At 41.2% G+C, this 576,716-nt stretch overlaps 5 protein-coding genes across 7 annotated transcripts; 3 read left to right on the top strand and 2 right to left on the bottom strand.

Annotated features, from left to right (window-relative positions):
* Nucleotides 1-10,233: 10,233 nt before the first annotated feature.
* Nucleotides 10,234-49,896, bottom strand: HSPBAP1 (HSPB1 associated protein 1). Of its 2 annotated transcripts, none has more exons than XM_031053379.2 (8): nucleotides 48,938-49,896; nucleotides 35,627-35,812; nucleotides 29,220-29,404; nucleotides 24,932-25,068; nucleotides 21,635-21,752; nucleotides 14,031-14,114; nucleotides 11,037-11,147; nucleotides 10,234-10,827 (listed from the first exon to the last, which is right to left on the bottom strand). In XM_031053379.2, the coding sequence occupies exons 1-8, from the start codon at nucleotides 48,972-48,974 to the stop codon at nucleotides 10,270-10,272; spliced, it is 1,416 nt and encodes a 471-aa protein (XP_030909239.1). In that variant the 5' UTR covers nucleotides 48,975-49,896; the 3' UTR covers nucleotides 10,234-10,269. The 2 variants fall into 2 exon arrangements, with proteins under 2 accessions (XP_030909239.1, XP_030909240.1); XM_031053380.2 differs by having other exon boundaries at nucleotides 21,635-21,806; nucleotides 48,938-49,429.
* Nucleotides 49,349-124,733, top strand: SLC49A4 (solute carrier family 49 member 4). Its single transcript, XM_005154064.3, has 9 exons — nucleotides 49,349-49,839; nucleotides 73,156-73,249; nucleotides 86,672-86,940; nucleotides 92,512-92,641; nucleotides 98,281-98,389; nucleotides 99,009-99,076; nucleotides 103,905-104,032; nucleotides 113,696-113,878; nucleotides 117,194-124,733. Exons 1-9 carry the CDS (start codon nucleotides 49,482-49,484, stop codon nucleotides 117,307-117,309), a joined length of 1,455 nt encoding a protein of 484 aa, XP_005154121.2. The 5' UTR covers nucleotides 49,349-49,481; the 3' UTR covers nucleotides 117,310-124,733.
* Nucleotides 124,734-131,221: 6,488 nt separating this feature from the next.
* SEMA5B (semaphorin 5B) lies at nucleotides 131,222-406,635 on the bottom strand. The gene is made up of 23 exons (XM_005153798.3): nucleotides 406,383-406,635; nucleotides 320,579-320,639; nucleotides 269,460-269,665; nucleotides 253,335-253,434; nucleotides 238,707-238,752; nucleotides 215,690-215,752; nucleotides 206,332-206,430; nucleotides 205,308-205,521; nucleotides 202,438-202,723; nucleotides 198,038-198,173; nucleotides 194,223-194,430; nucleotides 191,846-192,053; nucleotides 177,355-177,472; nucleotides 171,244-171,425; nucleotides 167,831-167,974; nucleotides 166,195-166,342; nucleotides 164,468-164,693; nucleotides 163,630-163,848; nucleotides 161,630-161,800; nucleotides 160,575-160,724; nucleotides 159,640-159,684; nucleotides 156,257-156,462; nucleotides 131,222-137,538 (listed from the first exon to the last, which is right to left on the bottom strand). The coding sequence occupies exons 3-23, from the start codon at nucleotides 269,611-269,613 to the stop codon at nucleotides 137,383-137,385; spliced, it is 3,279 nt and encodes a 1,092-aa protein (XP_005153855.2). The 5' UTR covers nucleotides 269,614-269,665; nucleotides 320,579-320,639; nucleotides 406,383-406,635; the 3' UTR covers nucleotides 131,222-137,382.
* A 30,212-nt stretch (nucleotides 406,636-436,847) lies between these two features.
* On the top strand, nucleotides 436,848-539,392 carry PDIA5 (protein disulfide isomerase family A member 5). The gene is given in 18 exon segments (XM_034061332.1): nucleotides 436,848-436,964; nucleotides 436,966-437,148; nucleotides 448,716-448,842; nucleotides 451,887-451,974; nucleotides 465,712-465,795; nucleotides 466,546-466,591; nucleotides 472,283-472,375; nucleotides 473,872-473,932; nucleotides 478,555-478,622; nucleotides 483,641-483,732; nucleotides 483,837-483,908; nucleotides 488,339-488,475; nucleotides 506,348-506,418; nucleotides 507,409-507,572; nucleotides 510,065-510,195; nucleotides 525,673-525,743; nucleotides 534,813-534,947; nucleotides 537,958-539,392. Coding segments are annotated over 18 exon segments (1,821 nt in total). The 3' UTR covers nucleotides 538,039-539,392.
* A 12,955-nt stretch (nucleotides 539,393-552,347) lies between these two features.
* SEC22A (SEC22 homolog A, vesicle trafficking protein) lies at nucleotides 552,348-574,996 on the top strand. Of its 2 annotated transcripts, XM_005153797.2 has the most exons (8): nucleotides 553,306-553,470; nucleotides 555,876-556,107; nucleotides 558,320-558,523; nucleotides 560,362-560,525; nucleotides 561,790-561,984; nucleotides 566,208-566,326; nucleotides 569,038-569,103; nucleotides 573,600-574,996. In XM_005153797.2, the coding sequence occupies exons 3-8, from the start codon at nucleotides 558,342-558,344 to the stop codon at nucleotides 573,798-573,800; spliced, it is 927 nt and encodes a 308-aa protein (XP_005153854.1). In that variant the 5' UTR covers nucleotides 553,306-553,470; nucleotides 555,876-556,107; nucleotides 558,320-558,341; the 3' UTR covers nucleotides 573,801-574,996. The 2 variants fall into 2 exon arrangements, with proteins under 2 accessions (XP_030909214.1, XP_005153854.1); XM_031053354.1 differs by lacking the exons at nucleotides 553,306-553,470; nucleotides 555,876-556,107 and adding an exon at nucleotides 552,348-552,435.
* The last annotated feature ends 1,720 nt before the right edge of the window (nucleotides 574,997-576,716 follow it).

Genomic DNA, 576,716 nt, shown 5'->3' with positions numbered 1-576,716 from the left:
TATCTTGAAACCATTTGTGTTCATTTGTAGCAAATAATTACCTTTAAAAAGTTATCATTCCTTCGGGTTATTTGACTTCTCTATTAATTCAGAAAATAATTGTTTAACAGATTGTGCTGAGACCTGTGAAAAGCACCAATATAATTCTGTTATTGGTTTATAAAAGCAAGGGGGCATTTCCCCACAGTCAGGACAGCTGGTGCCTGACCTGTTGGCATCACCAGGACCCAGCCTGGACCCTACCTGGTTCCTACCACCCCTTGGTGACACGGGGTATGCAACACATCTTGCTGAAAACCGCTTTGTGCTGCAAAGTCTCTTAATGGTCAGGAAACACTCTGGTTTCACTGCAATGCTGCACCCATGTCCTATCTTGCCTTCCCCTGCTGTAAATTTTCTGTCACCTAAAAATGAAAGCAATTTTCTTAATCACACCACTTGAAAACACAAACAGGGGTACAAGGCAAAAGGTGGCAGGGCAATAAGCTCCTCTGTTGTGTGCCCTTCAGTGTGGCTTGATAAATGGAGATTTTACTGGGAGATTTTTATGCGTCAACATTAAAAGGGGAGCAAGGCTATTTTCTTTCCTTGCAAGGTGAGGCAGAAGAGCCGTGCGTCTGGATTCAGCAGCATTAGTCCTTATTGCAAGGGAGGAAATTAAATAAATGAATCTGAAAGTGGGAAGAAGGGAAAAGTCTCCAGTACAGGATTTTAAAGCATTATTCCTGGGGCTCTCCACATCCTCCTGATATTTCAGCCAAGTCCATAAAGCATTAGGGAAATGCGTGGACCCTGCAAGCATCCCATCAGCCATCCCTGGCCAGGCGCAGGGGTAGCACCTCCTTCACACTGATGCTCCAACCCAGCAAGCTGCCAAAATTCTTTAGAAGTAACCCATCAAGTAGCTGGCTTTCTCTGAAGAATTTATTCTGCATAAATCCAAAGGGAGAACTTAAAAGCTCTCTATGTGTAATTTGATCAATTTAATAACATCTGGCTGGATTAGTATGCTGGTGCCGCCATGCTCCCAGGAGCAGAGCTGGAAATGGCTTCCCTGAATACCAAGATTGCTGCACTCCAGTAATTTCCCCACCAAGTTTGCCCCGTTTGCAAGTCCAAAGGATGCTGCGGGGTTTCAGTGGTATGGGGCTGGCACAGGGCTGCTCCTGCAGACCCCTCTGGGAGCCGGGGGTCCTGACAGCACCAATACCCACCACTGGCCCAGGGTGCGAGGAAGGAGGAGGAGCTGACCCTGGCAGAGCCACCATCATGCACTGGGACAGAAGGTCCTCTGGGGGGTTACTGGGGGCCGGTAGGGTCAGGAGGGGGAAGGGGCAGGAGATGGGGGCTCATCCCTCTCTCACCCTGTGCCATCTCTGCCTCTGTTCTGCTGTGGGGCTTCTCCTGGGAAGGTGTCACAGCAGATGGCACCAGAGGAATTTCATCTCCCCTTAAATCATGGAAAGACAATGTAAGGGACCATGAGGTTCAAGCTAGGACTTGTAACCGAAAAGACACATTGATTTTCTGATGGCATAAAAGAATTACTATGGCGCAAAAGGGAAAAAGAAGAAAACGTTCAAGAAGCCACCTTGACACGTGCTGCATGCCAGTGGGGCTGGTGCTCTGTGATGCTGGAGACAATCCTCTTGCAGACCCAGGCAGTCCTCTTGCACTGCCGTGCAGGCATGTGTTTGAGTGGGAACAGGCAGAGCCCAACATCCAGGTAGGTGCAGGACAATGCGATGGGAGCAGCCATGCTCCCCTTGTGCCACTGCAGGACCCCTGCACAGGTGGGGGAAGTGTGGGCATTGCACCGGGCTGCAGCTGGAGGGAGGAGGGAGGCATTGACTTTGCTCACCCCAAGGGACCGGATTTCTGTGCTGGATTTTCTATGGTGCTCACAAATCCCTACACCCCCACCAGGGTGATTATCTCCATCTTGCAGGCGAGGGATGCAGGGACCATGTGGGACCAGCACCGGGGCTTTCTCCCTTCAGGTCCCTTCTTTTAGGGGTGCGGAGTCTTAGCCCCACTCTGGGGCCTGGGGACCAAATTGCATCCCTTACAAAAGGGGCAGGAAGACCAGCAGGATGAGACATGAGGATGCAGTGAGAGGGGTGCCTCTTGCACCCTGGGGGTTCCAACAACACCAGCAGGGTGCTGGGAGGATCTGCTCTCCCTGCTATCAAAACCGCTCTGCTGGGTATGAATAATCGAGCTCCCCTCCTCGCCCGTGCCCTAATGGCTCTGCCACGGAGTCAATCGCTCGCTTTCTTGCCTGCTTTTCCCGATGAATATTTCGTGTCTCCCCAGGGCAGGGATGCAGCCCGGGCAGCCCTTGGCGCTCAGGTTTGATGGGGATTTGGGCAGTGACCCCACCTGCCGGGGGGATCAACGGGATCACTGGGGGATCATTGACCTTCCTGGGTTCAGGTTACCCCCCCCGGGGGAGCAGCCACCACACTGGGGCAGCCTCACTCCAACCTCCTCTCCCTGGCACTTTGCTTTCCCATCAGTGGCCAGGAAACCCCCTTGAATACCACCCATTGGTGACCATGTGGAGCTGGCAGCGTCTCCCCAGCCCTCCACTTGTTAATTCTCCTTAATTACAGGAAAACCACTACTCCATTATTGCTATATAATGCCTCAGCTTAAATCCACTATTAAGGCAGGAGTGTTGCGGCTCAGACATTTTAATTAACATGAATGATCTCACCTTTGTCCATAGCATCTTTTTACGTGCTATTACATCAGGTGATTGTTAAACTACTCATTGGTTTAGAGAGGTCTGTACTTTCATTAAGATGCCCTGTATTTTCTGACCCAGCAGATTACCCGCGGTTGTAAGTCCTGTGTTTTCAGAGGATTTGAGTTAAATCAGTCTGCAAGAAACCAGATGAATCACTTAAAGCACTGGTGGTCTCAAGGTAAGGTTTGGTCAGTGTTTCTCCAGGTTTTAGGAGCTTCAAGGTACACCTGGAGCTGGCTGGAAACCACTTCCCTGTTGATCAAAGCTATTGAAGGAGAGAACTGAAGAGTTTAAATTCATTGGAAAACTTTCCAGACATGCGGAGAAAAAAAAAGTCATTAATCTTTAACATCCCCTTTCTTTTTTCCTCTCTCCCCAGAAAAAAGGCTGTGAGAAAATCAGGGGTTCCTTCCTCAGCAGGGAAAAGCTCTTCCAAATATTTCAAGCTTTTTAGCTATTCATGATTTTTTTGATGTGAAATTTGATTAAAAGTGGAGATGAATTAACTAAAACCCAGCCCAAAACCCAACCCAGAGGCGCTTTCAGGGCACATGGGTTAACCTGATGCTTCTGATCAGTTTTGACCATATGAAAATGTCAGGTCTCCTGTCAAACTGGGGGAAATTGAAATCACCTTGTACAGGGTGTTAGGACTGCATAAAGCATCTTGTCTGCACAAACCCTCAGCCCCGAAGGTTGGCAGTAATCCTGCTTCCCTGCTAAAACAAGCTGGGAGATGCTGCACCAATGGTGGCTCCAGCTCCTGCCTCCTGGGTTTGGGGAGGACCAGCTGAGAGCAAGACAAGACACAGGCATGGGATGAGACTCTTTCCTCAGTTCAGCCAGGACCAAAGCACTGGGAACCCCCTGAACTTTGGTCTGTACACCTGAACCTTCATCTCCTCCTCTTCCCCACCCCAGGTCCTGCCTGAAAAGCAGGAGGGGAGCTGAGTTAGCAGAGACTAGGGAGGAAATGCCATTGCTACTGCCCTTCCCCATCAGCACTGGGACTGTCACCTAATCCCAGCCCACAGCAAGCACCAACATGTAGAACAGTTGGTGATTGCTCACTGCTCTGTTATCACTGGAAGGAGAAGCACCTGAAGGCCCTAATGTCCTTGGCCAGGCTCACCTGGCACACACACAGCCATGGGTACTGCAGCCCCATGCAGATCAGTCCTGGGCCAACAGTTTTGTCTGGAGCCTTGTTTTCAGAAGGAACTTTTTGGAACATGTTGGTCTATTTCTCCAGCCCTGTCTCCTTTTTCTCCCTGCTGATGGGACCTTGGACCTCATTCATGGCTCACTGTATGTGGTGATGTCAATGGACTCAGGTACTTGCCCCTATAGGACTGCACCCCACTGGCGAGGATCACCCTTGGCTCCTAGCTTGTCCTGCTGCTCTAACAGTAAGATGTTGCTCTTTGGATGGTGGTGAAGGCAAAGTTCTGTGCTTACCATGTTGTTATGCATGGCATGAATCTGGGGAAATGAGAGCTAGAGGGCACCCTGGGGTAAGGGATTGTCTTAATTTTTGCTATGTGTTTGACTGACCTGAGTGTGTGCCTTTTTGAGGATGGGGGTGGGTCTGCTGAGGTGCTACCCATCCTCTTGAAGAGGTGCACTTGAGTCATATAAACCTCGTGGGTAAGGGCTGTTGTGCTGTCCTGCCTCTGGGAAGAGCCACTGCTGGGCTGTGTGTGGGCCAAGTCTGCAATTCCCAAACCTGCCCCTGGAAGATGGGGAACTGGGACCAGCCCTCCCCTGGGCACGGGGCTCAGCAAGGCTCCTCTGCCGGCAGAGGCAGCTCAGTGCCCAGGAGATGAGCTGTGGGTAACAGGGTTAGCTGTATTCATGTTGTTATGAACTCTGTGAATTATGTTAATAGCAGCATCTGGGGAAATTACATCTTCATTAATTGGTCCTGATTGCTTTTTGGCAGATGAGAGATGTTTTTGATTTTAACGTGCAGGACAAAATTTATTGTAATCAGTGCATGCAGTAAATGCACAAATACCATTACTATGCCTTGCTAATTAACTCTCCAAAGAGAAAGTGCTGGGAAAGACCTGCATGGCCACCTCTTCCCTTCCCTCCTGCTTGTTTTCTACAGTCCAAGCTTTACTGCTTCTTCCAATAGAGTTTTAAACATCATTTGAAGTTAGAAATGGTAATAACATGGCTGGGAGACACAGAAAAGCAGTCAAGGACTGAGGATATTTCTGATGGCATGTGCTGTACTCTGGAGTTGGCCTTGTTGCTCTGTGGCTTTGGTCTGCCCATAAGGCTCCTTCTCGTGGATGTAACTTGGTGGCAGTTGGGTCTATTCACATGCTTAGAGTCAAATAGGTTGGTGGTTCAGAGTTCTTTTATCCCAGCATGTTCCAGCTGGAGGAAGAGGAGGCTTCCCCAGGCTGGGTTGTCCCCAGGGGACCGCTGCTGGGTGGAAGATGGAGCTGTTGCGCTATCAGAAGACAACAGTTGTGGCTAAAGCAGCAATGATCTATGTGCAGTGTGCAGCATCAATCTTTGCAATTCTTTCGCTTTCAGTCACGGTAGCAGCAAACAAGGAATGTAACCACATTTCAATGAACTATCGCTGTGTAGCAGAAAGCTCCGTTTTTAACCACGGCACAGATCCTAATCTCTTCCCATAAAACCCCACAGCTCTGAGTGAATGCAGAGCACGGGAGGAGGTAATGCATTACCTCCCCGGGGGAAAACAGGCTCAGACTCAGGCGAGGCATCGAGCTCCTCGTAAGTTATGAGGCTGTTCGCCTGGCGACGGCAGTAAGTTGTATTATGGCCTCGCTTGCTCTGCCTTTTCTCACAGCACCATCTTTCATTTTAATGGAGGGTTTTCAGCCAGCTTTGTTAGGGCTGCTGCTAATTGTACTGGATTCATGTATTCTACCAGGGCACAGGAAAAAGCCGATGCTGGTTAAATGGGAAGGGTGAGTTTTACTGCCTGGTGCTTTGAACAGCATAGCTCTGGCTTCTGGGAGTGGGAGGAGAGGGCACGGCAGGGAGGAGAGAGGAATTTAACCCTCTGGCTGCCATGGAAGCTCAGGGATACACTCCCTGTGGCAGTGATGGGGCAGAACACATCTCCACACAAATCAGCCCCCAGGGAGATGAAACCCCTTTTGCCAGTGATCTGTCTGACCTTGAAAGAGGCAGGCCCACCTCTTTCCCTGGGAAATGCAGTTTAAAAGTTCTTTGGTGCTTGAAGTGTCAGCTTCAGACCTTCTTGAAGTGGTTTTCATGGGTCACCATAAGGAATTGGAACTTGTTCTGGGACAGTCTCGCCAGAGCTTTGTAAGCAACTAAGTTTGCACCCTCAAAACCTAGAGCTAGATTTTCCTGAGAAACCATAACCATACTGAGCAGGGAGCTAGCCACGTCTTTCCCATCACACTGCCCTTTAAATAGGTAAGCAATAATGCAAGGACCAGAACAGCTCTAATGCCCATGAGATCTGGCTGCGAAACCCGATTCTGGCTTGTGGGACAGAATTTACTGCTGCAGGGCTCCCCAGTCCCTCAGCACGGGGGCTCTGGGCGGTCAGGGAGCTCCTGGTTTTCTGATCCTATTCCCAGAGCCTCTGGGAGACATGCACAGAAATCCTCCCATCTCTGATGCACAGCACCTGCCACCTTGGTCCCTACGATCCTCCCCAGAGCTCTGAATGCTGCAGTCCCACCAAGCTTACCATCCTGACTGACCAGAACTTCCTCAGGCATCCCGTTCAGACAAATAAACCCCAATTAGGTGCAGAAATTAATGTCCAATGGAGAATCCGCCTGGAGTGTCTCCAAAAATGTGTGTCTCTTCAGGCAGCGGTGCCATCATCCCACTGCCCCTTCAGCTGATGTGATGATGTCTGTCCCCATCTTGCTGTGGGTTTGGACCTCTCCACCCAGAGGACAGAAAACCATGGTGCAGAAGATCTAGGCTTTTGCTTCTCACCCATTCAGATGAACCAGGAGGTAAAACCATGCCACCCGTTCACAGAGCTCTTTCCCCATCAGCCACTGTTGTAGTAACACCAGAAATGTCAGGAAACTCCCCCAGAGAGGAAGCCTGCCCACGCCATGCACCTAAGCAGTTCACATTTGTAGCCAAGAAACATGACAAGGAGTTTACTGCTAGCAAATGGACTGATTTGTTTCACTGCCTTTATTTTAAAGGGCAATTAACACTGTAGAAGGATTCTCTCTGCCTCTTCAATGTGCCACGTTTGTTAGTTAAAACTTCAGTTTATGGTTAACATTACAACATATGTCACAGCTCTGCATGTGAATTGCTCTGTGGCATCAAGCAAACAGTGCCAGAGCAGAAATCCCAAGAGATGTGAAACAGTGAAATAAAATGGTACCCACTGAAACGTACTAAGAAGGTTTTTGGTGAAAGGCTAAACCCCTGAAACTCTGGAAGTTGTAGCTGTTTGGGTTTTTCCCACATAACTGCTCTCTTGAAAGGTGGGACTTTTTGATTTGGGAATGTTTTTTTCTGTGCAGACAGCAAAGTGCAAATCCCTTTATGTGAGGGCTGTGCTCAGGGACAGAGAGTAGCAATGTTAGACAGCAGGGGAGGTGAACCAGGGTGGCCCGTGAGCCACACTATAAACCTGGGTTTGGGCCAGGGATGAGCCAGGTTTTCCATCAGGCAAGTGGAATGGCCTGGATGTGCAAATGGGAGGTGAATATGTTGGCCCATCCCACTGCTTGGACTGGGCCCTGAGCTGGAGCATGCCTTTAACTTCATCACTGAGCCATGCAATGGCAATCTCTTGCTGTCACTCAGCTAAAGCAGAGATGACAAGCACATCACTACTGTGACCACCCCGGTGACAGCTCCAGGCCATGACTTCAGCTGTCACCATGCCCACTACTGACAGGTTGTGGGGAATACTCTTTCTTGAGGGGGGGGAAGTTTTTTGCTGGTGGTTGCAGAAGGGCAGGCACTGGGTTCCTGGGCTTCATCAAGACAGGCTGTCACCAGAGAGATCAGAAATCATTTCTTTTTAGTGCTATGAATATGTAGAAACTTGTCTGAGCTTCTCCACACAGTGGCCATGAATTTAGAAACAGCGTCAGAAATCACAGCATTCACTACCCTGTGAATGGGGTCAGAGCTATAAATTTCTCTCACTGGCGTGTGAGCCATTTGCCATACGTGACTTTCTGAATTTGTGGTTGTTTCTCTCTGTACCCCTGTGTGCTGAGTGTATGACTGAGGTTTTATATTGTGCCTCTGAGACACGAAGTCCTTCTGGTGCTTTTGCCTAGCATCCTAAACAGGCTCGCTCGTTCTCTTCTCCATACTCTTTGCTAATGGCTTCTGGCCACAGCATGGCCCTTAAATCACGGGCTGCACCTGGACAGGCATAAACTGTGACTCTCCCCAGACAGAGGGTATTTGTTTAGAGTAGTGAGTGATGTGCCTCCAAACACACACAGTTCAGCCTTGTGAGAATGGCTGCTCCTATGCCAAGCCCAAGATGGGTCCTCTGACTGAGGCAGCAGAGCTTCTGCCCATGGTGGCAAGTCCTGCGAAGACCTCAGAAACACTGAGCAAGCCTTCTCAAGGACACTCATTCTAAATACAAAGGGAGGAAATGTTCAGCGTAGATATCACGGGGCATATGTTAATGTGATCTGTGCCTTGTGAGGAAAGTTTAAGCTAAGGAGGTGAGAAGACAGTGCTGCCATCCTCCTCCACTTCAATGCCTGTGCTTTTCCTCCCCCACCTATAGCTGTTCTAGTTATAAAAGCTTTTTTTATTGCAAGCCTATTTCTGCTCAGTGAATTAAAATGAAGCATTTGCAACCCCTCCTCCCCAGTGCAAGTGCTCCCAGCAACAGTGCTCTCTGCCTGGTCCCAGCTGCTCTGATTATCCTGAGGAAGAAGACAAGTGCAGCAGCAGGACACAAGCAGGTTGTTGCTAAAGCCCAGCTCTGCAGAGGTGCGCTCATTGAATGGGGCTGCCTTATTCCGCAGACCTGTTGCCTAGGAGCCTGGTGAACTGCTAAAGGCAACAGATGTGACTAAGATGTTCCCTAACAAATTTTTAATCCTTTTGGCACAGCAGAGCCAACACACAAACATAAATGGAATCAATGGGACCATATGTTAAATTTCTGACTTGTTGGTGCATATCTATAGCACTTGACCATTGTCCATCAGTGCCCTGCCAACACATCTCTGTATAAAAGCAGAGAGAAACATCTTTGCCATCGTGATTTTTCAACCATAAATTGCTGGAAGGTGATCTTTGTGAAAACAGCACTAGCTTCATGTATTTAGCAGGGAATAGGCACCAGGCAAAGGAAATGCCAGCTAGAGGGCTGGTGACACAGGGTTATGAATATGGAAACAGGCTAATGATAGAAACTGTTTTGTAGGTGCTAGCAGATGTGATAAGTTTTGAAAACAGAGGTTTCACAGGAGTTTTCCCAGAACAACCCCTCTGAAGATTGGACCAGGGCAGATGCCACTCTCTGTTGCCACCACAAGCAGAAAGCAGAGGAGGTGGCAGCATCCCAGATGTCAGCAGGTTGCTTTCCTCCACTTTTTGTTTTCTTAAGCCTTTGTAAGTAGCTTCAGGGTTAACCACTGCCCAGCCTGTGCTTCAAGTTCCATGGCCTTTTAATCAAAGGACCATCTAGCCTTCAAAAATAAATCCAATGACTACTACACTTTGAAGAAAGGATGGCCTTGTACAGCAACCACTTGTAACCAAAAGAATACAAATCATTAAATATTGATTGTTACGGTAAAGAGTAGCACATAGGGTAGAAAGTCATAACTGCTTTGTTTTGTTCCTTAGAGATAAGGAACTGCGCCCATCTGGCTTTAAATAAGCCAGAACAGTAACTTCCCAATGGCTTCCCAATCTCAGCTTCGAGTGTTTCTGAACACAGCTGAAGACCACTTTCTTGCTAAGACCTTTTGTCTCATTCCATCCTGAAGCTCTGTGACAAAGCTGAAGCTATTTTGCGGAAGGGGAGGAAGTAAACGCATCAGTGAATGCACTGTCTCTTGCCTGAGGTTGGGTTAATTTTTAATGTGATCAACCAATCACTTATTGACTGTTTTGCCTGAAATATGGTCAGGGGCTACAGTCTGCAGTAAGTCAGTCTGTCTTCTCCCCCTCTTTAGTCCCCCTCTGCTACGTAACCATGTTCCAGTACTCTCTTCTATTGTCAAGCCATAGTCAGAGCTGCAAAGCACCTTAAAGATCCTATCCACATAGTATGGTGGGGAGTACAACCGTGCATGTTCTGTTCTGTTCCTAACATTGAGGAGCTCTCTGACTAAACATATCTTTCTCTTCCCAGCTATCATTAACCAGTTACTCTTCTTTCAGCACAACTTCATCTGCCACTTAACCATTAATTGTATCTGTACCTAAAAAATATTTGAAATGAAACATTCAATTATTACAGAGCTTAAACACCCAGAATAAGGCTGCCATTTGATTTCTTTATTTCAGAAATGATAAGCACTTCAGCATTAAACTCTTGTTCTCTCCAACAGCAGCCGAGCCACTAAATTGATGACATGCGGATTAACTAAACAGTCTAGCAAATCATTGGTAGAAAGGGCTGTTTGTGAGGCATTTGGACTGCCGTCTGAACCCATTTGATGTGTAGGCATTTCACAGTCATTACTCATTACCAGTTGCTTCCTTGTGCAGTGTAATTTTCCAAAATGTCCTCCTTCATTTTCATGGAGAAGATCTCTACCGTCACTTTCAACTGCAACTGTACCTACAGAGCTTGTTTCTTGAGACTGTGGTAAAACTTGAATAAGATGAGGCCCAAAAGGTATTTTATGCAGATTTTCTGCTTTAAATGTTGAAAAGCCAAACTCATGGGTTAGTAATCTGCAGCCCTCTGGTTCACAGCCAACTTCCCTTTTCTTCCTCTTGCACGAGGCAGTTGTCCTTTGCTCTGCATCACTGCTGCTGGAACATGGCTGCTCTGATTCACTTGCCTTTTGACACTTGAAATATGCAGACACTGCTTTATTCAGGTACTGAAGATTGATTTCATGGGATGTTGCCTCAACCTAAAAAAACACCCAGGATACACTCAGTTAAAAGAAGGTGTGTTTCAATTCAGTGTTGCGTGATTATTGTCCATGAATTACTTTTGCTACATGAAGGGAAGGAATTTAAAATTCTTTTTCTGAGGCAGCAGAAAGACTCAGGGGAAGCTAAGCAAAATATCAGTAACTCTCTGTTATCACTGTTATAATGGGAGCAAGACAGGGCTTACCTCTGTGGGATTTAGCCAGGGATCTCCATCACTGGGATTTTCTGCTGATTTTAGGGCACACACCAGCATTCGAGTTATTGCTTCTTCTACACGGGCTTCATGATCTGCATCCTGCCTCAAGGGAAGAGAAAGTGTTTGGAGACAGGTTAGCACTTGAGTCTCTCCAGAAAGCTGGCTCTTGGGAAGATCTTGGGAAGAAGTAAATTATAGTCTTGGTTTGAAAGACCTACTCATGTATGCAAAGTCAGTGAAAAACTTCAGATTTGTGATGGTCCTACTTGTGTACTGCACCCACATGGGTAGCAGCACAGGCTTTGGTGTGACTACTCATCCGAATAAGGATTTGCAAAAAATAGATTCTAGTTGTATATATAATCTTTCCTTTTATTAGTGTTCTGTTAATTGAATCTGGTGCTTGAAATTACAGTGCAAAGTTAGCAATTAATGTATGCATTTATATAGCTGTTCAGGACTAGAAGAACCAGGGAAGCATACAGGAAATTTTATTTATCTACATATTATGTCTAATTTAAGTACTTAAAACACACAGGATAATACAGCAAGGCAGCAACTATCTAGGGGCTATAGAGGCACAAAAGTGCATCTTAAGGAAATTCAGGAAATATTTTATCATGTAACAGCAGCTGACATACTGCTGCAGTTCAGCAGAAGGAAAACATGTTTTCTCTGAAAGCTCTCCTGTAAAACTGAAGACGAAGTAACTGAGTCTTTGTTTCAGGCATTCACTTCCTGCATTATTCCCTCAGGCAGCTGGATACCAGCTAGTTTGGGACAGCAGGACAAAACTTTCTACGATCCTTTTTTTGCTTTCTTTCCCACTTAACTGAGGATTTTTTTTCGTATGTGGAAGGGAAGGGTATGTGGAAGAAGGTAATAAGACTTTCTAACTATTCGATGATTATACGGGTGGTTTAGCCATTTCAAATACAAGTGCCAAGGAGTGGAAACATAAATTCACTTGAAGATGCTAAGACGTATGAGTTTTGGAGGAAAGATGTGATCCTGTCAGCTCTGAACTGTGACTTTGGGGAACACCACAAGCACACCATACACATTGCTAGTACGAGTGCTGAGGGCAGGAATTCATCCTGGAATCCTGAGCAGAATTTGGGATAGAAGCAGGGGGACGTGCTCTTAGCATTCATTTAATCGCTTTGGATGCTTGGCTTGTTAAAGGCCTCATATAACAAATTCCCCAAATGGAGTTTGGTATCATGTGGAAATTACTTAAGGTGTTGCACTCTTGGTATTCATCCTGGTCTGCTGAATAACGGGGTTGTAATTGCATGAGAGTATGTTAGGAAGCAAGGAATACTTTGAGTAGCTCACATCCAGCTGAAAGCAAATTAAACTTCTAAAGTCTTGCCAATATAATTAATGGTTTCACTAGGACTATAAATGCTGGCATGATTCACATCTGTCAATGTGAAAGCAGCTGGTAACAGCCGCAAGCAAGAACTGCTTGATTTGGTAATGGAAATGTTCTCAGTATTGTCTTTTAGCATCCATGTCAGATTTTATTATTATAGATGGATTGCCTAACACCAGACAGTGCTGTTTGAACACCAAGAGCTATAGGGACAATTTCTATAAGGACCTTTCATCTGGGTTGCAAAAGCAACACTTGCTTATGGCAGCTTTTGATATCTGGGGAAGGCAAGCGTGCGTGTCACTCATTAGCAAGATCCAGCAAACACTCCTCTGTTTTTGGCACATCACTACGTGCTTTAGCTGTCATCAAACAGGGTCTTAGTGAATTCTCCAAGACCTTTATGACAAGAAAGGCCATGGAGTTTTAGCTCCACTATTTCATCCTTTTTTCCTGCAGCACATAAAAACATCTAAAAATGCTGTAGCTAAAGCACCACCCAGCCACCTGGGAGATACCAGCCTAGCACAACTGATCAAACCCTGATGTGCTCTTCCAGAGCGGGACAATTCATGAGGCACAGCTTAGGGTACAAGTGTGTGCGTTGACATCAAGGTCTTTCTCTGGCACTAGACACTGCCTGACTACAGTTAGGGCTGTGTGAGAGCTTGGTTTGGGCTGGGGCCTGCTGTTCTTTCTAAGTACATAGTCTCATCTGGAAAATTTCTTCATAAGGGAAACACCCAAGCAAGCTCCCCTGCTCTGCAACTGCTTGGTTTGATGCTGGTATGAGAAATGTGTTATGGGGTCTTCATCTCCATGCAGATTTCCAATCTAATAAAGGTTTTAAAAAGGAAAGGGGAGAGGGAGGAAGGGGAAGGGGGGAAACACTATGTATTTTAGTGAGGCAGCTTTCACAGTCTATTTGAAAGGGTCTTTAATTTTCATTTATATTAAGCTAGGATTCATGATAAAGCAATAGGAATCAGAACACTTTCTAGAGCATTGAGATGTCCCTGCAGGGAGCTTGGACTAGATGACCTTTAAAGGTACCATCCAACCCAAACTACTCTGGTATCCCTGGAACCATTCCATACATACTGGTTAACATGAGCAAGAAAAATCAAAGCCTGGAGAAAAGAAAATTAATGAAATACTTGAGAAAATACAACTCTAGGCAAATCAAAACTATTACAAAGAAATTAAAATTTAGGAGTCTTCTGCCACCCCCTTCCTATCACATTAATCCAATTTAAATTCTAATTTAGCTTTGCATGTAAGCATGTGCTTGAGGTGAAGTTGCTGTTTTGTTGTCCCCTATTCATCATGAAGCTAGGTAGCCTATAAGAAATTGGACATGAAAAGTTTAGCTTGTGTTTAACAGTTTGCCTGATGGAGGTAAACTTGCATGTGATTTCTGCTGAACTGGGGCTTCGGATTTGGAACCTTGGATAGTTCTTTAGGAAAAGCTGTATCCATAAGGGCACTTCTCTCCCCAGTTTCTGAATACAGAACACCCAATAGGGCTGAACCTGGCAGGCAAGGGACAAATGTCCATGCAGACATGAAAGTGCTACATCACCATGACATAAAAAGGAAAATACCAGTTCAATCCAAGAGTTTATGCTGATAGTGATGGGATCAATGGATTCCACATAGTGCCACCAGTGCCTTGGAACAAGCAGGACCTGAAATTAGAGATGTTGCATTAGATACTAGAAGAAGCTTGAAGAAATATAAGGTGGATTATTTAAGGTGATGTGGGATGCAGAGGCAGAATGAGGCAAGGAATAAGGGTGGGGTAGGAGCTGATCTTTATTTCTTTCCTCTAAAGAGCCTTTTCTCAACCCTCTCTCCCCTCCCATTGTATCAATACTATTATGTAAGAAGTGGACACGATCCAGAATTAGCTCTGATCTAAATTCCTTCTCATATGAAGCAGGACTGTAACCTTATAACTGCTCTAGGTAAGCAAGGTCTGGCTGTAAGAAGAGAGTGCAGCTGGTGTAGCAGTAGAGCAGGGCTTTAGAGGAAGTCTCAGCCAAGCAGTATTCTGTAGACTCTCCAATTGAGCAGACTTCACAGTTGTAGAAGGACTGCCAGCTGGCTTCCTCCAAAACTAGGTATCCTAATGCTCATCTACGTGACTCATGATATGGAGCTTTAATTCTGTAAATAATCACCAGTATTAAACATGCCACTTTTAGTAGACAGGCTTTCAAAAGAGGGTGTCCCAGGAACCATGACAATCTAGTTTAGAGGAAAGCTTTACAACTATATTGGGATGATAGCTGTGACATAAAATTGATTCCAACCCATGGCTTTTATGGTACAGAGACGTTAATGTTGTTTTGATGATATAGGACAAGCTTTACAGATTACTGAACATTAGATTAACACAGAGCTATCAAGTAAAGCATAAAAGATTGTTTTTGACAAGGAATATAAATGGTCAGACACAGATAAAAATATACACTTCAGAACGGGGAAAGTAAAGCAATGATCAGCATCTGAACTGCAGACAATTCTTTTTCTTGGTAGACACTAATTATTTAAAAGAATGTTCTGCTTCCTATGTAGCCCTGTGCTTCATTATATCAGAACACTAATGAAAATGTCTAAGTAGGGAACAATAACTGTGGCCTACTCCTATAAACAGTTACTTATAAAACAGTCAGAGCAGGGTCATTTTTGGGCCAGGGGACAAAATGTTCTCCACCTTTTGTTAAATTCCACATTGAAACTCCACAGGTTTCAATTTAAGTCAAACAAAACCCACATTAGCTCTCTAAAGGTCAAAAACATTTGGAAATCGTACTTTAATCCAGTACAGCATACAGAGCAGAGAAGGAAGTCAGTCTGTGGAGGGCCATTAGTTGAAAAATATCACGAGTTGGTTATTCCTGACATCTAAAAGAGTACAAAACCCTACACTCACTGAAGCCAAAACACATTTTCTACACTAAACAAGTTTGAGTGGTGCTTTTAGCACAGAAACCTACACTTTCAAGTGCAGCTGCATTAGCTGCATTAGGTTTATCTGTTAGGGTTAGGGTCTGCTCACATTTCATTGACTATCAAATCATACAAATCTTCCCCTTCCCCCCACTCCTTGGTTCTAAGGGGGATCTTACACTAGACTCCGTTAAAGAATCTGGGTGCCCTCCAAATGACAGGATGTAATGATGAAGCCTGGAAAACTTGGTTATACAGCAGAAGGTGTCTTGGCTTCTGGAGTAAGTAGCTGTTTACAACAACGAGGTCCTTCTTGTGAGACTTGTGTAGGAAGAGTGAGCTTGCAACATGTTGGGGAAATGGATGAAGGCACTAGGGAATTAGGGTATGGTGCAGAGCGACTATGTAGTAAGGGAACAAAACCAAGAAGCAAATTAAGGGAAGTGTATAAATGTTTCAGTAAGAGGGTCTGCCTGGAAAATCAAGATGGAAATTACGTATGGAATGTGCTGGCTCAACATGATTCAAATGCATAGCAGAGACAGGACTGATTTGGAAAGAGGAGGTGTAACTAGGAGGAAAATATGTGTGTGTCCCCCCCCAGCTAGTCCAGTCTTTTCAAACGAAAGTGAAGGAACTTGGTCTTTGGAGAGACTAATAAAGTTTTACTTGCCAGCAGGTTAAGGGTAATAACTGCAATGTTTTGCATTTCAGCAACTGGCACTGTTTGCTAATGCATTTTATAGGAGTGATACACAGCTGTGGCTTAAAGAGACAAAATGGGTACCATAAAGACCCTTGCTCTCCCTCTTTTATTTTTGGGCAAGCTCATGCTTGACAAAATAAAGATTCATAGCAGCAAAAGAACTCATATTGGAAAATGCTCAGGGCTGAAACTTTAAGGAAGATGAAGAAATGGAAAAAAAAGTAATTAAAAGCAAAAAATTCAGCTGGCAAGGGGAGCAGCAGAACTAACAAAAGACCAAAGAAAAAAAGCCAGCAAAGAGGGGAGTAGGATTATTCTACCTTTATGAACTAGTATTCTTCTAGGTTTGCAAACTAGAAGCAAAAAATCCCCAAACAACTATCAACTCCACATTAAAATAAAGCAGACTTCCATTTATTTATGAATATGGGACACAGATTTAGCTACGTTTGAAACTACATTCAATAGCAAATGTGAAATTAAACCACAGTGAAATAACACACGGGTACACAAAAACATAGCAAACGTTTTACAGGGAGAATGTGAAGTGCAAAATCAAGAAGTAGTCCAAGTCAAGAGATAATCTTGTGTTAGCCTGCTTTCTACAGAATATATCTGGCTTTGTGGGCTGGGAAGATACTGATCTAAACAGCAACCAACCAGATAATTTTAATATTTAGGCTAGTGATAGGCAAATATAGCAGATGAAGTCAAAGTAGGACAGAAACCCCAGAAAAGATAAAATGAAATTCTGGTCTGTAACGGGAGCAAAGAAGCCAAGAGAACAGTTGGGAGAGCAAGTGAAGCAACACTGAAGATTTGTACAGTGCAGAGAACAGAACACGTTTAAATTCTCAATGGGCATGATTAACTCGATACAGTGCAAAGGTAGAGCAAAGGTGGAATTGCTTCAAAAAGAGAGCATAACCTGGAGTGAAATACTATACCAAGAAATTTCTGCTCATTAGAAAAAGATATCTGGGTAAATCAGGAAGAAAAGGATGCCGGAATGCCAGCGTAATGGGAAGAAAAAGATGGGGGGTGTGGGGGGATGCAAGCAAGTCCCAGAGCTGTTTGCAACACTGGAAACTAATAAAATAAATAAATGTGTAGTCAACTGTGTGGGGAGCACATGAGGACTGTGAAGGCACTGCCACCCCAGCCTATGCCAGGTCCCAGCTGGTACCTGGCTGCCCTGGTGCTAGGAAGGTGCTGCTTACCCTACCTCTCTCCTCCCTCCTGAGCTGGTGTCTTCCCATGTGCTGAAACAGCGCACCAAGGGCTACTGACATCAGAAGCACAGGCACAGGCTGGGGAAAAGCATGGTGAGCAGGAAGGGAATGTGGCTGTTACCATGCTGTGTCCATAGGGACACAGGTGAAGGGCTTAAGGAAGCTTAGGGAAGAGATGGAAAAGTAGACTTAGGAACTGGCAGCTTTCACCTTTGGTTTGTTTGACCTTCTGGGCACTTGTGGGGTTCTCCATGTGTATTTCAGGCTGAGTGCTGTTTTCATCAGCAACTCTAGTGTAAATTCAGCTCCTGGACCTTTCTGCCTCTTCTGTGATGGAGACAATAGTTTTGGTGTCTAGAGCTTGAGCTGGGCTCTCTTCTTTCTCTATGGGGTGACTTGGGGCCAGCACTGTAGTGTCCCACACGAAAATTCATTGAAAATTCATTCCTTCATTGAAACAGAATTATCAAACATCTACTGTGCATGATGCTGCAAATCACTTAAACTCTTTTCCAACAAAAAGTAATTTTTCACTGAAAACCCTTTAAAAAAGCATTTTGTATACTTGTAGATGGAACATTTCATTGCCTTTTCAAAAGTTTGAATTATTACATTCCCTGACTTATATTTTTTGGTACCAGTTATATTTTTCTTGTTTTTTTCCACACTGTTCTGTACTTCAAGCCCCATCTGAAGTTCTCACCCATTTGCTTTAAAGGTGGTACATATGAAAACTCCTCCCTGACTTACAAAGATTTATTTCTGCCTGCTCAGGTTGGAAGTCAGAGCTCGTCCTGAGTTATTGAGAGCCCTGGCTGCTGAGCAGGATCCCATGGTGTGTTAGGTACCACAGCAGGAGCACAGAAAGAGGAAACCTAGTGATAACTGTAGTCATGGGCACAGACTGTTTGAGCAGTGGTTGTTTATAGACTTTCAGAAGCAAGCAAACTGCAATGTTGATCTTTTTTAAAAGTATTTTTTCCCTCATATGGTGACAATGTTTTCCAAGGCTGGAAAGGAGCATCCTTCTTGGACTCGGTATGTCTCAAAGACTAGTTCAGTTAGGACTTTCCTTGTACTTCTGCTGTATAGAGCTGTGCTGCAACTCCTCTGGCTCCAGGGTGCACCTGGGACACAAGGCCAGGAAGCAAGAGAGGAGGCAGCAGGGCAGCTGAGTGCTGCCTGTAACAGTATGGGTCCTGGTGTAAAATACCCTCCCTGCCTGGGGTGGCATGAGAGTGAATGGCATTGGTTGTGGAAGCACAGTATACAAGCTGGTTGCTCCCCACTAGGAGGGTAAATGTGTGGAGCCTTATTTGTCCATCTTCAGACAAGCTGGGATGTGCTTTCTAGTCTTTTTACCATTGTCCAGTTACATGGATTAAGAGGAAGATGGATTAAGAGCAATTACATTAACAAGCAGGAAGGAAGCAAGAAGCTGGTGAGGCATCAGGCAGAGGAAAGAATGATCAATCATTTTGCATTTGTATAGCATCTCAGATTTTTTTTTTGTAGCCTTTCCAGGTGATACCAATTTTTCCTATTTTTAATCATCAAAAAAGTTAACCATCTATGTGCTCCTTTTATAGCCTGTGCTAAAAATGAGATGGGATGAATGTTCCTGCAGGACTGTAAGTGTGCAAGACAGAGACAATGAATCGCCATGTAGAGGTGACAGGTTCCTCCCACTGATGGCAGACAGGACACCTGTCCTGGACAGGGTTTAAGTTGAAGGTGACAGATCCTTAACACTTGTCCCAGAGTGTGGGGTGGAAGATACTAGAATGGACAAGTTTTGCCCCATTTGCAGCATTTCAAGCAGTATTTGTCTATTTGTGAGAGCAATCAAGGTATGACTGAAAATAGACAGTGAGTGCAAATCCACATCCTGTTCCCTACTTACCACTCAGCCTTCTAATAACCACACAGGTAAGCAGGTGCAAGTTTTTATAAGGAGCCCCTACATTTGTGGGTTATACCTTCAGCTTGTAACTTTGCAGCTGAACAAGATTATATCCACAAACTCTTGAACTACTTGGCTAGCTATTTCAGTAAGTTAGATATCTAAATGTTATCATAATTTGTACTGAGATCAGGTCACTAATGTATAACCAGAAGTTACATTAAGGCTTCTGTGGAAACACGGCTAGCAGCCACTGGTTAAGTACAGGATGAAATCTTACAAAACCTAAAGTCTCAACCAACTACCAAAATTCATAGCAGAGATTCACCTCTGAACAATACAGTGAAGAGCACAAAAAATGCAACTGAAGTTCATGCTGTGCATTGGTACAACGTCATATGAAGAAATTGTGCTTTAAAGCCTTAAAAGTGTACAGAAATATGGCTTGTAGCAAACAGTGACCAGAAGGTGGCATTAGACACATTAAGTTTTTGATATTCAAAGCTTCACTCACCATAGACAGTTACTCTCCTGAATACCTAAGAAAACCTTTGTTTTCATTTTTCAACCCCTTATTGTTATAATATCTAATAAAAATATTTTGTATACCCTCTGGGAAGGAATGGAGATGCTATGTATTATCACAAAATAAGGCTGGCTTCATATTCTGTAGTGATTGTATTAATTCTACATGAAACCCACTGTTAAGCACATATCAAGATTGCTATTATTTAGGGATCCTTTTCCCTGTTAACAAAGCAGTTCTATGCCATTCGTTTCCTCTCCATCAAATGGAAGCAGCCCCCAGACACCTGCCCTGTAAGTTTCTGGATGAGATGGTAGAAAACCCAAAAGGAACTGATAAAATGGATGAAGGTAATACATCACTGCTACATCATTGCTTCTATATTACCTTTTCCTCAAATCCACACAGTAACTCCTTCATGGCAATGCAGGCAGCTTGCATTACTGAGCTGGCTCAAGATTTTTATTCCTAGCAAGATTAATTTGTAATTGTTTCAAGCCTAATTAAAATTAAGATAATATTAAAGGTTTGCTACTATACTTGATCATTCCAAATGAGATTATAAATTGAAATAGTGTGGGGGATCATGGATAATGCAGTGCTTAATGGATATGGCATTTTTATCAATTGTAAAAATTTGTTCTTTCTACTTTAAATTATTGAACACTGCAACTTTACAAAGTGTGGAATGTGAAACTAACCATCTCCTTCAGGAAGTATGACTAGGAGCTAATGTAGGGCAAACAATAAAAGTTGATCACAGATTTCCTATTTGCCACTGCAACAGCAGAAGGGCATACTCTTCCCAGTTGATAGGCATGATCCTCTTGTTCAAAACTACTATCCTGCTCCACTGTGCTATCTCAGCAGTTCACAGGAGTGCTCCTCACTCTGCCTCCTCAAAATTAACTGGATTAGTAAAATCCATTTTTTAAATTGTCAAAGGCAGCTGAGTTTGCCAGCTAGGGGCAAGGGAACACTCACACAAGTCTCTGAGCTGGCAGGTTAAAAAGGTGAAAACATCTAGTAACAGAATACCGAAAAGGCTTTAGAAGTGGCAACTCCACTGTCTTCAGCGATCAGAGCAATGAACACTGCAAAATTCTTTTGGAAAGGCCTGACAGTTTGAGATGTGCAGGAGTGTGTTGCAAGGACATGCACTGCTGAACAAATGAAAAAGGGTAATTCAGACTCCAAATACCAACCATGTTGATTAAATAAAGAACGACACTATTTACAGCTGGAGACTAGGAATTAAGAGTCCTGAGCCCTACTCTCATACTGCTGCTGACTTGCCTGTGTGGCTATAAGCCATACTTATGTGTACTTATAACTGCACTTTCTCGGTAAAACAGCATTAATAATATCTTTGCACCCACACACTGTGAAACCTTTGGATGGTGTGCACTGTAAATGCAAGTATCATCATTAAGCACTGTGTTATTATTAAAGCAACAAGTTGGGCCAATGTTCCCTGGTGAAGGTTATTCACTATAAAAACATGAGTTCCTCTGCTAGCTCTACACGCTTATTAATCAAACACATTTTATGGAGCATACTGGTTTCAGAGTAGACAGGTTGAGCACTGCTCAGGAAAGTTTTAAAGCAGACAAATTAGAGGTGACTGCAAGAAGTGTGATGGAATTGGGCAGCTGACTGAACTAACTCTCCAATGTTTGCAATTTTTGTACGAAAAGGTCTAGCAAAGTATCTGTGAGCAAAGAAAGTTCCCGTGCTGAGAGAAATCTATCAAGCCTAAGTGCAGACTGTAGGGATAGGGAAGTTCCACAGTCTATTCATTAAGATCCCCTAGCTCTTAACTTGCCAGTTAAATAATAATTGACTATAATCTTTAAAGTAATGTAAAGCTCATATGTGAACAGTACCTGTCCTGGACTCAGTGTAACAACATGGGCTGTTGTGTTCCTAAACTTGGGAAAGCGTTTCAGATCAGGATTGGCAACATTGACTTTGCTGAATATGCTGGATTCCTCATAAGGGATCCTGGTGGGATAAAGGAAACTGGTGTCACCAGGTGGGAAGAGGTGCCATCTCTTCCTGAAAATAGACAGAAGATAAAAATGTATTCAGTGTATGTCAGTTACAGCAAAGAACTAAAGGCAGTAGCAAGGCTTTCAATAAAACATAAATCTGCCTCACTGCGTGAATCTCCTACGCAGTGAGAACACAGGCAGTGCTTACAGGCTGTCTTCTAAAAGTGTTTTTAAAACATTCCACTTTTTAATTTTTTAACTGAAAAGATTTACAGCTTCTCACCAATTATTTTTAAAAGGCAGATAAAATAAAATGTAAAAAAAAAAAAAAGCTCTCCCATCTGGTTCTTCCTTTCTCCCTTCTACAGAGCCTCACACAGCATTTACAGATGCTCAGAGCATTAAAAATTGCTCTATAAACCAGAGGAAGTGGTTTTGTTAGAGACAATGTACTTTCACTCACTGAATTAATAGCTGCTGCACCCATGAGGGTGGCAACTGTAAAGGGGTATCAACATGATCTTCTGTCTCCTATTCATAACCTGCAGTGCTTACTTGACTGTCAGTCACAAAACCTTCATTCTTAGTAAAACTCACCCTGATGCCCCCATGCCAAAGATGGCATAAATAAAAAAGACATCCATACACATAAACATCCTGAAACACCTGTATTTTTTGTGTTATCAGTAACACAGGATGAAAATGTGGCTTGTGTGGGCCACTGGGTGTTAGAACTTACTAGCATGACCAAATGCTCAGATGGAGCAGGACACAGCCATTCTGCTCCTGAGGGCACTTGTGTTCCAGGTTGCTATCTGTATACCCAAATAAGTGGGTCAATGTGCTGCAGTGCAGGATCAAGCAGACTTGAGACATGGACCTTGTTATCAGAAGCTCATGTCTCTAATTCACTTACATGGACCAGATCAAAGACAGAAAAAAGAATATGCCAGAACTGGTGGTGCCAGCTTTATGGGTACTATAAATGAAATATCTCAGCAGGTACATATGTTATTTAGAAACAAAGTTTTATATGGCAGTACTTTAGGTGATAGAAATAACCAGAAAGGAATATACAGAGAGAATTTATTACATTTAAGCGGTGCCAGACAATCAGTACAACAACATTTGCTAAGCAATGGAAAAGTAAAGGCAGCACTTTACAGCACATTTGGACAATCTGTGCAGCATTTCTATTTGCTTTATACTTTAGCAATATAATTTCCTTTTGTCCCCTTCCTCGGTACTCACTTCATGCTTTTTGCCTACTGCTTCTGGCTATCAGTTCTAAGTCACAGATCTGAAAACGGGTGAAAAGCAACCAAATGGCACAAAACCACAAAAGATAAAGAAGAGCAGGAGAGGCAGAACTGCAGAGACTGCCAAAGACAGAAGTGCCACAGGACTCTGACATTTCTGTGTAATTACCAAAGCACCAAACAGTTCTCCTGAAACTCAAGCCCTACTGCAACTTTGTTTTTCCATCCAGGCTAGACCCTCTGAAATGGCAGAGAGTAACTAGGTTAGGAGGCTCATGGGTTAATCCTGCAAGCTCTTGACAAAGCAATATCACGAAGCAAAAAATTAAGAAGCCCGAGGGATGCAAGGAGGAAATTGAAGATAGGAACAAAGGGGTAAGGAGTTGTCCCTGGCTTTCCTGCAAAGTCAAATCTATTTAAGTTTAGCATAAGCTTATATTATGTTACAGAGCCTGTCTTGTCTGTGAGTCTCAAAAGGGAATCTTTCTGCTCTGAAGAAGTACAGGATTTGCAAGCCTGTGGAAGTTTGCAATCTATTTATAGGCTTTGCTGTGAAGAGGAAAACATCTTTGTCTTTTCAGGCCATGCAAAGGCTTTAGGCTTCTTCTTTTCCTGAGAGGAACAAGAATTTTGCTCTACCAGAGGGGGAGGAAATGTCTTGAAAAGGCAGGCAAAATTGCCATGTGATGCTGGAACTCTGGCTTGAGTTCAACACCTGAAGGTAGAGATCAAAGTGTCAGGGCAGGTATCAAGTCTGATACATTACTGTACTTAGTACACCCAGTATTTAGGTGGATCCTTAGATTATATTTAGCCATATAAGTCTCATGGTTTCCAATGAGATTTCTGGCTCATAAATACACTTAAGTGTCTGGACTTTAGTACATAATGCTTACTGATGTTATCTGAAGTCTATAGACTGGCTGCAGCAAAACACAGTGCTGAGTGTGGCATGCAGTGTCTCTGCTGCACATTTAGTCAAAGAATATCAAGGATGTTTATAAGCAAGAAAGAAAATCTGCCTAAAAGAGAGGAACTACAGAGTTTAGAGCTAAATGGAGTTACCCTTCTTACAGATAAGAATAAAATTTGCTTGCCTCAGGCCTTGAAGCCTGTCAACCAGCAGTGCTGCCCAGCATAGAACCCAACATCTGTGACTTCCAATCCTGCACTATAATCACAAGACCACCATGATTTTACTGTTCTATAAAATGTCGGAGTACCTAATTACATTAAAATCCCACTTGCTCCAGTCTATACTATCAAACCTAAAAAGTGCATGCAAATTGTTTTGTAACTCTAACAATAATAGATTAAAAAAAAAAAAAACAAAAACCAACCCTGAGGCAAATATACAGGAAAAGGAGAAAAAAAAATGGGAGAGGGGGGAAGTCAGAATGCAAACAGGCAGAAGATAACAGCAACAAAGCCACAAAGCTCCAAAACCAGTTTGGAGCCTCAAACGTCCCTTTTAACTTTACTCACAGCTGGCTGCTCCCATCCTGATGTTCCCCTTTTAAATTAATTCTAGCAGGCTATTAGAGGCTCTTACAGAGATAATATCGTAAAAGTCTCAAGCAGTTTATTTCCATGTTGCTTCTGGGCTTTTTATTTTTAACTCTTTATCTCCTAATTCCAAGTTCCCAAATTCATAACTAATAGGAAGATTAAAATGTTTATTATTGGACCACACAGCACACAGATCGGAAAAGATCTTCCTCAAACAAAAGAAAGTATGACCTCTGCAACCCAAACTCCAACCTCCTGAAGTTTGTCCATTTTCTATAAAAAGGTTCTGATGCTCTTCAATTATTGAGAGTTCAGAAAACTAAAATAATCAGGACCTAGAATTGATACTTGAGTCCAAAACTAACTTCAAGGAACAGTACAACTTTCTCCTGTATTTCTTGTAGGCATATGGACTTGTTACCTTCCTTGTACTTGCAACACTAAGTTGCAGCCGTAGGAGTCCAAATGGCAAGGGGTGTTTGCTCCTTCAGAACCAATCCACAGTGTGCTCTCTTCCCCACTTCTTCCAGGAAAACCAAAGTCAGACCACCTTATATCCTACAGCAATGAGAAGATTATTTATGTAAGCTGGTGAGCTGATTCACATCTTACCTTCAGTTCTCCAAGTCTGTTGTTTTCTCTCTCCACTGCTTGGCTGCTCTTTATTCACAGCAGTGTTTGCTCCTTGGTGGAGTTCCTGCATGTATGGCCTATACCCCTTCCTCCAAAATTCTCATCTCTAGTAGCATTTTTTCTGCAGACATCCTTCTTTTTCTATGTGACTACATAGCCTCCCAGATCTCTGTCTTCAGTTCTCATCCTAGTCTTTCATATCACTCAAGTTAACACATTTGTTCTGCAGAAGGACTGCCCAATTGCTTTTGGTACCTGTGGCTTCTTTTCAAACACTCTTTTATTTCCTTTTTCCATTCTTAACAATCCACCCAAGCTGAGGACTGCTTTCAGAAAAATTTCATATATGGCATTTAAAAAATGTATAAAAGGAAAGAAAGGAAGGAAAGAACCCCTATTCCCTTTTCAACTAATTTCATAACCCATATGGCATATTTGCTTTATCTTTCCACCTGTCTCAGCTTTCTTCATGTATTCTGGAAATGCAAGACTTTACCCCATCTCTGATAGTGATATGTTGCTTTTACAGTTTCTTACTATTTAATGAACAAATTCTCCTCCTGCCTCCGTAGTTGCAAAGGCAATGAACTTAACTTGATTACAGGGTAAGAAAGGGCAGAAGAGGTATGCATGTGTTATAAACATGATCCTGGAGCTTTCCAGTCCATTGATCCTCCCACAAGCAGTCCCTTGGGGTTGGTAGCTGGAACAATGCAGGGAGAGGTGTTTTTCAGTTAGTTCAAGGGGTTTGCAGCATGGCTTTATATAGCTTGGATAGAGCTTTCCCATGTTTCTATAGCTCACCCTGACACCTGCAGAGCCTGATCATTTGTTTATTGGAAAGCACTTGAAGTATAGTGGTGTCTTTTGGCTGGAGCTGCAGAATGAACCTTAGAAAACAGAGGTTCACTTCCTGGCTTCCTGATGGCCTCAGGCAAATCACTTTATCTATCAGGTTTATTTTTCCCATCTTGAAAAAGAAAGTAACAGTATTTGTTCCATTTCAATACAGCACATTGGGGTCATTCACATCACCTAACTTTAGGAACCTAATTTAAGCTTGGCTCTTGCTCTTGTCAAAGCAGTCTCATTCATGGCTTGGAAAAGCCTGCCTCTCTCTGCTATCTATAAAGAGAAAATAGGAGTCTAGCCTCCTAATTTAAGTATGTAAGCTAACTGCTTCCAGACAGATGTATGACTATCATTTGATAAGATTTATGGATGAGGAAAACTACAGCTAGACATTATTATAAGGATGACTTCACCATGCCTCTGCATCAGGAAGCCCTCAAAATGAGCAATAGCCTTCCCAAAAATGAGGTATTGTTAGAGATTTTGGATTTCAAAGTTATTGATTTTAAAGGCATAATTTGAAAAAAATGCAGAAGCATAATACAAACATTTGTCAAAGGCAGCAAAAAATCAAAAAGTTGCTCTTATAGATTTCAGCAGCCATAAAATTTAAAATCCAATAAAACTATTTCAATGATAAAGTTAAGCATAACACTGTCTCTGCCCTTGAAACTCACACCTAAATAGGTTTGTATTTTGTTACAATTTAAGTGGAAAGAAAGCACAAATAATCAATATTAGATTTAGAAGAACTTTTTGAAAATGCTGCAGCTGTAGTAAATAGTTGAAGTGATTATGGGTAAAATAGTTTTTAACCAATGAACTGAAAAGGAACTGGTAGGATTACTGAAATCTTGTCACAGTGCACTCCTTTCTTACAATAAAAAGCCACAGTAAGAAGAAATGCACAAAAAGGTGTTCCAACCATAACAGATGGCACATTACTTGTGAATTATATTTATTTCATTTGCTGCTTATAATGAAGTTAATCTGTACCCGTATGTCACTTTAAAAGGTCTCATTTCTATTTAAACTTCACACATGTATCTTGCTTCTGATTTATATCTCAAATTCTGTAATGAAATATCAACTGAACAAAAAATGTAAGATGCTAGATACTGCTCACAGATTAGAATAATGGAATCATTACCTTAGCCCACACAACTGTAAATGATAAACAGTGCAATCTAAATTTCAAACAACTTCTAAATGGCCCTATTAATCACTATAAATAACAGTGCAGTTGGCCTTCTTTTCCCCTTCAAATCACCTTACGTAAATCTAAATAAAATATAAAAAGAAAAAAGGGGTTATCATCAAAATCAAACAAGAATGGAAGAGAATTTCTACCAAGAATTCTTTTGGCTGATAGAAATTGTGTAGCAGTGTTTCAAAAGCCGTATCAGTCAGGAACTGATGGGTGCATTTCACTCCCATGCCTGTGAAACTGGCAGATGACATACACCATATTTGCTTGCATAACACCATTGATTTTTCCCTTCCCTGATTCTGCTTTAGAAAAAAAATCCATGGCATAACCATTACATGTGTCTATTCCAAAATTGGAATACAATCTGTTGCTTGTTATAGGTCAGGCGATGAGGTTGCGGTGTGACACCTGCATGGAAATGCAATTTCTTGAGACTTAATTTTGTTCTTGAATGGGGCAAAGGGAAGAAGGAGGTAAGAAAATGGTTGTTTCCTTCAAATGTGTTTTTATTGACCAAATGAAGCTATTCAGGTCTTCTGAGCTTGCTATTATCTCATTCCATAAAACACAGGAAAATGCTGTCTGCTGAGGCAGAAAGAGAGAAAACCATGGCAGGACCACAGCTAGAGGAAGTTACACAAATATCTGGGGAAGCCTGAAACATCCCTGAAGCTCCCAACTTGGTTCAAACAACACAACCCAGTATCAGTTGTGCAGCCCAAGTTTACTTGATCCTGGTTGTGTTTCAGTGTGCTTGGGAAGGCAGGGAAGAAAGAAAGGTAAGATGGTCTCTGTGCCCAAATCTTAACAGTCCAAGCTACAGAACAAGGGAAAAGGAGACAGTCTGAAAAAAGACTAAGCACTTAAAAATACTAATTTTCCTGGTATAATAGAATAAAATACATGTAAGGAGCAAGGGAAATGCTTTCTAAGGAAGTAATTAACTTGAGGGGGCTTATCAGTTCATATTGTCATCCCAGTGATAGTGTTTGCATGGAATTGCGATTTGGAAGTATAAAAATGAATAGTTGAAAGTATAGAAATGAATAGTAAGTATAGAAAAATTTGAAAGTATAGAAACGAATAAGGCTTCATTTACTAGTCTTTGTATCTTTAGAAAGACTACACCTTTTGTATTGCAGTCCTTAATTCTGTCATCTTATAATTTGCAAGAGAAGTAGCAGGAATGTAGAAGAATCAATACACTGAAATAGCAGATAGACATGGAGAAAGTAAAAGGGAATACCCTAGGTTCCCTGATTTCCTAATACTTACATTTGGAAATTACTATATATTATGTACTTCCATGGACAGGTTACTTCATGTATTTTACTGCCCCCACAGGCAATCAAGATATAGTAAACCCAGAGATGCAAAATCTCTCCTTGCAAACTGCTAACCTAACTATATTAAGGGAAGAAACTGAGCTACTTGAGAAAATGAGCCACAAGGCAAAACATGGAGCAAACTCATGTTATAGCCTTGCTTCTACAAGTGAATCCATGCCACCAAATCCCCTCTCCGGAGCAGAGCTGTTAATTCAGGTACCTTTCAGGTACAAGGTGGATGTGGGGCAGCTATCAGGGTGTCAAGTTTGCAACATGCCAGGCCTGTCGACTGCCAGTCATCTTCACACCCTACTCTCATCTCACTCCTGCCTTCAGCAGAGGTGAAGGTAAGGTGTTCAGCAGCAGAGGTCACATGCATGACTGTGCTTCCAATGTCTGCCCAGTGACAAAATGATGCTGAGCTAAATGGGAAGGCAATGCTGCCAATCCGGTGGCTGTTTTTGTCACTTGTGGTAGGTTTTTTAAGCATACAAGGGAGACCTAGAGTCTTAGATGGCTGCCACTTACTACTAGCTATTCATTAGCTTGAGAGCCAATAGTTTTTATTTCAGATTTTTAAAATAAATGGCCAAAGGAGCAGAGAGGGGATAGCAGCAGAGGTTTCAGAAACTACACTAGAGAACTTGCAATGAATAAATAAGGAAGAAATAATATTAAAGTTTTACCTGGAAAAATTCTGGCTTGTCTTCAAATATCCTGGCAATGTATTTGTAGTCAGCATAGGCCCAGTATTTAGAGAATTCGTAACAACTGAATGGTCCAGAGAGACAAGGAGGCTGCCCACAACTCCAAGCCAAAAACTCTTCAAGTGTAGCCTTCACATAACTACACCTGGTTTCAAACTGGGGAACTAGAGCAACAAATGAAAAGCCAAATATTACACAAGCATGCCCAGACTCACTAAAATAATATGTAGTTTCTCTCTCAGCAATGGATAATGCAACATGAGATACTGAGTGGGAGTAGGTGGCTTGACTCTGGTCAGTAACATGGTTCTCATCACCTAACTCATAATTAAGTCTGAGACTATTGTTCTTTTCATTAAGGTTTAAGTGAACAGCTGTTACCTTGAACTTGCTGTAAGGTAAAGGCACACCAATAGTTACTGTTGTTCACGTGCAAGGCACCCTTCAGCACATTTACTCAATAATATGCCCAAGTTCCCTAAACAACTGAGAACCTGTCCTTTGCTTCTTAAGTGTGAGCTGCAAATGTGCATGCAAGTATTTGTGTACCCTTTACTTTGTCTCCATGAATTTATGTAGATGGGCATGTTCATTTTTCCCTTTCCCTAAAGCAATAATGAAATCAGCACAGTAATGCAGAGGAAGCAAATTATGGAGCCACATGTGTGCCAATGATCTATCTAAAATGCTGTGAGTCCTTATATTTCATTTGACACTAACAAAAGCATATTGTGGTGTTCCTTGGCAGACATAAAAGTATCAACCAGCAGTGTTTTGTTCCCGTCATGCTTTCGTCAGGCTTACTGATAACAGCTTTCAGCTCATGGTCAGGTCACTTGGAAGGTCTGCAAGACAACCCATGTCACCCACATCACAGCATACTTTAATTGTGTATTACCAGAGATCTTAATTTCCCACATCTGCTAATTGTGTCAGCTTCAAAGAGACTTACCCAGTGTTAAAAAAATACTACTTTACTGTAGTACTGTAACCACTACTTGCGAAAAATTACTGCAGCCTGCATGAATTGTCAAGGAGTGCAATTTTACCTTGTGCACCTTGCACACAGCTGCTCAGAAATGGGATCCTTTCGCTGTTGTGCAGCAGCAGCTCTTCATTCTTCATTTCTCTCTTTTTGTTATTTCATCAGTTCCCACAGAGTCATGCATTTGCTCTTATTCCCTCTGGGTGGAAGAACAGCTTTTACAGACCTTTATCATTTTGCCCTTTTCCATAGTAGTAGCCTAGGTAGTAGGTTTCCTTCACCTCACTATCAAATTCATTAACTAAAAATGTAAGATAAATCTCACTATTCAGCAACCTGTATCCTGTGTCTGTGTGTGGAAAGAGCTCCCTAAGAACGGAATACAAGACACATAAATCACCTGCCATAACCAAAACCTCCTATATCTGGTTCCCTGTCTGTATTGCAGTTTAATGTCCTTTCCTGATAGCCAGTCATTAATGCAATGCACATAATTTTTCTAAAAGCTGGTCTGATGGAAAAATTAGATAGAAGATACAATCACTATCTGTATTATTTTGATGAGAACAAAGAGTGCTTAGAACACTGCCTTTTGTCCAAGATAACTCAGGAGCAAGTGTTTTAAAGGCAAGAAATATGCTCTTTCTACCTCACAGGGTATTTCACTCTGAGCTTAAAAAAATAATCCAACTAGGAAAAGCAAGAGTATCTTCTAGGATGCAATCTTCTCAGGACAGAATTCTTGGTTTAATTTATAACTTGTTCAGTTCCAAGGTGTGGGTGCTTATAGAAAAAGAAATAGTTATAAAAAACATATTTGGGCAATCTAGACATTGCTTAAATGGATTTGTAGACTGTAACTAGGGTGAAAATGTTAGCAATGGGCAGCTGAAAGCAAGATCATTATTAACCAGTTTGCTAATACTTAGTGACTGAAAGATGAAGGTGTTTCATAAATGATAAATTGTAGATTAATCTATGTATGTAAGTCTAAAGTTACCAGTGATGTCTGATGACATGGTATATGAAGACATGACAGTCCTTCTCTCTCCCACTTAATGCCACAGATTCAAGCCGAAGAGAGAAAGGGAGAGAGGGAAGAAGCGCTCTTTCGAGGAAGCAGCTCCCCTCCTTAGTTAAGGTCTGGTCCTGAGAGATGCCAAGTTCCGTTTTACTCAGAATGACATTGTTTGCAATGTACACATTGCAATACAATACACTGAAGAAAGGGTAACAGCCTTAGGAAATACTCTAAAGCTCCAGTAAGAATGCAAGTGAAATGTCTCCTCCTTTTCTTTAAGCTTGAAAGAAAACTAAATGTCTATTCACAGCTGCTGGAGAATTAAAAATATTTAAATGAATAATCCAAGAAAGGAATAGCCATTTAATACTATAACAAAGCACAGACACATTAACAAACCAGAAAACTGGCCATCCACATCCAAGTCCAATAAACACTTCAAATCTCAGCTTTATGCAACTGTCAGTGTATGATATTTGTACTGTATTTTCAGCCTCCTATTCAGCTACTGAGTCTACAGCCATTTTTTTTAGTTCTTCTCTACATCAGACCTCAAAGGCTTGAATTCTTTTGCCATCCCCAGCGGTAAAACCTCTTGGGCAAATGTCCAAGTTGCAGCTCTTTTCTATACAGCTGCATTTCTGACAGCATCAGCTCTATTTAGCATCTCTAAATTTCCTCCAGAGATCTTGTGACTTATAACTGATGAACATCACAACTTCTTGTTACCTCCGGCTTCCTCACAGTAAACTCATTGTTAATTTTACTACACAACCAGAAAACATGACCCAGGAGTGTGCGCTCACAGCCCAGAAAGCCAACTGTGTCCTGGGCTGCATCAAAAGAAGCGTAACCAGCAGGTCAAAGGAGGTGATCCTGCCCCTCTATTCTTCTCTCCTGAGACCCCACTTGCACCACTGTGCACAGTTCTGGTGTCCTCAACATAAGAACATGGAGCTCTTGGAGCAAGTCCAGAGGAGGGCCGCGAGGATGATAAGGGGACTGGAGCACCTCCCGTACGAAGACAGGCTAGAAAAGTTGGGGCTGTTCAGCCTGGAGAAGAGAAGGCTGCGTGGAGACCTCATAGCAGCCTTCCAGTATCTGAAGGGGGCCTACAGGGATGCTGGGGAGGGACTATTCATTAGGGACTGTAGTGACAGGACAAGGGGTAATGGGTTAAAACTTAAACAGCAGAGGTTTAGACTGGATATAAGGAAAAAAATCTTTACTGTGAGAGCGGTGAGACACTGGAATGGGTTGCCCAGGGAGGTAGTGAATGCTCCATCCCTGGCAATGTTCAAGACCAGGTGGGATGGGGCTTGGAGCAACCTGGTCTAGTGGAAGGTGTCCCTGCCCATGGCAGGGGGTTGGAACTAAATGATCTAAATTCTAAATCATTGTTTATAACAATTCATAAAGAATTGTTTAATCATTGTTTATAACAATTAATCATTGTTTATAACAATTCATTGTTTATAATAATGTTTAAAATCATTGTTCATAACAATTCATAAAGAATTGTTTAGGTTGGAAAAGAAATTTAAGATGGGCTAAAATGCCACCAGAAACTACTTCTGTAGCTTTATTTCTGTACCTTTATTTCTTCTGTACCTTTATTTCACTTCAGAAAAAGAAATATTTTAGTGTGGTTAGAACTAGATGGGTAGGGATTTCCTGATTAATAGCACCTTCACTGTTTGTGCAATGAACACTGGTACTCTCTCTGGAGGTATCTTACCTCTGTCAACACTTAATCCTCTGTATTTTTTCCCCTCTTATGAACACATGTTGCTTAACTTGTGTATCAGACAGAACACTACCAAACACACAAACTTAGGTAGGTACATATAATTCACACAGATAATAATCCTAGGTCCCACATTTTCCATGTTTCAAATGTGTCTTCCGTGTGCTTCTAAACTATCAAGAATAGTAAATATAAAATCCAAGCAACTCCAACCAAGTTGCCCCATTTGCAACTTTTTTTACGTTAAAGAATCTTTGGGAATCCCCACCCATGCTGCAGATATGGCACTAAAGAAAGATAAGAAGTTGTCATAGTAACAGGTCACGAGTAATTTTGGAGCTTCCATATGAACCTTGTGGCTTAAATAACCTCAGAAACTCTCAAGCCAAAACACACCTACAAGCAGAACAGTTTATTTCTTGTAGCTGTTTCCAACTCAGTGGCAGGACTGGTCCTGTCTAGTCTTAGGGCAATTAATCTACTGTAAACATGGGATAAATATTCCCATAAATAATAAAATACAATTTTAGTTGTATTCTCCTGTTGCTTTCTCTAACCACATCACTGCCTCTGTTTCATCTGGGAAAGTTAGCAACAACGATGTTAAGAAAGGGAGACCCTAGTTAAAAAGCAATGTTAAGCATGCAAGAGTGAGATCAACCATCTTCCAAATGACAGTGGCACATAAAATGTATTACATTATTTCATACTCTAAGATGGCTTGGCTAATGGCCTGACTAATATATCCTTACAATGCAAATTTTTTATAGCATCACTGGTCTCATTCAGTTACAAAATAAACCCTGAAGGCTTTACCCATCTTCTAGCTCACATTAGCATATAATGGAGGTTCCTGGAGAAAAACTGATTACTGCCTATGCATTGATGTCTTTAGAAAAAAAAGCAAAAATACAGATATATGCAACTTCCAGATACAAGTTCCAATTTAAATCCACTCTATATCCCTAGTGACTACAAGTTATTGTTATGTGATGACTCTTATCTACTTAGTTGGTAACATCAATCCATCACTTAGCTACGTAACACTCCATCAATCCCATCATAAGCTTTCCCAGTTGACATTAGCATTTGGCTCTCAAAAAGTGCCTACTAATGAATGGAGAGTAGGACCAAAACTATCCTTTTACCTGGTAAGCTCTGTGTATTACAACCGAGGTAACAGGTATCAAGGAAAATGTCACATATATGCAATGTCTTTCCTACTGGCAATGGGATGCCTTTTACATGTGGTACAAGAACTGGCTGATACCTTGTTAAACTATAGAGATGTTGGTGTTAAGATGTGTATCAACATTAATTCTACACCTCAGTTATCCCATCTGTAGAAAATGAATAAACAACATCTGTTTTCCCAGGAATGGCATAGGAGTCATTAAACCACAATGGTAAAATGCTTTGAAATCCTAACACCCACACATTTTCCCTCTAATACTTCTTTGTGTTTCATCACTTCTCTTGCAAAAATTGAACATGAAATAATATGGTCACGATGCTGTAAAGAAAGCAAATTTCACACAGTATTGTTAAGTAAGACAATGTGATGAAATTCTACCACTTCCATATGAACTTCCATATGAACGTCTTCTGCAGGCCCTACATTCCAAGTAAGAGGTAGTTCAACTAAATAAGATTAGAAGAGTAGAGAACAAATAGCTAGGTAGGGGTCTAAAAACATGACTTATATTGAACATTTCTGAAGACTAGAGAAAAAAAAAAGACTGAAGGGAGACAAGATACTTTAGGGACAAGGGAGAAAATGCACAGCAAAATGTATTTTGGTATGTGGTTGGGAGGGCAAAGGATGTACAGGGCACAAAAATTAAGCAATGCATAATGTCTAAAGTGGCTAGCAGATTGCAGCCTTGAAGAATGTTTCCTGTACCTCCCTTTGCTGTTATGAAACTCTGTCCATGGATAGACCATGACTAACATTGTGTGGCTGCAGGCAGGTTGCAGTATTTAAAATCAAGTGCAAAAAATGTTTTTCTCTCATGACATGTTCCTAGATACCTGAGTGAATCTGGAGGGTTAGAGGTGAAATTACTGAACTGGTGTCAAGTGATTTTCTTAATGCTTTATACTTCTATAGCATCTTTCATCACAGTACCTTAAAGTATTGAAAATCATCACAGCCTTACAAAATCTCCAGAGAAAGGTGAGAATTATCAGCATTTGACAGAAAAAAAAACCCAAGACAGACTGGTTAATTGGCTAATTCTTTAATGTACTCAGGATGTACTTTGAGGATATGGAAACTTAGGTCATGTGAGCAACTGAATCGTGTTTAAGACCAGAATCATGTTTAAGACCAGAACCAAATGCACACACTACAAAACAAGGAAAGAACACTGAGATCACAGAATCATAGAATGGCTAGGATTGGAAATGCTTGATTCTTGTGTGTTAGTGTTACCCACCACATATCTTACTAAAAATAAATACACAAGAAAGAGAAAATAATGTTCTACTGTTGGTCAAATCCCATGACCTAAATCAAAGCCTGCAGTTGAAAAGCAATACAAAAGAGAGTGAATAATGGTAACGGAGAGTTAGAGACTTGCAGAAAGTGAGAAAGAGTTGTGACACGTAGTGACTGTTCACTTCGGTCTCACCTAAACCGATGGTCTTCAGGCCTAGCCTAAACTGGATTGTCTTTCCAGCCAATGCAGCAGAAAGGTATTTTGCATTCCAGTGCAGGGCTGGCCAGTCACCAACCATGTTACAGAAGACTGCAGGTTGCTGCAGAGACATCACAATTTCCTTGGTTTTCTCAGGAGTAAATGGTTTGACATCTTCACCTATGTAAAGAAAAAAACAGGTTTAGAGTGATGATTTATGATACATGAAATGTTCCCTACCATCAGCCTACCACATCCTACCACCATCCTACCACGGCACATGAAACATTAAGAACATGTTCTTTATGTTAATTGTTTTCTTACACTTGTAGATATTTTTGAAGTTAAATTTCTACTGCAAACACTGAAAGAACATTCTTACACTAAATTAAAGCAGTGTATTAGCACATAAAATGTAATAAAAAAATAAAAATAGGCATGTGTTTAGAATTTTCACTTGTAGCTTAGGCAATAAAGCACTGCAGCCAAACTGCTTAGGATTAGGCTAGCAATAAAAAACCCTTACAAATAATGTCCAAGAGGTTAGAGAACATAAATTTTATGAGTAACAGTCTTCCTGCATGGGATTCTTTCCAAGAAGTGTAACTCAGTGTCAGAGATAGCAAACCAGGTTCCTATGCATTGGATTTAAACCAAGGAACAGCAGCATAACCTAGAGAGTGGGTATTTCAAAAGCATTTAAAAATTTCTTTTTGTCTACAGAATTTTAGAAAATGGCTATTGTGCCACTCCAAAACCTAAACTAACCCAAGATTTCCATTTACTTCTTTGCTGTTTACATGCCCCACTGAAACTGTCAAGCTGAAAAGGTGGCAACCTTGAATAAACTCAGCATTTTCAGGAAAACTTTTCTTTAGGGATATTTGGAGAAGGAAAACATTTTAAAAGAAAAAAAAAACAACAAAACAACTCAACACATAAGAGCTCCACAGAGCTGACGCAGTGCACTACAACTTTGGATCATAAAAATATCCACTCATTATTTTAAGCTCTACTGAAGTTAACTCATCTAGAAATTGTATCCCTGTAATACCTAAGACTTAACATACTGAACTGATACATCTGGTTTCCCATGACTCCTAGCAGCTCATTTACAATAGAAACCCCTAATTCAATCACTCTATTTAGGGGTCAAATCATGGTCTGGTATGCACAATGGGTTAAATCAGTACACATGAAAAAAATCCCATTTTATGCTGGGTGCTCTCCCTCTGTGTGAATGGTGGGACAGGTAATGGAGAACCAGCCAGTCCCACAGCGAGCAGCCCTGCAGTGCCACTTGAGGGAAACACAGAAGATGACTCATGGGAACAAAAGCACCAATGAGGGTTCTTCAGGATTGCTTCTAACATACAGTTCAAAATAAATACATGCATGTTGAAATGCAAATGGTAGGAATAAAAGGAGCCCTGTGCATGCTGTATGCCATATCTCTTTGGTGACTTTTGTGAGTCCCCCTTCTTTCAACAGGGTTTATACTCCATAAACTTATAAACTTTCAGTTTTCTAAATTAAGGTGCTATCTCAACATGAATTTAGTGGGAGGTATCAGGGCTGAGGTCCCTTTTCCCACGCACTTCCAGGGAAACTGAATCCCTCTCTCCTTTCACTCATGAAACTCCATCCTGAAGCTTTAACACTAAACACCTCTGCTACTTTAGATTCACAGAACATAACATTTTTAAGTGGCTTCCCTTTTTTAAGGCAGATGACAGGAGGGAGTTTGTTTTCCACATTTCCACGTTTCTTTTCATGTGCAGAGCAACACTTGACAGAATGGTGTTGCTGTGACACAGAGATGTCTACGACTCCTGGCCTTCAGTCTCACGCTCCAGCAACTTGCACAACCCGGACATAAGGAGGCCTCATGGGGACCGTATGTCTTACCATATGGTCCTCTCTATCCCCAGAAGGAGGCTCTAGGGGTTTCCAAGCAATAGGTCAGTATACCTAGAGGGAATAAGTCCAGGTAAGGCAGAAAGACCATGTGCAGACACAATGGCACGTGCTAGTGAAGATACGAGGAGCTGGCGGTAGGCATGGTAAGAGTTTAAAGCTCAGCATGTTTTTTCAGTGACACTGTTCAAAGACTAAGGCAGAACTCAGTCCAGATCTGAATACTCCTATGGGGTTTATAAAACTTCTGTGGTTAAGCAGTGCAATTATAGTATCATACAGAGGCAGCTTTCATGATGATGGAGCTGGCTGGCCTTAACATTCCTCTCAGATTTTTCAACTCATAGAAATGAAATTACTCCTGCTTAGGCCAAGTTTATCACCACATGGCTGTCTTTTTGACTACTCAATCATTTTTGTTTTAAGGTCAGTACATTTAATTAATTTAGAATATAAAAATCCAAAGAAATGCAAGAATTTGGTGCCTTTTTTTTTTAGGATTTTGTAAAGCTGAGTTTCATTGCAAAAGCTTCAGGTTTATCCTGTAACTTCAGTCAAAAGTTCAATCTGCTGAAAGCAGAACTTTTACTGGGAGAGACAAGACTCACTGAAACCAAGTGTAGATTCTGTGTGGCTTTCTAATGTGATTTCCACGTGCATATTGTGCTTCTAAAAGGTGTGGTTTCAACCACAGTGAATATACTGTAGGAAGCTCAGAGCTCAAGAGTTTGTATAAATTCATACAAGAGTTTGTTCAAATGCCAGACAAAAAACACAATTAGACAGAGTCACTGAAGGGCTGAGGCTGGAAGGGACCACTGGAGGTCATCTAGTCCAACCTCCCTGTTCAAGCAGGGTCACCTACAGCACATTACTCAGGATTGTGTCCAGATGGCTCCTGAATACCTCCACAGAAGGAGACTCCACAGACTCCCTGGGCAACCTATTCCAATGCTCAGTCACTCTCACAGTAAAGAAGTTCTTTCTCATAATCAGATGGAACTTCCTGTGCTTTAGTTTATGCCTGTTTCCTCTTGTCCTATCGCCTGGCCCCACCCTCTTGACACCTACCTTTCAGATACTTAAATACATTGATCAAATTTCCCCCAAGCCTTCTCTTCTCTAGGCCAAACAGGCCCAGCTCACTCAGCCTTTCCTTATAGGAGAGATGCTCCAGACCCTTAATCATTCTAGTAGCCCTTCCCTGGACCTGCTCCAGGAACATCATGTCTCTATTGTACTGGGGAGCCTGGAACTGGACACTTCCTAATGTTGCCCATTGGCCTTCTTGGTCACAGGGGCACACTGCTGGCTCACGGACAACTTGCTGTCCACCAGACACTCAGGATACCCAGGTCCCTCTCCACAGAGCTACCTTCCAGCAGATCAGCCCTCAGCCTGTACTGATGCAGGGGATGACTCCTCCACAGGTGCAGGACCCTACACTTGGCTGTTGAATTTCAACATGTTCCTTTCTGCCCATCTCTCCAGCCTGTCTAGATCCTTCTGAATGACAGTGCAGCACTCTGGGGTACCATCTGCTCCTCCCAGTTCTGTAGCATCAGCAGACTTGCTGAGGGTACATTCTATCTGAGTATATCTACTCTACTGAACATATGCTGGAGGTTTTTTGTCATGTCATCATGGTTTATTCAGTTGTAAACCTATTCCCCTGTAAAAACTAGAAACAATGAAAGAGAACAGCCTGTTTAAGTAAGATGCTAATCATTCCTATCTTCAAACAATATTAAAATCACTTTGAAATGAGTATATATATCACATGTTGAATGAGTATATATCTTTTCCTGACATATATATAATCACATCCAATGCATATGATATAACCAGCAGTGAAGTCTGAAATGTTTCAGAAAAAGTAAAGCATTAGATAAATGAACATTAGTGTTTTTTTCCAAAGACAAATGAGGATTCTTGCTGACTTTGTGTGAAGAATCTTTAAGTGTCTTGATTCAGCTTTATGTATACCTTGATGAGAACAGCAGTCAGCTAGACATAATTATTTTCCATATTTGTCATGCATATCTAAATGCCTGTTAAAGAAAAGGCACACAATGAAAGGTAAATACCATATTCTGTTATCAAATAGGTATTATGATAATTTGGAGAACTCTGCTTATGACCAACAGATTTCTGATGGAACTATATGCTGTAGGAGTGGTAAAAAGTAATTAAAAGAGGTATCTGAAGACATCTCTTGAAAGATAGATTAGCAGAAAAATGTGTAATGTAAAATCATAATAATCTTGTCCCTAGTTATTATCATAGCTTCACAGAGACTCCATAAGCTAGGCTCTTGCTTCTCAGTATTTCCTAACCTGAAACTGATATAATAGGCAAAACCTGAGGTTGTATAGCACGTATAAGGGCAAACAGTTTGGACACATATGTTTATCAGTAAAAGGTATTAAAAAAAAAAAAGTGTTGCAAAGAAACAAAACGTCCGTAGCACATCTTGGGCATTAGATATCAAATTCCTACATGAGATCAGGTAGCAGGAGAGAATAGAAATGTGTATTCCCTTTGAAAGAAAAGCTCTACAGGAGTCTTCATTTTCTCAGTTGTACTCTGACCCGAAAGAGAAAAGGAATACTTTAAATTAGTTCCTCTATCAGGCTCAACAAATGATGTGCCTTCACAGTACAAAAGGAAGCAGGAATAATGTGCCACATGTTTTGACTTTACACGAGGCATGTATAGAATCCAACCAGAAACTGAAACACCAAACCAAGTTTTAGCTTGAGTTTTGTAACCATGACAGCTTATATAATTGGCGGAATAGGTAGGTGTTCTGTAGAAAGGTAATGGATTGTGAAATGGAGATCTTCCAATTAAAAAAAACAAAGGTCCCCAGTTGTCTTTACACGTGTTGTCAAATACGAAGACACATCCAGACTCAGCACTGAGTGCAGGTAAAAGAAAAGCAATGAATTGGCTAAGTACTTTCCAGTAGACTTTGTGCTTGTAAGAGAGAAAATAATTTCATGTTTCTGATTAACAATTTTTCTGAATAACTGAGTGGGATTTGGGAATAAAGAATTTAGCACAGCAGGCAGTCTGACGAAAAGTGGACTCGATCAAAGGTGTTCAGAAGTTAAATGTACTGTCATTAAAAAAGTTAAGCGTACTGTCATTCATTTAAAATAATTTAGCACATTATAAGAGTTCATTATTGTGTGGTAGTTGGCTTCTGCCAAAACACCCTGCTGCTTAAATATGAGATTTAATTAAGAGGTATTAAAATTATTTTCTGAAAGAGGGAGTACAAGGAAATCCTGGCAATGTATTTGGTATAAGAATCATGAAATTGTTTTTCTTGGAAATCTGTAATGCTTTATTATCCTTATTTCTTTACAAAAAAATCGAAAAAGCTAAAAGCAAAATTTGGAATTTTGAATACATTAATACAGAGCAACCAGGTTACTAAATAAACCAACTAACCTCCATAATCTTAACTATCCAACAAACAGGAGTAGGTAAAAAGAAGATAGTGGAAAGGATGGGGAAACTCCCCAAACCAAAGACAAATGACTTGGTTTGGAGGTCATTCTTAATGATTTCACAGTACATTAACTCTCTATATTAAATAACAACTTTAAATAATCTGCATGTGATTACAACGTTATGCACTATAATCAGCCTACTTTGAGCAAACAGAATGCATCTGAAATATACAGGAGTAGTTTTCAGGATGTACCGCATGAACATCTAGGTATCACTTCCCGACCAGTTATTGCTGTTACTATTATTTTTCACTCCAGAAATCTCAATACTGCAGATGCAGCATAGCCGGGGGGCATCTAACCTAGATTTGCATAAATATTTCGGCTACCAACGGATAGTTAACAGTTGCACAGATCAGTCTGCACTGGTAAGACTGGCACCTGAAGCTTACTTTGGCAGCCTCAAGTTAACACACTCTTCCTTGCCCTCTGCATCTGCTGTTATGGAAGTGGAGTTTCAAAAGAGAAGAAACAGACCAAAGAACCTGTATTTATACTCATTTTCCTGTCCTCTTGTGGTAGGGCTGAAGCATCTCACAGTTTTTCTAGTAAGCCTTCAGTGACTCAAGACATGAAGCAAGATAAGAGTGTGGGCTATGCCCTCAAACCTCAAACTGTCCTTCTGATAAAGAAACAGAAACAGTTGTCAGACTTCTTAGGGGTGGAATAAGAAGCCGAACCCAGAATACAGCACTGGGAGGGACTTCCCACTGATGCTCTAAATGACAGTGTATTATCTCAAGCATACCTTTATGAAATACCTCCTGAAATCCCCTAGGGCTCTTCCTAGAAAGCTCTTCCTGAAACAGTGGCCAGCTTCTGCCTGTTGCCACTTCTCCTTCCGTCCCCTAGTGCACTTTTAGAAGACAGTCGTGTCCCTTTTCAGCTACTGAACAATAGAGAATGATCTGAGCTCCTCCAGTATCCACTAGTAGAAATGTTTTTCTTTCCCCCCTTGTCCTCAAAGCTCATGCCAACATCTTCTACCATTTGAAATAGCCCCTTCCCTCCCACTCCCCCAAATTCAGGAAAATTAGGATGTACAACCAACAGAAGTCATATTAAATGTATTTCCAGTGAACTTTGTATCTTCTTCTTGTCAAAATTGCTAAAAGCAAAGTGAAACACAACAAAACTGCAGATAAATGCATGTTGGATAAATGGCATTTAATTTTCTTTTGAAGGAAAACACTATGACTTTTGACCAAAAACCTTCCACCAGGATATAAGAGTTTCTCCAAAGGAGAGATTGTTCTTCCTTAAGCTAGGCTGCTACAATACCACCTTTCTGTCTGTTTGTGGTAAACCATACCAACCTGCTGCTGAGGAAATTCAGTAGCAAACACTTTTTTTCCCAATACCCCACTGGCATTGATACATATTTCCCACAACATTTCCTAATAGGTGGGAAATTTAATACAAGACTTAATACTCATGTATTAAGGGAATCAACAACTATATTTCTAAGAAAAAAAGAATCTGTTTAAGTTGTAAGTGGAGTTTATTTCTATTTCTTTTTCTATTCCTTGTTAGTAGTAAATATGAATGTACAACTCTTAAACTGATAAATGCACCATATAAAATTCTCTGTCAGAACCTGTAGCCATTTATGACTTTACTGTTGCACTATCCTGCAAACTTGACTGACAAGAACTTCAAAATGACAGCAACAAAAGAACAGAAATGTTCTAAAATACTCCCTTTTCCCATAAGCTATTGTAGTAAATACTCAACAGTATTCTAACTTTTTCCCATAAGCTGCTGTAACAAATAGTCATTAATACAACTGCCTTTTGAAATTGGTTGACAAAGGGGTTATGATGGAAGTATTCACCACTTTGTTCAGTATTATAATACACAAGATACAAATGATGATTAATGCTGAGTCAGAGGTATAATTGTCAAAATGAAATTATACATTAAAATAATAAAAGAAGTACTTTTGAATTAAACAAATTATTGCACTGAAAGAAAACAGAGAGACCCACCATATGAACCTCTAGAACAGTTTCTGAAGTGCACAAAAACCAATGTGCAGAATCAGGGTATTAGATTATGGGATTGGCATTACCATATGAATATTAAACAAAAAACCATGGCTAATATTCCAATTGTTTACATAATTTCATTTCTTTCAACATGGGTAAAACAAGTAGAAGTGAGTTTAACCTTTGTTTCAAGTTGCTGTTTATAAAGGTTCTCACGCAGCAACATGAAATCTGTCTGTGAAAAACTGTTAAGTGTATGTTTTGAATCTTGGGACTCAAATAAAGAGTGTAAAATCTTGCTTTGACATAATGTAGAGTTAAAGACACATTTGACTTAATACAGCTCACCAAAATGTGAGTTACCAAGCTCTTCAAATTTATTTTGCAACCTTAAAAATTCATAATGTTAGTTCTGATTTTTAATATAAATATAAAACATAAAAGAAACTAGTTTTTTACTGGAAAAGCACAACTTGTTACATAGAAGCTTATCTTTCACAGCTTTATGATACAACAATCTGCTGCTAGTGATGTCAACATATCGTTACCATCTATTCCAGAGATTTTGCTTTTCTTTCTGAATAACAACTGCCTGCAAAATTTCTTTATCTACAAGCACCAAGAGCTAAATATCAGAAAAGATCTAGGCCCAAGATGCAGGGCCAAGACTCCACTCAGATGTGCATGAACTCTTGCTCTAATCAGCTGCACCTGCTCTTTTGGAGACTGAAGGCGACTTTTAATTTTAGAAGAAACTATGGTAGGGATGCTGGTTTGAATTTTGGAAGCTTATTGCGATATGCAAGATATACTAAAACTCAGTACTTGTCAACCTATTAGCATACCCGGAAAAGTCCTCTCAGTAGATGAGTCTCAATATTTTCAGATTTCTTTTGAACATTAAAGTCACTCTGTCAACCATTTACTAATTCACTATTAGTATCAGAAGCAGTAATGTCTTCTATATACTGTCTTCAAAAACACCCCATAATTAGAAATTTAGAATGAGCTTCTGATTTTTTTTACTGCAAAACAGTAAAACTGCAAAGATTAAAGTTGCACTTTTATACCAAGACATCTGAACTGCCTTACCTTGTTGAAATACTCTAATGGAAATAAAAATCTTGTGCTACCGTATCTACCCCCGAGAATCTTGTCTTTGTGATCACAAAGCATAGACTAATTTAATCTTAAAATCATATATGCCTACATTCAGAAAAGCACAGACACAGAAATAATGAATTTAGCCTCTTCTTTCTGTACAGAATTACAGAGTAGAGAATCACAGACAAACAACATTTTGTGAGCACTACATCTTCAGTAGGGATCTGATCCCAAACATCTACTCAGACATTCAGGTCTACAGAAGACTCATTCGGAAAGCACACAGCATACCTGTAGTATGACAGCCAAGTGGGACTAGCCAGACCAACAGAAACAAACTTCTTAATGCCTATACCATTAATTGTATCAGAGCAATAATTAAGTTACTCCTTGCTGTTTTGACATAAGACAACAGAAGAACAATGACACAGTGTGATAAGAAATAAAAATCACATTCACCAGAGACTCGATGGACAGAGCATTACCAGAGCAATATGACCAGCTGTTCATGCTGGTATCTGAGAAAATGAGATCTACACTGAGGCAGTCCTCACCCTAGGAGACAGCTGGAGATTTTCACCCTATTTCCCAACTCAAGCCTAACATCCTCATGTGACTCAATTACTTTTCACCATCCTCAAGTTTTCAGGAATGCAGGGAAACCAATCTCTAGGATGCAAAATACTCCACTGATGTTGTTTGCAGTTACTTAAACATGTTGACTTTAAATAAAATGAAACAACATAGGGACTGTGGTCTGCTGAGCTTGGAGCTCCAACATAATATCCCTAAAATATCTAAGACAATGAGCCTGAAGGCTGTCCAAGTGAGGTAGGGAAGTAGCCATCAAAATGAGTTTGGATGAAAGATACCATGCAACTTCCACCTCCTACTCAAAATACAGTCTTAATCTGCTCATCATGAAGCAAGCGATGAATAGCAGAACAAGCAGAAATGGATTACAAAATGCTTTAAAGGTACTCAAAGCCCAAGACAGGTGTAACTTTTGCATATGCTTTTTGAGAGCTACAGTAAAGAACCTACAGCATAGTCTACAGGGAATATGTTGAGATGTCTTTCATTGGCCCACCACAAAGGTAAACTCCATAAGAAAAAGGAGCTACCCCAGATCTCCCTAAAGGACTTCACAACAGGCTCTGACTTACCACAAACTTTTAATCATCTCTGCTACAAGGATCACTTTGCAACATGACTATACGCAGCCTGCAATCAAAAGCTATAATGCATGCCCATTGGATAACATTGATACTTGAATTTAAGAATTAAATTGTTTAACTTTCATAAGCTGAAGATGTGTCTGTATTTTTGTTTCTTGTTGATACTAAAAAAAAGAAAGAAGCACTGTAAAACCATTATCCTGCTGAAGTTCAAGGAAACTGCTGTCTGATGTTAGAACTGGAAGTCTGCCTACTGCTCAGTAGAAAAAGGCAAGAAAAGATGCTGAAAGGTACTGAATGCACAGATTGGAAGGTGCCCACACAAAGCCCAAAACACAGCAGGTCATGAGCAACCTGTTCCTAAGTAGCTAAGAAGAAATGGATGTCAAAACTTGATGAGGGAAGAATGGGACTTGCTCACACCTCACAGGCTTACCTTCAAAGATGTTGTTTAAGACAGGGTGTAGAGAACCATTCCAGCTCCCTGCTACACTAGTGCTTTTTATGGCAGCTCTGAAACTACATTGTCACAACTCCAGCTGAAGTCTGGAGTTGAGGGAAATTCCTGGAAAACAGGCCACTCTTTGGTTGCTAGAAGGAATATTCAGAATTAGAGCTAAATGTCACTTTTGGATCTTTGAATGAATTTTGGGTCCTGCCCGTTTTGTGCCAAAATGCTTCTAGCCTTCATAGGGTATGCTATTGCTACTTGTCAGATTGTAAGATCTGAGTTGACACAAGAAAGTACAAGACTGTACATGTGATGTTAGGAGTTGCTGGAAGAGGTGTAAGAAACAAGGGGATGCTGAAAGTTCATTGAATCTCTCTGAAGAAAGTCACATGGAGAGCAAACTTGTTCTAAAACCTGATGACTGGAGAGCAAATGGCATTTCTTAATACACTAGGAACTGGGGGTTGCACCACGGGGGGGTACTCCCCTAAACTGCTCAGCTCCACCACCACATGATAGGTATGTTTAAGCTGCACTAGACTCTCCAGATGCCTCAAGGTTATAACAAACCTGTCAAAGCTGTTAGTTCATCTTAATAAGCCAGGCTTAAATCAGCACAGTCTAGGTGCCAACTCTTAAGTGGATCAGCCAGGGCTGCCTCAGGGATGGGATGAGCATTTGGCAGCAATAACAGCTTCAGTTGTGTAATATTTATCCATCCTCACTAGTCTGTCAGAGCTCCAGGCCACCAACTCCTCCTAAGCTGAATTCTAGAAAGTTTTAGGCCAGACACAGGCAGATAGGCACAAATACAGAGATGCAACCACCTTGAAAACTTTGAGGTTTGAAATGGAGGCACCTAACAGATATGCTACCATGGTTGGGCAATTAGTAACTGGATGGGCTTCTGTATCACCATTTAGGATCAGGTCCTGCTATATGCATGAAAGTTCTGGGCCAGGAGACAAAACAACCTTTCCACTTGCCTGAATATATATGCACTTTTTCTGAGAATATTAAAATACCTTTAGCTACATTATAATGAGGTTAAAGCAAAAAAAGATTTCCCCACCCCAAATATTACAAATGTCAGTAATGAGAACAGTAAAAATGTCACCACACAAAGAGAAATTAGCATATTTAGAGAAGTATTATACCCAGGAGTGAAATAATGCAATCAGCTAGCTGCAAGATACAGCTAATTTGGTTTCCAACAATTTATCAACAATGCACTGCTCCTTTACATCAACAAATTTAAATTGTACCATATCCTGCAAACAAGAATAATTCACACAGAATATTACACTGTGTTAATTAAATAGCTGGAATAGAAAAGGTCAGGCCATGACTGAAAGATACACATATGGGTTGTGAAGCTATGAAAAGATGGCGTCATTTCAAATCAAGCAATTAAAATAAGTTATTTAAATCATTATCAAGTCAACAATAAACACATCTAGTTTTTCTGAGCCCATTTTGACAGCTACTTTCTTTTGACACTGTTTCTCATAAATTTTTCTTGCTGACCCACGTTAAGAGCCAAAATGTCTTTAAACCCATCATAAGATGAGGTGCTTGAATAAGTTATCAAAGTGTTATCCTGTTTATACTCAAGTTTTCATTTTACTCTGAAGGCAAGAGGCAAGTTTTGCAGTTAAAAGGACACTGCAAAGCCCTACCTGACTTATTTCCTGCCCAAGAACAACCAAGAAACCCCTTCCTGTAGTGCCCCAACCCCCCAAATTACTACAGTTAATTGAAACTGTTCAAAGAGAAGTATTTTTTCACTTTGTTTACTTCTGCAAATGACAGCACTTTGTCTTTGGCACAATGCCACCAAATCACTTATGGTAGTAACATAGCCATTTTAAATTGAAAGAGCATTTTGGCATAGGCTAAACTGTGCTGAGATGGTAATGCATGAAAAAGATCTAGTAAACAGGGAATTAATTTTACTTGGAAGTCCAAAGTACTACTGAAATATGCCTTGGTCATGGCCAAATCCGAATCTTATCTTTTATTTTTACTGTACTTTTATCCCTACAGTTGTACACAGCAAGCTCGAATTTTAATTTGTAATTGTGTGTCCCCTGTTATTTAACTATGCATGAATTTTGTTTTTCCTGGGGAATTTCTGAACTTTCCTAGACAAAATCTCATTTCTTTTTGATTATAGTTCTGCTGATTTCAGTTCGTACAAACTTCCTTTTTTGCACCTCTAGTGCAACTTCCAATTTGAACCTCAGTCTAGCAAATAGAGCTGTGTGAGCTAAACAAAATACAATGTCCATATGTTTTGCGAAGAATTTTATGGGAGTGCATGGGTTTGGCTGCAAAACCGTGGGGTAGACACCACATGTGAAATTCAGTTGTTCGCTGCCCAGCACAGCAACATTTTCAACATTGCCACTGGACCTACCCAGCCTGTAGGGATCCTACTGTGCTGCTCTCTCCAGTTCGGCACAGAGGCATTTATCAAGCCGACTTCCAGACTCTGTGACAGAATGCCTAAGCCAGCCAAACTGAAACATCTATTATTCTCAGGGAAGATGAGCACTCTGCAGCAAACGAGCCATTAATTTTATGACAACTGCAGATGGTAGATATACAGATAAATACTTGCACAACCTCATGGAATGAATATATACTTCAATTTATTTAAATTATAATAGTTTTTAATGAGCTCAGTGTAACCCACATGATGGTATATTCATCCGAATTATTTTAAAATGGATTTCAATGCAGGCTATTAATAGCAGAATCCTCCTATTTTTTCCTTGTAGGAGTATGGCTGATTTGTATCCACCCAACACAAAACAATTTACTTCTCCCTTTAAAGGGACGGATACCCTCAGAAGCCTTCGGTGGTTCCCTTCAGGAAGGCACCCACGCTTCCTGAAGACCAGCCCAGCTCTGCCCTCTGCGACCGCCACGGTGACGGGCTCACGCCACAGAGGAACGCTTGGGAGGAGGAGCTGAGGGAGACGCAAGGAGGCCCCGCTCAGGCTCCTCCGTTGCTGCCCGCCGGCCCGCGGCCTGCAGACGCAGCGCACTGCCGAGCCCGGGCTGCGCTATGCCGCGCCCGGGACAGGGCGGAGCGGTGTCCTTCGCGGCTAGGTGTGTGCGAAGGGGCGCGGGGCACCTACCCGGCGCGGCAGGACGGTGGCTCTGTGCCTCCGCCATGCTCCTCCGGCTCTTCCTCCGGGGCGGCTCAAGAGGGCTCCCCTCGGCACCGCCCCCCCTTAACGCTCCCCGGCCCGGGAGCGGGCCCGGCCCGTTGCGCTCTGCCGCGCGGGGCGGGGCCGCCGTGGCAGCGTGACTGCCGGGGCTGACAGCGGCCCCAAGGCAAGGGTTCCCCCCGGTGACACAAGAGCGGCCCCTTGCCCCCAGCGGCGGTTCCCTCGCTCCTGTCCTGGTGCCCGGATTCCGTATCCCCCCGGGGTGACGGCCCGGCTGACTCCCCGAGGGGCTCCCCTCCCCGCACTCCCCACTGGTGCCGGGCCCGGCTCTCCTCCCTGGAGCCGCTTCCCTCCTCCCCTCGCCGACTGAGGAAGGAGGCGGCCGCCGGCCCTCCCCGACCGCGCATGCGGCTGTGCCGAGCCGGGGCAGCGCCGCCGCGCTTAGGGGCTGAAGTGTGGGTGTCCCTTTCCCGGCCCCGTCCCCGGCGGGCCTCCGTCAGCGCCCCCGCAGATGGGCTTAGGCTGGAGCAGCGCGGAGGAGCGGCAGCCCCTCCTGCCACCGCCGCCACAGCAGCAGCAGCCACGGCGGCGGCCGCAGCCGCGGGGTCCAGCGGGGGTACCGGCGGCAGTGCCGGTGCGGCGGCTGGCGCCGCTGGCAGGCCGCGTCTACGGGCGGCGGTGGCTGGTGCTGCTGCTGTTCTCGCTGCTGGGCTTCGCGCAGGGCCTGGTGTGGAACAGCTGGGGCCCTATCCAGAACTCTGCCCGCCTGGCCTTCGGCTTTAGCGGCTGGGACATCGCCTTGCTCGTCTTCTGGGGGCCCATCGGGTTCGCGCCCTGCTTCTTCTTCATGTGGCTCATGGACAAGAAGGGTGAGCGGGGCCGGGGGCTGCTGGGCCGGGGCACGGGACTCCCGCTCCCGCGGCTTTCCCCGGACCGGGTGGGACGCGGTGGCTGTGCTCGTGGTCGTGCCATGGCCGTGGTCCTGCCCTTGTCCTGGCGACGCCTCGGTGAGGGGCGTCGTCCAGGTCCTGGTGCCGAGGGAGAGGGTGCCGCCTGCCCGGGGGCACCAGTTGCGCTCGGGGCTATTGGCCTTGGTCTTAAAAGGCGATGACTAATACTTTAAAGGAATCTTGAGTACTATTTTCAGTACGCAGCTCAAAGGCACATCAAAGGCTTTTCACTCGAAGGTGCTTAAGCTGTTCCTAAAGTTAAGAGGAATGCTGGCATTTTACCTCGTGGCTGAGCTGTGGATCCGGAGATGTCCTCCAAGCAAATCATTGCTGTGCGGGTGCTTGACCTGGAGTTGGTCATGTTTTTCTGGTAATCAGCTGTAAAACACCTGTGTTTGGACCAAGAAAGGCCAGTGTTCGTGACAGCCATTGTGTCCTGAAAGACATACTTCATTTTTAAAAGCAGATTGCACGCAAAGTTAGTGGTTTGCTTTTAATTGCACTAGGAAGGTTCAAAAACAGAGAACGTAAAACAAAGAACATAAACCAGAAGTTGCGCTTCAGCATTTCAGAAGGTGATCACAAGAGTTGCCTAATTTGTGTTCAGGCTGTAGCAAACTTCTGAAAATGGTGATTGTCTCTAGAGAACTTGCCCATCGCCTGTGCAGTTCATCTATGGTCACCCCAGGGATCACTCTGATGAGGACAGATACTTGTATCCGCAGGTTTGAGCTTAAACCCCTAGAAGCATTTAGTCTTTTAATTCCTGTTTAAACAGGCCTCTAAACAGGAGATAGGAGTCTGTACACCCTTGTTCCTGATGTTAAATGCTGCTCATTCCATTTATTTAGGAATTAATAGCTTATTTACGTGGAGGGGAAAAGTGGAGACTTAAGGCAGGCAGGGAGAAAAGTTATAGCTGAGAAGGCTTATGTCTCAAAATTGGAATTGCTGTTCCTAAAGCTGAAGCGGTGTTGGAGGAATACAACCTGTTGGGCTGAAAATACATTCTCCAAATGAGGTCATAGTGGCTGTACAGCCTGCCTTCTCTCAAGCAATTAGACTTTAAGTCAACAATGCCAGTCTAGACTGCTGTGTAATAGTGTTGTTAGCTGTCTTAAAATTAAAGTAAGTTGTTTTGTTTTGCACATTGCAGAGAATTACTCTTTCCATGGTATGAAGGAAATAAAGCTAAACTTGAACCTGTGCTTGTAGAATTATGTCTGTATTTTTATTTCTTCATTTTCTATGAAGTTGATCCCAACCCATGCAAAAATATACTGGAAAAGTTTCAAAGTAACTCATGGGAGAAGAAACATAAGTGTTTTGTTGTTTCCTTAGTGTGGTTAGTAATGTGGTTGCTGGATTTTATGGTTTCCCATGTGGCTTGTATTAATGAGAATGTGTACAAGATTTTCCTCATTACTGCAACTGATTGCTTGGGTGTTTTTTTTGGGTTGTTTTATTTTGTTAAGTTCCATGTTCATTGAAGATATTGGTGTGAACTACCCCTTAGCTCTTGCTTTGTTGCTTTCCTTGTTGAGGAAGACTGGTTGTTAGCCTCAATAAAGCATCTAGCTCATTGGCTTTATGTGTAAGGAGTACCTAAGTGCTCTGGAGCATTTTCTTTGCACAGCAGCAGATTTTGTGGGGGCTCTGATGTGTTTCATGCTGTTTTCTGAGTCTGGATGATTCCACAATGAATGTGGTACTGTTCGCTTTGGAAGTGACAGTGGAATGCTGCCATTCAGTTCCTCATGGAACAAAGAGGAGAGCTATTGCTAACCAGCTCTACCCTGTGGCACATTTCCACTGGAGGCACATTGTGGGAAGGTATCTGCTCTTTGGAGTGTGCATGCTCCTGGAGGAGCCTAATGCTGCTGTTTTGAAGCTGTAAAGTTGTGTAGGTCTGATCTTGCAGGGACAGTGTTTGACTTGCTTGGAGTACAAATGCTTGTTGTTACACTGGATTTAGTTTCTGTACCAGAAAAATATAGAGAAATGACACAATTTACTCTCTGTCTTCAATCAGCTGTCATTGGAGTTGGCTAGTAAAGAAACTGTCAGGAAAAAAATGTGAAGTGTCAACATGTAGAACTTGGCATGTATCAGATGCATGATACTGTAGACGATGCATGTCAGAATTTGAGGGGAGATTACCTTATTAGATAGTCCTATACTTCAGTCAGAGGTATATCTAACTGATGAGTAGCTGCCTGATAGCAGCTAAGTTTGATTTTGTGTTACGATGCTTCAAATGAAGTCCAAAAGCATTTGTCTGTTTGTTTTGCAGATGATCATTGTAGCATATAGTATTTATATAGTTCGAAATATGAATCTGTTTCCATACCAAACTTCTTTTGTATTGTTTGTGCATTTGCTTCTTATTACAGTACTGCTTTATAAGGGTTTGGTCAGTGGTTTGGTTCTATTTATCTATTTATTTATTTACTTTTTAACTAATTAGAAGTTGAACGATTAAATATTCAACAATTTGCATGTTCATAATCCTACTTGGAAGAAGTGTTTCTTGGGCTCCATGATTCAATTTCATCACAGGTTCTCAGAGAAGCATGGGGTCTTCTGAGGGCAGCAGTGTTTATTATTAGTAACAGGATTGCTAAATAAGCTCTAAATGATCTGTTCTTCAGTTCTGTATAGAAGGCATCTAGGATGGAGAAATTGTTTGGGTTTTTTTGTTTTGTTTTTGTTTTCTAACCTTGAAGGGTTTCTTGGCCTTTGTGACCTTTTCCCTCCTGGCCTGCCAAGTGTGTCTCCTGAATTTTTCATGGAGGCCTGTTTGCAGTTGTCACAGGCAATGCAGTTGGAGAACGGGAGGAATTGATGGGTTCGGCAAGGTGTGTAGATGGTGTCACTTTTGGGTCCCTGGGGAATTTCTGCAGAAGATACGACAGGCAACTGTACACCTTCTCCAAGGACTCCGATAGGTGTTGGTGTCAGAAGCATCATGACAGTCTTGGTTGACTTAAGCCCATGTTCCTGTGGATCTGTAGGGTTTTCCTTCTTTTTGAGAAATTGAGGGTGAATTTTCATCAGGATGGTAGTGATAATCTTCACAAGGCTGTAAAATGCAAAAAAAATCTTGCTTGAATATCTGATCAGACTCACAAGGAGCAGACCTTTTTTGAAGGGTGTTAACACTGTATTTTAAAGGGTCTTTGAGACACTGGAGGAAGCCTGGATTTAGTTGGTGTTTCTCTAAGGTGTGTAAATTGAAAGATAGTTCTTACTTTTTCTGAGCTCTTGTCATTCTCAAAAATACATTTGTTCTCAGATACATAGCGAGGCTCACATATCACAGCTGGAAATTCCTCTTTGGGGAGTAAATCCTGTCCCTGTTTCTGCCTCCCAGCTTCCACTAGCTGAATGGATTCTTCCACTAGCATGCTTTTCTTTAGATGCCTGGGGAAACTTTCTGTGCTCCTTGGCTTGTTGCTGTAATAAGGACAGCAGTGGCATCTGTAACTTTTCCCATATGGGATGGGTGCATGTTGAAACTTGGGAATTATGTTCATGAGTTTCATTTTTGAGTATGTACCATTTTCAAGTAGGTTTGAAGACCCTTTTCCATAACTAGAATTACAGGTGTTGTCTTGTTTGATTGGTTTCTTAGTGAAGGAAGGTTAAAAAATGGAGTGTGCCATGCAGCCACATTTGTTTATCTGGTGTGTTTTCTTAAGCAATAGGATTAGAGAGTTCTTGTTTAAGTGATAATTACCTTTAGAGATTCAATGAGACTGAAATTAAATGGGAAATTACTTCATTGTGCTGTTTCACGGACCCTTGTTGTTTACACGATTAAAATTAGCTACAATTTGTCACATGATGCTTGAGTGTTTATGGATGTTTTGTGCCTTGAGTGTTTCATTTCCTGGGAACTGTAAATATAAGAGTACAGAACTGTTAGGATGTTTCTGTTTCTCACTGGAAATTGAAGGCTTACATACTTCTGTGGGTCTGGTTCGCTGGGGTTTTTTATTAGTTAAGTTCATAGTTACAAACTGAGACCTAGAAGCAGTATATAGTGCTGTCTTCACTGTGTTCCCATTTAAGCAAGAAGAGGCAACAAGGAATGTAAGACTTCATGATAATTTACATTAAACAAATTGAGTAGAATGGTGATATTTTTCATTAATTTTTGGAATACAGTGAGCACAGTTTTATATTGAGTTTGAAGAAGTGTGACATTACTTGTAAAAGAGAAATGCAATCTATTTTTTGGTCCTGTTTTATAAAATGATGTATGCTCACATGGGACACTCTTAGTAACTATTTTGCTGAAACTAAATTTACATACCATTGTTGCCCTAGTGATTAAATTACGAAGTAGAGAGGAAACTTCAATAATCACATTTTGATTTTTAATGGAGACTGGCTTGTCTATTGAAGCCATGATTATTTTTGTGTGACTAGTTATTCCTTTCCAGAATATCAAACTCTTGATTTCTTTGCTGTCTCTTAAGTCATGCTTCTTGGTTTCTTCTCCGAGACATTTGATAGGTCTTATCTCTTCCATCTGGGAATTTTGAGGTTAAATCCTTTGATACAGTCTGACAAAATAGTCATGAATATTGAGTATGGATACTAAATTGGGCTTTACTAATATAAAAATTATTTTAATAACAGTTCTCTGTATGAAATAATGTACACATGATGGATAAGGAGAATTCTGCATAGCAGCTTTAATATTTAAAGTTCCCAGATTTTAATTTTATTCTGCAAGCATAGAAACAGTGATTTTACTTTCAGGGGACCTTCAGACTCCTTTAACTTGCATCTGGAGTCACTGGGACAGAAGGGAAACTACTTCAAGCAAACTTGGTTCCCCTTGCGATGTTCAGCTATGGAGTGTTAGACTCTTTCTTTTAAGTGGTTCCATTGTGCTTGGCATGTCAGGGTCCTTGCCTGTCATTCAGGCTCTCAGACAACGTGATAAATATAAATTGAGGGCACTGACAAGAAGATGCATTTTTTAATGGAACTCTTCATAGCTCTGTTGTGTACCAGGTGATCATAAACACATGGAGGTTTGGTTAACAGAAGGACAAAAATAGGTGAATTGTGAATCTTTGAAATCTGAGTTTTCACCTTGTGGCGAAGAAACACATTTTAAGCTCCTTTTTGTCATGATCTCAGAAACAGGCTTTTCTTATCACAGATGCATGACTGCAAGATATGTGGCCAATATTTCAATATTACCAGTTTGATAAATCTGAGCCTCAGCTAAAGATGTCTTAGATAAGACTCAGTGTAAGGCTGTAAAACTAATATAATTTGGTGAGATCAAGCTAAGAGGATTTACAGACTTCAACAATAGAAAAGGTTTATACAGACATTATGGTTTTGGTAGGTTAGTACAACCTACAAGAAAACTTAGAGATGTAAGGTGTGGGCAGAATGCCAAGGAACCAGTGAGAAGGGAAAGTGTGATTTCTGGTGCTTGACTGAAATGTTGCTGGAATTGCAGAGTAGTCTCATCATAAGCAACTGATTCTCCTTAGCATTTATGTAAAGACAAAGGTCGTGTTAATTCCAGTGAGAGCAACAGAAGGCTCTGTTGAATTGAATGAAAGCTACAAGTGAACTTAGTGCTTCAGTTTAAAAAAAAAACAATGGGGTGGGCGTGGGGGGTAGAGAATGTCTCTACTCGTTTGAAGTGAAAGCTGTATATATTTGGTGAAAAACAAGCAATTGATGCACTTCAACCAAGCAGGAAAGAAATTTGAAGGGGGCTATCTGTTTACCCCAGACTGTTCTCTCATCCTGTGGACATCTGCATACTATGAACTATGCCTGTTTCATTCTCTCATAAGTGATACTGATTCACACGTATCAAGTTCCATGAAAGGGGTTAGTTTTCCTAAGCTAACAAATCTTGGAAGAAATGGGATGAAGTGTTGTTTTTCATGTGGAAAGATGAAAGAATCAATTAGAGAGCTGAATATAGGTAAATCCCACTGGAGCAGATATTTGATCAGCTTGATTTTACAGAACTAATTTTGATGAGTTGCTCGTGTATGTGTTTGATAGACATACTTTTCCTCTGTAACATGAGAGGAAAAGAAGAAGGAAGAGTGAACCAAACTTAGCTGTTGTTGCTTAATTTTATATACTGTGGCTACATGAAAGTCCACAGAGCATTTGTGCACATGCTTGCAGAAGTGAGGACTCATTAGAGAACTGATTGGCCCACTGTCCCCAAAGTCAGGCATGCTTCAAAAGACCACTTGAGATACACTGAGTGATTGTCAACATCGAGTGGCTTAATTAGGTTCTGATGAGTTGTATTACGGTGATGCAGCTATGATTTATCATAACATACTAGCTTGATTGTTAGCAGCACTTCCCATACCTCCTAATGGGCCAGGTTGAGTTTAAAACGCCAGTCATGGCTGTAGACAGATGTCTTCTTCTGGAGCTAGCTCTTCCTGTTAGATGGTAGCACCTTCTTTCCCTGCTTTGCACTTCGTTGCTAAAGACGTCTCGCTATATGCCTCTATGCTTTGTGCAACTGCTGTGCTCTTTACACCCTGCACACTTCTTTGCAGCTACAGCAATGGTGCTAGAACAGCTGTTTCAAACACCAGGTACTGAAGAAACTGCAGGAAACTGCATCAGGAAACTGCATGCTGGATTTAAAATAACCTTTTCATGGTGGAAAGTAAAATCCTAACATGTTTGTGTAGCTCATGTGAGAATAGTAATGGTGGCGTTATCCGAGGATAATGTTATCTTGGGGCTTTGGTACACTGAGCATACAGGCACAGTGAATGTGGGATATGTAACGTGCTATACCTTAATGTTGACAAAGTGATGAGTAGGGAATTATTTACCAGTATGAAGTATGATCCCTTATTTTTATTATGCAGCTGCTAACACAAGCAGAGGTAAAGCACTTAAACATTCTGGAACTGGGTCAGGACACAGCAACAGCTAGGAAGATATTTTGTCAACAGTAGCTTTTAGAAATTGGCTACAGAGAGTATAAATACTAGGGCAGCTGTGCACTGATACCTCCCCTGTTATATGCACAAGTATTTTTACTACCTCTTATAACCTTTTCTTGACCCAAATTCTTCCTACTCTGACTGCTTCCCCTTCTGTATAGCATGCTTCGTGTCGGTGTCTCCTTGCTGTTGTGCAATATACATCTTGTCCTACTCTAATTTCCCTCTGCCCTCCACAACTGCTTGTGGAGAGGAGTAGGAGAAGAGGTTGGGTGTGAGAAGCTCAGGACTCTAAGGAGTGAGAGCAAATGTGAGAAATGCTTTTGAATAGGTGGGAAGAGGAGAGAGAGAATGGGAGAGTATGGGACAAAGTAGTGTGTGAAACACAGGAGGCATGAATGTAGAAATGAGATCTGGAGCTGCAGGACAGGGTGTGGTAGGGATGGGAAAGCTGGAGGGAAAAGATGAGTAGGAGGCGAAGGGAAACGGGTGCTAAGGGATCAGGATGTTGTAGTAAATCTGACTTAGGTAGCCAGAAGCAAATGATGGGGGTGGTGGGTGCCTGCACCCCTCCAGGGCTGCCTGCACAGCACCCTAGCTATGGATCAATGAACACAGCTTTTGTGAACTGGCTTGAGAAGCACTTTTAAAACCAGGAGCTGGGAAGTCTCTTTGAATGCAGTTGACCTTTTTTATATTTGCTTACCTTCAACAAGATTCTGGTCTTATGCATCCGTACAGTGCAGCCTCTGAACTCCACCTGGCAGTGCCTCTTGCTGCCCAGAGGGGGTATTCCTTCCCCTTCCCCAGGGTGCCCTGGGCCGTGGCTACCTGCTCCCTGTGGGTTCCCCAGGCGCTGTTTATGCAGAGGAAGATGGCTGTTCCTTCTTTCATGGGTTTGATGGTGACCAGTGTCTGGCCTTGTGTTGGAGGTGTGAGCAGGATGCTGGGCTCAATGTGGCTCTCTGGTGTGTCTCCCCATCTGGAAAACCTTGTATAAGGGGACAGAAATACTGTTACACTGTCCACTGCCTTGCAGTTTTAAAAACATTCAGATGTTTCCAAGTTTCTTCCTTATATAAGTTTTTGACAGTGTGGCAGCTGTGGTACATAAAGGTAGCAGGTGCTGACTTCTGTAACGTAAATTACAACAATAATGCCCCTGTTATCCAAGTCCCCTGGTTTTTCTCATAGATTTTTATTATGGAAGTAGTAAAGTACTTAGGAAAGTTGTATTGAATTAATTTTGCTAGCTGTATGTTTATACTGTGTTTGTAATTCCTAGCTACTAGTTTATAACTACATTGAAGAGATAAAAAAAGAGTAGACCAGGTTTTGGCCTGCAAAAGCTGAATTTGATCTCTTTAAAGAATAATGAGTTTGTTTCCTTCAGGGAATTAATATGATATTTATTTATTTCCTATCAGAAGAAACTAAGTATGAACTAATAAAGACTATTTTAATTTGGTAAAGCTGAACTAACACAGCTTTATTGATTTCTAAATCCCAGCAACAGCATTATCATTGCCTAAACAAAACAAATTTTATGCATTATTTTAGGCTGGTATTTGTTTTAGGAGGTTTTTCAATGTGGCGTTTTAGGAGTGAAAAACAGCTCTGAAGTGAATGCAGGAATGAGGTTCATTACTTGTTACTAAACTCTGGATATTTTCTAGATTGCCACTTTCTGCCTTTTTTTTTCCTGGTACGAAATCCCCTGCTTGTGGAAAAGGAACCATGTAAAGCAGGGTTATTTTGTTGCCTTTTCAGAACTGAAGAAGTAGACAGGGCGTAGCGCAGGTCCTGAAATAATGTTCAGTGTTGTGAAAATCTATAGTCTGAATGGCCAAACAAAAATATTTGGTTAATATAAAATATTTGTTTAAAAACACTCCCCTTCCCCCCTAAACCCAAGGTCAGTACTGAGATGAGCAGGAGTAAATTTAAGGAACATGGTATTTTGGTGATTCTTCATTAGAATATTTTGAACATTTTCTTGGAGGATGTTGTTTGAATTTTCCCAGTGGCAACCTGGTGTAGCCTCACCTGAGCAGGCCAAACCCCTTGCTAGTACAAATTTCTTTAAGAATTTTTTTAGTTATGATCCTGGGGCAAGGGAAATCGTGGTCTTTCTCTCAGTGGTGACATTCAGAACTATTCCATCACTTCCTGCCATACTTTTGTTTTTTAGTAGTTCTCATGGGCTATTGTGGCTCCATAGCTGTGCTGTAACTATAATTGTGCTGCAGACGCTTGTGATCAGTGCCTCAACTTCCTCAAAAGCTACAAATTAAGCTTTCTCATGCAGATTTGTAGTAGAGAGAATTTTTAGATTTTTCCTCTTTTTAAAGCTGGAGATCTGTATGACTCAGCCGGAGGAAGCAACGTGTTTTGAAAGTGAGAGGTCTTCTGCTTTTTTCAAGTCTACTGATGTTTTTCTGGAATATAGGACCTACAACTGCATTTAGGAGCTCTTTGTTTAGTTATTTTTGTTGAGCACCATCCCTTTTGACTGTTTGTGAGAGGTGGAGTTGTTATATTTTTAATTAATCACATGAACCAAAAGAATTGATCAGAAGCCTTAAAAAATGTAATGGGTTTAGGAACCATTACAGTGCTGCAAAGGGTGTCTTTTAGGATGAACTATGTACCCTAAAGAGTGCCTGATGCACTTTAATGTTAACATAGCATTGAAACTGTTCACACATAGGAAAATTGAAAGCTCATGCCAGTGACCTTTCCTACAAGTCACAAGACCTGCATGGAAATTACGTCAGTGAGGCTCATGGGTCTTTTTCCCCCTGGCTCGCAGCAGGGATAGTAAGGAAAAGAAACTTTGCATTTAGTGTCCTGCTTAACAGATGCACTAAGCACTATAGCTGCCAATCCCTGCTGCATGGTTGCTTCTTGATACTCTGTTGTGGCAAAGCAAAATGCCTTTGTATTCCTTAAAATGAAGAATTTCATGCACCATTGGGTGGTGTGGGGAAGTACCACTAAGATAATGACAGAACATCTTCCTTGCTAGATGTGTACAAGACAGATTGTTTTTCCTCTCTGTTGCCACAGGTAAGGATCTGTAGTTAGCTGTGTGGTAATTAAGCCTGCTGTGCAATCAGGAGTCCTTGAAATGAGTGGGGAGAGAAAAGAAAAAGCATCCCTGTTGTGGGTCAAGCATGGGCGCTTTAACAGGCCTACAGCAAGCTGTGAGAAAGTGAACCTCTGACCCCAGGCTAAAAGAAGAAGCGTCAAGATCAGCAAAACAGGAACGCAATAACAAGATGCCAGAAGCATGATGTAACGCTAAGCTGAAGCGAAGGTGTGAAACCAATCAGGAGAGGCAAAGTGGAGCTTGTACCCCTCGTGGGCAAAGTGAAGCAGCCAATCAAGTAATGCGTGATCGCGTGTAAGACAGTATATTAAGAGCAGCCTTGTAATCAATAAACGGAGCATTTTGTGAACCTACATCGTATCGGTGTTTTCTCCCCTCCACCTGGCCGCGGCATTCTGGTGACCCCGACGTGATACCAGGAGAGAGAGAGACCGCGGACGAGAGAAGGTGGAGATCCCGGCTGCCCGAGAGAGGCAGGCTGTCCGAGAGAGGCAGGAAAAGAGCTCAAATTACGTGGCCACGGCTGACCGGTGAGTCAGGCAGACTGCGGTCTGGTTCGGGATGGGTTTCGCTGTATCAGCGATAGAAAAGGCTACGATAGAAGGAGTGCTATGCGTAGCGAAGAAAACAGGGTACTCGATACCTCGACAGGAACTTGTGGACTTTTTATTTTGGTGCCGACGAAGGGGGTTGTTAGAAAATACGGGACAGTTATTCTCCAAAGATCAATGGCGTAAGATAGGGGAAGAATTGTGGGAGTCGGTGAAGCTTTTAATCTCGAGACTTGGGAGAAAATTACTAAGGAAGAAGCCCCTGATTTATGGATGTTTTCAGTCCTTCCTAAGGTGAAGGGAGCAACCCTTAAAGAGACAGACCTAAAGTTAATGTTGAAATGGTCGAAGACACGTTACCCAGAGATTTATGAGTCTACTGGATTTGAGATATCCTTGTGGAATGGGGCAAGAGTTAAGCTGTGGAATGCAGCCACGAAAGGCAATGATGCTGTGAAAAGTTTGTCAGTCAATTGGAGAACTGTTTTAGAGACGTTAAAGTAAAAAAAAAAAAAAAAAAAAAAAAAAAAAATGAGATCATGGAGACCAGCGTGCCCCCCCTCCCACCCCCACCCTCCCCCCCAAACCTCCGCTGGTTGCTGCCATGGCTGTGAAGACTGAAGATGAGGATGAAGACGATCCTTTCGACCTGAGCCCTATTGACCCCGAGAAGGAGCCTGTGCATGTTCATCAGTTTGTTGTTGCTGATCCTGAGATTCTGACGCCTGATAATGCCGATGCTGACCTGGATGGTGCTTTTGACCTGGAGCCTATTCATCCGGAAAAGAAGCCTGATTTATATCCCCCATATCCTCATGATAAATGGGTAGCTGTAAAGGGAGAAGTGAGATGGGTGGGGGATGTGGATGTATTGCACGGTTTCCCGTGGTGTATGTGCTTCCCACCTGAGATGGGAAGGTCTCTTGTATGCTCTTATCAGGGGTATCGGGCAGCCTGTAGTAGACCGTGGAGTTGGGACCCCATATACAACTCCTTTGATACAGTCTCTCTGTGATACTCATGTACTAGAAGTTGGTAAATATAAGTATGTCCATGTTTCTATCGACCCTTGGAAACCTTTAGAGATATTGCTGGCAAGTTCTTCCGATATAGGCTGGCCACCTGTGTCGGAACGAGTGTGCATTTTGGTCAGTAAAAAAGCCCAGGCCTCAGGCGATGTGAGGGAGGCAGAGCCTCTGCGGGGACGCTCGCTAAGGTTGAGCCTGCCACCTCGCACAGCAATGATGCTTCTCGGAGCTGGTTTCCTGATAGTCTTTACAGGGTCCTTGTGCCACGTCCTGTATGTGGGACTGTGTAGTGGGAACAATGATCGTCTGGATTTTGTGTTTCAAACACTGTAGTTGTGTGCAGTGTGCTTGTGGGATCCCATATGTGTGTGTCTGTGTCTGTGTATGTTTGTAATGAGCGCAGACAGTGTTCTGTATATTTTTTGTTGTCAGGTTCATGTAAAAGTTTTAACAGGTAGCAGTTTAACCTTTCGGGCAAGAAAAGGTTAATGCAAAAGTGCAGTTGCCAATAGGCCGGTGGTTTTAGCTGTGCAAAGCAGGGTGAGTGACTTTAAAAAAAAAAAAAAAAAAAAAAAAAAAAAGGGTAATGATAACTCATTCTAGCTGTTATTAGTGATGGTAGTTTTGATGTATATTGCTGTATATTGCTTAAAGCTTGTTTTCCAGACAATATGTATGTGTAATCCAAAAAAAAAAAAAAAAAAAAAAAAAAAAAAAACCCATCACTTGAGGGCAACTGAAAATTAACAGCTTGAATATGCATGCTTGTAAAGTAGCTATTATTAGAGGTTGTGATTTTGTGTATAAAACCACCTGTATTTACTAGCCAGTTGCTAACAAGAAACTATACCTTGTATTGTATGGAGTTGTCACTTGTAAAAGAGATGTTAGAACATGCAAATTTGCAGCAGCTGCTAGAAAATGCTAAGGTAAAAGCTAGAAGGATTCTAAGATTATGATAGTGTTATAAAGCAAGTAATGGAACAAATTAAGAGGGTGGGAGAACTCCACTGGTAAGAAGTTTCTTTGGTTAGTCACTCGCTGTCATCAGCATCTTCAACATGCTGATGCACTCTGTAATAGTTACTCTGCTAATGTAAATCTGTGTGTGCTTTGCTGTAGTAGTGACTTGTTACTGGGTTAAGCAGGTGAAACTCTGCATTGACAACAAGGTGCAAGGACTGAGATTGAACACATGCCTGCTACCACAGTCAAGGGCAAGACTGGGTTGGCCTCTGTGTTTGCCACCAAGAAGAACCTTTAGCTCCGCTGCTGGCTGCAACCAGCAGGTGTAGAGTGGTGGGGACACATGCCATGCCAGACCTTGATGTGAGGGATGGCCTCCGCTGTTATCAGAGAGCCATACAGGAGAAAAAGGGTAGGCCCAGCTGTGTACAGCTATCAACAGGACCATACTGACTGCCAGCGAAAAGTATAAAGCCACAGAACAACATAAAGAAACAGCAATGATAGAAATCTGTGTAAAATCTTTGTAATATCTGTTCTATTATGTGTGACCATGGGTAGTGGACAAGTATACTGAGCACATCTGTTAAATCCCAATTATTCCATCCTGTTACATGGTGTGTAGGATTCACTGGTATGCCACATGTTATAAAGGATCAAGTGACTTCAAATCAGACTAATCTTACTGAAATAATGCTGCCTAGAGTAGTGGGTTGTTATGTTACACAAGTCCAGCAGTGATAGAGCAGACATACGAAATTGTAAAAAACTTTTAGTAAAACTAAAAAGGGGGAGATGCGGAGACAGTGTTTTCACAGGAAAATGAATATTTTGTACATGAGCTCTGAATAACTCTGAGGGATACAGCAAGGCCGTGAGAGGCCCGAGGAAGCCTAAGCAAGCAAGATAAGAAGAAGCTGGAATTCACTGAGTCCTGAGAGCTGTGGACTGTTGGCAAGCGTTCGAGGTCAAGTTCTCACACCTGTGCTTAATCAATTATATGTTAGTCACTAAGGGTCTTCAAGACAAGTATCCAACCATGATATGCCAAATTGCTGTAGGTGTGTGTAAGCAATAGTATATAAGGAGTTAATGCTTTGCAATAAATGGCTTTTTGTCTGATCAAAAAAAAAAAAAAAAAAAAAAGGGGGAGTGTAACTCCTTGACTGTTAACACTGTACAGTTTATTTCTGCAGCTGCTTCACATCCCCTTTGCATTAGAATGCTTCTGGGCATGTGTTGTATGAATCTTTCTGATCATTCTGAATCTATTCACAAGAAATTGTTTGAACTTAAAGAAAATATGAAAGAACATACTGTAGAAACAAATCCTATAGACTCTTGGTTAAAATCGTTAGGAATAAGTAGTTGGTTAAGGAGTTTAATCATGATGTTTAGCGGACCAATAATGATTATGTTGTTAATTTTGTTTTTTGGACCTTGTTTGTTACAATGTACTATGCAACGCATGCAGCAGATGACTAACGCTTTATTTGAAAAAAGAGGGGGAGATGTTGTGGGTCAAGCATGGGCGCTTTAACAGGCCTACAGCAAGCTGTGAGAAAGTGAACCTCTGACCCCAGGCTAAAAGAAGAAGCGTCAAGATCAGCAAAACAGGAACGCAATAACAAGATGCCAGAAGCATGATGTAACGCTAAGCTGAAGCGAAGGTGTGAAACCAATCAGGAGAGGCAAAGTGGAGCTTGTACCCCTCGTGGGCAAAGTGAAGCAGCCAATCAAGTAATGCGTGATCGCGTGTAAGACAGTATATTAAGAGCAGCCTTGTAATCAATAAACGGAGCATTTTGTGAACCTACATCGTATCGGTGTTTTCTCCCCTCCACCTGGCCGCGGCACATCCCTCCCCTTGTTCAGAGCTGAAAGAGCTTGGGTTGTCAGCGTTTGTCCACAAATGCAACAGTGAGAGCTAGAGCGAATGCTTGTTGTCTTGTGCTTTCTCTTGACTTGTTAATGAGCATCCATAATTTAGCTTTAAAATTAATGAAGTGGTTTATTCCACAGCTGCATTATTGGCTATTTTGTCAGTTGCTCTGCATCTCTGTATGTATTCACATAGTGGCACGGGCATGCGCACATGCATACTCCATTACATAGATTTTCAGTTTATCACGTGGCAAAGATGGATTAAGTGACTTACCTGAATGTTCAGTATTTCAGTAAATATTTCAGTTTTGGTAAATGTTGGAGCTGAGAGTAGGAAGAAAGAACAACTCATACAAGTGTATTTGTATATTAATTTCACAGTTTTAGTAAGCATGCAAATAGCTCTTTATTATCCCAGTACTTCACTGGCTCCAGGTGAAAAGAAGACCTGATTTACTAGCCTTTCATGGTGTGACTGGCTCCTGTTTCCATGTTTTTATAGCCTAAATGAATCAGGCAGAGATGGGGGAAAAAAAAGTGAAGCAGAAGGTAAGTGGCCTGCCCAACTTCATAAGGCATCTTGAGAGATGCAGGTCCTGCTGCCCCAGGCCAGTGCTGTTCTTTCTCAGAGGAGCTCTGCAAGCATCAAGAAAGGTTGATTGCACTTGGATTAGTTGTAGATAAAGTGGATGCTCTCTGCAGTAAAATGTATGCTATCAGTAAATAATTGGTCTTCTTTGAAGCCAAACCCCATGGTATTAAAGAATAGAAGATATTTTAGTAAAGTACGTAAAACTAATTCTAAAATCAGTGTTTTGATCTCCAGGTAAATACCGTTCAGCTAGGCACTTTATCTGTTCAGGCAAAATGTCAGTCTCTGGATTGATAAGTACAATTTACAATGCTTGTGGAAACTTGCAGTGCAGATTTTTAATCTGCATGTTTTGCCATTTGTTTTTCCATTGTTTATATTAAACTGATAGGGTGCTTCAAAATCCTTGCTGACATATGGAAGGTAACTTCAGTACTTGTGAACTACCTTTTCATATACTCAAAAGCTAACTGTAAGCCTGTTCAGTTCGTAAAGCCTGAGCTACTTTATATGCAGTTTCAAACTTCTAAATTGCTGCACAAACTCTGAAATACTTTACAGGTATAATCTGCTACTACGTCTGTTTAAATCTGTGGTAGTGGAGCTAACTCTATAAGACACCATAGAACAGCTTGGGTCATTAAGTTTGTAACAACTAAGTGTAGAGGAGTAGAGAGCTGCAGAATTAAGCTATATTTTCCTTGACACCTTTTTTTTAGAGATTGATTGTGTGCTTAATATGCTGGGATAATGTTAAAACAGGATGGATCTACTGCTCACATTGGCTTGACCTCATTGATGCAAATGAGACAAAAAGACCCTGCAGCCTTTTGACATGGTTGTAATAGCTTGTTATCCTTTCTAAGAAGTGCAGTCATATTCTTATATCTAAACAGAAAAGTATGGATTTTAATATGTTTTCATGACTGTTGGGAGAGGGATAGAGAGGAAGAAAAAAACTATAAACAGGAATAGTGTTTACAATACAAACCAGGAGTGAGTGATGTGGTTTAATAGTGTGAATATTTAAGTGTCTTGGTTTCCTTACAGTTAGGATGGACATAGAGAAAGGTGCAGAAACTCAGGAATTGCAGAATGGTTGTGTGATTGTCATAATTGTCAACTGTGTTATATTTAGCTTTGCTTCTCACAGTTATGTCCTGGCATCTTCTATATCTGTTTTAGTTGATACTCATGTTCAGTCATTTCCCTCAAAATGAGTGTCTCTCAAAATGAGTGTCTTCTCTCTGAAACACTTGGCTGGCTAAATTTGATGCAAGAATTTTACTGTGTGTTCCCCTACATTGCTGGTGATGACACGCCTGGGATATTGGTTCTTCTGAATTTCTGGTCCTGATAAAAAAGTCAGTGTCAAACCACAGGTACTATTTTGCTTGAAGTTGCTATATTCATGCATAAAAAGTTTGTTTTCTCAAATTTAGGATTTGCAAATAAATTAATATATAAGAAATTTCAAACTCCTCCTGATAGCCTGGGTGTTAATTGACAGCTATTGCTGACAGATTTAGTCACAACCACTGTAAGATATAAAGAGGAATTGCCCCTTTGAAGATCATTACCTGCTATATGTATGTTTCAAGAGGTTTCTAGTATATATTTTGTCTGGGGATCTCAGTCTGCCTACTATTTATGTCAGAAATTGGATCACAGTGTCTAGTGGAATCTGCCCTTGCTGTGCAGTCATCCACTGAAGTGTGAAACTGGGTTTCACTGTAGGATTTGTACAGGAAAAGATCTGATTTTTATATCCTAAACAAGACTGGGGATTGAAATGTGGCTTTGGGTCTGATAAATTTCAGATGGATTGTGTATGGTAGAGCTGGGTTCTTATTATTTGATACCAGAAGGATGCTGTCACTTGTCTAGCAGAGCATTCATTTTCAGTCAAAAAAAAAATGCAAATCAAACAAAAAAATGCCACAACAAACCAACTCAAGTCCTAAACCATTTCAGTTGAGATTTGGATGCTGTTTTGGCAGTGCTGCATAAAGCCAGGTGAATGGATGTAAACAATTGGCTTCAATTTGTTTTAAAAATACATCTTATGGAAGACAGGGTAATAACAGAAGCATCAGCCTCGTATAGTCAGAGAGAAAGGGTGATCCAGGTTATTCTTAATAGCACCACGTGATATCCTGGCCATCAAGCTAAGAGTAATTTTTGATTAGCTACATATGACCTGGTAGTTGTTCTTCTTGCATGCAGTCTTTTGCATTTGGTTCCTAATTTGCCTTGCTTCTGAGGGTAGCTGCTCCTATTTTTGAGAATGTATTTATTTTCTATTGAGTTTCCAAACACAATTTATGCTCCTGTGCAATCAAGTGCCTTTGTGGAATCCAAGGCAGACATGATGTACTCATTTTTCTGCTAACACACAGAACAAACTTGAAAGATTGGGATCACATTTCAGTTATGAAGTCTTTTCACATCAGTGAAAAGGAACTTTTCTTTTGAGAAATGTATTGCTTGATGCAAGGATGCGTCTTCTGAAACAGGGTTGCTGCTTATCCTCCATAATGACAGTAGTCAATTTGGCAAAGTATAGGCACAATGGAAGTTTTATTCAATGTGTTTAGTAGAAAGGTAGCAATTTCTTTTTGGTATTTTAATGGTGACAAAATCACTGATCTTATGAGGTTAAATGGTGCAGCTGTAAGTATAATTTTGCTAGAATTACATTTAAAATGCAAAGATTTCTGGAGCATTAGATAATGATGAAGGACAAAGTTTTGTCCAGAGCTTTCAGCATTCCCTGACAAAGTCAGCTGTTTAATCAAGCTTTTTTTTATTTTTACATATTTGTCATTTATATTTTAATATTATATATTTATTTTATTTTATTTATTGTTTAATCAAGCAATTTATTACATCTAAATGTAAAGGTACGCATTAAGGAGCAAGAGAAACAGACCTATGATATGGAGAATTGGCATCCCACCAGGAAATTCATATAAAAAAGGGTGCTTGAACAATAAGGAGGGTATTTAGCCAAGACACAAAACCACTTCCAGGACCAAAGAAAAATTGCAAAAGACTTGGAGCTTGGTCCTTTGCTTACTGAAACTGAAGGTAAAGGTTGTGTTTTGTAGAAGTATAAATACCTGTGCTTTGTTTTGTCAAGAAAGACAAAGTAAGAATTTGTTTGAAAACTGAACTTGCTTTAAATTGAAAGGGAAAGCACAATTTCACAGTGAATTATTGTAATGGCTGTTGAAATTTGAGGGGTTTATTTTCTGGTATGTGTGGGTTAAGAGGATTTTATAATCTTTTATATTTAGCTAGATATAGGTTAGTCAATATAATAGTAGAGTAGTTAAGGAAATGCTCTCAGTTCTGTGTCAGAAGAGACTGCTCTGGCTTCCAGCCTGGTCTTTAAAAACTGAAAATGCACAGCAGGCTGATGTCACTCGTTTCTAATCAGGGCCTTGTTGTAGGCCATATTTGCGAGAACTTATTTTGGTATCTGCAGCTGAAGGAAGGAAACCCCTCAAATGCTCCTGCATCTGAGAGTAGGGTTTCCTGCATCTGAGAGCCTTTCCTCCTCCATTAGTCTTAGCAAAAAGGTTCTGCACATCCAGCTGGACTTCTCCCTGTAAGATCATTGCAGAGATGTGGAAACCAAGCCCAAACAATACCTGCCATTTGTGATGCTCTGAACTAGAACTGTGTTGCTCTTCATGGGTCTGTAGAAGTATCTGGGCTGCTTCTGTATGCTGGCCTCAGCCAGGGGGGATGCACAGGGAGTTTGTTGCCACTAGACAGCAGAAATAGAAACTTCCCAGCAGAAATAGAAACTTGCAGTTCTCGATGGGAAAAAAACTTTGACTTGAATGTGTGTTTTGTGTAAGTTTTTGGGTTTTACAGGTTTTTACAGTCTGTGAGTCACGTGTTTTGTGGTAATGGCTGACAAGTGAGAGAAGGAATGGTCATACTTCACAAAAGCTCACAAAAGCATTAAGCATTTTAATCATGTTCTTTTTCTGAAAGACAGACTGATAAATAGTTGGAATGAGGAGTTGATTGTAGCTGTGCAACATCTTTTATTAAATTCCTTATTAAACTAGGCATAATAAATCACTTGCTGGTTTTTCCAAGTCAGTAACGCAGTGGGGGAGGAATGCATTTTCCTTTAATGTGCTTCGAGATGCATCTTGAAAGTAAGGTGTGCTGGAAGAATTTCGGGGAATGCAACACCCACATATGGGATGCTGTTGCTTGATGTTGCTGTGGGGGAGCTGATGAGGCGCTGGGTGCACTGGCAGCCACTGCCTTCTGCTGTTGCATGAGGCCGTGTAGCGTAGTTGGGTTTTGCTTGCTTTCTGCATTGGGCTGTGTGTGGTGGGAACCCTGGGTTCATCACATGGTGTGTGTGCAGCAGCTGCTTTCTGAGCAGCTGAGGGGAAAGGAAGTTAGTGGGCCAGCTATAAGTGTCCCTGAGGCCAGATCGGATCAGCATATCCTGCTGATACAGGTAATCATTAAAGCTTACTAATACAATATGGTGTTGTCAAGATTAAAATGGTGTGATTTTTTCAGGAGAGTTAAGAGGATTGTGGGTTGAGAGTTTGTGTTAAATCTCTAATAGTGGCAGGAGTTTGGGGGTAGTTGCTTTAAAAATAAATAAAACCTAGAAAATGCAGCATGGGCAGCTGAAGTTGTAAAGCAAACTGTATTATTAGCCACAGGAGGGTTAAGCAGTTGAACAATATTGGCTGTTTCACTCATAAATGGTAATTTATGTCTTCTTATTGCTGACTCAATTTCTGTGGCTTGCTCAGACTTTTCTGTTGCTGTCAAATGCTGTTTGGCCGTTCTGAAAGCCACATTTCGCTCAACAGTCAGTGCCACCTGGGGGACCCAGAGAACTCCTGCAAGAACAGGGTGGGAATGAGCAGCTGATGAGGAAGGCCCCAGAGAACAGACAACTTCCTCCATTGGCAGAAAATCCATTTAAAAGACTTTATTCCCTTTCCAGCCATGTGTCAGAAATCCTCTGATGGAAGGGGACTGGATTGTGGATTTTAGTAAACTGTAGTGCACATCACTCCCTGTCTCCTTATCTCTTGCATTTGCAGGGTGAAATTAATGAAGTTAACTACATCTACTCAGAATCTTGATTGTATAAATTGTTTGGATCTCTTAAAATAGAGAAATAATTTCTTGTGAGGTTCGTGGGCTTTTTTGTCGGGCTAGGTTGATTACTTAGACTTACTGTCCCCATGACGTATACTGATATCTGAAACACTCGTGTGCGCCTTGTAGAGTAATACAAGTTGTCCAATTCAGATTAAGGATCACTGCAATGCTCAAAGCAAAAATATTGGAATAGTTATAAAGTACTATTAAAGACCAATTTCTAACAAAGGTGGAAAGGAGGGGAGATTCAGAGAGTTACAATGTGAAGCAAAATGAAAGAGGAAGGTGCTTAGAGGGTAGAAATACATCATGTAATTAGCAAATAAAATGTCTAACGCTGCTTGTCTGACAGTCTTCCTTTTTCACTTTGGTGTCATCATTTTCAACATGGAGCTTTAACTGAAAGAATTTTTAGGGGTGTGTAAAAAAAAGGTAAAAGTATAACCTGTGCAATCAAAACATTTTAAAATGGTGCATTACAGTGTATAGTGTTCAAGACAAGGTCTTCAAAGAATGTTTGAAGAGATCAAATGATACATATGATTGTGAGGCTTCAACTGGTAATTATATTCTGAAATTGCCAGACATATAAGGTTGACATTAAAGATAAGCTTAAATTTAGGGCTGGGGTAAAGCTTCAGCATCCAATTTGGTTTTCACTGAATTGTGTGTTGTTTTTCTTAGGAAACTTTTCTGCAGATTTAAATGAAAACTTTTTTTTTTTTTCCTTTTTTTGTTTTGTCTTTTTTTTGTTTGGGGGATATTTTTAAAAATTAAAAATAAAATAGAAGTTTGGTTTTTTTTTTTATTTGGAAACATTCCATATATTTCCTGTGGTGATTAAATTTCTTTATAATACCTGCTTAGTGTTGTGCCCTGGACTTGCACCTGGCCTGGGCATCCTGTGGTACCCCATGAGCAGGACCTCTAGGCTGTCTCCGTCCTTGTGTCTCCTGAAAGGCAGGACATGCTGTGCTTTGTAATTAAAAAAGACTGTGGTTTATCTGGAAAATAAGGTGATATGTATGTTACTAGAGCTTTCCTGTAACATTATAGCAGCATTTCCAAATGGAAAACTTCACAGATTTTTCAGTTGAAAGACTTGTGTTTTGATTTTTTTTCCATCAATAAAATTCTATTTCTCATTTTGCACAAGTTCTCATTCTGCACAAAAGCAATGCTAACAGAGACTTATCTCCCAGGAGAAAAGGCAAGAACATCGCATACACGATCCTGATAGAAATAATTAGGCCCACAATATACACAGCATGGTAATATGAGGTTAAGCATGGCATGAAAGCTCATGTGGTGGCCAAGAAAACAAGGAGAACATGAAGATTTGAACAGCTGTGTTGCCCAGGCATTTAGTTAGGTCTCTTTGAACACACACACACACACACACACACACACACACTTGAAAAACCAGTTTAACAGCAACATGTGCTGGTGGAGCACAAAGACAAGCAAGTCTGGGTGGGTGTTGGGAATCCTTCAAGGAAACAAATCTTCTCATCTGATGATACTTCTCCAGGGCATCAGGGATGAGGTGTCCAGAGTTGCAGGACTGAAGGTAGCATTCCTTTTGTTAATGACTAATCCATACCAAAGGAAGTCATATTTGTATTTCAGGCAACCTGTATCCTTTTTATTTGGATTGTCTTGGGTTAGGTTGTTTGAGAGAAGCATTCTTCAGTTTGGTTTGTGCAGTGTCCAGCATGAGTGAAGTTCACTAAGAGCTGTTGCAATAAGAGCAAGAGGTGTCTTGTACTTTAAAATTTCACTTTAGAAAAATACATGCTCTAAAACTCGCATTAAATTCACATAGAGACAAAATATTTAATGTGACTACTGGTTGAATTGTACTGATTACTGGAGTCATTAACATAGAGGAAACACTTCTGAAAATTGGCAGGTTTAGAAAGAATAGAAATTGTTTCTTTGTTAAGTGCATTATTGTAGGAACTTGTTTATTTGTCTGTGTTTTGGGTAGTTACTAGTTTCATCTGAACCTTAGAGAAGCTGGGTGTTTGTTATCACTTAATTGTTTTTATTATGTTCCGCTAAGAACACAGAAGCCCTTTATTTTCTGTTTGTTGCTGTGAAATTGTTTCAGTTTTCCAACTTCACAGATATACGCTGTATCAGTGGTTTTTAATTGTGCATATTTATAGTTTTGGTGTTTTACAAGATTCTGGAGGTTAAGCCTCTCAGCTCTCACCTTTCTCTTTTTGTTTGCTGCTGATGGAAACACCTTAGCAGCAGCAAGTAAACTGCTGGCAAAGGAACTGCAGCACTAAGATAAAGCTGTTTCTAATCTAAATGCTTCTCAGTTGAGAATTGCAGTATGAGGAAAAAACATATCCAAGGCATCAGTCAATTGTAGCTTTTTCTGATGTACTTCATTTGCAACTATATTTGAGCTGAGCACAGCGAAAACCTGGCCTAATTGCAAGGACTGGAAAAAGAAAATAACTTGCACTTTCTTTTACCCTGAATAAATGGTTATTTCTTCAAGAAGAAATGGATACCGGCATTATGGAAGAAAATAATAACAGTGCTGTGTCTGTGTTAATTAAGTAGTTGGAAAAGAATGTACAGATTCGTCATTGGATCTTCCTAGATTTCAGATCACACACTGGAGCATATTCCTGACAGAATTACTGCTAAAGGGAATATTGTACGTTTTGATGATACTTTTATTCTTACCTTCCACTTCCAAGAATTTGTGTAAGATTTTCAGTACAGTCCTGTGCAATAGTATGCTACAAGTAAGCCTTTGTAATTCTGGAGTATTAAGTATAGGAAATAACACAGGGTTTCATAATTTATTTGTAATTAATATCAACACCAAAGTTGTGATATGAAAGAGATATGTATTACTTCTGTGAGACTGCATGTAAATATATATATTTAGGCAATATTGGTTTTGTAACATTGCAGACTTAACGTCTAACATACTGTTGTTTTTTCTTCCTAGGTCTGAGGGTAACTGTGTTACTAACATCATCCCTCATGGTATTGGGAGCTGGCCTGAGATGTGTTCCAGTTTCAGACCTAGAAATTAGGAAGAAGTAAGTGAATTAGTTATTTTTAATATACATATTTTTTGCTGTCTGCTAATGCAATTTTTGTTGCTTCTGCAGAGAAATGTTAGTACAATTTTTCTGCATCAGTTTGATACGCCAAATGTTTATTGTGTAGACGTGGGCTTACATGCTTCTTTGCTTCTTAAATGTATTTTTCTAGTTCTTCTACATAGAATGTGAAGATCAGAACGCTCTTTATAAACTTGAGTTAATTAAGTCTCACCCCATCCCGCATAACTAATCTTAATCTGTTTTGCAAACAATGAGCAGAGATTTGGAGAGGTTCAGAAACTGGCCTGAGATCACACAGGGAATCATGCTACAGAACCTCAAACTATGTAATTTCTATGCAAATGTTATATAATTAGTTCATGTTTCTCATATTGGTTGTATGGGAATGTGCAGTGAGACAGATGAATTTACATAAAATGGGCTTTTTCATGTAGTTTCTTCAGTCTGTATTCCAAAGCAGCCTTGTACTTCTCTGTGGTTGAAATGAATGACTTGTATACACATGCAATGTAAGAGTTTGTGATACAGATTCCTTCCTAAAAATCACACAATCCAAACAATTCAATTGTCCTGTCAACATATCCTGAACCTGGGAATCCTCAGTAAGTGCAGGTGTTGCACTCAGTTTATACAGCCAGAGGATATGGATCATTACTTGTTCTCTTAACTTTCTTTTTCCTCATGCTAAAGGAGGAAGTACAGGCATTGCTACATTTTTCTGCTTCTTTAAAGACAGTAGTAGTACTAGCTCTTCACTAGTTATTCTTGAATAACATGTAAGCAGTAAGAACTTACTTAGAAGAGGTTTCTGTGTTTAGTTCCTCTCCCTAAATTCTAATCAGCTTCTAGGCAGTCCTTGTATTATCTCAGAATGTTCCTCTTTTCCCCTTAGTATTGTCTACCCCTACCCTGAAAATCATTTTGGAAACCTTTAAGTTAAGAAAGAAAATGCTTGGTGTGAAGTAGAAGGCAGATGACTGGGTACCATGGATAAAGGGTTACCAAAGGAAATGGTTCACAGAGAAGAATAAGAGAATGTAATAAATGCATTGATTGTAAAGCTAGCCCTAGTCAGGAGTAAGTACCGAGTATGTTATGAATGACTTAATAAAACTAAATGCAGTTTGGCAAGTAGAGGGGATGCAGTTTTGTGTCTTAAGTATAAGAAAGTATAAGGATAAGGGAACACCCCAGGTGCTCCTGATGCCAGCTGCTGATTTCAATGTAATGTTCAAGGACTTCATGAGCGGGGAGGCTGAACTAACCATATTATGCTACCGTTCACAGTGACCCTTTAAAGGCAAAAATGTACTGTTAAGGTGGTCAGGAAGAGTTGTCCACATTGTGCCCTTACTTTACCTTTTCTGAAGATGCAAAGGGCTACTCAACATCCAGGTCATCTGTTCTGACCAATCTTGGATGAAATATATATTTTTATTTTTTTTAATGGGCCAGATGAGTTGAATGAAATTTGATGTCTTATGTGGCTTTTCACTTAAGATTTGTGCTGCCCTAGGCTTTACCAAAACAAAGATGGAGACAAGTAACAACCCAAGAAAAAATTCCCAAATGAGGCTCAAATGTGAGGTATCATCTGGGGAATGGGAAGGCGAATTTCCACATGTTCTGATCACCTTTAAGCAAGGTTTTCAGGTTTTCTGGTGTAACTGCAGTGAGGAGACCTAGGAGAACAATGAAATAAATGTGTAAGGAGAAACATTCAAAGAAAAGACAGGCTGTGGACTGTATAGAGTCTGATGAAATAAAATATGATGATACATTTTATTGAAAGCCATATAAGGAAAAGAAAAAAGAGCATGAGCAGAATCCTGCTGGAAAAGGTTGTTAATTTCATTTATTCATGATGTGAAAATATGCATCATCTTGAGAAATTTTCAAGAATTGCAGCTGTACCTGAGGAAAGTCGTTTGATCTTTTATAGTTTGGTTAAAAATCTACAGAGAATTAATTACAGCTAACTGCATGAAGCAAAAGGATGTTTTTCAGTGAATGATCTGTTCTATGAATGTTTCTTGAGACATTGTAAATAATTGTACAGACTGTGTGATATTATACCAGGTAACCTCCATTGTTTTGAGAGCTAAGGCTGAAGGCCATTTTTTATTAATTACATGAAGCATGGTACCAAATAAAATAATATTTTTCGAGATTAACGTTACTGCTTAATGCATTAGCAACAACTGTCTGTGCACTAAACTGTGCACTTACTCTGAATGTGTATAGGTGTTATTACAACAGTTTGAGCATTACAGAACCGGATGTACAAGATCATGCACAGGCTAATACTGGAGCATTTCAGAAGCCAGTGTAACTGGAATTTCTTTAAATGCTTTTGCATGCTTTGTAGTATGTTCCTTCAGTCCCTAGGTAATCTGCAGTAATATACCAAAGGATTTCAATGGGGCAATTATGTCAGTTAAGATACATAAAATTACAAGAATGTTCATGAGGTTTGTCAGGTTTAGGTTTGGTTGGGTTTTTTTTGCCTACTTTGTAGCTATCTCTGCTCCCTCAGCTCTTGTAATTTAACATTAAGGAAAGCTACTAAAGCCCATTGCCTATCAGAGCAATCACAGACATAAAGAAATCACCATTAAGACTGACATTTAATCCTGACTGCTTTATGCACCTTATCTCACGCAGACCTGTAATACTCAAGTGTGTTCTTCAGCTCCTTTCTAGTCTGTAATTATTCTTTTGGCTCTAGTGTGTAGCAGCAGACTTAAACTATCTCAAGTTCTCTGAGTCATGTTTTAAACACAAACCTTAACCTCTCGTTTCAGTTCACTTGATGCTTGTGTATATGCGTGACTTTCATGAGGGAAAATTGAGGCTGCGTATTTGTGTCTTTTGAAGCAGCTGTTCCTTATGGTGAATTTTTGTTCTCTGCCAGTGTGTGACCTAAAACTGTACTGGGAATCAATGCTAGAACTGCATAAATTCAGTGAAGGCTGAAGTGGGTGTGCATAGTGAAACTGTGGAAGTATGGACTAGCATGTGAGATTGAGGAACCATCCTATACATGGAGTAGTAATGTGCTTACCTACCTGCTTTCCTCTCTAGCCCACTAACCTGTGAGGTTACTGTGTATATCATACAGATGTTGAGGTTAAAAAGAGTTTTTCTTACGTACCATGTACTTCTGGGTTTGTCAGATGTGCCAGATATGAGGCAATGAATTGGACTTTTTAAAGTTAAGGCTCAAATTATGACTCCTTTCTAATTTTCTTTCATTCTAACTTTCATAGTTAATGTAACTTATATAGAACATTAAAAAACATGCTATCAACTTACCCATTCCTGAACTTGTACCTTCTTCCCTTCCCTGAAGATCACAAGAGCATCACTAATGCTTTTTGATGTGTTTTGTCCAGTTGTTTCCTTTTTGACTGTTGCTTGGTGCTAAGTGAATATTTTTGTTGGACTACTTTAGAATTTCTTTTTTTAATCCTCAACATTAACATTACTAGGAAGCCATTTTTTATAGGCAAAATCAGGATTGGTGCCCCCCATATAACACTTCATATTTATCTCATATTCTGTATTTACAGGTAGACACACAAACATCCTATGTCTTCCATATGACTGTAAAATAATAAATCTAGGCAAAAAGCTGTGTGAGCTGAAACTTACAAGAAAGAAGGAAATAAATGATGAAATCAGCACATAGCCATAAATTTGTGGCTTTCAAGACTGACTCTGTGATGTAAGACTTCTTAAAATGTTTTGAAAGACAGGATAATTAAAGACATGGAAGTAAAGAATGTCACGTAATTTGTCATTTGTATTGAATATATCAAGCAGTTTACTACAATGTGGTATGCAGTGAGCTGGTAGTGTTTGGCCTTCACGTTAGATTTCACAACAGTGAAGTAGTTACTGAGGACCTTGAGTCAGGCAGTGAGAGGGTGCTCCTTGGCAATAAATCCCATAAAAACATTTGCTGGGAAGCAAGCAAAACAATAACATGGCAAATGACAGTGGAAACAGGGCAGTTATTTATGGAATCATTTATGGGGTCACACCAGTAATTTAGATTCTGTAAACAACTTTTTGTGTTTAGTAATACTACTTCTTAGGATATTTTCCCATATATTGATGTTATATTTTCCATTTATTATATTTGAAAATTCACTCTTACCACATTTTTAGTACATTTTGTTTCTGTTAGGTAGTTACAACCTAGTTTGTTTTTTATTCTTGTTAGACTTATTCTTTAATAGTTCCATGTTTTGTCTTTTTCATCCCTGAAAACCTGGACAATGATAGGGGGTCATCTTATTATTTGTGTTTTCTAATCCTAAAGCAACCATGAGCCACCATTCCCTTGCACAAAAAATGGAAAGGGGCACCCCAGAAGAGGCAATTCCAGTAAAGACAAGACACACTAGGATTCTTAAATTCCCTGTCAATACTCAACACATTTACATGCTCAAAAATCATACCCCAGACTGGAGCAGCTGTGAAGAAGAGGGAACAAAGTGTTCCAGGGGATGAAAAAGCTCTTTTAGAAGAGGATGGTAGAAGGCTCTGCCTCTAAGGAATAAAGACAGAGTGTGATGCAACTTGGGAGCTCTCTAACCCACTGGGGAAGTGAATGAAAAAAGCATTTAATCTAAAGCGTGGTACTGGGGGTAAAGAGATGAATAAACATACCTATTTGTATGGTGTAGCCCAGTAAGTGTAGGAAGAAGAAGTTAACATGAATCACGTGACTGGTACTGATGGCAGTTGCTGATTTGTACTTTGACTGCAGTGCTGGGAGAAAGCCGAGCTGGGTTAATCCCTAGTATCTGAAAAAGAGGTAAATGAAGAAAAAAGGCAGCAGGTCATTCACAGATAGGTTCTCATGGGGAATATTTAATTTTCATACCCATGTAACTTAACAGTTTAGCTTGTTTTTATCATCTCCACCAGCTTTATCTTATACACAGGTTTTATTTTTTAAACTCTGCTCCAAAGCTGCTGTTTCAGATGAGAGGTCCTGTGGGTTGTTGCCCTAAGTGGCAACGATTTTTTCCTGCTTTGCTTATCTGTCAATGGTAGTAGTGGATTTGGGGGGTGCTTAAGTGTCCCCCTGGCTGCCCAGGGGTCTTGCCTGCTGCTGCCCAAGCTACACATCTTGTGATGGAAGGTGTTATACTCAGCTGTAGAAAGCTTTTAATTTTTTTAATCATGTTGAGCTCTTTGCCTTAGTCTTGTGATTCGTGTTCTGGTGGCTAACTTCTGTCCTTGAAGAAGAATTCATATTAATTGAATTCATATCAAAGTTGCAATCAAAACACCCTCTTTCACTGGCCAAAGAAAAATTGCTCAGGAATGTTTAAATAGGTCGTGTTTATCTCATTCCCTAATTTGCTGTACCTTCTGTACACTCCTACTCTTGTACTAAAAAAATCCTACTTAGAACCTGCCTTGTGCTAAGTAATTGCCATCAGCTTTCTCCAATGGCAGCTCTGATAGCAGGCAGTCATTGAACCTTTCCTTGATAACTTGTTTGAGTATGCTTTGCCTCATTAGCCCATAATGTAATTGCCTACTTTGTGTTTACAGCAATGCTGTTTATTTTGGGGCTGTTAATATTTGATGAGTGTGTCTCCATTAGTGTTGCTTTAAAGACGGTTTCTTTTAATAATGGGTTTGTGAAGTAAATTAGCTTTAAAAGAAAAAAAAACCAACAAATTTTAATTAAACAAATAAAAATCCAAAAAGCAGCTTTGAATTTATGTGCCTTCATCCTCAAAACTTGGATAAAGCTTTAAGGGAAGAAACTCTCTTTTCATCCATGTGACATTTGCGATGGTTGCACAATAACATGGTGTGGTGCTGTAAGGATGTGAGTGGATCTGTCACCATACTGCCAGGGGTCTTGCTGTACGCCCGCTGTGTCCCTTTCCTCTGTCAGGACATCTAACAGAGATATCAGGTCTTGACCTGAGGTAGCTGCTTTCTCTCAGTACAAGTCCTTGTCATGCTCTTCACTGGCTTTCAGTAATGACAGTTTTGGAGTAACTGGTTTTCCAATCCTTTTATATTTAAACCCAAAACTCACTGTTTTTCAGACCATTGTAAATGTGGGAAAAGACGGATGAGGCTGGGATGCCTGGGAGATGCTGTGGTCCTCTCCAAGTCCGCTCCCATAATAATGTGGCCAGCTGTGCTGAGGCCATGGTTTGTACAGATGGTGAAACAGGAGCCCAGTTCCTGATGAAAATGGTCAAAAGCACATTTTTAAGTTGTTTTTTTTTTCTTTCTTTTTAACTATATTGCTGGAGAAAATGTGCCACACAGTTACTCAGGCTTTCTGCTTGTAATAAATTTTGTTAGTGATGGGGAAAATCAGCTTGAAGTTACTCCGCGTATCAATGGTTGCATGCATCAAAAACAAGCTAAGAATTGCTAATGGCCTCAATCCATGAATATCCAGAAGGCATAAAGCTATTTTAGTATAAATATATAATTTAATGAAAATATTGAAAGGAAGTGCATTTCTGTGAAATTCATCTATCAGAATGTTATTTTTAATAGATTAATTAATTTCTTTACCCAGAGTTTTTTCACTTTCCAGTCTTTTTCCAGGTATAGAGCCTTACTGCACTCGCTTCAGGTTAGGAGCAGAACAGCATTTGCATCAGATTCTCCCCATACTCTGGAGCACTGAGTTGCTATAAAGCGTGATTTTGACTGCTTTAATTCTACCTTTGCCTTAAAAGGTACCTGAAAAGTTTCTATTTAATAGAAGGTTCTTTCGTTGGATTTGTTTTTGTGAGTCTAAAGGGAAAACTCTATCCTGTTGTAGTAACTTGATTGTGAAAAGTCAGGGGATGTTCTTTACAAAACTGGTATCAGTTCCCTCCAATGTATAATAAATCTGCTAATGTATAAAGTGGGTAAGTCCATGTCTTTTTGTGTTCAGTTTCCTGTGTGAGCAACTTGCATCATACAGCAGTAGCAGACACTCTAGAATAGGAGGTATTTACTTGCTTTGTTTTCATATAGTGAGGCTAAATTCAACAGCTCTTGAAAAGTGCTCTGAAGTCCTCCAGTGAAAGGGTCTTTTTTCATTTGCTTCCAGTAGCTCCCACAATGAGCTAATCGCTGTATAAACATATTTGTCTTCCAAATTAGCAGGAGTTGAACAATCTACTTCTTTCAATGAGTGAAATTGTCAGGCATGTGGAAGAAAAATTAGTCATCCATTTCTGTAAAATAGCAACTTCTTTATCCTCAGCTGCTTTTTGTGTTGTTAGGAACAGCAATTCATCTACTAAACTTTTCCAGACTAAGAAACATGCTACAGCGATGCCTTAGTGCAGCAGCAGGTTAGCACTCTGAGCGACTTCATTGGTCCTTGCACTTTGTTCAACAGCAGCAAAACAGAATTGCCAATTTTTTTTTCCCTGCTTGAGTATAGAAGTTTAAATAGTGACTAAATGGTCAATTCACATGGCAGCTAATAGGAACAGCATGGTAAATGTTTCAGTTTAAAAAAGGCATCAAAGTCTCATCTGCACGAGGACCTAGAGGAATCTAATTTCCCAGTTGACCAGGGGCTAGTCAGAAGCTGGTATCAAATATCTCTACTAAGAGAGTCAGAGCAATGCACTGGAGCTGATGGCCTTGCTCTTAGCAGTGTTGCCTGCCAAAGAAAAGGTGAAAAGGAGTTAAAATGCAGATACGACTTCTACAGTCCTAGCCTTCCCAACCAAGTTCAATTAACACATCTTAGAACTGAGCTTTGCAGGCCTATTTTAGTGTTTTGATTTAAATCTGTTGTATTAAAACTTACATTTTAGCTAAGTAATTTTCCTTATGCTGTTACCTTTGTTTCCCCATCTGAGTATGGAAACTAAATTTTCTTTCATTTAAGTCCAGGCCTAAGACATAGTGTTTATACCACAATAAGTGTCTGGGGTTCTTACGCAGAAAAAGCGCTTATACAACACATAGCTTTTAAATAGCTTAACAAATCTAATACCTGATGGGACTGTGATCATGCATGGGATTGTCAACCCATACAGGGAGCACAAGATATATGAAGCTGACTATAAATGGAAGCTCTTTCCTATCTTAACTGTGTGGTACTATCATCAATCACTAAAATCCTTTTATTTCTGTATAATCTCACTTTTCTTTCATACCCCATTTGCTCAGTGATACTGTAATTTCAGTATTTAGAGCTTTACAGTTGTGTTTTTTTTTATTGTTGTTGCCTGTTAGGGTGTTGTAATGGTGACACCAGAGATGAATAAAACAGGTATAACCAGGTTACTTCTCATATGAACTCTTCTCTCATATGAAGTCTTCTCTCAGGAAAGTTATGAAAATCATGTAATTTAATTTATTTGTAATGTGACTTGACAATAATTTGGAAAAGAGATGACAATACAGCACAATAAGAGTCTTCTCTAATTTTGTCTGCTGTATTTGAACTATCCTCTGCTCCAGCTTTTTGCTATTCAGAGACCAGTTTAGGAATGAATGTGATCTTTATTTTGTACAAAGAAGTGTGTGTATATAAATATATGTGTGTTTGTGTATTTATTTTCTATCATATATATATATTGCAAATATATATAAATATTATAATTCAAATATGTAAGTTATTCATTACTGTGATGCTGTGGCACAAGATACTTTGCACTAGCATTAACTACTAGTCCTCATATTTTAATATATATGTACATGTACATATATATATATATATAAAATTATCTTTTTTATAGAATCATAGAATAGTTAGGGTTGGAAAGGACCTTAAGATCATCTAGTTCCAACCCCCCTGCCATGGGCAGGGACACCTCACACTAAACCATGTCACCCAAGGCTCCATCCAACCCTGCCTTGAACACCACCAGGGATGGAGCATTCACTACCTCCCTGGGCAACCCACTCCAGTACCTCACCACCCTTACAGTAAAGAATTTCTTCCTTATATCCAATCTAAACTTCCCCTGTTTAAGTTTTAACCCGTTACCCCTTATCCTATCACTACAGTCCCTAGCGAAGAGTCCCTCCCCAGCATTCTTGTAGGACCCCTTCAGATACTGGAAGGCTGCTAGGAGGTCTCCACGCAGCCTTCTCTTCTCCAGGCTGAACAGCCCCAACTTTCTCAGCCTGTCTTTATATGGGAGGTGCTCCAGTCCCCTGATCATCCTCGTGGCCCTCCTCTGGACTTGTTCCAACAGTTCCATGTCCTTTTTATGTTGAGGACACCAGAACTGCACACAGTGCTCCAAGTGAGATGTCACAAGAGCAGAGTAGAGGGGCAGGATCACCTCCTTCAACCTGCTGGTCACGCTCCTTTTGATGCAGCCTAGGATATGGTTGGTTTTCTGGGCTGTTGAGCGCACACTGAAGCTGGCTCATGTTCATTTTCTCATCAACCAACACCCCCAAGTCCTTCTCTGCAGGGCTGCTCTGAATCTCTTCTTTGCCCAACGTGTAGCTGTGCCTGGGATTGCTCTGAGCCAGGTGTAGGACCTTGCACATGTAATGGTTAAACTTCATGAGGTTGGCATCAGCCCACCTCACAAGTGTGTCAAGGTCCCTCTGGGTGGCATTCCTTCCCTCCAGCGTATCAACAGAACCACACAGCTTGGTGTCATCAGCAAACTTGCTGAGGGTGCACTCAATCCCATTGTCCATGTCTCAACACCGATCCCTGGGGGACATCACTCGTTACTGGTCTCCAATTGGAGATTGAATCGTTGACCACAACTCTTTGTGTGCGGCCATCCATCCAGTTCTTTATCCACCGAGTGCTCCACCTGTCAAATTGATGTCTGTCCAATTTACAGACAAGGATGTTGTGTGGGACAGTGTCAAATGCTTTGCACAAGTCCAGGTAGATGACATCAGCTGCTCTACCCCTGTCCATCAGTTCTGTAGCCCCATCACAGAAGGCCACCAAATTGGTCAGGCAGGATTTCCCCTTAGTGAAGCCATGCTGGCTGTCACCAAGCACCTTGTTGTTTTTCATGTGCCTTAGCATGCCTTCCAGGAGAATCTGCTCCAACATTTTGCCAGGCACAGAGGTGAGACTGACTGGTCTGTAATTCCCTGGATCACCCATTTTCCCCTTCTTGAAAATGGGGGTTATATTTCCCTTTTTCCATTCATCAGGAACTTCACCTGTCTGCCATGATTTTTCAAATATGATGGACAGTGGCTTTAGCAACTTCATTTGCCAGCTCCTTCAGGACCCTCAGATGGATTTCGTCAGGTCCCATGGACTTGTGTACATTCAGGTTCTTAAGATGGTCTTGAACCAGATCCTCTCCTGCAGTGGGCTTAGGGCCTTCATTCTCACAGTCCCTGCATCTGCCTTCCAAACAATTTGTTTGCACACAACTTCGTTAGTGCAGAGGTCAGTTGTACAAGAATTTTGAATGTTTGAAATTAGACCCTAGCTGGGCTTCTGAAATGGTTAGAAAGAAGATAGTTGGGGTTGATACTTACTTCCCCACTTTTGCTTTAAGCTAGACAGTCTGTCAGTTATTTTTGTAAGTCAGGGATGAATTTCTGGTGTCATTTTTCCAATTTTCTCTTTCATGATTGGGATTAAAAAGCCTTCTACTCTTGTGTTGTTTTCTATTATTTGAACGCAATAACTTTCTACTTTTTGATACATGAAAATAATTGAATGATGATTGGATAAATAATGCATCTGAAAACAGAGCGGAGCTGAATGAATAACAGATGACGATTACCCTGTTAGTGTAATAAGACAAACACATTTTTTCATCTGGGTAGGGTTCTGAGCTAATGTAATCTTTTTAGCCCTTTTCTCAGGGAAAAGAGATCTTGATGTGCAGAATGAAACTGAAATAATGACATGGAAAAATGCAGTTGCTCTTTGCACCGTTTTGGTAGCAGAAGCAAAAAGAAAATTGGGGAATAACAGAAACTAACATCTTTTGGTGCTGAAGCAATTCTTAGCACTAATGATGTACAACAGGAGACTCCTGTATGCTGTGAGACCAAAATCTCAGTGATGATAAGACATTGTAAAAACAGCAAAAAGCCACCAGTAATGTTGGGTTCATATTTCACTGAGAGATGGAGTGGCTGCAACATTTGTCTCCCAGAGTAGAAGCTTAGTAAATGCAGTGAATTGTCTTGAATCTCTTGTCCCTGCTTCTCTTGGAAAATGAATTAAGAATCTGTAGAGGAGTAATGCAAATGATTTATTTATTTATTTTTGTATTTATTAAGTCTCTTATGTTGGTTTGTTGCTTTTCTTTATTGTAAAAAGACAAATAATATAGAATTAAAATTCTGGATTAAGAGACTACTTTCTTCCTTTGGATCTCCAGAGTAAAGTTAATATCTCTTTCTCCTTCAAATACAGAAGTCAGTTACAGAGCTTTATTCAGATGCTAGAGTTTGATACATTGGAAGTGTAAGTACATGAAAAGAGTATGTGTAATTCTCACAATATATAAATTGGGGGATTTTCTTTGGTGGTTTCTTTAGAATACCCATAGATGCTGCAGAATGGTTGTACTTTTTTCCGATTTTACTGAATTTTATTTGCAATTAGGATTGCTAAAGAGTAGGTATATCTCAGTGGTACATGTGAACTCACTTGCTACTGAAATGCAGCTCTTTCTGGGGATGTAGCATAGTTCTGCAAGTACCCTGGAATAGTTTAGGATGAGTTTGAGAATAACTTACTGTAGTGAGATATGTAGAATGAATATACCGAACTGCACAAAGATACCTTAGTTTGTCCAAAGTACACTGGGTTGGAGAGTAACCATAAGGGATTCAGGTACTGTGTTGTCCAGAAAACTATATCAGAGCATTATTTAGACAGTGCTTTTTATTTATGTAAAACTATTTCATTTTGTTTTATTGGGGCCCCCAATTTAACAAGCATGTAAAAGGTCTTTGTGATGCCCTCTGAAGTATATCATGAACAGATAGTAATGAAATCTATCCTTGCTATGTGAACTTTAAAAAAGAAAAAAAACGAAACCGGGTGCGTTTAAGAGTGTATGTTACTTCTGTCCCAGCTCAGAAATCGTTTCCTTCAGATGATATGTAATAGCTTTTTCTTTTCCTGTATATTTATATAAATCTCGTTTGAAAATGTAATTTCTAATCCACTGAGAATCAGTAGCATTTATTCCTTTTTATTGCAGTCTAGCTTGTTAATTTGATAAAGAGTCTGTCAGCATTTCTTTTGCATATTTTATTCCTTTGTGTGCTTTAAAAAACTCCTGTTACACTGTATATTATTCAGCCATTTGTGGCTTGAAACACTGCCTAAGTGCCAGCTTATGTTTCCCCATTTTCAGGCCGTAGCTTTTTATGTCTGACAACTCGGGACTTGCAGCAATAACATCAAGTTCCTGCTATGCTTAGAAAAACACCACCCATTTAAAACTATCATCTGCCACCATTTTATTGCACAATGGATAGATCTGCTTTGGGGGGGTTGCAGTATTTTGTTTGACTCGCTGGTTTTTATACATGAAATTTTTATACATGAAGTTTTTTTATACATGAAGTTTTTATATAAATTCTAAAATGCTTTTGCCTTTCATGGCTAATCACTTTTTGGAAAAGTCAAAGTCGAATGTTTCTGGCTGACTTTTGCGTGTAGGAAACCCTTCAGAAAGTCCTTTCTGTACGTGCTCATTGTACTAATATTTAGCCAAGGTTTGCAGAGACTTCACTGCTTGGAGGTACTGTCTCTTTTCTGCCACCAGTCTGATCTGTTAAATCCCAATGAGTGTGAAACATGAGAAGGATCTTGGTTCGCTTGGCTGTTTCAACAGCAGGTTGAGAATGACCAGATTGCTGGAGAAGACGATTCTCTTGGAAAGCTCAACAGCTCAGCCTTCTCATCTGTAGGCACATCGAGCTCATCTGAGTGTGTAAATAAAAATAAATAATGCAGTGAAAAAATATGCAGAGTATTTTGCCGAAGTGCTTCAATTTTGGATCTGCTATAACTAATTTAAATCTTCTGTAGAGATTTAGACAGGCAAGGGGTCAGGTTTATAACATTTGCAATTTAAAGCTTTCCTGCTACTACATATTTTATACTTCATATTCTGTCATGATACCTTTTTTAGTGCAGAGAAAGTCCCTTTTATTCTCCCTTCCGTTCCTCCTTTGAAGAGAATATTTGCTTCTCAGTTGATCCGAGGTAGTGAGACCAGAGTAGCTCTGGATTCTTTAAATGAGTCTAATTAGGCTTCTTTTAGTATATGGAGTATCCTTTTTTTTTGTTTTGCAGAGGACTTTCATTTCTTTGTGCAGTTGCTCTATCACCAGCAGTCCATATCTTACATTCTTTCTTAATTAAAAAACCAAAGGGGCAAGCAATTATCATCCAAATTGCTGTGGTCTCTGTTCCAGGCTGATTCACGGAGGGCAGCTGTTGAATGGCTTGGCGGGGCCAACTGTGATGAACGCAGCGCCGTTTCTTTCCACGACGTGGTTTTCTCCGGATGAACGTGCCACAGCAACCGCCATTGCATCACTGCTCAATTACCTGGGGGCCGCTGGGGCGTTTCTAGTGGGACCTCTTGTGGTGCCATCTCCTAATGGAACATCTCACCTTCCACTGGCATCGCAGAGCAACGCGGAGCACATCAAGGACCGCATTGAGGCTGTGCTGTATGCAGGTGTGGTTTAGAAATCAAAAATTAAACTATAAAAATGGTGTATGCCGTCGTATGTGTTTGGGACTTGTGAACCACTACCCTCTAGTGGTTGGTTTGCACAGAAAACCCTGGCTGACTGATTGATGGGAAGTAACAAAGTGGTAAAATGTTGTACCATCAGAAGTTTTAATTGTTTTTCCTTCTTGTGTGGGAAAGATGTTAAAATAGCTTTTTTATAGACTGATTCCAGAAGAAATATTTCAGTTGTCTGTATTGGCTGCTCTTAGGAGAAGTATCTTTTAGGAAATGTCTTCTTTCCCTGAGATTTCAAACAGGTTTTTGCTTCTTGAATTTTCATTTAAAATGTCTTCATTACAGGTTGGTTTTTTTTTTTCTTTTGTTGCTGTAAAGATGGAAATCCATAGTCTTTCAGCATTATATTCTTTCCTGCATTAAATCAGCCTTAATTTAAGGCTCGCATATGGCTTTCAAATGTGATTATATTGCAAGCATTTAAAAATCTAGCATTGCAATTAAAACTCAGTAGATTTTGGTTTTAACTGAAAACTCATAGTTCTTATGTGGTGAGCAACTGCAATGAAGTGGTAACAGTTTAGTGGAAAAAAACCACTGATATAAAATTCACCTGACGTAACTCAGATTACATACATCCTTGCTCTTTTTCATGCATTGGCTTCTGTGGTTCTTTGTATCACAAAAATTAGCAGCAAAGCTTTAAGGAAGCATTGTTGTTTAAGTGGCTTAAGTGTCTGTGATCTGATTCTTATTGGATATAAATTGGTATAGCATTAAGAGCAGCTGAACTTTACCATGTCATGGCAGTTGCATATTTCTTTGGGGGTTTCCCCCTTAGAATTGAAGCTTCTGAACTGCAACCAGGAGTTAGCCCAAAGTGTTCCAGAAGTCTTAAAGTGTCCATACTGTGTAGTTGATATGAAGGTTTATGGAATTGAGTTAGCTGTTTGTGATCATGGTTGTGATCCTGAACATTATTCTCATGGAAATTCCTGCTGGGTGTGAGCCACTTTAATACTCATTTTAAAGAATGTGTGCGAAGTTGGATCACTATTTTAGCAAATATTTTTGAGCAATCTACTTTTTACTGGACTCAGATGTCTTGGAACAACAAGGAAATTTGGGGTTGCTTAAGCCTTTTTCAGAGGTAAATATGTTAGACTACAAAAATCTCATGACAGATGAAAAGAGACAGTGTGAAAGAAGGAAAAATGAAGGCAAGTCGGCCTTTGTCCTGAGGACCTAAGGGGAGAAAAAATGCGGAGATTAGACACATGCATTAGCTCTCCCTCTCTAGATTTTCCACGGAGAGAGAATAATTCGTCTCCTTACAGGAAGTACAGTTTTGTGCCCCAAACCATGGTTTTGAGTCTGATAGCACTAGAAATGTTGCTTTCAGGAGCTCATTAGATTGTCTTTCTCTTCTCTTCTGGGAGGTTTTCTTAATCATTTTCTTCAGAAGCAGGGATACATCTTGCTTGCCACTAAGGTTCAGAGGTGTTTCTTACCTGTCCCATGTCTCAGCATGGCTCTTTCTGCGCAGTTAGGATTTGCGAACACCCTGTAGACATACTGGGATTGTTGGTCCCGACATAAGATGATCCTGCAGCAGCTCTTCAGCTTCCTAGGAATTGTGTTTTATGGGGCATCAGTAGTTCTTAGTATTTGAAAATGAACAGAGATAAATTCTTTATGCAGCTGCACTTGTGGTTGTGTCATATGGGGTATGTCTTTTCAGGAGCTACATCACCTTTCGCTGTTCAGGCAGTGAAAAAGAGCTGGGTCATGAATGTTACTACAGTGAGTTGTGGTGATGGTAGCAAAATATCCAGCTGATTTAAAGTTGATGGGAACTGACGAAGAGAAGGTTGCTTTGAATCTCTCGTGGGATTTTTTCTGTCTTCCCAGAGAGCTGAAGGAGCAAGGTCCCTGCTGTTTGCCTCTTCTAAGCTCTATGCCAGGTAGGCTCCAGAAGTGGGAAGAAGGCTGGCTTTTAATGGGTGACTGCCTCATGCCAGTTGTACAGCTCTGTTCACCTGTGTTGCAAAAAATACCTGGTAGGTGTGGTAAGGTACTGTTTGTCCCCTTAAAACAGCTGTGCAGAAAGCAAAGCACAAATTGACTTTGCAGATACTGGTAGATGTGTTACAGAATATAGTAGAACAGGGAACTGGACCCAAGTGTCCCTTTTCCCCATTTTTGTACTAAGTGTGGTCAGGCTTGGTATGGCTTCTCCTTTTAGATGCCATGGAAAAGCCAGTTTCACAGGATGAGCACTCTGCTTTCATAACGGAATAGTATTTGTGAAGGAGCCTGTTGCTTTTGTGTGAAGTAGTGTTAGATAAGCAGCCTCCAAAAGTTAGGTGATGACTTATAAAAGACAGTAATGATGTGAATTGTTAACTTGGGATCACTAGCATGCCAAGAGTGTGCAGATTTTCCAATGACTTAACCTCAAACTTGATTATGAAGCAGTTGCTTATAAACCCATTCTGAAATTGCTGTTAACTCCAATCTCTTCTGTGTTTTAATAAACTGCTCTTCCTGTATCTCAAATATGGACTAAATTCAGCTCAGCTGAATTGCCACATCCTCTTTCTGTGTTTTCTGTGTTGCTGCACATTCTGGTTCCCAGTTGAAATAGTACAGATGAAGAAGATCAGGATTGAATTCCTGGATCGCATAAGGAAGCTTGCATTATTCTCATCTGCAGCCAGAGCCTTCAGACGTGTGCTTCTGTAAATATCAGTGTAGAATATTATTTGTTTAAAAAAAATTCATGTGTGTGTTCTTGAGTGCCCTTGTTCCCTCTCTACATTGCAGGACAAGATGGGGAGGAGGGTTTCTTGGTTTGTGTAAGTTTTTGTGTTACAAGTAGCCGGTGTGAAGGAAAAAGACCTTGTATGAAGAAGGCTTGTGTCTCTGTAAAAGTGGTGTTCTCTTCTGTTTGTGGCTTCAAGGTGCCTACTTCCTAGGGTAAGATGCAGGTGTCTCTCCACTTTGACAGTCGTGGGTAACTGTAGTGCAGTACCTACCTTTTGTGAAGCATTTCAGGTTCACTCCATAACAAGAACTATACAGAGCTGTGTTTCTGCACATTAACTTATGCTGATTTGCCCAATTCTAAGTGCTTTGCTGCATCCATTTCACTGTTCAGAAGCCAATAGCTCCTGTCAAAGTGCTGTTTTTTTTGTGACTCCAGCTCCCTTGGACTCATTATTGACCTATCTCTTACCTTTTCTCTTTTGCTTATTTCTGCTCCCTACTTTCAGTTTAAAACTTGTCTTGGGACTGTATTTTTCTTTACCTAGTCTGGTAAATGATGATGGAGATAAAGGTTTGGGTTTCCTAATGAGGAAGGAATGCAACATGTAAGAAATTGTATGCATTTGGAAGTACCTGGGCTTTTGATAGGAATGCAAGTGTGATACACAAAGCTAACATGGCACTAGAGACTTCTGTTCTTCAATAGCGGGAGCTGCTTTAGTTTCCAGAGTGAATTCTGCACTTCTCTTTTGTGCATGAGGGCAGTGCTTGCGAGGCAAATTTGTTAGCCTGGAAAATACAACACTGGGAAACATTAAAAGAGTTGCAAGAAGGTACTACAAGGACTGCATGCTGAATTTAATAATAATAATAAAAAAAGAATTAAGTGTTACTATACTGCTCCTACTGCAGCAATTTGGCAGGAATCTTGAAGTAACGCATAGAATAGGCCCCAGATGGGCACCTGTTATGTAAAATATTGCTGTGATTTAAAAAAATTATCAATGTGGTTTGCATTCTTTAGAAAAAAAAAACTAGCCTTTCCCCTTATGGCATTGCAGTATAATCAAGTTAAATAATAAGCACATTGGGCAAAGTTTATGGGTTTGTGTGGTCACATCCTTGATGGCTATCAAGGTCTATCAGTTATAGACTGATGGTCTGCAGTCTATAATCTTCCTTTAGTAGTTTATTAAAGCGTATGTATGCATGTATACATATGTATAACTATGCGTAGACCTAGATGCAGGACAAGGAGATAAACAGCTTTTGGCAAGCCTTGCTTTCCTTTCTAATATCATCGTAGTGATAAAGCATCTCACTCCTTTCTTGTAAGTGGAATGATCACTTACGGACAGTTCTTTGTTCACTGCTCATGGTCTCAAAAACAATGTACACAAAGATAGAAATTAACCTGTTTTCTGGAGAAGATAGGACATTGTGAGAAGATCTAGGTAAAGATCTTAACCCTTAACCCTCAGAACACAGAATTAGAGCATAGCAGAAAAAGAGATGCTGCGTAATTCAAAATGAATCCTGTAGTATTTGATTGTGAAGGATGGTATTGTCACATTCTTTGTATGGCTTCAAAAGAAATTTAGTGTAGACTTTTTTCCACATACCAAATAGAAGCATTCATTTCCCTTCCCCATCTCCAGCTGATGCATTTATACTCCAACTGTTATTTACTTTTAAGTTTCCTGAATTTATTTTCTTCTGTGTTAGCAGAAGAGATGGCAAAATGTTATGTTCATATTGATTTATTAAAAAAGATAAGAAAAAAGAAAATTGCAATTGAGTATCCAGCTCTGATGGAATTTATTTGTGGTGTCAGTGAACACATCTTTGTTATAAGATCACAGGTTCTTTTAAGATAACATGCTTGAGCTATACATTTTTCTCTCCAGCAGCAAAGAATCTTATTTTCAAAGGGGATTGGAGAAATACTGAGAACGAGGACTGTGGAGAACATGATATACATTGTAGAAAGGCCTGTAAAACAAATTAATTAGACTGACTGTAGGTAGAGTTGTTTTTCCAAAAGATGACTGAAGACAGGGCTTGCTGTGTATTTTCTGTGAAGTGCTCAGCACTTTGCAAGTTCAGGTCCAAACTTCTGCTATGAAATTTTTCAGAGATCTAGAATACCTGCTGCTGAACAAGAGAATCATCTGCAAACAGCTGTATTCTTTCCTTTTACTCCCTGTTACCCATGCTCTATGTACTCTTGGGTCATGGCTGCGCCTACAATTTTCTCTTAATAAATCTTTTGCCATATAATACTGTTTGTGTCCGAGATGCTGCCTTGCTTGACCTTTCATTTGTCATCATCATCCTGTGCACAAAGTAATTATCATTCCATACCCTGGGGCTTCCCCATTCCCATCTGTTTAAAGTCTCTAGCACGCTGTTACCTGCACTGCATAACTTCCATTTTGTGGAAATGTGGCCAAATCTTCATAATTCAGTTCTCTCTAAAGAGAAAAAGCAAAAGCTTTCTTTTTGCTTCACTGAATTCCCCATGTGTGAGACTGGTTCTCTGCAGCTCCTGTCACTTGAATGGACTGCCAATTTTTCTCCATCTCATTGATTTCCCATCTCAATTTGAAATCTTGTTTGGGGAAGAAAAAAATTCTCCTTCAAGTTATGGAGTTCTGTTGTCAGGAGCAGTAAAGCACTTGTGGTGGGATTTATGTATCAGAGGCTGGCTGATAACAATGCTGTACCAAAACAGGCCTTTAGATGCTAACATCTGTTCTTGGTTTTGCTTCTCTTTGCCATCTTGTTTAGAATTTGGAATGGTTTCCCTGATATTTTCCGCCGCGTTGGCTTACTTCCCCTCGCGCCCTCCATTCCCTCCCAGTGTGGCTGCAGCAAGTCAGCGGCTCAGCTACAGGAGAAGTTTCTGCAGACTCTTAAGGTAGGTCCTCACTGGGTTTCCACTTCAAAGCAGATCAGCACCTAAATAAATAAAAACAAGTGTGTTTTAATCATTGAGAAAACAAGTTGGTTTGTAGTGCTTTTAAACAAAATAAAATTAAATATTAATGCTAAGACATAAAAGGATAACAACTGCTAAAAAGCAGACATTAAATTTTAAATCATTGGCTGTATCTCAAGCCTTCATGCCAGAGCTCTTCAGCACCAGCACTACTTTAGTCATCCTGTTAGCACAGCTTTTCTCATGCAATGCTTCTGTTGTATCTGGTTATACAAGATTAAGAGTGTACATACTGCTAGGGTGAGGTAACTATTAACAACACTGGGCATAACTATTTGATAAGCTACTTTCTTCTGTGCTTATTATATTGGAATGATTTTAGGGTTTGCTTGTCATTCAGAGGAGTATTCAGCTGCTGTCATTCAGCCGTGAGGGCAATAAATGAACTATCTGAAACCATTATATGATCTTTTAAATCTCATTACTATATGTTAAAATATGAAGTGGGAATAGGAGAAGTCTATCTAGATGTGTTTCTGAACAGGTTCCAAGGTGAGTTAGTTTCCTTGAAATTTTGTTTGTTTGTTTTTAAAAAAGGTTGTAAAGAAAGTTACATCTCCAGCTTTGCAACTTCTCCTAGTGGGGCTCTTGTTAAGACACAGTCCCACTCCACCCCAGTGTTTGTCTAATGTCTTGTGTAGTGGGAATCTGATCTCAGATGAACAAGTAAAGCAACTGTAATATTAATGCTGAATAATTGTGAAGGCCTGTGCCCTGTACATGATACTGCACAGACGAATTTCCTGGGGCAAAGAAGAACCACTTCCATGGTGCAGAATACAGCTGACTTCACTGGGGAGCTTCAAATTCTTGCTGTAATTGTTTCTTGGTTGATTTAATGCTAGGAGCTGAGTCTATGTACAAAGGACTTCTTGAAAATTAATAAATGTGGAGCTTTAGGCATTTAGCTATTATGGACCTTTTGTGGCTGTACTTGCTAAAACTGTATTTAGAGCTAGCAAAACCATCTAATACCTTCTTGTAATATTTTTTCTTTTTTTTTATTTTTGAGGTTTTTCTGTCAGTTTGGGGAAGTAAATAGTTGACAAGATGTTTAATCCTGTGTGTTCATCCTTGAACAGGCTGGCAGTTGGAAGGAGGTGTGAGTACAGCTGGCTGGTTATCAAAGTGACCTACTCAGGATATTAAGAAATTGCAGTTCCCGCAAGGACACTTAGCACACACAGTAATGCCGTTATGCACCCAAGCTGGTGTGTGGTGAGACCGTGCCTGAGGGTTGTGTTGTAAAAATGTTGCTGTTGAACAGAAATCCAAACAACTGACCCTGAAGTTGAAATAGAATTTTTTTGATGACAATACTCCATTTGGGAGCTTTATAACCATTAGATTCCGTGTTCAAAGTGTTGTAAACACTGGACCTGAGATACTGTTAAGGTCAGGAGGTAAACAGCAAGAAAACAAGCTAGATGCTTAAATAATGAGCATAGTTTATAGTGTCTCCAAGAACCAAGAGAGCTTTTAAAGTGTGGCCAGGTAGATCATTATATCTCCCTTCCTTCTGGGCTTTATTTAGTCTTCCATGCTACCTCTAATCAAAGGCACTTCTCCATTCCTCTGTACATGAAACAATCAACAGTTCATCATTAAACCCACATATCTTGGGGAGCCTTTCAGGAACAATTTGTCAAGCAAGGGGGGTTTTACAACAGAAAATGATATCTGCTGTCCTTCAAGAGAAATCCATCATCCAATTCATTAGGATTTTAAGCTCTGTTGCCTGCCTAATCTAGGCTTCACAGTTCTTGGCACAGAGAGCCTTTCTTTTGACTTAGTGGTGTAGACTGAAGCTAATCAGCTGATGAGTACCAGGAAATCATGTTTTCCCCTTATTGAAGTCTTACTTTCTGGTGTAAAACTGTGTAAGGCATTAAGAATGTGTGTGAGCTAGTGGGCTGACTCAGCTGTGCACCAAATACCACTCATGATTATTGAGATGTTCATAATTTTACTCTTCCCTTTCCCCCAAGCTGCAGTTTTATTACTTCAAAATAAAGCTGCATAGCATAACTTTACCGTTGAAGTCATTGACCGTTTTCTTTGAATGCTGAAGGGATCCATCACATCCTTGCAACTCCCGAACTCCTTCATGCCGTCAGGTTCTTGAGCAGTCATCTTCATGAGCTGCTTTTTGCTGAGTTGTATTTATACATATCTTCTTAGGGTCAACCATCCCCTATAGGCCATTTTTGGGGGACTTGCTTAGGAACTTGGTGGTTCTTCCTGATTTGGAGGATTTCTGCTTCTGACAGATTAGAATGATTAGCAAATCTCTGATTATCTCCTGATACCAACTCTCTCAGCCTACAGTGGGAGTTGACAAGTTAGTCATGGTTTGGGACCTAGATCTAACCCTTTTAACAGTCTGTCACACACTGTGACAAGCGTAGCTTGAATTTCTGTTACAAAAAGTAGAGTGCCCTTTCTGAGTTTCTTGGGTGAAGCAAATAAGACTTTTTCTTTTTTCCTCCTGTTTCAGAATATGCCACAAATTTTCATGGAAAAAATATAAGTAAAAAAAAGTTAACAAGTCTTAGTATCTGCATAAAGTAAACATGTAGTGATTTTTGCTTTGAAGTAATTAGATGTTTTTAGCCAGTTACGTGCATTTTGTATTTTAAAGGGACTGTGTAGGTAATTTTGAAATTTCATAACAGACTTCTTGTGCATCATTATTTCTTTAATGAAACTTTCATATGACCTCATCATACAGTGATGGAAGCTGTTCAGAATGTGCATGGTGTTAATAGGCACTGTCAAAGTTATTCTGAAAATGGTGACTGACTGTGATGGGGCTCCCTCCTGGACCAGCCTCTTGCACAGATTCTAGTGGCATTAAGTAGGTTTCTGAAAAATCACCAGAAGAAAAAGCCAATTCATATTTCCAGCAGACTGGTTTAACAGAGAGAGGCTAACGGTGATATCCTGTCATAAGGGCTGATATGATGGAAAACAGTGTGGTTTCACCAACTGATGGTGTGACAGACAGCATATTTTTCTGTTTTCGGTGGAGCAATTGCAAAATTGTAAACAAGTACAAGTGACTGGCACCATGAATAGCAGAACTGCTACTTAAGATGTATGTTTCTAATAGCTTAGCACTTACTGAAGCCAGCATTTAGCTATTGCTGGACAAGGGGACAGAATGACATCTAGTGATTGGTGCTGCTTTGTCACTGCCATGCAGCCTTTCTCCTGATCACCTTCTTTATTCTGGAAACAAGGCACCATGCAGCCTGTCACTGGAGGATGTCATTATGCAGAGCTGGTTTTTTTAGTATTGGTACTAGGGGTTGGACATGGCACAGAGCAGCTATCCCACATGCCAGTCTGTCTTGTTGCTAGAGTTACAAAAGACAGATACACCACTGGAGATCTCAGTCAAGTAACTTACAAAGCACTCAGCCCCTCAAAAGTAGCTGTTTAATGAAGATGAGGTTCAGGTAGCCAAAGATTTTGAATACTGAGCAAGTATGTTGGAAGAGTGAATTCAGACTTTTTACTTCTTTGCAATCTATGACATGGCTATATAATGTCCATGCTAAATGGGCACTTTTATTTTATTCTACAGTTGTTGAATTAGCTTTTACATGGGTAGTATTAAATAGCATCAGAAACCTGTTTTAAGAGATGACAGATGACACAACATAGACTAGGATAAGAGTATGGCATTCTTAAGAGAGAGAAAAAACATTGTCAGGAAGACAGCAAGCAATGTGTAGAAGAGCTGAAAGCTTGGGAGTTGCTTTTCTTTGCATTAAAATGTAAATCTGACACAAATTATATTGAAAGAGGAGGATATGTTCATGTGATAGAAATGTGTTATTCAGAAAGGATGTGTGAAAAAGAACAGTGAGAAAAAACGCTGGCTGGTGTGCTGCACATGCATCTTTTAGGAGAGTAAAACCATGTAAGCTGCAAGCCTCTGAATGTTTTGAAGAATCTTTAAAGCTCTTTCTCTCCCTCTTGGCTTTCATAACTATGTGCTATCAAATTGCTGATGCATGCCAAGAACCTGGTGCTGATCAAGATCAATTTTATGTAAATTGTTTATGAAGTGGGGGAAGCACATTTTATGGTTACACAGATACTCTATGGGATAACCTTGGAATCACCATAAAATCTCTTCACCTTGAAATATCACTGTTGCAGAGTTCAAAGTATATTTTCTGTTTTTATTCCCAAATCAAAAGATTTTTTGAGGAAAAGCTGGATGTCTCTTAGCAAAGATTTCACATTTGATTTTGGTTACGGTGGGTGGGAGAAATTGATGGTGGTATTTGTCTGCCAACTACAGTTTACGATGCGTACGATGAAGATGATCATAGAATCCACTAGGTTGGAAATTACCTTTAAGATCATCAAGTCCAACCATTACCCCAGGACTGCCAAGTCCACCACTGAAGCGTATCACTGAGGGCCTCATCTACACGGTTTTTGAACACTTCCAGGGATGGTGATTCCACCTCTTCCCTGAGCAGCTTGTTCCGATGCCTGATCACCCTCTCTGTGAAGAAATTTTTCCCAGTATCCGATCTAAACCTCCCCTGGCACAGCCTGGGGCCATTAACCTCTTGTCCTGTCACTTGTTACTTGGGAGAAGAGACTGACCCCCACCTCACTACAACCAACTTTCAGGTAGTTGTAGAGAGTGATAAGGTCATCGTGGTGTCGTCATCCCCGGCCATCCTCTCTGCCCTGCCTGAAGCCTTCTCCAGACTAAACAACCCAGTTTCCTCACCTGTTCCTCATAAGACTTACTCCCCAGACCCTTCAACAGCTTTGTTGCCCTTTTCTCTACCCACTCCATCACCTCAATGTCTCTCTTGTAGTGAAGGGCCCAGAACTGAATACAGTACTCAAGGTCTGGCCTCACCAGTGCCAAATAAATGATGACAGAGCTTTGACTGCTTCATCTTCCACTGAATACTAGAGGCTGAATAATTTTAATTGGGAGGAAAAAACAAACATGCTAACTATTTAGAGCAGAGTATTATACTTGTCTGTTTTTTGACAGTTCAAACTGTCAAATTTGTCCCCTCTTGCAACTGTACCTATCTTGATTTCCAGAGCTTTTCCTGCCTTTCACCAAAACAAAGAGAATTAAAACAGATTAAAAAGAAGAGAGCATGATTCTCTGATTTTATTCTTGAAGTATGTTTTTTGCCATTCAAATTAGTACTTACTATTCCTAACATACACTGAGGCTAAGTAGGGTGCCCATGCTGATGCTTGGAAGAATTGCATGTGGAAATGAGAAACACATGAGGCCAGCATGTTACAAAAGTCTTTGAACTATATGAAGAGACTGACTTTTTTTATTGTCACAGTGTTAAGGCAGTAACATCTCAGCCTCTCAGAATTTCTGTGACATGGCCAGATACTTTTCTTGATTTTCATGGCTCACTTCTCCTTCAGACCTCTGCTGTTTTTTGTGATTGGCAGAATATAGATTCTAAGGTGTCATTTACTCTAGTAGCTAATTGTTGTGAAATTTCTAATATAAGCTGCAACTAATTGCATATGTTTTGTCTTCACAGCAATTTCCGATTCTTGATGATTGCTTTAGCGTATGCTATACCTCTGGGTGTTTTCTCTGGCTGGTCTGGTGTTCTGGATTTGATATTAACGCCAGTTCACGTAAGCCAAGTGAGTATCTCCTAGCTCATATTCAGCACCTGTTTTGTAAGTGGCATGTTTTTGTTTTGCACTGGCATATAATTTTATCAGGTTCTTCTGTTTGGACCACTTTTCTCCTGAAATCTTAAAGAAAATAAACTATAGCTTTGGCATCCTGAAGTGTCACTATTCTCCCTGATGAGTCTCCACCAGCGGTGGGTATTTTCAGAATCGTACAAACCTTTGGACAGGAAGAGTCAGGTAAACAAACAGGAGGATTGTTGGCTGCTGCACCTTTAGTAAAAGAAAATAATGTTTACCAGGTAGAAAAGATGAAGTGGGGAGAAGAGGATTTCTAAGCTTTTGATGGAGTATTATAAAAATCCAGAAATAATTACTGAGATTCTGTGAAGAGAGGTCACATTTCAAGCAGAGGCTACTTAGTCATACTTTCTTTAAGTGAATTTGTTTTCTCCTGAATATGCTAGAAAAAGTATACTCAGATTGTGGTTGGGCAATGTTGTTAGCAGTTTGCAGCTCCTCACACCATTTGTTTTGAAAGTAACATTTTATCATCTTATTTTCTTAGCTTTAACACATTACTCTGTTTGTTTTGATTTGTTTGTGGTTGTTTTTTTTTTTCTGTCAGGTAGATGCAGGCTGGATTGGATTTTGGTCTATAGTTGGAGGCTGTGTTGTTGGCATAGCAATGGCAAGGTAGGAATAATTACAGGTCTTTTTCCATTTCTTCAATTGCAATTGTCATTTAGCTTATCCTCTTAATAACATAACTTGTTCTCTCTCTCGTCTTCTGGAGGCTTGAAATTCAAAATGCATTCTGGGGTTATGATGTGTTTCTTGTACAGCAATAATTTGTATGTTACATGTTAGTGGTTGCTAGGGGCTGAGAAGTCCACATGCATATACCTCAAAAAGTCATACTGTTACTCCTGATAAGTGCTTCCTCTGTGCTCCTTTTAAACACAGTTCTTGTGAATTCAGCTGCCTGGTATGAGGGAGAACCCATTGTAGTACATTTGGAAACCATTAGAGAAACAAGCATCAACATCCTTCCATCAACACTTTTGGGCATATTGATTTCTGAAGCGGTATTTGAAATGCAGCACAGATGACCTCTCCAAAATAACAGTACATTTCTCCACAAAGAAATTAGTCTGTGCCTGTTTAGGCCAGTTGCTGGATTCTTATATGGCCTAAAAATTCTTGCAGGAAGTACTTGTGCAGTGAGTTTATAAAGCTGATTAATACCAATTGCATGTTCCCCTTGCATCAGGATAGCTAAGCATTATTCTAGCCTCTCTCTTTCCACTCTTTAGACTCTGCAATGAGCTTAACACAAGTGCAGAGCTGGTCATCATTGCAGTCATTGTGAGTCTGTGGACACAGGGAGGCATCTTTTAGGACAGAAATTGAAGCACGCTCTTGTTTGTTTGGTTTTTTGTTGGTTTTTTTTTCCACACTTGCTGTTCATCCTGAGAGTACACAATACATAAAGAAATGTGAGGTTTATCATCCTGACATTTTGCAGGCTGCCTAGCAACTGTGATGGAGGGAGAGGAAAAAACTCCTGACGTACAGAAAAGAAACAAGCACTTCCCTCCCATCTGCTCCAGATGCAGGCCAAAGGACTTAAGCTGTTGAAACAAAGTTCAGACTGTGATTTCCTCTGTATGAGCTGCTTTTGAGTAGCTATGCTCAGATATGAGGTTTTCTGTCTAAAAGAAGTCGATATTTAAAACCAACTGCTGTAAATGGCACAGATGCTGTAGCAGGTTATATGCTGAAGCAAGTAGCTGGCCAGTTTAATCTCTTCCATCATGAGTTAGTCTCTGGTATATTTGCAGCGTTTCAATAGCAGAGGGGCACCCTTAGCAGCTCACTTAACTTTGTTAGGAGAGAATCTGCTGACTCAATGCCAACATGTGAATCTCAGTCTTCATGGTAGATTAATTTTTTTAATATATTGCCTGGGTTACGTTTCAGGAAATGCTGACAGCCTTTTTTAACTGCTCCAAAACCGACATCAAACCTTTGTGAATACCAGTATTTTGTAGCATTCAGAGCTTTACTTTTAAGTAAATTAAAAAAACACCAATAGGCTGTCTCCAAATACGTCTTTCTAACTTGGGTGATACACAGTTCAAACAGGAAGGTTTGCATACAGAAAGGGAGGGAGGAGGTGATTTGTCGTTTGTGATGGATGACTCTCCTTCCTAGGCTTATTCAGCATTTATCTGTGTAGGGTTGAATCAATGATGAGTCTGACTGTAATCTGCTGAAAGTTGTAATTAGGAAAATTAAGTAATGATTCTTGTCAAGGCTGACAAGTTGATGTATTTCATTGTCGGAACTATGATTTGCCAAGCAAGCGGCTCTCTCCCTTAACCACCTCTCAAGAAGCTGTTGCTTTTGGGTTGGGTTTTTTTTTCCCTTTTACTCATTTTCCTGCTAATTTATCAAAAGCAAAAATGGTATGGCTCGGGAATTTGCTCCTTCCATTTTTGTCAATGCAGATTCTACCATTTAGAGCTGTAACAACCTGAGCCTTGCCCAGGAGCACTGGCTCCTGGACATCACAGTGGGTGTTAAATCATCTATATTTGATGTAATGCCCAGTTTGAAATTTGTTTATCTCATTTTTGAAATGGTGCAAGTTTTCCTCAGCACAATACATAAATCCTCTTGCTCTCCACCCACTGCTGTCCCAGTTGCTGAGAACTTAGATATGTTTAGTTAATTTGTGTGATGCATTTTTATAATTGAAAAGCCTGGGTTATTTTCGGCAGCTTTCAAATGTACCCTTTGCTGGCAGCTTTCAAATGATACTGGTTTGAAGAAAAGCAGTGTCAAAGCGACATTCATGTCCTTGCATTGAAGCATAAATCTATTTCTTTTTCTCAGATTTTTTTTTTTTGCCACATTTTCTAATGTTCATAGGTATTTCTGAGCTTTTGTCCTCCATGGCTCAATTTTTTTTCCTGCTTTTAATTTGCAGTGTAGTCAAAATGCTGAAATGTGTTAATTCCCTTAGCAAGAGTGAGTGTTGTCAGCAACACAGGTTTGTGATTTTAACTCTACTATCCAGCCTAGGACTGGATTTGCTGGTTTGCAGGAGACTTTACCAGCAGGAGTTTCAGAGGTCTGTGTGGGGGTAAGTGTGCACCTTCTCTCCTGGTGTGCCTGCTTTTTTAGCAGCTGCAGATGTCCCCTTACATGGTAGATGATAAAGAAGCGTTTAAACAGAACAGAGGGGTTTAAAAGAAGATACGGGGAGAGAGGATAAAAATAATTTATCTAATTTTTGGATTGAAGAGTTACTAGATTTACAGTCATCTTTATGGTCCTGTAACCAGACAAGAAGTGGAAGTCCCTCAATTACCATGTTCAGGCTCGTTTGCTATGTCAGTTTTTTCCTATTATTCCAGTTACTGGCTAAATTCCGTAGCTGCATAAACCATTAAGTTTCTATTTGACCCTTCTGGAATCCTGTGATACCTGTGAGCTCCTTGGCACATACTGCTACCACTGATACCCAAAGCAGGATCTTTGTGTTGCAGCTACTCAGTAGAGTACTTGCTCTATAGTACTTGCTTCATTTAACTGTCTTGAATGATTTAGTTGCATATTGTCATCCCATCCACACATATCCCTGGTGGTAGGATGGAGATAGAGGACCCCCTAGAGATCCCTTTCAGACCTGTTGTATGTAAACATCCTTCCCTGGAGGCTGATATTTCTCACACGGTGTTTCATTAGGTAGAATCATAGAATCTTTAGGGTTGGAAAGGACCTTAAGATTGGCAAGTTCGAACCCCCCTGCCACGGACAGGGACACCTCACACTAAACCAGATGGGATATATGTAACGGCTTTTTGCTGTAAGGAGAGGGAATAGTGACATTGTCTGCAGGCAGGCAAAGTGGGGAGTCTCTATGGAGGAAGCCAAAAGTTTGCACTTTGAGATGCTTCTGAAATTCTTTAAAATAGCTGATTCTGACCCCAGTAATCCTAAGAATTATTAAAGAAATTGAAAAACCACTGAGAAGAGGTGATCCTGATTGCTGGATTTGGATTGTCAGAAAAAAACAACAGTAGCAGCTAACCTCTGACTATTAGAGATTAATGCATAAGCTACTTGAACGCTGCAGTCATAAACTTTTAAGATGATGTGCAGCATTGATCTTCTGTTACTGCTTATTGAATTACTCGATGCTAAATTCAGTGTGGAATTAAAGCACCAGGACAATCAAAATAAGAGGAAAGAAGTAGGTCTTTTAGATTTTATTTTTTGATTGCAGTACTTGTACATCTCTTATGGTACATCTCTAAAATTCCTAGTTCTCAAAATGTCAGTAACATTATCTCTTTTAACAAGTAAGCCATAAGGTATCTCCCTGTAAAGTAATCTTTGTCAGGGCAAAGAAGGTAGTTAGCTGACAGATGGACATAGTTCATCATGGACCAATCTAGATGGATTATGCTGCCATTAGCCTAATCAAGGTAGGAGGCTATGAGGGCAGAAGATACTCTTTAGACATGCATTCCTAATCTGTCCAGCCCAAAATCACATCTGAACAGGAGATTATAGAAAATTACTAGTGGATAAATGACATTGCCTTTTCTAAGAATACATCTTTTTTTTAGTAGCTATGTGGAAATTCCTTTTGAAAAGAGCAGTTGCACTGATAATTATGCTGTAGGAGAGCTGCTCAAATGCATTCTGTCTCCTTGAAAGAAAAAGGAAAAAAGATAAAAAAAAAACAATTGTCCCATCAGGTGGTACAAAGGTTGTATTTCCCTCTGTATAAAAGCCAGATTGCCCAAGGACTTGTGGGACTGTGCTCCCTCAGACTGTCAGTGGGGAATGTGTAGGAGTGGAGTGGCACCAAACTCTAGGTTTCTGGAACATTCCAACCCAAAACAGCCACTGGCAAAGTGACCACTGTATGGGGTTCCTGTTTTGGCTAAGCCACTGGGAGCTTCATTTCCAATGCATCCATGGATTCAGAAGCTGTTCCTTGTCACCTTCATTCTAGGAATTCTGGTATTTGGAGTTTTGTCATTTCCCACAGGAATGAATCTTGATACTTAACAATGTCTTGAATGAAATACAGCAGCCTCCTCATATGCTAATTGAGCAGTGTGTCTGCCAAGGGAGACTGGCAAACGCTGACAAAACAGCGATGTAAGTAGTGGTGTGATGTTGTGTCCAGCAAATGCAGAATTAAAAAAAATCCTTCCTATACACCAAGTGTTTTCAGTTGATGTCTTGAGAATTGTCCTGGTTTGGTTGTTATTTTGTGACAGCTAAAAAATCCAAGGCTCTTCAGCTTGACAGCTAGAAATACCAGTGTCCTATAAAAATGCCTTTTTTCTATTTCTGAAAATGAGAAATTATTCTTAATTTTTTTTTTTATAATCTCCAAAATTTTTAATGAGAATACAGTGGATTTGTTGTCAAGCATCACATTTAAATATTATGAAAATCAGCATTTGTCCTTGTCTGATTTGTGCTTTTATTTTAGATTTGCAGATTTTATCAGGGGGATGCTGAAGTTTATACTGCTGCTGCTTTTATCTGGAGCAACATTAGCATCAACCTGGTTCACTCTCACCTGTCTAACTAGTGTCACTCATCTGCCTCTAACCACAGGTATTGACAATTATTTTAATTCCTACTATTGATAATTAGTATTGATATTAATATCAGTATTGATAATCAGGCAAATATTTGCAGTCTTACATCAACTTTATTATAACTTCATTTGGCATCTTTAGTTATACGGTATTTTTACCAAGACTGTTGAAGCTGAAGGATCTTTACAGCTTTGAATAACTTTTTTAAAAAGAGATTAAAAAATAACAAAACCCAATAATAAAATCCCAGAATTTACATTTAAAATTGATTTTGGGACTGAGTGTTTTTCTGATTTGACTGGTTTGGAATAATAGAAGTGAGAAATCAACCAAAAAAAATCAGATAAATGTAAGTAGCGCTGTATGTAAGAAACAGTGACATGTATGGGAATTTAAGGTTTTGAAACTTACATTAATTATTGAAAACATGTGATGCAGTTCAAACCAAGGTGACCCATAGTATTTTCAGCCATCTAAATCTATCCCTGAGCTGTGCTGTCCTTTTTTGCACCCGCATGAAGGTTCAGGGAACTCTTCCAGCCCAAAATTAACTCAGCTCATGCCTCAAAAAGATGGGGAAAAAAGCTGTTGGCAGGAGTGGGGGAAAAGCTCAGAGGTCTACACAAGCTGCCAGTGAGCTCTACCCTTAGTTGAAAATTAACACTGCTCTGTTCTTAAAAATCTGTCCTTCACCTCACTATCTGCACCAAAGGACTCATCCCCTGTGATTCCAAGACCTTGAACAGAGCAATGCTTTACAGTAAAACTAAGCCATTGAGATTTTTAAAAATTATTTATTCAAGAATTCTGTATATCCATTTATAAGAAAGTGCCATCTTTGTTATAGCAAGTTTATGCATTAGGAGAAATTAATTTTTCCCCCCCATTTTAAATAGTTTGGTGTGGAGATAGTATACAAAATAATGGTTTTCTCAAATTAACTTTGTGTTTCAGTAAGGGTCCTTGGTGCATTGCATATGTCACAACTAAAAATCAAAGTGGGTACAGCAAACTGAAATACATTATCAAGTCAGGAGAAACACCATTTGGATGGATAGGTCAAATTTGTGATTTATCTTGAAATTTCAACTTAAAAAAAACAAACCAAACCACACAAAACCAAAAATTTATTAAATCGATAAACAAATCAAATTTCATGGTGGCTATTGTCATACCAAATGACTACACTTTTCCATCAAATCTAAAATAAATGCAATAAAAGCTTATTTCTTGTGCTTGCCTGCTTCATCGCTGCAAGCCTGCAGTAATGTGAATTTTTACAGTAACTCTATCCTCTGAATTGATGCGACAAACCAAACACATAAATGTCCCTTCAAGTCTATGCATAAGAATGAAGCAGAAAGGTTTCAAGAGGTGAAAGTCATTACGTGTGTACTTGCCAATGATCCAAAACAAAACTGATGGAGCTCTGCCTCTGATTTTATTTTTTTGTAAAGAACTTAGCAATGTGGGTTCTAGAAGACTTCCTATACGTTCATAGCATGTAGGTGCATTATAGTGGGGTTTTCAGAAAGGTCAGGACATGAGAGTATGTAAGGTATTTGGGTTTTGATGTAAAGTATCCTAAATTAGCATCCCTTGATAAAATTCCAGGGATTGGGTTTTTTTCATACAGTTATAATTTCTTTTAAAATGGATGGTTCCTTAGATTAAGTTGTAAACTATGTTTCATAGTTTTCTGTTTGTACTGTTCTTATATGGCATTGTAAATGGTGAACCTTTTTCTGTAAAACTCAAGCTTGTTTTGCATAGAAGTGCCAGCAATATGGTGCATTCCTCAAAAAAATGCAATCTAAAGCATCAGGGCCTGATGTGCAGCCACCAAATCAGATCTCTTTTTCTTTTGTGGCATAACATTTAAACTTCATAGAAACGTAGGCAGGGGTTCATATCAGCCTTTTCTCATTAAAGTTTGTATAAAATAGATGTAATGTGCCTAGTCAATTTATATCCTTGTGCACAGAAAAATAGTGGTGTATTTTTATGAAATACGCTGTTACGGATGAAAACACACAAGCTATTTAAGCTAATTTATAGGACTTCATGCTAGATTATTCCTCAATGTAATAATGCAATATGATGATGACCTCTGCATCTCACAGTAATTGGGAGAAATGGTACATTTGAATTGATTTGGATGAACTTCTTTTTTTCTTCTCCTTTTAATTAAAAGTTTGAGATGCAGTTTATATCAGAATATAAATATAGGAGGTCAAATGCAGGCCATTGACAGCTGCTTGATCCACCGTAGGCAGACCTTGCCAGTGGTTTCCCCAGGCCCAAAAAGAATGTTTTCCTTTAGTATGTGGATATTGTGTGGCATGCATGCTCATTCCCCTCTTCTGAAAACCCTCTGCCTGTCTCTCACCTGGTCTCCAGAGTTAGCACTCAGGTGGGTACATTTGCATAGAAGCAGGCTTTTGAAATGCTAAAAAGAGAAGGAGGTTTGGCCAATTATTTACTCTAAAGGGGAGGGAAGAAAATTTCTAAAGATTTGTTTTTAAAATACGAACCAACCAACTCCCATTTTTAATCAGTATTCATTGCAGTAGTTGTAGTAATGTCTGGTTTAAATATTGGTGGAAGAACTGTATTTGAAGAAATAGTCACAGCAAAATGGTTTTCCCTGCACTTGTTTGTATAATATTCACCTAATTCCTTGTAAGTAGGTATGACATCATTTTAAGATATTTCCTTCAAAATATAATTACTTAGAGTAGAGACCTTTAATGCAGATATTAAAAATCAATGACTGCTTTGTGTTTTCTTTCTGTGATAGTTCAGCACTGTTTGTATTGTGTAAGGTAATGCCTGCACTGCTCTACATTATCATAATATGCTCCATTTTTCTCCTGACACAGAGCAAGACAAGTTTTCTGTCATTTGCTGACTTCTTAATGTATCTCCAAAAGACTTTTTTAAAAAGTGTGTTTGGAATCAGGAGTATGAACTAGAACTGCCAGTGTGGGAGTAAAAAGGAAAGGCAATAATGATATAGTGCCATCATAGCTACCATATCAACTGTCTACCTCTCATCAGCTAATCACAGCTCTTAAAACCCCTTGATTCTGGAACTGGTTTATATTTTAAGCAAGCTTGAATTTTCTTTTAAGAAATCTCAATTTTAGTGTATATTATTTGCATTTTTCAGCAAGTTTCAAATACAATTTTGTGTACACTTTGAGCATTAAAATAGTTTTCTCCATTGAAATCCCAATGCAGCTGCTGATCTATTTCTCCTGTGCCAAGTTCTTTGTTAGCTTGCTTTGTACTGAACTTCATTATGTGAATTTATGTACAATGGGATACTTTGACCCAGCATAATTGTGTAAGGCATTGTAATGCCAGTTTCAGATTCTTGCCACTTTGTATTGCTGGTAATATCTCTGGATACAAACACTAGCATTTTCCAAAAATTGATATGCAACGCTTTCAGCTTGCAGCTCAAATTGAATGTTTTCAGCATAGCATATCACGAATATTCTAATATTTATGAGCACATTCAGCAGAATTTTGTTTTACAAAATCTTTCCTAGTGCTGCATGGCAGAAACTCTGAATACAGTGGCAGTGTCTTGAGTTGATGACTATATTCAGGTTAAGCAGCCTACCCTTTATTCTCAGGTTCAACATCTTGAACAGTATAAACATACCTGTCCTCATCTATAAAGTGCATTATTGAAAAAGAGAGATGTTAATTGTTTAATACTAGTTGGTTTATACTTTAAATTTTATTTCTGTACTATAAACAAGATGTGCTTGATAAGTATAAGGCAGGAGGATCCAGAGGATAAGGCAGTAGCCTGAAAACATTTCTTTTTCTAGCTTCAGCATTAACCAGCTTCTGGCTGTGGGCAAATCATTACCCCCACTCCTGTTGTGCTTTTCCCACTCATAAGATGGGAATAATGACCTTTGTCTTCCTGAAGGCTTCTGTAAATCCACAGATAGAACTTAAAGAAGAACTAATTTAAGAGGTTTGTTTAAAAACCCAGTGTTAAACAGTGTACAGTGCTCGAAATCTGGGAGGAGCATTTCAGGGATGAAAATAAATAAATCTGGCCACAAATCCATCAATAGCAAGCTTCAAATATTGTATGATTTCCAGCCCCACTCCTCCTACCTACTTTTTCTGGTTTGTTTTTGTTTTTTTTTTGTTCTTTTATATTTTGCTGCCCACTCAGTAATTTCTTCACATCTTAGTTCTCCGAAGTAAATGCTCCTTGCTTGGTTTCAGGTTTTTTTTCCTCTTTAAACAAGTTGCAGTAAAAATTACTGTCTTACCTTGAGGGGAGTCACATTTTTCATGGAGAAACAGGAGGACTTCTTCCATGCCTATTCTTATCATGGCATGTAGCAATAATTAAATTATAGGGAAGTTTAATTTCACTTTTAAGACATTACAGAGTTTGGTAGAAGCAGTCTTTGATTAGTTCAGATCATTTGGGGGCATACTTCTGTCAACGAAGCATGCATCCACATGAGGCATTATCCTTCATTTTGGCATTTGGGATACTGTTATAACAGTAATAAAGTGCCCTAGATCTTTGCAGGTTTTGCTTTAAATTGTATGCTGCACCCAAGGGAACATATTCAGTTTTATTTACTTTCCTGTTTGTCCATATGAAGTTTGTGTGAGTCTTGGCTCAGTCTGTGTGAGAACTGTTACAAAATGTACAGAGTTCAAGAGTTTCTGGCAGAGGACTTTGGAAGAAGATACTGTACCACCTGCTTGCAGTTGATACTGCTCTAGAGTATCTGCATTTCCTTTGTAAATTTACGTACAAAATACTTTTTTTTAAGAAGTTGTAATATTTCATATTATATATAAAAACAATCCAAGATGTGCGTGCCAGTGGGTGGATAACTGTTTACATCAGTGGAGGCCCCTCCATTAAATTTCATTTGGATTTGGATAGCACTCTGTAGTTATACATTTAGTGATGGCATAATTTAAGAGTAAATTGGTAAACATGTTGCAGAACATCCTGGGCAGTTCTGAGAACTTGTTTCGCTGTCATCAGAGATACTTGAGACTCCTTCTGCTGTGTTGCAAGCTCATCTGGGGACACCAAGTGCATGCTGTCATTTAAATCACATCCCTCTTTGAATTCCCAGGTTTTTACCTTCTTTTGTTTGTTTGTTTGTTTGTTTGGGGTTTTTTTGTTTGTTTTTTTTGGTATAAAGCTTTTGCCACAGCTTGTGGTTGGGAGAAAAGAAAGTAACTTTCTGGGATACAGGCATGTATTTACCAAGTGGTAGCTGAAGACCTGCAAAGTATAAGCCAGGAAGGAACCTTTCTTCCTACTGCTTTTTCTTCTTTTTGTACTAAGCCACTGGTATCACCAGTCCCCAGTTAGTATCTTGCTTCATCTAACTGGTAACATCTCTACTGTTACTATCAAGGTACATTTCAATCCTTGCTTCCATCCTCGTCAGGAGAATGAGCACTGAGGGAATAGCATGGGTTGCCTCACACCTCAAGCATGAACATGACATGACAAAGCCTAGCTTGAGCCTCCTGCTGAGGCAGATCCAAGCCAACTCTCTCAAGCAGCTGTGCTTTGGATGGGTGTTTTGCCTTCCCTGGTTTTTTTTGCAGTGGCCAAGCTGAGAAATGGTTGCTTAAGCCACACAAAAATCTTTAAAACATTAAATTAATCAAAATAGTTCAAAGAAACCTAGCCCAGTTCCATTATTTATTGATGTCCACAGCTGCCACTCAGGTACACAACTTTGTGCATAGCTTCATAGGGAGTTAATTCCTTTTCTTATGAAAAAGTGATCCTTTATACTAATAGCGTGACATGCTTCCCCAGTATATGCCTATCCAAGTTAGTTGTTTGTCCTTGTTAAGCTTTAGGACATAATGTTAGCTTCTCGGTAATTCATCTCCTTTTTTTTTAATTTTTTTTGTCAGTGGTTTCATATCCTTAGATTTATTTCCAATGACTGTCATCAAGATAGTCTTAATTGAAAAAACATTTGCTGTAACTTTAGCAGCTGTTCTTCTGCAATATAAAATCATAGTAATTGTTTGTGTTCATTCAATACAAGGTCGCTGTAATGAAAAGTAAATGGTCTCTGTTAATGGGTCATATTCTCCCTGCTATGGTATCTTGTTGCCCATGAGTTGAAATATGAGATGTGCTACTTAGTGGGTGAAATAAAAGGCAAAAGCTACTTTTGAACTCTTATTTTTTTTATTTGACTTTTTCCTGTAACGTATTTTTTCTGAAACTATCTTAGCTTTGATTTTCTAGCTAGTTGACCAATTAGATTTGTGACTTAATTGCTAAGTTTATGGTATAAGCTTATTTGTATAGCACTCAGGAGGACCCTGGACGATTTACAGAAACATGAAATCAAAACTATTTTTCCATCGCTACAATATGTCCTCATTAAGGGAGGCTTACAAATGTGCACCTCCCCTTCACTTCAGAACTCCTTTTTCTAGTTTACCGGTTAAAAGCCGTCATTTCCACTAGATCTTTGAACTACATTAGCATCTACTAGACCCTGTATTCTGCCTGTCCTTTTGCCTTGACATTTCTGCATTTTAATTCCAAACATGTGTGCATATATGTAGACTTTGTTTTATAAGTGTTGCCTGTAGTCTCAGTTTTGGCATGAGCATTTGATGCAGGTAATACTTCCGGGAGAACCAAAAGCCAATGCTAAAGCTGCTTTGCTCATGGTACTATGAAAATGCGAGGTGTGTGCCAGTGGATGTATTTGCATGACTGAAACAAGGTGTTGTGACAAGGAAATGTGAGGTTGCAGTTTCTAAAGTAGAGTTATTATGTCTTCTTAGTACAGTTTAGTAAGTGATGAGCAATGATGTGATTCAACTAGCATATTTTAAACTAACAAATTTATTTTAAGGTTTCTGTTTGTTTTATGAAAACTTTGGCACCCACTGAATTGACTAAAATTTGAAATCTTGATCTTTTAAATAGCTGCCGATTTTAGATGCACATTTTTGCCTTTATCAGATGTGAATCTTAAGTTTCCAGAAATTACACGTCTGGAGTTCCTCTCTGTTCAGAGGCATGTGATTCTTCTTTCACGGCTGTTCTTAACTGGAGGAGATTTCAGTCTTCCAGCAGAGGTATTGCCTCTGGCACTCTCTGTTTGCAGAATCGCTTCTGGTGGTGCTGTTGTGGCTTTCAGCAGCTTCACAGCTGAGTTTCTGATACAGAATTACAGCTGGCTACTACCTTCTTTTCTTTGGGGAAAGTTATGAAAACGTTCTTTAGAATTTACAAGTCATTACAGGTATAGATATATTCAGTTGAGTGTAGTGAGGGACAGATGCTCATTTGTCTTAAAAGATTGTTTCATTCACTTGTTGCTTTCTCAAGCCAACACAGAAATTTTGAATCTCTGAATATGTTCATATTTGCTGGCTACACCTGATAGCAGTTAGAGACAAACCGATATGCAATGATGTTGGAAGTAAGCAGGAGTTCGAGAGGATGTTCATGAAATTTTAAGTACTGGTGAGGGCTTGCAGCAAAAATCTCTGGGTCTTGTAACTAGGGAATGAATACTTCAGCATTAGCTAGAAGGGCCTATTAGGAAGAGCATTCTGTCCTTATCATAGAACAGTTTCGGAAGGGACTTTCAAATGTAACCTAGTCCAACCCCCCGCGATGAGCAGGGACAGGTTCAACTAGATCAGATTGCCCAGAACCACATCCAGCCTGGCCTTGAGTGTCTCCAGGGATGGTACATCTACCACCTCTCTGGGTAACCTGTTCCAATATTTTACCACTGTCACAGTAAAGGTTTTTTTCCTCACATCCAGCCTGAACCTCCCCTCTTTCAGTTTAAACCCGTCACCCCTTCCCATGTCACAACAGGCCCTGCTAAAAAGTCTCTTCCCATCTTTCTTATAGGCCCTTTATAAGAACTGGAAGGCCCCAATAAGGTCTTCCTGGAGTCTTCTCCAGGCTGAACAACCCCCAACTCTGTACTGGTTAGGACTTCTTTTCCTTCCTCTCTGACAACTCTTGAACATGCCTTGCATCACTTTCTTTGACTTTTGTTCTGCAGTTTATAATACGGGAATTTGAGAGTTGGAAAAGGGTTTTGGTTTTGGTTTTTTTTTGTTTGTTTTGTTTTGTTGTTTTTTGTTTTTTTGTTTTTTTTTTTTGTCTTAACAATTCAGAACATTCTGGTATATTACAAAAAAGCAGGGACCAGCTGTCCCTCCTGAAGTCATGCCATGTCTGTCATCTTTCTGCCTAGGACTGCTCTCCTCTTTTCTTCCTGCCCAGGCAAATCCTCTGTAGAGAAAGAAACATGTTTTTGTGCCTTGGAAGCAAACCACATCAGAGGATCTGATAGACAGTCCTTTTTGCTTCTTAATGCCTTTATCTCTTTTCCATGATTCTTCATAGTTTAAGAAACATGGATTTTTTTTTTAATACTTTTTTAAGCTGGACGTTTCCTGCTTCCTGGCGGTTTCTCAGTTGAAAGCTTGGGCAGTTCGTACCAGAAGATGAAGCAGAGCTGTTTCACTTCGCCCCTTCCCAGGAGAGAAGAACATAAATTAAGCTGAAAATGCAGTTTCTATTTTATGTAAATGTATATATGAAAACCCTGTCTAAGAATTTTGTACCATACTGCAGTGAAAAGATGCTATAAATAATTTCCCTATGACTTTGTAACACTTTATCTGATTTTTTTTTTTTTTACATTTCCTTGTCATTTTGGTGGTAACTTCAGAAATTATTCCAGACCTTTTTTTTTTCCTCAAGCCTTTGTATAGTTTCTTTATACTTTTTACTTGATCAGGAATCTCAGGTTGATGAAGTTGCAGGTCAGGAAATCTCTCCCTTCCCAAGATAGCACATTATTTACATTTCTAAATAGTACTACTATAGCATATAAAGCAGCTATATTAAGATACTAAGCTGTAAAGTATTTGGCAGTGGCAGAAATGATACAACAAAATACCTGAGACTGCTGAAGAAATATCTGTATTCTTCTGTTGATTTGTCCAAGAAAAACAATTTGTTGTACAGTGGTGAACAATCTGCATTATCAAATATGTCCTGTTCCTGCCAGGTACTCAGTGCCCTTCATTTCCTTTTGAAGCCAAAAGGGATTCAACATGTTGCAGCTCAGTCGGTGCTGAATACTAATGTCTTGTTATCTGGTAGATCATTAGTATTTATATGTAAAATGGAAGCAAAATTAGTTTTGACCTTTAGAGCTAAGTCAAAAGTTTAATCCATGTCCATTTCCAATTTGGTGCACTAATTGCTCCCTTTCCTAATTGTGTGTAGGACAATAGTTTGTGTTCATTTCAGAGGTAAATGAAAATGTAGGTGATGTTTTGCATTCATAATTTTGTTGTATTTTTACTTACAAGTGTATTTTAAATCAGTGTATGTATCTTTATGGGTTCTGTTTAAAAAAATAATAATAAAAGAAAAAATAAGAATTTCTGATACTACTTCCCCTCCCTCCCAAATCAATGCATGCATTCTGCCTAAAACTAAGTGGGATGTGATATGCTTTGTAATACAGACAGGATAAAAATCATTTTATGCATTTTTTGGTTATTCAAGTATTAGTATACTTGGCAGCTCTGAACAAGGGCAAAAAATGCCAGCATGAAATTAATAACTGTTTTGTTTCCATTACAGCTACACTGTACACGTCCTGCATTTTGTTGGGTATATTCCTCAACAGCAGTGTACCAATATTCTTTGAGCTCTTCGTGGAGACAGTCTACCCTGTTCCAGAAGGAATAACCTGTGGAGTTGTCACCTTTTTGAGTAATGTGTTTATGGGAGTGCTTTTGTTTTTCCTCACATTTTACCATACAGGTAAGAAATATAAACTTCTTTGAAAGTATAATTCTGCAAATATTAAGTCATAACCTTGTCACTAAAGGGAGGGTTTTCATGTACAATTTCTGATAATAATCAAATATTGGAATCCCTCTGTGTAACCGCTAGGGAGAAGAACTTTAATTGTGCTTTTCTATATGCATGCTAAAAAAGCCCCAGAAAACATGCTTTAGTGCATGTTACTCGTATTCTACTTAGAATTTACTGTAGCCAGAAATTATGAAGGTACTATCATCATGGTTTTTATAAAGGCCTAAGCAATGTGACCATTATATCTCTGCATCTGTGGGTGTTCAAAACCATAATAATGTGAATCTGATCTCATGCTTTGGGGTAAAACTCTACTGTCTAGGAGGGGCAGAGCAAAAATGCCCCATTTGTGGTCAGCTCCATTCAGTGGGTTAGTGGACTTGCCATTGCAGGGGAGAGAGCATCTCTCTACCACTACTCAAAGATGAAATATTAATTCCTTTAGGTAATCATAGAATGATTAGGTTTGGAAAGGACCTTAAGATCATATCGTTACAGTGTTCTAATTGGGCACAACAGTGTTGTGCTTGGTATTTTCATCAACTTCTTCAGACCTTCTCATCTCTCAAGTATTATTTGATTCCCGATGACTCATAACTTTGAACTTGCTGTTTAACAGACTACAATATATGTTATTACACTAAGCTGTAAAGTAAGAATCTATCTTGCATTCAACAAGTGATCTTTATTAATGGTTTTCAAAGGTGTAGGGTTTTAATTTGTATTCTGTTGTTGTGATAAATGTTTGCTTTATGATGCAAGATTTGTAAAGCAACACTTTATTCTTGCTTTGGAAGCATTAGAAATTGTGAGCTTTTATATATTATTGTGAGTGCGTGTCCTTCTTAAGATGATGTCTTTTATAATCAAGAGGAGACTGACAGATTTCACAGTGAAATATGCTTGCAGCATATGGGTTTAGGCGTAGTGGTGGTTTGTTTTTTTTGTTTGTTTGTTTTGTTTGGTTTTGGGTTTTTTTTTTTGATACTGACATTGAACTGCATTATTGTAAAACCTGAATTCCATCCCTGCTAGCTTTCGATGGTGTGATATTTGGTCTTCATATTTTAAAGAATGCTTTTATGATTAATATTAATTGGTGTGAACTCTGCTCACATGCACTGTTATTTCCAACCTTTACACCTGAGCAGAAAAGATGACACAGAACATTCTGAGAATTTTTTCAGCATTTTTCAGAGTAACAGTCCAGTGTTTGGAATTACTTGATAACTGAGGATGGGGGGGGTAGTGTGTCTCGCCTCTGACTGAAGAATTACGATAAAGTGAAATTGTTCCCTCATAAATAGGGTATTTGGGGCCATGTTTTGTCTCTAGTATTTCTTTCCCTAGCAGGTATCAGTACATGCAAGTAAGGATAAACTTGGAATTAGTGTATCCATATACTTGGATTATTTTCCCCATTTCTTCAAAGGAAAAAAGTGATCTGTGCTTAGTACAATCCATTTTCTGTGATGTGGTTAAATACAAGAGTGCATGTAGTCACTGGGGGCGATTGATGCCAGTGGGTGCTATTGGTTCATTTGAGAAGGAGGAAGACTCCGTTTTAAACACTGTCTTTCATTTGATTCAAGTGCATTCTCTGATGGCATTTAAGAAGTTTATAGATAAACCAGAACTCAGTCAAATTTATTGTGTTCCCTTGATCTTGCTTTTGAGACCAAATAATCTTTCTGTAGTTTGAATTCCAATTTCTCTTGTTTTCTCCTTGTACTCTCATACTGCAAAGGCTGTGAAAGAGCCAAGCCCTGGACACTTTCCAGGGCACTGAAGATTTTAGCACAACTAGCATTGGTAGAGATGTAAACCTTTCTTCAGCTCAACCTTTCTGCAAGTGCTGTGCCCTGAGACCCACAGCCTCAGCCTCTGGATGTGGTTTATTTCACCTTTTCTGCAGGGACTTCCAAGGGATTAAAAAAAAAAAGGCAAATCAGCCTTTAGCTTCACACAACCAATGTGTTAGCGTGCATCACCAGTGCTGTCACGGATTCTGTATTACAAAAGCTGTGAAGGATTCACAAGTTAAATTTGGTCTTTAGGATATTTGGGTTAAAGTCTGTTTAATTCAATTAAGCAAGAGTATCATAAGCAGAATAATAGCAAAGCATTTGCCTATTGACTTCTGGCATCACATAACACAATTTTCTCCAAGCCTTAGGATAATTTTCTTAAGGTTTTAATAAGATTACTGCCTAAACAATACTGTAAGGTGATTTAGTGGATGAGAGAGGATGTTATGGAAGGTTACAGGTTTTGGAAAGTTGAGGGTTTTTTAGGCTTCTGTCTTTTGCATTGTGTAATAGAAATTGCGCTTTTCTTTTAGCAATACAAATTACAGATTTAAGAAAGTAGCAGTGCAGAAGTCCTGATTTTGATTAACTCAGGCCTTGAGGGAGAGTTTAGATTCTGTAAAAATAAATAAATAATAGTACTAAAGGAAACAAACAAAAAGAAATGAAACATCATCTCCAGTAAAATTAATGTTTCTTCAGTAAATTGACAGATTAGAAAAAGGAAATTGTGCACTGGTTTGAAAAGAAAGAGCTGGAAAACTGAATAGAAGTGCTAATTAATAGTCAGATGTCAGATGACAGGATTTCTTGAATGTGGAACACAGGCTTTTAAGAGCATTAAATGTGTACATCTGAACATGATGTGTAACATCTGAGAAGAGGCTTCTGAGGAGCTGGTTTTGCAGCTAGTTTTAAATTGAATTGATCGTATGACTCTCAAGTTTCTTCTGAGGAATTGGTTTTCCCTCCTTACACAGTATAGTAGGTTTGAGTCAAAATCAAACCCTGCTCCTTCTTACACTTTTAATTTGTTCTAGTTTTCAATCCATGGAAATCAAAGAACTAATGAGTGGAGTCTTCAGAAGGGGTTTATTCTCCATTAGCGATGATAGATTTTTCTTTTTTCCCCATTCTTTCCATTGACAAGTTGAGTAAGTATCATTAACATGAGCTGGAGGCACTGTTTTGGTTTTTTATATGTATATATGTATGTACATATGTGTGTGTATATGTATGTATATATAGGTATATATGCACAACATATATGGATGGCTCTTTAAGGTTTATATGGAGAAGTTTTATAGACCATGTTAACCGTCTATCGATCTAAAGCTGTGAGGATTTTGTTCAGAACACAGCAATTCCCTTCAGACCCACCATCAATCAAATTTTTTGTTGCTTTAAACACAGAATATATTTGATAACTCTGAGTCTGTTTCCTGGTTTACAGAGTTTTCCTGGTTCAACTGGTGCCTGCCAGGATCATGTCTGCTCAGCCTGCTCCTCATCCTGTGCTTCCGTGAGTCCTACGACAGACTGTATCTTGATGTCGTCGTCTCTGTGTGATAACGCTGGACTGGTGAGGGGTTGGAAGAGACTGGAAGTTAACTTTGCAGTCTGCCCATCTGCCTGGATTTGCATGGTGGAACAGCAGAAAACCAGAGAAATTACAAGACTTAATCGTGACTTTATTACAGAGGGTGAGGGACAGGCTGTTCCTGCATTCAAGACCACCTTGATTTGTGATAAATGTGGAACTTGAGTGGTGATAATGATGCCAAAATGCACAAAAGAATATATCTAATGTGTAGGTCCTGGTGCCAGAGCTGGGGCTCTCTATTTAAAAGGCTGTTGATGTAGCAGTGAGGTGTACAGTTTGTGTGTGTGGGTGTGCGTGTGTGTGCACTGAGTCACAGTTACACACATCAGGGTACCAGTAATCTTTGGAGTCTTCTATCAGAACAGAAATAAAGAATAATCTTAACAAAAGGGAAAAGAAAAAGGATAAAAAGCAAAAAAAAAAAACACCCCAGTTTTCTTTTTAAGAGATCCCTTTTAAATCATTAGTCGTTTATATAACGAATGTTCATTAAATAGTTAAGCCAAAATGATTTGGTGCTTGTACACTACATTTACATTCTAATAAGGTGATCTCTGATATAAGACACTGGTACCAAGGGTTTTAGCCATACTAAATATCCTGAACAATCCTTGCAGTTGTTAGAAGTGTTTGTTATCACCCTTGAGCACATGTAAATGATAGCTTTAGCTGCCACTGAAACCCAGCTTTCACCCGCAGTTGCCTCTGGAATACCACTGTGGCTGTGTATCTCCTGAATATAAAGCATCCATGGTGTCTCAGAAGTTTGCTGGAGAGTCATTGTTGGTAAACGTTAAGGTTTTAAAGGCCACCACTGTCATCTTTTTATCCTGCATCTCCAGTACTGCCTTTTTTACTGTGAAGACCAGTCTGTGCCACTGAATACTGTGGAAGTGGATGTCCAAGACCCATTAGTTCTCTTCTGATACTCTTAAGGCATGTGTGGGTTTTTAGGATTAGTTTATGAATGAGGGTGCCTAAACAATATTGTTTGTTAACTCAAGTCTTTAAAATCACTCTTTGCTAAAAAAAGTCTTTCTAGTTGATGAGGTGCCCTGATGGCGGAATGACAATGAGAAATAGCTCATGAGTTTTGGCATAATATAGGAAATGTAATGCCAGCTCTTTTTATCAGTACTAATCTGTGGTCGTTCTGGCCCTTACTTGAACAAAAATATTAAAGACACTTTAAATAGTTTTTTAACTCAATTTTTAAACCTGCTAATAATTTCTTAAATATATTCTTAGATTTCAGTTCAGCATCATTTACAGTATTTCCATGTGTGTGTTCTGTGCTTTGTGTTAGGGGGTGTGTTTGTGTGTGTGTGTGCGCATGTGTATTTATATCTATGTATGCACAAATAAAACTTATATATATATTTTATATATAAGTTATATAAGGGTATGTGTTTACATAGGTTTATTTTAACTAATCATGTCTCTGGATGGTGGTATGCTGCTGTTTGTAACTAAACTAGTAACTGCCTTGACTGGAAATGCATATATACACTGTCTGTGACACAACTTTTTTTCAGGGGGTGAATGATTTCCTGTCATAGCCGTTTTATCACAGGGTGTGTGTGCACGTGTTGGAGGAGGCTGGTGTGCAGGGTTCTGCTTCTGTAGAAGTCTGAATCAAACACTCTTTGCTCCTGTGTGGGCTCTTCTCTGCCACCCTGGGGTGGCACCAACCCTGGAAGCTCACTCAAATAAACCCTGAACTGAGCGCTACCTTTCAGACACAGATCCATTCATTCTGTCTGCTCTCCTTTTGCAGGGAGAATGTGCTACTAATACCTTTAACTCAGGAGTGTATCTGTGCAGTACAATAAAATGAGCTGTTCCCTCTTTTATGTTTTCAGAGCAATGGATGTATTTACTGTAGTAACAGAAAATTGACTTAGCTCGTTGCCCATACCAGCTGCTAAATGATCTTTTCTTTCTTGAAGCAAGCTCTTCGTAGAAATGGATCTAAACTGCATTGGGATAAGTAAATCAATCTAAGCAGCATGTTCAGATCCACTGGCATCATCCTCTTACTGTTTTTCAGATGAATGGTATTAACAGTCCAGCTTCTTTTTTACTATGTTTTAGTGCCTGAAATAGTTTCAGTATCTATGCCAAGAGTCTGGAGTTGCATTGTCATGGCAGAGCTGGAAGCTTGGATGGCTCTTTAGAGCTCTGCTGCTGCAATTCACTGTGGCTATATTAAGATTAAAATTGCACAGCTCGGGCACTGTCCTGACTGACAGAGGTGTCTAAACCTTTCGCTGTCCTGACTATTTTAAGATGGAGGAGCACTTCAGGCAGTATTCAGACTATAACCTATTTTGCCTCTGTTCCAGAAAGCTTTGAACAATTCAAAATACTTGTCTGCTGCCAAATGCAGACTATATACAGCCACAGAAGAAGAGTGAACACCTTGTTTCAAACTGCTGACTCTTTCTCAGTGTGAATTGCTCAATGCTCTCCTGAATTTTGATGCTTTGGTGTAAGTTTCTGTGTGTGGTGGATTGACCTGGACTGGACACAGCGTGCCCACCAAAGCCACTCTATCACTCTCCTCCTCAACAGGACAGAGGAAAGAAATTTCAATGAAAGCCTCATGCATCGATATAGGGACAGGGAGAAATCACTCACCATTTACTGTCAAAGTAAAAGAGACTCAACTTGAGGAAATCAAATCAGAGTAGGATAATGAGAAATGAACCCAAATCTTAAAACACCTTCCCACTCCTTCCTTCTTCCTGAGCCTAACTTTACTCCCAGTTTTTCTACCTCCTCCCTGTCAGCAGTGCAGGGGCATGGGGAATGGGGGTTGTGATCAGTTCATCACATGTTGTTTCTGCTTCTCCTTCCTCCTAAGGGGATTATTACTCACACTCTTCTCCTGCTCCAGTGTGGAGTCTCTCCCACAGGAGACAGTCTTCCATGAACTTCTGCAATGTGAGTCCTTCCCCCAGGCTGCAGTTCTTCACGAACTGCTCCAGCATAGGTCATTTCCATGGGGTGCAGTCCTTCAAGGACAGACTGCTCCAGTGTGGGTCCCCTGCAAGTCACAAGTCCTGCAGCAAACCTGCCCCCGTGTGGACTCCTATCTCCATGGGGCCACAGGTCCTACCAGGAGCCTGCTCCAGCATTGGCTTCCCTTAGGGTCACAGCCTCCTTGATCACAGTGTGTCTTGGATCCATCTGGCATTGGCTCTGTTGGACAAGGGGGAAGCTCCTGGCAGCTGCTCACAGAAGCCACCCCTAAGCTCCCCCACTACCAGAACTTTGCCACACAAAACCAATATACTGTATTGGGCACTGTAGTGTGTGGTTCTAGTTACGCTCCTCCATGTGTCTGCACCAAAATGGAGATGTTACCCAGAACTGGGCAGTGCAGCAGGTCTCTGCTGGAGACCTGCTCTTAGTTTACAGTCAGGGCTCAACCAGAGTTTGCAATGAGTCGGAGGGAAACCCAAAGGATTGCTCCCAATTAGTTGAAGTTGTGAGGGCACTACTGCATTCCATACACAGTGCTCAGGCTTAAGGATTTTATTAGATTAACAAGTCTGGCTCAGGGCAGAGGTGAGGATTGCAAATGTGCTTATTGAGATCTCTGAAAAATACTTTATTCCCATCTGTGCCCAGCAGCAGCGTCCTTCTGTGAAGGAGCAGTCTATTCCATGTCACTAACTCAACCCATGGGAGTATTTTTTGGATAAGGGCTACCACTAGGTCTCCCCTTGTTTGGATTTACCAAGGGTCCAAGCTGTGAGGATAACTACACTTTACTGGAAGTCAGCTTGACACTGCATGGAGAGCACTAAGCAGTGCTGACACAATTGGCAGTAGTGCAGAATAGGTGCAGAACAGTATTTCTCATTAATTAGTGAAAGTTCTAAGTCTCTCTAACTTCTGAGTCAGTAACCACAGGGGGTTTTATCTAAATGAGGTATTACCTTGCAGTGCTGCAGAGTAGCTGACACTGGCTGCTGCTTGTGCTGTGACTGCCAGCAGAGCAAGGTGCCCTGGGCAGTCACAATATTTGTTTCTCTTCATGGCCTGTAAGTTCACAGCCCTGAAGAACACTTTTTTCCAGCACAGCAGAGCCCCCTAACATCTAAGGAGTTGTGCTATGCTTTATGTTGATAATGCTAGGAAGGATGCTCTGTAGTGACTGCTCTCTCTTAATGGTTCTTCATTTTCTGTATGGGCTGCTCTTCAGGTTTCTGCTTGTCTCGGTAACAACTCTTAGTTCAGCTTCCAATGCTGCTGGGTTTTCTTCTTGTGAGCTGTGGAGCTGTGCAAGCTTTCATGCTGCTAATGAGGAAGCTCAGGGTTAGTAGATGTAGGCTCCACTTAGAGCACTGTTTACTGTCTGGTCCCTGCTGTTACCCATTAATTTCCTTTTGATTCCTTCACCCTCCTGCAGGGCCACCTGCTCCCCTGAGCTGGAGGAATGGAGAAGAGCTGCTGCACTCCCAGTTCAGCTTTAGAGGATGGATTGGCCAATTGTGTACTTAATATACATAAAGACAGTGATTTTTAGAGAATCGTGCAAGCTGGAAAAAGTGCAGACCCAGAGGATTTTGCACGTATGTGAACAGATAGTCTGTTATGAGCAGACTATAGTTTTCCTGAAGCTTATAATTTTAGCTCCCACACCTAGAGAGACCAAGCTGACAGGCACCGTGCATGTTAGGTACTCAGGTTCACAGGATCATGGAGTTATTCCCAGCTATCTGACAAAGCTGAAGTGGGTGGGAATGGGACAACTTTAATTTTGGAGTAGGCTGGAAAACCCCAGGGTGTCCTTTGATGCTATGGCAGCAGGGTTCTAATTGTTCATCTTCATTTCTACCATTGGGTCACTTGCAAATATGAATGAGTATCCATGACAAAAGCACTTTTATATTTCGTTAGTTTGGGGGGTGTCTTTTAGATGAAGTATGTGTCATTGTCATAATTTAGCAAGACAACTGCTCCAGTGGTATGAAAGCATACATGAATATTGGGCGTTGATTTGGTATTTAATGTTGGCCTGTCCATTCTCAGTGCCGTTGAAGCACCAGGCTTGAGGAGCAGGGATGTGGTGAGTGTGAGGAGGCAGCAGTGCTTATGGATGCACAGTCGTGCAAGGTAGATGCTGACCCTCCCAAAACAAACAAGAACTTCATCATCTTCTGTGGGTCCCCTCAGTGGGTCTGGGAGGAGGAGAAGAGGAGCTTGTGTAGAGGAAAAGCTGCCTTGGGGCTGCTGCCTCCCTCCCAACAGAGGGAGAGCCTCCAGGCTTACATGTGAGAGATTATCACTGTCAACACAGGCTTCAGTCATTTCCCTGCAGCCATTCTGCTGCAAGGCAGGTTGTAGGTGGCAGAGGAAGCCTTGCTTCCTCCAGGAGTGCAATTTTAGGCAGCAGAGGAGCCTTGCCACAGAAAATGATATTAATCTGCTTATATTTTTTGCAGTTTGTGTTTCAAGACAGGTGAAACTAATAAATAGAGGAAGAAATGTAATTGTCCAAGGTTTTGACAAGCAAAAGCAAGTGTTTGTGCAATTGTGCTGGCTCATGCCTTTTACTTGGGATCACAGAGTGTTGGGAGCAATTCATGCCCTCATGGAGTGTGGGCCCACTCCTGCAGCCCTGTCATTCATCCTGCTGCTGCTCAGCTGCAGCAGTGCTGTGGGAAGCTTTGTGCCTGGACTGGGGTGGGCAGCTATTGGGGCAGAGGGGGAGAAGGTAAGCACTGCATCCAGGATGCCCAGCAGTGTGACACTGGTAGGTTACTTGTGCAGGAGGGATGTCTTCTGCAACCTCATTTTAGCAGAGTCTCATTTTCTAGCTCCTCAAGGATGAGGTTCTGACCTTCATTTTGTGTTTGTGACATGATTTGTGCTGCAGGAACAGCTGGGGCACATGGCTCAGAGGCACCAGTTTTCCAAGGTGTGGCAGAGAAGGCAGGTGGGACTTGCTGTCTGCAATAACAGCTTTTCCTTTTTCACGGTCTCTCTCCTCACTGGCTTCCCCCATGTGATTTCTCTGCTTTTATATCTTGTCAGACTCGTTGCACTCACTTTGTGTTATTACATGAGGAAAATACCATGAGCAAAACCTTTCTTTCTTTAGGGGGAGCTTGTCACTTTGGCTCAGGCCACTTCTCTGACCTTAGCCCATCGGTTTGTAGAAGCCAAAACTACCCCAACCCCATGTTTTCCTTTGCAGAGGGTATGTGCAGGTTTGTGTGGTGCTGGAATAGGTAGTGAGAGCCCAGGTGATGTGCTTGCTCAGTCGCAGAATGACTCAGAGGCTTGGAGAAGAGATGCTTGTGCGTAGGGTGCCTTGCTCTCCCCACCTGTAAAAGGGGAGAGGATGCCCCATGTGTCTCCTCAGGCAGGGGAGGTCAGGGCTGGGAAGTGCTGTGGGATGCTGTGAGGGATGGAAGCTGGAGCAGGGGGTGGGAAATGCCCTGTTTAATGGGCTGTGTGTCCTCACCCTTTGGGCCTTATGTGTGGAGTGCAGACCCTGGTTTTCTCTGCCTGGCCAGCATAATCTATAAGGCATAGACAGTATGTACTGTGAGGGTAAAAGCCTCCTCTGGCGGACAGGTTACATTAACAAACTAGTGGGAAATGGTAATGCTTAGGGAAGGGATGCTCAGAGAAACAGCCTGCCGGGGGCAGTCAGGGGGTAAGATGCCTTCAGGCTGGAAGCATCTCTGGATGTCCTGGATGTGCAAAGCCACAATGCAAAATCAGAGCTGGCTGCCTTGCTCCAGCGCCTGCCATGCCCCGACCTTTCTGCTGCCCCCCAGCACCTGGGCTGAGTGAGTACAAGGCATCCCCGTGGGCAGCTGGCCACTGGCTGCTGCTCCCCCCAGGCACAACAATGTGTTTGCCAGGTACATTTGTTTTCTCTGCCTGTGATATTTGCTAGATTAAAATCTATTTTTCCCCAACCAAGTTTAATGTTTTCTGCTGTGCATTTGAGAAAAAGTACTTGATAAGGTGGAAAAAACCCAACTTTTAATTAAGTGATGCTCCTAGCGGGGTTTTCTGAGCTCTGTGAACACGTGGAGAAGGAAGAGGGTTTTACATGGTGGAGAGCATCTTTGTAAACTATCCTCGACCTGTAAGACTGTTAAATTTTACTGGAGTTTGTATGCATTTTACTTTTGTAATTTTTTAAATGATTTGATAGAATTTTATTTTAGGGCAAATTCTACTTTTTGTATGCAATATTCTGATGTGATGTATTTTTATGTTTGAGGAAATGATGTTGAAACCACTATATACTTGTCATGTAACACATCCATTGTGTCATTTCTTTTTCGAACTGGAATCTGACCATGAAGTGCGTGTTACTTTACGTACTGGTTGTTGCACATTAAAGAGGTTACTCAGATGTGCTGCCATCACTGCTCATTAATTCCAAGAAAATACAGGGGAATGGTTTATTTCTGCTGTAATATTGCCAAAACCCACAGCAGATACTGCTACGAGATGGGGGCTTCTTAGCCAAAATGAATGTAACTTCATCCAACACCCAATCCATCCCAGAGGAAGATTTCCATTGCTTCTGGTGAGCCTTTTGGTGGAAGCCTGACCCTACTGTAGGACTGGGGGTCCCCACAGACTGAGGGACATGGGGTGGGCTGGGGCAGAGGGGTCCCCCAGCAAGCAGGAAAAGGCGCTGGTGGCAGTGGCAGCCCCCACTGCCCCACTGCATCATCCTGACTGATTGCACACACTGCCTCATCTGGGCTCACGGCTCAGGATGCTGTAAGCTGGTTGGTTTTGCTGGTTCCCACTGTTAACATCTCCATTTGGGCTTTTGGGAAGGAGACCCCTCACAGTAACACTCTGTGTGTTTATTCTGCGTCCAATGGAAACGGACCCAATCCAGGATCTCTTGATCTGTGTTTATTTTCTAGGACCAGCTCTTCAATAACACCCCGACTACTTACCAGGGCAAGTTTAAAATAACCTCATGTCCTATTAGTGCTGGGAAGAAATCTGTCAACTCTCATATCATGGAATAACTGGGCCCCACTATTCTTAGCAACAGTCTCTTTCCAGGCTATATATGGGAGCTTAAGGCTCCTCTAATGATACAGTCCCAGTTGTATTTATCTTTGCAGAGTTAACGGAAACCTCCGTCCTTGGGGGGGATGAGAGCCAAGGATCCATCTCAGATCCCTAGTGTAGTTCTGTGTGTTGGTGAACCCCCTATGCTCATTCCTTCTCAGAGTTGTTTTGGGGGTGTTTTATGCAGTTTCTACTTTGCTGTTGTCAAAGTCTGCTGTTTCCCTGGCACAGAAATGATTTATTCTGTCTCTCCCGATCAGCAAATCCTGGCTGGGTGCTTGCTGGTGGCTCCCTGTGTGACCACATTGGAGTTACGTGTGGGCAGATGGGCTCTGTGGGATTGCTGGGCTGGGGCCAGGCTGGGTGCAGCCACTCAATGTAGTGCCCAGATGTGGGGGAGCTGCTCAGATACCTTGTGTCTAATGGCCATGGGACCAGGGGGAAAAGTCAGGGCCACTTTAAATGCCAGGTGTGGGTGATTTGTCATCTGTGGGCTGCGGCCCAGTGCCAGGGGATGCTGATGTTGGAGAAGAGAAGCAGCAGTAGCACCCAATGCAGGTGGGCCTGCCTTTACTTCTTGCTGCAGGTCATGAGGGTGAAGCAGCGCAGTGCTTCACATGCTCCAGGAGCATGGTTTGGGCTGCAGCTGGGAGTTCTGTCAGGAATCAAGGCATTCTCCTGTACCTGACACCGCTGACGCTGCTCTGCACCCAGGGCTGCATGAACACAAACTTGAGCAGGGCATTTCTTTCCTATAGCTTGGGCTTGTGCAGGCAGAGGGAAAGCCCAGTGGGTGCATCGTGCCAGGACTCCTCATGCAAGCATGCCAGGACCAGCACGCTCTCCTCTCCCAGTGTGGGCCAGTCACCCAGTGAAGTCATCCTTGGCTAAGGGCTGCAAAATCCATCTTAACTCTTCAGGAGCCAAATGAGCATGGGTGCCTGGGAGCACAGCAGTGGGGCAGCCCCAGCTTGTCCCAGGCTGTCAGCAGGAGGCTTTGCAGCAGGTCCCATGGCTGCAGTGAGGTTTCTTTCTGGAAGCTTTCTGCTTTGCTCTTTATCTGCAGGCATGTCCCAGAGCTGGAGGTGTTCTGGAGGTGCACTCTTCCAATGCCACCAGGATGGGGCTGGACCCCAGCCCTTGGAGCTGCAAAGGCTGTGTTGTGCGTAAGCCTGTCCATCCATTTGTCCATCTCTCTGGCCACAGACCCACAGCTATGGTAAGTACCTGGTTTAGGTGCTAAAAGGCAGAGGACAGGGGATGCAAACCTCCTCACAGGCAGCATACAGGAAAATGCCGCCTTGGTTGGACCCCAATAATTGAAGCTCAGGCAAGCACAGGCAAAGGAAGCACGGGTAGCTGATGAAGTGACCCTGCTGTGTTCTGAACCTCAAACTCTGCCCAGGATTCTCCTAAACCTGTCTTTGGTGGCAGAGCTGAGGACTGGGATTGTGGGCATGGCTTTGCGGTTCAGTTTTGATGCTGGTGGGCAAAGGAAAGAGTGGCTCTGAGGTTTGTGGTGGGCAGGTGAGCAGCAGAAGTGTGAACTAGAACATCACAGCTCATACAGAAACAACCTCAGCTGCCACTGAAGTGCAGAGGAGACCTTTTTGAGAGAGATTTTCAGAGTAGGTCTCAGCCTAAAGCATCGCAGCCCTCCCTACACTCATGAGGCCCTCAGAGATGACTTCTGTTTGTTTGGCTGGGGCAGAGCTGTGTGTCTCCAGGCTGGTGCAGAAGTGATGGGAGCATGAGCCCGCACCTCTTAGCCCCAGACCCTCCTTGGCTGCTGCAGCACCAGCGTGGCGGGGACTGCCAGGGACCAGCTGCTCCCCAGGATGGGCGGCCTCTGCCAGGCAGACGGCTTTGTCTCTTCCAGCGCCAGAAGAGTGACGGATCGGCAGAAGACCGGAGTAATTGCCAGGAAGCTTTCAGGCAGAAAGCGAGGCTCCCGCCCCTGCACAGGCTGATGTAAGTCAGCATGTAAATCGGGTACAACACAAGAAACTCAGCCGAGCTCCTACAGAAACCTATGCACAAAAAAATGTTGTTGCTAAGAAATGTGGAAATAGAAAACAATAATGTGGCTCCTGCCAGGGTAATAAAAGTGTATCAGCGTTAAGTGTGCTCTCTCGTACAGATCGCTTGCTCGTGACAGTAAATTAAGTACTGCAAAAATGGGTACAGTTTTCTCTGTGGCCATTGATGCTTCACATCATGGAAATAGCAAATGTTTCTGCTGGCTGTTCATTACCCGCGCTTGAGAGGGGAGCAATCCATTGCTGGCTCCATTATTTCCATGACAGCAAGGAAATGACTATGGGAGGTTTAAAAATGAAAGAATACAGCAAGGTTAGATGGATCAAGCCTCAACAGTCTGTTGCCATTCACCATGGTTGATGCTAATGCTGGGTCTCTGAGGGACCATGCTGTCTCCAGAGTGATGGAAACCCAGGACTACCTTTTGGTTACAGCTAATTGCTGGTTCATAAACTGTAAAGTCTGACCTTCAAAGTCTCCAGAAAAGCTGCTTTGAAGCATGACAGTGTGGCAGCACAGCTCCTCAGCCAGGAGACACCTCTGCCCCACAGCCAGAGGACCTTTAAGAGTTTGCTGGGAACCAGATCTGCTTCAGTTTACGCAAGGGTGAGCTTCATCAGCCATGTTCGGCAGAATGCACACCATGGACCTGATAGGTGGATGTGGTTGATGTAACACCACCAATGTTTCCTTGTCATCTTTATAGTTTTCCAATGAAAGAAGCCAATCTTACATGCACTTGAGTCTCTGCCGTGGGATTGACAGCACAGAACCAGTCACAACAAAAAAACGGGTGATAAAACTGTGGTCACAAAATAAACCTGCTCTATGAGTGCGAAGCAGGACAAGGCAGAAGTCTACCCAGCTTCCAAGAGCTGTTTCTATCCCAACAAACAAAATTACCTTGGCCTGATTCAGTCCTTTCCCCATAGGAAAACGGTTTGGTTTGCAGATATCACAAGTAGATAGATTGAAATTTGACCAGAGATGGGCTGGGGAAAGGAAAGGGGGAAAGAGGGGAAAGGAGGGAAGGGGGGGGGGGTTTGACCTGGGAAACGGGCTGATGTTTTACCTTAATGGCCTGATCTCCATCTCTGACTATGTCAGGAGTTAATTGTCTGTCCTTACTTTACATGATGTGTGCGTGGTGGGGTTGTGTTGGGTTTATTCTTTTGAGAGCAGGCTTGGGCAGTGCTGAACTCTGGCACCTTCTTGGTTAATTCAATCCTCAGCTTTTTTAAGCAGAAAGTGCAGTGACAACTTCATGAGTGGCTTTTTATGAATGAACAGAATGAACCATGTCAAAATGCTTCTCAGCTGTTAGCAAAACAGCATTTTTAATGAATCTCCAAAGGTTTTGGTAATTGAGTTCTGTGTTGAAGAGTGTGTGGTCTCTTAGCTGTATGCTCCAGGGGAAAAAGCCCAGGAGAAGCCATAGGAAGCAATGCTTTTTCATAGGAATGTCAAGCACATTGAGGAGGTGCTTGCTCTGTGCTGATCTCTGCCCTGGGGTGGCTGTTCTGGATTTAAGCTGACTCAGAGGCTGTTGCTGAGCTTGGGGACTCTCCCCTGCCTGGTCACAGCAGCAGGGCCACGAGGGCTCTCGTACATCAGTGAAATGCCTGTGTGGGCAGAGGAGTCAGAGCCAGAGCTTCTGATCATGTCATGATGGTGGGACTGGGGGCACTGGTGGGGTGCTGGGCACTGGTGGGGGTGCTGGGTGCTATCAGGGGTGCTGGGCATAGCAGTAGGAGACCCACTTGGGGCTCTTCTTCATCGCCACAGCCTGAGTGCTTCCCGAGGAGGGTGCCTGTGTGGTGACCTGCCCAGCCATCGCTCCAGCAGCGTGTGAGGATCAGGTATGAGAGGGTCGAAGCCTTGTTAAAAATCAGGGTGTTGGTTATTTCTTATTTCTGCACTACCTGCAGGATGTGGTGCCTGTTCAGAGGAGGAAATTAACTTGGTCTGGCCTGATGTGCTCTTGATAATGCCCTGGTGCCAGCACGCAGCTGCTCAGGCACTCTGCAGCGATTACAGCTCGCTCATCCAAGTCCTTGCTCCAGTGTTTTCACTGACAGCATTAACTGGGCTAGGCTGCAATGCCCTGCCCATCCTTTCCTCCATAACACCATGCGTTGGCTGTGCCCTTGCCCAGGCAAGTGCCCCACCAGCCATGGTTGTTTCCAAGTCTTGATGGGAAAGAAAACACCAGCAGGAGGTCTTCATATGGAGGGCCAGGGCTAGGACAGGTTTGTCAGTGCCATATCTGGCTAAGGGCATCCCTAAAGCATTTATTGTAGAGTCCTGGAGGAAACATGCAGACATTAATCATGAGGAACCTTCTGCTTTTACCTGTTCCTCCATTTCTTATACTGACCCCTGAGTGGCACCAAAGGCAGGTTGGAGGGGGCTGTGCAGCCCTGGGGCTTTAGCTTAATAAAACCCTGCTGGGGAACCTGCAAGATAACAAAGCTTTCACTGTTTACCCCACAGTTAGGAGTTAAAGAAGGAAAAGCGTACAGGTGAGGTGTGAGACCAAAAGTGCAGGGAGGCTACAAGTGAAACTGTAATGTTAATGGGTCAAATTAGCAACTGGAAAAAACTGTTGTGGTAGACAGATTTTGAGGAAATTGGAGACAGGTTCCAATGTGATACTTTTGGTTCTAATTGAGCGCAGAAGTGGCTTGATACAAAACAAAACCTTTCAGAAACGACCTCCCTGTGTTATTGTGCAAGCTAACTGGGAAAAAAATCCATCTTACAGCAAGTTTGTTTTTACTGATCTTGTGCCTCTCAATTACTTTTTAATGGTCTGCATTGAAAAGAAATTCCTGTATGCACACTTGAGAATATGAAAACACCCAAATGATAGCTCATGATTTACTAGGATTAAAGTATTATGTATGCAGGTGTAGCACGTTTCAGGTTATTAGTAATCCAATCTATTTTTTATGACATTATGGTGTAATTTTCTGTATGAAACTTCAATATAAGTCTTGAGCTGTATCGGAACATAAACTAAAATGTTCCTGACTCTGTCACTTTTCATGGTCTTTACTTTGATTAATAAATGCAACAAGAGCTATAACGTTCTTCAATATGAGGCTACAATCACCCTTCAGTCAGAACGTGTCCCTCAGCTTTTTATAACTTCTCACGTCAATACATAGGCCTTACGAAGGAGCAGCAGTAAGATTTCATTGAAACGGAGCACATACGCCTGAAAGGACCTGTGGAAGCCGATCTCCATGCCAAGGAGCTTGGTGTCATGTGCGGAGAGCTGGGAGCAGAGGGGAGACACGTACAGCAGAACTGGATGTGGATTTGGGACCCCAAATTTCAGACAGATTTGATCTTACCTCACTGGGCACCTTACTCAGAAATAGTGTTTTTCAAAGGCACCCCAGGTTTGGGGAGGAGCTGTACTCTGACACGCAGGCTTCCATAGGAAGGGGGTTGAATTCCAGTAACAGACTTCAGCATTTCACTCAGTAACACAATTTTGTAACCACACAGTCTTCAACTCGTGACAGATATAATCCAAACTCGGGCCTCAGGATGCAGCTGGAGTGCAGGCAGGGAGGAAGGATGGATGCTGCAATTTCCCATCCCTGTGCAAGCAGCTGAGTGGATTTTGCATTGCCTTTGGCCACCAACATCAGGAGGAAGCTCCTCCACGTTCCCTCTGGCCTGTCCTGCCAGCACTGCTCAGGAGCCCCAGCACCACCGTGCAGCAGCCACAGAGGGAAATAACTCACAGGCTTCTCAGGTTGGTCTGTTTTATTTCTGAATTATTCTTTACATTGTACAATATATAAAAATACAGAGTACCCCAAAAAATTCACAGTGTCTAAAGGCAGTGATTACAGTCTAGGTCACCTTTACACTAAAGTACCATCAAGTTCAATTGCATAGGAAGGGTGATGTGCCTTCACAACAGAGTTCAATAATACTCTCCAGGTTTTGCTGTTTTAGGGCAAGCATTCCGTGTTTGCATCATAATTTCCCATGATCTAGTATTGCATCTGTCACTTTCCCACCTCAATTACAAGCTAAATCCTGTCATTTCCATCACACATACCATTCATCCTCCCTGAAGCGTTCTCTGTGGGAATGCTCCTAATTTAACTGCATCGCTTTTAGGTATGCACAGTTTTGGATGTCAGCTAGGGAGGGGTGTGTGGATGGAAACTGCACTGCCATGCAGCTGGCTGGCTTTTATGTTGGTTGACATTTTGTTACTAAAAAACATTTTTGCTTCAGTTATTAATGGCCCATCCATGCTGACCTCTGCTTGACTCCATGGCATGCGAATGAGCAGCATCCCACTGACTGAGGTTTCAGAACTAGAGTGCAGTGTTAACACCTTTCATGATCAGATTTGTTTAAAACCAAATGGGGGCTGGGAATTGCAGAAAGCCAAATGCTGCTCTTACAGCACTGAACCTTCTCATATAGAAATTTACAGCTGAGGCTGAAGGCAGAACAGGTTAAAAATCAAGTTTGAGACTCAAACTTGTGTCAAATGCTGTTGAGCACTTACTTAATTTTGTGGCTCTCTAAATAAAGGGTTGTTGGTTTTGCTCCTCCAGCCAAGCCTAATGCAAATGCTAACATTTCACACAGGGCCCAAAGGAGGTATTTCCAACAGAACAGCTGAGACAGGGTAAGTACCACAAGGACCCAGCTCCAGAGGGGCTTCTGTCCAGTTTTGAAGGTTCTGGCAATCTGAATTTGTGGATTTTCCCACCTACCCCGAATGTATTCTTGAAGCTGCTTGAAGTTTCCTCCTAGCAAGCTTAAGGGGAAGATTCACCTGTTTGAGTCTGGGCCCTGGTCATGAGGGTGTTAAAGTGATCTGTGGGAAAAAAAGAAATCCTTCAAACCCAATTTACTGGGTATTTCTCTGTTACTCCAGACAGCTCCAAGGGGTGCTGTGCCCCACCATGTGTGCAGGCTGGCTCATGGGAGGTGACTGGCGAGGAATAGATGCAGAGTCTTGGCCATGAATGCTGGAAGCTCCAGAGACATCCATGGCACCAGGCACCTGACTGCCATGGCCCAGTGGCTTCTCTGGGCCCCTGTGAAAACAAAAAGCCATGGGTTTGCAGGGTTCCTTTTCCCTAAATTTGGTACTAAAACCTCCTAGTGCGATTATAAAGTAAGGCTTACTATGCCGATCAATAACTCAGAAGGCAATTGCTATCTTCTTTAACATGGACGTTGACATTTTCTCTGTTCTAATAGATGATGTCTTTTGGCTAATGGTACAATATTCATTACCCCTACTTGCTATTTCAATTTTCTTTGCACAATTAGTCCCTACTTATAATTACAAAAACAATAGAGTGATGATACATGAGAGATATGGGAGGCTTTCAGAAAATATAAGCAGTAACAGGAATATTTTTCTTAATCATTCTTAGCCAGAATGATTTAGGGGAGAATCGGCATTTCTAACTAGAAAAATCAATTTTCTTTTCAATTAAAAGATTATATTTCATTTACCTCAAAAGTGTTAGGACTTTTTTTAAAAACTAATGGGAAGGATGCTATATTTTAGCAGGGTTTTTTCTTCATTTTGTCCCTGTGAATTTGAATACCAGCACTGCCTTTTTTATTCTAAGTTTCCTCTGCAGGCATTTTGTTATATATATATACTGTGTGTGTATATATTATAAATATATACCGTATCTATCCACTGATAGATGTATACACTATTACAAAAAAAAAGAGTAAGCTGTTACACAAACTTTACATTTACATTTTATATATATATATATTTTTATATATATATAACTTTCCCCCACTATATTTGGTACAAAGAATAAATCAATCTGAGTGGACAGCAATTTTCTCTCCAGGTGGGCTTAACACAGGATTAACACTGGAGGCGTCAGTTGTCTGCATCAGACATGAACTCCATTCCTACTCTGTTGATTTCAAACCAACCATCTCATTTTCTAAATGTAAGGCATTAGGAACAGTGGTGGTAGGACAATACAATTTCTTCTATACTATCTGTACAGTTCACATGTTTAAGAGCAGCCTGGCTCATATGCTGAACATTCAAGTGCACCTTTAGAGCAACAGCACCTCTTATACTGTGGTACCACCATCAAGAGGTTTGGCACAAGTTATTTCTGGTGGGTGACAGATGATGAAGCCCAACAGCAATGGCACAACACAGCCTGGATAAGGCCATAATGCACACCCTGTCTGGAGGGAGAAAGGCAGCCACTTCCATGGAAAAGGAAGAATGGCCTAATTAAAGATGTTTCTGCTACACACTTTGCTGTAAGATTTCGCTCATATTTTACATAATGTCTATCTGAATCCTATCCAAAGGTTTTGCAGAGAACCAGTGTCTCTAGACCAGCACAGGAACTGCCCAGGTTCCCCTTCTCTGTCTTAGAAGTGAAAGAAAAATAACAGAGAGAGCAAGATGAGTCTTTTGGAAGCAATGTTCCTGAACTAAACGCATTTCCAGTGCACTTTCAGATGGCCTTACAAATAGGAAATTTTAGCAACTTTAACATCCAGCTGCAGGAGCAATTCAAGCTGCTACAGACATTACAGACCTGACAATCAAGGTGCTGAATTACCTGGATGCAAGAATATCACTGTACCTGTGTGTGTCTAACCAGCCACGCACTAGACAGCTCATAAAAAATGCAGCCCTCACACCACATTGACATTGTCCTTAAAGAACTCACACTCATGCAAATAGTGAGTAATATGTGTTCTATTTTTTTTTTACTGTGCTCTCTCTCCTCTCTCCTGGATTCTACTTTCTGCTCAAATGGAGTCTACAGCCCCTTGCTGTGATTGCCAATTATATCAGAAAGGACTGAATCCATTTGGATGGCTGGTAAGAAGAAATGGCTTGATGAAACTATAACCACAGGCACCATGCTCAAAGCATCTGCCCTCCAATAGCCTACAAAATATGCCCCTCCTGAGCACAATGGAAGTAATAACCTATCTTGGTGAGATGAACATTTAAATACATTCAGCTGTTACGTGGCACATTGGGGAAAAAAATCAGTTGACATCATGTTATTCTGTGAAGCTGAAAATGGAAAAATGTTGAAGGAGGAGGGGGGAGAAAAAGAAAGGAAAACAGAAAATTATAATGATTGCAAAGTTTGACTTGCTCCCATCCCCCTAAACTGCTGCAGTTCTGCCATGTACACAGTAATTGCAGAATGTATCAATACAAGGAATCTTCTGAGGGGGAAGCTTGGAGATGGCTTTGATTTCACAATGGCTAGAGTAATCTTAGGAGCCAATGATTTTTTCTGAATCACATGAATTAAAGCTGGGAAAATCCCATCCTGATAGTCAAATGTAATAATTTTCAACCCCTGGGCTATATACGTGTTAGAACTACTTGAAGTCAGGATTTTCTGAGTTGCTGAGGGGCCACGGAAATCAGTGAGGCAGGTGATTACAGCATGAGGCACAAAGGCATCACTCCTCAAATGGGATTTATGAGCCTAGGAAGAGCCTCCCCCCAGGTGCTAGCACTTGCTACTAATGCTCTCCTTCTACCCTGGTGCTCCTGCTTCACTCCCAGAGCTCCCACCGCAGCCATGCCGGCAGGGGAGTTAGGGCCACTGTGCCTACTTGGAGGGTTGTGACAGGTTGCCTCAGGAACTTCAGGCTGCAGCAGGAGCTTCGAGGTCTGCACCAGCTCCTGACCCCACTGCTTCAAATGTGAGTGCATCTATTTAAGGGCACCTCTCTCTCTCGATTCCTCTGTTCTCCCTATTTCACCCAGTGAATAGAGCAGAAGCAGGATGAGCTGCTAAATTAGAAAAACAACTGCTGAAACCGACAGGCACCACTGAGCCTAAGGTGTCCCCCCGGCAGTGCTAATGACCTCACTTTACTACAAATATCCCTACAGCCTTCAATCACTGCAAACTGAAGTTGGACAAAGTAATTTAAAAATAGGAGGCCTCTTTATTCTTGCCTTCTGGTCAAACCACCATAACACAGGCTTACAGAACTGTGTTGGCTTTTCCTTGCAGAAAAAGCAATATACTTGTCACTAGAAACACAGTCTTTCTTCATTTCCTACTGGCTGCCTACATGAAAGAGCTGAATACACAGCCCAAGCTGGGCTCCCAAACAAGCAACTGCAAAGGAATAGCACTGAGAAACGATCGGTGCCAGCTTACAGCGAAATCTGAAATAAAGCGAAGCCAAACGGGACTGCTAGGAACACAGCCGAGCCAATGGCCACGTACGGGCATGGCAATTGCTCGAGTAAGGTGCACACAACAAAGCCAACCTCAGGACCACATGGAGCTCATGCGTGTTTCAGGGGTGTAACTTTTATCTCATGCTCAGTATTGCGACATTCTAAAATCCTTAGCATCAGGAGTTCATTATAAATATTTAGAAACACTGAATGATAACAGCGGTGAACTTGTCCACGTTGCTAACACATTGGATGTAACTGTACATTAAGCACCAGCAGTAAGTTTCCTTTTTGCCAAACAAACAATTATGTCAGACAAATATCTGGTTGTAGACAACATGGCTTCTGCATCAAACTAATACAGTTCTTGTAGACACAGTCACACACACACACAAAATTACATTTCAAGGCTGGATATACTGTTTAATAATGCTACTGCCCCAATTTACTTCAATATCTGCAGCAGCATTTGTTCATTGGGTTGTTTTTTGTTCAGAAAAATTAAAGAGATATTGGCAAACAACGCACAATACTCAGCTGTGTTACTATTTCATAGAGTACTGACTGGAAGACACTGTAAGAATGTGTAGCAGACTTTCTGGGTCATGTCAGACTATGGAAACATTCCGTACAAAAATACCCTCCCTCTGAAAAGTCAGAATTATTCTCTCTTTGAAAGTAAATGAACTAAAAACCAACAGCAAAACAAGAGGAAAAACACAGCCCAAAGCACAGTGATTTCCCACAAGAAGAGCATGGCCTCTAAAGTTGCCTTTCCTGGCAGACGCAATCGGGATCAAAGCTAGAACAAAAAGAGTTAACACTGTCTCAGGAAAAAAGAAAAAAGGAAGAAAGAAAAAAGTCCACGGCTCTTGCACGGCAATCATCACATCTTTTTCCAGTGATATAAACATCTTTGTTAGGCACTCCAACTTCACATCTCCAATGTTATTCCAACATTTACTTCTCTCAGTGTCTCACTGCCTGTATCATTTTCTTTCAATTAAGACTGGAAACATTCTGGAAAGCTTCTTTGGGTAATGCGCTTTGTTTGTGTGTTGTTTCTCATCAGCTGAACTGCATATTACCAAAGAAGGCTGTGGAAAGTATTTCCTGTAATATGAAAAGATTCTGTTGAAGATAGAGGGAACACTGCCCTAGAAAGTCACTTCTTTTTGTTTGTTTGTTTTTTCCAGAAACATAAAAAAAGGAAAAATTAAAAAAAGAAAAGAAAAAGAAAAAAAGGTGTTGGCATGATGGAGTCCCACTCAGTCTGTCTCATGAGCTGTGCGTCATCCAGTGCACCATTGCTACCCTGTCTCAGGAAGGATGCACCTCACCAGACACTCCTGCCTTGCTTAGAGTGCACCCACATATTGTTTGCTGCTGCATGGTGGCCACTGAGCCCACACACAGCCACATCCTTGTGACAATGTTGGCCTTGGACAACAACGCTGATGTTCCAGCCATAAACAGTTGCAGTAGTAAGAGCCATCTCCAACCAAACATCCACAAAAGCACTGCAGAATGGTCCGTATGTGTTTTGTCCTTGTAAGGAGATGTGCTGTTTACAAGAAATACAATTAACCAAAGGAAAAAAAAAGACCCTACTGTACAATATTTACATCTAGAGACTGAGCCAGTATTTGGTCCATAAAATCAATTTAAAAAAAAATTCATATAGGAAGTTATCCAGTCCTGTAGGATCTCTCCATCATCAGCTGTTGGTAAAGGTCCTTCCAGGGGAGGCCTCAGGCCTGTAGTCATATTTATTCAGTGTACTGGGGTAATAGGTTGTCGTGTACACATTGGTTTGCTGCAATGGGTAGAAGTTGGTCCTGTCATCTGGTATCAAATTGTTCTTGTTAAGTGTCTGTAAAAGAGAAGAGGACATGAAAGGGGTAGTAATGGTGTCACATAATCACTCTTTACTACCTGCAGAAACCTCCCTCTCACCTGCCTTCTCCATCAAGGTCTTGATTGCAGCCACCACTGCATCTTACTCTCCATCTGGGAGAGTAAGACAGTACATCATACTCAGTATGGGGCTAGTCTGGGGGGACCACAGCTCCTGACAGGTCTCCTTTGGTGGACCTGTGCTCAGCTACTGCTAGGGCCAGAACCCAAAGCCTTCTCCAGAGACCTGGAGTCTCCTGGTAGATGGCATGTTATTTGAACATCATTGTCACACAAAACCATGCTGGGCCTATACAAAAGTTGGTGACAAATGGCAGCGTTCAATCTAATCTCTTCCAAAATGCTTATGTTACAGACTGCAGCTCCCTCTCAAACCAGTTGCCAAATGGCAGCTTTTTTTCTTTGGAAGAGCAGGTGTGCATTTACCTGATCTCCATCTCCATTGGTAGATATCCAGGTTTGGACCCCCCGATATTAAGTGTGTCACTTCTGTAAGCTACAGTATAAGTAACAAATTATGGTCACTTTTGGAAAAACTAAAATGACTTTAAAAAATCAACAACCATGTAACAATTGTTGGCAATAATAACATAAAATTGAGAACCGCAAATGCCCCTTTTACCATAAAAATTTAGAAATAGTTTTTTTTTCTCCCTCCCCTTTTCCCCCCTCCTTCTTTGCATTTTGCAAGAATTAATATTACTCTTCCCACCAGCAAGCAGGTGTCCCCTTTCATCAGATTAAAGCCCGTTGCTATGCCAGCTGCTACCTATGTACAAGGATAAAATCCCATTTGGATGTGTATGCAATAATTGTATGGAACTTTCTCCTGCATCTTTACAGTCATTTGATTTCTGTGAATTTGGCTGAGGAACTTTTATGACAGTTTTTTCAATTAACCCCTAACTTATATTCCTTATACATATCTCTGGCCTATGTTGCTCCTACGTGACCTTTAATGGTTGTTATACAGGGAACTCACTCCTTTGATCTGGGAGTCAACACTACTGTGTTTGCTACAGCAGCCTCATGATCAGACCACAGCACATTTAAAGAGGGTATGAGCATCTCTCCTGTCTGGAGCACAGAGATGGAGAGGTCTAATGAGGTAACTAGCCCTGGGACCTAATGGTTGTTCTGCCACAACCCAATGCTGCTGGGGAAGCCACTTTAGCTTGGTTCCCCCTTGAGACAAACACCTCATACCTGACCCAGCTCAGGGCAAAATGAAAATTAATTAACTAATGCTTGTCCATGAAATAGCCACCTCCATTGGCTTTACTTGACCCATGCAACTTCAGCCCCCTACACTTTAGGCATTGTGTCTCCATCGATAAAAATTGCCTTCTGGCGAAGACCCTGTTTCCCCTGAGCTCTGGCAGCACTGGGGCAACGTGCCAGCAGTGGGTGCTTGACTGTTAGGAGACTACAGTTGGTGGGGTCTTATCCTGTGTACATCCCCATTGCACAGTCAGGGTGTAGCCACTGACTACTGACTACTGAAATGATGAGAGCTATCCCTAGGCTCAAAGAGAAGACCACAGCCAGTACATTTATCTCCCAAATTCTTTGCAATTGAACAATTTTACTGCATGGGGAAGGGAAGAGGAGGAGGAAAAAAGAAAATGCTTTCTTCAAATCCAATAGCAGACTGATAGCTACCGCTAACCTGGGAGATGCGACTCCCAGTTTCATACAAGATGTTAGGAGGAAAGGCTTTCCCGTGGCAAAAGGACCCTGGCAAAGAAATTTGCTAATTGCTGAACTACTGAATAACTTTTTTTGGAAATGGGTACTACCTGAAACATCTCAAACATAAAAACTGGAGGAGACCCAGCCTCCTCCTGGTCTCACTGCAATGTCTCTCAGCCTGTAGTCTCCAAAATAAGCTCACGGTGTATCACTTGTAGGAAGCAAGGAGGAAATTGTACAGGCATGCTCAGAGTGACAAATATTTCCAAGGAATGAGAATTTGCACCTTTCAATGTGAAGGGAAGCACAGAAGTGTCATGCTTTGCTCCCAGTCACCTAAAGAAATATTAAATTAGTGTGGGCAACAGTGCTGCTTTGTGCTGGTGGTTGGGAAGCAAGGAAGCCAGGCTCAGTCCTCAGCTGTTTGCTATGCTTCCTTGGGAAAGCCAATCAACTGCTCTGTGCCCCAGTGTCTTCTGATCCAGCTTGGTAAAAGCATTTGAGGTCCTCTGCAAAAACACACTTTGCTGTGTGCTGCCACTGAGTACCTGAGAAACTGTGGCAAACGTCACAGTGACTGCAGTTTCCTGTCAGTGTGTCTAGCCCAGGATACCCACTGCAGTCAATGTAACCTCATAGCAATGGTCCAGGACAGCAGGACAGAAAGGCTGATGCCCACTGCTGCAATACCTGGACTCTCTTGAAGGTGGCCCAGCATCCAGGCCTTATCTGAGTCTCTTCTGGGAATGGGTAAGATTCACAACATTCCAGGATTACCACCTCTGAAATTTGGTAACATCAAAATCCTGATATAGGATCGGGAACATCTTGATCTGAGGACAAAGACCTCAGGACTGTACATTTTTTTGTCTTTCAGTTGTAAAATTTGTATGTTTCAACATATCCCATGGTGTTTAAAACTAGCCCTTTACAGCAGGCTTAGCATTTAATTAAGACAATTTGCATTTTTTCCTTTCTCTCTTGTCTTACTTTCATATAACATTTAATTAAGAAAAAACCCACAACTGCTCCTTTGCTCTTTTTGGTATTATTTTTGATGGAGTGCTTATATCTTAGGGAAATACCTTATGAAAATGGTTTAGCAGAATTTATAATGCAATTAGCTGCACAGAATTTATCTCCAGAAATGCTGCCACGGCAGTACTGTTCTAAATCAGTATGATCAATGTGCACTGCCTTAACATTTCCCCACACAAACTTATTGCCTGTCTCATTTTAATAAATAGATTATTAGGTTCTTTGGCACTAGAAATTGGTTGATATTTTGAAGAAGGGAAATGAGGCAGCAGTGAATTTTAGAGATGTACACACATAGTCATGCATGCACTGCAGGAGAAGAGGTTAAATCTCTCTGGGTGGGCTGCTGTGCTCTTTTACTCATCTCTTTAATGCTTGCTCTTATCTGCAATTCTTTGCTGTGACAGAGATGGTCAATGACTTTCCCTTTGGAAGACACTCCTCAAGAGCTATATGGGTTATGCTGTCAGTGTCAGAGCCTCCTGACAACTTGAACTCACTGGAATTATTCTGGGGATGAAAACAGCGTGCTGTGCCCATAGGTATTCTCACCAATATTTATCACTCCCAATGGGAGAAACCAAGAGTCATCACTACCACACAAGTACAGTCGATCACAAAAACACAGCCCAGCTCCTATAGGTGCCTCTTCAGCTACTTCTGAGCCAAGTCCCCAACACAGTGGCCAAGAAATAGTTGCTGAAGACAATGCCCAGTTAGTCCTCTAAGAAGTAAGAATCTTTCTGTGCTTTTGCAGAGACTTACATATGGCTGCAGTAACTAAGCTGACTAAAGCAGTACAGTGAGCACTAGGGCTCATGCTGTCCTCACTAGAGGACTCAGAGAAGGAAGACTTGCTTCTGTTGCCTGAGCTCTTCTGCGCTACCATCTTGCACCCTGCAGGAAGACATGTCAGTCACCTCAGCATCCACCAGACCTTACTGATGACATTTCTCTTGACACTCAACCTGTGTTTTCCCCTTCTTGCTGTCTTCTCCCTTCCATATCAAACACTAACACCTCCCCTTGCCAGCAGATTAGATATGATTGCTCAGTAAGCCAAAAGCCTGACCAGCGTTTATTGCTGAAACATCACTTGGTGCATAATCTCTGTGCCATACCCATGATGTATTTTGAACACTGAGGGAAGTGTATTTCAGGCCCTCATTTTGGTCCTGTGCCTTGAGAAGAAAGAAACTTCTGGTAGTTGTGCAAGTATAATATTCCTCATAAAAAGTGAGGTCAGACCCTGAGCTAATAATGAAAACCTGTAAGACGTGCTGCTTTGGCATATGACTAATAAAAAATGGTCTGACCCAGAAACTCTGCTTTGCCAAGCAGGGGTGTTTTTAGATGGACTAAGATGAATATGGTTTTAAGAGAATGTAAAACAGGATCAGCTTTCTCCATTTTGTGTGATCTGTCAAATAGTTAAAAGGTCCAATATTGTTGCTGGTAAATGGCATGTCTATGCCAAACACAACAGGATCCTGAGTATCTAAATATTTACAGAAATAGGTAAACAATTTGTTAGTGCACTTACTATTGTATTAGCAATTAGTTAGAACTGGAAGAGTTTGAGGAAAAAGTGTATATATATTTCCCCTTGTGTGCTGCTCTGCCCCCTCACATTCATACTGGAGGCAAAATACGGACATGCACTCACAGGCTGTTTCTCCCAAGGTAGAGCCAAGTGTTGGATGTGATCTTAAGGTCCTTTCCAACCCTAACTGTTCTATGATTTTATGATTCTATGTGTTAAACATGACTGTATTGTGCCATGTTGCATACATTTACTTTTGCTCAGCCTTCTCCATTGATATTTTTAGCCTAAGTCATCATTCAGATTTTCCATTTGTTACTTTTTATCCAGCAATGCCTTGCCACTACTCCCCTAAATTCTGCCTCTGCTCCAAATCATTAAGTCATAATCCACTGACATACTTGCTTACATACTCCCAGATGAATCAAAACATCTTCATCCATAATAGTGTAGGACTTTCAGAACTAGTCGCATCCTACAGCTGCATGTATAAGCTGTATAAACATTTCTTACACACATAAACAGATCAAGTATTTCAGCTTTCAGTAAACAGCCACAAAAATTTCAACATCTATTTAGAAAGATGAGCATCTCACCACCCCTGATTAATAGGAATTCCATATAGTTTTTGAGAAGCTAAAGTGAAAAGGATGATTCTAAAAGCATCTGACACACATACAACTAATACCAAAAGATCATATTTGAAAAGTCATGGCAGTCAGGTGAAGTTCCTGACTAAAAAAAAAATGGAAATACAACTCTCATTCTCAAGAAGGAGAAAATGGAAGATCTGAGGAGCTACAGACCAGTCAGTCTCACCCCTATGCCTGTTAGGGTCACAGAGCAGGTTCTCCTGGAAGGCATGCTAAGGCACATGAAAAGCAACAAGGTGCTTGGTGACAGCCAGCATGGCTTCACTAAGGGTAAATCCTGCCTGACCAATTTGGTGGCCTTCTATGATGGGGCTATGGAACTGATGGGCAGAGGTTGAGCAGCTGACATCATCTACCTGGACTTGTGCAAAGCTTTCGAGACTGTCCCACACAACATCCTTGTCTCTAAATTGGACAGACATCAATTTGATACCAATATCAATTGGACCACTCGGTGGATAAAGAACTGGCTGGATGGCCACATGCAAAGAGTTGTGGTCAATGGTTCAGTGTCCAGCTGGAGTGGTGTCCCTCAGGCATTGGTGTTGGGACCGGTCTTGTTCAACATCTTTGTTAGTGACATGGACAGTGGAATTGAGTGTGCCCTCAGCAAGTTTGCCAATGACAACAAGCTGTGTGGTTTGGTTGACAGCTGGAAGTAAGAAATGCCATCCAGGGGGACCCTGACATGCTTTTGAGGTGGGCTGATGCCAACCTCATGAAGTTTAACCATGACAAGTGCAAGGTCCTGCAGCTGGCTCAGAGCAATCCCAGGCACAGCTACAGGTTGGGCAGAGAAGAGATTCAGAGCAGCTCTGCAGAGAAGGACTTGGGGGTGCTGGTCGATGAGAAAATGAACATGAGCCGGCTTCAGTGTGCGCTCGCAGTCCAGAAAGCCAACTGTATCCTGGGCTGCATCAAAAGGAGTGTGACCAGCAGGTCGAAGGAGGTGATCCTGCCCCTCTACTCTGCTCTTGTGAGACCTCACCTGGAGTATTGTGTGCAGTTCTGTTATCCTCAACATAAAAAAGGCATGAAACTTTTGGAATAAGTCCAGAGAAGGGTCACGAGGATGATCAGGGGACTGGAGCACCTCCCATATGAAGATAGGCTGAGAAAGTTGGGGCTGTTGAGCCTGGAGAAGAGAAGGCTGCATGGAGACCTCATAGGAGCCTTCCAGTATCTGAAGGGGTCCTACAAGGATGCTGGACTCTTCATTAGGGATGGCAGTGAGAAGACATGGGGTAATGGGCTCAAACTTAACTGGGGAAAGTTCAGGTTAGATATAAGGAAGAAATTCTTTACTGTAAGGGTGGTGAGGCACTGGAACAGGTTGCCCAAGGAAGTGGTAAATGCTCCATCCATGGCAGTGCTGAAGGCCAGGTTGGACAGAGCCTTTGGTGAAATGGTCTAGTGCGAGGCATCTCTGCCCATGGCAGGGGGATTGGAACTGGATGATCTTAAGGCTCTTTCCAACCCTAACCATTCTATGATTCTAAGAAGAGCCATAAAGTAATTTGCACTGGCTGACATGCAGTGGCAAGACTTTCTTAATCTTCTCACTCAACTTACTGGACTTCAGCATTCTCTTTCAGCTCCAGATCTTCTTTTCTGTTCTGGCACTGGCATGGGGAAAGAGTCAGCAAGTTTCCCAAGATTTTTGTAGGTTAATCTTTACCAGCTATGCAGTACCACAGTTGCTGTGAAGTCAGTGAGCAAGGACAATTTCCCCCAACCTCTTAGTTTCTCCAATGTTTCTCTGCCAACAGGTGTAATTTCAGTTCCACCACCTCTTACCATGACACTTGCCTCTTTGAAAAGGTAAAAGGAACAAAGGAAAAATTGGGTGACCTTCCTGGGCAACTTCAAACCACTCTGTCTAGCATTTGTTTAAGTTATCATCACATTAAAGTCGCAAGAGGCTGAACAATGCAGTGAGCACATTTCCAATGGACAGGACTCATCAGAGATGTGTTGTCTGTGCCAGAACTGCATAATAGCACTTTCCCATCTTGCAAAATTGTAATGTTGTAATGTCCCAGTGCACTACAAAGAAAAACTTGTCCTTTCCTTGATCACAAATTGAGCACAGGCACTATGGAACTGAGGGGAACAACTCCAACCCCTGCTAACCCTGGTCATCCACTGTTGACACAGGCAAAAGTCTAAAATCAGGGTCCAGGTAGCAGACAGTAACTCTGCTCATTCCTCCTAGCAATATCCAAATGAACCCCATGTGCATCCTACATTCCGCCTCTGCACAAATCAAGGCCAACATTCCCACTGAATTCAGTCTCACAATTAGCCCTAAAAGAATTGAGGTAGCCTTTCCAATTTTCCTTGGAACAGCATCTAACAGACTTCCTGTAGCCACAGTGGGATGGCCATTACTCCCCCTTATTCCCCAGGAAAATGGAGGGATAAGGGAACTGTGCAATGATGTAATGAAGCTCAGAGCCAACATTTAGGTTCTTTTGTGCTCCTTTTAAGTTGTTTGCTTCTGGCAGCAAAATCAGATGGAGCAAAATGCCTTTTCGATGCAGATCAGCTGTTTTATTTTGTTAGCCATGCCTTCTTGCTAAATGATGTTACTTTGTGTTCTAGGAACATTAGCCAAATGACTTGGGGTTGTGGAAATATGTTGACATTATGAAACTTTCCCCACAGCTTGTACATCTCTGGAAGAACCAAGGCAGAGATTTCAGAATTATACGAACCAATAAATTGGGAAATAATTTGCATAATAATTACATTTCAACAAAACAAACCATACAACTAAAATAACCTCTTTTGGCAATAATTAACACCAAGAAAGTAAGTGATGTCTGGCCCACCCACATGTTCCCTTTTTTCTGATCAGCTGGATGCCACGACACTGCTGTGCCTCTCGAGCTATGCATTTCAAATAATCCTGGAAAGACAGAAAGTTGCCAGAAAGACCTTAAAAGACCCATGTATTTACCACAAGCTAAGAGTGATTCTTAAGAATTTACTGATTATTCTTTCTGATCTTTCTTAAAGATTTGCTTAGCATCTTACACTAAACAAACTATCTCATCTGATGCTCATATAAAATCTCTTGAGTTCTGCATACGCTGAAGTCAAAGGTAGCAGTGGCCAGGGTTTAGGTATTGAGGGTTTTCTGAGTAATTCAATAAGGCTATTTGTTTGCAGGATTTACAGTGAAGTGTAGATGTACAGATGAGGAACCTGATTTCTATAGAAGGTTTTTCCTCTCAAAAAGAGATACAAAATATCCCGCTGGGACCCTAAAGTTATGATTGCATGTGATTTTTGGATGGAAGCTTACCATATTTTTAGACTCACTGCTATTGGTAAATAAATTAAACAACCCCCAAATGACGGCAGCATCTGTAGATGTGCTCAGGCTGACAATGGAACTAACATTCAATTATAAGAAAACGAATAGCTACAGTTTTCTATAGCTGTTTGAAAACAGCTATTTTATCCTTATACTTAGGAGGGAGTAAGGTTATATTACTGCCATTTTAAACTTATAAAAATCTTCAGAGCTGGCAACGTAAAAGACCATTGTCAAAAGATGCTTTCATACATCTCTGACTTTAAGCACATAAGTAAGATGACAAACTGTATGTAATAGTAAAGCAAACTGAAGTGAGTTCCTGCTTAGAGCTAAATCCAAGTTTAAGTATTTTTCTGAACTGTAAACTGAAGTCCAAGGAGTTGATGGAAATCTTCCCACTGGCAAGTGCAGGTGTCTAGCCTAAAGCTTACTATTTATCCCTGGCTTGCCAGTAATTTGATGGTGGCAACACCCATGACATGGCTCCAGACACAAAAGAGAAATTCAGGGCTGCTTCAATCTGCTTCCCAATATAGCTGGTGCACAGGATATAACAGACATGATCTCAGCTGCGTGGGAAGGTATAAACTGTCTCCTTGCTGCGTTGCTATGCCTTGGTGTATGCCCTTCCTGGGTGCTTCACACATACAATAGTGTTACTAGAGAGGTTCATCAGTTGAGCTACAGCACCCATCCTTGCACATAGTCTAGTACTCAGAGTAACTCACCAAAGGTATAACCACTACCTTCTAAAACTAAGTATAATAGAATCATAGGATCATATAATAGCAGGTTGGAAGGGACCTCAAAGACCATCTGCTCCAACCTTTCTAGGCAAAGCATGACCTGGACTAGATGTCCCAGCACCCTGCCCAGCCAAATCTTAAAAGCGTTCAGTGCTGGGGAATTTACCACTCTGCTGGGAAGATTATTGCAATGGCTCACTGTTCTCTTTGTGAAAAATTTTCCTTTTGTGTCCAGTCAGAATCTCCCCAGCAGTAACTTGTACCCATTACCCTTTGTCTTTTCCATGTGTCTCCTTAAAAAAAGGGATTCTCCACCTTCTTTGTAGCCACCCTTTAAATACAGGAATATGGTGATAAGGTCTCTCTTTAGCCTTCTTTTCTCAAGGCTGAACAAGCCCAGGTCTCTCAGCCTTTCCTCATTCAGCAGGCTTTCCAGTATTCTATGATTCTGTGATCATCTTTGTGGCCCTCCTCTGGACCCTCTTCAGCCACCTTTTTTGTATAGTGGGGACTAAAACTGCACGGTATTCCAGGTGTGGCCTGACAAGAACTGAGTAGAGTGGAATAAATAGTCCACATTGGGTGGAGATGATCATCTAGAGCAACTGGGCTATACTGGCCTTCAGCTGATGGCAGATAGTAAGGTCACAGTGACTGTCTAGGTCTGTTTGGGGAAGGTAGTGCTGACTGCCTCACTGCAGCTACATTGGAGTGAGCAGCCCTGAGTTTTCAGATGGTCTCAGAGCAGCTTATTCTGGTGAATTACTAACGCAAATCATGCAACCTTGTGCCAGCCCACAGAGCTACACCTAGACTGAGAATTGCGCAAAGGTGGAACTGCAGTGGTGAAAAAAAAAAAAACAACCAAAAGAGTAAAACTAGAAATAAAAGGAAAAACTGGGCCTAATTTGCCATCTGCTAATTCCATTCAGTCTCAGTCTTACTGCTTTCCAAATATCTTCCACCCTCTAAATAGATGCTTTTTGATTATTTTCCTCAAGATTGCTTTGTTTTCTCACCATGTTGCATCTCACCTTGTTATTTCCTCTCTACATATATAACCTCCTCAGGTCATTTTCCATTATTTCTATACCAGTGGCTGTTTTTTTGACACACCTCCCAGTTTAATATCTTCTGCTGGTTTAATTAACACACTGCCTGTACCCTCTCCACGGTCATTAATGAAGATATTAAATAAAGCCAAACCTTGCATTACTGCTTGCAGTGCCCCAAACAACTCCTCCCCATAGTTCCATATGTTCCCATTAATGATTGCCCGATGTTCACAGGCCATTAGCCAGATCTCAGTCTCTACCAAAGCATTCCAGTCCAAGCCAATTTCTATTTACACATCTCAGATTACTTAAGACACAAATACTATCCTTTTTTCTTTATGTGTATGTACCAGTAAAGCTGCATTTTTAACCATCTGAGAATCTGCCCTTATGCAGCTCAGCTTTCTGCTTTCTCTTAATTTTCTAATGCTGAAACTCTGTGTACTGGAATGAGTTGCCCAGGGAGGTAGTGAATGCTCCATCCCTGGCAGTGTTCAAGGCCAGGTTGGATGAAGCCTTGGGTGATATGGTTTAGTATGAGGTGTCCCTGCCCATGGCAGGGGTATTGGAATTGGATGATCTTAAGGTCCTTTCCAACCCTAACTATTCTATGATTCTATGATTCTATAACTATAGAAAGTGATTGTGCTTGATTTATTCCTGCTTAGCTTTAGGTCCTGGCTCAGCTGTCAGTTCAGCCCAACCACCTTTCATTTCATCACAATACATGACATGTTGCCACTCAAATATTAATTCTAACTTGTCTGCATATTAATACTGACACAGATTTGTTTCAATGAGTTTCCAGTGATGTAACTGAAAGTATAGTTGAGTCAATCCCATTTGTTTCTCTTGGTTTCACTCTTATATGGCCCTTACTCTGTCAAATTTTAAAGACCAAGCAGGATTCAATAGGCTTTGCTGAATAGGGAAGGTTGAGGCATACTCTATCAATTCTGGGCCTCTATGGCTACAGATATTTTGTCTTATCCCCATATCCAACTGGTGTTTCCCACACAGGCTTACTGGAGCTACTTGCATGACTTTTGTGCTTTGGACTTGAGCAGCTTAATAATGACTCAATTAGTTGGGAGGAAATTGTCCTGCTTCTTTACAAATGCTTTGGTATTACCTTTGCATTTCATGGCACTAGGGGTTTGTCCAAGATCCATGGTATTTATAAGGGTAATTGGAGTTGTTCATTAGCTAGTTCTCACAAACTCTGGGATATGGTCCATCTAGATTCCTTCTTCCACAGATTTTCAGTTCTTTCCTTTATTCACATGCTTTGTGCCAAACCTCAGGACGATAGTAGAGCTGACTTAATGACGATTCCCCCAGCTACAGGGGAATGCAGGGAGAGCTACTTCTGCTTACCCTACGCCAAACCTATTGTGAATATATAAATGATGCATCAGGCAATGGATGTAAGTGTTGCTGCAGCCAGTGCAGCTTGTGCTGTGGCAGCAGCCAGTACATCTTGAGCAGCCCTGAGCTCTCAACTGCTCTTTAGGACAGGGAAGTCATGGTTCAGGAAAAAAAACAGCTAAGGTATTTTGGCTCTTATCTCTCAGAGCTGTCAAACTCATTCTGGATATTGAGCTCTAGTTCTGCATACTGATACAGCTATCTTTATTTTGTCTGCACGCAGCTCAATTTCTTTATAATTCTACTTTAAAAATCCATTATTTGCTAGTGGAGCTATTCTAGGAGAATAGCGAGACAGCTCCCCTCCAAGCACACCACAAAGGTTACAAATTTTCTCGTATTTATTGTCTAATATTATCCTCTCCCTTTACTTTAGCTCCCTGGCTCTTTCATGGCTCCCTTTAAACTCTTCTGTAAACACATAATTAATTTTTCCTGCTCATCCTGGCAGTGCTGAGGATTTCCCAGCTCAGCTAACGCACATAACACTGCCAGCCACAGCTTCGAGGAGACTAGGAGAGAAGAACCATTTCAAGGACCTGGACCAAGGGAGAACCATTAAACTTTCAGCAAATAAGCCTAGGGTATATTTTGGAATATTCTTCTTCAGACCAGTAGAGGGAAGCCATGTAAATACACAGCAGTCAGTGCAGTGTGATTCTGTTATTCCCATTCCTGCAGTTGTTTTTCATTTAATTCTCTTCCTTCCAGTGCAGGTGGGTGGGGCAGATACACGTTAACCTCTGAGAAATTAGGAAAGGCAAAACTTGCAAGAAAAAGGTAATATCCATTATTAGATCAATTAGTGTAGCTGGAAAAATCAGATAAACTTTTGAACACATCTGTCTATCTTCAAGTCTGAAATAGCAGCTCACACATTCAAAAACCTGCCACATTTTTCCAGCTCTGTTCATTGTTCTAATTAAAAACAAAACAAAACTTGTCTGCCTATAAACCAGTCTTGCCTGTATCCACAAATTATCACAGCTGCAGTAATACAACCTCAAAGGAAGACTAGTTTGAGCATCCATAATGACTAGCTCAGCCTGTAAGAAGACAGAGCATGGAGGAGATACACCTGGTTGTACAAGTAGGAGAGAAGGCTGAGTCAACAGAGAAAAACATGACAGGATGAATATGAAGCATGTACTCCCAGTGTCACTTAAAGCTTCTCAATATGGCTTAAAGAGGAAAGCAAAGTCATCCCAAAAGCTGGACACTCTCAAAATGGTGGAGGAGGAGGATCAATGTGGATTCTTACTCCATGGTGAGCAGCAACAGCCCTGCAAATTAACAGAGGGTTTCTATGAAAAGTAGATGGAGCAGGAACTAGTTCCCATTGGGCGACCATTGTAAGCAGCTGCTTAGCATCCCAGAGGGAGCAGGAGCAAAGTGACATTCAGTTCTGAATTGGCAGCTTCTTCTACTCTCACATAATGCATTGATGAGAGGGAGGTATCTGTGACTTGCACACAGCAACCCACTGAGCCACTGCTGCCATGGGCTGAGGACACCTCCAAGAGAGGTGTCACACTATATGCACAATCATCCTAGGACAGCCACACCTCCAGGCATGCTTGACTTCTCAATTTGACTTGGCTCAATGATAAAGGGGAGAAAAGACACTAATATATTTTGACTGAGACGCACCACTTAATCCTTTTTCCCCCCATCAGTAAGCTCTCTTGCTTTAGCTTCCTAGCAGGCATTATGTAAATTGAGAGTTCCCTGAAGTGATATTTGCAACTGCAGGATCATAAAGAAAGGGCACAATGCTCCATTGCCAATACAACCCCCTACCCCTACTATTCTTGTTCAAATAATACTATACTCACAGTAAGTACTAAAAATATGTACTCTACAATTCAAGCACTTAATGCTCTTAAATGCCACTTTGTTCAAGGGAAATAGTCTTTGTTAAGCATGAAATCCACTAGGAACAAAATTTATGTTTCAATCTGATTTACCATATATTTTTATATATATATGTATTTATTTTTTCCAGCTGAACACATCAGCTAAATCTCTCTCTAAAATGCCATGCAGCTAAAGCAAATACTTAAGGGAGGCCGCTCATAACTTACTGATGATGTTGGGTATCATCAGCTGCTTGCTTATGTCTGAATTTTATAGCCACTTCCTGGGGCTTGGATGATGCACAGGAAAAGGGTCACCAGGAAAAGAAAAATGCGTATATCACAGGGATATCAGTATATGTGTTGTGATCACTACAAATAAATGGATTAGCCAATTTTACTTGAAGTAGCAACATATCAAATTAAGCGATAGGACACTGAAGCCCTAAGTTTTCCATAGCAGAGAGAAACAAACATCCTCAGAGACCAAGGCTGACTTAGACATTCCTCTAGGGCACTTGACAGTAGTTAAAATTCATTTAAACTTGAACCACTGTCTCTCTCCCTGCTATAAAAAGATAGTGTGATTTTTGCAGCAGCAATGACCATCAGCAGAGAGAGACATTTACAGTACACACAGGGATCCACTTTCCTATACCCTGAGTTTATTTCTTTTTGCAGTTGTTGAATGCCACTCCAATCACCCAGCCTCTTGCTTTATTCAGAAGGATTCTTCATCCAAAGACAGAATTGGTTTCTTTTCCATAACCCTCGGGGTTGCTATTTTATTATCATGAATTATTTGGGATTAGTAATGAAGTGCAGATCACAGTGTCTGGAGTCCCAATATTCCCCCCATATATGCAGCTGCATATATATTTGCTATATAACTTTTGGGAAGTGCAGGACTCACAGTCCTACTGAAATGAACGTGTGTTGTTCTAGTGTCCTCCTAGAAGCTCCAAGTATCAGGTGATACATCAGATATTTAGTTTCCCTCTTTCATTGCTATATCCTGCAATCTCACTTGGTTCTCACCTCCTCTTTCTCCCAACAATAAATTTGCTTATTGACATAAATTACTGTTTTGCTGAGCACAGCTTCAGTGTTTGGCCCTTAGCTTCTCTGAGAGCAAAGGTGACGTCCAGATCAGATTCAATGCTCAGGTGCTTCCGCAGCTTATTTGAGGCATCGGTACAGAAAGAATTTGGCTGTGACTCATGACTAAAGCTGTGTTTAAGGAAGGAAGGACAGAAGGAGGCTTGTTCAGCACAAGCAACAGGAAAATCTGCAGAATCATCATCATAACCATCCTGTAAACTTACATTCCTCACTAGTCCCATCTGGCCTCATCCAAAGGCCATCGGATTTTGGATTTGGACCAATGTGCAGATGCCTTTGCCTGTCCAAATCCTGTGCAGAATAAAATGTTGGCTTTCTTTATTGGCAGATTTAGCAATAGGAAGAAGTTCAGTCCAAACCCTTTCTCCATGTGTGGCTGCTCCAAGAGCTCCCAACTCACAAAGGTTCAGCCTTGATCCTACATCCTCCTGCTTCTACTCCATGATCATCTGGCTTGCCATCAGCATGACTAATAAGGAACTCATGTATGTCAGTCACTCAGCAGCTGAAGCAAGATGTTAAAAAAGAGGACCTCTTCTCTGCTTTGATGGCCAGTTATTAACTAATCGTCATAGCAGTGCTGGTAGGGTTGTAGTGGTTCTGTAACCCATAATGCCAAAATGTGAAGAGCAGATAATTTTTATTTCATTATACTCTTGTTCTGCACAGTCTTCAATATTGTCAGAGTGCTGTATGAACTCTAACCAATTAATGAAACATGAACTGCTTATTAGGTAACCCAAAAGGTCTCTCCCCTGCGATCTGTGAATAGCAAATCAAAATCAACATGCTGCTGGTAAACGCATATGCAGAAAATCTCTTAAGACATCATGGCTAAAATAGCTAATAATAAGCCTCACAGCATTCTTGAGAAAGCAAAACAGGAAGAGAAAAGGAGACAGCAAAAATAAAACTCTTCTGCAAAACACTGCCTATGCAAGTTAGCATCAGATAAATGATCAATAGGTCACCATCATGAATGATATTTACAGCTGATCTGAATTACTGCCCTGCTGTGCTGATGTGTCCAACAAGACTGGTATTGACTAGCACTTCCTTCAACAACATCTGACTTCACATAAAATTCACCATGATTTATGAGTTTGCATTCAGTGCATTTGAATGTAATACTGCCAAACTTTCTACTGTGTCCACCTGCTGTTTGGAGACCAGAGATTTTCAAGATGAAAACAAACTAAAGATGGCTGCAGGAAGCTTCTCATTATCAAAGAATGGAAAATAATAGACTTGTGCATATGGTCAGCCTTCTGCTACCATCATGTCACTGTGTGTTATCATTTTCTGTTACTGAAAAGTAGTCTACACACCTTGTATTTCCTTAATTGTGGATTTATTAACTCTTTCACAGACACACCCCTACAAAGATTCTTTTCCTTCTATTACCTAAAAAAAGGCTGGGGTCTTTTCTTAGTACATGCTGAATAGAAAATTATTTGGGTTTAGAATCCGGTATTTCAGGTATTTCCACTTTCTTTCATACACATACATTTTAAATTCAGATTGGCCCATATCCAAGCTCAGTCCAAGCCTCATTTTCCAGAAGGTGAATTTTAGCTCCCCCATCATTTGAATGTTAATTATGCAGCATCACAATAAAACCACACATGCTCCTTGAAGGCATGAAAAACTCCCTCCTGACCCTTAGAAAAATCTGCCAGTTATTCCTAAATATAAAGCTAGCTAATAACAAGTTCTGTAAGTAATTACACAGCACAGAGCACACAGAGCCTTCCTCTTACCACACTAATGCTATATGCTTCAAGGGAACACTGAAGAGTGGCAAATTTGTAGTATTAAATGAGCCATTTTAAGGCAAGTGTTTAAAAAATGGGGGTCAAGTGAGATGATGAACATAAGGAAACATTCAACAGGAATAGAGAAAAGGAGCTTCACTTTGTAACAGATTTTATCCTTTCTGTATACCTCTTTGCTTCATTCTCCACTCAAAGTGTATGACTTCCAGTTCTTCTCACCAAGTAGCCCCTTGCTCCTAAACATTTAGTTTTGGTCTGTCCAATGACTGCAGATTTATGCACTTGAACTCTTTCACTTCCTAACATTCTATAAATAAGCCCATCTGGTCTATTTCTCCCTGTGTTCAAGTCCCTTCTCCCCCCAGCCTAACTCATGCACTCCCAATTAGATAATGCTTTCCTTTAAGTAAACTAGACCTTTCAAAACTTGACCTAATGCCTAAGCTCTTTACGTCCCTCAAAAGAAGCCTCTAACAGCTGCTCACTGTTACTACACACTAGATCAAGTATTTGGAGATTTATCTATCTCAGAGGTCAACTCCCTCCTGATACTATATTAATTAATCTGCTGCTATTTTAAACTTTTCCTAGCTTTATTACTTCTACTCCACTGCACCACTTGGCATAGACATATTGCATTAAATAACTCATTTACTCAATTGATCAAGATCATTCTGTGAACAACATCATCCTTCTTAATTTTAAGCATTCTACCTATTTCCGCATCATCTAATAACATACAATAGTACAATATAAATAATGAAGAAAATGTTAACACAAAACCAATCCTGTAATTACCTGCTTTTGGCCAAAAAAAAAGACTCTTTTCTTCACTGTTTGCTGTGTAAGAAACAAGAGAATATTCTTGATCATCTCTTTATTCCTGCAAGCTTTTCTCATCTGGGACTTCCTATTGACTTTGCCACAACTACTCACATAACTGAAAGGATTACTCTCATTGTTTCACACTTTCAGGATGAGGTTCCAGTTCTTTACCTGTCTTAATAATTTATCACCTAACCCATGTATGTGGAATGTATAGAATAATACATCCTGTGGAACTTTGTTAAAAGCCTCTGAAAATCCCAATACATCTGCTGCTTCCCTCCTATCTAGATCAATATTTATTTAATTTAAAAAAGAAATCCAATTTGCTTGACATGATTTACTTTCCAAAAATCCACCCTGACTCGCATTATGATGCTGCACCCTTATTAAACTGTATCCTTATGCTTCTAGGCAATATGTTTTTGAGACTGCATTTATAGGTGGTGAGATCCTCTGAGGGGCTGCAATGACCAACACAAGTAATTCAGCACATGCTTATTGCTAGACTGGTCTGTTATATTTTCAGCTCAAACTGTTTTCCTTTAAAACACCAAAACCAACATTGACTCTTTTCAAATGGTTTGATACAAGCTCTTAGTTCCCAGTGTATTCACATTGCAAATTGCGGCCATGTGTATCAGAAGTCCTGTGCCCAGCATTATACAATCCTTACACAAAAACAGTCCCCAATACCCAGGGAGTTTAGACTATGGCAGCAATCCCACCACTGGTCTTATTGTTGGGTCTCAGCTAGAAGCCAGGCCTGATCGACAGAAGCAGACAATCAAAATGTCAACAGTACATAGCTATATGATGGAACAAGGAGCTGCAGGGTTTCCTTCTGTTTTGTGTTCATCTCCCAAATAATGCTTAACACAGCCCAAGTAACTTCAGGCAGGCTGTTCTTCCCATGGTGACGTGAAGCATGTCCACCCATCCCACTGCTCATCACGTACAGTGATGTGCTACTGTCTCCACATAATGTTTCTTGTACTCTTAGCCCTATCTGCTCAGATGACGGGTGGTGCCCTCTTTAGCAAGCAGACATGCCAACAGAGTTTTCTGCCCATTTTTTTATAAGGCTTCAGCTCCCAATTCTGCTGCTATCATTGTATTTATACCAGGGCTGACTGGTCCATTACCAAGAGAGGGGGAAGAACCCTCTCTGTTTTCTCATTCTCTCCAGTTTTTCCCAAAGCATTTTCAGAATCTTATCCTTCAAATAAGCATTTTCCTAACTATTTGTCTAATGAAGTTTCCATTTTTATTCTTCCTCCCCTCCGTTTCCTCTTACCATGCACTAACAATGCACTGAACTGAGCTCTTACTGATTTCCTAGAGGGCAATTTGTATAAATACAATAGTCAGAATGGGCTGGAGTATCTTAGTAGGTACTTGCCAGACTGGCATTCATCAGGACTGTGAAACAGAACAAAATCCCATTGCAGCAGTGGGACCTTTTAACCCTTTTTTGACAGTATGGCTAAATGTCCCTTCAACTATATGTGTAATGCCAGTAGCTGGGCAGACACACAAACCTACCCAACTGCAATTATGACATAAATACAGAATTTGCTCAGGTAGTATCAATCTGTTAATGGTATTTCTCCTACCTTGAACTCCATAGGGGTGTACTTCTCATTCTTGGGGGTTGTGTTGCCCTTGTAATGGAGATGGTTGGGAGTGGTTGGGTGGATAACAGTCGACTCCTGGGACTGCCTCTGACAGCGCTGGCAGTACACGTAAATCACAAACGTTAAGAGGCTAGAGCCAAAGAAACAGGAGATTCCAGTGGCAATCAGATGGATGAGACTAAAACCTGCAAAAGAAAGGACAAGAGATGCTATCTTTAAAGAACAGCCTTTTTCCCTCCCACAACATGACCACAGGTGCAAATCAGAGCTATGACATCTCAGGATCAACATTAATAAGCTGTTGAAGCCAGAGTCTTGCATTCTAACATAAACTGACATAATCCCCCTGCAAATCGGTCTCCCCACTGCAGTTCTGCCTTGTGCAGCTTAACAGGTTCATGCATTGTCCTCTCAAAGCTCCCTCCCTGTCTCTCCTCTCTCCCTTCTATTGATATTGAAACTAAACATTATGTTAAGCTGACAGCTAAAGAAATGAGCCGCACAAACAATGCACATTAATGGATTCCAAAGCATGTGCATGTCATGGGAATAAGGGGATAAAAATGCTCAGTGTTTCTCAAAGGGAAAGGAAAGGAAGGGATAGCCCAAATTGCCTATGGCTCTGTGTGCGGGGTGGGGAACACACATTCCTCCCTCATGTAATCCAAGTGTGCTCAGCATTCTTGCTTATTCAACAGAGTGGCATTCCTTTGGCCATGTCTGCACTACCTCTGAGGTGCATTGTACAGTGAAATAGGGGTCCTCAGGGGAATGGGAAAGATAAGGTGGACAAAGGAAAAGGGGAATCTGCTTGAAAAGCACTTTGATGGCTTTCTCCACAAACTGCAAAGATAGGAAGCCAGTTGCAGATAGGTGCCAGCAGGGTAGCTATAGTGAAACAATTTCAAACAGAAAAGCTCTTTGGACTATAATAGCCTCCAACAGAGATCTTTCCAAGTGGGATTGCAGCAGCACCTTCCAAGGATAGCAGTGACCTCTGGAAGGAGCTGTAATTGTGCCTCCTGTGTGGTAGGAGATACCTAGCTTGCCACTCTGGCTGGTGGGAGGAAGAAAAAGTCAAACAGTACTCCTTGCTAATTCTTCCCTCACCTCAGAGAGGGGGTTAAAAATCCCACAGTAAATCCTATGGTAATCTTAAATCCCATGGTAAAACCAACCACCAACAGATCTCCACTGACACCAGAACTAACACTAGCAACCTTTATAGCCACTGAATTAATGAAGCAACCAGAGGCAATCTTGGGTAGCAAAACTTTATGAGCATGTCTTCTTTTGCTATGTGCAGGTGGGAACCTACAGAAAAAGATTCAAAGATGATGACTCCAAATGCTACTGCCTTTCCTCTGCTGTTGCTCTATCATCTTTCAGAAATGCCAATGGCCCCAGTGCCTTGGGGGTGTGCCCAGAACCCCCCCCCCCCCCAGGGCAGCTGTCTGTCAGCCATATCAGTTTGGTGGCAATTGAAGCAGTAAAATTCCCATAATACTTAAAAAGCCAATTCATTTGGACAGACTGCTGTGTTGACTCAACTGTGTGTAGAGAAATAGAAGGGACTACTCAGAGAGTGGCTTTAAATGAGGTTCATTCTTAGTCTGATCACGGTGTGCATTTTTTTGGTGCCATCTTACATTTTAACTGATATGCTTTTCAAATAGAGAATTCTGCCCATTAGTCTATGGCACTCCTCTAATCTTTAGTTAAAAAATATCCTCCTGAGTTTAAAAATAATAAAACCAATAGAGTTCTACAGCAAAGTAATGTACTTCAATCATAATTATAGAAAAGAACATACAGAATTTATTAGACAGATGAGCTATATTTATTTTTTAACCCACACTATAAAATTCCATTACAAGATTACCACTTTCTATTGTGTTTTGGATGATGGTCCAAAACAGTGGCAGAAAGATTATAATTTTCTACTAAATGTTACAAGACTTTTCCAATGAGACATTTCCTTTTTAATAACCTCAACCTGCTTTAGATCACTCAGGAGAGCTAAAACACAGAATATGCAACTGTGCTCAGTAAAGCCACATGACACTGTGCCACATTCTCCTCTTGCCCAGCTTTGAGTATATTGCAGTGAATGTTTCATTTCATTGTTACATGTGCAAGAGTCACTTGTAGGAAATCCTTTCTAAAACATAAAGCTCTTATACATTTCACTCTCATATTTGAAAGACATATCTGATTCTTCAGGTGAGTTTTAGCTGTATCTTAGGGAAAAAAAAATGAATTATTGTGTTTGCAGCGGAGTTCCTTGAGGAGGAAACTTTCTGGTTCATCATTTTGAAAATACAGATTTTCTGAGATGCATCAACAGAATTTCTATTGATTGACTTCTTTGACAAATATTGTACAACACTAAGTAATAGATACTAGCTATGGTAAAATAGATTGCAACAGCAAATACAATGGTGGTAAAAGAAGGAAATGTGGATATAGCACTTAAGAGTATAGCAAAAGATGTAGCAAGGAGTTCCTGGATGTGAAGCAGACACCTTGCACCTTCTGAGGGAGGAGTAGTGCAGAAAGCCAACTGTTACATTGCAGGTGCTGAATTCCACTGATTGCCCCACAGTCACAAAGCAAGAGGCCACGTTTCTGTGTCACAGGTGGCATGCCTTTTTCTGCCATGATCTCTGCAGGGAGAAGAGATTTTGGCAGCCTGCAGATCATCTAGATTTCAGGAAAATGTGGATGTGATGCTAGCAGGAATTGACATAGTCATTAGTGTGAAAATAGCATTTTAAAATGTCGAAGGAACCTGCCATTTTTGTCTGCATTTTTACAATAGGGGCTCTTAGGGCAGTGTAAAAGTGACACTAATGACTGGATCTTTCCAAGTTACATGCAGAAAGGAGACACAATCTGTATGAGAGGTGACGACTTGAATGAAAAGAAGTGCTTGGAGGACAAGTATAAACTCTAATCTCATCCTATAGCTGTCCAAGAGGCCTTGTTCACTGAAATATTTATAGGTTATTTAAAAACACCTGCTTTCGAACAGCTGGAGGCTTACAGTGGTGGAATGAGGAATATCCCTTCCTTTCTGCAGAACCATTTACCCTGTGGGTAGAGAGAGACAACCAATGTGCTCCCTGGTAATTAATGACCCTCAGTGGTCAATCCAAACCCCAAAATAAATAAAGATTTTGGAACTGAGAAGTGGACATGCAATACATTCCTCCAGTCTGATTCAGACAGCAAGACTCCAGTGGAATTAAGGCTATCAGTGGGATATGAGCAGTATAGATTAATGGTTTGGTTGATACTGCACAGAGAGAAAAAAAGCCAGGTTAAGATAAAAATAATATGTATAGTTTAGTGGTACCTACCTCCACAGTTTGTGCTCTCATCAATGCTGGAGGCTGGCAGGATCACTAAACAAAGAGAAGATTGGAGAAACTTGTCATTTTGCCATTACTTCTTCAAGTAATTAAACCCCCTGTGCTCCAGACACGAGAAGGTGCTCACGTGTTCTGCCACAAGCTCAGAGTTTCTCTAAATTGAATGGTAAGCTCAGAGAGTGAAAAACACGCCAAAGACCTGGCAATTCCAGTACTGTTTCCTGATGACTCTTTGGCTTCTGCAATTTAGGGGAAAGAAGATAGCTGAGAAAACCATGAAAAAGAAGAATATAATTGCCTAGTGATCTCAGATTTTTAGGTCAGGGCACAGCAATCCAGAAAAGAACACATGGAAAGGGGTTATTTATTCTAGACCCATATCAGATATTTGCCCAAGAGATAAAATTTCCACAAACACAGGATGGAAGATGTTGATGACCATCTGTCTATCAACAGTATTGCTCTGTAAGACTGTGGATTAATGTTCCCACTTTACACAGCAATTTCCTCCAACTGCCTCTCCTAATTTTTTTGCTCTTTTAGGATGCTTCTTTTCATACCTGAACTCAAGGACCTTCTGTTGACTATATCCATACTGAGTACAAAGTTAATTTTTATAAGCCAGCCTGAGATGAACTATGCAAGGTTAAAAGTTTCAATTCAGGTGAAGCCATTCTAGTTATTTATTACAGATCTAGGTAATTCTCTTCTAAAGAAATGTTAAGCTGCCTTAAAGGAATGACAGTTAATCTGTGCCTGCAACAAGGGAGTTTACAACATGTTTGTGTATTCGCTTGTTTTTTCTAGAAGCATTCCAACCCAATTTTTAATAGAGAAAAACTCAGCCTAATTTGACAGTCTCGGGCATGAGTTGCTCTCCTGGATTGGCTCATCCTCTCTCTCCTCTATGACACTGTACATACCAGGAATTTCATTATACAGGCAATCTTGGTACTGTGTGCTGTTTCCGACGCACTGAGAAGAATCTGGGCTGTGTATCTCACAGTAACGACTGCGGTATTGGATACCCTCTTCATTACACAGGCTCCACTCTGACCACTCTGACCACCCACCTGAAATCCAAGATCAAGAAAACACACAGACAACATCACCAAGAAGGAAAAGGATCCTTTGTTCATACCAATCTTCTCTCATGATGAAGGATATATAGCTCTTTGCATGGGTCTCTCTCATACACCTAATCCAGAGGCCTTTGTTTAACTTCATTTCTCAATACAAATAACAGTGCAAGCATCATATCCTACTTGTCAGGTTGTGGTTTGCTTAATACGTACTGTAAGAACCCTTGGTGGAGCACTGCACAGCACACAGCTGTCATAAAAGCTCATGTATCAGCTCTCTGGTTAAAGACATACAAGGAGCTGCATGGGGCAATGTTGCATGAGGATCTCCAAGTTTTGAGGTGGCCTCCCATGAATACCACAAGCAGCCATAACCAATTACAGCATTTAAAAGTTTTGCTGATGTTCCTAAAGGCAGGAGTCAGCTTGCACTGGATCAGAAATATACAAATGTGGTTCAAAACCAGCACAGATCTAAACCCTGTCCTCTGAGCACATGCTCATCTCCCTGTCTGTGTAAGTAAAAGGAAAGATTGTTTCTTCAGCAACTGTACAGATTGATGACTCCTTTTGTTTGTCTTGTAAGCATCCACATTGAAAAGCTCCACATTGAAAAGGTCCTGCTTTTCCAATTACTTTAAAAGGATCAGCCGCTAAAAAGATCTTGTCTGGCACCAGAATGCCAGGGAATGGGTTAGTGAACAAGTAAAGAGAAAGGTGATGCATTGCAGCTTAACACAGGGATGTCTCTTTTTTCCCATCTCAATAGACATTTACTGAATGGACAGAAAAGCTTCTAACTGGTCAGGTTTATGATTTACTTTTTAAACATTTTGCAGTTGTTTCATACTCCCACCACCACCCAAGCCAGCCGGAGAAGGGATGAGAACTGCTACCTTCACATGGGTGCGTGTTGCAAAGGGCCTCCTCTGTGTGCAGACCAATGCAGATATCCTCTCCACTAGACGGAGCTGGATTGGTGCAAGTCCGCGTGCGTTGGTAGTGTCCTCCTCCACAGGTGGCTGAGCAGTGAGACCAAGGAGTCCAGCAAGACCATGAGCCTTTCACTGAAGGACAATGAAAAGCAAGGAGAAAGAGGTAGATGCTGCTGATTACTCCTCTCAGTGACAAAGCCGGAGAGCCCCAGTATCCTACCTTCCAGATCCACCCTGCCCAGACTAGCTATCTGTTTCTTGCACCCGAATACATTTGGGCCTGACAACAAGAACTTTGTATTAAGAGAGGATACAAATGTGCTGCACTCCGAAGATGTAAAATGAAGTCTATTCACAAAAAGACTCTGCATCATACAGTGCCAAAATAGAAACTATTCTTTTGGGTAGTCACTGAAATATTCTGTTCTACATGTTTTTATAAAACAGCACTGTTATCGTTATATTGTCTTTTGATGCTTCATCTACTGAAACAGCAGATTTACTTGGGGGAAAAAAGTGCTGTACAACCCAAGTGGAGCTTGTATGGCACTTTTCTGTGGGGACCCTGAGTCCTTAAATTCCAACCTGCAGGAAACAGAAACTCAGAGGCTTTATGTATTGTCCTTGCTCAGATGGGGTTGAACTAGATGACCTCTAAAGGTCCCTTCCAACCCAAACCATTTCATGATTCTATGATCTCAGCACAACCCCGTAACAGGTTAATAATAAAACTAGAGAGGGACTTAAGATCTCTGATTCTCACCCTGCTCCTTGTCAGGCTACTAGACTGCTTAATTTGCAGGTCCACATGCCATTAATTCAGAAGATAATAACCTGATGACTTGGTGGAAGATAAACCCAGTACTTGTTTATACACATTGAGTGAGGCAGGGAAGGAGGGGACACAGAGAAATAGTAATCATGCACTGAGAACAGATTGTAAAACATCATAGTGTCCAAGGGGAGAAAACAGCACAGAAGGGCACAGACATTAGTGAAAAGCCACTGAGAGCTTCCAGAATAGTACTAATAGATGCCTTTATAGTGCTACAGTTATTTTCTTTTTATAGGCCATAGAGTGCAATATTTGACATTCCTACTATCCTCTTGCTGCACATTCTGGTAGTATCTGCATTGGAATTTTATCATTGTATTGAATTTTAGAATCATAATACTACTATTATAATATAGCATTTTCAAGTGTAGGCCACAAACTATATTGCCAGAGGTAGATAATTACTAGAACTGCAAAGAGGCAAGGTAATTCATGTAAGATCACTTAAATTTAGTTTAGATAGCTATTACAAAGCAAGGAGAAGGATAAGTGAGAGAGCAGAGAGCATACAGTAGTCAATGGTCTATTATTACTATTCTGGACCAGGAGTGCAACATAAACATGAGGACAAACTTGAAAACCAGGAAACCAGGCAAGAATACTCCCTGCTGGCTGTGCAGGAAATGGTAACTGATGTCAAGAGTAGATGCCCATCGCAAGAACAATACGTAAGCAGGAGAGGGGGAAGAAACAAGTGTTCACAAGAAGAACTGCCACATCAAGCATCTCTACACAGTATTAAGCCACATTTATCAAGTCTGTCTCCTCATCAAGTAGCAGATGCACTGTGATGGCCCCCACTGGATGGAGCATCAAACCTTCTTGAGGAAAAACATTGCTAGACAAGCCACAATAATATTTACACTAGAGGTTGTGGCTGTGCTACACTCTGAGCTGTGGTGAGACATCAGTCTGCACTAAAGTTCACATACATGGGTCATTACAATAGCTTAAAAAAATTAAGAAAAAATCCCCCAAAATAAAAAAAAAAAAAAGGAAAACAAAAGAAAAAAAAGCTTGGAAATACCAGTTTATCATTTGGTTTTGTTTTTGCTTTTTTGTGGCTCTACCATTAATATGGTGAAGAATACCTCTGAATTTCATGCAGGAAGATGATCATGGTTACCTGGGCAGGGATGTGGATTGCAGTCTTGGTACTCCATCGCTGACCCCACACAGGGCAAGCCACCATTTTTAGGTTCAGGGTTTGTGCATGTTCTCTTCCTGATCCTAAAGCCCAGCTCACAGTCCCTGGAACAGGAAGACCAGGCTCCCCAAAAGGACCAGCCCCCATTGATAATCCGTGCAGAGGTCTTACCAGTCTTGAGGAGGTCATCAACAAGAGCTTCAAGGAAAACAAACAAGACACTATGAGATCAGTTGTTGGGCTTTTAAAAAGATTTTTAGGTGATGAATAAAACCAGGATTTATGTGCCCTTAGGGAAGAATTTCTGCTGAAAGCCCTTAGGGGAAGCTTTGTTCCACAGGGTTACAGCTAAGCTAGACACTGAACCAAATTTGTACACACAGAGTCTACTGATAACCCTGATAAATGACCTTTCTGGGCAGCAAACTGTGGCAGTCAGAGCTGTATCCTCAGGACACTGCCTTGCATCACAACAGTACTGAAGGGAATAATCTCAGAGGCAGTGCACAAGGGGACCTCCAGAGAGACACACAGAATGGCTCTTCTCTTCTTTATACCCTGATTCTTTGCCTGTTGTCTTTGGGGCAGCCCAGCAGTAGCATAAGCAAACCTACACACTGTCATAGGCACAGAGGCTACAATGGTATTGATCTCTAAGCCACAGGGTTCTCTCTCCATCCCTGCCATTCTGCAGAAACGCTAGTTGCACATGTTGGGATTCATGTAGCCACAATCAGGTTCTTATTGTTCTAAGAGGAATCACATTCTACCACCATCTCAGCTTGCTCTACAGTCCCCCAGAGCTGGCAAGACGTACAGTCAGTATCACACACTGCTGAGCCATCACTGGGGCAGAACCGACTCTCGGTTTTCTTTCTCCCAAACTGCAGCTCATGGGGATCAGACAGCTGGGCACGACACGTGTAGCGGAAGCGCTGCTCCTGGCGGGCACCATTCTGGGTGATGTTGACAGGCATCCAAGGGGTCCAGGGTGTGTTCCTGCGCACTTCCGGGCAGCTCTCTGGGTTGCACGTCTTATATTCCTGCCAAGAAGGAAATCCATTCTCTCTTTACTTATTAAATGGCAGCAGCCTAACTGACAGAGATTTATTTACATTCCAGAAAATAAGGGGATTCAGAAAATAAGATGATGTAGACCGTTTTGATCTACAACAGCCTCCATCCACCTTATCTGACCTCGCAGACACAAGCTAGTGCTGGGCACAGCACACAGGCTGGATGTGGTTCTGGGCAACCTGACCTAGATGAAGATGTTCCTGTTCATTGCAGAGGGGTTAGATTACATGACCTTTGAAGGTCCCTTACAACCCATAATATTCTATGATTCTGTGACTACAGATGCAGTGGTGGTGACCATGTACAGCTTCAGGTGACCCTTGAGGGTGAACTATGTTTGCTATTTTTATCTCTCCCTGAGATTTGTGTTTCTTTGCTGACTCAGAGTCCTGTGGGGCTTTGAAAGCTTAGTACATTACGGGCAGGAGGATAATTCAGGCAATAGATAATAATAACGGCAAACAAGTTTTATGTTGTGATACTAAGATGCTGCTCTCAGGTCAGCCTAGAGAAGCCCTATGAGGACAAAATGTCAGTAAGGTTTATTTCCTTTAAAAGTTTATTGGTTTATTTTTAATATGGGTTTAGATTATCTTTTTTTACAGCTAGTTTTGTTTGGCTTTTTGAGCTGTCTAGGAGGGCTATGAACCGTATGCCGTCCTCAGTGTAGAGCATCCCTTGAGTATGGACAACATTCTGGCTGGATGGGGATGGGGTGATTTGGGGGTTTTTACAATTCTTGCCACTAGTGAGAGGAACTCCAGTGACAAACATTACGTTCTTGTTTAAAAACAAATAAATAAACCAGTCTTTTCTGGCAGAGGGAAGTAAATGTAATGCTTCAGGACTTCATGATTCTAGACTAAATGCCAAACAGCTTGTGAACAGATGGGAGGTTCCAGATCAAATCTACTTACACTGAAGAAAACTCTCCACAAAACTAATTAGAACAGCTGCATGAAACAACTGCCAGAATAGGAAAGGGAAAATAAAGAGAGAAAATGGGTAGCCATTACCTCACTGATGGGTGAATTAGGTGTTTGACCTGTTGTTTACTCAAGTATGACAGTGAGACTTACTTCTCATGCATATAAGGCCTCCTTGACTCAATAGGGTCATCCTTTGAAGTAGGACAGAAGGAAGAAAATGTACAGTGCTTTCCAGCAAAGGACTTGGTATCTAAGCCTACAGAGATCTAAGGAAGTCCTTTGTCCCTACCTATCTGTCCCTTCCTGTACATACACACACATAAAGACACACACTCTCACACCAACTTCACTGACTTGGTGAATCTGACACCTCTCTGCTTCCCAGTTCATTTCAGCACCCTTGTCAGCAGAAGCTGAGGATAGCATTTTCTTCTAGATTGAAAAGTAATATCAAGATGGAGAGAGGAGTAAAATGTCAAGTTCCTAGGTACTAGATGTGATAGGTGTCCCTTGTGCAGTGTCAATAAACAATACATACCACAGCACAGCCTGGACATGTATTTCCATTTTCACAGGACCTCTGCCTCGAATGAATTCCTCCACCACAATTGACACTACATTTAGTCCAAGGACCCCATGAAGACCAAAAAATTGGCAACGGACACGGATTATTCTCATTACAGAATCTGAAAGAAGAAAGAACATTGATCAAAAAATATCCAGGTCAGCATATCCAAGGGACAAAATCATGATGGACCAAGACTGCACACTGCATTAGGATTCAATTCATGCATGCACAGAAAGCCAGCAGAAGGCTGACACAACCATCAGATTAGTAATATTTCTGTTTACAGCAGAGAACAGTACCCTTTGTACAGACCAGGGAGTGGTTAAGCAGGCTGAAATCAGTGAGACAGTTGGGGTGAATCATCCAGATTGGGTTTTTGAAAGTGCTCTAATCCCCAAACTTTTATGCACTGAATTCACAGGAGAGGTCATAAACTGAAGCCCATGTGTCACGTAGAGTAGATGGTAAATATTTTCAATGGGATTACTAGTGGAAGGTCAAATCAACAGTGATTTGTCAGAAATGGCAGGTGATAAACATTGACAATCTTCTCTTCACATGATCTGGCCCCTACTGTCGACTGGACCCTAAGAAGCTAGTGTTTGCAGCTGGATCTGAACTAGATACTATCTGCATCTAAATGCAGGCCTTAAATTAATGCTATTTCATGTTACCTTTTCAAAGGGTAACTTTCATTTTGTTCAGGTTTTTAATCAATATTGTTCTCAAATTGAATGACACAGGACTGCAACTGACTCAGATGTAGTCTTTGAAACCCAAAAAGGACCATTGTGAATGGTCACAAATCAAACCAAACATTAAAATCTCCTGAATCAAGGAAGTTAAATGAATTGCCCTTTGTATTCTGAGAAATGCAGAGATATCTGTCTTAAGTGACCACTCAACAGATAAGCAACAGCCAACTGCCAAGCAGAGGTGGCCTTTAATGAAATGTCAAATCTGGAAACCAAATTAGGATGCCTTGAAAGCTGTGTTTAATGTGGGGCTGGGCTTGAAGAAGTGTAACAGTGCAGAGGGTTCAAAAAGTATTGGCTTTTAGTGATTTTACATGAAATTGCTTCGTTTAAAGGGAGCGGGGGGAAAGATGTCTTTCTAATGTCAAGCCCTGCAGTCCTGAATCTTTGAGTTAAGCTATATTTTGTCTTGAACTTCTTTTGGAGCATCAGCACAATTATTATGGTGCATGGAATCGTACAACTGACAGTGAAAACTGCACATATTCAACTGCCTCCTCAGGGATGGATTAGAACAGTATAAGTGTAAACTCTACACTGCTAACAGTAGACACAGCTTCTCCTTTTGCTGAGGAGGTCAGTCCCCTGTTTGGGGGACAGAAATACTTGTGAAAGTCTGAAAGGTCCTCCCTGAGAGTGGAGGCAGCTCTGAAACCTCTGATGTTCACAAGCTCTCTTTCAATGAGTGGCCATGCATGTGAGCAGCCTCAGACTTCCTAGGCTCTGGAATTCCTTCCACTTTGTGCATTCAGCCGGGCAGCCTTAATCTGCATTCACACAGGAGCCATCACTTCCAGCTGCCAACATTATAACCACAGAAGTGAACACACGGTGTTGTGGACATCTCTTACCTTTCTTCCCTACTCTGTCCAACACAGACCCTGCCACCGTACCGTGGAGCAGGGTTGCTGCAGGATCGCTGGCGGACCTGGAAGCCTATCCCACAGGAGGTGCTGCATGGGGCCCAGGAAGACCAGGGTGTCCAAGCTCCATTTCTAACAAAGAGAGCAAGAGAAAGCAAAGCATGGGGGTGACCTAATGGTCTGCTCACATTATGCTGTGCTTAACTACAAAACACATAAGGCACTGATGGGGGAACCATTGGAGAATAGATTATTAATTTCAACTAAACCTTATGTCAGTGAAGATTTAGAAAAGAGAGTTTCAAAAGTGCTCAGCATTGGCCTAACTTTCCTCCTATTCAAGTCTCTAATAATTGGAAAAGAATGAAGCCAGTGCAGAAAAATTCTGAAAATGACTCATACTATTTGCTAACCAAGAGTATGGTTGCTATAACTCTCACTGACTATTCCCCCATCATGTCTCCCAAGTCTCATAATCCCACTTTTGAGAGCCAGTGGCTCATCCCAAAGTTGTATCTCCTGATACAGCCTGCACTCTTCTGCACAAAGACCGCAGGCTTTGAGGCTCACAAACGCCAGTTGTGCCAAAGGATGTAAAAAAAACAACTCTCTGCTAATTCAGTAGGTACTGATGCTTTAAATCTCTTAGAATCATAGAATCCACTAGGTTGGAAAAGACCTTTAAGATCATCAAGTCCAGCCATTACCCCAGGACTGCCAAGACCACCACTAAAACATGTCACTGAGGGCCTCATCTTCACGGTTTGTGAACACTTCTAGGCTCACCTACACAGTTTTTGAACTCTTACAGCAATACTACTGCCAGCTCCCATGATTTTATCACAAACCTCATAATATTTGTTATTTTCCTAAAGCCTTCAGCATTGAATCCTATTAAGTGGAAATCCCAAATTTCATTAAAAATAACAATAATTGCTTCTAGCTTTCATGGCCGCCTGCAGACGTCACTGTAGTGTGACCTTAAATCTGTAGAAACCAGAGGCAATTAAGAGCTCAGAGGCAGGATCAAGTTTCATGGTTTAATGAGTGATCACGTCTCTGCTGAGCACTGCTAAGTTAGCCTGAAGCAAATGTGATGTAAAGCTCCTTAGTTCACACCTCAGCAGAGATGCTGGCAAATGCCCTGTATCTTGCTCCTGCGACAGGCTGAGCATGTGCAGGCAGCTGGCTCCTGCGACGCTGCTGCCATGCAGTGACTCAACCGCGTGCTTACACAGAGCCCAACATTTACATCTTTAAAACTGTGTGCTTATTAAAGCTCACCTTCCTTTGACTTGGCAGCACTACTGAACGTTGGAGCAGGAGAGGAGAATCTGTATCTCATCTCTTCTGTGCTGCAGGTTTCATTTCATATGGAGCCAGTGGCAATGCTCTGTCTTACAGAACTGCCTAATCTTCCCACTTTACTGCCTTAAGCCAAAAAATCTCATTTGTTTTTTTTGTTTAATAAAGAAAAGCCTTTCCAAAAAGTCTAGTCAAAAAAACAACTCAGGTGCTCTCTGGTTCTTGAAAGCTAAGCTCGAAAACAGATGTTAATTTTCAAAGCATTTGCTGAACTAAATTAATAACACTGTTGGCAAGAAGTATTTTCTGGCATGGCACCAATGAGGGCAGAGGATGAAAGTTAAAACCCACATTGCCCTTCACACTTTTTGTATTTGTTATCAACTCTTGCCTGTTCTTGGCAGGTTTATTTCAGAACCCTCTTAGACGTTTCTTCCCTCCTCCTCTTGTTCTCGCATCCTTCTCCCTCCTTCCCTTCCCCTTGCTGGCCCCAAACAAGGTCAAAGCACAATAAACTCACTTACATAAAAATCCTATTATTCTATCTTATTTTGCCATGTTTTAACCCACCTACCACCTCCTCACTCTTTAACTCAAAATAAAGTTTATACGTAAAATCATTTAAAAAATAAAAGCAAATGAGAGGTTGCTGTTATTCCAGAAAAAAAGGGGGGGAAGTAATTTTTACTTAAAACTCCTAAAAAAAAGAATTAAAAAATCCAACCATTCTCACAATCTGTTTGCTTTTTCAGGATTTTTAACAGAAATAAAGCCACCTTCCATTTCCAGATCTCCACCATTCTAATAGAACTTATCTTTAAACATCCTGCTCCCTCTTTGCAAAAAGAAATTGCAATGCCATATGAAGTCAATTAAAGGAAATTTGAGGACTGAGGCGGATGTAGGATGACCAGATGTCCCTATTTTTCAAACCATGCTGTTTTCCTATGTCTTAAGACTGAATAATCTATTTTTCATCCCCTTCTTAGAAGCCTGCCTCTTTCGCCATCAGAGCAGTGCTGAGAACACCACTGGCATGCTTTCTGTTTGCCACTGACATAAAAAGTCTGCCTGGGGAAGGCTTTGCTCAGCCCATGGTGGTAGCACTGAGGCAGGAACGACTGTATGCCTTTTGGGCAGCACAGCCCACAACTAGAAGAGATGCCAATTAAAACATGAGTATTGCTGAATTTCTCGTGCCAAAACCAGCACTGATCTCCAGGGATAAGTTAAAAGACAGCTGTCCTTAATGGAATTAATGTTTATGGAGAAGATAAAGTAGATAAAAACTATATTGACCCAATATTTACCAAAATATTCGCTGGCACCACCCTGGTGAAGTAGTGCTTACACTATTTGCATCGTCTTTCTTTTAGTCATGACATGATGTAGTCCGAGGGTGGAGGGGTAATATGGACACAAACACTGTGGCTATGTTTGGGCACCTAACTGGAGGATATTTAGCTCCCATACTGCTCAGTCTTAAGCTTCAAGTTTCCCTGGAAAGGCAGCACTTCAACACAAGCTGAGCTACATGTGTTGGTTAAGTTCTGCCCCCGGCAGGCATGCCTCCTAAGCACTGCTCACTGCCAGATGATGATTTGTTGCTTTCACCTAGCCAGCATGCTGCAGACAGTTCACAGACTCACATAACAAGGCAAACAAGCCCTGCTCAGAGCAAGGCTGGGCCCTGTCATTACAAGCATTACTCTGAAGGAGCTCTGCTTGCTTTTGGCAATGCAATCTCAGAATCCAAACTCCAAAAGACTGTGAGCTTCTTAGATTTTATTTTTAGCTTACTGCTGTTCGGATGGCTAACAATTAGTTCTGCCTTACCTCCTCTTGATGAGTCACTACTCACTATATGTTTGAGGGAAACCAAGGCACAGTGTAGGGAAGGTTAATGTGTACACTAATTTGTGGTGCTCATCTTCTCAGAGCCCTTAATTTTTCACTGACTTCAGGCTGGACCTCACATACATCAAGCTGGCTGGGATGCAACAACAGGGGCACAGAAACACAAGGAAGGAGCTAAGCTGTGGACAGGAACAACAGCTCTTGATCCCTTCTTAAAAATCACAAGGATGCTGAGATACCTTGAGCAGTTTGCCACCTCAATCCTGGCCCCTTCACAACTGCGACCTCCACAGCGTGGACGAGGGCTGTCACATGAACGTGACCTACACATACAGGAGCCTGTGCTGTCCCCATCTGAATGCTCACACAGTTGCCATGGGGACCAAGGCCCCAATCTTCCATTTGTTGTCAAGTTTTTCACCTAATTTTAAAAGAAGAAAGGTCATTAGTAGCAAGTTTACATTTCTGGAGACAGCCCCACAATAGGAAAGCCAAACAAAGCTGCTGGGGGGATTAGGGTGCAGCTTGGATGGGAGCTGTCTGTGCTTGTGAACAGGATTCAAAACAGAGGGCTGTTTTCAGGCAGTGCTGCATCAATATTTACCCTCCAAATTCCACCCTGCATACCTAACATGTGCTCACAGGCACCCGAGCTGGCCCCGCCAGCACCACACCAGGAGCAAGCATCCATCTGCCATGCCACAAAACCACCACACTCCCTTGATGCACACTGCACAGCTTCAGCCTTTCAAGCAACACAACAGCCGGTGCCGACTGTCCCCACTTCATTATGCTCCTGCCTCTGCAGTGCTTGGGACTGCTCCTGCAGAATATTTTCTGAGTTAGTGTTCGGATAACCATAGTGACCAGCTCAGACTGGGGCCTCGCTGAGTTTGACTCTGTTCAAACACACAGTAAGGAGTGGCTCCCTTTCTAATCTGTAGCCTAAATGGCTAAGCTGGGTGAAGGATAGGAAGTGAAGGAGATGGTAGTGACTAGAATTAATGTTGAGGATCCCACAGTGGGCTTAAGAGTAAGAATTCATCTCAAGGCAATCTGCAGACCAACCACACTGCTATCTGTTTCCTCTGCCCTTTGCTTCATGTGTATACAGCCCTGAACAGGCTGGGTCTTGAGCTTTCCATGCACCATAATGGAGTAGTACAAAATACAGTAGTCCTGGCAAACAAAAACCATGAGAAACAGAAATACTTCAGACCAGAACTGAAGAACTTCAAGGAGATAAGGTGTCAGAGCTTGCTCTACTGTGTCTTGTTTTAACCAGTGCTGCTCGGTGAGCCCTATGCTGAGGACTGGTGGAGAAAATTTGTCACCTAAGTTAACTTGAGAATATGAGTGCTGCCTGCTCCTGCCAGGAATGTTCCCAGGCCACACTACCTTATTGTGCCTACTCCACCACTACTGAAAATTCGAACAACTCTAGGCCTGGAAAGCTGCCCTGAACATCCCTGCCTTGGCTTCCCAAAGCGCAGTGCCTCGCAGGCCGGGTGGCACTGATGGTGGCTTACTGAAAGTAGCTCTGGTGTCACCCATTGGGTGCTGGGATGTTCAGCAGCTTTGATAAAAACACTGGCAAAGGCAAGACTGGACTTAGCCTCAGTGTCGCATGCAATGAAGGGTGATGAAAGGAAGAGGCTGGGACCCTGGGCAAACAGCCCTGGCCTCAAATCTGAGTCAGCTACCACTGACAAACCCCACTGTGCCATGCGTCACTAAGCTCTGCCATCAGCGGGATCAGTCCTCTGTGCTGCCTTGGGGGGGAATTAGCTTCTCCTGCTTTACAAGACAAGGAAACCGAGACATGGAGAGGCTGCAAGCCTGTTCCAGCGCCTTGCAGGGAGGCAACCACAGCCAAGGGAGTAGTGCTTTCCAACATTCATCCTCTGAAACACTCTGCTTTGTGCTTATTCTTCAAGTCTGGCACTATGTTAAACACTCACAATGCACCTCTGGTGGGCTGTCATCTTCTCCTCTCACCCATCTACTGCAGCATCAAAAATATGCAGCAGTGGCATGGAAGTCATTTAGACTGGTTACTGCACTCATCAGGCTGCAGCCAGGGGGTTTCAAGCATCTGTTGCAAACTTTTGTTTGCAATAGATTATCATATCATTGTAAAAATTTGCTCTGGGCTGCAGGTTACAAGGCAAGATGCCCAGACAAGAGAACACTGGGATTTGTTGCTGTTGTTGAATTTGTTGTTTTAAACATGCATGCAGTCAAAAATCAACACAGTTGGATGCTAAAAGTTGGGAGGGGATCAAAGGAACAATACTTTGAGATACTTAATACTAGATTTTTATCTCCTTTTTCCTCCTGCCTTACAAAAGTCATAATCCAAGTATTGGTTCATTTCTATTTAATTTTTGAACCAGAAAGCCTTGCTGATTCCAGCAGGGAGTTCTGTTCTGAAATCAATGGTATGATATGGCCCGTGGCTTCAATTAAACAACAACAAAAAAAAGCTGACAAATAATTATTGGCTCATAAGTGATACTGGGAAGCAACCCAAAAGTTAAACAAATAAGCAGCCATAACCAAAATGCTGAGATTTATAAACATGTCACGTTGTGAGTGTGGGAAGTTTTTATACTTAAGAAATTACATATGGATTATTATTCCATCTTTAAAGTCATAAAAATACCTTCAAAAGAGCAAACTTGGGAAGTGGGATAAAACTCCATATGAATTAGTCTTTTTCGGGAATATCTTTACAAGGCAAATCCTTTGTAGCCAGCACAGTGCCCATCAGACAAGAGAACATCTTTAAAAACACATGTGATCAAATGTCCTTATCTTACCTGACAATAATACAAATTCCAAAGTTCCTGTATTTTATAAACTGTCATACTCCCACCAAGGCATCACTTTTTCATTTCTTCCTAACACCATCTAAAGGCTTAAGTGCAGGATCTAAAAATGTAGACTGAGCATTCCTAAACCCCACTACCAGGATATTTTCAATGTTTATTTTCATATTACAGATAAACTAGAAGCATTCCTTGTTCTTTTCATTCATCTATGCTTCCTCTGAGTATTCGGATGTCAACTGCTTATAACTTTGCCAAGCTTTAATTATTTCAGCTGGAAGTTTCCATGTTGGCTGTTCGATAGAAGCTGGAAATTCTTGCAAAGCTTCTGTCAAAATATTTCAACCATTTTTAAAATCAAATCTAGGGGTAAAGAATGTCCATAACTAGCAACCTTTTCCTTGAAACAAGCCAGTTTTCAGAGCAAAGAACTGAACTTTATGTCATTGTAACACCTTTTTGCAATGCCCATAAAAAGCCATTCAAATCTGTCTAGCTTATATCGCTAGGAGGTGGGGAGGAAAACACTCAGTTTTCAGAGACTCATAGATTTTGATCCTAGCACGTCTTCTCTGGGCACTGGACATGCTTCACTGTGGGCCAGAGCAGGATTATCCTGGGCACTGCAGCTCTGAGTAGCAGAGCCACATAAATTGAGAGGAGGGTACAAGTCTGTTATACACCCACAAAAAGGAGTGGGGAAACTGGCACCGATTAGCAAAAAATGGGGTAGCATAAAGCAGACACCAGATGACTGAGAGAGGGGTTTGCTGGACAGAGTGGGACTGGGAGGAAAACCTGCAAGGAAGAACATCCTTTGGCTCAGGATAAGAAGGACTGTACATTTCTTTAGGAATACTCAGTTCCTGACTTGCCAACCGCCATCAACAGTGACCCCATGAGCTTGGCTAATGGAGTTTGTTAGCCAAATCTGAAGTTCCTTTCCTGCTGGTGGCTCATGTTGGCATCAGTAAAATGATACCAAGTAAACTGTGGCTTTTTTCAGTTTTCCTAAAACCACAAAGCACCTCACTCCTTTCCTGAAGCCTAAGAAGAAACAGCATGCAATCATATACTCAGGACTCCCTGATACGACACATCACACACAGAGAAGAGTGCCATGTGCAGTTTGTGTCCTATCATTTCTTAATGTTGAAATGCTTGACATTGCAACTTACTTTAGCAATGAACCTTTGGGAGGTCCTGGGTGTTACCTGGTAATAAGATAGATTAACCACAGTCCAAGGTACTATGTTAACACCCTCTATCTAAGGTTCCTTATTATTAAGGCTGGAAAGTGGGAATCTGTGGTACAATGTAGTGCTGTACAAAGATGTTCAGACTAGCTCTGAACAAGCATGTTTTCACAAGAGCAGCAGTCAAGTTGTGTTAGTGTTGTGGCTGACTCCCAGAAATGCCTGGCCCCTGTAGGGTATAATTTAATAATATGCCAGTTCTGCCTTTAAAAGTTGTTGCATGCCAATCTCAGCTGTGCCAGGACATCTGTTTGTGGGCTAGGCTGTAGAAGACTCACTCACATTATCTGGGTTAGGAAAAGTTTACTTGGGAGGGGTGCTTTTAAACTACACCATGTCACACTTGTCTGTGATCTCACACACAGCTGCACCAGCACAGCTGAGCGCCTGGTGCTCAGCCCAGGAAAGTGGGAAGAGAAAAGCCAGGACTTCCTAAGACAGTAATTCATCTAATTAAACTTCCAGAAAGGTCTTTTTCAGGAGGGAAATTTGGCATTGGATTACTGGATCCCCCTACCTTTTCAGTGGTCATTTGCACATGCTAGACTCTTGCCTCTGTTGGCCACAACCTTTATTCTGCATTGAACACAAGGAAATACTTGTGTATTGCTGATGCAGGTGCTTAAATGAGCGGTTCCACGCCATGCCAGTGGTGAATTCATTCCAGTGAGGGACAGAGGATAAAGAAAAAGAAAGCACTTGCGTGTGGATTTTGAGGAGCTTGGCAGCATGTCAGCTTGAAGAGCATAAGGCTAGTGCATGTGTCAGAATGAAAGCACCTACCCAGAAAATAATCTACAATGGAAATGTGAAAACAAATGTAAAACTAGCACCCAAGAGCAGCCAAAGCTCCTGAATATTCTGTGCTGGATTTTTATGACCTTGAAACAATGATCTGGAGTAGCTTGTTCCCGAGCAAGCACCACAGCAGACATGCTCAAACTAGAGGATTAACACTTCACACACCTATCAACAGACACAAGTATTAAACAGGATGAGATAACAGCATGAGCAGTCAAGAAGCACTGCATCCCAGTTCAACACAGGAGGGTTATAAACACACAAGCCTCTGAATCCAGCGGTGAAAAAACTTAAGCCTGCCAAGCTGAGGATGGATTGAAGTAATGACTAATATTTCCTGGGAAAATATCTGAGAAGTAAGGAAGATAAGGGGAATAAACATCCCAGAACCTCCAGACAGAAATAGCATACTGAAGATATAACCTATCCAGCCTTCTTTCTCTATCTACCAGACTTAGAAGTATTAACATGCTAATTGATGTTAGATAATAACAATGAACATTAATGAGAATTTCTCTGTACTCCCCCCTCCTTTATTAACAAGACTGGTTTTCCTCCCCAGCCACCTTGCAGGTACCATTCAAAGAGCAGGAATTAAATATGGCCAGACAGTTTCTGGGGATCAGAGCCAGTAGCTGGATGTTGCCATGAGAGAATAGTAGGTGGGTGGGAAGGGAACTGGAGAGCCAACTCAAGCAGAGACACTTCATTTTTTTCTTCTTTGGGTTTTTAATTGTTTGTTTGTTTGTTTAATCTGTTGCATCTTATAGAGATCAGTGCAAGGAAAGAAGAGCATCTCCTCGCAACATCACATAGATGTGGTCTTTGGTGTCCAAAAGCGAGGTTAGAACCCAACTCATAATCCCTCTTTTGGTTACACTCTCCCCTTCCCTTGTGCTCTCTAGTACACACCATTACCTTTTTGTTCCCTCTGCAAACCATCTATGCATGTCCTATTTCTCTGCTGCTGCCTAGATGTCTCTTCCTGCTAGTGCAACACTTCCTCACCAGTGTTGTCCTCTGGAGCCAGCTCAAGGTAATTAACTGAATGCAGCCCAAGCAGGCTTTAGTCAGCTACTCTGATTTTCCTGACCTGCAGGGAAGTGAAGGAAATGGTGCAGACAGCGGAGCAGCCCTGAGAAAATCAAGTTTCACCTGGGGCTTACATGGTTCTCAGTAGTACCCAACAGCATGATGCAATCTTCTTCACTCAAGGCGTGGTGGGCATGAGGAGGACTGAATGCTTGCTTTGGATTCCTCTTTTAGAGCAAATAAATATTTCTGGGGTTTCTGTGTTCTAAACAGATATCAGTGCACAGATATCACTGTGTGTCACTGGGCTCTCCATGCTCTCTTAACACCAGTCCTCATCAGGCTGCATACACTCACTTTCCTTCTCACTTCTACACATAAACACATACAATCACACACCAGTATATATATTTCCACTCCTTCCACTTACTGGGCACTCAGTAATATTTTGTGTCCACAGGCTCATGTTGGAGCTGTCCTCAATGGTGGTGCATCGCTTCTGCTTGTTATCCCAGCCACAATAGGGGTCTCTGGCTCCTAGGCATTCCCTGCATGTGTGAAGAGAAAATATTAAAGCTTTTTAAGACCATCTAGCTTTAAAGACACGTATTCAAGTATAGTGCTTGTATATGACAGCTGTCAACTGCACCAAGGCTCAGCAGAAGAAGCAATTTTTTCCAAGCGGAGGTTTACCTGCTTGGAAGGGGAGAAGAGCTGAATAGAAGGGTGATAGGATATAAAGCAAATATCACTCATAGAAGCTGTAGATTAAAAATCACTTCATTTCTCTCCAAGGCCTAGGGAAAGAAAATGACTTTACAAATTTCAGTCAAAGAACACTTGTCATTGAGATATCTTTGTGCCACCATGTAATCACTCAGCAAGCCAAAACTCACACAAAGCAACCTCTGTGAGTATGTTTTCTGACACTGTGTCCATCCAAAGGGGTTAGACAAGCAGAATTAGCCAATGGACCGGTAATAAAGGCTTTCTATTAGTCTTGGCCTTTGCTGGAACAATGGTTTCATTGATAATCCCAACATCAAGACGTCAGTTTGGAAAAGTCACAGCAGAACATTATTTCTAAGCTTTTGGCTGCTTTGAACACTACCGTATTCATTTTCCTCCTGAATCCATATTTACAGGCTAAGTGTGTGTTCCCAACATGTGAGCTGCTAAAGAAAAATAACCAGGGTTATTACTGCTGCTAAACAGAGGTGGTCAGTCACAGAGTTAGTTTGTACTGATAAAATTCAGCTGTATTGGTAGTTCCCATAATTTGCTTTCAAATAGTCAATTTTAATTAAAAACCATAACAGTACAAGGCTGCATCATGTAAGTATTAGTGAAAACTGAAAAAGAGAGGACTAAACCTAAAAATACTTGCAACACTATTTTTTATACCAATGATCTATCACACAAAATGCTGACAGGATCCTTCCAGAAGTCCCAAATTATTTGAAAACTGTCTATTAAACAGCAGCAAGGGACCGAGGGAAAAACTCAGTTCAAGAAGCTAAGCAGGAGAGTAATAAAATTTATTCTAAGGCTAAGCATCAGTATGATAAATAAAACATAAAAAAAAAAGAATCAAATTGCAATGAGATGTGAACTGTTCCCTCCCAGAAATCTTTGAAATCCTATTAGCCTGTAATCAGCTGCAAATGAAAAAGCAAGTCCCTTAAGCACAGCTGGAAATACTCTATCATCTGTACTGACTCCACAGTGATTTGTCCCAGAGAAAACCCTAAACTGTTTTGCTGTCTGGTACCCATTGCTTTACACACACACACATACACATACATATATATATATATATATACACACACATACATGTAAATATATTTATAATATTAGTTTCCAGTTTTCTCATATATAGCAGCTCCTACATTTCCTCTACAAAGATTTCACACACAGAGTTGTAAGAAATGTAACTTTCTCTTTCATGCTTTAGGAAATGACTGTCTCTATCACATTTTTCCTTCAGCTGCTTTAATGCACCCAAGGAAAAGGGAAAGATGATTTTGTCCTAGCCCCAGGCAACAGAACATCAAACATTTGTCTAGAACAGACTTGGGATCCTCAGTCCAAGCACAGAGAAGGGACACATCCTGTTTTGTTCATTATTCTGGCTAAGGACCCCCGTCCTGCTGTTTTGGCAATCCACACTACCCTCACCCACAAAGTGGGGCTGCATCTGCATCCAGAGCTGCCTTTGCCATCCAACAGCCCCTCAACAAGGGCAGCACCCAGTTAATTGTGAAGCAGGTCATCTAACCACCCTCTTGGCTGCTCAGCACTTCAGTAGGATACTGGGTAGTTCCTAGAGAGAATAACAGAATCATAGAATCATTTAGGTTGGAAAAGACTGTTAAGATCATTGAGTCCAACTGTTAACCTAGCACTGCCAATATAAGAGAAGCAACAGGGGGTGGGGAAGAAAAAGAAAAAGCCCCTGCTTTTAGTTAGAGTGTCTTTTGGTTAGGCTTTCAGACCCTGACATCACGTACATGCTATTGTTTCCAACTGCATGAAGCCATTTCGCTGGGCACCCAGCGAGCTGAGAGAGGTCATTGTAATTCATAAGAGGGAAGGCTGATGTGAGCATCACCCTATTATGATACACATTTTCTCTGAATTTAATTTATAGGAAAACATGTGCTGCATAAATTCAGGAAATAATCTCCATATGTTCTGTGCTGCAGCCCTCAGCCACTCCGCAGGCTGCAATATATCCCAGTTAGTCACTGACCATTTTGCTGGCCCTATCATAATGTATGTCATGGAGCTAATGTACTGCTCTTGGCTGAGAGCGGCAAGCTACAGATCCCTAATGGTCCACTCAATGAATCACACACAGCCTGAGGTCCCCTGCTGCCACCACTGACCCCCAGCTGATGGGCCATCAGTAACTGGGCTGCAGAGCTTCCACAGGCCATGATACTGGTCCCCAGGAAAAACCCAGTACAGCACTTGTTGGTGGGGAGGTACGGCCATCCAGTGCTGCACCATCCCTGTGCTCCGCATCCTGGGTGTAATGAATTCCTACCTACATTGGGCTCTGCTGCATTGTCAAAACATGCACTCCGTAATTTAACAACCATCAAAGCCCAGGACTTCTCCCCATCTGACAGCAGGCCCGCCAAACCATTTGAAATCTAAAACCAAAATAGATACGCTCTCTGCCCCACTTAGGAGCACACTCATCTGCCTCAACTCTGGTAAGAAACCTATTATAATAGTTGACAGCAGTACACTTAAGGGTGAAGAGAAATGTATTTACTTACACAAAATTTGCTCCTTTTTTTTTTTTTTCCTTTTGGAGGCAGGAAAAGCATTAAAATGTGCATTACTGCAAGAGAAGAACATTTCTGGCAAGTACTTTAAGTGAACACTTCAACATTCACCCCAATTTATATCCCTACAATATCTTCAGAATATATACCCTTATTTATGTCATTAAAAGGTAAAACCACACTAGCAAACACACAGCAAAAGACAAATATATGTATGCATATGTGCATGCACAGATAGAAAGAGTTCAGAAATAATACTGTCAGTAGATCAGGAACAACTGTGTAGAAAATGTAAAGATATCACAGCATTTCCCTGTGCTCAGAACTCAAATAAATTGAAATGTTTATGGGTAAATGCCATTTTGCATTATAAGAGCACTGAAAAGTGTCATACAGTCCATGGGATAAAAAGTCTTGCAGGGCAATATGTAAACACTGTTAAATAAGATACAAATGAGTCTACAAACTATAATGAAATTCTGGTATTTCAAAGGCAATGGGACTTACGCCACTGGCTCACTGAGGCAGATTCCATACCATACATATGGGGATACCACAATTAGGTCTCCCCAGTTGCAGGCTTGGAAATGCCTCAAGGCACTAAGGACACACTGTTGTCTCCCATCATAATTCACACAGGTAGAGGGAAGACATTATCCCAGATGACTACCCAAGCATAGCAGATTAACACTGGCTATATTAATACTAATGACATAGTTAATGAAATCCCACAAAGTGGGATGCTTCTGGAATTAAGATGGTGATGATACCACATGGCCTGTGCCCTCGTTCCTCACTGGCCATCTTACTAACCATAGTGCATTTGTTGAGGACTCAGGAGAATGCCTCTTGACAGATATCTAAGAGGTTGGATTTATTATGATAGGACATTACTATCAATAGTGATTCACTTTAATTCACTGCCTCATAATAAATGTGTTATCTGAGGCATAAAGGCATACACTGAAAATGCTCAATTGAAAAACAATTCCAGTTGTATCTCCTATTCAAGGTATTTTTTTCTCCAGTTCCTTTTTCTCACTTACCAAGGACATTTGCATGAAAATAAGATCTTACTCAAGAGCTCACCTGCTGCCTGCTGTTTGGGAGCTGTAAGTCTCCCTGTTGTCGGTTGTTGCAATCATTTCTACGGCAGTCATCTGGAATAACAAAAGTATTAAGACTCCAAGTGGGGCACTACCCACAGCCCACTGAAGTCAATGGAAACTCTTACCTATGACTCAAAAGAGTTTTTATGGGGCCTTTGAAACCTGGCAGTGCTGAGCCTTCATTAATAGCATGTGCTGTAAAAAGGTTTCTGCTTCCAAGATGCTGGCCCTGCCTAAGATGTCCTTTTTTATAACAGCCTAAATGATGTCTTCTTTCAGAATCTTCATTAAAACTTAAACATTTGTAGTTCACAAGTTTTTCATTCCTACTTCAATTTGCTCTGGGTCTGGATAACTTTATCTTTTGGTCATTTTCCCCTGAGAGTTAAAACTTTAGACTGTGTAATAAATGGATCATAAAATCAATAGAACCAGACCCAAGAGATTAGGCTTTGACAGACCAAAGGAAAGAAATAATTACTAGAGCTTATTCCCATTCTTACAATCAGGCAGAATACATACAAAAATGCCCTTTTGTACCAAAAGGCACAAAACTGTCATGCAGAGCATTCACACTTAAGAACTCTGCTTCTCTCATCTGCCAGGACGTGCTTGCTCTCAGTTTTCATTCCCTTTCTTTTCATTTACCTCCTTCTCACTCCTTTTTGATGACTAAAAGCAAATAAGAAAGAAATGACAAGATGTGGTGATCTGCAGAGGCAGGGCTCAAGCCCCAAAGCCTGAGAAGCTCTGTTCCCAAACTGCTCACAAAACCCTGCCACTGCACCAGCAGATGGTTCTGCATTTTTGCTGATGAGTTTGAAACTGTAGTGACCACCATGTTTGCCAGGGAGATAACTGCCATAGGAGCTAGCTCTTTAAACCCCCATGGGCGTCACTAGGTAGTCCATTAGAGGCACAGAGATAGTAGCACTATCAACTGGTGCAGTGAAAACATTTATAAGCTTGATCTTGTAAGGCACTGAGAAACACTCATTTCTGCTCAGCATCTCAGGATCACGGGCAGCACAGGAGATCACCTTGATCTTTTGGGAAGTAAGACCTCAGAATTTCACACTGTTTTGTTGCGCTCTTCGAGCACTTAACTTTAAGGGAACAGCACTTTGCAAGCAATAAGGGGGTTTTAGCTGTGTCTGTTAGCTGCAATCATGAGGCTGTGCTTGGCAGACAAGGTTAGCTTACTGTCCCCTTGCTATCAACCTGCAGAGGGGATGAACTAAACAAATAATCATATTAGCTTCCAGTGAACCAAATCATAATTACTGACAACCTCAAAAGCCTGTGCAAGGAAGAGCAGACTTCTGTCTTCCCTAAAACCAAATGGCATGAAAACAGAATAATAAGAATCAAAAGGATGTTCGTGGCTTAAAAAAATAAGATTAGAAAGGGAAAAAAGCACCAGACATTCAAACAATCCCTCTAATTTTGATACCTTTAAAAATTCAAACTGCAGAGATGAGTTAGTGATCTGTACAAATCCATTATCTTTCCCCACTGAGAAGAGAAGCCAAGTGGAACTGAGCTCCTTTAGTCAGACGCTGGTCAAGTAGCAGCTTCATTTCTCAGCTGGTGAATACAATGTACTTTGTGCCAGACGCTACTGCCCTTTCTACAAGACAAGTAGCCATGTACTTCAGAGGCAATTCATGGGGCTATGTGTGGAGCAGGGCACTACTCAGGAAGAGCATACTACAGCTCACAGGTACCACCACAGTGTGGGCTACAGTTGCTGTTAAACTGGACAAAGTTTGTTTTTTTGGCATTTGATATTGGACACAGAGGCAGAGAAGCTGAAATGCGTGTGTGTTATGTGTGTATGTAATTTATCACCCACACATGCTTAGCATCACTGATTGCTGCTCTGCACATGATTTGTTTTGAATGCATAAATTAAAACCATGGTGTAAATGACCTCTAAAACTGAAGTCCATTTATGAGCCAAACACATGCAACTTATTTGAAAGAAGCAGGGCACAGAGGATTTTCAGAGGCTGTTTCATCTCATTTTCCTTTCCAAATCAGGGACCTTGGCTTGCTAGTTTTCACCTCCTGCCCTACCATTTTCAGTATCACTTTAATCGATTGTGGTTTATAGATTATGGCCTTGCACAATCTACACAACAAACTATTCAATTTCTTACTTTCTGACATCCCATTCCATCATCTTTTAGCAACAGTGACTTCTTTATTGGCTAGGTGTTTATTTTTAAAGCTGTGAAATAAAACAACATTGCATTTATTCAAATACGAAGATTAATGCTACCCCAAGAAAAGTTCTGATTAAATCTGGATTTATGTTTACATCAGTAAAGCACTTTATTAAAAAAAATGAATAAGTGTTCCTCCACAAACACTATTAGGAACTCTTGTCACTGTGCCAAACAAAACTGACCTCTAATAAAAACAAAAGTACAGAGAGCCTCTGACTACCAGTGATGGGATCAGTCATCCACAAGAAAACTCAGATACTATTAAAGCCCTAATGAAACGAATGGCCAGAAGGAATTCCTGAATGTGGGGCATGTTTGTCTGGATTGCAAAGCACAATGCTTTTGAGCCTTAAGAACGCATGCCTCCCAAGGCTGCCATATGGAAAGAGGCAGAGGGGACTAGACATCCTTTTGGAAAGGCAGCTAAGGCAAATCAGTGCATTCAAGTGTTATTTCCTGTCTTTGCCCTCTGTCAGTCACTGTCTGGAGGCAGTTGTCAGATTAAGGTGTGCTCTGCTCCTGTGTTCCTGTTCTGTGGTTGCAGATCTGAGACTTGTGTATGAACATGGAAAATTCCTGTAGTTTGCTGGTGTAGGTGGATAGATGAGAAAGGGTAGTGTAGGCAAGAGCAAATCCACTGCAAGAGACATAAGCAGGTTTAGCTTCTGCAAGATGCTGATGATTTAAGAACATAAACTATGCAAAAAAATGGGAATTTGGGAAGGGAAAGAAAGCTGCAAAGGCAGAAAACTTAGAAAGAAATGTGAGTGATGATGAAGAAACCTGAAAACAGTCCACAGTTGTCACTCATGCTGCACAAAGTAATCCATATTCATCATGTGCTTTGTGCAAGCTGGATTTTGTTAAACTCTGGATGATTACTTTCTGCTCAACAAGATATAGATTGAACTAGACAGAGCCTTTGTAGATTAATGTATGTGGAAAAGGCAAATAAGTATTAGACCACCTACTACACCCTGAGGATTTAACACATCTCTTGTCCACTGCAGGGCTATTCAGCATTGAATAAGGGGAAAAATGGTCCTGCCAGCATACTTTCCATTGCTTTCTTCCATGTAGTGATAAATACGCCAACAATGTACATTCCACTTTTTAACAAGGGACATCACTTACATAAATGGATATACTTGAATTCTAGCCCTATCCCTTTGCAGACTGGAGTGTTCCCATAGGTCTACAGTACTTGGCTATTTTGACATGTAAAAGACCCCAGACAGTACAATATTATGTATTTCTACAACTAATAAATATTTTATGTACTTACATGTACTTAAATTTTAAACTTAACCAACAATAACAAGTTTGCTCTGGCTCCAGATACTTCCTCCTCCCCGAACAGGTAAAACAGCACACCTCATAAAAAGTTGATGATGCGTCTGTAGCAATATATTCAGTCAGCATTAACACTGGACCCATTTGAGTTTATACTGCAAATGCTGCCCAGAAGCTTGAGACATGAAGCAAACCAGCCATCACAGCAGTAAGGCTGTAGGCTCTGCATCAGGAGCCATGTCACTGAATATGGCCATTGCCTAGAATACAAACCTTATGACCTAATAGTAGCAAATTGCAAGAATTGACAGATACAATGGATATCTGCCCTGGGGCTTGCTGGTAGCTTTAGTTATTAATCTTGTTTGTATAACAATAGCATCAATGTCATCCTAACATAACACATTCCAAGAAAACTACCTGCTTTCCTGTCAGTCACCACTGTGCTGAAACTAATTTCACATAGTGAACCTAGCAGGCATCAGATGGTAATGACTTCTAGACATCATTGATCTGAGTTAGCCTAAAGTCAGCCTGCTAGAGGTAAAAGGATCCATACACTAAACTGTTCCCAATCTTGTGAGCTAAGTTGTGTTGGCAGTATGCTTTAAAAATAAGGAGCAAACTAAAGCCCTCAGCATGTTCAATCTCCCTGCTTCTTCCTCCCTCCTAGGAAATCCAAGGCCCCCCAAAACAAATTGGCTACCTAGTCATGCTAGTAAGCAGAAGAAAGGCAGTGAGCCCTGAAATTAGCTGATTTTGTTTGGCTTTTTCTGAAGTGACCTTCATTTGTTTCAAGAGTCACACAGACCTGGACTCTCTGCTTCTAAATTCTCCTTCTGCCACAGTACCATTCACATGGGGCAATTTACATAGTTTGGAGCTAGAAGTGGGAGCCTGAAAGTGTACAGGCAGTTGAAATAAATGGAAAGCATGTCACTGGCTTGAGCATTTGATAGAAATAGGAAAAACTTTAATAATTCATCTTGTTCGGAGTAGAGCCCCTTTCCACTCTTTCATCCTGCGTTCTCTCTTTTTCAGTGATGCAAAAACCAGGAATCTCAGCACAGGCTTATTTCTCAAACTCAGTCCCTTGCTGGCGTCCCTATTGGCCCCACATTGCATTTCTCTCCTCACTGTTATTTGTGATTCCTTCATACTTAAATACCATCTACAAAGTATGCTATTTTCTTTCTTCCATGCCATTAAAGATAATGTCAAATAAGATGAAACTGAAAACCAATCTCTGGCATCTTACTGGAAACACGCCCCTGCTCACTGCATTACCACTTACCCTTGCCTTTTTTTTTCTCCAGTTTCAGACACACGTGGTCACATCCCTTTCCCAGACCATTCAAATGAAGCTCTTCAACTGCTATCCTGAAATCCAGGTTTCTTAGACCTGTACCATACCCTTGAATTTTAAAAGTCCATATCCTGTAAATAGCATGGATGTGCTTAACTTTACACATATAAACAACTACATAAAAGAAAATGGGAGTAATTGCCTGCTACAGCAGATGTAAATGTGTTTTCAGGATATTGAAAACAGTATAATTTTGTACTTCTATTTAAAGAACACAGATCCATTTAATCTACCAAACTTCATTCTTTCCAAGAGCATAGTTCCTTTTGATGTCTTCATTCTCTGTCAGTGGGAGTCTCGCTATTTACTTAAATGCAACCAGAATGCCAAACCAGATGTTTAGTGATTTATTCTGATATATTATTGGATACTGTGGATGACAAAACATTGGGCTGAGCACTCTCCTTTTTGCCTATGAAGTCTTCCAAAGCTTTTCAGCATTACTGGTGGTACAATAATTAGCTAACTCCCTAAATTTTGGAGAGGCCATATCAGCCAAAACAGATGGAAATTAATGATTCAGTTTTATCACAACATTTTCATAGGCTGATACCTTTCCTTTTGCCTCTATTTTTAAAAGGATGCTTAAGACACTGGGCATTTTTAAAAACTCTCTGGGAGAAGATTTTCAAAACAAAATCTGGGCCAGATTTTCAACAGTCTCAGCTCAGGAGGGGCTGGATCTTCAAAGTCTTCGATGAACAATCTAGCCATTAATGATTCCTCTGAATTTCCTCAGCGATCTACTGGATGCTGGGCTCCACTGAACATCAGCCTCTGCTTTGTTCCCTTCCCTGCCTCTTCTAACATTTTCTCTCCTGTGCTTTTTACCCAACAACAGTTCCTTGTTTGTCCTTTGAGGAACTACTGTCATTCTGATGAAGAGGTCAGAGGATTTCCAACCTATAGTCAATTCAGTCTTTCCCTCCAAATTGGAAATGTTTAGATCTCTACCCAGACTTTATTATTCCTCCAATTAGGTTCCATAACAGTTTTACTCCTGAAATCTGGTAATCCTGTAATTCTGGTTTTGCAATACTAAATTCAAGTGTTTCATTCCTTTGTTACAGAGGATTTTGCACCATATGGTAAAGAAAAGAAGAAAATAATAATAACGAAAGCAATCCTTTGTGTGATATCTTAACCTCCTTAAAGCATAGTGTGGACATGATATCCAGACCGTGCTTGAAGCTCCAGGTTTGCACTTTGGAGAGAAAAAGAGGGTGGAAAACTCTTCTTTACTGCAGCTGCTGACCCTTTTCTTCCAAAAAATCCCTAAAGCCGTTTCAGGAGCTACTCATTTATGTGTACTTAGTTGACTGATCACTGGCCCAGAGCTATTTAGAGGTGAACTGTGTTTCTCAGACAGATCTCAAGTCAGCAAATAAGAGTACTTATCAGCTGAGTCATTTCTGCTAGCTTTGCATTAAGCATCATGGCTGGGGGGGTTGTATGGCAGAATTTAGTCCAAGTAGGAGGGCAAAAACTCAGCATCAATCAACAGCAAACTCCCTGCAACTGGGTCAACAAAGCAGGTGGAGTTCAAATGAGAACATGTCATAGCTGCATGCAAGAGAAACTGGCTCTCCACATAGCCTTAGAGGCAGGAGTATCTTCACTGGCATGAGACTGACCTGAGGTGGCACTCACATAACCTGATGCATAACTACATTTGAGCACAGCATGGCAGGAAGAGGACAGGCATGCCAAACTATTCTCACAGCCGCAGTGTACATGCCAAAATTGCAACCTGCGTCATACAAACTGCAAATTTTATACAGAAAACTTGAGAGAGGAAGGAAGAATAGTAACATAAAGTTCATTAAAGTAAACTGCTCAGAACCAGGAGAGCAGAAAATGTGGGTGTTCAAGAGTGTATTCAAAAGCTGGTCTTCTTTCCAAACACATTTTCCTTTCCTTATTCGAATGTGTAATCAAACAATGGCTACAAAATGACTCCAATGGTCATTGGACCCTGCCTCAGGGTTTCTGTCTGCTCAGAGGTCCACAGCCCTGATACTGCAAAGGCGCAATACAAAGAGATCACAGAGTGTTCCCTGCAACGACCAGCTCATTTTCCTGTTTGATTGCAATTCCTAAAATTAATAAGCTCACCCCACCCTTTGAAAAAATTACTAAACTACCTCTACAGACAGACCCCACCTGAAAATAATGCTCCAGAGCTGAAGCCTGCACCTCTCTAGAATTCAGATTCAGGATTTTGTTCAGACACATTCTAGAGATATGGTGGTGTCAGTGATAAAACTGCAGTGCTGGCTCTTGTGATATCTCTCTTCAGAGCCTGGGGGCAACTCGAGGTAAAAATCCAAGCTCATTTTAAAATTACAGAGAGGTTACAAAGATTTCAAAGCCATGCAAAATCCAGCAGCAAGCACAGCCAAGCTACCACCCTGCAAAGCAGCCTTCAAAACAAACAGCATGTTCAAAGGGCTTGTAAGATTTGCTCGCATTGGACATCTTCCTAATAGTCTCCAGCTAGAGTTGGGAACAGCAGCACTGAAGCACGACAGGAAAACACACACAGAGAGCAAGGTCCCTGCAGCCAAGTCCAGCCTGTGAATTTGGGCAGCTGACATTACAGATGTCTTCCAGTTGCCCTGTTGCTAAGACTGGCTGTTCTGAAAAGACAGATTGAGACAGGTCAGTGTGCACACACAAAAAACATTGTTCAGGCACCTAGAAATACACTGGGTTAACAAAGTACATCTGGACATGGGGCTGAATTACTGGTCACCATTTAAGAGATTAAATTGGTGCCATGTCAATAAACAAGCAGTAACAGAGATGGCAGAAAAGTTTTTCCCTTTCCGTCTGCTTTTTCCTCTGCCCCATTTCTGAGCCTTAGCACCCAAGGCTTTAAAGCAGCACAGCAGAAAAGATCACTGGAGGGGATCAATGCTGGGATCAATTTTCTCTCAATACATGATTGACTGCTCCAAGGAGAAGTGAGAAGGCAGGGTGAAGTCAAAAGCTCCATGAGAAAGCATTGGTGAAGTCAAGAGCTCTATGTCAACAATCACAAACCCACATCAACCCCCAGGGTGTAAAAAGCAGCAAAGTTTCTTGATAACATAAGGCAGAGCCAAAGAAAACAAACAATGTTGTGGTATTCCTGCCTGGGAGGTGCAAATTCTCCATCACCTCCAAGCTTCTTGAGCCCCCATCAAAACAACTGCATTATAGAAACTGCTGAAACCAGAGCTTTTCAGGGAGGCCAGTCAAGAAGTCACAGCATGACAAAAAAGTAAGCAGGGGGTGTTGTAGGGGTGGGTGCCCTCCTTTCCATGGTGGCTATATATTGGCATGTATTAAACATAGACACAACAATAAGCAATAAATCATAGCCCAGGAGAAGTGCCAGGTGGAATGCACTGGAGGAAATTAAAACATCCTTCTCGATACAGTTCAGTACTGAAAGAAATGAGAAGAAGGACAAGCTGACTTATCACCTACATAGCCAGGATGCTAAGGGGGAAAGGGTTCCAGCATTTGCAGCTGAAAAGTTCACAGCTGATTAATTTCCTACCAAAACAAAAGCTAAGCTTAAAAAATAATATCACAAACAGCCTTTTAAACAAATAAATAAATAATGGCCTTTCTTGCTTTCCTCAGTTTTCTTCTTTTTTCCCACCTTTTTTTCAAACACACATTCTTTCCATGAGATTCAGTCATGGGGCAAAGGATTCATTGCAATGTACATTACCTGGCCAGCACCAGAATTCAACAAATTCTGACCTCCCACATCGCTTAACATATGCACTCATCATACTGACAGGAGACCTTATCTTGTGTATTATGGTATTGCCCAGTGGCTGCCTTAAATTACTTTAAAGTATCATGAAACTAGTCAGTATAGGCAGAGGTTGAGTCTCCATCTCCAAAAGAACTGGACCACTTCCTTACTTCACTGAAAAATGCCCCTAGCAAGTTTGTTTTAGAAAAACAGCATTGGTACACAAGTTATCCAGTAATTTCAGCCAGGACTCAGTGCCATGCAATGCATAAAGGCTGCTTATGGCCACCAGCAGACAAGGGAACCTCTTTGGAGCTGGGTTTTTGTTTTGTTGTGATAAGCTTATACTAGCAGGGGACTGCCCTGCAGCACTCAAGTCCTAAATAGATGGTGCTCCTGTGAGGTACCATCAGCTGCAGCTGCTTTTCCCCTGCTTGTCCCATTTTTAGGCAGTTGAGCAAACATCCACTGTTTGAGTTTTAATGGAAGTGTCAAAGTACTTAGGCAGGCTGAAACTGGGACATGATTTATAAATCACTGGAAAGCCAAACTCAAGATTAGGGAAAGAAAAAAAAGGAAGGACTCACTTCTTTTGAAACTGGATGTGCATACCCACATAAATATTCTCTGACACTGTCCAGGGTAGCCTGAAGAAGACAGCTGTATGTTCTGCCTTTTCAAATCTCTACTTTTAAGGGCTGTGAGGACAGGAGGGCATTTCCCAGCTGTGGTTCTCTTTCTCTTACTAAACACTTTTGTGTCAGCCTGTCTGTATAAGCAACTAAACCTTTACACATTAAACGATTCTGTGTCAAACTTGCAGTAATGACCAAGTTATATTTTCTGAGAGGAACAATTAAGATATGCCCTGAAAATAGAAAGAGATGGCATTTTTATACTCAGATAGACATCAACTTAGTACAAGCTGACAGATAAACTCTTTCTGCAAATAAAATGACAGCGACATTTTCTATACCAGGGTTTTCTTTTTTGGCAAGAGAACCAGGACATCTTGCAGTAGGCCATGAAAGAAGGAAACTATTTAGATATTGCTAACAAAACAGAGGGTATCAGTTTCAGACAAAACTCACACTGAGGAAAGCAAAAGCAAGAGAGGAGAAGGAAGAGCATTTTTATGAGATGTACACAAGCAATTACCTGCAGCAGACCACACTACAGAGCCAGAGATATTATTTGATTTGTCTCAATCAGTTGGTATCGCACCCTTTCACCTGCTTAAATGGAGAAACAGCATTTGGATGCAAAAACACACATTTCTGGGAGGAAAACTGCTCTGGAGCCAACACTGACAATTTTAAAAATGTTCTTTTTCCTACTCCCTTTGAAAGGTACAATCAAGGCACAGAATCTATCCAGGTGTAAGAGGTGTCACACATACTTGACATGAGCTATTGCTTTCCAAAAACATTAACAAGTTGCCACACAGCTCAGCCCTGCCTCATCAGACATTTGAAAGGTGATCCCTCAGATAAGCCAGGATAGGCTGGCTGCAACCCAAATTCAGAAACCTGCAGCCATACTGCCAGTAAGAACCACCAGCAAAACACATGGAAATAATAAAAGCAACAGTGAAATGTCAAGTTAAAAAAAAAAAAAGTATTGCAAGCCCTTCTTGGGTAAACGTACAATTAATTTCTGATGAGGACTACTTAATTTTCACCAGAAAAAAATACCGCTCATTCTCATTGCTCCTGTCTTGATTGTATCTATCAGGAAATGTACTTTCAATAGTGTCTTTTGTCTTGTAGTAATGAAAAAAGCCTCCTAAACTGAATCAGACTGGAAGATGTTTCCCTGGTGCCTTTCTTTTTAACCTGAATTGGAATATATCAGAGCTGTAAATTTGCTTACCCTTCTGTTCTGTGCATGGAGCATCTCTCCAGAGGAATTTTTAGCACTCCATTATTTAAGCCCACAAAGAGTGACCTGTCGCTGTGCAGGATTTGGAGACTCTTGATTGCTTCCCGTTGTCCATCAGGGAGGATCTGCATTTCCTCTAAATAACAACTCCTCAGGCTCCTGTTAGTGGTAGAAAGTGCCTTCAAGATGGTGCCATACTCTAATAGAACAAGAAACAAAGCACAAGTAAATCTTGGAGGCATTGAATTCATTTCATACTTGCCTAAAGAGTAAAATATCACTGTCATCTTTACATGGCTGCTTTAAACTTAGTTTTGGTCACCACACACCCCCCACACCCCCCCCCCCCACTGGTAGAGAGAGCTCCTACATTCTTACAATCCCCAGCAGTTCTCAGACATTACAAAAACTGCCTGTGAGTGTGTTTTAATGGGAACACAGAAAGATGTGAACCATCTGGAAAGTGAGCATCTGGAAATACTTCCAAGTTGTGGCAGTGAGGCAGAGAAGAGTCTGGTCCCATCACCAGTGAGTTATACAACAAGGTGACCTGAGATAGCAGGGATCATTTCTGGTGCCATGAGTTTGTATTTCTTTGGGTTTATGGAGCAGATCAGTGTGATTTGATGCCATGACAAATGACAACAGAGGCAGAAGGCCTGCTGGGAATCAGAGAGGCCTCAGTAATGACTGCATGGGTCATGGATCTAATTGAGCCTCTTCCTGGAAGAAGCCGTTATGACATAAACAATGCATACAGCGAAGCATATATGTTTGTGTTCACAGTGCTCTTACCTAAACAATTCAAAGATCTGATAAACTGTGGGAGATTTATGCTGGGGAAAATGGGGTAGCCACACTATTTTTTGTTAAAACCCCAAAGAAGTCTGTCAGCCCCAATTGTTCCTGAAGCTTAATTTTTCTATCCCAGTAACCTCTATATTTGTGCCAGTGTTTAGAAATTTATAGTGCTGGGGTTGGCTGCCATGAGATGCTTCTCCTTCACTTGGGAGGGCCTTAAGTGTGCAACAAGACTAAGGCCCAAGTTTGGGCTCATTTTATTTCAGGACTAGGTTTGTGTTTGGGGCTGCCCCTAGGGAGGGCTGTCACCTCTGAAGCATTTCACTGATTTAAATATTTCAGGTCCTGCAGAGTTTACTCTTCAGTCACCTCTAACCAGGGCCAGAAAGGAAACACGAATAAGGAGGCAAGGTTATGGCAGTGAACCTTTCTACACAAATGATAGGAGGCAGAAAGTATCCTGGCTTTCTCTTAGGCTTTGTAGGTGGGACTCCTCACTTAAAACATCCAGATATCAAAATAGCAGAACCATGCTGTGTTTTTATTTAAGTACATTCTTCTCATCATAATCAATGGCCATGGAGGCTCCCACAGTGGGAATGTTACTAGAACACTTCCAAGATGATCACTTTTGAAGTAAGTGGTGGTAAAAGTTAGATAAATTACAACACAGTCCTGGAAGGTGGTAACATGATTATGAGGCAATGACTCTGCATTCAGATGTGAGATTAAAGTAACACTTAGGGAGGCAATCCATCTTATTCTAAAGTCAAAGCTTCTGCAATAGAGGATAACAACCTTATACTCATGAGGCTGGCCATATGCTCTGATTAATCAAACTATTTAATTTAACCTCTATCATTAGTATGAATATGGGCTAAGACAACCATTTATAACACTTGGTCCTTCTCTAGCATCTTTCCTTTATCCAAGATATCTACACTTTTCAGAAGAGGCAATGTATCCTGCTAATCAGAGGATGGAGGTAGAAATAAAGAGACTAAATAATTTAGTTAATTCTACCATGGGCTCTCTATGCTACCACAAAAAAATCACTTGCCTCAGCTTCCCCATCTGCATTACATTTCAATGCATGCCCATTCCTGAAAGCACTGGGAGTCATACACCAGTAGGCACACGGAAGTGCAAAGAATGACATAATTAAAACCTTGGGCAAGCCTGAGCTTAGTATTATTATTGCTTATTTAAAGATGAGTATGTCATAGCACAGAGAGGCAACCTACATGCACAGAAGCACAGAGCAGCAACCTTTGCTCTTTTCTATTGTAATGTATTAACCTGACTAGTTGAAACATGCCTTTATATAAGGGAGGAAAGTGCTATTGTTGCTTTTAACCACAATGTAGATTTATGGTCTGCTCACTTGCGACTCTGCCTCAAGTCCTCCATCCTGCTTTTAAATTTACTTAAGCAAACTAGATTCCACACAATTTTGTGTTGAAATTATATCCAGTGACAACTGTATAATGGTGTCAAAACTGGGCTCCCAGGGTTGCTAGGTCTATGAGCAAGTGAAGGGAACTTTCTTAAGCCCTAATGCTCTTACCTGTTCCAATATACATCACATGGTAGAGAGTATCCTTCCCCTGAACAATATCAACCACGAGTTTGGAAAATCGAATGCTGTCCTGAGTCACGTATGGATCTACAGTCACTGGCTGCACGACATCATTCATCAGGAATAAGCGCTGTGCATCCTGCAGGACTCTCTCCGTCAGGTTCTCGTTAGGGCTGTCATCATTCAGCGTCCCACACTAAACATAGAAGGTTGGACTTCAGCACTTGCATTTTCTCCCTGCTCCAGCAGCCCAAGACCAAACCCTGCAATTCTTCTGGAAACCCATGTCCTGTTGATTTCCTGGGAAGGTGGGTCTGTGTGAGGGTCACAGAATCAGGCTCTTAGCCTTAGCTTAGCTTTGGCCTGTAGCCCACTCTTTAAAAAAGTTTCTCACAGCTGGTCCACAGACCAGCAATGTGGTGTTTCATTCCTCTGGGATACCCTGCAGCCAGCAAACCAGAAGGGCAAAAGGCATTAACGAACCAAGGAGGAAAAGAAAGAATTAAAATTAGCTGTAGAAAGATTTAAAGCCAGCAGTGGAAAGTTTTTGTGGTGATGAATCCTTTAAGTATTTCAAATAATCTTCAGGGTCTACCTGGCACCTCAGTCTGTACAATGCACAAAATCTGGAGGTTAAAACCCCTGAAAAATGGGTTGGTTTTGTATCAAAGAAATCAGCTCACCTCGATGCTTTTCTCTGATGTGCTGCCATCTGAATAGACCCCTCTGGTTTAATCTGAAGCAAGGCAGGCTAGCTACTAACTCCCCCCTTCCCACATGCAGCTCTTCTATGCTCATAGCAAATGGCAGATCAAGTCATGTCCACACATCTTTGAGCACCAAGAAACATACTGAAATAGGATTCAGTGCCCTTGTCCATCCAGAACAGGAAGAGAGCTCATCTCGTGTCTTTTAAATACCATCATAAGTCTTATCAGGTGGATAGTGCATTTTAAAGCCTGAGTTTCTACCTTACGCTTATCTCTAGAATTAAGCATTTTCAAAAGCCAATGCAAGATTAAACTCTCCATGCAGTTTCGTGATCCATGTCAGCAGCCAGGGCTTGGTCTTCACTCTTCCCCACCATGCCCTGCATGATGGGCAGACAATTCATTACTCCAGAATAAAGATGGGTGACTGGTTATTTATCTTGCTCTAGGCCGTGGGAGTCAGTGCTACAACAAGAAATCCTGCCAGATTCCATACTCAGTCCATGGACAGCTTCACTTCTCACTAAGTGAAGCTCATACTCAAGTAATTTCATTAGACAAAAAAAACCCACAGATTTCTTTTTCTTCATTTTGGGTTCAGGTGTTTTGGCTTTCCATGGAAGAGAAGTTAGTATACAGCGTATTAGGATGTTGATTTATAGCATTCCAGCTACAGTGTACAAATATCCCATGTGCATACTTTTGATATGCATCGAAGCAGCTCTGCAGTGCAGCTACCTTTCTCAGGTGCACCATCCAAAGCTTCTCTTACCAATGTGCTAAAATGAGTTGACTAGAATTCAGCTAACATTTACAGAATAAATATGGATCCTAATGGCTGGTGTACTAAGTCCTACTATATTTTGGAGCTTGTGTTAACCAGGTGAACAGGATGATACTAATTCCTACCACTTACGAACATGGTCACTTTTTTATCAATTTAAACATCTTCCCGAGTAGCCAGACTACAGAGACAACAGTGGGGTTTTGGTGTGCCCTCAAGTAGGTTTTAATGTTTTCTTTCTATTGCAATGGTTCTTTTTAGCTCATGACTCATCCCACATTCTAACGAGTTTTTAAATCTCTCTTCTGCTATATCCAATACTTCTGGTTTACACTACTGTCTTGCTTTGGATGCTCTTCTCCCAGCTCACTCTCATTCCTGCAGCATCACTGAAGGAGTAGTCTCAATGGCAGGAATGTCATTGTTGGCTCTTTTTTTCCACTCTCATCAAGTCACAGATAATCCTTTTGGTCTCCTGGCAGCCTGTGTGCTGACACAGCATCCTCTGGTTTGGTTTTATTTTGTTTTGTTCTAATATCCTGATTATCTGCATAGCCCTGATCCTCTATAGCCTTTGGTATTTCTCCTTCCTCTTTGCAAGAAAAAAAAAAAACAAAACAAACCAACCTTGGCATTCTTCCCTCATCTTCCTTTGTGAACACTGAGGCAAAGAAATTAATTTAATTTTTTTTCAATATCCTACTCTTCTGTCACTAAATTACCCTTGTCATCTCCAGAAGGCCCTTCACTGACCTCTTGTTCCTCCCGTACTTGAAAACCATCTTAATCTCTTGCAATCTTCCTTTTGTCTGCCACATACCTCCTTTTCTTTTCCTTATTTTCCTCTGACCCTTTTCTTTCATGTTTCTGCAGCAATCTTTGCACTCCACATTTTATCTGATACTTTTTGCAACATGGAAGTGCTTTCCAAAGTCTTTTTCTGTTCCTCCTGGGTTAGCCTCGCAATGGATAGAAAGACCTTGATTCTCAGTTCTTAGCCAACCTTAATATTCCCTTTAAAATAAGAATTTAAAAAAAAATATAAAAAACGAATTAAAAAATAAAAAGGAAAGGAAAAAGCCTGCCCCTGTTTGGCATGACTGGGCCTTCAGCAAAGCTTTGTTTCTTGGTTTTGAGTGCACCAAGCTGAGGGGTGATCAAGAGCCCAAACCTATTCCACCTTGTACAGGCAGAAGCCCCCCCTCAGGTGCCATGAGGGTATTCAGGGGGAGAAATCAGGTTCCTCAGCAGGAATCCAAGCATGTCCCTGCTTGCACTGTGGACCTGTCTCCCATCTGCTCTCGCTGTGATTTTGGGTGACTGCAGAGTCCTTTTTGGAAGGTCCCTGGCATCACCAGCTTGAAGGCAGATGGCATTTGCAGGCAGCCTCAGTGCCTTTGCCATAATAAAGGAGAGCCAGATTCACACAATCAGAATGAAAGGATTCACCATGGGGAAGTGAGGACAGAAAGACAAGTTCATCTTCCCTAGGATTTCCAAAGTGGGAAGGGACTCAGCTGTAAAATCAGCTCATGCTTCAGAAGACTTGTGTTCACTGCAGCTGTCACACAGAGTCACACAGAATCCCGAGGGTCACATGCATAGTCTGCATGTCACTGCCTGATTCTGTACATAAAGTGACTGAAGTTGTTCTATAATTTTCAGATTGGCCATAACTGATAATCCTGGAAAGCTGCTCATTCATAAAACTAAAGATTTTTAGGGTGAGACAGAACACCTGTGACCATCCTCATGTACCCTTTTCCACCAGTTACTGCTGCAACATGTCCAAAACTTCTGGCTGAGCTACTCTGTCTTGGAAAGACATCCATCTTGCACTGAAACACTGTTAGCCTTAGGGGCCCTATCAAGTGATGGAAAATTCATCACATCAAAACACAGCCACAGTGCTTAATTACCTTTCTTGTTTAAAAATATAGGTTGCCTCCATTTTAGTTTGCCCAGGTTCAGCTTTCAATCCTTCCTAGTTTTGGTGGTGACATGTCTTTGTGTCCTTTTGTGAGGATCACATTCTCAGAGTTCAAGTGTCAGTAATGAGTGTAACAGAGATTTAAATTATTCAGTATTATAAAAAGTCTGAACATTCTTATTATTGGTAAAGCCATTCCATTTTTGCCACAAATCCCACAGTTTCAGTAACATGTGGCAAGGCTTTCCAGACACTCATAAATGTGGAAAAATACAATTTATCTGCACCATGGGTCTACCTGCAAAATGTTCACAAATGAAACCATTGGAGTGACAGAACACAAAAGGGACTGAAGTAAGCTGAAGGGCAGCAGCAATACCTGGAAATTAGGGATGGGGTTTAACGTTGGCAGCCAGGCTGATCTTGGATTTTCTTGGTAACGGAAAGGGCCATTAAATGCCTGAGTAATGGCACTCAAATTGAAGGCACACACTGCTGAGGCAGCTATGCTGTTTCTAGAAAAGGGGAGAAAAAAATCAATTTAATCATTAGAACATTGACATTTTCATCATAGGAGACATCAAGCTCCACTCAAATAAAATACATGTAAATTGCTAGGTAGATGTACAGTGACACCAATCTCATAGGGAGCAAAAATAAATAAATAAATTGTAAAATGCAGAGGGGTTGCATGACAATTTTGAGAATGAATTTTAAGCTTGGTTTTAAAATGCCTGTGATTTAAGAGCCACAGAAGCAGTTTGGACAAGAAAGGTGACTACAGTTTAATTTGCATGGATTATTTGTGTCTGTTTTATTTTTATTTTTTTTAACAACTCATCTATCTTTATTGATTACAAACAAATACATTTTTAATCTCTTGGTGTTTCACAAGGTGAAATTTTGTTTCAGGCTCCAGAAATCTTCTGCTATAAAATATATCCCCTAACATTTTTTATCTATTTACATGTATATATATAAAATATATATATAAATAAAATATGCACATGCATGAACGGGAAGGGAAAGGGTGACACTGTGAACCAGGCTGGTTGTTATAGCAGCTCAGCATGCAAAATGGCCTTGCTAATACGTGTTTTCAATGATCACAGTTCACTTCTTTGTGCTCCCAGCTGGGAACATCATCTGTCTCAGGCAGACGATTCACCATGCACGCACCAGCCAGGGGAGGCATGGCTGCGGAAATGCTGCTGTAGAAAGGACTCTTTGGAAGGGAATTCGTTTTAGGGATGCTCTGCTGCCCAGTCGGACTCACACACAGGTTAGCTGACTGTTGCTGCTCCATTTCAGTCGTGGAGACTCATTTCTGGAAGATTCTGATCAGGCTCAACTCCTTTTGCCTCAAGAGGGTTGGAGGGCACTTCCCAGATAGTGAGGGCACCTCAAGGAAGCTGGCCCAAAGAGGGACCTGTGCTAAGTGGTAACCCAAAATTCAAAACTGCTCCCTACCCTCCCCTCCCCTCTGCTTCTTTTCTTTTTCTTTTTTTTTTTCTTTTTTTAAAAAAAGAACAACATTAGAGAAAAATATATCAGAATAAAACTAAAAATAGGGCTAGCACAAGAGACTGACTTGTCACGGTGCCTTTTTAAATAACCCAAGCTCTGCTGTATGTATCTTTCTGCTAATTAAAGCAATTTGAATTCTCTGAGAAGAACACATTTTTTAAACTAAACCAATAATTACACTCTCTTGCACAAAAAAAAAAAGCCTTGCTCCACAATCTCAGGCTGGCAAGCAGAAGAACAGATTCTTTCACAGCAATACAACATCAGGAGGAGCTTCCTGCTTTGTCTTCCCATTCTCTGCTCCTGCCCCTGTCCCTTACATCCCTGGAGTGATGGAATAGCTCACTTTGAACATGTCAAAGCAACACCAGGCAAATCTTTCTCTACTTTTGTCTGAACACTGCTGATGCAGTGCATGCTCACAGACGACAACTCTTAAGGCAAAGCTAATGATGGATGACAAGTAAATGCCTTGAGGCACATAGGGGAAAAAAAAGGGAGAATGAGAAAGAAAATAAAAAAGGAGGAGAAAGAATATAACCCCACTAGTCTAACAAAAATACTTTTTTAAAATTGTATTTTTAGGGCCCTGCTAAGGACTCCATAGTTTAGCTCTTTCCCTTTGCTAGACTGGAGAAAGGAAAGAGGTTTTCCATTAAATCTGTAGCCTGTTTTCCTTTCCATCTGTGGCCTGGCATATTTCCCATCCCTCACTATGAAAAGCATGATCCCAGTCTCAAGCCAGTGACATCAACTTGTGCAGCTGGCTCCTCTGTCGTCCTGGCGAGAGGTGCAATCTCCTTTATTCCCACCTCCTACATCCTGTGATTAACTGGGTGGTTTCAAGAGTAAGTTAAGTTCAAGGAGATTTTAACGTTGTCTTTGCTACCTCCCAGAAAATTTTTAATAAAAACTTCTTAAATATTTCATCAGCAGCTTCCCCAAAAAGCTCTTTCCCACTGACTCAGTTGGGTATAACATAACATGAAACAATAAGTCTATATTACTATAACCAATAATACCCTTTTGTTATAAGATGACCCTAAATACATTAATTCATTTCCCAAAATAAGAATACCTTTAAACAAGCAAACAAACAAGTCATGGTTTTGCAATGCATTGGTGTTTGATTATAAAGAAACTCGGACCAGAGCATACAGTAACCCTCTTTGGTATGCAGAGCTCATGCAGCAGAATATAAGTCCCAGGGGAAGTTAAAATAATTACCATTATTTCTCCAGTTAGATGACAAATTGGAACATTTTCTCTTTGAACTCCCAAAAGAACATTATGTTGTAGACCCAAAATGCTCCTTGATCTAACTTCAGCTATTATCAGTAACTTATTTCTTCAATTAAACAAATGTTACATATTATATTGTCCTCAGAAGATACAAGAGAGAATGTACATCCCCAATGTATGAAGAGTGACTTAAATGTAACCCAAAGGAGATGGGTATCACTCATCACGCCTCATGTTAAACCTGGGAGACAGACACAGCAGAAGAGAACCAGAGCTTGCCTATGTCTCCCCACTGTTTTGATAAAAAAATAAAATTTATTAATAATTTTCTCATTTCCAACTTCTGTTCTTGGCTGGATGAATGGAAAAGTGGATAGTTAAAACACTACTATGGGCATAGAAGTCCTCTCTGATTGGAAAAAACCCCACAAACAAAGAAAAACCAAACCAAAACCCAGTATAATCTCAACTGCCTAAAGCAGTAGCCAGGTTCCCTTTTTATGTTCAGAATATTTGTCTAACATTCTCTAACTGTTCTTAGAGAACTCCTAATGCTACTTTCAATCCCAGGACAGATCTTCCCCAAAGTCCACAGTTAAGGTGCAGTGCTCAGCCATGTTTATTTTTTGTAGTTGCTTCTCCACTGACTCACTTTTAGCTGACACTGACAATGGTAGTGCAAAAACAAAACATGGAAGATGGATGAGGGTGGCCAAATACCTGCTTCCTGGCAGAGGAGGTAAGTGTTTACAGAGTGGGAATAACATTCAGGCTATGCTAATTCTCATAGCAAATTCCTAACAATGCTTTAGCCCAAGAAGTTGGGGCTGATGCTTTATGACTTCAAGGGCTGAACGTTAAGCCCTGCCACACCAGCATGGGACACATTAAAACAGGAAGGCCCATGTACTTCAGTGAGGCTTCATTTTGGTTTGCTGACGGCTTCGTGGGAACAGACCATTATTCACACTGAACAGTACTGCACTGCACACAAAAAAACAAAAAAAAAAGTTGGCTATGCAGAACAAGGAAGGTACTTAGAGTGCTTGTTGTGTGGAGTAACTAACTCAGAGTTTCATTTGCTAGTTTACACTTCAGGGATAACACCCCCATGGAGAACATGTATTATTGAAACTCAATACCATGCAGACCAGTTGTAGCTTGAAACTTATCATCCTAGCCTTGGGCTTCAGAGAAAAAGTTATTTGAGTTTTTCTGACTAAAAAATATACATTATGAGTTTTTTTTAACATTTTTTTTAATTAACTTCTCCTTTATGCTTTCACAGCTACACTAAATCATTCCAATTACAAGCTTTTTCAATATCAAGCCAAGAAAATGTGATTATGAAGTTTCAGAAATCATACCTTCCTCTCAGAGTTTAACACTGCTTTTGATTTGTGGACCTGAAATAATCGATAGCAGAGGTACAGTCCCCCTGGGAAATGTCAAATGCTGTATCCCACATGACCTTGCTACTATGAAGTATTGTTCAACAGCAATTTGCTGATTTCAGTCTAGGCTGTTGTGATCTCATCTGCCTCATTCTCTTCCCTCCAGTCCTTCTCTCTCAAGTATATGTACCTGTCCACATCATGGCCAGTCCCAGTGTTTGTATAACTGTGTCAGATTGTCCCAACAGTTAGCCTGGCTGAAATGTAATAATGTTTTTCTGCCGGGTCATTTTTAGACCATGTCTCTGAACTACACAAGCAGCATTGCCACTAGAAAAAAAAAACAGAAGCCTGTCACAGCCCAGGTTTATATCAAATGAAGTTACCCTAGAACTGCACAATCACCTTTTATGGACTCCAGGAATCTATGAGCCATGGATTAAAAACAATGTTCTAAAGACTATATTACCATGATGGATAACACAGACCTATCTATTCCTTCAAGTTAACCAAAGGATCTTTTGAAAATGATTACTCAGAGTACCTAAGAATCAGGATATTGTCAGTCTCAGACTGCTGGGAATAGAAGAAGGGCAGTAAAACAAGTACAACTTACACATTAGTAGTGAAGACACCATAGATCAGATCTTGCTCGGGAAGGTAGAAGGTGCTTTGCAATTCATTGTAATAGAAAGGGATTTCTCCAGCACGGGAGCAGTTCAGCCTTGCCTTCATGAAAGTTGTCCATGTGTCCTCCAGCAAAAATCTTCCTCCAATATCATTTTTGCAAACCCTTGCCACACGAGAATACACTGTTTTCCCACAGTCGTGTTCTACCGCATTCTCACGGAAGAAGAAGTAGGTAAACAAACCAATGTCATAGGCAGCAATAAAGTTAGGCTCTGAAAAAAAGAAAGCCAAACCCAACATTTGAAAAGATTTATACCAGTCAGAAATCAATCCATGCTCACTGACCTGTTCAATGCATTGTGCCAGAAGCTCCCTTTATTCAGGCTGTCAAAGCTGGGACCAGAGGGAGCTTGGAGTCAGCAGAGGACATAAAAACAGTAGATGGAAATAATGATGTATGGTGATACAGCTCTAGTTCCATTCTTCAGATCTTGGACAGACCTCATTGTTTCCCAACTTTAGTGGCACAGTTGCTACTGATTTCAGTGTTCAGCGCTTTGCATATGCATTATTATTCTCTGTACCTATACTTGTTTTACTACATAAAGCTTAAGCCTCCCCATTGGGTTCTTTCCCTTTTCACTTCTGAAGTGCACCTTACGATGTGTTAAATATGCTGTGTGCATCCATTGGATTCCCTAGATTGCTCACTGAAACATTCAACCTGCTCTCCCAGCACAATCACATCTGGCTTTTAGCACGAAGCCTTTCCAGTTTTTAGGCACAATGTCCATAAAACAAAACTGTGCCACAGACCGACAGTACTGAAAATAAGCTCTCTTTAATTATTTTTCTCCAATAATTATTGTTATTATTTTCACACGAATTGAAAAGAACCTGGAATTGGTTTTGTAGTGAATATTTTAATTAGGTATTTTACAAAGCTTTAAAATGTACAGTCTTTTATCCCAGCAGTTTCTTTGGCAAAAGGAAAAGATCAGCCAATGAATAATATTTTACTAAACACAAAAAAAAACCAACCAAACCACCTGTTGGTTTTATAGGGTGCTTTTTTAATGTTCATTTCTGAGAAATGTTCAAAGGAAGAAGAAAAAAGAAAAAAAAAGAAAGTACAGAATTCCTTTAATGCTGCAGCCCAGGAGTGAAAGGAGAACAGATCCATGGCAGAGGGAGAGGAAGGCAGTCTGACGCTGCTGCAAGGCAGGTTTGGGAGGCAGATGATGGTAACAAAGGGGAGGGCACTGCAAAGCATCTCCCATCAAACTTTCCTCTTCCATGAACCTTAAAGGGGCCATTGTGATCACCATCTGACTTTCTAACACACACCAGAGAATTTCACCCTGCAATTCCACCATCAGATCATGTGGCTAACAGGTGAATTGGACCACATCTTTCAAACTAAATACAACTGCACAATGCCACATTCCTTCACATCCATCACTTTCCTCAGTGACTTGTTCAAATGACTAAAGACTGCCCCAGCTGCAACCTGTACTTCTTTTTCCATTTGACATTATCTGGTTTCAGCTTCCAATCACAGGCTCTTGTCATGACTTGTCTGCTAGATTAAAGAACTTTATCCTCCCAGAAATCTTCTCTTTAGGTAAGTACTTCCACATCATGAGCAAAACACCTTTTATCTCCTTTTCAGAAAGATAAATAATTTGAGCTCCTTAAGTTTCTCACTGTGAGGCAGGCTTTGCAAGCTTCAAATCACTGCATGGCTCTTCTCTGAATCATCTTCAAGTTTTCTGTTTCTTTTTGAAAAGTGGCCATAACAGCATGAAATTACTCCAATGTTACCAATGCTGCACAAGGCTGTAAATCCAAGAGTCACGTTAGATTTTCCAGTCACAGACTAGAAACTCAGTTTCTGTTTGTCTTTCCTTTTACTCCCCTGTTCCAATATGGATTCCTTCTGAATTCTTCATTTATGTGCAGACAAGAGGCACAAATTTCTAATGAGTGTATATGGGTTATGCTGCTTCTCGGTCCTGATTTGGAGTCTGACCTGACAACGTCCTTCATCTAAAACTCTGATCTCCATACTGACTTCAGTATGCCTGCAGAAGCCTACTTCAGTCTCATTGAGCTGCAGAGAGTGCACAGTCCCGCTGCTCTTACCTTTGATTGAAAGGTCCTGAAATCCAGTAGACAGATTCTGAATATCCTGTCAACTTACCTGGGTCAAAGGATAGAGAGGAGATATTGGGGTCTCCATCCCTACAGTCTGCTCAGACAAGATGTGCTTTGCCCCAGACAGAAGGTGCAAACTCAGTGCAGACATTGCTGCTTGAAATTCTATAGCTTGCTTGATGCAGGGTATTACACACTGGGGTAACCGCTGATTTTAATAACTATAAACCTACAACAGCATAGGTTCACAGGAAAAACAACGTGCTCTGAAATTTCTCATCTTTGGACTGATCTTGCACTGAAACCAACCATCTTCAGCTGAGGCAGTGGAAGAATACAGGGTGCTTAACACTGTGCAGAACTAGGTCAACAACATGATGTGATGTTTTGAGTTAATTTTGATCTTCAAATCTTTGAGTATTTTTCTTGTTAAAATGATAAATTTGGTCATCTCACAAGACAGAGACCCATGTACATGTTAAGTAGCCTGTAAGACCTACTGTCTATATTCTAAATCAACCTCTCTGAAATACTTCCAGGTTATTTTTAGATGTCTTCTGGGCTGCATTGATTATAGCACCAGAAGCCCTTACCCATTGTAACTCTGAATCTCAATATCAAATCAAAGAAAAAGATTTACAAGCCTGTCAAGCTAACTTTAATACACCTCTTGCTCAGATATGATGCACATGACTTTACCATTAAGCCATTTGGAGTTGTATTGTGCTGTCCTAAGTGGGGGAACATTTCCAAGACTGCGGTAAATAGCAGGATCCCGACCAGAGAAATCAATTACAGTTGCAGCATACAGTTCTCCTCGTGATGTAATCACAGCTGTCGAATTATGCCGAGGGTCATATGGGCACCGAGCCACTCCATTAATTCTGTCAATGATTTTGCTAAGATTTCCTACCTGTATTTAAAAGGAGAGAAGAGAATTTAAAGAGCATCTGGCTTTCTTACTCATGTAGAGAATTCTGTTTATCTGTAAGCACTATGAGCAAAACCCTGATTTTAAAAAAACAGTCAGCTCTGAGAATGTAATGTCAGTGATGACTGTAAATTGATCTTTTACATCTATCGTTTGCCAATGTAATAAGAATGTAATGTCAGCGATGACTGTAAATTGATCTTTACATCCATCGTTTGCCAACGTAAGAAGTTGTGTCTGAGCCTCACTAATCCCCTTGCTTTGTAAGAAGGGTAATTCCATAGCCAATAAAACCTGTAGGCCCCAACCCACTCAGTGTGATCAGGTGCTCCTGCTGCCAGCACAGGCTTCTAATTCTCCACAGACACCACCTGAATGCATACTGGCATTAAAAAACTATAAAAGTAAACAGTGCTCTGGACCTACTCCTGCCTCCTTTGAAGCCAAAGGGAGTTTTGCCATTTATTTTAAGGAAACATTTAAGTTTTCAGCTCAGGAGGTACTCACAGCAAAGCTTGTCTTTATTACCCATTTTCAGCAGCATACCAAGGTTTATATAAGTAGCACCTTGCCCAGATCCAGCTCACCCTTAACACGAGTGTTTTGGTCCCCACCTGCAGATACACCCACTGCCCCAAAGCAGCCCAAAGGGACCCACAGAAGAAAACCAAAATAATTTTAGATCAGCTAAATGTATTGAAACATATTCTCTGCAACCATGGTGCCTTGCCAAATGCTGCTCCGAAGCATGCATCCAGCCCTCTCTATCACTGTGAAAGAGGCAAAACAAACCTGTCGACTGGAACACACTGGTGAAAAGGCATTGGTACCACAGGTAAAAACTTTCTTGCCATAAACAATCAGCACTCGGACATAGTTCTGGCACTCTTCCTATAAGGAAACAAGATAAAGACAAAGAAGTTCTGAAAAGGGGACTGTAGGATTACTACAATAAAAAAAAAGTTACCTGCACTGCAGCAGGAATACACTTTCCTTTGCTCTAACTCAGACCGAGATTTGTTGCATTAAGCAGTGCACAGACATAGGGAGCTGTGGTCTAAGTGAGCAAACCAAATTTGCTGGTTATTTCTACAATCCTAACCCTGCACAGTCCCTGAATAGGATGCTATCCATCAGGTTGACTCTCTATTAGCTACACAAGTGCCTCTTTCTATGCTCTGCTTAGACTGGAGGAGGAATCCTCCCTCTTTTCATGATGGTACTTCTGACCTACTATTCCCAGTAATGCTGCAGCTTTGAAAATGTTGCCCAGACACAAGCTCCAGTGAAGGACAACAGGTCCGTCTGCACTATAATTCACAACAGTGTCAGCAGGAAAACAGCATGAACTTCTCTTTAATAGACCAGGCTGGTCAGGAGAAGCTTGTTGCTTCCTGCCTCCCACAGGGATTGTGTGCTCAGGATTTTCCATAATAGAAGGAGTTTCTTTCAGACCAGGGCAGTGAGAAACAGCAATTCCCCTCTTCTCAGATGCACAACCACTTGTTGGTACAAATAGGAAACTCCCTTCACATACCAGTCCCCAAAGGAGTGAGGCCCCTTTCATCCCACCTGGGGTAGGGGTGGTAGCACAAGGGTGCAGCTGCCTTTTTTCAGAAGGCCTCCTTCATGTTGTTGAAGAGAGCCACAGTCTCACTCTCTCCCCATAGCCTCATATCCAGAGACCTGTGGACTGCAGATCAGGTTGAGTGTCTCAGGGCAGTTAAGCAGTGTGGGAGGAAGGTGCCACATATGGCAGGGGCTTTCTAACAGTACACACTGGTGTAAGTAACAGTACACACTGGTGTAAACAGAGGTGTAAGACTAACGTGTAGCTCCCACAGGTAGTGTAAGTGGCCCAAGAGCCGCCTGTCCCAAGGTTCATCCAAACAGCCCCAAATGAGAGATGTGCAGTGAGGTTGGCACCAGCCTGCCTGCCCTGGGCTCTGAAGCCACCTCAGAGGAAAGGATAGGAGCAACCACTAATGACTGGCACCCACAGGGCTCCAAGTGAAGAAAGTCTATTATATGCTACTGTAAACAAAAAAAGAAACTTGTTAAAAAATAACAACCTCATCTGGGTTATCCTGGCTGCGTTGCTTTTCTCCCCCCAATAGATCATAATTTGCCACTAAGCTGAGCCTACAGCTGCAAACAATGTTTCTCCTTCTGTAAGCAGTCATCACCCTGCAAGCTTCCCTGTCTCATGCTGTTGATCATTTCCCTGAAGACTTCACTTGCAAGATTCAGCAGTGTGAAAAACCTCCCTGTCATCTGGAAAGGAAGAGGCTTGCTCAGCTGGATTATGTGGAATCTTTCATTTGCTGTATGGAAATCAACTCAATGAAGGATGGCATTTAGCAGAAACCCACCAGTGCTAGCCACAGACAAGTGACTGCATAGGCATGACATGTGGGGCTTGCTTTAGGATAGAAGATCACCAGGACTGCACTGCAGAGCCAGCTCAGGAGCACTCACCTAGCCTGGGCACAGGCTACAGAGTGCCACAGATTAGGTGCCGCCAGTCTTGAGTCTCAGCAGGGCATCAGGGATCAGATACATAATGCCTGGCACCTAAAATGGGAGCTTAAATCTGTAGCTAGGTCAGTTCAGCACTTCTTATTTCACAAGCAGATCAGTCATTGTGACTGTGCATCAGTCTATCAAATAAGACCTTGAGAAGCTCTGTCCCACCTGCTGTCTGTTGAGAATAGAGGTCTCACTATTTCCTTTAATAAGATGGACTTGCCAGTCCCTCTGCTCAATCCCGTCATTGTTACGTGGTGCTGCGAGCCCTGTTAGTTATTCCCTGCCCTATAGATGTCTGCATTAATGAGTAGGTTAAGTAATTCCTCTTTCTGTAGAGCACAGTTATCAAATTCCACACAATGTTAGAACCAGTACATATTTGACTGTAAAGTGATAGAAATTCTTGAGGGGATGCTATTAAAAAAAGGTATGGGCTCCTCTCCCATCAGTGTTTTGTTTTCAGAATATGACTGATTTGGCATCTACCCAGAACGCACGTCTCTACTCAAATTTCACTTCCACTTTTTCCTGCTTTGTGGAGAGTCTGAACATGGCTTCTGACCTAAACCAGATAATACCTTTAATACTGCTGGACCCTTTCCTGTCCAGTCACTTCAAAATATTCCTAACTAAAACCCTGTCCTGCAGAAATTCAAAATCCTGATTTGCAGAATTCTCATCTTCGCACATAGCTATAATAAAGATTAACAAGCTTCTATTTCTATAAAAGTTTCCCAGCTGAGAATATAGCACACAAAAGAAAAATTTTTTGCTAAGTCATGTGCTGGATGCTCTTCTGGAGTCTACTGGCAGTGATGCATCTGTTGTACACTTTACTCCAAGGCATAGTAGCCTGGCTTAGTAGGGATGCTGGAAGCTGGTAAAATATGGTGTCCTTTAGCCTAATTAAGCACAGTTTTATTTGTACCCACTCAGTCTAAGGCAGAAGTTATTTACTGAAACAGAGGAGAAACCACACTGAGCAAATATATCTGCTGCTGTTTGAACCTTCACCTGAATATTTAACCTGCAACTTCAATCCCCCTCCCAAAGATGATAGCAAAGAGCAGAAGCACAGTGGGTATGGATGTGGTGTTAGACTGGAAACATGTGACAACTGAGACTTTAAAGAGAACTAGATGCACCAAACTCGCTAACTATTTCATTAGCTGTAGAAGGCAGAAATTCAGGTGACTAGTGGATGTTTTCTGCTCTGTTTGAAAAATGATGCTACTATGTGTGAGCCATATCCTATGCTCCTACGAATGAACTGAGTAGGTGTTTTCCCTGGATCTGCCTCACTGATGACGGTAACTGCACTCCACACTCCCGAAGGAAGAGCAGCGATAATATGTACATTTTATACATTGGTTTCAAGACAATCATTCAACTTAATGTTCTGAAACAGATGTACATCATCTGCCCTGTTCTCTCAGCTGGGTGAACCAAACATGCAGGTGCTAAAGGACTTGCCACGGTGACATGCTGAGTCAGAGTTGATCCTGAAGGACAGCAGTGGGAGACCACACCCCTCTAACGTGCCTGGCCTGAAGAGGAATACTGTGCTCATCTTGTATTTCTTATTGCCAGTACCCCTGCCAGTCACATCAGTCTATGGAAACCTTCAACAAAAGCAAAGAAGAATCTTAACCACTTAAATGGTCCAGCTTGCAGGATTTTTCTCAAAACACTGTTGGTGAGATTTACATTAGATCCTCTTTCTACCCTGCTCTCCAAATAACTAGCAAGAAACACCCTCCTCTCTGTGTTCTTTCAACCAGTCTGGATTTGCTCTGAAACATCATTCAACACTCTGCTCTCTGCAACAATTCATAGCCAAGGTAACTGGTTAATAAAATGATCTGAGAAACCCCTACAGAAAATAGGAGCTCTTTAATGCAGTTTCTTCAGTGTGGCTGGAAAACTCTAGGCATACAGGAGGCAAAATTCAGATGGGCTTTAGTATAGCTGGAAAATCTGGCAAGCTTGAATCCAGCTCTGTCCAGACGAGTCAATATTTGGAACCTGCTCTCACATTATGGAGGAGACAGTTAAACCTGTGTATGATCAGTCTGCAAATCTCATCACCAGAAGATAATATCTGGATCAAGAGATTAAGAATTTAAATAAAGGGGGAGGGCTGGGTATTTATATGGTTAATGAGAATAACTTGGTTATATTAGTTGGGATTATTATTAAATATATGGCAGAGCTGCTAAAAACTTGTGGCTTAGCACCAGAGCATGAAGCATATCTCTGATTTTCCTACAAATTGCATATTACCCATCTTGGGGTTCTTGTTCCTTCCTCAAAATTACCTGGTACTGGTCCCCTTTTTTGAGATAAGGGCTTAAATTGAGCAGGTAGCACTTTTCTTCAGCCTAATGACCTTTGTTTTCCCAGAAAGGCAGAGTACATGACTTCTAGTGCTCAACCCTACAGGGCACAAGTCCTCACTGTTACTAAGAGAATAAACTTCACTGGAGCCTGTCCCTCCCACCCCACTCAGTTTAAGCCTATCTTCATTTATTTCATTTTTTGCAACATTTAGATTTAAACGTGTCTGTCTGTGAATGCTGTAATGTCCATGACTGCGGACAGAACCATGCTTCTTTCTAGCCCTGAGAGATGTCAGGCTGTTTTGAAAGCACATTTCAAGCCTGAGAAGCAAAAGTGGTGCCCTGTTACTCCCGTAATTTGTGTGGACAGATAAGCAAATGGAGGGGCAGAACTCCTGTGGCTTTGGTATGAAGTAAAATTCAAACAGATGTTTTCAGGATGCTGTGAATAAGGTGGCTGTAGGTGCTTCTTGAGTCGTTTCTTTTGTCATTTCTGAACACTGGAGTTCTGAAATGTTACAAACCCTTAATCTCATTGTACAGATGTATTTTTCTTTGAAAGCCTATAACCATATATAGGCAGTACTTTAATTGTCCTTTCACTTTAAATAAACCACTGCAGCCCTGTCATCAATGATCTCCTTTTACATTCTTTTTTTTAGGCTAACACTATTTGATCACATACTGATATATTTTAATCACAGATTAAAACCAGTTACATGCTGCATGAGAAAATTAGCTGTTTCAGATAGTCTGCCATCCTCAGTAAATAAACACAGACTCCTGGAGTGCAACCTGGAGTTCAGAGAATCAGCCAGCAGAATGCCATGTTACACCTTCAAGAACATTTTAGTGTGCAGGAAACATTTAATGTATCTGTTGCAGTTCATCACAATTTGTTAGAAAACAATCAAGACCTAACATGTTCTTGAGTGCTGTTATTCATGTGCTTTCAGATACCTGTATTTATTCCTTTGGACAAACAATTCTATTAATCAGTTTAAGCCAACGACCTGACCAAGCTCTTTCTCCTTTGAGTCCAATAGATAGCAAAGAGAACTGCTAATGATTTTTCCAACCAAGTTTTCTTTAATGAATATCAAATCAAATCTGGGGGCTGATTCTGCATTCCTATTTTGGCAGAAGTACTAGGAATGTAGGTTCAGATCTCTAGGAACACTTACAGAAGGGGAAAAATATCTGACCATTTCTCAGTTATTTCTATTTGCTTGGAGATTTATATGTTGCTTGTCCTACCTGGAAGCCACTAATTCACAAGTGGCATGGAGATTTCCAGCTCCACCAGATAACCAGAACTCACATCCTTTAAGACACAGAGCCACTTGAAGGCCTGAAACACTCATTCCTCTATAAGCTCAGCCATGTCTGCACCAAAGCTTTTCAGTTGGGCTGAAGCCTAAGTCTAGGATTTTCCTGTAACCTGATGTGAATCATAAAACATCCCCAGCATCAGAACATCATACAAAACCAGAAAGAAGCTCTACTGGCAATACAGTGGTACCAACCCACAGCAGGATACCTATCAGACATTTCTCTTGATTCTTTCTTGCTCCAGAAGCATTATTACTGTGTCATCTTTCTCCTGGCTACACAAAGCTCTTAGGACAGCACGTGAGAGCTGCCATTTTCACAAATGGTCCCTTTTTATGTTTTGAAATGATAGTGTGCAGCTTTTGGAAAGTTAACAAATAATTCTGTGCTTAGCCAAGAGAAAGACCAAAGTGCTCATGTTTAGAAAGCAACAACTTTTCCATGTCAGGCAAAATTTCTTAGATGTGGTAGATAAACTGGAAGCTGAACAACTTCTAATGAAATTAAATACATCTCTGTGTGATTACTGCTCTATCCATCACTCATTTTAACTACAGACTCTGGGTGATTTCATTTGGAAGACAGAAACAAAGGCAGCATAGCACTGACTTTGTTCTCTGCATTGTCTCTCAGTAATGTGGGTGCTTTCCAGGGGACAATTTTAAGGTGCTGATCATGACACATTTTATAAATGCTGCTCTAATAAGAATCATTACTCATGGAAGCCAGCATTTGTCTCCAGAGACATGGCAAGTAAAGCATGTACAATTCTTTGAGGAAACCACAAGTTTTAGTTGATAAAAATAAGATAAATGAGAGACTATTCTGAGGTGTTTGTTTCAATACCACATGATACATTGCAGAGTTCATTTTAAAATCAGGTTCAAGAACTTATACATTAATGGATTAAAATCTGGTAAATTACTGGGCTGAAAAATGTCCTCAGAGTGAAATCATTCAAAAACTTCCTCTTCTAGCAGGGCCCCAGATGGGGTGGTACTAGCTCAGTACTAACAGTTCTCTTAACGAACATTTGTGGATTGCCCAAAGATTATAAAAATAGTAAGTACCAGCAAGGTCAATGGCTCACTATATATAGTGATACATGCTAGGATGGTCGGTAAACTGGACCCAAAAAGCACAATACTTTTTTGTAAGATTTTGTTAATTTATGCATTAAAAAACAAGGGACAAAAAGGCTCTGCACATAGTCTGGAAGATTACTTCCCAAGACTAGCAACTGTAAAAAGGATTTAGTGGTCACAGTGGCTAGGCAATGCTGCATCATCTCCTGTGGCAGAAGAGCTTATGAAACTGCCACATATATGAACAGAAGAAGGTGAATGAGAAGTGGAAGACTGTTTTAATCACACTCAGGCATTAGAGTGATTGACAACAGAATATAGGTGAAAAATTGGAGTATATAGAAAACAAACAAAAAATATTCAAGGGCTGTAGAAAAATGACTTAGAGAAAGAGGCTTGGAGAACTCAGCTTTTTACGTTATCAAAAAGCCTAAGTACTGAATTGACAAGAGTATGTAAGTGCCTTTGTAAAAAATAAATATTGGTAACTAAAGGGCTCTTTAATCTAGCATGGAAGGGCAAAATGAAACCCAGCCACTCAAAACTAAAGCCAGATCCAAAGGGGAAATAAAGTACAAATTGTTAACAGAGAAGGTGATCTACCATTAGAACAAGCCAGCAAAGCACGTCGTCAGCCCATTTGCTTCAGGCCTTCACTTCAAAATCTTTTGCCTTCCTTAAAAAGGTGCAGCAGACAAACACAGGTTACTGAGTTCAATTTTGGAATAGGCAGGTGAAACTTGTGGTCAGAGCTACACAAGGTGTCAGAAGAAATGGTACCTTCTAACCTTAAATCTGTATTTCTCACCTTCCTCTTCAATAGGTACTCAAACGTGATGTAACCATCGTGCCATAATAATTATACTTCTGTGATATGCATTTTGTGGATTTTATTCTTGCACTTCCTAATTTCCTTATGCAAAAGCTCTAAGAATTTTAGAGTTCTTTCTAAGCAGCACGAAGAATCTGATTTAGAGACTCAAGAGGCAGAGAAAGGGGAAAAAGGCATTTTAATGCACTAGGTGGCTTGAAAAACCTCATCCTAAAATACATATGTTATTAAATGGGCAAGGAAAATGGACCAGTCATACAACTTACACAAACTACATTGTGAATTAATGTTAAGAGACAAAGGTCCTTCTTACTTCTGGCCTCTGCCACCACATATCTAACTGCCATTACATATTTATCATCTAGTCATCCATGCTAGGTAGAAAACTGCTATTAGTCAAGTGTTGACAAAGCAGATGACATGGTTTAGTGTGAGGTGCCTTTTCCCATGGCAGGGGGGTTGGAACTAGATGATCTTAAAGTCCTTTCCAACCCTAACTATTCTAAGAGTCTATGATTCTATCACAATCAACATAAACTCAGCTGATAAAAGCATTATCCCCATGACAGTTTTGGCAAACTCTGGGGTGTGAGGAGGCAGCAGCAGAGATGATATTCAGACCATCGGTTTCTTTTGGCATGACAGTAAAAAAGATAAAATGAAATTATTCAAGAATTTGTTCTGTCTAATGCATGGCTTTATCCAGGGGCTGACAAAATAATTCTGGGTTATAAATTAAAATTCTTCATGAACAATAGGATACAATTTAAGTCTTCCAAACTTTATAATGGAAGAAAAGAGAAAATAATTTCTTTACATATTTTGAAGTACAAAGACTACAAATTCCAAAAATCCTCATGTCTTGCATTTTGGAGTTTTTTAGTACTGTCCAACTTCTATTGGGTTCTTCTTTTCATGGAATGCCCTGTTTGGGGGCCTAACACATTTTGCATCTATGGTGGTGTTTTCCTGCATAATCCTGTAGATCCTACACAAAACTCTTAACAGATGTTCTATACTACTATGCTCTACAGCTACATGAAGCAAGTTGACCCCAAAGTTCAAGATAGCATTTTTATGCATATACCAGTTAATACAGTATCCATGTAAAGGTTATTACATAAAATGAACGTGGTCGATGAAAGATCATATAATCCTGTGTCTGAAGCAGCACTGAACTGGAACTCAGCAGAATTGCAGCATTCTGGGCCAGTCACACAATGACTCTCTGCTTGATTGTCTATGTTTAAGCAAAGATCGTGCTTATCATCCTTTATCCTTTGTCCAGCTCCTTTGGTTTAGGCGGAGAACTGCTTGTGGTGAAGTATTAAAGACAATAGGACACCCTCTCAGTTGAGGCCTGAAGATTTTTTAACAGTACTAACATCACATTTGAAAAATCAAAATAATTCCTGCTTTAGATGTCTTTGCTTTAGCTTCTCAGAAGAGGGGAAGAAAGGACTTCGGATCAGAAATGCCTGCAAACTCTGAACCTCTGGGACGGTATGCATCTATTTAAGTGATTCTTACTTCAATCTGGAGTCTAGAGACTGCACTTGCCTCCAAAGGAGCTCTGATATTGCACTTGACCAGACTGCTGTGCACTAGCAGATTCAATTCTCGTGTTCCAGAGAATTAAACAAAGATGAACTCTAACTGCAAACAATCATTGAAGCCCACATGGCCAAATGCCAGTGGCTCATTGCTGAGTACCTAGACTAAGCCAACCTGCCCCACCTCAGACCCCACTGCAAGATGTTACCCCTGGCTTGCCACCACTTTGCTCCTTGATATATCACAAATTATGTCTTCTCCAGCAATGAAATCACCTTTAAGTTTCATGCAGAGCAAGTCTAATAACTTGGGCAGGGAGCCTTTGAAATGGCTAGCTCAGCAGTGCTTATACGCTTGTATTGGTAGATCTGAACTGCTGAAAATTTACAAGCTCAAGCTGGTGTTAGATGTTCCCTGTGTGGATTTCATATGATGCAAATAGATTTACCATAGCATCACTGTAGCAAAGAAAAACTTACCTCTGTTTTACCTTTACTTTGACAGGACCTCCTGGTGTCTTCATCTGAACCCCATGCTGTTGCCTGAGAAACCAAAATGCACAAGTCACATGATATTGCCATCAACCACCATGTCTGGAGACTCCCAAAACAAGAGCAAGTATCTCCAGCCAATTTATACAGCCCAATTTAAAAGCAGTATTGTGACAGTAAACATGTATCTCGCTCCTACTGTGCTCACAGTGCACACAAATGATAAATAGATGAGAAGTCCAGAGACAGAAGCAACTGGAATATTAACAGAGGACAGACTTTAATTTACATGTAAATGCAACTTCTGATCATTATTCAACTGGAAGGTCCAAGACAAGCCCCACACACTTTCTTTTCGAAGAGAACAGTGCTGCACAAAACCACCAGCTTTCATCACCAAAATTAAAACCTTCCCTAGAGCAAAGCCCAGTAGTTCTGCACAAATCTGCTGGTCTCCTTAAATTTACCCACAAGATTATCACCTTTCAAGTAATCCTGCAGCAAAGTAAGCTGGATAAAACAAATGGGAGCTGACAGTTGAAACTTGGAGAGTCAGGAAGCAGGGAGAAAGGCTGGATGGTGATTTGTGACACCAGACAAGTTGGGTCAGATCCTGAGATGGAGTAAAACGCATTAGGGATGAGGGCACTATTAACTGGGGGCTGAGAGCATGTGGGATCCCTATTGGCTCTGACTGCTTTGGAGCAAAGAGGCCCCTTCCTTCACAAGAAAAGTCAAGACCAGCAAAGCTGCCTTAGATAGAACTTTCAGATTTAAAATATTCAGCAACATACCCAATCATTCAGTGCCCTCTGCAATTTTCCTCCCTTCAGCACCTTTTATAAAATAATCTTAACAGATCCAAGCAGGTATTGTTAGTTGGAGGTGAAAATACACATAAACATCCATACTCTACATACTACATCATTCTGAATAGAAGAAAAAATCGCTGTGTTACACAGGGAAGGGCCAGGATCACAAAGTTCAGATACAAATCCAAGGCTCCCCAAAAAGAGCCAGGATTTCTTTTATTTTTTTCCTTCCCCCCAGTCCATTACCAGCACAGGAAATGGCTTCAAAGTTCAGTCTGGATCTGAACTCTTCTTGAACCTTCTCACTGCAGCCAATATATTTTTTTAAACACTGGGCTTCCATAGAAATTATCCCCTTGACACATGCTAAATCCTGGATTTTGTAAGAGAAAGATTGGAGACCCCTAAGAAGAGGGGGTGAATTTTCCCATACCCTGAGCTCAGGTCCGTGAAGACATCCACTCAGAGCATAAGAAATGCCACTGCCCAGGAAATGCATTTATATACAACGTTTGGAAAGGGATATTCCTACGTCATTTACAAAAGAGTAAAAAAGAAAAAAAAGAAAAAAAAAGGTACATTCTCCATTATCTGAGCATTCAATTCAATTTGGCTTGAAGTAAGAATTTATGAACACAGGCAAAGATCTGGTGGGAGAAGGGAAAAACACAGATCTTTCCCTGGGAGTTGCTTGAGAAATATCTCCCATGTACTGCAGTCCAATTCAGGCTGAAGTCCAAAAGCTTATGCCTCAGAAGTGTTTTTGTGAGAGCTGGGATAAGACCTTGCTAGAAAGGATCATCTAGCCATATCCTGAGAGGGGATATGTCACTGAATGAGAAAGCCATCACAGGAGAGTAAGGAATTTTGACTGGAGACTCCCGGGAACACTTGATATCTGCAAAACTGCGCAGCAGCATTTTGAACCCCAGTCTCAAATCTAGCCAATATTCACCTAACCACAGTGCCCCTGCACTTTGCATCAAGTTTTGACAACCTTAATACAGAAAAAAAAAAAAGGCAGAAAAGAGACATCTTATTAGGTGGCTCCTCTTTCCATTTCAAAACCAGAGACAGAGCACTCCTGTTATACAGCCCAGTTTACCTTAACAGTGTTTGACAGGACAAAATGAAAACAAAAGTTGTTGGTTACTTCCACAATCAATGCTGCTTCTCTGCAAAAACTCTGGGTCTTTTGGGATTGCAGCAACACAACAGAGAAGAATTTATCCTCCTAGGGGGCACCTAGCCTTTCCTGCCAGACATCTGCACTGCAGATCTCTGGGGCATGCTGTAAGCATAGCTCGCATCAGAGCACTGGTCCCCTCCAGCTATGCTCTTGATGACTACGTGGTTGGGTTTTTTATTAGGTAGCAATGCCCTTCAGCTTTCTGAAATGCTACCTTGATGAGTTGAGTGGTAACTGAAGTTCTTGGTGATGACCCAAATTGTAGCAACATGTTGTTTGTGACTGCACCACTAGTCAGGGTGCACTTCATTAGAGCTAAGAGGATAATTAAGCAACATGGCAATCCAGAGCAGGTTTTTACAAGTCCCACACGTCTTTGATAGGACAGGGAAGAGCTACTTTGAGTGCTGCTGAGTAACCCAAATGACCTCTGGGGGCTCAAAGAAAATATTTACAGCCCTGCACAGCAGAACATCTTGTCAATAATAAAAATATAATTGCAAAGCTGAGGAGCTAACGTGTGTTTGAATAATTGTACTGTCTGCAAGGTATGACTATGCACCTGCCATCGAGCTACAGTGTATTCAAGTCCTCCCAGGAGCCCACACACATCTGCGGTCATGGCTTGTGTTTTGAACCTGGTAAGAGGTCCTGGCAGGCTCAGATCTCTGAGCCTGGGGCTTTCAGATGCAATTTCCAGCATAGTTTGGTTTCTTTATGTGACTAATCAGCTGTCTTTTCAGATCAAAATATCCCGCTTTTGTCATCTCTGTTGTCTTGGGCTTCTCTGTGCAAACTCCCTGGTTAATGCTGGTGCTCCACTTACTGGTATGACCAAGCCAAGCCTCTCCTTCCTAGATGAAATCTTCTTACTATGCCTTCGGTTCATTTTTCCACAGTATCAAACTACATTCTGGACATTTGACAGAGAAATCTTCAGAAACATCTCTCTTCTGGAGGAATGGCATGCGTCATAGAAAACAGCCTGGATGAAGATGTGGCAAACCTGGGAGCAAGTCTTCATCCAAACACAGGACAGTATGTACTTTCTCCTAACTGCTTTCCTACTTGCTGTGTGCTTAAGCAACCAAGCAAACACTTCTGTCCAGATATAAGCAATTCCTCCCCTTACATCCTTACCAAGAGCACTCCAGCTAGCTCCTCATGATACCGTCTTACAAGCCCTCCACCATCTCTTCCCTACTGCATTTCCAGAAGAAATGCAGTTTCTAACAGTGTTCCCAGACACTTGAAGACCTCCTCTACAACCACATGGCTTATGTGCAGAATGGGGGAACACCAAATTCATGTGCTATATGAATGAAAAAACCAGCTCAGAGCTGCAGCTGCTTTGTAAGACTAGAGCCATGCAAACCACAAGCAGGACTGCCCAGCCAGCTGTCCAGACAGGCACGAGAGTACTGGCAACTTTGCCCCTGAACTGAAAATGCAATTAAACATGCTTTCCTTCAGCCTATTTTCATGGACAGCTGGTTCTTCCCATCTCTGTTTCTGTTCCTGAGTTCTATGCAGGCAGATTTTCTCAAAGAGTTTGTGTGTTATTTATGCATCTTTAGCCACATGAAGGAGAACCATCACAGGAGTCATGTGCACAGCCACATGCACCTGGTGCCACACCACCCAATAGAAATTAACAGAAATGAGCCACAATGGTTAAGCTCAGTGCATATCTAAATATTCAGATGTCACACTCAGAGAGAGAAAGAGCTGATGTCTCCTCTAACAAATGATGATCGTGGTTTGCTCTCAGTTCAGACTGCAGACCAACATGCTCTAGAAATTCTAGCTCATCATGTGCTGTCAAATCAGTTACACAGCACGCACTGCTGAAAGAAGTTTCCTAGGTACATTTATTTAATCATCTGTACATCCCAATGTTGGCATCCAAAGTACCTGCCTGTGACTAGTAAGTCCCATTATCAATAGGATACAATAGCATTTGTGCATCCTCAAATGCTGATGTGAAAATCTCTTCGACTTCTATGGACCAGCTTTTACATTCAGGACAGCAATTTGTAATTACTTCAAACACCACATATGAATTGATTAAGCATACACTAATCCCTGCACTGTGCTTGCACAACAGAGGTTTGCAGGTTTTTGTGCAAAATGAAAACATTGCTTTAAACTGGAAAGTGAAGCCTGGAAGAGAATAGGTCATATGCATATTTATCAGGTAAATTAAACCCATCTTTAAATGAAATTAAACCCACCTATCCATCTGTTACCAACCTCACTTCCATTAAAAAGTACTTTGTGCAACCTACATACATGCAGGCGGACCTAGAATTATGTTGTTCTCTCCTATTAAGGGGGGAAACAAGTGGAATACCAGAGTGTACATTTTGTATGTTTGGAAGGAGATTAAAACCCCCCAAGTACAGGCTTACTGCAAAAAAAAAACCCAAACCCCCACCAAAATCCCACTAGAGACTGATCCTGTGAGATGCTCTGTATTTTCTAAAAGTACTGAGTTCCTCAGGTTTCTGCTAACGTCAGCAGGAGCAGAAGTAGGACCTTGTGTCCCCGGCTTGGGTCTGCAGGGATTGCTAAAGGCAGTAGCTTCCATTTCCATCAACCTTCCACAGTGCCCACAGGAGACTTCTCAATCTGCCCACGGAGTAAGAGCTGATTTTGGTTTTCTGCTTGTATGGTGCATGACACCCTGAGCAGAGTGTGCCAGTCACATCACCTCTTTGCTGAGTTATGCATGAGGAAGGAGTGCGGGAGGTGTTCTGATATGACAGTGACTGTGCACTAGAGACCTGAGCTGGCAGTGTAATTTCAGTGCCTGTGTATTTATTTACATCATCCTTTCAAGCAACTGTAGCAGGCACTAGTATGTTCAGACAAATGAACCTCTGGAAAAAAAATAAAACAACAACTTGCTTTGAAGGCAGCTTCCTGCATTCTTTATACAGGCCCCAAATCTCTGCATTTCTTGTATGTATTTACAAATACTTTTTAAATCAGCTTATTTCACAGCAAGGTATGGAAACTTTTCTCCAAGTCTAGGGAGAAAGAACCATGGTGCGACCATGTTTCTGCACTGTATTTGATGTCTTCTGTATATTTACATACCCTACCTGTCCAGTTTAGTTTAACCACACACTTAAGGACTTTGCTAAACTGGGGTGTAGATCAAGTCCTTCACGCAGTGGCTGCTCAGAGGCCAGTTCATTCATCTAGAAGATGTCAGACCCATTTTTTCACCAATACTGATGAACAGATTTCAGATCTCTAAAATACCACCCACAGATTCTTGCTGATAATGGAAAATACATTTTATAGGTTTATTTCTATGTTTCTATATACTTTGCAGTCTCTATCCAGTGTAAACCTACTTTTCCCTGAGCAAAATCTATAGCATTTAAAAGAAATTAATATGTGCAGGGTCTTACAGCACTTAGAAGAAAAAAATATTTGGAAGAAGTTCTATAGGCTGGATGTGAAAGCCCATGAAAAGGTTCTTGTTTAACTTCAGCTTCTATGATGTGTACTGTAAAAACATTTCTATAACACTAGCTATTCCTTCCCTATTAAATCCTCTAGGACTTCTCCATAAAGACTTGCTGCCTCAGTCTAAGTGAAAAGTTAAATTCCCTTTTCCAGCATCAGCTTTCTTCTCAAGGACAAGGCACATATATTATAAATAATATCTTATTGAAATCTAACTTCTTAATAATAAAGCACAGTAGCAAATACCCTAGAGGCCATTTCTGAAGTTCCAACACTGGTAATTTATTAAAACTGTGATAAACATGTCTGATAAACAGATAACTAATACTGAAAGAACATAATTCCAAGCTTCAATAAATAATTCTGCTACATACTGCAGTACACAAATTACAGATCACTGCTGTGTGCAGTGACAGGTTTGAGGAATGGTCACAGGATTCAGTCAATTCATTGCGGGGAGAGGAGAGGGGAATTGCATTGTGTGTTATCAAACTATTAATTGATTTCCCTTAAAAGATCCTTTGAGATGTGGTAAAATTCAAGCTGTTTGCTTCATTTAAATGAAGCACTCATAGTGCCTGTCCATAGACTGGCCCAGTTGAATGGCTTTTCTGGAGTTGCTGTACAGTAAGTCTGCTGGAGAAGACCTTGGAATGTCACACTTAGAAGATGGAGGTTGACGAACATTTAAAACAAACCCACCACTGAGTTCCAGTCCCCATAGTCTTAATCTCTGAATCAGACCTTCTCTCCATAAACAAAAATCTTACTATACTGGCACTAATTTTGGCCTGCATTTATCGGCTGCTGAACACAATTGCTCACTCTGTTCATGTCAGAACAGAAGTGGATGCTACATACAGACATAGGAAAGACAGAACTATTGATCAGGAAGAAGGACGTACTCATTTTAAGAACAGATCTTTAACTGGATTCCAAATAGTACTGGTTTTGGATATTCACATTTCTCTGTCTTATCACATCTTTGCAAAAAGAAATTCAATAGTCTGAAGGAAGTTCCTCTGCCCTGGCTCACCTATTGTACAAAAACAGTCACAGAAATAGTGTACATCTGGACTCAGTAGACCGGGAAGAGAGTTTCCAGGAGAAATGAATACATTCTCTTTGTTGGTTTCATTCTAAAGCCTCACTGATTTAGAATCGTTCCTTCCACCTTCTGTTTTCAGACTGTCTGCATGCACACCCAGACGGACCATCACTGCAAATCCCTGCAGAACAGGGCCTTGGCCTGCAGGTATGGGAGCTCTGCTTTCTTTGACCAAGCTATCCCAGCCCAATGAACTACTCTATGTCAGCTGAGTCATGGTGACCCACTATGTTCATGGTCCTCTCTACCTCAGATGCAGTTTTCCTCCTGCACAGAGAGCACATTCATCCCAGTAAGCTCTGCTGCAAGCAGTAAGTGGGTAAACTCCTGTACCTCTGAAGTGTGTCTGTGCCTACAGAGATAACCTGTTTTCAGCTGTGTATGTTAGTTTTTGAGGGAAAGTTTTCAGCTACTTTGAGTTCTTCTTGCATGGTCAATGCTACTGATTTTTTCTCTTTCACAGCTTCAGAATCCCTTGTTATTTACTTGTATTACAGAAGCACGTAGAGACATGAACTGAGATTGTGACCCCATAGCTCTAGGCAATATATAAACATGCTGGGGGAGAGAATTTCTGTCTGAGAGCACTTACAAGTTAAACAGACAACACAGGCACATGGGAGGAAAGGAGAACCAGCAGCATAGGTCAACTGGATAGGAAAAGCCACTGAGCATGTCAGAAGCAGAGATGAGCACTGAACTTTACTCTCTTGAGGACTAAAAACTTTCCTGTCCAGCACAAAATAAGTTCGTAGCATTTCTTTGCTACTATCACAAAATGCATCCACTGAATCAGTGGTGCACAGAGGGAGCAGGTTTAAGGATTAGAACAATGGGCAAGATGCCACACACCCCGTTCGCTTTTTCTGACATTTTGGGGCAAGGCCACAGTCTCATGTACAAGAACAAATCTGAATTTTGGTGCCTCCAACTTCCATTTGCCCTGCAGAAGACTTCATTAAAACAACACAAGGTCTGTAAATCAGACACTCCTCTCTCTCTGCAGTGTCAGGTAGGAATTTACAACTCCAGACCATGCATTTTCTTATCTAAAAGGAGCATTGTATGAGACTTAACAGATCACGCTTTCTACAGTGTACACAAATGGAAAGCAGTGTACAAGGTTTTACTATTAAAGACAATTCTCTAAAGCTTTAGTAAAGAACATTTGATACCAAGTACTGAAACTAGCATGGCGTTTTCTAAGATAAACAATAGTTACATCCAGGTTACAACCTGTACTTTTTTCAGCTCTTTGGGAATTTTAGTGTACAAAGGGCAGCTTACAGTGTTGCAGCCAGCTCAAACTTGAGGAAGGATGTGAAATTAAAATCCATATTTGGAGCAAGCAGATTAACTTGCCAGTTTTTTCAGCAGATTTTTAGTAACCCTTGTGTGAAGTTTTAGTAACTTATGTTGAATTCCACACAAAGGAGAATTTAAGCTTTTTTTTTTTTTTTTTTTTTTTTACAGATTTACAGGCCTGTGCAGGTATAGCTTTGCCAAAATGTATTACAAACGAAGCGTGATAATATCGGAGGCATCAGGTAGCGGGTGGTGGAGCACCAAGGGCAACAGAACATAGCCACAAAACAGGGAAAGGTCGCTGCTTATCAGCTGCACAACTCACTGTGAGGTTTTTACAAACAGAAGAGTTTATCAAGGACAGCATTCTTCTGAGACACAACGGGGACTCGTGAGAAAGCAAGAGAAGAAGGCACATTAACCAAGTGGGAGAGAGACACTGGCTTCATGAGCTGCTTCAAAGTGGGGTGAGCCTCTTACAGGAAGTGATAAGCAAGTCTGTGAAAGACACTTAAAATTAATACAAGCACTAATCATAGAATCATAGAATACCAGGCTGGAAGGGAAAGGATGCTCAAGGATCATCTGGTCCAACCTTTCTTGGCAAAGCATGACCTAGACTAGATAGCTTAACACTGCCCAGTTGAAGCTTACAAGTGTCCATTCCTAATGTATTGCAACAAGAATACACCCAAAGAGAGGGGAATCAAAGGAAAGGTGCTAAGATACTGGTGATCCAGCAACACAAGGAGCTATGGATGTGACACCATACCTGAACAGAAGGGCTTGCAGAAGCCAGGAATGATGTTCAGATTACATATTTTAGCATCAGATTGGGGTGCAGTGCTGTCCATAAGGGTATATGAAATCAGTACATGCTCTTCTGCGGCTATATGCTGAGCTTTCACAGCTACATATTTATACAGCAGTGTTAGACGAACACACCAACAAGACACTTTGGAGGAAAGATACAGCTCTGAAGAGAAGAGATAAAGATGGCATTGGATTTTTCTTTCCACTGTCTAGTGTTTGTATTTTTATCATTCTCTCTGAAGAAAATGTCAGTATGTGACAATGATTTCATTTTGGTGATATTCTACTTCATTTTTTTTGAAAGTGCTTAACACTGCAATGATTTAGTTGCAAGCAACTTAATCCATCAAGTGTGAAAAAGCATGGGCAGGGCCAAATGCAAATTGATAGTCTGAGTTAACTGGATGTTTGGCATGCTAGTAAAAAAAGACCTTAAAGCTCTCACCTCAGGCCAGTTTAGAATGAATGACAACATCCAGAACTAGACAACAGCACAGGGGATGTTAAGGAAGGGTGAGTTACAGTGTTACCTATTACTGAAGAGCAAAAGAACACAGAAACTGAGACAAGACTTCCAGCATAGTGAGAAATTAACAGCCACTGTGGAATTTGGTTTCTTGCCATGTCACATTCAGCTAATAGCTTATGACAACAAATGTTTACTAAATGTACTGGAGATGACAGAGACATAAGATTATATGATAAATCAATAACTAAACCAAGAGGCTAAAATACACTGAGACAAAAAAGAAAAATTCAACTGCTGTCAAGCACACGTTGGAAAAATAAGGACAGCCAATGCACACGCAGGTGCAGTTCACACTGGCCAGGTGGATACCACACAGTACTATTTCTCACACCACCAGCACTGTTTATTCTGTAAAGAACAGGTTTTATTGTGGGGTTTTTGTTTTTTCTTCAGTTCCTACAAACAAGGTTCAACAAGATATTTCTAAGAAGCGAGCCAATGGACAGAGCCACAGCAATGGTTGCCCTTGATAAAGTGAAGGCAATTCTTCTTTTGAGGCCCTTCTACCGCCAAAATATGTCCACTGCCACCCCTTTATGTTCTTAGGCAAAGTCGCCATTCAGAACTAAATCCCTCCTTCCTCTTTGTGGGCTTCACTGATGGATGTGACAAGACTTCTAAGCAGCCTCTTCTTACTGTTTTGCACAATGATTTCTGGAGTAGGAGGTTCAGAAACCCTTCCAATGGACCAGCCCATATTCAGTACAAAATCAATTTACCATGGCTATAGTCTCCTTTGTATTTCTGCATCAAGCAAGGAGATTTTATTCTACTTCATTTTTCTGCTCTGGGTATCCTTAGCATTGTGCCTCTTTGAAGCTCACTGCTATGTAGAGATGTTAAGGGTTTTCCACTATACATTTTTTCTGTGTTCTTTCCCCCCTGCCTCTGACACAGATTGGACAAATTCTGCACAGTCAACAGAGTGCATTTTTGTGCACCCACATTAAGAGTTTAGCTATGAAAAGCAATCTTAGCATATATGCTTCAAACTGAAAATGTAATCACTGAAGTACATGTGAAACCTCTGTGTAATATCAGCTTTCTAAAGCAGGAAGGTCTTGCATTCTTTATTACTCTCCAGGTTCCATCACTGAGTATACTTGTTCAGCATTTATTTGTTTGCTTTGAGAAGAAGCTAAAATAAGTTTGAGGAAATGCCCAATTTGGATCTGATTCTCCCAACAATTAGGCTGAAACTCAGGAATCAAAATCAGCACATCCTGCAGTATTAAAGAGACTAATGAAGAACTCAAGATGACATTTTCACTGTTCTCTGCCTCCTATTTTTCTTTAGGGAAATCACCTCTATTGCTTTAAGGGGGGGCCTAATACTCTTTCAGATGACAAACACTGCAATATATTCTCATTAAAATTGTGTAGAGTTTGAACACGGTTTGAGTTCTGTCTTGGCTTGAAAAATGGTGGCAGTGCACAATTAAACAAATAAATGTGCATGTGATTTAATTTATCCTATCAACATTCTTTTCTGGCTGGGCACTTAAGCTTGGTGTACTACAAATAAAAAGGGGGAAAAAAAGGCACTGGAAATCTTTAATTAAGTGAAAGATGCATTATTGAAGTCTTTGAGATTAATTAGCCAAGTCCAGTTTCATTGAAGCAAGAGAGACTGGGAAAGTTTTGCAAGGCAGGCTGAAAACAGAGATCCTGCCTGAGCCTGCCCGTACCACAGGAACTTAAGTGAAACCAGACCTTCCCTGCTGCTCTTCCTCATTTTAAAGTAATAGTTTTTAAGCTTTAAGAATATGGGCAAAAAATCCTAAACCCTCAGCTGAAAAATAAGCCTCTGTACTTTCCCTATTAAATTCAGCAGTTTTATATCTGGATTTCCATTTGTTTCGCATACCTATAGAAAGGATCCAGACTCCTGTTCCTAGACACCAGGATTTTGACATGTACTGTGCAAGCACACAGAATACTCAGCTGCACTCTGCTAGGCATTTCTGCCCAAAATTAAATGGCAATTTTTGCCCTAGTGAGCCTGAATCCTAGGGTTAAGGTGAAAGACAACATGTGGCTGCAAAAAATATGCAGAAAGAACAAGAGTGGGTGGTGAGATGACTAATGTTTGCAATCAGGGAGTACACATGGTGCACAGGCAAGTGCGCTGCAAGCTTCCGCAGACAGATTTTGGCAACACACCTAGATTTTGACCTTTAGACACTGGCTTCTATGGGGTTTGGTGCTCAGCATTTCTGATAAATCACTAATAACCAAGAATAAGTAGAACCTTTCAGATGTTACCAGGCTGGGCTGGAAAAGGAAATCACGGTGAAAAGTCTCCCATGCTTCATAAAACAGATTTTAGGGTTTTTTTATTGTTCTATAGCTACATTGTGCATTACATATATGCTTTCCTCTGCCAGGCTCTCGATAAGCTAATTACAGCTTTCTGCTTATTTCATGTCAAGCTTAACTCCCCAGTCTGAGCCTAGCCTGCAGTTCTGGCACATTTTTTCCTTAATCTAAGACCATCTGTGCACCATCAGCAAGGAACACTTAAATACAGAGAAACTAAAGAACCAACAGTGTTGAATTCCCCATCTGATGCCCCCAACTCCTCTCCCCAGCATTTCCAATTAAGTGAGAAGCCAACATCCATCCAGTGCCAAATATACTGAAAGGATCTGAGCAGGATACAGTTATCTACAGGTGCAGCAACACTTTACAGTGGTCAGTGGGGAAACGACAACACAAAAGGACCTGAATCTCTCCATCTCTTTACATCTTTAAATCAAAAGCTTCACATCTTAAATACCACCACATCACCAGCAATACATGCAGTCGTTGAGTCAGCACTTGATCAATGTAAATCAACTACTTGCCTCAGAAGCACAAGGAGTCTGGGAAAAAAGCAATGGGGTTGATTTATCAAGGATCCAAAAGATATTTCTCAACTCTTATGTTTATTGCTGCAAAATAGAAATGTGTAACAGTTTAAATCAGAACTGGACTGCAGCGTTAGGGAAGATGGCTCTCTGCCCCTCTCCTGTCCCACCAACAAAACTTCAAGTATTTCTGATCCCCACTGTCCCCTTTCTGCCCAGCCCAGCTGAACACAGCCCCTGCCTGCTGCCGCTGTAAGCCCCCAGAGCCCCACCGCTGTGAACAGCATCAATCCGCCTAGCTTCCTCCTAAGGCTGGGAAACAGATGACTTCAGACTCCCTGCTTGGTCTGTCACAGTTTGCCTTGCTTCTGCCTCCTCTTTTCCAACACCAGACGTCAGCACCTGATGCCATAGTGAGCTCTGCCAAGCTTCATCTCAACAAGGAATTTATTTGCTCCTTCTGCAAAGATGACTCTGATGCGGTGTCTTTTATTCCTCCCTCCCAGCTCCTCTGCTCTGTTCACCAGTCTGCACTTTTCTGCCAACCCAGGATTTATTTTCCAGTTTCCTTCAGTTTGAGTCCCGCCCTTACATTCCCCCTGCCACCTGGCTCTTCCCTCACCTCCCCTCAAGCATGCTTGCATTTGATCTCTACCAAGGTCAAAGATTCCACAAATGGATTTTGAGACTACATCTTATAATTAAGATGAAGGAATACAAAATCATTTTCCAACTGGATTAATACAGCATACTTTATGCTGCTTCTAACTTCTTTTTATTGGCTTTCAAGGCTTTCACATTTATCTTGTATTGGAAAAAAATCCAATCTTTTTCTTTTTTCTGCCTTGCCTTTAAATCCACAGTAACTGATCTCACAGCAAAAGCTACTAAATTTATAACAATTATATTAGCCACATACATTTTTTAATACTGTCACTGTGCTCACCACTATTTATTTATGAACCATTGATCATTTCTTTCTGCCCCATGCAGCAAAATCCTCTCCCTTTAGGCAACTGCAGTTTGTTTTTTAATACTCCCAGGCTAACTTAAGAACTTTTTTGTCATTCTTAATAAAACTTAAATCACTTTGAGCAACCTTGAAGACTATTCAAATGGCTTCAGTCCTGTTACTCCTTTTTCTTTACTTGTAAGGAATTAAACCACTCTATTTCAAAAAAGTCACAACATACTTTGTCTCCTGTCTGAAGGGATTAATTAATAATTAATATATGGAATTTGATCTATATTCCTGACAAAAAAAAAGTTTCAAATGAAAGCATAGTTTTATTAAACACTCCCCCAAGTTCTTTCCAATCTGTTCTCTCTTTTAAGTAAATGTACAGAATTCTTTGTATCTGTATTTTTATCTGAAGAGATACATTTTTATTGCACTTTTCTCCTACTAGAAACCCAACTACTCTTTTTTTTTACATTAAAATTTACATTTAATTTAAGAAGTTTAGAAAAAAAGTAATGAAAAATAAGTCAATTTAAACATGTGGCCATGCTGAATTTGCATAACTGCATACCTAAAAAGTAGAGGTGAAGTTCAAATGTTACATGTACTATGGCTCAGAATATAACTTTGCAGACTCATGATTCAGGCAAATGAACTATGTTTAAAAATCCATATCGCTGTGTATAATACTTAGGTGTTAAACAGAAAGCCATGCATTTCAAGGCAATTCAAAAAGACAAATATCATTGTATCAGCTTCACATGTAAAGAAAGGGAAGCTCAGACTGGGGAAGGCTACAAACCACCTTACCTCCCTGCAGCTGCCTACAAGTGAGGCAGCTAATCTGTCCAAACTCTCCTTATAGAGAATGGGGAAAATTATGCAACTTACAAATACCTCCTTCCACTGATTCTCCACATTTGGTCTCCCCAGTCTCAGAATGGCTTAGTCTTTACTCAGTCATGCTACCAATAAAAATGTATCAGATAGCTATAACCACAGTGGGGTAACTTCCAGATGGAAGGAACATTTCAGAAACACTTCAATACCTGTAAAACCATTGTTCCAATTGACTGTTCAAGCTGTGGCAACACCCAACAACTCATTTGTACACACAGCCACATCCCTCACCCTCCTCCAGTGGTACAACCCAACCTTCCTCTCCCGTTGCCCACCCATTAGCAGGCAACTCACAGCAGCTGTTTGACATTGTTTAGCTGGATGTTTGCTACCCCTTCTGCAGTTCTAAAGAAAGGGCTCTGAGCTTGAAAACTCACCATCTTCCTCCAGTCAAGGTGGCTGGAGATGCTATAGGCATAGCCTAGTTTGTGCCTGTTTATTTGTCTGTCCTCTTCTTTGACCTCAGCCTGGGGAAGGTAGGTGAAACCTTGGAGGCCAAAGCTCAGAGGCTTTCAAAGGATTCAGGGAAGCTGCACCTGCTGTGCTGAGACAGGATCCATGTCCTGTGGGAATGATGAACAAACTGTTCCCATGTCTGCTCTCCAGCTCTAGGTCTCTGACAACAGCTGTGCAGGCCACGTTAGTGACTCTGTAGCCTGAGTAGCTTCAGGCTCCAATAATCCCCTTGTATTAGTCATTCAGAACTGTTGTGTTTAAAAGAAGCTGTAAAACACACATCAGTTAAACTGTTATGAACAGAGAAAAGTCTATCTAGGGAAAAATACATGTACTGACATGATATGTATTTACAATAGAACAATTCCTTTTTCCTAAGAGCTCAATCGTTGGTTTTAAAGGAAACATGAGGTCATTCATGGGCCCTTTTAGAGAGATGCAAATCAATAAAAGGTGATTTTTTAATGCTTTCCTCATAAACGACTGGACGCTACCAAGGTCAAACTTAATCCTGTGCAGAAAGCCAGTGCAAGGGACATGAATCATTTAGATGTCTCTTAAACCCTGCTTTGAAAATAAAATGTAGATATTTCTCTGTATTTTCAGGCTTAAAAAACCAAAAGAAAAAATCCTCAAACCCCAAACTGCTCATTTTTTTTTTGTAATAATTAGCCCAGATAAATAGCCAGTTGTTCATCTTGTAAGATGCAGTCCTTTGTGTTTTCTTCTTCTGCTTCTGACTTCTCAGCACGTGCAGCTCAGCTCCCATGCCAGGGACAGGTCAGGGTGCTGGGTCACAGGTAGGAAGAGCACTTCACTGAGTGCACAGCCCCAAGAGGTGGCAAACTGCAGCACTGGTTGCAGCAGGGTGCCAGGACCTCTCCCCAGGCTCCACTGATTGGCAGCTCACCACCTCCACAAACCTGAGCTGGCTGAACCCAGGACAGACTGTGGAAGGTATCTCTCCAGGAGAGCACGAAGCTGAAGCTGGCTGCACGAACCCTGCTTGGCAAGTGAAATTCAGTAAGTCGCTGTTGCCACATCAACTACTCTTAGCAAAGGTGCTGCATAAAACCCATCCTGTTTTAGAGCCTAATGATCGGATCAGAGCTTCCTAACTGGGACAGAAGCAACTAAAAAACGCTTTCTGTGCCTATGTTCAGGCAGCATTTGCAACTAGAGAACAAACCTCTCCCACATCTAAAAATATTCCATTTCCCTAAAGTAATAATAATAGAAAAGCAGCTGATTTTTATATAAATCTCAGTTTATAAAAATGTCAGTTTAGCTAAGGTGTGGCCTACAACAAGAGGCTGATTTGCCTCTCAGGAATATCTGCAGAGCTGAATTTGTTGACAGCAGCCACAGATGAATGCATGTGTCAGGGCAGAGGACAGCCAGGGCGTAAGTATATGCAGATCCCTGAGAGCCTTCTGGAGCTAGTGGAATGGGAAGCAAGTTGACAGAGAAAAAGGGCTAAACCAGGGCAAACCAAACTACATTTCAGAAAGATAAAGAAACAACACTGGTGACAAAAAAGTGAGAAGTCCAAGGGATTTTTTTTTTTTTCACTTTTCCCCCTCCCTTTTCTAAAGGATGTTTGATGGCCCTGACTGTAACTTGCAAGGAGTAAGAACATTACTCTTCATTCCCTACACATAAAATGCCTGACAGGGTTTTATCAAATAAAGAGCCCAATATGCTACTGTTATCAGTAAGTGACTTCAGCAGCTAATTAAATTCTCAGTTTCTGAATCCTGCTCATAATGTTTGCTGACAAAGACCAAAACCCCTATAGTATTTTTTGCTTTTATGTGAGTTGAGGCAGGGAAGGAAGGAATGACAATGAACAAATTACTGAGGAAAGCAGGCTGGCAATCCACAGCTGACAGTCATCATGCAAATCTCACTTCAGCATGTAAGCATAACAAGGTAGTTCCCCTCAGATGAGATGTAACTCAGCTCTGTGGCCTTCACTGACTCCAAGAAGGCTGCCCTACTTAATGCCGAGTATGAATCCAAACAGATATAGCTCCTACACAGGCTGTACAACCCTATGCATATGATCCTTCTGTTCATGCTTGCATACATACATATATGAGAACTTTCTATACCATACCTAAATACTCACTTTAGAGGGCAACTACACTGATCACAAGTAGGCAGTGTACTCTGAGCCACATATTGAAATGTATTCTTACTCAGTAGATCATGCAGCATATTCTTAACTCAGGCAGTTCTCAAAGGAAAACAGGCATTTATTTAAAGCAAAACCTGGGATTAAAATCTTTGCTGCCTCTAAATGGACTCCTAAATTGTGCTCTCCCAGACAGAGGGGATGTTATGTTCAGAAATCACTCAATGCTATGTGAATGCTATGTGAGAAGAGATTTGTCTCCTCTGCTCTCTGAATTTCAGCTGATGGGTAACATCAGCACAAGGTTGGTTTCCATCAGAACATGCTGGAGCCTACTAAAGAGTACAGTTCCCCATAGCCAGGAACTGGTGAAGTGTGTCCATGGAGGATGAAGTACGGCCTTCATACATGCTCATCTCCAGTCTGACATGCCTTGTTTTCTTCCCCATCTCCCACTCCAGGTAGAAATTTCTCTCTTAGATAGATCACAGGAGTGGAGACCTGAACCTGAAAGGGGCACGCTAGCTCCTGATCAGTCATTTTAAGGAGCAGTGATTTCAGGGAGTAGATTTTATTTGGGAATCTGAAGCCATAAGAATAAAAAGCTGAATTTGCCAGAAAGTTTGTTCAGCCAGTATAAGCTTTATTATAGGATAGCTTTAAACCTCTAGACTGAGAGTGAGAGGTTTTAGGTGTAGTTTTGGAAGGTGATTTATGAATAGATTTATATGTTAATCTGTTAATAAAAACTGTAGCATACTGATAAAATATGTGACAATCAGAACTCAGCTATAAGCCACATATTAAAGACTGCATCTGCTCTAGTAGAGGTTTTGATTATGTTTTTAAATGAGGGAACTACATTGGCCTAAAAAAAAAAGAAATAAATGCTTTATCTAGAAATATGTGCCATATAATTCAAAGTTGTATCTGGGAATCTGCAAGAAACAAATAATAAACTGCTTTAAGAAAATGCCTTCTGGAAAGTGAAGCTTATTCCTGAATATTTCAAAACAGAGTTCCTGCTAGGCAGCTCAGTGATACATAAAGATACGAAAAGTATACTCACTCTTTCCCAAAATTACTTCCCAAACTGGATTTTAAATCGGATAATAATCTTGACACTCCAAATAGATTAAAGAAATAAATATCTGCAGCAAAGTGGGGCCAGCTTCTGAGCACCCATAGGTTTGTGCTGCATACAGATGCCTAGTTTCCTCATGATTTTTGAAAGGATATTTTGAAAACTGGGAATGACTCTGGCTCAAGAATGTTTCTGCAAGTAACTGAAATACTTTTATTTTTTTTTGCTGACAAATAAATCAAAACATTTTATAAGGAAGTGCTATATTCCTATTTCATATACAAGCAAAGACCAGGCAGATAAACTGGGCAGATTAATTTTCCGTCAGGAGCCCATGGGCAGAACCAGCAGTACAAATTCGGGCCCTCCAAGCCCCATCTGGTGCCTATACAGCATCTCTTGGGGATGTAAGATTTATTTATTATTTGTAAGTTCTCTGATGAGCGCCAGGGCTTTGTGAACATATTCTGAATCCTTAAAATTTCCCAGTGAAGTACTTTCACCAGGAGAGATTACTTGAGTGACAATTGTGCTATAAACTGTATTACTCACTGCTTCCCATTGCGTTTGTTTATCATATTTTATTCAACTACACAGAGAAAAACCAAGTTAAACTCTGCCACCACTCCTCACACTTCTACACACTTGCAGAGCATGTTTCTCATCAGTACACATAAATGTGACACTACTGAGCCCTAAATAAGTTGAAAATAATGCATTTAATGCTCTGTTTGATTCAAAGTACAAAATATGAAACCTGTCCCATTTGTTGCTATGTGACATACTGAGGACTGATAGGCGAGTTTTATTATTATTAACTATACTTTGTTGATATATACTATTGATTTACTAGTGATTATGCCACAGAGATAAAGATCCCTGCAGTGAGCAGCAGGGAGGGAGGTGTGTCTTCAGGAGCAGCTGTACAGTTTAAGAGCTTCCTTCTCTGTAGCAGGGATGTTTCTGCTACTTAGATTGAGGGAAGAATATCTGGAGTGAAACCATCCTTACTGGAAATGTACTGGGTGTGTAGCTACTATTCATCTACTACAGGACAACACGGAAATGTTCTGTCCCTGTTTCGGGTCTGAAAAAAAAAAAAGCCCATTCCAGAGCTCAAAAACATCAGCAGAAAGAAAATTATTTCAATTAGCTTCAGATCAATCCCTAAAAGCTGATGCTGCCTAAGCAGGTTACTGACTATAAGCTTGGGTTTAAGTCTTATGCCTCCAGTGGGACTGAGAAGTTCATCATGTTTTGCCCTAGTGACTGGGTAATACTCTCCAAAGAGCCCACATGAATGTAGGTATTCTTATTTATAAATCTGGAACAAAAGAAAGCAAAGTTGTGTCTTTTGTAGCATTTTCCTGTTTTGCAGTGGGGCAGTTTCAATTGGAGATCTAGATTCTGGCAGGCCAGGTGGTACTGGACAGCATGTAACTCCACAGGCAATCCTACCAAATTCAGGGTTATGACTGTGGGGGAACTATCATGTCCTGTCTCTGAACTCAGTCCTCACTTTTTTCTTGTAGTCAAGAAAAATATTAGATTGTTAATTAAAGCCTATTTGAACCTTAAAATTTTTTGTCTTTCTTAATAGATGAAATAACTTATGTCTTCCAACTAGTTTTGCAATACCTGCACCCATTCATTATTTCATATTCTGTTAAAATACAGTATATTCTTGAGAAAGGGAATACATGCAGACTCTTGAAGTATTTTAAAAACTATTAACATGATAATAACTGATCAGCATACATAGGGCTAGTTAGAAACTTTTTCACAAAAAATCTTCCATTAAAACAAATAATTGAAATATAAACATTTTATTAAATTCTAACAGTTTCTATTAAACTGCTCAGATGAGAGTCCAGAAGGAAACCTTGGATCCAGAGGGAAATTTTTGGTCAGAAACATCAAGGAAGGAAAAGGAAAAAAGATGCCCCAAACAAACAAGGTCAATTATTTGAGATGAGTGAAATGCACATTCAAATCCTCTCTCTTGATGCTTCGGAAAATAACTTGACCCAGAATATTTGCATCCCAGGTAACCATGACTCTATCTCCTCTTTCAGATTTTACAAAAACATCAAAAAAAAAAAAAGTCTTGTTTCCATCTCAGTGCAAAAAGGTTGGAGGTCTTGGTACCTCAAAAAGGCTGGAAAATCATTTCCCACTCAGCTCATTCGAGAACTCTAAGTTCAGGTAAAATCAGGGTGAACAGGGGGTAGGCACTGCACTGGGATTTATGAAATGCCTGCCAAGCTGCCTGCTTTTAATGCACACCAGAGAATAGCATTCCTTACTAAAGAAGTCCTAATCAGCATCATGCATTTTTAAAAATTTGTTCAAAGGCTTATGTTCTTTAAATGACCCTTCCACCTACTCTGTTAATTACAAACTCCTCTATAAAACTGACTTTTCTATGGCCTCACTGTAAAAGCTGCAGATTAGGAGCTAACCTTTTTTCAGACCCATGCATAAATTACACAGCATGTGCTCCAAGTGCACATCGGTTTTAAAATGTGTTCTATAAAATGGCTAATACCTAGAGCTTGCAACTGACAACCAGTTAAAGATGGAGATGAAACACATTGCAGGGATTTTGTTTAAGAGATGCTAAAAGATTTAGGGAATGGTATTCATTTTAAAACTGTTCCTTGACTGCTGCAAGAATTTGAATGCTACATGCCAAAGTTTCCAAAATTAACAGGTGCTCTTGTATACCCCACCTGGGGCATCTCAAGATGCTGATTTTCAAAAATCCTTTAACAATTTTGGCAAGAAAGACAAGCAGACAAAATCATAAGCGATCCCAAAATACCTTGCTTTCAATTTCCGTCTGGATATTGACATTCAGGCAAAAATGTTTCTCACAGAAAAAGCTAACCACCACCACCAAAGTTTCTCATGCAACTAAAACTCATTTGGTGAAAGGATTCTCAGGTCCCCAAATGGAATTTCTGAAACACATTTAAGAAACAAAGAGGGAGGGGGGGAAATCTCAGAGAAGCTGGGACATTCTGTTCTGCAGAGCAGAAAAGTTTGTTCTGCTTCAGCGTCTGCTTCACTCCACTCACTAGCTCTCATGAAAAGCTCAGTGCTACACTCTTGGAGAAACAACCTTAGCAGAACCAACAGAAAATTCAAAGTGAGGAGGAAACTTCAGCACATGGTAAAGCAGCTGAATGCTAAGAATGGAAAAGAAATGAGCCTTTTATAACATGGTCCACATCCTAAAATCTACCTCTACTTCCCCTCCCCTGAAATCTCAACTGTTCTAAAGGGTAATGCTATCATTTTACACAACTCTTATCCAATAACTTACTCATATAATGCGCTAAATTTTGTCTTTCAGTCTGCTGCTATTACAAGACAATGACTTCCTATTGAAACTACATGGTGTGACATGATACTGCAGAATGTTCTTTGCTGTGGAGATTACAAAATTAAGTTTATACTAATGGCAGTCAACACAGATTCAGGAGTAATACCATAACTTTAGCTTCTGGAACTGAAGACTCCTAAAACATATTTTCAGGATATTCTTCACAGTTTCACAAAATGAATCTTAAAGTTGATAGAGAAATTTTGCTCATTTTAATTGATTTTGCAACCTGAAGAGTTAAGTACCATCAGCAGAAATAAATCAGACTACAACCTCAAGATGGAAAACTATCCCCAAATCAGGCCTGACAACATCCACACTGTATTTTATTTACCATCAAAGGGGAGATACAAACCAACCCAAATTAGCATTGTCATTCCTCCTTAAACTGCACTCTCACCCCCTACAGAACTAGCGGCAAATTCTTTGCATTTCTTGTTTCGCTTTCAGACCTGATCTTTAAAATGATGCACAGCGAATGGTAGATGGGAGGGGGTCCCTCTAAGCCACATCATGTGCTTTATGGAGAGAAGCCAAGCAGCTACTTAGGCAACCATTAGGTTGGGAAACAATCACTTCCATCATTCCCAACACGTGTGTCAACATAATTCCATGCTCTCTTTGTCATGCAAAAAGTCTTGGCAAAGTGACCGGATACATCCAGAAAGTAGGAGCAAACTAAGCTTATTATGTTAGCCGGAGATCTCACAGCATCCTCCAGTGCTATAGAAGGAGACTTCCCATGTTTTGCAGTGTAGGAAAGGAAACTCACTGCACTGAAAGGGCCCAAGCCAAGCGTGACTTCAGAAGTGTATAAGGGAGATTATAGCTGGGTTTCATGGAAGGGGATCCCTCGTCTGACAAGCACAAGAGGCTGTGTCAGGTAGTGTGATAACAGACACTGCAGAAGATATGACACCTCACGTAACTGCAGAGACTTCCCTCCCCTGTGTGCTCGCTGGAAGCATTCCAGCCATACTAATATGGTTCTACAAAGGGAAACTGTTGCCAAATGGGAATATCAGCTTCTCTAACCCTTTAGTGTTGTCATTGGTAACTTTGGACTTTGTTCTCCTTTTAAAGGAAGATTCAATGCATTTTACAACCAGTAAACATATTTTCTTCTTTCCAGCTATACTTGTAATTCTTACTAATAGCAAAAAGCTTGTGCACATTGGAATAGCTAGCAATACTACTCTGATGGTTTCTTTGCATGGTCAGGTACAGAAGGAAGGCCCTTCAGTCTGTCTGAAATGTGCTAAATACATCTCTGGTGCTCTAGCAACTGAAAAGATGTAAATATCCCAGAGCATAAGTATTTATTTAAAGATAAGCAGCTGGGGTTTTCACTAACAATTTCTGCTGTATCTTTCAGTTCAAGGTTCAGTGCTGTGGGAGGAAAGTCCTAATATTGCTGGATATTTGCAAGCAATTTTCAGATCTTAGCTGCTTTGCCTCCATTCTGACAGAGGTAACATACATTTTTTAACCCATTTTGCCTCTGGAATGCTAGCAAGTCCAACCTTGTTTTTAGTAATGCGTTCAGAAAACACGGCTCCTCAGCATTCTGTGTTCACAAAGGTCAACAATGGCTAAAAATGAGGGCAGACAAGAATAGTAAAAGCTTCTCCTACATGTTGCTGATATCCCTAATGAAAGCCAAGGATTTCTAATGATTGTTGTGCTTAAGCCCGTATCAGTCACACTACACGCTTTGTTCCTTAAGATGCCAGATTTTTTGGCAGATCCTGTTACCACCCAAACACTCATGAATCAAGAGCTGAGAGTGCTGTCCAAATGGGGAAGTGTAGAAGAGCCCTTTCCCCAGCATTATCATTGAAGCAGGAATAAGCATCTGGTTCTGACTTCATCTTCTCCCTGCTCCACCATTCTGGGTAAATTTACACTATGCAGCCCTCTGAAAATGTACATCAAATATCACAGAACAGTCATTAGCAAGTCAAATAAAACAAAAGAGTAAAAAGTGAACATACCTGAATAAGAGAAATGTTGTGTAGGCTAAGTCTGAAGAGGTAGTTCCTGCATGAACAAGCAGAAAAATTACAAACTGTTAGGGTACTGAAGAAGAATGGGAAAAGGTATAAAAGCAAGTCATAGTTTTGGTCATTCATTTCTACAAACAACAAGCTTTTATTGGGCTCCTCTCCACAGAATGCAAAAATAGCTATATTCTTCTTGTTCATCAGTGTCTTAATGAACCTTGTAACAAAGCTCAGAGCAGGTCTGGAATAAAACATCCCAGAATCCATAACAAAGAACCACAATAATATCCCAGTGACACAGGGACTATTTGCAAACCCTCAAAGGTCAAACTTTAGATGAAGTCCTGAATGGGCAGCACTCATGTTCTTTGAATTCTGAGAAAACTGGAGTTGGACAGCAGCCAGCTGGAGCAAAGCTGACTCCTGTAGTACATTCCTTACAAGCCTGTCCTTGTGCATACTCCCATCTAGAACTTTATGGAAAAGGAAGAGGACAGATACTTCTCAGCAGAATCTCTCTGCACAGAAAACCAGCAGGGAAATCAAGGCAGTGACTGCAGATACTCCCAATACTCCTGTCATTGCATCTCCACAGGCAAAGCAAGGGAATTCCTGACAGAATTCACTGTAGCATGAGATACAACACATCCACTGAGCCCCTGTAAACCTTCTTCTGCATGTTCATATCACATCACAAATAGGAGGGAACACACATTTGTATAAACATCTATGGATGAGGCTTAGTTAACAGGATTTATTTCACATTTTTGCTTGCTAAGACAATGCAGTTACCAGCAATAAATTGATTTAATAAGCCATACGGAACTGATTGTGTGCTTGAGGGTTTTGGCCATGGCTAACTTCATACCTTTCATCCCATCTGTCAGGGGTTTAAAGAGCTGTGATCCTTTTCCAACATCCCTGTCACCACAATCTCAAAGAGAAGACACTTTTATACCAGGTGAACTATGTTTTTAGAGATAGCTCTATTTAAATTGTAGAAAGCACAGCTTTGATGATTTAGCTTAATCTGCTGTAATAGTACCAGTATACAGACATTCTGATACCTGGTAAAAAAGCCAAGTTCCAGTCTTAGGTCACTGAAATGAGAGAAATCAATTAAAAGTTTCTATACTGAGGAAAAGGTCCTAAAGACTCTTCTGGATAGTCTTGTTTAGGGTCTGTAGCCAGTAGCACACTCTGACCAAGCAAAGAAAGTAATTCAGACTTCAACATACAAGAGATTCATATTGGGTGACAATGCTGCAAGGCATGGGCAGTTTTTCCTTCTTCTGTTATCTCTCACTTGTATATCACCTCACCTAAGTCATAATCAGAGTTGCATGTATACTTTGACCCAATTTATGCATAAATCAAAAGGTCTCAGCTGCTGCTGACTGTCAATAAAGGATGGGTACAAGGATGATGGGGAACTTAGTAAGTCAAACTCCTGGTACCAAATCTTCAGTTGCTGTAGCTCTGATTTGCACTATCCTATTCTATATTTGGACAGGTTACCCAGAGAAGAATAAGACCCATTAGCAATATCTCAACAAAATATATCAGTAATTATTATACATCACATAAAGGTGTTCAAGGCCAGGTTGGATGAAGCCTTGGGTGATATGGTTTAGTGTGAGGTGTCCCTGCCCATGGCAGGGGGGTTGGAACTAGATGATCTTAAGGTCCTTTCCAACCCTAACTGTTCTATGATTCTATAGGTATGCAGAGAAGTACACACACACACAAAACCTCAACCTTCTCTCCTAGTCTTATCACTGGAGATCCAACGATTCTACTGTACAGTGTCTCAAAGGGCTGCATGCTTTCCCAAATAATTTGTTATTAACTCTTCAGTACTGGCTACAGACTTAAATATTATGTCCTGCAGATGCAGGTACAGACCAGAGACACTAAGCTAACACACAGCTGAAATTTCAAAACGGAGATAAATTCTCAGCCAGTGGCTGATCTGACAGCTCCCTTAGAAAAGCACATGCTACTCTCACCAAAATATTAATGCAACTCCAGGACACGAGACATCATGGAATAAGCCTTCTGGAGAAGTTAAGCCTGCCACTGGTCTCCAATCTTACAACACCCTAAGGAGAAAGGTCTCATAACTAGGGACTTGAAGTTGCTATCCTGTTGTTAAGCATGCTATTTAAATGCATTGATTTTGGAAGTCTTTTAATGCAGATTTGAGCTCCTTGTTTTAGTCTGGTAAAAAGCTGGACAGTTTGACTGAGTAATAGATTTTAATATTAGGGTTTTTTTTCCCTGATAGCACTGCAGAGCAAATTCAATTAAAATACCCTTAATGGAACAGATGTATCTAAAGGACACAATTTTTCTTGTGCTCAGCCAAAACAGATGCAGACAGGAGTAGTGTCCATTTAAATAAAGCCAGTCTATGTCCTCTCAGTGACTGCTGTGTAGCACCTGGACAAAGCCACTCCCGCGGCTGAGACTTAAACTAAGCAAGAATGTAGTACTAAAATGTGAAAAGCACAATGATCTTCCAAAGGCATCATGCTAACCTCAGCTCTCTAAGTCTTACTTTGTGGTTTCTTACAGAAAATAGGGCTTCCTTACATTTTTTGTCAGATTGCCTCACCTAATGTGTGCACAGCCACTGGCAGTTCTTTTTTCTTTGATCCTTCTCATAACTCTTCAGCAGTAATATAAACACTGGCAGGCTGACCAGGCTATCAGAGGCACCTCCAGACTACAGTTGACCTGCTCAGCTAGAACTGACTAATCCTTAATTAATAACATGCTCTTTTAGCCATACTTCTTCTGTAAAGCTATACCGAGAGTAAAAGGCCAAGGGGAAAGATCTGCTGAATAAGACAGTGCCATTTTTATGAACTGCATTTTAACTGCAATTTCAGCCCAAGAATGAGCAAGGTTTCTGAATGATGGGCATGGTTTATTGTACCTTGAATTGCCCCATTTGTGTCCTTTTTCCTGCTTGTGTTCAAAGTTATGTCTGTTTAATACCTTGCTGTACTATAATTTAAAGCAGCTGAAAGAGTAGGATTAAGAAATACGAGAGAACACTGAGATCTCTACATGAATGGATGAGGTGCCTTCTATTTTTCTTTTTTTATTTCCTCCCATTTTATCTTGTAAGTAAACATTGGCTAATTCCTTCCTCTCTTCAATTAAACCCATTTGGAGTAGGCCAGAAGAGAGATTGCCTGATGCAACCAGCTATTCCGATAACTCCTCCTACACAAAAAGCTGGTGCACAAACTTGGAGGGGTAGGACAACCTTCTCACTCACTTTTTGTCCTAAAAGGTATGAAACTTCACTCCACAGTATTAAAGCACAAGCTTTGTTTCATCCTGGAGCTGGCTGCGTCTCCAGAGCAAGTGGTTATGCTCCTTTAAGTACTCTGGGACAAATGGTACTATACACGTTAAAAGCTGTCTCAAACTGCTAATTATTATCACTACTTTGTTATTCATGAACATCAGTGCATTTCTGAAAAAGCCCACATTAAACAGTAATGCCCTGAAGTCTCAGCTAAGACTGTGGTTCTGTTGTGTTTAGACACAAAGTGGGTTGATGGTGGTTCCTCTGGAGACTGAATCACAGCAGATGCCTATTTAAACAACCTGAGATAGTGGCTCCTCTGTCACCTCTGACTGTGATTCCTCTCTCTGTCACCCTTGATTACAGGGTGATCTTATCCCCAGCTCAGATATAGGAAGCTGGCTGCTGTAAGACCCTCATGCTCTATAAAACCTGGTCTTGAAAAATTTGCCATCTACATATACGCAGAAGAGTAAAAAAGAGACATTGTTCCCATTGATATTTAAAGCACAGATTGATCAATTCAGTCGATGTCACAGATATCTGCAGCACAACCAGGAGCTGATCTCCTGGTCCATTAGTCTATGCCCTGGTTAGAAGAATAACTTGTCCCTGAAGTTGGGGCACAGCTTGTAAACCTCTGCTGAAGTGCCATTTAAACTTGTGGAAAATGGGTAGATGTTGAATTACTTTCCCAGACTGGGCCCTCTGTGCTAGTCGGCATATGAACACAGCCAAGCTGCAGTATAAATCCTGTAAATGTAAGTATTTGTTAATTGGCTTCACAATTTGTATTTGGCTGGCTTGTAAAATGATTAAGTGCTCACCGTGCCTGGTACCACAAAGCATATGTACCAGAACAGCAGGAGAGCAGCTGAGATGTGTTTCGAGAAAGGATGGAAGAATATATCCACTTAAATCTGTTTGCCATGACATTCCCAAGTCAAAGCTGCTTATTAAGTGTTTATTTCATATAGCCAAGTGCACCTTGGATGAACTCTGTAACATGCTGCCCATGCACTTGTTCACACATTGCCTGGCCTTGAAACAATTTACAGGGAAGGCAAAGTACTTCATCTGTGATGCCACTGAGCAACAGAGCTACAAGACAAATTAAACCCTTCCAACGGGAAGCCACATAATAAGAGTGCTTGAATAATAGCAGAGACCCTTCCTCTCAGGAGTTCCAAAATAATAAGGGTTGCAACATGCTTCAGTCACTTGTTCAGGCCTCTTTTTCAGTGCCTCTTTTCAGGCACTACATCTGTCATCACTGTGCTGACTGATTAAAAGGTGCTTCTTCCTAATTAAAAGAGAGCATGCTTTACAGTTCTGCAGTGGTGGATCGGGGGGATATCCCCACAGTCAGTGGGCTGAATGGGATTAAATGAAAGGCTACTGTAATTTCAGAATATTTTTTCTATTTAAATGAGTAAGGTTCATTTATGCTTGCCAGCTCAGTCTCCCTCCACACATACCAAGCAAGCAAGATAACCTCTCTGTGCTTCAGGACAACCCCTGCTAGCAAATCAGGAGCCATGAGATTCCCAGTGCTGACCACCACCAGAACCTCTCAGGACTTTGACATGCAGAGACCAACAATACACTGCTTTATCTCAGCTGGTCTGTACCACTTCAAGACATGTACACCTGCTTGCGTGTTGCTTCATGCCTGCCCCTTTACAGTGAGCGTCAGAAGCTTGCCCCTCCCTCATTACAGGGCAGGCTATCTTTGTACACAGACATTTACCCTGCAAGTAGAAAGAAAGCCAACAGAAGCTGATAATAATGTTTGATAATAAAAAAAAAAATAATAAAAAAAGAGTTTATGAAAAGCTGAAGAGAACTGAGCAAAGAGTTGCTCTCCCTTTGGGGGCTAGTACTGCACTGAAACAGGCATCCAGCACATCCTAGGTGAGGTACTGGAGACTCACTGGTGGTGATCTGAGAAGGCATTCCCTATACTTGTAGAATAGAATACAATATATAATTTCAGCTGGAAGGGACCTACAACAATCACACAATCCATGACTGACCAATTCAGGGCTATCCAAATACCTCTTAAACACTTGAGGCATCAACCACCTCTCTGGGAAGCCTGTTTAAGTGCTTGACCATTCTCTCAGTAAAATAATGCTTCCTAATGTCCAGTCCAAACCTCCCCTGGGCACACCTTTGAACCATTCCCATGCATCCTACTACTGGATACCGTGGAGAAGAGATCACCATCTCCCTCTCCAGCTCCCCTCCTGAGGTGGGGATTGTGCTGCAATCCAAAGCCAGGCCTGCAAGAGGGACTCACAACTGTCACAGTGTAGATAATAAGAAAAATAACTAACAGAACAGGGTCCTTTGGGTGATACAAAAGAAGACACAGAATTATGCATATGACAAACCAAATGCCTCCTTATGACTGTCCTGGAAGCCATGTCCTGAGAGTGAGCCTTGGGCTAGGAACCAGCAAATTCTGTCAGCTCTTCCTATTTTTGCTCCTGAAGGCCTTAGATATGCTTTATACTTCCACACTACATGACAAACACAGCTTAGCTGTGCTTCATGACTCCCTGGAAGCTGGTTAGTATCATCCCTCCCCCTAATACTAATGGAGAAAATGAGGCAGAGAGAGGTTAAATGACCTTCTCCAAAGCACACAGCAAGTCAGTGATAGAATGGACATTGGACTCCAGGGCTCCTGGCTACCAAATCTCATGCTACATTAATGCACAGTACCTCTATGTGGGTTCAGTTGTGGCTGAACTTATCAGTTGATTATCCACATTTCTGAACTAGCCAACCATTCCAAGAAACCCAGCTCCCAAAGGATGATTCTGGCCAGTGCTCTCAGAAGGAGTTAATTACATGACTGATCCAGAGTGTAATATGACAATTGCAAAGGCTACTTCAGGGATTCACTAGAATGGACTGGCATACACATGCTGGAGAAAAGGTGGGGAACCTTGCTTATGTATCTTGCAATCTGTATCCTTATTCAGCAGTAATTTTGTTTCTATTGAAGGAAAACTTGTCTGGTGCATCAAACTTCCTTAAAAATCAATAGACGTTCAACAGAGAACCATACTAAACAGCATACAGTAATATAATGCAGATGCTGTATGAGCAATTGTTTTTCCCAAACCAACATTTCTCAGTGATAATTCCAGCCAGAGCTAAAAGAACATTCTCTTAGAAGAGGCTCCTTATACAAGCAGCATATCATTCTGATTAAGCATCTTACAAATAAAGCCAGGGTCCCAGCTACTGTTTCTGGGTTGCCACTAAGGCCTGTTTAGTACTTCTCAGTGGAAACAAGGATGAAAATCAAATCCTCTATATTCCAGTCAATGGAGGAAAACTACCATTGACTTTAATGGCACAGATCTGTTCAGGCTACATACTCTATACTCAGGGCCAGCTCTAGGAAGAGTCAAAAGAGGTAGATACTTACAGCTGCAGAGCATTTAGGACAACAACAAAGCTGAGGCACCCCTCAGACTATACCAGGATTCAGAAATCCACGTGGATGGCAGCAGGTATGGAAGGGAGATGCAGGAAGGAGATTGGCACTTGGATTGACAGCCATGTCCCCTCTTACATCAGCTTGCAAGGAGAACAGCAAGCTGGCTCTGGTGTCTCTGGCCCTTCTCTTTCCCCAGGGCAAGAGAAGCAAAGCCTCGCTCCAATGTGATCCCACCTACTTGGGGGTGATGGAGTTTGCCATGGCTCTGAGATGCCCGTTTTTTTCTGGAGTGTAGCCATATGTGCACACTTTGAGAACACGGTGTGGGGGTATTCTGTAATATTGTTTGAACATATTTATAAAAAGCAGACCCATTGAAATGTTTTTTTTTTCTTTGTTACATTTCCCTCCCTCTGTTTCATTAGATGAGTTTCTTTCAAACCTCAGATGGAAACTGAGCCAAATTTTCAGAACTTGTGTGTGTGGGTTTGTTCCTGTTTTCCTGGAAGAGCGAGTCCATCTCTCAGACCATCACATTTTATCCCACATGCCACCTCAAGTCTCTCTTGAAACGTGGCTGACAGCTCTTCTCTCCCCCTCTAATCCAGTTGGCAGAGTCACAGAGCACTTAAAGCACATTTATATGGCCCTGAGCTGCATGGGGACCTTTGATTTCCTATTTGCTGGTTTTAAACCATGGCACCATCACTTTTAGTTGTGCTTTCAGTAAGTAATACTGTAAAATTCCTCTTCTTTTGATGTGCTGATTATTGTTCAGATATTCCATGGCAGCCTCCCCACCTGCCTCCTTAGGCTGATAAACATGCTCAGTTCTATCGGGCTTTTCTCAAACTCTGGATGAGTTCAGCATGACTTATATGCAAATACTGATAGAGTTGGCTGCTGAGCTTAAGTTATTGCCAACCAATCCCTTCTCTTTGACACGGTTTTTATAGCTTTGCAGTGGCACAGAACAGTAGGCTTAGCACCTAAACATCTGGATATAAACTGATATGCAAGTCACTATGGTGAGCCCTGCCGTATAAAACTGACATATCACCAATTTAACCAGAGCAAGAGAATATTTTCAGTAACGCAAAAGGACACTGCTCTGCAGCCCTAGCCTGCAATGCTGTATAACATGTCACGTCCAAGACCTCAAGGCTTTTGCTGAAGAATCCTGACCTTGTGTTAGCTTGCACCCCACTCTCTGAAATACAATCTTCAAACTTAATTATTCTCAGTGTGTTACTAAAGCAAGTGAGCCTCTCATGGGTGGCTGCTTTTGTGATAGGGTATCACCAATTTTCATTTACCTGGAATATGAGATATGTTTCCAGTCAGGCCTGCAATTTTCTGTGTGAGGATGCTTCCTATCAGCCTGTGCTGACCAAGACTGCCTTTCAAACAGCACTGGCTGAGCAGCCACTGGCCATGAGTCAGACAAAAGCCTGGTTCCTCCAATGATGGGTGAATGTGCACAGACTACCACGCTGGTGAGGTCATCTGCAGAGAGGTAGATGGTACTGCCTTGCAGGTGATTTGAAGGGCTGTTTTCTCTGTCAGCAAAAATGACAGATCAGAGGCTGCCATTGCTTCACCCTCTTCTCCATGCACAACACCTGAGGCAAGGCTGCCTCTTTGCTCTTCTGCAGCTGCAGTTTCTTCTGTGCATTGGGCCAGCCCAGCAATCTGTCACTGCTGCAGCATAACATTTTATTTTATTTATCTCTTGTGAATTAACTAAAATTCCATTTCTTTGCTTGAGAAAATGCACAAATTTTAGCTAAAAAAGCCCCCAAAACATCCACTTTCAACAAGATTTAGACCAGGCTCCAAAGTTCCCAGAATCCTATAATTACAAAAATTGTCCTTTTGTCCCTTCCTGTCCTCTCCTCCAAAAGCAATAAATGTCAAGAACAGCTCACATTTGGGGTATTGCAAATTCAGACTCCCTGTAGACCAGCAGAGGAAAGCCAAATCTATAGGTAAGAAACAGAGGCATCCCAGTGGGCCTTCACCCCTCCACCCTTATACAAGGCTGAGCTGACCTCACCTGGCAGAGTATCAGAGAGAAAAATCTCCCTCTGAACTATCCCAGGCTCAGTCAGAGAGGTTAAAACCTGCACTTTAAATCACACTTTTGTGTGATTTTGTTCCCTGTGTAAAGAAAGTGTGCACCCCCAATTATGGCTTTAACTAGCTACAGTGCCTAATCACAGGTTTCTCACCTTCACCATTTCCTTCACCATGCAGGTCAGGCAGCTTCTTTGAAAAAACATCAGTGCTCCTTTGAAAGTTTCTGTTAATTTCAGAGACTGATTCTCCCTTTTATTTCTCACATCACCATGCTATCAGTCCCCCTTCAGACCTCAACACAAGGATGCAACTTTAATTAGAGCATTCTTTTGTCTGATAGGAAAAATCAGTGAGAAAGGACAGTATTTGTTGTTCTAGGTTTCTCTGCAGCAGTGCTTTCAGCTACGCTCCTACAATCTGGATATAATAAAAAAACATTATCATGCTCTTTGCTTGCTCACGTCCTCATTAATACCTCAACTAGCAAGGTAATTTCTCAGCCAAACATGACTTAGTAAGGGGTAAAGCTGGCGTAAGGCAGTGTGATACTAATGCAAGCCATCAGAAATGGCAGCAGCTCAGCTCAGTCAGTTTGTCTCAGGAAAGTATTGAGTCAAATACTGTAGTCAGGGATGAATGGTATGTCATTCCTGGCTGATAACAGGACAAGCCAGTGGACTATTTAACCTTTGGCTATGCCCATGTGGTTGTGGCCAGTGTTAACTTCTTTGCATTTTAGACTCTCCACACTGCACGACAGCTAACTTTTTAAACCATGCTGAAGCCCCACAGTCTCAGTGTATGGGACTCACAGACTTTCCAAGCATTTTTAAGACTTACATCTTCTTTGGAGATGCAAGGCTGAGAGCACTTGTTGTTTCCACTACAAGTGGAAATACATACAGTAAAGGGTCCAAATCTCATCTCTGCCACAGGTTTTCTGTGAGTCCATAGAAGAGCTTTGGCTATGTCCACCTTAGTCAAGTGCAGAGACATGTGAGGTTGTGCAGACTTTTGACCAGTACCTTCAGAAAGTGCAGTCTTGCTGCAGGAATAACTGAGTTAGGTGCAACATTGCACTGTGCTACCTTTCCAATCTACCATAAACTCACATGCCTCAACATCACAGCCTTTTGATAGGGCAGCCTTGCTCTTAATCCCTCTGGGCCTTGGATTCCCATCTTCAGTGTGCAATTGTTAGCACTTTCCTGCATCACAGAAACCCTGTGAGGATTAATGTTGGTGAGGGACCCTGATCATTTGGCAACAAAAAGTATTCTTGACAGAGTTTAGACCCAGTGCTGATACTCTAAATTGTGGATCAACTCTGACCCAACTTCTGCCACTGAATTTCCTGATTTTCAAAATATTTTTTTTGCCCAGGCAACGTAATCTGCAGAGACTTATTCTCTTCAGGGTTCAGTGGCAGTCCAGATCTGGACAGGATTGAAGATGCCCAAGGGTAAGAGTGATATTTTCCAAGCAACACAGGTTTTGAGAGTTTTACTGCAGTGCTCTGGAGCTTTCTGCCAACCAGGCAGGAAAGAGCCTATGTTCAGCCAGAAATCTGTGTGAAACCTGGTCTCTGACAGATTAATCTATCACACACCAGAGACTTTCAATAAACTCAGGGTGCCAAACCTGCTGGTTCAGGGTCCTAGTGTATATTTACAATTGGCCATATTTCTGCAAGCTGCAACTTGAAACAATTCTTTTGGGACATCAGTCACTCCATTCAGTCTTCATCTTCTAAACTGGCATGATCCAGAGTTGGTTTAATTCTTATACAGCCAGAAGCAATAATAGCCAGGAAGGGCTGCACCCACACTGCTGTGCTCACCCTCAAATAACCCCTGAAAGTTCATATAGCACCTTCCCTACTCCCCAGACTAATACCTCCTTTCTTACACATATCTACTCAGCATTAGTAGGCATGTTCAGTTCTAAATCAAGTACGAAAATCACCCACATCAAAGCATCCTGACTTGAATCATCAGTAGTTTAGTAGCTTTACATTTATGGCAAGGAAGTCTGGTAGTCCAGAATGACGTGCATTTTACTTGCCAGTTGCACCCTTGATGCAGCCTTGCCTTTGCTCACTACTCCCTACGTCCAGCCTCTTCTTGGTAATGACTTTCTGGGACAAGGGCTCCTTAGCTGCAGTTCCCCATGTGGCAGCCGTGAGAGATGATCCTTTCCCACCTCCTGATGGAGCTGACATCCCTCTTGGCAGGCAGAACTATGAGGGCTTCTGGTCATGATGCTTTCTGGCTGGTATTCTGCAGTAACACCTCCACTCACTGCGAATGGCCAACCCTCATAGCCATGCCTCTCACATCCGCAGCCCCAGCAGGCTACTGCCCTGAGCTGACACCCCCGCAGTCTCCTTCTGGGAAAAGTTAAATGTTTCCTTTAAGGCTTCCCAACCACTCTCCATGCAGCCATTTGTTTGGGTATCATCCTCCTGTTGTCCAAGCTGTTTCCCTTCAGCTTGCTGTCGTGCCAGATTGTCACATGTTGTCTCAAACATCCTCCTTTAAACCTTTTATGTTGTCTTTGCCAGGGAGTTCTTGTGAAGTATACTTTTTGGCTTGACTCCAAGCAGGGTCTTTCGTATCATCACTTCTTTACTGGCTCTTGTCTCTGCCCAGTCAGTAATGAGATAGTCCTGAGGAGAAAGGCTCCTTGACGAGATGGGATGTCACAACTACACTATGTAGCTCCTCCACAAAACTCACTCTCCCTGGGGACTAGGGAGGTGAAATCACTGCTGTGATCATATTTTCAAGTTTTTTCTCAGTAATAATGAGGTCTAGAAAATTGTTTTTCCTCCCATTAAAATAAGCTCAAATAGTAATCACATGCGTTCAAAAGCTGAGAAAAGCAGCAAATATATCAAAACAATCACTCATTCACAGAAGAAAAACAGTACATGAAAATACTAACACTACATTTAAAACACAAACAAAACATGCAAACTATGAGTCAAAGAGAAGGTTATGAATTTTTCAAATGCGTGTTTTTATATTTAATGAAATGTAGTTCATAATACGGGTAGTGTGAGATTTACAATGTTCTAAACTATTCATACCCTTACTTGCAAGCATTTGGATTTTACAAATGATGTGACAAGTAAATACGTTGCTTAGAAACCATGGTGGGCTTTTGAAACTAATTCTTTTGTTTCTGGGATTTCACTTGGCAGGTGTTTGGTGCATCGGTGTTATCAAACTCCTCTGGTTTGCACTCAGACAGCACCAGCCATTAGGAAGGGCTCTCAGATAAGGATAAAGCTTCAAAATCTGAGGCTTGTGTTATTCCAGCTCCCTGTCTGCATGGCATGCCCTCAATACCTCTTACAGTTTCAGTCACGCTGTGTCCAATTCCTGAAACCAAAACCACTCATGAGCCCCAGGATCTTCTTTTCTTCTAGGAAGCATTTTTTGTGAAGCTTTGAAACACAGGATGAACTAAGCCAAAGAGATGCTGTGGTGAGGTCATACTGCTTTTAAACAGAGACAGAAAGAACTAGTCTGAAATAATTTATAATGCTATCATTTGAAAGAATGATGTTAACCAGGAAATTGAGAAGTGGGAGTACTTATAAACTCCACCCTAAGCCAACCTCCTTCCATAACCCCAGAATAGCTGGTGTTACTACTAATATGATCTACAGTAGCACATTTAAACATGGTTAACATTTAAATTTAGGTTTCATAAATTACACCCTGTAGAGATGGATAGAGACAGCTCCTATCTCCTTGAGGTATTGTTTCATTTGCAAATTCAAGCAGATGGTGCATGAGCAACTAATGACTCAAAAAATCACCCCTAAAAATAGTCCAGAACAAGGTGTGGATTTATCAAGGAAGGAGGGAACAGATAAGGCTTCACTTCCCCTTCCCATATCTCTGGTACGTCTCCAAGAGCTCAGTGAGCCCAGAGCTGTGCAGTGCTGAGGACACCATCCACACCCCTGTGTTCATGCACCTCTCCCTGTCACCTCACACTGGGTGGAAATGAGACGGTGAAGAAGGAAAGGGCTCAGCACTCTCCACTTTTCCCTATACCAAACCTGTATCCAACCCCCCCAAAAAAACACCCTGGGAAATTATATTGCCTATTAACTCTATCAAGAATTGCTCAGCAGAGCTGTATAGCACCACTGAAACTTTCAGTCTCCCAGTCAGGTGGGTAATACTTCATGAAAACTGGCTTTTCCAAGCAAATTCTATAAATACTTGTTACTGCATCCTCATGAGGCAATACACTGCAATATATTGTACTTCCAGCAGGAATTCAACTTTGCTGTCATTCCCCTGTTTGTAATGATATTGTAGCCTGTTGTCTAACCACACTTGTACAGCTCTGGTGGAGACAGGGATGCCCTCCAGGACATGTTGCTGGGGTTTGAGCAGGAGGGGTGAAGCATGTCTGTGTTAGCAGGGTCTGTGCAGGGGGAAGCCTGCCGTGCAGCTGAATTATGTAAACCATAAATTCCTCAGAGCGATGTGCCTGTGTTTGTGCAATGCCTGGCAGAAGGCACTGTTCGCGGCCGTCCCCAAAGTAATGCCATTCTGAAGTAATAAATATTAATAATTGCTGGTTAAAGATTCAAGCTCAGGTAAAGCCGTGGCTTGAAAAGCAAAATGCTTCTGTAGGAAAAGCAGGAGCGCCTCTGGCAATTTGAACAGCTACAGGAAGGTGTTATTATTTACTGCACAAATGCACACAAAAAATATACATTCGATCACACTTCAGTTGTCTCTGTGAAGCAAAACCCTCCCTCTCTGCTACACTCTTGCTCTTTTCTCTTGTTCATCTCCTGAGCTCTTCTAGCTCTGCTCCCCACCTCTCTGTCTCTTAATGAAGAATAACCTGGGAAGAAAGCAGTCTTCTCCTCCTTCATTTTCATTAATAAGTAGAGACTGCTACCACAATGTTATCTGATTTTAAATGTTATACTTAAATTGATTTGTTAGACCATGCTTAGTCTTTTCGTTTTGAATTGTCTTATCTGTTTATTATGCAATAAAAAATAGTTGCTGTTGGGGCTTATGATTCAGCTACAACTGACATACATTATTTCACTGAACCATAGTTCTTTCCCCTGTTACAAACACAGCTCTAAATTTGTTAGAGCTTGCCTATTCTCATCTTGTCTGTTTCCATATTCCTCTTATGGCATCTTAAATAAAAATAATGTTTTAAAATAAAGGAAAATATATGCTAATTATATACAATGGGCCAGAACAACAGAGTTACACAAAAATGCATTCAGTGAGGATCTAGCTATATCAGCAAGTTGAAGCGAACAGGTTGTGGAATGAATTCTGAGAAGAAAGCAATCCTCTGCATTGCAACTACAATGTATATAAACGTGCATAGGTAAACCTGCTGCAGAGGGGAAGTCTGGCCATGGCAAATAAACCATAAAGTCAGATTCTGTGCTGGCAGAGGAATGGTGCAGAGTGGTTTACTATAACTCTTCTACCATTCATGATGCAAACAGAGATGCTAGCATTTGGCTTCATTAACCAGTCATTTTGCTTGCATCTTTTTTTTTTTTTTCCTTAATTCTAGTAATTTTCTCTTCTTTGCAATTACAGCAGGAGTCCAAATCCCTCTACATAAATTACAGCTTTCTTTTTGAAGGGGGAGACCAGCCACACAAGCTGGAAACACACTCTCCTCTGAAGCCAGAACCTGAAGGGAAAGAGCATGAGCAGTAGCCCTGGGCTAATTAAGATATAATCTTTACCTTGCTCCCACAATGAGCTGGTTCCTGTTGGCATCCAGTGCAAGCTGAGAAAAGTCATGCACACCTGGATAGGTGAAATTTGACACCCAGGGCTTCAGATCTGCAAGGAAAATGAGAAAGCACAAAACAATAAAACTGCTCCAGAAGCAGTGAGTTCACCCGGACATCCACTAATGGATTTCCTACCACGCTATCTGTCACGGAAAGGCTAATTAATAATCTATTTAAGGGGTTTCTATTTATTCTGCTTCTCTGCAGAGTGTGCAAAAACCCACACATGCAGAGCTGTCTCAGCAGTTATTTTCACATCCACGATGGAGTGGCAGCATTGGTTTTGGAGATAACAGCGGCTCGGTTTTACTTCTGTTAAAACTGATGAACCATCTTCAGTGCCAGGGTTATGTGGTGTAATGGGACTAAGCTGCCTGCCGTAACACCTCCATAGCCTTGCCTTCTGTGCTAAGCAAAGGGAAATGGCTGCCCTCCAGAAAAACAAGGTGGTGTCAACTGATTGAAAAACCAAGTTAGAGTAGAAGCAATCTGCACCCAAGACCTGTCTGATCCAATGACAGGTTTTACCTTCTCCGTCAGGTTTTAGGTTCTCTTCTAGGTTTCACTTTACCCAGTTAAATCATCCTTAATTTAGACTTGGGGGGGGGAGGAGGAGAAGAGCAGAATGCTATCACACTATCTATATGGCTGAGGGATTGCACAAGTTTGAGACTGGCTCTATCAATGAGCTTGGATTTCACAATTCTAGGCAATTGTCCAAACTTCAGTCACACAGGTTAAATGCAAAGCAATAGGTTTAGCTATGCTACGCTCGTGAAGACAAAGCTCTTCTAGAAGCTACATCTATTAACACAATATCATAGAATCATAGAATAGTTAGGATTGGAAAGGACCTTAAGATCATCTAGTTCCAACTCCCTGCCATGGGCAGGGACACCTCACACTAAGCCATATCACCCAAGGCTTCATCCAACCTGGTCTTGAACACTGCCAGGGATGGAGCATTCACCACCTCCCTGGGCAACCCATTCAGTACCTCACCACCCTCACAGTAAAGAATTTCTTCCTTATATCCAATCTAAACCTCTGCTGTTTAAGTTTCAACCCGTTACCCCTTGTTCTATCACTACAGTCCCTAATGAATAGTCCCTCCCCAGCATCCCTGTAGGCCCCCTTCAGATACTGGAAAGCTGCTATGAGGTCTCCATGCAGCCTTCTCTTCTCCAGGCTGAACAGCCCCAACTTTCTCAGCCTGTCTTCATATGGAAGGTGCTCCAGTCCCCTGATCATCCTCGTGGCCCTCCTCTGGACTTGTTCCAACAGTTCCATGTCCTTTTTATGTTGAGGACACCAGAACTGAACACAATACTCTGTCATGGTTTGAGCATGTTTTGAGGGTGTTTTTTGTTCAAGGTTTTTTTCCAGCCAGGTGGAGGAGGGGAGTCCGGGAGGAAGGAGAGACAGGACACCTGACCCAGACTAGGCAATGAGGTATTCCATACCATAGCACGTGATGCCCAGGAGGCATACTGGGAAAGAGAAGGCTGGAGGGGTAGGCTAGAGGAAAATGGAGGAGGGAGCACATGGTGCTCGGCCGGGCAGGGTGGAGTGAGTTATGGGTCGGTGGCTGGTGGGGTGTTGTATTCTTTTCACTTGCTGTTTGCTGTATCATTATTATTTGTAGTAGTGAATGGCAGTAGGGGTTTTGTGTTATGCCTTAGCAATTAAACCGTTCTTATCTCAATCCGTGGGGGCTACATTCTTTGGATTCTCCTTCCTAACTCTCCGGGAGTAGGGGGACTTGGTTTAAACCACGACATACTCCAAGTGAGGTCTCACAAGAGCAGAGTAGAGGGGCAGGATCACCTCCTTCAACCTGCTGGTCATGCTCCTTTTGATGCAGCCCAGGATACGGTTGGCTTTCTGGGCTGTGAGCGCACACTGAAGCTGGCTCATGTTCATTTTCTCATTGACTAACACCCCCAAGTCCTTCTCCGCAGGACTACCATGAATTTCCTTTTTGCCCAACCTGTAGCTGTGCCTAGGATTGCTCCGACCCAGGTGTAAGAGACCTAGGGCAGATAGTCTTGATGTAATAAAAAATGCACCTGTTTAAAAATAAAAAGCTGGATTACTATTTTTAAGGTACTCTCAGGCATGATGCTAGGGCATTCAAAGAATCCCAGCTTTCAATACAGTTACCAACTTTGACCTTTGTATTATAGATCACAGAATTTCAACCTCTCATCTTATACCTTCACTGCATGAAATAAGAGGGGACAGATTCATACATATTTTCAGAAAGTCACTCACTTTTACTGTGATGACTTCTCTTGAGAATTTATTCCAACTGTCAACTACTCTGGCTGTTAAATACATGAAGAATACCAAATATCTGAGGGAGCAAGGCACAAATGAGACTAAATCAGTGTATCTGTAATCCCTCTGTGGCCTGTGCCTCATCCAAGGACTGGACGTTAAAGATCCAGGAGACTCAACATGAAAGGTGATATCTTCTGGCCTCATGCCAACAGGATACCAATACACACGCCAATGACTTGATGACTCATAACAATAATTAAGTAGTTCAGACCAGTTCAAAAGAGCCCTGAAAAAACATGCTCCATTGTTATTTTATATCCCCAAAGATAAATTGAGAAGTCTTACTGAAGGCAGTCAGGTTTAAATGTTTTGTTGTAGGCATTAATTCCCCTTTCCACAGGGGTAAGATGACAATGTTGATGAGGAATCTCACTAAGGCCTTTGGTGTCTTGGCATGCTTTGTAGTTGTGCAATGGTTTAAAACCTTTGACACAGAGATATTTGCTGAGAGATTTCAAGTCCTTTCTCCCTCCAGGGATGGATGAAATGTAATGATGCCCTTCAGTTATTAAAACCTTAAGAAAACACATATAAATGTCCCTACACTCCACTTGACCCACCTCTTTTTCCAAAGCAGAACCTTGTCCTGGAGCTTCAGCCTTTGCCCTGAACACCACTAAATTTCATAACAGCTCCTAAGCCCCCTCATCATAAAGCTGGACACCGTCAGGTCTGGTCCCATGCCCTGCTTAACTGGACACTGCCAGGGCCTCTCCAACAATGATACCCCCCATCCTCACAATCTAAAATCTCTGTTGCCAGGAGCTGGAGGATCCCAGCTCTTCTCAGCATTCCAGTCATGCTGCGTAACCACACAAAACCCATGCACCTCCTCTGCTCCTCAGTGAAAAGGCACAAGTTAAGGAATAACTCATACCATCTAACCTTCAAGCATCTCCACCTCCTACACTCTTCTGGGACCCTTAATGATATACCAGCACCAGGGAGGAACTGCAGTTTCACCTCTGGCATTCTCCTAACTAATGGGGCTCTGTCTTCTTTACCTGTAGCTCTTTAGCCGCCAACATTTCTGAGCCTTAGCAGCACAACCAGCAACAATAACACCTTTCAGGAAGGTTAGCTGGCTGACATGTGCTGCAGATCTCCTGGCATTTCTGTTGGCTGATGGGAGTGGGAATAGGGGATTGCTGTATAATGATGATACCTTTTAAGGATCCTGCTTTTAGGCCATAATTTCTCTTGTCATTCTACTTCCTCTTCTACCAACTTTTTCCTACTAACTAACCCACTATTACAGTACAGTGGCAGGAAGAATATTTCTTCATCTGCTGCTCTAAGCAAAAAGTCGTCATTTCACAAGTCAGTTCTTCAGGAGTCAAAACTCGTCAGTTCTTCTTTTTAATGGCAAGCTCTGACAAATTACAGCTAAAAATAATTTTTTTTAAAAAAAGGCAGTATGTAGCTTGAATCTTTCCATGTTGGCTGAAATGTCAATCTAGCCCAAGAAAGAACAGGCAGTGTCTTGATTTCTATTACTACTGCAGGTGGTACAACTTATAAAGAAACCCTTCCCATTTATTAAATTAAAGACTGCAAGGCATGCATCCTCACAGCAAAATTAAACTTTTATAGTCATGTAGTTGGAAATTATTAAACCCAGCATGGTCCCAGATAAGAATGTCTAAATGTGAGTTGTCAAAATTAATGCCAAATGGCACATTTTCTTTCTCAACCTTCTTTCTTCCTATTAAGAGGGAAGGGTTAAAGTGGAATGGAAATGCAACCAATAGTCAGGACATGGGTCTTTTTTCATTTGACACATTCAAATCTACTGCTCACACCCTAGGCATCCGTAAGGACAGTTCCAGATTTTCATTCTGAAACTAGCTCAGTTCTGCAAAGTGCTGCCCTGGTTCTATCCCATACTAACTGAAGTTTGCACATATGGACCCAATGAATACCAGTATTTGACCTTACTCAGAAGGCTGATTTTTCCAGTGCTGACTCTTTAATTTGGCTGGAAACCTTCAATGCTGGGGCATGTTTATATTTGCAAAAGTATCTGTTTGAAAACAGTATGAAAAATAAAAAAACCAAGGCCCTGGCTTTTCATGTCAGCAGCAGGAGCCAGAAAGCTAGGAAATACATGGTTTATGGGGAAAATGTTCATCAAGGCCTCCTTTGTGCTTCTCATCTCTAATCATTTCCAGGGGGTTAAACGTCCATGCTCTCACTTCCTCCACACGAGGACCAATGAACAAAAGTTTAATAGTTTTCAGCACCGTCCATTGCCAGACATCTGATTCAGAGCCTTTAAAGCCCTTCAAGTCCCTCCATAGCTCAAGGTGGTTCAAGTATCCAGCTGCAAAGAAGACAAAGCTTTGCAGGAAATGTAACTCTGCAGACACAGCTGTGTTCAGGCTATTATGCATGCTTAAGGTGAAAAGAGGCCCTCTGCCACTTCAGAGGGTGGTCCCTGCAGCCTGCTAGCACACTGTTCTGCACTGGCTTCCTGAGAGTACAGAACTGGGATGAGGATTAGTCAACTGTGCAAAAAGATGGTGTGCCAAATTGCAGGAGCTGGGTTTAAGGTCCTGATCCAGAGGCTCTCAAAAATCATTGGCTGTTTTCCACTGAGCTTGATGGATTTGGGTCAGCTTCTAAAGATGTGGTAAACCTGGTAATACTTGAGCCTTCATCTCCTCAAAACCAGCTGCTCCCCACCTCACACTGTGTACTTTGGAGGAAAAAAGTATGTAAATGCTGAGTTGAGACTTCTGTGTCTGAAGAACAGCATTTACTGCTTCATCTCACTTGAGCCCACTTGTAGTTCCTATCTCCATCAGGCTGTAACAGCTTTGTGCATCCAGCACACATCACACAAGAGCAGAGAGGTTAAATCCCCATGTATTGACAATTGCAAAGCCATAGCTAGGAGCATGGCTAACCACTGTGTTATTCAATATCTCTTCTGGAATAATTCTCAGCATGGATTTCCTACTTGGAGACAAAGAAACTAAGCTAAACAGGACCAAGGTTTCTTTGTACAAAATGAGGGTATACCCACATATACAGACAAACCATGCTCGTGTCTGACCATGCTCCTATCCTAGGATTGCACAGAAAAGCTTCAAAGAAATCATTAAAAGAACTTAAGGAAGGAAGACAGGGAAGCTGAACAAGAAAGAAGATTCAGAGTGACCTCATTCCCGAAAAGACAACCTGAACCACATACATTATATAAAAACCCTGTAAAATAAGCTTATTCAGCAGTAAAAGTTTGTGCAATGAATTGGAGCACATATATAGCACCTGGGGCCTGCCAAACTCAACGGAAATAAAAAATACCTGTTCTGCAGATATTCAGACATTTTTGTACAGTGTTAACTTGACCACACATTGAGTGCTTCCCTTACTGCCTCAGTATGGTCTCTTGTAAATTCTCTTAGCTTACTAGCTCATGGCATGTTTAATTACTGTGCAGAATATTTCAGCATTCCTGAGGAGGCCCAGATGACAGGCATGACTTCTGTAACTGTACAATCTCCTCCTCTTTTGGTTTGCTTCAGCCCTGGCACAAGGCACAGCATGTATAGTGACTGGCAGATACCCGAGTTTGCAAGTACTCAACCACTTAGCTCTTTTTCAGACCATCAGTAGCCTGGAGGACTCTCAGTGCTGGATTCCAACCATGACCAACAAATGCAAAACACTTTGTAACACAAGGTAATGTCTTCTTAGCACAGACTGACAAAATGTCCCCATTTCAGAGTCAGATCTGCCACCTCAGACCACCCTTTGCTTCAGTTATCCTCAGTATTCAGGAAAGTAGGCAGTTGCCTGCTAAGACTGAGGCCAGTTTCCCTGCTATGTGTATCACTGATCAGAACCCATCAGAGACAAAATGAACAAGGCTGTAACCAAGGATCAGAAGGCTAATGACTACCCATGCTACCACATGTCTTCTCAAACACAGCAAATGTGGATACTTCCAAGAATGCATAGAAGTTAAAGTCAAATTACAGCATTGTCTTTATTAGACTGACAATAAATCATATTCTAATATCAGCTTCAATTTAAATTTCAGCTTTATGTCATGGGTCACACCACAGGTTAATGCAACAGTCTTAGGAAAATAACTGTCACTCCTACCCAATGCTGAGATGACAAAGGTAGCCCCCACAACACAAAACCACTCCATAATTCAGCAAATTTATCAGGGGAAGGAGAAATGTTTTGTTGTGCGGGCAGAGCTGAGCGAAAAATGTGTCAGCATTCAGAGCTCAACTTTACTCACGAGGCCAAAAAACTCAACCTGGCTTTTTCCCAGAAGTCCTCCTACACATACATATCAGCCTGCTGTCTTGTCTTCCCATCACCACCTCCACCTCCTTACTGGTATTCTCTTTTTCTTTAACCTGATCCATTGAAATCTTAATTGTACATTAAATATGTCCTTATCCCAATGACTGCAATTTCTAGCTTCTTTATCTTCTTCAATCTCTGATCTCCACTCAGTTATGAGGACACAAAAGGCTGTTGACAGAGTACATGGGCTTCTACAAAATGGGCTAAACCAGCAGTTTACTTCTCTCTCCCCTCAATACCCAAATCCAACTCAGATGTTCTTCCAGCTGTCTCATTATCATGGTTTCATTCAGTTCACATCTCTGGCCCTGTATTCACCTCCCCTCCCACTCCTGCTTTCTTTTCTCGCAGTCTTCACCTTCCAGACATGTTTCTACCTCATTTCCTGCCAACTCAATTTTTCCTGTCTTGACGAGCACAAAACTCCTCCTCAGATGAGAACAGCAATGATCTAACTCATGAGTGGCCTGAGAGTCACTGTGACAGCTGCTTACAGTGAGCTATTCCCTTTCAGTGAGATCCAAGAATCAAAAGGATCACTAATGTCCCTCTATAACCTGTCCAAGAATATGTGTAAAGGAGATGACTGGAAGAAGAATAAGACGTTTTATCTCTTGGTATGCCACCTCTCAGTTCCCAAAGAATAGAAGTAGACAGAAGAAAAGGCTCTGCTTTTTACCACTCCAAAGGGAAAAAGCCCTTCACCAAGCCATAGGAATCACAATAATCATAATAACCTAGACATGTTATCACTTAAAGTTATGTCAAACCTAGATGATTTTGTGTCTCTCTCCTCACTGCCTACACCTTCTCTTTAAATTGACATTGTTAAGATTCTTCCATCACAAGAGAGAAATGACATCTGGAGATGTACGCATGGTCCCGAATGCCCAATAGCGCTGATATTGGAGTCCTCTGTCTTGCGCAAATTGTGAAACTATTTAGTGTCTCAGCGCTTCCAATTGTTGAATGGGTTAAATGGCTGGTCCACCAGGGCCAAATTATCTGTAAAGGATGGAATGTCCAGAAGGCACTAACTGTTCCTAATATACACTGAGCATCTTGACTCTTTGTTTCCTAAATTTTAATAATTTCTTCAAAACAAATGTTGCTAAAGTGTTTCAATATGGATAAAAAAGAATTTAGTCCAAACCTCATTTTTGCAAAAGTACAATTATGACTGCTTGTTTATTTACTTTTTTATTTTTAACATGGAGCAGCTGGCAAAACAAACCAATCAGGAAGAACCAAAGGATTCAATCCCAGATAAAGAAAACAACAGATAATCAGCATGAACCAGTGCTGACTTCCAATATAGGACAATGTGCTGCTAAAGTGTCCTACAACCCTGCCCCAAATCCCCCAAGGAAGGAGATCAGAGGACTGCAATTCACACTCCCAATTCATCAGATTTCTACAGGATTTTGGCATTTCTGCTCCAGCAGGGAGGTCATTTTTGGCCTATTCTCTGTTTTGCTTGGGTTCCTATTTGCACATGGTGAAGGGCAGACAGAAGGTCCATCAAGACCTGCCCCAGGGAGAGTCAGGAGACTTCCACTGATGTAAATCCCCAGGCCTCAGGCTTGGGGATTGGGAAAAGTAATGTAACATGAGAGAGGTTCCTTGCTCATACCTCCACAAAACCTCAAACCCTAGCTAACACAGAATCATTTAGGTTGTAAAAGACCTTTAAAATCATTGAATCCAACCATAAACCTAACACTGCCAAGTCCACCACTGAACCATATCTCTAAGTGCCACATCTACACATCTTTTAAATACCTCCAGGGATGGTGACTCAACATACAACATTGCAGATCCTCACTAGTAATGGATGATAAAGAGCAAGAGGAGGTGTCACAGTGCTGCAGGAGTGTGGGGTACAGGTACATGTCCATGAGTCATAAGCATGTCCATTTGCTATGCCTGAGATTGACAGGATCAAAGGGATGTGTCTCCACAGCACAGAACTTTATGGAAAGAATGGATTTGGCTTCTTTCAACTTGCTTCCAACCAGGGCAAACACCACCCTAACACTGCCTTCTCTCCTCAGCAGCCCTCCTGGAAAACCTTGCCTTCTAGCCCACACAGCGCTGTAAAGTGTCATGCAGTCACAGCACTGTGCCCCATCACCACCTTGTGAAATTCAGCTAACCAGTACCACACACAGCCCCACTGTTAGCAAACCCAGAGATTTTTCATTTTCTTAAGGATGTTGCAGAGTGCTTAAGTATTGTGATCTACTGTTCACCGAAACAAGCCCTGAAGCTGTCACACAATCCCCCTCACTGAGAAAGATAAAATGCGTGCTCATGCATCATTTGCAGCTTTCTATGACATTCTGATAAATATAATCCCTCTGTTCAGATAGGAAAGCAAGTTGCATTTTGGTCCTGCAGCCACTGCAGTCTGATGGAATAAAACACTCCTTTGTCATCATTCAGCCACCATTCAATCTGCCTCCTCCACATCTGAAGGCAAATTTTTTTCACTATGTTTACAGTCACATGTCTACATGAGCCACTTCTGCCAGCAGAAATGGTGCAAGATTCATAACAATTGTTTTCATGAGTGAGAATGTAGGAGAAGATGGAGAAAGTATGGCTAAACTCTCCTCGAATTTTACCTGCAGGTACCACAGAAGCAGATTTGTCTGATTTTGTCGAACATCTGAAACAGAAGTTGACCCTCTTTGGTGGCTTGCCAGAGACTGAAGCGGAGATGCCAATTCAAACATACAGTTTGTACTTTTTAGCTAGCCAGGCTTATAAGAGCTCCTGTCTCCTGTGGACAAAGGTCCCACCATGAGCCAGTTACACCAATGAATTGGAGCAGAGGCTATAAAATCCTAAAAGACTTTTGAAATTAACCTGTTCTCATAAAGATCAGTGGTTTTAAATTGGAAGCTGGCTAATAATAGTAAAGGATTATCAGAGACCACATTTCACAAATGACCTCCACCTCTTTCATTAATGTGCTGTAAAACAGAGCAATCCCCATGTATAAAACACAAATCTGAATTTTGCAGCTCAAGCAATTCCATTAAAATACATCCTAAGGATCACCCAATGTTATAAAAAGGAAAGGATGGATGATCTATGAAGTTAGAGCTTTATACGCCAAAGCACATGGTCCTCAGGATTTTACCTGCATTTCCCAAAGCCAGAAATGGCCATTAAAACCTCTAACTCAGTCTTACCGTGTATTGCAGATCAGAGACTTTAATCCAGAAAATACTATTTTAATCCAAGGAACATGTATTTCTTAACCACTTGATTCTGCCATGTTAGAGGAACAACTATGCTACCTATGGTAGCAGAACACTTCAGAAACAAAACTACGTGCTAGGTTTTCCATTTATAGACAATATCTTCCATTTATAGATGATGTTTCAATGCTATGCACTTTGACTATGGTCTAGCTCTGCGTGTAAGCATATGCTTGGTTTCAAGCACACAATCCCATTGACTTCAAGGTAAGTACACATTAAGTGCTTGACTGAGCTGAGACTGTTCGTGGCTTTTCAGGGTGAACCCTGCATGATTAAACAAGAATATTTCTTACGAGATTGCTAGTACTAAAGTGAACTTTATTAAAGCATAATGACATCCTTGAATGGAAGGCTTTAGGAGAATGTGATATATTAACAGTCATCAGAAGCAGATATGCTAAATAAATGAGGTCTGTCATACCACTGGCTCACAAACTTAACTCAGTTGGGAACCATGCTAAGTAAACTTTAAAACCGAGAATGAGGTGTCTGTAAGGCATGTTTTGTTTGCATTGAACCACAGAAAAAAAAAAAAGAAAAGCACTTTGCTTTGCTTTCCACCCTGTTTCCTTTCTCTGAGGTGTGCCTGGGATCTGAGAAGAGGCAACCCACTTCTATGTCCTAGATCCAGCCACTGTTCCAAAGAAAGAACATGAACATGATGCTGTTAGGTGCTGCTGTTAGCCCCAGCTACACCAGTGTTACCCCTGGAAAATATGAACAAGCTATTCTGCTGCTGACAAGAGTTTTCCATGGCCTTGATCCAGGAATACTATGCTGGTGACCTTCTCAGTACCTGTTCCTCCACACTGTGAGTCCATCTAACTCAGTCCTGCTGAGGATGCCCTTCCTCTCATCATCACCACCACTCATGGTCAGAGGCTGTTCCTTCCCCTGACCTATCATACCTCTTCAAAGTTTTACCTTCACTCCAATATATAAGAGTTACTCAACCCCTTTGTTTCCTGAAGCTTCACCATAAAGTCTTCCTTTTCTCTCTCCTGCTTGTCATAATTCACTCTCTCTAAAGCATTTGGTGAATGAAGGACACACTTCCAAAACCCCTTTTCTTCTTAAGGCTCCAAGGAACAGCATACTGAATAATTTTTTTCAATCAAATCTCAATGCAATTTTTGTGAAGTGCCTTGGACACCATTAATGGGGAAGTGTCAAAGAACTAGCATCATTATTGTTATTACTATAGAATGAAAAATATATTGAGAACTGTTGGGTGTAATTTTCAGAAGTTTTGCCTGAGAGCAAATTACTTCCCTAACCACTGTATATTTATGGTTTTACCAGCCATAATTTTCAAACAAATTCTAAATCAACTCTAAAGAAGGAAATAACAGTTTCATTTGCCACAGTTCCATTTTTCAAGATTAGAAAGAAAATTGCAACAAGACTTTCTTAATGGAAACAAGGTCTATACTGAAATGTACCGAAGGGCAAATATTCTGTAGCACCTACAGGATGCCGCTAGTTTCCAGTCAACAACCCATCATTAGTTAACATTTGGATTCCCTATTTGGAGATTCAAGGGCAAAAAGGCTACAAGCTAGAAGATAATTCTCCCATAATATATTTTGCCTTCCCTTTGACGCATAGCCAGATAGGCCTCTCATACTTCACCCCACAGTCTTCATTCTTTTCTTGCTATAATTTTGGTTTAGCTTGTCAAAATCTCACTTGCTCAAGAGAAGTGTAAGTCTTTATCAGAATTTCCTAAGAGAATTTCCTAGCTGGCTTTGTGGAGTTGACGGATGCTAACGTGCCTTTTTTCTGTCAATAAAGAGCAGAGCGAATAATGTATTAGTGACCGATTCAACAATAGTGGGGGTGCTTAGTAAAATATCAAGAACCTTCAAAAGAAATAAATCATGCCCTATTATCCTTCAGCCCACAAATTTAAAACACCTTTTTCTTTCAATACAATAAGCAAACACTTAACTGCTCCCCACAGATTTCAGTGTTTGAAGGTGGCCTCATTTCAATAAAACATTGTATAAAGAAAGAAAATATTGAGAAAATATATAGCAAGCTACATTCAAGCAATCTGAAACACATTGATCTGGTAGGAGGTAATAATTACAGACAGTTTGAAGAAAAATTCCAAATTTAAACACTCACAAACTAATTCACTTTGAAAACCTGAGGCAACAGTCAGAGCAGCTTGTCTGCATCCAGGAGAGATTGAGAATTAGACAATGGTTCAAATGCTACACACTGAGAACTCACACCAGCTGTAATGATGCAGTCTGCAAAACCGAGACCTGCTGTCCTGAGAAGATGTGGGATACAAGCTATTTAAACAAGTCCACCTCTCCCCAGTGCTTCGGCTTGGGATCAGCTGAGGTGTTTTTATGAATGAAGACATCCAAATGATATAAAACAGATAAGTTTGCAAACTTTCAAGCACTTCCTTGGTAAACAAGCTGAAACCAAGCACTCTGCACCCACTGCAAACATATACGCATGTCAATGATGGCTCTGGCTCTCAAAATAACAAATCTTACATAGCACTGCTGTGGCAGAAGGTGGTTCTGGCTTTCCCAAGAGGCATGTTACAAAGGAGCTCCAAATATCTTTAATGAATAGCAAAGATACCTTATGCCCAAGAAACATCTGTATGACAATGAAGCGTGCTGCTAAGAACAAAGACAGTATGGCAAGGGCATAGCTCAGTTGCAAATGCAGAAATGCAGGGACTGATCTATTGGTTAGCAGATACATATGGAAAAGACAAGAAAGAAGAGCATGACTGACAGGAACTAGAAACAATTTCTCTGGTGTTTGGCTTACCAGAATGGTCCACAGTGTAGCTGTGCCAGGATGACATACTGTTTAGTGAAATATGACTTGGATACATGTGTACATGCACGTATGAATAAAAAAGATTATACGTTTCTTGTTTCATAAATTTCTCAACTCACTGAAAAATAGACAAGCATGAGAGATCCTTAATGCAACCACCCACTCACAGCCAAATAGGCAATAAGACAACAGAAACAGCCTCCCTGGAAGTGAAAGATCATTTTCTTATTGATCTAACAAGGGAAATCAAACTTTAACTGGATTTCCTATAAGCACAGAATAGAACGATTAATTATGAAAAGCCCAAACTGGGTACGTTATTATTGTTGTCGAACTATACAATGAGGATCATTTATAAGCTCCAGGGAAACTGAGGCACCATTGTGTGTGTTTGGTAGTGTGCAAACACACATGATGGTGTTCACAGCACAGATTCCTAACCTGTCCCCCACAATCTCTCTGAAGTCTGTTGGGATAAATCATTCAGTTTACAATCCATTCCCAGCCCACATCTCTCCTGGCAGTGCAAACTTTATCTTAAGCATGTAAAACAAACATATTAAGGACCATAATTTATGTCCCTCAATTTGTCTAGATCATTTTCCCTAGGTCACAAGTAATGGCAGGTGGTTTGGGGAATGAGCTCTATAAAGAACCAGGCATACCTTCAGGTCCAAACACAGCTAAAGTGAAAGCATTTTGCATACATGGACTACTTTCTGCTTAAATAAGTAGGTTATGCACTGTAGCCTCTCTTTTTTACCCCTCCTATGCAATACAAAGAGATACCAGTTCAAACAGATGATTGGCGAGTGTGGATGAGACACAAAAAGCAAGAGATTGGGCACAGAAAATACATAATTTCTCTGGAAGTAAGTTAAAAGGTAGACAGAAAGTAGTTTTACTCAGATACTTCCATGACAAGGATATTATCTTTCCAACTGGATGCTAAATATTATAATCTGGAGGAAAAGTACGATGAAAAGAATGGCTGAGCATAACCAAAGTGGGAACTGAAGACCGGAGAACACAAAACATATTATGGCATCCCATTTGTCTTGCAATGGGAAGCCAGGCTAGCAAGACTGTAAAATAAAAGCTATTCAACTCCTTTGTAATATAAACTGTTTTGTTAACCTGTTCCTTCTGGCAGTAAATTAATGCATCCTGTACAACTGAATGGCCTGGGACCTTACTTGCTATTACCATTCATCCACTGAAAATTGGAGGTGTAATATAATCCTCTCCCCTAGCAGCAGGAGCACCAGCAGAGCTACTGTTAGGGTCACTCTTTCAATTGCTGGCTCAGCATTCCCGTTGTATATCAGGTTGTTATCCATGGGACAATGTATTTTGAGACCCACTGAAAGCCCATGAGCCACACTTTTAAGTGGAGACATCCTCAGAGGAATTTGAAACAGCACATAAGAAAGAGATTTCCCTGCTTGTGTTCCCTTGCAGCTGAAACCTGCTTGTGCTGGCATGAGAACAAGGTATAGCTTTAAGGTAAATTATATTAAGAACTGAATGTGGTTTTGAAGGTGTAAGACCTCTTCCATAGAATTTACATACCATATACAGTGGAAAGAAGATGCCTTTAATTTTATTCCTGTGCATTTTCCAGTTGAGCATTGCACCAGGAAATACAGGATTAAACTGTGTCATGAACATTCATGAAGAAACAGGTGCTGAGAAAAAATAACTCTGAATCTAGCTTGGGTTTAAGAGACCCAAATGATAATCTGGGTAACTTTCTTGATGTGTCTGCAATTTCAATCTCTATTTCTTTTCTATAATTGTCAAGTTCTAACTAACTCACCAGGTTTTGCCCTCTACCATGAAAGAGAAGAAAGGGATAAGAACAGTGAAAGGGGAGGAGATTTTTTTTCTGGGAAAAATTCATGCCTGATTAAAGAAAAGCAAACTGGCAAATTATGAGTGTTTTTATGTAGTCATTACTTCTGCAGAGAAGCACTCATGTTGAGCACCAAAAAATGCCCACCAATTCATCAACATCAGGAATCAGAGCTCTAATATTCCCTGCAGAATGATTTATCTCAGCGCTGGATCTCACCAACACATCCTCTGTACACTCCACATTTGGTGTTCCTGGTTAATGGAAGAACTCAGACTTTTTTCTGTACCTATATCATTATTATTCTACAATCTATTTAAATATCCAAACGAGTTCCACCACATTTTTAACTGCATGGGTTTCTCCTTTCATCCCTCCCCAGTTAAACAGATGGTTAGACTTATTTAGCAATTAAAATCAAGTTTTATTTACCCATTTCACTGGAGCAAGGTTAGAGCCAATGCCATATCATGTAGGCTTAAAGATTTCACTAATTTACTTTAATCCACTTAAACCTTTAAAGCACAGATAATGGAAAACAGACAAGTAAACTCTTACACTTCACAAATTAAGAGACAAGAGTTTCCTCCTCTGTGAAGAGTAAAGCTCTCTAGAAGAACACTGAAAGGTCAGCAAGGAAGCCTTTGACTACTTTCTTCCTGGAAACCCTACCTCAAAGGTCACAAACCCACAACTAAATTGCCTTTAGCAAAGAACCTAACTAAAGACACATTGCAAGGTATTTAATTGCCTTTAGCAAAGAATGTAACTGGAGATACATTGCACAGGCTTAAATGGGAACCAAAATCAATATTTCAACATTTAGAAGGAAATGATTCTTAGCAAGGACATTCGGCAGCTGATGATGCTGAGCTTAACAAACTAGTCTGGAGTGAATTCAGAAATAATGGTGATACCAACATAATGATCTAACTGTTTAGCACGCGACTGGACAGACAGCAGCTTAGGAGCACTGATACTCTCATGGAAAATCCAGCTGGGATAAGAACAAGAGAATGCCATTCCCTGCCATTTTAAAACAATTTATTTTTTTTTGCATTCAGGTATGTCCAAATTCTCTATCACTTTTCACTCACTGAGTGTCTGGATCCAGCTAGCCAGGTGAGGTACATGAGCATTACTGAATCCAGTTAGAGAAAAGGAAACTGGAACACAGTTTCAGTGTGGCACAAGATTACAGGGAATCTGTAGCAAAATTGAAAATTGAGATTCTTAGACCAGTAGTTGCAAAGCTGTCTGAATTAAATGACTGCTGTAAAGCCTCAGAGTTAAACCACTGTAAAGCATCAAAGTAAATACAATTCATTAGGCTACTTGCACTGGCTTGTGGATCACAGGTATAGGGAAAACAGCACAGACTGAACCATCATCCATAGCACCAGGAAGGACTTCAAAATGGATCATCCTACTGGAACTTAAAACAGGAATAGAAGCTCTTACCTTCAAAAGCAATTGTGGGGTGTTCTTTCCTTACACATTGCTGATGTTCAGGTTCAGAGTATTCAGGTACATTCTGTGATGCTGAGAGATGAAAAGCAAGAAGAAAAAGGCTTGGCAATGACAGGGAAATGGCCTTTAATCTTGAAACAACCATGACTGAAGGGCAACTGGAGATCTAGCTTCTAAGGTAGGCCCAGGGAGGACACCTGAAATACAAATAATTCCACTTTCAGAAAGATGAATGCTTATTCAGAGTGTGTAACATGGGTAGAGAAAGGTGGAAGTTCCCCTTTCATCCCAACCCCACTTGTATTAAGTACACAAGATAATAAACAACAAACAGCATCTAAAAATAATGACCCAATTTACAACTGTATTTGGGCTTCTGACTTCAAAGAGAAGGTAAGTGTACAGCTCCCAAAATAAGTATCTCTGTGCACCTTTGGGGCACATGTCCTTCCTTACACAGCAGCTGGAATGCAATGGCCATTGCTGACAATTTGAATTCTCAAATATTACAAGTGTAAAAGTGTCCTCCAGTGTGAACACCTCACTCCTCAGTTTCATGACATGTCCCTGTTTAAGTGTCATGCTATGCTCAAGAGATCACTAATGGCCAACATCATGAAAACACATGTGCAATTAATACTGTTCTAATAGGAAATTCATCCGTTTTACCACAGCTGTTTTAAATGTTTTAAAACAAGAGAAGTCAATTTAAAGGTGTTGCCAGGAAAGTGCTAACTAAGGTAACATAAAAATTAAAGCAGCTTAATGGGGAGAATGGTGAGAAGTAAGTCAATTGCCTGCCTTATCATGGGATGCTATAGCTCTCAGGCACAAGAGCAGAGGCACAGCTAAACAGGAGGAGCACTCACTCTCAGGCTAGGAGAGGGGAAATGCCTTTTCTAGCTGAGCATTTTTAACAGCAACAGCAGGAAAGATACAGCTCTAAAAAACTTCCCTGGGCCTATCAGGCCTGGGGCAAGGGATGGAGGATTAATTAGCTCATGCCACAGGCTCCCCAAGGTGCTGCTGCAGTTTAGGAAAATCTGCATTGGCAAATTTAATCTTACTAATGTACACATTGTATTTTCCTGTGTTACTTTGTTCAATTATTACAAAAATATGTTTTCAAACAAATGGAGTCTCCTACCTTTAAATCTTACCCAGTGATAAAGCTGATTCTGATTGAAATCTCAGAACAAGATTTTCAATTCCTGCAGGTGTAGTGATTCATGGGGGTAGTGTAACAGTCAACACCTGCAGTGCCTGGTATCTCTATATTTTTGTTTGGAGTCTCCAAAACACTTTCAGTCAGCTGAAGCGACCAGACTAGTGGCTGGTCCCATGGGGTACTGATACACAGTAACAGGCGTATGGCACAGACCAAAATATGAAACAATCATGTGATATCAAGAAGTTGGAAGAAGTTTGTAAAGATCTTTGCGTGTCACAGAGGCAATAATGAAATGCTTACAGCAGCAGTGGGAGACAGTTTGTTTGAAAGATGGATCCTATGTTTTATTCTTATTTGTATTTCTCTGTGATTTTAAAACACTGGCATAAAGATGAGTTGCCAGTGCATCCATTATGTGTGTCTTAAGCAGCAGCTACATATCACTGACTGAAAATAGCATTGGCATTCAATATTTGGGGTAGTTCTAGGGACTTGGTTCCCCAGCCAGTGTGAGTGAGAGATTACATTTCACATTTATTCCAGCCCCATATACGTGCAGATTTTATGCAGGGATATATAAAATCCCCTTCCAGTTCTCCAAAGGAGGTTCTACACCATGAAGGGTGTTTTTTTAAACACAGCAAATATCATGTTAAATTAAAAAATGGGACTGGCAGAAGTAGGAGATGTGAAATCATTCAAAGCTAAGGCCAGCGTACCGTTTAGTCATTAAGCCCAAGCATACTGCAGGGCGTAACTGAGCACTGTGGCATCTCACATGATGGAGATGTTGTGGGAGTCATGCCCTAATGAAAATTATTGATGATGAAGCATTGGAGTATATTTTCAGCCACTGGCTTAAATTATCATATTTTTCAGTACAGATGTAGAAGTAAAACACAAGCAGAGATGTGAACCCCAGGGAGATGCATTTCGTACAGCTCTTATATCCTCTCAAAGTTCCAGAAGAGACATAGCCACACTTTCCTTAGAGAGGAGATGGCTGTTGTGGGAAATGCACAGAGGCAAAAAGACTTCTTTGGTGTCAGATATCTTTACTGGAAACTGGAAGAGACTGTCATGGAAATCCCACCTCATGCATGCTCTGTTCCTCCCAGTGCAGCCATTACTGGTTAATCCAGACTTTTAGTCTGCGCCAATATGGTCATTTTAATCCAAACAGTGCTCTTCAGCTAGGTGAAAAAGACACGTGGTAGAGTCTCCTGCTCCTCTAAGGCCCTATGTGGTCTTCAATCAGCACATGAGTAAACTCAAATTTCACACTCATCAGGGTCATGAAATGATAAAAAGTTGCATGCAGGAAAGCTTCATAACATCCCATAGTGTATTCTGTGCCAAAAGCAGAGTACATTTACTAGTGTTTTGTCTGGACTAGTTGTTAAATGTGCCAAGTAGCTGGATTTCTGCCACTTTCCCTTGGAGATTTTACCACAGTCCAAGAGGCTTCAGTGTTCCTTAGAAAGCTGTAACCAGTATTTGGAGTAATGTTCCAACTTCTTTTTCCTTATTGTCATAGGGGAATCCAAATGGTGCACAAAAATAAGGGTTTCAAACTTAATGTGAAGTGGAAAGTAATATACAATCAACAAAAGATGAAAAAAAGACATTATAAAAATCTTGTATCCTTTCCTGTGTTCCCTATCTTCTACATCTAATTGCACCCATCAAATGTGTGGAGCTCTCATGTTCTGGGAAGCTGCATAAAATCAGTGTCATACAGCCCTGAACTGGAGCCTGTTGAACTCAGAGTCAATGAGTAAATGCCAACTTGACCAAGGGCAACAGAAGCCGGAGCCATAGAGCATCAGCTGAATGGCATTCAAATAATAGATAGGATTGCAAAAGGTTATTCCTTGATTCTGCCCCTTCCCTGGATGCCTTGCTCATTTTTTTTCTCAATATTTTAAAAAAGACTCCAACTCAGTAATTGTTATTCTCAGCTGCTACAACTTTATGTCTAAAAAACCCCAATACTCCAAATATGAAGCAGTGCCATGTGCAAGAACATGGCAATTGTATGCCAAGACCAAACTAGTAACTGCCTGGGAGAGTCCAAGAGCTAGTTATAAAGTGTAAATGTTTCAGTTCTATTGGTGACAGCTATACTCAAGCCTCCAATTTTGCCCAAGCTGCAGATTTTCACTGTGAGGGCAGGAGTATGACCAGTGCTTAGGACCAGCCCTCTTACAGACTGCTAAAAACACTACATATTGTAAGCACAGCCCAGGCTAGTGGTGATTTGCATTGCTGGAACTTGCCTAGCATTACGATGTGTAGATACAGTTAAATGTTTTTAAAAGACCTGTTCTTATAAGACTTTCTGCTCAAAATGGCTTAGAGCTCAAGAAATCAGCTGTCAAGGTTTCGGTGCAGATGAGAGACAAGCTCAAATCTCAGTACATACTTCAATTCTGTATTTGCTCATCTTGATGTATCTCTACCACCTTAGCTGGTTTGCCCCCCAGTGCAGACACGCAAAAAAAAAAAAAAAGGAAAAAAGATAAAAATGTCTATTAAGATTATCTATCCAAGTTTATCTGCCATCTCCCTCACAAAAGCCTGTCTTCTGTGTCTCTGTATAATCCCAAGGCCAAGCGATGGAGCATCTCTCTGCCTTATACTCTGCACAGTGAATCACTCTGGCCCTCAGCCAAACAAAGGCCAACAAATCCAGACTCTATAGGACCCAGTGGGATATGCCCCAAAGACAGATATTTTGTAGAGCACCAGTGCTGGCACTACGCTCTTGTCTCTTAAATCAGGCTCCATCAGCTCATGGGCCTCCATGACTGTAGCAGGAGTAGCAGGGAATGGGCAATGAACTGCTCCTTCTGGATAAAGCAGGAGGTCTGCACATACAACACATCCCCAGAGCTGAGATTTGAAACCACAGCACCCACAAGAGCATAAGCCCACTGCTGCATACCCATTTTTCACCCAGGCCATTTCATGGCAGTTTGATAGGGCCAGCATATAATTCTGCTTGGCCTCGTGGCTTCAGCCCCTTGCACAAGCACAGCATTCAGGGGATCAGCCACAGTCCCTTCCTTATTCATTCTCAGGGCATGAGTCTTTTCCAACTCACCCTGTATTGTATCATTGTAACTCCATTGATTTCACAGGAACTAATCCTGATTTACAGAGGGTAACTCAGATCAGGCCCCCTTTGAGTAAAGCTCCATGTCTAAAAGAAAAATACCTTCAATCAATCTTCAGGGCTTTAAAACAAAGCACACTTCAAAAATGGCTGTACCAGGAATTCATATCCTGCATTTCTCTGACTGTAACTATCATTTTAACTTAATAAAACGTGACAGTGAAGTTTAAGGATAAAAGAAAATGCTTCATCTTTCATTTTAAAGAAAAGAGCTGCCTTTAAAAAGATTTAAAAGGAACCTCCTGTAAAAGCATTAATTCTTCCGTTTGGGATCTTTTGTGATTGGCACAGTTATGATTTTGTTAGAATGGGATACCAGAGGAAAGAAGAGCAATGGAAAGAGGTGGGCATTAAAGTATTCCAAAAAAGTACTGGGAGAATAAGAGAAATAAATATAAACATTACAAAACAAGACAGCTCAGCAATGTAACTATGACAGGCTGGCACAGGCAGCTCTGCCCTAGAAAACAGAGAACTCCAAGGCCAACAAAACCATGGTCCTTTATTCATCCAGTGCTCCTTGACCTCCCCTCCCACCCTCACCAGCTGGAACTTCTCCCACCAGACTGGCTCCAAGGGCCTTTCCACATTATCGAAGAAAAGGCACAGCTTTTCCCTCTGCCCCTGGCCACATGCATACACTCAGCCCTCAGCCGGCACTGGGGAGATGAATGTGTCTTATAGCCAAAACATGGCACACTACTCTTGCATATCCTGATGTCAGATCTCATGTGCACCCTTAGACGGGGGGCTTCTGCCTAGCAAGCTTTTCTCATTTATGTACTTGTAAGACAAACATATGGGAATGGTCAAACTACTGTTCAGATAAGAATCTGTGAAGAGATCTTGTTTTTCTTTAATTAAATCATACTGCAGTCTTCTGAAGAATCAATGAGCTCATTTCTAAATTCACAACAGCTTACATGCTGCAGCTCTTGTTCTGGCTGGGTTTCACCATGCTCTCATGTGCCCACCTTATTCAGGGCTTCCCACAGCCTCCACTATAATATCATCTCTGAGCCCCACATTGAACTCTTTCCCACAACACCCCAGGAGGACAGAACCACATTTTCACACATGTAGTCCAAGGGTTATCCTTCTAAAAAGCCTACAATTCAGCAGCAGGGGGGACTGCAAGAGGGTGCAGACAATAGACTCTCCTGCTGCAAAGCAGAAGCTTGGGCTCCATGCTGACCACTCTCACAGCTGCTGCCTCACACTCTGCAAGGCACTGGTTGCAGTATCACAGTAGGCTTTATACGAGGGATAAAACAATTGAGAACTCATAACACAGGTCACTTTATTGCAACCTTTCTGTTATCTAGATCTATATAAATAATTCAGGTAACTCTCCGCAAAGGAGAAATCAGTTTAACCTAATATACTGTTTGGTTCATGGCTCATGAAGCCTGTAGTGGAGCTGAATAGTAATATTCTCTAGTCTGATCTTCTTAGGACTACATACCACAAAAGATTGACAGTGCACTTTGGGGCATTATATTTCTAGAATGCTTTCTAATTGCTGTTCAAAACCACCCAGGACTGGTAAAGGTTCCGAACCAAGCCCACAAAAGGCAATGGAATGTTCTTGTTCAGGTCAGGTAACAGAGACAAAACTCTTAATAACAATTTGGTACAAAATGAATTGGTTGATATCAGTCCATTTCTTTATGGACTGATACAAGCCCTCAATGAGCCATCAGCCACCACTTAGCTACTTGGCCTCAGCAGCACAGTCAGTGGCTACACAGTCCTGGAAACTGAACTGTTTCCTCACCTTTAGAGGAAGCACTGCTGAACAGGAACCTATTGTGGAAAGCTCCCATTAAATAAAGCTGATTCAACAATAAAAGCCTGTGTAACAGAGGAAAATATACTGTACCACGGAGTTCCTGCCAAACCCAGTGGGCATAAATAAATATGTGCTCTGCTGACACTCAGAACTGCTTTTGAATAGCACTAACCTGACCACACACTGAGTGTGTCCCCAAGTGCCTCAAGAAGCTCTCCTCAGAGGGCTCTAGATATTTTTTTTTTTAGCTGCTCACCCATAATATAAAAACATGAGAGGTTTTGTTAGTGTTTGTTTGGGGTATGAATTTAGCACTTGTGAAAAGGTGCCTTAGAGTCTGAAGTCTTCTGTTTATCCAAAGATCATACTTGGCAATGAAGGCTTACATTCATTTATTTCCCTGGTGGTGTGCGTCCCCTGTTCTCTAAGAAGACTACAGTGGGGATGGAAAGACCCATTTGCTCTTCACAGATTGGCTTCTCTGAGAGACTGTCAACAAAGATGCCAATGTGGAGGTATTTTTGGCAATTCTGGGACCTGGGCTGCCTATGGAATTATTTTTCATGTGTTCCATCTGTGAAACAGAGATGAAGGCAGAGATGAACACAACAGAAGACAATGGATGCTATGGTACCTAGCATAACTGCAATTCAGAGGCGAAGTTTACTGCAGCCTAGCTTAGAAATCAGGAGCTCCTGGCTCCCAGTCAAAGTCTCTGGATTTTTCGTCAAAAGGAGAGGATGAATGGGTGTAACACAACCCAAGAGAGGAAACATCTCAGGACTTATCTGACAGTAGCAACACAGTAATAACTATTCCAGAGGCTCTGTCCACAGCTGGGGAGCTCAGCATATGTTGCAGTGCAGTTGCCTTTTCTTGCTGTATGCATGATGTAGAGTTCTCTGTATGGGTGCTGTAAATTCCAAGGTGACAGACATGCTGTTTACATGCACATGAGCTATATACTGCAAGTACAGTAGATTCAGCATCAGACTTACTGCAAATAGTCATCTGGTTGCAAGGACTCTTTCTGGCTTGAAGTTTGGTACTCATCTCACAGACCCATGCCTTAAGCCTATAGCTGTTGCAGAACCACTTAACACAGCAGCTTTTCTTAAAGTTGTTCCCCTGCACAATGTGAAAATGGTTTGTAAACGTGCAAATTAGCAGAGCCACAGCCTGTAACACCACACTGCATAGACAATGTAATTCCAACACACACTGGTGCAGTCAGGAGAAGCTCCTCTATTTGCATTGATTCCCAGATGTGTAGTGTCCCTTTCCACACTCCTCCCTGCAGCAGCTGTGGTGTTACAACTGGGGAAACTGAGGCATAACCCAACTGTGACTCTGTCACTAGTAACTGCAACCAGTTTTTGGTAGACACAAAAAGAGAAGTAAACTCCTCCTGACTCTTCCAAGTGCTTTTGGTACAGGGCTTTCTTTTGTCTCACGGTTTAATATGAAAACTGTAAGTGTTCTTTAATTCTTAACTTAATAGATTACTAATTGTTGTTTTACTGACATGAGTTTTTTATTTAGCTTTATTTAGAGAGTTCATTGGAGACATCCCATGGGATTACTAGTAAGGAAGTTAGTAGCAATGGTTCCAAATTGCATGAGACCTAATATAGATTGGCAACTTGCAAAGTTCCTATCTTCACCACTATTACGGCAAGCCGGGGACAGCCACAGTCCTCAGACTGTGCCAAGCAGTTAGGCAATCCTGATAAACTATGCAGCAGCCACTATGGTAACAGTGCAACCACGCAGTTGGGGAAAAGGTAACAAGATAAAATTAAAAAAAAAAAAAATTCATTTACTTCTCCTTTGACCTGAAGCAATCTCAGAATCCAAGTCTCCAGCAGACAAAAACAGAGCCATGAAAACATCACACCAAACCTCTGGCCTGAGAGCCAGCCACAACACACAGGCTTGATTTTCCTTAGAGCCTTGTTTTTCCAGTTTAAACACACCAGAACTAGCCCTAAGACTACAGCTCCTGCCACCCATCCCCTTCTGTTCCATCACAAATTCTCTTGCGTCACTCCTGCAACCCATGTGCTAGGGTCAAAGGCAGTTGCTACATGTCACAAATCTACCTCATCCCTCCCAGCAGCATCTTCCTGTACCGCTACGTTGCAACAACAGGATAAGAAAAATGGGTTTTTTTAATGCTCACCCACAAAGCAGAGACTAACCACAGCCAGTTTGTTTTTGTCAAAAATTTGTGATTACCTGGTGCCACATAACACATATTCATAGGAGAATAAGCACAAAGCATCCCTGTAGTGCAACTCCAGGTTTCAGCCTGCTTGGAAACAAGTATATTTTGCTACAGCATCTTCTTGGCACTGCACAGTACCATTTATCATATGGAAACCTTTGGCTAGAAGGCATTTAAACAGTATATACGCCACAAATCTGAACAGACAAAATAACAATTGTCAGACAGACTCTTTTTTTGTCCCTGCTGTGCCCAGTTTTCTCATATTTCTTGCAACAGCAGTTACTGTTACGCTGTTAACTCTTTCTCTTATTGGAATCACAGGGTTGCTTTGGTCTGCCCCATCTCTTGCATCCCACTTGGTATACTGTAGAGAACAGTGGCTTTTCTCAGAGCTACCCAGCTGGAGGACAGCACTGAAGGGAAGAAGCGCAGAAACTATACAGCTCACAAATGGCATGTTATTACTGACTGCTGTGTGTAAACAAAATAGGACTGATTCCTCATTTGCTGAAAACTACAGTGACATTATTTTTTTCCCAAAAAATGTACCTAGTGATCAATAACTTCTGAAAAGACTGAGCTGAATTTTCTTCTTCCTCCAAACATCCTATGTAAATTCTCTGATACCAGGAGCATGGAACTATACTACTTGCTAACCAAAGCTCAACAGCCTAAAAACACAGGTATTACTGTGCTGGGTGACAGCAACATTCTTTTAGAGATTTTCTCAAAAACGGTATTTAGGCAAAATGAAGCAGGACACGTGACTTCCAAAAAACCCTTGGCTGCATTCTTTTAATTAATGGTCATAGTTTTCACTGTCCAGATTTACTTTACCTAAACAGTTCACAGTACAGTCCCCATCCTGTAAAATGTCCCTCTCCTCTAAATTCCAAAAGACACTAAGGTGATCCAGGATTTAATGCAAACCCTAGGATCTAAGCAGTTCCATGCTGGAATGGAAGGGAAATGTGGGAGAGACAAAAAGGTGAGATCATCCTCCACACTCATGCTTTTGGCAAATTCAGATGTCCTGCCAAAACTGGACATCTGAATTCCTCCAGTCAGGAGAGGCAGCCTCCCAGTGGACACCCCAGCACCAGGGTGCCAGCTCACCTTGTCAGGAGTGCTTTAAAAACCCCAAACAATCCCTCAAACAGAAACCTTGTTGTCATCTTCCAGGAGGCAAGGCCTGAGCAAGCATTCAGGGGCTAATATCATTTTAATGTACTCTGAGGCCAGGCTTTCTGGAAAAGATGAATTATTTGTAATGAATTCCAATCACATGGCATGCCAGCCCCCACACCTTCATCCTGCATATATAACCAAATGAGTTTAGGAGATGTAAGTTATTCAGGGACTTAGCTGTTCAGTCTGGCCTTGGAGGATTTGCTCTCATTATGGCTTTTATGCAAATTCTGTCCTCCAAATCTCTTCTGAATCAATTATTACTAGATTAATTTAAACATGTCCACCTGGGGTGCCTGTATATCATGTGCCTCATGTTAAAAAGTAAAAAGGATGATAATGAATTCAGGAGGTGACTGAAACAGATTCCTGCTTTGTGGAAATGTGACCTTTTTGCATAATGTCATAAAAGAAAGAAGTTTCCTCAAGAAACATGGCAGATAGGGTCGTTCATTGGATCAGCTGGGCTTTCAATCACTCTTTGGAAATTAGCATGATACAATAAAAATTAATAAGAAATTAAAAAAAATATCGCTTTAATGCTCCAGACTATTAAAGTCTTCGACTGACTACTAATTGAAATGTAATGCTTAATTTTAAGCAATGCCATTTTATTAATGGTAAAAACTAGAATTAATGTCATTAACCAATGTTAATATTACAAATCCCCTGAGGGATAACAAAGCAATTATGTCATTCACAGAACTGAAAGGGGGGGAAGAAAGATGTAGCCTGTACATGGCTGCACTAAGGTGGAAGAGACTTCTTCCATCTGCATTTCCTCTGCTGAGAAAGGGGGTTTGTTTGTTTTATTGAGCAAAGAGGAGGGAGAGGAAGAGAATAATTTGCACTAAGTTAATTACTGCTGATTTTCAGGCACTTAATCGCTAGGAAATTATTCTGTTACTCAAACACCATACTGTGGGGATCCTGGAAAAATAATTTGGGAATGAGAAATTGATTACAAACCCTCCTTGGAGGCCTCCCCTGTGTGTGTTTGGATCCTAACACACTCACCAACAGCCTTCACCTGGTGGAAAATCCTGATGCAAATATATACCCCCCACACTGAACAGTAAATGGCTCTATAGAGCTGTACTGGTTTGCATCTGCCAGGGATCACCGAAGAGATCACCTTCTATGGCACTGAATGCCCTCAAGTCCATGTGAGGACAGTTGCTTCTGTTTTACATAGTTTAGTAAGTTCAGCATCCTGTCAGACCCACTGCTCATACAACAGGACAGATGGGGTTAGCCTTAATTAAAGTACCAAAACCAGTATCCTGACCAAACTGGCAGAAGTTGGCCAGAGGGAGTAAAAACCTTGATTGGTGCTGGTATAATACTGGATTTACCCCAGAAAAAAATAATGTTTGAGATAAACCCTTGATTAACTATGTTTTTATCATCTGGCTGGTAATTCAGAGACAATGGGGAGATTCAGCAAGCCAGAGCATGAAGATTTCCCCAAGGAGCTACAAACCGTGTTGTTATTCCTCAGAATCCCAAAGACTTTTGCTTTTTATTTTCAAAAAGTGAAAGTACTCCAACCCATACAACACACCACTGTCAAAATCCACCACTAACACAAATGCCTCCTTTCAGTGAACACTTTTCAAGACAACCAGTCATATGTGTTACAAATTCACAAACAGTGTTAATCCATGGGAAAAGATACAAAAATTAGTTTCCTCAGTTTCACATAACATGCCATTGCTCTGCCATAAACTAGCTCTCAGGAGATTCTTCTGACACTGTCCAACCAAGCACTTTTAAAACATTAAGTTAATCTCCTTCTTCAAGGAAAAAGAAAAGCATCAACACTAATTACTACCAGGTTTCCTATTTATGTTGCAATGAGGTGTAAAACTTCAATACTAACCTAGAAGAAATCAACTGAAAAAGGCTTTCAGTGAATTTCTCTTGAATTTCGCTGGATATAACAACAGGGATGCATACTTGGTGGCTGGGACCAGAGTGTCTTTCTTTCTTTGTAGCCCAAGCACAGATCACCCAATGGCTCGTGATGTTTCCATTCGGGATATAGGTACAGCTGTAAAGCACAATGAGATTTGGGGGTTTTACTTAAATTGATGTATTACTTAGCAATCTTATTATAAATGGGAGACTGAGCAAGGGGAAGAATTACTGCAAGGCTTCCACTGTGCTTACCAATGAGGGCCTGCATATAGAAGGTTTCAGTCTATGGAGCCAGTTATGCTCAACAGCATGATGCCTTTTCTCCTGTAAATTTGCAAATCATTGTGTTTTGTCTCCCAGCAATGGTTTCTCTCTTACCACTTGTGTCCCCATTTCCTCAAAGAACAACATTAAACCTCCTGTGAAATATCTCCAAAGTCCATTCTGTCACTCTTCCATTCTCACTCCTGATTTGAAACCAGAGGCAGAGGAAGCCACTGAAGACACCAAGGTCAAGGCAGAACGAGCCAAAGTCAAATTCATGCACTCATTTAAAACCACACGCCGTCAGGCCATTACAGAGACATCAGACGTTATGGATTGCAGCTTAATAGATCACAATGGAGGATGATGGGGGAGAAGAGAAGAGAGAAATGCTCCTTCTGGGTTGAGACTTGCTGATTAAAGTGCACAAGTGGGCAGGGGACTGCGACAGAATTTGTGTCCATAAAGCTGAGACTTCTCAATATTAATGGACGCACCATTGTCGCCAGACGCAATGTTTTGTTACTGCGTGATTAATTGAAAGTCACACACAATGACATATTACAGGCAGGATAAAGCTGTCACTGGAAGGCAATTCTTCACAGTAATTCCTGCAAGTCTCTACAATATGAAATTGCATACCCCGTTACAGACGACCCCTCGAGCATAAACACATTACATATCTTTATATAAATAACAGTGACTAACAACAGCAGTCTGAGGTAATCTCTGTGGAATAGAGAAACAGAGAAAAAGGTAAGACAGGGAAATTGCCTTCAAATATTAGTAAGCTTGTCTGTGCTAATCTCCATCAAATGAGCTATTTCTCTTTTATTCTAAAATAAAAACTGTTTGTGATGGAGACACCTGAAGTATGATAAAAGAACATGTTGTGGCATAAGTGACAACTAGAAGCCTTACTTCTTCAAAAGGCCACTAGCTCTAAATCTTAAAAACTTATCTTGATCAAGACTAATTAAACTTCGACACAGTCGCTTTATCACTTACTTAGGTCAGTAAGTAAGTATCAGTAATTGGTCCAGCTCACTTTTCTAAAGCCCCCAGATCAAAGACTCTTTTATATTTCTTTTAGCAGCTGCAAGAGGATATCAAATCATTAATTTTCTCCATGTATTTTATTTCAGTCAGAATCACTGCATTCAAAATACAATGTGGAAAAAAGGTCTACAGTGCTCAAGGGAAAAGACACAGCCCAAGGGAATACAGGTGCCCAGGAAATAGCTCCTGTCACTTAGTATTTTGTGTATGACAAATCCACAGCTGAATTGCCAGTAATGGTACACAGTTGCCTAATCTTCAGTTGGCATTTAGCGCTCTATTTCCCATACCATTGGCTAATGGTTAGATCTGTAACAGCACTCCGTTCAGTTTCTTGCTATTTGAACATAAATTGGAGGTGATACTCCATTACCCAGATGAGCAATATTTCAAAGACTCACCATCAGAGAGCATGGCATCATCCAAAAAAGCACAGTACCTTTTCTGTCTTTTGCAACGTCTCCATTAAAGAGCTCAATTTCACATGAAAAAGAGATGGTCAGAGGTTTTAAGCCCTTTCAAGCTTGCCCACTTGGACTTTCTGTTACAAACCACTTGTAAAGTAAAAAAGTGACACAAAGGTCTTTACCTGCTCAGAAGACAGTTTCTTGGAAGCTCTTAAATCTGCCACTAACAGAAACCAAGGGAAATGGGGATAGGAAAGCACAAAGCTTGGGCTGTCCTGTGGCCTGGAGGCACATAGCAATCTCTGTCTTCACCTAACCCAACCAGAGCCCTTCAAGAGAGTAAATCTGCTCCACTGGCCTTTTTAACAGTCCCTTAATGACCGTTAACTTTTTTCAGCCAGCCATTGATTCTAATGGCATGTGCATTCACACACAATAATACCTCAGAGGGCCTTCATTAATTTACCATGCATAATTTCTCTGAAAGCTTTTGCCAATAGAATACCCCTAAACTGACTCACTAACTCATGAAGATAAAGCACTTTCTGTGTGAGATCATTATGCAGATTCACAGCATTCTCCTCAAATAAGTTAAAAAGTAGGTATTGTTTGGTGTCTACCCATTTTTTGGACTCAGCAAAGTACCAGGGCTCGCAAATGTAAAGCTGCTGCTGGAGTATCCAGTGTGACAATGAATACCTAAGATACTCTGGGCTGTGGAAGGAACAAGAAAAAAGGCAGCTTACATGAAAAAGCCTTTCTGCTGTGAAGTTCCTGAAATCTCTCATAAATTTCAACAATGGGAAGTCCTAAAAGTGAAAGGCTATTAAAATACTAAGGGAAAATGAAGCAATATAGATATTCACCCCTCTAGGTCCATTCATGCAGAGGTAGAGGAGGGGAAGATCCAGCAAAGGGAGTAGATGAGAAACAAACTATGCCAGAGAACAGTGGTTTAGAGCTGTCAGGAACTACAGTGCTGCCTGTTAGCCTTGCAATAAATTACGGAGCTGTCAGCATTTTCCCATTATAAATCTCTCAAGTCTCCTCTTATGTATACTGTTGCAAGATTCAGACCTCAGTCCCATGGCAGCAATGAAACTGCAGGCAAAAGCACTGTCCTCCCCCTTTGGGAATGTAAGTGCCATAAATACAACCAGTGGTCTTACAAACTTTACAGGATGTTGGTTTTAGGGAATAAAAAAATGGTTATTTATTTTATTTCAATCAGTTTGTCTTTAAGCAGAGTCACAGGGTGGCAGGTAAAAAGCTGACTGTAAAAGTGATTTGGAATAGGCTCCTCCTCTGCACTACACTCAAATCTTTTATGAACTTGCAAGTACCTTATCCCTTTCCAGAGGATTGATCAAAGAGCCCACAAATGCTGCAACTCCACTTCCAAGGTTATAGGTGGCAACCTCACTTATGGAAAAACCACCTTCTGTAAAAACATACACTTGTTATACCCTCTAATATTAAATGGAGAGGTAAAATGAAGATTTTTTTTTTTTAATTTAGATCTGAAAATTTAATTTGTCTCAAATTCTCGGGTCGTGGGACTCAGGGCTTGGGGTTCTCATCAGTGAGCACTGAACCACTTGCCAAGAGCAAAGCAAATGTAGCCACAGAGCAGGTGGGTTAAGAGCAGAGTTCTTCAAAAACCCCCAGTTAAGAAAAGGCTTAGCATTTTTAAGAAGTGTCTTTTTTGGTTGTCATTTCAGAATACAGACTGCAAAAGGGGCCCCATGTACTTCAGTGCAAAAAACAAAAACCAAAAGGATAATGACGACTGACAGCATATGTGGGGAAAATAAGTTCACATGGAGATACTTTCTAAAGTGAAAATCACCAGAAGGATTTTGGCAACATGGATTTAGTACAAAGGATGTAAGCCATTATCAGCATAAAGGTAATGAAAATCCAGGGAAAACACTGCTGCCTGGAGTTGGAGACCACTAATACTGCCACTAATTACACATGCTTAACTACAGCTTTGCCAGCTACTGAAACATCACAAAATTGCCAATAAACCAGCCTGTCTAGGGAGTGATATACTTCTTCAAAAGCCCCTAAATGCGTATTCACAGATGGGATGGGGAAAAGCAATCTAACATACCTGAAGAGGAACATCTTCCCTCTCCCCTTTTTTTCTTTTTCTTGTACTTTGGTCTTGCTCCAAGCTACTAACTCTTCTGCCTTCTCTGACATGAAAGGCTGGTTGGTGAGGCTGCCACCCTGAGCATGGCCTATCAAACCAGGGAAATTGTGAGCATGGGCTACCATTCTCCAATTACTCAAGTGTTAGTAGTAAATCTTAGCACAACACGTGACTGTACTAGACATCAAGTAGTGCATATGCTGGAGGATTTGGGGCTGGAAGCGGTCTGTCTGCTCCAGATAAAGTAATGACTCAAACACAAGGCAGGAGACACTCGAGGCTCCCAGTGTGTGCAGCAGCCCAGCAGAATTACAGCCACCCCCAGCCCTCCGTTCTGCAATAACAGCAAATCACTATTTACATTTTTCTAACCCTTTAACAGTGTTTCCATACAATACTATCGTTTGCTCTTGGCTTGTATATTGGAAGGGAAAAGTAGGACAATGTTTCGCTTTTTAATCCTTGATTTTTACATCATCTTTTTTTTTAATCATATAGGATTTTTTACTCAAATCTTGCCATATATCTGCCCACAAAGTAAACAGCATAGCCCTCTGCTTCAGAAAGAATATGCAATAGTAGAACAAAATTCTATCCATATGTCCAAAGTACAAGGGGTTCACAGTCAGAGCTGGCAAATGGTGTGATTAATCCTGACTGCCTTTCAGCAAAGACAAATCTAGAAACAATGTACAATTTCTCTCTGTGAATTACCACTTGAGAAAACTCCCTACCTGTATCTTATATACCCAAAGCAATTTTTGAAGACTGTTTACAATGAATCAAATTTGGGACAGTGCTTGACTGATGAAATTTCAAACAACATCTCATTATTCTTCGGGTGCTCCTTTTATAATGTCAAGTTAACAGAAAAAACACAGCGGATACACAGACGCCAGACACATTCAAAGGTTTCCATCTGGGCTTTAATTACTACCACAGTTGCCTCACTAAAGTGAATACGTTCCTCCCCCTCCTAAGGGCTTTGCCTTGTGTCTGATTTAGCTTACTTTGCCTTGATGAACAAACTCTGGTATAATCATTTTCTATAATGCCCCAGAGGAGCAAAATCCCGTGTATAAACTTGCTGTCCTGTAAGTCAGCTTTTTACATTTCTCTATTTAGACATTGCTCTGAACTTTACTCAGAGAGATTCTTCCTTCCTCCAGGAAATTATTTTGGAGAAGTCCTAGAGCAGATTTTCTCCAAAGGCCACATTTAGATTAGATTAAGTCACTGCCATTATCATAAAGTTCAGAAAGAAGCAACAATATTTAAACCACTTCTTCCAAAAGCAGAAGACAAACAAAACCCTTCACACAGCATCACCTGTTCCTGACCCCACTGACCAGTTCATTATTGCTTTCAGATGGTAATTAGAGAGTCCAGACAAACTGATCTTTGCCATTTCTCCTGACCTATTAGGCTTGGCCTCTCACAGTTGTTATCAGTGTCTTTCTATAGGTGTTCTCAGAGAGCAGTAACAAGTACACCATCTGTTTTAGCTCTCCTGATTTGAGCTGTAACATCATCCACAAAAATACCTTTGTTAGGGTTCTGCAGTAAGCTCTGAACCCTTTATAATTAACTGCAGACCTACTTGTTGGTTTCCAATAAGGTCACTCTTTCAGTAATCAGAGGTGGTCCCAGGAGGTAGTACATAAATAGCCTATATTGAAGCCTAAATTAGGCTAACTCAGAACTTCCTGTACTCTTCACTGCAAATAAAGCAAATATTTATAGACTCTTGCAGTCTCTGAGGTTCCTGCCTAATGATTAGGATCAGAGAAGCTCTTCTCAGTCATGGTAAATCAGAACCCAAGCAAATGTCCCAACGCTTGGATTCCTCAGGGTATGATTTTTGTTTGAAAATTCCCATACCACTCTTTAGATAGCCCCGGAAAAAAAAAAAAAAAAAAAAAGAAAGAAAAAAAAAGGATAACCAAAAGATAATTTAGAAGGGAGAGATGAAAACAGACTTTGAAGGAAAACATCTCTGGTAAATTAATGTTAAGGTATATTGTCACAGACTTGGAACATCTGGCATCTATTTTGGGCTATGCCACTGACTCTCTATATGGCCTCAGGCAAGTCCTTTCAGTTTTAAGTCTCCATCTTTTCTTTCTTTTCAAGCAAATACAAGTTTTCATTTCTTCTCCCTTTGCCTTCTGTCTTGATCATCCAGAGACATACATAATTTTAAAGACAACCAGTAACCACAGCTTTTCACTGGACAGCATCGTGTAAGTAGACACTTGTCTAATGGAGATGGAGGCTTTGGACTGAAAACACTTAAGGGTAAAGACCATATCCTCACACTTATCAAGTCTCCTGTTCCATAGCCTATTTAGAGAAGGCTAATAGTATGCTATAGGAGTTTCTGGAAGCAGCTGGCTGAGTTTCTGCTGGAATCATCACTTTAAACACTGTTGGGGTGTCATTGTTTCATTCAGAGGTGTCAGAATGCCTAGAGCTTTGGCCAGCCATCTTTTCTCATTAGTAATTTTCACACAAGTCCAAATAAATGTGTTTGTACTGTGCCCAGCGTAATGCAGCTCTTATGTGCCACATTAACACAGCTAATAAATAAAAAATCCTATTCATGATATTCTTACACCAAGCCAGCAGGAGAAAATGGACACTCATCAGGGAAGCGGGAAGCATTAGTGGCTGGGGTGGATGGTGTTAGCAAACAGGCTCCAGCTGGAAGTCTAAGCATTATAAGTAACTTTATCATTCACTTTCAACAGCTAACTCTGCTTTTCCTTGCCCCTCTACAATCTTGTAGAGAAGGTCTGGTGAAAAGCGTGGTACCCATTTATCCTCTGCTAGCTGATGAGCCAGCAACCCTCTTTGTTACATTTTGGCCTGGAAACCAGGAGCAGATCTGAATGATCAATGCTGTTCGGCTTCTGCCTCTACACAGCCAATAGAGCAGGAAGAATGATACCAATGGACAGTGAAGAATACTGCTTCCTAAATAGCTGCCACCAACATGCTAGCTGTTTTTCAATTACACAATACCCACCCTAAAAGTGTTGTCAAAGAGCTTTCAGACACCACTGGAACACAAAATTAATACACAGGGGAACTTCTCTCTGAATACCTCAGTGCAACTCCATGCCTCTTGTTTTGACTGCACCCACCTGTGATGCAGCTTCCTTAAATCTCTTTATCATTATCCATCCATCTTACATGGAATGATAAAATCATCATATTTCACAAGAAAGTGTTTTAAGAACAGAGACTTGACACTGGAGCCACGCATGGTTCATTATCATAATATGTATACACATTATCTCTCAGGATTTGGAATTTCAGACTAATCAGTTTACTTATTTCTTCCAGGTAGCATGGTTAATGGTTTTCCTGATCCACAGAATAAACATATTTGAACAAGCATTTTGCAACCACAGTGTCCCATTGAACTCCCTCCAGGCTGTGGACTTAAAGAGCAAAGGTTCCCATCTCTTTTAGCCAGCAAACTGTCTCCTCTCCTTTTAGGACCAGGTTCTAACAATATAAATAATCTCATATCAGTTTACTGAGATGCACTGAGTCTGTGATAGAAGCAATTTCATAGACAGCCTGCAGAAGGTCTCTTTGCAGCTCCAGCCCAGAGCTCTTTGTTTCCACTGCCTTTCTCTTCAACCCTCTTGTTCCCCAGATGAGAAACCCAGCTCCCAGGCTGAGACAGCTACATTTTTCCAGAGCAGTGAACCTAATGTTACTCCCAACAAAGTTTGAAAGCACTATTCTTGGCCAAGACCCTTTGCCTATGAGGACACTTGACAGAGGAGAAAGCTGAAGCCTTTCTAACCATCAGTTTTGCAAAATTCCAAGACAAAACATCATTCACCTGTGCTCATAAATAATAATGATACTTTGCTGTTGTGGTTTTAGAAATGAAGGTACTGAAATCTATGAGTGCTAGAGGAAAAGGAACCACTAAGAGCAGCCTTCTGTGAATCCTGAAAATACGCTGGGTTCACTATGAAGATGACAGTTGCCCTAGAAACCTCATAAGCTGGAGTGGCAGATAACTGAAGTAGATGAGATCTGTCAGCAAAAGTTTGGCACCATCAAAGCAATGCTTTGAAAGCATAAAAATGACTAATTGTCTGTGTTTTCTTCACCACATCAGACAAAAGATTTTCCTGGCAGCGAGGGACAGCTCTTAGAGCTGTGTTTCATTATTCACTCTTCCGTTTAAATTTAGAGTGCAGGATTTAAAGCTTATTTTAAAAATTTTAAAAGCTTATTTCATTTAAAAGAAAGCTAAGTAAGTAATGGGCTTGTACTTGTCCCCCTTCTCTTCCAAAGACCAGAGTTGAGACAACCTTCTGAAAAAGACTGGTGTCCTGCTGGCCCTAAACCTTACTTAACACTACTATCAAGATAACACCTAAGTGGGCATGGGTCTCATTTTCTGGCCAGGAGATTAAAGACAAAAATAGTTTGAAGGTCTGACCTGTGATGCATTGAAACACAAACCTTATTTTGACCAGATTCTGACATGTCAAAGTATAGAATCATTTAGGTTGGAAAAGACCTTTAAGATTACTAAGCCCAACTTAGTGATGGATAGTTAGTCTTTTAAACACCTCCAGTGATGATGACTCAACCACTTCCCTGGGCAGCCTGTTCTAATGTTTGGCAACACTTTCAGTGAAGAAATTTTTCCCAATATCCAATCTAAACTTCCCCTGACACAGCTTGAGGTCTGGTCCTATCACTTGTTACCTGGGAGAAGAGATCAACCCCCACCTCACTACAACCTCCTTTCAGGTAGCTGTAGAGAGTAGTAAGGTCACCCATGAGCCTCCTCTTCTCCATACTAAACAATTCCAGTTCCCTTAGCTGTTCCTCATAAGACCTGTTCTCAAGATTAGCTATTCAAGGTAGTGAGTAAACACAGAAGTAATAGAAATCATGGTTTGGGTTTTAGTATGAGAAGACACTGACTTTTTCCAAGCCTACTAATCCCAATTTCTCATCTACAGTAAATAAACAACAGCACTGAAAAAGAGAAGGTTGAGCATTAAAAGGGGAAAAAAAAACATTAGCTATGACATATTTAGATGTGTGCTTCCTTATTTGGCCTCTTTTGTGTATGTTTCTCATTCCCTTTCCCTCCTTTTAACTGCCCAGTTGTCAATAGAGGAGAAGAGAAAAGGAACAATATTAATTATAAGCAACAAAAGCAATTTCAAACTTTCTTAAGGACTGATGCTAGAGAAGGAGGGAAAACTCAGGAACTCTGGATTTGACAGTCTTCTTCACAGGTCCCCAGTGATAACAATGTATCTGTGTAACCTGCACACAGCACACAGCACAGCTGTTTGCATTCTCTCTGTGCACAGGGAAGCAATTTTTCCCATTCATACATTATTCACAACTTGCTGCAGCCATTCTGCAAATTCAGTACATCTCCTTTAATGCAACGATGAGATTGAGATGCAGATTCCTTCGCTTAGTTTTTGGTTGGTTTTTTTTTCTTCCCTTGAATACTGAGAACACTGGCTATGGGTTTCCTTTCTATTTAAATTTCTCTTGTCAATTTGGAGCTGATTTAAACTATGCATAATGCAGACAGGCAACAAGTAAGGATTTCCTACTCTGATCCGTGACTTCTCTTCCAGTCAAGCCTTCAGAAATAACCCTTCAAGCTTGGACACAGACACATCCCCTACAGTTTGGAGAAGAGATAGTCCGAACTCCCCAAAATATTCAAAATAGTTTGGGAATTGAATGTCTTCAGATAAAATACTGTCTTTTTTCCACTCTACAGTGACTAGTACAAATCATAGTCAAATGCAAACATTTAACACTAATAGCCATTAACATTTATAGCCCTCTGCTTTTGAGAAACCTCTAGACTGCAGCCACAAAAATTTATTCTCAGTTGTGGTTAAGATAACAGCTTTGCCAGCAGACTTGGGAGGTGAAATAACATTACTGGACCACCTGCTCCCTTGGAGTTTAGCTTTAATAATGTAATAGAATATCATAAGCTGAAGTAATTTAATGCACTTGATGCAGGAGGGAAATGTAGGTTCTCTCACTTCCTCTGAAAGGTTTGGTTTAGGCGCCACAGTAAGCTGTATCATTCTGCTCCCACATCCCCAGACTGAACAGAGCAGAGTCAGATCCATTCCTGGTGTCAGCCTTGCCTTGGCATGAGGCCAAAAAGAAAAAGATACTGTGATTTTATTGCCATTTCTAAAAGACTTAGTGGAACACAATGAGCAGAAATGTCTTCCCACAGCTCAGGTTTGGCAGCCACCTTGCATTTCTTCTCCAGATAAAGTGAAGTATCTTTGTTTTGCTTTGAGAAGTTAATCATTTTATCATTGAGGCTTCATAACATATTGCATAGGAGTGTCTCTGGAAAACATCCATCTTGTGGCAAGTCATGGTTGGTTACCTATTCACTCACTACAGCATCACTGCAGTTTCTAGACTGTCAAGACTGTTTGACACAGATTGGATTGCATTTCAATACTGCATTAATGCCATATCCTGAACACTAAGCCCCAATTTGCACACAACATTGCAGGAGCCAGATTCATGCACTTCTAATGCAGTCCAAGTCCACTGACAAGAGCAAAAGTGTACCACCCACATCAGCAGATCACCTGGTGCAAGTCTGATGTTTAGGGGCAGGGATGGCCAGCAAGAACTCTGGACTTGAATTTCAGCAGTTTTGGGCAGTTCTTTTAACCTCTCTAAACACTAACTTGCTCTTTGATAATATGGTGCTTCTATTGCCTGTCCACTTTATCAAAACACCTTGGTTACTTAGTTTGTTAAATGCTTTGACATTTTAGGGTGAAACAAACTGTGGGGATTCAGAGCATTGCTGCAGATGTGACTGAATGCACTATATGCTGTGGAGGATGTTATAGTTCTGCTGATGTAGGAATGACAGCGGAGTTCTGCTTTCTGTAGCTTGACATGACTGGCTATGCATGGTACGAACGACTAAGTCTCAGAGAAAAAAACAGTAGTGGAAGTTCCATCATCCCAAACTTGTTACCCTCATGACTGGTATTAGCTTATGTGGGTTATCACAGTAACCCTCCTGCAATATTCATACTTAATAATGAATAGTGAATATTATCACTCCTGTATAAGGAGTAGCAAATAATTCCTTTATTACCACTGATGTGAAATCCTTTTAGGAAAAGTTGCTACACTTCAGAGTACCTGCATGCAAGGGACTGTGCTAAAGAAACATGTAAGCCTGGGTTCTTCATCATTAATAAGACTCGGGACTTGAATGTGAACGCCCTCCTTTTTGTACATAGGCTTACATATTAAATATGAGGGTGTTGACAGTGATGTTAGTCCCAGGTTTAAATTACAAGGCAGAAAATTCCTGCATAATTTCAGTAGTGCTGTATTCACTGAGTAAATGCTTCAGCAAGTTCAGGTCAAACCAGATACCACCTGCACAGGAATGCAGTGAGTAAGGGTTTCTCTGCTAGAAGTAGGTACATGTAGGGCTGTTTTCTACATTTGCAGGGGAAAAGGAACTGATCATTTATAGTCATAAATATAGCTAAGTGTTGTCTAAGGCAGAGCCTCTATCAGAACAGAGCCCTGCCAGTTGCAGGGGCTCATGTTGTTCTTCCTCCTCCATTGAACAGGCTGTTAAATGAACAAAACCAATTTGATCTCACACATCCAACTAGAATATAAAAAAAACAAACCCAAGAGCATCTGCTGCCTACCTACAACTCTCTAATTCCAGCCCAAACAATCTGTTTCCCAGTTGTGGGAGAGCAATCCACAAAAGGACCCGACAATCAGATAGAGTCAGCAGAGACGTGATGTTGTGCCTCCAGCTCTGGCACGTGGTTAATTACAAAGGACAATTATTATAATTAATACCAGTGGATGTGGCCAAGTCTCTCTGCAACTACTGTGGGGAATTTCTACCCCTGCTTTAACTAAAAACCATCTGTCAGACAGGAAAAGCAGCAAATAAAACCCCTCCTTGCCAAATATTCTCAGTAAAATGACTAACCTGGCAGTCACAGGGAGGTCACACAAGTTTCAAATAGGAACCACACTGTGAAGTGAAAATCTCTGAGTTCATATTCTCCGCATCACCAGATAAATAGTTCATTGAATTATGTAGCAAGAGGCTGTTGCTGGAAAAATGCAGGGATGGATAAGTTACACACTCCTGTTTGTCCCAAGCTGGTTTGTTTTCTATAGTTGGGTTGGCAGCAGGGATCAGCCAGAGAAAATGGACTGGAAATGCTGCTACTGCAGAACTCTGTCAAGGTAGTGAGTTTTGCAAAAGCTGCCTGTTATTGGCCATTTGCACATTAAAATTTCCTCGTCCTTGTACCTCAGTGACCACTTGAAAGGCAATAGGAATAAGGAAAACCTATTAAAACAGACATCATGTTCCTGACTGATCCATGCACAGACTGCTAAGAGGAAAATTTTGCCATGCAGGAAAGTTGCTGGCTATGTCAGACGACTTTCTGTGCAACTTGGAGACAAAGCTCACATAATTGTCTGTCACAGTGCTCTGATTTCTTCTCATCCCTCCTCTTCTTGCTGCAGCACTGAGGGTGAGCTTTCATCAAAAGTTACCCACCCGTGGACCTCATTAGTCACCTGCTTCAGTCATGAGACTGCAGAGAACTTTACTTGTTAAGTACTGGCACCCATGTTATTGCAAGAACTTTGGTGGTGGTACTCAGGGATATCTGAACCAGTTGAGACTGTCAGAGACTCAACCACTTGCCCTCCAGTAGAGGAAAAAGTGAATGGCCAAAACAAAACCATATCGAAACAAGAGTGTTTTCAAAAACATTACACAGTTAATAGTATTGGGTTTTTTTATTTTATTTCCTGAAGTGTGTTTCTTACTGGAATACAAAAATAATAGCTTCTAAACTTTCAATACCACTGTCTTCTGTACCGCCCAATCATGTTTTGCAGTCTTGCCAGCTCTAGTGAGGATCCTCTCAAATTTTAGGGCTGATCTACTCTGGAATCCCTGCACCAGATGCAGATACACTTACCATCTTCAAATCATGTGCTACAGCTATTGTTAGTAACTGAGACACAGCAGAAGGGAGCACAGCTACACAACTTGTCTGAGAATATCCAGCCATAATGCTGCTGTAAATATCCAGACTCATAGTATGTAGCTATGCATTGACATTGCCTGGTAGACAGTCTCTGAGGAGTTGAAAAGGCAAAACTAAAGTCTGCTGAACAAAGAGACACCTTCAGATGAATCCAAACCTCATGTCCATGCATTTCACTTCCATCAAGCTGTTACAAGATCAAAGAGGACTTTAACTGGAGCTAATATGGCTGGAACACCTGGTTCAGTTCCTAGCTCTGAAAGAGGTAACTTGTACGTTTTCATGCAAGCACATAGGTGACATATAGGCACCATTAAGTGCTATTACGTGCAAAAGCATCTGAGGATCTATTCTTATTCATCCCTGTTACTGCAATAATTATTAAAATAGGCATCTGCAAAGCCTCATGGGAGAGAGTTAAGGTGTCTTCACAGGATATTTCTGTACAGGTGTAATGAATTATGTACATGTATTGATCTGAGCTGAATGAAGATTTGTTCCTCTTGTAAGTTCTTCTTGATGTACCACTATGCAATGTTTGACATAAGTTAATTAAAAACTGCTTAGTAGTCTTCACACATAGGCTAACGGAGAATACATTTGTAAAACTGAAACCATTACACAGGACAGTTGTTTTGAGCTGGAATGTACACATGTAGGTTTGTGACATACTAGAGAAAAGTGAAATATTATTAAATTTGAAAATTTTCATAGTCATGACAATTGTATATTTTTTAGCCCATTTAAAATGTTTTCATTATTTCCCATCACTATTAAATTTTTCACTTGGTAATGCTTACCTCCAAAAGTGAATAGAAGGCTCTAGAGGAATAAGGAATCTATTCATATCTTTCAAGAATAATCATCTATAGCTTCCAGCTAAGCAAACCAAGCTCTTGTATGATATAATGTGGGCAAGACAATATATCAATGAAACTTTTTTTTTCCTAAGGATTTAAATGGAAAAGTGTTGACAAAAATCTAACTCATCCTTTTACATTTGAGATCACTCTCACCCAGACTAGCCAGGGAAAATTATCTTCTCAGCTTTCAAAAAAAGCATCTGAAGCAAAAGGCTTCTTGCTGTGCTGATGACTCAAAAGTTGGTATAGTTTTTTAATGTCTAAAATTACCTTGTTTTGATTTCGATTTCTGAAACAACTAAAAATAATCTTCATATAAATGGTAGGCATCCCCTCAACTACCTGAGTCTACCAAGGGGAGAAAAATAGAGATGTCCAAGCTGAAGAAAGTAGTTTAGTGTAATAACTAAGCATGTGTTGCAGCAATTATTTTTAAACCCGCCTTCCTGTCAGATAACATACTCATAAATCCATCAGCACCAGGTCACTGCTGTGTCCCTCCAGGGTGCAAATGTAATTGAAACCTCACAGCCACTTAGAGCTGGTTTTCCATGTTTAAAAGGCTAGGGAGGTTACACTTAATTGCACTAATAGATCAGATCAGGCTGGCATTTATACCACCTCTGCCTAACTGAAAAGCTCCTTGCAAGTCTATGGGCAAATGTTTGCTTCTGATTAGCACTGACTTTGCAATACACACATCCAGATCACACAGCCTGTGAGAGCTGGGGAAGATGAGCCTTTGGAAGAATATAAGACAATCAGTTAACAGTGCTTAATATGTGTTGCTTAACTATATTAAGGCTCAATTTTCATTCTACTTCCCACTGGTGTTTTTCCTTATCACTCTATCATTTTGCCATTATTTCTGTTCAAAGGAGTAAAGACAGTAGATAAAATGTTAAAATTACTTAGGATTTTCAACTGCAAGAGTACTGCATAAGCAACATTAAGAGTCTGATTTCATTACAAGAAAGGATATTTGGATAAACCAGAGATCCCAGGGCAATTCAGAAGCTTGGAACTGCAGAGGAAAGAAAGATTTGCCATTCTTTTCCAAGAGTGGTGGGAAATAGTGCATGCAGCAGATCTAGGAATGTTCTTTTTATTTTCTTTCACTGTTCTTTTTCTCTCCATTTTTGAAAGTTGCCTTTTTAATTTTGAAGCGTCATTTTGCACTCCAAATAAGTGGTTGTCATCATCACAGACTCTAGTCCTGCTGCCGGCGTGTCTGCACCACAGTGTAGACAAAAGTGGTCCAGCTCTCATCTAGCTACATCTGGAAAGGAAAGCAGCCAAGCTGGGAAAGCATGGACATCCGCACAGGTTAGCCACCAAATTCAGACAATTCAGCACAAGCTGACTTTTGCATTATCACAGCTTTACTGATGTGATCCCCCAAACAACAAATTTCCAAGAAAAACAGAATACAAGAGTTCAATGTAGAGGGCATCAAGCATTGTGTCTGTGTTAACAGTTTTCTACACGGGACTATTATGTATCCAAAACCAGGAGATGTGCCGAAGCTTTGAAACACAAGAGAAAAAAATCCAAACCCACAAAGCCAAGTTGATTACTTTCTGAGGAGAACAAGAGGTGAACTCGCAGTGGGCAGTGAGGTCTGTCATGTCCCTTGAGGGCAGCGGTGTGGAATTGCCTGCTACACCACAGGCCAATGCACTCAACAATTTGCAGTCTTACCCCGTTTCACTCTGCTGATAGTGCTAGATGAAAATGGATTTGTCCACATAACCATGGCTACAGCTGCACAGTCCTTTCTCCAGCAAATGCCTTCTTAAAAATGTGGAAGCGGAGCTTTTCCACCAAGCCAGCTTCTGCATCCTACCCCTACAAAACCAACCTGCAATGTCTGGCATCCTGTCATTACACAGCCAGAGAGCAAGAAACACACAAACCTTATTTGAAACTTCTTTTTAGTAATGTTTTACACAGCTGAGTAAAATTCCTTGGGATATTCAATCTCACTTTGTTCCAGGGAACCACCTGTCAGAATAACTGATACAGCGCAGCCTCCCTAGGCAGGTGATGTCAGGGTTGGCAATGCTCACGTCTGATGCCCTCCAGGCAGGATATTTCAGGCTGATGCTGACATCCCATATATTGAGAACTTATAGCCAAGCCATCTGTATCAATTCTGTGATACTTCTCTGTTCAAGAGGTGGTGGGTCAAGAAATTACAGGAAGTCAAGTGGCCCCAATCTCCTACATGGTTATTAGATCAAAAGTGAGTCATCGCTCTGCTGGCTCAAATACATGAGAAAAGAAGAGCAAAATTCCAGTCACTCAAATGTATAAAAGCAGTCAAAAATTAAAGCAAAATTAAGCTGGTTAAGTAATGAGCAAAAAAGCACATCTATTTTTCATTCAAGTTCTGTGGTAAATCAGAGGCTCACAAGTCTTCGCTGTTTCATGATAGCCCATAAGAACTCATTAGCAAAGCTTATTTTAATTCTGAGCAAATTAAGACACACATTAATGTAATATTTGCCTGTGGACTTGCATAAATGATTTACTTAATTTATTCAGTTAAAGGAAAGGACTGAACTGTATGGATTGTAAGTGATAAATGTAACAAAAATTGAGAATTTCCACTGACCTATTTCAGTTTACCCTGACCTTCCGTGGTTCCACACTCGTCCAAGCGGTACCTATCCAGCTACCTTTGCTCCCATCACTGCTCTGTTCTGTAACATTGAAAACTCACTCCAAACATCAGTCATGAGCTAAAAATCACTGTTTATGCTACATCAACATGCTTCAGGGCACCAGCCAGCTCTGATGGGTGTGAGTCAGAGGAAACGTCTTTATGGCACATCGTAGTTTCTTGTATCTTCCCTAAAGCATCCAACATTGGATACTGTCACTGGCAGCATATCGGAGAAAAATGGTTGCTAGTCTTATCTGGCATGGGAATTCCTATTCTCCTAACAAGTAACAAGAGTTGTAAACATCTCTCCAAAGCACTGCTTAAAATATGCACCCTTAATTGTTCTGCCAGTGGCCTTCTGGAATCCTGTAGAGATGTTCTACCCACAAGAAGGATATGATTTGTCAAATAACCAGATTCCTGTTGAATAAAAATTATCTTCAGAAAACTTTAAAAAAACCATGTTAGATATCAGACACAGCTATGCTCACTTTTTCATCTGCACAGTATTTACATCGTTCACAAACAAGTGCCTAGTGCTGCATAGCCTAGGTAACTCCAGGGAATAGATTTTGTCCTGTTCAACCCTGCGTATAATGTGCAGTTACCAGCCTGCTTAGCGCTACCACATGCCTTTAAAAAGCACGAGAGAAATGTGTTTTCTCCTCTACATTAGAGGAAGAGTTTGCAGTGGTCAGAGACAGAGGGGAAAATGTTCTAACTTGGAAAATTGGCTGCCTTGAGTGTGTGAACATTAATCGGAAATAAATAAGCAATATCAACGTATGCATTGCACTGTTGGCCTGGACCATGCTCCAGTGTTTATTACTGCCAAACATATTCACTGAAATAGAAAATGTCTCTGAGCTAAGGATCTCTCAGCACCAAAAAAAGGAGTTGAGACAATAAGGATAAAAGGCTGTGATGGGAGGGAAAAAAGCAAGCATAAAGAAAATGCATGGATACGAGAAAAAATGGTAACGTACTCCGGGGGATAAAGGGAGAGCAAAGCAGAATGTGTTCAAGGGTCTGTGATGAAAGAGCTTCAGTGACTCCCACTTCCTTTCCACTCATCCAGTCCTAACAGACAGGGACAAAATGAATAAAAATCAAATCAACTGAAAAAAGGAGAAACAACAATTTTCATTAGCTTTCATATCTGACCATGTGGTGGGAATCTCTGGAGAAGGGGTGCAGTGTGCAATAGCCTGGTTGCGGAGCTGCTGTCTGTGCCACAGGCAGAGTGAGAAACACGTTAAATAGAAAAACAAAAGATCAAATGAATAGGCAAGTGCTAGAATCTTAAAAATCAACCAGCTGCTTTATCGGGAATCAATTTTGCTCCCTTAGGAAAGAAGTAAGATAATGGAAAGACTTAGATCCGGAAAAGAGCCCTGCTTCTGAATTCTGTACAGGAGGGCAGCATTAAAGAACACCCTCTGGCAGCAGCTCAGAATAAAAATGACCAGAACCAGGCTGAAATGGAATAAAAGCAGACAGTACATTTCTGTGCTACCACTGAAATGAATAGGTTTAATTCATGTGATCAGTTCATCTGCCTCTCACAAACGGTCTTACTCTTCAACATTACCCTCTGTTTCAAATCGAATAATTTTGCTTCCTTCTTTGCAAAACTGTAGGTTCTGCCTTTCTACTGCTACTATAAAACCTTGTCCCAGTCCTTTTCTAGGCCAATTTCTCTGCTATCACCTAGGCCCTGATCTTCTCACAGGTTTCCATCCAACAGCAATTATCTAATTAATGCTCCTTTAGAAATAGCCATAAAACAACACAGCAAGCAGAACAGTAACTTCTAGATGTCTGAAACCACATCCTTCCTCTTTCCTTGCCTGCTTCCATGCCCTCTCTTGTCTGCTGGATCTCTACCACATGCCCACTTGGTACATCCCTTTTCCATGCTGGATTGTCCTGGTCCATTCTACTCAATCATCAAAACTTACAGACACACCTGGTGACAAAATTCACTTGTTTTTTTACAAATGAGGTCAGTGCTTACTTTCCTCAAGATCAAGTCTGAAACTCACAGAAAGCTGAAACAACACTCCCCAGTCTCCTAGATTAGTAGTTCACACAAGGGTAGTCAAGACTTCACCGCACATAATGCCCTAAAAACAACCCTCAGCTCAGCTCCAGGGGTGACAGTATCCATCAGCAATGTGTCAGCAGTACTAGTATACCCTGAAAGTGTCAAAGCAGAGATGATAAAGGTTTTATGCTCAAGACTCTAGTGTATTATTTTGATCCTCTTTGCAGCAGGCACCAGCCAGGAGAGATCTCCTTCCAAGGCCTGGTCTCGTTAAACTGTAACAGAATTTTACTGAACGTTCATTTGGTTCTCTGTGGTTTTTGCCCTTTTTGGCAGGAAAAGGTGCTTTTGATAGCTCAGCTGTTTAATAAGGGAATTCCTCAGAGGGTCTTTGCTGAGAACATACAAAACCTACTGACAGCTGCTGTGATGGTTGCTCATTTTTGGGTTATTGTACAGTATCTGGAAAGAAAGCACTTGAGGAAAAGGTACAGTATCCTAAACACAGGCCTGGTTCCAAAACTTACATTACAATACAACATATGGCATAGAGACAGCACACTCCCACCACAGCTACCTACGTAGACAGGCAACCCCAAATCCCTGCTATTGTGTGAGCCAGGCACAGGAAATACAGCTAAACCCAGAACTGGGGAGAATAGGACCCATACCACTTACAGTTCTTCAAAACTACAACTGATAAATTCCTATATTGAAAGACACGTCTTGCCTTTCCACATGGTGCAAAATGAAGCCAAATCATTGCATTTCTTTCTACATCTTTAAAGCAGCTGTGAGACAGAAAGCTGTCTCTCTGAAGGACTCACACAGTCCCTCACACCACAGCATTGCTGTAATGTAATCATTTTTATAGCATCTTTGGGATAGATCTGTTCCAATTTACAGAAGGGGAAACTGAGTCAGAAACCTGTTTAGTGATTTTTCACAGAGCTCCACACTGCAGAGCAGGATGATCACTCTGGCTCTTACAGACTCCCTGTCACACATCTCACTGAAAAAGGTGTTCACATATTATCCCATCCACTCCAGCAGCAGGAGTTTGCCCACCCCCCTATATGGTGGCTGCAGTCCCTGCTGCTCTTCTTGTAACCTCAGGGCAGCTGCATTGCTTCGGTGGGATGATTTCTATATATGAGCCCTATGAGGCCTTGCACTGAAGGCATTGTAAAATGCACATCTCCCTTCAGGCAGAGAAAAGACCTGGTCTGCCCTGCCAAGTAACACTGCTGCCAGGCAGCTGCAGTTGACACCGGCACAAGGTCTGTGCTCCAGACACGTGGCCCCTGTCTCTTCCAGCAGCCAGCAAAGAAAGCTTTTGAATGAGAGTTCATAAAGCATCTGATGTCAGCCTGAAATAAAAAGCAACAAAACAATCACTTCCAAAAAAATGGCTGCTGTAAAAAAGAGATGAGATTTTGCCATCCACTTTAGAAATTCCCACTATCAGGTGGTGACTGTTTTCCTCACTTCACAAAAGCACAGAAACTCCCATCTTCTCCTCTCCCTGCCTGTGTCGGCAGGCTCGCACGGATGTTTTCATATACACCCACATTTGTCTTTCCTCGCCTGGTATTACAGAAACATTTTGGTTTGCTCTTTTCATATGCTACGTTCCAAAGCTTTTCTGTCAACAGTGAGCTGCATCCCATCGTAAGCTCATATGTGTAGTCAGCTGGTAGGCAGTCATCAAATCCCACATACAGCCAGAGCCTGGTAGTAAAGAAGAGGATCAGTGCAAAGCATTGACACACACAAGCACACAGACACACACGTGCCTTTCCTGCCTTCACTGCCAAGGCTTTTTGCCCACCTTAATCCCCGCATAAACCTTTAATGTATGCAATAAAATTTCAGTGACATTTCATTAAGGGTCACACAAAGATGTGTGCACCATGCACATCTTGGAGTGGCTGGCTACCTGTACCCACCAGTGCCACGCACACTGATAATTAATATTAACATATGGGTGGAGAAATTGATCACTGGTTTATGAAACATGAAAGACAGAAGTTTTGTGCACTTAGAAACTGAGCCCCAGCTGCTGTACTGAACACGAGACCCTCAGCAGGGGCACGGAACCACAGAGGGGGAAAGAAGCAGTGCTTTCCTGGAAGAGGTAGCACTTTGCATTTTTTCATAATTATAAAACTCAGCAGTGGCTGAATGGGTTGATATCCAAAGTATCAAAAAGAGATTTTTTTTCTGCCTCTAGGGAAAATAGCATCCCAAGAGCTAATTTTTATTTAAGCAACTGTAGAACGCAGCCTAGAATAAAACTGCCATCCGAATCTTAATTACACCTTCACATTGAAACACTGTAGCGAATTACATGTAAGATTCAAAAAAAGGAGTGATATTAACATATAATGAGCCTCATCAATTACTATTGATCAGGAAAAATACCCCCCATATTATTGAAATGGCTTAATTCACATGACTGGATGATTCAGATGCTTCTCAGTCATTCATTCAAATCTCTCCAAAAGTCATAGCCACAGACAAATGTCCCGTAGCAGGCTTGGCCTTAAATAACTAAATTAAATCCACTGTTAGTTACCCTCTTATTCTGCAGCAGGGAAATTGAAGATATTTCCTACAGTAAGCCTGGGGAGGAACACAGATCTCTAGCCACTACTGAGCTAACTTTACAAGCATACAAAATTAGTATGATTTTTATAGTGCAGCAGTATCTAACTTGCAAATTTGAGATTCGCTTCTCATGAACCAAGGTTCAGCCACCTGTTAGGAGCAGGAGATTTATTTTAACAGTATAGCAAGGGATGGACTTCAGGACTGGGATCTGTGTTCTCATCATTTACAGAGGAGCCCAACAACTAATAAACCAGCCAGAAAACAAATTAACTATACTAAGAACTAAGGTTGTGTGTACCTTTGGGTTTAGTCTCAATTCAGCCACTGGCAACAAGCAGCTGACAGATCTGGGACTACAAAAGCACATAGGGGAAGCCACATTGGGATGTTTCCTCCAATTTTGCCAGATCCTGGCTTTTCTTGGCCATTTCTCAAGAGTTTTCTCCAGCTATAACTGCATCAGTTGATGATGACAAACACCAGAATGACAGGTACAAAGATACAAGTTGGGAGATGCTCAGCATAGCTTTGGACATCACATTTATCCTCTCTGCTTTAATAGTCTTGCTCAAGAGTTACATTATTTTTCTGCTTTGCAGGGACGTTAGGAAAATCCATTTAATACTGTTGAGCAGATTAAGAAGTTGGATGAATATCGATCACTGAGCTCATTCTGACTTTAGTACTGTACACAAATATAGGCCAATCTTCAAGACACTTTTGATGATCAGCACTGACCAATTATATTTAATGAAAACTACTTTAGAAACACATTTGAGCTGGGTATCATTCATCCATTTCCAGATTCAATCAGCAAAGGAGCGGGGGAAAGTTTGTTTCCTTTTCTGCAGATTAAAGGTTGTGTGTGCTTTCAAAATTAATCACTTTCTGCTGTCATAAAGTGTGTCAAGAAGCAAACTGATGGATTGGCATGAGGTTGACTCACAACAAACAGATACCCACACGCCTGCAAGCACTTGTAAAGAGTAAGGATGGAAAAGGACTTTCTAGAGGTACGCAGAGATACCATCATGAGTAATGACATGGGGAAAACAATGGCAAAATCTTAATTTTAAAATGCATTGTGGAGTGTTTATTAGAGAATGGGACACGGATAAACTCCTAAAGAAAGCTCTGAATATCTCATCACTTGCGACTGGGTATAAATGAACTGGACAAAGCACCTGAGAACATACTGTCAGGTGTGTTCATGTTTTGGCAGGCAGATCATTTAGAAGACCTAAACAGCTCCTTTTCCACCTGATATTCCATGAAGGCCCACTGGAATTGTTACTAGCCCCTGGTCCAGCAAGACCCCCCCCCCCCCTTACCTCTCCTGGGCTGTTCTGGGCCAGAAAAGGGGAAGAAGGACTGCTGTGTCCTGAAGACAGAGATATTTCTCACAAGCAGAACCCAGACATGCACTGTCCCCATCCCCACCCCCCCTTCCCGCCTCAGTCATCCTGCACAGAAAAGAGACTGCAGTTATTTACCCCCTTAAAAAGCTATCTATCTGACAAAGTGACTGCCTGGCTGTGTCCTGGCTTTAAATCAGAAATATGGCAGGACATTCACTACATCCTTATGTATCCCTTGTGGTCCGCAGGCATCCTTTTGCCCTACCCAAGTCCCTGCTGTCCCAAGGATGCCCTTGTTGTGGGCAGCATGATAACAAAGCATGATAATGACTCCAATTAGGAGGTGTGAATGTCATTCCACTCCCTCTGCTCTCTTCCAGGTCACTATGAATGTGTCTGAAAACTACTGGCACAGCAATTTAACGATAATTCAGATTTAATTTGCACTCTGTCATCTCTGTTTTTTTCTATAGGCTTTAATAGTTTAATTTAACAGTCTTAAGCACTGTCTATATTACCAAGACATAATGTGTATTTCAGATTTGAGCAGCTGCATGGCACAAAATAATGTTTCACATTTATATTGTGTCTTTCATGCCAAAGATGTTTAAAAACGCCTTGATTACTATATCTACACAAGAATTAACTCATCCATCACTGAAATGCAGTCACTTCTAGGTTGGAAACCTCACCGGTCTTTAATAATTTAGGCAAAATAGAGCAGAATATTCCACTGAAATGAGGAGGCAAGTTGAGCAGGTAAAATTAAGTTATCCAAAACTGCAGTTGGGCAGGGCTCTCTGCTATGCTCACTCTCATTACAGGAAGTTTTTTATGACTCTCAGATATCTAATCAAATTGCATTACCCGTGAAAACTGATTCCTTTAAACCAGCATCAGTTTATTATCAGTTGAGTGAAGGAAGGCTCTGCCATCTGCTGCACAGCTCAGCAGCACAGCTCTACCTCTCCCTCTGCCACCTTCCCTCCAGGTCAGTAAATCCCAATCTGATGACAGTCAGAATGCACCCTCGAAAAGATAAAGAGTGAAATGATTGTAAAAGTTTCCCACTCCAGCACTGCCTAAGCCAAATCCCTCAAGCCAGTGAGAAGACACCCACTGATGTCAGTATGCTTTGAATCAAGCCCTAAGGAAGCACAGCTCAGCTCTGCCCACCAGCCCCTATGCCTGCTAGCATCACCACCTGCCAGTTTTCTGAAGAGAGCAACTTTCATGTCTCAGTGAGCTCTCTGCTTAATCTTTCAGCTATTGGCATAGGAAGGATCTCTTACACATGTAGATGGAAACCATCTGGTGAACAATTTGGCTCAGGAAGCACAGTCCCACCTGCGTTAGCTGTCCCACAACCCCTGCTCCAATCAGCAGGAATCCATGGTGTTACAACCTCTTCCCAAAATGTCATGCTCTCCAGGCCCTGGCAGCCACAGAAGGTGGAGCTTTCCCATGTAGTTTCCCTGCTAAAGCTATTTCTCACTGCGCATTTTTGTGGTAGTGGTCCAGGGACCAAGTAAAGTAGCAGGGAAGTGGGTGGAGAACATATGTGTCTAACTTAATAAAGATTCTCTCTATTTGCAAGCACGTTATCATCCATGTTCACCACTTATCAAAAGCCTTTCATTTATAAAGTCTTTAAAGCCTAGTTTAGCAACTTGCAATCACAGTGGTGGACTTGGCAGTGCTAGATTAATGGTTGGACTTGATCTTAAAGGTTTTTTCCAACCTAACCCATTCCATGATTGTAAGATCACTTGGATCATAGAATTACTTGCTTATTATTATATTGTGTAAATGAAGCACTGTGGCATTTAATGATAACTGTTTTATCACTGTTTTTAAAGCCATTATGATCAGGCATTTTTCTCAACCTATCTTAAAATGCACACCACAATATCTATGGCCCAAAGTAACACTGTTCCGGGGATTTGAGTATAGCAGTGAAAGAACAAAGATAATAAAGCAGCTTTTCCGTGTACTTGCTGCCTCCAATGTTTCTAACAGGGCTGTTCAGACCATTCTCTCTCCCCAGGGAGAGTCTCGAGGTCCCTTTATATCCGGGAGACATAAAAAGGAATTTGTTCATTATTAATACACTGTCTCCAAGAGGTTTTTCTTTGTAATCAAAGTATAAATTCTGCAGTGGAATTGATATATGTGCAAACACCGCACCATCAATGTTTGCATTATGAGTGAAGGCATGGTAACAAACAATAAGATTTGTGGCTGGGGGACTGGTCAGGAGTTGTGGCCATTTCAGGCAAGAGAGAAAAACATTTGCTATTTAAAGGAGGACTTCCTGGGGACTGTATTTTACTGAGCTGCCAGAATGCAAGCAGGGGCAGCTACCTGCCCGTGTAGATGGCACAGAAATACATATTAACTCAAAGTCTGGTACATGATCCCTTGGCATTTATCAGGACATCCTGCCACCAAATTACACCTCCAGTGGGACTTGTGGCAGTGGGTCTTATGTTTATCACTGGGGCCAGTACTTCACAGACACAAAATGAGAACATTAAGACACCTGGAGTTAAACCAGAAGGAAAAATAAAACAGGAGAATTAAACAATGGAAACTGGTCCAAAGTGCAAAGCAGAGAGATGAGGTTCAAAATCTGGAGCAATTCTAATCAGGGTTTCGGTTCTGGCTCATCTGTAATTAAAATGAAGTACAAATCTGCCTGAGACAGTCAACAATCTCAGCTGTTTCCGAGATCTGGCTTTCATTAATTTCATTAACATCTTAAATGCATTCTTATTGCTTGTTCATATGCTGAAGAGCAAGCGAAATAACAACACACCATGAACCAGTTTATCTTTGTCTTCGCAGAGGAGCAGATGTGGTATCAGTCTCAGGGGCATGCAGGCCTTTTGCATGGAAAATGGCAGTTGTGCAAGTGTGGAAATATTTGGCAGGAAAAATATATAAATTGAAACTAGTGCATTCATCAGTGCCTCATGCACTTTGGGGAGCTTCACCAGCATTATTAGTATTAATCAGTGTGACAATCTCAAGTTATAATTTGCTAGTCTTGTTTCAGAGAAATAGTCAAAAAGTCAGACTCACATGGAGCTCTCTCAAGTACCTGCGATCTAGTAGGCCAGACCTGAGGATTCTGCAGGAGGCCCATGGAGGGACAAATATATACCATGTTCCTGGTCAGTGCTATGCATTAAACATGCTCTAGTTAGGTGTGTGACCAAGGGTATAATGGCATTTTCGCCCTTTCCTTTAATTCAGATATGCACGGTGAAAATATGAACTAGGAGGCTGGTTCCTCATCTCTCTGAAACAAAGTCATAGCGGCCAATGCGATGAACTTCCCGTGTGCTCCCCATTGCTCTGCAAGTGATATGTCCTCAACCCAAGTGCCAGAATAGGTAGCGTGTGTTCACAGCCCCAGCAACCTTCAGTGGCAAAGCGCTCCCATCCACAAACTTCACCATGGTAGCAGGACAGGCAGCACCAAGAGAAAACTTGCACTCCCCAAAGCCAGATCCATGCTCCAGTGCACACACCACTGTAGGGGAGGGGGAACAAAGCCACTTGCAACCTATGTCAGGGCACAGAAACTCTGGACAAACTTCTAATCAACTTTCATTTGATCTAAATTCTTTTGCCAGACTTCATCTCTCTTATGGAGTGAGGCAAGTTACCAGCGGAGCAACTAGAGGGTGCTACAACACATATGGGCCTTGGACTCTGACCGCCTGGCATTCAGAAATTCCTGGCATAAATGGACTGTTCAGCTCTGTGATGATGCTGATTTGCTCCACTTGGCATAAACAGATATTTCGATGCAAGAGAGACAATAGTTTCTGGGACCTGTCATTCTTGGGTTTTCAAATCCACTGGCATGTTTAATACCAAAAAAGATGAAAGACAGAAATAGGCTTATACAGACAAAGACCTCCGTGTCACAAACGAAAATTCAGTTTAATTAAGCCAACTCACATACATTATATTCCACCCATAAAACTTAATATCACCTAAAAATTCCCATCAAATGCAAATTTTCCTCAGTGATTTATTTGTGCAATTGTGAGATGAGGAGAAAGAACACAAAGCAGTGGGAGCTGCAGGCTGAAGTAAACAGTGTTGTCAGAATATTCAAAACAAGGGAAGAACACAAAAAAGAGAGAGAGAAGGAAGGGACAAACATTCTCTGGCTGGAAAGTTATTGAGTGTTTAGAGCCAAAGAGGAGTGGAAAGCTTGGAGAGGAATTTCTACACGTAACCTACAGACTCTACCCTATTTCCATTCCAAGCATCTCTCCCATTTAGCTAACAGATGAAAAGTCTTTTTGGGGGTAGATGTAGGGTTAGGTTTATGGTTTTAAAGGTCATTGCCTAAAATCAGCACCGCAATGAGCAAAAAGGAGCTTTGCAGTTGGTCAGCTTCAGCATATCCCACACTTTGAGGAGTGCTGGCAGTGAGGTAATCCCTTAGGAATGTGTGTGCGGTTGGATGGCTGTGAAAAGAGAGCGGTCAGCTACCAAAGCTCTGTGCTGAATATTCACGTCACACACACACAATCATTTTTCTTGTTAAGTATTGAGAAGAATGGGAACATTATAAATGCAGTATCTTTTCTGGTTACAAGTTTAGCTGGTTTAAAAAGATCTGTTTCCTCCCTGCTACTCCATTCCACCAGCTGTGCTCCATCACCATCCCCAAACCAAAAGTGGGCACGCAATGAACTCTATAAGATACAAAAAATCAGGGAGAAAATTAAATACAACTGAACAGAAGCTAAAGAGTAAGAAGTTTAAAAGATGAAAATACAGCAAACTGGCATAAGCATTTTAAGGTCAATTGTCTATAGAAAAATGACATCTTGTTGAACACATAACCCCAGGCCACATCCTTGGGTTACTATCCACATATAGATCCAGATCCATGACATACTACTCAAAGCAACTGTTTTACTCTCTGTGTGTTGAAGAGTCATTACAGCTACAGCAGATGCTTTGCCAGTGCCAGGTAATGTTGGTAGTGCTGGCTGTTGAAAATACCTTTATTTGCTGGAGGCACCTGTCACTTTGTTGCAGTGAGGACAGAAAAGAAGTGGGGATCAGGCATTGAGGATCAGGCATCACAGCCCAAAGTCTAGCACATCGGTCCAAAGTCAAGGACATTGTGGAAAGTTTCCCACTCATTTTGGTGAGTTTCAGATCAAGTCCTAAGCAACAAGCTGCCAATCCACTTCAAAACTTCTACTATATTTGTGGGTAAGCAAAGTCCAAAAAGCTTTAATGCATGTGCTCAGAGAGCTTAAAACTCATTGGAAACAATCCTCCCAGAACTAAGCAGCAAAAGGCTCAAACAGGTGCTCTCTATCACAGAAAGAATGCAAATTTAGTGCACATTTACTACAAATTTAGCCTTTAGATTCTAAACATACATCTAGAAATGCCCTTACAGCAGTAACTAAGTCTAGAACTGTTTTTTAACAATCTATATAGCACTGTGAAACATCCTGGACAGTGTCTGGTGCTGTTACTTCCAGCTGAGGACTGCCTCACAGTGTACCATCTCTCCTTCAGAAGATACCATCTCTCCTTCAGAAGATACTATCTCTACACATATATTAACTGACCAAGCCTGAAATTCCTACTGTGTTCCATTAACTACAAGCCCTCCACTTTACCAGTGGGAAAAATGAGATACAATGCTGCCAAGAGACTTCTTAGGGTCCTTCCACAAATCTGTAACTATAATGTACAATGCCCTTGTCTGTTGGGGAATTTAATTCTTAGAAGAGACTATATTTGAATGCTGTCTCCAAGTACTTCATAAGAGGATGCAAAATGCCCACTTCATACAGGGAGGACAACTTCTTCACACCATGTTAATGAAGGTCCTCAACTCACATAGACTCTCTCTTTTCTATTGTTGACACAATGACTACAGCAGTCTGCTCATGATTCAACTTCCTAAATAGCTGCACTCACTGGAATTTCTGCAGATGATCCATCTCTCCTACACAAGGTATCCAGGAAGCCAATCTAAAAGATGTTCATATGAAACTATGTTCATCATTTCAAAACTGCCCCAATTACACATGTTTGGTAGGAGACAATCAGAGGCTATGATTAAAAGAAATATACTACTGAAAAGTTATTTTCCTTTCAACTGTCTTATAAAGTTCATTAATACCTTCTGCTCTTGGTGAAACGATCCCCCATTAACATTTCAATTTATTATTGCTGTTCCATTAATGAGACCACAAAAAATGGAAATGAGGCCTATAAATATGCTAAGAGTTAAAGTCAGGAATCGTAACAGTGTGTGCACTTTATGAGTAATGTTTCGGAACTGCTAACATTTAAAATAACATGGAAGGATAGCTCTGTAGCATAAGTATCTGGCTTAACAAACAAAATCCCCAAAGTCCAAACAAAAAACCCACCACAATTCCTAAAACTATAGGTTAAAGTATCAGCGGACGCAACTCAGTCTTAGCCCCTGCTGCAGCAGACGGGTAAATTCTGTGCAGTTCACCCTTTAAATGCCTTTGGGGAAGGACTTTCTCAGTGAAGGTCACTGAGATTGTTAAATTTCACAAAGCAAATTCTGCAGGAGGAAGGATTTGCCTTCATTTCCTTTGTTAAAAAAAACCTCTCTCCATGCTCACATCTATTTACTGCCACCACACCAAGCACTGGGGGGAATTGATTCTCTGATAGCATCTCAGGTCCTCCAAGAAAAAAGGGCAGGCTATAAATAGAGAACTCCAGTCTTGTGAACCACATTAAGATTCATTTGAGAAACATGTTTATTGCCAGGTAGCCTTTCAGATCCATCAGGCTCCCACAGTTCTTCTGCTGATCTTTTCTCCAGCTAACAGTGAATATCCTCCATGGGTCAAAAAACATCCCTATGCAAGTGGTATTACTGCAACTTGCATTTTCTATTATTAATATTCCACTTCTCATCTTACAAACTTTTTCAGAAAAGGAGGAAAGCAGCAGCTTGTTCCCCTGGGAACAAAACCACAGAATGCTGTACCTTGCTGAGCCATGAAAGGAACAGCATCTTCAGCACAGGGATATCATATCATGCTAGCAACATTTTTGTTTCTGCATTTAAGCTCTTGCTGGTGATTAAAAATGATAAATCCTACCCTGTTTTCTGTGCATAGCTGATGGCAGTAGGGTGTGTGTAGCCACACTTCCACTAGCACTATCACCTTGCAAGGAACAAACCTATAATTATAAAATTGATTTTATAATCTATTTTCCAGGAAGCTCAGATTTCATGACAGGATTGGCTTTGCACTGGGGTCCCACTACATCAGCAAGAAGAGAACACTGCAGTCTGTGCTTCTTTTAAGCCTTAACAGAAGAAATTATCTAAATTAGCCAGTTTGCCATAGCAGTTAACAGTAAGTTTGAAAAAAAAACCCAGACACCTTTAGTAAGATGAAATAAAATGAAAACATAAAAAGCAAACCATTTAATGAGAGAACAGGCTACTTCAATAAGTCTAGTTATTTGATAAGCAGACTGTCAGCCTTTTATCATCTGTGAAAGACATGATGGAACTTCTCTGTTTGCTTACAATTTCAAACCCTTCCCTTCTGATCAACAGTAACATTTTGCTCCAGCGCCTCTAACAACATGACTGCTAGCAACTAGTCCAGATTCCGCCCTTCAGGAAGACTCTAAGAACTGACAAACGAGGCATGGCTCAGTGGCACATACATATGGCACACAGATTGGGGTGGTTTGAGAATGTGAAATGTTCTTCCTCTTCTGAGCTCACCTAAAGGGAAGGAAAACAGCTCCTGCTGAGAGTGTATGCACATAAAGCGATAACAAACATTTCATTTTAGCTGCTCTGAAAGAGAATTACTCTGTATATTCTGCACTGCCAGTTCCTACTGCAGCTGCTCAAAAGAGGTGGCTTTGGAGGGTTATTAATTCCCATATTAATGGTCAGCCTCCTCCTCGTTACTGAAATATAGGCTCCCAAGTGTGTTTCAATCTTACTTCCCCACATCTCTTTCAATTCTTCTATTATAAGCAGATAAAAGTCATTATTTGGCTGAAAAGGACCTCAATCCGACACAGGCTCACAATACTTCATCTACCTTTATGATTCAGCTACACAATTTTCCTTCTGTGTAAAAAAAACTTGTTCAAAAAAAAAGAATTAAAAATGTACAGAAGGTTCCAGGGAAACCACTGAAATGGCTACTGTCTGTGTGCATTGCTTGTGCTAAACCAGTTAGCAGCCACTGCAGGGAAAGATTCAGATGTGATTTTTAAACTAGGCTAGGGAAGAATATTTCACTCTCCATCAGAGCTGATTTGAAAGGATTAAGTCTCTTCTACACTTCAAGACGGCAATGCTGCTAGATGTCATGAATCTAAAAGCACTTTCTGTAAAACATATGACATCATATGAAGTCATGGGTACCTTATATACTGTGCAGCCTCCTTTGTCCCTTTGACGAGGTTTAACTAGCAACTTTAGGGTACTATGGGAACAACCCCCTAAAATTACAGGGAAATTTGACTGCTTGAACTGGAGCAAAGCAGAAGGTAGTTACTCCATCAAGATTGGCTCTTCAGCACTGAAGTTATATATGTATAATTATATACATCTATACATAATATAATACATATATATAATAAATGTATATAATGTTTATGATTGTTAAGGACCTAACATATACTATCTACAGCTTGAAAGATTATAAATAGGTCTATTTTTATATGTTTTACCAAATATAAAACATGTGATTGAAACATAGAAAGAGATTCATCTCACCCTACTTTATTCACCTGAATGCTGGGCTAGACTACGCAGCGAGGTGCTCGGCATGTCAGCAGGAGACCAACACTCCCAAAGGTTGGCTCTTGTTGCCTGTGGGAGCACCTTTCTGATGAGTCACCCTCTTTCTGATGAGTCACACTCTGGAGATTCTCATCTTCCTCCACTACACAAACTGGATTATGATAGATTGTTCCAATCAGTTGTAACAAAATGTTCTGATAGTTATGCAAAATCCTGATCCTCCTCCTTTTCTCTCCCACTGTTTTGTGCCAGTATGAACCCACTGACTTTTGCAAGGTTATTCAAACTCACATCCATCTAGTTATGATACCCACTCCAAAGTCATGTTTGCCTGGACTGAAAGCTGTTGAGGGCACTGAATTAAATTGTCCTAACTTCTTCAGGAAGGTGCCCAAAAAGCAAGAGACTCAGAGATTGTCCTTTACATGAGGCCTTTCATCCTTCTCATCCAGGCTTTGTCTGAACAGCAAACTCTCACAAGTTGGGCCTGACACAAGACAACTCTACCACAAAACAACTGAGAAATATAAATTGCTGTAACAGCCCCTCACCTCAGGATGAAATGCCCTGGATGTGGTGCAAAAGTAGATATTGTTCACTGCATCACTTCCAGTGAATTTTGCTGAAGTTTTTGAGAGCTAATAAGCTGCCTGCTTCTCTTTCAGTCTTCAACAGTGTCAAGGCTGTATACAGAGAGACACATGGAAACAGTATCTTATCCGAAGGTAGAAACAAAAGAGCTTATTTCCCCATATCTGCTGAAGAATCCAGTAAGCCTCTTAGGCAGGTAGTTGAAACCACACTAATGACAGTAAAACCCTTCCCAGAACTGAAGGATCAGGAAGAAAGTAAGAAACAAGAGGAAAATGAGTATGCTTGAGGACAGCCTTAATCAAAAATGATGCACGGCGTAGGTCTCTTAGCAGACACTCTAGCACTCAGTAGTAGGACTGTTCCTGTTCTAGACTCAGCTGGGGCTGCGTTTGCACCTATGGGCACGTCTCTTCCCCACCTGCAAAATGGTGATAAATCCTTATGAATAAAATTTAGTAAATGTGAGCTAAGCCTTATTAGTAATAGGAAGCCACATTCTCCATGTCTTCAGGCAAGCAATACCCCAGGGAAATCAGCATGGGATTTCCCAGCCAAAAGGTTAGAGGACAGAGCAGAAAGCTGTGGGACAAAGCCTGCATAAAGAAATGACCAAGAGTGATACCTTTCATGTATCTCTGGAATGGTGCAAAGTAATTCCCAAGTTTAGTGTGGCATAGCAAAGCTCAGACATATTGCTCCTTTACAGAGACATTTCATCAGACAACATCAAGGCAAGTTTTGCCTTTGTTTTGTCCTTCATAACTAAAGAAGGAATCCCACAAAACTAATAAAAACTCTTATTTCATTATCTCCAAAGACTCTGTTTCAACCAGGAGCCAGCCTCTGCAGCAACTATCGTTTTGCTCCAATCTGGTAAATGTCTTCTTATTCCCTCCTCCTCCTCATTCCCACCTGGGGAATTCAGCTGCTTGCAGAAAAAAACTTGAAAAGAGAAAAAAAGGAATAAAAATGTTGGTTTGCATCACCCAGAAATGAGAACTGAAAAAAAGTGAAACTGTACGCCTTGCCCCTGGTGGCTCTGGGACTTGGAATCAAACCAAGGCCACAAAAACAGAGTATTTCTCTTTGTTAACCATAAATAAATAAATAAAGGACTACTCACTTCTGCCCTTTGGGATATGTTTTCTAAGGAGGAAGAAATTCCCTGTGGAGTTTATTATGTGTAGACGGGAAGTGTGCCTCCTAGGGAAAAAGCAGTGGGAGTAGTTTTACCCTTGGTGATTTCTTTCCCACCTTTCTGTCAGTATTTATTCATTTTGCTAGTCTCCTTCTGCTCCCTTTTGCAATAAGTGAAGCCACACAAAGGAACATGCAGGTAATTCAGCCACCTAAAACTACACAGTATCTCTTTTCCTATATAAATGAACAGTGTGTGGCCTGGGTTCATTTGCAACTGTAAATGAAACAGGCCTACAACTGTGTTCATAATCCTCCTTAATTGAATTTCTGTGACAAAACCCAGACAAAATTATTATCCTCAAGTTAACAGTTTGCATGAAGTAGCCAAGGGTTCCTGGGAAGCTTTAAAACAAATGCAGGAAAAACTTGATACCACAAAGCGGTTATTTGGTGTTGGTACCATTTGTTAGAATGGGGGAAGGTTTCCCTGGAAGAACAAGGCCGTTTTAATATGAGGGACAGGCTTGGAATTCAACAAAGGCCAAGAAAAAGTGAGAATTAAATAAGCAGCAGAAACGCCTGGATGTAAACGAGCACATGCTGCTCACACCACAGCTACTGGAAGGAGGTGTTGTTGGGTTCTCCTGGCTTTTTGAAAAGGGCAGCATCATTCACAACTTGGTGTGGCAAATTAAGAGAGTTTCACAAATCCAGGAGGACTTGAAGCAACTGTTTGGCTTATGGTGAAGTTCACACCCCACTGCAAGGGGTATCTCCTTTAACTCCCTCCATGTAGTAATTTCCTTCAACTAGATCACCAGTTCTATGGTAAATACACAGAGCATTAGTAATGATGTCAGGCTGCTGGTAAAATATCTAGACTTATTTTTAAAATGTGAGAACCACTACTAAATGGATGCAAAAAGGGCACTGCCCTGTGAGGCACTCCCATTGCTTTCAGAATAAGAGAATTAAAGCCTTTCCTATTACCAAAGTTTAGTGTTTGTTATTCTTTCAGATGATACAGATGTTTTCTTGAATGATTGGGCAAAGCTGGTGTGAAGAGAGATGTCTGTTTGCAACAGTTAATTTTGCATGTCATATGCTATGTGCTTGGACAGACACACTATTTTATTCCAGAGCACCATGTTTTAGTCATCTCTGTAGCAGCTAATAACTACAGCAAGCTAGCAAAGTTATTAGGATTCCAACCAGACTCTTCATGATTCAGTTTACATAGAGCTGATCAGAGAAGGGAAAACCATATCATCCCAAGGTGATGTCTGCCTGAGTTACCACCCCACACGCTCATAGAAATTAATAACTTTTGCAATTTAAGCAGGAGGCAAGGCTATAAGGAAACGGGGAAAGCTGAGGTAATGGAAAGAGAAGTCCTGTAGTTCCTCAGCAAGCGCCCATGTCCTGTGTGTCACCCAGCCCTCTCCCAGGCAGAGTTGTTGGAAATGTAGGGGTAGAGGAGGCTGATGGGGCCTCATATTAAAATTCACTCAGATTTCATAATTCAGAATGGAAGTAAAATAACACTAGAACTGATTAAATGAGCAATACAGTTCAGAGACAGGCAGGCAGAGACCAGTCCTCAGTTCCACAGACCTCTGTGCCTTTGTGCTGCTGTGAGATGGTGTGTCCCTGTTCCCACCCTCATTTGCAAGGTAGAGCTGGCAAAATGGGAGACCTCAGAAGACTTTCCAGGAAATGTTGCCTCTCCCAGGAAGGCAGTGGGGTAACAGCCAGGTGCTTCTGCCTTCCCCAGTGTCTCTGCTGAACCAAATGTTTCAGCAGTTGCATTAACACCTGGTTTTGAGAGAATGCTCATTAGCCCTGGAGTCCTGTGCCACTTTAAGTAACCTTTTAAAAACACCTTTTTATAGCTTGTGTGCTCTGTTTTTCCTCAGGCCACAAGTTAAACACACTCAACAACACCAGGGGCAGAATGAAACAGAAATAAATAGAAGTATATGCACATGCCTACCAACCCCCTACATACACACAAAGGATCAGGGCCAGAGATCAATGTCTTCAGGAAAAGGCACGAGGGGACAAATTCATCACAGTGCTTTGTCACTGGTGGCAAAGAAAAGAAAAAGGAACGTTTAAAAGGGTGATGAAATGTTTCAAGAAAAAGCAATATATTTTTATGTACTTGTAAAATCCATTGGCAATGACTTTTCTGGTTAATTGGTTTCAACTTATTAAGCTAAAAACCTATTTGTAAAATCCAGACATATTTGACTGCTAAGTCCAATTTCTTCACCAAAAGCCAATATGCCATTTCAAAGAAAAAAAAAAAAGCAATACAAACCAGTGTCCATTAGTCTAAAAGCACAGCACTTGGTATGGGGAAGAGAAATGGAATAGAGTGCTTGGCTTTTCAAAAACGCACTTTGGAAAAGTCATGTTACTCATACTCATTTACCTCCAAACTGCATCTCCCTTCTTCCCTGGTCTTGTGAAAATGGATGAGTATTTTGGCCCAATTATGCAGTGATTTAGAAATCAGCCTTCTGCTATCTTTCCCTGCACTTGTCATGTTGAACTTCTTCCCCCTTATTAGACCACTCTTCTTCTCATTAAATAGTCTCTCTGTCTCACTTGCCAAAGAACTGCCAATGGGCTCCTGATTTTACAGAAGAATAGACATAGCTTTAGCAATGGGAAAGGGCCTCTAATGTGCCATGGACACAGAACAGTGAAGCATGGTAATTTGCCTGTGTTAATGATGCTACTTCACAATGATCAGGAAAACAAAAATCTTTAATAGCTAAATGACACCCAGTCCTTCCACAGCCTGTTGAATTCAAAAGCAGTAGAAGCAAAACTCGATTATGTCCTTAAAGAGATGAGCTAAAAGTAGTTGCACGGTTGGTTTTTTTTTTTCCTAAATTCCTAATCTGTATGGAATCACTAAAATGGATGACTTAGTCCTGGGAGCAGGACAGGAAAAAAAAAACAATACAAGTGTTTCAAAATGTTTTTGCAGCTTAAAATCAAGGGGTAAGTGTGGGGAGGGGGGGATAAATGAACATATATGTAGATGTTTTGTGACATGCGATACACATGCATGATTCTCAACCCCCCAGATATTCTGCTCTGTGGGAGAGATTTTGTGGAAGATACCATTGAAAAGTGGGACTAAAGCATCATTACTTATTTTCTGCTTTTAGGTGAAAAGAGGAAGTCATTATTGCAGGAATGACAGAGGGGCAGTCTGCATGTGCCATTGCTTATGTCAGAGGATGCTCCAATTCCACAAAGCACTGAGCTCTTGAATGCTAAATCAACCCTGAGAAGTGTTTTCAACTTTAGCTCTCATCAGAAGCTTTTAATTTCTTACAGTTGGGTTCCCCAGGCTGCCTGGCTAGCAAAAAACTGATTGCTTTGGCCAGTCAAAGTCTGGTTGCATCAAAAAGTTAATCACAGAATCCCAAGGATTGGAAGGGACCTCGAAAGATCATCTAGTCCAACCCCTGCAAGAGCAGGGTAACCTAGAATACATCACACAGGAACTTGTCCAGGTGGGCCTTGAATATCTCCAACGTAGGAGACTCCACAACCCCCCTGTTAATCTTCAAATACAGCACATCAAGCTACTCAGTGGGAGAAATTCTGCCCCCAGACAAGACAGGCAAAATGGCACTGACTTTGATGACATTTTCTGTGTGCACCAGAAGGAACCAGGGATCATAGGCAATCATATGGTTCATGTTTGGTAATCCTCTGGCACTGGTGAAAAGCTGGAAAACAGACCCAGACATCGGTTCACAAAAAAAAGATGAAAATATTTGCAATATTGCTCATACAAGAAAAAGATTCTATGACATTTTCCAAGGGCAAAAGGAGTGATTTGTCAGCCAGTTCCAGTTTCATAGATTTTGTAGCCATCCAATTGGCACATCTCTGACATTACTTGTTCAAAACTTTCTGGTACAGCTTTGCAAAACAGGAGCAGGTTTTGAATTCAAGAGGGCTGCAGGAAGGCAGAATTACTGAGAAATTAGGAACAAGCCATTTTACAGCAACACTTGTCCAGGCATTCTTCAATTCCTGATGTTCAACATTTAACAAACCCTGAGGTAAGTCTCTATCACAATTAAGTGCTAACTTCTGCTGTAGAGTGCTTGAGGTGTTTTTGGGTGGCTTTTTTTTTAGACTATTCATTGTAGAGTTCATCAGTTGATTGTCTTATGAAATTATGTGCTTACCACAGGAAAAGTTTGTCAACCCAGGTTGAAAATAAGCACCTGAAGACTCTCTAAATACTTGTTTACTCAGTCTTGAGTAGCACTCAAGGGAAGTACTAAAATCTTCAAGACAAATGCTACACCACATATTAAAAAACCACCCAAATGTTGTATTATTAAGCCTTTCCTTACTAATGCGCCTGTTTCAGTTAAAAAACATGTTCTAAGAATTCCCCAAGATGAATGTTTCAATGGCTGGCTCAACATTTGCTTTGCAGAAAATGTAGCGACAGTTCTAGCAATGGGATTTTGGGAAGGGACATAAGAAAATCAGCATTCTGATGTCCCTTAAAGACCAAGTGATTTACTGTGATTCTAAACATTAACATTTTCTGAATTAATAATTTTGATACATTACATGTTCAGCTCTGTGGACCTTGCCAAGCTGAGACCGTAATACTTATCAGCAATTTATCAGCAACACCATGGTTGACTCTTCAGAGGCCTGAGACCTGTCCGGGCAATTTCCCTTTGAAGTCAAGAAGCCAAAGAAAGATTCCCAGCTGTGACCTAGCACAAGTGCTTCTTGAGTGGGGCATTCAATCTCCCTCCCAGAACTCACTCAAAGTGGCTTGGCAGTGTGAAAAAGGCATGTTGCTTTCCAGAGGCTGATGGCAAAATAAACCTTCACCCCTGGGGCAAAATTCACTTCTGCAGCAGGAATGGAAGAGATGCTCTTCCAGACATTGCACATCTCATACGGGTCAGGGCATAGAAACAAGAGAACTCTCACTGCTAAATGAATAGCCATCTCCTCATTCCGCCACGCCAGGGAAGTACCAACTCCTCCTTTGGGGCAGCAGAAGCGGTGGAAAGAAACTCAAAGAGACAGTGCAGCCCTTTTAATGAGGCCATGGAGATCCCTGTGCTGCAAAGCCTTTAGCTATTCAGTGAGCACATCAAGAGTAGCCTGATGTCATGGCTACTCCCTCCTCTGTCCTTGTCTAAAGCAACAGCAATGCAGCAAAAGCATGTGAAAAGACAGACTGGAGTACAGTTTCATATTAGTTCCACATGGTACAGAGTTTCACATAGTACATAGTTCCAGAGTTTCATCTCTGGGTGTCTCTCTTGAGTGTGAACAGTACTCCTCATGTACAGGATTGCCAACACCATTTGGAGTGGTGGAGTTGTACAAGGAACTTGCAATAGCAACTTAAATAACATCTATGATTTCCCCTGTAGATTCTGCAAGATGAATGCGTAGGTGCAATCATTAGATTCATTAATTCTCAAACAGTAATATCTCTTTTGCTTGCTACTTGCCAGGCAGATATAGCCACCAGGGTGTGCAGCTATTAAATGTAAACCACAATTCCTATCACCCTTTTTTGTTCTTCACCTTCCTTTTACCGTGCATTTTCCTTGAGCTCTTTCTCTTTTGATCTCCTTGAGAAAAATGGCTTCCTTTATTGATTAAATTACAAATTCCAACGGCGGGTTATTGAGTTATATGATAACACCTGACAAAAGCCATCAACAACAATTGAAATAAAAGGAAAAATTAGCACTCTCTTTATTACTAAAGATTTGGATGTTGAGTAGCTGACTGAATTAAATGGAGATTGAGCAGATCTGAGAGAGTTGATTAGGAAAAACAATGCAGAATTCAGAAAAGAGGCACTAAAATTTATAACTCACTAATTCACCTTAGAAAAATGTGGGAAAAGTTGAGGAAGAGAAGGAAAATAAATCTTTTTCAAGCATTCACAACCAGGAACTGCACCAAAGCTTGCCTTTGTATTAAGATTTCTCAGATACCCAACTCTGACAAGTTACCAAAAGCCAATACATGACCAGGTGAGCACCACTTCAGGCTAATCCATTCAGCTTCTAGTAGGCCTTTTTAACTAGTGGTATCAAAAGCAAAATAAGGCTCTTGGCCTTTGTTCTGTGGCTATGAAGAGCATGCCAGCTTTTGGTAAATACATAACTGCATTTTATTCAGTGCTCATCTAAGCTAATGAGGTATTTTTATTTTTGTCTCCTTGTGGCATTTCCTGCAGTACTGACAGATGTCTCAGGCTTTCTTCCTGCAGATTAAGCAACCATTATTGGAATTCTTCAACTAAACAGGAAGCTGATAAAACAGAGTGTCTAAAATGGCATGATCAACTTCAAAACCATGTCATCATCCAGTCACTTCCTTGCAAGCTTATTGCAAGGTAGTCTAGCAAAGATCACTTCTAGCAAGGCTCTGAAAAGAGTATAAACATGGCTGTTACATCAAGGTTGCAAACATGATATTATTTACTTACAGCCTCTGCATTACTGAAGTGTCATCTTCAAAGTCATGCTCCAGGGAAAATCCTCAGTAACCTGCGAAAACACCAGAAAAAGAGTCTTCAGTAGATATTTCTTTCTAAGTCTTCTATCTGATGGGAAAGAGAACTTTAACATCAAATTTTGATATTATTTTGGAAACAAAATGAAAATGTGAAGATCGTCTTATTTAACCACAAAGCAGTGTAAAAAACCTCCCTAATGCTCATCCAAAGGTTGCTTCAAAACTTGCTGCAGCTGCAATCATCTTCTCTATATCTGCTTTCTCCAAAAATCCTAGCCTACAGATTTACTAGCAGCAAATGTTTGTAGAAACAATAAATAACATATTCAATCGAGCTCAGAAATTGTGCAGCCTTGCCTGAACTTTTCACAATCCTGAATGCTTCATCCTTACGAAAGAGACAAGGAGTTGATTTTGTCCCAGTTTCCAAGTGGGAAAATTGCACCAGTGAGAAATGTAGGCTGTGAACATACATCTTGCTCCTCACTGTAGTGCTCTGCTTGGGGACATTCCTGTCCCCACCACCCTGCCTCATCATTCACCTGAGCTAGAGTTCATTGTACCCTCCATTCTGTCAGCAGAACTACTCACAAGTGCAGCCAGATACAGGTTAGTAAAGACCTATTTAAACTGTTCAAGCCAATCCAGGAGCTACAGCCAGATTAAGATGTGTGAACACAGCCTACACGATTTACCCCAGGTCTCACAGCAAGCCTGGCGGGGCAGGCAGCTAACATGATAGCTGCAAACCCATATTTCCCCTTCTTTGAAACACGAAGGGTACTGATCCCAAGCAAAACACAGAATTAACAGACATGCTGAAGAAACCCACACCTCAAAGGTTATTTTCATCATTTTCACCATTTTGTCTTGCCCAAAATCCCCAATTCCACCACAATCTCATGAAAGTAGAGAAAAAATTATTACAGCTTATAATAAATTTTAGATTTTTTCCCCCTAATGATTTATCTTTTAATTTTGTATTACAGCATCACACCAAAACCTACCCTGTGCCTGAGCACAGTGCAGACAACGGCTGTGGTAGTCCCTGTGCCCTGGAGCTTACCGGCAAGATATCAAGGAGCTAGAAGTGCAGGCAGGGAAACGACAGAAACAGCAAAAATCACAGGATGCTTCTGCACAGTGGTTTGTGAGCACAAATCCCACTCAGCCAGTAAGAAATGACTCACTGTGAAGAGGTTCTGACCCTGCTACCTATTATGCTCAACAGCCGATCTCACTGAAATTATTTATCTAGTTATTTACATGGCTTCCATTAGAGCAATGGCTGAGCATTCACAAACCAGATGGTTTTTTCCTCACCACACTCCTGAGAAGGAGCACATGCTGTTAACTACATCACAGACAAGGAATAGAGATACTAAACAGACAAATGTTTTTTCCAGTCTGTCAAAACCCTGTATCATGCCAAAGGGCTCCTGTGGGTTAAGGTGCTGCACTCAGGGACCAGCTATCAGACTTAAACCATAGGCAGACCTCTCACCACCCCGGTAATTCTTCCTTGAGCATGGGCTTCTAAATTGTGCTAATAAGGAAAGGGAAAAGATGGAAAGGGGAAAAGGGAAATGGGAAAAATAGAAAAAGGAAAATAGAAATAAAAAAGAAGAAAAAGTCATAATAAATACTGCAACATCTGAAAAAAGCAAACTGCAGCAACAGAGGACCCAGTCACTCGATTCACTGAGAGGACTGAAGTAATTGTTTTCTAGAAGAAGCATCATTCATCACATTTCCATAACCCTGAAAATAGTCTCACAGTCCCTTCTTTCAACATTTTAAGACTAACATGCATATGAACTCTCACATTTCCTTTCTTCCCCTATCAGTCTTCTGTTGTGGAAGAAATCATGGGAAAAGGACAAAGATGTGAAGATTTCTGCAGCTGTTCTGCCAGGGCTGAATCATGAAGACGGGAAACCCAAGGACAGAGCAGCACACAAAAGGACTCAGCCTTCACTGCCAGTTGACTCTTGCTCTTTAAAATGGTTAGGGAATCATTTTTGCTGATATCCCAGGAGGCAGAGCTCAGCATACCAGGTTGTAAGAAAATAAGACACATCTGATAGCTCAAACCCCCAGGACTGGTAGTCTTTTCTAAGAAGTAAGCCACTGGTCAGCACAAACTGAGATTTGATCACCAGAAGGACTTGTCTGCAAACTGCCTAACTCTCTAAACATAATAGACCCCTTCTGGCCAGAGAATAGAGGATTCCTGAAACTCACCCTTTGATCTGCAAGAAACTGAGCCTTCTCCTGAAATTACTCCTCAGATGTTTAATTCTCTCTCAGGTTACAGGATGAAACCTTTCCTATCTCTCTATTACAGCAGCACAGACAGATGGGATAGTCTTCATCTTTCAGAACTTTGGAAGTTCATTTCACATTTGTTTAAACAGGAATGGGATGTTCAGAACTCCTGTTGAGGTAAAAGAAAAATCAGACCTGTAGACTGTGTTCAATCAAAGCCAAGAAAATCCCAAGCTCAGTAGTCCCTCCACAGTGCTGCCATCAATTTAAAAAGAAGCAGGGTAATGTAAGTAGCATAGTATAATGGTCAAACTTCCACCTCCACACATGCCTCCAAATCTGTGCTGTCTTAGCCAAAGCAGGCAATTCCCAAATTTAAAGAAGAAACTGTCCATCCCGATGCAAAGAGCCTGTGGGCCTACAGGCAACATCTAGCTCAACATCTAGCTCACAGCAGAAGAAAGCAGGCACCTCCACTCTCCCCAAGGTTACACTTGCACCTCCACAGCTGCCAGCTGAGTTCTGCTCAGTGGGATCTGCTGGCAGGGGCACGACTACCACCTTCTCACTGACTGCTCCCCCCTCCCTGGGCAAGACACATTGCTTTGTGCTGAGCATGCACAAGGAGAGTACAAAAATGCTCACAAGCCCTTTTGAAAAATCTTCAAGCACTGCAGATAAAACCCCTGTGACTGCCATAGTGCAGGTGGAGCTGTACCAGAGCCACCACAGGATGTGAATGTCTACTTTTCATTGATGAGTTTTAGCCTCTCTTCATGTCCAGGCCAAGGCAGGGAGATGTTATTGTCCTTTTCCAAGCTATAAAAAACCCCAACACAGCAGATGGGTTAGACACTTCACCCAAGATCCCTCAGGACACGCACATCTGTACTGCAAACTGATCCCAAAATGTCACAAACCCAACCTACTGCCCTTCCCTCCAGCCCAGCCTAATTCTCTGAATTTCATAATGATTCAAAGCACTATTTAAAGCCCCTACAGTTACGGATGTGTGCAAGGAATTAAGGCTGAGCCAAAAAAGTTTGAATTCAGCAGCTCTGGTTGGGATTCTTCTTGGTAATAGTGAAACATAGAGATGTGGGGTTTTAACATGACATGGAAAAGGTGGTATGTGTCATATAGGTTATGAAGTAAAACCCCAAGAAGATACAGTAACAATGCCAATGTTCTCTCCTTCCCAATGAACCTGTTTCCTCAACAGTTCAGTGGTGGCCACCCAGGCCAGCACAGCTTGCCCAAGCCTGCTGCTTGCTTGCATAGCAAGGGCTGCTATGAAATAGGAAAAAAAAAATAGATACAGAACAGCTACTAATACCTCTTGCAGTCTCCCAGTATAAAGGAAGTGGCCAGGCACAGTTACACACTGAAATGAAGGACAGCCAGGATAGCTGACAAGGTTCAGAGGTCCACAGCCATGGTTTACTGCTCAAACTGTGCTAAGCTATTTAGGTAAGCTTTATTATTACAGATGGTATTGCTTGCCCTAGATCTGATGACCAAAATGGGGCTGTTCTCCATAATCCTTTAGAGGCTGCTTATAAATCAGAGAACACTTCACCTCTGGACACATGGCACTAACAGATAATAACATAAATGGTCTAATGTTTTAACCTTAACAGGCATTTGCTTGGGTTATTGCAGACAAAAATGAGGTCAGGGGCTGTGATCATGAGCCTTAAGTTAGAAGAGCCTCAGCCTGGGGTCATCTGCACCAGTCTGGCCTTTATAGTACTCTGCACATAGCTGACACATAACAGCAAACTGCAGGCTGGAGTTGCAAAGGTAAGGGGGGGCTACACAGTGAGAGATCTACCCCCACACAGCTGCACTCCACAGGCAGCAGTCACCACCCCTCTTGGACTCTGTCACAGTCTTTTTGTCTATTAGAAACAGCAACAGCAGCTACATGATTGCTCTGAAAATAATTTCAAAGGCATCAACCCCTAAAACCACACAGGAAATACAATCTGCTTCTATATGAGCCCTTCCACTTTTCTCAGGCATTGGAGGGATGTCCTTCATAAAACATAAGAGCAGACTCTTGTTCAGACTGAATATCTGTATGGTTCCTTGGATACCAAAGAGAGCCCAAAGGCAGGTCTTGGCATCTCATCCCCTTCGTATAAACTCTTTCAGAAAGTTAGAACTGACTTTGACATGAACATGATGAGAAGTAGGGAGCTATCTCTACCATTCTGGGGAACATGCCAAACCCTGTATTGACACTCCCCACTCTGTTAAAAACAAAACAAACAAAGCAAAAAACCCCAACAAAAAACAGCTCTCCTGTTTGCTACTGATTAGGCAGCCGAATTAAAACTGATGAAGTGATTGGATAGGATCCAAAGCTGTTTATCTGCACATAAATCACAGCCATGCTTTACTCAGCCAGTATGGATTTACTGAGCTAGGGGAAAGACCTCTTATTCAGAATGCTGATTATTATAGCAATTAAAATATCAATGAAGCAAACATTTGGGATAGAAAGCTGTTAGGGGGTCCTGGAGAAATCAGTCCATTAGATATGAATTCAAACAAATTTTTAATTTAAAAAAAAAAAGCTTTAATAGAGTGTTGGTTTGTTTCTTCTGATTAAGTATATGATGTTAGAAAAATCCAATTCTAAAGGAGGAAAGACACAAATTAACTAGGTGGACATGCCAAAGGAGATTAAAAAGGAAGGCTGATACATATTTCATGATCACAAGGGAATAAAAAAAATTGAGAGATGTACTGTCAAACCAGACTCAGTGTTAATAGCTAAAGTATATGGCAATAAGAACTGCTGTTCCCACAGCTATTCATGTAAACTGAAAATTGGGAGCAGGCTGCAGCAAAAGAAAATAAATCACACTTTTTTTTTTTTTCACTTTGAAAATATGTGTAAAATAAAGCCCTACCCCCAGCATTCACCCTCTGCAACCCAGCTCCCCAGCAGCAAGACAAGGACTGTCATTTCAGCAAGCTACAACTTCCAGGCAAGTGAGACAAGTGACAATTTCTTACTATTAATCATGGCTTATGTATTTATGCAATTTTTCTACTTATCAGAATCACTGGCCTGGAGATTATCTCCCCCTTCCCTTTTGAGTCTTGAGAAACTATTTAACATGGGAAGTGGCTAAGGGGGGGCAAAGAGGGGAGAGTGTCATGTAGCCAAGTTACGCATCACAGCTGGAATTTGGGATGATGTCTTGTAGTTCTGACTCCTTCGGCCAAGTTTCATACAGGAAGCATGAATGAGCCAAGGGTGCAGTGAAATACACTGGAGCCAATAAACAGCACTTGACTCCATTAACACACTCATGCTATGGATCCCATCATGACAACCTTAGTCACCTTGCAACGTGTTTGTTCACAAGGTAGCCAATGACTTGCACAAGGGAAAGGTTCAGGAGCCAAGAATATCCTCTGATGAAGCCTTACAGATGCGGAGTACGTACGTATGTGAGATGTGCATGCAGATCCCCTGCAAAAGAGGGAAATGCTGCTCATATATAAGGCTTTTATTCTGAAAATACTGGCTATGGAAGGTCATGGTGTTACCAGTAAGGTGAAGAGCAAATTGGAACATTACAAGCCCTGGGAAGATAACCCCTTCTTGGACAGATGCTTCTCTCCAAGCCAGGGTTGGGTACAGGGGAACCAAAGAGAAGCAGGCATCCCATCAGTTTATGCAGGTTTTGCCCATATGAAACAATCTGTTCCAGCTGTGCCACAGAACAGGAATGTGTCACCAAGTGACTGGCAGAAGGGATTCACTCTAAGACCCTGGTTTTGTCTTCAATGTTAGATTATTTACCTTTTTTCCCCCAGTTACCCACAGCACACACACAGTGCTGACCCTCTCCGCTCAACAAACCTTGTGCACCAGTCCCCCCCTCACCCAAACAAGAAGGTGGCTTCATATTTAATGAAATCCCCTTAGATGACCAGGAAAATGTTTCTGAATTTCTTAGATTAAAATTTTGTAACATTACATTACAAGTCTGGTGGTTACTTTCAAAAGCTATTAGTAACAAGAATAATTTCACCCAGCATAAAAATACCTCCATTTTTTTGTGCTGGAGTAAGAGATAACATTTGACAAATGTAGCTGACAAATTACTTCATAAATTTTGGAGGCATCAAGATAAAGGGCTTTATATAAATGTTGTATGATTTTTTTATGTATATATATAAAACACTTTTACTGGACTGTTGATAAAAGCCTGAGCTACAAAGGACCTCTTTCCCCCAGTTGAGAAAAGGCAAGCTGCTAGACAAATCAGTTCAATCTCTGCCTTTCAAACAACATAAAGCAGTATAACTTTCAGGACTAACACCTCATCTGTTTTTTTCCAGACTGCCTATCAGGAATCAAGGAGTAAGTAAACATTTGAAAAGTGTTCCTCTGAGAGCAAAGGTTTAGATTTGAGTCACAGGATCCATTGAAAAGAAAAATTGCTTCTGTGCATTGGGACAGTGTCTTCCTTTCTGAAAACTTTCTACAAAGAATAAATGGAGATAATCTTTTTACAAGGTATAGCCCATATGGAAATTCATTATTGCTTCCCTTTTAAAAAGTCAGGATAGTTCAGAAAGGGAGAAAGGGGCTACTATTAAAAAAAATAAGAAGAAGTATGCACAAGATTTCCTAATAATTATAGCCAGTAAAAGCACAGTTAAAAAGATTTACCATGGTCTAAAGTGAAGCTCCTGTTGATGGGAACATGAGATAAACAAAAGAGGAAAAGACATAATAAAGCCCTAACTCACTAACAGTATTTAATGCAGAAGTGGGGGTATGTATACACAGAGATTGTTGATTAAATACTTTAAGGATCCATTCTTTTCCTAGTACAAAACACTCCCTAGAGTAGGTTCAGCGCTGCCACTCCCTGAAGACTGCATTACTGCTTGTTAGCCCTGCTCAATCACTGCTGTGGAAGCACAGATGAAAAGAATCATTGTTCCTGCTTTACAAAAGCAAAACTGAACCTCCAGAGGTGAGTGATTTGCACAGGATTTTTCAGCAAGCCAGTGGCACAGCTGGGGGAAGGGAGGAACCCAAACTTAAGGGCCAGTGTCTCCCAAACGCTAGTCCCCATTGCTTGCAATGTTTCTACAGAGAACACCATGAAGTTAGACATTATTTTCATTCCTGCCTACTCCACATACAGCTATAACTATTAATTTAAGTCTGTCACCAAAAGCATGTATGTGACGTGGAAGGTCACAGAGGCAGGGCCTGGGATACTGCTTGAAGACAACATTTACATCTAAATTCTAGTTTCAACAGGTGTACATCTAAATAAACTCTTTCCTTCAGTGGATTTACATTGGTGATAAAAATTTGATCCTAAAAGGTCTAAATTAAACCTACAATTGCTTGGAAATAGTTTTCTGCTCTAGCTGACATTCAGCCCAAATTCAGACTGACAACATAGCATAAGTGTGGCAGGGACCTGAGGACAGAGCATAATCCTGCACTATATGCACAATGTGATACCTGGACAAAGCAATGTAAGTCATAGAGCCAGACAGAGCACCCTGGGTGGTCACGCCAAGCTGCACACTTTTCTTTAACACTGATTAATTTAGGTGATTGGATGAGTCAAAGATTCAGAGGGCTTTAGTTCATTACTTTTTTTTTTCTTTGGCTAATGCAAGAGAAATTTTAGGAGACAGAGGATCTTTTTAGCATACAGTCATGACTCTCATCAGCATTGAAAATATGAATATGAATATCAGGAGTTCAAGTGGAGACAGAAAATAATTGCAAACATCTTCAGTCAAATAAAATGTCTATTCCTCTTCCAAAGAGTACAGCTGCTGAGCACCATTCTGGGAGATGAAGATCAGAGAAGTAAAACACATCGATCAAAGTTCACTCTTTGCATTGTTTCTAAACCAGACCCAGGATATAGTGAGTAGATCTGCCCAGGAAATTTCCAAGACCACTCTCTTCTTACCCTAAAGCTTGATTTGTCAATAACAGCACATCCAGTCTTTTGGTTTTGCCACACCCAGTAAAAAAAACGTGTGAGGGGACCAAGCTTGTCTTGGTCTCTGTCAGCACCCTGTGCAGCTCCCTGCTGCCTCATGCTGCAGGACTCCAGGGGAGCACCTAATGGGATCTGCTACAGTGCTGATGGCTCCTAGCCATCAACACCAGCTTGCAGCAGCCATACCACAAACTAAAATACTGAAAGTGCAAGCAGATTTTATGACCAAAATCACAGGGCTTCTAGGACTCCCAATAAGCAGTCAAATAGCTCTTAGTAAAGATAACATTCCTCTGCCTCTAGACTGCCCACAGCACAGAAGGGACTTATTTGAGCAAGCCTCCAGAGCATAATGGGCAAACAAGTATTTCTTTCCTCTAGGGACAGTGGCAGTCTGTCCCTTTGGCTATGTATTTTTCTCCAGCAGAAGGATTAGGCCATATGGTCCTGTCTTCCCTTGTCAGAATACCAAATCTATGCTCAGTATACCAACTTGCAGATAAGCAGATCCTGCAGATCTCAATCCTGTATCTGGGGTTCCTGGGGCTTACTGAAGACCTTTCTGCTGACTGTTGTCTGCAAATGTCATCACCTGATAAATTCCTGCAGCCTCCTTCATGCCTCTTCTTTCTCAGAGGACTCCCAGGCTAGAAGCTGCCTGAAGGACCCGCCACTTCCCCTGAAACTGATTTGTGTGAACCCACATCTTTGCCAACAGTCCAAAGTGAAATGAATCCACAGGATGGGACAAGATGGGTTATTCTGGAAAACTATATGTTGGGTCCATTATTGTACAAAATCAGAGAGAAACATTTTCTATTTCTGTCAAAAAAAAAGTTTCTATAAGGAACTTAAAAATACCTTTCTATTTTCCAAACAGAAACTCCAGCCTTTCCAAAGTGGAAACTTTTCCTAGTTTCAGACAGCACAAACTGGGCGCAAACTATAAATAGCATCTTCTTGTAACACTACAGTGGAAAAGCAGTATTACAAAGCTAACCCCATGCAATGCTGTTTACTTAGTCTGGGATATATTCTAGGAGTAAACTAGTTTCCATTTCACCCTTCCCCTGCCCAAATTGCATCGCATCTACTTATACAGAGTTATTGTGAAGTAACAGGTATTTGTGTAACAACAAACTCCGGATAAACACACCAGCAACATTAATAGGAATTTGAACAGATATAGCTAGGGCCTGAATGTGACCTACATTACATTTTTAGTTAAACTGCAATTCTCCCAATCATGAAATAGCATCTGCAAAAGTTGCATCAATTCCCTGCACTGCAGCAGGCACACATTTTTTGAAGCCAAATGGTTACAGAAACCCACCTACTCCACACACAGTCTGAAATAAAAGGTCCTTGAGCCCAACAAAGTCAAAGTCTTATTTCATCCAGTGACAGCAGAATTAAGAAATCCCTGAGCCATTTGAAAAACCCTACATCTAATGTCTGCTGCAACGGCCTCAGAAAACAGAGGCCAAGTGTTCCAGCTCCCAGATTTGTGTTTTAATTACTTTGTACATACTCCATCACTGGGGCAGGAGAAACAGAATGATCAGAGACCAAAATCCCTCACACTGAGCAATCTGAAGATATAGAGACATGTCATTCCATCACTAACTCACCAGCCTAGAGGCCGAGGCCAAGTCCAAGACAAATGTCCTGGCAGCAGCCCAAGGTCAGCATCCCAGAAGGTGAAACAGTTAAGAACTAGTGAAATAAACACTCTCTCTCAGAGGCAGTCCCACTGCAGTCTTCTCTGAACCCCCTGGACTCTGCAAACTTTCTTCTCTGGCATACCTCTCTGGCCTTCTTCCTATTATTTCTCTCATAAGATTGTTTGTGGCTGATTTACCTGAAAATTAATAAATAAATAAATAAATGTATAATTTTCCTTTTTTCTCCTGCCCCCCCCATTAAAAGTGTGCCTGCATTTGGCTGATACAATAATGATGTTATAAAGTTCTACTTAAGCAGGGCTCTCTCTACTTCCATCAGGTCCTTCCTCTTTCCCTGAGTTATGTGACTAGGATCTTGGGAAAATAACCTTCCTCGTGAGCATTGCCTCCCCTTCTCCCTTGTGCCTCCTGAGAACATTTTTTTAAACTACTTAGATGATCCCATGCCTGGTCTGAGTATCAAGTCTGATTTAGCTATCATCTCTGAAGGCCTCACTTTTCATCCATCACTGACCAGGACACAGAATCCCTATTCAATATAAACATGACTCAGTTTAATTTTTCCAAAGACCACTTGTTTACTTTCTGGTAGAGACCAATGAGTAAATATTAGTTGGCTGGCTAGAATTTCATGAAGCCTAAGTAAAATGAGGACTCCAGATAGCTGAGATGCAGCATAAACATATGTTAAAAGGTTTGTAATCGTCCCCAAGACTACAGAGGCATCCTCTGAGGCAGCCAGGAAAGGGACTGAAGTCAATTTTATGAGTCTTGGTGTTAAAACATAACCCACCTTTCCTCCATATCTCTGTTCTCAGAAAATACTTACTTTCTGAGGTTCTGCCTAGCTAGCAAATACCTAAAGCTAGCAGTTACCCACCTCCAGTATCAACTCAGTTACAATTTTAATTGCTATTGGTTTCCAAAGTCGTTGTCTCTTCTCATAGTAATTTTGCTGAAAATATACCCCCCGTTGCTGCATGGGCTCCATTCTAATCAAGCAGTGCTGCTCTCTCCACATGTTTGGCACTGCATTTAAAAATCAAAATGCCAAATTCCCCTGCAAACAACTCAGACGCAGCACTTATATATGCCTATCAAATGCAGAGAGGAATTAAACTTTGACCCTAAATAAGCTGATATATGAAAACATGACAGCATTTCTTTGACTAGAGGAAAATAGAGATTAGCTATATAAAGCCTTTACTTAATTCTTTATGGCTGTATTGCAAAACAAGCAATTATAAATCTCCTCAGATTGTTCTAAACCGTACAAGTAAACTTAACAAAACGAGATACACATGCCAACATCATAAATGCTTTTCCAAACAGAAATGTAAGGCACAGCTACAGTACCTCTTCGGGTCAGTCAAGTGCCATAGTAATTACCAGTGTTAAGAACACACAAAACAAAAACCAGATTCATAACAGAACCCAGCCTTTTTCACCTATAAGTAAAACCAAGTTCAAAGAAAACCCATGAAAGAATGAACAAAACTTCAGAGAAGTAATGAAATCCTTGAGTCTGCACTATATACAGAGCTAATGACGGCTCTGTTAGTGAGCTGAAGAGGAATGGCATAAAGGATGGAGAATCTGCCAGACAGTGACAAGCCAAGACAAAATGAAGAGAAACAGTTATAAACAAAGACTTGTTTTCCCTTACTGATGAACTACTCTGTTCAGCTACAGACCCAGAGCAGAGACAAGAATTAGTCTATGGTATCTAAGCAAGAAAAGGTGAATGACACCTTCTTAAGGGAGGGAAGCTATTGGAAGTAAATCCTTAGTTTAACACCACAGGAAAGAGTTTTCTCATCCTACAAAGCTTCTCCCATTTTACACAGGGATAAAAATGAAACCTTCTCAGGAAAGATCACGTGGCATATGCACTCTAAGGAACAGCCTGATGCCCCAGCACCAAAGACTAAAGTTTAAGTCTCCATGCTGCCTAATTTAACTAGATGCCGTAACATTTGTCTTTCACTTCTCAGTCAAAAGTCTAAGCCACAAAGTCACTGGTTATTCAAAGAGATGCATATATACATGTCTTAAATAGTGACCTGCAGAACTAGCACATTCCCAATTGATTCTTCTTTCTAATAACACAACACAACCTGCCTAAGCTATACCAGATATGCCAACAAATTCTTAAACACCTGTGCTTTCACCATTTAATGACAGGACTGTCTGCATGAAGGCATGCTTTAATTCTAATCACATAGCTTCCTGCAGCTCTATACTTTGCTCAGTACAAACATGCACAGGTTTGTGGGCATTAATAGGGACATGTAGGACCTTTGTTGAGAGAAGTGAAGGCAAGAAGGAACCAACAGATCATTTTCTCTGGCCTTCTGCTGGCAACTCAACTTCCCCAGTCACAGCTGAGCCCAGTAAGTGCTACGTTAGATGATGAACACCAATAATGTGCATATGTAGGTCCAAAAAATACTCCTACAAAACACCCAGAGAGCATTACCTTTCCTAGGGTCCTGGAACAACTCTAGTAGTGTAAATAGTATGGGTTCAACAACTTCACATATGAGGGGTGGATTGCATCTGTGATTGTCGTTCTCTTACCCCAACCAAAAACATTGAGTTACTTCAGACAAAGTCTTGCACTTCCTCTTGATAATTTGCATCTACTTTCCTCAGCCTTTACAGCTTCTTCTTTGACATTTAGTGCAACTGCTGATATTGCTTTCACTGACCATCACAAACACTATTACTAATTTTCAGCTCATCTGCAAAGAGTAGAGAAGATCTGAGAGCAACTGGGATCACAAGCCCTCCAAGCACCTTATAAACTTACAACTGGAACAGAAACTTAGAACGAAAGCTTAGAAACTTACAACTGTAATAAGAAGCTAGCAGCTAGGTAACCCATACATCCAGTAAAGGATGTTGCAGAACCAAGAAATAAAACAGAATGTATTGCAAAAATTGATTTATTTCTACTGTAGAGGAAACAATGTCCACACCAGTATAGATGGCTACTTCTGCAAGCATTTGTGTTTTCACTAGGGAAAAAAATCTTGACCAGAAGCCAGCCTTCCATCTGAAATTCTCTGGTAGCTGGAAAATGATAATTTTTAATTTTTCTGATTAAAATCTCAAAGCTTAAAGAAAGATTTCTATAAAAGCAATATTTTTTTACAGGAATAAATGAGTCTTCCAACCAGCTCTCCAACACAGCCATCCATAGTAATAGGTAACAACCAGTGCTGGCATTTTATTTAATATTTAGGTATTTAAATACCTAAATATTGGTATTTAGGCTGACCTCTAGCAGAAGGTGTCTCGACTCAGGGCAGATGGGTGGAACTAGATCATCTTTAACGTCCCTTCCAACCCAAACCATTCCAAGATCCTATGACAGATTCTCTTCACAAAAAAGCAACACTTCTTTATTTCTCTTTGGGACATCACCCATTTTAATCTCAGGTAATTATGGAATAAAATCTACTGTCTTCTCCACTTCCATTGATGCTGGCAGAGACCAATGACTTCACTTTTTTTTTCTTTTATAATGTATAGTGAGAACCCTAGCAAGCTTTGTCCACCAGATCATTCCATGAACTTTCCAAATGGCATGAGATCACAGTTTTACATTCACTTCCTGATCATTATCAGAGTCCTGGAAAAATTGCATTACTTTTTGAGCAGCACAGATTCTTATGAGAATTCTGTTACTTAAATAATCATCAGCTGTGTTGGATAATATGAGCCATTTCCATGAACTGAATGCTAACATTTCAGTTTCAGGTATTGCTAAACTCCCCAGTGATAATCTCATCAGATCATCAGCTGCTACGTGGGACCCTATGAAACCTCCTTAATTAGGTACTTTGTGCTGGTCAATATATTTAAAATGAAGCAAGAAATTTCAACGTATTATCTGTGCCACAAAAAAATAAACTTTTTTGTTAATCACTTGTCTTCATCCTATTAGAATCACTGACTTAAATATCAGTATCAATTCTTGCATTGTTCACTATTTCCAGTAAGTTTACACTGGAAATACTTTTGACCCACTTTTACTCAGCTGTGAGATTCTGGCAGTATGCATTCATAGTCTTTTTTTCATAGAGCCTTCTTGGCAACACAGATACGAGGCTGTTTTCAGACATGCTCCTAAAAAATGCTGTAGCAGGCAGGAGATTAGGAGTCCATTGGGAGAAGCAAGACCTGGAAGTGGTTAATTAAGATCAACTGCTGCATTACGAACAGCCACCAGATCAGATCGGCTTCAAGGAAACCATGAAAGTGGAACTTTGAACAGCTACCTTTGGGGTGTCCAGCTGTGTTCACAATACATTGAAGAGCCAAGAGCCCAAGTCCCATGCAACCCAAGGAAAAATCCCCACCAGCCTTTCTTTAACATGGTTCAGATCAGACACAAATGCTGTGAGGCTGTAAATATCCACATGGTCTATAAATCTCAGCTCGTACAACCACAGCACACTTAACTTTCTATTTCATATTGTGAAGCCATCAAAAATCTAATTTCCTTCTTCACTGTCAGAGATGAAAAAAGGATTCTCAACATGTAGCAATGCTACTGCAGTGCCTTTATTCAAATACGGATTATTAATGCAAGTAATGGATAGGATGGACAAGGTTGACAAAACACAAATGGGCTCCCTGGTTGAACCCACTGTATCAGGCAGGAAAGATTCACCTCCACATTTGCTGGATTCAGAACCCAAACTATTTCTACCTAGTTTGTCATAACTACCTCATTAAGCAAATTATTTCCTTTTCTGCTTGCTCTTAACCATCTAAAAGTTTAGCCTCATTTCCAATTTGAATTTGCCCTTTATTAAATTGAATTCATTGTTCTTTGTGTTACTACTTCTGTTACGTGTCATTTCCTTTTGCCAGTATTAAATGACCCTTAAAATGATCATCCTGCCATTAAACATTTCCTCAGATGAAACTTGCTAAATTCACTCCCATTCATCTCCTTTAATGTTGTGGTCTTCCTTTGGAGACTGGTTTATGAAGTTAAAAGCATGATCTTGGTGCATGATACCACAGATGTTATCTTAGCAACAGTAAAATAACACACGTGTAAATTCTTTATCCTGCCACAGCTGTTTTTCAGCCTTCAGGCCTTATGAGTGATTTTGTTCTTTTCAAACACACCACACTAAAATGAGAGGTGTTTTGTTAATTTTCACGATCAACTCATTCGTTCCATGACTGTCCCCATTTTGCTGATACATTTGCTGAAGGCTCTGGTTCAGACCAGACTCTGCCTTTGTGGCACCACAAACATCAGTACACAGAATTAAAAATCCATGGGATCTCAGTGCTGCCCCAAGCCTCGTGAGAGGTGGCAACCAGGTTCACAATGATGGGAGATGCAAGGATCATGCTGCCAAACAGGGACAAAGCTAAGAACTCGCATGTTTTCCTGATGCTGAATCTTGAACTTTGGTGAACAGGATTTACTGTGGAATCAGGCACTGTCCAACATCAGTAAGGTTAATGCAGTTGTGAGTTTCTACTGAATTACCTCTCCCTTCACTTGTATATTTTTTAACTCAGCTGTACTCTTTCATATGCATACTACCTTCTCACAGTTTGATACAATTGTTCCCTCGGTTATGATCTTTTCCTGAATGTTTTTGGATCTGAACCAAACCCCACCTTTTGTGCCAGAAAACCGCTGGGTAACAATGCATTTTTCAGTGTACCTGAGTGAACAAGTGCAGCAAATGCTGAGGAGAGCAAATTTTGAAGAGAATGAAGGAAGCAAATTAGTGTGGGAATCGAGGCCCAAAAGCCATTTTGAAAAGACATTTCTGAGCTACCTTAATCGGCTCAGCCTGCCATATTTCAAAACAGCATCAATGGACAGAAGTAATAACACTTGTCTGATCAGTTTAAGCACAAGCATCCCTCACAGTCGCTTTCTGCATGCGTGCACATGCACTCACACAAACACACACGCTTCTCCACTGGTAGGATCAAGCCTCCTAAATTTCTTTCATTATTAATTTGCAAATTGCTAATAACACACTGGAGACCCACCTAGAAGACTGTGTTACAGGATGTACGTTCTGCACCCTGAAGGCACTCACTTCTAAGTTGTTGTGGGTTTTAATTAAATATGTATATGGACACAATCTAAATATCTAAATAGGTATATGCACATGGTATATGGTATATAAATAGGTATATGTAATACCTAAATAGGTATATGTACACAGACATTTCTTTATAATTTTGGCCTTATATGCTCCCACAGAGGAAAACACTTGGAATTTTTTTTTTCCATGGGGCTGTGGCAGCATGGTGAAAATCTCTCTGCTCTTAATTAGTCAAAGGCTCTTAAACTCATGGAGATATAAACTGCCAGAAGTAGAAATCTACTGAATGTAAGAAAAGTGCTTTGGATAAACAGCAGGGAATGAAGTACAAGATGGCCTAGCGTTACTTGGCTTGACAAAGTTTTACTTTCAGCAGCAGAGCTTTTAGTGTTCCTCCTTTACTTTTAATGAAACTTTACCACGGAATCTTCCCTGTATCATGACCTGGGATTCATAAAAACAATGCAACAGCCTATATATTTTCCTGATTATATTTTCCAGAGCCAATTTCACACAGGTCGTTTATAAGTCACTCACCAGAAAGCAGAAGAGAAGAACAGTTTCCATCTTTTTACTAAAAAGCAAAAAGTCTCAAACCAAACAAAATTGTACACAGCTGTGTGACACCAGCAGTGACTTTTATGAAACCATACGCCTGGCTGAATGGTATTTCACTCAGCTGATGTAGCCTTATTGGAAGGTTAACGAACAGGCATGATCTTTGACTAACAAAGGCTGAATCTATCATAAAGGAGATGAACCATTTCAATTTGCAGGGAGGAAGGAGGTGTGTGTGTGGAAACAGGCAGGACAAATCTCTGTTGAGTGCTGAGGGCACAGTTGGCATGACATAACTTGCAAAGCAGAGACAAGGGGCCTTTTATGGGGTTTCACTGTGATGGCACATGGGGCAAGCAGAGCCACGTCTTGCTCCAAAGCCCCCTGCAAAGTTCCTTCCCCAGAGCTACAAGGCAAACCCAGAGCTTTTTTCTCAGGTAGAGGATAAGAGAAATCAATGTCCCAGCTCTCATCTGCTTCTGTATTTGATGCTACTTAACACTTCGATGGACTGTGATGCAATTAAAAAGACAAGAGAGGCTTGCCAGCCTGGGTTATTCTTTTTTCCTCCAGGACGTGGTAAATGCTCCATCCCTGGCCGTGTTCAAGGCCAGGCTGGACAGAGCTTTGGGTGACATGGTTTAGTGTGAAGTGTCCCTGTTCATGGCAGGGGGGTTGGAACTAGATGATCTTAAGGTCTTTTCCAACCTAAACCATTCTATGATTCTATGTGAAAGAAGGTCTCAGATGCACACAATTTCTAAAGCACATATGTGGAAGTGTGAGCTGCACCATCCCTGAGAGACAGGGCTGGGCCACTCTAGGCACCAAAGAGCTTCCACTGAAAAGAGGAATCCTCACCTGCTCTGTCTACTGTGGCAGAGAAAGCAAGAAGCAAAGTTTGATTTTATTGAAGCAAGCCTTTCTTTCACATATGCATCCATTTCTGCAGAGCCTAAGCCTGGCAGACTTCTTCCATCCACACAAGGAAGCATTTCCAGTGCACCCTGTCCCGAGACCTTCCCTCCTTCTGTTCCCTACTCACACACACATGCTCAAATCCCATCGAGGTAAACAAATGATAAGACATCAGGATTAGGTCTACTGACCTCAGAAGGAATTTTGCTCAAACAAGAATTAAGCCTGGAAGGATTTCGTCCTTACTGAGAGGCTTCTAAGGGTTTCCCACATAAGAGCTTCGGGAAAATGACTCGTGGAATTTACATCCAGCTTTACTCCCTCAGTCATTTTGGCAGCTTATCCTGGAGGGCACCAGAGCTGGCATTCAGACAAGCCGTCAGCTCACAGCCTAACAAATTATTGATTCTCTCCTCACTTTGAAGTAGACAACAACAAACTACTAAATACACTGCATCCTTCAATATCTCCCACTAGACAAATACCTGTTTGTAAGGGGGCATTTCATCTCTCAGGCCATCTCAGGTGGATGGAGTATGGCACTTTATGTACTTATTCTTCTGTCTTCAACCAAGGATTGGTGACTAGTGGAGATTTTTGCACAGAACATGACTTTCAAATCCATACTCAAACACAGCAAGACATATGTCTGAATGTTCAAGTGCACATACATAAAATTGATTGAATTTGGAATGAAGAAGGTGTCTAACAGAAAATGGGGTTAAGAGTTTGTTTTCTACAGTATTACATATAAGAGGCAAACACAGTTTTCCATGCATCATGCACTTAATGAGCTCCAGATTGCAGGATACAAAAAAGATCTTGACATTGACTTGAAGGAACAAAATGTTCAAAATTATCTGGATACATTGAGGCACTTCGTCATACATGGCACATCACCACACTAAGTATCAGTTCTGCAAAATTCCTGTCATTTTTCTGCAACTCGTAGCAATGTTTTCCAAGCATTGTTGTTTTCTTCCTGCATTTTCCACTGCCCACTCACTAGGGATGCAGGTTCTTGACCCACTGCTCTGGAGGAGCTGAGCCTTCTGCTGCTGATGGTATCTCAACTCTGTAACCCCCCAATGCTGAAACTTTTTGGTTGCAGTGTGCAGCAGCCAAAAAGTGATGGGGACTCATCACTATGCTCACGTCCAGAGCGGCATGAAGAGTAGTACCTAATTCTACCTCTCTGATAGCAGTCATGGGAGCATATCTCCCTCATATCAAGGGTTAGAAATGAGAACATTAGATGAAGGGTTTCACAGACTGTCCCATTGGGGTACATAGGACAGACCCAGGAGCTGAATGAACCCAGGATCTCAGTCTTTTATTACATTTCCTATGCAGTGCCTCCCACTGCCTTGTACCACCTCATGTTAGGACTAGGAGGGGTCTTGTGCAAATTCTGTCTGCTTCCACCTAGAATACCAATAAATCCAGAAGTTCTATTCTGCATTGAAATGCTTCTTCTGCACCTGAAATCAATATGGTTTTCATGCAAATTTTTACTACATGGGCTGCATGGATTCTAAATACTCATTCAGTTGACACACCTAAGTAGCTCTGAAAATTATATTGTGGCTTATCAGGTCAATGATCCACAATTTTATATCTCCCTAAACACATATTTATAAACAGCACTATAAACATTGTTAAGGTTACTGTGTGAAACCCTTATACTATTTCTAAGTGTATTTTATGTAAATGTTAATTTTATCGGAAACATTAAGCAGAAAAAAAAATTACTTTTTCTTCAGCCACTCCTTTTCTGATTAAGATTGATATAACAGAGATTTCAAATGTGCAAGAAATATTCTTCACCACAAATACTTCCCCTTGCCCCTGTGTATTGCAGTATGTCCCAAATTCAAGAGTCTGCTTTGCTTTAGATAATGTTGCCAAGTTACTAAAAAAAACCCCTCAGTGATGGGCTATTTGTATCCCAGTGTCATAATAATATGCCCTGGTGACACTGAAACATTGAGATGTAAACAATAAAGAGAGAGAAGCACATTGACCCAGGTGGCTAAGTCTAAAAAACTGCAATTCCAAAGCAATGTGGTATTTGGACCATCAGATACGTTGTTGATATAGGTACTTGCAGAACTAGGTGCAAATTTTAGCACTTCTCAGACAAATTTGCAGATTAAGTTCATATGTTGGGCTCACTGCAGAATAGAGACTTCTACAAATGCAGATTCATATACACTGAAAAGGCTGAAATAATCACTCCTAGCCTCAAGGCAGAGATACAGGAAAACATTTGTTTTCAATATTTAAATAGACTATTACTACAGGATAGCTCATCATTAATACAAACATAAATAATAACAGGCAGAGGACAGCACTGAGACTGACATCTATCCTGGCTGGCTGATTTTGCAGCCTTCAAATACACTGGATACAAATGAAATATGAGCCACCATTAGAGCTGCAGCAATATCTTAGGTGATGGACTGATAATGAGACGAGGTAGATCATGTGTATTTTTTACTGGACTAATATATAAACTGTTACACATGTGCCCTCAGGCCAAAAACGTCTTCTGGAAGCTGGTAGCAGAAAGGATATTTCTGGCCCGAAAGCACCTCACTGTTCCAAACCAACACAAAGCTTCCACCTCTGTCTATTTTATCTCAAGCAGCCGAAAATATTTTTTGCAGCCTGTGACGAACAGTCACAATGACAACTTGCACAAACCCAGCAGGCCCGGCAGAAAAGTCCTTACCGCTTAAGTGCTGTTTGCTTTTTGCACCATCTCTATCCATCCAGGATATTTATAGAACACAGTCACTGGGACATTCAAAGCCCAATCATGGTGACTTGGCAAGTTTCGCAAGAAGCACAGTTGGGAAAGGAGCAATTCTGTGTGAAAACACACAAATACTTTCACCTGCCACTAGTACTTGAGTGTCCCTGGAACTGAACATTGCAAACTTGGGGTTACAATGCAATTTAAAAAAGGAAAAATATTGTTGTCAGGGTGTTGTTCAAAGGCAGTCAAATGCGGATTTGGCCAGGAGTGACTTCCATGTCTCTTCTGATAATGTTTCCAGGCAAACTTAAGGGCCACTTAGCAGTGACTTGAACAGAGTGTTTCCAAACTAAAAGCCTGAAGGGGTGTTGGCTGAGTTAAAAAGCTGGATTCTGAAATTAGGGACTGCAATAATTTGGACCCTGCCTAGACAATCATAGAACCCGAAACCAACCGTATTGTTGCTCACATAATAGCAAGAAAAATGTGAAGCACAGACAATTTAAGTGATCTGGCCACCAGCATCAGATACAACTGTGATCTGTTGCACTTGCAAAATACCTTCTGCACTAGAGCATGGGCTGATTTTTCAAGTCTGTAGGAAGCACATGAATACTCCAATAGGGTTTTCAGCAGTGCCAAGACTGAAGCGGTCAGAAAAATCTTTGGACACTTTCCTTGAGGCAATAGTGTTTGGGAAATCATATCAGTTCGGCTGAAATTGTGTCTGAGAGGAAAAAAGGAAGAAAACTGGGAAAGTAAATATTCTGAAATAAGGCTTTGCTTCAGCATGCTCTGTGTATTGTACATCTGAAGGACAGGCTTTTCTGTGAACCCCAAACAAACCTGCTCCCCCTCAGAATTTCCTTTCTACTTTTGAAGTTTCTTGGGTTTGTTACTATTCACAATAAGTGCAAACACCAAAATTTCACATTAAATATAGCTTTTTTCCATCCCATAACTTACATCTAAAACTCCATTCCTCTCTATAGGGACAATGTATCCTAGCACTTCACAAAACACTTCTGTAGGCATCTAAGTATTTTTTTAAATATGAATTTGTCTGGTTAGCAAGAAATGAGGCCAGGTAGCCCTGAAGTGTACAGCCAACTGCACTTCCAGACAAGTCAGTTACTTAGAAGTATAAGGCTATGAATAATCTGAGCACAACCCTCCCAAAAAAAGGAAATAAAATAAAGGCAAAGGGGAGAAGAGAGGAATTCAAACAAGCAGCATCCCTATGATAACGACAATGCTGGAGCATCGCTGTAGTGTAACCGAGCTGTGGCAGGTGATAACATTCTTCCCCAGAGAAAACTTTAGGTTTATGACAAATCAAGGATGATGCTCAACAGCTATTTGATGAGCTCTGCAACAGCTGCTGAGGTCTGCGTGCCACTGCAACACAGCTGGAAACGCACAGTGCTGCAGCATTAACTGGATAATAACTCAGAGCTTGCCAAGCACTAAGTATCACTAACTTTTTCTGATGAGTTATTTGTGTCCATAATCATCTGTGAAACTCTTTAGGAAAGATGTTTTCTGAAAAGGAGGATTTATCTGAAAAGGAACTCCCTGCTATTAATAAAGTTATCTGCCCTCAAATCAGACTCAAACCCATGGTGCGGTCTTAAGGCAGTTAAATGTTTTCCCAGTAATGGAAATTTAAGGAGTTTTTAAAAGAGAAAAATAGGGCAAATAAATGAATTGGTGAACCTTTGTCTGTCAGAAAGGATGATTTGCTAGGGGAGCAGAACTACCACGTGCCCATCACAGTATGATCAGGGATGAAAAATTTTACATTATTGGAGAGCCATTTTTGACTTGGAAAAAGAAAGAAATCCTAATAGTGCAATCACTTACATCTTGATTGTAAGACATGATCTGCTGGGAGTAAAGGCTGGCACCAGTGAGCAGGACCTAGAGAACAAATTGTGTCACAGGCAGTTCCAATTCTTTCAGTCCTGCCAGAAAAAAGCTGTGTCCACTTCACTGCAAGAAACATGAAACATCAGGTTGTGTGCCGCCATCTTACAGGGAAAATAAGAGGCAGAACCAAGTTGGTTTCTTCCCCTTGCTCTGTCATGCTGGAGTGAGTCAGGAAGTGTAGGGCACAGTGAGAGATTACTACTCCACTCTCCCTTGCACAGGGACAGGTCAAGCCAACCCAGCTCTCCTACTTCGGCTTTTTTTGTATAGCACAAGAAAGTCCCTGGCATAGCTCTCAGCTAAGAGATCACTCCTGTCATTGAGTGATTGCTCTGGCCAGTTATGGGAGCATCTCTCAGCTGGTGGTGGAATAGCATCACAGTTGTCGTCACCATTTCTGGAACCAGGATGCTCTGCAGCTGCTATGTTCTTGGCGAGCCCATGAATCACTGCTCACAAAGAGGCAACAAGGGAGGGTATAGCAGGTGAAGGCGAGAAGGAAGTCAGGGGGCACATTCCTGTCTTTGCTTAAATAAATGAAAGATCGGCTTCCAGTCCAGACTTAGTCATTCACACATTGCCACACTGTCCAGTCTTTTCCTGTCTCACACATACCAAAGGCATCTGCCTTAACGAATGTAAATTAAATAAGAATCACTGCTTTCTGCTTCATTATACTAATGCCTAGAGCATGAAAAGGTGGGGGGTTTGAAACCCAGCTGAATCTTACTCTGATTTACATCAAATGCCATATGTATTTTTCCCTGGCTGCCTGAGAGGGAGGGAATCCATAGAATGAATATGGGGGGTCTTTATCGCCACCAAAGGAGCAGAAACACAAGGAAAGAGCAGATGGGAGAGACAGAAAAGAGGGAAAGAAAGTATTTCAAAGTGAGTTTATAGCTGTTGTTTCTTGTACATTTCACAGGTTCACACTGAGCATGTATGCTGAGGAAGAAGAGGTTTCTACAGCTAACAGCAAAGCCTGTGATTTAATTTGAGAGGTTTCTACTGCTCCACAGCAGTCCCATGCACTGCTCTGTAACAGCCTTTTAGGCATAATGATGGCAAGACTCTCCTTTTAGCAGCACTGATTTTGCCACCATTAGAGGGAAAGGACTCATTTTAATGGATCTCAGCATGTTTGACATGCCTAGTCTTTTACTGAGGGTAGGGACAGAGCCCACACAGACTGCAAAGACAAAGGCAGGGCATCCCCTATAGACTCCTGCTCATGTATCAGTGAGCAACTGCAAGAAGCCTGTTGGTGCAGAACACACACATACACACCCCACAGGAGCTACAATGCTGAGAAGAGCTGTATTAGCCGTATTCTCCATGGACAACCTGATAATAACTGCACAGTGCAAAAACTCCTCTTATTCTCCTCACGTGACATCCTGGACATGCCACACTGAGCTCACACGGAGAAGGCAGCAATCAAGCAGAGCAGAACAATATCCAGGCTAGTTGTATTGTCTCCCCAAGCAGTCTCAGTGGTAATCAGGCCTTTTATTCCCTTGTGCATGATGACCGATCAAGAGAATACATGGTTTTGAGCTCCCAGTTTTATCCCAAGTCTTGCACTGGCTGGTCATCTCTTTAAAGTGCTAGTACCAATAGTTGCACAAAAATCAGTGCTGTTCTGGTTCCTTGGGATAATAGTGCCAATGTGCAGTCTGATCGTCTCTTCTTCCTAATAACTTGGGAACTCAGGAACTACTTTTAATGCATACCAGAAAAAAGTGGAGGTTTCCAGGATCATAAAGTTCTTACAAACTTCACGAACAGAAGCTCTGGAGAGGACATAGATCTAGCAACTCCAGGAAAAGGCTGAAATGTGAACTCATGACTTATTAAACTAAACCACATTGGAAATAGCCCTATATATGAGACTTAACTACATTCATCAGGGCCCACAACCAACCACAAGACACAAATTTGCAGGAAACCAGGCTTAACTTCTTCCAGTATTCATTTGAACTAAAGACTGAGAGAAGACTGAAAATCTAAACAATAAAAGATTTACCCTCCATTCCCATAAAATACATAAATAAAACCAAAATGAACCTCTAGTCACTTTTTCAGTATTCAAGCTCTATAAGATAAAGCAAATCTCTCCAGGCCTAATCTCACAAGGTCTGAAAACCAGTGTGGCAATATGATACTTGGTTCAGTGTCTACAGCTTAACTGTAATTAAAACATTAGACATAAGACTGCAATCAGGGTAGACACAGCTCTGCCTAGGCTACAGAAAGCAAAGCCAAAAAAGCAGATCAGTCAATGTAATTGCAGAGAAACTCCTATCCCCAACATAACATTTAAAAAGCATCTGTTTCTAAGGACCGTTAAATTAATAATCGTGAAAAACAGTGATTTTTCCAAAAGCTGTTTTACTTCCCATCATTAATTCAGCTTCTTGGAACTGCTGAAGAGATGTGGATGAGAATGGTGAACCTCACATCCTACGTGTGCCACATTAAGATGGTGCTATTGCAGAGCACTACAGCACTCTCCGTCCCCTCACTAAATCTGCCTTGGGGACAAATCCATCCCACACTGCTGGGATTGTGCCAGCACTACCACTGCAGACCACAACAGTGATAACGTTGGCATTTCTGGTACTGTGTTAGCTAACGTGGTTTAAGATGCTGTTATTTCAGGCTTCCTGAGCAGATCTATCACTCAGCTCCCATTTACGCTGTCACCGATGGAGCGGGTACCCGCAGGGAATAAGAGCTCTGAAAATCTCTCCATGCAGACAGGCCCAGCGAGGCCTCCTCCTCATGGTGATTTACTTCACTGCAGCAATGAAAATTCCTGTCTGGAACCAAGTGCCTGACTGCAAACTTACCACAGCTCCAGGGTTAGCAGAGTCAAAAGGTCACAGTATTTATTTGTTGCTCTTCCAAGATCACTTTCCCATGAACTTGATGGATTCTTAAATGCCTCCTATTGCACAGAAGACTGTGATTAATCTGACTCTTGGTTCAGTTTGGGACCAGAAGTGTTTTCTTCTGAAAACTCATGCTTAGATTCACTCCTCAGATTCTTAGGAGTTCTAAAAATGAGCAATTAATTTAAAACTAAAATATGTAAAGGTCTTCTTTTAATCAAGTATTATGACTGCAGAAAATAAATTATTCTAATTCTTAATGTAATACTTTGCCTAGCAGAGGAAGAATTCTGCATACAGGATCTTCAGCCCCTCTTTTTCCTCTCTCTGTGTTAAGACATGGAAGAAGCCAGTGTTGCTCCCAAACCTGCTACCCACTTTTGTGCTGTTGCATGTTAAACTCAAATTTCATATGTGTTTTCTCAGCTAATAAAAGCACTTCTATCTGTCTCTCAAGTACAGTATTATATAATTTTTAAGTATTATAATAGAACATGGTGATTTTATACAATCTTTCCTAACTTTCTATTCTTCATAAAGCTGCAGTTCCTGGAGCCATGTTGTTACATGACATTCTCATTATACCAAAAAAAAAAAGAAAAAAGGCTTTTAGTGCTCAGGGTAGGAAAGAGGAGATTGCAAAGGTAAATACTGTAAGTCCAAAACCAGATGAACTCAAGCTATTCATGTTACACCAGTTTAAGGCCTCAGCCATTTGCCAGAGGTTACCGCTGCTTTCAGTAACAGACAGAGTAGAACACGTGTCTGCGCTTAAATGCAACAGTTTACAGCCAGAGAGTTCAGTTCATGCCCATCATCCTCACTGGTCTGAGCTAAAAGATGGGTTTTGCACAGGAGCTGGAGGCAGCACAGGCTTATCTGCCCCTCTGCCTATTCTACTGTGAAACAGGGGCCCTGGCAGACAGGACAGAGCTGACAGCTTCAGCCTCAGGTTCATCAGCCCTCATTTTGGACCCCAGCATTTCAAGCAAGCTGTTTTGGAAGAAGTAATGCTAATGCTGACATGGGATCCAGGTTGAGTGCCCCTCCCTATCCAGCCATCCCTGTAATCCCTGTTCTCTTATGTCCCCTATACTCCCACTCTGGCTTTCCAACACCCCTCTTCCAAATTTACTGACATCCCCCCCATCACAAACTCTCTCCCACAGCCCCAGCCAGGACCCTCATTTTCTCCCCATATGCCCTCACTAGTGGCCAAGCTGAATGCACCTATCCACTGTACTGACAGGCCAGCCAGCAGTCACCCACTGCAGGACTAACAGGACGGTTTCTCTGTGGAGGCACTGATTTGGCTCTCTGTCCTCCATCCATCCATAAGATCTTCATTTGCCAGTGGCAGCAATGCTCTCTGTCCCTGTTCATAGGAACATCTGTGCACCAGGCACCCTCGGCAGCAGTGATGCAGTGTATCTCCAATTGCTCTGCAAAAGGAGCAAATGGATACAGATGTTTGCCACACGTAAACTAGTCACAGTTTAAACTCACAAACTTTGGGGTTTATCCCCCCCAAATACAGCATTTAACATCTACTCCTGAGATTGCCTTTCCACCCCAAACACTCATCAAAATTAATAAGGCATGAGGTCTTATATGCTAAAATGGGCACATTCCCAATGGGAAAACAGCCGTCCCAGAAGTCTCAAGCCTGGCAGGAAACTCCAGCCTTCCAGCCCAGAGTTATGTGGGACAAGCTAAATGATGCTACTCAGCAACTGTTTCCCAGAGAAATACAGTAAGGGCCATGACAAGGCCAACAAAGGCTAAAAATATCCCACAGTTTAGCCCACGCTCCACATACTGCTTCACTTAACATGCCGTAATTAAGGCTTTTTGTACACACAGAGCAATGTACGAAGTTCAACACCATCACACAACTGGGAACAGCAATGCCTAAGAGACAAGAGACAAGGGGATAGAAGCGCTGTTCAGCACAGAAGACAACCCAGAGTCTCAGGGAAAAGAGCAAATTGAGAAGAATACCTCCAAAGGAAAAGTTCTGCTCAAGGGATGCTGGGAAGCTGGCGTAAAAATTCATCTGTTTAGCTGGATCCCAGCAATTGCTGAATGTAGCTACCTTCCACATTTTAAATTTTCCCTCAGTTATGTGTACAAATTGTACTTATTTGAGACTGTAAAGCATCTGTTTTAAGCAGGCTCTAATTTGAGACATTTTTCTCTTTGATAAGATGATGGCATCAAATTCCAAAGTGCTAAAAACCAGACAAAAATCAAGAGCTGAGATGCTGCAAGATTTGACATTTTTCATGTAGCAGCAAGCCAGTCTGACACTCTCTCATGGATCCCAGCGTGCTGTTACTACGTGAAGCTCTAATGCCACTGATAATAGCTAAAAGATGGCAGTTATTTTTCAGGAGCCAAATATAAAATATATATATATAAAAAACCCAACCTTGAAATGCCTTTAAACAAAGTCATTGAAACATCTCCTTTTGGTCCTTGAATTCCCATCAGGTAGACACCATATCCTCCATGTAACCCTGGCTGCTGATTAATGAAACTTGGCAAAGGGTAGCAAAGCTATGCCAAAGGCAGCACAAAATCCCAAGTTTCTACAAATCCCAGAGGTGAAAATGCACAGACAACAAGAGCACCCCTCAATCATTTCCTGACTTAACTTAGCCACAAGTCTGAGACAAGAGCGTTCAAATAGGCTATGCTTTTCCCTCTGTGTTCCTGACAATGTCTACACATTCAAAGCAATCACAGCCATCTCTAGTGTACAATTACTGGCCTTTTACAGTCTCACCTTGTCTAACTTCCCACCACAGACCACAGCTCTAGTCAGACACTACGTGCATTTGCCGTAAGTTTTCCTGTAGTTGCCTGGATCTCTGGCTCCTGTAGGAAACCTGCTGTCTGTAAAGTTAACAGGCATGAAAACATTGGATACAACTCTCATGTAAGCTAAAACTGAGGTTTTTTGATCATTAGTGTTCATAGCACCTAATCATGCTACTGCTAGAAGAACTAACCCTTTATGCTCTGCAGATACTGGCTTAAGCTGTGAAAACTAAACATCCAGACGTGCTGGGTGTTCATGTTCTGCATCACATGTCAGTTTTTGTGCTTTGTTTCATTTATGATTAAAATGTATTAATCCATCTGCCATGTGATCAGAGAATCTATGCTCTGAATGGCTCCAAAACAAAAGCAGTGTCTCTCCCAATGTCCAGGCACCCCTCTGCAGTAAGATTCAAAAGACAATATACAGCAAGCAGCAGCATCGCAGCTTATTGCCTACAAACAAGCAGCTTGGGACCACTGGCACACAGATAGGTCAGAGCAACACACCACAGCAGTGATCAGAAATATCCAAGGTGACCTTAAACAAGCCAGCTCAGGTCCCAGGTCTCTCCTGGAACAAGGAGGAATGCTTGTTCAGCCATGGCACTGCAGCACTGGAGAGACCCCCAACAGACCCTATGCAGCAGAGAAGAGAGGCAAGCCAGTGTCTGGGAGGGAGTGTAACACACTGCCTGCAGAGCAGTACAGAGCTAGTCTGGGTTTGCTGCTGCACTGTGGTAGTGTTTCCAGAGAGGCAAAGTCCAGGAAAACCTACTGAGATGGGTTTACACACATCCTGACAAATGAGTCCCAGAAATGACCCATACATATTTCCCACTCTGTGCAAAGCCACTACACTTCATATCAACAAGAGGGTGCAAGGGAAAATGGCTTGCGGACATTAGAGCAGTTAACTTTTATGCTGTTTGGCTGCCTGCAAACAGAAAGCTTTCAAGCAGAAATCCTGAATAAAAGTAACTGATTTTTTTAGTCAACTAAAAGGGACATTTCACAAAATACATCCTATGTGTTATGTATTAGAATATGTACCATGTATTATAACAAATCCATGCTTCTCCCAAAGAAATGTGGCAGTGCTACCGCCCAGTTTGTTAGCAGTCCGTGCCTCATAGCAATTTCCATTGCATGTGGTAGAGGGTAGGTGGTGTAAATGCACTGTGGCAGGAGCACTAGAAGACTTGTCAGACATTACAAGAATATGCCTGGAGGCAGCAATGCAAAAATCCTAGTCGCAGTTCTGATTTCGATTTCCTCCTGTGACCCTGGTTAAGTGTATATGTGACAGCTTTCCTACCTGTGCAGGATCCCAGTCCCTGCAGCTCTTGTGAAGATCAGCTTGTGTAGGGCTCTTAGGAGAAGGAAAATAAAGTATTACCCTTGTGTCTGCACAGCTGGCTGCAAGGAAGAGTCCTGGGCTTCTCAACACAAACACAACCAATGGCTTCCGCAGCACTGCAACCATGTTCTATGGAAGGGATCCAAAAAATGTATTTATAAAGAAAAAGAAGAATGAAAGGCTTCTGGGAATACTTTTTTAGCCAGCACCTAGACGATACTGCTGGGGGCTTGTGCTCTCCATTGCTTTACAGGATTATTCAGAAAGACTCTGAACTCCCTTTTCCTGTATAAAAGAATGAGACTGGGAAAGCAAAAATACAAGACTGAGACAACAAAATACAGAGAGAAAATATCAGACAGGGACTATAAATGAAATATAAAGTGTTAAGTGTCTAGGGAGGACAGGGCAAGAGGGGAAATAATATTCCTGGTATGAAAACCAGAGAAAACCAGGGGATAAGCAATTCTTATATATCAGTGTGCGAGCAGTAGCTCCTCTGGGATGAGGTCTGAAAGAATTAATTCAACAGTGAAGTGGGAAAAAAGTAATGAAGAAAGGGCTACTGTGGCATTTACAGACTGCTCAGAAAAGTCATGGTGGAAGTGCTTAATGAAGTGTACATTGTTAATTACAGCTGAGCTAGCCCTTCCACACCAAGGTGTAGGATCACCAAGCCTACGAGATGGGTTTGTTGACCATCCCATCACAAGCCTTAGGTAAAGAGAATTAAAAACAGGGAGCTCATAAAGCAGGTGATAAAAAAGGCTCTCAGGCTGAGTGATGAGGAGAGAAAAGAGGAATGTGTTAAGTTGCTCAGAGGAGGCATTGAGATGCCAAGCCTCCCCTCCCCATGAAGCTACAAGCCATCCTTGCCATGACGGCTCCATGGGCTACCAGTGCATCAGGCTAAAAAGTAACAGTGCAGATCTAGGTGTCACATCCAGTACCAGTGACACAGACCCACAGTTCATTGACTGTCTCATGTTCAGCACACAGGCATAGCAGGAAGCTGGCTGTGCCGTACAGACCAAGCTCCAGGCAGCCAGACATCAGGAAAACACTGATCATTTAGATGGCAGGATAACAACATATGGCACTGACAGAATACCTGTGATTACCAAAGCACTTTGTAAGTATGAACGCAAGCTCTCTCTGTCACTAGGAGACAAATTAATATTTGTCCTCATTATATGGGGAAGGAACTGAGGTACAGAAAGGATATGTGATTTGTTCCACACAGCAAAAGTGAACAGCAGAGCAAGGAAAATAATGACTGACAGAGTTAGATGACGATTTTCCTTCACACTCCCTGTTTTCTTCTCTATTGGTTTTGCCAGACTACATTGCATTCATGCTAGCAGCTATGGGGAGAAAGTACAACATACAAAGCTGCAACTGGGCATTCATATTAGTAACAAGTCTAATAGCAAACTAGCTGCTGAAAGGCAAAAGCTTTTGACAAAATATTACACATTTCATAGCTAATCTTTGGATACTAGGAGCTAGGACAAGACATTCACAAAGGACATGGTTTATTGCACACACACACACCCTACACACAGCAGCAGATTTTGGCTAGTGTCAGAACCAGCAGATACACAGCCCTGCTAGGAATCCCAGTCCATGCTGATTTTCCTCAATTCCCATCAAAATCAGAAACAAGAAAGTGGACTTGTTACTGACTGATACATATGAAAAAGCAACTTGAGACAATTCAGTTCCTGGCTGACATATCCTGCTTAAGGGCTATGTTCAAACCAGCAAGAAAAAGAGAACAAAAATATTTCCTCCATGGATCTTGACTTCTCTCCCTTCCTGTAATACTTTCAATGTGCTTGCCAGATTGGAAACTGTTTCTGGCCAAAATGTCCCCACCAGGAACAGAACAGAAAATGAGCTGTCTGCTAATAGATATCACCTAATAACAGGGAAAGGAGTTAATTCACTTGCAGTCCATACTGGTCTATCTGAAGGACCTGGAGAGTGATACAGTCAAAAAGTGAGTTCACAAACCCTAAGTACCGGTTTGAACTTCTGACATGTCCTTCGCTGCTGAGCACTAGCCTCACTGAGGGCTAACACTGGGTGCTGCATGCACCTTAGCCTTGCACCATGTAAATTCACCAAGCTTGTAGTGCCCACCAGCAACATTTCAGCTGTACTCTTGTAACTAGCTCAAACTCAGCCCCAAGGACAAGCTGATTATATTACCAGCAGTACTGCAGGTATAAGCGTAAGTCACTGCTGTAGGGGAAGTGAGCTGATGAAGGTCATTAACTTCTCACCCTGAAGCTCCATTGCATGCCCAGTCCAGCCTCATCTCACAGCAAACTGGTCGTTCCACTGCAGAGCTTGTCTCTTCTCCCATCTCTTAATTAGGCTCCGTTCCTCTTTCAGCTCCCCAAGGGATGCTGTATGTATTCCATGGCCCTCAGCCACACGGAGAGTTTAGACTGCCCAGAACTTGTAGGGTCAGGAATCTTGGCCATTTCTACATTCAGCTAATGAAAAGGAAAGGAGCGATGCTAGATCTGGAGACAGCTGCACTGCTCTGGAAGGGAACTGCAGAGAAGCACAGCTGCTCCTTCCCCACATGACAGTGGCAGCAGGCAGGGACCTGCAGGCTCCTCAGGCTGCCCACAAGTTCCTGCCCATTTTGATATGCTCACACCTCATATCCTTCTGCACTGGTATAACTAATGGCAGAAAGCAAGCACTGAAAGAAAATCCCACCCCAAGAGATAACAAAGTTTTCCAATGAACAAAAGCTGCAAAAATGGCTGGGTGTGTATTAGGGGACAAAGAAGCACACATAAGTGGCCACTATTTCTATTATACTATTCTAAATAGTATATTATACTATTCCACTGAGCTCACTTCGTTGCTCTCCCTCCTTTTCTGTTCCCACACTTGCTCTGAGAGCCTGACAACCTATAAAATCAGTTCAATTCCCAGACCCCCACAGTTTTGTAATCATTTGTGCAAGCCAGGTAGAGGTTTACAGTGCTGGACAGGAGGTACTTCCAGACCACTTGAGAAGCAAAAATGATTCAAACCTCATGAATCTGGTGCTCTAGAATGAGCTCCAGAAAATGTACACATTTCCCTGCTGAAAACCAGTCCCACCACCAGGCTACCCACAGAGGCAGCTGCTCCAGCCTCCAGCCCTCCTTGTGGTCACCCACACAAGGGGTGGAAACCTCAGGGAAAATACCAGTGGGCCTGCTCAGAGCATGGAGGCAGCCCTGTGAAAATCAGCATGAAAGGAGCTATGCAGCTGCTGGTGGGTTTTGCTAGCCACAGTCCCCAGGGCAGGGAGAGAGGCTGTGGGAAGCACAAGCCCAAGAGCCAGCTGGGAAGAAAATGAAAGTTCCCTGATGGTTAATTTGTCTTCAAGCAGGGCAAAATCCACCTCCCTCCACGGGGTAAAGGTGAAATGCAGCTCCATGCAGCTCCATGCAGCCATGAGAATGCTGCCTCAGCACACACACTTTGACCTCTCCTCTGAGCATATGAAAACTATTGCGCCTTATCGGCTCTCCTCCACTAGAAACCTCCTGCAATCCCATGCTGGGGACTTAGAAAGAGGTCAGGGAGGGAGAGTTTTACATGCTGAATCACTCCCAGACAACTTGTTTCCTTATTATACATGGCAGCCTCCCACGGACAGACTGCCAGAGGGCTCTCTGAAATCGTATTAGGTGCCTTTCCCTTGCTTCTCTTCATCTCCCCCATCATCCTTCTCTCACTTGAAACATTATAGCTTACCATCCCACTAGAGAGGGTCTGGGGGGTCAGGAGCACTCAAACAGTCCGAGGGGCCCAAGGAAGGCTCAGCACAAGGGCCCTGTATAAATGGCTCCAGGCTCAGCAGCTCCCACTCTGCTCTCCACACGTGCTCCCACCTCATACTCCCAGCCCTTTGCGGGACTTTCAGCCAGATGTCAAGATCTGGCAAACCTGCAGCAGAGCTGCTCTCCAGGCCTGTGAGGCCATTGCTTTGGCACCCCAACGACTGCGCCTGCAGGTTAGGTGTACACGCTCTCACTACATATACCCGTGCCCTGTGTGCGCTGGATGCAACCCAGGAGCCACAGAACTGTTTTTGCACAGAGCATCAAAGAGGAGTTATTTAATAAGCCCCGAGGAGGCACTTAGCTCTGTACCATGCCAAAGCTCTGGTTACAGCCTCCCGGCTAGAGCTGACTTGCACCCAGCCAGCCAGGAGCGTGGAGGGATGGGAGTAATTCCCCCTGTCAAACCGCACCAGCTTGTGTGGGGGATGACTTGTGCTGGAAGGGGGCTGCATGCCTGTGTCTCCCACGCTGCAGTGCTGGCTGCCTGCGCAGGCAGGGCGGGTGATGAAGGAGCATGAGCTGCGGCTGCAAGCCCCTCCATGAGGCCTGGGGTGATGAAGAACACACTGAAACTTCACACCATGGTTTCTGATGTCAGCAGAGCAGCTTGATGGCATTACAGCAGCATTACTGTGCATTGCAGGGCAGTAAATTGTTCCTTATGTAACTTTTATTTAACATAGCAACCTCCTTTGTAAATCATGCTGCTTGGGCCCCAGCTGCTGCAGGGACATTGAGGATGAAGGCTGTGACAGAAGTAATGCCAGGTCCGAATCAAACACACAAACCCTTCAAAGGTCCATCAAAACACACACAAGGGCTTTACAGGAAGGCTGGGTCCCACAGCTCGCAGCACATGCTTGGGCCACTTCTGGATTGTTACTTGGACATAGCGATTCCCCTGCAGAAGAAGGGATGGGACTGTCACACAGCAGTACAAGGTTTCCATTATTCCCGCAGAACTGAATAGCGGTTCTCATAGTGCCTCTCCACTCAAATGCCTCAGAGCTACCAAAATCATTAGGGTGTCAGGGAAAACAGAAATCTTCTCTACACACTCATGATAGCCTAAAAATTGGATCATCAAAGCTGGCCACTGGCCATCTCTCTGTGGTGTTGTTTGTTTTCTGCTACTCTCTGTGCTCTGCTTAACTTGCTAGGGAGCAGCCACCCTGCAGAGCTTTCTTCTGTTTCAGAAGTGTTCAGCAGCAAATTACAGGCAACCCCACAATGTCATAACAGGTAGAACAACATGTAAAGGTGAACCAGTATCACTGGACCATTCAATACTCAGCCACAGCAGCACATAGGGATTTGTGACAAACTATTTCAGGTTGCAGTCTGGGGGTGACTTGTGACTTTAAGAACCCACAGCCTCTTGGTGTGGTGTCCAGCATGAGGTCAAATTTAAATGGTGCCTGATCTACAGATTTGAAAATCCCATCTCAGCCTAAGGATTCCTCAGAACCTTACTAGAGGTGCTGTGGACCTCAGCAAGTCTGGAAAATGAAACAAGAACTGCAAGTGGAATTTTATTGCTTTGAAATGACTCTGTTATCTGGAATTTGCACAGCATGCACATAGTTTCTCCTATCAGCAGAGCACCTTGTTATCCCTCATGGCTGATGCGACACTGCAACATCACCGTGCAGAGTCCTCAACTCCAGCACACATCAGCACAGAAACATTTAGCACAGCTGTGAGAGCTCTCGCAGGAGACCAGAGAACCCCACGCCTGCAGGCACCCACAAGGCACAGTCCCAGTCCCGTATCTAGCAAGCACCAGCCTTCCACCCTCTGATTTCATCTGGCCCAGGCCTGAATCAGATCTTGTTGTTAGCCTGAGTTATTCTAGTTTTCCTGCAGCCCATGCCGTCTCACTGTCCAGTTACTGCATTACACAAAAGACAAGACTATAATTGCTCTGAATAGAACATACATTAGAAAAGAAAGGAAAAGGCTTCGGGAGGATTATCCTACAAACTGCAGTACTAAAAGGACATGGGTATAAACCAACTTACTCCAGGTTACACAAGCAGTCCACGGCAGAGGCACGAATTAAATCAAAATCCTCCAAATCCTATGCTAGTGCCTTTACTACAGGCCTTTCCTCTCCGCCTGTGAAGGAGTGTCTTCACCTTTCAAGGGCAAAGCAAGGAAAATGGCAGTGCTGCTTTGTTTCCTTCCTACAGCACAAGCAGAAAATGAGGATTACAGCATAGCCTGGTGGGACTGAAAACAGAGCACTTGGAACAGCAGTGCCAAGTGGGCAATCTTTTTTGGCAATTAATGAAGATGTGCTACAGATCAGACAACTCCTGTCCCCCAGCAGCTGTGAGCTGCTTTCACCTCCTGAACTGTTTGGACCACTTGCCCATCCGCTCCCCACAGCATATCTGGCAGAGTTACAGAGGTGGACACTTGGGCTAGCAGAGCTGATTTACCTTCATTTGCTTTGTTTCTCACCAATGCCTGCATCACTACAGAACATCTGCTTCATGTTTTGTAGCAGCTTTAACTTGAAGCAATGCTGAATGCTCAGTAACTGTCTCTTTCTTTGGGTACCACAGTCAGGTTCCAAATCTACTTTTTATTCCTAATGCAATAACTCTGCTGGGCAAATCTGAAAGCACAGCCAAAGCAAGTAACTGCTGAGGCTCTGTGTGTGTTTTGAGAGAGTCCCCATGCAATCCTTACTTCTCAGATTCCTCCTTCAGCAGTGGGACAAAAAGGAGAAGATGAAGTCAACCATTCTAAATTGGAAGGCTATGAAGATTTGTGACCACATCTCTCTTCCAACACAATGCACAAACCTTATTCTTAAATTCATAGTTGAAATTTCAAATCAAGAAAATCGAGTCATAAAATCAAAGCAGAGACTGACCTATGCATCCCTGAGTAACCTTTGTTAGGGCAAGATATTTCAGATGATGACCACTGTCTCTTCTGACAGAATTAATCAGCCACATCTTGATGTTTCTCAAATATAAACCCTGTATTAGAATCGCATGAACAAGCCTACTCTAATAATCTGGAAATGAAACACAGCTCCTCTGATTTTTGCTTTGTTTTCCATTCTGAATTATCAATAAGGCAATAAGGCAGGTATCATAATGTCCATTTTCAGAATCCTGCAAGTCCTGATAATAAAAATAAATAAACCAATTTCTTGTGAAGTCACAAAGAACAATACTTCACTAAAGAAATGAAGAAATTGGCATCCTGCATTCTCCACCCAACCTCAGACTGTCTTTCTACAGAAAACAGACTGTTTCCAAATGAAACCACTTTCCAAGCCTGCCACAACAGCCCTACATCATGTTTAAAAAAATATCTGCATGAGTCCAAGCCGCCTTGTGCACTCCTGTACTGCTCATCATATAGACTGACCTTGAAACCAAACAAGTTTTCAAACTTTGTTTTGAGATACCAGGGCTCCAGGCAACAGCCTCTCCAAGTGTAAGCCAGCCAGATCCCAGACTTGTTAGAACCCTTTATAGAAGCCCAAGGACAGCAGAAACAAAGAGCTTTGATTTAAAAAGGGAAACAGTCATGGCAGTGAAAATCTCAAATGCCATCAAGAGTCATCAGCGCAGTTTTTCACATGTCACTATGTTACTAAATCACTGTTTGGTATACAGGAGATGAGTTGAGGACTGAGTTTAATTCCAGTCCTAATAGTTGCTCTTTATACTGAATTCAGTCTTCATTTAAGGAGCTGCAATTTTAATGATTTACAGTCAAGTACGCGAAGTCTCTATTTGGATTTTTACGTGGCTTGAGGCATATGTTAAATAGGATCATAATATTTACTTACCTCACCAAAGTGGTGGCAGACTCAATGTACCAACTTGCATTTTAATACAATATAAAAAGATTGTCTGAAGTACTTTCAGGCATTATCTTGAACTCCCCTGTTCAGTTCTTAAGGATCTAAAAATTACATATTTTTGTGATGTTCTTTCTATTTTGTTCTGCACAAAAAGTTAACAAACAAAAGGTAAAAGCATTAGAATCCTAACAGCTCCAGTTTCAAATACTGAAAATTCACAGCAGAAGCAGGCTGGAGGTAACATAGCTAATTTCTTTTTCTTTTTGTGATTTGAGACAGTTAATAAAGAAAAAGAGGTATTAAAAGTTCATCAATCGCAGCTTTGACCAGAAAAAGAAAAGAGAAAGCAAACCATGAAATCTTCCATTCCTTGCTCTATGATCAGCACCTTTTACAACATTCAGGTGGGGTTTGTAACTCAGTGAGTTAAAAATCAAAAATACAAAACTGTGATTTCTTCATTAATGATGATTCTTCAATTAGTTTGAGTTTGCAAAGTGCTTTGAAGATGTAAATGATTATTGTAAGCATTAAAACATTAGTTACTGACTTTGCTCAGAGAACTTCAGCACAGTCAATCCACCAGGGAGGAACAAAACAAACTGGCTGGCAGGTCTGAAAAGCCATATGCCAAGAAGCGCCCACAATGTGCTCTGATCCTGGACAGAGGTGGACACTCTCTTCAGAGACTGCATTACTTCAAGCACTAAACTTAACACGCATCCATGATGGGCAGGCCTAACTCTTACACAGCCATTTTTATCCTCATACTTACAAGCAATATTTACCCAGAGCTCTGCATTACTAGATCTGTTTTCCATTATGGGAGACGGACGGGAATCAAAGAATCCCAGAATCCCAAGGGTTGGAAGGGACCTTGAAAGATCATCTAGTCCAACCCCCCTGCAAGAGCAGGAAACACCCACAAAGCACAGGCAAAAGAGTTAAAGCCATAACTGGATAATCCGAGGCCCCCAAGTCCCACCTCAACACTGTGAGCATGTAGCTGTGCTGCCTCCCCTGGGGCACAACAGCAAGTTCAAACATGCAGGAAGTCTTGAAAGAGTAACTAAGCTTTTGAGCTCCATTACTGAATGGGACAAAGCCCTACAAGAAAAAAGGCAAGTGCCTTCTGCTCAACAAGGAGACAAGATTAGGAGGACCATGTCCCATCAGCCACTTTGACTCAGATGTGTAAAAAAAGTGTCTCATGATACCTGAATTGGTCTCTCCCTGAGTGCTCATGAATCCTTTCAATCACCTCCATTCACCACTGGCCCCAAAGCTCTTTGCTTTTTCTTTATTTAAATTTCTAGTAAAATATTAACATAGCAGGACTCAGAACAGAAGTCAATCAAATAGGAACCATTCACTTCTTTCCATGCCTTCCCAACTACAAATAACTTCCCCCATGTTCAGTCAATATCCCAAACACTTCTCCCTTTCTTCAGGAAGCACCTGAGTAAACAGGTATGTCTAACAGACTGCTCTGAAGTTCAGCAAATCCCCTGGGAAGCAGCTCATCGCTAAGCTGCTCTGTTTAATAGTTGCTCTCTTTTTCCATTCCTGGGTGAAGATAGGATTCATGAGACCCAGCAGGCAGTGTGGTCTTGTGGCTAGGACAAAAGATCAGAAGCACTGGTTTCATTTTCAGATCTGGATTGTTGACCTGGGATGCATCAACACAGGCCTGTCAGCCTCCACCTCCCAAAGTACATTCAACATTGAAACAGGAAGCTCTTGGGAGAGATACTAATGCTATCTAAATGAGGGAGGAGAGGCTGCAACTACATCAGGTGATTTAGTAGCACAGTGTTACAGTGCAGGAAGGCCAGGAGAGCTGCTTACACCTTTTTAGCTTTCTTCCATCCCAGAAAATCTGTAACTGTCTGAAGCCATCTCCCAGCACATGCCTGTAGCCTGCATATTATAACAGGTCTCTGGTCTCTGCCAGACCTTCCTGAGTATTGCCAAAAGAAGCATAAGCACTAGAAAGGCTGAGAGCTGCATCCAAAGACCAAATAATTTCCATCTGTGACTCAACAGAGGATTTCAACTGAAGGCTACTGAAATGAATGGCTGGTATCAGCCATCCACGGCAGGACCTGCATTGTTCTTCCCACACTGCTTTGACCTCAACTGAAGGCATTTGCAATTTTACTCCTTCTACAATGGCATGGATTAATGATTGATCATGGATCTTCACCATGAATCTCCAGGATTCTGTCAGCCAGTGTCATAAACTTAACATTATCTAATTGTAAGTTTTCCCATTTAATTGCAATATACACCTGCTCAATGTCCCTCTGTGTGTGGAAAAGCATCATACTTCATTTAAAAAGCCCTCATTTAAATTCAACAGCTAGCTGCACAGATTTAACCATTAAACTGATTTATGTTACATAAAAGATCAAACCAGATCACACCTTGTGGCCAAATAACCATAAAAGGTTTCTGTAAAGATCATTAATTCACATCCCTGGGCAGTTAGTTTAGCAGTAAATATGACTTAGATGACTTTATCCAGTTAACCTTAATCAATTTGTTATTATGATTAGTCATCCAAAATAATACAAAGGTGAGAGGGGAAGGTGCTATAGTTCAGACCCTGGTAATGAACAGCCCAGTGGTGTTCCATACTCCTGGGCAACAGGCATCCATCCTCTGCTGGCAGCCCTGGGGGGATCACAGTCAGCCTGTACTGGGTAGGAAGAGCATCCCAGAGGTTGGGCTTTGCCTGATCCTTTTCAGCAGCTGGCAGGCAAGCAGCTCCTGCCACCACAACACAAGAAAGAGAGGAAGATGAGGGCAGAAGGGGATAGCAGGCAAGGACAGCCCATTCGCCCCATATTAGGAGGAAAACTGGCCCAGCTGCCCACATTCCAGCTTGAGATTTGGCAAGGTTTTATTTGGCAGACCCTGCTCTGTCACAGACTTCCAGATCGACCTTGGCCAAGGTATTTCATCTTACCGTATCTCAGCTCCCCAGCTGTTAAGCAGGGATGACACTGCTTCCCTCTCTCACAGGAGTGGTCTTAAAGTTTGTGAGGCATTCAAACATCACGGCCCTGGGAGCCATAAAAATTCCTTAAGCAGGCAGATCCATCACACTTGATGCTCTGTTCTCCTCTTGCCCCAGAATGGCTCCATTGACTTCAACCCATTTACTCTGTTACAGAGGACATGAAATCAGAGTCAGGCCCTTGATCTTGGCAAAGGGATTGCCTCTTCCTCAGAGTCACTGCAATAACCAGCAGAATGGGACCCAGTGGGGACTATAGCAACGTAAGCGATCATCAGTACTAAAGGAAATAGGCTCACATCTTGGCCACCATAGTCATTCACACCTGCATAAAGCACATTATGCTGACAGCTCAGCACTCCCTATGCAAACTGCTGATATCAACTCCCTGGCTTTTACACCAGTTTTGAAATAGAGGGAAGAGAAGATGAGAAGGGGCTTAAATCTTAACATACACACTGGTATAAGTCAGCAGTAAATTCGTGCAGTTGGTGGAATAATATTGACATAAAGAGAGAAACAGGATTCAAGGTGTTTGGGCACCAGCTCCCCAGCCTCACAAGGGGCAGAGCTTTGCTCCTGTCACATGGCTGCACTTTGTATGCAGTCAGCGTATCAGTAGATCATGACGCCCCACATGAAAGGGCTCATTTTGTGTGCATTTCTCATTCTGTGTGTTCACTCTCACCAGGGCAAGAAAAGCTCTTTACCCTTCATTTTTATGCTCAGCTACATGCTTCTTCAGCCTTTCCCCATTGTGGACTACTCCTTCCAAAATGCATACCTCTCCACCTCCCAGAACAAGGACTCCAGACTCACACCTATGTTCAGCATGGAGTCCTGGACATTTCCTCTAAACCCAGCTCCTACTTCAAGAGGCTTTTGTTCTGAACAGAAAACAAGAGCATGATCAAAACCAGTCAGTAAGGACCTTTTCAATGACCCCAGCAGGCTTTAGTTGAAGTTCTCTGTGTTCAATTACTTACAGTTATTATAACTAAAGAAGAGGCTTGAGCATACCTTGCAACCTGCAAAGCTGCTAATGTGAAACATGGCACATGAGAAGAGACAGTGGAAGTCATCTGGAAAACTTAACATGCTAATAAAAATCCCTTCCTCCTACATCAGTGATCTTCTCCATGAACTTGGCTGCATGATCATTTGTTCTTTGATATACGTTTAGCTTTCTACAAGTGAAAAAGGGGATTATAAATTCACATAGCATACAGGAAACCTCTGTTGCTATGATAATAATTTGCACTGTTCTGGATCTGGCTGCAGAACTGTGACCAAAGCAGTATTATAGAACTCAAATAGCCCATCTGCCTTCATAGTGACATTCCCAAATCCACAGAAATAAGAGCACCAATAAGAAGCACATGATTAAAATTAAACATATACCTAGGAGCCATTGACTTCACTGGCACTTATTCATGGGCCTGAGTTAAGTCTTGATTTGGAATCTGAAAGCTTCAACATTAGAAAGTAAATGCACAGAAGACTTTTCATTTTCATGATTAAAGGCATATCAATCTTGTATCAACAGGGAGAATTTATTTATAGAATATGATATTAAATCTGAATTCCTTTCAAATATTGAGAGTATTTTGTTACATTACACACCCAGGTGCTACATGTGATTTTGACAGACAGGCTCATCTGAGAGGTGCCAGTTAACAAACACACAGATACAGAGTGTGACAAAAGTCACAACATCGTAAGAGAAGGAATGTGTTTTCTCTCACAGGAGGAAATAGCAATAAGGATAAAAATGTGTTCATCTCCTCCAACAATATGTGAATAGCTCCCCTCAATTACCCTATTGCTCTTTCAAGAACTATAAAGAGACAACACGAAGAATTTCAATAACAGGATGAAGAAAATATTATATATTACATTTCTATTTTATTTCTATTGTTACTAACAAGTCAGAGAGAGTTAAAACTCAATAGTCTGTTGAGTTTTTATCAGTATGTTTGCTTTTAAATTCATTGGCGTGCTTAAGTGAGCTGGTGAGTTCCACATTTGTTCCCAATCTGCTCTGAAGGAAGGGGGCCAGCAGCAGGGCAAAACAGGCAGCATCTGGCACATCTGCTTATTTTCAGATAGAGTTTAAGGTAGGAGTTGAGACCTGGAGGGTGTTCCAAAATACTGATCTTGAATTTCTATATTACTTTTCTTCTTGGGAAGATATAATGGTGTCTGTCATACACACTATGGCCACAATTCTGCACTGATTTTTTTCAGGCTTCATGTATGAAAAAGAGGATGAATTTTAGGAGGATTTGGGTTAAAGATCACCCTGGCCACTGCTTAATGCACACAGTTGCTGTTTAATGGAATGGAGAAGAAAATCCTACATACCTTCTTACTCTATTAAATCTACCAAGTAAAAACTATGCAAAAAGGAACTGAGACCTCTTCACTTCTGAAAAGTACCAAGTGCAATTAATAATTTCAAATGTCAGAAATCATTATGATGTCAGAAAGATGTTCATTTAACATCTTTCCTGGAGGACTAGTGACACCATGCCTGACTGAATCAGTAGGAACAACCCTCCTGTCCTAGTCACCATTTGCCAACACTAGGTCTTTCTTTAGGACTAGACCTGCTCAGACATCATTTCCTATACAAGATCTGGCAAGAGCACAACATGCCGAAGGCCATGACTGCATGCTGCTGATAGGTGAAGCTTTCGGTCCAACTGGGAATCCAGAATGGCCCAACTCACTCCTCCAGTCATGTCTTTGTAGACATTACTTGTTGCTGACTCACATCCTGCAATGAAATTATAAGAACCAGCTCTGATCCTCAAGTTGCTTCCTACAAAGTGCATACAACCAGAGGATTCCCAAAACCTCATCTACAGCATAAGATACTGAAACATATGTTTATGCTACTGAACAAAACGATCAAGAAGCTTAGCAGTTCAAGTCTATTTTTATGTATTTAGGCTATATCACAATATAATGAAAATATTTTTAGCAATAAAGCAATCAATGTGTTTTCAAGTTACTTGGTGCAAGTCCTCTGGATGGTTAGTTTTTCTTTTGATCTCAGTGAACTGCCATTCCTGTTTCTCAGAGAGAAAAAAAAAGATCCCATTTGGATAGACATCTTTAATTTACATGCAACCTTCTTCTTTGTTTTGTCAACCTCAGACAAAGGTAACAGGTTAATTGCTGATTTTATTGGTATAATAGATGCCAATTATAAGGTGTGTGTTATACTCCTATGTTTTAGGCAAATAAAAAAAACAAACAGATCAAGCATACCATCCATATTCTGCTATCCAAAGTAATGAGAAATTGGAATATGCCAGGTAACAGAAAAAAAAAAAAAAGGAAAATGAAAATAGTTAAGATATTATGAGTCAGCGTAGACCCAGCACAGCCAGCTCTGAGACAAGGCTGAAAAGCCCTGCCTGTTCCCAGCCAACTCCCCAGCTTTCATTAGGCTGAGCTTACGTGCTCAGTCTCCACACCGGTCCTGTGCATTCACTGCATGTGAGTAAATCCTTCTGGCCCTGGGGGCCAGGGGTGCTGCAGTCACAGAGCAGAGCACTGCTGGTTTGGACACAGCCCCAGCCTTCTTTATAAGTTCCAGCTGTGCCAGAGCCATCGCTGACCCCATGATCAGCATGGTAGTTACACCATAGGTCCTCCTATTATCTGTGGGAAATGCAAGTGTCTCATGGGCCACACTAGTCACACCTGTAACACGCTTATGGCCTGAAAGAATCTACAGAGCTGCATGCTAGTTAAGAAGCTTACTAATGGACTTGGCAGACATGAAAAAGAAAATGTGTAGGATTTAGCATTTTTCTTCTTTAAATCTGGAAACACTTGGCAGACGCAATTAATCTTGTGTGGTCATCTCTTCCCACGGCTTCATGCAGCTACTTAACGCTCTCATCCAAATTGCTCATTCGATGCAAAGTTCCTCTTCAGAGAGTTTTCTTCCAATTCCCCTTTTCACCCCCTCCTTCAAATGTTCTTAAAGAAAGGACTTGGGCACCCTGGACTTCAAATGACCCTTGAATGCTGCACTTACTTTCACAGCAGGATGCATCAACTGCTTCCTCAAATAAGTCTCAAGCAGACAGGTCTGTTGATTGGAAAAGCAAAGTCCCAATCTGAGGGTAAAGGGTATGTCACAAATATTAGCATAAGGACAGTGAAGGCCCTATATTCTTGCAGGGAACAATGTTCGCCCTAGGCTAAAGTCTGTGCTAATATTTTGAATGTATATTGCATCTTCTCAGCTGATCTTCCGGAAAAAAAGCCGATTGGATTTTACAGCTCAACAGCTAATAGGATTCTACAGGATTTGATAAAGAAAGAAACTGCCGTTATAGGTTTAACTACCCTGTAAGAAGAAATATAGAGCTGTATTAAATTTCAATATTTTATAAAATATTTGCAATGAAAATGGAGCTGCAAATCCATGTTACGTGTTAATAGTTTAAAATTAAATAATGGGATGTGTGGCTGTGCTGAACCCCATGCTGAAAAAAAATAAGATAGCCTATAATTTTATACTCTAAATCTCTGACATCTGCAGTATCTTCCACTCCAAGTGTTGCCTTTGCTTTGGAAATTTGGATGAAGACAAAGAAGAAAATTCGGACTCTGCAAAAGCTTAATCCAGAACTCAGGTAGATCAAATGCATTTAGTCACTGCTGCTTGCAGAAATATCCACTGAGGTGTATGGCACACTAATAGACCCTGGGATGATAGTGCCAGTTATCCCCCTCTGCAACATCTGGACTCTCCCCAGGCATGTGTGAGCCTCTTTTTATTTAGTACCACTGATGCTTGCAGACAGGGATGTGGCAGCCCCAGCTTCTTCCCCAATACTGAGAGCTCCCACAGGCAGTCAGCACTGCAGCTGCCGGGAGACAAGTGCTAACACTACAGGGCAACGAGAGCTTGGTGGTTGTACCAAACTGGTTTTGAGGAGAACAAAACTGAACTACTAGAGAGGGAAAGAATCAGTAAAGATTTGTATGCAGGCCCAAAGGTGGGATTGATTAGAAAGGAAACAAAATCTTGAAGGAAGCATAAGAAGGACCACAAAGCCTCAGGCAGGCTAGATACTGAAGTGTAGATTGAGTCCAGCTGATTTTAACAGCTCTCTACAAACAAGACCCTTAGGAAGCTAGGTCCCTCCTGCTGAATTCACCTGGACAAAAAGAGCTTCTTTGCAAATTGGATCCTCCCAGAGAAAAGCCAGGTAAGTATATGACAAAGATCGTACTTGATCCTAGGGAAAAGATCTGACAAGTCAGACTCAGGAACCAGAAGCTATTTATGATGGCAGCAAAAAAAAACCAAACAAACAAAAAAACCCCCTCTCAACTACAACCTTGGAAGCAACAAGCTTGCTGTGCCAAGCATCATCTCCCAGATAACAATCTAATGAGAAATCTCTCCCCACCTCCCTCCTCTCCTCTGTAAGTGTATCCCTTTGATGTACAGCTGCAAGGGCTGGCCAGGTGCAATCTGTTTTATGGAGTAATATGCATATACCTTTATAAAATATTCTCAAGACTTCAGATGAACCTAGGTTTGATGTTTTATGTCTATGAGTTTCAGCTCCTGATAAGGAAGCTCAACTGCTGCTGGCTAAGCACGTCCCCTCACTTGGAGGGCACTGTACCTCCCTCTTCAACTTGCAGGCACCTGAGTGAAGTTGAGGTATAGGACAACCCTGCATCTTTCTGCAAGAAAAGGCTGGCCAGGGAGTGGGCTCTCAGGGAGAGGAAGGTAATTGAACGTAAGTTTGCAGGGGATTCACTCACTTGCAGTCTCTCTGAACCAACCCTGTGGGGTTCTGTCTGTGAACAGAGGATTGCAAGGAGGGAAGGGGCTGGAGATTTTTTATGTGCTGGCTGCAGTGTTCTGGGCCACTGTATACAGAGGTACTTCTCCATTACTCAGCTTCCAAGAAAGGCCCAGATTGTCCTGTCTTTGACTCCTTCTTTGTACAAGTCCAGCCATGAGCTACAGAGATGGTTTGAATGATTGCCTTCTCTTAGCCATGCAAAACCAAGTCTGTTTAAACCTGCCTCCATCCCCAGGAGTAGGTGTCTGGAGTGCACTGCTGGGCAGAACCCCAAGACAGCTCTCAACAAGCTAGGCTGAGCCTTGACAGCAACATAACCACTTTTTGTTCAGCACTTGGGAGGGAAGTAACCACTCTACCAAGCTAATGCAACCTGTTTCCAAGGGAAACTAATTAACCCAGAAAGGCATCAAATTAGTGTCATCACCTGGCTCTGGATTGCTAAAGAGGCACCTCCAGGGCTCACCCTGGGTTTAGCACCACTTAAGCTGCATACAATAGCATATATCATCTGCTGCTGCCACAGCTGAAACCTCCTACCTGAAGCACAGGTGGAGACGTACATGCTATCCCACCCACCCCAGTACACACACCCAGCAAGAACATAGGCAGCATTCAGAGACACTGAATGTGTACAACTCAGAGACAGCAAAAAGCTAACAGTAAGACAGATGTAGGAGGAGGTCATTATAACACGCCCAATTGCTCAGTGCTCATGATGGTCATGCTTACTGGAAATATTCTCCTCTGTTTGCACATGCTTTTCCTTGGTCCTTGACTCTCGATCAGTGCTACCAGTAGAGAAGTGCCTGACTCCAAAGCCAAGTTCTAGCCCTACAGAATATGTACAAAGGATCGAGAAATACCCATACCCTTCTTCCTTTGCCAGGAAACTGGCAAATGCTGGATTCCATCTACAGTTTTTAACTCTCACCACATACACAACAAGCAATTTCCAATATACATGCTCATTCCGCTCCAGTGGAGCATACGATAAAGTAAAGGTAAGCGGCAGTCAGAGGACTGTCTGCACACAGCAGCCAATGATGGGGAAGCTGTTCTCAGCTTACAAAATCGACTCAGATGCTTCCAGAAATTCACATCAGATATCCACCTTCTCCAAATGGATAATAAATATGTCTGACCCAATAATCCAAGTGTTATCTGTGTTTCAACTACCAAATCACACAATGCAGTTACACACCTGATGTAATTTTAATAACATAAGACCACAAAGAGCAATGGAGCACAATGGCGAAAGCAGACAAGGGAACATTGATTTTCAGATTGCATTCCACTGTAAACATCAAACTGCTAGTGGCTTATCTGAAATATAAGCAGACCTAAGCAGTGCAAAGGAGGCTGAAGTTCATGCATTTAGGCTGAACAGTGCTTACTGTGCCAACCCCAGTGAATCCTGCAGGCAAGCTGCCTCTGGCAGCCATTAACAGATATTCTTCATTCAGGATCAATACCACTTCAACTACAGTTGTACTAATTTCAACAGCTGGAATTTGACAGTGCTCATGCACATGTTATGCATTACAGGTTCCTGCCTACAGGGAGAAAATTCCAACTTCTTTTACTACAGATAATTATACCTTAAGACCTTGACCCAACTTGCCATGCTTGTGTAACTGAAATTTTAACATGTTCAGCTTAACATGTTTTCGTGTGTTCAGTTCTCACTGACTTCTTGTAGCTCCAGGAAGCTGTTTAAGAACAGTCTCTGGGGAATAGGTCCACTGAATAAGTAGGCTCACTGCTAGCTTTTGCTGTCATTTACTTGGTTATCAACCAGGTATAACGTACCCAGCATCAGCTGAATTACTTCTTTATACAACAGGAAATCAAAAGCACAAATTTGTACATTGCACTTTAACTTTATTCAAGTCAGAAAAGGGATCTGAGTTTCCTTTCAGAAGCTACTCTCCACCTACCATAGAATCATAGAATAGTTAGGGTTGAAAAGGACCTTAAGATCATCTAGTTCCAACCTCCCTGCCATGGGCAGGGACACCTCACACTAAACTATGTCACCCAAGGCTCTGTCCAACCTGGCCTAACATATTTGGGAACACACATACGATGTTTCTTTGGCTAAACCATAAGCCATTAATTCCTTTTCCATCCAGAATGTATAAGATTCGAAACCACACACCAAATGGAACTGAGTTTAGATAAAAAGGAGTTAAAATTTTAACCTACTTCTCAACAGTTGGTTTGGGCAGACCAGTATTCTGAAATCCAACATAAGCATGAAGTAGGAAATTTGGATTTATCTTCTGGTGAAGATGAGCTGAAATGATGTAAATTGAAAAGAGCTAAGTTAGGAACATTAAAGATGGTATCAGCCCTAGATGCGGGGACAGCTTTCCAGGGATAAATTCACTATATACTGATGCACTGCATGTACAGGTTCTGCCCTGAGCATCTGCATATGCTTGCTGTCAAAGGCAGACACCAGCAGAAATGGGGCTTTAGGGTCTAGTGAATGACACAGAAGAGAAATGCTAAACTCTGATGGCTTTGATGGCTGTCAGTTTTGACCCTGTGTCACTGCAGCCAACTGCCAACTTTCTGTACTGGCATACTGAACAAACATGTGAGGACCCTCTTCTGTCTGGGTCATCAAAATCTGTAGCCAGATCTCAGCTGAAAGCCACTACTTACTTATAACACAGTATTACTGTAATGCTCAGATTTCCCAAGAAACGCAGTGGCAACAGAAACAAGATGACTGGATCAAGCAGGTACAGCTTCCAAGGAGATGACAGTGTTTAGGTACTCTCTTACTTCCACAGGAGTTTGTGGAGGACTCCCTACAGATTTCAGTAGCAACAGGATCATGAAGACAGACAATTCAGTTTACCCAGCTGATAAAAATATGATACTGACATTGCTATCGCATTGATCCCAACTATAAGATTTCCTGATTCTTTCAGCACCATTTGGGGCTCAGTGAGCATCACTGAAACATCACTGCCTCTCTGAAATACTAAAGATATATTTACCAGTATGCAAGTACTTACAATTGTGGATTTACACAAGAAGGCGAGGTGGTTCTAGACTACTATCAGTTTTTCTTTGGCAGAAATATAGACCTGGTCACGTTTTGGAAAGTTTTTAAAGCCTAATATTTTTAAAAAATCAAGAGCCTCTACAAAATAAATAAAGCAACAGAGCTTGATGCTCCACTGGACACCTCTAATTTCACACCAATGCAATAGTACCAAACAAATGGCCAAGAATGATTCATGGTCTGGAAAACATGCTTTTCAATGGCAGATTTAAAGAATTCAATCTTGTTAGCTTATCAAAGAGCAGGTTAAGAGGGGATTTGATCACAGTCTGTAAGTACCTACACAATATCTTGTATTTGATCCTAAGCAGTTTTTTAATCTGGAAGATCAATGTGCTAGAAGGTGAAACAGACAAACAAACTGGAAAAAGCAGACTTTTTACCTAGCCCTTCAACCAGGGATGTCATAGATTGTCCATTTGTTGCCTGCTCTAAGTTTGAATTTCTTCTTCTTATAGCTAAGTTCTAGCACAGTCATAAATTATTGAATCTAATGCTGTAATTAGCAGGTGGAATTCCATGTTCTGTAGTTTAACAGAAAATCAGGCTAGATGCTTGTCGGCCATTCTGGTTTTAAAAATAAAAATAAATATGAAATGGATTTATACAAACAATAGGAAATAGTTATCCTAACATGCAACATAATAATGTCACTTATCAAAATTTTTTGTCATTTCAATATATTGTTGCAACAAAAGCTGTGTTGATGATGAAACAGCACGGAAAACCTTTTTTTCCTTTTGTCTGTAAGGAAATTGGCTCCCTCGCTTCTTACACTCATGCAATTTATTTTGAAACAAAGTGAGGAGGTTTGGGCTTCGTTTGGGTGCATTTCATGTTATTATTAATTTCTCCCCTATATAATCAATATTGAGGCATCTTCAAAACTCCCACACATAGAAAAAGCACTTTCATAACCATGAAGATCTTCAGTCTTTAGCCTGGAATGCAGCTGACCTTCCCTTTTTCATCCGTTAAAAGTTTCTTAGCTTTCACAAATTCTCCCTTTTTTTTTGGAAATGTTCCATTCACAATGTGCTAGGGGATTTCACTCAAAGTCACACATGCTCCACAGATTAACAGGCTCTTAAAAATGCGCTTGTCTTCTCTTTATGGGCCTGGTCTATTAAAAAGACGTTAACGGAAAGACACCCATTAGCTTCTGTGGGTATTGAATTGGGGCCCAAATTATTGCTAGTGCTGAACATGCACAGTCAGAAAGTATTTCAGAAAACATGCGCTATGTATTGCTCTCCAAGTCCAAAGCGTATTTTCCTGAGATAATTCCAAAACTCCAGTGACCAGCTCTGAAGAAAACATCTGCTCTCCCATGGAGCATCTCCCTTTAAAAATGGGCAGGAATCAGGCATTCCTTACATACTCACAGTGGGCTTTTACACCTCTTATCTCAGGCTTTATGCCCTACGCACACACAACTCTTCCCTACATTGGGTTCTGTCCTCCCCATTCTACATTGTCAGCTTCTCCTTTCTAGGCCATTGAGGGAAATAGTACTTGCAGCTCACAAATCCCAAATTGTTAGTGAACCACCAATTTTTATATCACCACATTCTTCTAAGCAGCCACACCATACCCCATACACATACCACATATGTACATACGCATCAAATACACCTTTGTGAGCTGAGAAGCAATGTCTTAATAGATTGAATAATTGTGTGTGACATACAAAGAACATTTTGCGGACTCCTAAACATTCCCCTGGCAAGACCATCAGTGGGCCCGCCAGCTCATTACAGAATGCTAATTACATCCATCAAGTGACCCGAAACTGCTGAACAGCACTGATTTATATGTGTTCACAGGAAACACAGAAAGCTAAACCTCTCCACAGCTGGCTTAGAAAAGATTAGTTTAGGGAGATGTCTGTTCCTTGTCAAAATCCTTCAATTTCTTTCTTTCATGTTATACATGGACAGATCATTATTGGCTTGAAATTCCAGAATCCATTTCTTCCCCTTACAAAAATCCATAGTAAGTCTTACTGGGTTAAACTACTAATTTTAAAAAACAAAATGAAAACAGGCAGAAACGGGTTTCTGAGGATAAACAGAGGTTTAAAAATAGTTTTAGTTTTAAATGGAAGCAGCAGTGCAGACATAGAGAGATGAATTTTTCTAAGTGAAACCAGAATTTGAAATCCAGTTGTGTGCAATCTAGACTGCCCAACCACTCCCACTTATTCCAGTTACCTCCCCATTTCCCTGCTACTGCAGTGTTCACTTATTGCCTCTTCCCTTTAATTAGACATCCATCCCACAAGCTGTTTATAATAGCAGTGTCCCATTCACTGCAACAGGGCATGAGGTCTAGCTGTAAGGCGCACTCTGCCATCTGCTCAGGGCTGGGTCTGACTTACATTGTGTGTTTGAAAAAGATCTCATATGCTGAAACCCCACTCCTAACAGAGGCCTCTCAGGCAAGGCAGAATAGGACCCCGCTTAGATATCAGTACAAAAACGTAAAATTACAGATTTTTCCAGCACCAAGCATGTTCTTTATTCATACAGCTCTCAATTGGTTCTAAAGCTCTCCTAAAGAAGACAAGAGTCTGTATCTACAAACAGGGAAACTGCACAGGAAAAACTGATAGAAGAGCCAGAAATACTACCTCAGCTCCCCAGGCCAGCAACAAATATACCAGTCTATAGTCATCTTTCAGGAAGCCACTATGGTCAACTCCCTTTAACCGCTGCATGAGTGCTTCTGAATGTTCTGGGTTTATTTTAAATATCTCCTACCTGGAGAGAGAAAAAGAGCTAATATGTATTTCTGATTTGATGTCTATAGTATCCTGCATGTTTTATGCTAAAGAAAGAGGAAAAAAGCTTCAGGATACTATCTGCTTCCACCACACTGCTGAAATGTCAGAGGATAAAGATATGCATGGGGAAGTTGGGAATTGATCAGCAAATATGTCCTATCTGTTCCAGTTCTGGTCACATTAACAGCAAGGTTCCTGCGAGTTATCTCTGCTAGGTATGCTCAATGCCAGTTAAGAGAATGGAAAGCTATTCATCTCCAACTCCTAAAGAAGCTCCTACCTTACCAACACTGTTGTGAGGCTGCTGAAAATGCCAGAGATATGTCAAAGCTACGAAGTTTAGGCTAAACTCGTCAATACGGAGAGAGAAGACAGACACCTTTCAATTCTGCACTCATCAGTCCCTTTTTCCCTTACAGTTTTGATTCAGCCCATGTCAAAGATGCACTTTTGACCACTGAAGCATTTGAGCTCTGCTCTCCTCATTGCGTCTGAGCTGTCTGACCTCAATGGCACAGAGATGACCAGGGTGACAAGTGACATCTGACAAAGAGTGACAAGAGAGAACATCTGCAGAGATAAGATATGCCAAAGAGGACACTGGAACATGAAGCTGGGCCCTTACCTGGAGTAGTAACACATCCACAGATTCTGTTTGAATTTTATAATATTCTCAGTTCTTGAGCAACAAATTGGGACGAAAGCCAAAAAAGGAACCTAGCTAAGGAATATAAAGAAAGTATAAGCTGCCTTTAAGGAAGCTTTAAGAAGAGATGTATTCAGTTAATTGAATCAAAAGCAGGGATCATTCATCTAAAAACAAGAATGCAGTCCATCCCTAAAGGCTAAAGAACTGCTTGCAGAGCCACTGCTTTCCAGGAAAGGAATTAGGGGGTCAGAGCAAACAAGGAACTCAACAGGAGTTCCCAGTGCAATGAGACCAGCAAATCTATACGTCAAGAACAAATGAAGAGCTGAAGCAGAAACATCATTTAACTTGAGTTGAAATAGTATATACGCTAACCTAGCTCATCTGCACTAAAACGGCAGAGAACATTCACACCACCCAATGAGCAGCTGACCTAACAGGGCAGTAACCCTAACACAGCTGAAGCCCTTCTGGAGAGAAGATAGTGGAAATGATGAAGACAGCTTTGTATTTTCTAAAGTGTCTCAAGAGGGTGGAAGATGGGAAGCAGCAGTATCGTGGGAACATTCTCTATATTTCTGAGCAAGAGGCTGTACTTCTAACTTTGGCACTTGCAGACTTCTTGTTTCCTCTGCTCCAGCAATTAACACAGGAGATGTGCCTGACACACTGGATCACACACAGGAAAAAGCTCTGGAGCCCTTTGGGAAGCACTGAGTTCACAGAGTACAACCCTGCACTGACCCCGTGCTCCAGGCATGGCCCTTTGGTGATCTGAAGGATCCACTGACAAGCTGCTCCTTTAATATGGCCTCACTGAGTGGGCTGTACAGAGGTCAAAGCACTCCACAGCAAGGGGATGGCACATGGGAATTAACTGAGCTCTCTGTAGATGCCCAGTCAGTACAGGTGTGACCAATACAGACAATGTGCCTTACTGGTCCAAGTGTTTTCTCAACTCAGTTTTTTTACATCTGCAACTCAGCAATGGTTACTTACATCTAAGCACCTTCTATGAATCAAAGAGTATCAGCTTCCCCTCTTCCACAGAGCCATCTCTGTGGCCTGGAAAGTTCACAGTGATGGTGCAAAATAAAAAGCTGCCAGCAGTGCTTGGTGTTAGCACATGAAAATACATCCAGGATACACACATATTCCATGCAGGGGAGGGCAGGCTAAACCACCATTGCAGTGTGTGCATACTAAGTGGAGGCTTTGCAGTGCTACTGAAGAGAACATAGAAGATATCTGTTTGTACAGACAAACACAACAGTGACATTCAATTATTCTCTGTGGACAGATCTGAAACAAAATGCTAACACACTAAAGAGTGTTTTAATGAGAGGGTCCCATCCCTGAAGACCTGGTAGTTCAATTTATATAGCAGAAAAAACAGGGACAGTCTTGTCTGCACAACTGGAAAATAAACCAGCATGCCTAAAATGTTCAGAAGTGCAGTATGGTTTCAGTTGCCATGTGGTGTTCCATGTCTTTTTCCTTTCTTTGGCTTTGGTCTGTTGTCTGACTATACAAGAGGTGAAAAAGAAATTTCTATTGGCAGCCCCCAACACACACCATATGCTAAAAATGGTCAGGTTAATGAAGGAAAAGAAAGCCTCTCTAAAAAATGCCATTTTCAACACACATGTAACTCAGAAGACATGGAAGCCCTTTGAGGTTAGAGCAAGCTGAAAATTTAAATATGCAGCTCAGTGACCTAAGTGATGGTACCTATGGTTAAATGCTGCAACATAAGCAAACCAGGTTCGATACCAGCTCTGTCACTGATACCTGCTCAGTCCCTCAACCTCTGAGCCCCCACCATCATCTTAAAAATGGATTTAAAAAATTAAGTTCATAGTAGCCCTTCAGAAACCTGATTTGTGCATATGCTACAGGTAGGTCAAGAGGGTGCTGATAATTTAGGGTAACTGTAACAATACCACCCTTTAGCTCTTGTTCTGCATTCAACATTTTTGCTTCACTAACAAGAATAACATGCCAGCTGAGACAGCCACTCCACTGGCAGAGGAACCCAGCTGCAGATCCAGAAACCTGCCACAGTCTTGGGTTTGGGATCCAGCATTTCAGCTTGAAGTCATCTTTAGTTTAAATCATCTAGGAAAAAAACCCTGCACTTGATACACTAAGTTGTCTTTACTGATCGAAGAAAAGTGATTATCTGCTCTTCTTTGAAAAAGGGGACTGTTCCTAAAGATCACAAATGCCACTGTGCATACGCTATAGAATTTTGAATTATATTTCACAGTTCAAGATAAAAATTAGTTACCTTTGCAATGTGAAGAATACTACAACTGGGATCACTTCTCCTTTTATTTCTTACACCTTACAGCACAGACAGAGTAAAATGTCTTCACTGATATAATTGTATTATATCACGATACTAGACAGACACAGTGCTGAGACCAGACAGCAATTTACTCACTAAGGCTCTGATCCAGTTTCCACTGAAATCAATGTAAAGGTCTCCTCTGACTTAAATGGCTATTGACTGGATTAATCTTTTTGCCTTCATAGCCGGAACATGGCAATTTTCCCTTATTGTTCTGTGACCTTGCTTTCTCATTAAACTTCACTCAAGGGATTCATAAGATACAGAATACTGTGCATGGAACATAACTCAAGAGATTTATTCTACCCAGTCATATCTAAAGAGAGTAATGACAAGCAGGCAAACATACTTCTTTTCCTACCGTGCAGTCTGCTGGCCATCATGAGAATGTCAAGTTTTACTTTACGCAAGATAAGATCTTACACATAATATCCAGATATCACCCCCAGCAAAGTAATGAAAATATATGCAATGGGATAAACTAAGAAGGATTTTAACTGTAACACTGCTGGGGTTTGCTGACATGGATTTGAATTGGACACTTAATGGCATATAACAAAAGTTTGGTTGTTTTGTGCTCTTTTATTGAACTCTGTTGGGTCATCCAGTCTCTTGCTCTTACACAACCACATCTTTGACCCCTTTCATAAATAACCATGATCCACATTAAACCCCTTCTCCCTTTCAGAAGCTGTGACAGAAGCCTGACCCACACCTCTCTGGTGGCCAGAGCATCACAATTTCCAGCCTGAACTTACTCACAACCAATGTTTATATATCTAATCCTGTGCCAGCCTAGCCCTTTAACTTAAATATTTTTTTTCCTCTTCCCTGGTATTAACACCTGTGATATATTTATGGACACTTATATCCCCTTTCCACTTCAGCTCTGCTGGGCTAAGCAAGCCAGACTATTTTCATTTCTTCTCTAGTGATGGCTCTTCTGTTTAGAGTATTTTGCTCCTTGCAGTATTTTAAAGTATTTGCAAGCTTTAGGCAAATTACTATATTATGCAGCAAGATTAGGCCATGATGACTTCCTGCATTAGCCTGGGTACAGAATACCACCTGCAATTCCTGCATTTTGGCCATAATTTTAGGTTGAACTAGGGCTCATATTTAATAGGCAGCAGAGAAACAAATTCATAATACCCTAATGCATTAAGCCCCAAATGTGCTCAGGTACCAAAATGATCAGAGACTCAGTAAAGGACATACAGAGGATAGAGCAGTAAAAACCAGAGGCCATGAAAAATGCTGCATTACTCTAACAAATACATGTTCTATGACACGGTGAGCATCCCAAAGTGCTTTCAAAGTTGAAGTATAAATGTGTTATTCATCCAACATTTATAATGATATCAAGCTTTCCTTAACAAGAAGGACTCCTCAAAACAATTCCACTTGTTTTTGCTTCTGTACAAATATTTTAAAATCATTCCAGGAGTGAGAGGGAAGGCAATAAAGAAGAAAACAAAGAGCTGGAAAGGGAAATTGATTAAAGATAGCAGTCAAACTAGCTTGAGGTTTTGGTTTGAGACAAAAAATAGATGGAAAATATAATGGCAATATTGTGGCTTACATTCTGTTTTGTAAACAATAACGTAAGGTAACAATAGGTCCTTACAAAACAGAGTATTTTCATCAGCTTGGCCAGTAGACCTTCAGCTGGTACAGGTCAGCAGCAGGCAGAAATGTTCTATCAAGATCTGAGATGCACTCAGATCCTTTCAGAAAGAGCTGAGTGGCTCACATTCCTTTATTCTGAAGACTCCATCCATCTGGCCTGAAGGCTCACTCCTATTGTGAAGTGGCTTCCTCGATTCATGATTGCTTCGAAGCAAGTGGATCTATTTGTAGATGAGGTAATAATTTCATATGAGCAAATACAGCACAACCTGTGGCTTAGCATTAAGAGGTCCTGAGCACCCACAGCTTCCATAGCTTTCTCTGAAGCTCAGAGTCCTCAAAAGAGCCAGCATGCCCTCAGGGCCTGATTTCTTCCCAGCCCTGGAAGCACTGAAAACTAAAGCAAAAGTGTGTGAAAATGTACTAGATTGTGTAGTGCAGATTAAATTAATATTAAATGTGCATCTATCTAGTGTTCCCTGCAGCTATTCTGCTAGTGAGACACCAACCAGGACAGCTCTACAATTGGAAAAGCAGATGGTCTGTGATATTTTCATTACAAAGAACTAGACAAGGTCTTACTGCTCACAGGTCCATGAACATATGCTTCCCCAGGACTGATGCTTTGTGAGCTAAAAAAGGCAAGGTGTTCTAGTCTAAAAAAGAGGACCTGCGAACAATGAGATTCTTCTATCACTGACCATGTAAACACTCTGCAGTAAGAAACAAGTATTCTTCAATGTGAATCTGCAGCTTTCTTGTGATGCCTGGATTTAATTTCCAGTAAGCCTGCATTATGCAAAAACATCTTTTCCAGTTTTCTTTGGCTTAATTTTCCAAGCCTTTGTATTTTGACACAGAGGAAAGAAAACAGTCCATGAAGTATAGAAACAGCGTATTCTATGGATTAGGGTAAAACATATCTTAAAGACATGAACTGAACCATCACCTCTACCTCTACAGTTCCATAGACTTGCAAATATTCCAGCCATCGTTCTATCTTCATTTTTGGAAACAACAGTGCTTTAGGATCTGGCCATCCCTTCTTGCTATCAGCCTAATTAAAAGCTTCATTAAATGAACTGTTTCACTTTGTACTGAAACAAATTAGGAATACTTACATGATCAGTCAGCTGAACGGCAGATAATGAACAGCTGAGAGACAGTAACAACCTAAATCAGTACAGCTGTTTAAAAGGCATGGGCATGACTATCTTCCAAAATTTGTCATGTCCTCTTGAAATAGATAATATGCTAATAGACACACCCCTCCTACAACCAGATTTCCCAGTTACCCTTATGTGGCTTGCTACATTCATAGGGGATCCAGGACAGACCTAAGAGCAGAAACCAGACTCTCCCCTTACTGCACCCACTTCTCAGTTGACCTCACCCCTGGGTGCTATTCCTGCAGTAGCACCAAGCAGGTTCCTTTTTTATCTGAACTCCCTCTAGTAGGCTCCTCTTGACAAGCACTGCAAATGCAATTTTGTTTACAAACAGCTGTGAGGCTGATTTTATTGTTGTCCATAAAGTAACTGCATTAGCAAAAAAAGAACCCAATGAAAACAAAACAAATAAAAAACAAAAACAAAACAACAAAAAAACCCCACCAAAATAAAATAAAAAACCTTAGGCAAAGAAGGAAGAGGAAGTCCTACCAGTTTCATGAATGCTCATCTAAATATATTTTGGCATGGGTGTCTGAAAAAGTGACTCATACAAGGCCTGGCCTTGTTTAATGCACACTTCTGCCATTCATTCAGACTGTCACATGTGACTTGTGTACACTACAACATTGGCTCACAACAGACTATAGCCATGCACAACCACAGTGAATTACTCTCAAGCAGCAATAAACCTAAAAGTTGTCTCTATAAAAGCCTATGTGAACTCTTACTTTAAGTAACAAACAAGTTCATCAAGACTCAAATTCTTGTGTGAAGACAAAAGCAGAGCTGTATTTGCTGAAGATAGTTGCTGTGATTTAGATAAGGGATACAGAACTACAGTGAAGAGCTATCTGTTTTGCACAAGCCACTGATGTGTGGACACAGTGGCCTGAGTAATGAATTGTATTTCCTAAAAGGGTCATCTTACCTTGACTATCAAAGTAGGCAGTATGAGCTTATAGCACACGAGAACAGATTCTCTGTATGTACATACAAAGGCATATGATAATCTTTAACACAAATCCACCCCAGAGACACAGGTGAATAGAAAAGAATCTGAAACAAACTCCTACTTACTTGTAATCCAGGAAATCAGACTGAAATTCCTCAGTAGGGTTTGGGTTTTCTATTTCGTTTGTTTTACAGAGGAAGACAATCCATTCCCCCAAGATAAGAAGATGCTGTATGCCAAATGCCAGCATGGAGCACATTTGTATAGCCAGCTTCTAAAGGTGTGAATAAAGGAAAGGGCTTAGCAGAAATACTGACAGAAGTTTAACCACAGTGGGCCAAAGTTTGCCTTGTGTAGGTACAGGCAACTCCACTGATGCTAATAGACTTATACTAAGGCTACAGTTGGGCCAATACCTCTAGCTGGCACACCTAAAACCTGCAGGCAGAAAGACGGGTCTGGAGGGACTGGATGCTTATCCCTGAACTTGTTGGGATTCATGTTCATCAGAATGGATTGCATCAATTCCTTCATGAATGAGCACCTGAAGATTCACCCATAATCAGCTCTAAAGAAACTCAATGCCAGCTTTTCATAGGGCAGTGATTATGGATTACAGTGCTCCTAGTATACCGTAAAGCTTGAGGGATGATAATGTATCCCTCACTGTATGGATACACAGATACATAGAGATGTATCTCCATCAGCTCTCTTTTTGCACACAGCGCTATGCTTTGGGGTTGTTTTTCAGACCACACAGGGATTCTGACATCCTGTAAACGGAAAGCTGGAGCTGATTTCTGAACATGACGAATCCAATCCTGAGGGCCATAGCTTCAGCCGGGAAGGAATGATCAAGCTCAGGGAAAACAATGGTGCATTATCAAATTAATTTCACAGCACAGATTACGTGAGATTCCCCAGAGTCCCTCAAATGCCAAAACACAATCCGATTGTGTAGATCAACAGTACAACTGCTGTCATCAAGGATAAATTAACTGGCCAGACTCATCCCCTGGTGTAACCTCACTTGAATCACTGAGTAAGACAGTGGAATACTGCAATAGGCAATTTTAATGTGGAATTTGACCAACTTCGGGTTTTGCCAATAAGTGGGATTTCCAATCTATGTCTAGATTACTAGATTCAGTAATATTGCATAAAATCCTGCTCCAGTGAAGAGATACCCATAGACATAAACTTTGTCCATATGGAGTCCTACTGCTTTGAAGTAAATATGCTTGCTCCAGTTTCATTAACAGAATGACAGTGGATCGCAGCAGGCAACCTTTGAATCTTGCACACACAGGGAGGCGTAAATACTCATACGCAGCCTAACACAGACTGCATCAGTATCATAGTCAAATCAAAAGTGATTCAGGCAACAGTCCTGCAAAGAATTCTTCATGGCACATTTAGAAATATATCTTTTGAAACATTTGTTGAAAAGCTGTCCTGAGCAAAGCAGCTTTATCTTAGCAAATGCTGAGTATCTTGAAGTGTGCACATACTGAAAGAGTTCAGCACAGCACAAGATCTTGCAACACTGTGGAAACCAATATGACAGGTACATTAGGGATTTAAATAAAGACATTCAGAGTTAAATGTATGGTCTGCTACCATGAGCCAAAAGATGAAAACTTTCTGACTGCAACTTCTGTAGCTTCATTAGAGCCTAAGTCCCTGCAGATGAAGCACTCAGCAAGAACTACACAAGCAACTTGCAGCCTGAGTTCTACATTTCACACATTTGTAATTCATTGGCATGTTCTAATGAAAGATGGTGCTGATTCACAGTTAAAAAACCCTGGTGATACAGAAAAGAACAGTGATATCATACATGGCATAAGAGGTGTGGAGCAAGAAGTTTAATAATGCAAAGGGCAAGATCATGTATTTAAAAACCAGCAACAATACTGTGGATATCACTGGCTAGAAAGAGGAAGATAAAGACCTGGGTTTATAACTGTATTCATGATCACCTAAGGCATTAACAGAGCATTAATAAGACAAATGAAACCACATCATTGTATTAAATCACATTTTTTCTAGCAGAGGTGGGAAAGCATTAGTGGAGTTGTACAGTACAGTTCTACCCTGTACTCAGTGAAGAGGAATTTAAACTTGAGTAGGTCCAGAGAAAAGCCATTCATGCTATCAGCCACTTTATGAATCTCATGAGCTTTGACTGTTTAGCCTAGTAAAACAAAAGCTGAGGGGGAAGATGATTACTGACATTACTGATGATAAATATATCAGGTATAAAAGAGCGATTAAGGTTAAACGAAAGTGTTTGTACAAAAAATATAGAAGCTATCTCTGAATAGAATTAGCATACATCTTAGAAAATATTTCTGACTATAAAAAGACTGAGTTTCTTTAACAGTTTTCCAATGAGAATAGTGGGGACAAGATGCATGCATAATTTACAAATGAGTCTTCCTATACAGTCCTTCAGACTCCACAGTCCTGGTGAGGAACAAGGGTCCCACTGTGCTTGGCTCTATCCATGGGCTTATCACAAAATGATGGGCTTCTACTATATTGTGGCTTTTCCATGTCTTGTCTTACCTGATAGATTCAAAAGACATCTTAGTTGGAACTTAATAAAACAATCTGGACAAAATTTAAGACAGGACTACAAGATTTGAGGAGAGAAGGACTAGAGAGGAGGAGCAGCTGAGGATAAAAAGACTTCAAAAACAGGAGTGTGGGGTAACTAAAAAAGTACAAAAACTATAATTTAAGCAATAGCTGTGCCTAAACCATTAAAAACACAAGAGTAAACCTTGTGGTAGCATGTTACCAGTTGTTAGATGAACGTAGAAATTAACACTGTGAATGCTCCTAGCCCTCAGATGAGAAGTGATGTTAAACTAAATAAAACAACCTCCTGAAAGATTTTGGAGATGAGCAGCTGGTGTGATAACATCTTACTCCAGCTCAACTCCAACTAAAACAACACATTTGATGGCAGCCTGCGCTGCACAGAGAATCAGCCAGCAAAGAGTAACTCATTACACTGCGGTCCCACAATGTAAATAGTCACATCAGCATACTGCAGACAGCTGCAGTAATAAGCCTTCCCCAACACTTATAATTCTATATGGTACATGTATTTGGGGGTGTAATGCATAATTTGCATGACATAATTAGAAAGCTCTAATTATTTCTGTGATTGATGCTTTAAAACTACTGAGTGAACTTAAGACTTTTTAAATTGTTAAATTACATTTGTGAACTAACCCAAGCAGGTCTGAGTAATCACCACTTCATGTTCATGTATTGTTCATTCAGTTCAATTAAGTTCTGCTGTATAATGAAGAGGAGAAAATAACCAGACAAAATGATTTTGTAAGAATATGCTTGATAACTAATACAGTTTACAAAAGAATAAGAAAAATGGCAGATTTTCTTTAAACCTTTTAAAGAAAATAAGTCTGAGACTTATTAAGGAGGCAAGACACGTATTATTATTGTTTGAATTATGTTATGCTCAGAGTGATGAAGTATTTTGTGAACTGTTCTTAAGAGATATTCTACCCTGCCAAGCAACATAGTAACATCAGGAGTTGAAAACAGTACCTGTTTAAGAACATATCATAGAGATGCACAAATATTTCAGAAGAGAAGAAATACTATAACTGATTGAAATGCTATGGAGAATTACATGCAGACACAAATACAGGATATCTTGAGCATTCCTTCATAGGGAACATCTGGAACTCTCCCTTCTGGAGAGCAGGTTAAATAATCTTTGTGTATTGTTTGCGTTCTACTTTACCATCTACCACTATAGTAGGAGAGAATCAGTGAAAAAAAAAGAATACTGTTTGCATCAAGGACTAAAATGGATCAGCTGACTTTTCAGGGCACAAAATATATATTATCTTTTGCTGAGCCTTACTGGTTACTTGGTGACCTTGTTACAAGTCTGAGGAGGGTAATTTAGAAGACAGAAGTTGGTTGGTGGGTGAAAAAGGAATACAGACCCATATTCTTCAAGCTCATCAATCCTTATTCTTTGTATGGAGAAATTTCTCAACAGATCCTCTCTCTTAGTGTAAAAGCTCAGGAAAATCAATCAATATACTACTTTTGTTATTTGCCACACAAATACACCCGCTGGCTGTGGCTGCCTTGGTCCCCTTGGTGATGTTGCTTAGTGCCTACTCACACACAAGTCCAACATACCTTCCTCTGGAGATTTATTCTACTCTCTAACTCACCATGGCAGCAAGAATATAAATTGCTCCAATTTGCAATCTGTCTTAAGATTCAGGGGCTCAAAAGCAAAGAGCACTGAGGTATGAAATGGATGGATACTGACAATGATAAGAGAGTCTGGATATCAGAATTACATCTTACCTAAAGACAATGGCTCTAGCAACATCCTACCCTTTGGCAAAGGACATTAGGACATGAATCATGATTATCACCATCAATTCTGTGTTGAAGATCTGGTTGTATCTGACTCCTCAGTTTGTGAGAACCCAGACAATCATGCCCTGGGTTAAGATCTGCAGAATGCTATTCACGTCCAAGCCACGATATAACAAGCAATGCTTTTCCACACCATCAGCAGAGGTGCCATTATCATGAATTCCTAGCACCAGTGGTTTCACTGTACACATGCTGACAGATGCAGCTACTGTTGATCTATCAGTGAGTTCTTTACCATCAAGTCCACATGAGAAAGACAAAACTTTTTACACATCCATCTTCTTCAATTTGCCAGGAACACCACAAGGAAGAGCACAAAGCAATACTAACTGACTAGAGAACAGATGAACACTTTAACATTGTGCTGCACGGGCAGCAAAGTCAATTCCTGCAGCAGACGCTCATTTGATCAAAAGTGGTTCTGCTGGCAATTTACTTTTCTTGATCCTACAGAAAAAGAGTTTTAGCCTCTGTTTTAAGCTTAACTTCTACTTGCTGCCCTCAGGAAAATCAAGGCCAGATAAATGATTTTCAAAGACAAGACAGTTTCTTTTTTTTTCAGATTCAGAAAATGATTTTGTCTTGATGAATAATACAGGCTTTATTCGTTTAACTCAACTCAGCTACGAAGTACCTCTGCTCTCTCCAGGTAACCAAGGACACATGCATTTTTAACACACCTGTCTCAAAATGAGCTTGCAGGGCAGGCAATAAAAAAATCCATCCTGTAACTTGGATAATGAGATATGGAGCCATTCAAAACCACTCAACATGCAGCTCCATGCTGCCTTTTCTGCAGATTCACTTTATTAAAGGCTGCCTACATTGTAAAGCATTTCTCTTTTTTGTTGTTGTTGTTTGGTTTGGGGGGTTGGGGTGGTTTTTTTTTGTTTGTTTGTTGGTTGGTTGGTTGGTTTTGGGGGTGGGAGGAGTTGCGCAGAATTGACATTTTCATATGCATCACATACTGCCAGAGCTCCACAGGAAGAGGCTTCTCCAGAACATACAGAGAAACTTAACTGCTTACTCCACAAGATCAAAACATATATAACCATATGTAACCAGAGGAAGTTACAGTCTCCTCTGAGTTTGCTAGATCTAACATCAATGTTGTCTTGACACGACCCTTTCTCTCTCATTTCTAATTCCATCCTTGCACCCACACACCAAATCTCCACACTGTAACTACTTTTGTTTTTGACATCACATCCCAGTGTGTTTCTACATCACCCAACATCTCCACCACTTGGATCCTGAACAAGGCAAAAAATCCAGCCCCATGTCAAAGCAACAAGTAGGAGCAATCTCAAAACCACACAGGTTTCAGTAATGGAAGACAGCAAGGAACAAGCAAGGTCTTATTGCCAAACAGCAAGGAAAATTAATGAGGCTTTCAAACGCCCAACTGGCAGTGTTAGTGCGTTAAAAGAATGTAAAAGAGGGGAAAGGACCATCTGCCTGCCAACTATGAGTACTCTCTGGCTGGTGCTAAAAACTCCACTGACTGCTGAGCTTGAAATTCAGGTATTAAAGTTTAAGGGATGCGTTCAAGACTTTTATGAAATGAATGTGATTTATACCGAAAGACACAGCCAGTGATGCTTTTTATCCTCTCTTGCTTTTACTAGTATTGTTTCTCTAATGGATTCTCTGGATCTTCAGCCACTGGTAAAATTTCAGGCTTCCAAAAAAAAAAGGATTCTTTTTAATTTACAATGAATCATAAAATATATGAAACAGTGGTTGATGTATAATTCCAGATTGCTGCTGAAATAAAAGAAAATGGCAGCCTAATCATCAAACTGAGTGATGGCAATGATAGTCTAAAAAGGAGTATTTTCCTCTGAAACCCTTTTACTCTATATCCAGATTCAGATATGACACAGCCAAAAGGAAGGCTCCTCTAGGATTTGGTGGTAGATGAGCCTATGTTAAAGATAAAGCACCATTTGACACAGTAGTGCTTAGCATTTGGTTTCTGAAGGTTACAGCAATTGCACCTACAAGTGATATTACCCCTAACTGACAGCTGGGAAGACTGATGTATCTCAGCTACAATGTATTCCCCCACTCACACACAGGCTTTGAGAAAAACAATGTCTCACGCACCAGCCTTCATTCCGAAGCTCTCCTGACTTATCCTGACAAGCAAAATCACTTTCCTAGGGCTACCACACAAACAGGTATTAACATGCACTTTAAAAAAAAAAAAAAAAAAAAGAGGTTAGTGGCTTCCCACTGCACAGACTCATTTGGACTCATTTGGACTCATTTAGCTTCAAGACTATGGTGCCACTGGTATCCAGTACACATAAGGTATTCAGAGCACATAAAATGCACAAGTGGCTTTATCAAAGGACATGCTGGAGTTTGAGCTGAGCATTAATTATTTGCATCAGAAGATATACATCTCCAGAGTGAAGCTTGAAGCAGCATAAACAGCAATTTATAAGAATGAAGTTTACCCTGATCATTGATCACTGCCATGACACGTGGTTACAACAGAGATATCTGCAAATACTGGAAAAGTGCAAAAATCTAAAAAGAGTTAATTGTGGGAAGGGAAAGGAAATTAAGGGAAGTTTAGGCTGGTTCTTAGACAGAGTTCACTATTGGTGAATGATATGCTCCCCAAGAGAGCAAATAGATGCTTAGTCATTTGAACCCAATGAGAGAAAATACATTGTAGGGAACAATCTCATATTAGCAAGGGATGAACTGAATAGGCTGCCAGCCATTTTCCAATTCTAATTAGCTTATGATTTACTAATAATTCTTAGTTGGGTCAGAAAGTCAAAAGACCCCCACCATTCTGCTTACTAGTCTCTACATAAATACATTACACCACAGGCAAAGAGCACAAGTTTTCCCTTGTATCACAGTAAGCTGTATCTGTCACCTTGCCATTACTGAAACATTATGCAGTGAAGCCTTTTCACCACAGAGGTTTTACTTTCTAAATGATGGTGAGGGTCACTTTAACTAGACCTGCTCCTTGCAGTTTTCAAAACAACAGAGCAGTTGCACCATGTTACTCTAAGACTGAGTGTGCCTGGAAGCTATGTCTGGATGAAGAAAATGGGCTGTGATTAAGATCTACAAAGATATCTGGAGCAATTTTGGGCTGAGTCTACAGTTTGCATTCCTAACAACTGAATGCACTTTCAGCTCAAGCTTTAAACTTCAAGATACCTTGCATCAGCCATAGACTAGGTGGACCAGGAGCCCATCAGACATCTCACTGCTTCTGGAAAAAGATGTGAGACAAACAAAAGACAAAGTGAGCAGTTTTATGTTCAGACAGGACAAGAGATGTGCTTAGAGTTGGAAGAGTTAGAAGAAGACAGTTACTGCACATGGGCTACAAGGAGAGGCATTTGGAAAAGGGGCATTTCTCCAGTTGTGGAAAACAAAGAAGCTTGTTTTCATTCTAGAATTAAAAGCCTATGTGGGTTGCCTGAGATGATGGAAACAAGAGCAGGGAAAAGGATCAAAAGGAAGAACATCTGTAATGATTCAGCTATCAGCCATTAACTGCCCATGTTCAAATGGTGACTCTCTGATTGCAAAGGGAAGCCAAGCATGGGGAGGAATGGAGCAGAGATTGCATAAGGGCATTTTTTATTCTCCCTGGTTTTCTGACTCTTATCCTGCCTGAAAGCAGAGAGCTAATGGCTTAGAAATCCTCTGAAAATCCTATTTCTTTTATCTATCACACCCCCCCTAGAGAGAGAAATGGTTGTCTAGAATGAGCTAGGATCTAGAAATACAAGGATACAGAACTAGAAAAGACCAGATGAGCAGCCAAGTTTTACTCCTGTTCACTTATATGGTGGTGGCTAAAACCACATATTAAAATGCCTGAAGTAACACATTCCTAGCTTAGCCAGGCTGAGGTGAGACCTGATAACTAGGAAGAGCTGCAGGGCTCACAAAAGCACCAGATGTTTGCCTGCTGAATGACTAATCGTGCCCTCACCCTCAGTAAAGTGTTCAAGTGGCAGGAAGAGACACATTCTTGGCTTCATAAACAGCTACCGTTAGCATTCAGTTGAAAATGTCATTAAAAGTCTGTGTATTTCAGCCCAAGGTTAGAGTAGCTGAAAACTCCTTGTTGCGTACCACACTAACCAGCCTGTCAGACAGATGCAGAGGTTTTCTGGTGAAACACAAGCAGCTGTAATCACTGGATTAGGTACGGTTAGGAGGATGAAAGCGAAGGACAACATCCAAGCACTACAGCCTGCAGGGACTGGGCAGAAGGAAGGAAGGGAGCTGCCAGCATCTTGTGCAGGGTAGAGAGAGCTCTGCTCCAACGGGAGGGCAGCAGCCTGGTCGACAGCAGCTCGGCAGCCGGCAGACAGGAGCTTGCCCATTTCTGACAATGAGGATGGGAGCCGGGAAAGGAACAGAGGTTATAGGGCAAGCAGCATGAGAAAGGCTGGAGCTCAGCCCATTTCCAGGCAAAAGAGCCACATAATTTACCAGCCTGCAAGAGAAGCAATTCAACTGAAGTTTGTTCTTGCTTTTGGAGAGATTTCTAACAGAAACAGAAGAGACTTGCCCTTCTGCATTCAGCACAGCAGATCCATGACCTCTATGGACAACCCAACACAGCAGCACCTCCCTGCATCAGGAACTCATGAACCCCAGGCTGCTAAGCACTGTCATAATCCACCTCACCAAAGAGGGTAGCCAAGGCCAAAAAGCTCTTTCTGAGAAGCAGTGGTACTATGATTATCCTTTGCAGACTGGTGTCAATAACAGTAACATCTTAGAGGTCTTTCTCTGTACAACAGGTATAACACTCCTAGCAGAAAAGGACAAGTACAGGAATCTGTCATTTCGTGAGCAATTCCTGATAGGAAGAGGATGCCAATCAAGTGCACACTAGAATTTTTACTATAACTCATTGTCAGACTGCCAGTGGTATTAAATAACAAATCTGCTTCGTTTCAACCATGACCACAGTTCAGCACAGACAAGTGAAAACAGTCCATTGCAGGTGGACAGCATATAAAGCACTACACCCAGCCCCTGGAGAGGGCACCCTGCCCTTAACAATGTGTATTCCAGCTGTACAGCAACAGATGTACGGTCCCCATTCAGCTTAAGAAAATACTGGCTTCGGAAGACTCACTAGTTTAAAGGTAAAATATGCTATTGGCTCTAACTTCAGTTGTACAACATTGATATATTCCACCTTCTGTTAAAATTCTGTTGGTAGCTATCCATGTCAGATGCAGTAATGAAAATCAACCTGCTTCTATGGACCACAAGTCCTCCTAAATGAGAGGAACTGTGAACTGACCATGACAGTACAAGTGAAATGTACAAACTTTGGAAACAAAAGAGATATGCACAGTCCTCAAGAATACTTGGTTCAGACTAGAAGAGAGGACAAGTATCTTTAAAACACAGGCTGATCCAAAGCTGATGGAAGGAATTTAAGACACTCTTCCCCTTTATTTCAGCGATCTTCAGATCAGGTCCATAGCAGGAGACTTGTAACCAATTCATAGGTTTTAATTTCAGGAGGAACAAACACAGTAACTTCTTGAGTAACTTTTAGAGGGGTAGCTCTAAAGAGACGATTTGCTCTTGGCATTTCAGTTCACACCAAAACTAATCAAGATGACAGGAACTTAGTGGCAGTTGGACCCTTGCAATGTGCACTTGTAGAGGAGGTAATGGAGAGCCTCTTCATTTGCAGCCCACTTCAAAGTCAAGTTAGCTAGGAACATAGACCATTGATGAGATCTTTGGCAACTCTTATGTAATCTCTTAATCCTGAAAGGAAGCTCAACAATTAAAGTTAGTGTGCAAGCCTTAATTCACTGAAGCAGTCTGGCTTTCAGTACGAATTCTGAGGTTTGGAGGATCATAGCCAACATCAGCCACAGAGTCAGCAGCTTGTTTCCAGTTCATGAACTCCATATGCAAGCTGGATTTCTACTCCAGGAAGGGATGAAGTGAAATAATTCACGTTATCATGCCTTTGGGGCCTATGTTTTTTTAACTTCTTTTTTTTCTAACCAGGCTGGCACATGTCACCAGGAGCAAAGCCAACACTAGACATACAGTGTGTCAAGTGACTCACTGCTGATCACTGCTTGTTACTGGGAGCACAGGTGTGGAGGAACTAAGAAGAGGAAATGCAAACTTCTTGCATCAAAGGAATTCAGGGTGGCTAATGCCAGCTGTTCTGCAAGTAATTTGGGAAATGAAGTGGAAGAGTTAGCAGCAGCGAATTGGTGGGAATCTAGTTTTTCTGCAAGCAGTTCCCCAGCAGGGTGGGTTTCAGAGATAATGCTGCCAGTTTGAACAAGCACATCTTGGTTTTAATAGCACACATCTGTCCTTCCTGTTGTTTTGATGAAAGAAAGGGTCATTTCAATCGGACATCACCAAATGGGAGCCATGCTTCAGACTGATTTTTTCCTATGCATACAGCTAACATGCAGAGATGGCAAGCCATTTAAAATATATAGCACTTTTCAAGCAATCCTTTCAAACAATCTTTAATTAATTCTCACAACTCTAGAAAATGTTGCCTCATCTTTTTTGCTTCTTATGCATTATTACTCCAACAGTAATGACTTCCCATTGTTTGCACAAGGCAATGAGTGAGCTGTTGGTAGGGATGAGTTTAGAAGTTTAAATTTACCAATTCCCAGGTTTGTATTTAAACAATTACAGCACATGTCTCTCTTTCTCAGGAAATTCTTGTCCCTTTCTGCTTGTTAACACAGACCAAAGCAGGTGACATTTATACAGGATTACTTGACTCCAAGCAATAATAATACTTATAATTCTGTAGCTGACCCAGACTAAGTGTCCCCAGAGCTTTACAAACCCTGGTCACCAAACCCTCACAGCATTTCTATGAAGTACTATTTGCTTTGTAAAGGGGCTGAGTAACAAAGTGTGGAGTGTTAATGGGACATGCTCATATTCACACAGTAAGCCTGTAAGATGACTTGATGCTAGCCAGGGATGCCAGGTCATTTCCAGATATTTCAAGAATGACCTGAGTCAATGCAATTTGAATGTCCAGCACAAGACCCCACTCTCTCTTCAATTCAATTTTCATACAGAAATACTCTCCACAAGAGGCACAAAAAATATATATAAGAAGACCCTATCCAGTGATCTTGAAAAACCTCATCAAGGCTAGACACCCACAGAAATTTTGTAGGGTGAAAGGACCAGTTGCAAGGAATTTCACTGCTTTAGTTCTCTAAACAAGATTTTTGGGCTGTGTGCAGTGCAATGTGCATACCATTTAACCTTTTAAACCATTCAAACCTTTAAGCTAACACTGTTAGTTTTAGGTGCCAATAAACTCAATAAGGGAACATTTGAAATCAGTCTCATCTAACTGTAAAATCAATGCTACATGTCACCACACTGTAAAATGCTCAGGCTCCAACTGTACTGAATGGTTTCAACTCCTAACTACTTGAAAACACACAGAGTGCTCTCTAAGATATTGCATTCCTGCTAAAGCAATTTTCATTAAATTCCTCGAAGACCTAAAGAGATTTTTATCTGAAAACAAAAAGAAAGCATTTAAACCACAAGGTGCTTGGATTTTGGATGGATTCTCACTCTATTTGTGTTACAGAGACATGTAGAGGTTCCACATAAGTGGCACAGCACAAGTTGCTATCCATAGAGTAACTTATCCCAAAAGAACTTTTGTTCTCAGTAAACAAAACAGATTATATGTACTCTCGTACTCAATCACAGTGGAAAGTTGAGGCAAAGAGCTCTCATCAGACATCCTCTTGGAGCTGGCTTAAGCTTCCTGTTACCTGCACCATATGACCTCTGCATGAGTTAGAACTTCCTACAAAAAGCAATTATTGACCAATAATCCAGGATGTAAATCTAGATTGCAATAGGTATTTCCTGCCAACTTCCTGAGCAGGCACTGTATTACACAGTCAGGACATCTTGTAGTCAAAAGGATTACACCAAACCACATAAAGGCACTCTTTAGTTAGCATTCTGCCACAGGCAAGAGATGCAGCCGCTGCCCAGGTAGGCATACCTGTGCTAGCTGACAAGGCACAGGCTGTATTAGCACTACCAGCATCATAGACTTACCTGGACAGTTGATGCCTTTGCTTTAAAAATAAACCCCTCAGAAATATGAAGGAACAGCCTTTGAGCTTTCAGAGTTAAGTGTGTAGAGAAATAGAACTCTAAGCCTGTTAGCTGCTAAAGATGTTTTTAAGTGACATATTCATTCTTTCACAGTCCATTATCTGACCAGGTTCAGCTACATCTAATCCCACACATGCAGACTTCAAAAAATCCTCTCTTCTTAAGTTGCTGTTTTCTTTTTTTCCCCAAAGTCTGCATGTGTGGGAGTGGGGATGCTTTTATGAATTTAACCCTTCCAAAGACATGCAGGCACAAAGACCTGTCCCATTAGCATGATATCACACAGCATCCAGTTGCTGCTCTCAATTATGACATTCCCAAGAATCGTCCAAATGCCACCTTTGTTGCCAACAATCCTGAAGCAAAGCCAGGAGGAAGTGCAACACATGTGGTATGCTGCACTCTAACAGCAGAAAGGATGTTTTGGCTGCTGACTCCACAGTAAACCCTTTCTTTTCATTAAGGATATGTCCAAGCAGTATTTCACTGGCAGACACGGTCTTCTGCTCAGACTCAAGTCAGCCATTTACATGCCTTGTTCACCTGCACCCTTAATTGGGACTCTCATTCGGCTATGGCCTCTTACCGCTTTTTCCCACATAAGAAACTCCAGCTCAAGAGAGGAAGTGCTTTAAACTCCAGATAATTAACTCCACAGGAGAAAGTTAGAGCTCAAAAAACTACCCTCCCCTATCAGAAAGTCCTTACCCTGCAGTTAGAAAACGTGAAGCTGCTGACAACACTTAAACACTCCTCCCACAGGAAATTTATTTCTTCTATAACTTCTGGGGAATTACTTCTCTACAGTCTCAACATCACTGGCAAACAGTGACACCCACATATACAAACACATTCCCAGAGGCAAGTGCAGAAACACTAAGGACATGCACATGGCATGGTTATCCTTCTTGTTCAGAGAGTTTCCAATCTCCTAGAGGTTGCACAATGAAGACAAGGATATGTGCAAGTACTGTGACAAAATTGCCCTGCTGTGGCACAGTAAGGCCTGGCAGCAGGACACCTGCACTCTTTTCTCAGCTCTGCCACTGGCTTAGGACTTAAGCAGTCCTAAGCACTGAAACACCAGCAGCCAAACCTGCAAATGAGGTGTTGTGCTGGAGAGGCATAGTTCTGAGATGCCCACAGTCTTTAACTCTCCATGACTTCTGTCTGCTTTGAGCTGTCAGGGTGCCTGAGGTCAGAAATACACAACCAGACATCCAAAAATTGAGGCTGTACTTCACTGAACTGTATGAAAAGCCATGTCCTCTGCTGTTCTACACAAATAGTGTACAGCCATATGCATCCTAGTACATATATATATATATATATATATATATATATATATATATATATATATAAAATAGCTATGCCTATTAACAACACGGGGATGTTCCATATTGGCCCTTATCTCTCTGTTTCAATTTCTCCTCCCCTAAAATTGAAATAAATAAAATCCACATAGCATGGCAAAGCACTTTGTAATCTCCAAATGAAGGGTTCTGTAAGTGTGAAGTATTCATAAGATGTATTTATTTTCAAACTGCAAAAAAAGCTCGCTGCTGTGTTCCCTGGCTGTATTTAGCAGACCTCTCTACTGTGCAGATCTGAAGCAGACATCAGGGAAAGGAATGCTGTGATAATCAACTCCAAATCCCGCAATCTATTTGTTCTACTAATTAAAGGAATATTTACTCAGGAAGCAGGTTTACACTAGATGAATAGTTTCTAAGAACAAATATGATTTAATTATGTGTAGATGCAAGAAGCATACTCTATAGTAAGTAGATTAATTTATGCTTGCTAAAAATACAGGCAAAATTGGTGCTTAGCTATTAACTTTCCATGTTGGAGAAAAGAAAGGGTAAGAAAAGGTTCATAGAGTTGTCTGCTTTAGAAGCTTATTTAAAAGTGATCTGCAGGTTTTTCAGAAAGAATCATAAGTTCTTTGCATAAGATAACTTCATGTATTCACTACATTTTATAATTACATTGCATTCCAGGCTAAAAGAATAATTTTTTATGGCATTAAGTAACAAAGCAAGAAAGAAGTGAAGCACCTTCAGCAAGGAACAAAGCACGTTTTTTAAACCATGATGGGGGATGAACAGGTTGAAGAAATGCCACATAGCAAAGTTACAAAAAGAGCCCTTATATTGGCCAAGGCAGAGCAGGCCAGTGCTTAAGAGTGTCTGCTGATACATGAACCTGCAGTATATTCAGCCCCCCCGTTCCCACTTCCTGTAGTGAACACCAGACAATGTGGTTGTAGGAAAGTGAGAGGCAATCTGTAAGATGAGTTATGTGGAAGAATCTCTCAGCCAACAACTATTTTCTTCAATAAACAAGAGAGACCACCAGCCTTTGCCACGTCACAAACAGTTCAGCAGAGAAGTAAAGAGAAGATCTTGCTGGGGCTTCACACATCAACATGGCAACTTTGAATTGAATCCATGGATTATAGCACACAGAGTTTAATTTAGTTATGGAAAGAGCTGGCAGAGAAAAACAACACAATGTTTTGGTATCAAGCTAATATGTCAGAATTGTGCATTTGATAACACTGTGAATTAAAAAAAAAGTAGTATTTTTAACAGCTACTGTAAGTATTCATAAGATATCCATTTGGCCTTGCTTTATAGCAAAAAACAATTTCCAGGAAGGGCAGGAACTATTTCAAGGTCCTTCTGCTTTAACGTAAAGAATTCATCATACTTCTGCTGTCAAACAAGAAAAAATGGCTGTGACTGCAAGACTCTCATTCACTGCCTCCCTCTGAGAGCTTAGACAAGTGGCTCAACTTCTCTTTGCCTCAGCTCCTTCCCTGGTAAAAAAGAAATTTGTTCACTTAAGAATCATAAAGGACAATGCAATGGATTTGATATATTTTATATAGCTAAGGCACAAAATAACATGACAACTTCTTTGTAAATTTTTCTTCCTGTCCTCCACATGTGCTACTAAATATCGCAGAGCATGACTGTTCTGGCTGATTCTTCTCTTTCTTCTTACTACTGCCTTGCATTATCTGTGCAAGCTTCTTCCCTTTTCAATATCCTTGAAAACCAAGAAGAATTTACTGGCATCCCACCACACTTCAATGTGCTGTTACCAGCTGGTTTCATACAAATCAGAAAGTTGGCTTTTCCTGTTTGCTCCTGAGTTTGCAAGTATGTAGAAGACTTCAATTTTCAAAGATATAGACTTTAGCCTAAAAATAAAGTTTTTAGGAGTCCTGCTGAAATGTAATATAGCTAGTCTTGTGGGTGAAAAGTCAGGGATTAATGTATTTTAAGCACATCTCCAGTTCCTACCAAAGTTTAGCTACTGCTGAGTTCAGCTGAGTCAGTGTTCAGCTGAATGGTGGAGGTACAGTTGATGTTGTCTGAGGATGGGAAATGGACTAGATGATGTGTCAAGATCTGTTCTGTGAAAGGCTGTCCACTGATACATTAAATTAGTGTCTGGCTGTTTATCAGATGCAGCTCAACATTTCATTACAACATTTAAATCTCAGTCTTTAAAAAAATACAAACCAGAAATTTAGAAGGTTATGGGAGAAAGGAAACACAACCTTTGAAACCCTCTGTGAAACAGGGGCCAGCAAAATATAAAGAGATTTGTAGCATTTTGGAAATTAAGAGCAGCCCATTTTTATCAAATAAATGCTGTTGTAGCTGAAACAACACAGATTGCACACACATTTGTAGCTTTCTGTCTTATAAAGAAGCCAAAGTTTTCGATGAAAGATCTTCCTACATCAATCTGCTTTGAAGTGCTTCCTACAATCATGATAATCTATTCCAGAAACTGGTCGTAATAGAAAACACCATTACAAAGCAGTCTGCAAAATACGTATCTAAAAATGCTTTCAGTCACACCTCAATTGCAAATATGCCACTGAGCCACTTCCTTACTTTTTCATCAGGGAGGGTTGGCTGTGATAAACTCGCATTTTTCCTGATCTCCTGCCTTTTAATCATGTCTATCAAGTCATTGTAACTGACAGACATGTTAGCTCTGCTATTCAAAACAAATAAGAGATGCCTAAATTATACTGCTGAATTTTAAAGAGGTACTGTCAGGTAGAAACCTGGGGCCAACTCCTGCAGTCCTGACTCAGGTAGTATGCCAATTTCAAAAGCAAATATACTTGGGTAAGAACTGCAACTTACATAAATGGATTTTTTGCTACTGATGTCCCTTGGTGCAGGATCAGGCCCTTATCTCTTCTACAAACATCTTAGACCATTAGAACTGCAGGCATCAGATTATTTACAATTCTTTATACGATTAATTTAAAGGCCTGATTCTACCAGGTACAAATCTGCCATGTAAATAATCCAACTGGCTCAAGTCTTTGTGATAACTGCACTGAAGCACTTCAATAGCTCATTTGGTCTGTTTGTGAAGAAAAGTCTTACTCAACCCAAGTAAAAACTTCAGAAGGTTTTTATTTTCCTTCTTCAGTTGAATCAGCACAGGAAAGGGGAAAAACAAACAAACAAACAAACAACCCAAGCCTCATTATTTTACTTCTGTTTCTAATCAATTACTTCTGCATCTCATGCTCATTCGGGAAACTTAAAATTCAGTGGAAATAGAGTTCTTGATGTTTTGGATTCTGTTTTAATTAAAGCTGGAAATGCTTCTCCTGGTGCTAGGTTTTGCAACAGCATAATCTTGCAGACCTAGTTTTGGAGAGTACCTCTGGACTGGTACCATCCTTATGCAATTCTTTACCACAGGTACAAATTTGTCTTTGAGGTTTTGGGCTTATACTACCAATCCTCAAGTCAAGCACAGTCACAGGTCTTCAAGGAGGCTGCACTAGTGTGCCTGTGAGAAGAACTGGGCTCTTGCACTTTTCATGGACACCCAGGTCTTTTGAGGGCTTCGTAAATAGATAGCAGAGTATGCTGCCAGAAAACAAAGGGTTTTCATTAAATGATAACATCTTTCCAAACTAAAAGCAGAAACTCTACTACTTATGGGAGGGTTCTAGTCCTCTCAGACCATAGGTATCACAGTTAAGGTTAGTGCAGCCCAACTATACACTTTCAGAAATAGTTTGTGTTTGCCTTGCATTAGCAATCAAGAACTCAGGCCAGTAAATTCTCATCCACAGGTCATTTCACTGAAATGAGTACTTCTTCATGCATTTGTACAGATTGCAAAAGTGAGTTTTATTCTGCAGGCTCACATCTCACCCTGGCAAGAATGGAATGGCTTCCTCATTAGAAACACCATCTGAACTCTGCCCTCAGTTAGCTTGAAGTGTCTCTTTTCTCTTTGCTTATATCACAGAGCTTCAGAGTCAAAGAAGAAATCTAGCTATGCCTAGGCAAAGTGCAGACAGATGTTTTGGTATTTCCCTGCAGAAAGCTCCTCTGGTAAAACACTGCTCTCATTTACAAGCTCTGCAGTCCCTACCCACCTCACAGCCATCCTCCTCTGCCAGTAAAAACTTGATGCTGCTTTTTACCACTACAGCTACTCCAGTTCTTCACCAGGCATGTATCACACCAAGTTCCTCATATCAAGAGCATCCTATACCACTATCCCTATTTACTGCATTCTAACTTTACAGTCCTCATGTCCAGTTATGTCTCTGCTCAGTTCTGCTCTGCAGTCTCTGCTGTTCCAGTTCTCCCAAACCTTTGCAGCTGCCAGTAGCATCTCCTTTGTCTTCTACTGGCTTCCAGTAGCATCTTCTACCGGCCATCTTCTTTGGCCTGTAGCATCCTTAGAAAGCATTCAGAGAAGAGCTGTCAGGTAGTAGGGATTGGAAAAAAGACACAGAATGTGGTATCATACTAAAATATCACAGAGATATTAAGAGATGAGCCGACTATAGTTCACAAGTATTTCTACAGCAAGAAAATGTGATGCTCTGATCTCCACATGAGAGCATAACAGGACCAAGAACCTACCAGCTGAGGAACTAAGTTGCAACATAATCACAAGGGCTGCTGAATTTTAAACGTTTAACCAAGAATTGCAAGATGTTCTCTTCCTTCAGAAAAATTTAAATTTAAATTGGATGCTTGTTTAGAATAGTCGACCAACTTGAACTTGAATCAGCTCAGGGAAATTCTGTGCCTTCAGGGAAGAGAGACAGAATGACTGAAAGCACCTTTCTGGAGCTACCATCCATCACTGTGGGAGGAGGGACCAGATGGGGAAGAATCCCAGAGATCAGAAGTAAAATGTAAACTAAAGGGTGAAATGCTAAAACCCCAATTCATCTTCATTCTCTCACAACTCAATATTCTTCATTTGAGAAAGTGACCATAGAAAAGACTGTTTCTCAAAAGTCTGTTGTCTGCAAACCTGCCAATGAGTCTTCAATGAAAAATCAAATTTAGGTTTTTCAGCCTTGATACACTTTCTCTTTATGAAACTACAAATGACATACAACATTGGGAATAATCTTACACGGTCATCTTAAATAATTCAGCGTTTTGGTTGCCTTAGTTTATGAAATTTATAGGGAGATTCCTGGCAAAGAAGGATGGCATTGTAACTTCAGCCTTTGTAAAATTAACTCACACCAGCTATTCTCAGTAGTACCATCATTATCTGCAAAACTGTGCTCAAATGAAAAATCAATAAATAAATACGAAAAAGAAATTTACAGCAAGAAAACAAAGTGCTATTAGCATTCCAGGAGTATAATAAACTCATAATTCTCCAAAACAAACATTGAAGCCTGGATTTGCAAAGCAACCACAGAGGAGGTGTGCAAAGCTTATTCCAAATATAAGTTGGTTTAATATTTCAAAGGCCCATTAGAAAGAACACATAGCATTAGCAATATCATGGTTTGTATTCCTGATGAAGAGTCCTAGGCAAATACAGAAGGTATCTAGTAAATTACTCACTTGGGAACAATTTCTGTTGTTTAACAGGGGAAAATGTTAAATTTTAAAGATGTTAATCACTTGCTTTGTTCTAATTCAGTCTGTACAGATGCATGTCCAGTGTGCATATAAAAATATAAAATACAGGAATGAGCTTCGAATATTGATTTTCAAAATGTTGGGACCAATTGTGTACCTATGATCAGGGTATGTTTTTCCTCAGACTGTAGTCACACTAACTTGAACTGAACTGCTTAGGTGAGTAAAGGATTTGCACCATCAAGTTACCTACTGGAAAAGTTTAGTAAGGACATAATCGCACAGCCTTGTAAGGTGCAAATCTATGTCTCTGATGAGGAAAAGCAATGAGATGAAACATTTTATTCATAGGGTTTAACTACATAGCTAGAATTAAGTATGTGAATAAGTGTTTTCAGGGGTTATAACTGTGCCCCTGCCACTAATGCACTCCAGCCTTGAGCAAGTCGTGCAAAACCAGATTCACAGACCTCAAAATTAAATTCAGACTGATTTCAGCACTGGCAATACTACTTGGTGCCTCTCTGCAGCATTATTTTTCATATCTTTAACAGATGAGTGCAAAATTGTCTAGGCCATAGTCCTTTTATGTCTCAGTTTCTCTCCCTGATGATTATTAATTCTGACTGCTGAGCATGGTTGTCAAAATGGAAACAAGTGTAAGTTGTGCTTTTATATCACTTGACGATCTTCACAAAGCAGGAACTGTGGAATTCTTCAGAATTTGTACTATGTGTTAGTTGACATCAGACTTCACCAGTATTGGAACAGCACACAGTTTCAGCACATAGTTGCTCATGTTGAATAAAGTATGTATCTTTAACTTACCACAAGCTACTAACAATATTATTTTCCCTGTTGTCTTTTCTTTTAAAATAGGTGGTTACTAGCTGCAATTACAACTAAACTAAGTTCTCTTAGACTGGAGAAGCACCTTGCACCCAGGCAGAAACTGAGGCTCAGCTCTGTATTATTAATGAAAATGCCCTTCATATGTGGAGCAGACCCCAAAAAAAGGTCAGAGAGTGAAATATTAAGTGACTTATAAATATAGACTGATTGCCCTGTCCAAACCATGTGTTTGAAAACCTCCATCTGGCAGACAACCATCTTCAACCAGGAAGAAAAAGCAGAGAAAGGAATATGAGGCAGGGCAGGGGGATCTGTAATCACTCTAACAAACTTTTGAGACACAGCCAATTTTTCCTTGCCTGCATTATATACACAGGCTCCAAAAAGCATCTTTTTTATGTTCTTGAATTTACTATATTATACTGTTAAACTGAGTTATCCAGAGTGAACTTCCTACCCTTTCCTTCGTTGCCTTCTTTTTTTTTCTGCTAATCTTTGATCTATTATAAATCATCGTCATAGGAGATAAATAAGCAACCTTTAGCTAAACCAGCAGGCTAAACAACTTCCACGTGGCCAGGCAACACAGCAAAGTAATTAAACCTGTGCATAGGCCACCCATAGTCAGCACCCTCTTCCCTTAAGAGGCTGACCCTAAAGTGTTCCCAGATTTAGTTCCTAATCCTACCTCTGAGTTGTTCAGATGGTCCCAGCACCCACTCAAAACCTCTTTGAACTTACTATGAATCTACTCAGCCTGGTAAGCTTATTGGCCCTCATTCTGTTGCAAGAATGCGCATGTGGCCAAGGTGTCATTGGAATTTTTTCCCAGCCCCTCAAAAAGACAGGCAGGATCTTCTCCTTTCTCACATAATTCATCTGTTAAAGACAGGTTAAAGTGTTAAAAAAACATGTAGATGAGGCCATTAGTGACATTGTTTAGTGGCAGCCATAGCAGTCATGGAATGAAGGTTGAGCTTTACTATCTTAAAGGTCTTTTCCAGCTTAGCTGATTCTATGATTCTAACCAGTCATAATTGTGACAGCCATAGTTTGGAAACACCAATTTGGTCTCTGAGTCAGGACGCTTTCATACCATGTAAGAAATTTTCATTCCGTTATCCTTTCAAATAAAGTTAAAGCTGTTTTTTCATTTTTTCTTCCACGTCAGTAACCTGCACAAGGTTTGCACTCGAAATGAAAAATACTCCTTTCAAAATGACAAACACTGAACACAGGACATTTGTTACCACTAAAAAAAGACCTTTCTGTCGATGGAGGAGCATAATTCATTCACTGATACACACACCCACATTTTCTCTGGGGAGTTTCACAAATTCACATGCACTCCCAGCACTAAATTTTGCATTTCAATCTAGGCATTTGCTATAAAAGATGTATAAAATCTTATGTAGTCAGACAGAAGCTGTTCCCTATTGGCTACATAATAAGCACCTTAGGTGGCTCCCGAGTATAAAATTATTCCAAAAGGGGTGTGAAAAAGTTACACTGCATAAATTGATTCCAGATCCACCTGTTTCAGGTGCCAGCAAATATGTTTTGTTAAAGCCATCTGCTTGTCTTAAAAACTAACAGTTTTTGAAGACTATGGCACAAGCAATCTGCAAAGTATATAAACTTCAGAACCTGAAACCCTTAAACTGCAAATAGCATATAGATCATGTACATAGGATTTCGACTGGCTGTTCTGCAGGACTACAAGACAGCATATCTGCTTAATATCTAAGCATCTCCAGCATCAGAATGTGTCCTCCATAGCATGGAGGGTTCAAGACTGCTGGAGGATCCATTTGACATCACCAGCTCCTCACATGGTATTCCCAGTTAGGGAGGCTGCTTCACAGATTTGAAGTTATGATTAAGCTTTTGAATGCAGCACAATATTTGGCAGACATAAAACTGATGACTATGGTTCTTCTCTGCAGGTTGCTACGTCCCAGCTGGTGACATGTTGCTGCAGAACGGACAAAGTCAAACCTCTGAAACTGGTACTCTGCAGCTTATTTGGCTTTTGGCAACAGCCAAATAGGAACTATGTTATATATTGAAACTAGAAAGCTCATAAGCATTAGCCTGCTCAACAAAGCAAGAGACCCACAGAGGTCAGACACTGCTATGGTTTGTGTTTATCTGGATCTGATCATGTAGGGTGCTGTTTCCCAGAGATATGTTAACCTTGTAAGATCAAGATCCTTCTCAGCAGCTTCTGGGAAAAAAATATCCTGTGCTGTCTCCTCTCAACAAATGACCCCTTACTGAAAAAAAATGAAATTACACAAATGATTTATAAACTCCCAAGTTGCTCACGATTGATTTGGGGACTAAGACTAGTAACCAGCATGTTTAGTTATGGTTTCATTTAAAGCTCACTATAAAGTAAATAAAGTCATACCAGTCCTTAGCCAGCACAGTGCTTTGGTCTATGCTTAATCATAAGCACATGAATAGCCCTGTCACCATTCTGTAGCGTGGAAACATCCTTCACATGTAAATTACCTCCCAGACTTCTTACATTCTGAAACAAAGCAAACCTTTTTGGCTTATAGATAACAGTAACACGTCTAGAGTTATCACTACTTATACACTTATCATCAGAAAATCACTTTCAGTGACTTTGTGTGGACCTTAAAATTTTGTGCTTTATGTGAGCGCTGAAGCAGAGGTAACTCTGGGAGTCACAGCGCTGTAGTCAAGGAGACCTTGCATACTGAAAGTCACAGTTCTGCTGTTGGAGCTCTGCTGCACTTTGCTCACATGGTTTGACCCTGGGGTAAGGAATAACTGCTGTCATGCATTAATTTTTTTTTTTTGGACAACAGTGAGAATGGAGGTGAAATAAATACTGTGCTTGAAGAATTATCTCTAGCAAGCAAAGCACTGCCCACATAAGTTGCAGGCTCAAATACCTAAGTCTTGTGTCTCATATTCAAACAGCTCCCACTGAAGCTAACAAAAATTGCCACCATGGACAGAGATAGAATGAGTCCCATTACTGGGCATGCTGGCAGAGTCAGCAATCCAGTGTAAAAGGAAGAGAAACGATACTTGCAATAGGACTAGCTCACATACTCCCTTCAGTGAACTGGGTTTTTTTCCTTCTCAGAAAGAAAAAAAGACAACAGAAAGATAACAAAGAAGTGTTGACTTGATCCTGAAAGTCAACACCACCTATATTCAGACACAACCCCTTTCACAGCACAGCAGAGACAGCACCGTAATACTCCATGGTTTGTCTCCTGGACTAAATCACAAGGATCTAACCTAAAATAGGGACAGTTCACCTTCACAGTATTCGGTCTGTAAAAGACAAATCCATCACTTAAGACTGATTTTGCAGTCTCAGGATGACTTGAAACTATGTATCTGCTGCACAACAAACACAAATGAATTTCATCCCCAGAGACCCATTCTGAATTGCTTTCACCACTATCTGCAGATGACTAAATTTCTCTTTTTCAGTTCTACACCAGAAAGGATCTGGTTGGCCACTATTTGAAGTGGAGCAAATCCAGTTGCAGACTTCACACTGGACTGCACCTAAACTCTGGATCTTGCCACTGCTCCAGCAGTGGAACACCTTCACATTACTATGACAGATTCCTTATTCCTCATCACTTTCCCTCTCTCTTAGGGCTGGTCTGCACTTGCTGCTGCAGCTTTTGCCATGGAGGCAGTGCGCATCACTGAGAAAGCTGGAGTCCAGTGAATGGCATGGCTTTCCAGTGACAGACCCTTGATAAAATTACCCATGGCTCTCAGTAAAAAATGAACTAAGAAATGCTAATCTAATGATTCCAGGCATATAGGAAAAGGAAAAAAAAAAAAAAAAAAAAAAGGTGAAAAGGCTTTTAAATGCATTCTAAACCAGTATTTTATAAGATGAATCAATACATTTCTCTAGGCTGGAAACAAATGAGCTCTCAAAGTTAAATTTAGAGGAGAAAATGTTTGGTTTTCTTACTAAAGAAAATGGTGATGACAACTCCTTCAAGGGCATTTTATAGAAACAACAACGCAAAGCTTGGGCTTCATCATGAACTCCCTAAAATCAGTGGAGTAAGAAAAGGTTACTGTTGTCAACCTACTTATTGTGAACAAAAGTAGCTTTCCGATCATTGTCCTTAACTGACAGCATTGTACTTAACTTCCAAGCTTTCACTGATCAAACCGCATATGGAAGTGATGAAACCACAAAGTAAAACAGTGACAGCCTTAATCTTGCATCTTTTACGCAGTCAGTTAACCTCCCTGATGTCTTTAAAAGAATTACCTGAATAAGGGCTACTGGATAACACCCTAAACTCACAGATCCCAGTAAATACAGCACACATAAGAACTCCGATGCACAGTGGATTGCTTTGTGGTATTGTTTGATACTGCCCCCTTTTGCCAAACAACAAGTTAACAGCCTAGACTTCCCAAAACTTTGTATGTCATGCATTTTTTTCAGGAAAACATATTCCTGCAGATGGTCTTATTTAACCCTAGCATAACTGCTTACATAGTTATTAATCCTGACTAAAATAGAAATACATTGTACAAGCCATGTTTAATATCACAGAGTGACACAGCTCTCCAGGAACATTTCCTCTAACAAGGGCCCATCAAGTCTCAGCCCAAGCCCTGCAGGACTATTGCAACTGACTACAAAGTAAGAAGCAAAAACTGTAAGGTGCAGATGTATGCTCCCCCAGGTCAGCTGTCTGCCCAGGCAATCATACTGGACAACCAAAGCCATCTTATTTGGGCTCTTGTTTCATCTTACTGTAAAGCAACTAAAATCCTACAGCACCACTTCTACTGAGTTTCTGTCAGGCTACACATATTCTTGATGAACCCATCCCCAAGCCATCTTTTCAAGTCCATATGAACTGACCAGGTCCACCCTGTTAAAAGTCATCCCCCACACAGGCCCTCATCCCCTACATCTCTCAGTTCAAGCCTTTTGTCTTCCTTGGTTGTGCTTTTTCACTTTCTGGAGTTTGCACATTTTCTCCTCCCCAGTTGCCCCAGCTCTTTGCGGGAAGGGAGGGAGGTCACGGGGGGCAGCCACGGCCAATTCTATCAGCCTAATGGGCTGGGGGCACAAACAAAGCAAATATCTATATTTTGAATGGCAGGATTTCTCTCCCCACCATGACTTCAAGATTAACATGTCCTTGACAGAGAAGGACAAAAACTAAACCTCCCTGAGGAAAGAAAGCAAGAAAGAGAGGGGAAAAAAAAGGAGAAAATGCCTCCACTTCTCTGAAAATCCAAGAGGTGTAACATAAAATGCAGAGATCCCCTACTATAGCCTGCCTAGCACAGGGTCTATTTGTCATCCAATCCAAACTGAACAAAAAAGTTTAGTCCAAAAGGAATAAAAAATTTAAAAAGATATTAATGATTCAAGTGGTTGTATAAAAATGAAATCTCTGTTAAAAAAAATGTTAAGTATCACCAGGATTTTTCTCTTTCCCATTGCTTTCTTCTCTGCAGTTTATGACCAGTTTTCTCCCTTGGGTGCTTACAAATCACACATATAACCAAGAGAGCACTTTTCTGTATGAGTAGCTTGTTCCAACTACTCTCACTCCTCCTCCTTGACTTCACTCACCCAGGATCTCACTGATCTCAAACAGCAGTCAGAATCAAAGCCCATTATAACTTTTAGCTTAGCTGGTTTCTATTTTGTTTGCAGTGCAGTCAGCTTGGGGTCTCAGCCTACCACTGAACCCATCCAGAGGCAAAGAGAGCAAACCTCTTGCTGCTCAGACTATAATTTAGGAAAAGAAGTATTTTCTGTAATGAGAGGGAACACTTGCATAACAAAAAAAAATGAAACCTAACTATGATCCCAAACTGATGTATCCATACATAAATGGGGGGGGGGGGGGGGGGGGGGGGGGGAAGAGAGAGGAGAGGGGATCAAAGCCTAACTCAAAATAAAAACATAACAAGAAAACTAGGACTTGGCATCTACCACGTTTGGAGACCTTTTTCTTCAGGGCAGGAAATTATCTAAGAGTCTAAACTGAACCAACAGAGGACAGTGAACCCTTAGGATACAGATACTTCTCTATACCTGCTCCATACACGGGCTCCACCTAAAAGCCCATGAACAGACAGGTTCAGTGCCGACTTGGCAAGCACACCTTTTGTTTGTTTCCTCTGAGGCGTAACAGTAAGTGTGCTCCCAGGCAGCACCGGGGAGCAGATGGTAGTGTTGGAAAATACAGATCTCCAACTTTTGGTGCTGGTGTTAGAGCTGGATAGAGAAAGGTTGTTTCTGGCATCCCCCCTCATCCCCAAGTTTCTAACAATACACAGAGCTAAGGAGCTGCACAAGGCTCTCTACTTCCCTCTCCCTCTCCCCTTTGCTTTTGATCTCCATCAGGACGTGAGCTGAAATTTAATGGGCCACCCCTACCACAAAGACAAATTACCATCTGAAAAAAAAAATAAACCATTAATATCCCTCTGTCTAAGCTATCCGGCTCCCCACCGCTGCACCCCCTTCCCTCTCGCCACAGCCCCGCTCGGATGGTTAGGAAGAGCTCGGAAGGTAGCAGGAGAGAAAGAGGGCAGAAACCACCTCCGCTGCCACCTCCAAGCTAACGTCCTCTCCAGCGCAGCCGGACTGAAAAACCAGCGACAGAAAAGCCCCTTTCGCCCGAGGGGGAAGGAGGACGGGGGGCACCGAACGCCGTACCCAAACACATCCCCACGCCCCGCACGGCGCCCGACCCCCTCCATCACCCCACGGCAGCCCAGGACTCCCCACCTCCCCGGGTTCCTATCCCAGGGCCACCGGCTGGACCCGGCTCCCCGCCAACTTGGGAAGTTTGCGCGCCCCCCGCCCCGGGGCCGGGACCATCGTCCGCCCCCCGGCCCGCTGCCTCCCCTCGCTTACGGGGTGGCCGCCGGGCTCTCGGTGCGGAGTTCACCGGTGCATCGCGCTCCGGCGGCCGCAGGAGTGGGGGTAGCCTCGGCGAGAGTCAGCTCGGCGCGGTTCGGCTCAGCTCGGCTCGGCTGGGCGAGCGAGTGTGCGGAGCAGCAGCTCTGCGCAGCCCGGCGCTTAGTGAGCGCCGCCCCGGGCCATGCGAGCGGCTGCGGGCAGCATCCCCACGGCGCGGCCGGAGTTGGGACCCAAGTCCTGCCCTGCGCTCCGCTGTCTCTTCCAGGCGGCTCCTATCAGCACGGCTTCAACTCTTTCCATCGGAGACCGGGGGGAGGAGGAGGAGGCGGAGAAGGAGGAGGTAGGGAAGGAGGAGGGAGCTAGGGGCTGGCAGCCCCAACTCGCACTGATGTCAACTAATATATTCAAAGTTCAACAGGGCATTTCTTCGCAGGCGAATAGCTCTAGCCGCCTTCCCCGCTGCTCGCAGCCTGCCGCCCCGGGCAGGCAGGGGGTTCCGAGGAGCCCCTGCAGTGGAGGCAGGAGGGGCTGGCCCGGGAGGGGAGTCGGGGATAGAGGGGTGGCACACTTTTTGGGCGGACAGGTTCAAGAGCCGCCGGAGTGGGGAGGGTGGAAGAGAGGCACCGGCCGAGAGTGAGGATGAAAGCCAGCGGCGGAGCAATGCTTGCATTTAAATCCACCCCCTTCCGTGCCTCCTGGAAGGGGAAGGGCTGGCTACGTTGCTGTGTCTGGAATGGGAGCGGAGCGCAGAGAGACGAGGGGCTGCGGCTTCGGGTGAAGCCGCTGCCCCTCCGGCAGGGCTCCAGGCCGACATGCAGACCCCCACGGCAGCGGACCCTGGAGAGGCCCCCGGCAGGGCCTGCAAGCCTGCAGAGAGTGGAGTGCTGCTCCTCTCTCCCGGGGCCCGCGGCTATGGCTGCATCTCCTTGTCGCGATGTCTCCCTGCTCGCCGGGGGCGAACGGGTTCGAAGTGAACCAGGGCAGTGAAGCGGCAAAGTTTTCTCATGCCGAAGCGGAGACGGCGGTGGAAAATCCGCGGCGAGTCGGGTACGCGAGGCGGAGAGCAAGGGAGAGGTAGCGCCGCTGTGCGCGGCCCGGCGGCACCGCCGCGCTTCCCTTCCCACCTCCGCTCGCCGAGCCTGGAGCCGCCCGCGGGGAACCGTTGGGGGTGTTGGGGAGGCTGCATCCAACGTGGTTTTGCAAGTGGCTGATGTGCCGAGATGTTCCCGCGGTGCTGCACAGCGCCCGCGCACCGTTACCGGCAACCGCCTGAAACTGAGGGATGGGCTCTGCTGATGGACAAGCAGCAGGGCAGTGGGAGGATGAAACACGTCTAGGCTGGTTATAGACGTTTACACATCGCAAGATAAGAGCCCCAGTTATTTATCAGCTGAATCCCCAGATAGTATGGCCTGCGCTGATGCCACTGCATATATGTGTGTACATATATAATGAGACTGGGATTTTTTTTCCATCTGTTAACTGATCCAGTTGTTCCTGTTGACAGTATGTGATGGCTATAGAAAAACAGTGTAGTTGTATGATGGCTCATCAATGTTATGACAGCCAATTGTAGTGGCAGTGGATGTTCTTCCAGTTCCCATCTTGGAGCAGTAGCAGCACAGATCCACTAAGATGATCATTATAAAAGACATAATTATTCATAATTTCTCAGTTTTTTCTTAATCAAGTAACGATATCACTACATCTGCTCATGCAGTAACGCACTTCTGGATACAGCTTGTATGAAACAGTCAATACATTATTTATATGTATAGCGTTTTCAATCTGCTTTCCACTTCAAAACTTGCCCTGGAAAGTGTAGGACTGGCAATGGGTACAAAATAATTGCAATGTGGCTATGTGTTCTGCTCAAAAACTCTTGGCTAAGCCTTAAGTCAGGCATAGTCTGGAAAGTACTGAGAGAACTGCCCCATGCACACAGTGGCATCATATCTGTCCCTTTTTCCACTCTCATCATCCCAAAGACCAACAACAAACTGAAAAAAAAAAACCCTCCAGCTGATTTTTTAGTAATAGCATCTTCTTAGAGCACTGTCTTAATTTACATGTGAGTAGTAAATACCTTTCAGAGTCCTCCCTTTCCCTAGTATGCAGGATATCTTTCAGTTTAGTAAATTCAGTTTTAAATAACAATGTGATTGGAACAGAATAGAGTGTGGGGCGATGCTCAGCTGGGACAGTGTTGACCTGCTTTTTCAGTTTTACTGTAGAGAGGGTGGTTTGGTTATCTAGCCTCAGAGATAAAGTACCTCTCCAAATGCCACAACTGTGCATGTAATTTCCAGAAGACTCAGCTCAACCCTTCTTTCTCCTAAGACTTGATGAAGTACTGAGCATTTAACAATGGTAGCATGAGACCATAGAAACTTAGCTTTTTTTCCCAATGTCTGTCAACATTTAAAAATCTAATGGATAGTACTTTCTATTAAAGAAAAGTTTGTTTGCCCTAAAATCTTATACTAGCATTTTTCTGCTACTACTTTGCTGTTCCCCACCCCACCCCCTACCCACCCCCCCAAGCTGGCAGTACTTCTGCTGGTCATGGGCATGCATACATTGCTTGGAGACCCACAAATAAAGGTGTGTATAAATTAAAGTCCTGTAATGTTTCCTTGTAGGCTCAGGTCCTGACACGTTAATGCTATTACACAGCAGGATGTCTGCAAAATCACTGGGCAGGGACACTACTCAAATCCTTTCAGTAAAGAGCTTATGATGCAAAGCAGTACAGTTCAGATCCTTTAAAAAAAAAGAGAGGAATGCCGTAGGAAAAGTCAGGGTATTGCATGTGAAGTGATCTATATAAAACAATTTGTTTTCAGTTTCCAAATCCTAAACCTCGCTAGGGAGAGGATGGATCGGGTTCCCGTTCTCTCCGCGGCGCCCGTTCTGCCGCTGAGGCCGGCTTTTACCACTAGGTGCTGCTAGTGCCTCCCGGTGCGCCGGAACGGCCGGACAGAGCGGAGACCCGGCGCACGGCGACGAGGAGCCGCCCTGACTGGGGGTTCACCCGTCTTGGGAAGAAGGAGGCACCCCATTAGCTGGGTTTCCGCGCATTGTGTGGGTCTGTGTAGCACACAGGGTGGGCAGGCTGAGAGACCAGCGGCGGCTAGGGCAGGAGGAAGTCTTTTTGGCACGGGGGCTTGCTGGAGGGGTGAAGGCTTGGAGTGAGTGGGTATAAACCCCACCCCTCCTGCTCCCTATGCGAGTGGGAATGCAGCTGTCTGTCGAGAACAGGCCACCTTTGCTGCCTTCAAACACAGCAGTGCAGAGCAGTGAGAGAAACGGGGGAGAGCAAAAGCTGCAGGGAAGAGGAATAAAACTGAGGGATGGACGGCCTTTGGGCTGTAGGCATAAAGCAGCAGGATAACAGGTACTGTTGAGAACAAGAAACTGCAAGTGTAGAGTAGAGCTTTGTGGGGTAAGAAGAGATCTAACCCAGGCTTTCTGTTAGTCAGGTCACCTGAAGACAGTACCCGAACTACAGCTAGCACTGCACTTTGCAGCTTAACTTCAGCAGGCAATGTTAGCCTGCCTTTGCACACAGCAAATCATTGTGATGATGGCTGAGCTGGCCGTAATAGCCTTCTCAAACTTCAGCTGCTATGGGCATTTAGGTAAGCTTTACTGGTAGATGCTTTAGGAGAAGATCTGGAGGAAAACCTTGACTCTGGCCTCCTCTCGAGGCCAGGTGACAAGATGGACCCCATGTGATCTCTGAAGCATGATTCCACAGTAGTAGCAGTCTCATTCAGAAAAGCGATTTTGCAGTAGATGTCCAGACCATTTCACAAAGACTGAGGGAAGGGAAAAGTGCACATGGCAGTGGCAAAAATTTTAAATTATGCCTAAATTTAGAGCTGAGCGCATAGGTTCAGCCAATCACTGCACTAGCCTACCACAAGTTTTTATTTCTCTGTAGCGCTCCAAGGGGAGAAGAAGTGTTGCCATGAGGAAAACAGCCAAAATATAAGCAGCAGAACATTTTCATGGTGATGTAAGTGATGACCCAAGTGGAGTCCAAACTGTCCTTCTAGATGGTACAATGTTTTCTCAAAAGGGAAAAAATGCATTTCTAAATATGACATCAGCAAATACTCAAAAGCAGTGGCATCCTGCCATAATGATAGTAAGCATTATCCTGAATACCAAGATGTAGATCTGAAGCCAAGTGGCAATTAGCCGTAAAATATTTAGGTACCTGGCATTTCACTTGAGTTTAAAATAGGTTGCTAAATAGTCACAGTTGTGGTTTCCAGGCTCAGTCTGGTGGCGACAGTAACATTTTAATTTATTGTAAAGAGAAGGCAAAGTTAAATCCATGACATGAACTAAGAGTCAAATGACCTGAAAGCAAGAGAATACAAATGAGCTCCCTGGAGAGAAGAGGCTGCAATGAAACAAACAGAATAACACAGAGGGATGACTTGACACCACTGGAGTGACTGCATTTCACTTCTTTTGAAGGAAATGAAACTAGCTTAAACTGGGACAACTGCTTTATTTTCAGATAATTACATCTGAAGCTTCTGCTGCCTACAGACAAGCGATACACAGTTGTTTGTCCCCCTGAAGCCAGGTGCTATTAATTGCCAATTTTCATATGTCACTCGACATGACGGAATCAGCAAATGTCACCCTGCTGAGTAGAGGCAGGCCTGAGTATTCCCACTAAGTCTTATATAAATAGAAAGTTCCCTGTTTGCAAAGACTTATGGAGCATAAAAGTTGTATTAACTGTATGATATACCAGGAGGGAGGGAATGTTGAGACACTTGTCGTGGTTAGCCAGTAAGCATCTACACTGAAGTCATACAGCACCTAGCAGTTGCCTGTTTGTTGGCAAATAAAAGGAGCAGTGAAAAAAAATAGCTTTTAACAACACCACTAGGAAGTTTGATACTAAATCAGAAACTGCTTTCCCCTCTCCTCTAACTCAAGCTCTGAGCCTAAAGGCTGTGTTTATTGGAAATTGCTTCTGTCTTGAGACAGGAAGTATAAAACCTAGTGCTGAACACCTTTATGGTGCACCTAGACACGTTATACAAGGGACTGAAAACTTGTTTGGTAAATACAAGTGGTATTCTTTTTCCTGGGGAGTACTTCTTACCTGTAGGTAACTCTACAATTAGACTTAAGCTTTAATTTAAAGACATGCTATTTGGCACATCAGACATCTCACGGAAGGCTCTGTGCAAGAACCAGATTTGAATGGAAGGTGAATTCTGGACTAGGTACAGCTTCTCTACTGAATTCATACACAACCTTAGGCAATTCAGCTGAAAGATGAGCTCAGCTCTGCAAGTTCTCATTACAATCTTTGGAGTACCTTGCCCTGTTTTAATTTTCCTTTAAACAGCTACATTAAAAAGCATTACAGGTATCCAATTATACAACAAACTGTTATGTTCAGTGAGCTGAAAAGTCTGGATCTAAATGTGAGCAGGTTTTGAACATGTTAGCATTCCTTCCTCCACTGCTTAGGTGATGACCAATGGCTTGATAATGAAACGTATTTTATTTGGTTTGGAAAATGCAAGCCTCAGTGTAGTGGGAATGTGAAATGCTGGTAAAACTGAATATATGTACACCAGGTTGTAATTTTCCTGTAGTATTTGGAACTCATGACATGGAAAGCCATACTGAGGACTCAAGAAGTTCATAGCACTCAATTAATAGTGTCCTTTCCTACTTGTGTGTTTTTAATGAACTTAACTAAAACCCATACTGTAGCTAGTCAGTGTGTGATATTCAGATGCTTGAATTCAAATCAAAACCAGGGGTGTTTAAACTAAAAGGTCTGGAGAAATAAAAATAAATATAAATTAAACCTTTTTAGACTTCTCAATCAAAATATGAACTGCTTTAAAAAGCATAACTTCATCTTTAAGCAGAGGCAAATAAATTTAAATTTCAACCCTCCATTTTGCAGATTTTCAGACATGTATCGAAAATAAGGGCTTAGAAAAGAAACTGTTTTGTAGCTTCACCTATGATGGTTGTGACTGAATCACAAAGTTCTACCTCTCTTAAGAAAGAGGCCCACTGGAACTGATGCAGACAGATCTGTGATCTTTAGGAAATCATGGTTTCAAATTCCTGGGTAGGTACAGTTTCACAGGTTGAGACATTTCTCAACAACAAGACTGAATTGTAACCCTAAATCCAACAGCTCTGCCTGCAACTTTAGGGACATGTGGCTTAGATCTTTACATTATAGACATGTTCCCTCTTGAACTGTGATGTACCTGTTTGTGACTTGGCAATACAATGGAAGGCCCCACATCAGGAAAACCTCCTTGTGAAGTATAAAGAAACTGAGGTCTCCCACAGAGAATCCTTTCTGCCTTCTTCACTGTCAGATTCACTGAGGCAAGGTGGCTTCCTCGCTCACACACAAAAAGAAGGGTGGTGGAAGCAGTTCTGTGATGAAGGAGAATCTTAGGCCTAGGCTGAGCTGTCCTAAGAGAGCTAGTAACGTGGAATATGAATTTTCATTGTTATTTTATCACTGGTAAAGCTAAACACCAGGAAAAGGTTGGGCTGGATGTTACTACAGTGCATGGCCAGGTTTTGTTAAAGAAAATTTTTGAAAGACCACCTTTTTTTCTTGCAGTACTTCAGCAAAGAGGTTGTGGGATACTGCAAACATTGCATTAACAGAAATCTAAGAACACTGTCGCATTGTACACTGCACTGCTTCCTAACAGAGACTGTCTGCTTCCCTTCACCAACACAGCTGGGGATGTCAATAAAGAAAAATGATTGCAGCAGAGTGGGCTAGTGCACTGCGAGAGCAGCCTTCTGGTTTGCATTTTTAGCAATTAAAAACCATATAACTTCTCCAAAGCATCACATCTTTCCTTCAGTTTGAGCATCGCAACATGTAGTGGTGGCATGTCAAATATAAGGCACAACAGCAAAACAAGCAAGAGCTTTATAGTGACTTCTGAAGGCTTGCAGCACAGATCAGGATGGTTGGCGTGGGCAGGGCCAGGTATTGAGTCAGATATTGAATCACAGGTATTGAGCAGTGCACTGTTATAATAATTCTACTCAGATAATCCCAACCACTTCCTATATATGTATATAATTATATATTACTGATTATCTATTTTTTATTTCTTTTCTATGTAAAGTTCTCCATCAGAAAGCTTTACTAAATAAAAACATATTTCAATAGGTATAATCAAAATACAATTATTATATCTTTCTAATTAGCATAACATGTACTGCAAAGTATACTGTGTATTCAGTCTAGGTCGAAGGAGGTGATCCTGCCCCTCTACTCTGCTCTTGTGAGACCTCACTTGGAGTATTGTGTTCAGTTCTGGTGTCCTCAACATAAAAAGGACATGGTACTGTTAGAACAAGTCCAGAGGAGGGCCATGAGGATGATCAGGGGACTGGAGCACCTCCCATATGAAGACAGGCTGAGAAAGTTGGGGCTGTTCAGCCTGGAGAAGAGAAGGCTGTGTGGAGACCTCATAGCAGCCTTCCAGTATCTGAAGGGGGCCTACAGGGATGCTGGGGAGGGACTCCTCATTAGGGACTGCAGTGATAGGACAAAGGGTAACGGGTTGAAACTTAAACAGCAGAGGTTTAGACTGGATATAAGGAAGAAATTCTTTACTGTTAGGGTGGTGAGGTACTGGAATGGGTTGCCCACGGAGGTAGTGAATGCTCCATCCCTGGCAGTGTTCAAGACCAGGTTGGATGAAGCCTTGGGTGATATGGTTTAGTGTGAGGTGTCCCTGCCCATGGCAGGGGGGTTGGAACTAGATGATCTTGAGGTCCTTTCCAATCCTAACTATTCTATGAGTCTATGATTCTATGAAAAATATTTCATGAACTCTGGTCAACAATTATCAATAATTCAATTCCTGCCAGAAAAAAATGAAAATTATTACTTGCTGACTAAGTCAATATGTTACCCTGTTGCTATGCCATATGGCCCTGGATGCTGAGACAAAAAAACACCTCATCAAGTGACACCCAGACTGGAGGAGTGGTTGATACAATGGAGAGTGGGGTTTCCATTCAGAATGACCTCTACAAACTGGAGGAACAAGCCAGCAAGAACCTCATGAAGTTCCACAAAGACAAACAAAGTCATGAATCACGGGCAAAAGTACTCTGTGCACCAGGTCAGGCTGAGGGCTGAGTGAACAATCCTGCAGCTGGAGTTTGGGGCTCACAGAATGACAGCTGTTGAGAACCTGGAGAGACTCTAGAGAAGGGCTGCTAAGCCACTTAGGACATCAGAACACCTGAGGTATAGGAGAGGCTGTGGCAACTGATTTGTTTAGCCTAGACATAAGAAGGCTAAGAGGGGATATAATTGCAGTCTTCCACTACCTTAACCCATTGAACAAGACAGGCACAGACTTTTCTGAAATACACAGCAAAAAACCAAAATACAACAGTCACAAGTTGCAACAAGAGAAATACGGACTGGAAACATGAAAAAAAAATAATCTCAGTGGGACTAGTGCATCACTAAAGGTGCTGTTCAATCTCCACCTTCAGAGATTTTAAAAACTTTTCAAGGCTTGGAGCAACTTGATTTGATTGTGAAGCTAGTCCTGTTTTGAGCAGGAGGATGGACTACTGACCTCCAGATTTCCCTTCCAACCTAATTTTTTTCTATGAACATACAAGATAAAATCCAGTTTTGTAAGATAGTAAGTATCCCTTCCATCAGCCATAAAGGTGCTTGAAGGTTTTTTTGGGGTCAACAGAATTGGCTCATTAGAGCAGTGATCTATCTAAATCTCAGGTATGATTTCATTCAGTAAGCAATCAGGTTAAGCACGATCAATTATTTGATTGCCTATGTATTATATTCAGATTGTCATAACAGGTTGAGATACACAAGGCTTGATTCTTCTCTCCTGCAAAAACGTGAGATTCAACAGTCATAGGGAAGGAAAAAAGTCAGAAAAAGTGAAACTGTTTTCCCCGAATGAGCGGAACTGCTACATTTCATGTAAATATTACCACAGGTCTATGATCCAATAATTTCTACAGCAGACCCAACCTCACTAATATTCCTTCCTCGTCAAAACATATAGGGTTACTCATACAAGTAAAAGTTTGCATGCAAATTCACTTCTTGTAAGATGGTTACAGTTCTAAATCATGTATTAAATTGCTTCTATTGTACAAGTTTAACTTCATTTTCCAAGCTAGTCACATGCAACAGAGATGCGGTAATATAGGTGTTCCAACTGCAGGAGTGATTAGCTGCCAGTGCCTTCTAAAACTAGATTTGTAAGTCAGATCATTGGAAAGACCAGTGGCTTGTATCCCGGATGTCATGGGACCAGAAAGGTGGAATATTGGCAGAAGATTAGGTTTATTTTTGTGTATGTGTTAGAAATATTTAAACAGACTAGGACAGAAATCAACCTGCAGGTTTATAGAACCTGATCCAGCAAAGCAAAAAAGTCATGAGAAAGACCATCTTGGGTGTTCAAGGAACATAAATATCAATTCATTCTTGAACAGTGACCCTGAGTCCCTTTAAAGTTCAAGGAAGGACAGTGATATTCAAGCACTTGCTTAAAGGTAGGAATGTGCTTAAATGCACTGATGAACTGGGTTGTTTTTATTTGTATACCGCTATGTAACAAACAGGGAGCTACCACCAGGTTTGTTAATCCTGCAGGCATTTCTGAATCTCTTTGTTTTTACATAGAAGCATACTGCTGACAGTTTTGATTTTGCCACAGAAGAAAATGAGCATTCCAGTATGAATTGTCTGCATGGGTCAGATTAAATCAGAGAAGCTAGCCACCAGTTTCTGTAGGGTCAGATTGGGCTATAAACATGTATTCTCATGAATAAATTTATTTGGAGCCTTAAGAGGCTTGGGTTGAAATGTAACAACCTCTGAACAACCTGATTGGCACCAATATATAAGCAGTCAGACTGAGATACCACTCAGGACCTTTCCCTCACTCCGGAGCTTTATCCTTTATTGTTTGTAGGTTTACCTGTTAAAGCTCATCATGGTTATAGGTTCTGACTCAAGAGCTCTCATTACTCACCACCTATGACCACTGTATCACGTAAGCAAACAGATGCTGCGCTGAAATAACAGTACTCACTTCAAACCATCATTTGCTCCTGACATAACAAGGGAGAAGATTATGCAACATAAGGTCCAATCGTTTTTCACTGAACAATTCAAAACAAGGGATTGGTGCTGCATTGCTACAAATGTTGGTACTGAAGGTTCACAAAATTCAGCGGTCAGCAATGAAACACATCCTCTATCTCACTGCGTGTCTTGTGCTATACCCACCTGGATTTACTCAAAGGTATTCAGTTGATGAGCCTGAATAACAATGTTAGAATTTGGATTCAACTCCCAAAATTTGTGAATGTTTGAAAGCTAAGTCTGAATAATAACATCCTTTGATAGAGCCATATGTGAAGAGCACTGAAGGTCATAATCTTATGAAATTGCAGGTTCACTTTAATCCAGACTTTCATCTGTAATCCAACCCTAACTCTTCCTCCAAATAGCTGGAGGAAGCTAGGCAAGATCTTTGCATAGGCATCCAAATATTTAGCAGTTCAGTTTCCAGGCAGTCAGTTTTGCAGATTCAGGAAATGCAGCAGTTGTCAAACTATAATCTACTAAAACTGCTGCTGTTACAGTGGTAAAGCATCTGGCAGTCCCAGAGCACTCGTGTCTTGATGCTGCTTGGAGCTCAAGTCAAGACTCATTTAAGATTTCCAAATGCTATTTTTTTTTTTGACCAACTACACTCCAAAATAAGGATATTTCTTTTATGTCTTTCTGTGTCAGGTATCTGATGAAAATCCAACTAAGAGCAAACTTTTAGCCAAGGCTAAAAACAAGAGGGGAACAAACAAGTGAGAAGGGAGAACCAAGAAAGAGTGACCTGGACAGAAAATTAAACGTCTGCATGCAATAGAAATAGTTCACAACAACAACTGTAAAGTCCCAACACTTCTGCCAAGAGAATGCTGAATGGCAAGGTGCAGCAAAGCAGATACACACCTCCTGTTGAAGGAAGCTCAGTTTCACATTGTTTCTTCTTGTCACTAATTTTTCTCAACTTTCTATGGTATTCCCCAATGCATGTTGAAAAAACAGTGAGAAAAAGGACTGAGACATTGTAAGGAAAAACAGAATCTGTGAATGATCTGAGGTACAGATTGTGCTGATGCAGTATTTAAAAATCACCATTTAACACATAAATGGTTATACTTGCCACGTGGTTTCAGCAAGAGACAGTATTTTTCACACACAGTGTTCAAAGTGTTCAATAGTGGATCATGCAGCAGCTGCTGGTTTGCAGCCCAGAAATGACTGAACTTCAGTAGTAGGCAAAGGGAACTTTTAAGGAACAAATTTGTGACCTTAAAGAATTACTGCTTGAGGATCATAGCTCCTGAAGTGCTTGGACATTTTATGAAGTAGAATGAGTTAAAAGTACATAAAGAAATATGTTTCTAGTTTATTACCTTTTACACAAATGTGAACTTTATGGAAAATGCATGATACAACTAATGCAACTTTCTCTTTAAGACTCAAGCAGGAATTCTTTAAGGTCACAAATTGCAGTCTGTGTACTTTGAAGAACTGCTGTTCAAATTGGGAATGGCAGCAGGTCAGCTGGTACAAATGGCAGCTTTCTTTCCATGTTCACATACTGTAACTTTTGTATCAATGTTGTCTAATCTCATACCTAAGTTGCCATGGGATTTCATGCCCTGCCTATTGTTGTGCTGATACACTGGCACATCTAGAGGTGATTTTCCACATGTCATCAGAAGTGTAATAACACTGGATTGGTTTTGTAAGTATGAAAGACTGACTAAGTGATGGAGGTTTCCTGTCTCCTATGCATGCAAGAATAAAAAGGGAGGGCAGAGGAGAGAGAGAACAAAAGACTATGTACTGGATAAAAGAGCAAGAGACCTGAATTAATTTGTAGAAGCAGTAACATTTTTGTCAGTTATTCCTCTTTCCTGAAGGATGGAACCTCACTGACTGAAAGATGCTCAGGTCAGATGCTTTCATTTGTCAGCAGCTAAGTTGGTGTAGCCCTTGTAAAATCTAATATCACATGCCCTTCACACACACTTTTTTTTTCATGTCTGCATAGGAATTCTCATATGTTATCATCTTGGCAATCTCTTCAGATCACTATGCTCTTTAATAGTATATTAAAAGGGCAGTACCATAATCATAGTATCATAGAATCATGGAATAGTTAGGGTTGGAAAGGACCTTAAGATGATCTAGTTCCAACCCCCCTGCCATGGGCAGGGACACCTCACACTAAACCATGTCACCCAAGGCTCTGTCCAACCTGGCCTTCAACATCACCAGGGATGGAGCATTCACGACTTCCTTGGGCAACCCATTCCAGTGCCTCAACACCCTTACTTCTTCCTTATATCCAGTCTAAACTTCCCCTGTTTAAATTTTAACCCATTATCTCTTGTCCTATTACTACAGTCCTTAATGAAGAGTCCATCCCCAGCATCCCTATAACCCCCCTTCAGATACTGGAAGGCTGCTATGAAGTCTCCATGCAGCCTTCTCCAGGCTGAACAGCCCCAACTTTCTCAGCCTGTCTTCATATGGGAGGTGCTCCAGTCCCCTGATCATCCTCGTGGCCCTCCTCTGGACTTGTTCCAACAGTTCCATGTCCTTTTTATGTTGAGGACACCAGAACTGCACACAGTGCTCCAAGTGAGGTCTCACGAGAGCAGAGTAGAGGGGCAGGATCACCTCCTTTGACCTGCTGGTCACACTCCTTTTGATGCAGCCCAGGATACAGTTGGCTTTCTCAGCTACAAGCACACACTGAAGCTGGCTCATGTTCAGTTTCTCATTAACCAACACCCCAAGTCCTTCTCCACAGGGCTGCTCTGAATCTCTTCTGTGCCCAACCTGTAGCTGTGCCTGGGATTGCTCCGACCCAGCTGCAGGACCTTGCACTTGTCATGGTTAAACTTCATGAGGTTGGCATCAGCCCACCTCACAAGCATGCCAGGGTCCCTCTGGATGGCATTCCTTCCCTCCAGCATATCAACTGAACCACACAGCTTGGTGTCATTGGCAAACTTGCTGAGGGTGCACTCAATCCCACTGTCCATGTCACCGACAAAGATGTTGAACAAGACTGGTCCCAACACCAATGCCTGAAGGACACCACTCGTTACTGGTCTCCAGCTGGACATTCAGCCATTGACCACAACCCTTTGCATGCAGCCATCCAGCCAGTTCTTTATTCACTGAGTGGTCCCCCTATCAAATTGATGTCTCTCCAATTTAGAGACAAGGATGTCACATGGGACAGTGTCAAATGCTTTGCACAAGTCCAGGTAGATGACATCAACTGCGCTACCCCTGTCCATCATTTCCGTAGCCCCATCACAGAAGGCCACCAAATTGGTCAGGCAGGATTTCCCCTCAGTGAAGCCATGTTGGCTGTCACCAAGCACCTTGTTGTTTTTCTTGTGCCCTAGCATGCCTTCCAGGAGAATCTGCTCCAAGATTTTGCCAGGCACAGAGGTGAGACTGACTGGTCTGTAATTCCCTGGATCACCCATTTTCCCCTTCCTTGAAAATAGGGGTTATATTTCCCTTTTTTCAGTCATCAGAAACTTCACCTGACTGCCATGATTTTTCAAATATGATGGCCAGTGGCTTAGCAACTTCATTCACCAGCTCCTTCAGGACCCATGGATGGATTTCATCAGGTCCCACAGACTTGTGCACATTCAGGTTCTTAAGTTGGTCTCGAACCAGATCCTCTCCTACAGTGGGCCCAAGGTTTTCATTCTCACAGTCCCTGTGTCTGCCTTCCAAGACCTGGGTGGTGGATCAGAGCCTTTGCCAGTGAAGACTGAGGCAAAGAAGTCATTAAGAACCTCAGCCTTCTCCAAATCCAGGGTAGGAAATTCTCCTGATAGCTTCTGGAGAGGATCCACATTGTCCCTAGTCTGTCTTTTATTTGCAGTGTACCTGTGGAATCCCTTCCTGTTATCTTTAGCATCCCTAGCCAAGTTTAATTCTAACTGGGCCTTAGCTTTCCCAACCTGGTCCCTAGCTTCCCAGACAACATCCCTGTATTCTTCCCAGGCTACCTGTCCTTGCTTCCACCTTTTATAAGCCTCTTTTTTCCTTTGAAGCTTCCTCAGCAGCTCTTTATTCATCCAGGAAGGTCTCCCAGCCTCCTCCTGCACTTCCTTCTAGTTGGGATGCAACACTCCTGATACGTATACTGTTTTCTCTGCTTTAAATCTCAAATTAATCTCTTGAGAGACTCAATTCTTCCCTGTAACACATGCTTCTAAATCTCTCTGAAATCTGGCATAAATGATACCACATCTGGGCAATCTTGCTATGACATAACTGACCAAACCCTCTTCAATCTCTTTAAGGTCTTGGCCTCAGTGGTTTCCTCTGACAATATGTCCCACGGGTGAAATACACACTTGGTAAAAATATTTATTTTTATAAGATGCTTCTTTTCTTGATATTCTCTTGATATTCTCTTGATAATTCTCTGATACCTAACTTCATTTATCATACGGTTACTGCAGTAGCTCTGTACTGCCAGGGCCCTGAGTGCACTTTTAGGCCTGAATGCCCCTACCAGCCACCAGAGGCTCCCCCAACTCCAGCCCAGCCCAAGGCCCTCAATTCCTGCCCCAGTGATGCTGCAGGATTGCCAGTCTCAAGCTCCCCACAGATTTACCCATGTGTCCCACCAAGCTGGATGCCTTTCCCAAAGGAGATACCCAATGCCTGGGGCTGAAGCTGCCCCCCTGTGTCCTGTGTCGTCCCCCCCCAGGTTCCTGGCAGGGAGGCTATGTCCTGCCACCCCTGACAGGCCCTGCTGCCCCCTGGAATCGAGGGAGCTGCTAGTTCTTATGGCTCCCTAGCACCCCTTCCTTCTGAAGCAGCACCACAAAGTTTGCTTTTCTTTCCCTTCCCAAGTCTTTTTTATGAAACCCATACAGAAACCTCCTATAAATAACCACCCCTTGCCCCTCTGCCAGCTGGCAGCTCCAGCAGTGCTGACTGCTGCCCCAAGTGGGGCATTTCCAGTAGCCACTCTGCTGAGCAAGAACCATCCCCTCAGGACCTCTGGACTCCAGGGGCTGGGTTTGCTCTGGACCTTCCAGCAGTGCCTGTACATCTTTCTGTCCCTTTGCAACTGATGAGACTGCCTCTGGGTCTGGTGAGCAGTGACAGGGACCCAGCACTCGCCCAGAGAGCTCCTGTCACCCTCAGAAGGGACAGTCTCAAGTTTGCCAAAAAAAAAAACCCAGGAAACCCTTTCATAGGTGCTCTAAATCAGTTATAAATGTACATGTTTGTGCTGTAAACACCATGATCTCCCCATTAACCGGAAGATGACTGAAGCCTCCAGGCCTTACCTCCTCTAGGTGACAGCCACCAAAGAGCTCCTGACATGGCGGCAGGACCCAGCTTCATGTGGCCCTCTGATGGTCACACTCCCATCACCACCACCTGATGCTGTAAGGGTGCCACACTGTGTCCTGAGGGAAAGGGGATGTGGGGCAAGCTGAGGGAAGCTACCCAGCTCACAGTTTTCAGTGGAAAAGACATTATCCCATGTGCAGCCCGCCAGGCTGAGGCGAGTTCTACCTCAGAGCAGGCACTCTGTGGCTTCTGCTGTCCAGCAGCTCCTCAGCAGGGCCAGGCAGCTCTGGCAGCTCATGTGTACACTTGTATGTGGCACCTACAACAAAGTCTGCTCATCCTTTTTGTCAGTGAGCACAGATAACAGTATGACTACATTCTTCCCTTCAAAATCCAGCCATGTTCTGTTTGAAATGGCCAGAGATGTCACCCAGGTAAATGTGAATGGGGCTGGGCTCCACATGAGTCGTCCTTCAGGCAGGAAAGGTACATGACTTTTTCTCTTCAAACCTAGGTTTATCTGAAATGCCAGCACAGCATGTCTTCACCAAAGGTTTTCACAATGCAGAAAGGTAAAAATAAATTTTACTCAGGGAATAGACCCACAAAGAGGGGATGATTTTCACAAAAGAGTATTCAGCTCTTCTCAGTCATTCACTAAAGCCGTAGCTACAACCTCATCTTTTCTCTTTGGTGGCTGCTGTATGGTGGCTCTGTGCTGAGGTTGTTAGCTCATTGCAGCTGCTCCAGAGTCAAATTTTGTTCTGATTTTAAATAACAGTGAAACAAACTCATCTGTGAGCTATGGATTAATAGCCAGCATGGACTTGGGCCAATGTACTTGAATGCATTAATGAAATTTCACTTTATCTCTGGTGTCTTATCTTCAAGAATATTTCAAATTTACAATTCTTTCTTTTATTTCTGTTTTGTTTCACTTGCTTGTAAATACATTTAATACACCCTGATTTTGTTTGTTTGTCATTCTCAGGAAAACAAATAAATAAATACTTGGTAAATAAGAAACGGATGGGTGTTGGAATTACACCAGATCTAACCTTGAGTCTTCTCTATTCATTTATCATCTTTGAGGGAAAGAGAAATGAAACAAAGAAACAAGAACATTTAAAGAACATGATAAATTCTTCCCTGAAACAAAGAGCATTTAGAAAAGATCCTTTCCAAAAGCACTGTTGGGGTTTTTTTAGACAGTATTATTGTCAGGTGCATTGGGTCATCTTGAAAGGAGAATGACGAACCAGTGTTGTTTGTATGATAATTAAATATATCTGTCTACATCTGCCAGAATGAAGTTTGAAAATCTCAGCAGAAGTACAAATTCCTGCCACCTAAACCAAAGGAGGAACTCCTTTACCTAGAAATGAATAATAGGCTATTACAGTCTCTGAAGCCAGGCATAAAAGGGAAACATTCAGTAGACTACAATAATGCCATGCATCATAACCTCTATGGTTATGTGCAGAGTAAATGCAGATTGATCATTATTAACTTCAATTTTTTTCTGAAGAATCAGCCTAAGTATCTCTCACATAATAGAAAATAAACTTATTAGAAGATGATGACATCTGAAAATTGGAAGTCTAGGTTTCTTTTTTTCCCTTAACTAGGTCTCTCTTCTCTTATTTCCCCTATTGTCTCATTGAGGATTCCTGGTTAGAGCTGCTTGGAAAATGGGCAGTTAGGGAGAATTTTTTTAGCTAGAATAGTCTGAAATGGCAGTGAAAAAGGAAAATATTTTGATTCCTAAACATAGCTGTGCTGCCTTTTGAGAGCTGTAGTCCAGGTGTTGCAAAACAGTATTCTTCATTGTAGGCTGGGTGCCCTGTCATAAGTAAGGGGATCAACATGCCCCCCTCTTTCATTTTATTTGTACATGGAAATGGTGCATCGCAGCAGCCATATCACCACAACACATCAAGGAAGATAACACAGCCTAAAAAAAAGAGCATAAGACAAAGTAAGTATATGAAAGACTTAATGTTACAAAATTATAACAGCTATGGTTACAATCACTGCTTCAGCTGCATTTTTTTTGAAGAAAGCAAGTACCATTGACCAGAAATACTTTTAATTAAAATAGTTCTGTCAAAAGCTCAGCTCTCCACCAAAACCAGACTAGAACTGTACTTTTTTTGTCAGATTGCTGTTGATAAATTGAGCAGACACTGCTTCTACCTGCTTCTTTCTCAGCCCCCTGTGGATCAGATTAAATGACAGGGGCTGCTCCCTCTCATACATGAATTGCAGTGCTGAGATGCATTTATGATCATGATCATGCCTTCTAGCAGAGATTGCTACCCCAAAAGCTTAATGGAAAAGACCCTCTTAGAGAGAAAGGAAACATTTTTTTTTTTCTCAGAAAAAGTCCAGAGGAGAAAAAAATCTTCTCTGGATTCTGGCACAGTAGGTTAAGTATCATTTAGCAAGCATACAGAAAAAGGCATGCCTGACTGCTTTCCTGACATAAAAATCCATGCTTAAATAGGCACTCTGAGGGGAGTTGGGTTTTGTGGGAAGCTGTTCCTTCTGGAGGATTCAGAGGAACACAGTATATTGTGTCGGCTGCCCTGGAAACTGGCATAATACTGGAAATGAAGCAATGATAATGAATCAAATCTGCTAGAAACAGCAATGTGATAGGAGAAAGGTAATGTGGCAATTAGAATTCTAGCCTGTAGTTTTACAGACTTCAGTATCCTAATATGCCACAGGCTTCCTATATCAGTCTCTTAATCCTCAATCTTCTAAGGGATCTAACACCTACTGATGCTGGTTTTATTAATAACAGAAACACGTTCAAATAGTTCTGGGTCCAAAATTAGAATGGATACTAGTATTTTTGTAAATTTAGATTAGCGTAATGCTTCTAGATTTTAAGCTCGCTACATCACTGTTATATTAACTTTGAGGGGATGAGTGAAAAAAAGAGTGGTCACAACCAGTCTTAAAAAATTAAATAAGGTTCAGGATTTTGAATGCAAGGGTCTCAGCCTATTTAATGTCATAGCAACAAGGCCTATGATCTTGGCCAACTAAGAAAAATCCTTACTAAAAAAAAAGCTAAAAAGAGAAAGATATGTAAGAAATAGATAAGAAATAAAAATATCCAGGAGAAAGAGCAGCAACAGGAAGTTAGTGTTTGGGCTTTAGCTAAAGCTGGCAAGAGTAATGAATCATCTAGATCTTCCTCTATAGCCTGGCCTGCTCAGATTTTGATGCTCCAGTACTGCAATAGTAATGTAGGAAGCAGCCATTAAAAAATGCCTCACTCCCTTTTGCAATTTTCTTTCACAACCATCCTCACTAGTCTTCTTTTTAATGGCCCTTCTGAAGAGTTAAATAGCTGATCCCCCTATTAATTTAACAGCAAACAGGTGTGAGGTTAATCTATCACATTCTTTTCCAGTTTTGTTTCCTTCTTCCTTACCACAACTTATTTTGGTAGTACAATTAGGCTTTTTGTTTGGACTAATACAGGCCCTTTTGCAGCTTTTTATGAACAAATCATTGTTACCTTGAGCAACTTAGCTTATTTGCCATAAGGAATAGTAACAACTATCTTTTTCATCTATGTTTGTATAGCAGCTAACATAAGAGAGCCATGCTCCATGATGGTGTCCCTCTAGAGCTATCACAATGTAAATAATTAATAATAACAGTTGTTTAACACTTGAATGGGACTCTGTTGTTTGAAAACAAAGAATTTTTTTTTCTCTGCATTGCTTATTGCACAAACCAAAATTCCAAAGGAAGGAACTGTTATACACTTAGTAAACTCAGAACTCAGCAACACATCAAAAGTGAAAAGTCAAATGGGTTTTTTAATTATTTAAATATATTGCTAGCAATGTGGGTAAATACATCAGATATTTATGTTAACAAATTAATCTGCCAAAATGCAATTTTAAATCAAATAGACCTTGTATTAGTATTGTCTCCATGATAAGAGAAAAACAATCAACAGCTTTAAAAAGAAAGAAATTTAAAAGGGCATTTTACTACAGTATGTAAATTGCACAATTGCAATAGAAAAACCTTACCAGAAGTCAGATGTGCTTTTTTCGCACAACATGCTTCAACCAAGCAATAGGAGTTGACACTGCAGAACAATAAACTTATTTTGCTGAGTCTCATTATGTAATCTTGCCTGCCTCTGTTTTTTTATTTAAGTGTATTTAAGTATTAATACAGCATAAAACCAACAGATTTTGATTAAAGTTGTGGTTTTGTAATTCCAGCAGATTTGACAGTCATGATTTTCCTTTGTGTAAGTCATAGCATCCCTCTTGTGGTACAGACAGCTGAGTGTTTTGGTTTATGTAACCCAAATATATCCATGTTCATTATGAAGAAATTATGTCTATATGGCAATTAGAGAAAAGGTTCTTGCCCTTAAAAACTTCCTGTAAGTAGACAATATTAAAACGAATCCATTCCCACTTAAAAGTGGCATTTATGAATACACAACCAATTGGATATGAATGTCAAAGGGAAAAGTGCAAACCCAAGAGATGTCTGGTAAGAAAGAACCCATAGATGACGAATAGTTAGTTGAACATTTCCATTTCTAGCTTTTCTGACCATCTCAAAACTGAATCAAGAAGAAATGGAAAATATGTATTACTATACCAACGTTGCAATACACTAGCATGAAGGGTTTATAATCAGAGTAGAACACTATGTGCTGGATGCTATCTAATGAAAATGGCATTCCTCTTCCAAAGAGATGACAACAGAATGAGAGAACTTATAGCTTAGAGCTCTTGTCTTGAAAGTTGCTAAGTTAGAATAATAAAAGTATTTAGTAATTCTTCATTTGGAAAAATTCACTGAATCCAGGATTGCTCATGTTCCCCTCAGAGCACAGTTCAAACATAAACAACTCAAGAAAATATCTGGGGTCCTTTTACTTCTGAAGGCCCTGCACATGTGGTCTATCAAATCCCCAACTACACAGAGAAGCTGCAGCACAGGTGTGGTAACAGTAACTCCCTGGTACTTACCGCACTAAAACATACATAGCCTTCTTCCACAGTATGGGGCTCAGATAAACCAAGTGCAAAGTGAGATAAAAGCTTACACACAGGAACTCACAGTGGAGCAGATCTTGTGCCTGTGGGAAACAGACGCTTTTGTATCCTTGGCCTATTAAGGAGTATTTTGACAATGCTAGGAGCAGTGTGTCCAGCTGAAGAAGTAGAGCAGGGCCTGGGAATTTGGCAAAAAGAGACTAAAAATAATGAATCTGGTTATCTGTCTTTCACTATAAAATACACTTACCAGTGTAAGACTACATTTTTAAATTATTCTTAGGACTTGCACTTTCTGTCTTTCCACAGTAACATCAGACATGTGCTGTACCACTGCTTCCTAAGCCAGCTGCCCAGATGTACTGCTTTCATAAAATCAGAAAGCTATGGTGCACTTCAAATCTGCAGCATTTTTCACTGCCAGCCTTTATTCTTAGGTCACATTTGCTGCACTGGCTTGCACTTTTAGTGTTACCATTTGCTGCTTGTCATTGACAAGCGCCTTCAGCAGGTACTCAGTTCTTCTGCTGTGTAACTGACAGAAGGGAAAAAGAAAGCGGCTGTTTCAGCTATGTTCCTTCTGCAGCACACACGAGGAAATGAGCTTGAGGTGACCCCGTCAACCTCAGCTAAACCTCATTCTATTGCTTTTTACTAGTTCAGCTGGACAATGCCTTATTAGTGTACCAGTGCTGTCCCCCTCTTATATTTCACAGACCACAGTAGCTGTTTTATTACCATTCTATCCTTCCTCTTCTTTTTTTTTTTTTTTTTTTTTTAATGTATATTGCTTTTTTCTGGGTTGCTGCCAAGACACAACTTGTTTAAAAAATCAACCAAACCCAGATCCTGGCTTATGTCACACTAATAACCTCAACTCTGTGCTTTTGTCTCTGGGGTCTACAGCTCATGACATCAAGTCACTTCATAAAATGAAACTGGGCTTGATGGCTCATGGATTTTTCTCCAAAAGCCCTGAAATTAACTAACTTCCCACTGACTGCAGTAGTCTTCGGATCCATCCTTTGATTTTGAGCTGTCCTGGAGTCACTCAGTAAGCTCCTATAAATCCTGTGAAAATAAAAATGCATGAAGTCTTCTAGCACATATCACCAGCAGTTCTCAAAGCACTGAAAAGAAAAGTATAATTATCTCCATTTTATAGGTCCTTAACACATTTTTGCATAGGCTTGACAGAACTTTTTTGAACACATTATTGTCTTGTCACTGCTTGTTTCCTCCAGAACTGTTTTCTTAGATAAACGGGCATATGTTAATATTTGACCATATGTTTTTTTACCACAATCCCCTTCCTCTTTCAGTGCACAAGATAAATGGTGCTCAGTACATGTGTAGCTCTTCCTATTTTGATTTAACCTCTGTGATCCATTTATGTTCTTTGCCTCCTTAATGCATGATACTCAGACTTTTCTTTGATGTTATATTCTTTATCACAGGGTCTTTTGCATGTTGTTTATCATTAAAGAGCCTGAATGCTTCATGCCTGTTGACAAGTTTGTCTTTCCAATACATAGTAGGACAAAAGAGGATGCCCTTCCGCTTCATAGATAAGGAATATAATGTTGAGTTTCCTATTCTGAGTGTACAGCCTAAGATCTCTTATTTCAGAACAGTCAGCTGTGCTATGTTAAGTATTCACTGCACTGCTCATATTGAATTCAGTTCTCTTATGAGTGCTCAGCATTTCTGCAAATCTGATCAAATAGTAAGTTGAATACTCAGAAACAGAGATATGAATGCTTAGAGATAATGTGGAAAAATTTTCATTTAAGCAGGTGGCCCAATGGCATAGAGGTCACACTGCATTAACGATAAGATCATCTTTTTACTTCCTGCTATCTCCTGCCTTTAATTCGACATCTCCCAGCTACTGCAGCAAACAGGTTAGGTAATCTGTGGGGAAACAAATAATTATGTACTTAAAAACTGCATCTCACAAACCATGCTCATTGAGACTAGTACAGTTTTTCAAGCATTCTTAATCTAGCATCTCCTAACTTTTGAGTGAGTGACTTTGTTCCCCCTGAAACAGAGTTTGTGTACATGTGATTTCCTAGGTTTTTTTAAAAAAGGAACCCAGACAAAGATTTCTGTTTTGTAGATTATATTATGACTTTGACATCAGTAGCATGCTACATTCTCATCCTGGTAGTTGAAACACCAGAGTTAACTCATAGAAATAGCAAATTGCCATCTGTAGATCACAGTGTGTTGAGGCACATACTTACTGAGAGAAGAAATTTGGGAATCTAATGGCTCTATGTGTCTATAGATTTTTTCTGTCCTGCTAGCTGCTGTCTTGTTATCTTAAGTTTCATCCACCAATTTTGAAAATTCTGTTGAGCTTTCCTCATTCAACTCATCATTCACCTTTACACTCTTGTACCCAATATCCCCATGCAGTCGCAGACTCCTCATTCACCCATGACTTTTACACACCATCCCTAGCAGTATCTCTACACAGACTTTTAGATCTGCCCTTCACACTGGTTTGTTTCCTTTCTCAGCCTGCTGTCCCACAGATTCACTTTAGTTCTTATCCTGGGAGTAGCATATGCAAACCCAAAAAACCAAAACTAAAGTCGAAGCAAGGATGCTACTGTCCAAAATCCATTACCTGCATGTGCACAGATCCTGGCTTTGGCTGCATCTTGCTGGAGTCTCAGGCTGGCTCTTTGCTCAGTGGTTTGCCAAAGGCACAGGGACGCAAGGGAATGAGAGGTGTTTTCTGGAGCTCCTGATCACACTTCTGGATCCTAGGGAACTGTGTTGTTTGACTGACCCAGGACAACAGTGCAATGCCAGAGACTTAGGATGAATTCCAAGAGAAGTATACTTCAGCTTCAGCAAACATCTGTCTGATAAGGTTTTTGAGAAGGGAGTCATGAGGACACCCTTAATAATGAAGATATAGACAGGAATTCACCTGGCTGTCAGAGTTCTCTCCCAGTGCTGTTATAATGCTACAAAGATTTCACTATTGTGTTACAGTACCTAGAGCCATGCAGAGGTATTGCTAAGTATCTTAAAAAAAAAAGAGTGCATTCTTAAAAGCAGTTGGGAGAACAACTGAATCTTACTGTGATGGTCCATTCTCAACACAGACATTGCCAGAAGGTTTTACAGTGGAACCTGTTTGCAAATCTCACTGTTCCACAAGTAGTAGCTGAGTAATCATGCGTCACCAGACCTATGCATATTTAAAGACAAAAAAGTGAGAAAAGTAGTACTTTATAGCGTTATTAAAAGTTGCCAGAGCCTCGTGACAGGCCTTTGAAACAGAACTTTGGTCTCCTAACTCCTGCTCTTGGCCCAAAATCAATCTTGTTCTTCTAAGACCCTATCCATTACTATGGTGGATGCAAGAGGCAAGACTGTATTTCTCTGACACTGAGCTCCTTGCATTCCTGTTGACTTCTGCAGGAGTTCAACTCCATACTCTAGGTGAGACCCAGATGTACATCAGACTTCTCCTTGTATAGGAAACCTAGCTATATACAGCAGTTGGCAAAGTGCTTTCTAAAGAAGTGTTGGCCTGGCTAGTGGAGGAGCTGGGACAGAGGGCATTCCATAAAGCACATCAAAAGGATAATGTAATTGCAGCCTCAGTTATGGCAACATTGAGGTTGTGCTATGTGGACAATGAGCTTAAAAACCAAGAGCAAATAGGCTTTCAGCACAATATTTCTTGGATTGTTCACTGTTGTTTTTTTCTCACTTTTCTCTGTGTTTTAGTGATGTCTGCTACTCTTCCTCAGCCTTTCATCCCTTGGCACTCTACCTTTTACCTTTTCTGATTTCTTTCTTTTATCTTTAGTATTTTTTTCTGCCTCCTTTTTTCCCTGTTGTTTTTCAGCTCTTTTTCTTCCTTTCTTTACTGACTCTTCTCCCTGACAGCTAGAGGTCTAGCCAAAGCCCACCGAAGTCAATCCATAACCTTTGAAGAGTTTAGGATCAAGGTCTTATTCCGCTTGCTTCTCTGCTTCTTCTATAATTTCTTTTCCCATGCAGCATTGTCTGTGGTGTTTCCCTACTAAAAGATGGGTTACTGCAATATGCAGGGAAGGAAGGAGATTCAGAGAGGGAAAATCCAAAGGACCTACTGAATCGCAAAATTGCTATTCTGACAGCACAACCGCAGAAAGCCAAGGGATTTGGTCATAAGGTTGGGGTTTTTTACACTAGCTTCATCAAAGAGCAGCTTTTTTCATTTGGCTGTGAGTAACAGTCCTTGAAAAGACAAGATTTTTCAGGAAGAAAATCCCTCTCATTAAACTTTGCCGTATTGCATGTAGGTAGCTAGTGACTACATAGTCATATATTTAATTGTTGCTGCTGATCCTGAGCTCAAACAGGCAGTACTTAATAATAGAAACAAATTCCAGTAAAGCTGAAAAGTGGGGGGAAAAAAAACCCATGTTGACTTGATATTTACTAATATTACATAAAATCACATAAATCCACACAAAGCATCTGTTTAATATATGTAATGCATACATGTGCACATGTGCACGTGTATACACATGTAAAAAAAGTAGATATAAAATTACCTATCTACATATGGAGAGGGAAAAGTACTGAATATGTATATATTGGATGTATTGGATATATTCTCATAGATATGTAAAAAATATTTTAGTAGAACATTGTCTGCAGCAAATATATGCCAATGGTTGAATGCTAATACATTTTTGGATATAATATGAAGACAGATGCTCAGTTGCTGTGCATGGATACAGCTCCATTGAAGACTGAGGCCAGTAGCAAACACTGTTTTATACTGAATGATATTTTGATTGTGTATTTATAGTCATGTCTTTATATTCAGCTTTTTGTATGGATGAATATTTTCCATACCCAGACCAGAGGCATAATGCTCACAGGAGAAGCTCCATCTCCTTCTCTGTTGCTAGCTGTTAGTGTGAGGCTACTCCAGAATAGCATGGCAGAATTAAGTCTCAGCATGTGAACTTGCATGTTAAAGTTGAACATTTTGCCAGCAGAGGAGAGACCTATATTGTTCTCAAATGACCAGCTGGACTCCTGTTACTAGGGTATGTAGGTGCCATCACAATTCAAAGGGTATTAGCTAAACTCCACTAATGCACCTATTTCTGATTTACAGGTAGAAATGTCAGCCCCAGCTAGAGCATATGACATGTAAATCTTCATGCAGGAAACCTGTGTTTGGGTGATGCATTGAATTCAGATTCAGATCTCAGCCCTCTTCACAAGCTCATTGTTTAACACTTCTGATGATGCAGTAAAGGTAAAACAGCCTGCAAATATTTTATGAAGCTTCTGCAACTTGCCTGCAGTACTTCAGAAACATGCAGTAGTGCTGCAGTCAGTGCACAACAGCTAGACTCCAGTGGTTGTTTTAATCTTGCTTAAACTATTCCCTCAGCAGGTAACTGAGAGATATAAATTATCTACTACCTGCCAGCAAGGTGCCCATACTGTAAAGGTTTTTATGTTACTCAGGAGCACATTACATCCAGCTTTGGAGATTCAGTGAAAGAAACGACAGTGTTCTTAACAGTAGGGCCACTTCAATGTAAAGGGGCATGCAGACTTCAGACTTAAAGAAAGCAATAAATACTGTAATGGAAAATTTCTAGGAAGAAATAATTGGAAAATATCTATACCCAGCTTTTAACTGACTTCTGCAGTACCTAGTGGATCTTTTTCCTCTCATATATAAAGAGCATCTGTCTACCTGTGGTCCAAAAGTACTTTTATTCTAGAATGAAGGAAACAACAACAATAAAGTACAAAAGTAAAATTCCCATGAAAGCACACAGAATGTTTGCATTTCTTCTTTGTGCTGTGCAAGGTCTGTACAAAAAGTCCACAGACCTTCTAGACTTCAGAAATGTAAACAGGTACGATGCAGAAAATGGAGGCACTGAGTTAAATGGCTGCGTATAGCATTCTTGTAGAGCAATGAGGTAAAAAGATTCAGACTAAACTCCAACACAACTTGCCACCCTGCCATACCCATTGACCCCAGTGAGTGAACCAGGTAAAAAGTACAGACGTGTCACAGCTGACTAACAGAGAGCAGTCCCTTGAGATTCGTTATGTATTTCTCTCGTTAACAAATAGTGTTAAAAAGAGTTAATGAAAAAGTATGAAACTGGAATGTTTGACATAAGAAACAATCCTTTATGTAATAGTTGCACCTTCATATCCCTGATTTTCGTGTGCTAATGATCTTCCATGGAACTTGTTAGCTGATGTGTATGGATGTGCTGCATCTGCAACCCCTGCTGTCAGGTGCTGAGGAGGCAGCAGGAGTGGAAAGTTGCCTTCAGGCTCTCCCCTCTGTCAGATGTCAGCTGGAGAAAAGCAATGTACAGCTGTGCCTCTACTCTGAGGCCACTCCCATGTGAAGTCCTACAGGGGCTGGTCCTGTCTCTTTTACTTTTCATCATGTGCTGAAGAGCTGTAGGAAAGGTCATGAGGAGCTGAGGGCTACAATACCATCAATCTGTTGATGGCAACCAGCTTGTATATCTCTTTTCAGCTGATGCAATCACTACCATGACACAGATGTCACAAAACTTCTAGGAGATAAGCCCGCAGATCAAAATCGGTTGGCTGAAGCTGAACTAAAGAAAGAAAAGATGTTGCTGGAAGGAAGGAGAACTTGATGTAGCTAAGGCAGTTAAACAAATCCTGCTTTCACTTTAGGCAAAGACTATGTAGTTTGGGGTCCCAGTGTAGACCATATTGCCCCTGGATTCACTATGGCTTGCAGAGTACTTCTATCTTTTTCTGTCTGCTCTGCTGTCATTTTCTGTGGTAAAGGTGACTGGTTTCACCTTTTGTGAGAAGCCACCAGAGACTTGTTCAGGTTAAAAAGAGAACAAAGTATAAAGCTTGTCAAATAAAGCAGTGACATACAGGAAACGTGGAAGGTGTAATTCCTTACAGACATAGTTACTGTCAGTTTGGTTTTGTACTTTATTCTTGGTAAAGGAGGGGTTTGAATATAGATAGACAAGTAAGGATTAGCAGACCCAGTGCAGACTTTGGAAACTAACATGATCTGAAACTGTCTGGTTTTATAGCCTTGGGCAAATCATATAATCTCTCTGCTACTGTTTTCTGATCTATAATCCAAAGGCAGTAATTTTTTCTTGCTTCTCAGTTACAAATTAATGAATGCTCTTCTAGTATTTTGTGGTGCCATATACAAATACTACAATTACAGGGAAGCAAGGAGCATATGATATTAATGCCAAACAGATACAGGGTAGAACTTGGGATGCTTGAAAGCGGCACATTCAGATACAGCTGTAATGAGTTCATTAGTAATGCACGACTGGATTGATTAAGTAGTTGCCACTGTGCAGAGCCTTGTCTAGAGCTGATATTGATATATTATTTTGACCCGAGACAGATGCTCAATGATCTTGTCTCTTAAGTTTTGGCAATGCCTGTCATGTCAACACAAATTATTGAGCCATAAGAAAGAAGCTGCAGTTGCCACATGGATACCCTTTTTATATTCTTCCATACATAAGAACTGCAGCTTCCCAAACTGGATTTTTATATAACCTGTATGAAGCACAGTTTGAAATAGCTTGTCTTCTTTTTTAATTCCTTCCTGAGAATATTTCTTCTAGCCATCATGATAAAAATGTACTCCTGTGACAAAACCATCATGTTCCAGGATTTTATCTTTCCCACCACAATGGCAGCACATCCCGTATGGTGATGACACAGCACAGAAATTTCGCCACATTGAGGTTATTTTTTCATTGCTTGATACTGGTAACTGGGATGTGAAGTGTCAGAAGATACAACAGTTTCTACACAAAAGAGTCACAGGAGGATTCAAACACTCTTTGAGGACCTGGATATCCAACTGAGATTAGAGGTCTGGGTGAGTCAGGGTAGTTGTGTGCAGAAGCCTTTCAGCTCCTGCACACAACTGTCTGAAGGTGAGCAGTATCTGGAAGAGGTTACTTATTCCTGCAGGTCTTGACAGGTTATTTCAAATGGGCTTTGGCTGGGGATCTGTAGCCTTTTGCTAGCAGGCTGGTTATTACTGATTGGGAAGCTGGCACCAGGTGGTGACCAGTGCAATGCACCCCTCCATCTACTCCAGTGCAGGTGAGGAGAAGCAGTGCAGGTAGCATACACTTTAGGGGTACAGGTATTTGACACAGAGGATGTTTCGGTTTGGGTCCTTCCACTGAAGGGTGAAAAGATTTTTAATTTTCCCTTCCCTAAGTCTCTCTCTGGCTGTGAGTCCTTCCTCGTCTCAACCTCCTTCTGATGGCTCCAGTGCTGTGCCTCATGTGGACATCCACTGGCACTTTAGAATGAGCTAAGGATTGCTAACCCCATTTAAAGGCAGGCTAACTGAAGCTGCCTGCAAATGGGAAGTGAGGCATAGCACTGTGAAATGATTTGCTCAAGGTTATCCAGCTGTGACTGAGAAAAGTGCACTCTGGTTCTGCCGCAAAAGATGCCACAAAAGTGTAAATGTTAATCGTAATAACTTTCTCTAGGAGCATTTCTGCTTTGCAAAATTACATCTCCACCAGGGGACTTGTTAATGTCAACGGCATTCAGTTTTCATGATCACTGCTTGGAGTGATCAGTCAGCTGTATGGATCTACAAATTGCTCCCTTGCAGCCAGCCTCTTAGCCTAATGCTCAGGCGACAGTTAGACGTAAGGATCAGACTTGAAAAGACGCCTTTGATTTTCCTTTGATGTTTCTGAGCCAAGGAAGAATTTCACACGGCCACTGGGCAGTAGGTGAAGATTCCTTCTGTTCATGGGAAGCCAATTATGACGCAGCTGACCCGCTTTGACCTTAAGATTAGTGTCAGGACATCAGGGTTGTCCTTGTGAGGCAGAGCTGGCTCACCGAATGTGCCTAACTAGAAGCTAAGACCGGTCTGTTCGTCTGGATGCAGCAATCATTCCAATAGTGTGATTATAATGGAGGCTGCACAAATTGATCCTGGGCAGACTCAGTGTATTTATTTGCTTGCACTTTGGCATCATTGCCAACATGTGAGGATAAAGCAGGGTTCTCCTTTAGGATTTAATAACAAGTGGGAACAACTTACAAGGAGAACAGGTCCTAGTTTCTAAGCCTCTCACCCAGTCAGCTTTCTCTCCCCATTCCTTTTGTTCCCTTATTCACCTCCCCCAGCATAAGAAAAATGTGGACCTCTTAGAGAGAGTTCAGAGGAGAACCATGAAGATAAGCAGAATGCGGGAGCACCTCTCCTATAAAGACAGGCCAAGAAAGTTAAGCATGTTCAGCCTGGAAAAAGGTTTCTATGAGACCTTAGAAAAGCCTTCCAATACCTAAAGGGGGCCTACAAGAAATCTGGAGAGGGACTTTTTACAAGGGCATGTAGTGACAGGACAAGGGGAAATAGCTTTAAACTAAAAGAGGGTAGATTTAGGTTAGACAGAAGGAATAAGTTATTTACTGTGAGGATGGTGAGGCACTGGCACAGGTTGTCCAGAAAAGCTGCAGCTGCTCCATCTCTGCAAGTGTTGAAGGCCAAGTTGGACAGGGCTCTGAGCAATCTGATCTAGTGGAAAGAGTCCCTGCCCAGGACAGGTGATTGGAGCTAGGTGATCTTAAAAGGTCCCTTCCAACCCAAACCATTCTATGATTCTTACTCCAGATCTAAGACCAAGAGAAGCTTTAAAGACCCTAACAAACAAAGCACTGGAAAGGAGGCTATCTGCCAGAGGCTCTCTAGAGTGAGGTACATATTGGGAAGGAGGTCGAGGCACAAAAACTAAGCCCAGAGGAGGGGCCGGTGGGGCTCTGGAGAGGAGCTGTAACTTTATTCTTTCAACTGTCTGTTGAAGCAAATTGGACGGAGATGGCTTTTCAACTGCGATTGCTGGCGGCAGTCTGAGGGGGGGAGGGATGTCGGGCGGGTTTGAGGTTCTGCTGCCCTGCGCCGCACCGCACACAAGCTCGGGTACGAATACTCAGACCCCTGACCCTGCCTTGCCTTGGGGCGAACTACAAACCCCGTCATGCCGCCGCGCGGGAGGGCGGTAGCGCTGGAGCGCGCCTGCGCCGCCAGACGTGGCAGCACCCGCAGCGGCGGTGGCGGGTCCGACGCGGGTCCGGCGCGGTGGCGATGGCTGTGCCGGGGCAGGGCGCGGGGGCTGCGCGGCGCCGCGGGCGGCTCTTGCTGCCGCTGCTGCTGTTCGGCCTGGCGGTGAGTGGCGGCGGCTGCGCCTCGGGGCGGCGGGGACGGGCGCGGGGTGTCCCCTTCCCGGGGCGGGGGAGCACCGTGCGGCCGGTGGAGTTGGGCGAAAGTTGGGAGCGGGGCAGGCCCTTCGGGCTGGGCGCGGCGCAGCCCCCGCCGTCCGCACCCATTGCCGCCCCGGGCTGGCTCGGCTCCGCACTGCACGGCATGGTTGGGCTCCGGCAGCACCCCTCTTGGGTGTTTCCTCAGCCCTTGTGCTGCTTTCCTGTCTCCTTCCCTTTCTGTCTGCTTCTTAAAATCACCCAGAGAAAACCCACCCCGGCGGGCGGTGTTGGCTCCTTGAGTGGCTGCGAGCTGGAGCCCCCGCTTGGGCCCCGGCCCCGGGGGCTCTGACCCACGGACCCTTCGTTCCTAAGTTTCGTGTGAGATCGGGTTCCCTTCAGTGTGGTTCTGCTGAGCAGCGCTGCCCGCTTGGTTTTGTGCACCTGTGCGCGGGTACGGCCGCCCGTGGGCATCCGGCTGACCCGCCGCCCGTGGACAGTGCCTACCGGGGCGTCCCTCTTGTTCGGGCAATGTGGTGTGCTCTGTCTTTGTGTATTCCGGAGGATCTGGGTATGTTTCATTGAAATTACACGAAGTGAAACAGTCCTCGCCTCAGGGAGGCTGTGAGACTTACAGAAATACTTAAAAGTCTGATTTTCTTTTTTTTTTTTTTTTTTGATCCACAGAATTTAGCATTAGAAGCTTAAAAGATTGATCAAGGCATGCTTTAAAGCACTGCTTTATTTACTTACTGCCATGAGCTACAGTTCTTCCTTCTGCCTGGACAAATAGAGTAAATAATTAACGAAAATCTGTAGTAATGTTTTTGTGCATGCGTGATGATCTGAAATGTATTTGCAAATGCATGATCTAGATGTGCTCATCTAATTCATACAAATCAAGTGTGGAATTCTTAATTGCCCTACTCTGCTCCTGTACTAATATTAGAATTGTCATTATGGGACACACAGAAAGCATTGGCCCTGTCTGATGAACCTCTTTGCCCCTGACAGGGGCCTAGCCATTGCCTGGGAAATAAAACGAAATGCTGTGCAGCCCTCGTGATTTTTTAGTCCTAAGCTTGGTCTAGAAGTGCAGACCTCTGCTATTTGCAATTTATTTATTGTTTTCTACTGAAACAAGTCAGGCTGAACTCTTCCTGAAAAGACAAAAAGAGGTCTTACTGTGGGTTTTGGTTTTTTTCCCTACAGCTCATCTTTAATGCATGCGGTACTTAGGGATACTTGCGGTAGTGTATTCTTCGGACTAAGAATACACTGTGGACTAAGTGTAGTTACAGTGGACTGAATTTTCACTTCATTTAAAATAACTAAACACATGAAGTTATTTGTGGTGTTTCCTTCTATATCCACTGTGACTGTCAGACCTTATCTCACTGTAACATTCATTTTATGTTAATGTCAGTATTTTGCTATGATTTCTTTTGGTAGACTAAAAGATTTTTTTTTCTTTCAGCTTTCTTCATGTGAATCTCTTGTTTCCAACTATTCTAGTTGCCCATCTTTGCACCTTTTGTGTTGCAGAGCTGGTATATTTGAGATGAGCAGAGTCAGCCTGCTGTTATCAGTAAAATTGTATGAAGATATTATAATTTATTGACCTTATTCTCTTACTGTTCTTAATTTGCCCCGGTATTTTATTTGCTCTGTGATGCTGCACGCTGAGCAGATGTCTTCATTGAGCTGTTGATTCAGCTAATTCTTTCCCCTTTGCCGTGTACAAGTAGTTTAAATTATTTCTTCCAATTTGCATTATCCTGCACTTGAAGGTGTGATTTTTCATCTTGAAATATGTAGCTCGAGTATGCCAGGATTCAAAAACTAGCCTACAGCTGTGACACTGCAAAACCTGCTTTTATTTTATTGAGTCAATGTTTGCAAAGTCGGTGAGCCTGTTAAATCAGGATGTTCTCAGTGTGTAAAGTTAATGCTCAGTGTGTAAGGTAATGCCAGCTGCTTGCTAGGACAGAGGTTAATGAGAACATTGTCTTTCCTTCCAGCCCATCCTTTTTTATGTACCCAAAAGAGACTTTTTTTTTTTTTTTCCTGAAGTGCTGAGTGCTGATAATGCACCTGAGACAGCGGCTAGAGTTGTGCATGCTCGGTGCTCCTGAAAAATAGGGCTCATTTTTAAAGTAGGACCCAATATTGGAGGTGGCTTCTGAGAAGGGAAATCCTTATCTCTGTAAGGCTTCCTGCATTTGTAAGAGGAAGACTTCAAAGCTGGATGAAGAGAACACTTCATTATCTTCTAATAGAAGATGTTATCTTCTGTATCGCTATGAATGTTACATGCATGTGAGGAAGATGCTGCAGTGATCTCAGCTTCCTATAAAGTTTCATTTCTTCAATGAGTTGAAGAGTCATAGGGAAGATGTGGTTTAACTTTAGAGACACTTCCCTATTTGGTGTGTCAAGTGGTTGACTATATTTCACTTTCGAAGGACTGAATTTACTGTTAAAGGCATTGGGAAGGAGTTTCACACAGAGCTGGATTTGCATTTCTTCTGATGTATTGCGTACTGTCCTTTTCCTAGCAAAGCCCAGCCACTGCTCCCATCAGGATTTCACATCTGGGATCTGTTTGCTTTGCAAACATTGATGAATGTTATCTCAGGCCAACATGGCAAAGGTCAGTTCATCTTCTGAGTGTTTGCTCAATGACAGAGAAAGTGAGTCAATAGAGTCTGACTGACATACAGCCACTGGGAAGCAGGCTTTTTGACCTGGTGTCGTTCAGACCAGTGCCTTCAAAGAAAGGCTTGAAAGGAACACTTGAGGCTTCCACCTCCTCAAGTCCCAGTAGTGTCACAGGAATGCACCAGTGAGCACTGACATGGAGCTGTGAATCCAGGCCTGTGGGGAGGGCTTGGACGTGGCTCACTGTGTTGCAGGTAGCCCTGCAGCAGGCAGCAGTGGCTTTGCCTCTGGTGAGCTTGCAGGCAGGGTTCAAACGCTGCTCCTCCACTGCAGTACTGTTTCTTCTGGTGGCATTTGGGCTTGAATTCGGGAATGCCTCTTCCCATCCAGCTACTGTTTGCACTACAGGAGCTGCTTTGGGAAGTGTTTCGTTGCAGTCAGAGGAAGGGTATTGCAGAGGCAAATCTCTTACTTGCTGTCCCCCACATCCCATTCCTACTTTGTCCATTTCCTCTTCAAAATACAGATTTGTAAAAATTGTGATGTGGGCTGTGCTCTGCCTCTTCAGATGCCCTTTCCAAACTAAACCTTGGCTTTCAAGATGGTTTTGTTACTCAACTCAATACTTTATGGAGATGGAGTGATGTTTTGGATCCATTTTCTTTGGTGCCAAAGTGCCCATTTATGTCACAGGGCCTGGAATGTTGCCACAAGTGCGGTGTGGTCATCAGAAGTGGTGTTTGTGTTCTGAGCATTTGGTGATGGTAGAGGTGCTTGTTCTATTCTTAACCATTTCTTTTGCTTTTTGGTGACACAGTTCCTTAAGTTCCTTCATTTCAATAAAATGGAGACAATGAGACCTGCCCTTCTTCAGAGTTGTGTTTGGAGATCTGTGAACAGAAAAAAATCAATCCAATTTACAACCAGAATCACAAAGTAGGATTGCCTTAAATTTCTTGATGTGGACAGGGTTGCTTTAGAAGTAAGTTATGGTTTACTTTGATCCTACCACCATTTCAAGGATGTGAATGGCAAAAATTGTGATAGTAAAGCAGGTCTTAAGTTTTGGCACTTTGCTAACTGAGAGTAGCTGGTAGCATTGATAGGCAATGCTGTGATTTGTGTGTTAGCAGAACACAGAATAAAAGTTATTTCATTGGTGGCTGCCTTGATGATGTCCTGTCTGATGTCTTTGGGTTTGTAGTCCTGTACCATATATGCTGGGTGACTGCACATAGACTCTTTCTTTCCCCCTCCTCTCTTTTCAGGAGATGGCACACCATGAATGTGAGGTGGTGTGCTGCTGCCCTAGCATCAGCTGCATGCGGGCTTGCTCTGATGCTGCCTCTCTTTGCCTCTTCCAGGTTGCTTCCTTCCTGTGTGAATCTTACTCCAACTATTTAAATTAAGCTTTGCCTCCTATCACCTGCAGAAAACTGTAAGGATTAATTAGTTAATATTTGTGCAATACTTTGAGGATAACAAGTGCCATATAAAGTGCTAAGGATTTTCAGGTGTCATTTTTCACCCTCTCTTCTTTATAAGTCCCATTAATAGTTGGGTTTTTTTTTTTTTGGTCTTTTTATAGCATCTCCTGTATGCTTCTTGAGTAGGTGATACTTCTTTAAACTTCCTCAAAACCCAGTTTTTTAGTGGGGGATTATGTGGCATATGCTTTGCTTATGCTTTGAAGTCATCCAAATATGTTAGTTCAGAAGTGATATCTGAAACGTTTTATCAACAGCTCGTTTAATATATATTGCACCAATGCCTGGCTTGAAGAGAGAACAAGCTTAACGTTCATAGTAAGGAGAAAGTTCTTTGTCAGCATTAGTAATTAACCCTATTACAGTCATTTGTTAATTGGTAAATTGTTGCATAGGTTTTCTTTCACTAAGCATTTGAAAACCCAGTACAATTAATTTGCTACAGAGCCTTTAAGAACAGCCCTTAATATAGAATGTTTTACCTGTAGCTTGTGTTCCTTAAAAAACAGTGTTTAAGAACAATATGAACAGTAGAGTCTAGTCAAATTTTGACGTCTCCATGGTATTTTTTGCTATCTTCTATATTTGGAAAGTGAGCATAGCAAGCACCGCGTTAAGTGGAATGCCTTATTTGTAGCATTCTTCAGCCTAAGATAAAGAATACCGAGACACTCGGTGGCAGGATTTTAATTTGCCTTCCTTTGTGAACAAAAGAAGACATGACACTTACCTCTTGCAGATATGACCTACCACACTAAAATGTCAGCAGTACTTGCTTTTCTTTTCTTTTCTTTTGAATGGCTTGAGGTGAGAGTTAATTGATCTGAATTATATACAGTGTAAGAATGCAGTTCCATGGACCTCATGGGAAATGGACAAAACTCAAGATGTGTCTAATTGGAAGTGTCTGCAAATGTAAATCTGTAAGGCAAAGCCATGATTTTCTACTGCTGTCAGTTTTCTGATGCAGTAGTTGTTGCTTTTCAGGTGTCTGCAGGAGCACTTCTCACCTGGCCATCCCATGCTGCTGTAGGCACAGGAGTCACCACTCCACAGTGACCCTATAGATCCTTTCAAATTGATCGCAGATAACGTGCTGCAGCCTCTGTGCTGGGGGCCCTGGGCAGGTTGCAGTTTGGGAACCCCTGCAGATGTGGTTGGGAGAAGATGATTTTCTGGTCTCAGTGGGATTGCATGAGCTTCTTCAGTTGTAGCTTGAAAGTTTGAGACCCGGGTACTACCCTTTCCCTTCCTCCTCTCATTGAAATAAATTCTTGGCAGGCTTCCTTGAGGTACATTTGGGTAACAGAGGTAGTAACCTGTCTTCCCTCATCTGATTTGATTAAAATGTTTTCTACAGCTATTTTGGGTATTAATCATGAATGAAACCAGGGGACTGTCCTACTTATCACTGTTCACCTTAGAAGGCATTTGTTACAAATGGCTCAGTGATCAAAGCAGCACAACCCTGAATGTAAATAGCAGCAGAGGGGAGGGCTTGTGAGTGAAAAGCAAGCAATTATTTCACAAGGTCAAGAGCGGTTTGTGTGATGAACAAGGAAGATAAAGCATCTGCAGTCAAACTGTGATTCTTGTAAACAAGGGGGCTTTGGATTTGAGCATACTATATTTTTAAGTGAGAACAAATGGGAGAAAGGGATTTGCACATCTGTTGTGCTTGCCTAGAGATGACTTAGACCTGGTACTTTCAGTATGTGCACACTGCACCACAGGACCTGCCAGTGCCATTGGCTGATCTGCAGGTTTACGAAACTCCATCACTGCAGCAAAGAGATGTTCCTTCAAATCCACCTTCTGAAGTTAAGTGCATGCTTCACCACAGGGTTAATTTTGGGAACTGGAGTAGAAAAGGGAAGGTGAGATCTTGTCTTGTTCTTGGGATTTCTTGCCTTTTCCCTCTCCTCTACCCCCATTTTAATGTAACGGAAGAGACCTCTTTTTAAAATGTAAACTACTCCCCTCCTGAAGAAATTAATTATGAAATTAAATGCAGTCATCTCTATTACTGCTTGATATTTTGAGACAGGTTTGCTCTTCAGCTAGCTTCCCATAAAATGTCTTGTCAGACACAATCTGTTTCATATGTACAGGGTCGCTCATTGATCATATTTATAGTGGGTTGAATGCTGTTGTCCCAAGACGAGAATGACATCAGTGGGTGGTTAAGCTAGGACACAAATCAATGTCTTTCTGAAAAATAGGCTTTTGAAATTGTGGTTGGGTGTAAGACTGCATCCTTGCCAAGCAGCAGTTGTGCTAGAATTGGTTGTTCGCGTCAGCCCCAGCTGTTCTTGAAGAAGTGTGCAAAATGTCTGCCTAATTATACATGTGTTAGTGTGTGCATAAAAAATGTATGTTGACATATGGATTCAGGCACTCTTTCAGCCACGTGTCCATTTCCAATTTTTTTAATGCATAACTTGTGTCCAGGGAAAAATATTTTTTCATGCTCTTGAGCTGGCAATAGGAGAAATAAGAAATAGTTTTTCTGTCCAGTGTACTTTCATGGTTCCTCCTTATTTAATTTTGAATTGTATGTTCTTCTTTTTAAAACCATGTGTTTTCATTGCCTTTGATTTAAAATAAATAAATAATTCTCCACACGTGCTGCTTATCCCTAGCAAAAGACCATGCTGTCATGAAGCTGTTGTGGGGAGTAACTCATAAATCGAACTGGGTTCTGTGGGAACAGCAGTTGAGCATTTATCACATTTAATTTGAATAATAAATGTAAAATATGAAAATACATGCATGTGGCTTCTTGAAAGATATTCCCGTTTCTCATTCTGAAATGAGATTCAGAAAATAGTAAAATCTTGAGAAATAAACTCTGTTCTCTCAGATCCTTGATGGTTTTGAGAAAACACGGCTTGCGGGGTGACCACATTTTTCAATAGTGTCAGTACTGGAAGTATAATTAGCAAATAGTTATTTGCCTGTAACTCTTTCCCTCTGGCTTTCTGAAAGCTCAGATGTTTCTTGGGTACCAGTTCTAAGGGAGTGGGGTTTTGGGGTGTTTCACTGCTCTTTAACACTTTTATATGTTAAAGATCCTTGGAGCTCTGCAACGAATTGCTGGAAAGTGGGGAAGAGAAAGGAAAATTAAACCTTTCTGAGTGATTACATTTCTTCCACCTACCTTGCAAGATTATATATTTAAATACATCCTTTGATTTAAAGAGCAGAAGCAGAGCTAGAGAACATGCATTTTTGTACCTTGTACTTGAGTAACAGTGACTGTCAGCAGTTTTGGATTAACTGTCTTGAGGGTTTGGGCTCACTTATGTTTTACTTGAGAATCCTTCATGCATCTAGATCAGACACTACAGTCACATGACTGATGTGCGACCTACGCCATAAAAAAATCTGTGAAAATAAATTCAGATTGAGATCTTGAGCTGGGGAAGATCTGCACACTAGAAGTGCTACCAGATTTGCATTTCATAGTCTGCCGCTTGTTGTCTGCCTTTTTCCGAAGGTCTTCACCAAAGTTTCCTGTGGCTGAGGGCACCAGGTGATTCATATGTTGGTTCCAGCTCACTGAGCCAGCTATGGATGAAGCCCCCTTGTGCTAGGCACTCTACATACACAGCCTGCAATAAAATAGGCCTTCCCTCAGTTTTACTGAACATTATTGTTGGAATAACTGTCACGTGTCAGGAGGGGCACAGATGTTGCATGTGTTGGTCCTAATGCCTTCTAAGTTTAACAGGTACCAAGGTAGGCAGCTTCTTCAGAAAAATGTTTGGAGTGTTTCTTGACTTTTCAGCAGTGGTTGTGAATAGATTTTAAAGCTTCAGCATGCTCAAGTGACAAGAGAGTTTAGCTTGTTTCTTATTTATAGAGTTCCATATGTGTGAATGTAGCACTTCCTGATGCATATGAAAAGAAGCTTCCTGCCCAGGAGGGACTGTCACCTTTCTTGACCTCTTCTTTTTTTAATATGAGCTCATCTCCTCTTGTGCCCTGGATTTAAACTAGAAGCAGCCTGCTTGATTGGGCAGTGCCTGGCTGATGAGCTCTCCTGCAAAATGTCTGGAATAAATCTACCTGAGTCATATCTTGCAATTAAAGTCATATAGCACAGTACATGCAAATGAGCCTCATCTTTGCTGCCGCCATGCCTGTGGGCTGCACAGGAATATGAGCCTGGTTTTCCATGAAGAAGAGCATGTAACGGTTTTCGTAGGATTCTCTTTCCCCATCCTCTTAATTTCATGCTATTGCCAGAACTGTAGCTGCTGGCATGGTCATCATATCGTTGTCTGTGGTGCAGGACGAAGCAGCCCCATGGCTGGGACTGGCATTGGGTGAAAATGACTGCTTGCTATCACTTGCCTTCAGTGCAGCTGGTAGCAACGATGGAGGTTCCTTGGGAGGTTTAGGGGTAAACTGGCCTCTCATTTATTTCTGGGTAGGGCCTTTGTTAATTTCAGCAGGAAAAAGCTGGAGAGAGTGAAATTACTTAGTTCTTATCAGTTTGCAAACATCATGTAGCTCAAATGCATGTTGGGAGGTGGTGAGCATTTCTGCTCAGCTGATAATCTACCCATACTGCTACGGCTGCCTTGTATGTGCAGGCAGGGTGTTTCTGTCCAACTCAATGCTTTCAGCTTGGACCTTTAGGGTGTTACAACCAGAAAAGGCTGGAACATTAATCTTAATTAAAGGGAGGTGATGATTTATTCAGCAGGGCTGACTGGTGCACTTGTATGCACAATGCCTTTCCCAGTGGGTTTTGGTTTAAACCGTAGGATCAAAGAGAGCTGCTGTAGTAAAACAGCAGGAAAATGAGTAACGTGTATTGATTTGATACCTGGGAAGGAACTGGACAAAGTAGCAGTGGTTATATGCAATGTGATGTGCTTCCTCCTCCAAGCGTCTGCTCCTCCACCAGCACAGTGAGTTTTCTTTAGTGGCAATACTGACAAGGCAGTAGTTAAAGCTGTCACCATTTCCAGAATCCAATTTTTCAAGAGGTTTATAGCTCTACCATTATAAAGAGGAAAAAGGGGGGGGGGAGGGGAGTAGAGGGAGGAAAATTCACTGAAAATGGCTAAGTAGCCTTTCCATCTGGAAATGGCATGAAGTACATGTACTTCAGAGCTATCAGTGCTTTAAACAAAATTCATGATACCATTTGGTGTCAGGTTGAAAGTGGCCTTTGTGGCTTTGTTAGTCCAATTATTTATTTTTGGCAGTGATTTTGTAGACTGGAATATCTTTAATTGAGTCCAATTTTCTAAACTAAGGAAGTAACCTGTAATTTCACTTTCCCTATTTGTGTTCAACCTTATTTTCAGAATAGTTTAGTTTTAGTCTTTTGTAACTTGAGACATAAATAAACCTTTAAGACACTTGGAGTGTTACAAAAAGTTGAGGTGAAGGGAAATGTTTTCAGAAAAGAAAACCCCAACAAACAAAAAACCAAACAAAAAACCACAAAACCTGAAAACTTAGGTTTAAAGAGATCTGCTTATAAGTCCGTGTTAGATTAATCATTCCTCTGCCAGCTTCTGATTGCGTTGAGTTCTAAGCAGGAATTTGCATGTCTGTGTCACCTCACTTAGCACAACTGTATTTGTCTACTTTGATTGGCAACATGGTGTATTCATCTCAGAAAATACATGAATGATTCACATACATCAGCCTGAAGTAGGAAGGCTGAGCTGTGGACACCTGGATTTAGAAAAATGCAGGTCTGTCGGTCGAATTAAAGCATCAAGGACATTTTTGCTGAAGGTAGGGGCTGACTTGCAAATATGCTTTTTTCCCTTCTCACAGTTAGACCATCTGGTCAGTGGGGCTCAGTGGTGAGAATCCTGCCTGCAGAGTGGGATAATTTCTTCGTTCTGTGCCTGTGCAGCCTGTCATGCTTTTATATTTGATGTTACAGGTGTATCTTGTAATAACTTTAAATTCCCAAACATGTCCTGGGGTTGGTTTGAGGATAACCTCTGTTTCAGCTCAGCTTCTTCCTCTACCTCTTGTGTCCCAGAATTCCCTTTCCCTTTTCCACAGTAAAAACTCATAGCACTTATGAAGTATATTTTGGAAGTGCAGGTTTTGTTTCTGTGTTTGCTGAATTTGTAACAATGTGTAGTGCCTGGGGCTGCATGTTCTGCCTTTGGTTGACTCTAGTGCCTTGTTTTGTATGCTGCAGTTTGTAATGCATGGGATGCAAGAACAACAGTCTCTTCTTCATGTTCACTCTGGACACATTTTCCAGCCCGGTTGGAGTGAGTCATGATCAAAATTAGCTCTGTAATTAAGAAAACACTGAATCTCTTGTGTGTGTTAGGCAAATGAGCTCAAGCTTTTAGCCAAGCAATTAAGTGTTAAGGTTTTACTGTAAGGTGAATGTAAACTAGATAATTTCTCCAGCTAAGCTTCCCATAATCATTCCATTAGTATGAATTCAATGTAGCACAGAAGGGAGGCAGCATAGCTTGATGGTTAAGATTATTATTATTATTGAGAATTATTGCAGTACAAATTAGCAGTAGAGGTTTCAGACAAGGTTATGGTCATATTTTGATAGTTTTACTTCATGGGAGGATAAAAGACTGCTCTGGAGCGATCATGATTTAAATAGCCCAAAAGATGCAACAACAAAATTAAGTCTTTGCTTAGGTACAGAACTGAGATGCAGAGGGATTAAATGCTGTGCCTTCTGTGTGGCCAGTGGAAGCCAAATTTGGTCTTGTGGCAAAGGCATTTGTGCGTGTGTGTGTGTAGTACAGTATCATCTCTGGGAAACATAAGCCCTGTTCCACTTTGGAAGGGTGGGTGGGAGAGGGTTGTGGTTAGTGCTGTAGCGTGGGTGCTAGATTACCTGCAAATTGTGTTTTCATTTCCTTCATCTGCTCTGTGTCAGTGTGGGTTAGTTATTTTAACTTCATGGCTCTTGCTGTCTTCTGTGGGATATCAAAGTACTCGATTTCAGTTTGCAGTGTATTCTGAGATCTAGGGATAAGAGTGCTCTCCAAGTAGCAATCTGCTTCTTCTTTTGTTACAGTATATTAAATGTACATAAGAATTTTTGTCTGATTATCCACCTAGGGAACAAACATTTAAAGGGGGAGGCTTCTTAACTGAAACCATATTTCTTGATGTTGTATTTATTTCATCTTTCCACTTAAGTATGCTTGCTGGGAGTGGTATTGTTCCAGTTTCAGTAAGTCATGTGTATAACTTTTTTATTTCTTTGGCTTTTGCTGATGAAATTGATATGATAGTTTATTTAAGGCAGCGTGTCTCAACATTATGGAAAAAGGTCAAGGCAATTTCAAAAGCAGTTTGTCTTTGTATTTTGTTTCTCAGCATGGAAGCTGTTATTGATGTTTCTGGCTTTGTGTTTCTGTAGGCATTTTTGCCAGCATTGGTGTACTCATTGAAGGTGTCTCCACTCATAGAAAAAATAAGTGACCACAAGGATTTTAAGAAGCTTCTCAGGACACGGAATAACATACTGGTGCTGTATTCCAAATCTGGTAAGTCCTCTTTTGTGTGTCACAGCTGTCTGTGCCTGGCAGGGGGTGTGCATTTGAACATCTGTGTACATGCTTAGATGACTAAGCTCTTTGCCCTTACTTGCTCTCTGTTCAGTATTGCCTTGTGTGACTTCAGGGTGCTTCTTCTGCGACTACAAGGGCTTCTTCAGGACTGGTGTCTTTGTTCTAGCTCAGAGTCTCCAAATGTTTCAAGATTGGTGGCGTCTTGATCTAATTGCTCTGTCACATTGGCAAAAATATACTTTATTCTGGCTTTGTGTCCAAAACTGGCAGCTCGTAACAGCTCTCAGACAGAGTTTTCTGGTGTGTTTATCACAGTAGTTCGCAAGTTTCAATTTCCTGGTGACACTGAAAGACTTAATGAAGAGTTATAGTACTGAAATCAATCCATCTTTGCTTCTGACAGCTTTGAGTGTCCCATGGTTGTCTTTCAACTTTAATTAACAAAATATAAAAATAAAAAATGAGCTGCTTGTGTAGGAGGGAGAAATGGCTCATTTCATGTTATGCTACTGTCATGCTACAGTCCTCTCTCTTTCAGGATCTTTTCTGGCTGTTCACTCTTCCTTATCTGCCTGTGTGCTCTTCCTTTTGTTGTACTCTGCTTTTGCTGTATCTTGTCTCCTTTGTTGCTTTGTTTGTTTTCGTTTGTTGTTTTGTGTGACACCATGTAAAATGAAGAAACAATCTTTAAGTTCCAAACCCAAGTGCAGAATGCTGTTGTGGATGTGGAAGTCATTGGAGAGCAAGAATTAAAATGTATCACTATGAAGTTTTTTTCCGTAGTGCTGCATTGTTTTTGTTGTTTCTTTCTTGCTCCTCCTGGCAAGCAGTACAAGATAAGGCTTTGTTTGTGGGTTGTGTTCTCACTTTCTGACCTGTTGCAAACGTCTTATCTCAAACTTAGTGACATTGGTGGTTGCTCTGGGTTTATAATGTGGCAAATTGGAGGCAGTACGTGATGATCCAATATCCTTCTCCCCCCTCCCCCCAATATCAGAAAACTAGGCAGACAAAAATGTGCAGATGCTAGGATAATTAACTTTTATTTCCTAAAGATATTCTGAAACAGTTAAAATGATACATGTGACTTGATTTTTGTTAAAACATTTGTGTTTTGCTATAGTGGGAGACTCTGAGTGCGTAAACTTGGCCAAATGGTTTTGTAGTAACAGGTTCAAAGTAAAAGTCATAGAAGAGTCTAATGCTTTTTGATTTTGAAAGGAACACTTCAGATAAAAAAAAGATATCTCTATTGTTCAGCTTTTGAAAGGGAAAATTTTCTTTTTACGCTTAATATTGTAAGCAGTGGTTGCTTTCATTTTTAGCAGCACAATCAGAACACTTCAGCTCTGACACTCATCAAATAAATGTTGCCCTATGGACATTGTTCAAAAGCTGTGTTGTGGAGATTTCTTTTTTGTGTTTTTGTTACTTAATTGGTTAGTTTTAGCAGTCTAAAGCACTGCATACGGAGCTGACTGTGGGATTAATGTTTCTTCCTAGAACAGTGATCCTTGCACAATTAGAAGTCTCTTGTCTCTCACCCAGAAAGAGGGAAGGGGAAAAAAGAGGTAGGAATTTCGAGGTGCGATTCTAAACCTGGTATATATCCCCCAAGTGTAATGAGGTGTTGGTCAGCATCTGATCATATTGCTGGAACAAAGGCTTTGCTTCTCAGCTAAGCAGAACTAGGTGAGCATTTCTGTCTCGCATAGAAAATTAATTTGATTTAGGAGATGTTCTCATTTGTAGATGTTGAGTTCACGTTACCAGCAGGGTATCCTGCCAGGGCTGCTCAACTAGTGAGTCTTCTGGGACAAGTCTGTCCTATCCTGAATGCTTTTTGTCCAACTGTTCCACTTTGTGTGAAGAATTTCCCCATGTGTCTACATCCCTGTGTTGCAGAGAGGTGGCAGTTGCATGTTATCGGTATTGGGGATAGTACAGTTTTTTTGAGAGCTAACGTGTGTGGGCTGGCATCTCTGATGGTATCAGGCCCATGCAAAGGCTGTCAAAGCAAAAGAAGCTGTTTCTGACTCAAGAGATTGTTGAGACAAAAATTACGGTGGTTTAGACACTGAGGAGGCTATCCCTGCCCACTGTTTCTACTTGCCTGCTCTAGCCTATATAGGCCTTCACTTTCTCAAATGTTGGAGACAGATAGTGGTTTATTATAAGAGCATTTGGTTTAACCCAATATAGGTGTTCCTATATTCACTTAGTTGAAGTAGCGTGGAGCAGCAACAGTTTAAACAGATCTGGAAGAGGCTCTGTTTTTCTGTTTTCTGTTTATCGAGGCAGGAAACAGTTTCTGTTAGATTTAGTTTTTCTATTAGTTTCTTCTGTGTTAATTTTTAATGCCATTTATAAGACTCTTCTGGAATGGTGTGGGTTTTGCAAAACGCTTCGTGTGGCATGGCATTATAAAAATCTCAGTTGGGTATTTCTAATACAGCCAGCTCTTGGAAGGACCTTTTGTGGGTGCTCTCTGCTAATAGTTTTGAGCTCCTCAGAACTGTTAATTTGGGTATCTTCCAGAGTTATTATGAGAAAAATTGTGTTACTTTCTATGTATGGCAGGGCAATTGAAGCAGGAAGAGATGCTGAATGGCTTGCCCTTGGAGCTGATGAAGGTCCTAAATGCTTTAATTAGCAGGCAGTGATACAAACCTGTTAGTGCCCAGCCACAGAAAGAAGGCAGTGCTGGGATGGAAGCCAGTTTGCAGGAGAGGACATAGTATAATTCCATAAATGTAGGTCAGGGAGCATGCCTGGTGGTATGAATTTCAGTGTGTTGTTTAAGGGGGATAGAGGGAAGAAGCCACCTAACTTTAGCTGCAGCCAGCATTCCTTTTAGTTTACAGAAGATTTTGCTGATCCCTCACATACTGGTTTCTTCAAATTGGAGAAAATGTTCTTTCAGTGCTTCAGAACAAAGGAATGCACCATTGTGTTTTTCTGTGTGAAGTAATAATGCTGTTGTTGATTAATTTTTATTACTATTTTATTTTGTCTTCCAGCTGCTGCTGCCGAAAGCTCACTCAGGTTACTGTCCAGCGTAGCCCAGGAGGTGAAAGGACGAGGTACTATAAGCTGGATAGACTGTGGGTATGTGTTGCACTCTTTCTTCTTTTTTTTCCCCTCTTCCCTTTTGGCTTTTATTGCTGTCTTGACTTTTTTTAGCAGCTCTGAAACTTTTGCCTGTAACTCAACAAGCGTTGCTCTGTTCAGTGTCTTCATAGCTGTAGGGTGCCTGTATCTTACCATCCTCTCTTCCTTCAGAGCAGTGGAGGGGAATAATTTTTTCCTTATGGCTGTTGTCACTCTCTGACAGCATGATTTTTAGCCTGAAGCTGGGGACTCCAGCTAGCATTGCCATTCAGGGGGCGCACGTAGCATGGAAATTCTGACTGCTTTGGTTTTTGCACAAGCCAGGGGAGGAGGAATTCCATCAGCTGGAGGTCAATGCAGTTCTGCTCTGATAGTAAAGGTTGCACAAGCACTAGGGCTGTTTGCCTGGCTTTGAGGTGTCCACCCATTTGCATTTCTCAATCAAATGTGCTTTCTTGTAAAGAACTTCCTCTGTGCTTGTATAGGTTCATGGCAGTTTTTAATGTGAAGGCAGGGGAGCTTGTTTCTCAAAGTGGTTAATTGTGTGCAGAGGAATTAAGAGGTGTGTAGTTTCTGGTTTGCAGATGTGAAAGCCTTCACTGTGGTTCTGGTCAATAACACATTGCCTGTGGTTTTAGCTTGTGTATTGTAGTGCCTCTCTGCCTCTGCAGCTTCCAGATCTTTGCCTCCAGATGGCAAATTCCCCTTCCTGTGCTGTAGAGGAGCAGCTTGCTGCCTATCTCTGTGTTTAGGTGAATTGCCATGATATGAGCAAATTGTACACTGTGCACAAATCTAAGTCAGCTCTGAAAATCATGTGGCTCCCTTAAAATTACACTTTTGAAATCAGCTTCCATCCATCAAGCAGTGATCCAGAAGCTTTTGTTGGTTAACCTATCTTGCTCTCTCCCTGCCATCAAGCAGGTGTCTCTCCCATGGAGTCCTCTGCTTCTGCCTTCTGTTTGCATTCTGCTGGGCTTATCCAATACACAGACACTTTAAGTTCTGCCCAGCAGATGATGGGGTCTGTGTTCCAAGTTGTCTGCTGGCAGAAAGCAGCTGCTTCCTCAGAGGTCAGTGGAGACTGTACCACTTCTCACCTGCTGAAAAGCCAGCAAATAAATTGTATTGACTCTGGTGAGAAGGTTGCATGGAGATTTGGCATACCTCTGATGTCCAGTCTCCTTTTCTATTGAAAGCACTGATAAGCAGTTTTTGGTTGTCAGTAATGAGGGTGAGCAAATAGGATACTGAGCCAGCTTCTTGGCTTTAATTTCTAAGTGGCCCCCTTTGTCACTTTGGAGTGGTCACTGCCTTTTGCATCTTTGGTTTCCCTTTTGGTTTAGGCTACTTCTGTGTTGGGAGACTTACTGCTTAACCATGTATGTATGCATGTTGCACGTGCATGTAACTTGGTGAGGCTTTTCATCTGGCCCTTCAAAATGCTACTATAGTATAACTAGGCAATAACCATCTGTGGATTGAAGAAGGAAAAATTCAATGTTTAGGACTTTGGTTTAAAATCCAGGGAAGTTTTGTCTCTTAGTTCAACAGGTCAGTCTCTGCTCCTGAGGTTTTAAGTGATGGTGATGGAGAGTGAAATGTGTTGTTTGGTTTTGCTGCAAAGTAAACTTCAATTTGTCAAATCCTAATATGCTCTCCCTTTTTAAATGTTGTCATCTAAAACAAACTTTCGTAACAAAGTTAGTTGCAATATATATATTTTAAAGTCTGCTGCAGGTAGTACTTTAATACATTTCATAGGAAGCTTGGTACTTGCAGAGTCTTTCCTCTGACCATGGTGGGGAAATACTTAAGCTTCCTATTTGTAATGAAAGGTGAGTTATTGCCAAAGAGTGAAGCAACCTGGTGAAGGTTATGCTCTAAGAGATAGGGAGACCTAGGAATAGATTTGTAGGTTCCCAAAACTTGCTTTGATGCCAGTAATACCACAATAAAATTTGTATTTGCAGAGTGACAGGCAGTGGGAGTGTGCTGTAAGATAGCAATAGCTGTAATTCTGTCTTCAAGGGTTGAGCAGTGCTTCCTTTCAGATTATTTGTTTGTGAAGAACCTGGAGAAAAACAGATGATCTGTCCAGCTGTAGCTGGCAATTTATCAGAAATGTCTTTTCTATCTCTTCCACCTGCAGAGGTATGTCATAACAGAGTTTGTGAACTTGCCTCATGGGGCAAGGAAAAAGGAAGACTGGCTTGTGTCAGAGGAGGCCTTGATGCACGCAAAAAACCCTCTACAAATAGGTTGAGTGTGAACCAAGTTTTGTGATTACTTTGCTTGTTAAACCTTTAAAGCATTCTCAGTTCAGTCTCGTAATGTTGAGATAACTTTGAAACAATTTTTTCCTCAGAAGATTTTTTTCTTTCCTTTGCTTATTGCCACCTTTATTTTTTCTATTTTGTGTGTGTGTGTGTGTGTATCACTTACTGCAGTGATACTATGAGAGAGGCTGCAGTAGTGCTGTCACTGATCACAAAGGGCCAGCTGTAAGGCCTGAACAGCTCAGTCTTTCCAGAGTTGCTCAAGCCATTCTCCCACTGCAAGTATGCTGTGAGGCTTATTTGCAAGTCTTCATGCTGAAACAAACTGCACACAGATGCAGGGATATTTACAGCACAGGCTCAATTTGTTTTACAAATACTGACAAGAAATGGCTTGTTTAGCAGCAATATTTAGCAGGGAATTTTGGCTTTGCTCTTCACATCCTGCTGTAACGGACTTCTTTGCCTTCAGATCCAAGCATTGGCACGGCTGGCATACATGCAGAGTTGTGGTTTGTGGCTCTGCTTCCCTGTGGTGATGACAGCAGTTGTCTTCTTGCCTTTTTCCTTATTGGCGGTGTACTTTTATTTATTTTTTGTTTGTTTCTTGTCATTCTTCTCCTTCCCTTTATTTTCAGGAGAAAGCAAGAACATACTGCTCCACTGATGGAAATCATTATTGATTGCTAAGTCTTGGCAGTATGTTCTGTATTTTGTACAGCAGAAGAGACTCTTCAGATTTGTGGCTGGAGGTGGGCAGCCTGAGTTGCTTACGTGGAAACTGTGCTCCTTGGCCTCAGTTTTTATTAGGTCTGTGGTATGGGGCAGAAGCTAGACTTGAGCTTTCAGTGCCAGGTTTAGTGCTCTTGGGAAGACCAGGGAGGTTTTTCAGCATAATGTGGCTAAATACTTGGTTTCTTGCTGACACTATTAGTGTGGAGTAGAGGAGGCTGCCATTTAGTTTGTCGCTTTGCAGCAGAATAGCAGGGCTTCCCAGAGTGCTTGGGCTTACAAGATGTAGGGCTGGGAAGTGCCAGGTACCTGCCTTCCCTGTGCAGTTAGGTTCACTGGAGTTAAGTGCCATCCTGAAACAGGGCCATGCAACACACCCAGGGATGCCTCTGTGTGCACTTTTGCAGATAAGGTCCTTGTTCTTGAGAAATTTCAGTCAATTTGAACAGGCAAATAGATGCCTCCTTCTAGAGATGAAGAAGGGGCAACACAAGAGTTGCGTGTGGCATTGAAGTGGTCACTGTTTGTTCCTTTGTGCTGAGATAGCATATGTGGCTCTGTACACAATTAAATGTGGAGCTATTTAATTTGTGAATAGAAGATCCACAAACAATGTGACAAAAATATGTTTTATTCTAGCCTTTCCATGTTTTAATTAGGAATTTCTTGCTCAGGCATTTGATGTTGAATGAATGGTGGAATATTGAATTAATCATGGCTGGTAAAGTGCGTGTTATCAAGAATAGAGCACAAAGTTGTAAATTGGTAAATCCTGAGTTTGGGACTAATGTCTGGAGACATACTATGTTAATAAGAGCTGAGAGTCCCAGCTTATGTTCCTGGCTCTGCAAGTGATTTGCTTCTTGTTAGTTTGGGCTGTTAAAAAGTTGTATCTGTTTTCCTTGCAACTGGGTAAATATTGCATGATTCATTAATCAATATTTGCAAAAAGTTTGGAGAACTTTGAAAGGAGAAATGCTACAACAGCAAGAGAGATGCTTTGAAGACGTATAATTTTAAAGTTATCCTCTAGCTGCCTTGGATAGGTTTTGTTATAGATCACGGGGGTGGTCAAAGACTGCCATTATTAGGAAGAGTATGACTAACTTGGATGAAGTGGAAAGAAAACAAAATGGCTTTGCTAAAATGTGTTTGACAGGTTATAAAATGCATTGTGGTCAGGTGCAGCCTTGAGGAGGCAGAAGGCGGAAGAGGTTGAAAGTAGTTCTTTCCATCATGAGTGTGATTTAGTGAACTCTCCAAGGTTTTCCTATTGCTGAATTGTCCCGAGTTTTTTATTGACTATAACTCCTGCCCAGTTGTGGACTGGTATTTTCAAAACCTCACCCATTTCTTTGGCTGTGGGTAATTATTTTCTGTTCAAATTTAATGGTTCCCTTTACTACTGTAGGTCCCAAACATAAACAAAGCTGTGTGATTTCCATCTGCTGTCATAGCGCATGTGCTTGGCTTTAACACATCAGACTGCTAGGAAGAGGAAATACCATCTGGTTAAAATGTCTCACTAATTTTTGGTTGGTTTTAATTCCACGTTTTCAGCTTTTGTGTGTCATTCTTGCAGTCCCTTTCATGTGTCCTGTGTGTCATTCTTGTCTTCATCCCCAGTAATTACTTGTTATTGTTGCAATCCCATGACACTTAGCATAAATGTAAGCCCATAATTTGGCTGATAAAGCAGTACTTTAGGGCTGTGTATCTAAACATATGCTGGTTCATGAGAGCCAAATCTAATGAGTAGTTGTATTTTCTGGGATTTCCCCCAATTTCCGTGTTTATCTGCCTTTTAGATTAAATCTTCCTTCACAAATTTCTAATTTCCTAATGCCTTGATACAGGAAGGCTTTACACACAGTTGTAAATTAATTTATTTAATGCTTTGAAATAGCAGGGAGGAATTTCAGAAATAAGGCTGCTGGCATTAAGTGTCATTTTGGTCTTTAGTTTTTACCTCATTCCTATAAAGCTGATCAGAAGTAGGATTTATTTAAAAGTATAAGTCTACTCATCTTCCTTCCTTACAGTTGAATTTTAAGCTGCTGAAAAGCTTTGAAATTGCAAATAAAAAGGACCAGATCTAATGGAGAGAGAAAAAAGGAAGGAAGGAGTGATTATCTGACACTGATGTGACCCCTTCCATCCAAGTAGGTTTGCAGTGTCTGGATTTCTGCTTTTTTCTACAGTTGCCTTGAAGGCAGAGGGCAGTGGCAGCTCAGGGGTGGGTGGCACACACACCACCTTAGGTACAGCATGGAGAAGGTGGCAAGGTGCTGCTGGAGCCAGGGGAAGTAACGTGTCCATAAGGAACAGTTTGTAGGTGTAGTTATACTGCCAACATGATTCTTGTGTGGCTGCAGTCTGTATGGGCAATTTGTGCATTTGCAGCATAGATTTTTCAATGCCTTCCTCCTGTCTTTATGATAACCTGTCTGTGTGGTTAATGCTAATTTGCATTAAAGCCCTTTTATATTCCTGTCTGAGTGACCATGCAGGAAGTGCTGTGTCAGTCTGAAAAAAATTCCTTTTTTTAAGTAAGCTCTCAGTTCTTAATGTAAACCTGTTTAGTTTGGTGTATTGCATTAATTCAGAAATGCAGAGAATTTAACTAAAATCCACTGTAGTGCCTGCTGGGTCTATGAGCCTGGGTTCATGTCTGTTTCGTCCTAACCACGTATATTCCATATGTTTTGCCTACAGTTGCTCATTAGCTGTGAATTTTCAATGTTGCTGTTTTTCAGACTAGTATTAAGAGTAAGCAAGTTAAGATTTAATGTAAAATTACCTTTATTTACCTGAATTCAGTGTTTCATTTAAAACATCCTCTAGTTGGTCAGTGAGAAAATGAACATGAGCCGGCTTCAGTGTGTACTTGCAGCCCAGAAAGCCAACTGTATCTTGGGCTGCATAAAAATGAGCGTGACCAGCAGGTTGAAGGAGGTGATCCTGCGCCTCTACTATGCTCTTGTGAGGCCTCACTTGGAGTATTGTGTGCAGCTCTGAGGCTCTTAGGTAACATAAGTACATGGACCTGATGGACTGAGTCCAGAGGAGTACCACGAGAATGATCAGAGGGCTGGGGCACGTCGCCTATGGAGACAGGCTGAGAGAGTTAGACTTTTTCATTCAGTCTGGGGAAAAGAAGGCTCTGGGAAGACCTTAGAGTAGCTTCCAGTACCTACAAGACAGCAATTTCCAGGGCCTACAAGAAATGTGGAGAGGGACTTTTTGTAGGGATAGCACAAGGGAGAGTGGTTTTAAACTGAAAGTGGGCAGGTTTAGATTAGGTATTAGGAAAATAATCAATGTGAGCGTGGTGAGACACTGGTACAGGTTGCCCAGAGAAGTTGTGGCTGCCTTATCCCTGGAAGTATTGAGGGCCAGGTTTAGTGGGGCTTTGAGCAACCTGGTCTAGTAGAAGGTATCCCTGCCCATGGCAGGGGAGTTCGAGCTAGATGATCTTTAAGGTCCTTTCCAGCTCAGCCCGTTGTATGTTTCTTTGATCCTCTCTAGGTCCATAGTACATCTAGAGGTCAGAAAACAGGCTTCAAGAGAATAGTACAAAGTGCTGCAGCATCTGTGTGCCAGTGAGTGGTACATTCAAAACCTGCTGTCACAGGGATATTAGGTTAGAGTGAACTGAAAGTCATAGTGGTAGTCTCCTTGTATCCCAGGTTAGTACAGTGTTCCCCCACAGTAGGTTGTGTGAGTTGGGGGAGGTCCAGATGAGTCTGAGGAAAGCTGCAAAGAGAATTCTTGTGTTCAGCATTTCTAGGAGTTCCTGCAAAGCCTTTGGTAGCTCCTGTGAATGTATTCATCTTATTTCTGTGCAGGCATGTGGGCTGCCAAGTGCTTCTTACTAATTTATATTTCCATGGAAAGTACTGTTCATTATAACTTCTTGACTTTCTGCAGGGCTGAAGCTTACACTTTCTCCCTTAATTGTTTTTGCTTGACAATATCTGTTACCTTTTTGTTTTGGTTTTCTGTCCTCTCCTTGGCGTGTTCTTGATTGCAGTGAGGATTAATCTCATGGGTTTTAATTTTTGGAAAATACTTATTTTTAATCTCATTCCTATACATTCCTGGCCTCACCAATTGCCTAATGGGCACAGGGAGTTATTTGTATTTTGTGACAAGTGGTGCTGGGTCCCTGCAGCACATGGATTATTCTGTTTGCATTTCTGGCATGTTCGAGGGGAGCATTTGGAGCAGAAGGCTGCAGTTGCCTTGTGGGTCATAGGGAGGCTTTTTGCTGTGATCTAGGGAGGAAAATCAGACCCTAAATTCAGATGAGACTCTGTCTTGTCAGTCTGCTAGTCCTAATCTTTAATTATTTCCAGCAGCACATTTTCTGATGCTTCTCTATCCCTTAAAAGATTCAAGTTTTAATCTGCCCCGTTGTTAGAGCAGCTCATTTGTTCTCTGCTATGGAAACCTGTTGCTATTGTTGCTTCTTCTGTAGTTTACATCAGTAACCTAGAACAGGGGCAAAATGTTGCTTTGTTCTCAAAGGGAAATCTTGTGTTTCAAGCTTCCCATGCTGCGTCCATCTCTTCTGGGTCCTGTTCTTATTTTGGTGTCTGCAGGTTCTTAAACCCCACTCAGGAGCATAGTATCAAATGCCTTTCTACACAGAGAGCTGTGCATGGGCTTTCTGTTTGAGTAGATGTTAGATGTAAGCCATTACCATCTCATGGCTCTTAGCACAGCTCTTTGGAGAAGTGCTCTTGCAAGCTAGGCTGATGCTTTGAGAAGTGAGTGTTATTTATTTATTTATTTTAATTTTATTTCAACTCTGCCTTGAGAGAGTGATACTGAAATGCCTGGGATCATTAGAGAATATGGGGAGCCTTACAAATGTGACATCCTGTCAGCAGCAGAAGTTATGGCAGCTTCCACCCCAGACTGTGAGGCAGAAGTGAGGACAATGTGGAGGCAAAGAAAGCCCTCTGTCTGAGAGGAGGAGAGTTTTGCAGGAGTTGATCTGGTTTTGTTTGGTCAGGAGAGCACACAAACTGCTGTAGCATAAATGGATCACAGTCTGTGTGGAGGGTGGGATTGATTATTTCAAGGAGCGTAATCAAAATCCCATGTTATCTCCAACAATGGCTAATGGATTGCATTTTTGATTTTTGAAATCTTGTAGGAGCACATCTAACTACAGCTGACTGTTGGTGACTTCCTCTTTCAGATTAGTTTTGCAAGTGCAAGTGTGGTTTTTATTTTTACATGGTTTAAGGAAATTTCTGGCATTGACACCCCTTCTGCTGCTTTTTTGGGTCACAGGCTCTATTAGTTGTTTGGCAGGATCTCAGCCCCTTGCTATCTCAGGATGTTCATCAGTCTGTTTGGAGGGGGTATTGTGTGGAGGGTAGCCAGCGGGTATTGCAGAGGCTGCACATTGGGCTGGGAAACCCTGTTTGATAATCCACTTCTGAGGACTGGTCAGAAATTGCAGTTGTACTTCCCTGAAGTTACAACTGGAGTTGTTCTCTTGTACAATGGTTTTCACCGTAACATAAAGGAACAAAAGCAATTAAACAACAGAGACAATGATGAGAAAACATACTGGTAACAAGATGACAGCTTTGACTGATAACCTGCTGAAGGGTTTTCCTGTGTTGGGGGCCTTGCTTTGTAGGCAGCCCTGTTTTTGCTCTGTCATATCACCCTGCTTTCAGAGCCTGTTCCTCCTCCTTACTTTCATAGCCTTGTCTCTTCCAGCTGTTGGGACAGTGACAGTGTTTGTACAGCCACTGATACAACAGAGTCTCAAATGTGTTGGGTCTACACATGCAACTCTGATAAAAGGGAGTGCTGAAATGTAATTCATGTGGGTTGTTCAGCCCTTTTTCGGATGTACAGATAAAGAGATAAAATCTGTTTACAGATTTTGAGGTCTGTGGTTCACACGTGGTTGGATGGTATGCCAATGAGAGGAGTGAGACTTTTTTGTGCAGGCAGATTTACTGACCTGGTTACTTACATATTCCCAAACCAGCTGTCAGTTTTTTTATTAATTACTTCTCTTGTGCCTGGAAATACTGTAGGTATGGATGAAAAAGAAGGTTGGGCCCAGTCTGCATTAGAAAGTGTTAGTAAATGCCAGCACTGTGGCATTGAAGTGTTGTGGCCACAAAGCACATGCACATGCTGCTGTTATATTGGCAACTGGAGGCATGAACTTTTTTTGGATGACATTTTTGTCATTTCCTAAGCGGGGATTTGACAGTCATTCCAGATCCTTCCTCCCCAGAAGCTGTTGTGGATGTAAGGCTGTTTTCCCTTCTTGATGGGAAGCCAGTGGGCAGCATTATGTGATAAGAGAAATAATTAAGGAGTTGCAGAAGATCTTATTTGTGCTCATGAGAGAGGATGGTGCTGAGGATGTTCGGTCTTACTCTGCTGACTTCAGGACCATATTTGAATTCACCCCAAGGAGGATGTTTTGCACTGCCATCTCCATTTCTTATTCAGGACCCATCCAGCTTGGACTTGTTTTGGTTTTAGAAACCAGCTTAGGCTTCCTGCAGCCAGACTCCTGTATCTTATTTTGTGCTCCTCCTGTCTAGCTGGGTTGCTCCTGTCACTGGGGACTGCCATCAGTATCTCTCACTGCTTCTCCATCCTTACGACCTTGAGCTCCTGGGGCTGTGGGCAGCCCTGCAGAGGCAAAGCACCCTGCGCTGCTCCTGAGGAATGCTTGTGGCACGTCCCCTTTAGGTGCTAGCTTCACTGGTGGTAAGCCAAAGGAGGTCATGTCTCCTTCACAAGCCCCTCACCCTCCTCCTGCCCTGGTAGCAGCTGTCTGCCTGTGCAAAATGATAATTCATGCATACTAATGCTGACAAGGGACCCCAGAGGTTTACAGGGAGTGCTCTAGTCAGGCTTCCTGCCAGCTCCATTGTAACCCCAAACACCAGAAGCATCTCCCAGTAGAGGAGATGGGGATGTGAATGAAAAGGAGTGAAGTACTCCTGTGATGCAACCTGTCTTTATTCTTATTTAGAATTCCTGCTTAGTTAGGTTAATTTGGATCTTTCATTTTATCGCTCCTTTTACCAAGCTGCTAAATGTCTTTGCCTCTCCAGCAAAGGAGTGTTTTGGAGCCCAGTTTGGTTTTGTGGGAAGGGGGAGGGAACATGGGGGGAACATGCCATGCAGTCATGCCACTACAGGTTTGACCTTATTACCCACATGGACAGCTGCTGGTTAGGTTGCTGATGATGTTGTGTATAGGTTGATGTTTTGGATGATTTTCCACAGGGCTACAGCTGGATGGTTTGTATCACTGCTTGCAGATAAAGCAAGGGTCCCTTCAGCAGCAGCATAGCAGAGACCTGCAGGGATTCAAATTGCTTTGGTCAGAAATGGCATGAGGCAATGAGGGATGGTTACTGGGGGACATTACTGACCTCATCCTCAGACCAGTATCTCCTGAGCCTGGTGCCTTGTCTGGAGTGTCTGGGCCTGGGTGGTAGAGTGCTGATTCTGGGGGTGGGTTCTGGCTTTTTAGGTTGAGAGTTGGGCTTTTTTCCCCTTCCTCCTCTTAATCCTCCCCCTTGCCCCCCTTTTTTTCTGTTAGTTTTTATAACAACACACTGCCTCTTCAAGTGGTATAATCAAATTGCAAGAACTGGAGTCCTAATTACCCTCTCCCATGTGACAGTTGAGGAGCTCCTCTTCAGAGAGCCTATTGGCTGAGATCCAAAAGAGACAAATCACAGTGCAGAGACTCCATCTGTGTTGATATTTGCTCTTATTAAGTATAATGGTCATTACCAAGTGGTATCAGAGCAGGTTGCTCTTTGCAGATTATTTTTTTCTATCTCTAAGTGAAAGAAGAAGGAAAAGCAGAACAGGTCCATCTCTGCTGTTTCTGTACATGTCCTTTTCTGACTTTTCTAAAGAACTGTTTAGTATAGCAACGGAGCTGGTGGGTCTAGCATGTGCAAAAATCTGCACTGATGCATGAAAAGATTACTGATACATATTTAGACACTTCTTATTCTGGGAATTTGCTCCTGTTCAATCCCTTGCATCAGTGCAGATAGCTTGCGTAAACAGACTTAAACTCCCACTGCAGCAGTGCAGAGAATCTGCCCACTAAATGGTAAGAGACATACTGGAGCAAACTGCTGCTTTGTTTCCTGTGATAATGGATGTGCATTCAGGCAGCTACAAGGAGCAATCCTGAAAGCAGGGCAGGCTTAGATCCTATTTCCTTCCAATGAAACAGATGTTCTTATTTTTCTTTTTTTTTTAATAGAAACTCATGCAAACAGAAAATAAATTGGTAGGAATTGAAGTAGTAGGAATTGATAGTTGCTTGCTCACAAGTACATCTCATTATTAATGTTTTGTAACCTTTTTCCATTATAAACAGTGCAGAACTTTTCCAAGATGAGTATCTGGATCTCTAAATGACATATATGGGAAAATTGCACTTTTATTTTTCCTCACATGGTTTGAAGTTTCACCAAATTGGTTGTAGAAGTGACCACAGAACTATCTTGATATTCATTTTGGTCCTCTGCAGAACAGTTGTCTGCATATCGTGGTGTTTGACAGACCCCTGTTGCTGGAGGTAGGTTTCAGCATTACACTTGATCATGCTGATCACCCAACATTTGTCTTGGCAAGGCTGAGATGTGCACAGATATACATGTATCCTGGAAACATTCTGGAATGCCTAGAAAAGCATTATCAAATATTGACTGTGGTACAGCCTGACTTTAGTTAACTGTCTGACAGTCAGCTCCGGCAGGGCCAAAAGAGCTCTGCACCTCTAGATCTGTCTAGGGTAAGATAGGAGGATGATCTGAAACTGGTACCTACCTCCTCCTGAGATTCTCTGGCTTTCAAGTTGCTTAGGCATAGCCCATGGGACCATTGGAGGACGGCAGGTGAGAGAGCACAGGATGCTTCTGGCCCCTGAGTTTGATGTTGCTGCAGACTTCCTGTAGCAAGCTCTACTCCGCAAACCAGCTTTTCAGCAAAGCTCCAAATCCAGGCTATTTGTTTTGTAATGTAGCTTTGTTGCAAGGAGATGCGTTCATGCTACTCAATGAATAGGTAACATCTTTTAGGTCCACCTTCCACTGCCATCTGCGGAAAAAAAAGATGAAGTGGACAACAGGGAAACAACTGTCTTCTCAGGCTCAGATCTCCAGCCTTCTGGAGAGGCAGAAAAAGTGTTTGCAGGTTACAGTGTCTAGCTTTAGTTGTGAGCTGGGAATGCAGAACTGACATGAATTCAGTAAGACTCTGCAGATAAACATGCTTCTACACAACTGGGATTATAGGTGATCCTTCCTGGTGAGGTAGTTGCATGTCTTGTTAGTTCCTTAAAATGCTTCTTTCCATCTTCAGCATAATACTCTGATTTTGATGCATGGGTCAATAGCACACTCCTCCTCATTTCTATCTACAGTAAGCATTTGGGAAGTTTCCACAAAGGCATGCTCTTATCTGCAGCACACTGCAAATTTGCTGTTATTGTTCCTCACATTTGCAGAAAGGCAGCTGGAGAACATTGGGAGTATTAGCACCAGTGCTGGCAGCAGCACTTAATTTGGTGGGGCTCTTGTAACCCTTGCATCTCAGTTTTTCTAATGTGTCTCTAATCAGTTTAAACTTGATGGCTTTTCAGTGTTTTCATTTTCTAAATTGATTTATCTGTGTACGAGGTACAAGTTGTCCTCTGCTGGGAACAAGTTTTCAAGCTTTTTAATCTTGTTGTTTGTCAATGCAAAGAATAGTCTTGTCAATGTGAGTCATCCTCTTTTCTTTGTAGTTGTGCTGTTTCACTCATTTTTCCAGGTCTTTGACTGTCTTCACATTTATTTCAGCTTGAAGTGTCCTTATAGCTTCATTTCTGCATTGTTTAGGACAGCAGTTAGGCCATGAAGACCCCTTACCTACCCATCTAAGCAAATGTTTATGCAGTTTTCTCCTGTGACCCTTCTCTGTTCTTCAACTCAGGCTCATCAGGTCCTGGAAGCAATTCACTCATGTTCCATTTAAAAAACACCCCCAGCAGGTCTGGCTGCTGTTACATGCCTCCTTCTTCAAGAGCTGTGGCAGATTGTCTTTATATCCACTGGCCAGGTGTGGCTGCAGGACATACCTAGCATAAATGGGGTTGCTGGGCTTGGGGCTCCAAAATTCGAGTTGATTGTTTTTTGCAGGAGGACGTTTTTAAGGCTAGCTACTTGTGATCTGGGCTTTGAGATACCATGAAGGTGTTTCTTTTTGTTTCTGGGTTCCTTTCTGACAATGTAAAAGCTGACCTGCTCTTTCTCTTGGAATCTTTTCGCAAGCAGTGCTCTTTGACCACCACCATAACAGTAGCACGGTCTTTTTAAAATCTTGACTTCCTACATTTAATGTTAATCCCATGGACAGAAGGTCTGCTGAAGTACTCACACATGCTAGAATGGGCTACTTTTCTCCCATTTGAGGCCTGGCTTTGAAATGTGACTTTAACACAGTTCATTGTGTCCTGACCAAGCAAAAGGAGAAATTAAATTGGCTAATGCAGCTTTCCACAGTGCTTGTCCCACAAACTTAGCTGAGCAGCTTCCAAATTACTGTTACTTGCAACTAATTACTGATGGGGAAGCACAGCAATAAGGTTTCACAACTGAATGCATTTGATTTCCTTTCTTGTAACCATTTTTCTTCCAATATGTGTTTTTTGCAGTGATACTGAAAGCCGAAAATTATGCAAGAAGATGAAAGTAGATCCTAATTCAAAGGAGAAAGGAGTGGAATTACTCCATTATAAGTGAGTGCTGGGCTGGGATTTGTAATGCCTAATTGCTAATGCCCCTGTTAGGACCATTCATTCTACTTGCAGCTCCATACTGCTATAGCATGAAGACTTCTTATTTTTCATCCTTTGACATGAGAAATTGACTGCCATTTCTTCAGTTTGCAAGCATGTGTTGTGACAAGTTGAGATAAATTTATTCTGCTGTTGAATAGAGTACACTAAAAGCATAAGTGGGGCCTGGAAGACATGTCCCATGGACTAAAGCTGCCTAATGCACAAGGCTGATATGTGAGATTTGAGCTGTCTTCTCTGTCACATGCCTGCTAGCATATGCCTTGGGCAAGTTGCTGCACTTCTCTGTACTTGCTTTTCTGACTTGAGATAGTACTTCATAAAGTAAGTGGAGAAAGGCAAGTATAGTGAGACTGCAAGAGGTTTTCTTCCTGGAAGTAATAGGAATAGGAGTACTGTTAAGAGACACCAAGCGGCTGCATCTCCATCTCCAAAGATCGTGTTTTAGTAAATATTCTTGTTAAAGGAAGGAAATTATTTCCTAGAAACCTGCTTGCTTTACACTCTGTTTTGCACCCTCCCTTTTTTCTTACTCTTTTTCCTCATCTGAGATTACTGTTCTGTAAATTCTGCTTAGTTTTGTGGCTTCAGCAAGAAAACGTTCTTCTGGTTAGTGAGGAGTGAGGCAGGTACATGATTTCTGGCAACATTACTGGAAGTTAACACTATTCCCCACTGCTTGTTCAACAGGGACGGTGCATTTCATACTGAATATAACAGAGCGGTCACTATGAAGGTAAATTTAAATATTCAATTATTATTATTTATTTTCTGCTAAATATGATGAATACATTTGTGGATTAAAATCAGGTGAAAGAGAAGGGTTTAACCTTCATAAACAGCTGTCAGAACGACCTAAAGGTTTTTGTGTGTGTATGTGTCTGCCAATCACAGATTGGTTAAAAAGATTGAACCCGTGTTGAACAGTAGTGTAAATTGTGAGTTAATGTACAGGCTGGTAACAAATAGGGATTTTCTTGTTTTGTCTACAAGATGCTATTAATGGCTGTATAACTTAAAAGTATTAGCTGATACTGCATTTTGGTAAGGAGTTCTGTGAGATTTTTTTTTTAAAGAGAGATGGGTGGCCTTATCTTTTATCATATTATGGAACCACAGTTCCTGAGTGCGGCAGGGATAAAACAACCTTCCTTCTGCAAACCTTGACACACAGCAACAGAAAGCAATTTTGAAGACATGAAACATGAAATGAGTTTGTAATCGTGATGACTATAGAAAGGGTGAACCGAAAGCACAGTAAACAGGCTGAAAGTGTGCAGCCTTCCTCTGTGAAGCTCTGGTGAAGCCCTGGGAGTATTCTCACCTGAGGCTGCAGCCCTGCGATGGCTTGGCTTCCAGAAATTGCTCTGTCTGGCTGTGATGCCCATTTCCCATTTCTTTTCCTCCTCCAGCAAACCTGTGCCCTGCTTCATCATTGGTCTTGTGGAGGCTTGTTGACACTACATTTACTTCATGGCTCATTCAGATGTTTGGTCTGGAATGGAGGAAAGCCTGTGTGAGGTGCTGAACCTCAGTCTCTCAGAGTGGCTGTTCATAAGTGCATGTGCTCTTTTTACAGCCAGAGTTCTGGGATACCTGAGTGGGGGAAGGGGCTGCCTTGGAAGCATGCCCTGGCTTGAATCATCCATTCAGCCTGCACTTAGAGTTGTCATGCAGGATTTGCCTGTGGTGGGAGAGTAGGGCTGTGTGTCTTCCCATCTCCTGCAGTAGAAATCTTGCCTGCAGGAGCAATGTTAGATACTCAGCCTAGCTAGCTGGTGCCTGAAGCTCCTTCAGTATTTAGTGAGGAAAGGTACTCAGTAAATTCTTTTCCTTCTTGGTGGATGGTGGAGTGAGGGAGACTTGTTAGTAACCTAGATATGGGTGGTTTAAACAATGCATGATGTGTCTTTCCTGCCTTCTGTGAAGTGCTTCAACCAGGAATTAGTGCTAGGACTTCTCCCTAACAGATGGGATCAACAGGAAAGCACCTGCAGAGTCCTAGGGAGTGTTAACCTGAGAGGTAACCATAGCACAACAAGAACCATACCATTTATTCCTTCATTTGCTGTTTTGTGATGAGCGCTTCCCTCTTCCCTTTTGCCTTGCCTGCTGGGGAGAAGGAAGCAGCATCCAGTGAAAGGGGCTGCAGGATTCCAGTGCAGGTGGAAGGAGAGTTTTGAAGTTCCCTCACTCTAGAAGCTCTAGTCTTTCTTAATATAACTGCCCCTGTGAAACCAGGTGCTAATGATTTATAGGTTGTACACTGCTGGGCAGTGGTCATATAACTCAGTGGAGTGTTTACGTGTTCTGCTGCTCACAGCTGCCTGCATGTTTTCTGTATTTCTCCCTCTAACCACTTCTCCCTGTTTTCTTCTGTTGAGGTAGTGACCTTTCTTTTTCTCTCTCAGCTGTGATTGTCTAACATCTCCCAATACGTTACAAACAGCGAGCACCAGAGCAACACAATTACGTAGGATATCATTCATTTTACGGACAGGTGAACATACTGAAGAACAGAGAGATTAAAGGATTTGTTTCACATCATTCAGCAAGCTTGTGGCAATAAAACTTGGATCTTCTTTCCAGGCATCCAGTAGACATATTAATATATGTATGACATTTTGGAGGATGATGGACACAGGTCTGAAGAACTGTAAAAGGATTCTTCAGAAGTAATCAGCAATTTCCTAGATGTGGCTGATCCAGCAGATAGTGTACTCTGGTTTTTATGGAAAGCTTTTCATTTCTTACAGGAATTAAATCCTTATGTAATTAGCAGAGGTGCCCTTGTGGGTTTACTGTGAGAAAAATTAAGAATAAAGGGTGGCTTGGTGTGCAAGGTGGGGGGAAGTTAGCAGTCAGAACCTCTTGCTGCTGGGACCTGTGTTAGGATCAGAGCTGTTTGAGCTATATCGTAAAGGGAGGTGAACTCCAAGATAACAAAGTTTGGTGATGCAAAATGTTTAGGATTAATTAAAAAAATATTTCCAACTCTTTGCAGAAGGATTTAGGTTCTCACAATACCAAGTGGCTTGTCAGTATGAAAGGAGGAGCTTGTGGGGTAATGAGTATGAGAGGGAAGAACACAGCTCCAGCTATGCTAGAGTAATGCAGACTATTGTAATGGATTTTGAATTACCAGTCTACAGGGTTGGGTCTGTGCTTCAGTATTTCAAAGTCAAATTATTAGGGAAGGAACAAAGAATGGGAGAGGAAATGTTATTCCACCATCTGAGTCCACTGGGTTCCTTCATTTTGTGTCTTGTATGTAATTCTGATTGTGCCATCAAGTGAAAGATGAAGCAGTACTGCAGAAGGGCAGTGACTATAATCAGAGGCATGGATGGCCTGAATATTTACATGAAGATTCTTGAGCTTGGAAAAAAATTGAGGAGATTATAACTGTGAGTAGCTTGAAAAAGGGGATGATCACCTATTTTTTCTCCAAGCTTGGGTGCAAACACTGGCATTTTGGGATGGCTGATTTGAAACAAGTAACTGTAGTGTTTAAAAAAGAAAGGTTGTAAAACTCACAGCTGCATGTTTTCAAAGCCAAGAATTTAGGAATCTTAAAAACAGTTTTAGATAGCCATAAAGGAGAGATCCATTGATAGTTAGCAAGTACAGAGGTCCAAAAACAACAGCTGATGCAGCGTCCATAAACTTAATTACTTTTTGCCAGAAATTGAGAGTGTATATCAGTGTATGCTATAAAAGAATGGTACTGGTATCATTTTTCCAGAAGTGTTGAAGCTGCTGTTGAAGACTGAAGCTTAGATCAGTCTTTGATCTTAACTGATATGTCTGTTCATATGTTGCTTTAGCCACACCATGTCCTAATCCTTGATAGTGCTATAAGGCCAGTATCAAGGCTGTGTTTATTACATGATGAAGCCATTTCTGGAGGGTAATACAGAGGGAGAGTTTTACTCTGCTTCTGAAATGGAGAAAACACTCATTAAAGAACAAATATGCTCAGTGCTAGCAAGGGGAATAGACTAATCCAATAAATTGGTACTGCTCTTAACACTGAATCCTTTTCAAGTTTGCTGTTGTAAGGACCATGTGCGTGAAATGAAGGCAGATATTTTTACTAGCATCTCTACTTCAAAGGAGTGAAAATTACAGGGAATATCTCTCTGTGTACAGGGAATGCCTATATATAGAGAGAGATATGTTTATTTCTTGCATCTGAGGAAGAACAACCCCATGTACCAGTACAGGTTGGGGGTTGACCTGCTGGAAAGGAGTGAAGGGGAAAGGGGCCTGGGGGTCCTGGTGGATAGGAGGATGACCATGAGCCAGCAATGTGCCCTTGTGGCCAAGAAGGCCAATGGCATCCTAGGGTGCATTAGAAAGGGTGTGGTTAGTAGGGCAAGAGAGGTTCTCCTCCCCCTCTACTCTGCCTTGGTGAGGCCACATCTGGAATATTGCATCCAGTTCTGGGCCCTTCAGTTCAAGAAGGACAGGGAATTGCTTGAAAGAGTCCAGCACAGAGCCACAAGGATGATGGAGTGGAACACCTCCCTTCTGAGGAGAGGCTGAGGGAGCTGGGTCTCTTTAGCTTGGAGGAGACTGAGGGGTGACCTCATCAGTGTTTACAAATATGTAAAGGGTGGGTGTCAGGATGATGGAGCTAGGCTTTTTTCAGTGATATCCAGTGATTGGACAAGGGGCAATGGGTGTAAACTGGAGCATAGGAGGTTCCATGTTAACATCAGGAAGAACTTCTTTACTGTAAGAGTGACAGAGCACTGGAACAGGTTGCCCAGGGGGGTTGTGGAGTCTCCTACATTGGAGATATTCAAGGCCCACCTGGACAAGTTCCTGTGTGATGTACTCTAGGTTACCCTGCTCTTGCAGGGGGGCTGGACTAGATGATCTTTTGAGGTCCCTTCCAACCCTTGGGATTCTGTGATTTCTCCCCCCTGCCCCAAGTTTAAACCTAGTTCCATATGTTATAGCCAGCTATTATGCTGTTAAAACTAGCTTGCTTTTAGCAGCATAGGTTGGATGAAGCCATGTCTGGTATTTTGCTGAATCAATGTTTAAGATTCAAAGCTCTTGGAGAGGTTTGAGCAGCAGGTTACAGCCCTTCATGGCTCTCTCAATGCCATTGAGTCAAAGCAGGTCCTAAACATGTCATAGCAAGACAGAAGCATATCTGATTCTTCAGCCTGGGGGTTGCTGTGACCTGGGCCTTGCTCTGCTCTCTAACCCAGCCGCTTGGGGACCATTGCTTTTCTGTGACTGGGAAGTGCTGTGGTTTGTTGGTGCTGTGGGGAGCAGCTATTTAAAGGCACACAGGAAGTTCTCTTCACCACATGGAGCAATGAATGCAAGGCAATGTACTGCCTGCTCTGTCAGAATACATTACACTTCTCATTTTTTTCTGTCTTGGCTGAAGGGGAGAGGCTGGATGAATTAAATCTCTTTAATCCCTGCCCACTAACCACCTCTGTTTCTGCATGACTGAACTTAGCATACAGGAGTTCTTGCAGTCATTAGCTGCTTAAAATGTTGACCCCTCTCTTGTCCCCTCCAGTGTATGTTTGCAGTCTGTGCAGACTGAGAGTGAGCAGAACTTGATGTAGCTTTCCTAAATGTAAATCATCTCTGCTGTTTTATCCTCTTCTCTCCTTTCCCCATATATTATTTTCTTATTGCTTCTCGTTTGAGAGCTTCTTATAACTGTAACTCCATTGTAAATTACTTGATTTTTTTTCCTAGCTAGCTCTTTTCTCTGCTAATGTCGTATTAAAACAGATTTCCTGTAAGTGTTTGTAAACCTAACACTACTACCTCACCCCTTAGGTTTTTTTACTGTGTACATATGTATATATGCTGCCTCTTGTGATAAGAGAAATCTCTTCAATATTAATTGTGAAAGCAGACAGAAACATAAGTGCAATAAATGGATCCTGCCATAAGCAGGAGCCTTGCAGTACCAGCTGAGATGCAGGAAAATGAGCTGAGATCCGCTGTGTGTTGATAAGCTATTGGGTTGTTGTATCAGAGCAGCCCTGCCAAAGGCAGGGAGGTGGCAAAAGTGTCTGTGAGACCGTTTTGGTGGCATGTGTCATCAGATATGCTGCTATCCTGCTCTTGAGAAGGTGGAGTACAAGCCTTGGCATATGGATGGGTATTCTTGACATATACTTTCACACTGTTTTCCCCAGTTTTATGGTGCGAGTAGGAACTGGTAAGTTGGGATATCAGTTATCAGGAAGTTACATACCCATGTATGACTTGGTGCTGCAGCTGGAGATTTGTGTTTATTGGTATTAAAGCAGATGAGAATATGAGCAGAAAAGCAAAGGGACTAAATGGATGGGGTTTGCATGACAGCATGGATTTGAGATTGGAATTCTTATAATTTCCATTCGTTTTGCTTCAGAAGATTTTTCCCCCCTGTTTCTTACAGTCTATAGTGGCCTTTCTGAAGGATCCAGAAGGTGCTCCACTGTGGGAGGAGGATCCTGAAGCCAAAGATGTTGTACACGTTGACAGTGAAAAGGTACATTAGCTGGATAGATGTTCTATGTGTGTTATAAATATATAGAATAAAGGAAATGTGTTTTTTTTTTTTTTGCTTTAAATCTTAATGAAGCACCATTATTTCCTTTCTTTGGAAGAGAAATTTAAAGCACCCAAACTGTTCTGAGTGACTTTGTTAACTCTGGGGACTGCAGGTTACTAACCTGCTTCTTGCATTCCTCTCCCCTGCATGTTGTCATGATACTAGTCTACTAGCTGCATGGCAAGTATCAAAACATTGTGTATGATGTGGCAGAAGAGACCTGTTTGTCTCAGGCAAGTGTTGTAGCTTCCAAGATGCAGTCACTGCAGGATACAAGTAGGAGGTAAAATGCTGCTCTTACAACTGCAGGTTGCTGTTAAACCTTGGATTCCCTCATGTGCCTGAGGTTGTCTCAGGAAGTCTGGAGCAGGATCCAGATCCTGAGACATTTAACCTTGTACAGAAATTGTCCTCTTGGTGTTAAGTGGGAAAGCAGCAAATGTGGTGAAACTACCTTAAAAAGCCAGTGTCACCACAGAGCTACCCATTATATTCTCTCTAATATAATCAGCTTGGTCTTTTGTATTAGTCTTCTAGTCTATAGATTTTTAAAGCTTTAATTGATTGGACTCTAGCTGGTATTTTGTAAAGGGCTTTTCAATTTTCTTGCTTTCATTTTTAATATTAGAAACAGTTATTTTGACATTCAGTTTTTGTAGGAAGATTAATTTTTAATGTTCACCCTCTGTACTCTATTATAAGCCTTCCAAGGGTTGCAATCAATTTGAAAATTTCATCTGGTTTCTCTATCATGCTGCTACTGAAAAGTCTTTTCTTATGGCTTCTCATAGCTTCAACAGGGATTCATAGTGTGAAAACTGAATTTGTTTTGCTTATTATTGAGTCTGACTTCTTGAATTAGAGTATAGCTTTTTGGATGCGTCAGGGAGGAAAAAGTTTCCAGTCAGAGTTTCTGCAGTGAGACTAAACCAAACCATGCAACTTCCACATCTCAGCAGTGAAGATACTGGTCTATGATATTTAGTAGATACTCAAATCTATAATAACTTTTCATAGAATGATTGAGGTTGGAAGGGACCACTGGAAGTCATCTAGTCCAACCTTCTGCTCAAGCAGGGTCACCTAGAACACCTTACTCAGACTTGTGTCCAGATGGCTACTGAATATCTCCAGAGCAGGAGAATCCACAACCTCTCTGGGCAACCTATTCCAAGGCTCAGTCACCCTCACAGTAAAGAAGTTCTTCCTCAGGTTCAGGTGGAACTTCCTGCACTTTAGTTTATGACTGTTGCCTCTCATCCTATCATCTGGCACCACCGAGAAAAGCCTGGCCCCATCCGCTTGACAGCTACCCTTCAGATACATACATTGATAATATCCCTCCAAGCCTTCTCTAGTTCTTAAAGTTGTAACACAAATAAAAGTGTGCTTGGGTACAGGTCTGATTTTATTTTCTTTGGTTCATTCACTAGGAGTTGAGGAGGCTTCTGAAGAAGGAAGACAAACCCCTTCTAATGATGTTCTATGCCCCATGTAAGTAACCCAGCATGTCCCATCATCTCTCCCTTTTCCACTGAGATGTCCAGTTCTGACTAGAAGTGTCACCTGTGCTTCACTAATACCATCTTGTCCGTATCATTCAACTCATTGTGGTGTTCTGCCTGTTTGTCATCAGTTTTCCCCTAGTTGTCCATTGCTTGTATCCTAGTCTTGCCTCTTTCTCTTGGGATCATAGAATCATAGAATATCATGACTCTTGCACCTTGTTCTTTTAAGCAGCTGCTTTCTCTCATTATATCCAGAGGGACCTTGACACGCTTGTGAGGTGGGCTGACGCCAATCTTATGAAGTTTAACCATGACAAGTGCAAGGTCCTACACCTGGGTCAGAGCAATCTCAGGCACAGCTACAGGTTGGGCAGAGAAGAGATTCAGAGCAGCCCTGTGGAGAAGGACTTGGGGGTGTTGGTCAATAAGAAAATGAACATGAGCCAGCAGTGTGCACTCACAGCCCAGAAAGCCAACCGTATCCTGGGCTGCATCAAAAGGAGCGTGACCAGCAGGTCAAAGGAGGTGATCCTGCCCCTCTACTCTGCTCTCGTGAGACCTCAATTGGAGTATTGTGTGCAGTTCTGGTGTCCTCAACATAAAAAGGACATGGAACTGTTGGAACAAGTCCAGAGGAGGCCACGAGGATGATCAGGGGACTGGAGCACCTCCCATATGAAGACAGGCTGAGAAAGTTGGGGCTGTTCAGCCTGGAGAAGAGAAGGCTGCGTGGAGACCTCATAGCAGCCTTCCAGTATCTGAAGGGGGCCTACAGGGATGCTGAGGAGGGGTTCCTCATTAGGGACTCTAGTGACAGGACAAGGGGTAACAGGTTCAAACTTAAACAGGGGAAGTTTAGACTGGATATAAGGAAGAAGTTTTTTACTGTAGGGGTGGTGAGGCACTGGAATGGGTTGCTCAGGGAGGTTGTGAATGCTCCATCCCTGGCAGTGTTCAAGGCCAAGTTGGATAGAGCCTTGGGTGATATGGTTTAGTGTGAGGTGTCCCTGCCCATGGCAGGGGCGTTGGAAATAGATGATCTTAATGTCCTCTCTAACCCTAACTATTCTATGATTCTACGATTTCTTTACCCTTTGTCCTTCCTAGATTTTTGTTGTATAAGACAGAAACACTGTATGCTGAGTGCATTAAGTGTTCATACATCTGTCTGGGAGTGTCTAGCCCTCTGGCCTGTATGAAGTTGTAAGTGCAAATGGGTATTGCACACACTTTTTACTTTTGCAGTTTGGGCCATAACATAAGACCAGCTCTCTCCACACAAGCAGAATATCTTTGGAGGAGACTGTGGAGCTGAAAAACCCAACCTTTCTGGACTGCTATCAGAGGGAACAGTGCAGTGGTCAGGAGCAGGAATATCTTTCCTGTTCCATCCAGGAGGCACCCTGCATGTTCCTACCCACACTGACAGGAGTGTGAATGCAAGTGAGATTTTGGGCTGCAGAGGCAGAGGAAGGAAAAAGAAGAGCACGCTGAAGTCACTGCATTTCTTTTGTGACTTTGGCCTTCTATTGCTGCTATCTTGTCGTTGCATTGGTTGCTTGTTTCTTAATTTTGCAGATTTACAACTGCTTTTTTGTGTTTCTTGGTGACTGTTACATGAGAGACTTTTCAGCTTTTCAAAATGAGGTAGGGTTGCACTGGAGTTGTTGCTCAGATAGAAAGCAGGGGAGCTACGAGAGAGGAGTGAATGTGTGACCTAAGCTAGAAAAGCCTCCTAGAACTTGGTATGCCCTGCTAGGGAAAATTGATGTTAGGCACCACTAGCAATTTACTGGCTGATTTTCTTTAAAACTGTCCCATGGCAGCATTTTCTGGTGTTTCTCAGAGTATTTTCTCTCATAATTACTGCCTGAAACAACATTCTACCATTTTAGTTTCATCTCAGTACTGCCAAGATGGCCAGAATTGCCCAAGACTTAGTTTGATGCATCACTTAGAAAATGTTTTTTCCTGTAGTTAAATTAGTTGCAGGTCTGTGCCCTCAGACTCTGCAGCAGGATGGTTCTGTGTGGCCTGGCCCAGCTCATGTTCATTCCCAGTCACTGCTGCTGCCGTAGCATCAGCAGGAGATGATACACCTGCTCTGCCTTTAAATAAGCCCTTCAGGGAGAGTTCAGCTGCATAGTTCTTTCACCGTTTACCTGTTTCATGAATAATGGTTTTCCACAATTGAGTCTCTTCCTGAAATGTGCCTTATCTAACCCTTCGTTTTCTTTGAACTGATCCCCCCCCCCCCGAAACCCTCCTCCTTCCTGTTTCTCTTCTTTTGAAGTGGCAAAACACCTGCTAGTTCTCGATGCTGTAATACTTCTGCTGTTTTCTAAACTGCTGTGAAGGAAGCCTGCTTGTAAAGGGATTTTTCCCCTCCCTTCTGATTTTGCAGTTCGTAACTCCCTCATCTTTTATTTAACACACAAGACCTTTTGACTTGGTTCTTGTCCAGTTTTTCTTTTCTTATCTAACAAGATAGAAAAGAAATGCAGAATGCATCCAGCATTAAGGTACTGGCTTTGGGCAGCTGTTACTGGTTGCATACAGGTGTTACCTTTCATAACTGAGAGGAGCAAATCAAGGCTGGTCACTAAAGGAAATTTTGCTTTTCTTGTAAGTGGTGACTCAGAGAGGCCTTTGGCACAAGAGGACATCAGAGACTTTGAGAAGCTATGGGGAAGATGACTGCATTATTTCTCTGCTTTGTTGGAAGCAGGGATTTTAGATTCATTGTGGCAGATTCATAGGAAATGGACTCTCATTAGGTACCAGTGCAGAGGGAGATGAAAGCGACTGCAGACTTAAATGTAGTTTCTTTAATATTTCAGGTATGCTTGGTCTGGGTGAAATGACTCAGAGCAAAGACATGCTTTCCTTAGAAGATATTACCTGCCATTTGGAGACCATTCGCTGTACTTTTGGACCTGTATTTTAAAGTCAGACAGCACTAAATATGAAAAATTACATATACTTACAGGCACTCAAGATTTATTTGTAGTTAACTCTGTCATAGAAGACTCCTGCAGGAGACAGTCTGGATGTGGCAACAAAAAGGAGCTGTTTAGAACATCATTGAAAACAGGGCTTTAAAAATGGAGGTGTTAAGTAGCAGACAAACTAATATGTGTTTAATTAAGTGTGTTCCCCCCCACCCCCGAGACAAAATACAAGAAGACAGAAGAAAATCAGTTTTTTGAGGTTACCCTTTTATGCCTGTATAGGGATATATGTGTCTTTACAGCATCCTGAACAATATAACTGAGAAATATGTGGGCAGGAGAGGTGGTACTGAAGTGGGTTTGGGAGCAGCGAGTTTGAGGCAGCAGCAGAGCTGGAACAGAAGTACAGTAAAAGTGATGGCTGGGTGGAAGAGGCTAGTATGTGTCTGCGCTCCACAAGAGAGTCCTGGAAGTAGTAAGAGGTTGAAGAGGGGAAGAAAGGGAAATCAATAGCTGAAGGAGTTTGAGGCCTGAGGCTGCTGAAAAGCTGTGAGCTTCCAGAAGATGCTGTTAACTCGTATCTTTTGATGTCTGTCCAGTGGTTTGGATGAGGCTGCAAGACCTCTGTGAACCTCAAGTGGGTGGTCTGTGCATGCCACCAAGAAATTGTTGTTGTGATCAGCACTAATTTAAAAACCTCACTGGCAATTTGAGCAAAAAGATCAAAGGTGGAAAGACCACAGAAACAAGAGCTCTCTTTTGTCTGATTAAAGGACATTCTTCCCAGGCATGCTGATGTGATCCTAAACCAGTGGCTACAAAATCTGTTCCTCCTTTCTGGAAGATACTTGCAAAACTCCTGTCTCTTCACCAGAACGAAAATGTTGACAATTGTCCCAAGGTGGACCCGAGAGTTGCCACAATAAGCATCTGGAGTGCTTGGCCACAGCTTCCTTTCTTTCATGCTGTCTACATTCCTGCCCCTTCCCATGTGCATGTACGTATTTATTTGGTGTGAAACCTGCAGCTTACAAGATGATTTAATGCTAATCTGTTTCTCACTCCAGAGCATCATCAAACAGCTCTTAGCACACTCCGACTATACACTGGTGGTCTTCCTCACTTGCTGTTTGTCTTTTCCTCAGTGCATTACTGTTTATTGAAAGAATTGTTCCTTCTCCTGAATTATATCTTCTCAATTAACAGAGCAGTGTTTAACTTCTGATGTCTGTTTAGGAAGTGCTTGTGAAATTAATTTCAAAGACTTAAGATGGGATGAATTGAAGTAGTTCTTCCCATCCCTCAAAGACCAGAAATGCACAAAGCTTTTTGTTTGAGTTCACAAGCATGACATCTTCCACTGACTTTTGATATGTTAAGTTTTGTAGAATCTGAGGAATACAGATGGTGTTACTCTTTCCAAAACTGGGATAAGAATAGTCTGAAAATGAATAGCTTGAAAAACATGCAACATGTAACAGGAAGTAACATCCTTAGAAATTAATAATTATTTAATGAAGCAGAGAACGAAGTTTTGTGGGTTTTGTTTGCTTTCTTGTAATATAAAATTTGTTATTTCATATGCTCTGGAACATAGATCCAGTAGAACGGGCTGAATTGTTGGCATATTACTTACCCAATTTCTTTTTTTTATCAGGGTGTGGTGTTTGTAAGAGAATGATGCCATCTTATCAGCAGGCAGCCACAGAACTGAAGGGTAAATATGTAAGTGTGAAGATAAGATTTACATGAAATTAAAAATAAATCCTTTCAACACTTTCTTTTTGGGGGGGGCATATTTAAAACCGCCAATATTTATCAAAGTGGGGAATTTTTAAGCATGTCAAAACAAAACCAGAAGATAATGACCCTTCAGGATTCTTTCTCTTGTTTTTGGTTTTTTTTTTTTATTATTTTTAAAAATTTGGAGAATGAGGTGTTAACTCACTTGCCCTTTAATCCAGTGTAGTTCCTGCCATGGAAAAATGGGCTCTGACACTATGTATGTGTATGTTTAGCCACAATGGTTTGTGAGTTTCTAGTCCTTTTGAGCTCATTTTGGTGAAGACAAAGAAATGTTTGATCAGCTTTTTGGCCTGATGTTTTACTGCGGGGTCAAGGATGGATACCCTTACAGTAATAATTAATCCACTTTTCTTAGTGGAGAATCGCAGTGTCACGGGAGGGGACTTTCCCTATGTAAGTTACTGATTGTCCTTCAAGCAACTAAGCATAAGCATTAATAAAATCCTACAGTTTTACTTTACCTCCATCAACAAAGTTAACATTCATACTGGATTGAAATTAAAGTAAGTTTTGACTATAATATAATCCATCAACAGCAGTCACAGTAATTTAGTTGCCTGTTTGTACTAAGAAGACTTATTAGATTCATAGAATCATAGAATAGTTAGGGTTGGAAAGGACCTTAAGATTATCTGGTTCCAACTCCCCGGCCATGGGCAGGGACACCTCACAATAAACCATGTCACCCGAGGCTCTGTCCAACCTGGCCAACGTGGGCAACCCACTCCAGTACCTCACCACCCTAACAGTAAAGAACTTCTTCCTTATACCCAGTCTAAACCTCTCCTTTTTAAGTTTTAACCCATTACCCCTTGTCCTATCACTACAGTCCCTAATGAATAGTCCCTCCCCAGCATCCCTGTAGGCCCCCTTCAGATACTGGAAGGCTGCTATGAGGTCTCCATGCAGCCTTCTCTTCTCCAGGCTGAACAGCCCCAACTTTCTCAAGCCTGTCTTCATATGGGAGGTGCTCCAGTCCCCTGATCATCCTCGTGGCCCTCCTCTGGACTTGTTCTAACAGTTCCATGTCCTTTTTATTTTGAGGACACCAGAACTGCACACAATACTCATTTCTATAGTCAAGGTTTTATAATGTGCTTAATGTATATTTTATATGAGTGAATAATAGATGAGTGATGTAGCATTGTTTTTTCATGGCTTTAAGCTGGATTTGCTCTGATCCTGCCTGTTGGATCATTCACTGTCAAGTTTGCAGGTTTCCTTGGGAGAGGTGACATGTGATGAGGAAAAGATGAAGCACATTGCTAGGGCAGCTCTGGCCATTGCTGCTTATAAACACTGGGTGTTGTCAGACTGCTTCATGTTCTCCCACCTAGTTGTTTTTCAGAAGCATTTCCTCTAAATCTTTCTTTGCTTAGGGCTGAAATGAGTGGGAGTTGTTGAGATTTATTTAGGACACGGTACAACCCTTGGCGATATTTTCAAGAACGCGTTTGTCTAGCTAGGCAGCACTCATGCCATCTCCCCTCAGTGGAGCATGCAGTGCAGTCTTGGGGAGAGCACTCCTCTCTTGGACAGCGGGTACATTGTAGGGCGTGGCGTGGGTGGGAATTTGGAATTTAAAGAGTCGCCTGCAGAGGTAGTGGCAGAGAGAAGGCGTGCTGCAGAGCGCTGTTCTGCAGTTATCTCTTCCTTGTTCATGTGTAGTTCGTTTTACTAAATTCAAACCAGAGAATTTAAGCTCCAGATCTGTTCTAGATTGATTATTTCCTTCCCCACTTGGAAATGGTTTCTGTAGATCCAGACTAATCCTTCACAGCCGAGTGACAGGGCTGTGGCACAGCTCTGAGAGTAGCAGTGCCTATGCTTGGTGCAGGTCAGGTCAGGGGTGCTCTTTGCACAGAAGTGTTTTTAGTGCAGAATCGGTTCAGAGGAAAGTCCAGTTATGCCACTGCCACCCATATCTTTCACAAAAATCAGTCTTGTTGTCTAAATTTGACCTAATTAGCTTCCTGAGTGCGATGTGTACACAGTTTGCCATTTCTGAAGCTAACTGTGCTGTACCTATGATAAATTAGAGTGATGTTGACCTCTAGATCACACTTAGCTGGAGAGTTTATGATTGGTTTGGATGAGCTGAAGGTTTGGCCTTTTAATCTGACCTATCATTAGCTGTCAGGATGTGCCAAGCTCAAAAGCTATTATTGCTATTATATATCAGGAAAATGAAGTATGGTATTGCCTGTTTAATAGGTCATAAAAATGAAAAGGTGAACGGTACCTGTTGCTGGTTGCTGTGCTCTCTTGGGACTAGTTGTTTCTTGTCCCAGTACTGTTACTGAGAGGAAGGCAGGGGGACATTTTCAGTGTTACATTCAGTTTAGGTCTTGCAGTTCCATTACACCCAGTGCAGAAGGAAAAAAGGGCTCCAAAACAGAAGAAGGTGTTTGTTTTATCCTTGACACAAGAGATTCCTGTGGTCTGTGGGTAGGGTGGGCTCTGGCGAGTGACCCCAGTGCAGGGAGAAAATCGTGGTCAACAAAGCAATTCAGCATCTTTTTAATGCCTATGGACTTCATGGATATGCCTGAATGCTTTACTAAGTAAAGACTGGCTTGAGCACATGCCTAAGTGCTTTACTCCTTTGGTGCTTATCTTTTCTCTGGTAAAAACATGAGACTTCAGAAGCATAAAATTCCTACACTTCAGATGTCAAAGGAAAACTTTGTTTAATCTGTTCATTAACTTTGGCTCTAGGAAGGCTTCAAGTGGTTGTGTCAGGTACCAGTTTTGGAGCGGTCCTGTCATGAAGACTCAGAAGGGAGTGGTCGTAGTAGGACAGGGGTGGTCAGAAGCCCAAAGACATGGACAGCTAGGAAAGGTTCAGAGTTGATTCAGGTTATAGGTAGCTTGGGGGAGAGCAGATAAGTGTTGAAATATGTCAAATGTCCCTACGGAGGTGAAAGGAATAAACTGGTCTTCATATCTGCTGTGGATATTAGAAGAGGTAGTGGACTTAAATTGAAGCCAGAGTCATTAATTCATTTGCTAAAAAAACATTAGCTAAACATCTGGCAGGAGCAGCTTAGGTATAGAGGGAGGATCCTGGCTTTGGGTAGTAGGTGTGTTTTGATGGTCCCAGACAGCCTGATAGTAGGTAATTTTATGATTATATGCCAGCTAGAGCTGTTACTTCGGTCATTAAAACCAATCCCAATGTAATAGGCTTTTTTCTAATTATGCTTCATATGGTGTATGCACACCATTATGAATCCAAGTCACTGACTTACGTCAATCACCACAAGCTGGGTGGACACAGTGAAATTGTAGCAGAGTATCTGAAATGCCTGGGAATGCCCATTTAGGGTCTCGGAAATCCTCTGAGAGATCGTATCAAATGTGAAATCTGGGAAACTGGTGTTTATGAGGGAATTAATTAACAAACCTGGTTCGTTCCTTATAAAGCAACCACTGTGTCTTGATCCTGTTGAATTAACCTACCTGTAAGTGGTGACAGAGGATAAGGGAAGGGGAGAATTGGGTCTAGATAATCTCTTTATATGAATTAAGTCAATCTGGTTGTTGGAACTACAAGGAAAATTTGAAGTAAGAGACTTGGCCAGCCAGTGTAAACCTTATTTCTGTAATTTTCTCAATTACCTTTCCTGTATCCTTTCTTTGGACAGGGGAGAGAAAACAAAGTACCTTTTTGTGACTTTGCAGTACATTCTTAGAAAAGGTTGACCTTCAAATGAGGATTTTCTGCTTTAAGATTTATTTCATGCTGGCTCTGAGCACATTTGGTTGGTCTGTGCAGTTTGCTGCAGTCAGGAACATGGTATTAAATTCTGATGTAGTATTTCAGCTGGAAGGAGAAAATCCTGATTTTAGAGGGGGAAGGAGGAGGGATTTGGATTAAGACCCTGCTGCTGAAATTATTTAAGCTGTCAATGCCATTAAATCTAAGTTAATCATGAAGTGGTATCTCAGTAGCTCACTGGTTGCAGATTTGACAGCAGAGTGACCTCTGAGTGAATCCCACACCCACAAAAATTCAGTCCCATCTTCAACTTTTCAGTCAGATATTTTTGGAAGACAATTGGACAAAGCACAGGATAAGTCACAGGAGCCCTGGGCCTTAAACTCAGGGTCATGGGCTCTTGAAGTGGAGGATAAGCTGGGATAGAGGTAAGAAAAGGGAAGGAGAGGCTTTTTGTTTTGCTTGCTTGTTTGAAAAGCTACTATGCTTCTGTGCCCCTCTTTTGATATCTGTAGGATAAGGTTAATTCTTAACTCTCATTATATTATACCAGTCATGTAAGTTAACATATTTAAAGCATATAAATGCCTTATTTCCTGGGCTCATGGAAGTAGGTCATGTTTTACTTTAACATCAAAGTAATGCTGATTTCCCCTTGCCATTCAGTAAGTGAAATTTTGAATTGGAGCAACACCAGTGCTTGGTTGGCTGGAGCTTCTGGACATTAGCTGGGATTGTAAATTCATTGCTGGAGTAGAAACCAGAGAGATAAGGGTAGAACTTCTTGTGTCCTAGCTAATGTTTGGCTACAAACTAAGCCATGTACTTGCAGAAGCAGAAAAAAAAATGTAGTTAGGCTTGTAGCTTAACATTCAAATACACAAAGAAGAGCACAAATGGAAGGATTAAGAGAATTCCCTTAAGGTATTTCTGTTAGTGAGTGAACTAAAAGAAACAGAGACACTTCCAGAGCAAAGAGGAGATCACAATCTGATTGGTGTGTACTTTCTGTGGACTAGACTCAGATACTATTCTGTTCCCATTTGAACAAAATCAGAAAAACTTCACTGCCTTTTACAGAGATCCCTTTGCTTTACTGCTGTATGATTGAAATCAGAATCTGCCCAGAGCTTGGCTGTTTTTACTTAACTCTTTCAGAAGGTGTTCATGTTCCTGTTGTATTGTAAGACTCAATGTGATTGTGCTGTTTTTCCAGGTTCTTGCGGGGATGAATGTTTACTCTGCAGAATTTGAAAGGATAAAGGAAGAATACAATGTCCGGGGATATCCTACAATCTGCTATTTTGAGTCAGTTATGGTTTGTTACTACTTCAGAAATCATACACTCAAGTATAATTGCACATTCTTATCTTCCAGGGCAAGGACTGAACCTTATTTTGTTGTTTTAACAGGAAAGGAAAGTTCCTGTTCCACTTCGAGAACTATGGTGCTACTGCAGCAGATATAGCAGAGTGGCTAAAAAAGTAAGGCATTGAACTTCATGCACTCCACCATTTATGTACTCTTCATTATTTACAGAATGTGATGGTTTAGGAGCCCATCTCTCCCTTGTTCCCTCTGCTCAGAAGAGCAAACAAAACTGCCCCGCTGAGATTGGCTAAACTGGTACAGAGACATTGCCTAATGTTTGTTTTTTAGTATGCACGCCTTGCATTTCACAATTGCATTTTGTGTGTCACAGGGGACTCTGGACCAAAATAAATGCAGATACACAGTTCTCAGCTTCATTTAAAATGCCAACTTACATTTCCAGTGATCTTGAGTGTCTGAACTTGATAACCTGCAAAAGATCTGACTCTTGTTTTATTAAAAATGTGTATACTGAGTATGCAGTTCTCATTGGTTCTTAGCTGGAGCCTTTGAAGTGTCTTGCAGAGACAAACCATAGATCAAGGCATCCTGGGTTGCTGGTACTTTTTACCATGTCTGTGTTTCCTGTCATGACATGAAGTGGTGTTGAAAGCATCTTGTTCCACTTAAAGAGAGTATTTGCAGTCATAAATATTTTGGGAGCTGAATGGATCTTATGGGGCTGGCAGTTGAGAGAAACAGAAAAAGTGTGTGTGTGTATAGCTGTTCTTTAGTTGGTGTAAATCAGCATGATGCCAATGAAGCTGACAGAGCACCTGGAGAGAGCAAAGATAGTCTGGTGATGGAGAAGTACTGTTAGCAGTTAGCCCTGGCTCTTGGGCATTCTCATATTTGTAAACCTCCTTTGTTTGCTGCAGCAACAGAAATAATCTTGAAATTAAACTAATAAAAGGAAACAAGTGCATGGGAAGGGACAGTTACAAGCTATTGTCATAATGTGGCTTAGCAAAGTTGGCTCAGAATAAATGTGTTTTACTGTACCTATGGGGCTACGCTGTGGTCATACATATGGTTGCAGGTGGTGCAAGGTCTTCAGCAGTGATAGGCTAGGTGCTTCAGGACTGGGAAGCCATGAGTGAAGCTACATCAGTGTTCCTGTTAGCGTCAGGAGGTACAAGCACTGCAGGCAGGCAAATACTGCCCAGTGGATCAAAGAGGAGGAATTTAGCTGTAGTCTTTAAGGCTCATTTAGTCCATTAAGCCTTGAGATATGAATTAATCAAGATGGTAACTCGAGCAGTGCTGAGATGATGATCAGCCCTTGGAGCAAGGATATGACTTCATCACCTGAACTTTATTATGCTTTTCAGTTTTGCAAGGATGTGGTTATCTCTTGGCTACCGTAAGTGAAACATTAGATGTTTGGGGTGTTTTTTTCCTCCTGTCTTCCCACATAATATCCTGATAATCCCTGTAACATGCAGTGCCTTTGTATTAGTGTTGTGACAGCAAGTGAGCACAGCTACTGGAGGCAAAGCAGAACAGCTGCAAGCTCTTTCCAATGATAATCTCTGCTAATAAGCCACTGTGGGCTTTGGTTGATATTTCACTAGTCCAGAGCTAAAGACAGCTGTTCGTCTTCACTTAATGTTTGTGCATGGTTATTAGTTTCCCAGAAGATGATTTGAGCAGTAGCCTTCTTGCCCCTGTTTTGTATAATAAATAGAACTTTTAAGAAAACCACGTTGAGAAATTATGCATACTTGAATTTTGCCAGTAATTTATGTTGCAATTAAAACCATATATGGGGTAAATGTGCTACGTGCGTAACACTGTATTACTCTGAGGAATCTACAAGTAGTCAAATGGTGTGGCTAGGGCTTTAGGGAAGTCAGAGTGTAATTAGATAGCTGTATTGGGGATAGGCTATATTTCAGAACTGTACAATATTAAAATTGTTTTAGGAAGTGACTCCGATGCAGGGCATTGCTCTGCAGCACAGGGGCATGGCAGTGCCGGAGTGTACATGGTGAGGAAAGCCAGTGTGTTTTTATACTCTGCATGCATGTGCTGTCATCATAGATTCTAGAAAGAGAATCCAGCAGACATTGAGCCTTACTAAATGGTCTCTTTTTTGTGGACACTAGATACACACTGCAGAAAAGGAATTGTTTTCCCTCTCCCCCTTATCTGTTTTTTTCTCCTTTAAATGTTACTGGTGAAGCGCTGAAAGTGGTTTTTTGGGGGGAGGACATGATATAACTTAATAAAGGTTAGAATTATTTAAATTATTGAATGGATGTTTTTCACAATGTTCTCAGAACAAGAGAGTGTGGAGGGCTCCAACACCTTTTCTTTTACTACTCTCTGAAGGTGCTTCTTACACTGAAGTGTGCTAATGCATCAGCCTTACAGGTACTTCTCTTATCTTCCTTAATAGGCACTGGCTACTATTTTATGGAGTTTCAGATGTTTTCATGAAGTGATAGAGGGAAACAGCCTAACTCCAGCACAGCATTATTAACATGAGAGATGCTAGCTTGTACATACCTCAATTCTTTTTTTCTTTCTTCTTAAAAAATCTGATACACAGCTGTATCAGCCTGGATGGTAGGCAAGCCAGACAGCTTCTTGCTGCCTTCAGTTAGCTGCTGAGTTTGTCTAATATTACAGACTTTTCTCAGGCCCTTCCTTAGAACCAGCTACTCAACTAAATCAAGAACTTGTTCTCTGTCCTTAGTTGAATTAGCTCTTGATAACTTTTCCAGTCTTCTGTCATCCTGGTTTTGGTCTTTAGGCATTGGGTGTTCCTTGTCTCGGTTTTAAATGATGGTTTAGATTTTTCTTGTTGCTGCCTCCAGGCCTTGAGGTGCTTATGAACTCTTGTGCAGGCTTAATAGCATGCATAGCATTTTACATTGGGCCTTTTGAGTAAATGTCCTGTGCCCTGCTTTATTAATTCCTTACTGAAATAGGTCATGCCAGTGTTCCAGTGTTCTTCAAGTGCTTTGTAGCCGCTGTGTCCATCTTCATCATGCTCTGCCTATTCAACTCATCTCCCCTCCAGATTCATTAAATGGTGTCATGGTGTTTTCTGGAAAGACTTCACTCTGCCAGCATATCTGCAGGTTATTGCTCTCTTACAAGCTTGGCAGCAAGCAAATTGATAATCTGCTGATCCTTTAGAATGTAAACTCTTGTGGATGGGGACCTGCCTCTTTTTCTTTCCCAGCTGCTTGGCTGAGTTGCAGCTCTGATCTTTGCTTTGATGTTTGTTTCTTGGTTCATTTATCAGCAGCAGAGGTGTTCATCACAGTTTTGCATGGATTGCTTAATATTCTTGGATCATACCCATTGCTTACATCAACAGAATTTGCTATCTGAATCTGTATATCTCTCTACTGCTTTTTTTGTCAAAGTAGGCTTTCAGCCTAGAAATGGGCAAAGCAGGATAAATGAGTTATCATCCATTTGCCATTCTTTGTTCCAGGCAGCTAACGCAATAATATATTTTAATCAAAAATAGTAAATGTGCTTTCACCAGAGATGGGGTCATATCCAGATTTTTACTTTGCCAAAGAATCTGGAGAATTTTGGGGAGGGTATTTGGAACCCATTTTATCACTGCCAGTTGTAGTAATAGCTTCAAAGTCTGTCTCCAAGTGTTTGTGTGTTTGGATGTTCTTTACATGAACACTGCTTTAACAAATATATGTCAGTTAGGATAGTTTAGTTCATGTCTGCCAAATTCTCTTTTTAATAAACTTTAATAAGAGCCAAGAACAATTGTTTAGTGGGATGATGAGCACTGAACTGGCCCACAGGAGCTGAGATTCAGTTCCCAGATTTGCCACCATGTATTTGAGCAGTCTCTCTGGCTCTAATTCATCAAAGATGGTTAAACTCATGTATAATCATAATGAAGTTGGTAGAACATGTCACTTTTAGGTTAAGCATGCATTTCAGTGGCTTTACAGAACTAGGCCTACAGGCCCACTGCAGAGTGAGGGTATAATGATGCTTCACCAGATCACAGGGTTGTTTTAGGGTAAAACCATATACTCCTGGGGAAACAGTCTGTGTAGCTAGCTCATGGTCCCAGCACTGCACTTCCTTCTTTTTCCTGTCAGCTATAATCGTGCTGTCAATATTAAGGGTGACTGGTTAGACTGACTCTTTCTGCTCACTACTTTTTTCTGTCATTGGCCATGACTCCTGTGAGCTACAAAGTGTGAATGCTGTGAGAAAGGGAGCATCCTGCTGAGGAGGGTGAAATAGTAACAGAAAATGCATCTGATTTCTATAATGTAATAACCAGGCAGTCTGGTTATCAGCTCGCTCCATCCCTTCCATTGCTGATCTGTCCTCTTGAGCTTCTTGTGGAATTTTTTTATTCCTCTGGTTTTATCTGCTTTTCAGCGCTTATGAGTTCTGGGTGAGTAAAATTATGGAAAGTGCTCAGTAGGGTTAGTGGGTCATACATATCTGGATGTCTGCACAGAGTGGTTCCTTGCAGTCTGACTTGCCAAAATGATTGCTTAGCACCAGAGCTGTTTTTAAGCTGTGTCTGTTTTTCTTGTAGCCCACAGGCACCTCAGCCACAGGCACCAGAGACTCCCTGGGCAGATGAAGAAAATGTAGTTTATCACCTGACTGATGAGGACTTCGACAAGTTTATAAAAGATCATTCATCTGTGCTAGTGATGTTCCATGCACCATGTGAGTTTGTTTTCTGTACCCTGAGTCAAATCTTTGCTAGCAAAACCAGTAATGATTTTCCAAGAAGGTTTCACAGAACTCAGAGTTCAGACTTCTTCTGTTTGTCATTATTGTTAAATACACAAGGCATGAAATGTTTGCGAAGTTGCTGACTTCAAGTTTAGGACAGAGATGTGCTGCTGTAAGTGATGCTTTGTAAGCTGAGTCAAAACATAACTGAAGAGTGTAATGATATTTAAATAGTCTGAGGACTCATAATTTTACAGCATGATTTCCCATTTTCAGCTCATCTTCTGTGTTGTCTGCTTTCAAACCAGAGCTCTGGTTGATTGAACAACCCAATTTGATAACTGTGAGCATCCGAGTCCTTGTTCATGGCTGCTGATGTGTCATTTTGAGCATTTTTCCCTCTTCTGCTGCATTTTGGTCTCTGGCAATGTAAGAAGTGGTGATAGAGGGGTGGTTGTCATTACATACTGTGCTGAGCTATGCCAAAACTGGGTCTAAGTTCAGAAAGTCCCCAGGGCTTTTGAAAACTACTGCAGAACTGAGCTGGTAGTGATGCTACTTACTGTTTGGCTGAGAATGCATTGGACTGATTATTTTCATGACTTGCGGTTTTAGTTTGAAAAATGAAATAGCAATGGGTTGCTTTCAGAAAGCTGTTCCAGCCATGCTGCCCTCCTGTACACTGTTGTGTGGAAGAGTGTGCCTTGTTCACTTAGGATGGAACTTGTTCTAGCTACGTAGCTGGCTCTACCTATTCTTTTTGTCTGTGATAGAAAGTTCAGGTTCAGATCTGCTATACTGGGTGATGAACAGCTTCTGTTTCCTCTTGCTGCTGCACTGGCAGTTGCACTTGGGTGAGATGTCCGTTTTCATGGGCATAGATTTGAAGGCTATGGCTCTGGAGGCAGGCTGTGTGCTCACAGCTGAACAACGAAGGGTCATGGCACAGAGGCTGAAATTCTGCTTCCTTTTAAGCTAATAGGAGCTAGCTCCAAAATTTCCTTTTTATTATTATTTTTTTTTCTGAGTCAGCTCATAAGACTCATTTGAAAAACACACCATAATGAATTTGCTTTGCCTGATGAAATGTCTAGGGATTTGATCCGCCAAAGCAGGTGACTTGACTGCTGTGTTGTCACTGTGTTCACGGGATTATTTATACTAATGAAAGTGGGACCGGAGATTAATGCCTGGTCTGAAAACCGAAGCACAAATAGTAGAACTGATGAAGCTTGGTTTGCTCAGGAGTTCTCGTTCGTTACCCAAATCCTTCCTTCCCCAGATTTCCATGCACCCCAGTGTGCAGGTGACAACATGGGCTGCTGCTCTTCAGGAGCTGCATGCTTGCTGGTTTGGCCAAGCAACTGCTGCCAGCAAGAAATGTAACTGCTGAATTTCCCTTTTTTCTGTCTCTGTACACAGTGGGTTGGGATGTGTCCTCTGTCTACCCCCAGATTTCAAAGTTTTACAGAGGTTTAGTTGTCTTGAAAAGCTCTGCCATTTTAGGGGCTTGTAAATGGGCTATGGAGTCCAGTCTCACTTGGAGTATTGTGTGCAGTTCTGGTGTCCTCAACAGAAAAAGGACATGGAACTGATGGAACAAGTCCGGAGGAGGGCCACGAGGATGATCGGGGACTGGAGCACCTCCCATATGAAGACAGGCTGAGAAGGTTGGGGCTGTTCAGCCTGGAGAAGAGAAGGCTGTGTGGAGACCTCATAGCAGCCTTCCAGTATCTGAAGGGGGCCTACAGGGATGCTGGGGAGGGACTATTCATTAGGGACTGTAGTGACAGGAGAAGGGGTAATGGGTTGAAACTTAAACAACAGAGGTTTAGACTGGGTATAAGGAAGAAATTCTTTACTGTTAGGGTGATGAGGTACTGGAATGGGTTGCTCAGGGAGGCTGAGAATGCTCCATCCCTGGCAGTGTCCAAGACCAGGTTGGATGAAGCCTTGGGTGATATGGTTTAGTGTGAGGTGTCCCTGCCCATGGCAGGGGGGTTGGAACTAGATGATCTTGAGGTCCTTTCCAACCCTAACTATTCTATGATTCTATGATTTGAGAGGAGGAAGAGGGGGAAGAAATCGACAGTTGGCCTTGCAAATGTTATTTCTTTAGGAAGCCAGATTAAAAATAGATGAATGCACACAGCTACAATCAGATTTTGTAGTAATTTTAAGTTAGTTTTAAATATGAACAGTGCTTTCTTCAGTTTGGGGTTTTTAAAAATATTTTCTAAAATGCAAATAATACAGTTTTAGAGGTAATTATACTGCATGACATGTTTGGAGAGGAGGAGCACTTCCAGGTAGGTATGTTTTGTATTAAGGGACATTCTGTGCTAAGGTATAGCAGTACTTTGGCAAATGCTTTAGAAGTAAATCAAATGCCTGAATCAGGCTGTTGCAGTCTCATGATAACATATTCCACCTGCTCAGAATTGGGATAAAGAATGTTCCTTGCAGAACAACTCAACTTTAAATGCAACTTGAATATTTGGGGCATTTTATTTACATTCAGGTCATAGTGGTATTCCTGTGCAGAATCCAGCTTGTACATGTGTAAAAAGATCTGTGTTTGTAAGAATTCTCTCTGGGCATCGTCAGCAGAAAGTGTATGGCTTACAAACTAATTAGTAACAGACAACTGTAATAAACAGTTATCTCCATGATTAAAAGATTTTCTCTTAGCACTTCTTAAACTGCTAATGGAATTACCTTATGAATATTAGGACATAAATTACTCCAGTAAAACAAGTGGTAAAAATAGAGGACATCTTGCTTGTTTTAGCCTTGGTAGTTTAGGATGAGCAAGTTTGGGTTTTTTTCCTAAAAATTACGTATTAATAAAAAAATGTTGACACAGATGTACAGAATAGGCCCAGAACTTGGGATATACGTCTGTGTAACTAAAAGTACACAAGGGATTTTCAACACTGGCCTGGAATTAGCAACCACTTAAAACCCTGTGTCACCATGCATCATACATGTGACTTGGAATTTTTCTAGGATATTATCAGTTTTGTGTTTGTGAGAAGTTCTTTTACTAGGGGGAGAATTATTTCAGTGATCCTTTAATTGCACAGTCAGATGGCCAGTGCACTAATAGAGTGTAGTATTAAAAGATGTGTGGGGAATTGGAAGCTTTTATTCCCCTTCAGCACCCCACAATCTCCAGTTGCTGAAGGTGCAGCTGAAACAAACATATCCCTCGTAAATGGCTGTGAACTGCAGAATTAGGCACTGTGATGGATGTGCTCAATTGGATTTCCATGCCTGTGGCTACTAATGATCAACTCTGGGGACCACCCTATAATTATTTACAATCAGTAGCACTTACTAGCCCAATTAATGTCATGGCATTTTGGGTTAAGAGCAGCCTAGCATAACTAGGCTCACCTAGAGCAAGTACATGGGATTTAAATGCATCAAGGAGGTCTGCAGCATGCAACTTGAGCCTCTTGCTACCAGAGATGACAGACCTTTTCTGCAGTAATTTAGCACAACTGTTGAAGAGAGGATGTGCTGCTATTGCTGGCCCTGAGAAATGTGGGTGAGTGTGGGTAGGCAGGACGAGTTCATCCTGCTTTCATTTTGTAGGTCAGTAGGGACACAAAGTAGGATTTTTAACCTTCTGAAACTCCTTTGAAAAGCCCTTAAACCTGAATATTTAGCATAGGTAAACAGCAACCCAACCAGCCAGCAGTCTGAAGGCACTCTGCCCGCCCCAGTCATCTGAGATGGGTGTGCAGTGTTGTGTTCCTTACCAAGCATTTTGCTGAAATGTCATAGTTGCTGGTGGCAAGCATAGTGTTATCCTGGATATATCCAGACTGGAGTCTTGCAGACATCCAAAGTGTTTATTCTGTGTGTTGCTGTTGAACTCAAAAATTTTAGTTATGAGCTAAGATCTTCTGCATTACACAGAGGAACAAATAAATGGACCTTTCCCAGAAAGGATTTGGAGTTTTTGCTTGGATTAATCACATTTGCTAACATGAGCTAGCACAATTATGTTCGTGGGCCTATTTCTGAGTCCGTAACAGAAATTGTATTGCACCAACCAAAGCTAATTCTGTACCATAATGTAAATGCACCTTTGCCACTTATGATAGTCTTCTGTTAGCAATGAGAATGAAGACTGTTGTGCATGTATGTGCTGCTTGATATCTGTGCCTACAGCTGATCAATTTATTTAGTTGCCCAAGATGACAGCTGGGTTCTGAATGTCTCTAAATATGGGTTATGCTGCCAGTCAAGTGTTGTTAAATGCTTTAGTGACATAGGGACTTGGTGGGATTGAAAATGCTCTTGAGTCACTTGAGCACAAAAAAGTCCTGTTTGTGTTTTTGGTTTCTCCATCAAACTGCTGAGGCTAATGCAATTTTAGAAATAATTCTGTCTAAAATATTTGCCAAATTAGTGCAAGTCACAGCATTTCTGACTTGGATCTTGTCAAAGGAATCAAAACCCCACAGACTTATCCTTCTACATCTTTGCAGCTTTTTTCTCCAAAGCGCATCTCAGAGTCTTGCACAAAATAAACCTACCCACATTACTGATAATTCAAATGCTACTGAAGTGTTTGAAGTCTAGGATTGAAATTAAATTCAGAAATGGGTTCTAAAAGTGTCTGCTTTTCATGCACAGGAGTTACTTTTCATTATGTTCTGTTAACACAAATGACATTGCTAACATTTTAAAGTGTATCTGTTCTTGCAGCCTCATGCACAATAGTGTCTTGGTGCCACCAGGAGCTGTAGCCTCCTCATGTATGTTCAGCAAGCACAGATCTAAGTAGTGTCTGATTAATGGTGGTCATCAGTCACCTCGGTTGGTTGCTTGGGTAGCTTTTTCCCTTTATCATACCATATCAGCCATAGCAAAGTCTGTGGTCCAGTACTGGTGCCAGAGGTAACAAAGGGGGAAAGGCGCTTTGGCTATCCTGTTAGTATGAGCACGTTTGCTTTTTAAAGGGTTAAACTAGACGAGTGTTTTTCCTGCAACACTTCTTCCTTGTCCCTGATCTGAAGTTCACATTAAAACTGTTTTTTTCCCAGCCCTCTTCCTAGCAGTCTTCAGGGACTATGTGAGCTGCAGTTGTAGGAGTTCAGGTTAGCAAGTAGTATCTTTGGTGAGATCCTGGCCTTCTTCCCTTCATAAGGAGGGAAGGCAGGGAAAATGTGGCCTTTTATTTTTTTTTTTTTTATTTTTTTTCCTTTCACTCCTTAACTTGTTCTTGGAAACTGCTTTGGAAATGCAGCCATGATACAGCTTTTCTTCCTCCTCCCCTAATAGAAATGAGCACAAAAATCAATCTGGAGATGATAAAATGCACTATAGTTTTGATATGTTGTTGAAAAGTCCATGAAATTCCTTTCCTGTCCTCAAATATTTTCTCTCCCTTTATAAATCAACCTGATAAATTGCACAGTTGGTGCTTTCCAAAGCCAGCTATTCAGCTGTGCAGGTTTTTAATTGCATAGGGAGCTGTTTTATCAATTTAGCTTTGAAAAACATCTTTTCACACCCTTCACTCTTTTCGTCCTCCCTCTGCTGTGTTAAAATCCAAGGTTTTAAGCCACTTTGTGGACTCGTTATTAAGAATGCCAACCAATTAGCCCAGTACAAGATGAAGGCCTCCAGCTTCTAACCAAGCAGCAGACTTGGATCTCTCCCTCCCAGCACACCATCATTGGTATCAGTGGGCTTGTTTTTGTTATTGCTGCATGTGGTGAGATTAGAACGTAGGAATTCATTGCTCACTTTCAATATAGAGTAAAGCAAACCCAAAATGTACGCACAGAATCTAATCTGTTTTTTCAAACTGTGTTTTACAACTATAAATAAATAAGTCTCCCCTTCAGACCCCCACTGGTTCCTTATGAAAGCAAGCTACCATTGCAATGAGCACTAATTGGTATGTCTGCTGGCAGCCTCAACAGAAAGGCCATGAGTTGAAAAGGCTGAAGAATTAATTTACTGTGCAGCCTGAAAAAAAATAGCCTTTCTAGCACAGGTCAGCAGCAGCCCAACATTGGCAGCCTGTGATAAATAAATAAATAAATAAATGAAAACTTAAGTTTGCATTCTAATCCATGATTCAGTCAAGGATATTTTTCTTCAAAATGTAAACCAACATAGCTGCATGAGGGGAGATCAGAGGTTTGTGAGTTATCCAAACAACAAGCGACACCAAATGTGGAATGGATGGAGACAGCCCTTCATTTTTGTTTGTCCCTGTCATATCTGACATCTGTGATTTTTAAAATAAAATGTTGGCTGTGTTCAGTGGCTACATAGACAGCTTTTGGCATCTGCTTCAGATGTACTTCCTCTAGGATAAAGACACATGGTGGGAAGCTGTTAGACCTGTGCTAGGAGCCCCCTTAATTTATTTGATATCATCTAGCAGTAGCTTTTCATAAGAAGCTTCTGCTTGTCTCTGTTGATGGTATCAGTTTAGTTTCGGAGAAAAATACTCTTTCATCACCAAAGGTCTTCCTTTGGGCCTCTGCCTTTGGGCCTCTGCCTTGGCACCAGCCAGTTCAGGTGTTTCAAAGAAAAGCTGTACATCTGCCTAGTGTCCTTGCTGAGGTAGTTTCCTAGGAGGAGCATTGACAGCTTTCAGTATTCTTCCACATCTGCATTTTGCTGTTGCTTCCAGTTGCATAATGTTGATCAGTCCTTGATCAAAGATAACTGTGTGTGAGAAGAACTTACTGAACAGCAGAAGCTAAAAAGAAGAACCATGTTTTCAAAATGCACTTTAGCACAGGGAGCTGGAAGCCAGAACTTTGACAGGATGTAGCTCTCAGTCAAGGGTTTGCTTCAGAGTTTCCTGAAAGGCCTTTATGAGGTTTGACAATACAGCCTCATGAATGAACTCTGCTTTTGAAAAGGGACTTTCTGGGTAGTGCTTTAGAAACAATTGTGTTTGCCATTCAGCAGTGTGAAGGAGAAAAAGGCAAACAGTTCTGTGCACCTTGGCTGCAGTCTGAAAGGATTACTGGAAGTTTGTAGTGTGTTGGACAGGTCATGTATTTGTGTATCTGGAAGCTTGGCAGATACTATATCCCTGTGATGAAGCCATGTATGCTAATCCATGAGGTGATACACATGGAGACATGCATGTGTGAAGGTGCTTGCTGTGGGCTTGATCCTTTTCCTCCCAGACCCTGCAAAAATGTTCTTGCTCTCAGAGTAATTAGAGGAAGTTTTGAATGAGGCAGACTTCCTGGTCTGTTATGTGGGTTGTATACAGTACCAAGCTCTGGGTTTCTTGATGAGGCAGCGCAGATATCAGGACAGGTTGTTACAATGCCCTGGTCACTGAAAGATTGAATTGTTGTGCAAATGCACTCAGATGATGAATGTTGCTATTTAAGAGTCTGGACAGGTAGGTGAAAAGAAAAAATCTTCAGTTTCAGCATTGTTCCTGGCTTTTTATATCCCTTAGGTGCCTACCTTTAATATTGCTTTAGTGCATTTTTAATGGAATGTATAATAAAATTCTTCCCTAGATGTGTAAATTGTGCCAACTTTCTGTTCATTGTATGTATGTATTTTTAGCTGTATGTCACTGGCTGGCTACTAGAACAGATCTATTCTTCATGTAAACCAGTTAGAAACAGGTAAACTTTTCAGGCTCCTGAATCTGCTTCCACTGAAGTGAGCAAGTTCTGACTGTTGATATCAGTGGGAGGGCGACTGGGACAACTCAGACTAGGTTCATCAATATTTAAAAGCATGTAAGTCTGCAACAGGATGTATGTATATTTGCATATCACCAGAAATATCAGGGACTGTAAGCAGTTCAGTGCAGTGACCTGCTGGTGCAATGACCTGCTTGATTGATTACAGCAATGATTTCAGTGGAGATTTAATTCCACGTTAAAACAGGAGTTCTTGAAAATGCAGCAAACCAGGAAAATGGAAGACCCTCACACAGATTTTTCCTTTAATGACAATCCCACTTACATTTCTTGAAAGTTTAAAAAAAAATAGCAAGTTTTTTTTTTAGTGGTACTTAATATAAATAGGAACATTGAGAGTGTAAAAATCCTAATAACTAGCTTATGCAGTAAAACTTAATTGGATACCTAATGAAAAAGGTGAAGACAGTAATGACTGAGTCTATTGTCTCTTTTATGTTGGTGTTCTGATTCTAGAGCACACAGTTCATATAAAATTATTGTCTTTTTGAAGCAGTTTGTGAAACAGATTGTGCTCTTTGAGCAGGGTAAGGTCATAAAAAGGATGATCCAATGATAAAAGTGATAGCCTTGGCCTGGAGGTGTAAAAGTTTAGTTCCTTGCCTTGCTTTGATTTATACAATCATGACCCAAGTTGCTAAATATTTGTCTTTGTTTCTAGTCTGTGAAGTGGAGATAACATTTCACTTTGCATAGGAGTTTTATCTAGCAAGCCTCCTCCAGACTGCAAGATGCTTCAGTATTGCAAGAATTGGGGTACAGAAGACATATGAATATGACAAAGACTGGGTTAGCACAATGAAAGTAGCATTCTGCCCTTGGTGTTCCTTGGCTTGTGGTAGACAGGTTTTTGGCCCCCAAGTTTAGGAAACCTCATCTGCCACTGGGTGAGCACAGAGCTCAGACAAGATTATCACAGCTATAGATATTGACTTGCAGCCTGCACCAGGACTTGAAGGGGGGAGCCTTGCCTTTCTCTGGTCCAGCTTTGTAACAGAAAGAGTGGCAAATCCAGACTTTGCCTTCAGGCTGCTTCTCAACTTCCTCTGTACCATGGTGCTGTTCTGGGGACACAGCGTGTACTCCGGATAACTTACTTGCTAGCAGTTGTGGGTATTGAGAGCAATATTACAGGACAGTAGTAAAGGAGGAAAGAAAGGAGCTGAACTGTAACTACTAGGGTTTTGTGAAATTTGTGGGATTTGTTAAAAATGCATCGCTATGTGCTTACCTCCAATAGAGAGCAGTTAGCTTCTCTATTAAAGAAGACATTTGTGAAGGCTGTTCCAACCAGGAAAAAAAAAATCTTTCCATGAATGTGTGGCAGGTGGTGTGAAGGGAACATCAGTTTCTTTGGGGATTTGCTGCCTCATTTCTCACATTACTGTTGCCTTCCCTCTCCTCTAACAAGTCCTTACTGACTAACAGACTATTGCAAAGGAGTAGCTACCACTGCTGTGGGGGAAAGGGGCAGCTGAGAGGTGGCAGCTGAAGGGAGATGTACCCCATTCTCCCCTTCTCTCAGTCTTTTGTAGGTTATTTAGCTTTTCATAGTGGTCTTTTGAAGGACTTCTGCAATTTTAGCTGTGAAAGTCCACATTTGAGAGTGGCAATTGAGTGATTGTCCTGCAAGCTTGACCCTAGTGTATGTATAAACCCTTAATGCTCTTGTGGTAATAGGAGTGAAGCATAACTTATTTTTATAGGTTTACTTCACTTGTCTCTAATGATAGGTTAACAGTAGGAATTAGCTCTAAGAATTAATGCACCAGGTTTATTTCTTCTGAAATTAAGTTTCTTGCCTGGATAAACTTAATATGCAGTGCAGGGCTCTCATTTGGAAAATGCTTTACAGTATCTCTGCTACTTGAATCATTACCAACAGAGTTTTCATTATCAAGTTTATCTTCTTAAATATGCCTTCTTTTTTTATTATCCTGTAGAAGGCAGAAGACTTACTTAAAGGGCAAATAATGGACAGAGAAACCTGCAGTGAAAGATTGTCTCCCTGTCTACTCCTTGTGCCCTTACAGCTGGTGACTTGACAAGTGATGCTGTCTTTCAGAGTTGCTAATAAATGAATCCATTGCTTTGATACTGAGGTATTGCGCTGATGATGGAGGTGTCTTCTGGGGTCCTGACTGCTTGTGATGAGTGAGCATCCCATCAAACTTCTACATGGCTGAATGCATCTCAGCTGCTAACCACTTCTGCTCTGATTTTGGACAAAAAGCTTGTGTTCTTTATAGGTATCTTCACAGTAATAGCCAATGTCATTATTGCTTCCAACACCCTTGCTCCATGAACTCAAGTGCTTTCTTAGGAAGATCCCTTTGCATTGCATCAATTTTTCTGATGTTATATATAGGTTGCATCCTAAGAAATCATTTGCTTGCTATGCTGTTTTCCTGGGCTGAACATTCAAAGCTATCTTATCTAACCTCTGTTCTCTGGTTTGTTTTTTTTTTTTTTTTTTTGCTAAATCCAAAGTATATAGTCTAGTCTTCTAAAGGGGTAAGAGTGTGAATGAAAGCCATGCAACTCCTATTCCTTCCCCAAGGCAAAATTATGTTGATCATGTGGCAATGAAGGGGGTTGAGGGGAGAGAGAAGAGATCTTTTGGGATGTGGAATAATTATGGTTTAATTGAGAAGGAAACCTTCTGGAGGTATTTTTCATCAGCTCTCAACAATTTCACCTTACGGCAGTCATGGTGTTGTCTCTCTCACATTTCAATAGGGGAAGATTAATTTTAACACCTACTCAGGGCCCTGTTCTTCTAATCTGGTGTAGGAAGTGTAATTCATATCTCCTGATGCCAGCTGATCCACCTTCCTTCACTTTTTTCCCCACCCAAAAGGGATAGTAGGAGGCACCATCATCTTCCAACACTGATTTCTGCCAGTCACACCGTATAGTTTTGATCAAGAGGGTATATACATGCAGCATGATCTGCAGTAGCTGGAAGCTGAAGCTAGATTTGGAATGGAAATAAGGAACCATGTGATTTTTGTTGTTAGTTTCTTTTGAATAAAGATGGTGGCTAGCTTAAAGAGCATTCCTAGATGCATGCTGGAGTCTCTGCCGTTGCAGATGGAAGTATATTTTTCAATGTCTAATTTCAGGAGCCTGGCTCAGCCAGGGCTCCCTGTGAGGTTAAAAGCAGAGAGAGCACCCTGAGGGCAAGATAGAGCAGAAATATCTCTCTCTGCTTAACTCTCTGGCATCCCTGGGAGGTAGCAGCCTGTGACTGAGGTTAGCCTTGGAGAATATTCACCCTTTCCCCTGTGCCTTTACATCAAAAGAAGATATGCTTCAGTGTGACCAGAAATGAAGGCAAAACCACGTGTTATGCAGTTCATCAAAGCTGTTGTCTTAAATCCCATGCAGGCAGCCAGCAAGACCTGCTCTGGGTTTCTCCCCCTGTGTGCCAAGCCTTCCCCTGCTTAGGTGTGTTGCTGGCTCAGGGTATCCCTTCTGCTGGAGCTGGCATGGATGCAGACAGGGTTCATGGAGAATACATTTGGTTAAACTATCTTCTCAGTTTGATCTGATTTATGTAATGCAGTGATCTGACTATCTTTTAAAAAAATAAATAATCCGAACTTGTACTGTAACTATAACATAAATCTGTTATAAATCTTCTGCTGAGCAATTCCAGTGATGCGGGGTGGGGGGGGACGGGGACGGGACACACACGACGACACACAGCTATGCCCGAGTGGGAAACACGATTAAGAGCTGGATTTCAGATGCTTTCACCTCTACGGCCAAGGTGAACAGGTAGGGGCATGAGGCTTGGCTTGCTCAGCGTGCATCCTCATGTACCAGGCAGGTGTCAGGTATTTCATGTGATGTTGGCCTGCTCCTGTGGCCTGATCAGGAGTTGGTGTCTGAATCATTTGGTAGTGACCCATGCTGTGCCATTCTGTTATTCTCAGCACCACAAGACTTTCCCCCAAAGACGTCTGTGCCTGCCATGTGTGCTTTGCCGCACATGCATGAGGTGCTCCCAAGAGAGACCGTGGCTGGTGTGGGGTCACTACTGCTTCAGCAAGTGATACAGACAGGAGAAGGGGTGACCAATTTGTAGTCATTTCATGCCTTGACTTCTCACTGAGGAGCTGCTGGAAGTAGACAGGGGCTTTCTTCTGTGTGCACAAGCTGGGACTGGATTTCCACAGATCATTGTGTGCCCAGATTGACTGCACTGTGAGTCTGTGGTAATGCCAGTGAGGTGGTGATAATGGCAGGAACGAGGTGCTGTACTGCTCTCCTGTCACTTGGATGAACTGAGCAGCCCACACAGCTGAGGCGTCAGGCTGCAACCACATAAATGTAGCATGACTGCAACAATCCAAACTGCTGAAGAATTTTCCTTCTAGCTCCTCAGAGTCATTTTTATGATGACCTTTCACAGGCTTTGTCCTTGGTGAACCCGTAAAGCTGTTTGCTTGTCACTGATCTCTAAGCAATGTCAGATTTGCTCAGATCAAACCTGCCTTTAAAAGTACAGTAGTGAGATGTGGGGTCTGAATTTGTGTACATGTGGTCACATTTATAGTGGTTGAAAATCTGAATTCAGTATCATGTTAAAGAGGTTGAAGCTGCTCCTCCTCATCTTACAAGAAAGCATCAAGCCTTGAAACGTCTTTATGTATCTGGAATTTTGCCTAGATGGACAATGCTCGTGAGAAGGAGATGGATGGTTTTGTGGGAGGAAGTACCCAGAAGGAAAAGAATGAATAACATATCTTGAGCTTCTGATCCTTCATAAGGTGATTATTTCTTTAAAAAGCAGAAACCTGGATATCAGGGCATGACGTGATAGTTATGACCTTTATGACTGTTAAGTGAACATGCAGCCAACACACTTGCAAATTTATACCTGTGATTATGGGGAGAAACATCTGCTTTTGTCGTTCTTTCTTCCTGCCAAATTTGTGATTTCCCATCAGATGTCTGCAATGCAGATGGCTAAATTATACAAGGGGATCTGCAGCTGTTGTAGTTTATGCTCTCCTACACTGCTGAAAGAACTGTGAGCTGCCTTGTGTCAAACCTTGGAGTTACTCTTTTACATGACGTGTTTGAAGTCTTTGCGTGTTAGACTTCCATGGCAGAAGAGAATGCATTTGCGTACTCACATGCATGATGAGAGGGATGAGACTTGTGTGTACCCTTGATCCAGCTCCAAGGATTGTGTCTCCCCTCCGTGTACATACTCTTTTTTTTTATATATATATATATGTATGCAGGTGTATGTTGGAACTTAACAACAGGGCACGGGTAAGGGCTGGCTATTCTGCTGTGTTAAGAGGTCACTGCCTCTCTGGGATTAGGGATGGAGAAAGCAAAGGTGTATTCTCAGGTGCTAAATATTTAGAGAGTGAGGGTGCATCTGAACTTTTTGAGATTTTTTTATCTGCCTTTTCTTGAAGTTGTCTGTAACTGTTCTGAGTGTAGTCTGAGCTGCCAGCTGCAGTTGCTGAAAGCAGAACATGCTTTGTGCTCCAAATCTGTTTTCTCATCAGGCTAATGGAGGTATTTTTGGTATGCTGCTGTAGATGGATGTAGGGATGGCATGATACAGCAAATAACTGGTACATGATAATAGTACTCAAGCAGAATATCGATGGCAGAAATGTAATGATTCTTTAAAATCTTTTTTGCAATTTATCTCAAGGGTTCTCCATGTCAGAAATCCCTTGTCCACAAGCGCCTGGATGTTGGCTTTTATCTCTTGCTTGTCATGTACACTTCAGATGCTCAATGTTGTCTTGAAATGAGCAGACATGACCAAAAGCACTGTGTTTATTTATATTGCTGTTAATAACCTGAAAGAAGCAAACAGTGAATGACAGTGAGAAAGAGATTTATATTCTGGGGACAGCACTAAGACAGCATATACAGGAGCTTAGCTAGAGCTGCTTGTCTGGTTTTCTGCCTGTATTCTGCAGGCAAAACTTGGTTTTGACAGTAGAAAGGTTTGCATTGAAAACGTTTGGAGCAACTGTGCTTTGTACTGTGAGCCTTTGCTATGGTGCTGAGCAGAGATATTTACTTGTAAAAAAAGTTGTTTGGTACATTTGTTAACCTTCCCTTCGTGCTCTCCCTTGCATGTTAGAATTGCCCTGTCCACACTTGGCCTTTGCCTCTGCACTTGCATATGGTCACACTCTGAGAATGGGGAAGTGCTAAGTGAGCATTGTCCTCTACCCTACGGTGTATATTCTAGAGGGAAGACTTGTCCGCACTGGGGTTATGTGGAGACCTTTTATTGCCATCGTTCTTGGGGTGCAGCTAAGCTAAGCTGTGAGACAACAACTGCACTGACAGAAGGAGCTGTTTATCTGCCTGGCTGTGCAGTGCAAATGAGAGATTGATTATAAATAAACTGTGAAAACAGAATACTTGCTTCATTTAGACATTTGTTTTAAAAAAGGTTAGCAAGGGCCTGTCTTGTGCCAGATGTTCTAGCACTGATTTTTTGAAGTCTTGACTTCTTTCCTGTCTTGTAACACTCCTTTTCATTTATTCTGTGTGCTCTTACCCATTGTAGCCTTGGCTCTTGCAGCTTGGGGCTTCTTTTGTGCAAGAGGAGCTAGGTAAGTCATTGAGAGGTCAAAGAAGTTGACCAGTTCAGAGCTGTTCACCGAAGCCACACACTGAACCCCAACTCGTTTCTGCTGCTAGATGGAGGTTAACTATGACTTGCACCTCCAGGGAAGCTACTTGTCTTGTGTGAGAAAAGACCAAGACTCCTGGAGTTCTCTTCTGTAGACACCTGCAAGTCCCTTGGTGTTTCCACCAGCCATCACACAAAGTGGCTCAGAGGATGTCAGTGCTTGGAGTAGGCTGCAGGGCATCCTTGAGTTGACTCTGACCTTTCTCTTCTCACCTGGGATTGAACAAGTCACTTCACTTGCTTAGTCTTCTAGTTTTAATGTCAGTATACACTTGACATGACAGTGCATCTTCTAAGAGCCCATCTATCACAAATGCTCACCACAGACCTTCAGTCTTCCTTCCACTGTCCCAGAAGACTATATGCAGTACATTTGATCATCTGGGCTAAGGGCCTGTAAGGTTATTGGTATTTTCCTATTCATTTTATGAACAGAAAATGTCGAAAACTAGAGGAGCTCAGCACAGAGAGATACAGCTGCTGCTGGATGAGCTAATGTAGCAATCAAAGGAGAGGTAGTGACCTTGGAATTAATTTAAATGACTTTTTCATTGGTCTTGAGAGTCTAATGGCAATCTTCACAGGATTATTGAAAGGTAGGATAAATAATCATAGGAGAGATGAATTGATTTGCAGTGTGTAGGTCTGACTTCTAATTCATATTTTCCCTTTTCTGCAATGGTAGGTGGAAGCAGGCTGTAGCATGCAATAGCAGAATTATTATAAAGATGGGCAAAGAAGAAGCTTCATTTAGAGTGGGAGAAGCTCTTAAGATTTGTTGTCCCTTTTTCAGATTCAGTTTAATGTGGTGGCTTTTTTTCCAGGCTGGCATATTGTGCTGTCCTCTGTCAGGGGTAGAACAAGCATTGCATAATAAAGGTTTGAGGCTTCACTTTGTGTTTAAGTGCCTTTAAAGATCTGATCCTGGTTCCCCTTTATTTTAAGCATGAGTGAGTTGGCTTTGTGGACCAGTCAGTAGTGCTGTGTCTGTGTAATGTTCATAAAAGAACCCAGAACAGTCACATTTTATAGTCTGGATATCTTTCTCCAAAACATTACTTACATGAATTTCAGAGGCTTTGGTTTATTTTTATTTCCTGCACAAAGTATGCCTAACTTGTTTGATTTATGGTGGGCTTTTTTCCCCTCTGCATAATTTTGTGAAAACTCAGATTGTTTGATGCTGTTAGCTGATCAGATCTAATATTAATGATTGTGCAATATAGTGTAGATTGTGTGGATCCTCTATCTAGACTGCAGCATGAAGCTTGCTCTGGCTGGAGGACATGCTGTGTAAAGCCCACAAGGTGAAACCACCCCTGCAGAAAAATAACTTTTTATACGAATTTGAGCTAGCTAATTCAGAGAGTTTCCCAGGTATCCGAACTGGGACTCAAAATGCCCTTTGTTTAGAACTGAGGAAGAGCATGAAATGCGTATGAATAAAGTTCCTTGCTCCTAAAGAAGACATAAATCAACTCAAGCAGATGTCAAAGGGAACCGTCAGCCCCTTCCACAAAGCCATATGCCCGTAAGTTTTCTGTGGGTGGCAAATAAATCATTTTGCCAGCCTCTTTTGTGCTCTTAACCAAGACAAGCAGTGTTGAGAAAGTAGCTCTTCCTCAGCCTTTTCCAGTTTCTTCCTGAATTCACCTCTGAAGCTGTTGGATCAGGTTATCAGCTTGGTGGCATGTGCTCCCACCACCATGTAAAACCAAAGCAAAGCTTCCTTCTCTAGCTGAGATCCTCTTGTTTTGCTGTGCCTACCATGTTAAAGCATTGGGGTTTTGCTCAGAAGGAGGACATGAGGCTTTTTAATGCTGTGGTTGCTATGTGGATGACTAAGTGCGATGAACGTTAGCTGGTGTTTGAACTGGAGTTTAGTCTGCAATCAACCATTTGGGTATTTGCTGTAATTCTCAGGTAGGATTTGCAGCCTTTATTCAAATGCGTCCACCCTGTAGATAAACATGCCCTGAAAGTGTTTTATGGTGTGCTGTTGTGGTTGGAGCTCTGCTGAAGTCTGTGTTTTCTGTGGTGAAGTTACACCTGGATGTCTTACAGCTTTTTGGCTGAGAATGCTCTTTGACTTGTGCTGTATAAACCATGGTTGTCTGTTTCAGTTCAGGCTTAGGTTTGCATCTGCTGGCTTCAGCAGTCATCCCATTAGAGGAAATCAAAGCAGCACTAAGAATCACAGTCTTTGGTTTATTTTCTTTTGGACAGTGTTGCAAAAATAGCCCCAGCCCTGTTACCCAAACACCTCAGAAACGGCTTTTGCTGAAGCTGCAGTGAAACAGATTTCTAGCTGTATTTTCGGATACAACTTTCAAAAGCTCAGCAAAGCCTGGGCTTTCAAGTGCCCCTTCCAACAATAACAGCTGAAGAAAGAAAAGCTGGCTGCTGCTGCAAACAAGAGCTAAAAGGACGGCAGGGGATTGCATTGGATTACATTTCACTGGGGCAGGGGATTGCAGCATGTCTGGGTCATGCCATGCACCTTGTGCCACCTCTGCACATCTCTGGTGAGCCATCACTCACCCTGGCCACGTGTCAGTCTCAGCTGCTCCATCCATTTGCGCCTTAGGGTGCAATAGTGGAGGTGAGGAAGGGGCTGTCTGGAAGGCCCAATGTCACACTGAAGGTGCTGAAGCGTAACTTCACATTGCAGCAGGAACCTCACCTGGTCCTGGAAGTTCAGCTTGTCTGGAAGCAATTGCACCGGCTGAAAGCAGTTTAATTTACAGCCAAAGAATTTATTTCAAATCTGCTTTTCTCACTCATGCATTCATGTTACTTTCTTGTAATGTCAACACTTAGCACTGAAGTAATGGCAGAACTCTGGAGAACTTCACACAAGCAAGAAAGCACCATTATTTTTGTTTTACAGGCCCTGCTTATGTTGAGAGCATATGTGGTGGTGTAATTACACTGATGTGATTAAATCAGTGCAAATCCTTGCTAGAGGGACATGCTGCACCAGTGTAAAGCAGGGCTTATTATCAGTGCAGTTTAATTCAAATTACATTACTCGATTAAGCTGTGTTAGCATAAGCCTCTGTTTAAACTCAGGAAGACACGTGAGGGCCTGTGTTTCTTTCTGAAGCAGATAAAGATTTGGAAACTAAAATGGGTGAGGTTGTACCTCGCCCAAGAACATGTTTAGAAGCAATGCACTTGATGAGTGTTCATAGTGCTTTCTGGGAGGAAAGGTGTGTGGGTACAAATTCATGGGGTTTATTATTATTTTTTAATAGATTAAAATCTTTGTTTAAACCATAGTGACCACTTTGGAAAGATCCTAAATTGTACTAAAGCTTTACAAATAAATTAAGTAAAATCCACACTAAATTCTAGTAAGCCTGTACCACATGGTCTTGGATTTTGATAATGGCTCAATGGGTCAGTGAATAAGCATAGCGTGTACAACTTAATTGGACCTTTTTTTCTTTTTTGGCAGGGTGTGGGCACTGTAAGAAAATGAAGCCAGAATATGAGAAGGCTGCAGAGCTTCTCCATGTAGCCAGTGATGTAAGCTAATTTCCTTTATTATATCCTTCAAATAATCAGTAATAAATAACTGGAGTAATAAAAGTGACTTTTCTCCCTACAACAAATTCAGCTGTTCTCATCCTCCCACAGGACCCTTCAGAATGTGCTTCCAAAGTACAGTCTCATCGCTAATGCATGAGCCCTGCCAAACTCTGAGAAAGAACATTCTGTCTTGAACGAAAACAAAATTGAAGAGTGTTTATGTATTCTGCTGTAGGCCTTATACATAATATGATCAAATCCAAAATGGACTTTTTTTTTCTCCCTTTACTTAAAGATATTGAATGTGAAAAAATACAGGCTTTTATTTATGAATTAGATTTGGAAAAAACCCAAAAGGGGTTGATCCCTCTTTCAAATACCCTGTTTTATGGTTGCATCACTCCATTAGCTTCATCTTAAGTGCTCCATCAGTATGGCCAAAGAGATCCAATAATATTAGTGTTATTGATTCAGTCTGTCACTGTGTACGCCATGCAAGAGGAGAAGTAGTATTAGTCTCTCCTATGCTTTAGGCATCTTCAGTGGAGACGTAGCTGTTGGAGAAGGAGGAAAAACAAAGGTTAGATGAATCACACAAGCGTCTGCTCTCCTTTGACTGTAAAGGTGGTCCATGTAAAGATGCCTGCCAGTTAATGAAACATGAATTTACCTTGACGTAAACTTGTCTTTAACAATACTCATTTCTTCTGAAAGAAATTAGGATTTGTGGGAGAAAATGCCATTACTGGGAACAGCTTGTGAGCATTATAAAGTGAATTATATAAAGGGAGTCTTGTCAGAAACGGGAGGAGAACACGTAACGCTCTGGTTACATTTAGTCCATAAGACGTCCCTGCCTTTTCATGCATCGGTACTCTGTTTTTCTGTGTCTCTCTGCTGAAAACCTGAGAAGGTGAATTACTTACCTAGATCATGAGTGATCACCCCAATGTTGCTGGGATTTACAGTTAGTGGTCTCTGTTCTAGAGTCCAGGTGTCCTTGCAGCAGTCGATGCTACCGTCAACAAGGCGCTGGCAGAAAGATACCACATCTCGGGGTTTCCTACTTTGAAGTATTTTAAAGATGGAGAGGAGAAATACACTCTGCCACACCTCAGAACAAAGAAGAAGATCATTGACTGGCTGCAAAAGTAAGTTTTGTGGATCTGAGATAGTGTTCAGGTTCCTGGTTACTGGCTCCTGAAGACTGCTTTGGTGAGGAAGTAAACCTTAAACCTAAATGCTTTGCTAACAAAACCGAGCTGAATTCCAGTATTCAAAGCCGTAAAAACATGTATTTTAATTATGGTCTCTAATACCCCAAATCCTTTATTTGCTGCAGGGTTTTTCATAGTTGTCGCAGTACTTCTTTCCCAAAATAAATATTTTTCAGATATACTGTAAGCCTCTCACCAGAGAAGGAATAACAATGTCTCTCAAAAATAAATAGAACATTTATTGTACCCTCTTTATACTAAGCAGCAGATTTCACTGTTAATAACGGAATTTCTGCAGTTGTATTTTGCTACATGGGGCTGAAGGAAAGCCAGTGAGACCAACAAAACCAGCAGCTTTGTCTGCACTAACCAACTTTTCTTGGGTGGCATGCTGAAATAAATAGAATTAAGTGTTTGATACATGATGAAAAGAATTTAATTTCAAAGAAGTAATTTGCTAGTACAATTCTCTCTAAGTATTCTGGAATAAAATAGGCATTTCCTTTAGGTACTGGAAGCCTAATGTGTTTTCTGCATTATTAAATGGGAAAAAAAAATCCAGTGCTTTTTGTGAAGTTTTTAAATCATTTAAGTGTTAAGTGCAGTTGGTGTGAGGAATGTATTCTTAATTCTTCTCCTTTTATATGGGAGGGGGAAGAGAATTGAATGAGGGCTTTTTGGTTGTGTTTTGTTTGTTTTGTTTTTTTTTCTTTTCTTTTTAAAACTGCATCGCTGAGTGCTTCAACCCAGGTAATAGATATGGTCTGGCAACATCTTTGTAGCATGTTGGGAAGTTTTATCCACATTTCACATTCAGACACAGTACTCCCTTGGCTTCCTTATATATCTATCTACTCGGGCTCCAGGCTGCTGTGTCAATACTGGATCAGTATTAGCCACTGTCCTAGTTTCATCAGTTTGCTGGAGTATTTGGAGTGCTACGCAATTTGTATTGAGTTACAGTTGGGTTGATGCTACCTGTACATATTGGCAGATGAATAAGCAGTGAGGAAGAGGGAAAGGGTGTTAATCCTTTCTGCATCCTGCTTTGCCTCCGGAACACCTTTGTCTGCAGCCTCAGGGAGTCAGCAACCTGGGAAATCCAGACAACTTGTTTCCTTCTCCTGACTGCTGGATGTTCTCCCAACTAGAGACACAATAGAGTACTTGAAAATCCTTGTTTGCTGACCAGGGATAAAATTATCATAGCTGCACTGAAGTTGGTGGAAATAGGGATGCATCTGGGGTACAGGCTGGAAATAGAAGTACAGCTTATGTAAACCTATCCCAAAGAGTGGTCTAGTCACAGACATGCGGGCTGCAGCTCATTCCCTCTGTGGTGACTGTAGCAGGTACTGCTACACTGGTTGTTACCAGTCTCTGGGTAGCTTGTTTCAGGTCAGCATGGGAAGGTCTGTGTGAGATGAAGTCACGCCTCTGACTATAACTGTAATCGATGATAGCTCACACTGACTATGTTCATGTGAAAATTCAGACCAGCTGTCCTAATTCTTTTGCTAACAACTGGTAAATCAGTATTGATGGAAATACGATGGATATCCATGAGGTGACCTTGAGTAGGGCTTTAAAAATTGAGTTTTTCTCCATCTGGCTTTTATGTACCTGATACATCTTAAAATAGTGTCATTCAAAGTGACAGGAAAACCTGAAAAGCTAATTTATTACTAACACGACATATGAAGGTCCTTATACAATGGCACCGTTCTGATGATTTTATATAAGTAGTCACTATTTAAGATACAGCAGGAATGAATTTAATGAGTCTGAGAGAAGTCTGGGAGCTGGTGAATAGCAGAAGTTTTGTTAGAGGTGCTCTAGATGTGCGGGATTGCTCTGATCTAGTCAGTATGTGCAGTCATAATTGAAACCTGACATTCTCATTATCAAGGTAAAATATTCCAGTTCAGTCACCCCCAGTCTTCTGATTATTGCATCCTGGCTTTAATATCTGAATTCAAGAAGAGGTCATGAAATTCTTTATAGAACTTTGCATGATAGACGTAAAGAGTACAAAAAGAACGAATCGAAGATGCTGTTCTATATCAGTTGCCTTTTGATTCCATCTGCTTGCTGTTCTCAATTCATGCCTATGAATTGAGTGATACAAGAGCAATGTTTTTTTCCACCAAGATGTTGGATGTAATTTAGGAAATCTTTATTCTGCATTCATATTCATATGGCTGAGTACAATCACTTAAATTATATTTTTATTGAGTTCCAGAAATTAACTTGCATCTTTTTTGTTGTTATCTGGTATTGGAACTATCAAACACATTTTTCTACTGCACAGGCACCCTAAAGCATTGCTTGGCCTCAGTTCTCTCATAGTTATGACCAGGACCTGATGCCCCTTTGCCTGCTTCCAAAAACATTTTCAAACCAATCTCATTTCCTTTCTTTTCTAGTCCTGAAGCACCACCTCCACCTGAGCCTGCATGGGAAGAAAAACAGACTAGCGTTATGCACCTTGCTGGTGAAGACTTCAGGGAGTCCTTGAAGAAGAAGAAGCACACTCTTGTCATGTTCTATGCACCTTGTAAGTAAATATACCTCTCTATGTGGATGGGTTTTCTAACCCTCCAGTTTATGAAATCCTGACTTAATTCCCTCGCAGTCCACAGACTTTTAAAGGCTAAGAGCTGATTCTGAATACAACTGCATGGGACCATCATAGGCACCATCATTTGTATCTTTATAAATGGCAATAAAACAGTATACGGTGTTTATTTAAAGAGTTATTGCATTAATGCAGAAACAAAAGCAGGCAGAAGCACAAAACCAAACCAGATTTTTTTTCCTCTGCTGCATTTTACGGTCTATATAACAAAATGTGATCCTTTATAGTAACACAATGGACATGAAGAACCTGAGTTGTTAGTGCAGCACTTCAGTAGTAAAATTGATATAGTGATGAAAGAGGAATCGGTCCCTGGAGGCTGAGAACAAATTTTGATAGAACAAGGTTTGTCCGTAATAAATTTACATTTAAATCTCCACAGGAAATATGGGCACAACCTTCTCCTCCCACATTGTTTTGCGTGCATCACACGCACACTTTCTTTTGAAGCTCCTGAGAATATTTCTGGAGTTTTGAATGGGTCCTTTTTATAAATGAAGTGCATGGGAGGGATTTTTTCCTGTTTTCCCATGTTATCCCAGAGATAGGCAGTCTTGGTACAGGTTCTTAACATTTGAGGGGTCTGTCAGAGGGAGAAGATAATCCTGGCACTTAATATTAGGTGGTATTAACTTGTTCTAATAGGAACATGACTCAGCCCCCTCAGATGCAGAAAAAATACTTCCCTATCACATGGCCAGCCCTGCGGTTAATGGATAATCTTAAGATAAGCAGTTAGTAACCTTTTCCTATTAAACTGAAGGTATTTTCCAGAAAGGGAGAAAAAGCTCAGGTCCTTAATGTTATGTTTAATCAGGAAGCTCCTTATTTTGTTTTTCTGTTAAAGAATTAAGCATCAAGGCTTTTGGGCTCCCATGAAGAACTGCTGGATGTGGGAGAAAAGAGGGGGTGCAATTCAGAAGGGAGATTTCTGGAAGGTTGTGAAAGGAAAGAAAAGGGGACTTAATCCCTTTTTGACTCCAGTTCCCACCACCTATTGACTAAAAATTGCCCATGTGACAGGAATTTTTGATCCATGGACCTTAACTAATTGAGAGTGAGCTGTAACTTTAGAATCAAATGATTGCATACAAAATGATAAGATTTAGGAATTCAGGACTTCTTGAATTCTCTTTACTTGATGAGTGACCTTCTGTGGAAGACAGATTTATTTCCCTCTCAGTTTTTAGCTGCATCTTTTTAAGACACTTAAATTCTTTCTTTTTTTAAAAGGTCATGTTTAAAGCAAAGACACTATGTGCAGTGAGTATGTAGTTCTCAGGGTTGAAAGCAGGATGGACTAATTGTGATGCCATTGTTTGCGGGTTGACTTCTGCCCTTACTCCAGGAAGGGTGAATAAACATCAACCTGGCCCTGTCTGTACAAAAGGGCTGTAAAAGTAAGGCTTGCATGATGTGAGACTGTTGGGTCCTTTGAGGCTGCCCTTCAGACATGGTCTTCTTGCACAATGCTGCATATGACTGCCTGTTTACAGGACGGATAGGTGGAATCTCTTTTGGCCATCCTGTGACTCCTAAGACAGTCAGCATTGCTGTTGTGTTGTCAGTATGTGGGTCATGCACAGTTTCTGATTTGTCAGATTTGTTCTCCCGAAGTGTGGAAGTGTCTGTTCACAGAGCAGAAAGCAGGCACACAAAGGGAGTGCAATGAGCCTGCCCTTTGTTGGGTGTAGGGGAAGTAGCAGATGAATATTTTCAATTTCTGGTTTCTGTGAAATGATCATTAATGCAATAGAATGGTAGAAATCGTTCTATTTTTCAGCTCTTCTGCAGTGATAATGTGCCTCCTGCTAAATTTGATAGATTATCTCTTGTTTACCGTTTTGTCAATCTTGAGACCTTTTGGAGCTTATGTTACCAATTAGTGTTAACTTGCTTATTTTAGTGCAGAAGGAACACTGCTAAAATTGCCAGGCCCTATTACCTCAAATAATTTTCTTCTTCTATTCAGTTCCACATCTTAGGTCAGTGCAGAATCACAGGATGTTGTTCCATTCACTTGTGACTCTATGGCAGTAGTTGTTATACTTACACATATGCTGAGATATTTTAAGATTGGGTGTGTGTGTATACATGCATATATAAAGTATGTTTATACATAAATATTTATGCTAAGAAATGTATCTCTCATCTGACATTAAAATTTAAAGCAGCAAGTTGAATATCCTGACCTTTGTAAAGCTTTCAACTAGAGTGACAGACCTTTAGGCAAAGGCCACAGATATATATCTCACATACAAATTAAAATGAGATCTGGCTTTTCGGTGGCAGTTTCCAGTCCAAATCACTTAATATGTATAGAAGAACCATCAATCTGCTGCTATGCTGATAACTCTGGACTGAGCTGAGCAGTGCTTTGATGGGACTGAGCAGTGCTTCGCAGTCATTTAGGTCTGGAAGAGAAGACTGCTATATCCACATGGAAAAGATTGGGAACTCATTACTCCATCACCCTGAATGTCAGTGAAGCATAAAGTTTATTCCTGGTGTCTATGGAATATTTTAAGGTCAAAATCAACTCTTGAAATTACTGGGAAGAAAGATCCATTCCTGTAGACTTGACACCTACAGAGATTGATGCTCTTGATTTCACATTCCCATTGCTTCCTGGTGGTATCTCTGTGCACTGTAATGACTGATTTGGGGCAGGAGGCAGCAGATTTGGGCAAAAGTGCCAGCTGCAGAACAGCTAATGCTGCTTGGGCTGATAACTGTGTTGGACCCGATCTTCATCTGGATGTCCATTGGACAAGCCTGTACCCTCTGTGGCCCCCATGCTGCACAAGCTTGTGGTGCAGGCTGGCGCTTTCTGGTGCTTCTCAGGGCTAGCATTTGGAGTAGGCTGTTGGCATCCTGCACAGCACCTGGCACGGCTCTTCTCTGGACCCTGTGGGACTCTTAAGCTCTGAAGATGTAATTGTCATCCCACTTCCTTACCTCTGAGTTCAAAATACCTAAGGTAGGAGGAGTACAATGACAGAGTCTGCTGAAGTGAAGCATGATGCCACAGATGTGTGTCGTATCCTGGGGCCTCTCCATGAAGGGGTTTGAGGAGCAGTTGAAAGCAGTAGTCTTACTGCAGCATTGGAGAGGTATTTTGAGAGGGTTTATGGGATCAGTGTCTGTATTATTTCCATAGGCCAGTCCTTGGAATACTGGATACCGTTAACTACTGCAGGTTTCCTTTCCTAACTGCTTGGCTTCATCCAGAAATGGGGAGAGGATACAACTAGTCTGAGTGCGTATGGTGTACACACATAGCCTGGTATGTAGGTGATGATGATTTGGGGGGCTGCGAACCAAATTGGGAAGTAAGCCAAATTAGCAAGAATAGATCCAATATAGCCCAGTTAGACAGCAGTGGCCAGCTATGTCCAGAAGTAGACTAGCTGCACATCAGACGCCTGCAGCCAGAGTTTGTTTCAAGACTTGCAGCATTAAATGCCTAGTTTGCATCAGTGCCATTTCTGGGATCAACACACACTGACTTTTCTTTCTTCTTATGTCCTCACTGTTCATATAGCTTATCTGAATGTATTTTATCTGCATTTTTACTTTTATGTGCAGTCTCCACTCTGTTATCACAGATAATTGAGATTTGACTTTGTGAGTGCATTAAATTTTAACCTCCTACTACTATAGCACTGAAAACTGGAAAATAGAAGCAGTTGGTTGTGAATAGTTCTCTGAATCACAAAGGGTAACAAAGTTCCAGTAAATAACATGTCTTCTCAGTAGGAGATGTTTTTGCTGCATTACTCGAACTGAAATAAGGGGAAAAAATGTGGTTGGAGCTGGGTGAGCATTTTTCAATGAAATAGGGAGATGCAAATAGTTCTTTAGGAGTGTACTGTGGTTTTAACCCAAACTTCTGCCTGGAGAAGCCCTTGGAATCCTGCATGCAATTTCTTATTGAGCCAAGACTATATGAAATTAGTGACTGTCACATTTTCTAACTAAACCTCACATGGTTCCCTCTTCTGACTTGTTCATCCCTGGGATTTAATATGCCTTTCTGGTGTCAGAATTTGGTGATAAGACTGTTAAGTTTTAACTAGTCTTGGGTGACACTCCGTCAAACTTATGCTAGGTCTTTTCTGCTCTTATAGAAACAATTCGGAACACGGGACAAAGGCTCCATAGGTGGGCGTCCTTAGTTGCATTAGACAGAACATCACCAGCAGGTCAAGGGAGCTGATCCCTCTACTCGGCAGTGGTGAGACACAGCTGGATTACTGTGTCCAGTCCTGGGCTCCCCAGTACAGAAAGTACATTGACATACTCAAGTGAGTCCAGTGAAGGGCCATGATGATGGTTAAGGGTCTGGAGCATCTGATAAATGAGGAGAGACTGAGAGGGCTGGGATTGTTCAGCCAGGAGGAGGCTCAGGAGGATCTTACGAGTATGCACAAGGGCCTAATGTGAGAGTAAAGAAGACAGAGCCAGACTGCTCTCTGCAGCACCAAGGACAAGACAAGAGGCAGTGGGGACAAACTGAAATGCAGGGAATTTTGTTTAAACATAAAGAGGAAGTGTTTTATTCTGTTTTGACTGTGGGGTGGTTGAACACTGGAACAGGCTGAGCAGAGAGAGCATGGAGTCTCCATCTTTGGATTAATTCAAAACCCAGCTGCACACAGTGCTGGGCAAGCTGCTCTAATTGACCCAGTTTTGAGCAGTGAAGTTGAACTAGATGATCTCCAGAAGTGCCTTCCAGCCAAAGCAATGCTGTGTTTCTAGGAACAGTAATACTGGAGATTGAAATACACAGTGGCTTTGTTTTGGCATTTGTTTTTGTTTTGTTGGCTTTAGTTTGGGTTTTTTTACCTTTCCCATCAACTTCTGAATTTCTTTGAATAGGAAAGGCTTAATAATACCCCTTATGAAGAGACTACAAATGAATCAACTGTGTCAGGAACAGGAGTTATATATAATGGAACAGTCATTAGCAGGTCCAAATGATGGGGAGGGGGCACTTACTTTTTAGATCAGTGACTTTTGGTGGAAGGGCTCAGCCGTCAGTTCCTACTTTTCTAAAAACACAAGACAATAAGCACTGTTAAAAATAAAGACTTTCAACAGCAATGAGAAATAATAGGGGCAAAATGTTCCTTTTTAATGGTTCATACGGGTGGCATTTGACAATGTTGTTAACTTGCCAAATGGCCTCAATTTGTGGGACTGAACAAGGTTTGCAGAATGGGTATTTTTAATAAATACTTTGCTGGGAGCTGATTTCCGGTTCTCTGTTCAGCAGTGGAACTTTCACTTTGGAAATTATTTTTGTCAGCTGGAAAAGGTTATTTTCTGGTGAAGCCTGACCCACAGAGGTTACCCAAAGAACACTCAGAAATAAACCATCCTGAGGATTATTTTAATGAGGTATTTTTGTACTGAGTAAGTGGCTGTACTGCAACAAGAGGATATGCAATTAAGAGACATCAGCCTCCTTGGCTCTTCAGGTTTTTTTGGTGAGGTTTTTCTTTCAGGTCTAAAAGAAGCAAATGAGGGTGCTTAATCTGTGTTACACCTGATAAAATCACAGAAGACTTTTGAGATGGTGTTTGAGCTGTTAAAAGGCTGTGTGTTGTTCTAAGTTGTTAGTGGGAGATGGTACCTGGGTATTGTGGTGGAAAACAAAGAGAGTTCTTTGGCTTGCAAGTCCATCAGGAATCCTGGCATCGGCACTGGTCGGTCCTCTCCTGGCCATCAGTAGGTAGTAAGAAAGAAATCGGTGATTTCTTCAGCAGTAAAAAATGAGGTAGGGGTCATGTTTTTTTTAGTTCTGACTAAATCAGTCCTGCCCATCCTTGTGTGTTTCATCAGCAGTGCATAAAATGCTGGGAGCTAAATTAAACCTGCATTAATTTTATCCACAGGCTTTGCTCAAAGTATTAATCATTCTATATTCTGGTATGCTCCTTCTGTCTTTTCACAATAAAAAATGCTCAGTTTTTTCTCTTCAAGTTATGCACTGAGGAATATACAATGACAAAGAAGCACTTAGCTGAGTGTCCTTGTCAGAGTGGGTTTTACTGTGTGCACAGTGGGTGCAGATGGCATTTTGGCTGTTAATGCTAAGAGCCAGAGGGGCCAGTGTGCTCCTCCAGCCCTGCTAGCTTACTTATGGGACCCAAGCTGTCATCAAAACGCTGTTCTTAAGAAAGGAGTAATGTTTCCTTTTCGTGTCTCCCATTTTTTGCAGGAAGGTGGGACAAAGCTGGTTGTACCATGTCAGCCTTTGCGCAGGAAATTTTGGTGAGATAATGCTGTGTTCTGGCTAAGCCAGACTGCTGTAACAAAACACAGTGATTTTGGCTGACTGTGAGGCCTCAGCCCACAGCTGCTGGGCCTGAGATGACCAGTCTGACTGTCAGTGCTGAGCACACCTGGATTGCATCGCTCTGTATGGAGGATGCACAAAGTGGGCTGAAACACTCCTCAGTTGAGTTAACAGGTCCAGCTGCTCAGAGAAAGCAGCAGCTCAGGTGAATTCAGTGTCCCATGATGGCCTTGTACTGGCTTCCACCAAGAGGTTTTCCTGTTGCTTGAAAGTGCATCTTGTTAAGTTTTCATTAGGAGGCTGTATCAGAGAGCCTGAACAAAATGTGTATGTTTTTAAATTAAGCTTAAGCTATCAAAAAATTATTGAAAACATGCTGAACAGAAAGAATGTGTTTCAAGGCAGGAACCCTTGCAGGAAGGATTTTCTGGTTGTTGATGGAGGCAGAAGCAAGGTCTGGACCCTCTGATAATGAGGCTTTAAATCCTGCGTGGGCTGGCACTGCAGAATCTTGATATGTTAGCTCTTCTGCTGACTGGTTTCTCTCCTGCATTAGTGATGCTATTGCTACAGGCTCATATTAGCAAGGTGAATTCCTGTTGCTGTAAATAGCGCTGATGCCACGGAGCCCCTTAACAGGCTGCTTATGACAAAGGATGAATTTCTAGAGTGGTCTCTGCAGGGGGGCTGGCAGAACTGCTCTTAGCCCCAGTATTAGCGCCGAGAATACTAATTAGCACCGGGAGAGCAGTTAAAACTGCTCTCAACTTGGAAGCTGAGGCACTTCAGAGGACTGCACGTAGCTGTGACAAAAGTGCTCAGAGGTGGCTGTCATGGAGCAGCGGCATTAAACTAAAATTTGTCGGGGTGATCCAGCCCCTCTAGTTCCAATGACTTTGTTGCTGCTATAGCAATTGTTTGTGTCTAAGCCTGTGATTTCCAAAGGTTTGGTTTTTTGTATCTCTCATCTCCTCTGCCTATCCCCAAAGTGCTACAAAAGAAAGAGTTCAGATAGCTTGGGAAAAACTGCAACAAATCCCACCAGCAGGCTGTGAAATTGACAGTAGTTACAGCTAGCGAGGCAAGCCCTGGCTGACCTGATGCTTAACTGAAAACCTCATGACCTTTTTCAAATCAAAAGACAAATCCCCCTCCTTTCAATTACTAGTATCTTGTGTCTTGGAATTATGATTACCCTGTGTGTCAGGTCATGTCATAAAATGAGCTTTGGTTCCAGATATTCAATTAAAAGGCCCTCCAGTTCTCTACTGATAGAACAAAAGCAAATTAACCTTTCAGTAGCATCTCCGAATGCCTTTCTCATATCTGCCTGTGGATTCGGTAACTTCTGTAGCTACACAAGTTCTGTTGGTTTAAGCAGTATACCCATTTTCAGCTCTAATCTATGCAATTACTGTCTGTGGCCTGTCTTTCCTTGATTGACCATGTAATATTCTTGTTTTAATTCTAGTTAATCGCTTGGAACTCTTGAAGTGGAAACAGGCTTTTCTTTACTCTGCAATCTACAAGCTCCTGGGTTTTCTTTGATAGCTATGCAATGTACTGCTTTCACTTGCTTAGAATTGCAGTCATTTAAAAACCAATAACGGAGGGCAGTATCTACCCCTGTTATTTAGATGGTGATGATTTCAAGCAGAGATAGGGAATCAGGAAAGTCATTCACTGCTCTGCACTTTGCATGCTGAAGGCTCCATCCTGACATGTGCTGAGCCCCCTAGGGCCCTGATGGTTTTGCAGCAGAGTGAACAGAGTCAGCACCTTGCAGCCCTGCTCCTTGTCAAGCAGGATTGTGAGCCCTGAGAGTCACTTAACCTCTTCCTGGCTCCATTTAACCTTGCGGATAATGGCAGAGGGGGATAATCACTTCTGTGTCTCCTAGGGGCAATTTGAAGCATAATTAACTGGTATTAGTTAAAGCATTTGAGATCACCTGTTGAGAGGTACTAAAGGAAGCTGAGGGTTGAAGGGGGAGCAGAGCTCTTCCTCATGCTGACGATAGACCACAGAATGGCACAAATGCCACAGTCTCACAAATCACTGGGCTTTCACATCTCCTTCACAGGGTTGGCTGGGACTTTGCTCTGAAAACCGTGACAGTTCAAGTTAGTGTATCTGGTGTGGAAACTGCAACATTAAAATATGCATGTTTAAACATGTACACTGCTTTGTTACTTCACTTATCTGATTTTATTATGTACAAGATGCTAAAAGTACACACAGAAACAACATTGGTGGGGTTATACATAATTACATATTAATTCTGGGCAAAAAATATAAGGTAGTGATTTGTGAAGTCAAAATCCCTGATCTGAAATGGCTTAGAGCCATTTTAGTTGGAATGCTCTGGTTAGGGTCAGCAGGGGCTGTCATCCTTGCTTGACCTGTGGCGCAGTGCTGGCATGCTGCAGCTCCCAGTTCCTCAGGAGATGGTGATACAATAACAGCAAACCATATCACCTCTGTAGCAGTTTCAGCTCAGCGATGTGAGTCAAGGACAGGTTGCTCTGATCAGGTGGAGAACCACTGCATAAAAGCACCTTTTTTAGAAAACCATTTCCTTTCAGACTCAAAATCACTGGTGATGGGGAATGCGAATTTCCTGCCTGAATTTGACTGGCTTCAGCATGCAGGTAGTTTGGGAGGTTACTTAGCCTTTGCACCCAGCTTGAATAGCTTGTTTTAATAAAAAAATAGACTTTTCTCACTATCGCTTCCTAATCTTTGGAATTAAGGTGCTGTGACACACTGAGCTTGACTGCATGAAATGCCTGTACCAGTCCTGTTACTTTTCTTACAGGCCTTGTGAGCCCACTGCAGTTTGAACTCATTCTTGATTTATGGAAGAAGAACTGCAGACAGCATTTTGGAAGTGCCATGCATAGAGGCCCTCTCCATAGAATCATAGAATAGTTAGGGTTGGAAAGGACCTTAAGATCATATAGTTCTAACCCCCCTGCCATGGGCAGTAACACCTCACATTAAACCATGTCACCCAAGGCTCTGTCCAACCTGGCCTTGAACAACACCAGGAATGGAGCATTCACAAGTTCCCTGGGCAACCCATTCCAGTACCTCACCACCCTCACAGTAAAGAACTTCCTCCTTATATCCAGTCTAAACTTCCCCTGTTTAAGTTTTAAACAGTTACCCCCTTGTCCTATCACTACACTCCATAATGAAGAGTCCATTCCCAGGATCTCTGTAGCCTATAGCCATACTTACTTCATCTCTTCATTTATATATTCAGTGAAGTTCCTTTTGACAACTTAATAATTTTCTTTCAAGGCTGTATTTCTAGTATTGTGTGGTTTTCTTTTGCTTCTAATACATTTAAAGCCCCTTATATATTTAAAACATCATTATTACCTCTGCTGACTGTAGGTACTGCTTTGATGCCCATTTTGCTTCCTTTATCTATTTTGTACAAATTGTTCGCTTTTGATTTATATTCATTAAAAACAGCTTCACCTTTCTTCTATGTGCTATGCTAATACAGCTTCCACTCTTCTAAGGAAAATGAATTAACCTTGTACTGTTCAGCTGTAGAGAGGTTATATCATTGGACTTTGTAGTTTCAAATTAAACAAAGAATGAAGTAACTTAAAGGACTTTTTTCATATGTAAGCAAGTCGAAACCTGTGTTTGTTGGAAAGAGAAGTTGATTCCTTTAGGCAATTCTGGAAATTTCATACAATTTTGTTTTAAATGTAATAAGGTGACTGTTGTCCAAACATGGTGCATCTCTTTCATGCACTACTCTGGAGGTACCTTTATAATTGCCATTTGGTCCTAATCCTTCTGTACACAAAAATTTTAAGAGTCTGTATGTTTTTGGTTTGACTCACTATCATTGCTAAACAATTCACCTCGTTAAAAAAAGAAACCCTGTCCAATCAAAATTTCTCCATTTGATTGTAAAAAGGTATGTAGGTTATTCACTTGATTGTTCCATTGCTTTGAAATCCTCTTTGCATCCCTTTGGCATGCCATGGGACCCTGCAATTATGGGAAACGTTTACAATTCTGAGTACAGGATGTTATTTTGGTGGATTTATTGAATGGCTACCACAGCATATGCTTGATTACTCTTATGTTAGGGGCATTGTGCACTTGGTTTTTAATGCTAGCTCCATGTCTGTCTTACCTTACCTGACAAATGGGTTTACTTTGTTTTTCCCTCAGTCTCCTTTTTGTTTGGTTGGGTTTTTTTCACTAGTTTGCAAGGAGATGTGGGCACTTAAGAAGTTTTTGTTTCCCCATGCAATGTCTTTGATTTCCATCATGTATACAAATGGTTTGTGGCATCATTTTGGAAACCATATCCAGCTCAGCCCTGCAGTTCTTTATTTCTTTACAGTTGTCAAACCAGTGTTTCCATGAGGATAAAGCCAGCTTCTGTACTGGCCTCTCCAGCACCTTCCTGTGCCCAAACCAATGCTGGCTCATTGGTTCTTTCCTCAAAGACACCCAGAGAACACCCAGGTGCTGCATTGTGTGATTGTTCTTGCTATCAGTAAATTCAGTCCACAGAAAGTAAGTGGGGCTACATATCTTCCATCAGTTCATCTCCCAGAAGACCCACTATAGCTTTCCTTTAAATGCTTCTCTAATTAGAAGAGATTTAATCTGATTCCCTTCCCCTGTCAGTGATAATAGGTCTAAACGAAGCCTGCTTGCTTGTTTTCTCTTACCTGCTGTTCAGCAGCCCTTCCTCTTGAGTTTTTACCCACAGGAACCATATTTTTCGTGTACTGGATCAGTCAAAAACTAGTTGGTTTTCAAGGTGAGGAATGTGCTGGTATTGCGGTGTGCCTTCCCAGCCCTTACCAGCTTCACAGCATGAGTGGTGTAAAAAAGAAAATCTAAAACAAAACCCTGTAGAAAATATTGGGTTCAGGTGGATTTTAAATTTGTAATGCAAGGGCAAAGAGAACTTAGAACCCCTGTACTGTAGGTGTTCTCATATGTTTCCATGGACCTGTGGTTTAGGCAGGCAGATCTCATCCTCCAGCAGGTTTCAGTGGTTGGGCAGAGCAGATACCACCACAAGCTGCATGGGAGCACCTCCAGACTGCAAGATTTTGAGCAGAGAGACAAGAATGTCTGGCCAGAGCTGTAATAAAGCTGCGTTGTTTGCTGACTGGGAGTGGAGAATGGCCTTAACACATGCTATTGCATGTGCATTATATGTCAAGCTCTCTTGATTTTCTGCTAGTTGATGCAGGAGTGTTTCTGCATTAAAAACTGAAGTTAGCTTGAGATTTGAGGAGGTGATTAGAGGTTTTAAGTGCCAGTGCTGGATTGCTGTGGAAAGGCTTGGATGTTCCAGGAGCAGGTTCTTTCAGGTTTCTTAAGTCAGGCACAGGAAATTGCTGTTAAATTCACATCTGCTGCTAACCCTGTTGAGATCAAATTTGACCATGATGTAAACACGAAGAAAGAAAATGGGTAAAGCAAAGCCCTGCACCTACATTAGAAGGCTCTGCTCCCAGATGTACTACTCCCATTGCTGCTTAATTGGAAGTCCACCTCTTGGCCCTGTTGGAAGCTTGTGTGATACCATAGCACCCAAATTATTCAACTAAATTAAATGGGATACATCCTCTGCCTTTTTTTGTCCTTAGTGACATACTGCTCTATAAATACTAATGAGAACAGGCAGGACCCTTGGATTCTTGACACGTTACCACACCTTCATGCCACCAGTTTAATCTCTCTCCATTGCAGCCTATTTGGAAAACGTTTGTAAGGAGCCTGCAGGCTTCCTATCCTCATGTACAGTGCTCGGTACATTTCCTTTCCTTGCACTTTCAAATCTGGAAGATAGTGTTAACACTTAAAATAAATGTGTGATGGTGGGTGAGAAGAGGGAATGGGGAGAACAAGTTTTCCGTCTGTCAAATGAAGACATCAACCTCTGCTTTTATTTTTTTTGGCATGTGTGCTTAAAATAGAATGACTGCGTTGGGTGACTTCCAAGTGTTTGCTGCATTTGGCAACCCTTCTAAGTTGTAACAGATGAAGTTCTGCTATTCCATATGATGTGCTTCTTCCCCCTTTCCCGGTGACTCCTTGAAACTCCTTGGGAATTCAGCTTAGGATCCACATCTGTTCCATGGATGAATGTCCAAGGCTAACAAAATGCCTACTGGACTTGGAGTCAGCTTTGCCAAAAGCCATATGGTTGTGTTTTAGTTTTGCAAGCACAGTGCAGTAAAGAAAGGAGGTTGGGCCAAGGGAGAAGTGAGGGGAGGAGGGATGAACTTCAGATTAGTAAATGAAGGTAACTTTTTGTCATTTTGATTTAGAGTAGGAAGATGAAAAGATCACAGAGAAGAGGAAACAAAAGCTTTGACCAGAAGTTACTTTATCCGTTATTTTGAACTACATGGTATTCCTCTCTGTGTGGTGGTATTGCCCACAACCTCAAAGCATGTTTGGTTTTGCCTACGTTTTCCAAAATGCATTAACAGTCTAGATATTTGGATGCTTCCTTTGGCCTTACAAGATATGCATCTTTGCTGAGAACCATGCTCAAAGCCCTTCTTGGTGCTGCCTATTGCCAGCATGCAGCAATGTGCAGTGGTGACTCACTAGGGTGGAAGGGACGTTGAGAAGCTGCTGATGCTTCTCTGTGCTGGTTTCTTACCAGTCATCTGCTGCCCCTGTAAAATGGCAGTTTGCATTTTTAATAGCCATTGGACTTCTCTGTGTCTGAAAGAATATGCTTGCTGTTTGTCAAATCGTGTTCTGGTTTTGTCGAAGAATGTGGTTCATGGAGGGATCTTACCTGCTGCAACGTTAGTGGGGGCTTGGAGAGAGGCTTTACTGAATTCCCCATCTTTGGCACATCCAGCACTCATAAGGTGGGAAATACATCAACTGGTGTATCATGAAGGTATTAGGGAGGAATAAGAAGACTAAAGTCTCAAGTTTCTCTTGAAATGTCTTTTACTGAGGGTTCAAAAGTCACCATTTTGTAAAATCTAAATTTCAAGCTCAAGATCATAAGCAGAAAGGGGAACCTGAAAGGTTTAAGTTTTTAGGAGCCTTTATGTTTTAGTGTAACAGTTGGAAGTGCTTTCCAGTAAACTCCAGCATGTAGATTAGAACAAGTGTTCTTGTTTTAGGATGTGTGTGTGTGTGTGAATGGAATTCTTTTTAGATGTCACCAGTTCTGATTTATTTGTGTAGAGCAGTGTTAACAAATCAACCAAGGCAGTCACCCCACAGTATAGGAGATTATCCATGTTGTGTCAAGAGGCAGGCTTGAAACCCAAAGGCTTTTCAGTATCAGGCAGATTGGACAGGCAAGTGGCAGAAAAGGGCTCACTGAAATGGGCTGATGGACAGGGCAGCAGCCTGGAATCCTAGCCATCTCCTCTTCCTCCTCCTCCTTTTCTTTCTTGACCATTTTCTCCCAGGCAAATGCTGAACAAATCAAGTTAATGGTCTGCAAGTTGTAGAGGACCTGCACTATCTCCCACTGAAGCACAGCTGCCATCAGGATAGAGTGCCATTTTACTGTGTAAAGAGGTTAAAGCCGCTAAGATGGATTTGCAGAAGTGCCTCGGTTTCCCAGGAAATGTCCCTTTGACTTTCTGGTATTCTTAGTTACTGCATAGATTCTCAGTGTATTTATATACATGTGTCATTGCAGTGCTTTCAAAATCCTATTCTGAAGAAAAGAATGCTCTCAAATTCAAAGCACTGCATGTAAGCAATGAAATAGCATTTTAGTGAAGATGGAAGGGGTGCGCAGTGTTTATGCACAGATACTGTTTTCCTTGTCAGCTGAGAGAGTGAGAGCAGTTTATGAGTGTGGCTGTAAGCCTCCTAAGAGGGCATTTGTTCAATACTGACTTAAAAGTAACACAGCCACTTGTTTAGCATTGCAAAATACTGGTAAACAATAGTAGTATGATCTGTAATTGGAGCAACTCATCTGTGTTCTGTTTTGTTCCTATCCAGAAATAATAGAATGAGCTTTTGCCTTTGCTAGTGTTATACAGGCTTGACTGAAGCATGTCCATTCCTTTTTAACCTGGATGTCAGCAAAAAAATAGTGTACCAAGTTCCTACTTCAGAGCAACCTCCTTATGCTGTGTTTGGAAAAAGCAGTTTGTTACACATATGCAGGCACTTTCCTTTTCAAAGCCTTACTTAGTATTGATATTTTGAGAGTAGTTTAGATTAATCATAAACAGTCGACATTGCTGAGAGCACTCACATCTGAGCCCTGAATCAAGAGAGCATTTTGTTCCCCTTCTGTGGCTTCTTCCAAAATGTTTGAGTAAATCTAGTGTATGCTTAAGCAAGGAATAAACTGTCCACCTGTTTAATGCTACAGTGGTACAGACAAGTATCAGCCCAGCTCACCCGCAAAGTTGTGGGGTTCTTGTGTGCTGTGTCTTTAAAGCTTTTCTGGGGTTGCCCATTTGTGGTGAACAGGAGGAAGGTCTCTGGGAAGGCCAGCAGCATTCAGCCTAACCTTGGACTAGACCTCTATTCTTTGCAGTGGAAAATGTATAGCCTGTTGGACTTGCTTCTCCTCCCTTCCCTTGATGGCTTGGCTCTGACACAGGCAATTCCCAATCACTTCTAAATGCTCCCAGCAACTTCCTTTCCAACTTCCAACCTCCTCCTGTTCACAACTTTGCTGTCTTTATTGCTGTGTCCAAATGTAGCTTGTATCTGTGGCAACAGCATCAATAACCTGCGTGGTAATACCCATGAGGAGGTACAGAAGCAGGGCAATAGTTTGTCTATTTTTTGGCTAACAATCTTAAAATGCTCTTAAGGGACTGGCAATAGAGAAGAGCTCCCTGCACTGTGGTCCCTGTACGGTTTGTTGTGTAACTGTAAGTATATACTTAAACTGCTTGAAGTCAGAGGGATTTTAAGCACATGGTCTACAGATGCCTTGTCCCACTCTTCCCGTGACTGGAGAACTTTTGTCTAGAATTATTCTTAATGCAAATTTTCCACTAGTTCACCTTGTGTCTCAAGTTTGTCCCAGTATCTTATTCACAACTAATGGTTATGCTGTTTTTTCTTCCTGTGTCAAACAGGGTGTCCTCACTGTAAAAATGCCATTCCACATTTTACAACTGCTGCTGAAGTCTTTAAAGAAGATCGAAAGGTACTTGCCGTTAATTATTTCTGAGATACTTAAGAATGTTTTCCAGCATTTGTACTTAATAGGCTTTGCTTATTGATAAGGTGGTAGGTTTGCAGATAAAATTGCTGTTACACTAATAGAAATGTATGTGCAGCTTAGGGATTGCTGGGTTACATTTTTAACCTATTCTGCTTTCTTTAATTTATTATCTTTTCTGTGTAATTATCTGTATAAGAATGCTCTTCTATGAAGTGAAACACATTCTTTGTTATTGAAAGGTTAATAAAAGATAATTTACATCATCTCCATTCCCCTTCAACTTTTGCCAGCTGTTGGGATGCATGTGGAGAAATCATAAGTTGTGTGACAGTCCTGAAGACCTCAATCATATAACTAATCTTTGCTTGCACAACATAAGTATGATATGTTTCTGTAAGTTGGCTGACTTGAGTCCACCATGTTGGGCCCTTCTAGAACCCTTGTGCTTCTGTCTTGAAAATACATATGATGGCTGAAGCTCACCAGTTACTTTCCTTGCATCAGCTGAACTATTTTAACTGAGTGCATGCATATCTGGGGTTTAAAAGTAAAAATCCAAACACTTCACCCACTGGATTTAACCAGAAAATGAGCTACAGACCTGCTTATGGTCTTGGAGTGAACTGTATTTCATTCCGGTCTCCAAATTTGTTCCAGCTTCACGATTGGTTTGTGTTCAAATGTGGCATGGAAAGAATTTGGTAATTTAATAGGGAAATTGCTCTCTACAGCTTACTCAGGAGGGGAAGTGGAGAGGAAGGTGCTGAGCTCTTCTCTGCAACCCTGGTATCCAGTGGCAGAATGAGTGGGAATGGTTTAAAGCTGCACCAGGGGAGGTTTAGGAAGCATTTCTTTACTGAAAGGGTGGTCAAACACTGGAACAGTCTTCCTGGAGAGGTGGTTGATGCCCCAAGGCTGTCAGTGCTTAAGAGGCATTTGGACAACCCCATTAACAAGACACTTTAACTTTTGGTCAGCCCTGAATTAGTCAGGCAGCTGGACTAGATTGATTGTTGTAGATTCCTTCCGACTGAAACAGGGTTCTATTCTACATTCTGTTCTAAAAGAAGAGATAATTCTGTAACAGTTACACCCCTATTAATCTGCCTGCTACAGAAGAATGTGTCATGTTTGTTTGTTTTTCTTTTTCCTGTTATCTTTCCTGTAATTCGCAGAAGATGCATCAGATTGTAAAGAAATAATTCTTTTATCATTGACTGCATAAAATTGGAAGTCCATCACTTATGCCCTCTGGCACATAAAAGATTCAGAGGCATCAGCTCTTGGTTTTCTTACTGCTACAAATTTGTGTGCTCAGATGCCTTTGAGTTACTTGTTAGTTTCCAAGATCTTTGAGAAAGTATCCTTGTTTTCCCACTTTTCTGGTTGTTCCCAATGAAGCCTCTCTTTCCTAAACTCATTAATATTTCAGTCAGAGGAGGCAAAGCAAATGTACCAAACAATGTGCAACTTGCTTATTAGAGCCCCAGGATGTATTAACAAGCAATCTGAATCATGGCACAGTTTATTGGACATGGTGGTGGTGGTAAGCAAAGGCTTGTGAATCTTTCAGTTCAGACTGCAGGTTATGGAGGGACTCCCAAGAGCAAAGCAGTGATTGACAGTTGCAACTCTTGACTTCAGTTTAAGGCTGAAGTAAGGAGATATAAAATGTAATGAGTTGGAACAGGAGAGCCAGCAGGGAATAGTAAGGCTGGTACAGTTTTAAAGAGGTGTGCGCAGTTAGGGAAAATGGTGTTATTCCACCCCAGTGACTTATGAAAGTGCCAGGGATTGATTATCTGGGGAGCACTATTTTAATTGTGTACAGCCATAACCTGCCAAGGTGCTTCTTGCTGCCAGTTTGTGCCATTGTGGAAAAGAAAATAAACCTGTTTAAGACTGCAGAAGAGCACATGGCTTTTCTCACAAACAGCACTGGGCATATTCCCATGTTTCAAACTGGACTGATCCTTCAAACTAATTTCTGTAGCGTTTCAAACTTCCTTAAAATTAGTGCTTAAGAGGAAAGAGATATTTCTTCTTCCAAACCCAGGGAAAGGTTACTAATTTTAATTTTTAGTCATGATGTCTTGGGTGTTTTTTGGTTTTGTTTTTCTTTTCTTTAGAAAGGTTTGTTCACTTTAGAGGAATATGGTAGCATTCAGACTGTATCTTCTTTTCAGTAGGGGTGGTCCTTTAATTAAGCATTCAATTCTGCAGAAGCCAAAGAACAAGCAAAAAGCATTCCAGCCTGGAACTGGTTAAAAATGGTATCTTGAAAAGTATCCTTTAGGAGACTTTGAGTTTTCACATTGGAATTCTGAAGATGAGCAGAGCTTGAAGCTGTTAAATACGTGTCTTTGACTCTACAGGTTCACTGCAAGGGGGTGGTTTTGGCACAGAAGCCCCCTCCTGCCTTTGGCTGTGTATAATGCTGTGCACTTTTTCATCATCTGCACAGCTGGAGTTGGAGTTTAGAAACACAGTGCTCAGAACATCGGTCCCAAATGTCAGTTCTTGTTGGCCACATCACTGCTGGTTGTTTTAGCAGAAATCCCAAGCCTGCTTGCTTGCCTAGGGCAGTCGTGTGGCTATAGCAAAACATGGCTCTGGGTGTAACCCAGAAACCAGAGCCGCTGTGTCTTTCCATGTATCTGGAGAAGTAAGTAAGACCAGATCATTGGAGAAGCTAGTCCAGTGAAGCAATTAGGTTATTGCTTTCAATTATTTAAAAAGAACAAGGGAAAAAAGACCCATCTGGAACATCCTTGCCTTGGAGCACTGTGGTGTTTGCACACAGCTGCCGGAGGAAAGCCTTTGGCCTGTGCTCCACAGCTCAAGTTTTGGCAATGACCAGTGTACATCAGAAAATGCAAATGTGAGGATCATCACCCTGCTGAACAGATTGAAGAGCAGGAAGGTATGTTCGCTGACTGCTTCAGAGACTCTTGAAAGGGAACCAGCTAAATCTTAAAAAAAAAACAACCCTGCATTCAGCCTTTTGGCTGATCCTAAAGTTCAGCTTGAAAGAACCGATTTCTGATGCTCCAGCTGGGATTTGCTGAGGGAAAACTCCTGACTTCTCAGGCCTCTCAGAAACAAATCTCTGGAACTCCCACAAAGGGGCTGCTGTTTGACCAATCTTCTCTATTTTCTCAGAAGGCTGTTCCTGTACAAATGCACTGACCCAAATCAGAGCACTGCAGCTGGGTTCTAGTGAGTTTGTACAGAAACAACTGTAGCAGAGATTGCTGGAAAGGGTGCAGCTGATGGGGTGAGCTGGGGAGCTGCAAGACAGCAAGGAAACTGGTGAGCCCTCAATGTGTATTGCAAAACATGGTTTGAACTGTGGTTGAAAAGCCTCATACCGAGCAAATCAGTGTACAGAATTATCCAAATGAGTTAAAATTTTAGTTTGGCCAAAAATTTGATCCCTATTTGCTTAAAGAAAGATGTGTTGAGTTTCGTTTAATTAGGCTCATTAAATATGGTGATGTTAGCACTGTACATTATGGTGCCTCCTAATGGATCTTCCCTTTGCAAATAGGCCTGCTTTGAGAACAGCTGATGAATTGCAGCTATGATAATGCTGCTGTGGCACATCAGAGCAGCTAATAATGGATCTTCCATTTGCAAGGCCTTTTGCATTGAGAACAGTAGTTGCATTGCAACAAGCTTTAGCAAGCCAGCTCGTAAGTGCATTAGGGTCCAGAACAAGTAATATAAATAGAAACCTTTGGAGTAATCATGGAGAAGAATGTGCATTTGTCTTATTCGTAGGTACTTTTAAGACATTTGGCAACAATGGGGTTTTGTTTTTTTTTTTCCTAATAATCAGATTCTTGTCATCTGGAATTGACTATCCTGTAAAAACGTTGCTTGAAAGCATTCTTTTCTGTGCTGCAACTTTAACTTTTTTGAGCTGATCATGTATCATTCTTCTCAAATCAATATTCAGTTAGTTATTCGCTTCCATTTTCATAACAAAAGTCAATGTTAGCTCCAGCAGAGATTTATTTCCTTGAATCAATAAACCAGTGTGTGCAGTATATATTTTAACAGGAGAGTAACTAGGTCACAGGGGAAATTTTTTACTATATCATCATATAGTGACTGGGAGAGAAACTGTTAACATGAAGAAGGTTTAAGAATGGAAAGGAGGAGTTACTTTGGAAGGTCAAGGGATCCCCCTTTCAATTTTCTGCACATCTATTTGAACTGCTGGATGTAATTGTGTTTCTTACCTGCAAGATCCCTCCAGAACAAAAAGTTGTTTTGTAATTCTGTTGGAGGGTAACTGTGATTCCTGATGTATGATTAGATGACACTGCAAGTTGTTTTTTCCTTCTCACATTTTCACAGCAAAAAAATTCAAGCATCATCTGTCTGTTACAGTTGAGGCACACAGAGATCAATGGTCATATTTTCAGCATAGCTCCACTTCTATTTAAGCACCTAAATGAAAAGTTCTGATTTTTGTAACAGCTTGGTGTTTTTAATCAGACCACTTCATCTGCACAATATGCCATGCACTGTTTCCTTAAGAGCTCTTCAGAGCTGGTCATACATTGCTCACATTCTAATGCATGCAGAGTGAAGTCTGCAACTCCATAGTTAAGCTCCCTCCTCTTTGGTAAAACCATGAAATTCTAGTGTGAGACTTCCCTTTTCAGATAAAGGTATTTTCCATTTCCAGATGTTGATAGTTGTGATAAACTATACCAACTATGGAGAAATGGGTACTAATCTGTTTTGTTTTTTTCTTTTTAATTTTTATTATTCTAATGTATACATGTTATGTATACTAACCTGGTATTGTAATGATTTTCAGCTGCATACCAGTTATGAAGAACTACCAATACAGTTAGAAAGCTGGATGTACTCCAGGTAACTTTCTCTGGAGTCCACAGTCTCTGATTGACTGTGTTTTCATTTGGTAACTATTCTATTCCTGGTACAGCTATTGAACAGGATGGTGATAAACCTGAGCAGCCTCTGGAGAGAGAACTTGTATATAATGATGTATTGTCAATATCTAAGGGAGTGCTGATTTGTGTTATGGAGAATCCATAACCCCATGGAGTTTTCTGCATGTTGCAGATACAGATAGCACTTTTTTTCTTCCTGAATTGTTTTTTTCAGTGGGTTTTTCCCTCTGGTTAAAGGAAAGTTTGGAAAACTGAAGAAATTACATTTTGGCCCTAACGATCGAAATCTCTATAAATCAATCTTGTCTTCTGAAAGCTTCCATGCTAGGGTTTTCCATAGTGGATATACACACACACATTTTAGCCCAGCCTAGGAGAGTTTCTTGTTCGCACAGATTTTTAAAGGTGGTAATGGTTGGACTTGGTGATCTTAAAGGCCTTTTCCAGCCTGGTTGATTCTATGGTTGTTTCCCTTTTGATGAGGGGAATTCATGAAGATGATGCCAAGTGTCTTGGCTTCAGGGTATATATCAGGGATGTTTTATGTTTAATCTGTTTAATCTGTTTTATGTTTAATTCTGCTTGAATAGTGATTTTACAAGACAAAGCATATAGGTCTTGCTAACCTATGCTTTCCCATGAACTTCCATGTAACTTGGAATACTGATAGTTGAATATGAATTTCTGAGAGTAATATTATCCACAAGTCTTTAACTACGTTTTGGTAGAGGTTTTTTTGGTTGTTATTTTTTCTGGCTTGATTTCCTTCTTTAGTGATGCAGAAAACGTGATCATTGCGAAGAAGACTGAACCTCCCTGCAATGTATCATTGCTCACCTAAGCCAGAACTCAAGCGAAACCAGTCTTCTTGTGGGCTGCGTCTTTTTATGTGCATCCTTTCAGTATAGTCATGAATTAATTCACCCTAACTGAAAATTGCTGGAGGACACTCCTCTACCAGAAATTTATTTTAACACTTGTGGTCCATGAAAATGCAAACAGAATAAAGAAAAGGGCATTGGAGATGTTTATTGAAATTCTGGTATTTGCTGGAGTTCAGCTGTCTGCAGTTGATAGAATTGAGATTAGAACTGGTCCTCAGTCCAGAAGTGCATTTTGCTACAAGTGTTTTTCAGCATTACTTTTCGTATCTTGCAGTGCCCTGTATTTGATCTTCTGCTGTGAGACAGGCAAGACAATTAGGACCATGGTAATGAGTGCATAGAGATGGTAGCAACCTCTATATTTAGGCTGCCTTAACATTTCCACTCTAAAGTAATCACTCAAGCTCTCCTAAGTACTCTTACTCAGCTACTGTTGGCAGCAGGCATTTGAAATGCAGCTTCAGATACAGTCTTGGGAGTTAGTTATCTCTATGAAATTTTGCTCACGTCTGTATGAGTTACAAGGCTTTTGAAAACTGCTGTTCCTCTTCTCTCACTGGCTGTAAGAATCTACATTCTGAAGAAGTGGGCTCAAAAACAACATTTGCAGGAGCAGTGGGTGGCATGTCCATGGGGCTGCCTGGGAGCTTGCATCAGCATTTCAGAGAATGACAGCCCATGGACACATCCTCCAAACCCTGCTCCAGTTGTACATGTCCATTGACCTGTTAGATTAGGAGTAGCATTAGGCTAATGTGACTGTTGGGGCCAGACTTAGACTGGGATCTTTGTGCATTACTTCAGTGTACAACTGCACAGATGGACCAGCTTAGATTTCTGTGTGCTCTAGAGGAGAGCTGTATCTCAAGCAGACTACTGAGTATTTTTTTCAGAAGCCACCTCATTATAATTCATCAGTCATCTGTTTTAAGAAGTAAAGTTGACCTAAACGATGTTAACGGAGGCTTACAACATTTCATTCCTCTACTGCACCTTCTCCTTACTGGCGTCTATTTTCAGAAAAGCTTTTTGTAAATGAAACTGAGTTCTTTACTCCAACCAAAGCTGGTCTAGAAGTTTCCAGAGTTGTACAGATAAAGAAGGCTTCTCTTCCTTCCAGTGTTCTAATTTTCTTAATATCCAAGATGCTGTCTAAGAACAGATGGGTCATCAGTCACAACTGTTTCGTGCCTCAGACCAGCTACTAAGATCTGGATGAGTGCATGTATACCTTCCCCTTTTTCTGGCTGTAATCTCTCCCTGTGTGATATTTAAAGCAATGAGAAGCAGTTTTATTTATTCTTCCTGCTTTCAGGGAACCAGGACTTCCAGTATTCTTTCCATGTTAATACTGTGACATGAAATAATTCTTCTCTCCATTGTAAGCTTTCCTTTACACAGACAACAGGGTTCTAAATTTTGGCTGGCTGCTAAGGTCAGGAAGGTATAAATACTTAGATGAAACTCTTTCGCAGTGTATCATCCCTCACCTTTCGTTTTAACTGGCCCTGAATGAGTAGGAGTCTTTATGTTTACAGAAAGGAAAAAACAATTATGAGCATGCATGTTTTCTGCAGCTTCTGAGTCCTGTTTCTGTAATAGCCTTATTAATGTTTAAAATGGGAAAAGAGAAACCAAATGTTTCAGGTAAGAACACTGCTCACTTTATATAGTGCTTTCCATCTGAAGACAGACCTAAGCAAGGTCTTACTGAGTATCGTCTCGTCAGACTTTCAAAGCCAAAACAAAGCAAGTAAATTAACTGAAGTTGGCTTTTCCAGTCTCTTTAATTACTGCTAGCATAATGTGATCAGGTTTTCTCGTTTTGATAGTGTCACCATGAAACTGGAGGGCATTGTGGAATATTAAGTGAGCTTTTAATTATGAAAGAACAGTTCAACTGCAACTCTGAAGTCATGCAAGCAAAAGGTATTTGATCAGATTGTTTGAAGGAGGCTCCTGGAAGGGAAATTTCAAGTTCAGATGTGTCTGTTACAAAATTAGCACTCGACACATTGTAATTCACAATTGCAAAAAAAAAAATTGTTCCTCTAATTGGTTTGCGTTTTACATAGCTTGTACTTCAGCCTTCTTGCTCTTCAGTGTGAAGGCAAGCCTGCGTGAGCAGTGTACGTTCAGAGCCAGAACTGCCGCTCGCAGGAACAGTCAGTGTGAAATCACATCAGAGGGCTTGGTTACTTTAAGTAGAAGCTTATGAGTTGCATTTTGTTTCAACATCTGAAATGTTAAGTGGGGCTCCTCCTCAGTATTTAACAGATTCAGTTTTCAAATGTCAAATGCTCTAAACTAGGGTTAGCCTAAGCTGATGCTCTAGGGCTATGAGGTTGTGCTTCGCTCTGCCTATGCTGAGTGGAGAGGGACACAGAGGGTGTTGCTCTGTTGCTGAACAGGCTGAGAGCACGGCAGGCTGTTTCCTACTCAGGGTTTGTTTGTGTGACAGTAGCATCTAGAGGTTTTAAAAGGAATTAAAGCCCACCTTGCTAATGGCTGAATATAACATACATTCCCTACCATAAAGGATAGACTGAAAAAAGACAGGAAAGGAAACTGAAACTGCAAGCAAGCAGCTTTCTTTATTTGCATTACTTGATGGACAATGCTCTGGCCTCTCACCCATCCGGGTTTGATCTTGGGAGAACTGAATGGAGTTTACAAAAGCTATTTGGGGTGGAAGTCAATAATCTGTTATTAGCTTGCATAAGCGACCAGCCATGTTTGTCCAAGAACAGAAGAGGTAACTTTTCCAAGCGTTAGTGATGCCACAGGAAGGAGGTTGGGTTAGGTGGGTCATTACTATTATCAAAGTCACCCTGACACTGTTCATCACTTAAAACCAAAGCGCAGGAAAAATACTGCAGTACAACAGAGCTGTGACTGCCATGCTTGGATTTGGTTTTACTAATACAGCCTCTGGATTTCCCATTTGGAGTCAACGGGGAAGCTTTTCTGCTCTGAGTTGAATGCACTTTGCAGCCATGTAGACCAAGTGCTTTGCAAGTGGCACAGCATTTCTCTGGGAGGGAGCAGGTTCTGCTCTTCCATTTTTATGGCTTGACCTGATGACCATGCTCTGACCTTCCTCCAGAGCTAAGCTGTTACAGAACAGCAAAAGTCTTGGGTCTCTCCTAGTGTTAAGTCTGAGCTGCAGCAGCATAACCATGAAGTAGAATCTTGCTTCATCTTCTCCTGCCTCATGCTGATTTCTTGCATTTCAGATCGCCTATGCTGCAGTGGACTGTGCCAAAGGACAGAATCATGACCTGTGTAAGCAGGAGGGGGTTGATGGCTACCCCACCTTCAACTACTACAACTACGGGAAATTTGTGGAAAAATATACTGGAGAAAGAGGGGTAAGTGAAAGCAAGAGTCATCAGCTGATACAGGGAGGAAGGCCTCCTCTGCCTGTACTGCCTTGCAAATGAAAACTGTGGAGTGACTTTTTACCATGCTGGAAGGATGTTTAACTGCTCCTGTTGCAGTCTTACATGAATGAATCATTGTGTACCACACCCCTGTACATCTCTGCATTAGGAACATACTTGGTCTATTTTTAGGGATGTGAGAAGAGGAAGGAGGAATAGATTTGCTAATGCTTTGTTGTATATTTTATTTTTTAAGATGTAGTCTGCAAGTGAATTTGGACCGAGTGAAAGTGAAGGGTTTATTGCATGGACTGCTGCTAGGTACAGAAATGCCAGGAAATACAGAACTTTCTCCTGTCAGTGCTGGATCTGGATTGCACATATACTGCAGGCGTGTTACAGATCCACCAGGCTGCCAAATGGTGACAGACCATTGGTTTTATAACAGGAATAAAGCTGTCCTTTGGAGATTGAGGGAAACTAAATGTCTCATTTACCCTGAATCAGATTCACTCCTGGAGCTCAGGATGGCAAGAGAAATTGTGCCATCTAGCCCATGGGCTGAAGTTTCATTCTTTTCTCCTGCTGTGGCCAGCTGATTATATGCTCTGAGTACAAGGGACAGAAATGGTATAATGCCTTCTGTGGTTGTAAAGTGCCTGAATGTAAGGGAGCGATCCAATTATTTGTGTGTGGGTTTTGTCATAACCTCCTAGAGGGAGGTTACTCCTCAGCAGTGATTGATTGCCTGGAGAATCTAGGATCTGCAAGAAAAACTTGGGTCTTCAAGCCATCCAATCATTTTGATAAAAGAGCCTTGCCTGAAAGATATTGCTGCTATTACAGCTCACCAAATTATAGAGCAGCATGAAGGAAAAAGCCAAATTCTGAGGTTGTCAGGCAGAATCTTAGAGAAGTCTTAATGGAGCTTTATCTCCCAGTTTTCTCCAGCATTACGACCCCAGTAATTACCATTTTAGGGTGCTGATCGAGGCATTGTTATGGATACTGTATTTAGTTCCCATTATGGATCTTTTCTTAAAAGTAAAGATGGGTGCAGTAGTCAACAATTAAGTGAAAATTCAATGTCAGGTTTTGTATTTCTAACCCATACTTGTAGACATTAGTATGAGAGGAGGGATCTGTGGTGGCTGATAAAAAGAATTTAGCAAGATCAGAGTGCTCTGAGGCCACCAGCAGTTGGGAGATGATTACCTCTATGCTGGAAAGTGGACTGACTCATTCCCTGTGTGCGGCCTTTCTTGGATAGAATTAAATTACCCAACAGGAACATCACAATCTCTCTGCTACTGGCAACTGTGTTCCCCCTTCACTTCTCCTGGGACCTAAGGTCTTCTGCTTGTGCAGCATCAAATTAGATTTTATCTCCTATCATGTTAATACTGGAGGCAGTTCTTGGCACAATGCCTTCCATGGAGATTCCATGTCTGTTCACAAATCTGCTTAAGTAACAGGGGACTGCACTACTAAAGGACTTCTCACAGCATGACAACACCTTTTTTGAATCACCATGGCCAATCACCTCCTGCACTGCCAAAGAAATCTCAGGAGAGAGCAGTGAAAGCCAGTGGATCTCCTTTCTGTTGCTGATTCTGACACTGATAAGCATTTACTTCAGTGTGGTCCAGCTGGTGAATTGTCATTTCACAGTGGAAGGGAGAAGCAATGTCAGCTGCCATAGGAGTAACATGACAGCAGGAACCATGGCCAGTAGAGCATGATCTCTCAGCTCCTTGCCACCTCATGCTGGAGGACTGGCTGTGGGGAAGACCATGACCCCCACTGGTGGCCTGTAAGGGGTCTTCCACACTTCCAAGGGAACTGCAGTTCCAGAGTAGAGATTTAAGGCATTTCACCCCAAGCAGTTCAAGCAAGGAAGAGTTAGGACATTCTCTGACTTGAGTTGCCTTCCAGGCACACAGCTTTGGAAACTGCAGTCCTTTCATGGGGACCATTGATTGCTAGATGTCTCCAAATGAGGTATAGCCCACACTTGTCACTTCATTTTTTTTTCTCAGTGAAAAAATAGTGAATGGTTTTAGAAGAGTGTTTTGTTGTTCAGCTTTCTCAAAAGCCTCCCAGCTTTGAGTTTTATTTTGGTTTAGTTTTGTTGTTCCCCAACTTTATTGCTCCCCAACTTAAACTTTGAGTTCTGTTTGTTGTTCTCCACCTATTTGTATTTCTTCTTTTTATCATCAGTTTCAAGTGGTGTCTTTTGGGATTGCTTAAAAGTAAAAATGGTCAAGTGTTACTTGCCCAGACAACTATGGTGTTGGTGTGCTAGTAGATAGTGTGTTCAAACAGGTGTTCACACCTCCACCTATCTGAGCCTTTTGAAATGCCTATGAGTTGTGTTTAGAGCTTTCCTTGGAAAAGGAAATTGCCGGCACCCAACAGCCTTAGCTAATAAGAAATTGTAAGTTTTTGAAATACAGAGGTTGGCAACTAGGCATCCAGGTTTGAAATTGCTTGGCAGTAATACTGATAGTAACTTGGAAAAATACAACTCCCATCATCTGAACATGTGAAAAAGGATGAAGATCATAAGCAAAACTGTTAAGGGATGAGGAACAGTGGCAAATGTGTGTGTCTAGCCAACAAATGGTCACCAGCTGCTTTCAGAATGACACATGTAGCATACAAATGCAGCTCGAAGATGTCTTTGAGTGTTTTCAATAAAAAGGAATGAATTTGACTTCTAGGGACAGATTTTACCTTGTCCTGTGAGTTTTAGGGCCTTTTTGTTTGTGCCTCTTCTCTTCAAAGTTTGACATGTGGAACTTGCATGGATATTTTCCCCTTGCATTGCAGTGGAGCAACACTGGACCAGAGCACTGCATGATGAGGCAATGCAGAAGCAGTAACTGCTCCTTAGTTTATATTCTGTCATGGCATACAGAATCTAAAAGTGTTCTTGACATATTGTTTTGGTTCATTTACAAAAATATGACCCCTATTTTTCTTTCTTCAAAACCAGGAGTCTGGATTCACCACTTTCATGCGAACCCTGAGAGAAAGAGACCATGAAAGAGTAGGAAAGAAGAAGGATGAATTGTAGTTTCTGCCTCAAAAGAAGCTTTCCGCTGCACTGTGAATGGTTCCAGGTCTTTTGTTAATGCACCTGAGACTTCACATATTCTCAAGACAGAGACTTTTTTTTATAAACAGCCATGGCCATTTTGTACAATTTTGAAATAAAGTGAAACCACTTGATTTTTAAAAGAAAAATAAATTAGAATGTTGCCATAATGTTTTAAAGAAAACTTGGCATTTTCTCTCATTTTTGGGAGACTATGCCCACTGACACTCCTATGCAATATTTTTGTAGTCTGTAGTGCGTCTGTAGGTGATGTTGTTTGATAGAGTGATTTTTTTTTAAAGGTATTGCTGTACATGTGAAAAACAAAGGGAAGGGACATGGGTTTTTTTGTTTGGGTTGTTCTTTGGGTTTGAGGGGAGGTGTTTTTTAAACCAGTGAAGGAAAATGGGACTTGTAAGACACAGATTTATCCAAATGCAGTTTTACATTCTTCTGAAATAGTTACATGTTCTTCAGTGAGATTTGGGGAAACAATTTTAAGGTGCTCAGGGATAAATAAGATATCTGAGTTAATGAAGACATTAACATGGACCAGTCCAGATCTGTTGATTTCATTTATGTTTCTCTGGTCTTTGAATCAGGACTGTTTACATACCTTTATCGAATGTATTGAGTAAATTAAGCCAAGTATCAAAACACAGCAGAGCATGGGTAAAATTAAAGTAAATCCTTTTTTTTTTGGCATCAACTTTGTCAAATGCATCTGTAAGTTATGGCAGGAGTGATTATCTTACAGGGGTGTACAGTTACCCTTATAGGGTATGCAGTCTTCTGTCGCATTGGGCCATATAAAATATGTGTTGGAAAGTGTTATGTTTAACTGTTTTGATACATGCATAATGCTTCTGATAATGCAGTAATGTATATTTTACATGTTCACATTTCAAAGGTTTATCTGCAGTTGTATGTGGGATTTTTTCCATTTCGCTCTTTAAGGAATTGCATAAACAATCTCTGACAAAATCATCACTGTAAAAGCTGTAGTAGCAGCAGCTGAAATCCGTTTCACTCCTGATGCTTTGAAAAAGAAAAGATTGATCTGGAGGTACTTACGTCTTCATAGGAGGGGAAAGGGAGGGCAGGAAGTTGTGATTCACTTTGAACTAAAAATAAATTTAAAAAAAGACAAGTATTTTTATCATTAATCAGCCTTGTTCAGTTTCTTCGCCACTGTGAATGACCATAGCTGGTGGTGGTTTAGGAAGAGCCAGCACGCATGCAGGATGGGCACCCAGCATCCCTTTGCTGGGGGCAGCCAGTGACCAGGAGTGTGGGGTACTATGGTGGGGTGCTTGGCGGTGCCTTGGAACTCAGCGGGGAGATGGAACAGCTTTTTACAGTGAATTACTGTGCCGGGGGTCTGAAATCTTCCTCTTCCTCCTCAGTCTGACCATCTCATTTTGTTTTGCTAGTTTGGATCCTCATTGAAGGCTGTGTTAATGGAAACTCAGTGCTGTGCTGCTCAGGAGGTGAACGTCATCTTACCTCCGTCATGGGTATTTTTCCCTCTTTTTCTCTCGCCTGTTTAATGGCACTGTATGTTTGGCACTTGTTAAGCTGCTGAAGCCATTAGTGTGTAATCTGGAATACCGGTAGCCTGATTGGCCTTGTATGGTAGCCAGCTTGTTAACCATGGCATCAATTTGAACGGTGATGGAGCTGTGCCAAGTATTTTCTCTTATTAGGCACCTGATGAGTCTCTTCACTCAAAAATCAGCTGCCTGGTAGTACATAATATCCTAGTGTGAAAGTAGCTTAATTTATTAAGTCTCTTACTGTGGGTTTGTTGGGTTTTTTTCCTGTTAACATAGTTACTTCATGTTGTGTTTAGTACTTTTGCATAAGATCTTGGTATTTCTTTCACCATCCTCACATTAGTGGCAAGCATTCTGCCCTGCATTTAGGAAATAAAACATATTGATGCCATTTGGTTTCAAACAAGAATTCTTTTGCTTACCAACAATCAAGTATGATCAGTCCAGAATTTATTGCCCTTTTTTTTTCTTTCAATCTCAGAGTCAAAGCAGCTGGCATTAAAGAAGTACAGTCTTCAGTAATGCTTGAGCATTTCTGTGCATGGGCTGAGCCCGTTGTTGTGCTAATTGCTGAGAAATGTAGACTTTTCTTCAAAAAAAGGAAAACAAATCATAGCTTGCCAATGGTGACATCACTTAGTCAGGCTGATTCTGAATTATAGGCTTTAGTAAATGTTTAGGATAGGACAATTGCACACTGTGCTTCAGACCAGTAATTCCTTACAGCTGGTTACACCATAATAAAATTAAAATTAAGGATTCTAGCTTTCCCTTCAGTCTTTTGTCAGTTACTTCTTGGAGTTGGTCATTCATTTTTTCTTGGCTAATGATGTGTTAATGCACAAATATAAAATATTTTAGAATAATTTACCTTCTGTTATGGGGTCATCTGGTTTATGGTCTGAATGGTTTTTGAAAATACAATTTTGAACACCATAAATGATGACATGAAATGGCTGACACAAGCCTTAGTTACTGTGAACTAGAGTGTACCATGAGCTTGGAGGTTTGCTTCCAAGCCCTTTTAATTAGTAGACCAGGTCTGGATCCTAATTACACTCTTGTAATTCTGTTGCTTCCAATAAAGCAAAAGTTTGTGGTTGTATTTGCAGTTTAAGTCAGTTTAGGTTCATATCTGCATCAGTCAAGTTGAAATTTAAATACATTCTTTTTTTTCCTACAAACTCTGAGTGAAAAGTATCCTAGTGTAAGAGCTTTTATTTTGTGTAATTAAACAGCCGGTCATTTCACACCTTCAGACTTTCCAGCATGTCACGATAGATGCATAGCCCAGGTGTTCATAAACACATAGGAATTTCTGCCATGGTTAAAAGTGAGTAATCTGGCCTTTCAAATAATGAATCACGTATCAGCAAGAAACTTAATTGCTCATAAGAAGTGTTTTGCAGTGAATCAGATTCTGCTCTTGCAATTATGGGTTTGGTCTTTCAGCCATTTTAAGATGTGATCCAAAGGTCTTGGACATCTGCTACACAGTTAACCCTAAGAAGATCAAATCTTGTTGAGGAAGAGTAAAACATGTACACAGCGGAGAGGCTGAGCAAGGATTGCATATCACTTTGTTCTTCAGTGTTGGCTTAAACAAGATATAAATAGACTATGTGAATATGTATATAGACTATGTAAATATGTATACAGACTATGTAAATATAGACTATGTAAATAGACTATAAATAGGTCTATGTTAGTCCCTTTGGATATCTGGACCAAGAGACAAAGTGTAGCAGGATGAAGCATTTTGTGGAGACCGGGTAGGAAATTGTTTTCCCATCTTAACAAAAGAGCCTGAGATGTTGGATTTTTGTTTCACCTGCCAAAACAAAGGAAAGGGGAGCCTGGACAAGATCTCTGGGATATCAGAGACACAGGCTGGAGTCCCAAGATGAGCATAAGCTTGTATCTCAGGCACCTGCAACCCAAGAGAACAATTTAGCTTCTGTCGTAAAGGAATTACCTGTCTGTGACCCAAAAACTATGCCCTTGTTTGTTCAAACTAGATCAACTCCTACAGGAGAGACTGGAAGAGACTTGATTTCCAATCTGAATCAGGAAGGGCAACCTTGCAAATCTGCATTCTCTCTTTCCTCCTCCTGTAAAATTGCATTCTGGATCTGATATCTCCGTTGGCCCCCAAGCCCCTCCTAACTGGTTGTAGTTGGTGAAACAGCCTTGGGAATTTTTCTGAACTCCCACCCAGACCAAATTAGCTCCCCAGATCTTGCTGACTTAAAATTCTCACAACAGTCATCCACAAAGATGGATTGATATTAATGGTGGAAAAAAAAATAGAGTGGGTAAGGTTTCTGTTCTTACAGCGTTTAATTTTGGAGTATAAAAGCAGATGCAACTCACATCATGAGTAAGCTTGAAGAGAATGTTTCAGGCAGAGTTCCATTTCAGATGGAATTGCTTCATAGGTGATTTTGATTTTAGATGCTAACTGCTTTTCAAAGAAAAAGTTAAGACCTGGTGACAGCCCAGAGGTGTTTTCTTAGTTTCTTTTCCTTTTTAAAAAATAAAAAAAGGCAAAATCCCTCTCCAGGTTCTTGATAGTGCTATATTATGAGAAAAAAAAAGGTTGCCTATATGAATTTCCTAGAATAATACTAAACCCCTGCCAGCTGCATTTTACAAAGTATGAAACAAGCCATTCACTCAAAATGACACTCGGGGGGGCACGGACTGTTGTCCACGTGCACCTCATTTTAATTTAATAGGCTTACTTTAGTGTAATTGGGTCTGCAATGCTATCCTGGGATTGCAGGAGTAAATTCTGAAAGCTGAGGCAGGGGGAAATCAGCTTTTATCAGCAGGTGCTGAGTGTCAGGGCCAAACACTGGCATTTCATTTGCCTTTGGCAGGCCAGCATCACTGAGCATTCCATGGCTCTGCTGGAACTGCGGGTGTGCAGCCCTTTGGCTAACCCGGTTATATACATAACTGCTTGTGCTGGAACTGATTGGAAACCAAATTTTCTCTCATTATTTTCTTTGGCTGCTCATGAGAAGATGTTCTGCTTTCTCTGTGTATCCTGCTTTTATTTACCAATTAAGGAAGGTGAGTACCTGGGTGTTTCTACAAAGGTAATGACTCCAAATACCATTTTATCTGCTGTCAACCAGGACTCCTGGAACTGCCTGACTGAGCAGTGCTGCTGAAATACTCCTTGCGAAGCACCTTCGACTGGCTCAGCTTTTGCTGAGGTTTTGGCAGGCACTGCATGATGCAGTTGTAAAAAAAACCTGAGTATCTAAGGCAGCGATTTGCAGACTGTGGTTTCTGAGGAGTTAAGCTGAACTGTAAACTGTGAATTCATCAGCCCAGTGTAGCTGGTTTTGAGGTCAGAAAAAAGATGGCCTGTTAGCCCAAAATTTAGGGAATCTCAGCTCCAATGCTGGCCCATAATGGCAGGAGGATGGCTGGTTGTTCCCACCCTGCTGTCAGACCTGGTCCTTGGTTTGTAATTAGATTCCTGGGCCCAGAAATCCCGTGTCCTCCTGCCCAGAGCAGTTACCATTCTTGTGGGGAGATGGTGCTCCTGAAGGAACAGTTATTCTGTGTTTGCTTAGAAAGCATCATAGGGCTAATTATTCTCATTAGCTTTGAGACACTAATAAATTATCTTTCCTATTGCTCTTCCATCACTCAGTAATGAGAGCCATTTAGTGAGATTTTGCAGATACTGCTTCCTCCCTCCTTCTCTGCAACACCATTCCCTGCAAGCATTCATCATAGGAAAAAAGCTACATGAACAAAATCTTTTCAAATTAGTCTCTGGTGCCCCAGTTAAGTGGGTGGCTACATCGCAGGCATGCAGAAGAGCCTTCTTCATTAATATGTGCAATTCCGCGTGAGCTGATTAGCTCTTGCAGTTCATTTGGTAGCAAATGTGTAAATCCGTCACACTCCAAATGCCAAATATGTGCACAGCTAAATTATGGAGAAGTAAGAAACTGCAAGAGTAGGAAGTCTTTTCTTGGAAGAAGAGGTCCTTACCCCATGCATTAAATTGGAGCTCTGGATTTATCTAGACCATTTGTCACTCTGCTTTGTCATTTTTCTGCTTGCGAAACGAGTAATTCTTCCTGTCGTGTTGATGGCCCTTTCAGTATGTGTGGGTGTTCAATTTTGTGCCTAACATTTGTAACAGATGCCTGATATCTAGTCTCAGTTCCCATAAAATAACAATAGCCACAACACAATGCAATCTTCCTTACACAGTACATGGTGAAAGCAAATTAACCAGTTACTAACTCTGTATAATTAATAACCCAGCCACCATCACTTTTCTTCTTTTTGTTTGTAAAAAAACTTGTGAAAGAAGTGGGGAGAATGAAATCAAGTTTTTAAATGTCTCTTTTTTCTTTGCCAGGGCAGTGCTGCATGGTTAAATGGAATAGTGTAGCTGCCAGCACAAGGTAAGCACTAAAAATGTCACCTGGCTATGGAGAAGGGCTGGTCTACTGCTGCAAACATTAAGTGCCCTGAGTCAGCTATTTTGGGACCAAACAAGGAAATGGGCCTTTAGAGCTCCTGATTTATGCATGATTTCATTTCTTTTCATGCCAAGGAGCTGCAGAGCCAACTCAGCCTCAAGGCCTGGACTCACCAGTGCAGGCCAGCCCAGCACCCTCCATTTTGCTTTCTTTCAGTGTACAGGGAAATTTTAGCGCAGACCCAGCTTGATCTGGAGCAAGAGCAGTATTTTGGCATTATCTTCTGGCCATACAGGTTGTGGGAAAAGAGCTTTTTACTTCCCAGAAATTCTGCTGTGGGAAGCTGTCTTTTTTTAAGCTGAGCATAAACTCTAGAAAACATTTCCTAGAAAATGTGCAGCACAATAACGAAAGTCCCATCCTGTAGCCTCTAGATTGCTGGTAATGGGACACTTATTGCTGTAGCCCATCCTGTGAACATGGAACAGGGTGATCATGTCCAGTGTTTTCTGTTGCATCCCCAGCATGTGCTGAAACCTCTCCAAGAGTGTAAGATTTGCTTGCTGAGATGGGAAGGACAGCTCTGTGCTCAGGCTGGCCTGCAGTGGCTATGCAGTCCTCCCTAGGGACGATATAGAAAAGAAACTGCTGGTTGAGGCCTTTTATCCCCCCTCTTTTCAAAGGCAGACCTTCCTCATTATAGTGGGAGGAGAACAGGCCCACAAGAAAGCTACTGCAGAAAAGCAAAGCCTCAGTGTGATGCTGCCCAGCTCCTTGCAGGTCCCTTAGGACTCTGGGGGGCACAACTCCTTCTACCTGCAGCAGACCCTAGAAGGATACCACAGGACTCCTAATTTTCCTAAAACCCACCTCTGTGCCCAAGCCTGACTTAGGCAAGAGAGCAGAACAAAAGAAAGGACTGCAGAAGTCACAGAAACAGTTCACTTTGTAATAAAGTCATGTCTCCAGTGAAGTTCCACAGTATTAGGTGCATTAGGTATATTTTTGACTGATGTATAATCTTAATTGTTGTGTACTGTTTGTATTGTAGTCCCAAGATCCAGGTCCTCATTATGCTAGATGCTCTACAAATATATAAGAAACTGTCATGCGTGGAAAGGCTTTTATTATGTAAATAGATTGTGAAAAAAGAAGTAGTGTTATCTCTGTTTTACAGATGAAGCAGTGAGAGGAAGAAAAAAAAGGAGAAAGCATTTTGCCCAAGGACAGGCAAAGTCTGCGGGTCAGTGGTGCACTTGAAAGTCAAATCTTGATTTAGCTTCTTACCAGCTTTTCTAACAATTTCTGTAGTGCCCACAAGGTAATTAAAAATTAAGCACAAAGAAGACAATACCATGTGTAATTTATCTCTGTCTAGAACAATCACCCAGTATCTCTCAGCCAAATCCTCCCCAACTCTTGTCTGTTTCGTCAAAAGCTGTTATTTTTATCATGTCCAATGCTTGTGATCACCTTACAAGTCACAACACAGTACATGTTGTCCTCTGCTTTTCTGCAAGGTAGGTCATGTTTGAGTCGGATTACAAACCTGTTTGGGAAAAGACCCAATCTGGGGCTATTTTCCCAAACATGGGGGGATCCTGTGTGGGATCATGTCTCAGTCACAGCAGCCTGCTGAATTTATATCAGAATCCTTTTAAAAAGTGGTATTACCAATATTTAGGATAAAAAAGGATGCATATACATTTCTGACAGTGAATACAGCGAGGCATCCAATATATAACTGCTGCTCAACCCTGCCTGCTAGTCAACAATGCATACTGCTGTAACTACCTAATCTATACCAAAGACAAATAAAACACAGATTTCACTCTAGAGGCACAATATACTTTGCTTTGTGTACATCGAGGTTTTATGTCAGGCTTTAAGAAAGAATGTGGGAGGAGAAAATTATAGAAGTCATCACAGCCACTAGAAAACAGAGTAAAATTGAACTGGCATATACTAAGGCTGACTAATACCAGAATAATTCAATAGCTTTCTTTGATATGGTAAGCAATTAGCTCAACAAAGAAGGGAAATCTACCTCTCTGGACTTCAGTAAAGTAGCTGATGAGGAGTCGTGTATAAAATCATGTCTCCTACCTGGAGAAGTCTGAGATTTATAGAGGAACTACAAGGTGTACACGATGTTAGAATTAGAGAAGTTAAAATGTGTTGAAAGGGAATTACTTGGAAGTCCTAAAAAGTAAGTCTCCATGTTGATTGATTATTATTATTTTCATTAATGACCCATTTGGAAAACAGAGGTGCCTGATCATTAAAATGTATCAAAGTCACAGAATTAGGAGGTATTATCAGTGTAAAGAAAGTTCAGAGTGTCCCACAGCAAGAACTGAATGTCCTTGAGCAAGGCCACAGAAGTAGTGACCTAGCAGCAGAAAAAAAATGTGCCAGAAACCAGCAACAACACTAAAAGGTTTTTAACTGTTTGCCCCAGTGCATGTGGACACGACAAAAGCAACTGAAACTGTAAAATGCAGTAGGAGAGACATTACCAGAAGACCAAAGGAAGCATGAATGTCATTGTAGAGGACCCCAGCGAGATTTTGTTTGGAATTAGATGCGTTATTCTCATCAATCACATTAAGGAAAGCTGAATTCTTCATGGAACAGGTAAAGAAAAGGGCTGCTCAGATGTGGAGGAGATTGGAGAACCTTTCATGAAAGGAAAGTGTGCATATGCAGCTCATTTAGCCTAGCAGCTGCAGATCGAGGTATGGTTTTATTACTTTGTAAATACATCAGGTAGAGTAAATATGAAAGGCAGGCAATCTTGGCATATAAGAAAACAGGTATAAATTGTGAATGAATAATTTTGATTCCCAACTAGGTGTTCTTTATCCACCTGCATAGTGAGGGTGTAAAAATGAGTGGGATAAAAGCACACCTAGCTCTAACATGATGCTCACAGAATGTATTAAATGCATTATGTGATCCAGTTGCCTGCAGTACCTGGGGGCTGGATTTGATAACCCAGAAAGTCCTGCCAGTCCTATGTATTAGCATATCCCTATGTCTTAGCAGGTTTCTATTGTAATGAGCTATCACCTCCATCTCATAATCTTATTAGATATTATAGTACCTAATAATCCCTTCAGTCCTAAGAAACCTTTTTATCTTTCTAAATTCTGTTTCAAATAGAACATCCTAACTGTGGATTACAAAGCCATATGTTTTATTTTTGTTACTCAAGTAAGTTTGTTGTGGCTATTATCATAAACAAAGACAAATTCCTTAAGGGACCAAGATCTGAATATACATTATAGTGTTTATGGCACAACTGTACCAACAAATAAGGATTTCCTTATTTATTGTAATTGTTTAAATGGCTCCTAATGAAATTTTTGGCCTCATGAAGTGATCAGCTTGGAATGACTTTTCTTTCTATGAAAATATTTAAATACAAACAAAGTCTGCCAATGCGTTCAATTACAGTCATGTAGGGAACTAAAGGGATTACGTGTAGAGGAGTGTATTCATGTGGCTTTCCAGATCAGCTGCTTCTACCAGAGAGGGAATGAAGTAAGCAGAACAGCCCCAAAAAGAGACCATTACTGTTGGGATGGCTTGGAACAGGATCATCAGAAAAGCTCACTTGTGTTATTTCCATAGGCCCACAAAGCTGATGGCCCTGTAAATAAAACTGCATTAACAACATGTTGCTTTTCAAACTAATTGAGATGCAGTGTGAAGATTACTTTTCAGAAATACGATGTTCTTTATGCAGGAGATCATGCTGGGCCCTGCTGCAACAAGAGCCATTGGGATAATGATGCTCTATTTTGTTCTAACATCTGCATTTATTACCAGTGAGATACTTTATGTGATATTATGAGGTGGCTTCAGACTTGCAAAGCCCTTGAGAATTTAACACTATTGTTCCATGAAAGAAACACTTCTGCCCAGCACAGGCCCCAGCGGAGAGGGCTTTTGAAAGAGAAACAAGGAAATAAACTGGATATTCTGCTGATTATTTTTATGACCTTGCTCACACTTCTGCTGATGCTGTGTTAGCAAGAACAGTTCATTCCAGTGAATATAATCTTAGCTCTTGTGATTATGGACACAGGTTTCTCTAAAACCTCTAAAATTAGATGCTTTTTTTTTTTTTTCAGAGTCCAGAATTGTTAGAACGTCACAAACATCTGGGTTTTTAGCCAGCACCATGACTTCAGGAGCCTGATTCAGAGTTTAAAGCACTTGTGATGATGCTGGGCTGCAGGCAACACCTTCACAGATTCAGCATACCAGTATTTTCATGGGAATTGCTATTACCATCCAAGAAGCAGGAAGCACACTAATGGATTATTAGCCTGGTTTTCAGCTAAAGCTCCAGCTTGAATAATAACTCCACCTTCAAGCACACTTTAAGAAAGATGTAAGAAAAAAAAATCTAGAGAAAGGAGGAATAGAATTATAAAGATGTTCAGTAAACATGAGGGGTTTGTTTGTGGATTTTTTGTTTGTTTGGTTTTTGTTTTTAATAAGATGAAAGGCTCTGGGTTTAATTAGCCTAAATCAAAGGCGGCTTTTATTTTCCCCATAAAAATGGTCTATAAAGTGGATCAGCAACCTGATAGATTCCACAGTTTAATTTGCTGTAGAGAAAACTGAAGTTCAATTTTCTGAATGACCTTCAGACCTCCGTGCTTCTCCTGTGACTCCATCACCAACAAGCACAACTACTGCCGGCTCCTCAGGCTGGATGTTTTTCCTTGGGGAAACCTGATTTAAAAGTCCTGTTTAAATCCAATGGACAAAGCCTTAAAGGTCTTCTTCCCTACTTTTAGTCATCTAAAAACAAGGCATAAAAATGAGGCTGGACATGTCTGCTCCCCCTGCAGTGGCTGAGGAGAAATAGCAACAAAGAGCTTCACAGTGGGCAATTTCCAGATCATTAAACTTTGGTGAGACAAATCCCATCCTAACTTGTCTCTGAGTGTTCACTGCTGGGTTTTGCTTTCAGCTGGCTGATAACACATTAAGCAAGCACATGGCTTCATTGTTTTGTTGTGCCACATAACATGCTGTCATCTCTGAGGGGTTTGACACCACAGGGTCCTCCTTGTCTTCTCCTCTCGCATCAACTTATGATGCTGTCCATACCCTGTCTCTTACTGCTCTTCACCTCCTTCCTCTTCTCCTTTCAAAACACCTACATTCCTCTCCACTTTTTGGTTTCCCTTTGCACTGACTGGATTTACTTCTTACAAATCCCAGTTTTATCTCTGGCTGCAGCATTTTACTTATTTATTCAGTGCACAATGCCTCTAACAATGTTTTATGGCTTTCATGTATCTGGGGAGTCAGTGGGACAAGACTGTTTTAAGTGTAACTGGCTTGTTAGCCATGCAAATTCTTGAATAACAGGTATGATTTAGTGTTCACTGTGAGAGTTGGGAGTGCTGGAGCTTTAATCTGATTCTGCCACTGTCTCTGTCAGTGACCTCATGCAATTTATGTAACCTCTTGGGGCCAGGTCTACCTGGAAATAAAGAATTACATTTTATTCCCCTAGGAATGTGTAAGTTTTAACTAGTAAATGTGTGCATAGTTTTTGAAGTCCTATTTATGTAGATGCAAAACCCTTCAAAATATTTACAAAAGTCAAGAGAATTTTAGGGTTGAAACATAAATAGTTCAGAACTAGAAAAATTAAAATTGCACACGTATGCACTTATCACAAACCTTTAGGCAGCCTCTAATTAAGTAGTCACTCGTTCTCAGCATTACAGTAGATGTTATCATATGCTGTTAAATTGTGTAGCAGCTTGTAATACTGTGCACTCTGTTTATACAGGATAAGGCCTTTCTGGAAATCATTCAGAACAATGTATCATCTGAACATATGCTGCAGTTGTGCCTACTCAGTCAGGATTGAGATGTTCCCATGCTCAGCTCTACAAAAACCTGTCAGGGAATGCTATTTCTTCCTGACAAGACACTAACTCAGAGGCACAAAGTTGCTTATTCAAACAGGCAGACCCTCCATGCCTTGCCAGACTGAAACAAGGTTTTGTGGTGCACATCTTTGTCAGTTTCCGCCCAGCGATCAGCTTTCACTATGAGAAGGATACTCAGAAAACAGTGGTCTCCAGGATATCCTTTTTTTTTTTCCCTTGAGCTTTTATGTTCAGAGAAAAACTATTCCACTAAGCACCTCTCCTGCAGTGGCCCCTCTGCTCACCTGTGCCTGCCTTCCTCTCCTACATCTATCTCCATGCCACCCTCATCTTGTGACTCCCTGCCTCACTGCTTCCCTGTCTCTTCCTCTGAAAACAATCTTTCTCCTATTGCTGTCTTCCTTTCACCTCTGTTGTTTAACTCCAGAGCCACAGTCAACCTCATACCCCCTGCTGCAGTCTTGTTTGTTACAGACAGTTTGATTCCTCAGCTTGGCTGAGCTTTGCTTGAAGCACAGAGGAGAAAGCCTGGAGGTTGAAAGGGCGGAGTTAATCTCCAGCAATAGCAACTTATGTCTGGTTGTAAAGTCCAAGAGATCGTTTTATCACACCTGGATCACCAGCATTCTCAGGGGGAGGGAGTGAGGTGATGTTTCACAGGTATCCAGGGTTGCCATAGGTGTCCACTTAAAAATAGTTTATCTTGCTCAGAGAAGGCAGGCTTAAGGTTGGAGAGTATTAACATGCTTCAGTGCTGTCCTGCTTATCTTGCTCCTAAGTGAAGCTCCGTAGAGCCCGGAAGTCCGGAGTGCAAGGTATGATTCGGAGAAAACTCCAGGAACAAGCTCGCCAACAGTTTCAAGTTGACAAGCAGGTATTCTTTACTGCGGCGCTGGGAGACACGGGGGATAGCTCCTCCTAACGTGTGTCCCCGTATTGCTACACAAGCTGTCCTTATATAGTCACTGGGCACACATACCTATTCATGAGGTTACACGTGAATTACATAATTTTCCAGAAAGTTTCCCGCATGCATACAAAAAGGTGGTGGTGGTCTTCGAGGGTCGTTTACTTCTCCCAACAATCTCCATCACTTCTGGCAGTCTTTGAAGCACCAGCTCAATTAACATTACAGACATAGCAATCATCCTGGCCTTCTACCTATTCAGTTAATTTAACTGTGCCCATCCTGGACATCTGCTAGTTCCAGATACTCTTCATCTGCAGGTCCTGTTTTTCTATTCTGTTTTTCTTACACTTTTTGTACTAAGGTCCTAAGGACCTAACCCATGTCAGCTACCTTCAAGCACTGCAGCTATTTTCCATTACTAAGCCATCAAACTTAACATTACTTAGAACTGATTACATTTTGTGCTTGTGTGCCTTCTTGTCTCAATTACCTCTACCCTGACACTGTTCGCAATACTACAAGCACTTGGATAGTGAAGTAGTAACAGATGGAAGGAGAAATTAAAAGGCGCTAGCAAGGAAATAAGCTGCTTTCATTTCAGATTTGAGCCAACAGACTAAAATTGTGTGATACAGAAGGAAAACAGTAATGTTAAAGAGCAATACAAGGAAAAATGATTCTTGTATCAGTAAAGAAACTAGTTGTAAAAAGGAATGTCACTTTGGGATTAGTAATGATATTTGCACTTTTAGTTTTTGTATTGCCATTTATTGGTGAAATATGCCCAGTTGGTTTGTCTGGAAATGAATTAGTCTAGCAGCTAGTGTCATCTCTGTGCAGTTCTAGTGACAACGATGACACCATCTATGTGTCCTCCCCATTAGCAGCTGTATTTGCTGCCCTATGAGAAAACACCTAGTGTGGATCTTGTGATTTATACAGCACATGGCAAGGTCTGTATGTGCCCATTAACCCTGTTGGAAATTAGCTAACTACAGTTAAACGATTACACAGGAGAACCTAGGGAGCACAATTACTAAATCTCAGTTCTTTTGAAAACGAGGCTAATTAGAATTAGCCAAAGAGGTGTGAAGCAGAAAACCAGCTCCACCGTCCTCACACACTGGGGGTTCTTTGCCACACGAGCGGTGCTGGGACACTTCAACCCGTTTAACCAACGGCCACCAACCCAACTTCCCAGCGGGGCAGCCCTGTTCTGAACGGCGGAACGGCCTGCACCAAGCTCTGCCACCACAAACACCGGTTCGCACCCCCCCTCAAGGAGCCCACGCCGGAGGAAACGATCCCCAGCCATGCGAACCGCCCCCAAGTCCTCCCACCGGGCACGCCGACCCCGACCCCGCCGCCACGGCGACGCCCGCAGAGCAATAGTGCGTCCGCTTCCGCGTCACGTGAGAGCCGTTCCCCCTCTGCCGGCGGGAGGGGCGGGCGGGTGCGTGGCAGACGTGGACAGTACCCACAATGCCTGGCGCTTCCCGGTGCTGCTGCCGGTCCGCTCCGGTGAGGCAAGTACCTCGAGCTCCTCCCCCGCGGGCCGTTGCCAGGCGACACGGCGTGCCCGGGGCCCGCTGGTCGAAGGGGGGGCGGGAGGGAGGAAGGAGGGAGGCCGAGGGACGGGACGGTGCTGGAAGATGCTGCCACAGGGCCCTGTGTCTGCCCGCTCTAGCCTGGGCCGCGGGCTCGGTTGCCGCCTGCGTTCTTCCTTCAGCTCCAGTCCCGGGAATGACGTGGCACCGCAGGGCTGTCGATGTGCCGCTGCGGCCGCAGGTCTGCTCCTCCGAGGCGAAGCGACTTGTCACCGGTTATTCCGCCTTCCGGCCGCCGTCCTGCCGGGGTTACTGTGCCCTAGGGTGGCAGTTGCAGGGTGAGGCAGAGGCCCGGCACCGGCGGCCTCCAGCCGTGTTGTCTCGGTTTGCTCCTGGCAGGGCGCAGCTGGCGGGGCAGGTGCGGGAGGCCACCGGGGGCACCTCAGGCCACTTCGTAAAGGCCGTTTCGTTTCGTAGTAGAAGCCTGTTGTAGCAGGGATCTGTTGCTGTCCTGCTTTGCGGGGTTAGGGAGGAACGTTTTTCTATGAAGTTTTTCAGTCTAAGGCAGTATGAACCCATTTGAGTTAGTAACCACATTAGTTCTTCCTGCTCTGCAGATAGTAGTGTCAAAACTACCATATAAATAGACAGTAGATGAAAGGGTCAAGATCCCAGACTTGGGCATGTGGTTGTTCTGTTCCCTTAGTTATTCATAATCTTGACTCTGTCTCCTTTTTCCTATGCCTTATGGGAAGGATTATGTGGGCTAGTGGTTTAGGATTATTTCCCTGTCTGATCATAGCTGATGATGTCAAAGTGGCTTTATTCGTTATGTCCTTCTGTAGCACTCTGTAATATGGATTTCTGAAGTATGCTGTAGAGTGGAAGAATTAAGACTCCTGCCTGCATAATGCAGCCGTCACAACCCTCAAAAGTGAGACAGAAAATTATCCAATACCACTGTGTACGCTTGAAGTAAACACAGAAACTGTATCTTCGTTCTGTGTCAAGCAGGTTTGTATTTTATGGAAGCTTATCATAAGAGGCAGACATTCTGGCAAGAAGTGCCTTGATTAAGTTGGTGCTGAAGACTAGGCAGGTACACAAGGGTAGTTTTGCCATTGCTCTAGATCTGCTTAGAATCTTTCAAATTTTGTGAGGCTTGATTGTTTTTAAGAAAATTGTAGTATCCTGAGCGAACCATTTTCACAGGTCCTTTTCACAGAATCCCAAGGGTTGGAAGGGACCTCAAAAGATCATCTAGCCCAACCCTGCTGCAAAAAAGTTACGAGAAGATGTCAGAGAGGTATAAAGCAATTACTGTAAGATCACAAGTTGGAAGACCAATTTATCAGAAAGGAGTGGAACACATTCCACTTTCTAGGACTTTAGTAGATGCTGCCTCAGGATCAAATACCATCATAACACGAAAATAAACAAGCTGATAATTGAATGTCTTAAAAAAAAGTACAGTAAACCAGACTCTGGTTTCCATCATCTGAGATTTGTCACTCATGGGAGAAAATTAAAACTGAAGCCACATATGATAATTCTTATTTGCAAAAGCAGAGGAGGTTGACATGTATGGTAAGCTGGACAGCTTCAGGGAGGGATGACTGTTTTGGCTGACTTATCAAAGCTGTGGCCAGCTTCCTCATGGTCCTCTTTTCCAGGAGGACTCCCAGTTCTCATTTGCTGGGAGGGCTGTGAAATGTAGATGTAAGGGGAAATCAATAAAGATGAGTCAGAAGTAAGCACACACAGGGAAACTAAGAATAGCACAATCATGGAGTGATGCTTCTGTGGTGTACTGTCCCTGTTGGTGACTGTTTGAGGGCAGAATCTTGCTGAGCAAATGGTAGTGTTTCAGTTTTAATCACCCCTGTAGTTTTTCTGCGAACTTTTCCAATTGCCTTTTGAATTCACATAACATCTTAGCATCAACACGTCCTGTGACAAGCAATTCCACTGGCACATTCACAAAACTGCATATTTTGTGAAGAACAATCTGTGATAACCTTGAGCTGAACACCTGCTGGTTGGATATGGTGCTTCTCAGTTCTGTCATGGAATGAGATAGGGAACCCAATTCCTGTTCATTTCTTTGCAGCTGTAATGCATAGACCATTTTTGGTGAAGGTGCAGTCTTTTGTCATCTTAGGTGTTTGATGGATATAGATTTTTTTTTGGAGAAAGACCTATGAAATTTGTAATAGTGTGATCAATTACTGTGTACAGCTCTCTATAAATGTATATAAAAGACATTTAAAGATATTCTAAACCCGCTACTCTATCTTTAATGTACTTTTCTCAATTTCTAAATTTTCTACTATATCGAATTTATCACTTGGCTCCTTCTGTAGAGCTTTATTGTTTTGAGAGCCAAGTACAATAGTTCTTTCATTTTGAAGATTTAGTAAACTTTTTCTCTATATGAATACATTTTCAAATAAGGTTGAATGCTCTCTGGCAGTACATGTATTACATATCTCTTTACATATGTGTGATCTTGCAGCCCAAATGATTTATTAGCCGCATTTTTTTAGATAGCTTGCTGATTTCACTGTTAGGAAGCTGAGGAAAAAGTGCATATTTTCACTGGGGGATTTTTAAGGTGATAGTAATCACCAAGCCTGGCTGACTGGTGATCGTAAGACGGTTCATCTAACGACAGTTTTTACCTTGTGTGATTTTACGGTATGTTGAGAGAATAGGAAAGTTTTAATGGAGGCTTGTCTTCTGTTACAGAGACTAATTTCTCTGCATATAAGTAGGAGTCTTGAAGCAAGTAACTCTTTTTTGTTCTATGTTTGTGTGAATATTTACCTATAGAGTAGACATAAAAATTGAAAGAATATCTCTGAAGAGGTCTTTATCCTTTGCTTTGTCTGTTGTCCATGCATACATGCTGTTATCAGTGATATTTGTATTCTTTGTTCTTAGTTGTAGGAGTAAAGCAACTATTGTTAGATTGACTATTGAAAATCTTAATGCTTTGAAAATACAGTGGTAGTTGTGTTCTGTTGTGTTCCTAAAGTGTTCAAGTTTCTGATCAGAGGAGATTATAGATTAATTAAAGTTAGTGTATGAGGTGAATAATGACATTCAGAGTCAAAGGATGCTTTACCCTGAGTTACTCATGACTATGCAGACAGGTAACATATTTTCCTATTTTAAATGGCAGAAATGATGGGACTTCTTCAAATTCACTTAAAGAATATGATTTAACTTAGAAAATAGAAACATTTAAATACTTCTGTTATTCTAGTTTTCTTTTTTACTTGAATTCATCTTGAGTAATCTCCCTGGGGTGTGTTCAGGCCTTTCCAATAAGCATACTCTCATAAAAAGAGCTGAAGAATCTTTTTAGCCAGTAAATACATTTATTAACTTTTTTCTGTTTGTTCTTTTCTCACCAGATAGCTCAACATGAACTTTAATTGTCAAGATCATTTTAAAAGTGAAGAGAACAATATTTTTCCTTCTGAGAGCTGGCTGCAGGATTCTGAGTTTCTCCTGCAGTACTGTCCTATTCACTACTATTTCCTAAACCAGGTCATGGAGCTATGTTCCATTCTTCACGTTAGGTACTAATGAAGTTACTTGCTTCATCAGTGGAAATGCAGATCCATGAAATTACATTTTGTGCAAGTAAGTTAACGAAGGAAATGTTAAACTTTGCTATCACATCATTGTTGTTCTGTTCATGTTGATAGAGCTCCCAAAAGTCCATTTTAGCCTTGAGTTCCAAATGATAAAGGAGGCTATTGACGGAGAACCATTACAATGTAAAGCTTCTCTGTAATTTTGTCATGCTCTTGAGCTGCTGCTCTTGTTACGTGGTTAGCAGCATAGTTAAGAAGAGGGGTGCCAAGTGCACACATTTGAATTGCTTTGCTGGCAGCACATGCATGAAGTCAAGATAGAAAAAAGTTTCTAGAACTAGTTTCTGTGTTTAATTTCTAGAATGCTTCTGTGCAGCAAGCTAATTTAGAGCAAGCCCTAAAGTTGTCTTGTTTTCTGATTTTCTGTACAACTGATCGAGTAATTTTGTACAATAGGGAATTCTATAGTGCTGAAATAACAAGCGTACCTGGTAAAAGCCCCAGATTGTTCCGCAGAGTGCAGGCAACAGTGGCGTCTGCTGCAGTTATGACTGGTGAAAGTCTGATATGCCCTAGATCTAATTACAAGGTATTAATGTGGTATTTTTTAGCTCATGTCATACATCTGAAAGCAAGTTGAAGTTTGACTTGAAGCAGTTTGCTGATATAGCTGAATTTCTTAGGTTGAAAATTATAAGACATTTGCAATATTTTCATTATTATATGCCTCTCTGAGGAGTAAATACCCTTGAAAAAACTGAATATTGATTATTATTCAGTAAGTACCCTGATTTGTATGTAATCTTTGAGTAATGTCAAATAGGGAAGGTGACATTTCAGGTTAAAAAATAGCTATTTCCTCTCTTTTATGGAGAGGCAGTTCTATTTTGGGAAAATTGGATTCCTAACTTTTCAGAATACATAAAAAGTCCTTCAGTTGCCAAGGCTTGAAAGCACCTTAATGTCATAGTTTGAAAGGTGCTGTAAACATGTCAGTATTGCACATGAAAACATATTTCAGCTGTATTCAGAAATCTGTTTTCCTTTGCAGTTTGTGACTCTATGGAACTCGAGTAGCATCATATGAGGAAGGCGAAAATCTTTTTTTTTTTTTTTCATAATCTCTGAAGTGATAGGTGTACATGGCAGGAGTCTGCAGAGTAGTGTTAGGAGTTAAGGAAGTGTTTGCTTTTGGCTTCATATAAATTCTAGCAGCTCGCCCACTTGTAAGAGGACAAATTTGTGTACTGAAACTTAACAGATAAGTATTCCTTCTTTTAATGTTTGTCTTGCTAAACTTTTGGGTGTTTTGATTTAATGTAAGGTTTGAAGATCTTGAAGGTTTTAAAAATGTCTTCAGTCTTGAAAGACTGTCTGCAGGGTATGTGTTTATACTGTTAAATACCTGCTATAAATGTTCTCCTTGTGATCAAGAAATGCTTAAATACACAACTTCTTTTTTAAGTGACTGTATTCCACAAAACTTTAATTTTTATGCTTTGAAAATTACATACTGTGGAAACAGGTCGGCCTTGCGAGCACCATTTCAACCTGCTCAAGTGTTCGTGTGATACTGATACAAATGTGTGATACAAATATGCATTTGCAGATTTAAAGAAAGTGGAGACACATATAAGAAAAAAGTTATTTCATATTAGAGAAATTCCATTATGGGTTGTGAGAGAGAGGTTACATTCCTTGCTGTCCTCATCCTGGATTTTCTATTTGATAGTATATAAGTTACTTAAGTTTCAGTCAGGGTACTTAAGCATGTACTCAGTAATACAGTTTCATGAAAGCACATTGATATTATTGCTTGATCAAGTCCTGGATCATTTTTTGTCTGGTGTATGCTTACAGTACACAGTTTTCCTCTCCAGCTATTCTTGTTTGTTTAAACTAGAATCATCTCACTAAACAAAAAGACTCACAGCTTCAGGGCTACAAGTACTACAGTAGTACTAAGGGTGAGTAATAGTGTTTCAATCTCTGCAGGTATCTAGGTGGGGATTATGGCAGTTCAGATAACAGTATTTGAAAATGTGACATTAATGTCAGATGTGATACTGCTTTGTAGTTTGCATAAACTGATAGGTTCTATGCAGTTAGGACTCTAATTTGAGTTGCAGTTGAAAACCCTCTCTGTGCCCTGTTTTAATTTTGAGCCCAGTATATAGCTTGGGGTGTTTGAATAATCACAGTTGACTCCTTTGCTTTTGTTATAATTCTGCTTCTTCCTGATTTGTGTTTTGTTGTAGGTTGTTGTTAACTCTGTTGGCAATGTCTATGATTTTATCTGCCTCTGTGGTCCGTGTGAGGGATGGACTCCCACTGTCTGCATCTACTGATTATGACCAGAGCACAGGAATGCAGGAATGTAGAAAATACTTTAAAATGCTCTCAAAGAAACTTTCTCAGCTTCCTGATAGATGTACTCTGAAAACCAGGCAGTATAATATCAAGTAAGGTTTTCCTTTTATATATTTGCAACATCCCAGGTTGTGTCTAAGTTAAAAAGTTAACAGTTCACATTAGAAGATTGATTCTTGTCTGTACTTATGTATCAGAACTTGATTGAGAAATTACAGAAAGATCTGAAATCTACTCAAAGTTTAGTGGAAATTCTAGTTTGAAATAGACAGTATGTTTATAAATATTTAAGCCCTTGACCTACTAGAAATATTTCTTTAAATTTCAAGGTTGTTTCTTACATGAAAGCGACCACTTATACTCCATCATGCTAGTTCAACTAGTGTTCATTGCTTTTTCTCTTTTTAGTCTACACACATTTTAGAAAGTACCCAGATACTTTCATAACCCAGCATGGAATTAGGCCCTTTTATTGTACTTTCAGGATTTTGGTTGTCTTGAGAGAAAATATGCCCTAAACCCCCCAGCATAACTCAATAATTTTTTGAAATGGCACACAAGGGAGTGCGGGAGTGGGAAAGCAGTGTGTAGTCAAGTGGTGAATGGTAGAATGGAACCTACCAATCCTATTGCTTCATTCAGCGCTTTCACAGCAATGCTTCTTGTTTTCTCTTCACACTTTCATATTTTGGCTTTTTGTTTTAATAGCTTTCTAATTTCTTTAGCATGTCAATTCCATAGTGTATTTGCATGACAACACTGATTAACTACCAATTCAAAAGATGCTCTTTTTTTCCCATTTGCAGTGTGAGATTTGGATTATTCTGAAATAATTCTTTGAATCTGATTTTTTTAATGTGTGAACTTTCTGCTTACTATTGGTAACTAGGTGTTCCTGTGTGTAGTCAGCACTTCAGTTGCTCTTTAGCTGAGCTAAATTCTGATTCTAATTTAGATATGCTATTTTAAATGAGGTAATTTCATCCTAACCCATAGCAAACACATAGAAGTTACAGTGGTGAAAAGTATGCCACCTAAATGATGCTGTAAAGTGCTCCACCTTCTCCATGTCCCATTGGTAGATACGAGTTTCCAGCATTTCTCAGGATTGGGCCCAGTGCAGACTTAATTTTTTCTAGTCAATGTGTCTTTTTAAAACCTGAGTTATAGTTGGCTTGTAAACTGATCAGTTTTAAAGAAACTTTTAAGACTGAGGCATAAGACTTAGTCAGGAAGGTTTTTATTAGTTTTAGCTTTGATTAATTTTAATAGTATAGATTATGAAGAAATTTGAATGTTTCATTAAAATCAAATTGTTTAATGAATTGCCTAAATGCAATAAGATATATGTATATTGAAAACTGTCCTATTCTGATTTCGTATTTGTCATCTCTGGTCATCCTTGTGACTGTCTTTGGAGAATGATGAATCCTGTATTCTATAGAACAATTTTATTTCCTCATGTATTTTAGAAAGAAGCAACTGCTACGCTTCCCCACCCCAGCCCCAGTCTGAAGATAAGTTTTTGCATCTTTGGGATGTGTCAAATAACATATTCTGCATTTGAAATGAATGAAAAGCTATTATGGGACAAACCTACTGTTCTTGTCCTGAAAGCTTTATGTTATTTTCTTTTCCATATATGTAAGAGTGTGTACATATGCATATGCACACATATACACATTCATACACAGACATGTATAATATAGCTTCTCATATGATCATACAAGGTGGTGTTAAATTAAAACAATACCTAAAAGTAAATTGCTTTTCTTCTACAATAATGTTGTACTTCTCAGTAAACATTACTTCCTTTAATACCCCAGAGCAGTTTTTGTTTTTCTGCTTATAGAATATGAAATCAAACTAGCGAAGCAGCAAATTACCTGAATTCAAATTTGAAATTTTCAATTTGTTGTCTCAATTACAGCTTTATAAGTTCTCTGGGAGTAAGCTATATGATGTTGTGCACTGAAAATTATCCCAGTGTCCTGGCTTTCTGCTTTCTGGATGAGCTTCAGAAAGAATTCATCACTACCTACAATATGATGAAGACAAATACTGCTGTCAGACCATATTGTTTCATAGAGTTTGGTAAGGATCTGACTTCTTTTTTTCTTGATTTTCACACTAGGACAAATGAGTATTTAAATAGATGTGCAATTTAACATACAGAAAACAAAAATGTCCAAGGCAGTTTATAGCTATATTTCAGGTGGATTCAGAATCTGATTTAACTCCCCTTAGGATCAATAAAGAAATACTTCTGTGGTCATTAAATTAGGCTACTAGAGATTTATCCAGACTTGTTTTTAATCTTTCTGTTCTTTCCAGCAGGTTTTGGTTTAAGCCTTGTGTGACTAAATCTGGAGTTCATTTACTTGTTAATTATACTAAGAGTTGTTTGGCTTCAGACCTGTTGAAATAGTTAACGCCTGTAAAGGCATTTAGCTTAATGAATTTATCAAGTAAAAGACTGCTCATATTTGCTCTTAGCTGCCGTGTAATTTTGTTCGCTACGTGAAAGGGACAGAATTTTATTTGTTTTATGATATAGTGAAGCATTTAATCTTGTCATGCAAGCTCAAAATACAACTAATCTCAGGTATACCAGATAACAGCTGTTAATGGATTCCATTAATATCTGTGGCTTTAATACTAAATGTTAGCAGGTCTTTTAAACATTCCTGTAAAATACATTAGAGCACAAAGAATTGCAGTTTTAGAAATGTGGGGGAAGTTATTCCAGTTGGTTAATTCCTGTCTATAATTCAGACAGGCAATTTCTAACAATTTCTGTATAATGCTGTTGTCTTACTTAGGTAGATTTCTGAGAATACTTTCTATTTTCCCCAACACCTTCTTTGTTCTACTAGTTGTTCAGTTAGAATGTAGATCTGTTACAGTCATTAGATCTGTATAATATGGTAATAGTTTCCTCTGCCTGAATTTTTTGCACAAATGTTTCATACTCGTGTAAATTTATACTTGAATGCAGGAGTTCATGTTTTCCTGAAAGATATTTACCAAACTAATGGAAAACCTACAATTAGTGCAGTAAAATCATTGTATTTGCAATGCATTTAGTCTCGTGCAGGGAAAAGTCATTAGTTTATTCACAGTTATTATGTAATTATATTTCTAGAGCTCAGTTTGTTTGTTTTTTTTTTAGTGCAGAATTAAATAGCAGAATAATACAAACCAAAAATAGTATTAAAAAAATCCAAGATAAATGCAAATGTTTCAGACAACACATTTCAGTTTGTGAAGCGTGTTGTGCATAAAGTTGCATGGTCTTGGATTATTTAATTACCAAAAGTCTATAAATATATACCTTTTTATTTAAAATTTTGCACAGATAATTTCATTCAGAGGACCAAACAGAGATATAACAACACACGTTCTTTGTCAACAAAGATGAATCTTGCTGACATGCAGACAGAGATCAAACTGAGACCACCTTACCAAATTACCTTGTCAGAACTTGGCTCAGCAAATGGATTTGCCCATTTATCTGTGTCTGAATATAAGGGTACTGGTAAGATATCTGCAGGTAAGTTTCAGCCTTTTGGTTTTGTATCCTTAAAAGAGACAGGTGCAAGGTAGTAGAATTAATCTTTGATACTTTTTTTCTTTACAAAAAACTTTTTTACCATGGTGTTCTTAAAGCATAAAGCTGCCATGACCTTACATGTGTTTTACCTTAGATGTCTAAAGTTTGTCCTCTGCTTAAAGTGCATATATTTCCAAGGCATTCTTGGAGAAATGGGTCTATCCAATGGACTGCTTTATTGAAGGGAAACAAAAAACCTGCATGAAAATAAGCAAATGAAGATGAACACTTAACAAGATAATTTTTCTGACCTTTTAAGATTTATGAAAATGTTTATTGTTCTTGCCCAGTAAGACCCAATGATTATGTAAGCTAAGGGCATAGTTTCAGGGTTTAGAGCAGCTGGAGGGAGAAGCAACACTTCAGGAAGTACCTGTCACTGTGAAAATCCTAAGAACTGTGCTGGCTAAAGGGTATACTCTCTAAAAATAAGTGCCTTGTGTACAGTGTTAATAATAACAATTTTGTATATACTTGCCACATGCATTTAAGTAGTCATTAATTTTTTAAAACTTTAAATTTATTTCATGTAGGAGGTAAATATGGCATTCTGTGGTTTGTGCTGTTAAATGACTGCTCTGAGTCTGTTTGAGGCCTATCTTTAGACATTTCCCAGCAGGACAGATCCATTATAACTCACCAAGTCCTTGCACTAATATGTGGAACCCACTCTGGAGTTTACTTCACATAATCTGATTTCAGCCTTCCAAGTTTAGTGGAGCAGAATAATAAATAGAATAAAATGAAGTGTTGATTTAAATTAGTTAATATCTTCCACTTTTTTCCGAAGTACCTCTTGTCTATAAGGCTAGTTATCCTGGGCAGACATACGTGGATCCTGTTCACTTTATAGTGTTGGGATGAAAATTGCAATCATAAATCTAAACACTTCCTACAGTTTTGTAATATAAGAGCTCAGCTTAATTTTGTGCAGTTTATATATATATGTGTATACATGTACATTAAAAATAGAATCACTTTGTCAGCGTATTATCCTCATTGCTTTACTTACTTAAAAGGATTCCTCTAGAAAATTAAAAACTACTTGGTCCTAGTCTGCCTTATGTGTACTGCTGAGGCCTTGAGCCTGAGAATTCTAGGTGCTATAAGGCAATGTAGAGAAAGCCACATATAAAAACCTTTCTTACTGTGAAGTAAAATTAAACAATAATTACCAGGTGATCTTCCAGTTTTTTCCCCTACCTCTCCACAACTTGACTTACAGAAGCATTTCTGCTCTCCTATTTCCATGTCGACTTTCTTCTGTTTCTCTTTCAGTTACTTTTAACTTCCCTCTTCCTCTGAATTCCATAGATCTCTCTGATCAGTCATGCACTTCCTTCTTTGAATTTATGTAGAAACTCACCATCAAAGGACTGTACATTATGAGAGGTTTCCACTGTGCTCTTCCTTCAGCTTTTCAAATTTTAAATGCTGTTGAATATCAGAGTCTTTTCTAGCAGGTCTGCTAATAGTTTTGTAATTCTTTAAATTCATTGCTTTTCTCCACCACTGGAAATAACTTTCTCTGGTTGTTTCCTACCCCCTCCGTTGGCTAGACTTCAGAGTTCTTCCTTTTTCTTTAAGGACAATTCTTGTGAAAAGATATGGTTTGCCTAGTGTAAATTCCTGAGTATGCCATCCTGTTAAAAAATATGACTTGCTACAACTGAATTAAGTATGTTAAGTTGAGTAGCATGCAGAGGGAGGAAGTTAGATAGATGCAAATCTTGTTTAGTTATATGGAATATCAGAATCTGATGTATTAGTTTTGGCTATGCTGACAGGGCATTGTCTGTTACTTGCTTATACTTGTAATTGGATATGTATCCAAGGGCTAGTGTCTAGGCATCCTTATAAAAGCAATTTAATATAGTAGTTCTTTTCCCTTAGCAAAGTTGTGCTGTGCAGTGAGGAATAGGGGTAGTTATTAATGTGTGAAGCATAAAGTGTGCAGCTTATGGATAGAATTATGCTTCAAATGAATGTAGGTGTTGGCAGGCATTAGAAGTAGGGAGACAGCCGATGTCTGATGTTTTAGGTTAGGATAAATTTACTATTTTCCGAACTTTTTTTCAATGAAAGAACAATTGTCAAATCAAGGTTACTTTTTGCCTGATGACGCCATCATGTGTCACACAAGAGCTCGATGGTGGTTTAGTGTTTTTTTTGGTGTTTGGTGTTTTTTTTGTTTGTTTTTGTTTATGTTTTGTTTTTAAATAAATGGCCTTACAAGTACTGCAGTTTCTCACTTTGAGTAATGTCCTAAATTGTCATTTACACATCAACATTTTAATTCAGAATTTGTGCTTACTTTGATCCTTGGCTTGCATTAGAGAGGTTTTTGATATGACAGTTACCGTATTTCTAAAACGTCTGTGTGTACTGGCTGAAGGTCAGCTGTCCCTTACCCTGCCCTCTCTGACACCTCCTTCATTCTTCTCAGTTTAACTTTTTTTTGCTATATAGATGACTCTTGTTGCTTTGATTGTAACACTGAAATTTATTAAGCCCTGAAGAGCATAGTGCCATCAATAGCGGTATGCGGCGTCCTTAAAAGTTTTTGGATTTGTTTTCCTGTTTTAATAAGAGAGAAGAGTTAGTATTTTATGATCCTTCATAGGCTGTCTTGATTTGGCTGACAAGACTCTTTTCCTCCCATGGTTCTCAAAGAGGTGTTTTAAATGCTGATTTAGCTCATGATGTTTTAAAGTTACCCTGATACATGGTGAAAATGAGATTGTCTGGAGAGCCGTGAGTGAAGAGCAGTGAACTAATTTTATCCACCAGTTAATGAAATGCAATTACCTTTGGCTAAAAATAGTTACATGCACCTTCAGCTTTTTGCCACTCTCTAGCTGAGATGATTTAAAAAAAAACCCAAAACAAAACAACCGGCTATGAGTCACTGCAAATTGATGGTTTGGTATGCAAATAGCATTATCTACCTTAAGTGTGCAATTGCTGGTTGTTTTCCTCTAATATACACTGCAGTTACAAAAGAAATAAGCTCTGAAAGTTAAACATGGGTTATGCTTTTGTTTAAAAAATTCCAATTACGCTCAAATTCAGCACAAATGAGCTAACTGAATTAATTTCATGTTTTATTTTTAATTTATCACACACTTATAATTAGACAGCCCCGTCTGCTTATCAGTGTATAATAGCTTTTGTCATTTTTTCTTTAGGTTCTGTAACTTCATAAACTGTTTGGAAAGCTTTATTTCCTGGATCTGTGCAATGCAAACAACCAGAATTGACACCACTCTCTCTATTAATGTTACAGTTCATTAACCTCATTGTCACATCTTTACAGTTCATTGACTTGAACAGAAGGATTTAAGTACGGCTCAGTGGTCCTGTTGTTTTCCCAGTGTTGCCTAGACTATTAAGAGATTATTCATCGTTTTTTCATATTTGCATTCTGTTATTAATTATGGAAGGGGACAGTAATGAGGAACATACACAACTGTTACGTACTTGTGACCCTATATGAGCCGGAAAGAGTGGGTGTGCATGGAGAGAAAGCGTGTTTTAATTTGAATGTGTTTTGTGAGAGTCTTCTAAGTACTATCACTATCCAGAAGGCGTGTATAAGGTTGTAATATAGATACTAGCTTAGTTTCAGAACTCTTTTTTTTTGTGTCTTGGGTAGCTCTACCTTTTAAGGGAGGGGACTGTAATAGTTTTGCCTCATAGTGCTCTGTTCAGCAAACAAACTGAATCAGTCTCACTAGCTTTCCTAATACGTTAGTGTTGAACAAAAGTGGAGGTTGTTGAAAGGAGCTCTTTCTTGACTTATGAGCTGGATGTTAATTGTGGACAAATTTCACTAGCAAGTGCATCAGTTGCCATTGATTTCCAGGCATGTTTGAGCAGCTTTCAGTGTCATACTGAATGAACTGAATGTATTGAGTTAAAGACTAAATATAATAAGACAATTATATATGTGAATTGAAGGGAACTATGTTTTGTTAAACCTTGTGCTGAAATACTTAGAATGTTTCTTCTTTTTTAAAAAAAAAAAGATTGACATTTTTTGGTTTGCTTCAGTGATCTCCTGTAGATCTAGAAGACACTGAATACTGAAATTACTATTTTACTACATTTCTCAAGACGTTGCTTTGACCTTTGATACCATGTTTTGATATTCTGCTTTGCAGCTCCTCATCAGCGTCTGGAACCTGTGACTCTGCCAGGGATTGTCTCATTTGTGCTTAGCCTGTTATGTGGGGCTTTGAATTTAATTCGTGGCTTTCATGCCATAGAAAGTCTTCTCCAGGTATTGTACATGTTTATGAATTTAAGTGCTATGCATCATAGCAATCATAATATCACCTTAGAAGATGCTTCCTATATGAGCTAAATCTTGCCAGTTTTGTCTTCAGAGATAGTGCTTGTGAGGTCAGACCTCTGTTAATGAAACCTGTGTTGATTGTGATCTGTGCATCCTTCTTCTGGAGTGTAATGCATCATTCATTGAGGCTGTGAGTTTAAAAAGCAGTAGGAGGTGGGTGGCTGACCCCTCCCCTAGGAACCTCCGTAGCAGTGAGTATGAGAACATAATGTTCTGTTTTCTAAATCTGTGGCGGGATATGAGACATTTAATTTTCAGACATGTTATTTGAGAGAAATGATGAACAGCTTTGAAAATCTGACCATTTTTTTTTAAAGGTCCCCAGAGCAGGGATCTTTAAACAGGTTTTGTAAGTTTTTTTTAGGAACCTTTTTTTGTTTTTCTTTGTTTTGAATAAACCTTTTTAAGTAGGATAGCATTTATTTTTGTGTGCTGAAATGATCAATGTAAGGGAAAGTGTGAAGTGATTTCTTCCAACTCCTGTTCCCCCCAAACAACAACCCCCTCACCAAACAGCCTTCTCCACAAACATTTGTTCATATGAGCACTCTGCTCTGACCCTCCCTATAGACTTTCAGTTTCTTTCTATTCAATTTTTAATCCAGTTTCTCGGGAGTTGTATTCTCATTGATACAGTGTCACTAGTAGTGGTTAATGATTTCAAGCGGTTCAAGTGAGTATGCTGGTAGTGCTGGCAAGCACCTGCAGAAAGTTCATGTGTGTTACCACAAAAGAAGACTGACTTTTCATTAAGTGGTTCTGCTGTTGTGGTGGTGGAGGTAGAAAATAAAATCCCTGTCAAAATCTTCTGAAAGAAACTGAGAATTCTCCTGCTTGACTAATAGATAATATTTTTATTCAAACATATCTGGACTTTATAACTGAAGTACTTTTGATACATAAAGGATTTTTTTTAGGGAAGTAAGGTAAAAAAGATGTATTCCAGTTGTCTGATGTAATTATTCATACATGTAAAGATTTAATAAAGTGGTAATATTTGAGGCCTCAGCATTTTCTGAAGACTAATGAATAATGAACAGGGTTAATGAAAGTGTTTCATACTAGGTCTTAATTTTGCGTTGTTTCTTAAAGAAGAACCAAGAATGAATTAATGAACATACAGCTCTACTGTATCGCTAATTAGATATTTCTGTTATGCACAATTCTCTCACTTTATAAATAGAAATGAATTTAAAGTACACTGTAGTACAAATAGTACAGAACAGATTTCTACGACTTAGTTTAGTATTTCTAGAACTTGTTTTATTAGCTTTCTGCAGCTGATTTTTTTAAAAGAAATGCCAATGTTAGATAAAGCTATTTAAGTGATACTAAGGCAGCTCATTAATATTACTCTATATGTTATTGCATCTGGAGGTAAAAGATGGCAGTACAGATGAAAGATGGCTTTTCAGTTTCTGGAAAACAAAGACACTAAAAATCCATTAAAATTTATCTGAATTTACTTTATGATGGAAAACCCCACAAGTTTAATGAGAAATAATCCGAAATATGATTAATGGAGTTCTGAGAAGTCATTCAAAAGCTTGTCTCTGAATTAGTGGCTCCTTTGTAATCAGTGTTTTTATTTGGGTGTTAGCAAAACTGTGTGTTAAATGTGTTAAAATCTCTAGCTATATATTGCTACTAAATATATAGTAGCACCAGGGTAAACTTGCATACGATTTAGGAGTGTACTGCATCATGTAGGTAAGTTTTATATGCAGAAATGCAAACTTTTTCCTAGTCAACACTGAAGGTGGAAGTGCTTCACAGTGAATGTACTCTGAGCAGAAACATGTTGTAGTTCTGAATGGACCATCATCTTACCAAAATGATACTCGTCTTTCAAGGAAGAACATTTGCATGAATACCCATTGTTTTCCTGGGAAAATTTCCGATTGTTGCAGATGTTTGTTTGAATTGTGGTTAGAATAATCACTGAGCATGCAAATTTATTCTGCTCGGCTCTATAGGAACTGTAACAACCCATTTGAATAAATTAGAAGGAATTCTTTTTTGGTTTTTAAACACTGAGTAGAAAGCTTATAAAGTAAACTTTTCCATCTTTTCCTTCAAGAAAACACAATTTTCCAATAATCTTTCTTATAATCTTTCTTATAAATTCGTGTGCTTTTGTTAGCTCTCACTGCCATGAACACAGAGCTGCCTGCTTTACTCTCTGTGTAGAATTTTACCACACCCTAGTGGCCAGTTTGTTTTCTCCTTTTATCTCTTTTCCATCTTGTGAAGCTGGAGGAAGGCATAATTCTACAAAGTTTTATTAAAGGTAGTTACAGTGTTCAGACTTGGATTTTCAAAGTCATCTGGAGAAGGTAAGTATCCGGTGCTAGATCTGGACTTCCTTTAAGGCTTTTGAAAATCTTAGCCTAAGTTGTTGTGGATAAGCATTCTGGTCAGATTGCAGATCACTGTCTGGTTTTTTTTTCCAGACATCAGTGTAAGCAACGATTCGTGCCAACTCTTTTGGTTTAGCGTAATACAGGAATTATAAATCTTTATGTGAGACTATTTTAAGGACAATAATTAATAACTTTCATACTATAAATATCTGGTATTACACTGAAACATTGTAAAGGCATGGCTTTTTATTCTATTTTATTTTATTTTCACAGAATGAAGGTGAAGATTTCAGCTATGTTATTGCATTTTTTCTTGGAACCGCAGCCTGTTTGTACCAGGTGTGTTCTTCTGCTTGCATAATTCACTGCAGAGTTTAGAAACATTACTCAGTCATGCATAAATGTTATCATGTTTTCTTAAATGTCACAGATGCTTGAATAGGGTGATTATAAAAATAATTTCTGTTCTGTTTTTTTGTTTTTTTTTCATTAGTTTGATACAAAGAGCTTCTGTTTGCTGACATTTTTCTCCAGTTAGTTGATTAAGAGATTTGGTGTACTTTTCTGTCTGGAGCTTACAATTTATCTCTAAAGTTGCAAGCAGTGGAGGTTATATCATTTCCTTAAAGTAGTAGTTTCATAGCTCAGGTAAGCTTAACCATCTGAACAAATGGTGTGCTACTTCTTTCCTTTGGGAAAATTTGAAGTAAATAGAGTAACACCTAGATACTACACTACAGAATGTTCATCTCTTTATACACTATAGTGCATCTCCTTCCTTTTCAAAGCTTTCAGTCTCTTTCCACTGTGTTTTCTTTCTCCTGTCTGATATTTCATGTCAGTAGGTTTTCCATTTCTGCATTTGAATTTGACCTTCCTATATAATTTGTAGCATGGTATTCTGGTGCCCATTGTCATTTGTCATTCAGTAACACTGCTGTTACGTTTAGCTGTGACTATAATGTCTGTCATGTTCAATTGCTGTTACTATAACTCTTCTGCCTTTTAATGTCTTGCATTTAATGTCTTGCATATGTAGTTTCTACTTGTTTCCATGTGCCAGTGTTTAATACAGTGTCAGATCATAGAATCATAGAATAGTTAGGGTTGGAAAGGACCTTAAGATCATCTAATTCCAACCCACTGCCATGGGCAGGGACACCTCACACTAAACCATGCCACCCAAACCTCTGTCCAACCTGCCTTGAACAGTGCCAGGGATGGAGCATTCACAACCTCCCTGAATACCCCATTCCAGTGCTTCACCACCCTCACAGTAAAGAACTTCCTCCTTATATCCAACCTAACCTTCCCCTGTTTAAGTTTCAACCTGTTACCCCTTGTCCTATAATAAAATGTCTCAGGATTTTCCTTTCACATCAGCCTTTCTATCAGCCTTTTGTCCAGGTTACCTGTAATCTCCAGTCTTTATTAGCAAAACATACTCATAGAATCACAGAATGGTTTGGGTTGGAAAGGACCTTTGAAGATCATCTAGTTCCAGCCCCCTGCCATGGGCAGAGACACTTTTCACTAGACAAGGTTGGTCAAAGCCCCATCCAACCTGGCCTTGAACACTTCCAGGGATGGGGCAGCCACAACTTCTCTGGGCAACCTGTTCCAGTGTCTCACTACCCTCACAGTAAAGACATTTTTCCTAATATCTAGTTTCAATCTGCCTTCTGTCAGTTTAAAGCCATCCCCCCTTGTTCTGTCACTATATGCCTTTGTAAAAAGTCCCTTTCCAGCTATTGGAAGGCTGCTCTTAGGTCTTCCTGGAGCCTTTTCCAGGCTGAACAACCCCAGTTCTCTCAGCCTGTCTTCATAGGAGAGGTGCTCTAGTCCGCCGATAAAATCTTCATGTTCCTCCTCTGGACTTGCTCCAACAGGTCCACCTCCTTCTGGTTGTCCCACAGCTGGATGCAGTACGACAGGTGAAGGGGTCTCAGGAGAGCAGAGCAGAGAGAGAGAATCATCTCCCTTGACCTGCTGGTCATGCTCCTTTTGATGCAGCCCAGGGTGTAGTTGGCTTTCTGGGCTGCAAGTGAACACTGCCAGGTCATGTTTAGCTTCTAATCAACTAACACCCCAAGTCCTTCTCCTCAGTGCTGCTCTTAATCCATTCTCTGCTCAGCCTGTATTTGTGCTTGGGATTGCCCTAACCCAGGTGCAGGACACAAGTACAACTTGTGTTCTTCACGACTTGTTGACTTTTCATCAGCTGCTGCCTTAAATAAGTCTTCAAATTGGTGTAAATTTTCTATGCCAACAATCTGTTCCATGTCATAGGGAGGAGTTCCACCTTATTCTTCTTTTGTGGGGAAAAATACATATTCTTCCTTCCCCTCCGGAAATAGCAACCTTATTATTAATTATTAATGTCTGTACATTGAGAAAGAAGGACTTTTCTCCACTGTCTGACTTGAATAGAGATGTTTTTAAGAAACAATTCATGCAGCTTGCAATATAGGCTTTTTCTTAATACTCAGAATATACTCCTGTTCTGCACCCTGTGGTATCATTCCTACCATATGTAATTGGTCAATTTTCAGAACTAAGAGGGCTCTTAGTTCTCTGGCATGTTCTGATGTTTTGCCACATTAAGAGTTTGGGAGATTAATTTCATGTGTGGTGTGACAGCACATTTTATTGTCATTCATCCATATGCCCATAATGCTGTATTGTCTTGTTGAGTCAGTAACAGCTTAGCAGTGTGTTACACTTTATGGTTTCTGAGAAAATGTTTATAACCTAGGTGTGCAGGCAAAAAACAGGACTTAAAGGGAGTGTGATGTTTTAGGCTTGCTGTCATGTCTGGTGTTCCACCATGGTTTCTGGTCTCCTCTGAAGAAGAAAATGTACAAAAGTAACAACTATCTCAGTTGTACCTGAAGTGTGAAGTGTCAGGAGCTGAGCCTTCGATCACTTCTTAACATTTATTAAAAAAAACACACACCAAATAAACAACTTTCCCCTCCCCCAAATTAAGTTCTTCTCTGAAGTAGCACAGAGGAGTCTTCTACATAAAAACATGCTCAGTTACTGCCATGCTAACACTTCCATTTAATAGAAATAAAAAAAACAACCTCAGGAATTTCATAATAGCAGTGTTACAGTGAGGTGTTCTGTAACTGGCAACTCTTACAGCATTTCAAACCTAGACTAATGAAAAGCCACTGAGTTCATTTAAAACAGATCTTCAGGAAAATTCAGTCATTCAACTGCATGTTGCAGTAACATTTTTAAACTTCTGTAATATTTTTACCATTTTAAACTCTTCATATTTATTAATGATTTTGATTAAGCATATCATGACTTATTTTAATCTTGGGGTTAGCTACACTTTTTCATATGTTGTCAGTGGAGGTGACACTGGTAGAAGTTTATCTGAACTCTTAACTGCTGAGATACTAGTGCCAACTAATTGCTTCTTTATATATGATTTATAAAACTGTCAGCACAAGTAGGTTGCATTTGCTCTGCTTGAAATGGTCAGGCAAGTTCAGAGAAATTCCATATAGATTCTGAAGCACGTAGATTACTTTTCTCTAGTTTTACTTTGCTTTGGAGGAAGGATGTGCAAATCTAGGTGATACTGGCAGTACTCGTATGTCTGAAGATACTTAGATATCCCAAAATTACAAGTACTTTTGTTAGCCTCAGTCACACTTACAGTGGAAATACATGCTTTATAAGAAAGTGGTTGAGTTTTGGATAGAATATAAAATGATCTCAATAAATTGCATTGTTCAGTTGGAAATGTACAATGCTTTGGCCCTTTTTTGAGGAACATGAAAATTGAAAGAAAAAAATACAGCTTCTCTGACTGATAAAACGTGAGAGATGCCCAAGAAGAACAGAAAATGATACTTAGATAGTCCAGTGATGGATGCTGTTATAAAATTTGTGTGAGCATGGTTATAGATCCACTGCTAACAGATTTGGAATACAAAGTAAGCTCAAGTGATGTTGTTGCCTACCTTGAAGCGTAGTAAAAGCTTTATTCAGTAGACAGAAATGGCTGGAATCCAGAGTGGGGGGCAAACAGTTTTTCTGCAGAAGGAAGAAGTTTGAACAACAGCAGAAGTAAAAATAATGTTTATGTAAAAGCTGTGTCCTTTTAGAGATGAAAACTCCAAAGGCAAGAGATGTGAAAAGATTTCTAGTTGCAGTAGGAAGAAGGTAAAGTAGGGAACTGCGGGCAGTCCTGACATTCTGTGTTACGCCATGAGGTACAGAAACTGAACCTTAAAATGTGGTGGAATTATAGTAGAGTTGTTGCATATTTCTCTCCAGACACAATCCATCTTGCACCAGCCAAAGAAGGACAGTGGGTATTTGTGGACTCTCGACATCTATCAGTTAATTCTCTGCATTAACCCTGGCAGGACACTGTGTTCATATCTGGGGCCTTGCCTCTTGATGAGTATTCCCAGCTGCAGGGCCCTGGTATTTTCCCTGTTCTTCCTATTGTTTTGTCTGAAGAAGACTGAACCCTGGCTCCTGTTTCTTCTCTGTTCCTTGAGCAGAACAGAGTGTATTTTGACCAGAGATTGCCAGGAACATCCACTTTCATTTGTCATGGGCCACTCATTATTGCAGGTTGTAATAAATTGTTATGTTCTTAAAGAGTGTTTAATGGAAGTAAAATGTAACCTTGTATTGATGTCAGCTACTTTTCACCCTTCCATGACTGCTACATTAATACTGTTCTTACATGTTTGATTTAGACTTTCACTTGGTTTGGGTTTGTAATTTCTCAATGACCAGATAGTGTTTCTCAGTAGAAGTTACCTTACATGCGGTAATCAGATTTCTTTTTTATTTCCTGACAGTGTTACCTGTTTGTATACTACACAGGCTGGAGGAATGCCAAATCCTTCCTGACTTTTGGGTTAATTTGCCTGTGTAACATGTATCTGTATGAACTGCGCAACCTGTGGCAGCTCTTCTTTCATGTGACTGTGGGAGCATTTTCTACCTTACAAATTCGACTGCGACAGCCACAGGGAAAGTCCCCCGATTACAATGTCTGACAAGTCCTGGAACATTTAGAGGCAGTCTTGTTCCAACAGTTACTCTCAGGAATGTAAAGCTGTTCTCCAAAAGAAGCTGTCTGGATGCGTTTTTCTTTATTATTATTATTTTTTTTAATAAAGCAATGCAAGATGCCTGTGGACATTTTTTCACTTGATAGTTAAACTTTTGCTTTTAATGAAGGACACAAAATAATATGGGACTAGAGGAGGAAAACAGGTTATATCCATACATTGAAATGTATGTAGGGATGCTAAGTTTGGGGAATTTGATTGATGGCATAAAAAAGCTTAATTCACAAGTATTTCAATGGAAGGAATGTAGAGGGTATGTGTTCTGCATATCATGCAAGCTGTTCGCTTCCAAAATCCGTTTTGCCTTTGTGAGGCAGTAGGGGGTAGGCTAACTAAATAATAATGCTATTGCATATTGGCAAACTAGATTTGGAATATGTCAAATACTAAATTTCAGAATGTCATATATATGAATGTTTTCTTAATCAAAATGTAACCTGGAAACTGGTTCTGGGGTTCACCGTTATGGCACCTGTGGCCCTCTGTCTACTGTTATAAATACTTTAGCATTTTTCCGTTTATGATTTCCTTTTAATTATCTTTGAAAGCGGTCTATGTGGACAGTTTCTTTTTAGCAATTATTCAGAAAGTTATTCCACTTAACCGAAGATTTTTGCACACTTCCTGTGTTTGAAGTCTGGGAAGGTTGAAAGGAAATGGATTGGTGAGTAAAGAGTGACTGGTACTTGTTGGACTGTTGTTCTTCTTTTTATATATTTTTAGAACTGGATGAATAATTTGCTCAAATGTGAGATAATAACTGCTGACAGGAGCATAATAAATCAGTCCGATTAGCTTAAACAAGAAAAGACCAGGGATTTTCATTGTTCTTCTGGCTTTATGGGTTGGATGATTTGTCCTGGCATAGAACCTCCTTGATCTAGAGTTGTGTTTGAGAGACCATTGTGTGCTTCTGAAGTTGGTGAATCAACCAGCAAGCCCCAAATGCTTAGAAAATAGAATAGTAACCATATAGTACCACCATCAGTTAAGTGTGGTTTTTGTTGTTGTTGTTGCTGGTTTTACAATTATATGACAGTTATAATTTATGTTTCATAATATGCAAATATATATAGGTAGATTTTTATATGTGGCCTGGAATAATAAAAGGGTGTGCTGAATTACTGGATTTTTATATGTGGCCTGGAATAATAAAAGGGTGTGCTGAAATATTGGAGATAAAAGGCAAGCTTTCATATGCTGTTTGTGGTGTTTGATTTGGGAATTGACCTAGAAGAAAGGAGCTAGATCTTTTATTTTGTTTTTAAATGAGTAGTATTAGTCAAGAAAATGATGCAGAATACAACCAAGAAGCATTAGAGAATGAAATTGTAATTCAAAGTGAACAAGAGCAATGTGTACTATATTCTCCATAATGTGTGTCTCTGATGTCTGAAATCAAGACCTTGAAGATAACCTTGGTGTTCTGCCTCAGAGGCTGGTGTTGGAGGTGATGTGCTTTGCAGCTAATTCTCTTCCCTCCCCACTTTGAAACAGAAGAGAAGAAGAATATATCCATGAGCATGGTCTGCTTTTGTTCTGGGAATCCAGAAGATGAGGAAAAGATAAAAAGGAGGACTGGATTGAGGCATACAAGAATTTTAGGAGATGTTTACACCATAAATGTTTCAAAAATCCAGAACAGCAGCCTGGTTTTTTAGCACACAGAGTTTTGCTTGTGTTAGCATTCAGTACCTTCTTTTGAACTCTGGACATCAGAGAAGGTGAAAATCAGTCCTTTACCATTTTAAATCAATGATTGAATGTTATAAGTATAAAACCAGGTTTTATCTTGCTCATGAAGTCTAGAAGAGTCCGTATACCTATCTTTTCACCATTGCTGATAGGCAAGGAAGATATGAATGCCTGAAGTCCTGCTTAGTTTTTAATTCAGGCTGTTGTGCACAAGAATCTTACGTTGCATCATTTCTTCAGTTCATATGTTGGCAGAGAATCTTGTTTTCTCTGAGATACCTTCCTTTTCTGCTGTTCCTAAAGATACAATTTTAAGGAATTAAAACTTTCTTTATCATAGCATCTGGAGCCATTATTCCGTTCCAGTCATGCCGGTGTTAAACTAATTGCTGATTAGCACATATAATGAATAAATGCAACTGCCAGAGTAATGGAAGACAGTTGGGGTTTTGTCTGCTTGTTTTTACAGCACTGATAAAAATCCCGTGTCAGGATGAAAAGTTAATGACCTTGACTGTTCTTCATTACCTGATATTACTAGGTGCTAAAAGCGTGGCTGTTGAACATAGTAGTTTAGTTTGACTATAATATTAAACTTGCTGAAATGTTGTGTGAGATGAGAAAGAAGATACACCAGGCCATTTCAGAGGTGAAAATTTACTGAAAATTCACAGTATTTCCCATTTGCTTATACAAACTCAGCATTTGGAGAAATTGAAGTGCTTCCTTACTGATTTTACCAGAATCTTGAGTTACTAGACTTAGGAAGATGAACTTGCACAAGATGACTGCTCCCTTGAGCAATATGCTTTATTTTCATTTGAACTGCACAAGGCCATTCATAGTTGCTCAATTTCTTTTCTGTGGGACTTAGTAGAAGCAGAGCTCACTTCCTGCTGTATTTATAAAGTAAGCTCTCTTTGAAGTTGGAATGAGTCCATCCAACACCCACAATACCATATTTTTCTGTGAATGGTGTCACTATTTACAGTCACTGTCAGGAAGAGATAGCCGAAAGTTTGACTGACTTCCACAAGATACATGTAATGCTGTCTGAGGTTTGATTACTTCAGAGTCCCCTATTTGAAGTCCTAGAGACTTCATCACATTCTTCTTTGTGTGTTTTTGTTTAATATCTGAGATTTT

This window comes from Melopsittacus undulatus, chromosome 4, assembly GCF_012275295.1.
Source record: "Melopsittacus undulatus isolate bMelUnd1 chromosome 4, bMelUnd1.mat.Z, whole genome shotgun sequence".
Lineage (NCBI taxonomy): Eukaryota > Metazoa > Chordata > Aves > Psittaciformes > Psittaculidae > Melopsittacus > Melopsittacus undulatus.
This window is presented reverse-complemented; position numbering and strand designations above follow the sequence as displayed.

Bases quoted from the DNA above. Each gene is read 5' to 3' on its own strand.
- HSPBAP1 (XM_031053380.2), bottom strand. From the start codon at position 48,974: ATGGCGGAGGCACAGAGCCACCGTCCTGCCGCGCCGG. The intron at 35,813-48,937 runs GTAGGTGCCCCG...TTCTTTACATAG, and splicing joins CCACCGTCCTGCCGCGCCGG to GTGAAGATGTCAAACCATTT. The intron at 29,405-35,626 runs GTGAGACCGAAG...TTGTTGCTCTAG, and splicing joins CCTGAAGACCATCGGTTTAG to TTCCCCAGTTTGAAACCAGG.
- SLC49A4 (XM_005154064.3), top strand. From the start codon at position 49,482: ATGGGCTTAGGCTGGAGCAGCGCGGAGGAGCGGCAGCCCCTCCTGCCA. The intron at 104,033-113,695 runs GTATTGACAATT...TTTCCATTACAG, and splicing joins TCATCTGCCTCTAACCACAG to CTACACTGTACACGTCCTGC. The intron at 113,879-117,193 runs GTAAGAAATATA...CCTGGTTTACAG, and splicing joins CCTCACATTTTACCATACAG to AGTTTTCCTGGTTCAACTGG.
- SEMA5B (XM_005153798.3), bottom strand. From the start codon at position 269,613: ATGGTTGTTTCAAGATTAAAGGCCATTTCCCTGTCATTGCCAAGCCTT. The intron at 202,724-205,307 runs GTAAAGTCATGT...TCTTTTTTTCAG, and splicing joins CAACTCCAAATGGCTTAATG to AGCCTAACTTTATTGCTGCC. The intron at 166,343-167,830 runs GTAAGAGATGTC...TTCTTCTTTCAG, and splicing joins GGACAGAGTAGGGAAGAAAG to ATTCTGTAATGAGAATAATC.
- SEC22A (XM_031053354.1), top strand. From the start codon at position 552,392: ATGCCTGGCGCTTCCCGGTGCTGCTGCCGGTCCGCTCCGGTGAG. The intron at 560,526-561,789 runs GTAAGGATCTGA...AATTTTGCACAG, and splicing joins ATATTGTTTCATAGAGTTTG to ATAATTTCATTCAGAGGACC. The intron at 561,985-566,207 runs GTAAGTTTCAGC...TCTGCTTTGCAG, and splicing joins TACTGGTAAGATATCTGCAG to CTCCTCATCAGCGTCTGGAA.